This window comes from Carassius gibelio, chromosome B6 (assembly GCF_023724105.1).
Source record: "Carassius gibelio isolate Cgi1373 ecotype wild population from Czech Republic chromosome B6, carGib1.2-hapl.c, whole genome shotgun sequence".
Lineage (NCBI taxonomy): Eukaryota > Metazoa > Chordata > Actinopteri > Cypriniformes > Cyprinidae > Carassius > Carassius gibelio.
Genome location: NC_068401.1, coordinates 10,055,311 through 10,533,907, shown reverse-complemented (window position 1 = coordinate 10,533,907; position 478,597 = coordinate 10,055,311). Strand labels below are relative to the sequence as shown.

At 36.8% G+C, this 478,597-nt stretch overlaps 18 protein-coding genes, 1 long non-coding RNA gene and 1 pseudogene across 31 annotated transcripts; 9 read left to right on the top strand and 11 right to left on the bottom strand.

Annotated features, from left to right (window-relative positions):
* The first annotated feature begins 20,921 nt into the window (after positions 1-20,921).
* LOC127959908 (zinc finger Ran-binding domain-containing protein 2) lies at positions 20,922-26,731 on the top strand. Of its 2 annotated transcripts, XM_052559343.1 has the most exons (10): positions 20,923-21,195; positions 21,767-21,819; positions 21,951-22,059; positions 22,579-22,661; positions 22,771-22,847; positions 22,929-23,075; positions 23,247-23,383; positions 23,739-23,798; positions 25,493-25,645; positions 25,860-26,731. In XM_052559343.1, exons 1-10 carry the CDS (start codon positions 21,140-21,142, stop codon positions 25,912-25,914), a joined length of 930 nt encoding a protein of 309 aa, XP_052415303.1. In that variant the 5' UTR covers positions 20,923-21,139; the 3' UTR covers positions 25,915-26,731. The 2 variants fall into 2 exon arrangements, with proteins under 2 accessions (XP_052415302.1, XP_052415303.1); XM_052559342.1 differs by having other exon boundaries at positions 20,922-21,195; positions 25,493-26,731.
* A 5,025-nt stretch (positions 26,732-31,756) lies between these two features.
* On the bottom strand, positions 31,757-80,473 carry LOC127959445 (cystathionine gamma-lyase). 3 transcript variants are annotated; one of them, XM_052558634.1, is made up of 15 exons: positions 80,418-80,473; positions 79,633-79,686; positions 73,039-73,251; positions 71,953-72,034; positions 71,776-71,871; positions 71,563-71,672; positions 71,298-71,432; positions 70,955-71,012; positions 70,792-70,869; positions 68,785-68,937; positions 68,420-68,541; positions 68,287-68,339; positions 67,630-67,768; positions 52,804-52,966; positions 31,757-31,905 (listed from the first exon to the last, which is right to left on the bottom strand). In XM_052558634.1, the coding sequence occupies exons 3-15, from the start codon at positions 73,210-73,212 to the stop codon at positions 31,772-31,774; spliced, it is 1,497 nt and encodes a 498-aa protein (XP_052414594.1). In that variant the 5' UTR covers positions 73,213-73,251; positions 79,633-79,686; positions 80,418-80,473; the 3' UTR covers positions 31,757-31,771. The 3 variants fall into 3 exon arrangements, with proteins under 3 accessions (XP_052414594.1, XP_052414595.1, XP_052414596.1); XM_052558635.1 differs by lacking the exons at positions 79,633-79,686; positions 80,418-80,473 and having other exon boundaries at positions 73,039-73,314; XM_052558636.1 differs by lacking the exons at positions 31,757-31,905; positions 52,804-52,966; positions 79,633-79,686; positions 80,418-80,473 and adding an exon at positions 64,284-64,877 and having other exon boundaries at positions 73,039-73,355.
* A 4,020-nt stretch (positions 80,474-84,493) lies between these two features.
* On the bottom strand, positions 84,494-87,358 carry LOC127959046 (cystathionine gamma-lyase-like; annotated as a pseudogene).
* A 287-nt stretch (positions 87,359-87,645) lies between these two features.
* Positions 87,646-89,965, top strand: LOC127959447 (ICOS ligand-like). Its single transcript, XM_052558637.1, has 5 exons — positions 87,646-87,857; positions 87,992-88,327; positions 88,419-88,703; positions 88,903-89,061; positions 89,136-89,965. The coding sequence occupies exons 1-5, from the start codon at positions 87,797-87,799 to the stop codon at positions 89,213-89,215; spliced, it is 921 nt and encodes a 306-aa protein (XP_052414597.1). The 5' UTR covers positions 87,646-87,796; the 3' UTR covers positions 89,216-89,965.
* A 525-nt stretch (positions 89,966-90,490) lies between these two features.
* nit2 (nitrilase family, member 2) lies at positions 90,491-95,044 on the bottom strand. The gene is made up of 10 exons (XM_052558638.1): positions 94,933-95,044; positions 94,385-94,503; positions 94,161-94,281; positions 93,985-94,073; positions 93,324-93,417; positions 91,498-91,572; positions 91,335-91,413; positions 91,154-91,252; positions 91,013-91,068; positions 90,491-90,922 (listed from the first exon to the last, which is right to left on the bottom strand). The coding sequence occupies exons 1-10, from the start codon at positions 94,958-94,960 to the stop codon at positions 90,828-90,830; spliced, it is 855 nt and encodes a 284-aa protein (XP_052414598.1). The 5' UTR covers positions 94,961-95,044; the 3' UTR covers positions 90,491-90,827.
* Positions 95,045-95,302: 258 nt separating this feature from the next.
* Positions 95,303-98,676, top strand: gtpbp6 (GTP binding protein 6 (putative)). The gene is made up of 10 exons (XM_052558004.1): positions 95,303-95,935; positions 96,014-96,151; positions 96,233-96,303; positions 96,545-96,675; positions 97,196-97,266; positions 97,369-97,527; positions 97,608-97,816; positions 97,900-98,048; positions 98,150-98,302; positions 98,386-98,676. Exons 1-10 carry the CDS (start codon positions 95,500-95,502, stop codon positions 98,510-98,512), a joined length of 1,644 nt encoding a protein of 547 aa, XP_052413964.1. The 5' UTR covers positions 95,303-95,499; the 3' UTR covers positions 98,513-98,676.
* Positions 98,677-98,843: 167 nt separating this feature from the next.
* si:dkey-66a8.7 (PI-PLC X domain-containing protein 1) lies at positions 98,844-101,896 on the bottom strand. Its single transcript, XM_052558005.1, has 6 exons — positions 101,489-101,896; positions 100,898-101,034; positions 100,597-100,725; positions 100,332-100,487; positions 99,340-99,523; positions 98,844-99,238 (listed from the first exon to the last, which is right to left on the bottom strand). Exons 1-6 carry the CDS (start codon positions 101,601-101,603, stop codon positions 99,006-99,008), a joined length of 954 nt encoding a protein of 317 aa, XP_052413965.1. The 5' UTR covers positions 101,604-101,896; the 3' UTR covers positions 98,844-99,005.
* Positions 101,897-103,003: 1,107 nt separating this feature from the next.
* plcxd1 (phosphatidylinositol-specific phospholipase C, X domain containing 1) lies at positions 103,004-106,877 on the bottom strand. Its single transcript, XM_052558385.1, has 7 exons — positions 106,291-106,877; positions 105,884-106,005; positions 105,392-105,534; positions 104,506-104,634; positions 104,165-104,320; positions 103,819-103,999; positions 103,004-103,689 (listed from the first exon to the last, which is right to left on the bottom strand). Exons 2-7 carry the CDS (start codon positions 105,993-105,995, stop codon positions 103,433-103,435), a joined length of 978 nt encoding a protein of 325 aa, XP_052414345.1. The 5' UTR covers positions 105,996-106,005; positions 106,291-106,877; the 3' UTR covers positions 103,004-103,432.
* Positions 106,878-110,707: 3,830 nt separating this feature from the next.
* jade3 (jade family PHD finger 3) lies at positions 110,708-122,712 on the bottom strand. Its single transcript, XM_052559635.1, has 12 exons — positions 122,449-122,712; positions 119,273-119,335; positions 118,072-118,131; positions 117,893-117,972; positions 117,646-117,803; positions 117,374-117,564; positions 117,077-117,288; positions 116,529-116,696; positions 116,184-116,300; positions 114,811-115,269; positions 114,135-114,252; positions 110,708-111,978 (listed from the first exon to the last, which is right to left on the bottom strand). Exons 3-12 carry the CDS (start codon positions 118,118-118,120, stop codon positions 111,137-111,139), a joined length of 2,394 nt encoding a protein of 797 aa, XP_052415595.1. The 5' UTR covers positions 118,121-118,131; positions 119,273-119,335; positions 122,449-122,712; the 3' UTR covers positions 110,708-111,136.
* A 1,545-nt stretch (positions 122,713-124,257) lies between these two features.
* On the bottom strand, positions 124,258-130,025 carry LOC127960160 (protein XRP2). The gene is made up of 5 exons (XM_052559748.1): positions 129,712-130,025; positions 126,448-127,116; positions 125,511-125,625; positions 125,340-125,425; positions 124,258-125,241 (listed from the first exon to the last, which is right to left on the bottom strand). Exons 1-5 carry the CDS (start codon positions 129,886-129,888, stop codon positions 125,158-125,160), a joined length of 1,131 nt encoding a protein of 376 aa, XP_052415708.1. The 5' UTR covers positions 129,889-130,025; the 3' UTR covers positions 124,258-125,157.
* Positions 130,026-132,081: 2,056 nt separating this feature from the next.
* On the top strand, positions 132,082-179,200 carry LOC127959336 (sodium/hydrogen exchanger 7). Of its 4 annotated transcripts, none has more exons than XM_052558440.1 (16): positions 132,084-132,459; positions 136,046-136,248; positions 137,293-137,370; positions 142,210-142,286; positions 150,806-150,918; positions 151,092-151,197; positions 151,579-151,720; positions 152,089-152,194; positions 152,685-152,773; positions 153,361-153,474; positions 154,365-154,476; positions 154,903-155,056; positions 163,741-163,804; positions 169,980-170,062; positions 171,885-171,990; positions 176,966-177,109. In XM_052558440.1, the coding sequence occupies exons 1-16, from the start codon at positions 132,171-132,173 to the stop codon at positions 176,975-176,977; spliced, it is 1,848 nt and encodes a 615-aa protein (XP_052414400.1). In that variant the 5' UTR covers positions 132,084-132,170; the 3' UTR covers positions 176,978-177,109. The 4 variants fall into 4 exon arrangements, with proteins under 4 accessions (XP_052414401.1, XP_052414400.1, XP_052414398.1 ...); XM_052558438.1 differs by having other exon boundaries at positions 132,085-132,459; positions 177,091-179,200; XM_052558439.1 differs by having other exon boundaries at positions 132,140-132,337; positions 177,091-179,200.
* Positions 142,311-149,850, top strand: LOC127959339 (uncharacterized). Its single transcript, XR_008154243.1, has 2 exons — positions 142,311-142,938; positions 143,034-149,850. It is a non-coding gene; the product is annotated as an uncharacterized LOC127959339 (long non-coding RNA).
* On the bottom strand, positions 179,189-183,861 carry chst7 (carbohydrate (N-acetylglucosamine 6-O) sulfotransferase 7). The gene is made up of 2 exons (XM_052558442.1): positions 182,510-183,861; positions 179,189-180,176 (listed from the first exon to the last, which is right to left on the bottom strand). Exon 1 carries the CDS (start codon positions 183,781-183,783, stop codon positions 182,533-182,535), a length of 1,251 nt encoding a protein of 416 aa, XP_052414402.1. The 5' UTR covers positions 183,784-183,861; the 3' UTR covers positions 179,189-180,176; positions 182,510-182,532.
* A 1,544-nt stretch (positions 183,862-185,405) lies between these two features.
* On the top strand, positions 185,406-194,971 carry tubgcp5 (tubulin, gamma complex associated protein 5). 2 transcript variants are annotated; one of them, XM_052559772.1, is made up of 25 exons: positions 185,416-185,490; positions 185,616-185,668; positions 185,789-185,942; positions 186,173-186,226; positions 186,333-186,441; positions 186,523-186,619; positions 186,694-186,773; positions 187,491-187,626; positions 187,723-187,840; positions 187,986-188,075; positions 188,690-188,783; positions 189,121-189,379; positions 189,555-189,757; positions 189,851-189,966; positions 190,608-190,876; positions 191,725-191,923; positions 192,099-192,287; positions 192,363-192,545; positions 192,650-192,734; positions 192,842-192,962; positions 193,199-193,350; positions 193,444-193,569; positions 193,729-193,817; positions 193,957-194,057; positions 194,323-194,971. In XM_052559772.1, exons 3-25 carry the CDS (start codon positions 185,809-185,811, stop codon positions 194,367-194,369), a joined length of 3,051 nt encoding a protein of 1,016 aa, XP_052415732.1. In that variant the 5' UTR covers positions 185,416-185,490; positions 185,616-185,668; positions 185,789-185,808; the 3' UTR covers positions 194,370-194,971. The 2 variants fall into 2 exon arrangements, with proteins under 2 accessions (XP_052415731.1, XP_052415732.1); XM_052559771.1 differs by having other exon boundaries at positions 185,406-185,668.
* Positions 194,972-195,700: 729 nt separating this feature from the next.
* Positions 195,701-231,832, top strand: cyfip1 (cytoplasmic FMR1 interacting protein 1). The gene is made up of 31 exons (XM_052558501.1): positions 195,701-195,969; positions 202,156-202,276; positions 202,374-202,463; positions 203,803-203,880; positions 203,967-204,068; positions 204,149-204,330; positions 205,729-205,825; positions 206,083-206,211; positions 206,926-207,030; positions 207,188-207,279; positions 207,600-207,717; positions 209,166-209,288; positions 210,781-210,906; positions 211,364-211,530; positions 211,619-211,766; positions 213,120-213,273; positions 213,678-213,834; positions 213,936-214,032; positions 214,164-214,240; positions 214,340-214,448; positions 214,543-214,662; positions 215,014-215,213; positions 216,678-216,765; positions 220,110-220,253; positions 220,677-220,767; positions 225,804-225,934; positions 228,707-228,779; positions 228,897-228,991; positions 230,467-230,705; positions 230,808-230,955; positions 231,042-231,832. Exons 2-31 carry the CDS (start codon positions 202,160-202,162, stop codon positions 231,204-231,206), a joined length of 3,762 nt encoding a protein of 1,253 aa, XP_052414461.1. The 5' UTR covers positions 195,701-195,969; positions 202,156-202,159; the 3' UTR covers positions 231,207-231,832.
* On the bottom strand, positions 217,020-219,348 carry LOC127959366 (fibronectin type III domain-containing protein 9-like). Its single transcript, XM_052558504.1, has 2 exons — positions 219,193-219,348; positions 217,020-218,325 (listed from the first exon to the last, which is right to left on the bottom strand). The coding sequence occupies exon 2, from the start codon at positions 218,225-218,227 to the stop codon at positions 217,565-217,567; it is 663 nt and encodes a 220-aa protein (XP_052414464.1). The 5' UTR covers positions 218,228-218,325; positions 219,193-219,348; the 3' UTR covers positions 217,020-217,564.
* A 1,007-nt stretch (positions 231,833-232,839) lies between the features above and the next one.
* LOC127959365 (magnesium transporter NIPA2-like) lies at positions 232,840-239,042 on the bottom strand. Of its 2 annotated transcripts, none has more exons than XM_052558502.1 (6): positions 238,886-239,042; positions 236,653-236,880; positions 235,799-235,855; positions 235,580-235,670; positions 234,571-234,731; positions 232,840-233,880 (listed from the first exon to the last, which is right to left on the bottom strand). In XM_052558502.1, the coding sequence occupies exons 1-6, from the start codon at positions 239,004-239,006 to the stop codon at positions 233,225-233,227; spliced, it is 1,314 nt and encodes a 437-aa protein (XP_052414462.1). In that variant the 5' UTR covers positions 239,007-239,042; the 3' UTR covers positions 232,840-233,224. The 2 variants fall into 2 exon arrangements, with proteins under 2 accessions (XP_052414462.1, XP_052414463.1); XM_052558503.1 differs by lacking the exon at positions 238,886-239,042 and adding an exon at positions 237,669-237,834.
* Positions 239,043-242,647: 3,605 nt separating this feature from the next.
* On the top strand, positions 242,648-299,392 carry LOC127959382 (E3 ubiquitin-protein ligase HERC2). Of its 4 annotated transcripts, none has more exons than XM_052558538.1 (93): positions 242,648-242,740; positions 245,713-245,822; positions 247,855-247,948; positions 248,058-248,186; positions 251,503-251,725; positions 251,829-251,929; positions 260,926-261,067; positions 261,580-261,690; positions 261,819-261,990; positions 262,068-262,241; positions 262,458-262,646; positions 262,818-262,969; positions 265,127-265,284; positions 265,397-265,510; positions 265,597-265,848; positions 266,604-266,797; positions 266,886-267,086; positions 267,233-267,461; positions 267,902-268,026; positions 268,460-268,638; positions 268,754-268,938; positions 269,017-269,181; positions 269,385-269,570; positions 269,718-269,888; positions 269,978-270,081; positions 270,177-270,327; positions 270,403-270,617; positions 270,746-270,878; positions 271,010-271,137; positions 271,303-271,498; positions 271,580-271,710; positions 272,043-272,219; positions 272,320-272,456; positions 272,613-272,764; positions 273,408-273,599; positions 273,773-273,960; positions 275,005-275,197; positions 275,321-275,503; positions 275,600-275,784; positions 275,961-276,108; positions 276,213-276,409; positions 276,553-276,783; positions 276,962-277,100; positions 277,260-277,406; positions 277,760-277,902; positions 278,386-278,650; positions 278,864-279,006; positions 279,104-279,202; positions 279,282-279,450; positions 279,617-279,742; positions 280,593-280,701; positions 280,790-280,929; positions 281,001-281,191; positions 281,333-281,438; positions 281,519-281,610; positions 281,683-281,858; positions 281,942-282,053; positions 282,216-282,297; positions 282,615-282,758; positions 282,843-282,933; positions 283,025-283,202; positions 283,581-283,662; positions 284,267-284,438; positions 284,559-284,703; positions 284,893-285,118; positions 285,203-285,374; positions 285,502-285,688; positions 285,821-285,964; positions 286,533-286,724; positions 286,835-286,988; positions 287,522-287,629; positions 287,721-287,852; positions 287,934-288,092; positions 288,180-288,298; positions 288,377-288,502; positions 288,587-288,742; positions 288,842-288,957; positions 289,113-289,311; positions 289,538-289,752; positions 291,264-291,441; positions 291,936-292,097; positions 292,179-292,270; positions 292,355-292,494; positions 292,606-292,793; positions 292,901-293,098; positions 293,207-293,290; positions 294,167-294,308; positions 294,412-294,606; positions 294,742-294,854; positions 296,860-297,050; positions 297,141-297,246; positions 297,322-297,534; positions 298,419-299,392. In XM_052558538.1, the coding sequence occupies exons 2-93, from the start codon at positions 245,751-245,753 to the stop codon at positions 298,689-298,691; spliced, it is 14,490 nt and encodes a 4,829-aa protein (XP_052414498.1). In that variant the 5' UTR covers positions 242,648-242,740; positions 245,713-245,750; the 3' UTR covers positions 298,692-299,392. The 4 variants fall into 4 exon arrangements, with proteins under 4 accessions (XP_052414498.1, XP_052414500.1, XP_052414497.1 ...); XM_052558540.1 differs by having other exon boundaries at positions 272,040-272,219; positions 275,324-275,503; XM_052558537.1 differs by having other exon boundaries at positions 272,040-272,219.
* Positions 299,393-303,142: 3,750 nt separating this feature from the next.
* On the top strand, positions 303,143-386,315 carry LOC127959114 (P protein-like). Its single transcript, XM_052558109.1, has 24 exons — positions 303,143-303,414; positions 305,306-305,561; positions 311,901-311,996; positions 314,498-314,671; positions 315,156-315,213; positions 315,348-315,420; positions 315,970-316,130; positions 316,780-316,862; positions 317,072-317,225; positions 321,821-321,892; positions 322,540-322,605; positions 323,801-323,857; positions 326,459-326,583; positions 328,572-328,710; positions 341,112-341,244; positions 345,662-345,809; positions 346,542-346,599; positions 347,548-347,656; positions 354,895-355,022; positions 356,248-356,307; positions 358,267-358,371; positions 364,458-364,551; positions 367,063-367,156; positions 382,398-386,315. The coding sequence occupies exons 2-24, from the start codon at positions 305,332-305,334 to the stop codon at positions 382,483-382,485; spliced, it is 2,505 nt and encodes an 834-aa protein (XP_052414069.1). The 5' UTR covers positions 303,143-303,414; positions 305,306-305,331; the 3' UTR covers positions 382,486-386,315.
* Positions 386,316-415,396: 29,081 nt separating this feature from the next.
* Positions 415,397-469,916, bottom strand: LOC127959097 (gamma-aminobutyric acid receptor subunit gamma-3). 2 transcript variants are annotated; one of them, XM_052558087.1, is made up of 7 exons: positions 469,884-469,916; positions 448,110-448,330; positions 442,723-442,805; positions 427,410-427,547; positions 425,320-425,472; positions 421,247-421,452; positions 415,397-419,551 (listed from the first exon to the last, which is right to left on the bottom strand). In XM_052558087.1, the coding sequence occupies exons 2-7, from the start codon at positions 448,262-448,264 to the stop codon at positions 419,273-419,275; spliced, it is 1,014 nt and encodes a 337-aa protein (XP_052414047.1). In that variant the 5' UTR covers positions 448,265-448,330; positions 469,884-469,916; the 3' UTR covers positions 415,397-419,272. The 2 variants fall into 2 exon arrangements, with proteins under 2 accessions (XP_052414047.1, XP_052414046.1); XM_052558086.1 differs by lacking the exon at positions 469,884-469,916 and adding an exon at positions 468,281-468,371.
* Between the last annotated feature and the right edge of the window lie 8,681 nt (positions 469,917-478,597).

The following is a 478,597-nucleotide window of genomic DNA, read 5'->3' as shown; positions in this document are numbered from 1 at the left end:
TTTTCTTCAGGTGCTCTTACAAACCCATTGGAGTTGCCATTTCATGGGAGGCACTGTTCAGTTTAAAATAGTATTTTGTAATAGCGCACTAAAATGTCATTTTTGAGAGTTGAGGGAACTGAAATAATGCATAATAAGTAATGATTATAGAGCGACTACCAGAAGCAATGAATATGAGCAGGGTTTCTCTAGAGAATATTAATCCTGAAATCGTTTCCCAGAGACAGCCCCGTATAACCACAATCAAAATTAATTATGGGATTGAGGTACGATTTGTACAAATATGAAATTCATTCATTCAGCAGTCAACAAGAATGGCATAGATGGTCCTTATGTTGACGTTGCAATGAGATAACTTGTATTATGGAATAATTCTCTGTGGTTTCCACCAGCAAATGAGTTTTCAGCCCTTCCACGCAGCGCTCTAAGAAAAGCTCATCAGGCCATGCAGTGTAACAGCAAACCCCTTCAGGCAGGGAACTGACCAGTCACTGCTGGCTTTTTGTGTTCACACTCCTGCTGAACTCACCGGGGAAGAAAGACCAGGTCAGTCTGAAAGTGCAAATGACACTTCAGTCTCTGTTGATTGCAACACTGAAAAAAATGCATTGAGGATTAATGATATCTCCCAGTGAGACAGGAGTAGCCTAGATTAGCATATGGAGTGGAAAAATCATGGTCAGTCTTATTCATGTTTTTAAGAGGTATTGCTTTATCACGAAAAAAGTAGCTCAAAATATCACAATAATTCCAGACTTGGGTAAAATGTAGAATGTACTGTATAAATTGACTCCTTTTCTGGCCACACCCCATATGATGTTGAATTAAAGAGATCATTTATCTAAAAAAGAACATTCCTTAACCCTCATGTCGTTCCAAACCCATATGACTTTACTTCTTTTGTGGAGCACAAAAGAAGAATTGTACTGGTTGCTCTTTCCTAGCAATTATTCCCTATGGGACAGAAGCTTTCAAGCCTCAGAAAAGGATTCAAAAGCACCATAAAAGTGGTTCATAAGTCTCTTGCTCTATATTCCAAGCCTTCAGAAGTCAGAATTTACTGAATTGCAATTCAAACAAACCTTGTAAGTCTGCTTTATTTTATTTGGCTCCGCATTTTGAAGAATGCGGGGTAAATTAAAGCATCTAGGAAATAATGTTTGTCCACAACAGTCAAAGTAAAAGTTAATTTATGATAACATTTGTCTTACTGTTTGCTGCATGAATTCAGATTCAAATTGAATTTTGGAATTTAAACAGCATTTAAATCTCAGTTCAATTCTGAATGGCTTATAATCTTTTAGATAAATGTGAAAATCCTTCAGCAAAGTACTGAGGTATTACTGTAGATATGTCATTGTACGGCAACACAAAAGATAAAAGGTTAGTTTCATTTCAGAAACAGCCCTTGTGTGACATTGTCCTTTCTCCTTTATTCCCTTTATTGAAAATAAAAAAACATTTTACCAAGGGCCAAAATAACAATTTGTAACATGCTGCAGTGGCAAATACCAAAGCGGCGATGGGCCTCCTTATTGGATTTGTTCTTTGTTTATGCAAAAAGCTTTGTTTAATCCTGCATATTATTCTCTTTCATCATTGTGTTTGCAATGACACGAAGCACTATGTTTTCCTGAGCACAAAGAATTGTTTGCTTTGCTGGTTTTATTTTATTTTTTTCTTGCCATGCAATCATGGGTAGTTGTAACATCAGGACTGACTTCATAGCATTTATATTTAGAGCAGAATTAACATTTCCAACACTTGTTTTCAGTATTAAAGCTTTCAGGTGCATTATGGAAACAATAGTATTGTAGCAAAGAAACAAATACAATCACCTTAAACTACCTTCAGGCTGTTATGAATGTCGTGGGTGGTGTTTTCTGCAAGAATTAACTGTTGCTATAAATATATGTATATGGTTGTAAGTGTTGTTTCTGTTTACATAGACAATATTCTTTAATTGTCTTTTTTTCTGGTGACGGTTATAAAATACCCTTGGTTATTAACTAAATATGTCAATGGTTTCATGAAGAAAATGGATTTGTGATGACTGAGTCGGGATCCTAGTGTTTGAATTACGCTGTGTGAAGTGGTGTGCGCCTAGGGCAGGAAACAGCTGCCCTCCCTCTGGCTTCATTGATCTGAAATTTCACCCCTGGACTGAAGAGCAACTTTTATTATTTAGTTTTAATTACCCCTTCAACCCTCTCTCACACAGGTTAGTGTAGAGACATAATCCCCTGGAGGGTCAGCAGCCAACTGGAGCTCCCAGGACCCGCACATACTGACTGTGAAGGACAGCGAAATAGACCTGTCAGGCACGGCTTAAAGCTTGCCAAAGCTTTGAAAGAAGGAGGAATAGTAGAGAATGGACGTGAACTGGGTGCTCGAGATTATACGGTGCTCTTTCCGCGGGTGAACGGAGGTATTTGACAATGGCCGAAATTTGTCTGATGCACATGATGGTACTTCAGCTCTGAAGACAACAGAGGCTAGGACAGGGGCTAGTAAATGGCCTAATGGAGTACAATTATAACTCTGGAATTATGCATCCATTAGTGGTTGAAATGGCTATTTGAATTTAATTTATAGGCGAGACGTTAAGATCATTACCGCCTCCGTTTTTACACACCGGGACCAATTTCGCCATTGCTCAAACAACAGTTGCAGCCTTATTTACTCTTTCACAGACTCTTATGTGGAATAAAATGCACAATGATTCACCTAACACTAGTGACAGAGTACTGCGGCTCTTTGTTATTGTAATTGTAGACATTTTAAGCGGGAAATACAAAAGGTGCATCTTTTGTCAGAAAATCAGAGCTCAGACAGTTTATTAGATTACAATTTTAAGGAATTTGTAAATTATAACGGAAGGGTGTGATCCTTACAACGTACAGTCGCTCTGTTATTAAATTGCACATTTGCTGCTTATTTTGCAGGAGGCATTATCCCCATGACGGAAATCTAGGAAAGTATTAAAGGGTGGAGAGAGAAAAATTGCTGCACACAATCCTGGCTGCATCTCCAAACAGTAATAATTTGGCAATAATGGGCAATTCATTGCTTGATTCTTTGATGTATTTCTGACTTAATAATCTCAAAGCAAGGCTGAACCTCAAAGGATTTTGCAGACTACATAGAACAGCACTGAAGCCAGCTTTTTATGGCTGCCTACTCATATCAGCAAGCTCTCTTTGTTTCCTTCCCTGACATAAAAGATCATATTGAATTCAATTATAGTCCACCGCTATGGCCAAAGTTGCCTGTTTACTTGTGGCTCAATAATTTCACTGCACAGTCACATTGTCCGTCTGATTAAAAATGTCAGCGGAGTCTTATAAGTGACAGATGGACTTAGATATTGTTCCTTGATATTTTTAGTGCAGAAACAGGTGTGTGTTTCCAGGGAGTGCTGTGAGATTCGATCATGGTCTGTTAGCGATGAGGCATGCTCTCAAGCCACCGGAGCTTTGCCCTCCTTGTCAAAAACAGGATGGTGTCCGCCGGTCATTTATGTCAGAGAAGAGCCTGATTTGCCAGCCGTGATTGTCGAAAGCTGATGTCAACACAAGCGTGAGGTGTTTTGGAGGCACCAATCAGGCTGACAGATCTGAGCGTGGTGAGGGAACTGCCTGAGCTCATTTTCAAACATCAGGAGAATGAGCAGACAAGAGGGTGTCTTTGACTTTGCCAAACCCCTCAGTGAGGTGAAACGGCTATGCGGCTGAAGCTTTTCTGAAGCCCCCTGAAGACCTTGTCCATCTGTTCCCCCCGGCCTCTCTACTCGCACTTGTCATTCACAGAGTAAACAAACAATCTAGTGCTTATTTATCCTGGACACTGCAGGCCACCAGATACCAAAATCTTACACTGCCTCCATGCCATTTCATTGGCCTGTAAGGACTTCCAGATCAACGACAGAGACAGATTTCATAGGTCCATGTGGTTAAATGGAGTATTTAAGAGTCTTCCAAAAAACATCATGAATATTCAAACTGATTTTTAAGCCAAGTACATTTAAATGCAACTGCCAACAATTATAAATATTAATATAAATGTGTGTGTGTGTGTGTGTGTGTGTGTGTGTGTGTGTGTGTGTGTGTGTGGGTGTGTGTGGGTGTGTGTGTGCGTGTGTGTCTGTACCACAAAACCTCAGTCTCAAGTGTCAATTTTTCAAAATTGAGATTTATACATCATCTGAAAGCTGAATAAATATGCTTTGCATTGATGTATGATTTGTTAAGATAAGAAAATTTGGAATCTGAGGGTGCAAAAAAAATAAAAATACAGAGAAAATCGCCTTTAAAGTTGTCCAAATTAATTCTTAGCAATACATATTACTAAACAGAAATTAATTTTGATATATTTACGGTAGGAAATTTACAAAATATCTTCATGGAACATGATCTTTACTAAATATTTTAATGATTTTTTCCATAAAAGGAAAATCTATAATTTTGGGGACTTTGCCACAAACATACCCCAGCGACTTAAGAAAAAAGGTCCATGGTCACATTTTATATATATATATATATATATATATATATATATATATATATATATATATATATATATCTTTTCGCCATGAAAATTTATTTAGTCCCCAAAACATTTCCACTTCATTCAGCCCTGCCACTAAAGGAACAGCTGACATCATGTCAGTGAGTCTCTCATTAACACAGGTGAGAATGTTGACGAGGACAAAGCTAGAGATCACTCTAACAGAATGGCAGCTTTAAAAGGAGGGTGGTGCTTGAAATCATTGTTCTTCCTCTGTTAACTATAGTTAACTGCAACGAAACACATGCTGTTATCATTGCTTTGCACAAAAAGGGATTCACAGGCAAGGATAATGCTGCAAGTAAGACTGCACCTAAATCAAGAACTTCAAGGTGAGATGTTCAATTGCTGTGAATAAGTTTTCAGGGTACCCAAGAAAGTCCAGCAAGCACCAGGACCATCTCCTAAAGTTGATTCAGCTGTGGGACTGGGGTACCACCAGTGCAGAGCTTGCTCAGGAATGGCAGCAGGCAGGTGTGAGTGCATCTGCACACACAGTGAGGCAAAAACTTTTGGAGGATGGCCTGGTGTCAAGAAGGGCAGCAAAGAACCCACTTCTCTCCAGGAAAAACATCAGGGACAGACTGATATTCTCCAAAAGGTACAGGAATTGGACTGCTGAGGACTGGGGTAAAGTAATTTTCTCTGATGAATCCCCTTTCTGATTGTTTGGGGCATCCGGAATAAAGCTTGTCCGGAGAAGAAAAGGTGAGTGCTACCATTAGTCCTGTGTCATGCCAACAGTAAAGCATCCTGAAATCATTCATGAGTGGGGTTGTTTCTCAGCCAAGGGAGTGGGCTCACTCACAACTTTGCCTAAGAACACAGACGTGAATAAAGAATGGTACAAAAACATCCTCCAAGAACAACTTCTGCCAGCCATCCAAGAACAGTTTGGTAATGAACAATGCCTTTTCCAGCATGATGGAGCACCTTGCCATAAGGCAAAAGTGATAATTAAGTGGCTCGAGGAAAAAAACATAACAATTTTGGGTCCATGGCCAATAATATCTAGATAATAAATAATATTTAACATATAATTTATTCATAATATATCACATAAATAAATTATGTTATAAAAATACTATGCAATATTAATGGTTTTGACTGTATTTTTGATTCAGAAAAACAATATATGATGCCCCTGGTCTTCTACACGATAAGCCTTGTAGCCTTAAAAAAGAGGATACCATTCAGATTTATCTGTCAGAAGTGTGAGGGAGCATGAAGAGTTGGAATTTTAACAGGCCTTTGGCTGTGTTTTAATATAGATGTGCAAGTGTAGTCACACTGTCTACCTTAGGCAAATGTTTCTATTCCAGAAAAGTGTTGTCACAATATTCAGAGACTTAAATGAAAACCTTCCCTGTGCTTCTAATCTCATCAGCTGTATAGTCTACAATATATGATTGTCCTGCAACAATGTTTGCCAGAAATTATTACAACAAATGCAAAATGACATTTAATTTATTATGATGAATCTTAAAACACGTTGTTACAAAAAAAGAAAAAAAACAGCCTGTTTGTTGAAGAAGGAATGATGGCAACCATGCATTAGGCAGTTACTTGAAATCAATGGGATGTAAATTGAAAAGGCAAGGCTTGTTTCCACACACCAGTCCTGCCTGTCTTTCTGTCTATCTACCTATTATTTGATTTGTGGTTCAGCACCTCAGCGCATCACATGTTGTTGTGAAATTCTCCACCATCTGAGTCGACTCCCACCCACGGACTCACAGTCTCACCCTTAAATCCTCTTGCTAATGTTTGTTTTTTGTGATCCCTGCATCCTCTTCCCCCAAGGCCATTGCCAATCCTCTAGCACTTCATCAAGGATTGATATCAACACTCAATTGGTACTTGGAGAGGTGTGCTTGTAGGATAGTGAAGCTGAGTGCCTTAAGGACTCCACAGCTGAAAGTACAAAGAAAGCCTGAGGGGGTTTCAGTACATCTGTAAAACATGTTTCTATCTGAGTTTAGAAGGACATCAGGGACAATGATTGGCCGAGATTACTCAAAACCCTGTTGTTCTTCATAGGCTGGAACCTTGTAAAACCATAGGTGGGGGTTGTTGTTGTATTCCTGTGTAAAATGAGGGGCAAGAGCAAAAACAAACATGCAAGCATCTATTCAGCTCGCTGCGATATTTCCAGCATAGCGGCGTCTTGTTTTTCCGGAAGAGAGTCTGCTGTCCTTAATCATAAAGAGAGCCTGCTGACATAAACAGATGCTATCCAGACAAAAATATGACCTAGTCATTTCACTGTAGGAATGGGGTTGCACTTGTTTTGGGAAATCCGTTTTGAATATGTGGAGCATCAGAGGGGAAGGATAATCTCAGATTATTTCCACATGGATTGCTTGAAGTGCAAGCAGTCAAATCTGCAGATTGAACTGGAGCACAAATAACTTGAATTAATATTCTTGTGAAGGAATACCCCTTGGACTGAAGCCTGGACTCTATCCCATTTCAAAGTGCTTAGGGAAAAATGAGCTCACAAATACTTAGAACTCACTTTCATAGCACCTCACTTAATTTGTTTGCTGCTTTTTGCAGAATCAGCAAAAAACTACGGCATCCATTATCAGCACAAACAGTTCGGCATCACTCAATGTCAGTGCTGGTGGAACTGAATAAGCAAGAGCAAAAAAATAAATTAAGCAATATCACATGAGCGGGAATGCTGTTGTACTAAAAATCAGAATATTTCAGAAGAAAATGCACTGTCACTGCTTAATATATATATATATATATATACTGTATATAAATTGCAAACTAAATTGCAGGTATTACATTATTTTGCAATTTTTAAATAAAAAGTTAATATGATAGGGACAGTGTGCATTAATTAACATTACTGTAAATGAACCAGAATTAGCCAAACAGCTATTTTTCATCCGTTGTCCCTGGTCTTAAAATTGTCCACCTAAAAACACAATATAAAAATTACAGAGAACAATACAAATATTTAAAAAAGTAAAACAGTTATGATTCTTCAATTGAATTAGGATGTACAATATCTGTCATGTCAATGTCATATAACCTACCCACTGCCATTTAATAGTATAGATAGTAAAGATATTAAAGTCTCCAGTGGCACCTCAGAATTTAGCTGGTCATCTGTGTACTTTTTTTTTTTTTTTTTGCATACGGTTTCATGAATACTGTGAATTTAGACAAAACAATGATTCACATACTGTTTATCACTTACTATATAGTAGGGAAGTATCCATATTTGGATGCAGCCCTTCACCTGGTCCATTACTGAATGAGTCATAATTTTTTATTAATCAGTTGAATGAATGGTTCAAAGACTCACTCATAAAGACTCACACTTGGTGTCATCTACTGGTGCACCAACGTAACTTGCAGAACAAGTAATTGAAAAAATCACTCTGGAAAGAGCAAACGCAAGCAAACTAAGTCATGTTCCTACAAGGGAACAAACATATTAAACTGTAATATTAAACATCATCAGTGCTCTTGGAAAATTAATCTTGGCCAATCAGATAAGACCGGAACTAAGTGTTCCATAAGCTAAATCATTACTTTCTTCACATCAAGGGAGGCAACAGCATCAATGAAAAGCTCCTGTCAAATTAGATGAGTTCACATCACTTCTGAGTGACACCACAGGAAGCACCGAGGCTCTTGTAGCTGACACGATCGTTTGAAAACTTGAGTGTGACATCCTCATCAAAGGAAGGAGCTCTCAAAATTGGTTTAGCTCCCATATATTTTTATGTCTTGTTATAACAGACATGCACCAACGCCCTGCTTGTCCTGAAAAAAAATGGGAGCTTTTTGTTCCAAGTTGGTGTCTCTCAAAGTCACCAGGGATATCTGTGGTAGCCACGATAGCTTTGTTGTTGCTGAGAGTTCTTTACCACAGTGACGGCATGTCAGCTGTTCCTCTCTGTACTAAGGCACTCGGGGCAGAGAGCATTCATGAGGTCTTTTTTCTCTTATGAAGTGAACATGACAACAAAAGAAAAATGGCTTGCCATTAGAACAGGGTGAGAAGTGGGTCACTGGCCTATTATACAGAGGTTGGTGCACAATCTGGGATGAGTGAACTGGTTTCATTGTGCTAAGAAATAGCATCATATTTAGTTGTTTTCTTGAAGAGGGCTAGCATTTTTAGCGGTCTAACTGAAGTCATTGAACAACTTCATAAAATAAAGACCCAGATTCGCTATAACTCACATTGTACTGAAAACAAGCACTCACAAATATATTTTTTATGTGAAATGTTTCATCAAAATGACTAGAATGACAGTACTGAATATAAATAGTACATAAAGATTGATGTTATCACCAAACCTGCTGAGGATAGAGTGTCTGTGTGTGTCTTTCTCAAATTAACCCTCACACATTATCAAATAAGATATTAAAGCTTAGTTGGAGATGAAAAGGGGTGGTTCCCCCCAGTAGAGAGGGGGGATGATCAGCAATACTGGGTGTATCAATAGTGCCCCCTAGTGCAACCAATCCTTTTTGGACTGGGGCCTGCATCTATTAAAGGAATATTCTGTCATTTACTCACCTTCTTCCAAACTCATATGCTCAAATTATTTCTGTGAAACATAAAAGCTGCATTTTTAAATAATAATAATTTATCGTAATAGTGGTCCACTTAAGTCAAGCACTTTATTACAAGATCTCTGTATAAGTACATATATATATATATATATATATATATATATATATATATATATATATATATATATATATATATATATACATATATAATTTATAATGTAACACACATTTCATCTGCAAATTGTTACATCTTAACTCTGCTTGACATGTTCTTGAGAATTCGTAGAAAAACTAGATATCCTATTCATGAACAAATCATTCTTTCGAATCAGATCTTTTCATTGAATCAGTTTATTCAGACCTTTGTTCTGCTTCTCAAGTTCAACTCACTGACTCACTGATCCATTTACAATGGCCAACAGATCACTGGAAAATGATCATTTATTTGGTTAATCCTGGAACAACATTCCAGTCAGAATAACTTTTCAGGAAATATCTGTTTTAGGCTTATGATGGGGGTTATGTGCTTCTACAACATTGTTAATCAGCTATCATTTCACACTGATTTTAGGAATACATTATGGGTAGGGTTAGGTTTAGGGGTAGGGATTGGGTTAAGTCTGTATTTTTTAGACAGTAATAAACAAAAGATGTTGATCCAGGAACATGTCTTACTTGGCAAAATCATGGCGACCGCTACCATACTGTAACTATAATTTTGTGGAAAACATAAACCATGCATTTAAAATGTCTCTTTTTGTGATGAAAGAAGGTCATACAAGTGTTTTTTTCTTGTTTTTTTTCATGTGTGTGTGAACTCATCCTTTAACTATAAAAATATTTTTTTGTATTACAAACATTGGAATTTAAATGGAGGCTGTAAAGAGTCAAACCTGTACCTGTGAGGTTCATTACGTCAGGATTGGTATTGGTATCTGTGAGTTTTGATGTTTTCCATCATCACCTCGAGCAGTCACTCTAATGGAACGTGGGTTGAAGGCTTCGTCATCAAAAACGACCTTGCGTCCTCATTACACATTGCACCGCAGACTGTGTGACTGAAGGTCTGAAGACACTTTCTGGTTTAGAAAGAGGAATTAATTCTTCCAGCGGGGGAGTTTTGTCATGCAGAAGAAAACCTCAAAGCAAGACACAAAACTGCAACTTCCAACACGGTTGCAGCAACACAGTCTTCATTGATTTTTAAATGACACAAAAAGCATGCGCTTTCTGCTCTGTGAACTTGTCTTTGAATAAAACACCCATTCTGCTAATGACAAGAATTGCTTCTTATGAAGAGAATGTCTATGAATTTTTAAAAGGGTTCCTATTAAGAACTTTACTGTAGAAGATGTTGCTGAGGATAAATGCATAATATTAATACATAATACATATTTTAGATACCAGACAGCAGTCTTTTTATGCAAAGCATATATCTTTATGACATTCTGAAGTAACAAACCAAGAAAAGACTATTTAGATATTTGCTGAAATATCAAACTGTCTTAAAAAAAAATGTTGAGACTGAATTTATCAACATCGTTATCATATTTTAAATCACCTTCCTTATATTGCTTTCATTTTTGCATTCAGCTCTGTTAGAAAAATTGATTTTTCTTTCCTGCTGATGATACTCTTGCATTGTAAAAACATTCATGACAGCTTTTATGTTATCTGTGGTTTTCGAAAGGTGAACAAGAGGAACAAACAAAGAATTCTTGATAGGTCACCACATGTTCTTTACTTCCATGTAACCATGTTGGTGTCACTTCTCTTTACCTAGAGCTGCAAATCACAGGAAAAAATGACCTTTACATAATCACCTGCCATTTAAGGATTGCTTTTCCACCTGCTCATCTGGTTGCTTTGATCAAGATGTCCATGTAAAGCGCTGCTATCTAATTCTTAAAGACTCCTCTACATTGCATGTCAGGACAGACATGTCTGTATATTTATGCACTTACAAAGAAGGAGGCACCTACGGGTCGTGTTGGGTGCATACTGGGACATCAAGTGTTGAATAATTATTATGCCTTATCTGAAGACTCTGTCATATATTATTCACAAAATTCACAGGATTACCATTACTGTTGAAAGACACATTGTTCATTGTTCAATAGTATCGGTGCAGAAAAGGTGCAGAATCCGAAATTATGATGGAGTGTGTCTGTGCACATTTCTGTGGCTTTCTGTGAGTCTGACTCATTTCAATGAACTTGTTGTGCTTTATAAGCATTCTTTAAATTATTATTATTATTTTTTTTCACATAGATTTTTATTGTGATGACTTGTTTCCCAATGTTTGCCCCAATCAGTTTGTAAGTTCATTCATCTCTTGGCTGAAAGGATTTTTGCATGTTTTAATAAGAAATTATGAAAAACAACTTTCTGCTTACTCAGTGGTTCTTGGGTTATTAAGAAGACATATTAGAGTCAATAGTTACAGAGGGAACTTTGGGTATCTAATTTTTGTCACTCCATAATTCAGAAAATGCATGGAACAGACAGAAAGCCCTATATTTTCAAAATTTGGGGTGGGGGTAAAATGTAGTACAGTATATTATGAAGCTCGTTGTATATGAACAAATCCTAACCTCTGTAAAACCCTTCAGGATATAGAAAGGAATAAAATTTAAAGAGAAAACGGCCTTTAAAATATGTATTGTCTTTGAAATCTTTATAAAAGTTGAGACTTGTCCACACCCCTAAAACGTCTTGTTCAAACACGGGTTTAAAGCACATGTCTATGTCACAATGTGGGAAGATTTGCATAATGCCGGCCAAATGTTCACACAAAGAAAGAAGGTGTAACTTTATTGTTGCTGCCACGCCACCATGTTGTGAAGACGCTATGTGTTTCGTTGCAAAAGCAAAAATACTTTGTTTGGCCCTCCAAAAGTAGACACGACTAGAAATCAGTGGTTAAAATGTATTCACAACACTGTTCCAGAAGAGTTCAACCCAAATACTCAGACATGTGGAGCACATTTTAAGGAAGACTGTTCCCTGATCCTGGGAGAGTTGACTACGATGCTGGCTGTTCTGACTCATAGTCTGTAGGTACGTTTAAAAATTAAATTAGAGGGTGCAGCCTTTGATGTAAGACAGAGATTGTAATTTGTATCTGTGAAGTACAGTACAGACCAAAAGTTTGGACACACCTTCTCATTCAAAGAGTTTTCTTTATTTTCATGACTATGAAAATTGTAGATTCACACTGAAGGCATCAAAACTATGAATTAACACATGTGGAATTATATATGGAATTATATACATAACAATAAAGTGTGAAACAATTGTAAATATGTCATATTCTAGGTTCTTCAAAGTAGCCACCTTTTGCTTTGATTACTGCTTTGCACACTCTTGGCATTCTCTTGATGAGCTTCAAGAGGTAGTCACCTGAAATGGTCTTCCAACAGTCTTGAAGGAGTTCCCCGAGAGATGCTTAGCACTTGTTGGCCCTTTTGCCTTCTGTCTGCGGTCCAGCTCACCCCTAAACCATCTCGATTGGGTTCAGGTCCGGTGACTGTGGAGGCCAGGTCATCTGGCGCACCACCCCATCACTCTCCTTCTTGGTCAAATAGCCCTTGATGCCTTCAGTGTGACTCTACAATTTTCATAGTCATGAAAATAAAGAAAACTCTTTGAATGAGAATGTGTGTCCAAACTTTTGGTCTGTACTGTATATTCCCAGTCATATTCCCAATTTTGAGCTTACTAGAGTGATTATGAACATGAAATCATCCAGCCATGCACTCACAGAAATATAAATAGGAGGGAAAACAAAGGCCAAATTCCTTCAATCATCCATCACAATGAAAACAAAAAATATATGTATACTGTATATTTCTGATGTGCAGCAAAAGATAACTGAGCTTCACAAATTAGAAAGTGACTTTAAGAAAAGAGCTAAAGCTAGAATTCCCATTTCCACCATCAGGGAAATAATTAAGGATTTCCGATGAACAGAAAATGTTACAAATCTGCCTGGAATAGGACATGCGTCTATATCGTTCTAATGCATGGTGAGGAGGAGAGTTTGAGTGACTAAAGACTCTCCGAGGACCACAGGTGGAGAATTGCAGAAAATTGAGTCTCAGGGTCAGAAAACCTTTAAGAAATAATAATAATTCAAACAGCACCTACACCACATGTTGTTTGGGAGGGTTTCAAGAATAAAAATCAAGAAAAAAAAAATGCTCTCATCCAAAAACAATCATTCCTCAGCATATTCTGTTGTCAAACACGACTGGAACTTCAAATGGGACTGGCTTCTATGGTCAAATGTAAATAAACAATTAGCATTTTAGATGGGTTTGGGATAAAAACACAGGGATAAAAAGTACCCCATGTGTACAATGATATATACTGCTGTATTTTTAATGTGGGCCTTTACTTCTGCTGGAGATCCTGGACATCTTGTTAAGATACATGGCATCTTTGATTATATCAAATACCAACAGATAAAAAAAATCTAAAAAAGGTGACTGACTCTGTCAGACATCTTATAATGGGTCATGTTTGAATTTTCCAACCGGACAATAATCCAAAAACAAATCTTACAAACAACACAAAAGTTGGTCACTGGGGACAAAACCAAGCTTCTGCTACAGCTATTCCAGTCCTCTGACCCTAGAGGAGTGGGGTGAACTGAAGAGGAGAAGCACTGTCATGGAGCTGGGAACCTGAAGGGTGATTCTGGATGAAGGAATTGTCTCTGATCTCTTGTCAGCAGTCTCTAACCTCAGCAGGCATTATAGGAGAAAAGTCAGAGCTGTTTTTATGCCGAATGGAGGTTTCAAAAAGCACTGAATAAAAGGGTACCGTTAATTCTGTCCAATGTGTATTAGAGAAAAACATTTATGTCATAATGATATTTCTCTCCATTTTAAATCCTTATTCTGCAATGAATGGTTAGATTTATGTGTTTTTTTTAATAAAAGATCAAAATGATTAACAATCCAGATTTATTTTCACAGCCTTCTTTGATCGTATTTACCAAGGGTGCCAATAATTCTGACCACGACTGTATATTGACCTGTATCGATCCACCATGTCCACCACTACTAATCAGGACTGTGTTTCACAAAAGCATTGTAAGCCCAAATTGATCATAGCTCCATTGGTGACAATGGTTCTACAGTCAACTTAAGCTTACAATGCTTTTGGGAAACGCAGCCCAGTGTGGTCCTATATGCGAATTCATGACCTTGTCGCCAATGTATAGCTGTTTTTGGTTTAATGCAATGTCATTGTGTACATACACTGATGGCACTGATGTTGTTAACCATGCACAATGCATTGTGTATTTGTCATATGTCCTCCACGTCCAGGAGCTACAGTGTACTGTATGTGTCGAGGGCAGAAGATCTCTTAACAACAGCTGTATGAGATGACAAGGAACAGAACACTGATGGCTCTATCGTGAGCCAGCTGTCCCTCAAAATCTTCAATCCCAGTGTCACTGATGTGCTGTTATATATCCTCTGCTGTGGCGTCTTAAGGGGTCACCACGCTCAACTGCACCAGCGGGGCTTTATCCAGCTTAGTAAGTCTAAAGTAATGTTTTCACTGTTTAACAGTCTACAAAATTGATGATGTTATCGCTTGGAAGCTCTCAGGAAAATATTAATTAGATATATGAAGATATTTATCAAAAGTTGAAAAAGTGTTTTCATTCCGTGATCTTCTTCAAAGCAATTACCCGACACTATCCAAGTATGATACCGATAAGCATCTAGGTTGTTGAATGTATTAACTCTATGAGTGTCTTGCATTCAAAGCAGGAGTGAAGGATTTATTCTACTGACACAAGGGAATCAATTTGCTGCCAGTTTCATCCATTATGTTAATATGTTAAAGTGGTCATTTGGTCTTCAGAAGCAATAGTGTTCAAAGAGGAGACTAGCAGACTGACGCCAGGGCTGGATAACCAGACTGTTGTCTGCCTCCATGCCCCATCCACAGGGTAAAAGCTGCTGGATACGGGGGAAGGTGGCTAAACTGGCTCCAATTTAACGCCTCATTATGCAAATTGATCATCTCAATTGACCATCACTCTGGTAATGGCAGGGCCAGACTGCAGGGGAGTTGAGATATTCCTCCAGAAAACATCAGTTAAATGTCCTGAGAGCTAAAAATACGATTTGGATGTGAATTGAAGGAGACGCTCTGGATGGTTTTCAATGGGGCATGACTATGCAGAGTGGCAATGAGGCTAAGTTACCTCAGTGACCTGATGGGTAGAAACCCTGAAATGTCACCTGTAATTTAGTTTTAAAGGACAGCTTCGGCAAACTCTGCCGTTAAGTCTCAGCACCTAGTTGTTGAGCCGGTGGTGCTTTAACCAACTGCTGCGAATCAAGATGACGTGCAATTGTGATTGTTTGCATGCGATCGCAAGCACCATGTGGATGAGCTGGCTCTGTCAGGGCTTAATTGCATTGATTGGCCTGGCCAGCTCTTTCTAATCTAGGATTATTATGATACATTAACAGCTGTGACTTGTTGTTTACAAGGCATTTATCAAGTGTTGTCAGTATAATGGGACAAATTCCCACCTATCACGTTTAACACTGACTGAATCAGCCCTGTCGGATCCAGATGATGAACCAATCTGGAAAAAAAAAGACTTAACTGGGAGCCTTTAGACATTGCTACTTCATCCTGAAATGATCTGTTCTAAATTAGGAAAACAATTAAATCGTTTTTCATATTTGATTGAAGAGAGAGAATGATTTTATGTATGGTTTACATAATTGATGTGGGTGCATGCACTGAACGGACTTTTCAAAATATAATGTGGAGTACATAATCTAATTCAGGTTAATGGGCTCTCTGAACCTTTAATGCTACAATGGACTATGGATTTGTATGTGCAGATGTCATTACGGTGAAATATTCTTCATGCAAAATTACAGTTAATTCATCTGAGAATAGTATATTGTTGCTAAAAGACATTACCCTTTAAGTGTCAGTGTAATATTTCTCAATGTAATATAAGTGAATCATTCAAATGAACACTCGTTAAAAAAGAACTAAGGATTTGAAAAACATATGTTGTACCAGACAGAGCGATGGATGAAGAGAGAAGGAGGTTGCCATGTGTCAATGTGTTCCCCTAGTTGTCTGAGTGAGGATGCTTCATATTCCACCATATCGATTTTCCTTTCTTTTTGTAGTGGTTCCAGAAAGTGAATCATTCCAATTACACAAGAACTTGTGTGACAGCTCTGACAGAAACATTTGAATTATGACTGCAGTCGATCCATTGGCCTTGTTTGGGAACGAGAGGTTTGGATATTGCATTTTGTTCAGTCTCACAGGCACGAGGGCACATGCAGTCATAGGAGATTGCCTTTCAATCTGTAAAATGCTTTATCTGTGCGACACTAGATCTGATTGTAGAACAATAGCTTTATACAGGTGGGAGCATTCTCTTCACATTATATTTTTCTAGCCATCAAATGGGGCTGAATTTTACACGTGGGTGTCACGAAAAAATTTGACACACATTGAACAAATATTATAATAGTAAATTGTAGTTTTTATGGTTTCTGACATTTTAAGATAGAAATAACTATGTTTGTTTATCTGATGTGATTTGAAGATGAAATAGCATCTAGAAGATTTTTCTTTCTTTTTTTTTTTTATACAAACTAAGTAATATAAATTAAATATATAAATGTGTCATTGGGGGAATCTGTTATCACCATATCAAAGTAAATCTTTCATTTCCATATATTTTATACTATGCATTGCCCTTCCCCAAAAAAATATATTCTGAACAAGTAACTTATCTGATGCTGACGTTTTAAAATAAATCACGTTACTGGGGTTTAGTTCTAATGATTGCTCATTTAGATCAGATCGCACAGATACCAAAGCAGAATTGCTCTTTCTCACAAACAGGTATAGCAGAATGAAAGTGTATTTTACCTCACTGGCCATTGCAAAAATGAGACAAAAAAAAAATACCAATACCAATCTGAATCAAACAAACGAGTGCACAAGTGATAGCTTGCTACCTAATGAGCCACTGAAATCTCTTACCTGTTCAGCCAAAAAAGGCCATCTGCATCAGTCTTTAATTCCTTCAGCTGTCTGATTTTTTACCACCTTTTAAAAACCATGCCAATATTTACTCTCGTTTTAGCACAGACGTCTGTCCCTTTCTTTCTTAATTGCCAACTCCACAGTTTGAGGTTTCTTAGTTTTGACAACAGGTGTCCTAGATGTTAATTATGACTACCATGTAGAACTTTACCGACTAGAAACAGACATCCATCTGCATACAAATCCTCACTCTTCGTTGTAAACAAACAGCATCAGCTGCAGTTTGAGTATGCGCCTGCACATATACAACAGGACGTTTGTGCTCAATGAGACCTCAATGTATTGTCAAAGCCATAAATATTAATTTGGTCTTGTCTGTTAATGTTTTATTAACTTTTAAAAACCAGCAGCCTCAGATATGCAGTGTATGAATTGTCAATAAGGGCAACGTTTTCATTTTTTTAAATGTTCTTCTTCTTTACTGTTCTACTGAAGAAATTTCTTTTTTACTTATATCTTGGACGGCCTGAAGGTGTGACCACGATGTAACCACGAAAAGACTAATGGCATTATACTGACAAATTACATCAATTTTCCACTGAGTCGTACCCGACACCTCAAATTATAAATCAATATTATAAGCTTGGCCTTGCAAATCGAATGTAAGGAGACAGTTTCGAACACTGATGTACTTGCTCAATGTACCTGCGTATAATCTTGTCATTTTTAATATATATTATAAAAGAAAGTATAGTTTAGTGATGGATACGTGTGTCAGAAACCTTATGACCCATGAATTTCTGGCCATTATTTTCTCTATAATAAATAAGATATATAATAAAGATATTATTTAAATAAATAGGAGCTCACCTTTTTTCCACCTCCCATATAAAGTAGTACTGTTATGACATGGAACTTGCAATTTCCTCACAAGCATTATGTTAAAGTAGGATGCCTTATCTTATGTAATGTCACATTACGTTACTCTGTACATGGCATTATTATCCGTATAGCTTTCGAGCATGAGGTCACCTCTGAGAAGAGAAATGAAGACATGATAGCACTCATCTAGATAGAATATTTATCCAGTGTCGCTGTCCTCCCTCTGACTTATTCAATGCACAAAAATCCATTGCAATGGATCCCCACTGCGGATGACCTTCTGAATGAGAAGTGCTCCCATGCATTGACAATGAATATGCATTAGAGAGATTACAATGAGGTGACAAGGCAGGAGCTCTCATCCAAATACCAGCACAGCTGGCAGGCAGCTTTCCTGAGCTACTCCTAGCCTCTTACATAAGAGCACAGTAAGCTGACAAACCAAAAGATCTCTGTTGCTGTTCTCAGCTATCTCGCCTTTGATTCGACAAGAGCAGCTGCACATAGAACTTCCTTGAACTGCACAATGAAAGGAATCATTTATTGTATCGGTGCGTGTTCTGTTATTAGCTTATTATGACGGTTTTAAACTGAAACGTCAAAGTAATACATCCCCCTTCTATCAGGAATAGCTACCACCATCTGTCAGACCCAGAAATCCCTGGTGGCTTCATATAGGGATTTAAACCTCTGTTGGTTACCTTTCACTGTCAAAAAATCACCTGAGTGGAACATCCCAAGGATGACCAGGCACTATAGACTGAACAGTGCCATTCACAGGCCCAAAGACTTTTTGGCACCCATGATTGATTATTGGTGTGTTAGTTGTGTTGACAACACATTATCATTGATTGTTTAAAAGCACTATAGGTGAGTGGAGGCATGAGGATGGCAAAAAGTGCTGCAAGAGTATTTTGAGCTTTTAAATAGTGAAAAAAGCACTCTCGGAAGAGTGTGTTCTTATGATTCTACCGATGAATAAATGTATTATTCATAATCCAAGTTCTTGTTTTCATTTCAATGAGCTCCTGCAGAAATGTGTATTTGTCATTTTTTTTTTGCACACATACACAGAAAGCTAATCTTAATACATTTACATATCTTTTCTTGGCTGGTGCTATTTTACGAGGTCAATATAAGGGAGTGAGCTAAAAAGGTGTAAATGCTAAATAAAGTCTGCTATTACGGCTTTTCCATTTATATGACTTTTGCATTCATTTATTCAATGTTTATAGGTAACATTCTTCAAAAAACTGTCCATCCAAAAACGTGTTTATGTAAATGACCATGGTAAAATGTGGGCATCAGATATTTTTAAACATCTCCACTTGAAAAACAATGTGGGCATTCTGACTCATCAGATATGCACCAGCTGTGCAAGAGACCTCTGAAACAGCATGAGTTTGGCAGAGAATGGAGGACAGGCTTAGCTTGGTGAGCACCAGCAAGGATGGGTCCTATCTAAGTCCCTGCAGGACTGAGAACTCGCAGTGGGAGGGATGTCTCAACTCCATCTGGCCCAGCAACGCGTGTGCCTTCATGCCGAACCGAACCAAGGTCTGCAAAATGTTGGCACAACGTGTGAGGCATTGCATAAGGTTAGCATTGGAAAGTTAAGATTCAGAGATACGTCACCATATGCCTGTAGATATCTGCATGCCCCTCACATATGGCAATGGCATGTAGGTCTGTGATTTTTACTCTTTTCTGTGATGCATGTGTAAATGTTAACATGGGAACAAGCCTGTAGTGAGCAGAGAAGTAGATGCTGCCAAATGTACGAATTCTCCAGGCTGGTGTGTGATGAACACAATCTGCCATCTAGTGGACACATTTAAATCACAAGTGAGAAAGTGAAACCTTAAAGAGATTAAATGTGTCTAGATTTATTCAGTATGTTATGGAATGATTTTGGCTGAACATTTCACACGTTGATTTTGTGCACAGGAAATTGTATTGTTTTTTTTATCATTATGTTTACTCAAGATCATTTTAGATTAATTTTGAAACCTATAATTACAGAAAACTGTATGATGGACATTTGTGTCCTTGATGTGTTTTCTTTATTTTCAGAATAAAATTTAAACAAAAATGAATTATACAATTGTTTATTTTGTTACCACATACATTAAAAGAAGTGAAGTCTTTGCTAACATTATTTCTTACTTTATAAAGATTTATAGGCTATACACACCTTATAAAAAAATTAATGTTTTAACATCACTGACGTATATAACTTTTTTGGCAGCTAATGTTCTTAATAATTTTACAATTATTTACAATTATGTAATACCTCTTGAATAGGCCTATAGGCTGGCTATACCTTCTTATGACATACCTCTAATTATGTTATAACTGAGATTATTATCTAAATAGCTTTTATTTATGCCTATGGTTTGATTTTATTTTTATTTATTTTTTATAATAGCTTATGTTGTAATTAGTCAATGGTTTTACTTAGCATGTGCATATACAGAATAATATAGGATTGATAAATAAATGCTTACTGCATTTTCTGTATATTGCATTTGGGCAAAATATTTTGTCTTATTTATATTGACTTGTTTTGTTTTATTTTTTATGCCTATAAAAAATAAATGACTCATAATAAAATTATCCAGGAAATTAAGCTGAATATGTTTGGTCTGTTTTCATCATCTGTTTGAATTGTCACACGTAGTTTAGATAAATTTAATACTTTTATAAATCAATCTAATTTGATTTCAATGCACGTATGTAACGTTAATGATAACTGGAGCTACTGCTGCATTACAAATTTATGGCTGTAGTTCAAAACCTAGCGAGCCGCCTATCTAGACAGCAACACTCGACGTCTGGATTCCGCGTATCATGGGCAAAACGCGCCTACGTAACGAGCCGGTTAGATAATGAGACGCAACCCGTGTGTCTTTCAGTGTAGCGCACGTATCTCTGCATACGCTCTTTAAAACTCAGTAAAGTGTTGTTTTTGCCTTACTTTTAGGTCCAAACGCTAATATTTGTGTAATAAATATATATATATCAATACTCATAAAGAGTTCTCAATTTCTCTGGCGGATTTGTGGCGGGGGCAGCTGAGAGGACGAACATGTCGGGAAAGAGTTTTCGCGTTAGCGACGGAGACTGGATTTGTTCTGATAAAAAGTAAGACTCGCTGTATAATGCCTTATTTTAAAGCCCAATAATTAATATAAGCATGTATTTGCATTACTTATAAGGTTACCCTTTTTGAAATATTCATGTTGTCTGAGATAAGATCACACGTTTCTTTTAGCATAGCATTTGTTAGCTTTAGCACACGGCCATAGTGTGTGTGAGTGGGCCTGTAACCGCTATTAAAGGCGCGAATTTCATTTTCTTTTAACGTTACCAAAATTAAACAATATATTATTTCTTTCTACTGGGACACTGGTAATGAAAGACTCTCATAATTTTTATCTTAGGTTAATCGATTAACGTTAGCTAGTCAGTAGCCCTGTACACGAGTCTGCTAAATCCAGACTGCTAACTTCATTAGTAGTTGTAACTGTTAATGCATTGGGCTATTTGAAATGTTCGAAAAAAACTATAATACATTTATTTCAGTGGTTGTACCAGTGGAACATTCCACTATTTGAAAATTTCAGTGAGTTGGCCTGTTTTGTGTGTGCATAAGTGTTGACTGAAGCTTATAATGTCTAGAGACCTAACCAGTTTTGCTTTTGTAATATCTTAGGTGTGGAAATGTCAACTTTGCCAGAAGAACGAGTTGTAACCGATGTGGCAGGGGTAAGGGGGTTTATTGTTTGTCATTACTTCTGTATATTATGGGTGTGTCACAAAAAGTGGCATCAGTACATGCACCATGCTTACAGTATTTTTGATCAGTCTAAACTAATTAGACGTTTTTCTCGAAACAGATAAGACAACTGAAGCAAAGATGATGAAAGCAGGGGGAACAGAGATTGGAAAGACCCTGGCTGAGAAGAGCAAAGGTCTCTTCAGTGCCAACGACTGGCAGTGCAAAACGTGGGTATTGCTATAAAATTACTCGTCCAATGTGCATCATAAATACTTTTAAAATTATTAATATCACAAGAAGTATCCGTTCAATACAATATTAGGAAGTGAAATGTTTCAACCAATGTTTCAGCATTTCTTTAAAATTTGTTTCAGTGATATTAAAGGAAACCATTCCTTCCGATGTCTTCATATTTTACTTTTAATTTGAATCCCACACTGTTCAACCTGCTTAATGGAGCAGAATAAATGCACATAGTATAATGATATCATGTCGTGAAGAGCATTGAATGGGACCAGTTCACTTGAAAACGTTGAAGTAAAAAATAAAAAGGGACGTCACAAAGCTTTTTGAGCAGTGCTGTTTAAAATTCAACCACTTTTCTCTCTTTGGCATTGAAGTTGTGGATGTGGAGTTGTAGTTTGTAAATAACCCAAGGGCCCTCTTCTCATTCGCTTGCTTATGAATTTGAGATCCTAATATACCAGTGTTAATAATAGCTGTACTTGTTCTTGCTTCACATCTAGTTGTGGCAATGTGAACTGGGCCAGAAGATCAGAGTGCAACATGTGTAACACCCCAAAATATGCCAAACTGGAGGAAAGGACAGGTATAGCTTTGTCTTTGTTGAAAACGGAATGTTAACGTTAACTTATTTCTGTAGCGACTGCAACCTTATGAGTTTTTGTTTATTGTCGTATGCTTGATGCATTAAACAGGATATGGTGGAGGTTTCAATGAGAGAGAGAATTTAGTTTACAATGAGCGAGAAGAGTCCGATGGCGAGTATGATGAGGTCAGTACACACAGATGGCATTCTCACAATACGTGTTTACTAACACTACTAAACTTGATTTGTAAACCTTTTTATGGACAGTTTGGGCGCATAAAAAAGAAGTTTCGTGGAAAAAGCAAGCAGGACAGTGACAAGAAAGAGGAACCAAAAAAAACTGTTGTTGAAGATGAAGACGAAGAAGAAGAGGATGATGATGAAGAAGGAGACCTTTCAAAATACAAACTTGATGTAAGAGATTTTATTCTGTAGTTCTATGTTAGTGGTTCCATAATTTTTTGCTTTCAGAAACCTATAGAATGGATAATCGCAATATGATGCTATGTAAAAGAATCTTTGGCGCTTAGATATATGAACCTACCAGCTCAGTTTTTGATGTGCTTTTGATCTTAATCTTGTTAGGATGATGATGATGATGAAGATGAGGCAGATTTGTCCAAGTATGAATTGGATGCTAGTGAAGAAAAGAAAGGGAGTCGCTCCGGCTCCTCGCGGTCATCCTCTCGCTCGTCCAGTTCAAGTTCCCGGTCTAGGTCCAGGTAAAAGGGTACAGGTCAAGGGTAACTCCAGGCAAATGTCAGTATCAGCTCAAATCTTTATTCAAATCTCAACACATAATTCTGTTTTAATGTTTAATTTTGTTCTCTTTGCCTAATTTTTTTAATTGCCTATGACAGTAAAAAATTAGATGTTTACTACTGTTCAATTTATTAAATAAGTAATTCATGCCATCAACACAACTTTACAAGTTTTTTTAAAACCTTTGAAAAAGCAAAAGCTGATTTTTTTTAACTCTTATTTTTCTTGGTTTTTCACCAGAGGATCTTTAATTTTCATGGAAAAATTGGAAATTTGTCGTGTTTTTTTGTTGTTGTTGATGTCGGTGTTTTGCAGATCCCGGTCCAGGAGCTCATCCAGTTCCAGATCTCGTTCTCGCTCCAGGTCCAATTCCAGGTGAATGAGGTCACATGCCCTCTCCAGGAGAGAGTGTGTGTATAAACAGCCAGTGGTTGTTGTAGTGAACTCTTTGCCCTTCTGAATCTGAACAGAAGGCGACTTTTGATCACCATAAAACAAATGATCTATAAAATGAGGGAGCAATGAGATTTAGCTTAATCTCTTTTGAGAATGTTTGATTTATTTATTTTTTTGTTCTTAACAAAGGGTGCTTTCACACCTGCCTCATTTAGTTCGGTTGAATCGTACCAGAGTTCGTTTCCCCCTTTGGTGCGGTTCGATTGGGCAGGTGAGAAAGCAGCAATCGCACTCGGGTGCGGACTAAAAGCTAAAAGCGGACCAAACAAGTGTACCGAGACCTGCTTGAAGAGGTGGTCTCGGTATGCTTTCAAACGAACTATGGAGCGGTTCATTTGTGGTGAGAATGTGATCCGACCTCGAACAGACCCAACTGCAAAAAGTACTGATCATTTTTGGACTAAACGCATTTTGCATTATGGGATGAGGAAGTGTTTGTTGACAGTTTGCACTTTAGCATGGCAGCTCATGGACAAACTTGGAGTAGTGAGGAGGTGCGGAGCCTCATAGAAATTTTGTTAAATGACCATGAGCATGTCAGAGTTAAGAAGAATTAATGCACGCCTCCGCTTAAAGTTACCAGCGACTCCCGCTCGCCGTTTGCACTGCAGTGCATTAGAACATTGTTTTTTTTTAAAGCCGCATCTGCGCTTCATTATAGAAATGTATTTTTTGCATATTGTGGTGTATACAAACAATGTAATAGATTATGGCCAGGGACAAAACAAGCCCATGTTGTCGTGTAGTTGTGTTGTCTCTGTGTTTTTTGCTGGCTTTTCCTCTTATGTTGGAATTTTCCGGCACGTAAATTCTGACCAATCGAAAAGCAGTTTAGGAAATACATCATGGCCAATGAGTGATGTAGATGTTGTCATGTGACTGCATTTTGGTTCGTTTCAACTGGTATGGACCAAAGCAATCAGTGTGGTGTTAAAAGGAATAGGGGTGCTCCGATCACGATCGGCTGATCGTTATGCGCATCTCGTCAGTAAAGCCGGTTTTCTAATCAGCGGTTAGTCAGTGCATCTTCTCAGTTAACATCGGCTCTGTGTAGTAACAGCTGCTCTATGTGAAATCACGCACCTGATGGAATTAACCGCTGATTAGAGAACCGGCTTTACTGACGAGATGCGCATTAACGATCTGCCGATCGTGATCGGAGCACCCCTAAAAAGAAACCAAAAAATGCACTGAAAAATGCTACAGTGTATAATTGTTTGCCCTTGGTTCGGACCAAATGAATCAAACTAGAGATGTGAAAGCCCCCAAAGGTGTCGAGAACTTTTTTGTGCTTGTTTAAAATGTTTTGGAGCTGTTGATTGTACACTGTCCCAGATCTCATTTTATCTGGTAACACCTTGACATCTAGCAGGCAATTAGGGGTGTAAGTTGTACTGATTATCTTCTTATGGGTTCAGCTTTGTTCTTCTGAAAGTTCAGCTGGTCAGGCCTGCAGTTTTGGTCTTTTTAAAGAAGTTTTAGTATTTACTGTATTTCGAGACATTGGGGAATGTTTTTTTTTCCATTTCAGTCCCTTTGATAATGTTATTATAGTAATCTGTGCAATGATATTTGTTGACCTCACGGGAATGCTTATTTATCCCCTTTGAAAGATCCAGCTCCAGATCAGGAAAGGGCTCTGCTTCCTCAAAGAAGAGGTCTCGCTCCCCTTCATCATCGCCTGAGGGAGGCCAGAAGAGGAGTCGCTCCAGGTCCTCCTCTGGTGGCCGCAAAAAAAGACGCTCCCGATCGCACTCGTCTGAAAGGTTTGGTGTAACACATGGTGGCCTGGATGCCAGGCGTCCTTCTGCATTATACACAGGGCTCAATGATATAGCAGTACATTTTTGAAACAACGGGACAAAATTACTCTTTTCTCTGTGCAATAAATTTTTTTATGCTTTGTTTTGACTGCAAGAACCAAATCACTTAATCGGTCATGGTCTTTCTCTTTGTCTCTTTCTTTCCATCTCTTTGTAGGCGCAGAGGCTCATCTGGATCATCCCACTCTGGCTCAAGCTCAAAACAGAAATGATTAACAAAAGAAACAAATCTTTCTAAAACTGCATGTTTTTTTTTTTTCTTTTTGCAACTACCCAACTGTTTGAATTCACATTGATTTCTATGAAGACAAATACTAGCGCATCTGTTCACATAACCTCTTAAAAGTTCTCTGACTTTTTTTTTTTTTTAAACCTCTAGCCAAATCTCTAAACAGTATAACTCAAGATGTAAAGTCTTTAGTGTCAGTGGGTTTATAGAAAAATAACATCAAGTCTGTGACTATAAATGGTGCATATCTTCTGAACATCAACCATTTTGTTGGGAAATTATGCAAATTATATTACTACAGTAGTTTTATTCAACCATTGTCATCAGAATAACCAATTCATTATCAAACCATTTATGCTGATTTCAGAAGTGCCCAGATGCTGGTTTTATAGTTCTTTTATATGAACTGTTGATGGCTTAAACATTACTTAATCAACAATGCCAGCGTATTATAGAGAGCTTTTTCTCTGAGGCATAACATTGCCTTGTCTAATTGTGTGCGTTAAAGGTAAGTATGTTTTTCTATACTTGTAGAGATTTCTTTTCTCTTTTTTTTGTGTTATAAACTTAATTTTATGATCTATCATTTGTGGAACTAAGAAACTGTAGATGACTCAAATGACTGATAGCATAAATTACTGGATTGTTTTTTTTTTTTTTCTTCTGTGGTTAAATCAAATTTGGAATATGTGAAATAATCACCCTCCTTCTTCCAACATACAAAATAAGAAAATGTTTTACTGTTCGTTAAAATGACATAGAAGTGTAACCAACATGAATAAACACTTGTTAATCTGAAACATTTGTTCATATCTTTCCATGTTACTGCATACTCTTTCCTACGTGTTCCATCTGTTATTTAATTATCTTGAGATTTTTTTTATATATATAAAACCTAAAAAGGCCAATTTTTTTTAACAATACCACACTGCTACTTGTGGAAATTCCAGCGATGTTTGTGAAATTATGCATTCATCAGAAACCTGTTCAATGCGTTTCTTTCCTCGTCTGCTTTATAAAGTAGAATTTTATTAGTCGTGTATGAGTTACTAACCAATGCTGATGAACACGCATAGACCTGCACTGCAGACACTAATGGAAATCGTTTATAAAGGAGTTTTACAAGCGCTAGGTGGCACTTGTTGAGTTCAGTCCCATCTGAGCTGATGGTTTGGGGGTTTTCTTAGAATAAAATATTAACTATCCCTTGTTTGAAGATTTTTTGTGATAAATATGACCGAATCATTAGTGTTTTGTTTAATATGATCAGCGATAGTTTAGTTAATTCTAAAATCTATTTTAAAAGTATATCTACTAAAAGGCAATATTAGCGCACTCTCGTTGCAACGCTTGTTATCAGAATCAGAAGAGCTTCACTACAAGTATGTTTACACAGGAATTTGACTTGACAACAGGAGCTTCCAGTGTAGATGAAAGTACAACATAGTGCAGACATACATAAGAATAACACAGTAGGGATGTAATAAAACAGCAATATAAAAAAAACATTAAATTATGTACTATATATATATACATACATAAATAGAAATATAGGGTAACATAACTTTAGATAAATGTAGCAGGTAGCCTATGTTATTAGTGTGCAGATATGTTATTTACAAAGTGTGCAGTTTAATATAAATATGTCGGATAACTGTGTTAGTTGTGATGGACGTTGTGTAAGTCTGAAGATTAATCGTCAGGTTGAAGAAAGCCTGCAGGGGAAAACAGTTTTTGTGCCTGGCTGTTTTGGTGGTCAGTGCTCTGTAGCGCCGACCAGAAGGAAGAGAGAGTGGGCTGGGTGTGAGGGGTGAGGGGGTCAAGGTGATTTTTAAGCCCTTTTCCTCACTCCGGAGATGTAAAGATCTTGGAGGCTGGCCAGAGGGGCACCAATAATTCTTTCAGTTATGGATGAACACAGGACAAACTCGATGGCAGAATAGAACTGTTTCAGCTGATCCTGTGGCAGGTTGAATTTCCTCAACTGGCGAAGCAGCTACATTTTGGCAAGTCTAAATTCCTACAGTCATACTAAAACGGATGTGTTCCATTTGCTTGGGAATGTAGAGCAGGAAAAAATAAAGAACTAAACAAAACATTTATCTATATATCTACTTATCTTCCAGACTACCAGCTCTGGAGTTTTGTCCTCTGTATATTACATAATTCTTTAGCAATTTCTCTTGGAACTTACATGTCAGTTTTAAGTCTGGTTTTCCTGTACAGAGAAAATTAAAGGGACACTAAGTAGGAATTACTCCCATCTAGTGGTGAAATTGTATTTTGCATTCAAACTAATTTTGCTCTCCAGCGCCTTGCTTTTTCAAATGCGCGTTGCATCTACGGTAGGCGATATGTACCAAAAAGCTTTGACGGGATGTCTTCTAATAGCACTTCGTCGAGTTTTCCTTCAGGTGAACAGGTGTGTTATTTCAAACAAACAGCAACATGACCATAAACAAACAAATGTTACAGTATGAATTACTGACTGTGGAAAACATGATAGTAGTTATGTCTTCTTTATTCGTTATATTTTCTGAATAATGTGCATTGTTAGATATAAAAAAATATATTGTAATATAGATTGTAACACTGACTTACCTGTCGAGAAGAAAACTGGCCACTTCAGCGTCTCTTTTGAAATCTTTATCCAGCATTAGCTCTTTCCACCTATAAAAAGCTTCCCCGACATTAACTCTTGTTTTCTGTAATCTACGGTCACGTTTCCTCACTGTTTTGGCGACGATGTTTTCTTCTCCTGTGGCGCGGCATATGTATGGTCCATAATAAGAATGCAATCCAGACTTTTAAACTTGCCGGTGCAGTTTCAAGCGCCTCTCACTGCTCTGCACCTGCGTTTCTGGCTCTGACCGAAAACGCGTTGTGGAAACGTGTTGGCTTAGTACTTTTTGTCCCTCTCTGCTATTATAGTTTTGCAAGATGGCGGAACTACATGGAAGCCTCCGTCGACCTACCCGTCCCATGTATATAAAGATAATAAATTCTTCATTTACGAGGATTAGTTTAAACATTGGCATAGGTATTTGTACACCATTGAGGGCATATTTATGAATAAAAATATTGATTTTAGATAATAAAATACCTAAAAAGTTACTTATTGTCCCTTTAAGGGCTTTTCAGAGATACCAAATGATTTGATGTTTCACTAATTAATAGAGAAACAAATATATATATAAATATTCCTATGAAATATTAGATATTATTATGAAAATCTGGCTAATTATAACTCACATTATCGCACTTATTTGTTCATTCTATGGTCCCCAAAATACATTAATATGCAAATTAGATTATGCAAATTAGGCTACCGTTTATAGATTCATTGCGGGAAAACTCTCATGTGGCCATTTACCACAAATTGCATAAAGATTTTTTTTTTAATATATAACTTTCATAACAGTTTAGAATCGTCTTTAGGCTATATAAAGTTTGGTTTAAAAAAAATGAAAATTGATTTGTGATTAAAACATCTATTATATGTCTATTAATGTATTTTTTATATTTAAAGAAATTGGACTTATTAAAGTCCTGATTTCCTCTGCAGAAGACATGGCATGGTCTAACATATTATGAAAAAAAATTCTTACGCTCTGAACAATGTAGGCTAATAACAGGACAAAATACTAAATTCGCAAAACTGTTTTTTCCTGGTAGTCAGGAGGATATAACAAAATTTTATCCTTTGCATTTAAGATATTCTTTATGTATCTTGCACTATTTTTCAGTTGTCTTCCTTAGCATGTTTCAAATTTCCATAAGGGTCCCTCCCCCCTCCTCTGCGTTTATAGCGCGCTCTCGGACATCCAAGAGCTGAAAGTGAGACAGATGTCAAGCGGACTTCACTGAGGACTCCACCTGTTTCTAAGGCTGCTGTGGCCATGAACACTCTTCCTGAAAAAGGATGACATCTAAATGTCAGTCTTCAGATGTCCTGTCGCAAAACCTGACTGCTGGAACCATGATGTGGGAGTCGAACCTCTCCAAATCTTCACAGGACGGCGTTGGCAAAAGCGCCAGCTGTGGCTCTGTGTCCGTGTTTTTTCCCATCACTATGATGGTCACTGGAATGGTCGGAAACTCTCTCGCGATGCTCCTAGTTTATAGTGCGTACAGAAAAAAAGAAAATAAAAGAAAGAAATCGTTTCTGCTTTGCATCGGCTCTTTGGCGTTAACTGATCTTTTCGGCCAACTGCTCACAAGTCCGATTGTCATTTCGGTGTACAGAGCAGATCTGAAATGGAAACGCGTGGACCCTTCGGGAACTCTGTGCGCTTTCTTTGGAGTGTGCATGACCACTTTTGGCTTGTGTCCACTCTTTTTAGCCAGTGCCATGGCCATTGAGAGGGCCTTGGCCATCACTGCTCCTCACTGGTACTCACAATACATGAATACCAACGTGACCAAGCAGGTTCTGGTCATCATCTGGTTCCTGGTTTTACTCTTTGCCTTATTACCCATCGCTGGCGTTGGAAAGTATACTTTACAGTGGCCAGGAACTTGGTGCTTCATAACTACAGGTGACAAGGACGTTACGGGAAATACATTTTTTGCCACGACTTTTGCGGCACTGGGGATATTTTCTTTGCTGGTCACGTTGTCGTGTAATGTTGTGACCATCCGTGCTTTGGTTACACGTTGCAAAACGAAGGCAACCTCGACCCAGTCATCCAAGCAATGGGAGAGGTTAACAACAGAGACTGTTATTCAGTTGATGGGCATTATGTGTGTGCTGTTGACATGCTGGTCACCTCTACTGGTATGTATCATATCAGCTTTTGCCAGATACACTTACTGTAGTTATGAGATGACAGCATGCATGGGGCCATTCCTGCTCAAACTACAAAATGCTGCTATATTGGATTAAACAGAATATATGAATTCCTACTGTATGTAAAGGTGAACTCAACAGGCCAAGTGATTTACTAGTACCATACATGTTGGAGTTTTCATGCTTTTGAGCAGTTATATGAGATTAGTTATTGTTTGAGTCTTGTAATTTCTTCCCAGTTATGTCATTTCAAAATATAGGCCCACATGTAATGTATAAATGAATGACTGTGAGAAAAAAATACATTAAAACAAATTGTGGAATAGGTGAAAACTCTTTATGTTATGGCTGGTAACGATAAACAGAAGATAATTAAAAATATGTACAATGTTGCATATAATAGATTTTTAAAAAATTAAATAACACCCCAAAAAAGTGAGTAATCAGTCATTTTAAGCATAAACACTATCAAATACCACTATCATTTTGATATCTTCTAAAGATGAAATGTAACAGGTATTAAATTGTAATTGTAAATACCAGGTGTTAAATGATGACAAATGTAATCTAAATATAAAAATTGGGGAAATACATAATGCACAATTACTTGTTCAATTTTAGTCAATACATATAAATTATAAACTGATCACTATATATATATATATATATATATATATATATATATATATATATATATATATATATATACAGTATTTAATAAAGCATTGCCTGGAACTGAGAGTACAGAATTTTTAGCTAGCTTACAAAACAAACCCAAAGGGGTGTCAAAGTAGCAAATAACTGCTGTTTATATGAACAATCTTTAGAAGACTATTTAGCACATGTATATTTTTCTTAATCTTAAAGAAAGCAATATTCCTATTATATAGCCATTGTGGTGTGTCTCCTCCCATTTTGCAGGTCCTTATGTTAAAGATGATCTCTACCCACACATCCTCGCATCAGTGCAATTCTGCTGCTGTATCTCTCTCATCCCAGGACTTACAGATGGACTGTAACTTCTTTCTCACAGCCATACGCCTGGCTTCGCTCAATCAGATTCTGGATCCATGGGTCTACCTGCTCCTGAGAGAGATTCTTCTGAGGAAATTCTGCCAGGTGGCCAGCGCAGTATCCAAGTGCTCACTGGATGTGCAGAAGGAAACCCAGTGTCCTCTAGACACCCTAAATAAAAAGGCCATTCAGAATGACAATGTTCACAAACAGTCCCTTAACATGGAGAACAGTAACTTGAATGGGGGAAATGAGGAACAGTGACTTGATAGTGGTACAAAAATAATAGAATAATAATGAGCTAAAATGTTAAAGATGTATTTGTGTTGTATTGATGTAGGGTGATGTCAGCATGCTACAGTGCAAGCGCGTCACACTTGTGTTGTTTTCAGTCAAAGCGATTTTGTTCATGGTTTCTCAGCAACCTTTGAAATGTAACAAAATGCCAAGACCTTAAAATAATTACATATGCAGGGTTCCCACACTGTCACGGAATAATCTGAAAATATCACGCTTTTTACAAATGGAAATGAATTGTTCGAAAGGTGTGGGAATCCTGCATATACAAAAGCAATATTAGCAACAAAATAGATTTGGATAAACAAAAGTGAAATCATAAACTGAAGTTTGCCAGCTCCCATGGAGACTGATTATTTTAGACTACATTCGGTGTTGTTACTATATAGCAAAATCCTATGTTTCACCTGCCAACTGCAAGTAAATAATGAAGGAATATTTCTTGATGCTAATTTATGATCTGTTATATAACATTTCAGAGCTGTTTACTGTGCAGGAAAGCACTGAATGGTCAAATATTTTTCTCTAAACTCCTCATCCTCATGGCTCTATGCCAAGCCTGCAGAGCTCTTTTTGATGCTGATAACTGTAACATTGAGCACGTTTAATTGAATTCCATGCTTGAGTTTTTCATTAGATTCCTGAGGGAAGTAAATGTAAAAGTGCAAACTAATTTAATTGTTTAGTGATACACTTTTTGGCCTTGGAACAGTCCATTCAGATTTCATTTTGAGTGCCTCAAGGTCCTGCATCTTGTTATGTGCAGTGTTCTTGATCATATCAATTACCATCATAAACCAAAAGACTTTAAAAATTCAAAAGGAAGGCAATTTCAACAGATGATGATTAGTCATTCATGGAAATTGCTATTTCATACCAATTGCTGTCAGGAGGCCATTAAAGCATTTTTCTGTTCTTATTTTGCATCCTTTTGCATTTTTACTTGAGAAACATTTAATGACCGGTATGACTGGGACAGATATTTCATATTATTATTGGCTGATAAGGCTGCATGCAGTAATTTTAATTGAACATACATAAATTATTAGCAAGGAGGATTGAAGTTGTTCTTCTAATTGGGCCATTCAGTTGCATATATGTAATTATACATCTTACTATGTTTGACTAAACATCTTAGCATATTATATTTTTGCACTGTGCAGTTGGTTATTGTTATAGAAAAGACCCATGGATCATCATTTATGCTACACAGCAGGTGGTTCATGACTCTGCAAATACATTTGTGATATATTATACAATATTAGAAGGAAAATTGTAACTAAAGAATAATTATGATCAATGATTGAAGAAAAATATAGTCAAAAATAATGTTAACCTAAATATATTTGCGCCAATGATTTTACACCAAGAAAATGAGCAAGGAAGGTGCAAAAGCAGAAAAAAGAGAGAGGCAAGGTAATGTATTTTCCTGGAGGTGAGAGCTCTATGAAATCAGTGGAATTGCAAAAAAATTGCTAGTTTTCTGTTTCCACCAAAAAAGGGCTTTTGATGTTCGATGTAAATAATAACCTCAACATCAGTGAAAACTGTGATTTCTGATTGCTGTGGAAATGATGGGATTTGCAAAAGTGCACAGATGTCACAAGGAACAAAAATACTTTTGTAAATGGATTTAACATTCTGCATATGCTCTCAGGCAGCAATTACAGAGTAAAATTAATGAAACTGACATGGGATTTAATTAATAGTGAAATGAACGTGGCTCATGCTGCATTGTCAGACACCTAGCCATGCTTAACTTGCCATTGTCCGCTTGGGTAACTGCTGAATATAGTGCAATGGAAAATTTAATTATTGCATAATATTTAATTGCGAAATTAAAAGATCCAGTGTATCCAATACCAAAGCAGGTCTTCTGTCAGCTCACTGGTGCATTGAGCTGAAAAAAAGTGTATGAATATGAAGGATTCTTATTTACTCCACAGTAGTACAGCACCAAAGCTGTTCTGAGTATTGTATTTCTGTTTCCAAAGGCATCTTATTGGAGTTTCTTTCATATAGAAAAGTGTATTCATTATATTTTTCTCATCATATACTCGCCCTTACAAACCCATTTGGTTTTATTTTTGAAGGATAGCTTTCAAGGTTCAAGTAAAAGCACCATAAAAGCAAAAACCCATCTGTTCATCACAATAAGCTAATGTATGGCTTCAGAGGAAATGCATATATTAATGCAAACATTGTATATAAAATATTTAATTAATGCAAACATTGTATGGACTGCTTTCATGTTGCTTCTGAATCTCTTTTAAAGCTCCAGTTCCTCTTCTTTGTAATTGCATGGAAAAAAAAAACATCCATTCATCTATTTTCCAAACTGCTGTTGTATCACCAGAGGAAAAAGAAAGTCATATGAGTGTGGAATTGATTTTTTCTTGTTAATGTACTATTTAATACAAAGACTTTCATATATCTTCAGTACATTTTTTCACCAATGTAAGTGAAACCACAGAGCACCATTGATTTATCTGTAATCATAATTCATAATATATGTACAGGTAATAAGAGCTGCCAAGTAATGTTTGCATGTGAAGCCACCAGCAAATGATTTTGGATCAAACCCACCTGTGAATGTCCTAATGCCAGATGCCAAATCATAGATGCCACAAAATGTGGCAAGTCTGCATTACAAACAACAGGGTTTCAAGAATGTATTTCGAGTTTTACATTTACTCATCGTGTAAGACAACGCATACAGCTCTGGGACTCCGTTCACAGCTAGAGCTGTCATTAGGCTTGTATCAACAGATGGTCGTTGTGCTGCTTGTGTGTTTTTGATAAGAAATGTTTGCATATGCTTGCAACTGTTTGACATGTCTACTAACTGCTCTAATGTGCTTGCCTTGTAATGGTGCTTCTAAAGTGTATCATTATTTGATTCTATGCTGCTTGTGATTTCCATTGCACCGGGATGGACTGTGTTTCATGCCATTATTATAATTTAATCTGGTAGGGGGTTGGGGTATACCAAAGTGCTTTTGAAATAGTAAACACCCCCATCCACATTTTGCACAAGTGGTTTAAAATGATTGCCATATTTTCCATCAGTTGTGTTACTGAAGAATTATATCAAATGACTGTTTTGTCCAGATCATGTTCTCATTATATAACTTCTAATACATAACCAGTCACTGATTGTCAGTAGATACATGAATTATCATAGATGTTATTTTGCTTAAAGGAAGATGTATTTTTATTTCCAGTCCATCTACATATTAACATTGCAAAACATTGTGAAAAAAAAACATTTTTAAGCTGACCGGCAACTTAGTTCTGTACTTATTTCAAGTAGTTTTAGATCATTTAAAATGACCAAAACTCAACATTCTGACATTATTTACTCACCCTCATGTCTTTCTTGAAATCCTGCGAGATAATATTTCATGCAAGAAAGAAAATCATGTGGGTTTCTATAGACATGAGGGTTTGTAAAATAATGAGAGAATTTTCATTTTTGGACAAGCTTTTGTTGAACTTGTATATAGAATTTACATGAAAGTAGTTTTTATGTTCAAATCTCTGGCTTGAAGTCGAAGTTGCTTGAAACTGGGTTGAAGTCCACTGGTGGAGATTTCAAGGGGTCAAACAACTCCTTGACATTTTGTTCCCAGAGTTTCACAATCAGACAAGAGTTGATGATCATGTCATGACCACTATTTATGTACAAACGTATTGCCTGTGCTAACTATTTTTGTGTTGTGACACATATGTTCAAATCTTTGCAGGCACAGATATTTATTTACTATTTATGCTTTGTTCTTTCAGTTTTTTTCTTCTTCTTAACTGTTTAATCTTTATGTGCTGAGAGTATTTTCCGTTAATTACAGAACTGTGATCAGCTTTGTAATCAGAATTGTTGTCTTTTGTTTCAGTGTTAATGAGTTTGCCTTTGCTTCTGTAATTGAAAACACAAGACAACGTGCCCTGTGTTCATCTACAAATCAATTAGCAATTGTTTAATTTGTTCCCTGCAATCTAAAATTAAATGAGATTTAATGAAATTAAAGGGGTCTCATGGGTTGTTTCCATAAATAAAACCATCATTTGAATTTTTATTGTTAATTTTGTCTCTAAAAGCAGTGTAGCTAATATACTTGGCTGTATTATAAAATTATCAATGTTGAATGCTTTTAAAAAATGCTAAGATTATTTCTTGATTACTTTGTTATTTTAACTCAGTGCAAAGAGATCAATCTCTACAGGTTTCATGGGGACTTCCTATGAACCTTTAGAAAATGGAACAAAAATAGTGACTGCATCGAAAGATAAGAGACCAAGAGGCTGTTCAATCCATTAGTGGCTATAGTGAAGATCCAACATACTGCACAACCGGCTAATGTGGATAATGGCTGTCTGGCTCTCTGCAGCTTCATGTGTGCCAAAGATGCCTGCCAGATGTTAATATCAATAAAATTCTAAGACTCTTCAATTTACACATTGAAGTATTGAGAGCTGTAATGAGTTTTTCAAATAAAACAGGCACTTCTTCATTATGGGTCAATTAGCATACATCCATATTGGAATTCTTAATATAAAGTTGTTAATGTAAAGGTACACATATATATGTAATTTTGATCTTAAGTGATCTTAAATGTCTCAGGACACAGAGATGTAACAATGCATTAGTTAAGTTTTAAGTGGTGACATTTAAGAAGGTTATCTTAAATGCTAATCTTAATTATTTTATTACCATGCTCTCGTCTGTCTTTAATATGATTGTTTTTGTCCATTTAAACTTTAGAAGACTGTTGCTATAGGGATTGTACAAATATTAGTTTATACAAAAGTTCAAAGTATGTATCGACAAATGCTTTATGATTACATTCCATAAACAATATGTTAATTATATTTTGTGCTAAATGTTTTTTGCCGTTGTATATATAAATATACTGTATATTGTTGATTGTGTGATTGTTATATTGATATATACAGTATATGTGTGTGTGATTGTTTATGGTTTAGTTTCCCATTTTTGACCTAAAACAGCCCTTAACATATCACGACAAAAACCTTAGCAACAAAAACATAAAATGAGTAAATTATATTAAAAGTAGGGGTCATCATTATGCAGTTAGTGAGTGGAAAGACTGATTAAATTTACAAAAAGTCATTATATTACCTCTTTTGGTAGCCTAAGAAAACAGCAGCCATCAGTTACACTAAATGTATTCATTGATTGTAATGGTAACATCACTAGTCACTGATTAAAAACCACCTCTTTAGCTTCGGGAAACAACAGACTGGCACTCTTGAAAGTATTGCAAAGACAGTTCATATGTATAGAATACTGAAAATGTTTATAATTGAGTCACAATATGCAATTAACAAAAATCCCACGGCTCTTTTGGAGATGAATAGCTATGTTGTAATATACAGCCCATTTTATTTTTCTTTGTTTGCAGTACAAATGTTGAGAGATTTAAGACAAGAAGACCACAGGGACCTGATTAAAGATTTTAACACTAGGTGGACTTATTTTGCTGCCAGACACTCAATCTGTTATATAACAGCACATCCTGGAAAGCTATCTGCGGTTACTGAGCAACTTTCCCACTGCAAAGCTTATTTCTCAAATGGTTTCCCATGACTACACAAGATTTGACACTAAGTAGATTAACAGGGCTAGCAAGATAGTTAAACATGACAATTTTTTTTTTGTTTTTTTTTTGTTTTTTTTGCACTTTTGCTTCTTCATTAGACAGTGATGAAAAGACAGGATGGTTATTAATGTAACAAAAAGTCAGTATAATAATCTAACAAATGTACCCTTAATTAATGCTTGCTGCTTGTTGTAGCAGTTGCTTCAAAGCCTCTAACCCTGTTCCCTCTAGATTATAACATTTTCTTATTTTCAGCATGTTTTGCTTATACAGTTATGGCTATATTTAGATTTACATTAAGTCCCACTTTTATCCAAACTGACTTACAAATGAGGACAATGGAAGCGATGGAAATCAACAAAAGAGCAATGAAATGCAAGTGCTATAACGAGTCTCAGTTAGCTTAATGTAGTACATGTATCAATTTTTTCTTTTTATTTATTATATAATAGATAAAAAAAAACAGATAGAATTGAAAAAGAATAGCAAGCTAGTGTTACAGGCCTTTTTTGCTTTTGTTGATTGTATAGAGAAGCTATTGTTAGTTAGTTAAAACAAGCAGTTAGTATATGAAAAGCAAAGGCATTCAAGCCTATATGCAAAGGCATTCACTATGCATTATTATTTGTGGGGAATAAACATGCCCACAATGAGGCATTGATGTATAGCTGCTGTTCTCCCCACATTTATAACATCCATTTGACTAATATAACCACAAACTAATCCCATTACCATTTGTCTGACTTCATAGCCATGGCTTGGAATGTCATCATTATCCCCTCGCCTGCTCAAATGCTGGTCTGGCTTGGCATTCCAATTTCTAAGTAATGCAATAATTTTAAAAGAAAAACAGAAAAACAAATAACGTGTTTCATCATGCATTCAAGTATAGTATCTCTGATTACAATCTGAAAAATGTGTGTCCAATGTTTGAGCATAAGTAATGAAAGTAATATAAAGCTATTAGATTCATGTACCACAAGACTCAATGCAACTGAGCTGTGAACAGTCCATGCATCACTTTAATGTAATTGCTCATTGGTGGTTTCTATATCAAAATGCCAGCTATCTTACAGAGTCTTATCGTATAAGCATTTAGCTATTGATTGTTATATGACTCTCAGCACAATTGGTCAACCATGGCCAATTGAAGTAGTAAATAAAACAGAGATTATTAAAGTGTATTTTACAAGAAAATACTATTCAGTCTTTCTACTGTACTTCAAAAATGTACCTTTAATTCAGTGTATTACTTGTTACTTGTAATTACTTATAATTCCATTTAAATTTAAAAAGCAATTTTGTACACCATTTCTTCAGTGTACTCACTGATGTCCATCCATGGCAATGCAACCGATCACCCAGACAAGTGAAAGCGGCATCATGAAATCAGAACAATCCAATGGCAACAATGGTCCAATCAGGTTGTAATGGACAAAAACAAGTGCTGACCTTATTTTTTACTTTATTTTTTTAATTTGATGAACCAGTTCACTCAGATATTGTCAAGAAAATTTGATCACAAATTCTGATTCATACCGAATTTAATATATTGCTTTAGTGTTTGTCTTGTTTTTTGACTGATGATTTTGTACATTATCTAATGGAGTTTTTTCTTCCTTGGCAAAAGTTTAATATAGCAGACATATCAACGTATTTATATACTGTATTTGTCAACCATCCAATGGGTGGGATAATAATGTCTACTCAACCAGTCATTATAACAAATACCTATTCACAACCCAAATTATTTGATAATTTTACTTTTTTTTATTAGTGCTTTTGTTTTTTTAAAAAAAATCTGTTTTATTTTTAATAATCGGCACAATCAAACTATTTAATGATTTTGAGCTGCCAAAAGACCACATGTAAATGCTACTCTTTAAACTGGCTAATAAAACCTGCAAAGAGCTATAAAAATCCTTTAAAGTCCTTTAAAGAAAATTTGTGTTTGTATTAGTCTCTACAGTTTTGTCCACTGAGTCTGGATTCAGTGAGTCTTTTAGAGTTACTAAATTCGAAGCAGTATGTTTTTTGTGTGCACATTTGTGTGTCAGCAAAATAATGTTAAAGTCATGGCCACCTGCTGCTTAATGTTGACATGAGATCTTGAATGTCACATTACTGTTTTTCCGTTGGATTGACAACTTTTCCTAAGAAGAGGGCGTTGTAATTTTTTTGGTCAGTGATAAAGATCATGAATGGACTGTTAAAATGCAAATACAACATTGGGTCGTAGGATAATAGGGTGAAAGAAACACTTGTCACTGCTGCTGCAGTGGTTCCTTTCTCATCTATATCCAGAGTGGCCTTATGCAAAGCCTGAAAGTGAATCAGAGTGAGTCCTCTTAAAAATTGAAGTTTTAATATTAAATAGTACATTAAATATCTTCAGTTATTTTTGAATCATAATTTAGATGGCGATCTAGAAACTTTACCTTTGAAATGAAGATCGTTTCCTCTGAAATTCCTGTGAAGTTGGCTTCACTTGTAAACATATCAGCTATTCCTAGTCCTTTTAAAATATCGTTCAGGGAATATGATGTTTTCAGATAGAGCTTGGGGACATAGATGTAACCTTTGCTGGAGGACAAGAGAAATCATTAAATGGCTGGTCTATCTGGAGGTATTGAACATAGAAATATTTGAACACCTAAAAGCTTTTATGAATCAGTCGGGATAATCTTAATTTTAATATACATCAAATAACTATGGCAACCAACCTTTTTCTGACAGCTGTCCTCCATTTTTCAATGCGTTGTTTAGAGATGGCCATCTTAAGATCTTTGATCAACAAATATGTCAATATGTGTGACACCCAGAAACATGGAGAAAGAGTCATTGTAGTCTAAAGGGCTTTAGAAGTGAGATCATCATCATAATAAACTTTGATGGATGCATACTCGTGCATCATTTGTACTGAAACTGTGGTCTCAGTGTCCACAGTTCACTTTGTACAGTAGATTTTATTATATAGGCCTAGTTTAATTTTAGTGTCCTCCTTTAGGTGACCTCCTGCATATTGATGCACTTGCTGTTGCGATACACACAGATAACTGTGTAGGCTGGGTTTAGACCTTCAGTGTCAGCAAAACTGAAAACATGTGACAAATATGTGACATTACAATAAGAAATTAGCCATACAATTACAACATTGCGATATCGAATGACCTACTGAATCCCCATGTAGTGGGGACACAGAACACAGAGGTCCATCAAAAATATGTCTTTTTATTACTTTTTGATTGGCATAGTGAAAACAAACACTTTTGTGACCTAAAAACAGATTAGTGAGCAGACTTTTCAGCCCATAGCTTTCTTCAAACAACAAATCATCCTGCTTGTATGCATGATCACAAATTGAGACCAGCTGAGTTTATTCAGAAGGGATCTTTAGATTTACAGTTTAGGGATTTTTTTTTTTTCTCCATGCAGCTGAGGTCTTTTTTGAGCACATAAAACCCTAAAACGTGATTTGAGGGGGCCTGAGTCAATGTGCTGTTCCCTGGCTGACCTTGTTAATCAGACTCTCTTGCTGTTAGTTCTTGCTGCTGTGAGGTCGATCCGCACTTGCACTGTGCGCGCACGTGTATAATTTTTTGCCAAGTCTCCATTATTCAGCATTGTGTGTTACAATGCTTCCCCAGACATCCTGAGAGCTCATTTGCTAAACCCATGTTTTGTTGGAGGGTTCTCTGGAGGGTCTGAAAGCCCTTCAGTTGCCAGTAAGTCTAACATAATTAGAAAGTAACACTAATGAGAAGGAAAAGGACAAATGGAGTGGAATCAATGGCTCATGGGGTCAAAAAGAATTAATACCAGGCTGCTGAGAGGCCTGCAAGCAATTAGATGTGGACTTCTGAGACACAAGTGCAGCTTCTTCAGATCAGTCAGGCAGCAAGGAACGCTGAAAGGTGCGTTTGAGACTGGAATAGTGTGAACTCAGCAACTGCTGATCTTACGCCACACTCCCTGGTCTTTCTGGCACTTCTGACACAAAGAAAATGAACCAATAAACACAAGTTAAAGCAACTGCAACTGTTCTACCTCAAAATATCAGTTCTAAAGTCTAAAATGACGGATGGCTTCTGTTTAGTTCCCACAATCCTTCAAAAAATTTGTTCTGGGAATATGTAAGTTTGATGAGCTGGAATGAAATTCCACGAAAAGGGACAATAAATGGATGTGTACAGCTATTCACTGTATAGTTACAAAAGTGATATATTTACCACAATGAATTCCACGCACTTAACAGTAGGGGGCTTCGAATCACAAAAATATGCATAATTACATTTAGTAGTTTTAAAGGACAGTGAATGATTAGATTTATTTTTGCCATTTTACACCTTTATTAGATAGGACTGTAGGCCTATATGTCAACAGGAAGCAAATTGGGTGAGACAGGGGGATGGGATCGGAAAAGGTCTGCTAGCCGGGACTCCAGCTAGGGATGTCCGAAGCCTACAGCACTACACACCGGCAAAATTGTTTAAGGTAACAAAGACTACTGGAGTAGAATTTGCAAGACAATACAAGTTCAATAACACTCAGTGTTTTAGTACTTGCTGTTTCTTTGTAGGCCTAAATATTTACTTGCAATTTCTGGGAAAATTGTTTGTACACCAAGTTTTTTCAGCCTACTCTCAAATAGGGAAATGGATTGCAAACTTTTCATATTCAGTAAATTGTTACAGGTAACTTCAAGGATGAACATTACTGTAGCAGGCATGATTAGTCATTTTTAATCACTGTTGTGTATTCAAAGTTTTACTACCCACTTGTTCACCTGCTTGGCAATAACAAAAATCTTCCCTTAATAATAAATGCCTTTTTGCAGGGGCTGGCAGCGAGTACAAACAGACATCTTAATTAACAGTGTCCTGCCTAATGGCCTGACATCTGTTTAATGATGCAGTGGAGATCTATAAAAAATGATGCCATAGATTACATAATATAATTAAGCAGACCTGCAACTTTCCATTGCTTCTTAGATTCCCAGTTACAATGTTTATACACACAGTTTTTCGCTGATGAGAGGAAAAATATCTCTTTTTATAAATATTTAAAACTTACAGGAATAAGGAAGTTGGCGAGCATTACTCTAAAACATAAAAAATTGTGACGTGCGTGTGGGTGTTTATGAGAATGATGACATTCTCTATGCCAAATACTGATCTGTTTGCTGACCACTCATAGGGTGAGATGTCTAAATGAGAACAACTAAAGGAACTTGATAGCAAATTCAACTCTATGTGAATTACAGAAGAAGCATTTGATTTGTTGTCTGAAATTAGTCAGAACGTTCTGCTGGTTTTTCAGTGGTTTGGGGAAATGTTCAACTAGTTGCATTCCATTCATGTCCTGTTATAACCTTCCTTGAAGACTTTGATCCGTTCTTCTTGGTAAGTTAAGAAGGATGATGTTGTTAATACTTTGTTTATAATATTCAGGTATAACTATTTCAAGTGCATTGAGAGTTAATTAGAAAGGAAATCACTTTGAAATCATGCTGACGGACAGATGGTCTGTCTTTATCCCATCAGTTTCCCCATGGCTTTGTTTATAACATTCTGGATAAAACTCTTGACAATTTTATCTAATTTATGTATATGCTGTAAATTGCAGTTTCTGTCATTTGCGTGACAAGTTGAGGGAGTTTGTTAATGAAGCACTAGAGTCTCCTGATCTGAGAAGGAGAATCAATGTCAGCTAGAGAGTCAGCATCGCTCAGTTTGAAACGAACGCATTAAAATACAAATTAGTCAAGAAGAATTTCAGCTCTTACCATCAGTCTTGAGGGAATTGAGTGGTCTTTTTTAAAATAGTAAAAGACAACAGACATTGTGTCGCCACAGATGTAATACAACAACACAAAGAAAACAAAGAAACTTTTGTATTTTGAACTTTTATATTTTTAACAGCTCTCTGTTTCAGGAAAATGTATATTACTCTCAAAACCAATAACGTTAAGGTTTTTTGGACAATTGTGTGTCTGCTTCAAGCAGTTTCCCTAATGTTGATAAGATCAATCCCAATTTCAATGTCAGCCAAATGCCAAATTGAGGTAATAAAGATCTTTCTGTAAATTTGAGCCTCAGCTGCCAGCAATTTCTCAAGAATAGGAACATTAGTCATTAGCCATTTTTTTCATGAGTAAATGAATTTGAAACAAATTGTCATACACAATGTATATCAACACTGATTCAATTTACATAATAGACTCGGTAGAAGCCAGAAGATGCCCAGAGTCATATCAAAGTATCAGTCACATTTAGGATCATTATTTATTGTGTAATTTAAATGTGCTTGTAGTATACTGTATATATTTTTATAACTTTAAAAGCCACTTTAAAGCCATTTCAACCTTTAGTTGTTTAAATTCATGTGGAGCTTTAAAGTTTATTTACATATTTGTACCCACTTTACTTGAATTTTGGGTTGAATTTAACTTGAAGTGAAGTTGTTTTTGTCATTTAAAACACTTTACATTATTTCATATGTGTACACAGTTGACATCATTATCTGTTGTCTTGTTTTCAGCAGTAAATGAATCAGCTGAGTAATTAACCTGTACATAATCCCTTACATTTAAAGACAATTTTGGTATTAGTCAAACTTGTTACCTCTTCTAGAGAACTGGAACAAGTTTACTGTTTTATTACAGAGACTCAATTTCATGGCAATTGGGGGGTCTGATCTTAATGTCTTCAGAACAAAAAATATATATATCTCCTTTTATGTTTCAGACCCATGATTCTCATAACACATTTTCCATCCACAAATGCAAATTTTCACCTTTATTTAATTGTTCTCTAATGTTTATGAATATAAATGTCCTCAGTGTAGAGTATTATGTGTTGTTGTCCAACTAGGTTTTTTGAGGTATGTGCACCATTCCATTTGCAAGTAGTAGATTTTCTTTTCTTTTTTCTTTTAAAGAACAGGGCAATCTTCTGAAATACTGGGTGGAATGGCTTTGCAATTGATTTATGGACCATACCATCCACTTTCCAAAATGCATCTTAAAGGAATAGTTCACCCACTTTTCTGAAATTGATGTAGATGCTGTTTCTTCATAGGAACAGATTTAGAGAAATTTAGCATTAAATCAGTTGTCAACCACTGAATCCTCTGCCCTGAATGTGTGTCGTCAGAATGAGAGTTTATATCCACAAGTTATCCACACAGCTCCAGTCGATCAATTAAAAAGCTGCATGTTTAAAAGAAACAAATCCATCATAAAGGTGTTTTGACTTCAAACTGTTGCTTCTGGCCAAAATATCCAAAATCCATAATAACGCTTCCTCCAGTGAAAAAGTCCAGCTCCTGATGTCCTCTTACATCAAAATCCACTGACATATTTGTTTAAAACTTGTTTTATAGTAAACAGTGATTGATCTGTTTATATCTCTCTCTTGATGCAGAATAGATTTCTTTTTCACTGGAGAATGCAATATTCTACCGTATTTTAGCCAAAAGCAACAGTTTAAGAATAAAAATGACTTGATGGATATTTTTTAATAAAAATCTGCAGCTTTTATGCTTCACAATGTGTTTACTGATGGACTGAAGTCATCTGGATTACTTGTGGATTATTGTGATGTTTTTATCAGCTTTTTGTCAACTCTCATTCTGACAGTAGCATTCACTGCAGATGATCCACTGGTGGGCAAGTGATATAATACAAAATTTCTCCATGTTTTTTGTTAGCATGAAGAAACTAAATCATCTACATTTGAAACCCTGTACATTTTTGGGTGAACTATTCCTTTAACAACATTCGTTAACCTCAATTGATCTAATATGCTGTATGTTTTGCTTCTCTTCCTCACTGTCATTTTAAAAGCAATCACTCACCAGTTAAATCAAGCAGATGCTCCAACCTGGTGAGCAATTCACAGAGTAATGAACTGAAAACCCCATTTTGTTTGAGATGCTTTCTGGACATGTGACCATAGTGAGATACACACTGGCCCTCAGGTGTGACATTTCTCTTGGCTTTATCCAAAATCACTAATTTCATTCTCCCTCACTAGCCGTACACACTGGCCAAAAATCTGTACTGTGACCATAACCTCATCCAGAAACAACATTAACCTTATACCTTCATAGACCTTGACTGAAAATTGTATGACTTTATCTGACAAGCAACATTCACATGACTTTCACTGGTGTCTTTTGTACTTTAAGTTAACAAAAGATGTTCGGTCTGTTTGCTGGAAGCCTTGTAACAATTGTTATTATTCATCAAATGCATAGTATGAAATTGCCAATGCAGAAAAACACAGCTGCACGTCTGGCTGCTGTCCTGAATATTGATAAAGTTTCATCAAAACCGCCTTTCCTAAATAACTATGGAGAATTTAAAAGCAACTAATGTTACTGTATAAATGCATGTCATATGTACTGTAATAATTATATGATTTAATTTAAAAACGTGAGTTTATGAGTTTGTTTTCTGATGTGTCACGTTCAGTCATCTCAATCTGATTATGCTACACAGAATGACTATTGTTTGCTGAGATGAGGAGGTGTTTCCTGGACAACTTCATTTCACCTCCAGAGGCCAGTGTATTAACACCTGGCAAGATGAAGACTGAACCAATGTAATGAAACTTTTTTACTTCAGTGACCAGCTGCCACCTCACTGACTTGACAAGACTAACAATCAAAAAAGCAATACATAAAGCAATAATAACCATGCTTTATCATGCCAAAACAGTAAACATTTTAAGGTATTTTATTAATGTTGTAATTAAAAATGCAGTATTTATGGATCAAGACAGAAAGTCTTTGAAAATGAACAGCTTTTGAGAACTGTAAGATAGTTTGAATGGGTTGCAATCTATAAAATACAAATGCAATCTTCTGGCCTGAAAAAATTGGTTCAGTTGAAATCATTCAGTTATTCGTTTGTTCGCATGTTTGTTTATTTATTTGTTTCCAGTGGCTATTAGTGCTACAAAAATAACCAGATGTTCTTCTGTTGCTATGGTTACTTTGCTAAGAAAATATCTTGCTCTGAAGACCAAATGTGAGCTTTGAACGTGGAAATTAGGAAAAACAACAACAATTATATATATATATACTTAACCTCAAGAATACCTGTATACTGCTGATTATATAATATATATATAACCTATATAGTTTATATATATATATATATATATATATATATATATATATATATATATATATATATATATATATATATATATACAAATTCCATGAAAAAGACATTAAAGGCAGAAAATAAAGTGTGTGTAGAAACCATGAATAAATGATTAATAGTTAATCTAACCTGTGGACTGTTCATCAATGTGTAACAGTGATTCATGTCAGTCTGTCTGAATGATAAATGTGATTTGGAGTTTAAGTGGAGCTCAAACAAAAATGTGGAAAACACAAAATAAAGAAAAGATTATATTAATTATGCAAGCACCCATTTCAATTATTAAATTAGTTGTAATATACACAGGTCAAAAAATGAATTTCAGTCTTACTGTTTGGGTTTAATTTTGCAGACTTGTTGTCTTGTTTAAGAATAACCAATGCTATCTCATGACCAATTTGTATGTATTTTACGAGGCGGCTAATTCATACAGATCCGTATGACCTTATTTTGTGAGTTCCCCAATTCGTATTAATTAATGTGAATGACCTACCCCTAAACACCTGGTAAAATATGTACAAATTGCCATGAGATTGGGTTATCAATATCAACTAAAATATCATAGTTCCCTCTACAATAAATCAAAATCTACCTCAAGATACCATTTATATGTGAAAATGTTTTATTTTAAACTGTAACAGTTATTCTACCACTTGAATGTGCATTGATTTATTTAACCAATATTACTAAATTAAATGTATGCCCACAGCATCATGCATCCTTGTATCATGTGGCAACCAGGGTGACCAGCTGCTTCAGCAGTTTCTCCATGTCACTTCAGAAGTAGAACAATTAACCAGCCATAGCCATTTAATTAGGCTGTCAAGTCTAAAAATGATTCTAATTGTCTCTGGATCTAAGTGGATTTTTTTTAGGTCTTTTAATAGAATAGAAACAATAACAAGGTTCATATTTATCCCCACCTCCAGATTACTTTCATGTACTACCTTTTTAAATCACGCAGCTTTACAAAAGCTGTAGACATGCTAAAGATAATGCTCAATTCCATTTTATTTTTGAAAAGGTTTTTATTCTAATGCTTTGTGGACCAGAAACAATCAATAATTGCTCTGACATGTTTTTTTTTTTTCTTATTTTGTTTTTATGTATACAAGTTTGAACTCAACAAATCACAGAGATCAAAAGTTAATCTAAAAATTATTTATCCGTTATGCCCCAGTAATTCTAAAAGATATAGGATGATGCATGAGACAATACAAGGAAGTAAAAAGCAATACACTTCACTTCAGATGTAAGCTGTCTTTAAAGGACCCTTTTGTATAGACCCTTGGAAGTAAACTGTATTAAAATGAGTCAGTACTTAGATAGACTGATCATATGCAACTGAATGTCCAGAGCATTACAAGAAAGACTCATTGGAATGATGGCTAAGGTCCTTCCTCCAGGGTCTGTAAGAAAGACTTCTTGCCAATCTAACTTGTATTAAATCCTGGCAGGTTATCAAAATTACTATAATAGAGGTGGACTCTGTCATTTGCATCTATGATAGCCAAGAATCAACTGCATACTGATTAGTCAGGCAGACTTGATGAACTGGCATTGGTTTTGTCTCATTATATCCTGCATTTTATAAATACTGTCAGAATAGCTATCGCTTAAGATGTTTAAAAAGAACATATGGTTTGTTAATCGCTGATTATTCAGACCAGTTGTTAGTTGTCACGCACATAACTGCATTTTACAAAAGCCAGCAGTGATTATGCTTCCTCTCCAGCTCTAGAGACAGATGGAGCTGACGATACCAGGAGCTCAGGGCTCTGCATAAATAAATCAGTGCTTCAAGAGATCTTCATTATCTAAAATCCGTAGCCTCCACTGCAACATAAACCATCATAGAATAATTTATATAAATGTTCTAACAGAAGGATGATCCACAAATACACCATATGGCTGTAGTAATGTTGAACTTGAGTTTGACAAGGGTGTTATTTAGCAGACTAATGGCTCATTTCCACTGAGCGGTACGGTACGGTACAGTTCGGTACAGTACAGTATGTATGCAATTATTTCCATTTCCACAGTCAGAAGCTGTGAATGGAACCAAAATACAGTACTGTACCAAATTTTTGATACCCTTTTGTTGGGGTACCTAGCATACCAAAAGGGTGGAGCTAAACTCACTGCAGAACATTGATTGGTTGACAAGAATCGTCACTTTTGCATGATACAAGGGAATAAAACTTCTCCTAGAGCTTCTCCTTCACTCGTTCTGCTCTGCTGTTCATGAGTGTTGGGTTTATAACTTAGCCTAAATCAGAGTGCGCAAACACAAAAAAAATATAACCGTGTGTGCGTTCTTGTCTGTTATTTTGAAACATCATTGCCCAAAAACCCACGTAATTTTCTACTGTTGCTGTGTCATGAAATGTAGATTTAATAGTTTTTCAGGTGAGAATGTAATTGTTTAAAACACAACTCTGCATTTTATATTTATATATATATATAAAGATAGCGCCTATTTGAAAATTTGCCATGCTGATTTGGGAGCTCCAGATGATCACCGGGCGCTCAGTGCTCATGTATCCACCGAGAGCAGCCTTAGCTCAGCTAGTCTTTTTGATATGTGCCACTGGCTCTGATGTCTCTGTAGTGATTAAACATGAGATACAATTAGTCTTGGGTTGGCTATATTTAACATTCATGGTCTAATGAAACTATTATTTGTTCCTGGTCATATCGTTTTGGCTGAGCACAAATTTATGTTTAACTCATACATTTAATTTCAACTTTACCGTAGAGTGTTGACTCGTTCGACTGAACTGTTTGCTTTTGTCTTTATCTCCACTTATATAAGCCTCTTATACTTTGTACTTATACTTTTATAATGGCTATAATTGTTCATTAAAACTGACATTTAACCAAAAGAAGCAGAGTTTATTGTCGCAGTTCATCGTTGATAGCTACTTTCCGGCATACACCACACCTACCAAGTAAGGGTTATATTGGCAGTGGAAATGCAAGCCTGATCAGGCTTACCCATACCGAATCATACTGTACTGAACTGTACTGTAATGTTTCACATTGGAAATGAGCCATAATACGATAAATAGTCATATTTCTAAGGTCCAGTAGTTACACTGTCCGTATGAATATAGCAACCATTATAAATATCTTAATATAATATATTATAAATATTTTGTAGGCTTATATCATTTTTAGTGAACAATTTACAAAACATAACTACATAGAGATGGAGTGCATTGTGTCAGAAAAGGTTAATGTGTAATGGGCAGAAAATATAAAACGCTGGCCATAATTGAATCAAACATAAATAATAATGGAACAAACAGTAGCCCAATATGACTGCAGTGGACTGCTCGTGCTGTATGCTATTGAGCTGTTTAGATCCAGTCTGTTGACTTCATTAATAATTCATTAGGACATTCTGCACAAATTAATCTGCTGAGATTTCAATAGAGAGAGACATAAACCCGATTCAAAACACAACCACAGCGTAAGGGTCCCTCAGTAGAAGATTATGTACTCTAATGTATCCCACTCCCTTGGAGAAATCATCTAGAAATAACTTTATGACAGCTTGATTGTCTGTGTTTATTCTTTTGCTCAAACAGTTGATTGCATTGTTTATATAACTTACATATAACATTTTATTTGTGTATATTGTAGAATTTGCAGGGAAGCATTTAAAAATGAGTAAAAATTTGCTTTTTTTAACGCCTTCAATCTTACCATATTTGGTTGACAAAAACTTTTTGTGATGGAATACCTTGGCTCTGCTAACATGAACTGTCATCTTTTAATATGCAGCAGAGCAGTTTATTAATAGAGTATTATCTAGACACAATAAGTATATTTTTTAGCAGTATTTGTCTCATTCAGATTCTCTTTAGGCCTGTCAAAGCCCTGATGTCTAAGTAAGATTAGTACTCACAGCCAGTTTTATTAAGAGGTACGAGAAGTGGGCTTGTCAAACTCAAAGAAGAACTGTTCTCAAGAGAAAGTCTTTATCTGCAGAATGTCAAAATGAATTGCATCTAATCTTGATCTTAAATGCCGGTCAATAATGCTTCCTAATACGTTTTTTTTTTTTTTTTCTTTGCTAGGAAAAACATCTTATGGTTATGAGGTTTGAGAGCGTGATAAGGGCTGCCAACTCATGCTTTCAAACTATATTTTCTCATGCAGTTAAAAGCTCCCTCAGTTAAAAATGTAATTATAGGATATTGGTGAAACAGATTTGGAAGATTATTTGTGTTTGCACTCTGGAAAGCATTAAAAGTTTCTATTAACGTGTTTTTGTAGAATTGATCAATGCAACCAATCACAGTCATATCTGTTGATTTTACGTACACCCTGCGTTCAAGTTAGTCAGAATTTACTCACCTGTAAATGCCAGATTTTTTTCCAGCAACTTGCAAATCCTCATTGTAACAAAGTGTGGTAAATGGTAAAACGTGTTCATAATTAAGATAATACATTAATCTAATATGTTAAGACACAACAGACTGCAATATCAAGCAGCAAAAATTAACTCACGAAGCAGATGACACCGGAAGCCAGACCCATTAAATTTACAAATGGCTGCACCCGCACTTATAGGCAAATATAAGATGGATTCAAATTATGAATCAGTCATGTAGCTTAGAAAGCAAACAAATAGCACTTCCTTATAATCATTAAAATGATGTCACTCCCTACTGTTTATTACAATCTCACAATAACATAATAACATTGTTATAACATATAACACACTTTCCGTCATTCACACTTGGTGTCAAATGACACTAGGGGTCACTCTTGGGAGCCCAAACACCTATGAAAACTTTTAGAAAAGGCCAATGAAATTGGTTGTGGAGAATTTACATTGCTGGCCACTTTTCGTTCTTCTTTAAAGACCCAGAGTCACCGCAGCTGCTTGCCGCTGTTGTCCTTCTACCTCCAGGTACAAGACTGCAGCAATGTGTACAGTGGAAGAGCGTTGGGAAGTGGGATCAGTTTTGCTTGAGCAATCCAGGGTGATGTCATCCAGTTCTTCCCTTGCTTAGTGTTTACTAGTTGAGTTTCCGGATGAGTTTGAGAGCTCATCCCTTGGCGGGCTCAATCTCTCATAATCTATGAATCATACCAGTTTCTTTCAGAGTTCTGAATGTCAATGTCACATAAACACTTTTTCTTAGTGTAGTTTGATGGAGGAACTTGCTACTAAAATTTGTTACTAGGTAGGTTCCCTCGAGTGAACTCTTTTATTGGGTTAGAACTCCACAGTTAGGGGTGGCAGTGGCTCAGTGGTTCATGTAGGTTGTCTACAAACCGGAAGGTTGGTGGTTCGATCCCCGGCTCCACCTGACCAAGTATCGAGGTGTCCTTGAGCAAGACACCTAAGTGTCCTTGAGCAAGACACCTAACCCCAGCTGCTCCCGACGAGCTGGATGGCGCCTTGCATGGCTGATTGACAGCAAGGGAACGTCTTGGTTATGTATGGTAGCCCTTGTTCCCTGATGAAGGGAATGGAGACATTGTGCCCTTCATGATACAACTCTGAATTGCCTTTGAGTGGGTTGATATGCTTCTTGGCTCCTCAGAACAGAACGAGTGAGCAGATGCCATGCTGGCCTACTTATACCTGGATGTCTGGGGCATGGCCAGTTATGCAAATTCCGCACACCCATTTTCATTAGCCTTTTCTCAAAGATGTCAGAGATATAGTGTCGTAAACTATAATGTCTCCGTGCTCTCCATCTGGGAACGAGGGTTACCATACGTAACCGAGACATCACGTTATTAAGTCAGTCAGGCTCATCACCCACAGCGAACTCCCTCACTCAAGCATTAATCACCAGCACCTGTTCACAATCCAATCATTTAATCACCCGCACCTGATCTCATTCAATCACCACCAGATAAAAGCACACACCTCAGTCACACTCATTGTCCGATCTCGTAGTTATTATACGGAACCACTCTGATCTCGACTCTCCTACTAACCTTTCTACTTACCTCTTTGCCAGCCCATTTCTCCTAGACTCCAGTTTTTCTCCATCGTTCCACCAACATTCCTCCAGCAATCCCTCTTCCACGGTCTCCTCACCAGTGTTACCCCCGAGGTGTGTGCAACTATTCCTCCATCCTCGTCTCCCCATGTCTCCCCATCCTGGTCTCTCTGATGGTACAAAGATATCCCAAGTCAATTCCAGTCATCAAAACCATTATCAAAGCCTTCTGCGGATATACTAACCTGAATCTCACACTGCTTGCTTCTATTTCTGTTTTAAAATAAACTTTACTATCATTTACCTTCTGTTCCCGAGTCCGTTGTGTCTCACACATTCACAGAAAATGGCTTACATCTGCGTTTAATTTTTTCATGCTGCTAACAGGACCAATGGCCACATACACTGTACATGCAACAAAAGTTCTGAGTAGCGTATTGCATAATACAAGTGCAGGATTTAGCCTATTTTTTAAATTGCAGTGATTAACATACTGTTTTGATGAGCAACCAACTGACGAAAAATATAATCTGTCAAAAGTGGTGTGTATGTAAATGCAGACTAATAGATTAAAATTAGAATTTTATATAGATTGCATTAACATGAAAAAACATTTGAATTTTCGTATCAAAATATTTTTGAAATGTGGTTGTAATTATTTGTAAAAGTAATGACTATTTAAACGATGTAAATGCAAAGATGGAAAAACGGTTGGCGCGCCCGAGCGCATAGTCTAAACGGGTTGGCCCTATTCTCTTAATGAGTAATGGGTGTTTTTTGGGCGTAACATGCAATAAACCAATCAGAGTCTCATCTTCCATTCCCTTTAAGAGCCAGTTGCGCTCGTACCATGATGGATTTTCTATTTACACGGCGGAATTTGGTAAGTGCAAAGACATAACGCGTCTCCGAGATGACACGGAGCTGTTCGTGAGCGAGCAAATAGATAGCCTAATTCTGATAATTGCGATGACTATCCATTATGACATGTAGGCATTTATACATATATATATTATAGAGAGAGAGAGAGAGCTGGTCTATGGTGCAGTCTATTTTCAGCTCATTAAAATAGCATTGTGCCAGCAATGTGCCTGAACAAACCTCTTTTTTATACCAGCACGCACATAGGTGCAAAAATGAGCACAAATGCATTTGCTAATTAAACGACGTGGCGCTGGACGGGAAAATGTGAATGACGACAGACTGAAACTAGCAAACAAACTTGCGCTGTGCCTTGGGTCGCACTGCGCCGAGTGTATGATAGGGTCCTAAGTCTTCAAATAAATTTTAATCAATGAAATGGCAATACAAACTTTACGTTCACACACACCTACAGGACTCACAACCAGCTGCATAACCATATTTTCAGTAAACGTGTGCTGTGTGAACAGCATAAGTTGTCTCTCATGCATGTCTTATGTGTGTTGATGTATGTTTTCATGTGTGGTTTCAGTATCCTAACTTACAGCATCTGAGATAACATATGAACAGTGTGTCCTCCAAAGGTATCACACTCAATCACTGTTTAGCTCCCTTTTGTTTTGTTTTTTTTTGTTTAGTTTTTTGTGCATTTGGCCTGTTGTTCAATAATTAAGATTTGACAGATGAGCTTGCAATTATGTTTTGGATGCAACACCATTTTCATTTATTTTAGTCATTGTCACTATCGTTACATGTAATATTTAAAGCTAACACAATTGTAGAAAGCAGATTCAAATTAATTATTTGTCATTATTTTTTAAATGTGATATTTGCAGCTAACACGATTGTAGAAAAGCAGATTTACATGAATTATTTATTCATACAGTAGCAACTCAAATGCTGTATGCAAGTTGTTTTATGAATTGGACAGTTTGAGAATTACTTTAGGTCAGTGCAATCACTTCATGAACATAGCATAATAATACACTAAACCTTGAGACACTGGAGCATTAATTGAATGGATTTTCTGGATAACCTTACTGGACCATCATCCTAAAGGCTGACTGCCAATCTCAATGTCAGTTTTTAGATGTAACAAAGGTCACAGAGAAAAGCCATTAGCTGTTAGTCAATTAAACTTTAATGTGTCCTGTCTGGAAAGGAACCACAGAATGTCAGGGTAGGTCTATATCAACTGCAGCAATCTCAAAAATCATTTAAGTAAGAATCCTGGTAAAAGATATGAAAATGTGAAGGAATTACTTATCCATAATTATAACGGATTCAATATGATCATCTACACACTCTGATGTAATATCAAACCTGTGTGACTTTAACTGAAGGTGAATCATAGTTCCCTTTCAGTCTGTCATTTTGAGACACGGCGGTAACCGGCGAATTGGGATCTCACTTAGAGTGACAAATCCACTTCGAGTGTTAAATAAACGAGCCAATCCACATTGTCATGCGATGACTGCATCCAGCTGCTGCTGATCACAGCACAAGTATGAAAAGGCAGGTGCAATACTTCCTCAGCTTTTCACTTTGAAGCCGTGCGGTCATTTCGTTCTGCTCCAGATTTCTACTTGGAGAGAAAACTCAACCAGTTCAAAACACTTTTTAGAGCTCTGGTGTTGGCGGAACGGCGCTTCAGTGGCGGTGGTTTTTACAGTGTCAAGTGGGTTGCACACACCAGGCTGCACTACCCCCTGTTTGTGTAGCAAGCAGCCATCTCCCCTGTGAACTTCAGGACATGAAAAGAGAAAATTCTAAATGAGCATTTACAGATGGACATCTTTTCAAAGACGACTTTCCACCAGTGCGTTTATGGAAGTGGTCGTATCGTATGAAGACTCCTTCTCCAGATGGTCCAGCTGATTTGGAGGTGTTTCGGAGCCGCTCAGGTAGACCTGTTTGTCCCTAACTGAGTGAACACTCAGCACGGATGCACTGGCACACAGCTGGGTGGGGGGCGCCTTCGCAAATATGCATTTCCCCCAATGAGCCTTCTTGCACAGATGCTGTGCAAGATCAGGGAGGCTGAGGAACAGATTCCTCTGAGGAAGGATCTACTGACTCAGAGACGGGGCACCCTGTGACACCCACGTCCAGATCTCTGGAAACTTCATGTCTGGTCCCTGGATGGAATGCAGAGGTTCTAGGTGACCTACCCCTGGAGGAAGTTGACACCATCTCTTCTGCGAGAGCACTGTCCAATGCTTACGCCTTGAAGTGGAGCCTGTTAGCTATAGCTGAAGGGTACCTAACATGCATTTTTGGTCGGCAATTCTTGCCTAGAGTTTGGGCCAGCTGACTCCCAGGTAATCCTAAGGCTATGTGCCCAATGTTCCCACTACTCCCTTCAAGGATCAGCTGGGTTGCCTGGAAGCGCTTCCCCCAAAGGAGGCAGACCCAGCCCTATCTGTGCTTTGTTCCGTCCAAGCCTTTACATGGTATGTAGACTGGACAAAAAGGTTCATGGCCTCAGATTAGCTCTTTGTCTGTTATGGAGGCTGGCAGAAGAAGAGAGACCATCTCCAAGCAGAGGATGGCCCACTGTTTAGTGGATGCCATCAACCTGGCTTATCCGGCACAGAGTGCCCTGCCCATTCAGGTTGTGAGCTCACTCTAAAGAAGTGTTGTATCCTCCTGGGTGTTGGCTCTTGGTGCCTCGCTGACTGGCTGGGTGACCCCCAACAAGTTTGCTAGATTCTACAGCCTTTGTGTGGAGCCAGTATCCTCCTGTGTTATCACCTAAAATGGGTAGAAGCAATGAGAGGCCCCTGTTGGAGTCGGCTTGCTAAAACTGCTCCAGAGACTCCATCCCATTGGCAGCCAGATGTTGGGGAACGTCTGGTGCCAGGCGCCCACGCGATAAATCTGTGAGAGGGCTGGGTTCCATAATAGAGACCTAAGTAGATCCCATATGTGTAAAGTCCACAGTATAGCATCAGAGCCCATGTTCCCCGGAAGACTTTCTGCCATTTTCCAAGAGGGTTACAATCACCTCTTATCTTCCATATACCCCTAAACAGTTGTTCATGTGTGTAAGTGCTCCTAAACCTCCTTTGGGAGGGATGAATTTTCACAATGTTCCGTTTCAAGGTGGAACGGATACATTTTCCTAGTGTTATCCAATCTCACTGAGTGGGTAGGGCTACGACAACAATGACTGGCCATCTGGGTGCAAGCCCCAGCCTACACCAAAAAGGGGTGCAGGAAGCTCACAAAAGACACTGCCAGCATCCATGGTGCTTTCATAGGGATCACAATTCCAATGATTTGGAATGACCAACTAAAGGGGTAAGTCTTGGTTGTATTGGCTTGTTTAGTTTAAACTCAAAGTTGATTGGTCTCTCTAAGCGATATCCCAATTCGTCAGTCACTGATGTGACATCTCCGTTTCCTCCTTCTTTTCCCTTCCTCCTACCGCTATTATGTCTCTTATTGTAGTGGGTAAAGGATTTAATATAATGGAATTGCAATAGCTACAGCTTATTTAATCACGGATCTGTTCTTTATATGGATAAGGTATATCTGTATGTCTTTTAGAAACTAAATCCCTGTTTTATGCCCTCATGTACCAATCCATAATGAAATAAAGGATCCTGGAAGCGTAGCTATGTCATTGTAATTCTAATTGTAACAAATGAGTGTTAAAGTGTTTCAGAACAACTATAAGAAAATAACTTCACAGAGAGATATTTTACCTTTGGGTCTTATTGGCTCTTTGAGGTTAGGCTGTTGTGATCCACTCAGAATAATTACACAGCGAATCCAATTACTACAAATTGGTATTTGTGTAAATCATGTCTCAGGATTTTTTTTTTTCATAGGGATATCACATCACTAAGATCTTTAAAAGTTGAGGTTGTTTCCATGGCAAATTAGTTCCTCAGCATGTATTCCAAAAAAATATGGAAATGTGCTTCAAAAGCTGGAACATCTGCGAATTTGACAGTAGAATCCTGCACAGATGTAGTTGGATTCAAATCCTTTCAAATCTATGTTAGAATTAATATGAAATGTGCTTTCTTTGTTGTGCAAACTAGTCTTGTTTTCTATTATCTCTTAGTGCTCACAAGGGCACCATTATTTCTCAGCTTTGGTCCTTTGGAGAAAGCAGGGTATCACAAAAATGTACAAGTGCTGGTCAGTTAGTTTCATCCTGAAGCTGTGGGAAACCGCATAGTTGATATACTGCTCAAAACAATGAAACTGAAAGTATTTGTCTGCCTCAAGAGTTTAAAAGGGCATTTGCAACTTTATTTCTCCTTTTTTCAACTTTATATGTAACTATTGTGACTTTTGGTCTTGCAATTGCAATTTTATATCTTTATACTTTGTCGCAATTATCTTTTGATTTGTACTCTGATCTTCCTTAGGCTCAATAATATAGATTCAAATCGATCAGAATTTTAACCTTGGTTCAAAAAATGGTTTGAGTTTAGGGAAGGACTATCTGTTTGTTTGACCAACTGCAGATGAAAGATTGTTAATGATACACGTTTAGCAATTCCATTTGGGAACACCAGAAATGCAAAATGTCACACAGTGATTTTGTGAAAGGTGAATAAAGAACATAGTGTTAACTCTGTATGCAGTGCAACATTTATTTCATAGTTTATGTTGCCTGTGTTAGAAGTTATAATCTATAAAATGTATCCCCCAATTGTTCACTGTAGATAAGAGACCTGTATTATGGTGTTTTGTAAACACTTCACATTTTTAACAACTGACCTCTGTTGTTCTGACCTCTGCGGAGGTGAAATATATGCTGAACAACCTCAGCAATGAGCTAAGCTTTCCTGCAGATGTGGTTGTACAGTATGGTACATTAAAATAGTTTTATAAGGGCTTTAAATATCTGGCTGTGTTGGCCAGAAAACTGCTCTAAAAGCATATTCAGAATTTATTAGGTTGTATATATAGTGCTTTGCATAATTATAAAGCAGTCTGTATTCTAAAGTAGCAGCTAATATCAGAAGATATGTGTCATTTCATTTTCAAGGGTATTTGTAAACCTGTCAACCACAGAATGGATCTGGGATTCATTTTTCATCAGTTCTCTTACTCACTGATCCATACAAATGGATCAAATCTACATCTGTTTACTGAGCATCTGGATTAACTAGGATATTGGGAATGTAGAATATAGAGAATATTCTACCACTAAATCAATTTTAAACATATAGTGTCACAGAAAACTAGATTGTTTGATTTTTTCAGATTTGGCTACAGTTTCCCTGAATCAACAAACAGAACTAACAATTATTGCTAAATGTGTGACTGCATCATATAATAACTTTATTAATAATATTGATAGTTCATCGTCTAGCTGAGTACGTCTTGTATTATTATTATTATTTTTATTTTTTCTAAAATCCTGTCAAATGTGCACAAACTACTAGCTACTACTAAATATTGTAGAAACATAATTTTCTGTAAAGTTGCTTTGTAACGATTTGTATTGTAAAAAGCGCTATACAAATAAACTTGAATTGAAAATTGAATTGAATACAGTTTTTCACACATACAAACATAACTAACAATTAATGATTTTCACTGAGGGCAGAACAATTCATTCAACATGTGCCGCCATGTTTCTACAATCACAATTAAGTTAATGTAATTTATTCAGAACATACTCAATAAACATCTGTTTGGAAAATAAAGACTGAAAATTTGATGTGTAGTTCTAAACATGCTTTTTGTTTTGTTTTGTTTTTTTCATTTTTTAAAGAAATAATGAAAGAAATGTCTATATAAAGAGGAAGATCTTTTATGTTAAGCTACTTAAGTGCATTTCTGCCTGACCCGTGGCGATGCTGTCTAAGTGAGTGAAGACCCTATAACTCAGTCTGGACGACCCTTTGCTCAGGCAAATTCACAGCATGTTGCTGAGTCAAAGTCTATGTATAAGATCTGCCATCGTTTGGTGCTGTGGTGCAGCTTTTTGATTTATGACCATGCACTGAAAGTGCTGCTTATGGCTTTCCCAGGATACTGAGAAACCTATTAACTCATTTTGGAGCTATCTACAGTAATAGTGTCACTGAAGCACAAGGTATTCCTCCGAGAACGAGGAATTACAGGACTGAACCTGGAGTGCTATTGTATTATTTTATTAATAAATAACAGATATAATTAATAGATTAAAATGAAAAGTTAGCACATAAACAGAGACATAAACACTTCCTTTCACTTCAAAGTATCATAAGACATCAGCTTTAATTTATTTGAAATGATGCAGTTTATGCATCCCTCATATTTCAAAGTCCACAAACAAGTAGTACCGAAAACAATTACCTTGATTATGTTTCTCAGAGATGGATACATGACATGAGTCTATTAGGTGCAGTGCCACCAGCTCAAATTAAAGAAGAAAAACAGCTCTGAGCTGTTTTGTTTTCTGTTTTTGTCTATTGGAAATGTAGTTTAGCATGATTTGGCAGACATGCACTTGAACACTATTATGATTCAAGTGCTTAAAATAGTTTTTAGTTATTAGTTTAATAAAAGGAGAAAAGATTAGCATTGACATAGCGTTGACAATGACAAAATGAGCTGATCTTTAGTAACCATTTTCGAAAAATGCACTCAAAAGGCACTAGTTTGAATGGTTTCTTTTATGTTAGCAGTGGCTTTGAGTGAAGTCCAAGATAAAAAAATAAAAACAACTGTATTAAGTGATCAGAATGAACAAAGCTTATTCATAGCTACATTGGGTTCATCTGTGTGGCGTATTGGAATAAAAGGTTAAGAGAAAAATTACTCATACAGTGTTTATATAAACAGATGAACTGCTTAGCTGAGTCTACATGGAACTAAACCTCCAACAACAACAACAAATCAAAAATCATACCTTATGAGATTTATGAGAATTAAAAGCATTGACCAGTTAAACTTTTGAAAATGTCTAATCTCTAAATCCAACTGCTTCCTTAAACAAAATGGGTAGCTCAAAGTTTAATTAAGTAATTTTCCACTCGATCTGTCTGAATGTCCCTACAAGGCCAGAGCTGCATATGAACTGGCACATCTTTAAAAAGACACTCTGAGGAACAAAATGTCATCATCCAGTAATTACACACATAAAATTTCCAATATGACGCATAATATCAGCCAAAGTAAATTTTCATTATTGTGTACCTGGATCTATTAATGGAAAAGGACTGTTATTCTCTATTTAAGTGATAAGAAACTTTTTAAATCAAAGAAGGTATGAAAGCACAGTAAAACTCTGGGGATGAAATGGGTTTGGCTGTCCTGTTGTACCATGACCCATATCGTTCAAGTCTTTATATGATCAATTTTTCAAAGGTAAGCGTTTACCAAGCTTTTCATAAAGTTGCAGTGATGAAGAGTGATGCAAGAGCGCTTTTCTTCAAAGGCCAAAATTTGCTTTTATCCACTAGTTGGTGATTGGATGGAGTCAGATTTAAATGTTGAAGATATGTAAACTTGGTAACACTTTAGAATACTCATCCATCATTAATGAACACGAGTAACACAATATTAGCACCGTAACTACTAGAAACTAACAAGAAACTCTGATTAATGACTTAGTAAGTAATAGTGCTTAGACGAATGTGGTAGTTCACTATTAGCTAATCGGTAACTATTATTTTTTCATACCTCCTCAAGAACTACTAAGAATTACTGTATAGGTTCATAATTGATATGAATAATTCATCATGTATAATTAATTCTAAAGTGAAGGTCATGGTAACTCCCTAGTAATGACCGAAATCATTTTAAGCTTTTGATGGTTTTGTAAAGTATTTATTTGTCATATTATTCATAATTCACATTAATTACAAACCTGTATACAGTAGTTCTGGGAGCTGTGAAGTGACCCATACTCAGAATTTGTGGTCTGCATTTAACCCATCCAAGTACACACACACACACACACACACACACACACACACGCACACACACGCACACGCACGCACACACACACACGCACACACACACACATACACATGTTGGCAGCCATTGCTGCTGTGCCCGGGTGGGGAGCAGTTGGTGGTTCAGTACCTTGCTCAAGTGTCTCACCTCAGTCGTGGTATTTGGGTGGAAGATAGCGCTGGTTATTCACTCCCCCAACCGACGATTCCTGCCAGACCTGAGACTTCACCAACTTCCTTACAATTAGGCCAAAACTGCCCTCTTCTGCAGGATATATGAAAAAAACTATATAGTAGTTATTGATTAGCTAATAGTGAACTAGCAGTTTCAACTGAGCGCTATTACTTACTAAATTTTTAATCAGATTTTCTTGTTAGGCAATAGTAGTTATGCAGTGTTAATAGTGCATTAGTCATTTGTTTCTGTGTAGCAATTTATTAACGACTGTTACATCCAAGGACGTATGTTTTGTTTTCTCACAGTTTCTCTCTCTACTCATTTACTTTCCCTAAGCAGGAGGTAAGGGCTGCCACCTGTTTCCACTAATTGACGGCCTGATGGAATTGTGGGAGGACAGGAAGCGGTGACGTTTTAAGCTGCACCATGGCACAGCACAAGTCAAGCTGTGTGTGTGTGTGTGTGTGTGTGTGTGTGTGTGTGTGTGTGTGTGTGTGTGTGTGTGTGTGTTTGTGTGTGTGTGTGTGTGTAGGCTGCATCGTGAGGATTCTGTTCTCAACCCAGACAGCTTTGGTGTTTGCTGGAGGTTTTGGTTAATTCCATATAGTGTTATTGTGTTAACACCTTTGCGCTAACTGGAGCCTGTGACGAGGAATCTGGTTTGTTTTGAGAGTTATTATTTTGTTTGTTTGTTATCTATTAAACTTATATTGTTCATTTAAGTGGGAAGGTTAGTTGAGAGGTGGGTGCCATTTTGTTTATCATGTTATTTGTTTTCTCCTGTTTATGCTAGTACGGGAGTTAGTTTATTCTTATTGTATTTTTGTTGCTTTCCTTTTGTTACTTTGGTTAGTTTCTCCCTAATAGTTAAGAGGGTTTTTGTTTGTTATGTCGGCCTTGCCTCCTCTCGAAGTCTTGACATCCTCCCATACCTGTTAAATAAAGAACTTGCTTTTAATATGGGTCCATGGTTGGCTTTTGTTAGAGCTCTGGGCTTGGGAATCGAACCTTGCTGCCTCCACACATCTAATTCTGTTACGTGGTCCTATAGCCCTAGATTAACCGGGAACGTGACAGCGATGGAACAGTATTCTAAAGTGTAACAGCAAACTTAAAGATTCATTTGTGTAAAATTTGTTTATCAACACTAAAAACTAAATGCAATCTTCATAATCCTTATTTATAATCCTTACTACAAATGACAGTTATTAGCAGAGTGGATAATATTTGCAGCTAACAATGGTCTGTATTTATTTAAGACTAAATTATGCAGTTGTCCACTTAAACCTTTAGTTCATTTACTAGTACCGGTAATAGTTTTCAAATTACATATATTCACATGTTGGAAAAGATATAGATATCTTGTCAGAAGTATTAGGATTTGAGGACGCCAGTAACCTTCATCATTAAAAAAAGGCACAGGCTGCGAACGCAATAACCCATCATCTTTGCAACAGGCTTGTGAGTGCGAATCAAGCAATGTCTTCTCTTTTAGATATGTGAAAATTGGAAAACATCGCATGACAGGATCCTGGCAAGAACAAACATGTATTTTGATGAAGGTTAAAGAACACTGGGACACATAAGAGGTGCAACCTCAGCTTTGCTCACGTTTACATTCTCTCTATTTCCAGTCTGTAATACATGTGCATTCTCCACAAAAACAATCCAGGTTTTGACAAAGTATATACTTAAAAATAAACATTAGAGAATTAACTTTACACCCCTGACCCCTGATATTTTGCATACATTATGTCTGGCTTAAATGACAATGTCAGAGGTTCCTATACTGGAGATATATGGACATTAATATGCAGAGTTAATGGGTCTGAGTAGAATCTTTGGCACCAGGTTAATGGTGTTGTGCTTCCTGTGTGTACACTTTGCTAAATGGACATCCCTCGAGTCAGCAAAAAACATAAATGAGGTGCTATTCATTTTATATGGAAAATTCCTTGTAGGAAGATGATGGAAAATAGCAACTGAAAGGAATATAGTGACAAACAAAAAGGCATTGACATGCTTTCTGACAGTTTTACACATTGACAAGCTTGAATTGACTCCCACTGAAAGAAAACTGCATTTAAAAAGGCAAAATGGCCTGTCAAGAAATGAGAAATATTTGACATCCGATTAAACACTTTTTACATAAAATTCTTCATTTTTTTAGTTTCTTGCAGCATATCATAAAAAACTTAATTTGCTTAAGAATTGAAAAGCTAAAAAATTAGCCTGATCAGAACTAGAGAATTATCATATCATGCCTGTATAAGAAAATAAATTCAAGCCTGATAAACGCTGTGGAAAAATAATTACTTCTCAGTTCAAGTTGCCCTTGTAGCATTGTTTATGGTGCTTTTAGATGTCTTTTACTATTCATCCTTCAATTACATGTGTGGTGCTTGTTGACTTCAAAGTGATTGCTTATGGTGTACCACTTTTAAAGATGTTCAGGAAGAAGACAAAACAGAGGGAGAGATTACAAATGGCTTTTAATGGGTCTGGAAGCACAGACAAAGATCAGATGTGAACCATTTAGAGTTTAAAATGCTCAAGCCTCCAACCAATATCTAGTATTTGAAATACAAACGGATCAATGAAGAGTGATTTGAAACATTATGAGGTGAATATGAATCATCTTTGATGCAGAAAATAAAGACTGATTGTGTAATCTGTGTTTTTTGTGCTCCTTGTACTTCTCGCTGAATTAACTTGAATCACAGTCCCTTTTCATTTGCATGATATCAGATTTCCCTTGCAGTCCTGGCTTTTTCCTGTATTAAAAGCTTAAATAGTGGAACCCGTTTAAAACCCAACTACCTTATCAAACTATAATTACAAAAAGTAGAAACACAAAAGCAGCAAATCTCCTGTACTTTGAATGAAAAGATGAGTTCCTTGAGAATATTTGTTCCCTGACTAATGCAATTCAAGTTTTTCAAGCATGACTGTGATATACTAAGTAGATTATAAATGTGCCACAGAAGAGTGTTCTTGTCTTGTCCAGATGTGGTACCACTGCTCTTGATCTTGAGCTTGAGCTTGATCAGCCTCTCACTTTTTTGGATGCTGTTAAAAAAATGTTTGTGCAATATTAGATTGATAAAATATTTTACAGAAAAAAATAATAATAATTTAACATGGCAAATTAATATTTGCTTGAATTCGTTTTGTATAGGTATACAATATAAATATGACAAAAAAACACTATACATAGACTACAGTTTTAAAATTTTGGGTCTGTAATTTATGTTTTTGAAAGTCACCAAAGCTGCATTTATTTGATAAAAAGTACAATAAATTAATAATAGTGAAATTTCATTCCATGAAAAAAAAAAAAAAAAATCAACAATTAAAAAAATGTGTTTTCAATTTTAATGTTTAAAAATGTAATATATTCCCCTGTGATAGCAAATTTTCAACAGCCATTACTCCCTGTTACATCCAAGGTATTAATTCTAATAAAATGATTTGGTGCTCAAGAAACACTTCTTACAATTATCAATTTTGAAAACAGTCGCAGTGGCGTTCCGTCCATATAAGCTGCGGATGCTCTGCAAACCCAGGCCATTTGAGAGAATAAGTTCAAGGGGTTATTAACATAAACATGATTTTAAGTTGATCCCTTGTCATTAAGGAGTTAGGAATAAGTACATAGTATGTTTTATTTGCCAAAGGCAGTAATTATCTGTAAATTTACTTCAGTTACAGATGCCTCCACTCTGCTGCTGTGACACGTAAAGTTTGTAGCACATTCTCATTGGTTTGCTGGCCTGAGGCTGATTTCATGCACGAGGCAAGCTGTCCATGAAACGCACGCCCAAGCAGAAAAATGCACTGTTGCTGTCAGATCTCAATTGCTGAAAATCACATTGTGTTTAATTCAAAACCAACTCGACTAAATAAAAAAAAAATAAAAAAAACGCTTTAACTGTATATTTTTGTTTTCTCAAGCAAAGAAAATTTAAAAGTCCTCATTTTTGATCATAGTCATAGACAACGTATGTTAAAAAAAAAAAGTATATAAAATTATAATAATTACAGGCAGGAAAAGAAAGAAACAGTCCTCTGAACATTTTGAACATTATTGTTCCTTTTTTTTGCGTATGCTTGTGTCGCTTACAGTTAAAATCCTTCTCTGATTTAATTTTTGTTTGCAAGGTTGCAACATTACTTGGCAATATTTTAAAGATATTATTATTTTGGACATTTTGCATGGTCTGTTATTGGAGTAGTGTCACCCGGGAGGGAGTTTTCACCCATTCACTAGGAATAATGAAAACCCTGCACCGGAGAACCTCAATGACCTACGGGCAGCATTTCAAGAAGAGAGGAATGCCATCCCTCAGCAGACAAGAAGTCGGATTGCGAACAGCATGAGACATTGTTGTCATCTGTAACTGATGCTCAAGGACGCATGACAAGTTATTGAGACACTGACATTTTTTGTTGTGGTATACCCACCACTGTTGTTAGCTTTTGTTTCAATAAATTGTTTGAGATAAAGAAATTACCATTACATGATTCTACTTAAATGGCTTACTTTCATGATATAATATCACTGTACCATGAACTTTTTATATTTTCCATAAATTTCACCCGAAAGTCAAATATCCCTAACTTTTTGCAAGTAGTACATATCTGTCTATCTATCCATTCATATACTGTATATATCACCGTAAGTTTTGTCCTCAGCTCACTAGCCAGCGCCCCACAGTCTCTATCAACTGGTTGAAACAGCACGGAGCCACAATTTGAAGCTCACCGCAGAGAGTGGTTCAATAAATGCTGTTAAAATTAGCATATTCAGACTTTTTTTTTTTTTAATGACAGCTCTTAACCTCACAAAAGTGCAGATAATTAACCTACGGTTTTCAGAAAGGATGGAGGAGACTGAAGATCTATAACTCTCGGAGGAAAACTGCGTGCCAGGACCTAATGGAATTCAGCCCCTCAGAACGTATGTCATCAAATTAAAACACACCGCAAATCACAAAAGCTCTTGTTGTAATGATCTCAAAGGGATATTGGATAGCAACTGGATTCATTTCCATTCTCTTCAGGTGAGCAGAAAAGCACATCTTAAGGGATCAAATATGGAACTGTAGGGCTGGCACTGTATTGCTCACCTCAGAGACACGATCACTAGACCTTCACAATAACAGGGTGAATGAATCTTATCGATCTATAGTGCTCCACCTCTGCTTTCTAATAAGCATCTGCTCACATGTCTGCACTGCTGCGATATCACGCTCAAAGACAGACATCCAACAGAGCGAGCAGGCTTCCAGAGAGACCGCACAGCCCACAAACCCCTAGCTTTCTCCTCACAAACACGTTTCTATAGGAATAACTCTGACCTAAGCTGATTTACCTTGGTTTCCTGGAACAGTGCATTTTAGAGAGAGGGGAAATGGCCTGCGCTTTCAGAGATGGTTCATTAACTTTTATGGGCCTAAATGATCTCTATGTTGACACAAGCTTAAAAAAAAACATATTTCAGGGAATAAAATCAATTTACATGAGGATGCACCATTAAATGCATGAAAGCACCTTTGGTCTGAAACTGATAATCTACAAATAGAAATGCACACAAGGTCATATACACATAATGCACTGGTGATCTGTAGATCTGTTTAGGACTGGTGAGACTCCAAGTGTTTGTTGGAAAAAAATTGGGGTCTATACTCTATGAAAACTGTGATATATTTGTTATGATGTTACAAAGAAAGTTAAAATAAAACAGCATTTATTTGAAATAAAAACCTTATTAATATTGTACTGTACTATTGTAAATGTTGAGGTCTACTGAAATACTCACTGCAGCAGCGAGGGCTTGGTCTAGGTCTGCAATAATATCTTCTTCATCCTCCAGGCCCACAGACAAACGGATGAGCGTATCGCTAATGCCCAGCTCTTTCCTCTCATCCTCAGACACTGAAGCATGAGTCATAATCGCTCTGAAAAACAAGAGATGCAACATTATTGGAAATGGAGGTGGATGAAATGTTTCCCACAAAAAGTTTTTTTTTTCTTTTTTCATTTTTCAAAGATAACTCACGGTAAAATCGGAAAAGGTTAAAATTCAAGAACACTTATTTAGAAAAAATGTTAGTGAATTACTTGTGAACCATAAATATCATAAACATATCACAGTGATGTTCCTAGAGATGATTAACCTTAACTTCGTTATATTGAAAGCGGATTACTATAACTATAAATGTTCCATTATTTCCTGCTAAATAATCTTCTACAATGAAGCAAACTGCTGGGAAAACAAGTGTTGTTTCTTCCATTTCTTTTTACTGTTACATTAAAGCTCTCACGCCCCCTAGAGGAAATCCAAAATAAGCCTCTCAGACTTTTAGCGCTTAAATGCAAAAAAAAAAAGGTAATATACTTAATGTTTATTTTCTGTATGCTCTGGATTTAAATCGGATTTTCCTTCAGAACAGTCAGTGGATTTGGATATACTTACGGGTGCTCCGCTAGACTCTCATAACCGCCAAGACTTTCAGCAAGTGCAAACAACTGGAATGCAAAACACAATATAGTTTCTTTAAAAATGTAAGACGTAAAAGATTTTCAAACTATATGAAGCTACAAAGCACCTTCAGACTGCTGAGGAAAGTTGAGGCGTGCTCCAGTTTTCCCTTGATGTAGAAGGTGATCATCCCAGGACATCCTGTGCACTGCCTCTTCGTCAGCTCATGCTGAGGGTGGGATGGAAGACCTGAAGGAAAAGAGTCAGTTAAATCCGACTGGAATATCAATTGAAGGTTGACCAATGGTTGTATCATACAAATGAAGCACCTACACTACTATTCAAAAGTTTTACATCATTAAAAAAAAATCCATTTGACTCATCCAAACATTTACTATTTTTATATTCAGATGGATTATCTGAGCAATTACCTCTATGTCAAAATCACCCAACATACACTTCTATACGAAGTCACAATAATATCACAGACACCTGGGAAGATGACTCTGTCCACTCTTGGGTCGGCCTCCAGAAACTGTGCCGCAGCCATTGCGTTCTTAAAGTGCTGCTTCATTCTCACATGAAGTGTCTTCAGACCCCGATTGCACATATAACAGTCAAATGGAGAAGGCACGGCCCCGAGAGCTGAAGTAAACAAGGAGGAAGAGAGATCAAAACCAACTTTAAAAGTTCTACTTCCACTTTGCAGTTGGCATGTTTTTAATGTCACAATCGGAGATAAATCTCCAATCTGATGTAATTGCAATAAGAACCTTACAGAAAGCAGAAGGTTCCACATCAGGACTGTAGCAGTGTGACAGGTGGGAGGTATGGGATGAAATTGATAAAATTATAACTTGCGCAAATTATACGTTCAGTAATTAGACCAAGGGTAGGCAAGTTCGGCCCCAGGCAAGTTTGGTCCTATACAGCCGCAGTCCTGCAGAGTTCAGCTCCAACCCTGAAAAAAAACCTTGAGGTGGGCATACACTATGCGATTTCAGCAAGGTACCAACTCACACTCTACGAGTAGATCGCATGCGATGTAAAGCCAAAGCTCACGATTTTTATGCGCTCACTGTACGGTCCGATCGTCGAGTTGCGATTTGACTGCTCACACTATACGTGAGGAATCAACACGTATGTTTGTGGTGGTTTCTGAATAAACATGCTTTCCAGGGATAAACGCACTGCTTTGGTGATATGCGCAATTCTGTGTGCTGAAACGTTCAACAAAAAAAAAAAAAAAAGGAAAAAAGGCGAACACTGCATGACAAACGAGTCAGAATTCAGCTCAAAATCGGATGAAAATCGCACAGTGTATGCCCGGCCTTACCTGCCTGTAGCCTGAAGACATTGATGAGCTTGTTCAGGTGTGTTTGATTAGGGTTGAAGCTGAACTCTGCAGGGCTGCAGCTGTCTAGGACCAAACTTGCCAACCCCTGAATTAGCTCATTTAAAAATCACATTAAAATAAAGGATATAGCAATAATATTCAAAGAAAAAGGTTTTCCTGAAACTGTTTCTGAGCCATGTACTTCGAAATCAAGAGGGAATGAAGGAAATTATCTTTTTCAATGAGGGTACATGAAACAAAAAAGGGAAATATTGCCAGATGTTAATATATGATATTACTTTCACCTGAAGACAATTTACTTTATTTTCAAGTGAATTAAGTAAATTTTTCTTGTCCGTTAGAGAAGACCCCCAATAGAGTTATGTGGGCATGTTAAAACAAAACTTGACACTGATAACACTGAGCTGAACCTTTAACACTCTTCATTGATAAGATCAGTGTACTATGATTCTCTGGCCTTGAGATTATCTGATTAAAAAAGAAAAAGATAAAAAAAAAGAAAAAAGAAATCAAAGCTTATTTTACAACACCAATCAGGTTTAGCACATCACAAATTGATTTTTTTGTGTAACTTTTGGATTATTAAGATTATAGTTCATATATATTCAAATATATAGTTCAAATATATAAAGAAGCATCTGTGCATGTGTGTGTGTGTGTGTGTGTGTGTGTGTATACACACACACACACACACACACACACACGCGCACACACGCACACAGCTGTTCAAGAGATTGGGATCAGTAAGACTTGTAATGTTTTTTAAAGAAGTCTCTTATGCTCATCAAGGCTACATTTATTTGATCAAATACATTAAAATCTTACTGATCCCAAACTTATATATATATATATATATATATAGACACACACACACATACAATACAAATAAATATACATGTATAGTCTGTTCCCTATTGTTGGTAGGGTTCAATAATTTAGCTTTATTTCAAAGGGCAAAGAAAAAAAATATTCACATGCTATAAACTGCTTGTAAAATAAATCTTATATAATTATACAGCCCTTTTGATCTTGAGTCACAAAGTCATGCCATAAAGAGAAGAACTGTTCGCAGTAAATTAGGACGTCAACAGATTTTCACACTTGTTTCTTAAAGGTTTCAGTTTAAGTTAATAGAGTCTTACCATTCTGCAAAAACTTCAGTCGTTCATACATGTCATCACGGCTGAGAGAAATCAGTCCCATCACAACATCACTGTGTCCTGGAATAACATGGATCATTTTCATTTTGATCAACAAAGTTTCAGTTATACAAAAGGCTGAAGTAATTTTTGTATTTATTTTTACCATTCATGTACTTTGTTGCAGAGTTCATGCAGATGTCTGCTCCAAGTGCAAGGGGGCGCTGTTCCAGGAACGAGAAAAATGGTGAAATAATTGCATCATAATCTAGTTTCTGTACAAGGAAACTCTATCCCTGCACTGTCTGGACTCTTATAATACTCTTATAAAGTCAACTGTACACAATGTGTTTTTAACTTTATTAACTCACTTTTTAATTAGTAGCATAGCGTGAAAGATTAAGTTGTTGCTTTCTGGACATAGTAATGTCACCGAGTTCTCCGAATATTCATACATTAAAAAATGAGCAGCACTGGGTTATGTATTAAAATAATGCAAATGTTCATACCTGGAAGTAGGCTGACATGAAAGTGTTGTCCACAACCACAATTATGTCCTTGTTGTACTCATGGACAATATCTGCACAGCCCTTGATGTCCACAACCTTCATTGTAGGGTTTGTGGGTGTTTCAATCCACACCATCTGTAGAAATCAGAACATTTAATATGCCATTTCAGTTAAGAGTGGTACTTCTCAAAGCTTTTTAAGCAAATAATTACTCATTCAGCCTTCTTTCACACAGTAATTTTCTAATGCTGTCTGTCAGGTGTACCTTTGTATTTGGTTTTAGAGCTGCTTTTAGCTCCTCTAGCTTTGTGAGGTCAGCAAAAGAGATATCAAAGCCAACTTCCGCAGCTATTTTTCTGAAATAACGGTTAGTTCCTGGTAGAAAGAACAAGACAGTCTCAGTAAGAATATCAGCTTTTCACTGCCTTTTTATGAAGCCCAACCATCATTTCATTCATTCTTAGAATCAGTAACTCACCTCCATAAACATCATTCATGCACAAAATTCCATCTCCAGCCTTAAAAAGATGTGTGATGGTCAAAGTTGCAGCCAATCCAGAGGAAAGCGCGAGACCTATCAGAAAAGTCAGACAGAGCTTTAGGTTATGGCAATGTCATATAGCATATCATATAAATGTGTTGGTGACGGACTCACAGTATTGTGCACCATCCAAAGCAGCAACTGCTCTCTCAAGACAGTTTCTCGTGGGATTTCCACTCCTGCTGTACTCAAAACCCTGGCAGATGAAATATTAGAAAAGTGAAATTCAAAATGCTTGTTTTGAATTGTGCAAATAAAATGTCAAATCTGTGAGTGAGAAATAAAGGGGGGAAAAAACACACTTCAGTATGTAAATCCACACAAAACTCTCGAGTTAAAAACAGATTGTTGTGTAACTCCTTTACCAAGAGACATGTTGTTAATAGTCAACTTGCAGAGTCTTTGCTGATGTAATCAGTAACAACTATTGTCAAAAGGTATCCTATACAGTATACATTATAGTTTTTGAATGGTTCCAGAGGAGTTTGGTAAACTAAGACCAGCCTGAAACCACCAAATCCAGCTAATTACATTTCTTTTAGAAGGCAATTGAGCATAATAATGAAATACTTGACCTTAACCTGTGGTGGTGTTTAAACGTCAAGTATATTTTGTTAAATCACTGAATAAAATAAAAGGCCTGGCTTGGTTGGGATTTTCCAACAAAGTTCTACATAAAGACACTTTAAGCCAGCCTAAATAGCTTGCTGGTCTTTCAGCTTGGATAGGCCAAGTGCCCAATGTCCCTCTAAAACCAACCACAACACCAGCCTGGTAGACCGTTTAAAACCAGTAAGCCCATTTAACTGGTTTTTCAGCAGGATATGAGATGCTTTGTCACTGTGACATAAGCACAGTATTAACTCAAAACCTACATGTCTTTAACTTAGTTACGCTTGGCATATATATATATATATATATATATATATATATATATATATATATATATATATATATATATATAAAACTGTATAATAATAATAATACAAATTTTCCTTTAACACAAAGGCCATCAAAATTCGTCAAATCCATATATGGAAGCCGCGCGTGAGAGTTGCTAATCAAAGAAACAATCGCGAGTTTGTCACTCGATCAAGTAAAATCATCACAATCTAGCGTACATACTCAAATATCAGGTTAACACGAAACACTTAATATATTTTCAATATCAAATTCTAACAAAATGGCTCAATGGCTTACCGCATGTTTCCCGGGTCCGTGTTGTTTAAAGGTAGTAGAGAGCGAAATAGGAGGCACTACGGCTCTAGAGTTCCACTGCTCCGGCTCTGAACCAACGTGGATCGCGTCTGTAGCGAATGATTTAAAGAGCGGCTGGTAGCCGGCTGAGCTGTCGTCCTGCCTTTGTGAAGCCATGTGTGCTCCGGATATGACCGACGATGAGATACCGGTTCCCTGAAATCACAGAAGAGTGAATAGCTCTCTCTTACTGTAAATTATTTACATCACACAGGAGGGTTGAAGCAACAAAACCTTTGTACACCAATCACTGTATGTGTAGTAGAAGGGAATGGAGTGGATTGGTGATCGCTCAGGGGCGTAGTGGGTCACGTGATCAGTGCCACGGTTGAGCGAACTGATGATGCAACGTTACATGACAAAACCTAACCAAAATTTATTCATTTATACCATCAAAACTAAATGTTATGGGTTAGGGTCATACAGTCTATAGTCCTCAGTCCACTGCATGACAACAGCTTTAAAATAAAAATGTGCAACTCTTTGTGTTGAATATTAATTGGTTATGATAATTTGATATGGAGGCTGGACTTTGTAGGAATAATAGTTACATAATATCAGCATTGTGTGTGTCTTTAAAAACAAGAAACATGCAGGGTCGCAGACCCTGTAGTATTTTGTAGCATGCAATTTAGTATAATTAACTCTCATGTACATTTTTAAATTCTAAAAAGAGTAATTTAAATCGAGTTGGCTATATGATCAATGTGGTACTTTTTGAAAAACAATTTAACTGCACACAAGTTAATATAAAAAAAGAAATCATATTTATTTTACTTTTTTATTTTATTTAATCATTTTAAATTTTTATTAAGTGCTTTATTACAGTTTAAATCACCAGAAAGTTAAATTCAAGTCTGGGTCTTTCCATGTAGGCAGTTTGGCACATTTTTGGTTTATCAGCCAAAAAGTACAATCTAATAGGGTGACCAGACGTCCTGTTTTTCCCAGGACAGCCCCGTATTTCAGCTCAATTTTTAGTGTCCTGACTTATTAAAAAAAAAAAAAAAAAGATCATGTTTTGTCCCATATTTCCACATTTCTTTACAACTGGGTGATCAGAGCAAGTGGTAGAAGTGTTCTGTCACCCAAGAACAGAAGTTCACCTTGTGCCTTTACTGTCAAATACACACCCTGCTGTCAAAATGTTCGTCGTGTGGAGTATGGCTTAAGTGAACGTGAACAGGTGATTGAAAACCAGATATATGTGTCAGTGTGTAACTACATTAATTCGGTAAGAGACAGCTGGTTAAATATTTAATTTGTATCTGTTGTGTTTGTCTTATAGTTAGTAATTTTCTTTATTTTTATATAAAAAAAAAAATTATGGACGAGGAATGTGTGTGTGTGTGTGTGTGTGTGTATATAGGGCTGCACGATGTGTTGTTTAAGCATCGATATCGCGATGTACAAATTCGCAGGATGTGCGATGTAGGCTGTCGTAGTTGACCGTTATTCAATAACTGTATGGGCCAAAGAGCGCGCGCGCGAGAGAGAGAGAGAGAGCGAGAGAGAGCGCGAGAGAGCGCGAGCGCGCGGCCGGCCGGCGACACACTAGATGCGTGGCGCAAGCGTCTCAGCTGCGTGGCGTGTCCGTTTTTAATTCGGCTCCCATGTTAACAGGTTAGAGCTTGCAAACTGCCTGCATGAGACGCGCGTCTCAGGTGCGGCTCAAGCCGCGCGGAAAACACGTGCATGCTAGAAATAGACCCGACGCCTATTTATATTGCACCTGTCACCGGCCTGAGAGAGAGAGCGCGTGCGCAAAGCAAGCCCCGGCCGTACGCTCAAAGTCTTCAAACAACACGAGCGCTGTCTTGCTCTCTCTCGCGCATATCAATCAATTGAAACGATGGTGTCGATGTTTAAATCATTTAAAATGAGAATGTAAGTTTTGCTCACCCCATTTTTGTTTGTAAGAATATTTTTTTATTTCATATCGCAATATATATCGCAGAAAAATAAAATATCGCAATGTAAATTTTTCCCAATATCGTGCAGCCCTAATATATATATATATATTGTATATATATAATAACCCTATATATAATATATATATATATATATATATTGGTCATTTATCACAGAATCCCCCCAAAATCCCCCCAACCCCCAACACACACACACCACAAATTTTAGGCTTCTTGGTCAAAATAGAAGCTCTCTGGTTTGCCCTTTCTATTTCACTAGCAGGTAAGGATCCAATATTTAATACATCCAGGCTAGCTATTTTGACTTCTTGTTCTGATGCCTATTTTGATTTCAAGCATTCATTCCATGTATTTGTTGGTAATTTCAGCTATCCTACTTTATTGAGAGAGAATGAAGTGAATGGTAAAGAAACCAGTGTTTTAATAACATCTGAGCAGACACAGCCATATCCTGCGTCATAAAAAACAACCTGCTGAGTCAGTGATGTAAGATGTGAGCAATACAGTAATCAGAAATTGGGCCAGAGATCGAAAAATAAAGAAATGGAAATGTGGAAATTCTATATACTTGATGATCTGTGTGACTTTGTTATACTACGACCATTCCATTGTGTTGCAGATGATTCATTTTAGGAGGGCAATGACATGATTTTGTTCGATGTGGAGCAATGGGCTTCCAGTCCTAAGACTGATGTGTAACATGGTTTAGAAATACTGGAATACTGGAAGTGATTTCAGAGGATGAATCAGCTCGAGATGGCGCAAACTTCATTCAAAACCACTGGTTTAAGCTTTTCTTATATTGAATATCCTCCTTTTCTAATACAATCAGCTAAACAAAAGACCTGCAACTGCATACGATAGAATAAAACATATCAAGCAAAGAATATGAATGTATCTGTCTTCCAAATACATAACAGCTCAAACACATTCATTATTAAACATCTAAAAATATAGCTGAATTATTTTAAGATGTTTGGATTAGATATCTAAATGTTTAGACCATGATAAATATCCCCAACAAGTTATGTTGTCTGGAAAGAGCACACACACAAAAAACCCTTTCATAATTTAAACCTGTTTAACCTGAAATAGTTGGACAGGGTGGAGCACAAATACTGTATTTGTTACTTTATTAGTAATTTAGTCAACTGCCATGTCATTCTCTTTATTATCTGTTAAGGGGTTATGTTTGAAACTAAGTATAATTAAAATATATTTTAATATATTCAGCATTGCTGAATATGGCAGAAAGACTATTTTAGCACTGCATTTTCAGTTTTTATATTTTCACAGTTATATTAATCACTGTGTAATGTGTTCAGTGTTCTATCAAAGAAAGTGTAAATTAAAAGCTTCAGGGAAGCATAATTCAAATCGTTGTATTGTACATACAACAAGATTAGTACTAAAAGTACAAACTGTATTGCATTTGTTCCTGACAATAAATCAAATGTCTGAATCAGAATCAACGGGGAAATCACGCGGCGGCGGGACATGCTTTTACATCAATGAACGGTGGTGTACAGATGTAACTGTGTTAAAGAAGATGTGCTGTCCTGATTTAAAAATGCAGTTTGTCAACTGCAAGCCGTTCTATTCGCCGCGGGAGTTTCATTCGTTCATTCTGGTCAGTGTTTATATCCCTCCGCAAGCGCATGTGAGCTCAGCTTTACAGAAACTTGCTGATCAGATCACAGACACAGAACAACAACACCCGGACTCTGTTTTAATCATTCTTGGGGACTTTAACAAAGCCAATCTCTCCCGTGCACTGCCAAAATACAGACAGCATGTTACATGTCCCACCAGAGACAGTAATATATTGGATCACTGTTACACCACAATAAAGGATGCATATCACTCTGTTCCACGAGCAGCTTTGGGACGTTCTGATCACTGTCTGGTTCATCTTATACCGTCCTACAAGCAAAAACTTAAATCTGCTAAACCTGTAGTAAGGACTGTGAAGAGATGGACCAGCGAAACAGAGCAGGATTTACAATCTTGTTTTGACCTCACTGATTGGAGTGTTTTTGAAGCTGCTACCACCGATCTGGACGAACTCACAGAGACCGTAACATCCTATATTAGTTTCTGTAAGGATATATGCATTCCTACCAGGACTTATTTAACATTCAACAATGATAAGCCATGGTTTACAGTAAAACTCAGACATCTTCGTCAGGCCAAAGAGGATGCCTACAGAAATGGGGACAGGGTCTTGTACAATCAGGCCAGGAACACACTGAACAAAGAGATCAGAGCGGCTAAAAAGACCTACGCTAAAAAGTTGCAAGACCAGTTTACTTCCAACGACTCAACTTCAGTGTGGAGAGGTCTAAGAGCCATCACAAACTACAAGACACCATCCCCTTGCACTGAGGCTAATCAACGACTTGCTAACGACCTGAATGAGTTTTATTGCAGATTTGAAACCCCCATCACCCATTCTGACCATCTCCCTACACAACCATTAACACATCCTGCAATCCCACCTGTACACAAATCTGTGAAGATGATGTGCGCCAGGTCTTCAAGAAGAACAAAAGAAGAAAAGCACCAGGCCCAGATGGTGTTACACCAGCCTGTCTGAAAATCTGTGCTGACCAGCTGGCCCCCATCTTTTCACAGATCTTCAACAGATCCCTGGAGTTGTGTGAAGTGCCTTCCTGCTTCAAACGCTCCACCATCATCCCCATCCCAAAGAAACCCAAGATAGCAGAACTTAACGACTACAGACCTGTGGCTCTAACGTCTGTCGTCATGAAGTCGTTTGAAAAACTGGTTCTGGCTTATCTGAAGGACATCACTGGACCCTTACTGGACCCCCTCCAGTTTGCTTACCAAGCAAACAGGTCCGTGGATAATGCAATCAACATGGGATTGCACTTCATCCTGAAACATCTGGACAAAACAGGGACTTATGTGAGGATCCTATTTGTGGACTTTAGTTCGGCATTCAACACCATCATCCCAACAGCCCTTCAGACCAAACTGACCCAGCTCTCTGTTCCTAGCTCTATCTGTCAGTGGATCACCAGCTTTCTGACAGATAGGCAACAGTTAGTGAGACTGGGGAAATTCACATCAAACAGCTGCTCCACCAACACTGGTGCCCCTCAGGGATGTGTTCTCTCCCCTCTGCTCTTCTCTCTGTACACCAACGACTGCACCTCTAAAGACCCCTCTGTCAAGCTCCTGAAGTTTGCAGACGACACTACAGTCATCGGCCTCATCCAGGACCGTGATGAGTCTGCTTACAGACAAGAGGTTGAGCAGCTGGCTGTCTGGTGCAGTCTTAACAACCTGGAGCTGAACACGCTCAAAACAGTGGAGATGATCGTGGACTTTAGGAGAAACCCACCTGCACTTTCCCCACTCACCATCATGAACAGCACTGTGACTGCAGTGGAGTCATTCAGATTCCTGGGAACCACCATCTCTCAGGACCTGAAGTGGGACAATCACATTGACTCCATTGTTAAAAAGGCCCAGCAAAGGTTGTATTTCCTTCGCCAGCTGAGGAAGTTTAACCTGCCACAGGAGCTGCTAAAACAGTTCTACTCGGCCGTCATTGAGTCTGTCCTCTGTACTTCAATAACTGTCTGGTTTGGTTCAGCAACAAAATCAGACATCAGAAGACTACAGAGAACTGTTCGGACTGCTGAAAGGATTATTGGAATTTTTTATAAACCAATATTAATATAGTATTCATAACCTAATATATAGAATGTAATACTCACAGTTAAGACTACAACTTTTGCACCTTGTCCCGCAGCCTCCTTCACTAGTTTTTGTGCTCTTCCTAAGTTAGTTTCATTGTGCTCCCCTGCCCACCCTTCAAGAACTGTATACATCCAGAGTGAGGAAAAGGGCTCAGAAAATCACTCTGGATCCCTCACATCCAAGTCACCCCATCTTTGAACTTTTGCCATCTGTCCGGCGCCTCAGAGCCACAAACACCAGAACAGCAAGGCACAAGAACAATTTCTTCCCCCAGGCAATCTACCTCATGAACAGTTAAATGTTCCCTACTTATGCTTATAAACGTGCAATATCCTTATATTTATTTGTTAACCCTCCATCCTAGAACATTCCTGCATCTCACTCAATCCTATTCCATTATCATTTATAGCACAATTGTTTAAACACTTATTTATTTGTCAATTTGTAAATCTCTTTTTTGTTTTTTTATTTTTTATTTTTTTCTGTGTTGTTGTCTCTGTGTACTGGAAGCTTATGTCACTAAAACAAATTCCTTGTATGCGTAAGCATACTTGGCAATAAAGCTCTTTCTGATTCTGATCAGAAACTGTTAACTGTGGTTAACCACACCTACTGCTTTTAGTTATAGTGACTGATAACTTTTACAAACAGAAGCATTAAAACAGTGAACATACTTGAGCTTTTTAGTTTTATTACTATTTTAACATGCTGAATGGATGTCACTGATGATGGTATATTATTTTTTGTATCGTGTTACATGAACAGGACCACACAACATAAAGAGCCTACTGAAATAGCATTTTTGTAAATAGCAGTTTTAAACATTCTGTGCAGCTTTTACTTTTAATGATCTAAACACAACTGTTACCAAACTCACCTATGTCAGCATATACAGAAGCCTCCTCTGACCCAGCTTTTGTCAACTTCACCCCTGCATGAAAAGAGGGCACAGTTACCATACCAACCCATACAACTATGCACGAAACCGGTGTCACTGAGCCAGAAAACAGAGATGTAACTGTTTATTTTTCCTCCCCTTGCACTCCTTAGAGGCTGAATCACTAATTTGTATAGCTTAAATTATAAATAAGAACTGGTATTCCAGAATTGTTTTCTGGTGGGAAATGTTTTCCCAATCCTGGAGCAATATTTTTAATAAGTAAAAAAAAAAAAATCCTTCATTTAGTATTCCTTACAAAGTAACATATAATCCTGCAATACACATGAAATTAAAGGACATAATTTAGCCTTGTACAACATTTCAGTTCACTTGCAAATTAGTTATCATGCCATGTCCAACCTTTCCATTAAATTCAACCTAGATGAATGCTAGTCCTGCTTTTCCATGAAAGCTGTCATTTAAACTTACTATTACGGTAACCTTTTTTACTGTTCATCTACCAATCAAAGTTTTTAATCTTAAAGTACTTAAGCAACTTAAGTGTTAAGTTATTCTGTTAAATTTCAATATTAACTAAATGTTGAACAATTTTGCTATATTAATACATTTAAATTCAGCTGAAACTGTTTATTTTCAGGTTTATATATAGAGAGAGCGAGATAGATAACATTACTCTAATAGTCTACAGAAAAAAAACAAGACTCAACTAAATTTTAAGAACAATCTTCTGAAACATTATAAAAGATTTTACTGTCACTTACTTTTCTGTGTTTGACAAGTGACTTTCCATCAGGTCCAAAAACTAAGCAGCTGTTATACAGCTTTCCTCCTCAGGAATGGAACCTACAACAAAGACAAAGTCATGTGAGGGACATGGAAATGAATGGCATCAAACACACTAACGTGCTGGTTTGTGTCTGAGGGTCTCACCGCCCACTAAATAGACCCCACAATCCTTGGCTGCCTCCGACAACACCTTTGTGGACTCTCCGGGGATCTTCTCAGCATACTCAGCAAAGAACCCGGTTCCATAAGGGGAGTTGAAGCACTCCTTCAAACAAACATATATATAATGGATTATTAAATGCCATATTTTTTTTATAAACCAATATTAATATAGTATTCATAACCTAATATATAGAATGTAATACTCACAGTTAAGACTACAACTTTTGCACCTTGTCCCGCAGCCTCCTTCACTAGTTTTTGTGCTCTTCCTAAGTTAGTTTCATTGTAGTTTTGAGTGATTTTAGTTAATTGCACAGTCAAAACATGATCTGTATGAACCACATCTGCAGTTAAAACATAATATAATATTTTTATTTAACTGAATACTCCAGTCATTACTCCAGAATTCAGCATCACAGGATATTTTCGGACTCATTTCGAATATGGCCAGACTCGGGTGACACAGAGACATTGTAAAAACACATAATCACAAATGATATGATACATATGGAGGGTTATGTCCTTAGAATACATGGCTTTTTAATTATTTGCTGTGAAATTATTTCTGCAAAACATTTCAAATATTACTGTGGTCATATGTTGTCAAGTCAAGCAATCACATTGCTCAGTGATTTGCTTCACAATTACACCAAATTTGATCTGGTTTCAAAAGAAAAAGTTGGACTGTGTATATTATGTTTTTGGAATCAATACTAGTTCGCATACTCATCATTGTATGCTATATATCATATGGTTGGTCCTGCTTATATCACAGAAGGATAATTAGTATGTTATTATTTGTTGCAAAGGCACTGTGAGGAAAAAAACTAACTACTTACATCTCTAGTCTTATATCATATTACTATATCAAGTACATCTTTACTATATCAACTACTGTTACTCATTTGAATGTTCCTAGGGTTTATTCAGAGCGTGTTAAAAAGTGTTTTTTCTCTTTATGCACTCTGGTTATGGAATAATATGCAAGCCATAATTTTACTTAGAATCAATTCCATCTACTGCAAGCTGCACTGAAGGAATCATGCTGCTGTTATCATTGATCTTTCATATATTTTAGGGCTGCACAATTAATCAAATTTCTAATCGCAATTACAATTATGAATGCTAAAATTACATAATTGTTCAAAGCGGCAATTAATAGTTCAAAGTCCACTTATGTTAATCTCCATGCTTAAGATATGTTTTTTTTCTTAAGGGCCTTTCCATTGTTTTAGTTTTAGTTGTAGTATAACATTATAATAATTTACTTTTTTGTAATTCATAGAAGAAACCAAACCAATTAGTTAAGAGTGTTTTCAGCTTGTTTATTTTCATATAAAAATATGGCATGCAGTTGCATCAAACAATTGTATAAACATAATTCAATGCTAACTGGGATAATCATAATTATTAAATAGCAATCACAATTTCAAGGGAATAATTAACAATTATGATTTTTTTAATAATCGTGCAGCCCTAATATATTTTATTGTATATGTTGTTTAAATTGTGCATTGTGTTCTTTAAGTGAAACTTTATGTAGCCATCTTGACTGAGACTGCCTGGAGGAAGAGATTATATTTCTCAATGGAACCTTCCTGGTAAAAGAAAGAATAAATTAAATAAATAAATATCACCCAAAATTCATGTCCTGATTTGCTTCTAAATAAAATATTATATTATAAACTACAAAAAAGGTTTACTTCTTCATATTGGTGGTAACTGCTATACATTTTTATGATTATTTAATGTATAGTTCAAAAGAACAATATTTATTTACAATATAAATCTTTCGTAATTTTATAAACATCTTTATTGTGACTTAGAACAAAATTATGCTTCCTTGCCAAATAAAATAAGCTTTCTAGCTGAAATTATAATTTCACTCAAAAAAAAAAAAACTATTGTCACTGAATGTTTCTAAAATGTTGACACAATTCTTATCATGTGAGTCAATGAATGAAATCTATGCAAAAATGAAATGTGTTCTGAACTACTCACTGCAGCAGCAAGGGCTTGGTCTAGGTCTGAAATAATATTTTCTTCATCCTCCAGGCCTACAGACCAACGGATGAGCGTATCACTAATGCCCAGCTCTTTCTTCTCATTTTCAGCCACAGAAACATGAGTCATACTTACTCTAGAAATGAAGGAGTGCACCATGGGAAATGGAGGTGGATGAAATGTCACCACAAATTTTTTTCCTCTTCATATAAATCATAATGATACCCGACAAGATGCTGTATCAAATTATTCAATAGAAATATTGGAATTAGTGAATTACTTGTGAACCATACCGATCATAAACCTGTCACTATGATATTTCAAAATATAAGGTTTTCTACAATGAGGCATTTCAGACAGGAAAAATTTAGTTTTTGCTTTTTACTACAACATTAAAAACCCTTGTGGCAGTGCAAAAGTTTTGAGGTTCACACTCATCCATGTGGCTTTCACAAAAACAGTGAAAATACTTAAAGGGGGGGTGAAATGCTATTTCATGCATACTGAGTTTTTTACACTGTTAAAGAGTTGGATTCCCATGCTAAACATGGACAAAGTTTCAAAAATTAAGTTGTATGTTTGAAGGAGTATTTTTGTTCCAAAAATACTTCTTCCGGTTTGTCACAAGTTTCGGAACGTTTTTTTCGAATATGGCTCTGTGTGACGTTAGATGGAGCGGAATTTCCTTATATGGGTCCTAAGGCACTTCTGCCGGAAGAGCGTGCACTCCCGTATAGCGAGGCTGAGCAGCAGCACAGACATTTCACTGATCAGAGTGATTCACTGATCAGAGCGAGAGCATCGCGAAAAGTCACAAAATAAGTGTGTTTTTGGTTGCCAGGGCAAGACAACCCTGCACAGATTACCAAAAAAAAAAACAGCATTGGGGGACCAGTGCATGGAGTTTATTTTTACAGAGCATCAACAGAGTTGTGCAAGTGTTTTTGTTTGTTCCCTGCATTTCGAAGATGCTTGTTTTACAAACAAGGCCCAGTTTGACGCCTGATTTGTGTATCGTTTATTTCTTAAGGATGATGCAATCCCAAGGAAAAAGGGTCACGATTGTGTGTTGGAACCGCAGGCGGTGAGTAAAACTGCTTCAAATATCTCTGCCTCCTTGTTAGTGCGTCCCCTCCCATGCCGGAGACCTGGGTTCGAGCCCCGCTCGGAGCGAGTCGTTGCTGCTGCTGCTCTCGTTCAGTTTCAGCCTCGGGATCTGATTCTGGATCATAAATAAACGGCTGAATCTGACTGTAAGCCATGGTTTGTTTTGGATGTTTTTTTCCTCACGGTAATGTCACAGCTTCCACATGCTCTCAACGCAAAAGCCTATTCGCGCTCGTGATTCTTCAGCTCCGCCCACATGTCACGCCTCCAGCCGGTCGTGTTTTTCCGGGAAAAATCGGTACAGACTATCTTTCTCTTATGAATATAATAAAACTGAAGACTTTTTGGATTTATGAAGGATGCAGTACTACTCTATATGTACTCAAGATTAACAGGATATTGAGTGAAAACGAGCATTTCACCCCCCCTTTAATGCTTTTTTTTATATGTTAAGTGGATTTGGATATACTTACGGGTGCTCTGCTAGACTCTCAACACCACCAAGACTATCAGCAAGTGCAAACAACTGAAATGCATAAAACAATGTAAAATTCTTTAAACGTGTAAGATGTAAAAGATTTTCAAACAATATGAAGCGTCAAAGCACCTTCAGACTGCTGAGGAAAGTTGAGGCGTGCTCCAGTTTTCCTTTGATATAGAAAGAGATCATCCCAGGACATCCTGTGCACTGCCTCTTTGTCAGCTCATGCTGAGGGATGGAAGACCTGAAGGAAAAGAGATGATTAAGATCTATCAGTATCAGTTCATTATGAATAATCCAGTTCAGTTTTGAAGCATGTAAACTACTATTCAAAAGTGTAATGTAAGATTTATTTAACTTTTTTTTTTTTTTTTTTTTTTACATTTAAACTCACATTACAGGATACATGCAGGACACAACAGCCGTTTTCAACTGTAACAATATCAATTATAATAGAATTATAATTATTATTTAAGAACATGCATAAAGAAATGTTTCTTGGGCACCAAATCATCATATTAGAATGGTTTCTAATGGATCATATGACACTAAAGACTGCAGTAATGGCTGTTGAATATTCAGATTTTCCATCACAGGAATAAATTATGTTATCATTATATTCAGATGGGCTGTTTGAACAACGTGCCAAAATTGTCTAACATGCATTTTTATATAAAGTCACAATAATATTTCTCCAGAAACTGTGCCGCAGCCATTGCGTTCTTAAAGTGCTGCTTCATTCTCACGTGAAGTGTCTTCAGACCCCGATTGCACATATAACAGTCAAAGGGAGAAGCCACAGTCCCAAGAGCTGAAGAAAATAGAGAGGAAGGGAGATGAAAATGAACCCTTTGCTTCTGCTATGCTCAAGCTCATTTTTTTTTGCATTTCAATCAGGCACAATTCTGCAATGTATTGCTAAAAAAAAAGAAAAAAAAGAAAGAAAGCTCAAGGTTTAATCATCACATTAGGACTGTAACAGTGTGACAGGTGGAAAGTATGTGATAAAACTGGAAAAAATATAATTTGCTCAAATTATTGATTACACAAGGATTTTCATAGTGAGACTACACTACATGCAATAACAAAAGGGAAATATCAGCAGCAGATATTAAAACAGGATATTACTGATATTACCTGAAGGACAAGTAACGTAATAAGAATTTTTTTCCCTTACAAAACACTCCCAATAGTGTAGATAAAAGAACTTCTAACTGGTGCCTCTCTTGGTCATGTTAAAACACATCTTCAGCATGTTTATGTACTGTACATTATAACACCGAGCTGAACCTTTAACAGTCTTTGATGATATGTTTAGTGGCCTATGATTCCTTGCCCTTCTGATTACTTAAAAATATTTTGAATAATGTGTGCGTGTGTGTATCTGTGTGTAGACAGACAGACTTACTGACTGAAAGATAGATCCTTACCACTCTGCAAAAACTTCAGTCGTTTATAGATGTCATCACGGTTGAGAGAAATCAGTCCCATCACAACATCACTGTGTCCTGGAATAACATGGATCATTTTCATTTTGATCAACAAAGTTTCAGTTATACAAAAGGCTGAAGTAATTTTTGTATTTATTTTTACCATTCATGTACTTTGTTGCAGAGTACATGCCGATGTCTGCTCCAAGTGCAAGGGGGCGCTGTTCCAGGTAAGAGAAAAACTGTTTAATATTTAAGTCAGTATTTAGTTTCTTTATAAGGAAATTCAATCCCTGCACTGGAATCTTCTAAATGATACTTAAGTATTGTACTCAGTGCATAATAAAAAGGTACATTTATCTGAAATCACTTTTTAATTGGTAGCATGCGTTAGGTTAGGTGCGGTACTTCCCAAATCTAATTAACATGTTATTGTCGGGTTTAATCAGGTGAGCAAATATTTCCCCATCAATCCCTTTTTTTAATGCTTTCTCTGCCAAGTGTACCTTTGTATTTGGTTTTAGAGCTGCTTTTAGCTCCTCTAACTTTGTGAGGTCAGCAAAAGAGACATCAAGGCCAAATTCCACAGTTATTTTTGAAAGATACTCATTTGTTCCTGATGGGAAATACATGACAGACTCAGCAAGACTCAACTAGTATCAAATCTCATTTTATTTATTAGCTATAAGGAGCAGTAACTCACCTCCATAAACATCATTCATGCACAAAATTCCATCTCCAGCCTTAAAAAGATGTGTGATGGTCAAAGTTGCAGCCAATCCAGAGGAAAGAGCGAGACCTATCAGAAAAGTCAGACAGAGCTTTAGATTATGGCAATGTCATATAGCATATCATATAAATGTGTTGGTGACAGACTCACAGTATTGTGCACCATCCAGAACAGCAACTGCTCTCTCAAGACTGCTCTCTTTCTCGTGGGATTTCCACTCCTGCTGTACTCAAAACCCTGGCAGAATAAAATAACAGGGAAAACCTTGGAATTCAAAATACTACACAAACCAGTTTTTTTTTTTTTTTTTTTATTGTAAAGGAAATGTAAACTCTGTGAATGAGGAATTAACAAAAAAACATTAAAGAGGTCTAATCTAAGTAAATACCAGATTAAAAAGTACAGGAAAGTTGGTACTGTTATTTTGTGGTATAATTTTTTTATGAAGAAACACAGTTCACAAGGGAACATGATCTTTTTACTTAAACCAGCTTCCTATGAAATGTAATTGTTGAGTAAATAATCAGTCAAATTTCAGTTAATGCAGCATCTTTGCTGATGCAATCTGTAACCGTAAAGGTATCTTATCATTTGTTGACTTGATCCTCCAGAAGGGTTTGGGTCTAGGAGACCATTTTAAATCAGCGAACACTGGCTTAAACTAGCCAAAACCAGATGAATGCTTTAAAGCAGGGCAACTGAGCATTATACTGAAGAATTTCTCCTTAAGATGTGGTGATGTTTCAATGTCAAATTTTGTTAATTTATCCAATATTAACACAAATAGGCCTGACTTGTAATTTGCAAAGTGAATCCTGCTGATAACAACAAATGGATCATCACCATTAAATGGATCATCACCATTAATATCCAACTAATTTAGTCATCTAGATTTGAAGAAAGGTTTATTCCAAGACATTATTAGGTTTATTCCAATGTATTATTCTATAGGTATAGGTATTATTCTACATGACCAATTTTAGATCCCTTAATCCTACCCATACCTTAACTTAATAACTACCTTACTAAGTTTCAATAAACAGAAAATTCGGAGTTTATTGAAGCAAAAGTGAAAGAATAAAGATGCAATTTGTCATCAAATCTTTTTAAGAATTATTTTAAGCATGTATTTATAAATAACTGACATGTACACACACAGAGAGAGAGAGATTTTGTATTATTTGTTTTTTGTTTGTTTGGCATGTGCTTTTCCTTACACTTTCTTAAAATCACCAGGAAGTGAAACTCATTTGACTGTATACTCACGCTGTAGTGGTAGACAGGTCTTTGCCTGTTTGACAGGTCATATTGGTTTTGGGCACAGCCCACTGAATTAATATGACTGCAGTTTCATAGCAGTGTGATATCAGTTCGCTGTGTCTGTCTCCTTATCTGAGGTACACTTTAGACACAAATCAATCATATGACTATTTTTAAGCGATGAAAGATACTTGTTTCGTTGTTCTGCTACTTTGCGTCTCAAGTTTCGTCTCAGTACAAGGTAAGTCCTGTGGGTGTGAATTAGTTCCAGCTCAGTTGACTCTTCTGGCTTGAAAGATAAGATGTATACTCTAGACTATAGGCCATAGGCTATACCTTAAATTCAAGATTTATTTTTGATCTCTTACAATTCAGCTGATGAATGCATAGTCGGAGTGATTGGGGAGCGCGCCATCCTTCCCTGTGTTTATAATGGGGTAAAAAATTTGACTTTACTCCACATCTCATCTGAATGGAAAAGAGGAATGGAAATAGTTCACACTGCATTCTGGATGGAGGGAAAAGTGGAGATGCAAAATGTGTCCCACAGTAACCGGACTACTGTGTCATCTTTGGCTCCAAAAACTGGAGATTTCTCAGTGGAGTTACATGATATACATTTATCAGATGCACACAATTACAGTTTTAATCTTAAGCTTCTGGGTCAAAATAGAAGCTCTCTGGTCTGCACTGTCTGTCTCACCATAGCAGGTAAGGATAAAATATTGAAGGCACCCATACTTGCTACTTTGACTTTCTGATGCTTATTTTGGTTTCAAGCATTCATTCTATTTATTTGCAGGTCATTTCAGCCGTCCTACTCTACTGAGAGCGAATGGAGTGTATGGTGCAGAAACCAGCTTGCTTTGCAACTCTTTAGGAGGATTTCCTTCTCCGTCCATCTACTGGCTTGTCAACCACACGCAGCGTCCTCCAGAAACGTCAGTCACAACATATATGACTACTCTACCTCAGTCTGAACTCTACAACATAACAACTGTCCTATCTATCAACATCTCAGCGGACACTGCTGTATCCTGTGTTATAGAAAACAAATTGCTGAATGAAACTTTAAAGGCAACAAACTGTAAGTCTCTCCTCAGTTGCAGTAATGTTGCTGGGTTTTATTTTTGCATACATCAGATAAAATGTAAAACATGTAGATGTCCTGTAACATGAAGAACACAGAAGTCAAAATTAGATTTAGCTGGAAATGTACAGCTAATAAAGCCATACAATGATAAAAAAAAATATGAAAACTATATGTGATTTTTGCATGTGGTCAGTTGTTTTTTTGTCAAGGAAGTCAGAGAGACGGCTGTCAGAGCACATATGGGTCTTCAGCGCTGCTCTGTGTGTGGTTGTTTCCTTACTGGTGGCTACAGCTCTATATTTCCAGAAGAAATGGGACCAAGATCAAAAAAGAAAGCAACACAGATGTGGAGGTACTGAAGTCCTGTTTATTTACGGATCTAACGGTGTGATTTTGTTATATGACTCTCATTCCTTTGTGTTGCAGATGATTCATGTTGGGAGGGCACTGACATGATCGTGTTTGATTTGAAGCAATGGGCTTCCAGTCCTGAGACTGATGTGTAACATGGTTTGGAAAGGCATTCTGAGTTGACACGACTAACTTATGTCATTTTTATTAATTGTGATGGACTGGAAGTGATTCTGTTTCATTTCAGAGGATGAATCATCTTGAGCCGGTACAGACTTCTTTCGAGACCACAATACTATTCTTTCATTGAATAGCCTCCCTTTTTCCATACGATCGGCTAAACAAAAGATGCATACAGTTGCATAACGCAAAGAATATAAATGAATCTATTTGAACAGTTCAGGAACTCTTTCTTAGTAAGTATTTAGACAAGTTACACATACACTCACATCTAACATTTTTAGACCATGTTAAATATCCACGACATGCTATGTTGTTGGGAAAGAGCTCAAAACAACTTTCATAACTTTACCTGTTTAACCTGAAGTAGTTAGACAGGCTGGAGCACAAATGCAGATGAGTTACTGTAAAAGTCATATATATTACCATCATGTAATTCTCTCTATTATCCATTGATGGGTGGTGTTGAGACTAAATATAATTAAAATATATTCAGCAGCACTGGATGTGGCATAAAAACAATTTTAACACCAGATTTTCTTATATAAACATACTTGCCTTTTAATCGCTGTGTAATAGTTTCACTATTGTATCAAAGTCATTGTAAATAAAAGACCTACGAGAGACAGAAATCAAACCTTGTATATAATTACTCTGAGGCTATAGTTTGTCAATAATTAAAATGTCTTTCTGTGGTAACCCACATTACTTTCTAATTATTCCTAATACTTAACCATTAATATGTATGCATGTGTGTGTATATATATATATATATATATATATATATATATATATATATATATATATCCAAATAATAACATTCTTAAAGGGAGATTCAACCAAAGATCATTTAAGAAAAAAAAATTGTCTATAGAAATCAAGTTTAACCAAAATGGTTTTGTAAAATACAAAATATCTTATTTTGTGTTCCACAAAAGGATGAGGAAATGATTACAGAATTTATAAGCAGTACATTTCTTTCAATTCTGGCTCAAAATCAATGCTTTACTTTAAAGTGCATTTCTATGTGACAAAAATTTATTATTATATTGTATATTATATGAATTCAGTGATATCTATAATTTTTTGGTTCTGTCCTGTATTATTAATTTATTTACTCCAATTGAAGGCCCTCATGGGGGACTTTGTGGGTCGGATGGGCTCGATCTCTCACACACTCTCTCACACACACACACACAGACACACACTCAAAAAAAAAAAAAAAAAAAAGGAGATAACTTATTATGAAGTAAATTTTTCCAGATAATATTTTAATCTCTTTTGGATTTAATACAATGACAGAAAACTAAATTATATATATAATGATGCTTAATACGTTTCCTCACACTGATGCAGCACTTTACCTGCCCAGAAACAACGGTCCACTGTACTCACAACTTCTTTCATCTATTCCAAATAGAATTTTCATTGTAAGAGAAACATCATAATGCAAATTGTTGTTCACATTAATTCAAACATCTTTGTTGTGCGATGCCCCACATAACACTGATGAAGACTTGTGTCTAATTCAAAGTGCTGATTTAGTCTGTCTTAAAGTCCACTGTAGTGCTTCGTGTGAATGAGAGTTCAGCCCTCCTGAACACTGTTAACACTGTATAGATCATTCCGTCGCTGTGTGGTGATTGGGATCTGCTGGCGCACATCAGCCAAATACTGCAGGTCTACAAGCAGAAGAGGAAGAGTATGTTTGCATTAATACCAACTGGCTCTACAGCTCACAATTTTTGTAAATGTAAAACGCAGAAATATACCTATGTCAGCATAGAGAACAGATTCCTTTGGTCCAGCTTTGGCAATTACCTCCCCCCTGCATGGAAAATTGGGCACAGTTATATTAGTAATACATGCAAAAATATACACAATCTGTCAATAATGAGACAGAAAGCACTGACCAAGGGTTAACCACAGAGCTGTGACCCCACGCCACATAGCTGGCACTTTCATCTCTTGCTGGTGAAGCAGTGGCCACATATACCTGATTATCTACTGCCCTGTGAAAAGGACACAAAATGTATTACAGCAGGCCTGGGGAAATTAATAGTTTAGTAACTCCATGTGGCCTGGTATACTGACCTCCCCCTCTGCAGCAGCTCCCAGTGAGCTGGACCGGTGGTCATATTGAAGGCACCAGGATATACTAAAAGCTGGCAACCTACATAGACAGATACAAGAGGAATTCATTTCAAGTATGCCTACATAGTTACATTTTAACAAAATTTTACATTTACTTTCTCACCTTTCTTAGCATAGATGTGTGCCAGCTCTGCAAACCTGATGTCATAACATATTCCCACACCAACTTTACAAAATGCTGCAAAGAAATACATAAACTGTATGATTTCACATTTGGAGAGAACAAAAATAAAGGTCACATTGGCAATGCACCAATATTTATATTCTGGCCAATTCTGATGAGGCAATTGTTATGCACCTGTTGTGGTCGATATTACATATTGTCTTTATTTGTTTTTACAGATGGTTACTAAATGTAAAAATAAAGGGAAATATGCATGCATAATATTGGCTTATATATACCCAACATTAATTCTGATTTAAAAAAAAAAAACTCTAATATTGGCCAATTAGCAATAATATACAGGTGCATACCAATAAATTAGAATGTCATGGAAAAGTTAATTTATTTCAGTAATTCAACTAAATAAATTCAAATAAATTCAGTGCACACAGACTGAAGTAGTTTAAGTGTTTGCTTCTTTTAAATGTGATGATTTTGACAATGAAATATTTAACATAACCACACCAATTCACTATCTCAGCAAATTAAAATATGGTGGCATGTTAATCAACTCAAACCACCTGCAAAGGTTTCCTGAGCCTTGAAACAATGGTCTCTCAGTTTAATTCACTAGGCTACACAATCATGGGGAAGACTGCTGATCTGACAGTTGTCCAAAAGACAATCATTGACACCCTTCACAAGGAGGGTAAGCCATAAACATTCAATGCCAAGAAGCTGGCTGTTCACAGAGTGCTGTATCCAAGCATGTTAACAGAAAGTTGAGTAGAAGAAAAAAAGTGTGGAAGAAAAAGATGCACAACCAACCGAGAAAACCACAGCTTTATGAGGATTGTCAAATAAAATCAATTCAAGAATTTGAGTGAACTTCACAAGGAATGGACTGAGGCTGGAGTCAAGGCATTAAGAGCCACCACACACAGACGTGTCAAGGAATTTGCTGAACCATAGACAATGTCAGAGGCGTCTTACCTGGTCTAAGGAGAAGAAGAACTGGACTGTTACCCAGTGATCCAAAGTCCTCTTTTCAGATGAAAGCACGTTTTGTATTTCATTTGAAAAGACCAAAGTCCTAGAGTCTGGAGGAAGGGTGGAGAAGCTTCCACAGTCTGTGATGATTTGGGGTGCAATGTCATCTTCTGGTTTGTCTCCATTGTGTTTTTTTAAAACAAAGTCACTGCACCCGTTTACCAAGACATTTTTAATCTCTTAATGCTTCCTACTGGTGACCAGCTTTTTGAAGATGCTGATTTCATTTTCCAGCAAGTATTGGTGTGCTTGACTGGCCAGCAAATTCACCAGACCCGAACACCAGAGAGAATCTATGGGGTATTGTCAAGAGGAAAATGAGAAACAAGAGACCAAAATATGCAGATGAGCTAAAAGCCACTGTCAAAGAAACCTGGGCTTCCATACCTCCTCAGCAGTGCCACAAACTCATCACCTCCATGCCACGCCGAATTGAGGCAGCAATTAAAGCAAAAGTAGCCCCTACCAAGTATTGAGTACATGTACAGTAAATGAACATACTTTCCAGAAGCCCAACCTTCACTAACAATGTTTTTTTTTAATAAGTATTCTATTTTGTAAAGATTTAATTGGTGGGACTTGTTAAATGTTAGCCAAAATCATCAACCAAAGACTTAAACTACTTCAGTCTGTGTGCGTTAAATTTATTTAATAAACAAGTTTCACAATTTTAGTTGAATTACTGAAATGAACTTTTCCACGCCATTCTAATTTATTGAAATGCATACTGTACATTCATTAAATACATGGACAAGATTTCTATAATACACACTCACGGGTTTCAAACATGGATAAACTGTTTCCTGGACTTAGTGTTTCAGACTCCTGAAATCGTATTTTCCCTGGCACATCAATATCAAAAAGATGAATCTGAAAGGATATTAAGATAAAAAGAGTACAAATGCATAAAAGTTTGATTCATTTTTTTTTTCTAAATAAGCCAAACGGTTTACTCAAAAGATTGGTTAATACATCCTGAAATATATTATACACATTATACATATCTACACACAACTGTTCCAAAGTGTAGGGGTCAGTAAGAATTAAAAAAAAATATTAAAGAAGTCTCTTAAGTTGACCAAGACTGCAATTATATATTTGATCAAAAATACAGTAAAAACACTAATATGAAATATTAAATACTAAATATCATGAAAATGTCATTTATTTCTGTATTGCTAAAGCTGAATTTCCAGCAGCCATTATTCCAGTATTCTGTCTCACATTAACCTTCAGATATCATTCTAATATGCTGATGTGGAGCTCAATAAACATTTAATATAATCATCATTGTTGATATCTGTTCCGCTTCTTAATATTTTTTGAAACGCTGATAAAACATTTTTAATATTCCCTGATTAACTGAAGGTTCAAAAGGACAGCACTTATTTGAAGTAGAAATCTTTTGTAACAAAAAATTTCTTTACCGTTACTTACTTTTCTGTGTTTGACAAGTAACTTTCCATCAGGTCCAAAAACTAAGCAGCTGTTATACAGCTTTCCTCCATCCTCCTCAGGAATGGAACCTACAACAAAGACACAGTCATGTGAGGGACATGGAAATGAATGGCATCAAACACACTAACGTGCTGGTTTGTGTCTGAGGGTCTCACCGCCCACTAAATAGACCCCACAATCCTTGGCTGCCTCCGACAACACCTTTGTGGACTCTCCGGGGATCTTCTCAGCATACTCAGCAAAGAACCCAGTTCCATAAGGGGAGTTGAAGCACTCCTTCAAACAAACATATACATAATTGATTATTAAATGCCATATTTGTGTATAAACCAATATTAATATAGTATTCATAACCTAAGATATAGAATGTAATACTCACAGGTAAGACTACAACTTTTGCACCTTGTCCTGCAGCCTCCTTCACTAGTTTTTGTGCCCTATCCAAGTTGTCTGCCTTGATCTTTGAAACATGTAACTGAACCACAGCCAGACGAAACTCTAGGGGGCAGAAGATCAATTGTTTGTTTATTAGCTGCAGCAGGATCAATGATTCACAACTCTTTCAACTTTTAACCGGCAGCCTCCTTTGCAGCTTTTTGTTTTGGAATTCTCTACACTTTTCTGCTTCTGTCAAAGGAAGTGCAGTCAAAACAAAAACACTATTTTTGTTTTATTGTAGTTTTGGGTGATTTAAGTTAAATGAACAGTCAAAACATGATCTGTATGAACCACATCTGCAGTCAAAACATTGTTTTTAGGTTCAAACATTTCGCATTTAATTAATCCACAACTTGGAACAGTGTGGAAGGCTGGATGCAAAGTGAAATCAAGCGTGTTAATATGCTACGTTTAGATAATCACCAACTAAACTATATCAAATAACACGATCTAAACGTTGTACCGCTCTGAATGTAAAAATATACTCACTCGACATTGCCTTTAAGATACCAGACATTGATATACTGCTTGGAACCTTTTATACAGTCAATGATCGGAACACACACAGTACAGAAATAGCAATGTCATGACAATCTCCGCCCACTAAAATACATTCAAAATAAAAGTCCTCGGTTGGAATTATTTTTTTCTCTCTCTCTCTCTCTCTCTCTCTCTCTCTCTCTCTGTGGAACAGATTATTTTAAACCATGTTACAAAACATACATACTAAAATTCTAAAATACATACTTCTCAGTTTGATTCTAATATAATACAATACATGGAGTTCAAATATACCTATATTTATTTACAAAAATACAAAAACTAATACCGCACCTATCCTACCAGTGGCGCAGTTGAACTTACACCCGGCGTTAAACACAAGAGAGGAAGACGTATCAAAACATGCTGATATACTGAGTTAGTTGTACAGTAAAATATCTTTTCTTGTTGATTTCTCTCTAGGGTGCGCTAAACGTTTCGACTAACAAAAACGTTGGTTGTTGGACGCATGATTTTTGGACGTTGGTTAAATTGTTGTAACCAAAACCTGAGCAGATGAATTTAAACAAAATTGGTGTCCTGACCAACCATGTGTTTTTGTGCAGATATGCATGGAGAAAATTATGTGCTGGACATGTCATTGGTAGAAGGTACATGACTTTTGCTCCATGTAAACCAATCAGATTTTTTCAGAGTACCTCAAAATTTGTTGTTACAATGTTGCAATGTCCAAGACAAAAAATAAGATATGGGGTTGCAGTTCCAGTTCTGCCAGCAAGGACTTTGTCTTTGACTGCTTGCATGTGTAAGAGCAAAAATGACAACACAGATAACAACAGTCTGGTAGAAGAGGAAGATGAAATTGATGAGGCAGAAATAGAGGAGCTGTTCCAGCAGCAGATCCCCACAGGTATCGGTGAAGAAGAACACAGGGTCTTTATTGTGCATCCTGATGTGAAATGGGGCAGCAGAAAGCAATATCTGACCACAGGTAAAAGTATACATTGATTTTAATCATTGGATAAATGTGAAATTTTACATAATACAAAGTTTTTTTTTCCTCTGATAGCTGCACTTCAGATGGAGGAAGCTGTGGGTCTGGTGAACACTTTGTACAACTGGAGTGTTGTTGATAAGATCATCCTCTCCACCAAGACACCAGAGAAGAAAAGAATTTTTGGCAAGGGAAACTTCCAGGCTCTTACAGGTATATAGATTGCTAGTTTTGAAAAGATAGGTATTTTAGGCACAGGTTGACATGTTTTCTTTGTTCTTTAATATTTCTAAGAGAAGATCAGAGCTACTCCTGAGGTCACAGCTGTTTTTGTGAACGTGGAACGACTTTCACCTTCCTCAGAAGTGAGTATTCAGACCATAATACTGTGATTCCATCAATTCACTTCAAAGGGTTTTAAAATGTTTGCACAAAAGACCATGAAAATCATGATTCATGAAGAATCTATATCATTTCTAAAAAGTGGTACTAGATTCACTGTGGTTATAGTATAATCATAGGAAGTTCTCGTTTGAACACAATCGTAATTAGTGTTAGTAATTTTTTTTTCTCTAAGAAACGTGAAATGTTACACTTGTGTTTCAGAAAGAATTGCAGGAAGCCTGGGGAGTAAAGGTTCTTGATAGATACTCACTTGTTCTGCATATTTTCCGCTGTAATGCCAGAACAAAAGAGGCCAAACTGCAAATCTCTTTGGCAGAGATTCCTTTGCTCAGGTAAATTAATTACTATTTTCCTAATCTACATTGTTTCCTGGTGAAATCAACAATTCTGAAACACTCCAGTTCAAAACTTCGAAGCTGGTACTATTTTTAAAGAAGATTCCAAAGCTCTCCATGACTGCATTTATTTGGTCACAAATATAGTCAATAAATATTTTTAAATAACTGTTTTATATTTTAATACATTTTAAAATGTAAATCATGTTATAGAATAACATGCTGAGTTTTCAGCAGCCACTACCCCGGTTTTCAACATTATAAATGACCTCATTGGTACTTTAGATCAATTTAATGCCTCCTTACCAAATGAAAATGGTAATTTCTTAAAAAAAAAATGGTAGTGTTTGAATGGAAGTGTACTTTCCCACACAATAAAAGTTGATGTCCCTGGTGAGCTTTATTTTGTTTTATGTTACTCGTATTAGCGTGATATTGCTTTATCTCAATAATAAATAAACACCATTTATAGGGTTAACAGATTTACCAACATATTTTTGTTCTTTAAACACATAAGATCACGGCTGAGAAATGAAGTGGCTAATTTAGACCAGCAAGGTGGCGGCTCAAGGTACATAATGGGCTCAGGTAAGGACTTTAATGGGCTTGTCGAAATTAAAACATTTAATCTAGGGTCGTTTTTAAGACCAAGGTTTATTATGTTTAACTGGAGTTTAAATATATTTACAGGTGAAACCCTGTTTGAAATGCAGCAGCGATTGTTGAAGGAGCGAGAGCTAAAGATCCGATCAGCCCTGGAGCGACTTAGGAGGAAGAGGCACCTTCTGCGCTCCCAGCGCAAACACAGAGACTTTCCCATCATCTCTGTCATGGGCTACACTAACTGTGGTGAGGTTTGGATAAATATTAACCTGTTAAACTATTGTATGTGATTGTAAGAAACACTTTAACAGTCTTTGTTTCTAAAGGTAAAACAACCCTGATTAAAGCACTGACTGGAGATGCTGGTCTCCAGCCTAAAGATCAGCTCTTTGCCACCCTGGATGTTACAGTACATGCAGGACAGCTGCCAAGTCACATGACTGTACTTTACGTCGACACCATTGGCTTCTTATCCCAGCTCCCTCACCAGCTTATTGACTCTTTCTCTGCCACGCTGGAGGATGTGACACATTCTGTATGTACCCAAGACACAACACTAAAAGGCTTTTCATTTTTAGTAATGTTATAGAAATGTTTTAGCACTCTCTCCTTTTGCAGGACCTCATTATTCATGTGAGAGACATCAGTCATCCAGAAACTGTGAACCAAAAGGTCAATGTACTGAATGTATTAAAGAATCTACAGATTCCAGAAAAACTCTTGAACTCCATAATAGAGGTGCACAATAAGATTGACCTCATTGAAGGGTGAGACATCTTGTTTTCCTCATTTGTGTTTTCAATTTAATTTAGTAACGAGTACTTTCAGACGTTTTAGAAAAATTATTTTTTTTATACATGTTCCATAGATTTGAGGTGAGTGATCCTGAGGTTATTCCTATATCAGCTCTGAAACAGCATGGACTGGAGGTATTAAAAGAAAAGATTGAAGAAGCTGTGGTTAAATATACCGGCAAACAAATAATGACCCTTAAAGTGCAGCTCAACAGCCCTCAGTTAGCGTAAGTTTTATGTAAAGAGTTTTTAAGGAAATCTGTTATCTTATCCACAGACTTTTTCATTTGGTGCCCTTTTCCCTTCACAGTTGGCTGTATAAGGAGGCTACGGTTCAGACAGTAGATGATGTGGGAGACGACTGCACCGCCAATGTCAAGGTCATCATTAGCCAAGCTGCATATGGCCGCTACAGGAAACTATTTCAGGTCACCTAATAACAGATGACCCCTGTTTTACAGCCAGAGTGACATCATCCAAAATAATTCCCTCCCCCAGTGCAATAATGATCTTTAAACATTTATTTGCTTTATAAACAGTGTATTTCAAATATCTCAAAACCAGTATTTTAATACAATAAAAGTCTGACATTGAGAAACGAGGTCGATTTGTGTTAATATATAAACAATGTTGATAGAAAATACATGTCTCAGAAAATTTTAAGTTTTAACTCTCAAAGCTTGATAAAAAAATTAGAAAAAGGCAGCTTGATTCATCAAGCAGAATTACACCTCAAAAGGCACATGTAAACTTACGAAGGATTGAATATTGCACATTGTTTCGTTTAGGCAGTAGTCTGAATACATTTTAGATCACTAGAAACATGCTTAGTTTGTAAGCCTTGGGTTTGTGACCTAAATGATTCCTTAAACAATGCCTTCACATGTAACAAAGAGTTCACATATAAACCAATTTTACTTCAACAGCTCCTTAAAGCAGTTTTTTGTTGAGAGCAATAACAAGCGAACAAAATGGTACAGGACCAATGAAGTCGCCTGCTATTATGTTGAGACATGTGGGTTCAGCTCCTGGTTTCTGATCTTCTAGCCATTTCTTCACTTGGTTCCAGTTCTCAATGGTCAGAGTTCGGAGAGACACCCAAGGATGTGATGCGATGAAGCAGCGATCTGTCGTTAAATTCAGGCCTGCTACAAAAAAACCCTCTGTGAAATAGAAAAAAGCTGATCAGAGACCAGAGGTATGAGGAACCATTTTTTTTTTTTTTTCTCATGTTAGGTATAAACCAAACAAAGGTTTTTCTCACTAGGTCGACCAAGTCGTTTCTTGCATTCAAGAAACTTGATCAGCTCTTCTGCATTAGGCTTATTGGCCCAGAGGTATTGGATAGGAGGCCATAACTCCTTATAGCGTGATGCTGACTGGTCTTCATATGACAGCACAACTTGATAGCCTGATGCCCACAGATTCCGCAAGGTCAATAGGGCCACCTTTAAGAATGTGTATAATACAAAACAGGAACAGATTTCAAGCCTGTTGCAGTTTAAAATGTTAGTAGAAACTTTGTGATGTTTTTATTTATGTGGTGCCAGTCAAAAGATGTTTTTTTTTAATGCTCACTAAGGCTGCATTTAGTTGAACACAAACACTGTAAAAACAGTAATTGTTAAATATTATTACAATTTAAAATATCCCTTTTAATATATTTTAAAGGTGAAGCTGAATTTTCAGCAGCCATTATTCCAGTGTCACATGATTCTTCTTATATGCTGATTTGGTGCTCAGTTATTAATAGTTGTTCTTAATTTTTGTCAGTGTTGAAAATAGTTTTATATTTTTTAATATTCTGCATCTATTTGAAATAAAAATGTTTTATAACAGAAATGTCTTTACTAGCTATTGATCAATTTAAGGTGTCCTTGTTACATAATTTTCTATTTTAATATTGGTTTTCACAAAAATATAAAGCAACACAACCTTTTTCAACATCAGCACCAAATCAGCATATTAAAATGATTTTTGAAGGACCATGTGACACTGAAGACTGGAATTGTTGAAAGCTGCTGAAAATCCAGCTTTACCAATACAGGAATAAATTACATTTTAAAATATTTTAAAGTAGGACACAGTTTTTTTGTTTTGTAATTGCTGCATTTTTGATCAAATAAATGCAGCCTTGGTGACTTTCAAAAACAAATAAATAGGTAACTTTTGACGGGTGGGGTATCAACTTGCTATCATAATGCTATAATAAAAAAATATATAAATTTATGTTTAAAAACTCAAATGGTTTCTCACGTCGCGAGGGCACAGTTTTGAGCCAAAGATTTTCTTCAGCGAATAGATTAATTCCTCATGCATTTTACAATTTAGCCCTTCGAAATGGCTACAAGCTAGAATGATGATTTCTTTGGGATGAGATTCAAGCCATGAAGCAACAGTCTGTAGAGTTTCCTACAAAACAAAACACGTTTAGAAAGCACAAAATGCACACACAAAAAAAGTGTGTATATAAAAAAAGCTTTAATAGCTAATTCATCTCAACACTCATCTATATACTTACAATGACCATTGCCTGTGTGTAAATGACATGAGTGAAGTAAAGCTCATTGGAAGAATCATACTGTTTGTGGGCAATTCGAAGATCAAAGTATCGAATGCCTGCTGCAAGTTGCTCCACAATGTTTTGCTCCTGTTTGCAATGATAGTATACAAATACATTTCTCATGTAAAAATGCATAAATTTGAAAAAGACATACACTCACTCTATGAGCACTATGGGATAGACAAATGTTCTGTTTCTGCTATGAAATATTAAGGTTTGTAAGCAGTCAAAATAACCATTAAGTGAAGTATATGCCTACCTGAGTAGTAGCCCATCTGCGAATTGCTGGCCGTGTGAAACAGCAGAAAACTCCATCCAGTAACCTAAATGTTTCTGACTCAGATCGGAGCAGTGGAGAAGTGATATCCAGACAGTAGCTCATTGCATCATGGCTACCTGAAAACAAATGAGGGTTCATTAATTGTTTGCATTGATAAGGAAGTTTCCCATACAAAAGACATGTTTTATGCAATAATACATAAAATAAATCGTAACATTTTATAAAATTGCATAAATAACATTTAATAAATACATTTATTAGTTTTCATTAAAAAAATAATAATAATTGAAAGTTTCCTTGTGTTCCACAGGTTAGGCTCATTTCCGCCACTAACTAAATACATGAATACAATTCAATCATTCGAGAGGGCTAAAGGAAAGAAAAAAAACGTGAACTGACTTGCGAGGTAAACTCAGAATTCCGCGAAAGAATTCAAATTTGTAAGTTCTAAATGTTTAATTCTGAAAACTAAAATCAAAAACTAAAGTCAAAAAGCGAGTTTATAACTAAATTTGTATTTATTTTTTTAATCGCAGTTACTTTTATTCGAAAGCTTCCCTAGGCGCTCACCTGGTATTGAGAGATGTGTTAAAGGAACATCCCACAGTTTCTCTGGCAAACATGACATCCAGTCCTCGTGATTAATGTCATCCTTTATAATGTGAGCCATCAGTTCATAGATCATGTAAAAGCAGTAGCGCTTTACTAATGAATCCAAGTGACAACGTTTGAAAACAAAATGAGTTGATCAGCTGAAACAGTCCGCGTTTGAGCGAAACAACAGATAACACATCATATATAGATAAGCCCAACTCTTTGGAAAAGGTAACACACAACCTCAGCGGTTCGTGAACTCCTTGTTTAACGAACTTAAAATGATTTTAGAAGCGTTACGATCATTCTTGCACATGAATGTCTTTACGTGTCAGCTTGGCATTTCCTTGTTTCCGGCTGATTCAGTCTGTCACGTTTTACAGCTGATTTCAGAACAGTCTTTTATTATTTCTGTCGCTGAGTTAAACCGCCCCAAAACAGATCAGGTAATTGCTGTTAGGCAGTGCGTCTTTACGCCATCATATAAGATTTCATATTTTGGATAAATACCTCATTCCCAAAAGATAAACATTTGATGTTAATTTTGTTTTCCTTTCTCTAATCAAAGTGACAGCTAGAGGTAAAATCATGTTAAAAGCAAAAAAAGACAACACTCCACACTGCTACATTGTTCATACTATTATTTATTTTACCATTATGTAAATAATCAAGTTTGACCGGAGCATATGTAGGAAAGGCAGATATTCCCTTTAGAAATATATATGGCAACACAATATTCATGTTGATTACTTGCAAGTTGCCATGGTTTAGTAATCTGGTGACCTTGCATCATTTTATCATCTTTGAGGTAGAAAAAACACAAAACTCCATTATCAAAGGTTAACTTTGACTAAAGTCTTTCAGCTGGGTCCATAATCAATGAAACAAGCACAGTGAAATGCTGCTTTCCATGTCAGCTAATTCTTGCTTTTGTATGTGTGCCAGAGAACACTTCAGTCTTAATAACTCAGAACACAATTCTTTAAATATTGTTTAATTTATTTATTGGAAATCTTTAGATATTAAATATGAGTATTTGATATGCAATTCAACTGTTGATATAAGCACATTTGTTTGTGATGCAAACTGATATCTTGATTAAACTGGCTCAAATTGCATGCTACTATGGCAGAGAACATGTGCAACCACAGAAATATTCCAGTGTCTTTTCATGCTTTTGATTGTGCACCATGCAGTCATGTATTTATTGGAATCATATTTCCATAGCCATTCCACACAGTAGAAAGCCAAAAGGAGTACATCATAGAGAATGAACAATCCTGAGTGTTTGATAATCTTATGTTTATACAGGCTTGCATTGAATAGACTAGCAATTCTAATGCAAACTCTGATGCTCACAGGGAGCTTATTGCGTCCTGTTATGTGCTTGTGTCTGAAGTTGTACTGTAGATAAAGTTGTTGTAACCTGGACTTCGATAATGACATCCATTTGAAACCAGGTTCTTAAAAAATGATAAACATTTTTGCAAAATCAGAGGTATATATCAGAGACTCATAAATAAGCTTAAGACAATAAGTTCAAGTCATACAAGTCAGTGCATTATAATATTCTACCAATAACTCAAAATGATCTATCATCCTCAGGGTGCTTGCACACTAGAAACTGCTCTGTCGGAGCATTTGGCGGGCAGGAAAGTGCAAGTCATCCTTTTTGAGGGTATGTTAAGTGCTTAAGGTTGCATGATGGCGCATTGGTTTTACAAACCCTTGTGTGTTTCCTCTACGTCCTTGCAATGCACCATCATCCCTAGTGAAATGAATGGAGCTGACATAGCATAAACTCTAGTGTGTAAGCACCCTTACAAAAAGTGCAAAATTGACCAGTATAAAAGAACCACCACAACAACAAGTAACACTTCTCTCTCGAAATATTAAATGCATTATGCAGCTAATAGAGGCTCAAGGCTCTGGTATTGTGGTCCTCTTGAGAAGATTTTCGTTCAGTGCAATGACGATTGGTATGAACTGGCTCTCTGTCACAAAGTCCCCGGCTATGATGTTAAGGGAACCGGTGTTAGAGCCAGGTTTCTGTTGCTTGACCCAGCTAAGTAACGTGGGATATGTAGACATCACCATATCCTTCAGGGATTCTGTGGGATGGGAGCATATGTACTTCAGATCTTCAGTAAGATTGATTCCAGTCACAAAGAAGCCGCCTGTGGAAAATTATGCACATGAGAACTAACGTTTAATTTAACATTTTCACTTTTCCAAAGACGACAGTTTCATCAAGAGAATAATTAATACAATTAAATATAAAAAATTAATAACATATTAATGATTACCTGGTCGGCCATATTGCTTCCTATGTTCAAATTCCTCGATCAATGCTTCAGCCTTGCACTTGTTTGCCCACCAATAAGGTATCTGGAACCACAATTCTCTGTGGCAGTTGGCAATATGGTGTTCGTATGAAACGATAACTTGATGACCCTGGCTCCATAATTTCCGTAGTGTCACACACTCCTGTCAGAAAAATCAGAAGTATGTTTTTATGATTTTTCATAATTTATTAGAATTATTTCTTATGTATATTACTATTTATTATAGTAATATATTGGAAATATATTGTTACTGATGCCACTTCCCATCCTTTATTTCTAAAAGTAAATAATAAAAACTAATGCGTACCATTTTGGGGCACAGTTTGGAATCAAAAACACTCTTTATAGTTGAGACAAGCAGTGTGTGAAGCTCTTGACTAAGGCCCAGGAAGTGGCTAAATGAGAGTATGACTACTTCCTTTGGATGTACATCCAACCACTCTCCGATCTCTTTTAACACCATCTGAAATAACACAATAAATTGGTTTGATTCAATTTATTTATATTCTTCAATCATCAAACTCAATAGATCAGAGCCACTGCATGTATCAAATTACACAACAAATAGACAAGATGGAAAATGGTGTGCTGAGACTTTTAAATGGTTGATCAATTGTTTTCATAGTTTTGTGTAGTCAGTAGTCTTACCTCCACAGTTATAGTGGTATAAACACCATGGTAGAAGTAAAGATCATTTGAGCTGTCATTAGGCCTATGTGCTATCCTCAGGTCACAGTATCGCACACCAGAATCCAACTGCTCCCTAATGCTACAGTCCTATGGTAAATAATGTAAAGCACAATCATTAACAATGCAGGTGCAGTAAAGATAGTGCTGAACAGCTAGCTGGAGGCCAGCAGCGTCAGTGAAACCACTGAAAGTTAAATAACCATTTCTGTAAAAACACAATGCTCTTTCTCACCTACAGATTTGGGACAATGTGCTCATCCATCAGTGTTACTTTTGTCATAACTATCCCATCTAATTGTGCTTTCAGAGCTCTCACTGTAGCAAAGCCATGAGTGTTTGATTGATTTGCTCAGGACAGCAGATGGCAATTTATTCCCCCTCATGCTGATAGATTTCAGAGACTCGTGCTTTAAGGGAATCTGCTGATGCATGCTGACATAAATTGGTCTACAACCTCATGAAGAATTTGCTACCATAACCAGCCTTATTGCAGTTATTTCAGCTTTTACGTACATGTTTAGCCATTCAAATATGAAAAACTCAGTACTTCTGGATATAAAGAATTTAATCATGCATTTTCTGATATTGCATTAGTGATTTTGTGTTTCACTTAATGAAAGACAATAAGGCTTTCAATGAACTCAGATGATTTACTATAACTGAAACTGAAAATGTGAATTGTGCAACCACTGTCCAAAATGACTCCAAGTAATCCAATTGTAAATGCAAGAACATATGTTAAAATACATGTAATGGAAATTATTATTATTAAATTGACTGAAATATAAAAAAAAACTTTCCGAAAAATGGGTCGGTGACGACAATATGCGACAACATACAGTACCTGTGCTATTGCCCACTTGTATACAAATGGCCTTATGATGGGCTTCATGTATTTGTCCAGCTTTTGCAACATATCCGGTTGAGTGAGGTCCACTGGAGACCGGTCATTCTTATCCAGACAGTAGGTTATGGCATTATGGCTCCCTACAAACCCATTAGGACAGTGACGCAATGACCGTAAACACTAATGGCACTGAACTAAAATGTCTAAAATAATATAGGCAGACTGTAAATAAAAAAATTTAATTAAAACAAAGGAAGAAACTGTGTTCACTCTAATCAGTTAATAGCGGCACCCTCCTAATGTAACAATACTCACACTTTCAATTCAAAATTGTGGATTAATATTACATTTAAGCCATAAAAAGAATTGTGGGTCAAAGTCAAAGTCCCACTAAAATAGTAGTTTAGTAGTACTAAGGCATCCCAAACAAGAACAAGCAGTTTGCATGCAATTAGTGAAATTTATAAATGAAAATGTGAGGTTTAATACCAGGAATGGCCATGTAACAGAGAGGGGTATCCCACAGTGCACTGGGCAGATGGGCCATCCAGTTGTCCATGGGAAGCTCACTTAATGACAGTTGGAAGCTCTCTGATGTCATCTTGGATTTTCTGTCAAAATGTAAAAGGTGAGCGAATGCCAGATGCATTGTATTTCATTCAGGTTCAATTTGATACTTTTCTAAGCATCCAGTATAAACAGAAAAGACACCAGTATTTGGATAAGGCAACCAGAAAGCCTTCCTCGGTCAAGCAGCTTTAGAAAAATACCATGTATGGAAATTCATCGTGGTTTATTTAACAGGGAAAAGACTAGTGCCTATGCAAATATGATTTCATTCAAATGAAAAGAATAGAAATGTACACTGTAATGAGTTACAAAATATAAGGATTTACCAGGATTTAATTTATTTTTCTTAGTCCAGGAAGAATATTTCAGCAAAGATGTTTTAAACTATTTTAATCCGATACGCTTGACACGTGAGTACAGGTTAAACCGGCTTCAACAGACACTGATGCTGAAGGACTCGGAAGCTGAAAAGAAACGAGACATCTGTCCTCTTCAGTGATTCCCAAACCTCCATGGTGCTCGTGTAAAAGTGAGATGGAGGTTGTGCGGTGCTGAACTTGTCATTGGCGGCACAAGGTTAAACCGGGCTCGGTATCCACAACAAAATCCCGCGTTGATAAACGAAACAGTCTGGAAGAAACTCTCTCTTCTCCGTGTAAGGATGAGATTAACTTGTTTCAGAGTTTCCCTTTCATTTCCATCATCAAACGAATCAACGTATTACTGGACGTAAAAAAAAAAGAAAATAATTATAGAAAAGAAATGGTGATTGAAACCGTGCACTTGTCCGCATTCTCCACCCGGTCAGCCTGATCGTTTTAGTAACATACTACGGTGAAGGCTTGAGTCATAAATATAAATGAAGTAACGAGACGCTCTCCCCGTAGGGCGAAATGATTGGTTGAAAGGCAGACCCTTCTCGATGTTGGAGGGAGAGTGAACCAGAGCCCCCTCCAGAGCCGTGGAGACTCGCTGTGGTTCTGGCGTGTAGGATATCATGGCTCATGAATATTAAGTAGGAGAATTGGCTGGTCGAATGGAAGCGTCGTCAGTCTTACCTAATTAATATTCACAACCTTCCCCATAGTATGATTTTGTTGTGCGGCTGAACGAAGGAGGGGTTTCATTTATAGGCAGACGCTGGTATACTTTATGACGATACATTTGTCCACGCAATTAATTACTGTCAACACATTGTTAGCCATTGGTTTGGGCATATACATTTGGTTGGGCAAGTTACTTTCCCCTATTGTTTTCTTTAGTGCTGCATCTCTTCTCTGCTGCTGTGAGCAAAGCAGAATGCTAAACTGCTGACCTCAGTATTGTAAGAGAAACATTGTTTCGCGATGACACGAGACTTTTCTCTAATGCCACAGCATTACAGTACACACAGAAGATATGTCTCTTTAACGCTTTTATGCCGATTAATTTGATGTTACAGACCCATGATCTTTAAAAAAAAAAAAAAAAAGGAAGAAAAAAAGAGAGAAAATATAGAGGTAATGGAACCTAGGCCTAATCATTCCAGCTGTGCAGTTCTATTGTTTTCAGTTTGTCAAAGTAAACTTAATCCAGTTCAATATGGTGCAGTGACTCTAGCTGACCTTCGTTTTACTTCACTAGAATTCACTAAGACCTGCATGGAGTGGCTTCAAGTGCTTCTTTGTTATGTGTTATATCACAAAGTCATTTTCAAAAACAAAGTTTGAAAAACAAGACAATATAGTACTTTGGCCATAACAGAATAGTGCTTTTTCACATTATGCAAATTGTCAACCTGTGATAAGAATAATCTAATGTGCCTTACATTAATACAGAACACAAGCAGATCAGTCTTTATGCTCCAAGCTGCAATCCTTCAGTGGCTCTAGATTGTTCCCATGGAGATAGAAAGATCCTGATGAACGAATATTTCCATCACATAAGTCTAAACAGGCAAAACTCATTCTTTAGGAATAGATAAAACACATTTTTCAGTTAAAAATACAAAATCAGTTAATTTTTCTAGTATCAAGCTGCTTTTGAAAAATTAACACCCCATCCTAGAACCTTACTGCGCTTCATATCTCTCCTTTGTAATAATATAATGTTTAAGACTGGATAATGTGTTTACAAAAGTCTATATATGTGTAGACACTGAAGGGGTTAAAAGTTTGGGTCTGTAAGCTGTTTAGTTTTTTAAAAAGGGGTTTTGAAAAAAGTACTCTTTTAATCACCAAAGCTGCATTTTTTTAAATTGTATTTAAAATCAATTTATGAAAAGTTAAATATGATACATATATTTATTTATATATTTATTAGCTATATATATTTCCAGAAAAAAATTTTTTTAGAGAAAAAAAAATATATTTTAAATTTAAGGCACTGTGCATTGTGAAATGTGTTGTAAGAGGCTTAACTCATCATTAAAGTGAAAAAAGTGAAAGTGAAGTGACATTCAGCCAAGTATGGTGACCCATACTCAGAATTTGTGCTCTGCATTTAACCCATCCGAAATGCACACACACAGAGCAGTGAACACACACACTGTGAGCACAGTGGGCAGCCATTTATGCTGCAGCACCCGGGGAGCAGTTGGGGGTTCGATGCCTTGCTCAAGGGCACCTAAGTCATGGTATTGAAGGTGGAGAGAGAACTGTACATGCACTCCCCCCCACCCACAATTCCGTCCGGCCCGAGACTAGAACCCACAACCCTTCAATTGGGAGTCCAACCCTCTAACCATTAGGCCACGACTAAGTTTCAAAACTGGTCAGTCATTTATGTGTTTCAACAATATTTAATACTTTGTTGTTGGATCTTAATTAGCCTACTTTTTTCAGTCCTCATGTGGACAAGTTCCTCTAGTCAAGGAGTGTCCAATCTTGTTCATGGTGATCTAGTTACCAGTTTAGATCCTGCTCTATTCAAACACACCTGCTTGAACCAGCCAATGAAAGTCAGAGATCTCTCAGATTACACATGCAGGTGTTCAAGGGCAGGTTGATCATCGCCGCAGTTGAGAATTCTAGTTCTTTTCTACCGTTAAACAATGTTTAGAAAGGTTGCATGGTGTTTTATGGCAAGAGCACATGATGCTGAATAAATTAAACATTAATATTGTGAAAAGAATAAGGTAATACCCAACATTTTACTTACAGTGCTTTATATTACTGTAATTGCAGACAATTAACATTATACTGTAATTTACATTCACATCAGTCACGGACATATACATTTGCAAACAGAACTTATAAATAAGCAACATAATAATGATCAGAACTATTTAAAACATTATTTCACAGCTCTCCGGAATACTTAATCAAAGAGAACATCCACCAAGGTCCTGTGGGGGGACTGTAGTCATGCTGTACTTACATAAAGCTGCAGAAGTGGATGTTTCTTGAACTTGCCATGACTTATATTTCTCTTTTAACACTAGAGTCAAACTCAGCTTTTTCCTCAAATGATCAATAAGCCTTAGGCAGCACTGAAGTCCTGCTGTTACAGCTAATACAGCAACCACTCAACCAAAAGAAAATCAGTTGAGTTCAAAGATAAACTGGTCAAGCTTGAAAAGAATATCAGATGACAGATGAAGTGACATGGAAATGATGGACAGCAATATTGGATGATTCACTACTCAAGTTTAATATTTAAAAGAAAGTTAAGACTGTTAGAAGACAAATAGAGTGCAGCAGGGCTTTACACACACACAAAAAAACACACACCAAAAAATCAAGCTCTTAAATTGATCCACAAACATGAAAAATACCAGTAAGCACAATTTTTCTGAATAAACCTCTTCAGATTATCGAGTTCTCTTATTGTGTTAGTTGACAGCCAGGAGAAAGGTACAGCCCGAGGAAACACCAGTGCAGAAATGGTGGTTTCTGGAGCGGAGAAGATGAATAAAACTGTGAAGAACACTTCCATTTGGAATAGCCAGAGGGCTCTGGGAGAAGAATGAGACTGAAGGAAGATGACAGAACACTAATTACTGCTCTAGAGATTTACACACAAGTTTAGGGTCAAAAAGTCTCCAGGGTTGAATATATTTGATCAAAAATACAGTAAAAAAAAAACCAGTAAGATTGTACAAAAAATCTGAAGTTAAATTTTTAATTGTCATTTATTCATGTGATGGCAAGGCTGAATTTTTATTGAATTATATGACCCTGTGCTCAAAAAAATTATAATTGAAGTTGAAAACAGTTGTGCAATTTTATATTGGTATGGATATTGTGATCAACTTCAGAAAGATTAACAGGATTTATTTAAAACAGAAATCTTTTGTAGCATTATAGAGGTTTTTACTCACAAATGTCCCTTTTGATCAATTTAATGAATAGCAGTATTGATTTCTTAAAACTTTAAGATCTTACCCCAAATTTTTACTCTATTTTATAATTCATAGCACTTGCATATTATTGCTTTTGTTGGTTTTGATGGCTTCTATTGTCATAATTTGTAAGTTGCCTTGGATAAAAGGGTCTGGTAAATGACTAAATGTATAGATTGTTATGAACTCTGAGCCCAGTTTATTTGGCTGACTTGGACATATGCATGCTTTTATTATTTTATTTAGTATGCTAAAATACTCACATCACATTAAAAATCAGGCAATTTTCATGGTCTTTTGCAAACATAATGAAAGAGTCTGGTGCCAAGAAGTCACAGAAAAATGGATCTGAGAAAAAAAAAAAGAAAAAAAAAAAAGAAAAAACTGTCCAGAAGGACAAAAGACCACTCAAACAAACATGATTTGTCAAATCAGAGTTCTTAAGTCTTTATTTATTTGCATAAGCATTTCATTAAGAAAGTAGGATAACGTTTCAGTACGTGGAAAGCATCTTAATGTGCTCCACATCTTAACAAAAACTACTATGTACAGTCTAAAAAGTGAGGTTCTTTTAATGTACAGAAACACTGCTTCATAGCCCAGAAAACCTACTGTAGTCCAAGTGCAACAGAAACACTTTAGCTGGTTAGAGACACAGTGATATATATATCAGTCCAACACAAAAATAGACCAATCACTTGCCAGGGAGAACTTTTTGGCACACTGTACTAAAAATCATCGGCTGATCCTCAACAGAGGAAAACAGAATCTGGCAGAATTCTGAATACTGCCAGAGGACTACAGCAATCTGTGGCAGTGGGTTGGAGAAGTTTTTAATGCTGTGCAGATTGTCACCTTTGAACTGATGTCCTAGAGCCAAAAGACAGTTTTGCTCGGCTGGTCGACTTTATGTAGTTTCCAGCAGGTCCTCTCTGGTTTTGCCTCCTCCCTCCCTGTCGACACTTCCCTTTAGCCTCGGGCTCAGAGTCACTGAGCTCTGCATCCGGGCAGTAACCGTCGCTCTCCTGGCACGGTTTGCTGCCCCCTAGCGGTCGCTCATTGGAAATCGGTTTAGAGAATCCGGAGGACTTGCGTGCGTTCTTCTCAAAAGCCCGAAGATCCTCAGTCCGTACTAAACTGACAGTGGCCTCCTTGAGGGATCGGCTGAAATGCTCAAGAGAGGTTTTGTGGAATCCTCCTGACTGACTTTTCGCTGAAATCTCATTGCATGTGTCCTTTTCAGTGGGCGTCTGGCAGGAAGTGTCTCTTTGGAGTACGGGCTTGTCCATAATGCCGTTGGATTTCAATTGGCGGGTTTTCTCTGGTTCGGGCTTGCCTTTCCGATTGGACGACTGTCCGTGGAGGGCAGCGTGCAGAGCTAAAGGTTTGCCAGAATGCTTCACGGCCAATGGGGGAGTCCCGCCGTCTCGTCGAATGTAGATGGCGGCTGGCAGGAGACCATTGGCACGCTCCTCTATCCTTAAATGTCCAAGATGGAGTTGCGGTTTGCCCTGACCGATGCCTCCTTCACCAGTGTCATACACGTTACTTCTGTTATCCGGACACAGGGGGCCATTACCTGATTTGGAGTTGGTTTTGCCATTGCCAAGCGACACTTTAGGCATTTTGAGTTTTAGGGTTATTCTAGGAGGGTGGAACAATGGGTTCTCTAAAGACGAGGACACTGGGAGCCCTGCAAATAGAAGTAGAAGTTAGTCAGATATTCAGTGGTGCAGGAACGTCAAAACAGTTCATTTGAACTCACTGGATCTCTTTGACCATTTAAAAAAAAAAAAAATCAACTTGAACTATAATAAGAGTAAAATTTAAGATCTTACTCCTAAATTTTACTCGATTTTATTTTTCATAGCATTTGCATATTATTTCTCTTTTTTGGTTTTGATGGCTTCTATTGTCACCATTTGTAAGTTGTAGTGTTGTCAAAAGACCCGATACTTTGGTACCAAGTCGGTACTAAAGAAATTAAAATGTGACGGTAGCAGGTTTCTTTAAGTACCGGTGGTACCGAGTACAACGCAATTCTTGATGCATACAGTGCTATGATTTCCGCGAAACCAAAAATGCGGACGGAATCTTAAAATCCAGTCATGAAAATGAAACTTACATTTTAATATGGACAGTCACGAAATTTGTCAAAGTTAGCATAAATTAATCAAATTAAATCTCCATATGGACTAGTATCTGTAAATGTTAAGCCGCAAAAGTTGGTTTGAAATATGAATCCTGCATGTTCTGCACATCTCTGTGTAAATGAATGAATGGCAGCGACGTGCGGGTTTGTTTACTACATAGACTGAAGCGCGTGACCCTTGCAGTAATTTCAGCATCTGTCGGCTCAATGAGGACATGAGTACATAAAAAACAAATCACCAGAACTGTTCTCAGTCACTTCACAAGCACTTCACCATTTCATTTGAGTAAAACCAGTGTCAAAATAAAAGTTCATTTTTACATAAAGGCATTGTGCTAGAAATATTAAATTATTTAGTAAAATGTATGTGATACTACTGCTACTACTGTTGAAAAAAATTATAAAACTCACAATATTTCTTCCATGTTTTAATTTTAATAGCAAATCCCCTTTATTTACCAAAAAATAAATTGTTTAAATTTCATTGATAAAAAGAAAAAATTAAATTTGGGTAATTTTATTACTTGTAGAAAAAGTTTAAACACAATTGTAAATAAGTATAAAGAATGGCATTGGTTTTATTTTTAGTGCTAAAAAGTTTTTTTTTTTTTTAATTAGCATATTTTTGTGTTTTGCTTTGGAACCGAAATTGGTACAGAGAACCGTGGATTTTCACTGGTAACGGTACTGAGTACTGAAATGTTGGTACCGTGACAACACTAGTAAGTTGCTTTGGAGAAAAGCGCCTGTTAAATGATTAATGTCAATATATTTTATAAATATAAATACATCCTTGGGGGGTACAGCTGGTGCAGTTGCACTGGGCCCTGCGGCAGGGGCGTGTCTACGTGGTGACACCACGTAAGGGTTATCACTATGCAAATCACTGCTACTTGAAAGTGAATCCTGCATAAATATGCAGATGTCATTCCCCAAACTTTGCAATGTTTGTGGCCAAAAAAAAAAAAAAGATCTAGATTTTAAATGGATTACAGACTAGAAAGCTTGCAAAGAGTGCCCATAACCAATAAAAAAAAGTCACTCTTTGTTTAGTGAGTTTATACACAATATACATTGTGCCTCAAAATATACATTTTTTTATTATTTGTAATGAATTCTGAGCCCAGGTTATTTGGCTGACTTGGATGGACATATGAATGCCTTTATCATTTTATTTAGTATGCTAAAATACTCACTACATCAAAAACAAAAATGAAAGAGTCTGATGCCAAGAAGTGACAGAAAAATGTATCTGAGAAAAAAGAAAAACCAACCAACATGAAATTTATTCTAAATATGAACATTAAGGTTTGACATTTCTCTTCACACTCTGAAGACAGATGGAAGACCATTTCAGTTGCACAAGCACACGTTCTTTTCAACTCAAGCATGCCAATTTTAACATTAGCAAAGAAGTTGAAACAAGGCAGAAGGAAGAAAGACCAAATAGATGGAGGAACAGAGAAAAAAACAGGCAAAGAGTCAGCCAGACATCAGAAGCTCAGAACAATCAAACACGATTTGAACTATAATAAGTGTAGAGTTCAAAGTTAAAAATAGAAATTAATTTAACTGTATTTGAAATATAAAATAGACATTTACATATATTAATAGTTATTTCAAAGCTGAAAAAAAAATCTAGAAATTAATAAAAACAAATCAAAAACAAAACAATAAATACAGAAAAGGGTAATTACCTGCAGATAACTCTTGGTTGATGAGTTTGACATGCAGATTGAAGATCTGCTCCTGAGCTTTACTCTGGGACAGCTTCAGTTTCTCTCTTCGACTCACCATGTAACACAAGTTTCTCACCTGACGAAATGACACGCACATAAGGATCATAACATCAAAAATCTCCCAACATAACACTATTTGTTTAAGCATGCAATTACCGCTGAAATATTTTTTTCAGAAATGCTAACAAAAACATTTAATTGTGTTACAAAGCATTTATATATACGAGCATAAGAGATCTTTCAAAAGTATTAATACACCTTTTGAACAATAATGTAAAAAAACAAGCTGAACTGTGTATTTATTCATTTTAAGAGAAGTACATGAGATGATGGGTATGTGCAAACACACATTTTCAAAACTGACTAGTTGTGGACGTTCTTGACAACTAGCTAAGATTTGTGCATTTCAAGATAGCTTAACTTCAGTAGAAGAAATATTCTACAATATACAGGCAGTGTTCCAGACTAAAACAAAATGTAACAAGCATTCAGAAAGAAAACAATATTTAAAAAAGAAAAAAGCATGAAATATTACAAGAAACAAAGTAGGTGAACAACTAGCATTTTCTAGAATGCAGAGAATAGAAAAACAACACAGATCTCCTCCATAATGACAAGAGACAAGAGTACCCACCCTCTCCAGGTCCTGCCGCAGATGCATGAACATGCGCATTCGTGTGTGGATGCTGTCCTCCTGTGGCTGCAAAAGCAGGTTCTCTTCATCTTCTTTAGGTGGCAGCAGGGCCTTGTTAAAGTTGCTTTTCCTCTTCATCTTCCAGTACTGAAAGATAAAGTTCAGCAGGTTGATTGGCAGTCCAAGGTCTTGGGCCACTTCTTCAGGATGAACGAGTGTGTAGAACTCCTCCTCCAGCTCCTGAAGCTTCTGCGCCCTCAAGCCCAGTTTCTCAGTCTCAGTGGGAGGTTTGTGACAGGCCGGACTCAAGCCTGCTTCTCCTGCTTTGGGTTTGCTATGCTTCAGACAGTAGGATTTGAACTTGACCTCATCACCTTCATCCAGGATGGTCTTCATCTCCAGCGTGTGTTCAAAAGCACAAGTGACGTGGAAAGGAATGGTGCAGTTCTTAACCGAACACTGGAAGATGAGAGACACTGTTTATATATGTATGTGCTTATATATAAATATAAAAAACAGTTTGGAAGACGAAACAAAAGTCATTCATTTGATAAAAGGTTCACCAAATTATTTCTTCAATTAACTTGGAAACTTACATCGTAGATTTTTATTTTATTACATTTATAGAGTTAAATTTGGGACTTTTTAAATACCCTTTTAAGACCAAGTTTAGAACTTTTAAGGAATAAATTGAAAGGAACATTATCTCTAAATGTAAATGAGTGTATTAGCAACATTTCAGAGTTTTAAAATACAACTTTCTACTCCAATTTTCATTACATTTTACAAAAAATAGCTTGAGGAATGAATATTTCTGCACCCAAACACAACTCTACGAATGTTTAGATACTTGTAATAGAAAACAAGACAAGGGAAGATATTATTTTGGCAGTGCATGCAACAATTAATAACATGACTTTATGAATTTAAGACAGCTCAAGACATTTTTAAGGCCTTAATTTGGGGAAGGGCGAATTAAGATTTTTTTTACCTGCCAAAACCCTGATATTAAAAATATATTTATGTATGCTATATATTGTGTACCAAAAGGTTTAAAATAGTAGATTTAAAAAATTTAATTAGTAAAAATAAATCACAAGTTACTCAAAAATATCACTAATTGCTTATTAAAATGAAATAGAATTCAAATTAGACTTACAATTTACAACCAGCAATGTTTTCATTGTAATTGCACTGTTAAAATGATGTCACCGAAGGAAGATCGCTTTCCTAAGATCTTATATCCAACTAAGCAATAATTCATTTCCAGACTGATATTATTATTATTATTATTATTATTATTAAGGAGTTATTCTTGCACCCAATTAATCAGTAGAAATGTTGACACACTTCTTTGCCCTATAAAGCATTACCTGTATACAGGCTCCAGTCTTGAGTTTACAGAGACTGCAGATGAGCGACCAGCGACTGGGAGGAATATGAGACACTTTGGTGATGGGTTCCATCCTCTCTGGGCATGCAATACTCACCTAAAGACAAATACAAATTCTCTTAAAACAAAACATAAACTCAAAAGTGAAGTTTTATGGCTTTTAGACCATGTCTGTTAACTCTATGCTACTTTTAAATAATACCAACAAACATGCTGGCATAGGAAAGATAGCTCAATTGCGCAATATTATTAATGAAACCACATCAAGAGCATACAACATAACAATAATGCAGGTGTAATTCCATCCTTATGACACAGAACTCACCTCTGGTATCCAGAGGGCACAGCTTACATGAGCCCATTTTGTGCCCGCCCTGGTGGCTTTCATTGCACCCCCGCTTTTAGGACACAGAAGGCACTGGGGATTGATGCCAAGCACACACGTCCTGCACAACCAGTTGCCATCTGGCACTTTCACAATACCATAGCAGGCCTGCAACAGAATAGGAGTGTGATGAGATTTAGCACAAAGCTATCTGCTTCTGTGCTTACCATAATTACAACAACAAATACATTTGAATTCCAATTTTAATAATTGCTTTTATATAGACCTATTGTTTGATGTTGACAAGATTTTCTTATCAATGTTGCGTTTATATTAAAAAAAATATATATATATTACAATTTAAAACAGCGGTTTCTATTTAAAACATTTAATCTATTCCATAGTGGAAAATGTGATACCTTTCTGGAATTTATTTCAAATATAACTTTTTTTGTAACATTAGAAATGTCTTGTTACATTTGCATTTAATGCACACTTGCTCAATATAAAGTCTTCTGATTTTCTACCGACAGTAACAAAGATCTCACCTGGTGCACACAAATGTTACACTTGTCACAAAAGACCATGTCATTGCCCTCCTCGCTGTCAGGTGAGCGACATACATCACAGATGACATCCTCGTCGTACTCGATTCCCAACCCTTCCTCAGTCTCGATGGCGTGGTTCATGTTTTCATGGCACTGTCTCTCCAATGCCTCCATCACCCGCTCCATCGTCAACTCATCCACCGGCCCGTCACCTGAATGGAACATACAAAAGGTACTGAATCCCCTGAAGCACGTCACGAGACCAAATCTTCTAGGGAAGCATTTCTTCTCGCTTACCCATCATCCCAAGTTCTGCATTGAGCTGCTGAAGCCAGTATAGGTCCATATCGTCCAGGTCGTATCTACACATAGCTTCTGCCAGCTCCTTGATGTTAACGTAACCCGTCTCCATAGAGTCCTGACTCCAGCACTGAATATATTTCCTTGGTTTGTTGAAGAGGACATCCTTTGGCTTCTCTGCTATTATCCTACACACACAAAAAACCCAACTTCAGTCACATGCAAGATGGTACATGTCCGAAATCCTGTTTTTATTCAGAGTGACAGACCTCACAGAGGGCTTAGGGATAGTGTCCGGACTAGCGAGCACTTGTACACCCTTTTCCCATTCCTGCTTCCATGTGTCTGCCAACAGGTAATAATCCTCAGGAGAAATATGGTGAGAGTCTGGAAGCTTCATGGCACTGATCAAGTCTTTTCTGAACACCTACAAAGGAGAAATAACCTTAATGAGTGATGAAACCTAATCTCTCATTCTTAAGGCCGATTCCAGGAGGTGTTTTCTATTGTGCTTACCTCTGCTGGTTTCTTCTGAGCAGAGGCGGGGGTGCCTGGTTTGCTTCCATACTTGTTCGAAGAAAACGATGTTGAGGGACCTTTATGATACAACAACGGAGTGAGCAAAGAATAAACATCTTTGTTCTGTATGAATCTAACATGTAGATTCAGAATTTTTTAAGGCATGTTTTACTTACTCTCATTGTCTGAACTGTCACTGCTGCTTGAAGTCCTGAGTCGTTTCATCCTGACGTATCCTGCAGTGAAAGTTAGAGAAGTACAGCTTTAGTATATCTTCAAATTAATGTTCTGCTTAAACCATTTAGGTACAATTCTTTCACCTACATTGAAACAAGAGAGCGGTTTTCACATAACAGAAGAAAAAGAAATATCAAAAAGCAGTGGTTTGCAAGCACTAGTAACCAGTGTTGGGCAGGAACACATGATCCTTCAGAAATCATTTTAATATGCTGATCTGGTGATCAAGAAACATTATTATCCATGTTGAAAACAGTTGTGGTGTTATTATTTTAGCTGGAAAAAGATATATTTCTTTTAGGAATCTTTTTATGAATAAAAATTTCTAGAGGCCAACATTTATTTGAAATAGTATGATGAAACATTTCTGCATCCTTTCTGAATATTGTATTAATTTCTTTAAAACTGAAAAAAATAAATAAAATAAAAATACTACTGCCCCCACACCTTTGAATGATAAGTGTAAATATTGCTCTTTATTACAATGCATTGTTATTTTGTGGCATATCAAAGAAATTATATAAATCCAAGAAAATATTATAATTCAGCTTTGCATTTACTCGAAAATATTTTTTGGATAGTTGTTAAAATAGGTATTACTAATGTAGCTACTAATCTCAAGTAGCATGGGTATATTTGTAGCAACAGCCAAAAATACATGGGTCAAAATGATTGGTTTTTCTTTTATGCCAAAAATCATTAGGATATTATATAAAAAACAATGTTCCATGAAGATATTCTGTTATCCATGAAGATATTCTGTTAATTTCCTATTCCTACCGTAAATATCAAAAGTGCATTTTTGATTAGTAATATGAATGGCTAAGAACTTCATTTAGTCAGCTTTAAAAGGCAATTTTCTCTATTTCGATTTTTTGCACCCTCAGATTCCAGATTTTCAAATCTTATCAAATATTGGTTTATCGTAACAAACCATACATAAATAGAAAGTTAACAGGTTAATATTGCATTAAATTGCATAAAATTACTAAATAACATTGTGGTATTATACATTTGATGGGTTTTTAAATGTTCAAAGATAAATTAAAGTACCACGCAAATATGACACACGGACATGATAATCATTCAGTACCCTGAAATATGTTATTACCACATAGAACGGAGCAGTTATTCACTCACCATAAATTCAAAGAGCATGCTACTGTTTTCCTCCACTGTGCTGCTTCTGCCTCTCGCTCATGCCTGAAAACAAAAAACAACACTTGAGAAGTGAACACATATGGTTCACAATCTGAATGAAAATGTGGGGCAGTAAAACAGGCGCGGAGGGTAAGAGAGAACTGATAGACAGCGAGCAATGCACAGCCTGGACTGTGATTTATTATGCACCAATACCTGACTGAGAGGCCTCCTTAAATAAATATTAACCAAGCTCACTAGGAGCAATTGCAGCCAAACCACACATACGAAACTACGCTCAGACACATCTTAAATGGACAACTCATAAGCAAGGCAAATTATCACAAGTGAGGATATTTCGGTTAAATTAATTCACTCACTACCAATTCAAACTGTGCACTGACAACTATTGGACAACCACTGAAATGTTTGAGCAGGAGTTGCCTATTTTGTCCAAACTCTTCACTTGGTTAACATAATTCTAGTGTCATCCTTCATTATCAAACTGATATGGATCACCAGTACTATACAAAACGAGTATTTTGTAAATGATATAAACTCTACAACTGCTGCATTATGACTGCTGCACACTGCAATGTCTCCAGACAAAGTAAACAGAAAAGCCACTCAGTGTGCCTCTTCAATGCTCCAAGAAGGACTTTTGACATGGATCTAAAGCCACATTTGTGACAGTAACAGACTGGCTTTCAAACCCACAGAGGAGCATCTGCTTCGGACACACACTCTCCCATTCGTACAGTGTGAATGTTTTTAAAAGGAAGCATTAATGAGACTGAAAAGGTTGGTGTGACTTGCTCACCACATTCTGAATTAGGAGTTGGGCCGCATCTATCATAATATCAAAGAATTAGTATTGTAGCGCCGCAGAAATGTTGCACCAGATCCACTTAGATCAAGTAAGCTTTGTGTGATTGACTCTTGTCTGTAAGTAAGACTGTTAATCAAGATCAATGAAGAACTTAATAGAGGGCTTTTCTCAAATCTGTAAGGCTTTAAGTCAAACTACAAATGTGTTGAAATGGGACGCCTGAATCTGATCTGGGTGGTCTTGCTTTGTGGTACAAAATGGCAAGACAAAATGACACCGTTCTAAAACCAACCCCCACTCCTACTGCGCCACGATAAAGCACAATGCTCTGCCCAGACAGACCACCCCACCCCACCCCACCCCACACCCCAACACTAACAGATCAGCGGCTGCTGAGAGTACTCCCCCCACACCCGCCTCACACTGGCCTAGTGTGCCAACAACCTGTCCCATTTACTGACTCTAGTAGAGATACAATGCACAAATCATCTTTGATTTCAATTTCTCTTCTCTTTTATGTTGAACTGACCATTTAGAATTTTGCAGACTAAAGTAAAATCATTTAGTGGATGTTACTGTTGACTTCCATGCACTGACTTGTATTTTTCATTCATTTCCTGCTTTCAAAGACACTGCATTGTGAACCAACAGTTTGAGTACAGACAGAGAAATATTTTATGGACCTGCTGAAAGCATGTCTCTTCACTAAATGAATGGGTATTATGAGACTGGGAGCAGCACTAACAAATTAACTAGGGCATCTTGTCTGTTTGAACAAACTGGGATATTTTCTTTGTGAATGAGAAACTGCTATAACACAGGCCAAGAATGAAATTTAATTTGTTCATTTTGTCATTTGAGTCAGTCCATATGACCATACACAATAAAATGATGTAACTTTCTTAATTTAGAAGAACATGGGTTCCACAAAGACCCTTTCAGAGAACAGTTCTTAAAATAAAATTTTTTATTCATAAGGTGGATTCACATAATCAAATATTTTACAGGCAAAAATGTCTGTTGTCTTTTGTCAGAGTTCAATAATTTATTATTATCTCCTAAATAAATCTGTTTTATACCAAAGCTCTCTGTTGGTCAACAGACTTTCCTGAACCTGTTGTAAATCTTTCACTGGATTCATATTAAAATGACTGAATTTCACCCACTAAAATTTGCTGATCAGTAAATGTGACATCTTTAATGTGTGGAGATCATTTTGATAAATCTAAGGAACATATTCCTAACTCACTCTGGCCTAGTCTACAAGCAAACCTTTATTTACGGACTATTAGAAGCACTATATATAACTGACCTAGGCAAAGTTACACACATCCCAACATTTGTTAATATCTAGTTTAAATATCTTAAATGTTTACAATTTATAAAAGTCAAATTAACCATACACTAAAAGCATGGAGATGAATTCCGGTGCCCAGGGATTTCGCGGGAAGCAGTGGGTGGGGGGAAACGGAAGCTCGAGGAGGGCATTCCCGCATTCCAACAACACTACTTCCGCTCCAAACTTTGTTGCACTCAATGCACTTTGCTCCTTCTGCTTCAGAATGAAAACTAGTCATACTGTTTTCGTGACATTTCTTCATTTGCTTTTTACAGAGTGCTTGCCATTGTATACACGTATGCGTTCTGTCGGTTGAATCATTCATTGCGCTAAGGACTTAGCATTTGTGTTATTTACCAAACGAGGAAGAAAGTTGTTTCATTACCACACGGTTTGTATTCATCACAATAAAAGTGGGCGACAAACTCCAGCGAATACATATAGAAGTGTAATTATGTAACAACCCAGTGTCCATTCACCAAATGCACATCGCCTCTTTGTACAACTGATGCATGATGCAACGAAAAGAAACATTTAATGAGCCCTTGTGTTATGTCATTATTCCCATGTTGGGTGAACAGATCAACTCAGCAAGTCCACACAACTAAATAAAGAATTGAAGGTTGAACACCGCAATGCTTTACCGTAAAGTCTCACTAAACAGCACTATGTTACTGTGTCTGTGTGAGAGCATGCTGGTTTCCTCCATTGCTGTACACGCGAGGGTTTCTGACGGCCTTGGCGCCAAACTCGAGCCGCCCTACACGACGAACCCCCTCCACTCTACAGTAGTACACTCTGCTGTTATAATAACACTTCCTGTAGCTATATAACAACATTCTTTAACGCGAGGATAATGTTGTCGCTGCTATCAATATTGTCCCAGTTATCTAATATGAAGGTAAAACCGTGCTCGTAAGGGATCTGTAGGAAGCAGCAGGCCTGGATAACTGGCACACTGAACCATGTGTAAAGACACGAGCAGTATTGTCCGTGCTGCACCCTTACCTCTCATCCAGAAATCCAGAGTGTTTCCACACGATCCCACAAAGCGATAGACTCTGCAAGGCCGTCTTCAAGTCAACAGTCCAGAGATGCGGTATATATTGGTATTTTGGTTGTTTTTTTTTCTTTTCTGTCCCACTGTCAATATCCCAAAAGCAGAAATAACCCTTTTACCACGACACACAACAGCGCTATTGTACTACCAAACCACTGGGTCCTAAACTCCGCCGAATTCATGACCCTCATGAGCGCCAGTGGAAACTGGAGTATTTAGCATACTTCGTTTCAGTGGTAGTTAAATATCCTTTAGTTGCAACTATGGAGGGCTGTGATGTAGGTTAGTTAATTATAACGTTTTTATAGTAAATGGGCCATTCTACAGAATTGGCGCAAACTGCCACAAAAACCACCAAAAAAAAAACACATTTAATAAGCATTTAAGTTTTCAAGTCTTAGATGTTTACTAAGATCCTTCTATTATCTATTGAAACCCACAATATTTCAAATATTAGTGAGCTTAAAATACATAGCGTCATCATTTATTGGGTACTTTCAATTGGGCATCATTTATTAGATACTTTTCTAAGGATGTTGAAATCTATTTTGGTATTTTTTCCCCCCAAACCATTGTTGTTTAAAAAAAATATTGTTAGATTTTTTTAAGAAGTGAAGTTCAAAAAATATGTATATTAATTGTATATGTTCTTTGTAAATTTTGCATGTCACTACCGAAACAGTATTTGTTTTAATGTAGTCCATTGGCTGAGAATAATTTTTACCCAACATTTATGGTCAGAGAATATTTCTGTCACTCTTTCTCATAGCTAGATGGTGAGGAAAGAGGTCCCATCATTTTGAGGTAAATGTGTTCAAAATCTGAAAATTCTGCAAGTTTATGCACCTTTTTTTAAGCAAACTTTTTTGAGAGTTATTCCATAATATTTAGTTTTTATATGTGTACCACTGTTCAGAACTATGCTAGCTAACCATGTGCTGATTAGCATCTTTGAGCTAGGTTCAAAAGTATTTAAAACAGTCTTTACTGAAACATTAGAGTTTCGGTAGTGACAAAAGGGAACCCATAATCCTCAAATTTGGGGAAAATAAAAATCTTTTTAGTCCAGTTATGAAAAAAACAACAACAATTGTTTAAGTATAACTTACAATTCTGTTATGTGATATGGTTGCTACCGAAGCATTATTGTCACTACAGAGACATGGGATGTTTTGTCAAAAATAAAGTGTATTAAATTATCCACTAAGATTGTTTTGAAATCAGTATGGTAAACTTTTTGCCTTTTACAAAGAAAAAAAAATACAACAAATCATAAATTACACTTGAAATATTGTTAAAAAATGTAATTGTTATTGATTTAACTCTTGCATCTACCAAAAATATGTTATACATAAAATAACGTCTGTGACAAACGTTATATGGCAGATATAAATCTTACTCGCAATAATTACAACTTCTTCAGGGATGTGTTTTTGAGCTTGACAAATCAGACCACTGCATTTCTTATTTAGCAATTTGTGTAATTTATGTTGTGGAAAACATAAGTAATCCTTACCACATAACCAATCCTAAATTAGCCTTCCAGGTTGGCCTTCAAACTGTTGGCATGTTTCTGACATTATGTAACACTACTTAACCAGATTTTATAGTAACTTGATATCTTTTTCTGTAATCAAATATGTACTCAACTCAAAACTATTTGCACCAGTTGATATTCATCTGAATACATAAGTGTAGTAAGATGCAGTCATATCAGATCTGTGTCTGATTGCAGATAAAAAGAGATGACACATAACTTTTGACTAAAATGAATGTATTGAAAAATCACAGCTTATATTTAACTCAACAAAACTGTCTCGTACAAATAAGAACCATTTAGAAATTTAAAAAAAAAGTACACTGCGATTCTCTCAAATGTTCAAACATTTTTTGGTCACAGGAAAGTTGTGCTCGCTTAAACGTTCCTACAAAAATAGAGAAGTGTAAAGGAGACAACTAAAGCTCCTTTTAGTAGTACATTCAACATATCAGATGGAACTTTCTTACATTCTTATCAGAACAGTGTTACCTTAAAAACTTATATGAACATTATAATGTTATTTGTTTACAATAAAAAACAAAATACTGAAAAAAACATAGAAAATACAATTTGGAGACAAGTCAAAAGCCATGATAACAAGAAAAGAAATTAAACACATGGCTATTAGTAAATATATATTTCTGTTAAATATATATATTAAAAAAACCTGATTCAACAATTCATGTTTTCTAGCATTTTTTACAACTACCTATTATACACAAACTAAACGTCTATACAATATGTACTGAAAATGTATACAAGCATAGGAGAATAAAATGCTATTTCCAGCTAGGGAAAAACCCATTCAATAAATATCTTTATAATCGAATTCATTATTTTCAGCATGAGGGATAAATTGTCTACAGCAATGTTTGATTAGGCTAAAGTTCCAGTTCTTGATTTTGTTCTCTATCTAAAGGCACTAGCCTTCATGATTGATACCAAATGTTAAAATATTTAGAACACAGAGCAAATATTTCTGTTAAAATAGTGGTTATAAACGTGTTGAGATATCAGTAGCTTCGCATATGTAATTCCAATTCAATGAAATGACAAAACTGACATAACCAAACAAATGTAAACCCACATTCATTTGAGGTGCTCCTCTGCGCCAGTTTCACAGTCCCATCTGCATGTCAGCAAAGTTGAAAAAGTTGTCGACATCACGCGAGGATGTATTTTTGCTCTCAGAAACAAACAGCTGAAGGAAAAGCAGTAGATAGCATGAAAAACGTTAGATGATCAGAGCAAATCCTCAACAGATAGACTTGAGAAGTAATAGCTTCCTCTTATATTTACCTTAGCTCCATTGAACACTTCGTTAGCAATGGACCGACACGCCTCCACCACACCATCTCCATTCAGCTCAAGGGCTACCACAGGACCTGCAGGAACACAGATCAGGTATAAGAGACATATATATTTGCCTGTACATGTTCTTATTTGGTAGAACACAATGCATTACGGCACCTTTGGTGATCCACTCAGTGAGGCTTTCTGCATTACTCTGGAACACTCGGTTCACATCCTCAGGACGCATGGAAACCTCTTTGGTCTGAATGAGGACAAAGCCTTTGGTGGTCGCCTGCATTAAGGTGGATGCAAAAAATGTATGCCACAAAATTAAAGGTTTTTTGCAAATCAGTTAGATTATGCATTGGTGAACAGACTAAAGTTTTTGTGCTTTTTTTTTTAAACTGAGAACCATTAAAATAAAACAATCACCACCAATATAAAGTTATTGATTTCTACGCAAAGTCAGTAACAAAAAGGTGAAACACATGATGCTTTGTCTGTTTCTTCCTCACAATTTCGCTTTGACAAATCCATATAATTGCAGAGGGCAAGGATAGTTTAGGTAAAAAATATTGCTGTAGTTTAAAGCCACGTGAAATCAACATTTCTTTTTTTTTATTGCACATTTGTTGTGTAAATGTTATTGATTCATGCGAATGATGTGTTATGATATTAATGTTTCCTGTTTTTTGCAGTTACTTCATTAACTTCTGAAAGTAAGAGCTGATATAGAGGCATTTTTTGGAGTCAAAAGGTTAAGTGAAGTTGGAAATAGTATACATTTCTATACATTATTAGTAGTATATAAATAGTATACATTTTCTATTTATATAGGTGGAGTGACTGAAGAAAGCTGATTTAATTTCCCAATTAACATGAAAAACTTGCTTCGAACAATGTTTTTCAATTAGACGCTAAACCAAATAAGCAGCACACGGCTTTTCTTTAGAAATGCCACTTTAGGAAATGTTGACTCATTCTGAATAACTTTCCTTGTTGAGAAACCTCAAGCTTGTAAGAAATAAGTTTCAGAGATGAACAGATATGCTCTACGTGATGTCGTTGTGAATGATCAATTCCACAGCATTAACTCTATCAAACGAGTTCTAACCTCATCAATAAGCTTGCGTGCGTTAGCAGTGGTGTAGTCTCCAGCGAAAAAGACAAACAGGCAGGATTCTTCGCTCTCGGTACGGCGCCCTCCTTTGGTCAGGGGCACTATGCTCCGACTTGATTCAGTAGAGATTCTCACAGACTTGAATTCGGACTCAGGATCTGGTAGAGGCACACACTCCAGGACAACAGCATCTTCTGGTAGGAGACTCCAATTGGTTTCCCCAGAGACAGGTGTGAAGTCGTGAATATTGCTCCAGTTGTTGTTAAAGATGCTGAGGCCTGCGTCCTTAAAGTGGAAAGCCAGCTCGGGGTAGTAGTACTGGTAGCAGCCAAACTTCATGCCTGTTGAAGACTCAATGATGGGCTGGGTGGCGCAGCACAAAAAAACATCCATTTTCTTGCAGTCTCTGGTGCGGAACTGCTGGCAGGCCACCACACACTTGATATCTTTGCAGTCACGGAAGAACACGCTGCCTTTGACCGGACCTAACATAATGCGGCAGTTCACGCAGTCGTCAATGGTAATGGTCGCCGAATGGTCGAATACGTAGATGTTACAGTTCTCACAGTCCTGAATAACAAACTGCTGGCCATTGAGTTTGCCTGGCAGCCGGCCCACTGTCTCATTCTTGAGGCCTGTCAGCATGAAGTCTTTTGGGTCAACCTGCAAAAAAAAAAAAAAAAAATTATAATAATTTGCAAACATGTTAATAAATAGAGAACTTATAAAAGCAATAAAACCATTATCAGCTATCTTTGCTCTCTAGTTCCCCTCATACTCTGGTAACAGGACGTTACCTCCATCAAAATGTGTGTTTATTAGTTAGAGACATTATGCTTTTGTAAAAAAAAAATAATAATAAAAATAATTCTGTTGTAGTAGACTATACTACAACAATTATACTAAAATTATATAACTATACTATAAAAAAACTAAGTATTAACACTATAAAGCCTAGTGTATAATATTTGATAACAATCATTTCTAAGCCCTCTAAATTATCAGCATGATCAAAACTTTGCTAAAAAACATTCTGTCCTCTGATTGATAGTTCACATTCTCAAAATTCTTAAAATCGTATTCTTAAAATCTTCACCTTCAGGTTGTGGTACAGTACATATGTCTGTTTGCTTTAATATTTTTAATGATTTTTATAATGAAACATGGGAATAGCTTTTGTATTGTTTTAAGACGAACATAAGGGACTGCAGTGACTTTGTTTACCTGATTATCAATGCATCACAGTTAGAAAAACTTGTTAAAATGTAAAAGTTTCAAATGTGATACAACAGGCTTCTGAGGAACATTTAGTTTGTCTTAAAATCATCATTGTATTGCACTGCATTTTGTTGATAATATTATATACCCAGTAAAATTAAAACCACAAAGCTCTGAACATAAATCTAATCTTACTAAGACATAATATTGGGAGATGGAGTGACAACTAATATTTATATGCATTTCGTGTAAGTATTCTGTTATATATTTATATAATTCTAGTTGATTTACATTACAAGCTATCAGAATTTTATCTTACCTTTTGGCCACATAAGTAACAACATCTGCACCCAAATGCATAATTTTGCTAGTTTGGGCTTCCAAATAAAAAAAAAATTCCCTACCCCTTGATCTCCATATTATCACTATACTATATGAGCCATAAAAGCCTGATGTATCGGATACTATACAAAACAAAACACATCTGAAACCTTTTTAAGATTTTCTTTCCTAATTTTAAACTAAAAAAAAAATCTATGGTTTTATGTCAAGCTTTACAAGGTTACACTTCAACAGGAAATTAATTCTGCATTGTTTGAAATACAATGAAATGATACCTCAAATCATGCAGCATGTTTCAAATTAATTTTCATCAGGCAGAAGATAATACACAAAATAGAAACAACAAGAAGGTGGCACCTGTTCTGTATCTGGGGAGAGACTATTACAGAAATCAAGAGCTTTTTTGACTTGGGCCAGTATGTAAGCACCTAACAACCACTTAAAACACCCTGGCAACCCTTATTGAGTTTACAGAATTTAAGTAATGTGATGAAACCTTTTTCTACTCTATTGTGACATATATCAGAGATTAGAGGATTATAGAAAACATGTAAGGCGGAGGCTTGTTCTATGCACCGGCTGTCATTCTACTACAATATATATCATGCATTTAGAAAACATATAATGCAAATTTTCAATTCAAGCCAAAATTTAACCCAAAACAGCCACAGAAAACTCATCAAGGAACACACTGTTTTAAAACACTAATTCCCAGTCAGGTTTTAGGACTAAAAACTGAACAGAGCCATCAAGTTTGAGTAGTTTTAAATAAATACAATACGTGACCCAAGTTTTGATATATTAATTGTTGAAAATGTACAAAATGGAGCATTATCTTTACTCAGTACCCTAAAGACTTTTGCCATAAAATAAAAGTTTATCATTTCGACCCATACAAGGCATTGTTGGCTATTGCTTTAAATACACGTGCTACTTATGACTGGTTTTGTGGTCCAGGGTCACATATACAAATATTTGTACATTTATCTTGTGGAAGTTTTCATTTCTTAACTCCTGCCGGTTGAGAACTACTAATCTAATCTATTAGATCAGACACTGCCTTTGACAGACCATTAGAGAAATCTCCAACTGTTGAACAAACTGTTATGAATTCATTGCCGTTCATTCTGCACTTGAAAGCATCGACCAAGGCAATATTTTAACATAAAAGATTTCAACTTCCGGACACTTTTGAATGCTCTCAACGCTCTGTAATGGGGTTAGAGGGGCGGACAGACACTCCCTCCTACCCTTATTACTCACTCTCTTCCTCCCTCTGGTACAGTCAGTGTCATACATGTTGATGGCGACACCACATATGTGCTAATCCTTTACACAGCGTTATCTGGCAAGTGCCAGGCTAACAAGTTGCGTGCCCTGACTTTAAGCCGATAATAAGCTCTGTCTATGTACCATAGCATTTTAAAACCTATAACCGCCCCCTGAGAGACACTCGTATCGATGGTCAGTCGAAGGCAACATCAGGAAACACTCAGAGGGGCCAAACCCATCGCTAGCGCGTTGTGAACTGCATAAAATGGGCTTAACAATGCGAACTGAGCTAACGCACATACACAAACAATAGCTATTTCTGACGGACTCTGGTTGGAGTTAATTCTGTATCACTCCTAAAGAAATTATGCAACGTTATGTAGTGCAGTCTAGTTCACAAAAACGGGTTCTAATGCAGCGTCGTACCTTTTCTCGTTTGTCCCAGCTGTATTGCTTGGGAGCCTCCTGGTTGTTGTCGCTGCCCAGCGCAGTGTTGTTGCTTTCTGGGAGGTCATTGCCTGTAGCGCTCTCGTCCCCATCGGGCAAAGCAGAGTCTTTTTTAGGAGATTTTCTCCTCGATTTTTTGGAGAAGAAGCACCCCATTTATGGACGATCAGTCGTGTGATATGTCAGCGCGCCCCTCCTGTTGTAAATGCCACGCGTTTCTGAAATAGTCTCGATCAGCCGCAGCAGCGCTGCTTCTCTCTCGCCCTCCCCAGAAAGTAATCAAGAACGCGCAACCTGTGCGCTTCCCGTTTCCTTGACCCTCGAGTCAGCCAATCACTACAGCGCAGCGCGTTACTAGGGAACAGCGAATCAAAGCTGAGCCGTATCTACGACGTCTGACCCCTGGCACATGCAAATAAAGCATTTCGTTCGTGCGTTGTGTTAACTCATCTTGGCATGTGAATAATTCATGTGAATTATAATATTTGTGCACTCCGATTACACTGTTGGATATTTGTATTTTTGCATATAGTCTTACATATCTGTGTATCATCATGTCCCATTATTGTTTAAAGATGAGCTTCTTTTGTGTATGATGTTTTGCTTTTATTGGCGACATTTAAAAAAAAATGAATAAAAATGAAAATAAAAATTGAAAAAAAGAAAAGAAAGAAAGGTAAGTAACATTGAGGCTTCCATTTGTATGGAAATGCAGTAAGGCCATATGTTTTCTGTGTGTTTTATACCATTTTCACTCAGGAACTGTACGTTACATAATTAGCACTCATTTTAAAAATATTATGTTTCTGTGAAAATGAAATGTAAGTGGAAGAAGTACAGATTTCAGTTTCTTTTTATTTGTTTGCCAATAAAAAACCGGAAAGATGTTAGTTAAAACCTTTTATGTAAACCAGTTGACTTTTTTTTCCCTGTGAAATGTGGTTTGACAGAGAAAACTTTCAGTCTCTATTAAAAGATAAACATAAAAAGTATTTTGGGCTTTATGGTGTGTGACTCATCACTTACGTATAAATTTGTACTCAGTATAGGCCTACATGTGACACACACAGAAAACACATTAGCATTGCACTTGGCTGTTTAACTGTTGTGTAAGCAACATACATATACAGTTCTTTGGTAAACTGCATGCATGGACTCATCTGTGTGATGGAACATGTCACCTGATAACAAATTAAAATGACTCATAATTAAATAAATAGCATTTGATAAATATGCAGACTTTAGAAATAATACCTTTTATTCCGGAAGCACAAAAAAGAAAGCTTTCTGAACTGATTGTCAAAAAGTTGCTGTCTAAAGCACTGTGACAAAATTCTGGAAACTTGATCTAAACTGACTTACACTTGCAAACTCTGCATAAGTGAAAACAACATTTAAATCTCAAATGTCTGATTATTTTTGGGTAATAGTCATTACTGTACTACAAAGATAGTTTTGTTCTCAGAACCAGAAAATGATGACTTTCCATTTCTCATAATAGCAAAGGAAGTGTGATACATGCAGAAGAGCAAAAAGGAAAATTTTCATTCCTGTTTATTTCCATCAACGTGACAGCTAGACCTGAGGTCAGTAAAACTGTAGGTTGTCACATTCTTCAAAACAACTCAGTTTTCAGTTATCTAGACTTTGCTTTAAATGTTTGTATCCCTGTTGAAATTTTAACACATCAGATATCTATATCACCTCTTCAAATTGTCGGTTCAAAAATATTAGCATATTTACAGCAATAGCCAACAATACATTGTATTGGTCAAAACCTTTATGCCAAAAATCAATAGGATATTAAGTAAAGACCATTTCCCATTAAGATATTATGTAAATTTATTATTGTAAAGAAATTAAAACTTAAGTTTTGACTAGTAATATGCATTGCTAAGAACTTCCTCTCAATATTTTTTTTTTTTTTTTTTTGCACCCTCAGATTCCAGATTTTCATATAGATGTATCTCTGGCAAATATTGTCATGTCCTAACAAACCATACATCAACGCAAAGCCTATAAATCTTAATTAAAAATAAATAAATAAAATAAAAATTTACCCTGAGGTCCAGGGTTAAATTAATTTAAGTATCAATAACTACAAACCAGAGTAAAACACACAGGCCTACTGCGTGACAGGCAGCTTGCTTCTTTTGTCTTCCTGGGGTATAAAATCAACACTTTTTTAGGTTAAGCACCTCCACTGCTCATTTGTTGAATTAAAAACACAAAAACAAACACTTCATTGAAGAGGTTCAAGCACTGTTTTGCATGACTCGTGGAATCAAGGTACTAGTAGAGTGAGAGTAGAGTATTGGTGTGCGTGTCTCTTTAAGAGCTTGAGCCGTGGTCTGCTGTGATACCTCTCATTATTGCTTTGGCTCTACCTGACGCAGCTGAAGCGGTTGTGAGGAAACCCGCCAACAGCATCTCGCACCATGGAGGCGGCCACAGCACCAAAGCCATGGACATTATATGCATTAGGGGGACACGGTTCACTGTTTCCTATTTTAATGTTCTTTTTAAACCAATGTTGTCAGATACGAGCAGATGACGGCGGCATGGAGGAACTTGCCACGGAGAAAGAGGCAGAGGAAAGTCACAGGCAGGACAGCGTGAATTTACTTACATTCATTTTGCTTTTGACACTCACTATTCTCACAATATGGCTCTTCAAACACAGAAGAGTGCGCTTCCTGCACGAAACAGGACTGGCTATGATATACGGTAAAAAAAAAAAAAGAAAAGGGGAAAAAAAAGAAAGTCTTTTTAACGTTGCGAAATCCATTCGGCATCGTCTGTGTCTCAAAACCGAATGAACCGCTGAGCTCGACAGGCGATAGCAGCATTTTTTGGCCCATAGTACCTAGTCATCAGAGCTGAATCATTTTTAGTCACGTGTTTTTGCGCATTTTCTGTCTAGATAGGCAGCTCACTAGGTATTGAGACACAGCCATGATGTAAATTAGCTAACGTTAAGCCTCATAAGAATGACAGTGTAGCCTGCTAGCTTGAACGAGTGCTAATACAAACATTATGCATCGAATGTCATTGTATTTCAGTGTGGTTTTTAAATGGCTGGAATAGATTGAAGATCTTGAATGCACCAAAATAGCTGACACGTGTATTAGCCCATATGCAACCCACAGTTTTGCTATTGCATAATATCTTAATGTGTGCATGACTTTACACCATCACTCAGACTCGGGAGTTTCGTTTCTTATTTTGTTTCTGTTATCCTTCCTGTTGAGTTCCTCATATTAGCTTTGATTAGTGCGACAGCTTTTGTATTTCAGGTTGGATCAGTTTAGTAATATGATGTTATGCCTTCTGTGTCAAGACTGAGTCCTCCTCTATAAGCTCTACTTTAAGGGAATAGATCACCAAAAAATACATTTACTCTTCCTTGTGTTGCTTCAAACCTTTTTTTTTTCTGCTGTGGAACACAACATTTTGAAAAATTATACTGGTTGCTTTCCAATGCACTTGCAATTAATGGCAACTTTTAAACGACAAAAAACAAAAACAAAATAAAAGCCCTCTAAAGCATCAAAAATATTGAATTGTACACTATAGTCCTCCTGGTCTTTTGAAGCCATGTTACAGCTTGGTCATTATTCATTGAAAACATTGACGTCGGCCCTAGTGTTCATGAGAGAAAGAGTGATCTCTGCACTTTTGAATCTGAATCATAAATTGCTCTTTTGAAACTTGAGTTGGTTTATCCAGTACACAGAATCTAGTTGCAGACAGATAGTCAACAGATTGCTTGGAGTAAAGTTTATCATTGCATCGCTTATGACAATTATTTTTACGATCATTTTATGGCAGTCTTTTTGAAGCTTTTACACTCTCTCCCCATTCATTGTAATTGCATGGACAAAGGGAACAGTGTGTTTCATCAAAATGTAGTCTTTTGTGTTACGCAGAAGAAACAACATCATATGGATTTGAGAGTAATATGAGGATGATTAAATGAAGACAGTGTTATTTTTTTATGTACTGATTAATTAAGTGTGAAAAAATCAAAGGCCTTCACTGAGGTCAGTAAACAACATCGGTCTTGACATGCCATGTCTTCAGTGAAAATGAGAGCTCTATCATCAGTGGTTGCTCTGAAGTTCAAAAGCATTACTTGGACACGAGGAAAAGACTGGGTTGAGACAGTAAATATTGAATAGATGAATATGACAGGCATTACCATGTGCATGCATGTTAATTGATGTCCTTGGGTTTTTTCTTTGTGTCTGACCGAGCACATACATGTCTGACATATTGAGCAGCAGTTATGGTTTAAAATGCATGGCTTAAAATGCAATGTAAGTTAAGAGCCACATTCAGCACATTTACTTTTTTATATTAAACAGCATTTACAACAGTTCACCAAAAGTCTTGGGGACTTCCAATTCATCTTTTGCTGTATTCTTACTGTGAAATTAATAATAGGGGATTTTATAATAAATTCAGTAGACAGTAGCTGGTTTTCTGTGTGAAGTTTAAACAGAACTACATACACTACCATTTAACAGTTTGGACTCCGTATAATTCATTTAAAAGAAATTAATTATTTTATTCAGCAGGGGCACATTAATTTCATAATAAGACAGTGAATACAGGGAATTTTACAAAAAGCTTTTATTTTAAATTAATGCTGCTTTATGTTTTGAACTTTATGTATGAAAAAGAATTAATGAAAAATTATGATTTCCTCAAAAATATTAAACTGCACACGTATTCAACATTGCTAGGATCGTTTCAAACAATGCATGTACGTCAAGGCTATTCTGTTTCTACTAGGTTATTATTTTTTTAAACTTTTTCACGAATTGCACTCAATCACAATGCAGATTTGACTTCAGCTGCTGCGTTGAATCAGTTTGGCTCAAAATAGCATTTTTTTCCTTGTTGAATCAAGATTGACATGCTTTGGCTCTCAGAACAGAGACACCTGTTCACTGGCTGGACAGATGGGAACATTACAGTTGTTTACTTGGGTGTTTTTTGTTTTTATCTATCTGTATTTCCTACTGTATATTACAGCATTCGGACCGGGCTGTCAGGGGCTCTCCTATCCCTCCTGGAGAACAAGAGAAGCTCCATGTGATGTGTTGTAATTGTATTTTGGTTTGGTCTGCTGTGACATATGCAACAGTGGAGGGGAAGACAAACACTAGCATGAGCTGGATTCTGATTGGACTGGAATGACGTGGTCATTCATTGTCTTTGCCAGGTTCTAAATGTGATGCTAACCCTATTACTAATGCCCTGCACATGCTCATTTAAGCTTTACTGCACACTGCATGTGTGTGTTGTTTTGTTCTTCAGTTGTAAACGCACTCTTCCGTATGTTAAGTTTAGTGCTGGAAGTCGTACTCTGGCTTGTCTAAATGCTGATGACCAATGTAGCCTTCGGGATTTGTGTGCTGTTGTTGTTACATTGGCGTAAACACTCTCTCACACACACACACACACACACACACACTTGCTTGTATACAAAATATACAAGAATAAGTACGAATGACATTTGATCAGTGTTTCTCGTGGTCTACGCAGGTTTGCAATCTCTCATAAGTGCGTATGGCCAAATAAAACATTCAACCAACAGGAAGTGGTGTGAAGAAGTGTGAAAAATTTAGTTTGAAAAATTCTTTAGCTTCATGAGGGAAAAAAAACAATCTAGTTACTTTGTTTAACTGGTTAGCAGCATTTAAAAACATTTTGGACCAAAAAAAAAGGGGGGGGGGGGGGGGTTTGTTCCCCTGCCTTATATTGTTCAGCTAAGGGATGTTTTTAGTATCTTTGAATGGTATGGAATGGAACTGGTTCATGCTAACCTCAACCCTTGACTCCCTGGAACCTGGCTCTGGATTGTGAATCTGTTTACATACTGCTGTCCACATACTCCCAGAATAAATGTGCACAAACTTTAGGGTATGTATTTGACTCCACAGAAATCTGCAGATTTTCCCTATGAAATCAGTACTGTCTAGACCTAGCATTGATTTAAAGTAGTGTAATTTGCCTGGTTTTAGGTTGTGGTTGTGCGATTATGGTGTTTTTTGCTTCTGTTCTTGTTTCACAGCCCATGCTGTGTGTGCTGTTGACTTCCTCTGGCGCTTCATTAGTATGGAAATACCCTCCAACAGATTTGACACAGCAGGCTCTCAACTCTACTCCCTGTCATCACACAGAAACCAATCTGCTTATACTGTGTTTTTAAGGAAGGAAGTGTAATTTCTGTGCCACATCAAAAATGGTGTTTTCCTTTTTTCACAAGTGTATGTGAGTGGTTTGTCTTTTGTGTGTCGAATAGGTCTGTTGGTGGGTGTTATTTTGCGGTATGGCATCCCCTCCACCAGTTACCATAATAAAACCCCTCCGAGTTGCACCCTGCAGGAGAGGCCTGTCAGCACGGTGCTCCTCAACATTAGCGGAAAGTTCTTTGAGTACACACTCAAGGGGGAGATCAACCTTAAAGAAATCCACAGTGTGGAGCAGAATGACATGTTGCGCAAGGTATGTCAGCAACGTCATACATGCGCGCATAAAACCGGTTTATCAGAGGAAGAAATGTTATTTTGAGGTTTTATTTCTGTCACCTGTGCAGCAGGGTTGTTGTTGTTGTTGTTGTTATCTAAAACTTCATCTAATAAAATTGTGTTTTTTAGTTGAATTAAAATATAAATATAAAATTAAACAAAAAAACTTGAAACATTATTAAAACTAAACTGGAATAAAAAAAATGAAGGAAAGCTAAATAAAAACATAAATGTCATAAAATGACTCAAAAACTGAAAATATAAAAATTAAAGATACATTAAAATATCAACATACACTATATTCACTATAATAGTATAAAATTGTAAATTATATTAACATTGTTGTGCAGATGCTTTAGACTTCCAAAGCAATAGCAAGGTCCAGTCTTTAAGACTAAGAATATTTGTTTAAGAATTCCTTTGTCCTTATCCATTAACTTAAAGAGATAGTTCACCCAAATTTAAAATACTATTATCATTAACTCACCTTCAAGTTGTTCCGGACCTGTATGAGCTTCTTTCTTCACTTGAACACAAAAGATCATTTTTTTAAGAATTTGAGTAACTTAACAGTTTCTGGACCCCATCGACTTCCATAGTATTTTTTCTATACTGTGAAAGTCAATAGGAGCCAAAAATATTTTGGATACATTTGGTCACGTTCTTCCAAATTATCCTCTTTAAGTTTAACTCCATAAAGAAACTCAAAAGTTATACATTTATGAATTAAATGATAAATATCCTTTGCTACTGATCTGAACAGCAAAGGTAAAAACTGTATATTAGTCATTAGAAAGCCTATCATGACACCTCAACCTCCTCCTAATTTTTGTATAAAAAGACAAGCCCCAACAATGGCTCTCCACAACTTCCTTTTTCTATAGAAAATACACCAACAAACAATTAGCAATTGCAATTTTAAACTATTTATGAGATCTTTGACAAGATTATTAACATTTGTTTATTTTCATTTTGTCTATTACAAGCAATTGTTTGTAACAATTAAATATTTTTCTTCCAGGTGACCTTTGACCCAGAGGTGTTCTTCAACATTCTGCTACCTCCCATCATATTCCACGCTGGATACAGCCTCAAAAAGGTATGCATTTTATTGTGAACTGAGATTTACCTTTACTCCGTTTGCTTGTTTAGTAGAGCGTTCATCCAGTGCTGCTCCTTACCACTTTACGTTATGAAACGTCGCGATATGATCTAGTCTAATGCAACCTGATCTCTGCTTTCTCATCATTTTGCTACAGCAGGAAGTTAACCATAGAAGAGAAGTGAGATGCAGACCAGAGGCCGGATTCACGAAAATCTTCTTAAGAAATAAATTACGAAATTTCTTAAGTTCGTAAGAATGTTCTTAAGTGCAATACTTGAAAAATTCTTAATAAGTTCTCAAATATAATCTTAAGAACATCTTACTTTTTTCTTAAGAAGAAAATAACAGCCGTTATCTGAATGAATTCATGACGCACTGCTAAACTCGCACAATTGTCTTTTTGCGCTTCTGGTAGATTACCCTAATAATCATAATATGCACGCACCATAGACTGTATATTTTCGTTGTGACTTCGACTGGCGCTCAGCTTCACGGTTTAACGCGGCCTGTTTTTGAACAGTTACTTTTAAAATAGCCGGTCTCAAGCCAGTCTGCACTTCTATAGCAAATGCGTCCTGCACATTCATATGCGCTGAATACTGCCAAAGATTATGTATTTATAAGCTAAAATTAACGACGTTCACTTAAAGCTCCCTATCTGACTCGTTTTAGAGTTGCTAATGAGTTTTGAAGTCAGCAAAAAGCAGCGTCACACACAGGTCTAATCATGAGCGATCATGTTAACATTAACAGTCATCACCGTCCCTTCAGAAGACTCGTGCACATCCCTAGTCCTCCTGTGTGTTATATGTAGCTGTTGTTGTAATGCTTAAATATAACAATTAATGTGAAATTACCCAATAAATTCATTAAATAATTATTATTGTTTGGGATTTAAGACAAGTCTGGGGCTGTCCTAAATTTAAGAAGTTATTTACAATGTTTTTTAAGAAGATTCTTTTAAAGAATTTGAATTCTTCTTAGGATTTGTCTTAAGAACAATCTTAAGAAAAAAGATAAGAACATTCTTAAGTAGATTATTTTGGGGAATACAAAATATTCTTATCTTTTTTTTTATTAAGTTAGAAAATAAGAAGAAATTGGTAGTTAAGAATAATTTTATTCTTAAGAATGTTTCGTGAATCCGGCCCCAGATACTCATGATCAAGTGTGTCTTAACAGCTGGTCAAACTTCACTTAAATTACACTGGCACCTTTCAAATTATGTTATAGTTAAGTTAATATGTATTTAACATGGGACGTCAGATTGTGACCTTTGAGTATAATTTATAAAGCCAGGTTTGGTTTTAGTGCTCACTAGCATTATTGTTCCTCATGACCTGTAATTCAGTGGTGTACAGTGTTACTTTGGGCTATTTATAGAAGAATTACAGTGCTTTTTGACAGTAAACAGTAATATGTAGTGTACAGAGGCATTGCTTATTATTCTGCTTATTGTTTTTTATTTTTATTTTTACTTGAAATCTTTTTAGTTAAGTTTTAGTTAATCCAAAAAGAGATATCTTGTTTTGTTGGCCGGGTACTTTACCACCAAGTACATGAAAGTATAATGTATTGAATAGGGCTGCACGATTAATCGCATGTGACACGCATGACAATCACATTCAAAGATGTCACTGAAGTACTCTGCCATGTAGACTGCAAAGCATAATTTCACCATTTGCAGAATCTAATTTAAATGAATGTCCGTACATTATCAACTCAATTCCCATTTTAGTTGATTTTACTGCAGTGTTTATCAGATGGATATCATGTTTATCCCTCCTGGATTCCAGATATTTCAGGTTGTGCTGAGTGTGCAGGGGCGCCTGAGGAAGTGAGAGGAACAAGTTTCTGCCAGCTGTGTGTGTGTTTGACACACAAGGCTACATGGTTTCCTCTCTTTGAACCACATTAGACTTTTCTGATGGACCTTACAGAATGGAGGAATAGCGTGTTGCTCAGAGATTAAATGAATTTTGGCAGCAATTCAAATTAAAATGTTCACAGCACCAAAATTTCTGAGAAAATCTTTGAGAAAACTCCCCTTAGTTTCCAAGAATTGCAATTTCTATTTTAAATAATCAAAATTATTATTATTTTTTTGTCTATACAAGTTTTTGTCCTGATTTTAAGGGATAAATAGTCATTTTTATCCCTTAAAATGAGCACAAAAATGTTGAAAAACAGATAAGATGAAGGTGTAAGAATGAAGGCGTAAACACAGGCTTAAAAAAATACTATCTGGGTTATGAACAACAATGTCTATAGTATAGATTTCAACTAAAATGTGTAACTGATGAGTGCTTGCATAAGATTTAATACCGTTTACTCGGAGGAACTCTTGCGTTCTCCGATCCTCTTCTTTACCTTTCTTAGTTTCGTGCACCTCACAGTACTACTGATCTTCTTCTCTCTCTCGGTATGATAATGGTTTCGTTTCCTGAATGTATTTAAAGAACTCCTTTCATATCTGCGCTCCCAAGCAGTTTATTTTGGGTAGAAAGAAGGTTTTATTTCTGTAAATTGACTATCTCTATCTTAGTGATTACTGTCAGTTCCCATCTTGGCCATGCACAGCCACAGAAAGGCCACAGTCAGAAAATGCAGGGCAGGAGTTTACAAGAGCTAGAACAGAAGAAGCCCTTTTGACAGTGAAGAGAGAGAGAGAGAGAGAGAGAGGTTTAACATCAAATTGTTTTGTAGTTGCTGTGCTTTGTAGCAGCAGAGTGACTTAGCATATTGTGACTGATACTCACATAGGAAAAAATCTCTGTCTTGCTCTGTAAACAAGCAAGGATAGAAAAATAGAAGAATAAGAATGACAGTGTGTCGGGTCAAGTGTCAAGATGAAGACCAATTGTCTTGTGACATTTTAAATCATGTGAAGGGAAGTCAGATTTATTTAACATTTGATTTCTCTGGATAATTTGTGTTCTATGGGAGTTTTTGCATTTGTGTTTGTGTTTGTGTGTTTTTTCAATAATTTTTTTTCCCTTGCCTAATAAATGAATACTTTTATTCAGTAAGGACACATACATTTGCCTAGCAGTTTTAATAAAGACATTATAATGTTACAAAAACATTTTTTCATCTAAGTTCCATCTTTTTTTTAGCTTTCTATTCATTAAAGAATCTTGAAAGAAAACTGTATTACGGTTTCCACAAAAATAATAAGAAGCTATTTTCGGCTTTGGTAAGAATACGGTTCCACAATATTACAGTTTTTATTACTTCTTTAAAGGGATAGTTAACCCAAAAATCTAAATTTTGTCTTTCCAAACCCGTAAGATCTTCGTTCATCTTCAGCACACAAATGAAGATATTTTTGATGGAATCTGAGAGCTCTCTGACCCTCTATAGACAGCAAGGATATTACCACGATCAACACACAGAAACATAGCAAGGACATCTGTAAAATAGTCCATGTGACCTCTGGGGTTTAACCGTAATTTTACAAAGCTACAGGAATACTTTTGTGTGTGCAAAGAAAACAATAATAGCATAATTTATTCAACAATTCTTCTCCCTGAGTTACAGTCTTTAGAGAGTACTCCAGAACATGATCACGTGAATAAGCATCGTTTATGTTCAGCAGTGTTGGGCAAGTTACTCTGAAAATGTAATCAAATTACTGATAACTGATTACTTTTAGAAGTAATCACGTTACTTGTTCTGATTACTTTATTTCAAATGTAATTAGTTACATTAATAGTTACATTACTTTTTTTTCTATGAAATGTATGAAATCCCAGCATACACGCTCCTGATATATATTTGTTATTAAAGCATCACCATTCACAGAATACTGTTATTTTTACCTAAAGCAAGCGACTGCTGCGTGCATGGTTTGGCATGGCAGAGTGCCAGCAAAGAGTTCTGTATTTATTATCTCTAAAATACATCAGTTCATCGCAATCTCACAAATCTCTGTTGTATCACAATAAATATATGCATAATTAATATTTCATAATGTCTACAATTCATGTGTTATAATGAGAGGAAACGTGAGCATGCAAATTTCAGCACTGCATTGCTCAACACTGCAAACACGTGTTTTAAAGCCTAAATAGAAACTCTGCATACACTTGCGCCTGCTAATCGATTATATTTTATATTAGTTCATGTTGCTTTTGTGCAATATATAAATAACAATTTATTTGTTTTAGATATTTCATGTTTAGATATTTCTATTTACTGTTGCGTCGGGTCTCATGGGAGCGAGTCTTTAATCCACTGGCACTTGACTTGACAATGCATGTGCAACATCCTTTTTACAATCTCTAGATAATAAAACACTGCATTCTGTCAGCAATGTAATGCGGCAGTAACGTATAAAGACTTCGGTTTGTAACTACACTCTAGTTACTATTTTGAAAATTATAACGCATTACATTACTCCGTTACTAAAAAAATGATGAAATTAACACGTTGCTGCCCAACACTGATGTTCAGCATGCGTGTGCTGTCTACTAAATGTACACAACATTGATTACGTTGATTATGTTCTGGGGTCCTCTCCGAAATGGGGTAATATCCTTGCTGTATGTGGAATGTCAGAGAGCTCTCAGATTCCATTAAAAATTTCTTCATTTGTGTTCTGAAGATGAACAAAGGTCTTAAGGGTTTGGAATGACTTGAGAGTAAGTAATTAATGACATAATTTCAATTTTGGTGAATTAAACCTTTAAATGCAGCTTTTGCTGATATAGTATTTATTACATAAAATACATGCTACAGAGAATGAGCTGTTTTCTAAGGACAAGGATATTTTTACACTTTTTTTTTTTTTCGTTTGACATGCTCTTAACATGCTCTTCCTTGTTCCTCTAGAGACACTTCTTCAGAAACCTAGGATCCATCATAACTTACGCGTTCCTGGGCACGGCCATTTCCTGTTTTGTCATTGGGTAAGTCACTTAGGTTCAAGATATTCCCACAGACCATGAAATATTTTACTTCGAGACAGTGGATCAGCCATGACATGCCTCCAGAAACTTTTTACAGATTTTACAAATGAAACATAGCTGTTCTATGGAGTGACTACTGAAGGAGTGGATGCCGATTTGCCATATCCTTCATACTGATATTAATTATTTTATTACATGATTTCTTGTTTGACTATTAATCAAGTTATAGCAAGAGTGAAATGTGTAACCTTATGTGTGCTGTATTTCTTTTCCTCAAGATTAATGTCCACATACTATGTGTGTGTATCAAACCGTAATGATAAGACACTCGCCAGTGCTAGAAAGCCTTGAATTTTAGATAAGTTCTCTGTGTACGTGTGTTAGTATCTGTCTGTACAGGGAGAAGCTCAGACAGTCCCAGGACAAACAATCAACTGCCAGTGTCCAGCATATCAGATATACGTCTTTGGAGAGTTTTATCTAGGTTTTGGAACCAATCAGAATTTTGTTGACTCATGTATTGACGCAATTAGTATCCTCTGTCAGGGTATAACTGTGGTTGATTTTGTATTGTACTGGGGGCGGCCTGCGAACTCCTTCGAGAGTGTTGAAGCTGACTTCTGCTGATGAAATTGCAAACTATTTTCTTCAAGTAAAATTATTATTATTAATTGAACTCATCTCTGACTCCTGGTCTTCATTGCGACATATCTGGTCCTTGGGTTTTAACTGTAAATTCCCCTACAGTTAATGGTGGAGGATCGGCGGGCAATAGTTCTTTGTTGACATCCCTGATCAATCATCAAACCAAGGTAGGAAAGATTTTAGATTTAATATTATTGGTTAGGGACTGTCTGTAAGTGGAGGGGGTCGAGAGAAGGAGGAACGATAGACTCACTCAGACGTGAGGGGGTAGACACCAGCTCCAGGGTGGAGTAGGTAAATTGGTGTCACAATATACCTGTAAATAAGTAACCTTGTGAGTATAAGGGGTACAAGTACACATCGGTAGGTCTTGATATAAGATATTTAGAGATGTGTACAGTTACAGAGGGAACAGGTGCACACCTATAGGTCTTAGAGAGAGACGTAAAAATTTGTTTCTAGGTGTGCACAGTCCAGGGGGGGACAAAAACGCATTCTTAACAGGCATGTGAACCCGTAAAGGGCAGTGCTGGGTCAAGCACCGAGGGACAAGGGACACGTAGGGCCGTAAATAGGCAGTGCTGGGTCAAGCACAGAGAGCCAAAAAGCACGAGAGGCCATAAAGGGCAGTGCATTTACGGCCGGGTAAGCCAAAGTAGGGGTATGGGAAATCCCGAGAAGAATGTAAGACGCTAGACGGGGGTTCTAGTCGTATCTCGCTCTTCCAACTCTCGATCACCCACCATTACAGACAGGGGCGCCCCGAGCTTAGAAATAGGCCAGGTCAGTGGTTAGGGAACAGAGTATCCAAAATTAGTGTTTAAAAATAAATATTGATAATTCATATGTGCACCTATAAAAATATAGGGATATATGCAAAGGGAAAGTATTGATTGATCTGGGATGCCTCAGGAACAACCCCAAAAGAGCTAAAATGTAGTTTTCATGACCCTGATTGGATTGGACCAGTATATGGAAATTCTGGAATATACTTTGCAATTTCATCACGCAGAAGTCAAGTGCTGTTGGTAAGATCGCCGCCTCAATATGTTTTTGGTTTATGATAGAAATATGACTGACAAATTAGGTAACCTGGTCAGCCCTGATAGAAATAATGAAACAAGAGAGCAAATGCTGTAAACAGTTTGGCTCTGAAGCTCTGACTTTAAAAAAAATATATATATTCTCTGAATTCATTTAAAGAATGATCAGTCTGAGCTTTAATTCTGATTGTAATGTTAAAACAAAAACTTGATTGGCTTTAAACTTAGAAAGAACCTGAGAAACAAACATTTATAAATGTATGTGCCGATTTGTTAAAAATAATCCCAGAAGTAACTGAGTGATGATTTAATCTGATTCTCTGTGCATAGAAGGTTTAAATGACAAAGAATAATATCATAAGACCTGTTCCAGTTCCTATATAATTGTTGAAAGTCCTGACAAGGAATACTGAACAGAATTCTGGGTTAGTGAAAAAAAAAACTGTAGGCACACAAATTGGCAGTGGCATTTTGGAAAAACTTAGAAGCTTATGTTTTGTTAAAAAAGATAAAATTACTTTGACTACAATGAAGCCGTTGTTTTATCTCATGCTGGCCCCCACCATGACTCTGGCTTAAGCTTTGAAAGTACCAGAGACATGTTCTGAGTAAAAAAAAAAAAAAAAATGTAATTCCTATATTTACTAATGTTTGGCCAAAAGAGTAATTTTATTGTTGGATCGCAAAATTGTAGTCACGCAGCATCATAAAAAAAGAAAAAAAAGAAGAGAAAAGAAAATTATTTTTTGTTTATGAGATGATAAAGTTGTAAACAAGTAACATAAACGGGGGTTTCAAAGTAACTTTGAAGACAGCATGCTAGCAAGACCCAAAGTAATATACCTGGGTCAGATAACCTCTGACAGATTTAAAACCAATGTTGAAATTCAGAAGCCATGGCCAGAATTAAGTGAATGGATAAATACAAGTTGATGTAAAAGTAATGACAATGACTGCAAAGAACTTTGAGAAACATTTGAGTTGCGAAAATAAAGTAAAAATACAAATATAAAGATGTTTATTTTTAAAATGCATATAATTTCTGACAAGTTTTAAACTGGGCTAGAGTAAAATGATAGTACGATGAAATTATGTTAAAAATGAATGAAAATGCATTGTTACGAGTCCTGAATCCCTCAGAGTTCTCTCTCTCTCTCATTCAAAGTAAGCTAAAATGCCGTTATCTGAGCTTGTGTTTAAGTGATAAGATATTTATAGTACAGCACAGTGTTTCAGTCAAATCATAGGCAGAGATGCTAAAGGACATGCTAAAAAGAGTTCAGATTTAATGCATTAAGAGGGCAATTGGTAGTTAAATGTTCAACTGCCCAATGCATGTAAGAAATAAGAGATTATAAAAATAATGAATAACAATTTAGGAGCAATTGTTGAAGAGACATGAGGGCTTTAAAATCATAATACAGACCCTGAGCTATAGATGTAATAATTTTGAATAGTTAAACAGTTGTATTGCTATTTGTTCTATGACCAGTAACTTATCTGTCTTATTTTTAGTCTCCACCATCATACAGGGCCTGATGGCTGCAGCTACAGAAGCAACAGGAAATTACAATGAATGGACGGGTGTGAAAAATAAATTGACTGAGTAATCTCAGCATGATAGTTTGGAGGTATACAATTGAGTTTAGCGATTAAATATTAGTTTGATTAACCTTTTTCAATGTTTTAACACTAGTAGGTGCTGTCAATGGCTCTCATGGTTCTTGAGTGCACCTTTCCTAAGCTGCAGGAAATACTGGATTCTGGAAGAAGACTGTCGAGGATGTTGCAACGGGAAAGAGTGGTTACCAGTGTGCATGAGGTGATTTCTCAATGACGGGTAAGATCCTCTTCTGGCCAATAGGGGACAACCTAAGGCAGGGGGTCACCGCCACTGGGCACCTGCCCTGAAGGGAGGTGTTATATGTGAGATGGTAGTGGAGTTGAGCGGATGCTTGATAGGCCTAGAGCATCATTAAGAGGGGAACTGTATGAAGTACAGCGATCTGCCTCAAAATGTGAGCTCCTCCAGACCTGATCACCAGCAACCGCATTCCTTGACTGATTGTTGTGACAAGCGTCCACAACTTGATGCAACTATGCCAGGGCATCACACCCTGAGGACAAGGAGCTTATTTATAAAAAGTTAATGGCAATGGGCTTTCAAGAACCATCTGAGACCATGTGATGACAGCCATTATTTTGAGACAAAAATTTCTTATGAGGCTAAAATGATATTGAACTAATATGTCTATATCATAGTCTTTACTCATGCAGGTCATTAGGCATGACACAAGATGATAACAAGATATGGTGGTGGCTAAAAAATAAGACTGCTTCTGCTTAATCAAGAGATGGTTTAGATAACAAAGGTTAAGGGAATTAAGCATGTAAGGTAAAAATAATTTTAAAGAAATGTTCCTAGCATTATGTATTTTAAACAGTTTAAACTGAGATTTTAGATCTAGAAACTTTGACATTTTTAACTTATTTGAATAATTTAGGGTTATATGTTGTAATGAATTTTATATTATAGTCTAAGTTAAAGTTTGGCAAAAATTGTCAAAATAAATAAATAAATAATATTTTGCACAGTAAGAGAGAGAGAGAGAGAGAGTGCTTGAGTGGAGGCAGGGATAGTGCTCTTCTTCTATTATTGGCCTGCTAAGAAAGAGTAACCAAAACAGAGCAATAATTTTAAGACCAAAACAACCCAGCTGATTTTTCTCAAAATAAAAATCATTAATGAACAGGCAAACTTTGAGATTAGATAAGAGATTAGGTACAAACTTGGTAAAATGCACAGACAATGTTTGAGTTTAAATCCTTCCGATTTAATACCAAAAGGAAAACCTTAAATATGAGCTGTTAAAATATAAATGTGTTAAGTATGTGCATGCATGAGGATGGCTATATATATATTATTGGGGGACAATTCTGTTCCTGTTTTGTTTCAATTGAGTCACTAACCTCTGGAATGAGTGTTTTATCATTACAGATGTGTTAAGTGAAATTACTTTACAGAAGTCGATAATTCTGAGTGAAACTAATGAAAAGACAATGCCAAACATGGGACGAGCTTTAAGTGGATTGGTTATCCAGCTCTGTCTGCTACTGGTTATAATGACTTGTTTTGTCTTTTATAATACTGATTTAAATCACTCTCTGGATTAATATGTTAAAGAGTGTTTATATGATTGGATTTGTGAAATTTAAGTTTGCCGTCCAAAATGGGTTTAAAATCCATGCCTAAATTTAAATGAGGGTCTAAATTTGAACAAGTTAACACTTTGTTGTTTGAATGGTGAAGGTAAATATTTTAGACTTGACGGCAGAAAAACAGTGACAGATTGGCTACGTCACTAACCAAATTATCCAGAGAGCACCCTCACATGAAGCCTGGTGGTAAAACAAAGGAGTGAATCCTGCTTGTGTAATATAGTGCAAAAGCTTTATGTAGTGGTTTATGTAGAACAGAGATAAGTTGAACAAAAACGTGTGGATAGCCCCTTAATGGAGCAAATCCATAACAAGAGGTTTGAATTAATTGAAATAGCACAGCAAAAAAATAATAATAATAAATTTTGTTTGAACAAAACAATTGTAATAGGCTCTATTGAGCTGCTTATGAACACCTGTCAGGTCAAATCAAATTAATATTGTGAACACTGACAGGGCTTTTTGATAATGTATACTGTTTCAATACAAATTTCCAGAAACTGAGGATGTCTCTTTAATAAATATTTGGCTGTTTAGAACTAAGTAATAGTATTGTTCATTTAGTAATAGTATTGGGAAATCTGTCTGCTCTTTTTTAGTTTATAATAATTTTGAGTAAATAAATATCACTGCCAAATGACAAACATGAACGAGGGTTTTAAAGACATTGATCACGTAGCTGATCTGTAAGCATTTCTAACTGACAAAACAGTGAGAACTAAATTGACTTAATACGAGGTATTGAGGATTTGCTTCTGAATGTGTCATTAATATAGTCTGAGTACAGTAATATGGTATGATAATTGACAAGACTTACATTTAAAAAAAAAAAAAAAAAAAAAAAAAAAAAAAAAGGGTAATAATAAGGCAATGAGTATGGTTAACAGTAATGTCCTGGTATAAAATACATGCATGACAATAAGTGATTAGGTTAGTTGTATTTTTGAAGTTAGACACTTCGATACTTAAAATGTAATTTTGATCAAATGTTGTTAACAATGACAAGTTTGGGTTAATGGTTAATGTATGTGTAAGCAGCATGTGAACTATGATGACTGCAAATGGATTCGTGGTGAAAGTAAAACTTAATAAAAGGGCTATTAAGTAATAAACTAGGAACTGCTCTAGGTTTTCGAGGGAATAATGATTACGATTATGATTATTTTTATTTTTATTTTTTTAAGATGGCTCAATATTGATCTTACTTATTTTTGGTTTGTTTACTTTTGTGTTTTTAACACCAAGTTTGGAATGAAAGGGTAAAATGGATAATCAATCTCTATAATTGTACCATTGATCGGGAAAATTATAGATTTTCATAAAATAAGGGTATCTTTACTGGGATTTAGGTTATAAGCAATGTCTATATTTGAAATCTGTGAGGTGACTGAGGGTCTGACATATGTCAGGAATGCAATAACAGTGGTAATTCATTTAGCCCGGCTTCCAGAGAATAATATATATATATATATATATATATACACCTTTATAGTAATGAGTTTATTTTAAGATATGACCAAATTAACTAAAATTCATCATAGTTGTATAAAACATGCTAAAAGAAAACAAATAAGGCAAATATCCTTCTTAAGGGTTAAAAAAAAAAAAATGAATTGGTTATAGTGTATGCGGTTTTCTTTAATGATTTGTTAAATCTGGTTAATGAATATGCAAATTTAGTCTTAAGGCTGTTGGATAAATGTTTTGTTTTAGAGGGTAAGTGTGAAGTAGCTGTAGTAGGAAGAGAGGTATTTACAAAGAGATGTTGATGAAAGTATACATGGATGGAGGACACTTTTCCAGGTAGAGGGACACACAGAATAATTCACTGGAAAAGACATTATGTGAAGAAAGACTAGTGCAAGTGGCGATATTGTGGGATTAAGTAAGTAGATGAATGTATTAGGGAAGTAAGAATGATTATGGGAAGTATTTTGTACAAAATAATGTGTTTATTACTAGAAATGTCAGCCAGTACCAGAGATCTTAAGTATATGCACATGTTTAAGTTGACCAACAGCCTGCATTCTTAGCATGCATCACAACTACACCTGACCTCATTTATTAGACCAGATGTGGGGTATTAGACCCCACATTGATCTAAAACGGGGGACTGAAGGAGTGGATGCCGATTTGCCATATCCTTCATACTGATATTAATTATTTTATTACATGATTTCTTGTTTGACTATTAATCAAGTTATAGCAAGAGTGAAATGTGTAACCTTATGTGTGCTGTATTTCTTTTCCTCAAGATTAATGTCCACATACTATGTGTGTGTATCAAACCGTAATGATAAGACACTCGCCAGTGCTAGAAAGCCTTGAATTTTAGATAAGTTCTCTGTGTACGTGTGTTAGTATCTGTCTGTACAGGGAGAAGCTCAGACAGTCCCAGGACAAACAATCAACTGCCAGTGTCCAGCATATCAGATATACGTCTTTGGAGAGTTTTATCTAGGTTTTGGAACCAATCAGAATTTTGTTGACTCATGTATTGACGCAATTAGTATCCTCTGTCAGGGTATAACTGTGGTTGATTTTGTATTGTACTGGGGGCGGCCTGCGAACTCCTTCGAGAGTGTTGAAGCTGACTTCTGCTGATGAAATTGCAAACTATTTTCTTCAAGTAAAATTATTATTATTAATTGAACTCATCTCTGACTCCTGGTCTTCATTGCGACATATCTGGTCCTTGGGTTTTAACTGTAAATTCCCCTACACTACTTTTGATTACGATTTAGTGAACTTAAAACCAAAAATACAAAAGGTGGCCAGTTACAGCATGTAAATCTATACACTTTCTAACCTAAACTATGAAAAAAGTTATTTGTGTGCTAACCAGTGACATACAAGAGCCAGGTTCAGACACGTAGTGGAATTTATGGCACCAGTAATCAGCCACCATCATATTCATTTCTGCATTTGCTGTCAGATGAGCTCCACCTTCACGCTTTGTACCTTGAGCACACATTTGTGACCCTGGACCACAAAACCAGTCATAAGGGTCAATTTCTCGAAATTGAGATGTATACATCACCCGGAAGCTGAATAAATAAGCTTTCCGTATATATATACATAATATATATAAAAATATAAATACTGAGAAAAAGGTCTGTATTAAGTTCTTAGCCATGCATATTACTAATAAGTAGGAAATGTACAAAATATCATCATGGATCATGATCTTTACTTGATATCCTAATGATTTTTGGCATAAAAGAAAAATCAATAATTTTGAGCTATGCAAGTTTTTTTTTTATTATTGCTAAGAAGTTAAGGTTTTTAAGTTTTGTGGTCACAGGGTCATATTTTGTCCGGCAATCCAGTGTGTCAGACATGTTTAACAACTGGTTTAATATCAGCAGGTTCATTTGTCACATTACACATTGAAAATTCAACTTACATTGCATTGTGGGATACAGTATTCTGGCAGTGTGTTTTGCTGTATATTCCACATTTTGGAAAATGTAGTTGTATACCTGTTTTTTTCATATAAACATTTCAGTACAAAGCAAATAGCCTGAATAGTATTGTAATGTGCCATTATAAACATAGCTTCCCTTTGAGTTGGGGTCTTATAAGTCTTTTTTGTGTGTGTGTGTTTTTAAGAAACCTCATGTATGGCGTGGTGAAACTGATGCAGGTTTTGGGTCAACTCACTGAGAAGTTCTACTACACAGACTGCCTCTTCTTTGGTGCCCTGATATCTGCCACAGATCCAGGTATTTTATCTCTCTCTTCCTCCATTTTTGTCTTTGTTCTCTTTTCAGGTCAAATAAACTTGCTGTTAAATGCCGAAACCTTAGCATCTTCAATATGAACTGACTAGTATTGTGCATTAGCATTCAGGATTTCACTACGTTATGTTGCTGATTTATATGTGTGTGATTTTTAGTCACAGTGCTTGCGATCTTTAATGAGCTTCATGCTGATGGGGATCTCTATGCACTGCTGTTTGGAGAGAGTGTCATGAACGATGCAGTCGCCATAGTCCTTTCATCGTAAGTCCCAATTTTAAACAGTATCACTTTCTTGTTCCCTAAAATCACATGTTTTATCTGCGGCAGTTGGTGTGGGATTTCCCAGTAAGCCAGCACAAGAGCTGAGGACATTTTCACTGTAAGGCTGAAAAGGGAAAATAAAAGATGCTGTAACTCCAGTTGTGTTTCAGGATGGCACTCTTACTCCCTCTTTTGGACACAATGAGCTAAAGCTGATTGTTTCTGAATTTCTTTTTCGGGACCACTTACACAATTTGGCAAAAAAAAAAAAAAAAAAGCATGCATATAAAAAATTCTTTTTTAATAAAATGTGCATTTTCAGGCAATCTGTGTATAGCATGTTCATTTAATGATTTGGATTGTTTTGTCTTTGGTATGCAGGTCAATTGTGGCATATCAGCCTTCAGGAGCCAACACACACACATTTGATGCTTCTGCCTTCTTCAAATCGGTGGGCATCTTCTTGGGCATCTTCAGTGGCTCTTTCGCTATGGGTGCCGTCACTGGAGTAGTCACTGCCCTCATATCCTTTTCCATGCTGTCATTAAATCAGGCTAAATGAATGTAGGTTTTTACAAATAAGTTGTGTTGACGCCCTTTGGCTTCGTTGTGATGTTGATGCTTTTACCTAATTGTAAAATTTGTAACACTGTAGAATTATCCTCTAATCAGTGACTGATTTCTGTCAAGAGTACCTAGTTAATACAGTTTGTACATACATTGTTTGTACATTCATTCAAAATTCAGTAAGAATAAAAATAGTTTTTTTTAATCAAAAGTCACAGTTAAACGTACAAAAATCTAATTCATGTGGAATCATGTGACGCCCAATACACTTAACTGTCTGATTATTTAATCAGATATGTGGTTTAAATTCTTAACTTTATCCACGTGACAAAATTCACCAAGCTGCACTGTTTCCCTCTGCTGGAGACTGCTCTGTTCTTCCTCATGTCTTGGAGTACTTTTCTACTGGCTGAAGCTTGTGGATTCACAGGTGGGTGTTTTGTGTGGGCTGGTAATGAAAGCATAGTGGATAATCTGCTGGGAAAAGCAGAGGTCAAACTATAATATAATAAGTATAATATGAAGTTGCAGCTGCAGCTGCTTCCCCTCTAGGAACAGCACAACATTTCCTGCTATAGTTAAATATCATCTGCAATAATACCATCATTTCCATGTGTTTAGAAAATCATCTGTTCAGGTTTAATGTGCTTTATTAGCATGACAAAAACTTCAGTCATGTTCATGCGAAATACTTTGCATACAATTATGCAAATAAAATTCAAAAACGTAAAAGTTCCTCTGTATTGCTGTTCCTGGGCAGGCCGTGTTGCTGGATGATAACATCTTTGATATGTAAATGTGTTCATTCATTTGCACTTATCCTCTGGTTGTTTCATTAGTCACCTGTACTGAAATTGCATCCCATCCCCCACTTGAAAGAAAAAAGGCACACGTGATGCTGATATCCTTTACTATTTTAGGTGTTGTCGCTGTGCTGTTTTGTGGAATCACACAGGCCCATTATACCTACAACAATCTCTCTGAGGAATCCACCAAACGCACTAAACAGGTAAAATATTTGAACTTTTTTTCTTTTCTTTTTTTTTTTTTTTAAGTAAAACGCTTTCAGGGCAGCTGAACTGTGTCGAAGCTGAAAAAGTAAAGTATGTAGTAGAAAGTAACAAGGGGGGATGGGAGACCTGCATATTCTTCTTCAGAAGATGCTTTGATGCAGGGGGGACACAAGTCGAGGGATAGTGCTTAGTGGATTCCCAGCACCCCTGTGGTTTCGTCAGAGCAGTGCAATGTGTGATGAAGTCAAGTGGGGTGCATACAGTAATTATGACACCCCTGTGGCACTGGATTTGTCTCCAGGGGGTCGGTCTCACTATTATCAAAGCTCCTGTGTATAGAGAGAAGGGTTAGAAGTTATATAGTCACAGGAATTGAAGATATTGGTCTCAGCTTTAGATCTAACACGCATTACAAAAGTCAATGTACAGTATACAGAAGTGGAGCACAGATTTCTAGTACTTAGGATTTTTGAAAACGTGTCATTTTGCTTTTGTAAATGTTGTTTCAGCTGTTTTGTTGACCAAATGTGCTGATGTCAGATGCATACAGCTTCACGTGTGACATGTTTCTTTGCTGTTGCAGTTGTTTGAGGTGCTGCACTTCCTAGCAGAGAACTTCATCTTCTCATACATGGGCCTGGCGCTCTTCACCTTTCAGAATCACGTCTTCAGTCCCATTTTCATACTTGGAGCCTTTGTATCCTTGTCTTTCAGCTGAAATGAAAGTTTCACTTAGCAGCTTGTACACGAGGAGCTGGTAATGTGCATTAACCCCTAGCATACACCCGCGGTGAGATAGTAAGAGCTTGATAGCATTTTAGAGATGAACTTGCGGGCCAAATCTTTTTAAATGCTCAAAAACATCTGGAAAAGTTTATGGCTGTTTTTTTTATTTATTTATCATCTTGATAAAAATAAAAAAAAGACCACTAGGAGGCGTTATGTATAGGTTTTGAAGGAATTTTAAGTTAGTATTCTGTTGTATTATCATTACATGTGTTATAGTAGCTGAATCTGTGTTATGAACTTTGTTTTCGAAACTTTTAACCATCATTTTTAAGCAGCATAATTTACAATAACGTTTAAACATTGGAAGTCAATACAATTTTTTTAAATGTTTTTGACAGTCTCTTATGCTCAACGAGGCTGCTTTTATCTGATGAAAAACACAGTATAAACATTAATATTTTGAAATATTATAACAATTTATAAGAAAAGTTTATTTTTATTTTAATATATTTTCAAATGTATTCATATGCTGACTATTACTCCAGTCTTCAGTGTCAGATGATCTTCAAGAAATCATAGAAGCTCAAGAAACTCTCCCTATCATTATCACTGTTGAAAACGGCTTTGCTGCTTAGTGTTTTTGAGGAAAGTATTTTTTTCTCAGGATTCATTGAATTGTAAGTTCAAAAGAATAGTGTTTAGGTGAAATTTAAAACTTTAGTAACAATGTGAAAGTCTTTACTATCACTTGATTAAAATGTTAATGCAAACAGTTTTGGACAGTAGTTCAGGTCTACATTTCTATTAACTTAATATGCCATATGTGAGAACCATTTTCTTTAACATTTTGACTATTAGATAGCCATCTTTATCGGCCGGGCCTTGAACATCTATCCTTTGTCGTTCCTGATTAACCTGGGCCGAAGACACAAAATCAGGGGAAACTTTCAGCACATGATGATGTTTGCAGGTTACTTCCTCTTCTCTGATGCTTGCATGACATAAAAAAATACAGAACCATTTAATAAATACAGTGAAGTGGAATATAAATCAGTGAAATCAGTTTTGAAGCGTCCTTTAGTGTCAGACTCTTTGATTTGAACTCTCTGTAGATTTCAGCAGCCGGTTGAAGCTTCTCGAGATCTAAATTAAGAGTGAAATGAGGCATCAGAATCAGAACGTCTCTAATAACAGCTCTTGATGTGGAGCAGCTCCCTCCAGACCAGCAACAGCACCCAGCTAAAAGGGCAGCAAAGTGCAGAGCCCCTAAAACACAGCTGATCGAGTGTGATGGCTGTTTGCCTGCTTAAGTGCACTTCCATTCTATTTGTAGCAGGGCTGTCATTCTTATTAAAATCTATTGTGACTGCTGTGTGTGTGTGTTTGTGCTCTGCAGGGCTGCGAGGGGCAATGGCATTCGCTCTGGCTATCCGTGACACGGCCACATACGCGCGACAGATGATGTTCACAACGACCCTGCTCATTGTGTTCTTCACAGTTTGGGTGTTTGGAGGAGGCACCACGCCAATGCTGTCCTGGCTACATATCAGGTCAGAGTTCAAGAGGCTTGATCGGTGTCCCATCCGACCCGTTTTTAAGAGTGAGAGGGATTTTGGAAAATGTTTCATTCACAAGAAGTTAAGGGTCAGATTTAGGGTCAGATTTACAAACAGCTTGAATATGCATTTGTAGGAGTTTCCTTTTCCTGATGCAAAATTTATAGGAGGAAAGTATTCAAATGAATAACGCAACACGATTTACTAAATTTGCGCTTGCCAAATTACTGGTATTTGCGGCATTATTTAATGCCCCAAAAAAGCATGCTTTAAAGCCGTCAGTAATTTGCGCAGCTCTTGGTAGATTGAGCTGGTCATCATGGAAATGATCTGGCTGCGTCTGTGTTCTTTAATGTGCGTTTTAATGTTGGTAAATCACACGCGTAATTTTCCACATCACATCAGCGCTTTTATGGAAATGCACTCTAACGTTAATTTGCCCTGTTTAGTAAATCTGGCCCTTTGTGTTTGCATACAGGATGGTAAAGCCTACACTGTCCTTACAGAAAAAAAATAATGTCAACTGTGGTTGGCAGAATAATCTGTACATTTTAGTTTAAAACTGTAATTTACGAAGAAAATTACATTTTAGACCAGTAAATCAAGCAGTCATTTTCTGCTAAATTAAGCCACACTGCTAGTAACATCTGAATTGTGCTTTAAACATATACTGACAAAGTAAATGATGAAATTGAGTTAATCCTAAATAGCTTTTCCTCCAGTAAATGCTAATGTAGAAGACGCACACAGTGTCACAAACACAAAACACCATCATGGTAAAATGCACGATTAGATCTAATACACTTTCTCAACATATGAAGTAAGGGAACTACCTTTTAACCAGTTAATAGGGTTTTATGTGAAGCATGTTTGAATGTTGGATGGACTCAGTCAACTTCGAGAGAAGACTTCCACAGTCTGTCCAGCAGGTGGCAGAAAAGCACGTTATTCATTTTATTAATCAAACCGATTTTGACAAGTAAGGTTGCATTTGATTTCCCTAAGTAATATCGCTTATATCCCTCTTGTGGCATCATAGAGGGTTTTATAGGCATTTTAGATGGTGGCTGTATTCACACGTTGTTTGTTTGTCAACTCTGCACTCTTCCCTTTTGGTTTGTTCTGAGGTGAAATGTTCTCAGAAAACGAACCACTCAAAAGCAGATGGGAAAGGAACTGGGGTTGTTTATGTGGCTAAGAGCCAGTGTTTGTCTGGCCGTCCTCAGCAGGGGCTGGCTGATACGGCACCATTAATAAGTGCTGCTAGTTTGTCAGAATAAAGAGGATTATTGAGGAGCAATGCTGATGGCAGCTGCTGTAGAATGAGATTGAGAAGGTCAGGTTATTATCTGCAAAACTGCTGTGCACTCAATGAGTCGCAGATATGCGTAGGGTAACCACAACGGGGCGAATAAAACAAGGACAAGAATCTGAGCAGCGTTAACAACAGTATTTCTGTAAATGAGTTGCTTTTGTCCGATAATGCCAACAAATCAGGGCGATATGGGTTTTAAAAAAAAAAAATTCAAACACCAACTAAATGGCTTTGAGAGCTAATGACTGGCTTTATGTCGGCTGACTGGAATTAAGACCGGATAGGAGTAAGAATAGATTGCGTTCATAACACTAATTGTCTCGAGTCTCCTGCTGCTACGTAACACTCTTAATGGAGGCTTTTTTATGCATCATGTTCATAATGTACTAACATTTGCAGAGTTTTGCATGTGCACTGAATGCCGAGCAGCCATAAAGATAACCGGTCAAATGCATGAGGAATTTCTTTAAATAGATAGTTCTGCCTAATATTTAAATTCTGTCATATACACACCTTCATGTTACCAGAACATGATTCAATGGTTGTTGTTGTTTTTTTTGCATTGCAACCAGTGTTGTTATCGTTAACTAAAACTATAAATAATCATTTTTAATAAAAACTGTAATAAAATGTAAATATTGGATGCCATGGCAATTAACCGAAATAAGTAAAATATTGTTATTACTAAAACTAAAATAATTATTTTTTTTAAATATAAATATATGTATAAATATAAAACTTAAAATTAAAATGAAAGCTTAAAATATAAAATTGAAAGCATTTTTAAATATTAATAAATACTGTAAAATAACAACAATAGGGGATACTTTACCTAAAGTACATGGCAATAATTGCCAAAAATGAGAAAAGTAGACCATATACTCCATATCTATATATATATATATTTTTTTTTTTTTTTGCCACATCAGAATGACTAGGTTTGTGTGGCATACCAGTAAACCAATATTTAAAAAAGCACAATATCAGCATTTTAGTGTGTGTTGCTTTTCACATCACAGTTGAACAATAAGCAAAGTTATAATGTAGCATCAAAAAAGAAAAGGTAACTATCAGAGCTGTGCATTACTGCCCTTGAAAAAACTTTTCATGTAAATTGCAATAAGACTTCACTGATGTTATGTGAATGGGTAAAAAATTCCACATACTAACAGTGATATGTATACCACAGCATGGAAATGCACATGGACCATATGCAAAGCTGAGATTTAAGAGTTTCTGCAGTGAAACAATGTAATGGATGCTAATATTGATTTCTTTCAGAAGGGCCTTTAATTTCCCTCTGTATGCAGTGAGGGCGGTTGCTCTACAGCACTATAGTTGAATTAATTGTTAATTAGCACAGGTTTTCACTTAGTATTAGAGCATAGCAATTTTAGTTTCATGAATTTTGCATGTAGGACAATAATAAGACAATTAAACAGCCGGATTAAAGAGACATTTTGAGTTTCTCTTATTTTAAATTCTGCACAGCAAGACTAACAATCCTTTGGTCACAGGGTGCATTAGTGTATTAACAGTAGTGATTTTTCTGCCAGCTGTGCTTCCTGAGCATTTAGGGATTCCACCGCTGGCCTTTTGTTGTTCTACTTTTCAGTTAAATTTGATCGAGGTTATTCTCTCTTATTCTCTCAACCCTCAAAGGGTTTCCATTTCCAGAAATGCACTACAGTTGACCCCTAGACTGGCTCACGCTTCATTTTTCCATGTTGAGTGAGGGCTGCTCTCCAATACTCACACGTACACACTATTCTTAACTTGACTGTGGTTGTCTCCTGCTTTGGGCAACTGCAGACTAATCAATGTGCAATTAAAATAAGCAATCAGATAACTTGTTGAAAACAAAATGAGCAAAGCTACAGTACTTAAGTGTGGATGAAAGAATAGGCTCACGTTTAGCTCAAAGACACAGATGGGGTGCCACTGCTTTTATTCAAGAAGACCAGGTCCCCTGAGATTACAGAGAGGCTTTTGCATAGCTCCCTTTTGAAACTGGAATCGATGGTGTACTTTAGGCATTTGTCAATGTAGTGTCTGAGTGCTGCAAAAAATAAAACGCATCAGAATGCAAAGCATGGCTACTTTCAGATCCACATTTAATGATGTTTTTCATAAAAGTATTCATTTGACCCTTGCATTACTTTACTATTGATTTTATTTTAATATTTCAATTTATATTATATTATTTTATTTTAATTTATATTATTACAATTTTATATTTAATGTTATTCTCATTTTAACAAACTGCTGTATGAAAACGTAAAAAAGCTTATGTAGAGTTTGGAAATGGCCTGACAGTGGTTGGAGGCTGTCTGTTGCTCAAGACCTAAGCCAGACGATTCTCTTCAGCACTGGTTTAGCTTATTTCCTCTGTGCTGGCCAGTTCTGCCTTTTCTAGAAAAGTCCCGGGAGGTTCTGCTTGCTCTCTAAACATTGAGCTCAGTACACACAGAGAGCCAATTCAGAGCTGGAATGTGAAGGCCCAAACATACTTCATGAATCAGAAAGGAAATGGGAATGTTTTACAGAAAGAGTTTAAATGTCGTTTGACCTACATAACTTGACTTCTGTCTCTGTTCGACAAATGCCTATGAGGAGCATTTAACCATTATATCACTCTTTTGTAAATTAATTCCTTCATGCGTACCGAGAAACACAAAGACCAATACATAGACACAAAGGCCAATCTTTGCATTCAGAGAGTCTTTTCTCAGTTGAAGCTATTAGGATGTTTGATGTTTTCAGGGCTGGTCTCAAGAGTTCTGTGTTGTGGTCAGGCTCGGAGTGACGTCTGCTGCAGAGACTGTGGAAGTACATCAGGTGATGATGGACTTTGAACACTTGTACAGGTGGTGGTGACCTTTTGACTTCACCTGGTAAATGCACATTAGAAGCAGTCGTTTGCGTTGGAGTTTGACACTGTGATGTCTGGGCTTCTGCTTTAATTAAGCACATATTCCTATTGTACACCTATTTCTACAGTAGTATTCCTGCAAATCTTTTTTGCTTTTGTTCCTATCCTGTAGAGAAATGAAAATTCCTGTCTCCAATCAACTATTTTGGACACTGGGCTGAAAATATCTATGCAAATATCTATAGAAATTCTTATTAGAATCTTTTTTTTTATTTGGTTACAGATGGCACAAATGTATATTTTCTATTTGTAGCTTTTGTTTGTTTTCTTCACAAGAGTCTCTCCACAAACAAAGGGTTTATACACTAGTACTGTTAATTTTTTTTTTTAGGCCGGAAAACAAAAATGGTGACTGGAATTTCAATGCAAACATTCTAGTCTAGTCTAATCTAATATATTTTCTGCTTTATTATTTTAAGTTAACTTCCTTTGCACACTCAAATATTTGTTCTTAGTGGTTAGTCTCCATGACGTGCCAGTCCATTTCTTCCAGGGCTGTATTTAAAACTGGTGGGAGTCACTTTGAAGAATGTGTGTGTGCTGTCACTCCTGTTCTCACATTGGGGTGCTAAAGGAAATCTGGACACAAAGCTCACTGGAAAAGACTCGACATCCTCCTGGCTTAAGCCTGCAGCGGAGTAATACCAAGGCATCAAAAGAAAGATTAGTCTTTCGAAATGAATAAGCTTCTTCTTAAACCTGCATTCAAAACAATCTGCCGTCCTTGGCTTGCTTGGCTCTAGTACATTAGCAAACGCACACACAGGCTGACAGTGAGGACTGCTTTGTCCTGGAACTGGCTCCTCTGACCTCCGTGTGGCCATTAAATGAAGCCCAACCTCCAGCTGCAGTAGCCAGTATTACTTAACTTCAAGATATTGTTCAATTTCCTTGTATTACATTTCCTGTTTTGTTGTCTCTTGCTGTTCTTTCTCTGAGACCCTCCATTTTTCAACTCGCAAGTCTTTAGCACAAATAAATAAATAAATAAATACAGATTTTTAGCTACAAACATTCCTTCAACAAAGTTCAAGCTCCGTAATTCGCCACTGTTTCCAGTGTAAATTAAATTGAAAATCTTTCCCTGATCTGTAACCCAGAGCTGTAAGTCCTGTTTGGGCAACTTGGGCACCCTTTCTATAAACCACTAGGGAGGAAACTCTTTTTTGTTTAACAGACAGTTCTCCTCTAGACGTGATAGAAACAACAGCAGATTGTAAAGACACCCAGTCTGGCACCTAGAAATTAAACCCTGGTATTGGCAGAAGTATGTTAACTGTTTTTTATGTTAACCCACGTTTTGGGAGACAAATATTCCTTGCTGACTCTAAAAAGATAAGATGTTCAGTAAAGTTTTAATTGCTTGTCATTGCAAAGACAGATAATAAGTCAGCTCTTTCTGTTTTCACTGGCACTTGTCCACATGGGCTGCACTAGAGGCTCAGAACGCCTGAGCATCTGCTAACCCTCAAGCTCTGTCTGACTTCACAATGAAGTCTCTGTTGATCCTTGTGGTTCAAAAGCCAGCGGCCGCGTCATATCCACTGTTCTAATTGAGAGGGAGAATGAAAGACGAGCCAAAGGATCAAAGATTAGTAAATGTACTTAAAGGCCAGAGTGAAAGTTCACTAGTGTATCACTTATCTCAGCAAAGTCTCACCCTCTGAGCTCTAAAGGTCTGCTGGGTTCTCCTCGTATTTCAGCCAGTCAAGCGAATGGGAGAACATGTCTGGCTCTCAACACAAGTTTGTTCCGCTTTACATTTGTTTATTCTGGCCAAGGACCGTTCACTTACATAGGAAAAGGCAGTTTTGGCGTAAAGCAAACAGGGATGATCTGATATTAAAGGGATAGTTTACTAAAAAATTTAATTCTATCAATAATTATTCACCCTCATGTAATTTCAAACCCTAAGACCTTTGTTCATCTTCGGAACACAAATTAAAGGGATACTCCACCCCAAAATGAAAATTTTGTCATTAATGTCATTCCAAACCTGTAAAAGCTTGGTTCGTCTTCGGGAACACATTTTAAGATATTTTGGATGAAAATCGGGAGTCTTGTGTCTGTCCCATTAACTGCCAAGTAAATTACACTGCCAAGATCCAGAAAAGTATGAAAAGCATCATAATGTTATGAGTTGACGAGAATACTTTTCGTACGCAAAGAAGACAAAAATAACGACTTTATTCAACAATACGTCTCCTCTGTATCTCTCTGCATCACCGTAGTGCCATTCTGGAGAACAATTACACTGAACGCAAGCAGTGTATGCTCTTCTGTGTCAGCTGCGACACAAGTATACGTTTTCTATGTGTATTTTCGCTTTAATTTGAATGAAAAAGTGCAGCGTGGCTGAAACAAAGGAGCATAGTTACTTGCATTCATGAGATGCTCTCCAAAATGGTGCAAAGGTGATGTGGAGAGACACAGAGGAGACTAGTTGTTGAATAAAGTCATTATTTTTGTTTTCTTTGTGTAAAAAATAATAATTTTGGGGTGGGGTATCCCTTTAAGATATTTTTGATGAAATATGAGAGCTTTCTTACCTGACATTGACAGCAATGCAACTGACACGATCAAGACCCAGAAAGGTTGTAAGGACATCATTAAAATAATCCATGTGACATCAGTGGTTCAACTGTAATGTTATGAAGCTACGAGAATACTTATTGTGTGCAAAGAAAACAAAATTTATTACTTTGCATGGATTTATACATGTTTTCAATTTATATTTAGTTTTAGTAATTTTGTGTTTTTATTAGTTTTAAAATATATTTCAGCTTTAACTTAGTTTATTTCAGTTTTAGTAAATTTAATACTTAAATGTTTTTTTAATCTGATATTGATATTTTATTTGACCTTAAAAATAACACCAAATAACACCAAAATGGTCATTTATACTACATTCGACTTAAATGTTTAAAGGGGGGGTAAAATGCTATTTCATGCATACTGAGTTTTTTTACACTGTTAAAGAGTTGGATTCCCATTCTAAACATGGACAAAGTTTCAAAAATTAAGTTGTACGTTTGAAGGAGTATTTTTGTTCCCAAAATACTCCTTCCGGTTTGTCACAAGTTTCGGAAAGTTTTTTTCGAGTATGGCTCTGTGTGACGTTAGATGGAGCGGAATTTCCTTATATGGGTCCTAAGGGCACTTCTGCCGGAAGAGCGCGCGCTCCCGTATAGCAGAGCACTGAGAGGCTGAGCACAGACATTCACTGATCAGAGCGATTCACTGATCAGAGCGATTCACTGATCAGAGCGAGAGCGTCGCGAAAAGTCACAAAAGAAGTGTGTTTTTGGTTGCCAGGGCAAGACAACCCTGCACAGATTACCAAAATAAAAAACAGCATTAAGGGACCAGTGGATGGAGTTTATTTTTACAGAGCATCAACGGAGTTGTGCAAGTGTTTTTGTTTGTTCCCTGCATTTCGAAGATGCTTGTTTTACAAACAAGGCCCAGTTTGACGACGGATTTGCGTATCGTTTATTTCTTAAGGATGATGCAATCCCAATGGAAATAGGGTCACGATCGTGTGTTGGAACCGCAGGCAGTGAGTAAAACTGCTTCAAATATCTCTGCCTCCTTGTTAGTGCGTCTCCTCCCATGCCGGAGACCCGGAGCGAGTCGTTACTGCTGCTGCTTTCGTTCAGTTTCAGCCTCTGGATCTGATTCTGGATCATAAATAAACGGCTGAATCTGACTGTAAGCCATGGTTTGTTTTGGATGATGGTTTTTCCCTCACGGTAATGTCACAGACGCTCTCAACGCAAAAGTCTACTGGTGCTCGTGATTCTTTAGCTCCGCCCACACATCACGCCTCCAGCCGGTCATGTTTTTCCGGGAAAAATCGGTACAGACTATCTTTCTCTTATGAATATAATAAAACTAAAGACTTTTTGGAGTTATGAAGGATGCAGTACTACTCTATAGGTACTCAAGATTAACAGGATATTGAGTGAAAACGGGCATTTCACCCCCCCTTTAAGCAGCTTCAGTCATGAAGTGCATTTATACTTGTTGTGTATTCTATATTATGTACTTTCCTTCCATGTATTTAATATATCAGATATATTTTCAATATTTTGTTCCTTTGTTGATTTTGTTTTTACATGCTATTTTTGGGTTGTTTTATTTTAATGAGATTGTCAAAAACTAAATGTTTAAGCCTGTGACTAGCTGAGTAACTTCTTCTCAGTGGAAACCTTGCCTTGCTGCAGTAGGCATGTTTTGTGAAATGATATTGTGACATGATTAGTATAGCTCTGCTTAAGTCAATTTCGCCTGCTCATCTTTTCGTGCTGCTGCCGTTTGTGGGCTTTGCTTAAAGGTTGTGATCTATTTGGCTGCGTATGTACTGTGGGTTAAAAGCTCATATCACAGATGCACACAGGCAGACTGATGTGCAGTTTCTCTCTCTTTCAGAGTTGGAGTGGACCCTGATCAGGATCTTCAGCAATGTGGGGACAGCTTCCAGGTCCTTCAGGGAGTAAGTCTCTCAATATGTTTCTGTCCTCCTGCCAATGAAGCTTTTACCAAGTATTTTATTTTTGCTATAGAAAAGTGATGCTTCAAACTGTACAACAAAGGAAATGTGATCTAGTACTTTTCAAGCCATTAGTCTTATAATGTTCTCTAGACATGCATTAAAGGAAGAATTTTGCAGTGCCTTAGAAACCACGTATTATGGTTCTGCATTGTCAATTATCAGCAACATTACGAATATGTGAAGCTCATGTTCTGAATTGCTGCCCCGTCATTCTGTTCCTTTCACACTTAAGACCTCATATGTAGCTACCAAAAAAACCACACACAAATTTATCCTTCCTGTTTTTGGCCTCTTAAAAAAAGGTGCACGCTTGTCATTTGTGGAGTGATCTTTCATAAGATAAATTCAACCCCTTCAAAAGCGACTATTTAAACAGCCTTGACACCTCTGAGCCTTTCGCATGTTGTGTTGAAAACCGTGGGTGTGTTTTTGAAAGTACGAAAACATGCACCAATAAAAGTGGTTAAACAGATCATCGTTGATCTGTGATCTGTACGGACCAAGACCCGAGGCTTGGCACACATGTGATCCGCGGATTAATTGCAAAATTTAAAGGTGCAATAGGTGATTGACTTCAGAATTTTTTTTTTGCTTTAATGATCGAAAGTCTCTTCACATCCCGATAGCAATCATCAAGTTAAGTGGTGTAAATGTATTTATATATTCTGTGGAAGGCGTAGGACCAAGATATGTACATCCAATCAAAACATTTTATCCGAGCGTTTTAAATAGCTTTCCTACCTTTCTGTCAATGTATGTATCTGCTTACCCCTGTGAATGAACCGTGTTCCAATCGATTTGATCCCTACGCCATGTTCATTGGTCTCTACTCCCTGAGCAGGGGTTTACTTCACTTCAGAACATGGACTGGAATTGGGAAACATTGATGTAGCCTATTGTAGTAATGTTGTCTTTGGTATTCTGGTCTGTGAGCATACATGTGTTCTGGGGGCGTGGCTTTGGACTGGAATTGCAGAGAGGGTGGAACGTTCGCTTTCAGTGCTATCAGGCTAATGTTATCATTTTCTAAGATCTCTTATTGCACCTTTAACCATAGTAGAGTATAAGTTTATCATTTGTTCATATTAACACAAGCAAGCGGATTTTAAACAATTCCAAAGAGAATAGGAGAAAGGAAAATCGATTCGTTACTCTCACGATGTTCTCTACGTGCTCAGCCGCACACACATAAAGCGCGCACATGCATTTTAGACGGCGCGTGAACACCAAACTGAATCCTTTTCTGAATCTTCTGAACAGACACATAACACATAAAATGAATACAAAATACCCATCTCAACAATTATTCAGGTAAACGCAATCAGTTATGTCTCAAGTGGATAAAAACAGCTGAGAAAGAAATCCGCTGTGATGGGCATCATTATATCGGTTCCGTGCATCAGGTCTTAAAGGGACAGTGGCCTATAAATATTGCTGCTGATGATCATCAAACTACAAAGCAGCTGTAATTAAAAATCTATATTTAATTTATAAAGTGAACACTCTGCTGTGTTATTTTCTGTAATTATGAAATTTCTGTATTTGAATACTACCAACCTTATTTTATTTGTAACACATTCTTTTATATTTATATTTTTTATATTCTTATTTTTTTGCTGGCTGTTCTTTTGTCTCTTTAATCATTTTTAAACTTTCTTAGTTAATCTAGTAGTATTTGCTGTGGTGTCAAAGAAGCAATTTGCTTTAAGTAATAAATGGAAAGCAAGTTAAATTGTAATACTTTTCTTTTCTTGCTGATCTGAAAATTGATCCGATCTGTGGGTCAGAAACCATGAGATTTGTGATCTGTTGAACCACTAACCAATAAAGAGATAAAAGGTAACGCAGACTTCATGCGCTGTTGATATAACCACTAAGGACCTCAAAGTACTGGTACTTTGGTACAAAGTTGATGCAGAAATAATAAAGATGTTGACGATTGCTTGTGCTTATGACTGACCATTAGTGGTCAAATGCATTTCTTGGTACGTTGGTTCATAGATTCATGAAATAAACACTCTGGACCAGATTCACAGAAGTCTTCCCAAAAGGATAGCTCACCCAAAATGTCAAAAATCTGTCATCATTTGCTCACCATTAATTTTTTCCAAACCTGTACGAGTTTCTTTTCAAATAGGTAGCCTTTGACTTTCATAGGATTTTTCCCCCCATACTATGCACGTCTATGGCTTTCAGCAACTGTTTGGTTACCAACATTCTTTAAAATATCTTCTTTTGTGTTCAACAAAAGAAAGAAATTCATAAAGGTTCAGAACAATATAAGGGTGAGTAAACGATGACCATATGTTCATTTTTGGGTGAACTACCCCTTTAAGAATACAATAAACTCGGGAGAGAGGACCTTTTAATTTTCCACTGTAAATTATTACTCAACATTAATGCCAGATAGTAAATTGTTGAACAGACATTAGTTTGTTTCTGGGAAGTCTTTATTACATGAAGAAAACATGCTTAGAGGCCTTTCTGTCTCTCTCTCACTCTCTCTCTCTCTAGCTCCCTTTTGAAAACCCTTGGTGTTTCCATCTTGAACACAAGCATCTGATAGAGTTACAGTGGGGGCTCAAAAGTTTGGGCACCCCTTGCAGAATCTGTGAAAATATGCATAATTTTCAAAGAAATAAGAGAGATCATACTAAATGCATGTTATTTTTTATTTAGTACTGTCCTGAGTAAGATATTGTACATAAGATGTTTACACCTAGTCCACAAGACAAACAAATTGCTGAAATTATTCAAATAACCTCAAAAGTTTGGGAGCCCTTGGTTCTTAGTATTGTGTGTGGTTACCTGGATGATCCACGACTGTCTTTGTTTTGTGATGGTTGTGCAGGAGTCCCTTGTTTGTTCTGAACAGTTAAACTGAGAACTGTTCTTCCGAAAAATCTTTAAGGTCCTGCAGATTCTTCAGTTTTCCAGCATCTTTGCATATTTGAACCCTTTCCAGCAGTGACTGTAGGATTTTGAGATACATTTTTTCACACAATTGTCCTCAGTTGTCCACTCAACACAACTATTAAAAAAAGGTTCAAACATTCAATGATCCTCCAGAAGGAAACAAGATGCATTAAGAGTTAAGAGAACATGATGAAGGTTTTTCAAATTTTTCTTATTTTGTTGAAATATATAAAAAATATATATTTAAAATATATATTTTTTCCATTCGGTTCTGCCCTTCGTAAGCAACAGAAGATACTTGTATGTTTCCCGGAACACAAATTAAGTACAATTTACCTTGATCTTCAAATTCCAAAAGTTTTCACCCCCAGCTCTTAATGCATTTTGTTTCCTTCTGGAGCTTCAGTGGATGTTTGAACCATTTTTAATAGTAGTGTTTGAGTGCCTCAATTGTCTTCAGTGTGAAAAGATGTTTAGTTAATAAATATAGATAATATTAATCAAAGAACAATGTTGAAATTTTTAATGAAAATAGATTTGTCTTTATTATTTCATTCCATAGTTTTAATTTTATTAATATTTATGCTAATATTGTATTAATTTTTTTTATCAAGTAGTGTATTTACTAGCATATTACTTCTTGCCGTCATATAAACATTTTAAAGATTTAATGAATTTTTTGGTATAATGACAACCCTATATAACTTGTACAGTTTTATTTTGGTTAAAGTACATTTTTTTTTATCTTTGTCACGCATCTTATCTTATAAACAGTGGTCTGCACTATAGTATTAACGCTAAAGGAATATAGCAAGCTTAGGGTAGGTTGCAGTGTAGTGTTACTGTGAGCTTGTTTGTGATGGCGTTAATCCGTAATCTCTTTAAGTGCATTGAAGCTGATGTTGAAACTGAACTCGTGACATTAGATGAACTGGAATAAATGTACTGGAAAGAGGTTTTTACTACATGTGCAAATTGTGGATAAATTATGGATGAATATTGAGTGTGTGTACTGTGATTTAGGATAAACCATTAAGTATCAGGTTCTGTTCCACTCATTTAAAAGTTTGCAGACCATTTCTCCATATGGCCTGGTATTTATGTGACCAGTAGTGGATTAACGTTTGATGACGCTAAAGGTGTAAAAAGTACCCATTTTGTAATATAATATAATATTATAAAACATAATATAATGTCTTTACATTAAAAAAATTAAACCATTTTTAGCCCTTTTGCCAAAAAGACAGACTTTTGACATTTAAAGTATCAGGTTTTGACAAACTCAACATGAAAAACTCCAGATTGACAAACTCCAAATTGACAAACTTGATTGCAACATGCATTGTTGTTTGCTGTACGCTACTGATGGGGTGACAATATAAATATATATATATATATATATATATATATATATATATATATATATATATATTTTTTTTTTTTTTACATCTGTTCAACTATTTACTTGTTTGCCACAATAATGAATTGTGTTTTGAATTGTCTTAATTGTTCAATATTTGCTAAAGCTAAAGTTTATTGCTCAAGTGGTAGAGCAAGCGCAAGGTTGGGGGTTCGAATCCCGGGGAACACATGTTAGGAAAAATGGTAGCCTGAATGCAAGTAGCGTCTGATAAATGCATACATTTAATTTAAACGTGTGTGTGTGTGTGTGTGTGTGTGTGTATATATATATATATTATACTGGTCCCTTATACTGCTTTTAGATCTTTGTTTCAGTTGTTTCTGTGATGAACTGAAATATAATTACAAGCACTTCATACGTTTCAAAGGCTTTTATTGACAATTACATGACATTTATGCAAAGAGTCAGTATTTGCAGTGTTGGCCCTTCTTTTTCAGGACCTCTGCAATTCAACTGGACATGCTCTCAATCAACTTCTGGGCCAAATCCTGACTGATAGCAACCCATTCTTTCAAAATAACTTCTTGGAGTTTGTCAGAATTAGTGGGTTTTTGTTTGTCCACCTGCCTCTTGAGGATTGACCACAAGTTCTCAATGGGATTAAGATCTGGGGAGTTTCCAGGCCATGGACCCAAAATTTCAACATTCTGGTCCCCGAGCCACTTAGTTATCACTTTTGCCTTATGGCAAGGTGCTCCATCGTGCTGGAAAATGCATTGTTCTTCACCAAACTGTTGTTGGATTGTTGGAAGAAGTTGCTGTTGGAGGGTGTTTTGGTACCATTCCTTATTCATGGCTGTGTTTTTGGGCAGAATTGTGAGTGAGCCCACTCCCTTGGATCAGAAGCAACGCCACACATGAATGGTGTCAGGATGCTTTCTGTTGGCATGACACAGGACTAACGGTAGCGCTCACCTTTTCTTCTCCGGACAAGCCTTTTTCCAGATGCCCCAAACAATCGGAAAGGGGCAGATGCACTCACACCAGCAAGCTCTGCACTGGTGGCACTCCAATCCCGCAGCTGAATCCTCTTTAGGAGACGATCCTGGCGTTTGCTGGACTTTCTTGGATGCCCTGAAGCCTTCTTTACAAGAATTGAACCTCATTCCTTGAAGTTCTTGGTTATCCTATAAATTGTTGATTTAGGTGCAATCTTAATAGCCACAATATCCTTGCCTGTGAAGCCATTTTTATGCAACGCAATGATGGCTGCACGCGTTTCTTTGCAGGTCACCATGGTTAACAATGGAAGAACAATGATTTCAAGCATCATCCTCCTTTCAACATGTCAAGTCTGCCATTCTAACCCAATCAGCCTGACATTATGATCTCCAGACCAGCCTTGTGCTCGTCAACATTCTCACCTGAGTTAACAAGACGATTTCTGAAATGATCTCAGCAGGTCCTTTAATGACAGCAATGAAATGCAGTGGAAAGGTTTTTTTGGGGATTAAGTTAATTTTCATGGCAAAGAAGAACTATGCAATTCATCTGATCACTCTTCATAACATTCTAGAGTATATGCAAATTGCTATCATAAAAACTTAAGCAGCAACTTTTCCAATTTCCAATATTTATGTAATTCTCAAAACTTTTGGCCACGACTGTGTATATATATATATATATATATATATATATATATATATGTATATGTATGTGTGTATGTGTGTGTGTATAGACACACACACACACACACATATGTATATGGACATGTGAGTTTGCATAACCCTGCCATAGATTAAACAAATCACACTTACTTCCTCTTTCTGTCCTCAGGATGGAAACCAGTCCGAAGAACAGAGCAAGACCAAGCAAGAGAGTGCCTGGCTTTTTAGACTTTGGTATACTTTTGACCACAAGTATCCTTTTCAGCATGCCATTCACAACAACACACACTTGCACGCTTTTGTGGTCTTGTCATTAGGACCTCATGCACGGTTGAGCACAACTTCTCTTTCACAGTTGCTCTTCCATGAGCCTAGCCAGTGAGATTACTTTGGCTCCATGCAAATGACTAGGAAAAGACATCTGCTCTCACACCACATACAATGGCAAAAGAGAGACACATATTGATGAAACCCCAGATCTAGATGAATATAAATGCAGAGTGAGGAAAGGCTTAATAATTCTGAGATTTCATAGGATAGTTAGTTTTGATCAGTGTTGGAGTTCCTCTGAGGCCTCCACTGAGCCTCTAAACCCCCGAACTGACAAGAATCACCCTCCTTACGCAACTCCTACTCCAAAAAAAGCTCCAGTCTGAGCTCCTCACCTCAATACGAGCCGCTGGAAATGTCATTACTGACATTCTTTACACAGAAAGTCAAAAGAAATGGCTGCAGTTTATTTTCACAAAGCTTTCGAGTCCTGAATGAAGCTAATCGATGGTTCTTGAGCTCTCAGCAGGGCTCGCCCACTGCACTTATTTTGTGCTGAGAGGTTTACTGTAGCCATATCTTTTCAGTGAGACGGTCGTGGGTGGTGAGAGGAACAAAATAGAAAAGAAATGGGGTTTTTTTTAGCTCACGGATATAATGCTTAAAGGCGAAAGTGACACACACACACACACACACACACACACACACACTTCTCAATCCACTTCCTGTACAGCCAGCTTCTCATGTGGGAACTCACAGGTCCTCAGAGCTTATGTCAGATGTTTATTAGAAATCGTAGCTTGTGATTTTTCTCTGCGCCCACAGCCATGCTTGTCAGCTTACAAGTGTGTGTCTTACTGTCACAACAACCTACACAACAACATTCAGTTCCTTTTGCACATACCCTTAGGAGTGAATTAAAGGATGTTTGTGTGCTTTCCAGAAGGCCTGCTGCCTGTTTTGTTTCTCTTTGGGTGCAGGACCATGCTATTGGACATCTTACAGAGGTATTTTGCAGTCAGAACTCTTTCTAACTCTGTAGGGGACATCCAGTTTAGGTCCCCCTCAAAGATATAATATGCTTCCAAATCCATTACGGGGTGTTCTTGGTTTCAAGCCATCGGCACTTAACTGCTGCCTTCTCTATTTTTATCCCCGTCTATCAAAAATAAAAAACCTCTGTATTGCTGCCAAATGCGCACTAGCTGTCCTGCTTAGATCTGTGTGCTGGACTCTGGGTGAACTATTTAAGAGGATGATGATCTGTTTATTCCATGATTATGAGGCTGAGTCTCAATCATATCAGTTTCGAGATGAGCGCTTGCTGCTGCCATGCTGAGTTTTTGTGAGCTTCCATTATAAGCAATGCTATTTTTGAATGGTTTGAATTGATTGCCTGTTTTGAAGTGTTTGACTTGGATGAATGTTGAATGTCTTGCAGTCATTGTTGATTTGTGGCTGTTATGAATTAAGTAGTTTAGCCAGAAAATATTTCATCATTTACTTTACCAGAGGACTGTCCAAGATGCTCTTTTGCATGCATACAGTTAAAGTTATTTTTTATTTTTTTGGTAGAAAACTATAAGCTATGATTAGCTAATGTGAGTACTCTACAAGCTACTACTGCATGGCGGTGACTTTACCATACCTGCATGCTTCCAGTTGTTTTTGGAATTGAACATACATAATGTTTTAAGAACTGTTTATATCCACCATATTTCAGTCCAGTGTGTGAATTCTTCTTGGTTCATGTCTGCTTGACATTGACACTTCAGCAGAGCTTTTTCCCTTAACACAAGAACAGTTACCTGAAGCCTATCCTGACCCATAGCGGTCCCCCTTTGACCTCCACTCTGCCGGCCTGCTGCGGTCCTCTGGCTCGGTGTCTGACCAGCCCCCAGGCCTATGAGGTAAGACCACATATGCACACGCATTTATTAAATCAGTCTTTTTGCTATATATATATATATATATATATATATATATATATATATATATATATATATATATATATATATATATATATATATATATATGACATTTATAAAATAAATTATTTTTGAACAAGTATTCATTTATTTCTGAAATATATATGTATGTTTATTCATCTTTTTCAAATTAATATATTTGCACTATTTTCTTTATAAATATAATAAAAATTTAAATCAGTTAAATTTAGCTAAAGTTACTTTTCAAATCTAATTGATTATTTTAGTCATTTTTGTTTATATTATTTTTAAAATGTTTTCTATATAAAATCAGTTACATTTATACGATTATTTATTTATGAAATAGATTTGTATCTGTTTATTAATTCTTTTCAAATTTTTATAAATTGATTTGAATTGAAATGTAATAAAAAATTAAAATCGGTCAAATATAAAACAGATAAAAATATCCGTTTACGTTTTCAAATCGAATCGATTTTTTTACTTTTTATTTAATAGATTTTTTAAATATATTTTTTATATAAAATCAATTAAATATGAAAATGAAAAAAAATGGTTTACTTTTTAAAATGAAATTTTTATTATTATTTATTTTATTTTAATATATTTTCTATATAAAATCAATTATATTTGAACAACAATTATGAAATAGATTTATATCTAGCTTTAAATTTTATATATATATATATATATATATATATATATATATATATATATATATATATATATACACACATTTAAATTATCTGTTTTTTAAATCTAATTGATTTAAAATTGATTGATTCTTTTTATTATTTATTATTAATTGATTTTTAATAAATACCACCCTTAATTTTTCGATATTAATTCAAAGTATCCACTAATGTAAATCCAAACTGATACATTTTAGAATTAAGCCAATTCCTATATTATCAAAATGGCGTCTTATTTGCTAGTAGATTGCTTATAACTTCACACTGCACTCTGCCATGTTTCTAAGGAATTGGTTTATTCTGAGTTCCTCGGCAGCACACTTTGGTTTCCATAGCTTGCTTCTAATGTTGTTGCTACTCTGTGAAACCGTTTGAAAAGAAAAGAGAGAAAGAGAGAAAGACAGATGCACAAAAGCACTGGGGCTTTTAGACTGGACACAGACCCGAAGGAAGACGCATTCAGTGTGCGCCCAGTCACAAAAGAGCCTTTCATCATTCACCACTCTGATGATGGTGAGCCCGAGAGGCCTTCCAGTATCTCAAGCATGGAGAACAGCGTTATTCACAGCAGTCACAGGCCCATTCACTCCTGCAAATTCCCCCATTCATCACAATGTTAGTACTGTAGCTCGGCCTGCTTGGCTGTGCTCACAAACATCTTACAGTCTTACTTTCTGCTTTTGGGTCACAATGAGCTAAATGTCCTGCAGAACTGCTTGACCGCCCCCCTCTCTCCCACATAACACCGTTATGCCCCTCATAGCTGCAGCGAATGGTATGGTATGAATACCAGCAGAGAGTTTTTTGTATAATGAAAATAGTTTATGAAAACCTCAGAACATGTTTGTTTCATACATCCTTTTAAATTGGGTCAGTTCATCTAAATACCCCAGTCTGTCTGTATATATTTCTATTCTTTCTTTTCTGTCTTGATTGTTCAGCTAATACCTGCCATATGCATCTAAGTTCACTCTCTTTTTTTCTTTGAATTGCTTTTTTTTTTTTTTTTTTTTTTTTTTTTTTTGCTGTTCATCTTTTTATTTTACCCCAGTTCTCTCTCTCTGTTCCGCAGTCTACGTCTAGATTTCATTTTCATATTCACTTCCTCCATCATTTTTATTAGTCGCTTGCGCCTTAAATCTAAAAAGAAATGTATTGTCTTAAGCTATTCCTTGTTTTTTTGGTTTTATTTTGCTGCCAAAATGTTTTCTTTGGCTGTTATTTAGTTCCTCTGGTTAAATCCATTTTGTATGGTATTAGATATGAATAACAGGCCTTTATATTCTTGCAGTTTCCTCTTTGTTTAAAGGTCTTTTGAGTTTAACTTGTTTTTTTGTTCCTATATCACTTTATTTTGTAGAGCACTTGTCCAGAATAGTTCTCTTGATGATAATAATTCATTTATGGAGGTTACGTATTGGATAATGTACTGTTTGCTAGTCAGTGATGCAAAATATGCAACATTCAACAACTGTATTTTGATGAGGCAAGAATTGTTTCCAAGAGTGACTTTTACTGTTTTGATTTGGTTTCTTATGGAACCATTTTCAGTGACAAAATAACTGTCCATACTAGTGTAGGGTTCTTGAACGTCTTAATGTGCCCTTCCAAATATTAATGCCTTAAAAGTCTTAAATTCGTAAAGTCAAGTATAACATTTGCCAATATAAATATCTAGATCTCCTTAAACTAAGATACACTTACAGATGCAAATCAAAGATTTTTTTTTTTTTGAGAAAAAAGGGGTCATATGACGTTGCTAAAAAAAAAAACATTATGTTGTGTAATTGGTGTAATGAAAGATAAGAAATACAAAGCTTATCGTTCTAAAAAAGCAAGATGTGCTCTGATTGGCTAGTTATCCAGCGCATTGTGATTGGCTGAATACCTTAAGCGTGTGATGAAAATGTTACGCCCCTTACCATACTTTGATGCCATTTCCCAGCAGAACGAGACAAAACCAATAAAACACATTACAAAAGAACCATTTGTTGCATCCAATGGGGACATAATTAATGATTATAATGACTTATGCTGTCTTTTTATGCATTGTTGCATACTCCGCTGTTTAAACAAAACCATGTCTGCATTTGTGAATGAAGGAATGACAAACAACAAGCGCTACTCTACACTGCTTAAAATTTGCGTTTGAATCATCAGTGGCAAATTCTATAAATATAAGACATGTACTTACAGGCTGTGAGTCAGAAGTGCCAGACCACACGAGAATAAAATTCTTTGTGTGAACATTTGGGCGGCGTTATACAAATCTTCCCACATCGTGACGTAGACATGTGGGGACGTGTTAGAACGAGCCATTTTCGGTTGACTTATAAAGATTATCTCTTTGTATTTAATACTTTAGTCTTTGCAACTTTACAGTACAGATCTTCTTGTAGAGCTTGTAACAATCCAAAGAGAAAGGAAACAATTTTAATTGCATCATATGACCCCTTTAAGTTCTTGTTTAATCAAACTTACTCCATTTTGATCAGTTTCTATTAAAACAAATAAATGTACGTTGATTTAAGAATCTTTAGACTTTCGAACTCAAAAACAATACTGGATACTAGTTAAAAAAATGTTTTTTTGCAGTGTGATAGTAATCAAAATAAAATTAATTTTGAAAAATGTACATTTTATTTTTATTACTTTGAAGTGTTGCTAATACAAGACGTTAACATTTAGAGCCTATATTAATGTTTTTTGTTGCATTCAATTTATTTCTTGAATTCTCTTACTTGGTCTTAAATTTACCTTCAAAAACCGCAAAAACCCTGTAGTATGTATGCTGTTAGCTATGCGTTCTTGCAAAATAGTAAAAGAAAAGTAAAAATGGTCAAATAAACAAAAAAGGCAGCAAAAAAAATTTGAGTTTAAATTATGCATAAAGATAGTACAAGGAAATTGTTGCCTGGGACTTAATTATCCATTTAAATGGTAATTATGCAATCAGTCAATCAAAAAAAAAAATATATATATATATGGTGCTGAACTGAATATGAATGAATTTGCCCCCGAGAGCCGTGCAATAAGAAGGAAAGAGTGCAGGTCTAGAGCATTTGAGAGCTTAAACAGGTGATCTTCACAGACTAAATCACACCACCTCAAGCCATTAACATGGAACAGGCATTATTTAGATCCTTCTCAAAGGATTTAACAGCAGCTATATGTGAAGCTAACTGTTGCGTAACAGAGTTTAGTTTGTTTGATCTGTTGGCACACAGTGTAATCCTCTGGTGTAATTGTGCTTCAGTGAAAACCCCCTTCAATAGTGCCCAGTGATTCTATGAAGTACCACTAAACCCAGTGAACTGTGAATGGCAAGCCTTTAAACTGTGGGAGATGCTTTATTGCAGAATGTTTCTTACATATGCATCATGTGAACCGAGTCGTGTGAATTTGCTGTAATTTGCGGTAACTCGCGTTCAAAACAGGAAACAAGATAAACTAAAACTCTAAACTCACAAAAAAACTAACAAAAAATATGATCTGCAGCAAATGGTCTTTTTTTCTGTGCAGAAAGCAAAAGTAAATGTCCGTCACGTTTACAAAACCAATATAATCTCTTATAAATAAATACTTTTAATAAAGGAAAACCAAACATGTGAGTCATTATCTTACTTTACATCACTTGTTTTATAAGCTTTGATGTATATGATAGTAATTATTAATGATGTTGTAATATAGCCAAAAACTAAAGGGTGTGTATTATTTTGCAACCATTAAGCATTTTAACCCAACGTGGCCAAATCTTTTTTTTTTTTTCCTAAAGACCTTATAGTTCTTTCAATTTCAACAATTTCTCTCTTTTTTTTCTTTTTTTTTATTGAGACATGTTTAGTTTTTTTGTTTATTACAAGATTTATTTATTTAAATCAAGTTTTCAAGTTTTTTTTATCTCAAGTTTATATCAAGTTTTTTTTTTATGAATAATATTTTCTTTCTTATTTGTTTTATTTTTTATAATCCAAGCATTTTTTTTCTCCTTTATTTCTAAAACTCAAGAAATAACTTGACAGAAGAATTTGCTACTATCTACACTGCCCTTTTAATATCACAATTTTACTATTGTGAATATTGTGTTTCCATTTCTAAATTCATGTACACATAACTTGTAATTACAATATTCCCATTGGTACTTGAATGCTGTATTACACAGGTAAGCGTAGATTTTTTTTCCCTTTTCACAAGGACATTTAAGTGTATTTCTCTCTTTACCCTGTCTTCTTGTGACTCCACAGTGTCCCTCATGAACCTTTGTGCTGAGCTTGAACTGTGTGTGTGCGTACATGTGTGTGTGTGTGTGTGTGTGTTGAAGCATCCCTTCCTCCTCCCTTCATGTCCGACTTGTCACTGTGCTCCGCAGAACCACGAGCCGCTGCGAGACAATGACTCAGACCTCATCCTGAACGAAGGAGACCTGACACTGACCTATGGCGACACTCACATCACAGCCAACGGGGCCTCGTCCTCCTCTGGCCCCGAAGCATCGGGCGGCAGCTGGGGTGTGAACGGCAAACGCAGCGACAGCACGTCAGAGGATGCTCTAGAGCGAGAACTGGACACGCGTGAACATGAGCTCTTGAGCCGTGGCACACGTCTCGTTTTCCCCATGGAGGACCACGCTTGACCCCGCCTCCCAAACCTTAAACCACGCCTCCCTTCACTCCATACCTCCACTTTCCTTGCAAATTGACCCACGACACCTCCAAAGATCTCATGCAGGGGGTCCGAACACACAAGGGAACAGAAAGATGGAGATCAGGAGGCTTTGTTCTCAAAGAAACGAAGGAGACATAATTGATGCTGTGGCAGACTCTGATTCCTTGTCTGCCCTTCAAAATGTGATTTGCAGAAAAAAAAAAAAAACCTGCATTTCGGACACTTATTTTCCTTATTGCTGTCATTTGCGATGAGGTATTGATGCCGTACGATCTCTGCTGCCCTTAACATTCACATTCATACGATCACTGCCCGCCGCATATTAACATTTTACCTTAGTCATAATTTGTTTTCTATTAGCAATGCTGCTACAAGCTGGAGATATGATTGATAAATATGACTGAGCTAGTATTTCTTGTATGAACAGCCTGTATTATGTAATTTGCATTCAAATGCTGGTTTTTGCCATCAGGCAAATAAGCGAGCAGCTCATAAGGTTTGTAAATAACCATGGCAGTGGTGTTCGTGAAAGCTCACAAACACAATGGCAGCATTGACACGAGTGCATGCTCATCTCATGACTGCATACGGGAACCTTGTAATATGTAACTCTAGCGTGTTGGAGTTTACACTTCTTGCAAGATCTTGGTTGTACGAATGCCAAGTTGCCAAGCAGTGCGATTTATTTTATTTTTTATTTTTTTTAAACAGCTGGATGTGACAAGAGTGTATGGGCCATGCACTTTAGCTGTAGCCCTTGCATGTTTTGCTTTATTATATTAGCATATTAACCATTGTACACTCTCAGCCAGAATTTGTGATGCAGAATGATGTAATTAACCCTCGTTAATTTGTTAATTTCATATCTGCATCAAACATGTCTTTTGCGCCTCCTCACATTAGAATGTTCTTGAAGGTGGATCTTTCCATCTGTATGAGTTGCTGCTATATAACAGTCAGCGATTCTTAAATCAGGAATATGGAGTGTTCGGCGTGATGTTGACCCGGCTGTTTATCTGTTCATACGGTAATCTTGTGGCCTTGTGCCAGTAACCGCCAATGTGCATTCCTTCCGTCCTCCGTGTCTGGAAAAGAATGATGTTAATAAGTGCAAGTCTGAAGTCCAAAGTTTAGTTAATAACTAACTTAGAGATGTCTGAAATAAGACATAATTCAGTCTGATTTTTACTCAACACAATAAACTAACTTTGCACTCTTGCCATTCAGAAACCTTTGCAATGGTCTGCTCTTGCGCCTGTCTGTTTGCTCGAGTTGTGCAAGGAAATGCATCACTTCAGTACAATATAGTTCAACATCTGATCAGAAGAACATGTATGTGGAGTTTCGGCTAGCGGATGAGCTTCGTGGCAAAAGACTGAATTCACAGAAGTCACTCCTCCTCTGAATGACTCTTTCAACTTGTCTGATAGCTTTTTTTTTCTGACCACACTATGGTGGATTTGTGTGTTCCTTCAGGATATCTATCTACATTCATCTTTTACTTGCTGTTCTGCATGTCAGTATAGAAACAAATGACAAAATCCATAATCGAGCTGCCATTTGTTTGTCTGTGATGTATGAAACACCAAAACCCTCTGTTTTCCCATTTAAATCCCTATTAAGATACACTCTGCCTGTTAAATAATGTGAAAAAAAACTGTGGTATGGATTGTAGTTTATCTATTGTACGTTTATAAAATAAATAGCCAATGTATCAAAGTGGGCTACAGTAGCAATACCTATCTAAGGTATTTGATTTATGTCATAAAATACAATAGAACAATAAAACAAGAAAACTAGTGTTTACAACAAAATTGTATGTTCAAGTTTTATTTATAAATAACATTTTTTTTCATTGATTAATTCTGACGGTTCACGTCAGAACTTTAGAGTAAATGTTGTTTAGAATGACAAAACCATGTTAACGCAATAATAGTGTGAAAGCAGTTGAGCAGTAAAAGCACAAAAACACCTGTATCCTCAAAGAATGATTGTGCGTTTTAGATTTAGATGAGACGTTCTGCCTGTTTAACTATTCAAATTGCAATCCTATCCTCTTCATACACAAATGAACACATTCTGCACAGCCCAGTGCAGACGAAAAGAACAAACTGGTGATGTCCAGGGGGAACTGGGGAATCTCACACCAGGGTTAAGACCTAGGGGAGAGAGAAATCAGAATTTTCTAAATTCTTTCTCCACCCTTCAATTTCTCTAGAACTTCAGCTCACTGAATTGCACTTTGTGCTTCACAGACAAGTTGTGCATTCATGTTTTTATTGGGCAGTACCACAGAAACTGGAGTGTCCTTAATGCATAATCCTCTTTTCATACATGGTTGATGAATGCCTAGGAATGTTTTGGTTCTGAAATCCTCCCGGTGAATTGAACACTCAGTGGGATGTCTGTCTGTCTGTCTGTCTCCGGGCCTGGTGCATGTGTAACAGCACGGGTGCACGTAAAGACCCGGTCCTGTGTGTCTGATTATGGGCTGCTGGGGATTGGGCAGGGATTACTGCGGATGAAATCTGTCTGTCAGGCCGTTTCATTCTCTCTTGCTGAATGTGTTTCCCCTCTTGTTATTGTTAGTCTTTTTCTTACAGGAGTCTTGTCAGTATCAGTTGAGGTCGATGGGTTTGTGAGTGTTTCTCTTCTGTCGTCTACTCTGCACCCTGTGACGGCAATGTGAGGGAGCTCTCGGGGTATTGCTCCTCAGCTCCGTCCGTGTGTCGTAGCTTCATATCAGGCTGTTCCCCCTCTGTCCTCCTGTTCCTCCAGCACATCAGGCTTCTACAGCGAAGAGGGAAGCATAACTTAGTTTTTTTTAATTAATATGGACAAGAAGACATTGGGATGTTTACTGAAAACGATGATTTTGTATACAATGTCAACAAAGTTCAGTCATAAAAGCACAGTGTGTCATTTCTGCATCGCTAGTATTTGTCACAGATATTCAGCGTGTTCCTATAGGCCTACTCATACTAAAGCAAATATTAGTTTAATAGTTATTATTGTGATATGAATAGCTATATTATTTACTAATAGTATTTAAATTATTATAAATGTATTTAAATATAATATTATAATTTATAATTTTTTGGTTTGTTTCTTTTGGTATTTTTACCCTGTAAGACAATGCATTATTATGAGTAGTAGTATATTTTAATTACATTAATACAATATTAGTAATACTAATGTTAAAATATTATGTAATTAATTAAAAGTCGCTGTGTGCATCTGGTGCCATCGTGTCTGTGTCGTCATGACAGAGCCCTCCCAGATCGAGCTGGTGACAGGCTCAGCTCTGGGAGCATTGGTCCCTCCAGGGCCTAACCAAAACAAAGCAGTCCCTATTTAAGCCTGTTCCAACCACGTGTGGTCGCTCTGTTAGGTCACACCAGCCCCCCTCATCACATGATGCTGATGGGGATGACAAAGAAGCCTGTATCATGATCCATCACTCTGTTATACAGCAGCGTTTACAGGCCTCGCCATGAAATCTGACTCGAGCATGATGGCTAATTGATTTGACCCACAACCCAGTCTGATATTCTTACAGGTCACAGTGTGGAGAGGATATTTATGATTTTATGTGCTGACTTGACATCATTTTTAACCATTATATTGGCTACAGTAAAAGTAAAACTGGTCATTTTACTGACCCTGGTCCATTTGGAAATTATAAAAATGCACCACCATATAACTTCCACTTCCCAGAGTTCAGGAGGACCGTATTAACACAATGACTTGACTGGCACCATATTGATTTCAGAATGTATTGGTGACCCTCGACCCTCGATTCCTCTTTTGTCTCTTTTTAATGTTCATGATGAACTGTGCACTGATTCTGTGTTTTTAACAATTACTGACTGAGATGGTCCACTGTAATCCAATGTCTTGTATGTTGACATTATTCTTAAAAGTAGCTCATATAACAAAAAACACTATATTTACAGCATTTAAAATGTCTACATATACATTAACATTAAACTAGTATATTTATAAATTAACATTAACTAGAAACCTGTTGTTTATGATATAAAATGCATTATTTAATGTTAATAAATTGAACCTTGTAAAGTGTTCCCAATGGTAAAAAAAAATACTATTTCGTATCTGTGAATCAATGATGTTGACCTATTTTAGCTATACGAGAATCTATAACTTTATAAAACATCACGTTTTCTCTTCCCAAGAGGTCATTGAACATTATAAAATCAAACTTGGTTCTCTGAAGACAGATTGTGTGTATCATTGTACAGATCAGAACGGACACCTTCAGCCTTTGTTATAAAGCTGTCAGTCACTCGGTGTATGTGCATGACATTCACATATAGCTACTGCACAACAGCACACTGCAGATAAAATCAATGTTCATCTTTACAACTACACTAGTTGCATAATCAATCTGGGACTCACACTCTTCTCATCTAATGGGCGGAAGCATTAATGTGTAGACAGACGTACTAGCTGAATGTAAAACCAAAACTCACCCATCGAACAAATTTAAACTCAGCGCTATCTAAAGCAGCAAAAAAACATTGCATTTTGCACACGTCTGTTTGATGTGATAAAGAAGAGTAGTACAAAAGTTTGGGGGTGGCAATTTTATAATTATTTTTTTCTCTTATGCTCATTGAAGCTACATTTATTTGATCAAAAATACAGTAACAACTGTATATTGTTAAATATTATCATAACTTCTATGTGACAACAGTCTTCAGTGTCACATGATCCTTCAGAAATCATTCTGATTTGGTGCTCCTGACACATTTATTTTTATTATCAATGATGAAAACTGTTGAGCTGGTTACTGCTATTGTAACAAGTGTGATATTTTGTTTTTTTTTTCAGAATTCTTTGATGAATAAAAAAAGTTGTAAATAGAATTTTTTTTAAACAATATAAATGCCTTTACTGTGCCCTTGCTGAATAAACGGCAATAATAATAATAAACTTACTGACCCCAAACGCTTGACCAGAATTATTAATAATATTGCAAAATGAACACTAATGTGAAGTGTGATATACTTAGTCGTCATTGAGCCCAACTACGTTATTATTTCACTAAGTTCTGGGACCATTGGGGACTGAACTGCTGACATTCAGACAGGTACACATACCATAAAGCAATGTTTTGGTGGTTTTAGGTGTTGTCCATGTTCCTCTTCTGATAGCCCAGCTGTCTCATGACCTCGCTGCAGTAGGCTTCGACCTGGTTCACCTGCTCCACGTTCAGCCGTTCCCTCCAGGCGTAAATAGCCTCCTTGGCATCTCTGGATGATATGAGGAAAGGTTTATCCGAGGAATAGCCCTGTCCGTGGGTCATGTTTATCACAAACTTCTCCATGGCCGGAGAAAGGGTGAGGTTGGAGAACCGATAGAGTTTCTGGAGCTCGTCCACGGGTCTGAGGACCAGGTCCTCGTATTTCAGCTGCATGTAGTTTCGCTTCACCCACGGCGGAGCGTTCATGACGAGCAGCATGTCGTTGAGCCAGTTATCGCAAATTAGCTCCATCGCGCTCGAGACGTAATTCTCTGCACGGTGGACCCTGTTGCTAGGCACCAGAAGGCGCTTGTATTTGTCGCTCTGCTTCTTGCTCCTCAGCACCTGTATGCTCTCCTTCACCAGAGCCAGCTTAGACTTCAGCCGAGAGTTATGAACGGCCCGGGGGTCGCGAAACAACTGGACTATCTGGAGGTTGATGGCGGGGTCTCGCATGAGGGGAACCAGAACCGACAAATCTAAAACCCGCACGTCTTTGATGACCATCACAGGGTACTTTTTGCACTCCTTCTCCAGCTCTTTGAGATCTCTGTGGTGGCATTTGCTACACACGTCTCCTTGAACCAAACCGATTTCGTGCTTTTTGTACGCCTTGCAGAGAGGCTCGGAGCAAATGACCTTGTTGGTTTTCCAGCCGAAAATAAAAGAGGTGGTTACGTTGGACGAGCCCGCGTAGAGTTTTAACACGGAGAAATCGCATCTAAACAGAGAGTTCATCATGTCTCTCACTGCTCCTTGTAAACTGCCCGCATCTCCGGGATAAAGCGCCTGCCACATATTCCACATGGGCTCGTATAAATAAAACACATCGGGATGCTGATTAAATAGTTCCCCTAAAAAAGAAGAGCCTGTCCTCCAGGTTGCGTGGAGGTATATGTGCGTCCTGGACTGACTCCTGTTGCCGAAGTCCTCCACCTCCGTTGAGTTTCCCGATCTGGTGCTGCTCCACAGGGCGATGGTGCTCTTCAGATCGGGACACTTTTGTTGCTGATATCCATCTTTAATGTGGGACGATTTGCTCCGGTAATCTAGTACGTAGGGGATTAAAAGCAGCACCACGGAGTATCCTAGAATCAAGATGATGTATTTTTTCTGAAGCCTTCTCTTCATGGCCTCATCGGAGTGAGAGACGCGGATCTCGGCGAACTGAGGCGCCTGCCTCGAAGGACACTGTTAGATTACAGCGGTAAAGTTTGGAGGGTGGAATCTTTTCTCAGCCGTGATGCAGAAAGCCCCGCCTCCTGTGCCAGGATTGGCTAGTGGGAGTTGCTCATAAGTGGATTGTGATTGGATAGTTAGGAAGTCACTCATATAGGCTGAAGTGCGGGGGGAAAATTACACCAACCTCAACCACCTAGCAAAATATGGGCACAGTTTGTATTTAATTATAACCCCCCCCCTTATGAAAAATAATGAACATCACTGTGCGATTTAAATGTGCCATATTTTGATATTATTAAAAGGGAAGGTTAACATACAGAAACACCAAACCATTGTTTGGGCAGGCTAAACAATGTAATTATTATAATAAGTACATTAATTGTAATAAATTGCATAAACATAAACACATGTAATAACTTGACATTATAAAATGTAAACATAAGCAATAAAATCTATAGCCAAGCTATTTTTATTTATTTATGATTTATTAGATGATAATGGCTTTTTCTTATAATGATTTCATTAATAAATACAGATTTAGAAATAAAAAAAAAAGGTTATAATAAGGTATGCAATGCTATACCCACTGGATTGTTAAGAATAATCCAAAGCTGCCACATATTCCACATGGGCTCGTATAAATGAAACATCTAAACTTGTATCTTGACTGTAGTTTCTCTTCCCTCTTTGAAAATATGAAATGTTGACCTTTTAGACAGTAAGTGTATTAACAAACTTATTTACAAAGAACTTAAACATGTTATCACTTATGATTATCAGTGTCATTTTCTGGGAGATGTTGAAAGGACAAAGCTTTTATCTGTTATATGGCATTCCCAGTTGCTCCAAAGGTCAAGGAGACTCATTACAAAATGATGTTCAGGATTTACCCAGTTATTGACTTTATACAAAAACCATTTCATTTCGAGGTGGATCCTTGTGGTTTCTGTTCTTCTTTTCCTGAAACACTTGATCACATTTTCTTTTACTGTAAGGCTTCTTCTAAATCTTGGTTGGATACATAGCTAGTTGTCAGTAAAAATTGAGACAATTCTTAACTCAACAAGATGTCCTCTTTTTTTTAAGTGTGATTTAAATTCATCCTTCCCCGATGTTGTAAATTTAGTTTTGTTGATGGGTGAATATCATATCCATACTTGTCAATGGAAGAAATGTAAACCGTCCTTCAATATATTTCTATGTGAGTTTGCTAAAATGTTTCAGAGCCGTAAATGATTCCAAAAACATAATAGAAAATCTGAAAAGTTATGCTTCTCTTTGTCAAAATATTTGTGTGTGTGTGTGTGTGTGTCTCTGTGTGTGTGTGTACACATGTCTTTTTAGTTTTTCTCTTAGGAACTTTTAGAAAATAGTAAAATACTTTATGGGAGAATGCTTCGCAAACAAAAGTGTTTGAAATATTTTTTTGTAAACTTAATGTATTTTTCCTGGACTTTTATGTAGAGGAGATTTGAAGTGAGAACGAATGTTTTTTTTTGTCTGGCAGTGTTGTTGATTTGTCGTGTCGCGTCATGTTTAAGGCTACTCGATAGGTGGCAGTGAAGCTCCCTCCGGCGTTGTTATTGTTCACGCGACACCAAAGAAGTAGAATCTGGAGGGATGGAGGCAACAACAACAGGGGAAATGATAATAAATGTATTAATTCTAATAAAATAAAATTCGCCATTCGCAATCGGATTATATTCGAGAGATACACGTATATTTTCGACCAATCTCTGACATGTAGCGAACACCTTTGTCATGATTTCTTGTTTTGCTAGCCGCAGCTGTTGACAACGACTCGCTACTGTCAGCATCACTATCACAAAAACAGGTTTGTGCTCATAGACATCTATCTATCTATCTATCTATCTATCTATCTATCTATCTATCTATCTATCTATCTATCTATCTATCTATCTATCTATCTATCATTGTTTTGCTTGTGTTTCAGTTGAAGCTTAAATCATCAGAATGGCTCACTGGAGCAGGTTTGAGAAGGAGCTGGAGCTTGAGACCAAGAGACTCATCTCACATTATACTTCCATTCAGGACGAGGAAGATCAGAACTTCCAAATGGCTCTGAAATTTGCCTGGTCCAATTTCAAGTAAGTATTTTTCAAGTGAATTTATTTAGCCATTTACTTATCACTTTAATCGTGGCTTGTAGTTTATTTGTGAAAAGGACCCTGAAGAAGAAGTGGAGGGAAAAGAAGTGTAAATGAGTGTGGAGCCCTAGCTTGTTTTTCATTTTGCAATTAATATATCTATAATATATTATTTTTTTTGCACATAAAATCTAAAGAAAGCTCACATCATATTTTTCTCCTCTGGATAGGTTTCATCGTTTCCTTGATGCCAACACACATAATGTACAGCGCTCCATTAATGGGTTAGTCTGAAGCTTTAAACAGTTCTGGGCACTCTTTTGTGATCTGCTGATGTTTTGATATTACGATATTTTTGTTATTAATTATTCCGGTTTCTCTTTTTCCCAGGATTCATGAGAAACTCATGATCCACTCGGACTTAAGTAAAGCAGAGAGTTGGTTAAGGCTAACTGAAGAATTTCTCAGTTCTCCTCTTCCTAATACTGAGGGAACCAAGGTAGGATAACACTGACATCATTCAGGCGATTCTTAGATCCCTTCATGTGCTGAATGTCTTTATTACTCTGTCTGTTTTCAGACTGATGTCCACTATAGTGTGCTGGCTTTATTGCTCCATCTGTCTGACTCCCCATCCAACACAAGCTACTGTGAAAGACCTAGACCGAAAGAAACAGGTTCGGCTTTTCTTTAGTGTCAACACATGCATACTGTTGGACAATACTACTTCTACTAATGTTTATTTCTACAGAGAAAGAAGACAAGTTTGATTGGGCCAAGTACCTTATGGAAGGAGAGGATCTTGATACTGGACCCTTTCCAGACACTCCAGTGAGTGATCGATATTACACTGTTAGATCAGATCTGGTCTAGCATCATATACTAAAGGTCTGAGCGATATGGCGTATAAATGATTAGTAGATACATTTCAGCTTATTAATCTAATTATTTATACTTGCTCTGTAATGAAATGGTTGATTTATTTTTTTTATCAGATGAGCCATGGTTTTGTACTTTGAAGTAGATTTAAAATATTTAAAGCATACACATTTTTATATTTTTATTTGAAGTAAAATACTCTCAGATTCTGTTTAAAATAACCAAGCCACTAAGGAAACATAAAGCAGAGTTATTTTAGTATCACTATCTGATATACTATTGTTGTTTTTGATAACATGTTTATTTTAATTTTGGTTGTTATTTTTGCTCGTTTTTTTTTTCAAGCATGTTTTGTATTTATTTCTGTTTATTAGATTTAGTTTAGTTGTTGTTACATGTAAAGTTAAACTAAACAAACTTGGTAAATCTTTTTATTTAAAGTAAATCAATTTATTTTACGTAACTATAATAACTTCGATAATTCTTCCGACAAAGAATAATTGTATTTACTAATTATAAGTAATATTTGCAGCAATATAACAATACGTAGTACTTAACAGCAATATTCACCTGCAATGTCTAATGAAACATTTAAAAACTGTTCTGTACTATATTGACTATAGATATTATCCATAACAGAGCAGCACAGATCATTTAATCTCTTGGCAGGAGTGGTCTGAGGATGAGAGTGAAGAAGAAGATAGCCAGCAGCCCCTGAGCAGAGAGGATTCTGGTATACAGGTGGACAGAACACCTCAGGAGGACCACGAGCAGAATGACAAGACTGTCCAAGTCACCTGGACCGGTATGGGACAGTATCCGCACATTTTCTCATAGTAACCCTCAGTTAATGAAGTCTGTTTTCAGGACTCCTGGTTCTTACCGAGTCTTGTGTTTGTAGTGGGTGATCCAGACTCCAGGGCTTGGCTGGAGCAGCATATTGTCACTTCGTATTGGGTTCCCAACTCTCCCCGCTTTCCACACAGCCTCCACCTGCACTCCAATCTCTACAATGTCTGGTAAGGCATTTAATGTCTTGTTCACTTACTTCACAAGGCCATTAATAAGGACTTTCTTTCACGATTTAATACGATTTTAGAAGCAAATACTGTTTATTTGAGAGTAGAATGTTGTCATTGTGCATATCGCTCTCTTTCTCTCCAGGGATCAGCACCTGTATAACACTGGGCCTCTTTACCTGCCTGAGGAGAAGTCTTTTGTTACAGAGACACAAGTGATTCGGGAAACTCTTTGGTATGATTATATACTGTATATATACCATTCAGGAGTTTGGAAGTTTCTTATTGTTTATAGTCTTTTATGCTCACCAATAGTGTATTTATTTGACATTATCAAAATTTCAAGGAACATAAGAATTAATTTTATATATATATATATATATATATATATATATATATATATATATATATATATAATTATATATAATTATTTTTTTTATTTTATTTTTTTTACATTTTTAGCAACAATTAAATCAGTCTTCACATAATGCTTTAAAAACCAGTCTTATATTCTCATTTGGTGCTCATTTATTGTCAGTTACTATTGGTGCTCAGTTATTATGAGAAATATAAATCTCTCTCTCTCTCTTTTTTCTATATATATATTTACATATATACTGGACAGACATGTTTTTTCCTAAAGGAAAGTGCATGTGCTAAATTTGTGAAAATGACATATGTGGATAGAGATAAGAATGCTTCACACCTGTTGAAACCTGCAGGGAAAGAGCAGTTCTGGAATGGAGTTTTGTCTTCTCAAGATCAGATCTGCTCTGGTTGCTAACACACGTTTGTTTGCGTACGCAGAAGAAAACACATGCTCACATGTTCATTTCTGCCTCTCCTCAGGCTCTTCTCCGGCGTAAAGAAACTTTTCATTTTCCAGTACAATGATGGCAAGGTGACTGTGAGGAATGATGTGGTGGTCACACATCTAACTAACGTGAGTGGAGACAGTTTTTCATTTCTGTATTTATTGGGATAAACTCGAACCCTGCATTAATTAATACAAATATTACTCTACAAAAGCCAAATGACACATTTTATGAATATGTTTTTATTTTATTTTACAATATATCATTTTTATTGAAATATTTTTTTATTTATATTATTGACTAAGGCACATTTAGATGCTTTTAGTTTTTTTTTGAATAAGCTGTTATCCTATTACGATAATGAATGAGAGTCTGTTTAATTATATTGTTATTATGAATACTTATGAAATTGCGCAAGACAGGTCCAAATAGCTTTTTTTGATGCACGTATGTGTTTTTGTACAGAACTGTCTTCACTCTGTACTGGAGCACATAGCAGCCTATGGGCAGGCTGTTTCCCGACTGCAAAAGTTTATTGATGAAGTGACCGGCCACAGTGCAGAGCCTTGTCCTCCAGGACTTAACTCTTCCTCCTCCTCATCCTCCAAGAAGAGCTCTGATCCTCCCTTTAGGACCTACCAAGCGTTCGTGTGGGCCCTGTATAAATACTTCACCAGCTTTAAAGAAGAGCTCAATACTATTGAGAAAGACATTATTGCCAAAGGTCAGATTTTCTTTGTGCCTGCACTCTGAAAAATATATATTTTGAAGTTGTAAATAAATATGTACGTTTTATATGAAATGAAAGTTAATCCTACAACGTTTGTTTTCAGTGTGCAAATGTATTCTCAGTTATTTTTGTGTTGTTATAGTAATGATTCTGTGGTGATTCTTCATAGATGAGACAGTGACTCTGTCTTTTGTGCTGGAACGGTTGAGTCCTCATCTGGCTCAGATCACCATGCTGCACAGGGTTTTCTGCACAGGAGTGGCTGATGTGCCGCCCGGAACGCCCAATGTGTTAAGAGCCTCGCATTTACTCAACACACTCTACAAGGCCATAATAGAGTATGACAGCGTGGGTGAGGCCTCCGAGCAGTCTGTAAGTGTGTCTGTTTTCAATGTTGAGCATTAGATGCATACATTTGAACATTACCCATGTATCTCTGATGCCATTTTTTCTCCTTCCTATCAGGTGGCGCTCCTTTTCTCTCTCTGGGTAGAAACAGTGAGGCCATACCTTGAGATTGTAGATGAATGGATTGTTCACGGTCACTTATTTGACCCCGCTAAAGAGTTCATAATTCAAAGGTACAACAGCATTTTTTTTTTTTTTTCAATGTGTATGAACACTGCCATTCAGAAGTTTAGGGTCACTTTTAAAAAATATTTATTAGGAGTACGATTTTTTTTTCCGTAAAGATACTAATACTTATATCCAGCAAACACAAATGCTGTTTTGTTAACTTTTAATTCAAAGAATTAAGTAAAAAAAAAAAAAAAGGTTTCCAGAAGAACTGTTTTCAACATTGACAAGATTAAAGAAATGTTTCTTGATCACCAAATATATATTAACTGCTGAAAATTCAGCTTTGCCATCACAGGAATAAATGACATTTTTAAATATATTAAAATAGATTACTTATTAAAAATTGAAATTTTTACTGTGGACCGGCTTGATAAGAATAAAATGATTCTTTCAAAAAACATAAAAAAATCTTACCAACCCCGAACATTTGAACAGTTAGGAATTCCATACAGTCAGCTGGTCATTATCGCAAAAAAAAAAAAAAAAAACACTTTTTAGGGTGATGCAAGACCCTCAGTGTCGTGTCAGGGTGCTTTTCACTCTTTTGGGGTCTAATTTGCGCTAACCACTATCTGCATCCGCCTTATCCTGCTAAACACACACCTGCTTATCAAATGAATAAATATATGGACATGTTTACTAGGAACAAAGATGTACCAGTAAACCACAGGGACTTCTGGTACGCCACGTACACGCTGTACAGTGTGTCTGAGACGGTGGAGAGTGAGGAGAGGCTCAGCGACGCTGCCAGTGGAAGCTCTGGTGGAGAGCAGGCGTCCAGCAGCAGACAGCACACCATGGTGTCCTTCCTCAAGCCTGTGCTCAAGCAGATCATCATGGCTGGCAAATCCATGCAGCTGCTGAAGAACCTGGACTGCAAGGAGACCGAGCAGCCTGATGGATCCTCCAGAGGTCAGTGTCAGAGAGGATGACCTTTTTTTTTTCAGTATTAGTTTCAGTGCTTGTCCTGTATAACACAAGACATGTGTTCCCTCTGCCTATGATGACACATGCAGAATAATACAAAGTTTTCAAAAAATAACCATACAGCGCTGTAGCAGTTACTGACAAGGACATGTGCTATAACTGTACCAGTGCTGCTACAATAAGCAGTAACTTGGCATCCATGGACACGTATGATTCAGCATCATGAACTTCATCTACGTAGATCGAGCGTCAGCTGGAGGGTGCGTCAGAGAACAGCTAGTCACCAGTCTGTGTTCATGGCCATTCATTTTATACTGATACACACTCAGTAATTCGAATTTCTTAAAAAAAAATGAAAACAAGCAGCCGTCATTAAAGCAGATACAAGGAATGTCATGGCTTACGTGCTGGTAGTCCAGCGTGATTAAAAAAGTTATAAAAATGTCAATAATTAATGATACGAATGATATGAAACATTATGTCGTTGATGTATTTTGTAGCTATTATCACCCAGCCATACTTGCCTTTTCTTCTAATTTAGTTTTTAGACAAAAGGGGCCTTGGAGTCAAAAATTTTGAGAACCATTGAATTAAATTAGATGCTAATTTAATTTGTAATGTCTTTACAGTGTTACTTCTCTGCAATTCTATTTTGACTTCATCCATATTGTTTTCCAGTTTCAGTTAAATTTTTTGTTGCATGCTCATGTTTGTATATTAGTAACATTTTCAATAATGATAACCTTTTGTTTTGTACGTTTACTTCATTTTCAGAATGTTTCTTATTGCCTAATATGTCTTAACATTGATGACAGTGAATTGTCTCTCCGCAGATGCCGAAAGAAAGAGTCTGTACACGCTCTTTTTGGAATCAGTGCAGACACGTCTTGGGCATGGAGAAGACTCACCCACCAACACGGTAACCGAGCAACAGGCCACTAAAAAGAGTCTGATCAAGATGCAGTCCATTGTAGCACGTCATCTGGAGCTGGACGACATCCATGACCCCCTGCTGGCCATTAATTTTGCAAGGTGACAGCAGAATACAGAATAACTGATTTGACGTCACTGAAGTCCACACAGAGATGTTAAAAATAGATTTGTGTTTTCAAAGATTTCAGTGATATAAAGGCGCTAAACTGTGTTTGGGCGGTCACAATTTCATTAGCTTGTTTTCCATGGAGGTAATGTGTGTTATCTCTTGCAGGCTTTATTTAGAGCAGAATGACTTCCATGAGAAATTCTCTGGCAGCGATGTGATTTTGGACCGCTCCTCTGAGTCTGTGACCTGTCAGACGTTTGAGCTCACGCTCCGCTCCTGTTTGTATCCACACATTGAGAGGAGATACATCGAATGCTGTGGGAACCTCATGAGAACCCTGAAAAAAGACTACAGGTGAGATTGAATCCTTTGTGCAGTGTTGCTTTGTAGCGCATTTCTCCTTAACCCTCTCATTTCTTTTTATCTTAGGCTTCTTGGGTACTTGCAGGCCATGAGAAACTACTTCCTGTTGGAGGCTGGGGATACTATGTATGATTTCTACACAGCCATCTTTGACAAAGTCCTGGAGAAGGAGAGCTGGCAGCAGCTGGCGTTCCTCAATGTGCAGCTTCAAGAGTCTGTTGGACAGCGCCACCCAGAGGACAGCAGCCGGTACTGCACACAAAATCTCTAGAGATCCTGTGGTTTACCAATCAACCCTGCCTGATACCACTCCATATCCTGTGGTTGTTTACACATTTTTCTCATGATTCCAGGTTGTCTATATTTCTTGAAACTATTGACCCTGCAAGAAAAAAACAGCCAGTGAATAACCTTGATGGTCTCACGCTGAGTTATAAGGTTACGTAACAGTTTTTGCTTTTTATGGTTTGGAGATTGTGACAACACGACATGATGTTTTTATATCACGCATGTTATATGAACGCCTTTTTGTTTTCTCTCACCAGGTTCCCTGGCCTGTTGATATTGTTATAAGTTCAGAGTGTCAGAAAATCTACAATCAGGTCTTCCTACTGCTGCTTCAGATCAAATGGGCCAAATATAGCCTGGACACTTTACGATTCAGTGGTGAGTTATGATTTCTCTTCTGAAGTTTTCATCACTTCTGTGTAGTTGTGATAAAGTTAGTGGATATTATTACAAAAAGGATATGCTATTAAATGTCAATGAGATATTGATGTACTGTACTTCGTATTTATGTAACTTCATAGTTCCATTGTATCTCATTTTAGTTTAGTACTTTCAAATCAGGATGGTTTCAATTCACTGTTTCAGATGAGATCTTATATAGAGTCTTCCCACAGATTTGACAGTCGCTGCTAAGAGGCAAGAGGGAGGCCACTCCGAGGAAGGCACAGCCAAAGAGCCCGTAAACCAGCAGATTCACAGGATGTTTCTCCTGAGGGTCAAACTCATGCACTTTGTCAACAGCCTCCATAACTACATTATGACAAGGGTAGGTCTGATGTACATCAAATTATGTATTTGTTCATTTGAGTTCAGACTTTCTTAGCTTGTAGACATACACCTTGCTACATTTCATTCGCAGATCCTGCATAGTACAGGTCTAGAATTTCAACACCAAGTACAAGAGGCGAAGGATCTGGACCAGCTCATCAAAATCCACTACCGATATCTGTCCACCATTCATGACAGATGTCTGCTCCGAGAAAAAGTAAGAGGGATATACACAAGGCAAAAAAATTGCAGTCGTTTTCTTATTTATTCCGTAAGCTGTCTTCCCCATGATGGTTGGCCTAGTTTTTACTTTTAAACTGTTATAGATGTCTGTGTTATTTTCGATGCATCAATTCAGGTTACCGTGTCTTTGCAGGTCAGTTTCGTCAAGGAGGCCATCATGAAAGTGCTGAATTTAGTTCTCATCTTCTCAGACAGATGGCAGGCTGGTTTTGGGGCCTGGAAGTAAGTTCAATACTCTTACATCATGTTTGGAATCTCTTTAGATGTTTCAGTCTAGCTGCTTGTCCTCATCTTGCAGCTTCCACTTCATTCACTTTTTCGGATTCTACCATTCGTTAAATATTTCCTATTCTCCCCCCAGAATCGAGTCGATTGACAAAATGGAGTCGGACTTTAAAAACTGTCACATGTTTCTGGTGACTATTTTAAACAAGGCAGTGTGCAGAGGCTCATTTCCTCATTGTAAGTCATACAGTGCTGTGCATTTTCAAGAAACTGTGAATCTCACTATCCCTGTTCCTCTGTATTTAACTCCAAATGACAATATACAGTAATGCAAACAAGAGCAGTGCATTATGGAAATACAGTAAAACAAATGTCCCAATGCAAAAACAGATGACATTGTAACATCTTTAAAATTATTTCTTTTTTTCTTTTTTCAGTGATTAATGAGTGAAGTCAGAAATATTTAGTTTAACTCACCATATGTCCCTGTTTTCTTTCATAGTGGAGTCCCTGGCATTGTCGCTAATGGCTGGATTTGAGCAGTGTTAACAGATTGAACATGGATTCAATCCAGAGCACCGAACACAAGACAAATTATTTATTGTACTGCTGCATGACGGCTACTGTACTGTTCTTGTTCGTCTCTACCAGGATATCTGACATCATAGCACATGAGAGAGACAAAATCACAATAGCACTACAATAGTACAGAAGTAGCACTTTGTGTCTATAAACAGTGAGACTTGTGTTAAGTTGTCCACTCTGTCTACAGCACAGTTAATGCATCAAGATACTTAACGTAATGTTTTGTGGACAATCTGTTTGTATTTCATTGTTGTTGGCCTGTGTTATGGCTCAATATGTCAGATGTAAATGTAAGTGGCCTTTACATGCAGTGGATATGTGAAGCGTACATGACAAGCAATTTCATTTAAAGGTGATCTAATTATGTATATTACATGCAACAGTGAAAATAAACCTTAGACTTCTAATTAAATCTTGTACATAATATAAACGAACTGAAAAATGTGCGCTACATTTGTATGTAGTTCAAGCCTATATTTGTATTAGTTGTAGTTGCTTAATGCCTTTTTTATTGTGCTGAATGGATTGCATATTTTACATTAAATTGACATCACTTTGAGAACCAATGCTGCCTCATACTTGTTTTATAATTCAGCATTTAAAAAAAAAAAGAAGAAATTAATACTTTATTTTTTTAGTGAGGATGCATTACATTGAAAAACCTTTTGGATTTTTTGTTACTTATTATTATATTTCAAATAAATAACTTTCTATTGATCTTAAAATGGTGAAAAAAAATTATTTCTACAACAATATAGATTAGAAATAAATATATTTTTTAAAGTGACACTGAAGCAATGGCTGCTGAGAATTCCGTTTTGCCATCAGAAGAATATATACATTTTTAATCGTAACAATATTTAGCAAAATTTGTATTTTAACTGTATTTTTGATCAATAAAAACTGCCATGGTGAGTGTAAGAAACGGAAACAAAATGTTACAATATTCCAACATGAAATACTGCACTGAAATACACAAAGGAAATGTAAAAGCAAAAAAATAAATAAAATAATTGAATGGGTAGAATTTACAAGATTTAGCATACATATAGTTTGGATATTTAAATATTTACATTTCACACTATATTCTACACAATGGAAACTATGCCTGCGTCCCAATGTGCATACTATCCATCCTGTGAAATTAGTCATTTTCAGTACTATTTAGGACAGATAGAGTGGCTAGAATGCATTTCACATTTCTAAATGCCGCTTCCACACTCACTCACGGCTGTTTTATTTAGTGAGTATTTTTCCTGAAGGACTGTGTTCCTGAACGCCCCCTGTTGGAAGTGCGCTGTACTGCGGCGCTGGAGTTTCCTGTTGAATCTCCCTGTAGAGCGCAACAGGAACTTCCAACCCGAGCTGCGCCAGCGACAAGCACTCACCGCGAGCAGGATTCCTCCGCAAACTCCCTCAACTACTCCAAAACCGCCACATATTAACCACCGAAAACGGCCCAACGGGTTTCCTTCACCCTCTCAGCCACACCAGAACTGGAAACCACAACATAAAATGCATGAATGAATAGTTGAAGCGGATTGTTTTGTCCTGGAAAACTCTAGTAAGTTGTGCAGCGCTGACTAACTTTCATTCTGGGTGTTGTCTTTTTTTCAACCGCTGTATTTGTAGTTAGTCAGTCAAAGTTTGTCGCCGTTCGCGTAGTTTTGTTCTGAAATATGTTTGTTTTAGTATGTGACAGACCGAATGGAAAGGTATTTTAGGGTTGACTTTCTCTGAGCTCTTTGAACTTTTACGTTGTGGGTGATGTGGGCCCGCACGCGACTGCGCAAAAATTAGAACGCTCATATTAAAATAAACGAGGCTGTCTGAACTGCAGACGCGAGAGAACGCTTCGGAGCTTGTAATGTGTGACTTATGACGCGTAGCTGGGGTGAAATATGTGTATATATCAACTGTTAGTTGTGTTTCTGTATGTTCTATTGTCGACCAGCAAGTAATGTAACGTTAGTTATTTGGAAATCTTTATGTAAATTATTTCTTGTGTCTTAACATTTTAGATATTATATATTTTGTCATGCTTGCCTTTTAAATACACTCACGCATAAGAGCATTTTTTCTGTATGTCTGTCTAATAAATCTGCCCATCCTTTTGGGAAAAATGACCCAGATATGTAAAATATAGGTCTGAAAATATTGGTTTGACACTTCAATCTGTAGATCTATGTAGTTGTTGTGTTAACTGAGTGCTGAATGTGAAAATAATAAAAAGTATTGTTTGAGAAAAATGCCCCTGACAATGAGTTCAAGTATATGCAAATATTGCCCTTTAGTAATAATAATAATACAAAAATCAATAAATTAACATTTTAGAAGAGATTACATATATAATATGTTCCTTACGTTTAAATGTTTTATTTGACATTACATTTTAAAATGAAGGTTTACAGAAACGGAAACCTTATAATCAGAGCAATCAACTTCAGTTAATCAGAGCACTGTAAACTTTCAGATTGTCTTTTAAATCCATGCAAGTTTGCTTCTTTGGTGCAGATTAAGACTAAACATGGATTAAACCTCTCTGTCAGGGGTGGTTGACATCGAAAATCCCTTTAGTCTAGAACTAGGCTTAGTCTAGTCTATGTCTGTAGTCGTACTTCTTTTTGGACGGAAAATGACTTCGAGACAGAAAAGAGGGGAATGTCTTCATTGGCTGGAGGTCAGTGGGATTATTGGAAGTTCAGGCAGGCCGGCCGTTCATCAGCCCACACCCTTATGAGTTTCTGATAATGATGCTTTAGGAAGTCATTTGTTCCTCTGTGGCAGTCTGAGTGGGTTTTATAATTCAGCAGATCATTTAGAACAAATGAAGCCACCAACAAACAAAGACCATAGGTCATTTATTTCTATTGGCGAAATTTGCAGGGTGTTCTTCCCACCATTTGTGTACGCAAAATGCTTTTTAAAATATATGGACCATTTTCACAGGCTGTGAATGTAATTAACATTGTTAATAAATCTTTTTATTTTTTATTTTTATTAGTTACCATTTTTTAAGTCTACAATTATATCCCTATACTTTGTGTTTTATTACCATTGCATTAAATAACAGAAAACTGGTTAACACTGCTGTCGCTGCATGAGGGATTGACAGTAATTGGGAAAAGGGTCCATTGGTGGTCATTTGATTTGTGTGTTCATTATTTATTATTTTCTAAGGTGAGTAAGTGGAGGGCCGCATCACGCCTGCCTCTAGGAGGTGAAATGCAACAGTCATACGCCAATGAAGCGCCAAAGGGTGTCTTTAGGCTTAATAGATTCAATCAAGTTGGTCACAAGTCTACTTTGATGTACTTGAAAAAATGTTTGTGTAATGCAGCAGAATATGCTGTTGTTCGTTCTCACATGCAAATTGAGTCTGTGCATTTTTTTAGTGTGCATACTGAGATGTGAAAGTGGCATTTATCAGAATAGTGTTTTTTTTTTTTTTTTTCCAGTAAGGTACAACCAGGGCGTGCTTCAAGTTGTGAAGTTTTTGTAGATGTGCCACCACCTCTGCTGCTACAAGAGGCAAATGTGAGTGTGAAGATCTATGCAGGTGTTAAATCTGCAGAGAATGTGGTGCAGAAAAGGCCTTTTTCATTCTGTATGCAGTTGAGGTCATGTTTTGGCATGGCCAGATATTATGCATCAACACGCGTGGAAATCTTCTTCTTAGTGTGCTAGAGAGCCGCTGTTCTTTAATTCTGACTTAGTGGACGTCAGAGAATAAAATAGCTCAGGGCAGGCGGCCAGACCAGGGCATATGGGGTCAAACTGAACATGGCAGAATGAGTCTCAGGGAATGTTTAGCCTGGCTGGTTTTGAGATTTTGAGATTTTCAAAGGACTTTGTGACTTCAGAAGGGACAGTTCACCTGAAATTGAAAATTCTATGATTTACTCACTCTCTGGTTGTTCCAGATCTGTATGAGTTTTCGGTCACACTTTATTTTAAGGTCCAATTCTCACTATTAACTAACCATTAACTATGACTTTTGCCTCAATTAACTCCTGATTTGCTGCTTATTAATAGTTTATAAGGTAGTTGTTAAGTTTAGGGTATTGGGTAAGATTATGGATGTCATGCATTATATGTACTTTATAAGCACTAATAAATAGCCAATATGTTAATAATAGGCATGCTAATAAGTAACTAGTTATTAGTGAGAATTGGACCCTATACTAAAGTGTTACCAAGTTTTCTTCTGCTGAAAACAAAAGATCATGTTTTAAATAATTTAGGTAACCAACATCTGGTCCCCATTGACCTCCATAGCATTTTCTTCATTACTATGGAAATCAGTATGTTCAACAGAAGAAAGAAGGTTTGGAATAAATTGTTGCTGAGCAAAAGATAACAAAATTTCAATTTTTGGATGAACTGTACCTTTAATGTAGTGTGTACTCTTTCTCTGCACCCAGATATCCAAGTTTATTTGTTCGCCAGGTGACTCAAAATGGGTAATATTTTGTCTTTTGACAACTCCAAGGCTTTTGCTAAAACTACAGATTGACCTGCTGCATTTTTGTACTTCCACCCTAAATCTGTTCGTCCAAAAGAACAGATTTTACAGAGCAAATGTTTTAGCAGGTTTTCAAATTTTCTCTAATACTGTGTCCCTATTTGTTTGACTGTGCTTGATCATTACCTGCCCCATAGAGAAATGTTCAGATGTGAAGAACTTCAGTGACATGATGAGGCTTGTAAAGCCTGTGGAATGATTGTGGCCTCTAAACATCATTGCATTGCTGTATCTGCAGTGGTCTGATGGAGCTAAACACATCATTATCAAGGACCGGACCTCTAGGCCTAATGATCTGCCATGATTACTGCCATTAAGTAATAACAAAAGACAAGATTTCTGATTGCATGTCAGCATCTTTTTCGAGGAATGAGTCAACTGAAAAATGCAATCAGGGAACTACTGCAGTGTTAAAGAGGAACGATGTTCAGCTTACTTAAGACAACTTCCTTTTTGCCTCACAGCGATTAGCATAGTCAGGGACTGTAATCCCAAACATTTATGGATTGTGATCATTTAGATCCGCATTATATTTGAACCTAGAGTGAAATGCCCTAGACTGTTTATTCAGCTACGGTGTTTGTTCAATTTTCACAGATAAAACCACAATATTGTTCTGACATTTTCTTGTTGTCCACAACTTCTTACCCACTTCCTTTTTGATGAAAGATACTGACCCTAACGGTTTCATGCTGTTAAGCTAACAAACAAAATTTTTTTTTTTTGACAATTTAAGGGACAGTAGTTTGCATCATGGCTGGATTAGCTGCTCGTTTATGAATATTCATAATATGAGTTTAATAATAGAGCAGGCCAGAAGTGGGTGTAACATGCCTTAGGAAATAATACCAGCTGCTATTACAGCAACAGCTGTCACTGTACATTCCTACACACTAAGAGCAGAGTAATCATGTGATGTCAGTTCTGAGTTACATCACTTTATTTGTGTAGATCCCGGTTCACTGTGAAAGCTCAGATTGCTGCGATGTATTTCTGTTTGGGTTTGATAGGTTCTGTTAGTGCTGCATTATGACAAGTTATAATTATTGATTTAAAAAAGGACAAAAGCTGTCACTGGTGCCGTGAACTGGGGCATTATTTACCCCTAATGCATGTTAGTACCTTACCATAAATGTAATTACATACCAGATTCTAATCTGGACATTCTAATGTGTGCAGTTATGTATGCAAAAGTAGTTCCAGGCTGGTCTTGACCGCACTACATGTCCATATCACTTTGCCAAATGATTTCAGTTATTTTACAGCAAAAGAACAAGCAAACACACACATGCAGTAGATGGACACACACGGAAACATACTTACACACACAACAGAAACGTGCTGTTAGCACTGCTCTCATGATTTTATCAGTAAAATAGTTTAGCTATTTAAAGCTACATGACATTTGTCACAAGCAAGGTAACAACTGCGCTGTTCTTGAAGAAGATGAACTTTTCACTATTTGACAGTTGCGCTATTAGTAGAGATGCTGCTACTGATCACTGCTCAGAGATGCACAGACTCAGGTAATTCTCTCTATTTATCTCTCTATCTATCTGTTGGTCTATCTCTATCTATATTTAACTTCATTAATGACTGCATACGTCTGCTATCAATGGCTCAATACTCTGTTACTAGGTCTAAAATGACGTTTAGAGGTTGGATGAGCGTAAGAAACATATATTGTGTGGGTCTTAAAAAGTTCTTAAAGAGTCTTATTTTACCTGTCCCCAAATGAGGGCTTCAAAGTGAAATCGGAGCAGAAAGTTAGGCTGATTAACTTTTTGTGTTCATCTAGATATTAACATTTAGAAAGAATATTTCACAAAACCTGCAGAAACCCTGTGTATGTGTGTGTGTATTTAGTTTTTGTAATAGACATAAAAATTGAGTTTAATCTCAATAATCAAAAGTAGTGTTCTATCTCAAATTTCATCACCTTTGACTTAAACTCTGAATAGCAAAAGTAATATTATCCAAACAGGTTTCCAAAATGCTGTCCCTTCTGTCCATCCCTCATCTGCCAAAGGAATAGTCCGTCCCTGTTTACATTCTTCAGGAAGTCAGTCTACAGGTGGATTATACTTAGTTTTCTCTGCACATTGCACAGAGATGTTAACATTAAAACAAATGATGCTCTTCAGCTTCGATTGAGTGTGTACGATTTGCATTTAAAAGTACAGCTGCTCACTCAGTCAAAAGCAGCTGCCAGTGTCAACCGCAGCAGTGTGTGTCTGATAACATCACTGTGTTTCTCTAGAGACTCGCTGTTCTTCATGATAGACTGCAGACCCTACTCTTTTCTATTCGCTTGCTTCCTGATAATGCCTCCTTCTGCTTTTTTTTTCTCTGTGAAGTTCTCTTTTAACTCTATAAAGTGCACCACCATGATCAGCTACACTTTTACTTTTTAAATATGTCTAAATGTGTGTCAGTAATAGCCACAGCTCACTATGGATATCTACAGTGTTTATCTGTAGGAATCTCTCCGAAACCACAGCAGCCCCTCTCCATTTCCTCTGGCTTTCATCGCGTTTCCTCTTTTGATGTCCTTTAATTGTCTGTCAGCCACTTCTGTGTGCTTGTGGCCAGTATTAGTTTCAGCAACAAGCAAGCAATTAGTTTTCCTTCTAAATGTGAAACTGCTATAAAACATGACACCCAATCACAGTTAAGCAGATGAGGTTTGTTCCATCTACAGGCTCTGGACCCGTGAGAAAAAAATCGAAATCATTGTATCTCAGTAATTTGTTTTCAATGTAATAATAGTTGGAATTTCTAGCAATTTAATTACTGTCAGCATGAAAGCCTCTAGTGTATACAGTGAAGTAGTATTATTATTTTTGTTGCATCGTGCCAGTTTAGCACACATATGAGGTTTTGCCCCACAAGGGGAAGAGAGGAAGTAGGAGCACTTTCATTCTGACAGTCGATGCTGTGAGGTGTGAAAAAGTTGCCCAGTTGCAACGATAAGGGAGAGTTTTTTTTGGTTGTTTTGAGGTTTTATATTTTTCCTGTCAGCTATAAACCTCTCGCTTGCCTTTGCGCTGTTGCTATAGTTTCCAAACATTGACTTTATTTGTTGATGTTTGCCATTTGTGATATCAAATATGAAACATCTTTGACAGTATGAAACAGTATTGCGCAAAGACAAACGTGTGAATGGAACTGTTCTGATGAATTCCTCACTTTTGGGTGAAATGGAAAGTATGTGTTTGGTTCCAGAGTGATGGCGTCCGCGGTGACTCTGGAAGATGCTCTGTCTAATGTGGACCTGCTGGAGGAGCTGCCTCTTCCAGATCAGCAGCCCTGCATCGAGCCCCTGCCCTCCTCGCTCATTTACCAGGTGACAACCCACCTAGACCTTCAGTTTATTTATAGAAATAAACCCAAAATACCTGAAGACCGTGCATAACCAGGATTTTTCTTTTTACCACCCTTAGCCCAACTTCAACACCAACTTTGAGGACCGCAATGCTTTTGTGACAGGCATTGCACGTTACATCGAGCAGGCCACCGTCCACTCCAACATGGTAAGATCTTCTCAACATTTCCACACAATCAAGCAGCTGTTCAACTCCACCTTCTCTAGCTAACCTTCTTTAAATCACTAAACCTCGACTCCATCACATGTCTGTTGAGCTGACCTTGACAGTCCGAACCAGTCCACCGAGCCAGCCTTCTGGAAGCCCTTCTAAAGGAGTCTGTCAGGGGTTTGAATGGATTTAAGAGAGCCCATTAGAGTCTCTCATTGTCCGAGTTCACCGTGCCCATTTGAGGAGCCTGGCCAAGCGGAGTGGGCTGCTCTGAATGGTTTTTGTATTGAATGTGAATTGCTGTGTGCTCTGTTTGTGAGAGGTAATAGCTGTCAGGGACTGTTTTGCATCATTTGAGGAATTGAAGAGTGTGTGTGGAAGTAGTGTGGTGCCACACCCGCACCCACAGAGTTTCGGGGTGTCTATGAAAGAGCGTTTCGTTACCCTAGGGAAGATTTTCTTCAAAGTTTTTCTTTAGAGAGTTCTTAAGATTAAGTGGGTTAATCTGTTCTTTTGCATTACATTCATCATGAGATAAAGGTTTATTGTAGAAGCTGTATTTGATGTGTAAATTGGGCTTTAAAATTCTGAGATCACTAGTCCAGCAATCTGTTTATTTTGCATTGTTGTAAATATTATTATTTAGTTTTTTTATTATGTGCTTATTAATTAATAGAAAATGTTGAATTAAAAAAATAAATGACTAGCATCACAATTTATGATACCTGAAAAAAATGACAGTATTAAAATGTTTTTATGAATTATTGGTTATTTATCATTTATTTAGTATAGTTTGACAAAGTTTTAACCTTGAAATATTGTAGATTAAATCCTAAATATTTCAGCATTTTACTTTCTTGTTCATTATTCTAAAACAAATTAGAAATAATAATTTTAATATAATCAATCAATTGATATAATCATTTACATAGAAAATTTACATTAAAGATATCATTCATATTCAGAACACAAATTATGATATTTTTGATGAAATACAAGAGCTTTCTGACCCTGCATAGACAGCAGTGTAACTAAAATGTTCCCAGGCTCAGAAAGTAAGGACACTGTTAAGATAGTCAGTGGTTCAGCCGTAATTTTATGAAACGACGAGAATTTGGTTGCAAAGGAAACAAAAATAACAACTTTATTCAACAATTCTTCAAAATATCATCAGAAATATCTTAATGTGTGGTCTGGAGGACAACGTGATGGTGAGTAATTAATGACAGAATTGTAATCTTTGAGTAAAATTCCCGTTTCATCTTTTGTCCCCACTGTGTGCAGAACAAGTCTGTGTGCTTATCATTTCACGGGGATCTTTTGCTGTGTGTTACAGAATGAGATGTTGGAGGAAGGACAGGAGTATGCCGTGATGCTGTATACCTGGAGGAGCTGTTCAAGAGCTATTCCTCAGGTAAATTAGTCACGCCTAAAGCCACTCAAAAAAACTCACACACCATCAACACGGATTGGAAGTATGTTGTTTTGCCCCTCTCTCAGGTGAAGTGTAATGAACAGCCTAACAGAGTGGAGATCTATGAGAAGACAGTGGAGGTGCTCGAGCCTGAAGTCACTAAACTGATGAACTTCATGTACTTTCAGGTAAAGATGAATGCTGTTTTCTAGATTTCAATATAAGATGTTGTAAGATACACTAATGCTTCATTTTACTTCATTCTCAGAGGACAGCAATAGATCGCTTCTGTGGGGAAGTGCGTCGACTATGTCACGCCGAGAGGAGGAAGGACTTTGTGTCTGAGGCCTATTTGCTCACGCTGGGGAAGTTCATCAACATGTTTGCAGTACTGGACGAACTTAAGAACATGAAGTGCAGCGTCAAAAATGATCACTCCGCCTACAAGAGGTAACTGGGAGCCTCGTCATTAATACTTTCATCCTCTAGATGGCAGTCATTCTACATCTCAATTTTTCCGGTCAGTGTTATCACTGTACTATACACACGTTTTTGGCATTTTACAGACATTTCAAACTAATAAAATATTTAAAGCATTGTATGTACCAGTATGATTTTTTAAATATTTTTAAAATCAGCGAGGATGCATTCAGTTTGTCAAAACTTCACCGTAAATATATTTCAAATGTTACGAAATATATATTTTATTTTTTTATATTTATATTTCAATTTAATGATGTTTCAGTTCATGAAAAATATTTTTTTTTTTTTAAATGATGGTTTCCAAAATAATTTCAGAGATAATACTAACAAGAATAAATGTTTCTTAAGCACTAAATCAGCATATGATGAATGATTTCTGAAGGATCATTTGACAGTGGAGGCTGCTGAAAATAAATAATAAAACAGAAATTGTTTATTTGAAATAAATGCGGCCTTGGTGAACATACAAGACGCTTTCAAAAACATAAAAAAACTACTTTTTAATGTGTACGTACTTGTACATCATATACAAAGCATATTTTGTATGGACCTTTTCCAGGTTGAAGCAGTAAAATGGGATGTTGTAAGTGATATATTTTTGTTCATTAGCTGCATACTCATTATCTTATACAGTACTTGTTGAAATAGCTATAAAAGATTCCACAGTGTCAAAATAAAGTTATGTTAAATGGAACAGAGTTGCTGCACATCTATGGCTACGTTCACACAATCTCAGTTTTTGGGATTGACAACCGCATTCAGTGACAGGTGTGAGTCTCAATGTCCCGTTCACACAGCAGCTTACAGTTGCGTCTGGAATACTGTATGAACGTGAAAAGGGAGTCAAGCCCGTATTCCTTACCAGTAACAATAGTGTCAGTGACCAAAGATAAGTCAAAGATGGCAACGTCCATAAATCTGAATGTCCCAATCGAGCTGCGAGTTCTTCCATCAAATCTTCCATCAACCGACCCACCTGCTTAACACTTTTTACGAAATGTCAGATTTGTCAACCACCCATCCAGTTTTCAGTTTTCACCCATCTCATGTCTTCAAATGCTTTTCTTTCATTCTCTTGCTGTCTTTCTCTATATCTCGTCTTTTTCTGATTGTGTTTTTCTTTCTAGGTTAGATTTCTTTTCCTGCTGGGCCATTAGATCAGATTTACTGCCAATATTTTCCCTGTTCCCTCCATAATAAAACAACAACATATTTATATATTGTCAGACAATAATTGTATTTGTCTAATACAAGTATGTATTTATAGTTGTTTGTCATAGTGACACACCGTGTTTAATTTGGCCTGATTGTGATCTGTTCTGTTGGTCTTTTCTTTGCTGATGTTTTTCTCTCTCTTTCCATCAGAGCCGCCCAGTTCCTGAGGAAAATGTCTGAGCCATCCTCCATTCAGGAATCTCAGAACTTGTCCATGTTCCTGGCCAACCATAACAAGATCACTCAGGTAGCACACCGTCTTCTGTAAGCTAACACCTAATACTAAGAAAGTGCATTGACTGTAACGTAGCTACATAAACAAGATGTGTTAATTTGTTTTGCAACTGTTGTGAAGACATATTTGAGTTTTATGTAGACCAGCTCATGAACTCTTGACATTCACTAAACTGGATATAGCAGCATAATAAACACAAATACATGCAGCAGGGCTTTAGACACGTTCTGTGTATGAGTTGCTGATGTTGACGGGTGTCTCTGCTTCAGTCCCTACAGCAGCAGCTTGAAGTGATTCATGGATTTGATGAACTGTTGGCAGACATCGTTAACCTGTGCGTGGACTACTACGAAAACAAGATGTACCTCACCCCCAGTGAGAAGCACATGCTACTCAAAGTAGGCATATATTTTGAATCTTTTTGAAAGGAATCTTTTTATGCTCACCAAGGCTGCATTTATTTGTTCGCAAACACAGTAAAAATGGCAATATTGATGAATATTATTACAGTTTAAAAAATATTTTCTATTTTAGTTTATTTTAAAATGGAATTTAGTCCTGTGAAGGCAAAGCTGAATTTTCAGCAGCCATTACGCCAGTCTTCAGATGATCCTTGAGAAAAATCAATCTAATATGATGAATTAATGCTCTTTTATATATATATATATATATATATATATATATATATATATATATATATATATGGAAAACAGTAGCACCACTTAATATTTTTGCTTGAACCTTGCTTGAACCATTTTGTTCAGGATTATTGGTGAATTGAAATTTTAAAAGAACAGAATTTATTTGATGCAGAGATATTTGATTAAATGATTAAATAAATTTGTCCTTGCTGAATAATAAAAAATACTTGTATAGTATAATATTTACAATTACAGAAAAATGGAAAAAATTGCCTCTGCATTTCTAGTTAAGGATAGTACTATGTTTTTTCTAGTATTTCTTAAACTTCTGACAGTATTAAATGTGGATCATAATCTTGACCAAGTAGACACTGTTCCCAAGTAGTACACTGTTTAATGTAAAAATCAAGATATTAAGGATTTTAACGCCAGTTTTTCACATAAAAAGTCTGGTGTGATTATGTCTTGTAGGTGATGGGCTTTGGTCTCTATCTCATGGATGGAACCAACAGCAGCATCTACAAACTGGATGCCAAGAAGAGAATCAACCTCACAAAAATTGACAAATTTTTCAAGGTGTGTGTCTTTCTGTGTGCTTTTGGTAATAAAAACAGACATCAGATTTCTAAGATTTACAGATGGAAATGCATTTAACATGCATGTTAATACCTGGTGTAAACCACTTTTATTGGAGGATTTTAAATTGATTTGACCTTCTGCCATGCCATTACAGCAATTGCAGGTAGTACCTCTGTTTGGGGACATGCAAATTGAGCTGGCCCGCTATATCAAAACCAGCGCTCACTACGAGGAAAACAAATCCAGGTGGGTGTCCTAGGATGCCATATTTAAATGTGAACACTGTCTATGTAGATTGGCATTGGCTTAATCCAACATGTAAATCTGCCTTTCCAAACTCATGTAACTTAAAGATATGTTCAATAATGTACCTTTTTTCCAAGACACCAATAAATGAAGAATTAAGATTGCAAAACCATCATTAAAATTCTATATGTCCACATCCTTTTGGCATTGCGTGATTCCAAATTTTCTGAAAGTTCACCAGAAATGAAAATAGCCAAATGTTGTTCTGTTTACTGGACCCTTCCATGTTTTTTAATTGCCTGGCCTCCTCCATCCTCTAGGTGGTCGTGCACATCTGCAGGCAGTAGCCCGCAGTATAATGTCTGCGAGCAGATGATTCAAATCCGTGAAGACCACATGCGCTTCATTTCTGAGCTGGCTCGCTACAGCAACAACGAGGTGAGAAGTTTTCCAAAAAGAAAACTGTCTTTTCGTCACCGTCTTTATAAACAAATGAAGCGCAGGCTCCCCAGTTGCCATGCACTGACTCATGCTGCCAGTGACGTTAGGGGATGAAATGTCTATTACCTAATATGCCAAATGACTTGCTATTTCTAAACATAAGACCTCTGACGAAGTTTGTTTTCTGAGTAGCTCTTTGATTCAGAAACTGGCAAAAAAAAAAACGTGTTGTTTAGCGCATTCAAGCAGTTGATGCTTATTAGGGTTGGATTTAAATCACAGTTTTGGCTGCAGTAATGTTAATTATTTGCTCAAGAATACAGTAAACATTCAAGTTGCGAAAATAATATAACTATTTTCTGTAAAATAACTTTTTATTTGAATACATTTTACGCAATGAAAGTCACATCAACCTTCAGAAATCATTCTAATATGCCGATTTTGTGCTCAAGCAACAAACTTTTATAAAATGTTCATATTTTGTGAAAACCATGATATACTTTTTTTTCAGGATTCTTTGACGAATAGAAAGTTTGAAAGAACAGCGCTCATTTAAAATCTGATTAATTTGTTTCTGTGTGAAGCCTTTAGGATCACTTTTGATCAATTTAATGCATCATTGCTGTATAAAAGTATTCATGCGGAATATTCGGTATATTCTAGTTCTTATGGTAACTATGGCAAAAAATACTTGCTAATTAAACTGAATAAGCCTCTCCCTAGCAGATGCTGAAAAATATACTTTAAAAGTGTGTTAATGGTGGGAATCATACATCTTAACAAGAATCAGAAGCTACAGTGGCTTACATTGCCCTTGTTGAGTAAGTTTTCTCATGTGAGTAGATTTAATAAATATTTATTAGCAATGGGAGGGCGAGCAGCTCTCGCTTCATACATGATTCCCTTTTCCTTGGCTGAATGGATTCGAGGCTCAATCTCTGCAACTCCCCAAGAGTTTGCATTCAGAAGCATGGGGGCTGTATGCTTACAGATAAATATGGAAATGTGACTGGAGGATGCCAGGCTGGGATTGAATTAAGAGATGGCAGCAGCACTATAATGAAACCGTACTGGCAGCTAGAGGACAACTGGGGTTCGCTATCAGTGACAGCAGCCTGGTGACAAGGAGGAAACAGGGGAGGAATTTGTTTGTTCATCCACAGCCCTGGTTGTCAGATGTCAGGGGTTTCGACACACAGTGCTTGTGTCATGTGTTGTCTTGGATAGCTGAAACAAGGGCACAGAGACCGGGTTTTGCATTTCCTCCTGTGTTTGTTCATTTCGAATGCAGCCTTTGCTTCTGTAAATGCGGCAGGGATCCTGGAGTTTTGTGTGAAGAGATTTCAGTGGTTCATTAATTTTCTCTCTAATGATAGCAGTTGTGTTGGATGTTATATTACCCTGTTTGCTTGTTGTGTCATTGCCTTCTTTTCTCGTTTTTGCAGGTAGTGACAGGCTCAGGGCGTCAGGAGGCCCAGAAGACAGACTCTGAATACAGGAAGCTGTTTGATCTGGCTCTGCAGGGTCTGCAGCTGCTCTCTCATTGGAGCGCTCAGGTCATGGAAGTGGTGAGTGGCATTGTTACACTCATATTTATGTATGTGACCACCAACCAGGAAAAGCTGAACTCCAAATGATGAGTAGTGGTGATTATGTGGGTGACAGATGGCTGGAGCCCTGGTTTCATACTGTTCTCTTAGAAATCTGCCTGATAAAAGACAAAGCCCCCAGAATCACTTAAAAACAGTCTTATAATCTCTTCAAAATTACCTAAAACTGTTTTGTGCTAAATAAATGTAATTGTTTTCAGTTTTGAAATTTTGGAACAAGTGGATACTTTTGCTTGTAGTGGACATTTAAAATCTGGGATTCAAAACCTGGAATTGTTTTTTGTATTTTTTTTATTTTTAAATGATTTTTTTTTTTTTTTTTTTAGATTTTATGCTCATATATGGTATGGTGTGCAATAAAATATAAATCTTTATTATATCAAAGTATTTCAAATATCCTTTATCAAATATGATTTGTGCATCAGCAATGAGTAATTTTTTTTTTCAGTTATGTCCTGGTTTCTTTCCCCTCTCTCTGACTAGTTTCCAGTGACTCTCAACTGTTGTTTAATGACAAAATTACAATAATAAAAAAAAAAAAAAACAGAAGCACACACATCACTGGTAAAATTCTCAAACAAAAAATATTGATAATGAAATAAAAAAATATTGGCACACCTAGGCTCCAGAAAAAACGTAAAAAGTGACATAATATCACCAGTCTTCAGACTTACCGTGTTCCTCCCTTTCAGGCATTTAAGAGTAAGGAAGAAAAAGAAGCCATATTAAACTTGAGATTCTTAAGTTGTCGGTCAACTCTAAAATGTTTTTGTGTTGGGCATACAGTATACAGTCTTCCATAAAGAAGTTAACGAACATGCCAAGTTCTTTGAAACCGTCTATCATCAGTAAGAAACACCAGCCTGTCACAAACTCTTTTAACGAGTGCTCTCTGATAGAAGTCTCTGAGAGCTGCTTAACTGAGTTGCTCAAAATGGAAAAAAATGTATTTTCTCAGAAATGAATTTGCTCAGGTCCTGCTTCGTGTATGTGGAAAGACATCTTGAAAGACATCTTGTCGCACATGCTAAAGACTACCTAATCTCTTTTTTTCTCCAGTGTCGGCGACCCACCCATTCAAGACAGCTCTTGAACTCATTCATTGAATAGACAGGGCCTGTCAGTCCCCTGGTGTGCACTGCTTTTTGTTTCCACAGGGCCAGCAATGTTTTCACCTTTCATTTGAATCACTTTAATAGTCAATTCCAGCTCTACTTTTTTTCCCCCTCTGAACAAAACATTTTATGCTGTCGATCTCGTGAAATATTGTTGCCATGGAAACGGGTCCATTCTTGGCCATTAGTGAAATGGATTTTGATATTTGTAGCAAATTAGGCTGGGGGTTTCTGAAATTTGTGAAGTAGCTTTGAAGTTGTTCTTACATCTCATGCAGAATAATCATCACAAGCAGTTATACATGAAAGATTGTCAAATGTTTTCCTTTTTGCAGTATTCCTGGAAGTTGGTGCACCCCACAGATAAATACTCCAACAAAGAATGCCCAGACAACGCTGAGGAGTACGAACGCGCCACCAGATACAACTACACCTGCGAGGAGAAATTTGCTCTGGTGGAGGTCAGTACAGCTCAGCTGGGATTTACAAGCACAAATAAATGCACAAACATTTTAGAAGTCATTGCACCTCATGACCTCCACTGAAAATACATTTTTTGGATGATGAACAACAATTAAATCGGTCATTTCTTAAATAGATTCATTAACTATATAATTGAATTTTTATGTAATGTAATTGATTTAATTTGTAGAATTATTTATTATTTAATTTTACTTTGTTTTACAAATTTTATTGAATTTTATTATTTAGAATGACTACAATTTTATTATTTAACTCTGTGTAGGCCTGTGTTTTGATTCAGTCCTTCTCTGAATGAGCTCACTGAATCTTATCAGTGACTGAATTGATTTTTGATTCTAAATCAATAACTTTTCTCATCTTAATGTTCATAAAATTCAGTGTCATTGACTGATGTTTAGTGTGTCTTCTGCGTGTCTTCTGTCTACATGTGTTTAGGTCATTGCCATGATAAAGGGCCTGCAGGTTCTGATGGGCCGTATGGAGAGTGTGTTCAACCATGCAATCCGTCACACCATCTATGCAGCTCTGCAAGACTTTGCCCAGGTCACGCTCCGAGAACCGCTGCGTCAGGCCATCAAGAAAAAGAAGAATGTCATCCAGAGGTACAACAGAGCACCAAACTGAGTGATCTTTCTGTCTTATAGCTCTAGTTGTTTAAGTCTGTTTTGGCTGACCGTGACATTGTTGCAGCATCCTCCAGGCCATCCGTAAGACCATCTGTGATTGGGAGACTGGCAGAGAGCCACATAATGACCCAGCCTTGCGGGGTGAGAAGGATCCTAAAGGGGGATTTGATATCAAAGTTCCTCGTCGTGCCGTAGGACCCTCCAGCACTCAGGTGTGCAACTCTGTAATACCCAATACATAGGCAATTTGTACATACAGAAAATGTTTGACGGTAAAAAAAACTCCTTCAGATGTCTGAAGTTATGATTTGCATTCTGAATGCAGCAGCATGTAATACAACTCTTTACCTGAAACAACCTAACCAGCCATACAAGCAGAGCAGAGGCAGTGCAGAAGCTGTGCGCTAAATATGCTGTTGTGGTGTTCATTCAGATTGTTTCTACAAGTATTGACAGTGACATAATCTAGAAACAATGTGAATGAACACCACAAAAGCTAAAGTAGCAAATTTAGCAAAACACAAAATTTGTGTCACTGCCAATACTTTTGGCCACGACTGTAATCTGTTAACATGGGCGCCTAAAAAAAAAATACATTGTGCTTAGACGTGTAGTGTGAAACCGGGGTTGCACACACATGCACACACACACGCACATACATACACACACAGCTCCCCCAGTGTCATTCAGAAGAGCTTGTAATCTTCCACTCACTTCTGCCACAGATGTTGTATGAAGCACGTTTGATCCGGTGTGCCGGTGAATGGTGTCGTATTGAATGTCAATAGCGCCTCGGGGATTTGATCTGTAATTGGTGCTGCCACTCAACGTGATCTCAGTGCTCTGCTGCTTGAATCATAGATGTTACAGTTTAATTTGATAAAGTATGTGTTGAGGATTGTTCCCTTGCTTTGTTTTTAATTTGAATTCTTGATTCAATGTTTTTGTTTTTGTGTGGATTGATTTCAAGCTTTTCTGCCATTGCCTTGAGCTCTGTAATGATTATGGTTGAATTTCACCACAAGAGGTTTCTGTCGAGACACGGTTCTGAACTAGGGTTGCAAAGATGCCTAAAATTTTGGCTTTAAGTATGATACCTCAGTGAGTAGTTTACTATTATATACCTGCTTGTTAATACAGACAGAACGGGGGACAAAAGGGAGATAAGTTTGTTTTCTTTTGTATAATCCACATTTCATTAATGAAATAAAGATAAAAGAAAATACTTTGTTCAAGACAATTTGACCTAAACAATGACTGAGCATTTGAATAGAGTGCCAGACGGACACACACACACACACACAGATGGAATCCAAGGGGAGAGATGCAGACGAGCACTTGACATCTCCAGGGAAGATTTGACACCTCTGTGCCCTCCATCAGCACATTAATGCACACGGACCAGAATGCAAAAGAGATCCTTCCATCTGTGGAAAGATGACCAGAGCAGAATCTGTTTATGGAGCGGTGGATAAATGTGCATGTGCAAAAAAGACTTTTTAAGGAGTAAAGATCCAACTTTGCACAGTCTTTCATCTGCTTCCTCTTTCTGTGTCTCTGTGTAGCTGTATATGGTCAGGACGATGCTGGAGTCTCTGGTCGCTGATAAGAGCGGTTCAAAGAAGACTCTGCGCAGTAGTTTGGAGGGTCCGACCATCCTAGACATTGAGAAGTTCCATCGCGAATCATTCTTCTTCACTCACCTGCTCAACTTCAGTGGTAAAGAACAGTTCACACCAATCTAGCCATTTGTTACAGCATTCACCATTTTAACAACAGTAAAATGATTACAAACTATACAGCTATACTTTTGTTATTTAACCAACCATTCTGCATCAATACCCATTCCTGAGCTCTTCTGTGTCCACAGAGGCCTAAAGAAATGTGTGTAGACACTTAAAAAATGTCATTCATTTATTAAAGGCTTTTATTTGAAAGAAAAATATCACAAATACACATTCCTATTGGACATCAAATTAACGTTGACATTAGATGTTGAATTGACATTGAAATTTAGTCATCTGACGTCACAATCGAAATTGAATCAAATATCAACATCTTGTGACATCGTTGTTGTGCCTGCTGGGATGTTTGGTCTCTTACACACTCGTGATGTGTTGCAGAGACGCTGCAGCAGTGCTGTGATTTGTCCCAGCTCTGGTTCCGGGAGTTCTTTTTGGAGCTTACAATGGGTCGCCGCATCCAGTTCCCAATTGAGATGTCCATGCCCTGGATCCTCACCGACCACATCCTGGAGACTAAAGAGGCCTCTATGATGGAGTGAGAACCACAAATACAATTAACACATGAATTGCCATAGTGCATGTGCATAAAAGAAGGCTTTTATGAAATGTGCTTCTGAGTATGTCTGATCTCTTCAGGTATGTGTTGTATTCATTGGATCTGTACAACGACAGCGCACACTATGCTCTCACAAAGTTTAAAAAGCAGTTTCTTTATGATGAGATTGAAGCTGAGGTAAAAACCCTCTTGACCTTCTACATTAGCGCTAAATAAAATCCTTTGAGGTAGTTATTGCATTGCTAATTTCATTTGATTTACTCAAGTTTGAGTGTTCTTTTAAGTGATTTTTCTTCTCTTTCCCCCAGGTGAACCTCTGCTTTGACCAGTTTGTCTACAAACTTGCTGATCAAATTTTTGCCTACTACAAGATTCTTGCCGGAAGGTTTGTTAACTCCGAATCTGTTTTCAGAATAAACATGTAAAAAAAATTCAATTGTTCTGCAAGTTACTTTGAGGACTTAAAAATGTGCTTTATTTTCAGTCTCCTCCTTGATAAGAGACTAAGAGCCGAATGTAAGAATCAGGGTGCCAATATCCCGTGGCCTTCCTCCAATCGTTACGAGACGCTTCTCAAACAGAGACATGTTCAGGTAAGGACACCTGCTCTTCTGTTTTCATTTTCATTACTGTTTGTTAATGCTGTCTTCAAGTCCACACATCCTGGTTTGTCCTTTTCTCTTGCAGCTCCTTGGACGATCGATTGATTTGAACCGTCTGATCACCCAGCGAGTGTCCTCGGCACTGTACAAATCCCTAGAGCTTGCCATCAACCGCTTTGAGAGCGAGGACCTCACTTCCATCATGGTACCTTATCCTTTAAAATCTGTTTTCATGGAGACCCTGGATTTTCTCAGCTTGTTTTATCTCTGTATTTATGTTCTGTTCAGGACCCATCTCTCACAGCTAAATTTTAATTCAGCTAAATTTTAATAATTGTTTCCTGTTTGTGTGTGCACGTTAATGTGTATATATCTGAATAGACACGTGCATTCCAAAAAGCCATGAAATTGTTCCAAAGCTCATTTACACAACTTGTTTTTGGAGGTCTGTGTGTGCATCTGAATAGAAATGCATTGTTAAATGTCATTGTTGTGTCAGAAAGTGAGAGGGTGTTTTGTTTTGTTCCAATTGCTCTTCTTTTCTGTCATTGATCAGGAGTTGGAGGGATTGTTGGACATAAACCGGATGACCCATAAGCTCCTCAGTAAGTTTTTGACACTGGACAGTATCGACGCCATGTTCCGTGAGGCAAACCACAATGTATCTGCGCCCTACGGCAGAATCACACTCCATGTCTTCTGGGAACTCAACTATGACTTCTTGCCCAACTACTGTTACAATGGCTCCACGAACAGGTGTGTCCGAGGTTTATTTAAAAGTTGCTTACTTATTTCTTTTAAGCATAGGTAACAATAATGGTTATTTTTAAAGCTCAGTTTGGACATGATGGATTTTAGGACATCTGGATTTTTTTTTCTGTAACAAATTGGCACATCTGTAATTGACTAAAATCACAGAGAATTAATTATGGTAATTACTAGCTTTTAATATAAAATATCAAATATAAATATGAAAAAAAAATGTGCAGGCTCTACTAATCTTTAATGACAGGGTTTTGCAATAATATAATTTCTAATGTCATAAATAGGCAGAATTTTAACAGCTATATTAGTGTAGGCAGGAATTTCAGGCTTCAACTGATGGAATATGTATTCATTCATCCATATTTCAGTTTAACAGACGTGATTGAGATTAAAAGTCAAATGGAGAATTGCTTTTGTCTTTAATTTTTTAGAAAATGGTTAATAAATAAGTTAACTCATTACATATTTATATTAAGCCTATGCTTAAAGTCTATGCTTATTCCAACCAGGAAAAGACTGCTATTTTTCAGATACATTTGATACATTCTAGTTCATAGATTCTTGTTTGCAGCTTTTAAGAAGTATGTAATCTGCAGCAAGTCAAGGCAAATCAGTTATCTTTTTATCAGTTTGTTTTCTTCCTTTGTCAACTTTTTGTCTTTTTTACTGTCAAATAGCACAGTACGATCTTTTTTTCTGAGCATAAGGTACAATCTGACCCATATATCAAATATGACGACAAGTGAGAAAAAAGAAAAAGAGCTTTGTAAGGAATCCTAGTGAGGTGAGAAATATAAGACTGAATTTCAAGATGGGCTGTATAGGATAGACGTGAAGGTAGGCCATGAAATAGTCTGAATGTGGGATGAAAAGAAGACTAAAGTTCTCTTTACACTGTCAGGTTAAGATGGATTCAACATTTCATGGCCTTCATGAGGAAGATAGACATGTTGATGACAAATTTTATAATAAAAGGTACCCATTTAGTATAAAAGTGAACTAAGTGAACTCAACTGTGGCCTCAATACAGCTCTTAAATGCTAGAAGGATGTCATGAGTGTTTCAGGTTTGAGAGACTGAGATGCATTATTGGCTTCAGTTCAGCTTTTTTTGGATAAAGGGTGAATAACTCATTTCAGTCATTGTGTCTGCTTGATTCTCTGTAGACTCTCAGAGTGATGGATTGGGTACACACCTGCTCCTGCTGTATTACACTCACACCCACAAGTCACAAGTGACTTTAACCAGCATACTGAGAACAGCACCTAAAAGTTGGTCATGTCACAGCAGATATTTGTATTTATTTGTCATTTTCCCTTCGAAACATGTTCATTTGAAAGCTGTGGTTTGACTTGTGTGATGAGTTTTTTTTTCACTGTATTGTTACCTGTGAATAGGTCCAGAGTGGACATGCTGAGGACAGCCTTATTAAACAGAATTTTCCCCTTCCTTTAGGTTTGTTCGCACTGTGCTGCCATTTTCACAAGAGTTTCAGAGAGACAAGCCTCCCAATGCCCAGCCACAGTACCTGTATGGCTCAAAGGTGGGTTTGCATGAGTTTAAATGACACACTGCCATCTTTTACATCTCCAGTGCCTCTCACAATCCATAACATACGGGGAAATGTTTTTTATTAAGCAAGATGGATAGATAGGTAGGCAAAGTACATTTCAAACATAGCAGGATTTCAATGCAACTAACACAACACAGATTGGCTATCAACTCACAAAGACATCAAAATCAGCACTTTTACAGCCTACACTTTTGTTGGCTCTTTTTTTTGCCTTGCAAAACCAGTAGGGCAGTGGTGTTTAACTTTAAACTGAAACTACAGACACGATTCCAACATTGTAGGTTGACAGGTGATCTAAAATAAATTATGCTTCTGATGTGAATCTTGTGTGTATTGGACAATTTTGTACTATTTCTTACTATTTCAGTACTGTAAAAATTATCATTTTCAAATAATGATTATTATTATTATTTATAAATTATAAAAAGAAGTGTGTGTGTGTGTGTGTGTGGATGAATAAAAATACTTATAAATAAGATAAACCTAGATTCATTCTAAAACCAATTGAATTAACTCATGTTAACAAATGGAACCAATGTAAAGGCATACCAAAAAATAACTGCAGTTTGTAGATTTGTATTGAAGCCAAGCAGCCTCAGGTTCCTTGTTTAATATGTTGGTGATATTTTCATCTTACATTTAAATGTTAATTTAACCCCGTCTGTCTCCTTTCCTTAAAATGGATTCAACCCCGGAGATTGTCCTCATTGTGTAAGTTCTAATAGTTAAAATTTTTGGGGTCAGTGCATCAAAGTAACAATTTGGTGCCCTAGTTATTCTGACCCAGGGCCAAATTATTACTTGGTGATAGAAGTTCACAACCCAGCCCGTTCGCCTTTTCTCTGCCATGCTCGACTCGGAAAGGATTCTCAATCACCGTTGCATTCTGAGAGTCTTCCCCGCCACAACCTGGCGTATACAGACTTTTTCTTCCATTACTTCCCATGTTCCCGCCCATGGGAGTCAGAGCCAGGTGTGGAGGGTTTGGACCTGACTGACTGCCTCTTTCTGGGTCCCTCTTGGCTGGACAAATGGTGTGCAGACATCCCCAAAGCAGAGCCACAGCTATGATCAGCAACAGGATGCTGCTGGCCAGCCAGACGCCCATTGCCAGCTCCCTGCCGCTCTCTCCGAGCTCTGTGCCCTCATCTAGGGTACTGAAGACCTGGCACTGCTCTCTAGTGGGGTTGGCGGACTGGCAGGTGACGCAGAGGATGTAAGTGGTCTGTGGACTGAGGTTGCCCAGACTGGTGGACGTCTGGCTCACGGGAACCCTGTCCTCCCGCAGGAAGCTCTTGCGTGTGTAACCCATCAGCAGGCTGTTCCAGTTAGGGTGATACATGACACTGTAGAACGTGTCCACGCAGCCTGGAGACAACGGCCAGCTCACGATGGCAGAGGTGGATGTTATGTTCTGAATGGTGATAGTCATGTTGAGTTTGTTTTTTAGGTTGAAACTCGGGTCCTTATGCACACAGAGTTTGATGATGTAAGCTGCTTTGAGATGACATGCAATGTTTTTTGAAGAATCTGGAAGAATAGAGGGGGGAAAAGCTTTCATTTAGAATTTAAGGTCAATTCTGGATACAGAACAAGGATATAATAGATTAGTAATGGGCTTGCATCTGGCATAAAAGCACGTTTTATTTATTTATTTTTTCTTTTTTAAGAAATGTCAAACTTGAGTTGTTAGTTCCAGTATTGAAATTGATTTAGAATTGAAGTGCTTTGTCAAAAGGATTTAAATAAAAAACACTGGCTGAGGACAAGTGTATATATTATATATATATATATAGAATGCAGCTTTGCTATAAACTGCAGATGTTTTGTGTTCTGAGCTGTTTTTTTCTGTCTAATTTGTCTTTCATATTGTAGTAATGAACATTGTGAATGGTTGTGTAGGTAACACACAAGGTGGCTTTTTTCAGGGTTATATCCTCTTTTGTAATTTCAATTTTCTTTTGTATTCAAGTACAATTGCCCCGCTCTATCACGGTGTTAGGAAAAGCAGATTTATCTAGAGGGGAAAAGCACCAGGTTATTGAATACAAGAACAGATTTTTATTTATCCGCCTTGATTGCTTTGTATCAGTTTTTTTTCTCTTCAGAACTAGGTATCTAAAGCAGGATTATGTGAATGAATTGAAGAGAAATTTCCAATTGACATTACATCCATATATATGCTTGCCAAGAAAAAAGTTCTTAAGAGATTCTCTCAAATCATTATAAACGGATAACATTACATTCCAATAAATTATAATAAACAATTATTTATTTATTCGGTCATCTGCCATGCATTATGCATAATCTACAGCTACCCCCCCCAACCCACCCCAACAGAGAGACAGCTGTCACTGGGACAGCTGACATTGAGATGTAAAGGAGCAAAAATCTTACTGTAAAAGATGAGAAGAGTCACTTCATACAGAGATTGTCTCTCTGTTGCAGACAGAATCCCCCTGAAGCGTTCCGAGAGTGTGACCTGTAGCTGTCTCTGTTTGGCATGGCTCAGGTCTCCTGCAGAAAGAGCTGCACTTCCACACTGCTGCACAGAAAAGCTCTTCTATCTGATTAGAACAGCAGACAGCAAATAAAGCAGAGTGAGAGAGAGAGAGTGCAGTGGGGAGGTGGGGATGATTCGTCAGTGTTTTGCATAGAATGCAACTCTCTCATTTATCCTCGATCTCTTACACATCCTTGTTCTCTCAGTCATTGGAAAAACACATGGCTCTTTTCCGTCCCCACTCTGCTCTCAATTACTCCGTCAGACTGGTGACCCGTCTCCCCTGACTCACTGCCACAACACCTATGGACATGTATACTCATGAATTTATGATTACTCCTTTATCGGTCAACTTACAGTTCTTGCTTCTTATTAAGAGAACCGAAGGAAGCTTATTTCTTTCATGTTTTGTTACCAAAATATTTAAGACTGTTGGTCATTGTTTAAATTTTATTTATTTATTTTAAATTAATAAGAAAAAGCATATATTTTGAATGAATTCATAAGTGCCGGTCCTTTTATTTTTTATTTTATCAAATAAAAGAAAAGAAAAGAAAAGTATCATGGTTTCCAACATTGATAGCAAATCAGCATATTGATAATTAATAAATCAGAAAATTTTCTGAAGGATCATGTGACACTGAAGACAGGAGTGATGGCTGATGAAAATTCAGCTCTGCATTACAGAAATAAATTGTTTTAAAGTACATTAAATACTGCTGTTGGCTTACAGCAAGATAGGTTTAACATGAAATCTTGAGTTTTGTTCCAAGCACTAACTTGCTCTCTTGTCTTTTTAATGATGATTTAGGCTTTGAATTTGGCGTACAGTAGCATATACAGCCTCTACCGGAACTTCCTGGGACCTCCACATATTAAGGCTATTTGCAGACTTCTAGGATACCAGGGCATCGCTGTGGTGATGGAAGAGCTGTTAAAGGTCGTTAAAAGCCTGGTATGTACATAAGCATGCAAACAAAAGTTTATTAATTGAGATCTGGGGCATTTTGCAATACCTTTGACATGATCTTTTCTCTAATCAGTGGCTCTCAAACATGAGAAGAAATGCATGGTGTACTATTCCTACTAAACCTTCTCAAATGATGACTTAATTGTAGTGGTTTCAACACCAAAGTCATGGGTTTGTTTCCAGGAATGCATGTACTGATATGGTCAGTACCAAATTTCAGTTTAGATAATGCATGAGATCATTTTTAAGGATCTTAACTAAAACAGATCATTGTTGGAGCAAATTTTTTATACTGCTTAATCTAACTTTAAAGGATAACGAATAAAAGATAAAGTTCAGGATGTGTGGGCATTAGCAACATTGCTGCTGAAATCACCTTGTCATCTTGTTTTTTTTTTTCTGGTGCAGCTTCAGGGCACCATTCTGCAGTATGTAAAGACCCTGATGGAAGTCATGCCCAAGATATGCCGTCTGCCTCGCCACGAGTATGGCTCTCCAGGTGAAAATTGCACTTTTTTGGACGCTCCTCAGCAAGCCTTTTATTTTCTGACCCAGGGGAGCCCTTTTGACCCTGTCTAAATATGAGCTCCCACTATCACCAATAGAAGATAAGCAATGAATTATTAAGCTTTCATAAACCCAACTCTTCAGTGTGTACACTGGTGCTTTTAGCAGAGCTTACGCAGCAGACGCTGTGTGTGTTGTAAGACTTAAAGAGACCCCCCCTTGACTTGAGAAGGTTTAGTAATTGCTTCTTGCTCTCTTTTTCCCTTTATGTGTTTGTTATTTCTTTCTGGGTGACCATACTGAGAGGGTGTGCTCCACACTGAAACCATGGCTGTCTGATTATGTGGGCTTCAGTCAGCCTGGACAAAAATAAATGAAATGAAGTGGATGGAGGAGAGAGAGGAAGGCAAAGGGTAGAAAAAACGGCAAAGGGTCTCTACATGTAGTTAAAGGCTTCTGCTTGTAAGAGTATTACTTATTTTTGGGTTCTTGGATGTAGCTGGTGACCAAAAAAAATGTAAACTTGAAACCAGTCAATATTGTAGATACCAACTGTTATTCAGAAATTTCAGAGACTGGGTATATAAAAGTGTGTGTGTGTTAGGGCTGTCACTCTTTATTCGATATTCGAATATGCATTTGAACATGATGTGAAATATCCGTAATCGAACTATAAATAAAATATCAGTTTTTTAAATGCCATGTGTAGCGCATTTTTTACAGTCTATGATTAGACCGTTTGTTTTTTATTTTATTCTTTGCCATCTTATCCAGTAGAGGGCACTCTAGACGTATTGTAGCGTAGGCCCATGACCAAATCAAGCGAATAAAGGCTAGTAGCCAGGCACGTGCGCTCCGAATAAAAAAGAGAGCCGCACTTAATCCAGAACAAGTTGATAGACTGGTGTTTCTTGCAAACAATATTAAGAAATGAATTAGGCTAGGCTATGTGCCTTACTCCTGCTGCTGTTTAAGTTGTCACATTATTGTTTGTGCCTGTTCTGAATCGTTTTTTTATTTTTATTTTTCTTTATTTAGCCTAATGTTGTGGGATATGCATAGTGGCACTTCATATAAGTTGAAATTCTAAGTTGATAACCTTCTGTTTCAAACATTAAGTAAAAATAAACAGATAGTCCTGTTTATGACTCACTGTTAATACATTTGTGAATGAATCTCCTTTAGGCTATGGTGTTTTTTTTTTTTTTTTATGCGCGTGGGGGCGGGCACGTAGATATTCGAATATATTTGAATACATTGCATGATATTCAATATCCGTTTGAATTAGATTTTTCTCAAAAGTGACAGCCCTAGTGTGTGTGTGTGTGTGTGTGTGTGTGTGAGTTTGTATACTTAAATTCGTTAAATTGAAAAATGAAGTGAGTTTAGGCTTAAATAAAAAAAGAAAACTTCACTGGGGTATAAAAAACTTTTCTTTGAATTAAATCGTTTTCTGAGATTTGTCCTTGATTGAATCATAAACTCGATTTTGATAAACCTCTCATCTTATGTAATTTACCTTCTCAAATAATTAAGCTTAATTTAAAAATCTAAACATTTGCACTGGAAAAAAAGACAATTATGATAACATGAGTGAGGTATCTCACTATGGGACTGCCTCAGGGCGTGGCTGATCGCAGAAGCACCTATAACACCACGCCTGCCAACCATAGCAGACCAATCGCTGCAGTGATCAGGGAGTCCTGCCTCCCTGTATATAAACCTCAGCTACCTGCCATTTCTTCATTTGAGATTATATAAAGAGTGCGTTAATGCGGCCTTCACTTTCTGAATTGTCTCAATCACTTTTGGAGGTAACCCAGTTGCATTCAGATTTAGCCTCTCACGGGCCAGGCCCAGAGAGCTAGTTTCTGAGGGGAGAGGTGAAATATTTCCCCCCGTGCTTGTGAGAGGAGATCCCTGCATGCTGGTAACGGCCATGGCTGTCATAGAGCAGTTGCGCATTCTCTGCAACCCAAAGTTTCCCCGGCCAGTATAGCGTGATCAGAATCATTACATGCTTTAGTTCCCGAACTCTTCATAGTCTTGGCTCGATCAGACTCAATGGAGGGAAAGCATAAAGTAACACGTCTTGCCACTCGTGGGCTAGAGCATCCATTCCCAATGGTGCATTGTTGCCCACTAGAGAGAAGAAAAGGGGACATTGCGCATCTTCACGTGATGTAAAGAGTTACAGAGGATTCCCTCTGGACAGTAAATCCGCTCCCCTGTTCATTATTCCTGGAACATGCGTCGCGCGTAATGACAGGAGGTTCCTGCTGCTCCAAATGATCAGTTCTTTTGCTAACAAGTGAAGCTTGTGAGAACCGCTCCTCCCTGTCTATGTAGGCTGTCACCATTGTATTGTCTGTCCTGACCAATACATGATGATTCTTGAGAAAATGCACAAAATGTCTCAGAGCTAGTAACACTGTCATTAGTTCTAGAAAATGTATGTGCTTCTCTCTCAGTGCCGGAGACCAAACTCCCCTCACTGTTCTGCCCTGTGACGCTGTCCAGTTCTGAAAATCCCACATTCTCAACAGTCCCAGGGGAACCACTGACACTCTTGAGGCCATCAGACCCAGTAGTCGAAGACACATTCCGAAAGAGACTAAACTCCCTCATTTAAAGAGGGAAAGGCAGGTGAGAAATGTCTTGATGCGCTCGAAACCTCACTGGATTTAACCTGAGACCCAAGTAGACTATTTCCTGTGAAGGATATAGACAACTCTTCGTGTTCTTTTTATATTTATCCCACTCTGTGACCTCAGCCCTTGGCTTGGATGTGTCAGAGAAAACTTTATTTGTGATGGGATGCTTACAAACTTTTGTCTTTCCTCCCTCAGAACAAACCTTGTAAGTGGAGGGAGAGACAAATCTTTGGTGGGCGCCAGGGGAACATGGGCCATTTTCCCATGAACATTGGACTTTGAACTGCCCACATGAACACTTTGCACTCTTAAATTCCTTCTCCATTTCCCTGTGGGAGGGAGAAAGGAATTGTTTTGAAGGGATGGGACAGAGAAACCAGTGCTGTCTCCAAACCCTTCTTGTTGCTAAACTGATGTCTCAGGTCAACTGCCTCTTTTTGTTCCACTGAGGGGGGGCCGACCAATGTTTCGCTGCTGCGAACGATTGTTTCGGTTTCACGAAACCAGACTTTGACTGAGGGGCCGCACTTCCCGGCTGTGACCTCCTCTACCTGAAGACCTGAAATTCGGACGGCTAGGGTGATAAGGACAAGCTTAAATGCTTCTTCCTCTATTTTTCTGCAGGTCACATTGCTGACGCATAGCTGTTACCGTCACACCGAACATGGCCTTTGAAAAGAAAAAAAGAAAAAGTTCATAGATCATAAAGTCCTATCGATCATAGGGGCATCCAAAAACTCCAAAAACTTTTTCTTTGTCAGAGAGGCCTGACAAACCTAGCCATAGCAATCTCTCTCCCACAACGTCAAACCCATACTCCGATTCAAATGATTCGTCACAGATGATTCTACAGGGGGAGGATCTGCCACCCCCAAATCCTCCATTCCCTGGACATCTAGCCTCGAGAACCCCTTAACAGGTACTCAATGGGAAAAAAGGCTATTCCCAAAACCTCTTCATTTCAGCCACACAAGCCGGGACGGCTGGAATAAACTGCCTCGCTGGAGGGAGACCTGACTTAAGTCTCTTTCCGTCATACAAGTCTCTTTCAGCACCTTTTTCTGCTGGTTGGCATGGCCAGTCAATCGACAGTCTAGCCGCGGCCCTGCGACAGACCTCGAGAAGATCTGCATCCGTCTGTACAGGGGAGGGTGAGCTCTCATCCTATGCACTCGGCGGATGCGACTGCATCGGGGGAAGAATAGCATCTTTATCGTCGTTATCCTCATCCTCGAGGATGGTCGATAACACTTCATCATCATCATCTTCCTCTCCTGCTAACGGATCTTCAGACAGCGGGGGAAGGACGGGTGACACCTTCTCCATCATCTCATCCCAGGAGCTGGAGGCCTGTGGACAATACATCGGTTCCTCTCTGGGTTGAGCAGAAAGGCATGGGTTTGACTTCCCAGCTACTGCAATGCGAAGCCTTCACTTTTGGGTTTTGACCAAGAACATCGCGCAGTGGGGACAGCCCTCGGGGTTGGACAAAGCTGCCTGAGCGTGTTTAACGCCCAAGCAGGAGATGCAGAGAGCATGTTAGTCTTTCGCAGGAATCCACATTCCGCACACATACGAATGAGAAGGAGAGCCCTTTCCTCCGGGGCTCTCCGACTCTTTTGCAGTGGCCATGAAGCCTACACTGTGCTGCGACAGAGAGATTTTTTCCTACTTTTTCGTGCGTGGTGAGAACGCCAAAAACGTAAATAGAAAAATAAATAGAAAAAGAAAAACTTAAAGTAGAAAAATCGCTTTAACACGTTAGTTATCTTACTCTAAGTGGCAAGTCACTCGACAAGCATTAAGAATCTATTGCGTTTGGCATGTTACCTAGTGGCTCCGTCGATAAACTGTTTAGCAATAATTCCCAAGGTCTGCTGAGGACAGCTTCCGAAATCTTCACAGGGAAGAGACCAATAATGACAAAATGGCAGGTAGCAGTGGTTTATATACAGGGAGGCAGGACTCCCTGATCACTGCAGCGATTGGTCTGCTATGGTTGGCAGACGTGGTGTTATAGGTACTTCCGCGATCAGCCACGCCCTGAGGCAGTCCCATAGTGAGAAACTGAATGAATGTTAGAAAGAGAATCTGGCTTTTTTTTTACAGTGTAAACAGAAGGTTCCTCAAATGTATTCTTTAAATTTCTTTACTCGATCTTATAGAGGTCTTAAACTCTTAAATTTACCTTTATTAAACCTTCAGAAACCATAAAACATGCATGTGCTGGTCGAGTCAAGGTTCGTTTTAGGGCCTGGATCAATATTACCGTCACCTAGACATCCTGATCTATTTTTGTAAATCACTATGCATTTCCAAAAACAACCAAAATGAGGCATTCTAGTGAAAGTATGACTTTGTCTACTGGATGCAGGTATTCTGGAGTTCTTCCACCACCAGCTGAAGGACATTGTGGAGTATGCTGAGCTGAAGACTGTGTGCTTCCAGAACCTGAGGGAAGTCGGAAACGCTTTGCTGTTCTGCCTGCTGAGTGAACAGAGCTTGGTATGACCACTGAGCATTCACACTAAACTATAGAAACCATGCCTTAAAATGGTACTGACCAATCCTACCTTAGCAACTGTTGCCACCTGCCATAATCTTTTCTTTAAAGAAGAAATTCCAGCTTATGTAAGAACATCTATTATTTTTATTACCACTTGCAGTATTTTCGCAAAGCAGAGGGTCAGCACCATCAATAAACAGATCTTCAGCAGACTGATAATGTGGTTTTGAGAGTGAAGAGTGTGGAAGTGAACTTTATTCATTCATTTTGTCCTTTGTGGTTTGGCTCCTTTCATATTCTCATATCACCGTGACAAGTGACACACAAGACGCATAGCTAAAGTCTTCAATCATGAATGAATCTCTTAATATTTTAACTTTTTATAAATTATTCAGGAGGCAATGACAGAATGGAGTGATATACTGTATAGATGTACTGTAATGTGTTAGTTAGGTGTGATTAATTTAGGAAAACGCACCCTGGCCCTGCACAGACCTCTATCTGACATGGCATACAGCTGTTGACACACATGATGCAGGGCAATGACTGACTGTGTATTTAACACAATAATGACTTTATCTTTGTGGGTCATTACTCAGCCCAAACTGATGTGATTAAATTAGATTAATCAGCACATCGTGCAACTATACATATATATTTACACACTATACATATTATATATATGTGAATATACATTTTGTATAAAAGTACACAATGCAGGTGACTTCCATTTTTAAATCTGTCACCTGCTCAGTGTTTAGGATCTCTGACTCAGACACACTGTTGTCATGGGAACACATCTGCACATCGGCAGTGCTGTCAATTTCTCCATGTCAGATGTCAACCCTTTTAAGATACAGATCAGCTTCAAAAACATGTTTTTTCTAATCTTTTGTTTTTGAACCAGCCCCTAAAAACCGTCATGTGCATATTTTTCTCAAACAATGTGATCTTGCTGTTGCCTTGCTTATACCTTGCTTATCATTCAAAATCTGAATGATAACAAATCACTTTAATCAAAAGTAAAAGGCGCAAAAACACAGCTTGCTACTCACAATAAATAACAGTCAGGGGTAGCTGAGTCCAAAGACTGACATCATAGCCACAGGTTTACTTTTTGTTGGTGTAGTTAACAGCTTTAACTTTCAACATTAAGATTTTAGGTTACAATGAATTTATGTGTATATTTAGGAGCTTTAACTAATGTTTTATTATTGTGTGATCGCACAGCTTTTTTTGCAGTTCTTTAACACATTGCACTTTTAAAACCAAGAATGCTTTAATTGAAAATAAAAATAATACCACCAATCTAGCACATGCCATGTATGAATTTATTATTTATTATCAATTTGATTAATTGAGTTAATTATCAAGAATATGTGACTGTCCAATCACTGTATAATGGTTGGAGTGTCACTGCAGCATGGTTGAGAATATCTGACATTCATCCAGACACTCAGGAGACTCTTCACAGATGTGATAAGCTGCTGTTTATTTGTCATCCATTTGTCACAAATAATGAAAGTTACCCAAGGAGATGCTGTCTTCCACCACCATCCACATTAAACATCAAATTATATAGCGTCAACAATTAAGGGTTGTCTTGTAAAATAAAGTTTTCTGTGCCTGTGTGAAAGTACCTGCTCTGCATGATGGCAAGGTCAGTGTAATCAGAGCTGTCGGCTGTAATTCTCTGCATTTTAATTTAAATGTCAACAGCCTCATCTGTCATAGCTCCTGTCAGTGGTGTGTGACTGCATGGCTCCATCTGCTGGAACCGTACCCATAGAAATCTGTGTCAAGGATTTCTAAAAGGCTTCATTGGACATGTATTTAAACTCCTCTTTTTGAAATGAAGTGCCATTTCTGTTTTTGTGTTGTCTAGCCAAATCACCCCTCTGTGCCACGAAATAATTCCTCAACACAGTATGAATAACTCATGCCAAATACTGAAGGGAGGTAGTTTGACGTCAGGATATACATAACATTTATGGTTAATGTTAAATTTTAATTTCTACATATACTCTTTTTTTTTTTTTTTTCAAGTTACATACCGTATTTTCCGGACTATAAGTCACACTTTTTTTCATAGTTTGGATGGTCCTGCGACATTGTCAGGTGCAACTTATTTATCAAAATTAATTTGACATGAACTAAGAGAAATGAACTAAGAGTCATGAACCAAGAGAAAACATTACCGTCTACAGCCGCCAGAGGGCGCTCTATGCTGCTCAGTGCTCTTGTAGTCTACACTGAGCAGCATAGAGCGCCCTCTCGCGGCTGTAGACGGTAATCATTTCTCTTGGTTTTAAATAAATGCGACTTATAGTCCAGTGCGACTTATATATGTTTTTTTCCTCATCATGACATATTTTTGGACTGATGCGACTTATACTCAGGTGTGATTTATAGTCCAAAAATATGGTAATCAAATTTAACGTTAATGTATTTTGAACATTTGGGAAAAAATGTAAGTTATTTCATGATATCAACATTATATGAGACAGCATTATTGTAAAGTCTTACCAAGAACTGCCCACAGACATTAAGCTAAAGACTAATGGAATCTGTGCTTTTCTAGTTAACCAGATTAACACAATGCAGCAAAACTCTGTGATTTATGTAAATACATGACAAAGTGTCAATGTTGGCTTGTCTCAGATTGCTTATTTGAATTGAACTCATGCTATGATCCCACTGTTCCATTGATTACTTTGCTTTTTGCCCTTGTGTTTTAGTTTTCTGAAATGAGTTTGTCTCTTTTCCTACAGTCTCAGGAGGAGGTGTGTGACTTGTTGCATGCAGCACCCTTCCAGAACATCTTGCCAAGAGTTCACGTTAAAGGTAAGCTCATGTTTATGGATGTCTGCTAAGGATATGCAGTATTTATTTTTAGAATGCTTTATTTGAGCAATTCCTCATACATATCCAATAATCCCTCTACAACCCACACTTGAGCAGAAGGTGAACGTCTGGATGCAAAGATGAAGCGTTTGGAGGCCAAATACACAGCGCTGCATATGGTGCCTCTAATTGAGCGTCTGGGAACCCCTCAGGTGGGAAAAACATCACGGCGCTGACAGCCGCTTTAGTCGTGCTCTGCTGCTTTGCCGCCTCCAGTACACACATCTACTTATTGTCATTAGCATCTTCAATTACACACCTAACTGCTGGTTTGAGCTCATACCTGAGCCTTCAGCGTTCACTTTTTTATTCATGAGCTCTGTCAGTGGTAACATTTTTCTCTGAAGTTTGCTTAAAGAATTTAGTATTACTTTATCCTGGTAAGACCGCTATTTTTTGTCACCTTTGTTACATTATTTGGCATTTCTACAAATGGAATCAGTAACAGCATTTGTGTTTTTTCTAATCTATTCCGTTCTTAAAAGATAAAGAAAAATTAAGTCCCAGACCACTATTATTTATGGAATAGGTCTAAAATTATGAGATACAAAGCCATAATTAAGTTGAAACAATGAAGTCAAAATGAAAATGCCTTGCTAAATCATGCTAAAATTCAGAGATAAGCCATAATTAAGTTGAAATTGTGAAAAATGAAATTATGAGATAAAGATTATCATGCTACAGTAAATAATGTTTTTGAGCTAAAGGTCTCAAATTAGGGGGACCGTGTGGGAAGTTGTAGCCTAATGGTTAGAGAGTCGGGTGAGTTCGAGTCTCGGGCCGGCAGGAATTGTGGGTAGGGGAAGTGCATGTACAAGTTCTCTCTCCACCCTCAATACCACGACTTTGAGCAAGGCATCGAACCGCAGCATAAATGGCTGCCCACTGCTCCGGGTGTGTGTTCACTGCTCTGTGTGTGTGCACTTCGGATGGGTTAAATGCAGAGCACGAAATCTGAATATGGGTCACTTGGCTGAATGTCACGTCACTTTTAATTATGGGAGAAAAAGCCATAATAAGGTTGAAATTGACATAAATTGAAATTATGAGAGAAAATCATAACTATGACAAGTCGAAGTTATCATGCTTTTGGTAAATGCTTTGGCATTTTGAGATAAAAGCCATAATTATGTTTACATTTACATTAAAAAAAGTTTAAAAAAGTACATTATGAGATAAAAAGCTATAATTTGAAATTGAGATACAAAAGCCATAATTAAATTGAAATTGTCATAAAAATTTAAGAGTTAAGAGAGAAAAAATAATTACGCTGAAATTGACGTTAAAATTTGATACATTTTGGAAAAGTTGATAATTTCAGCTCTGTATCATAATTGAGATAAAGTCAGAATTGGACATGCCATAATTGTGAGATAAAAAGTCAAAATGATCACATCTCAGTGGTGATTTTTATGCCATCATTATTCATTGTTAAGATTTATCACAAGACTGCATAATTGTGGTGACATCGCCATCTACTGTTCAAATTTTATTAACCACTGTAAATATGATTTGAAGGACAAATCACATGCTTTGACAAAACAAATACCATCGTAAATCTTGACGCAGACTTGAGTGACCAGTACTGGTCTGATTTTAATCAATACCCTGTACAATCTCTCCTCAGCAAATAGCCATCGCCCGTGAAGGTGACCTGCTGACTAAAGAGCGGCTGTGCTGCGGTCTCTCCATATTCGAGGTCATTCTGACTCGCGTCCGCGGTTATCTGGACGACCCAATCTGGCGCGGCCCATTGCCCAGCAACGGTGTGATGCACGTGGACGAGTGCGTGGAGTTCCACAGGTTGTGGAGCGCCATGCAGTTTGTGTACTGCATCCCGGTGGGAACGCACGAGTTCACTGTTGAGTGAGTGCAGACTGATCGCCTGTTTTTCTCCTCACGTAGAATGGCTGTTTACAGTGAGATTGGGATATTTGTGCTTTGTAAAGCATATTGATCTTCTTCTAGACAATGTTTTGGAGATGGTCTGAACTGGGCTGGTTGCATGATTATCACATTGCTTGGACAGCACAGACGCTTTGATATCCTGGACTTCAGCTACCATCTCCTTAAGGTGCAGAAACATGACGGCAAAGATGAGGTCATCAAGAGTGTGGTGAGCTTTTCCTCAATGAGAAGTTTTTATTTAACTTCTGTGGTCAAGGCATCAGCTTAACCTTCCTTTTCTCTCTTTTTCTTTAGCCTCTAAAGAAAATGGTTGATCGGATTCGCAAGTTCCAGATTCTGAACGATGAAATCTTTGCCATTTTGAACAAGTACCTGAAGTCTGGGGATGGAGAGAACATGCCAGTCGAACACGTCCGTTGCTTTCAGCCTCCAATCCATCAGTCATTGACCAGTAACTGAGATTGGCATACATTTGCACCAATCAGGAGTGGAAGAGATGGTAGAGAGGAACATTAACAACAAGTTTAGGACCAGTTTCACTGTCACATTCTACATAGAGACTCCTTTCATACACCAGCAGCCTGTAGTGTTCACAGAGCCAGTAAGTTGCCTTGTGATTAGTCAAGTGTGTTGGAAGCATCACTCCATTGTACCATTATTGGTTTTTGCACATCTCAGGCTTTGGTAAATTAGGCCAAAATATGTTTTAAAATGATAGACAAACAGCCCAGTTTTGCATAGTGTCTTTCAGGATGATTTTATTTTGTACACACACTCGTGCCTTATCTTTTATATGTTAATGATAGCACAGCACTACTCATTTTCATGTTTTTTACCAGCGGAAAGCAGTGGGAAAAGGTTGGAAAATGACCGAGTGGGTTTTATCAACTGATTATTTAAGCTTCTGCTGAGAGACCAGTGGTTTATTTCGATGTTGTGTTTTTGAATGATTGCATGCAAGATTATTTTGCTTCTATTATCCTGAATAATATTTTAAGCATAACCAAGTTCTTACTCTCAGTAAACATGCATTTTTGTATTTGAATTATGTAATCAGATTTTAATTCAATAAATATGAGACTGTGTGGTTTCCTGGGTTAATTTTCAACAAATTAAGCGAGTTGAGTGACTAGTTAACTCAAAAATAGTCATCGTTTACTCAGTTTGAGAGTTATATAAAAACTAGATCAAGTCTTCAGTGGTTCTCCTGATCAAAAGCACCTGAACCAGCTAATCAAGATCTTCAGGACTGCTTGAAAGCCATCTTTGAAGATGTTGGAGATAAATTTTGAGGACAGTGGTTTGCCAGAAAGATCTTTGGTCGATGTGATGTGAATCATTATAACAAAGACGAGTGCATATCGGCTATAATTAAACAATCTAAATTAAAATATCATAAACTGTGATGGGAAAAATTAACACCGCTATATATAAATAATGTTTTTGAACAAAATCGAATCCAGTTTGAGGTGATGAAGATGAACAATGAACACCAGTCAATTAAAGTGCTTTGTTTGCAGGTTAATTAACTCACCCAAATGTATCCTATCTGTATTAGATTAATCAGATCCACACAATCACGCAATATAAATGTAATACAAAATTGTATCCGCACAATGAAACTGAACTAATTAATCATCCTAGTTAAAATGTGTCAGTATCACGAAAATGCGCTCTTTACGTAAAAACAACACAATGAGAAAAACAAATAACTAGAAAAAAGCAAAATTATATTGCAATAGTATAGAAGTATAATGTTCAGGAGCTCAGGTTTTCATGAGTAAATTTAAATTTTTGTTAAATATTGATCCAATGTTTGAATATTTAGTTGTGCGTCGACTAAATTAGGTGCCATTTGACAATATAATCAAAGAACCTTAAAAACAAAATGGAAAATTGTCTTTGGTGAAATGGACTAAAATTGATAAAAATGACAAAATAGTAATCAAATAAAAAAAAAAATTGTGAAAACAAAAACTAGGCTATGACTAAAAGTAAAAAAAAACACCATGGGGGTTGGAAATGATGATTCCTTTTTTGGTCAATAACCCCCAAAAATAAATCACAGCACAGCTGATGAACTGAGACCGTCTTCTCATCATTCCACTTGGATGTCTTTATTACAAAGTCAAAGCAACTACTGATTTTATAGAAAGAAACTCAGTGCATGTAAATACAGATATCTGTACATAAAATATAACAAAAGTCTCTTAAAATCGCAGTTGTGTATTTACAGTGCTACATGAGGAATGAGATGAAGATTACCATGTAGTCTAGTCTTAAACGAACAAAACGAAAATGAGCCAAACAAAACCCTTAGTACAATCGATTGGTCCATCTTTTTTGTTTTTGCGTTGGGAGTTGATTGTCTTAGGTTTTATAGTTTTATCTGAAAAGAAAAGTAAAAAGCTAAATGTCCATGGAGCAGCCAAAACATTTTCATAGACGAACTGCTGCATACCGGCTCCTATTTGAACCTACGAGACCGTCATCGTGCCGTTTCTTCTGGAGACGCTGTCGAAAGGCAACCCTGACTCTATGTCATCAAAGTCCTCCGTGACGTCGTTACGTAGCAGCTCGTAACTGGAGTGGTTGTGAGCTGCCATGCCATTTAATAAAGGGCCGTTCTTCTCGTCCTTCCTGATGGACACGGCCAATGTCGCCAAGCTAATGCTAACGTCCTTAAAGGCGTGCAGCAGGAAGATGCCCACGATAATCGTAAAGAAGCCGCTCAGTGTGCCAATGATGTCATCGGTGCCCATGTGTTCCCATTCTTTGAACAATATGGCAGAGCAGGAGAGCACCGAGGTGGTGAAGAAGACGTAATAGATGGGCGTCACCAGGGACGTGTTAAAGATGTCCAGTGCTTTGTTCAGGTAGTTGATCTGTGTGCTAACACAAGCTATCAGGCTCAGCAGCAGCAGCCAGGCCAAAGGTTTTGTCAACACTGGCTTCCCAGCGATGGCCTCCTTAATGGTGATGCCCAATCCCTTCACGCAGGAGACGGACAGAGCACCAATCACAGAGCAGATAGTGATGTAGACCAGGATGTTGGTTTGACCGTGGCGAGGGCCCAATACGAAGATGAAGATGAGTGCTATGATAATGACAGCGGTGGCGAAGACCACGAAGCCTGGAGACAGATGGAAGAAAAGATGAGTTATTAGTTAAATACAGCAGTCAAAAGACAATCAGACTAATCCCATTTAGCATCAATATAAATATGTAGACAAAAGTTTAGAAAAAGACAATTATATTCTGCTAGGACGCATTAAATTGATCAGAGGTGATAGACTTTTACACTGTCAATTTTTTTCAAAAAAAAAATTCTTTAATTTTTCCAAATCCTGTCAAAATTGATGACCATTCCCACCGAAATATGCAACAGCTTTTCAACATTAAAAAAAAAATTCAAATGCCTTGAACACCAAATCAGTATATTAGAATGATTTCTGAAGGATCATGTGACACTGAAATCTGGCTCCTGAAAATTCAGTTTTGCCATCACAGGGATAGATTACATTTCTAATATATTAAAATAGAAAAAAAAATACATTTGAAATTGTAATCATATTTTAAAAATATTACTGTTTTTTTATGTATTTTTGTTCAAATAAATACAGCTCTGGCAAGCGTGGGAGCCTTTTTTTTTTAATAACAGTGTCCTTGTTACACATTACATGCACTAACTATAAAAAAAAAAAAAAAAAAAAAAAAAAAGGCTGATCCCAAACTAAAGCCACTATTTTATTTCAACTTTCTAAGACTAAAGGGTTATGCATCTGGCCCCAGGAGGTCCTTCATTCTCTTTACACATCATTACCTGGATCAACCAGTTTTTTGGCCATGTCTTCCAGGCTGTCGATCTCCTCCTCTTGCGGTGCATGTATCACCATGGTGGTGGAGCCCAGGATACTGAGCAGACAGCCAAGCTTCCCGTGCAGGTTCAGCCTCTCTGTCAGGAAGTACGAGGACAGAACGGCACTGCAAAAACACCCACGCATTAAACCCTTAAAGATATTGTTTACCCAAAAATAAATATTCCCTCTTTATTTCCTCACCCTTAAATAAAAGTACTGTAGTTTTTTGTAAACTAAAAAATGGATTCATACTTTAGAGATTGCATATTTATCATCTAGATCACTTTTTTGATTCCATGACCCTCCACATTATTCACAGAAAATTGTCCAGGTGTTGATGGTTTACGGAATAGTTTTTCTTTGGCTACTATTTTACACAAAAATAAATAATACAATCTACCCAATAAAATATTTGAGTTTGGCATGCCTGGAAAAAATTATTTTCATAAAACATATAAAAATACCATTGGAAATTATTAATCTCATGACTTTTCAAGTTTTAGAATTTTTTAATAAAATTCCAACCCTGGTTCCCAGTTGCTGAGCGGGTTTATTTTTTAGATTTCTATTTTAGTTATTTTAATGTTTGCTTGGTCTTAAATCCTCTTAAGGTCCTAGAAGTTTGTACTGAATATAAAGTAACTAAGATGAGACTGTGACCCATGTTGAAGCTTATTTTTGTCCTTTTGAGAAGTTAATACCTTTAACACCTTGGCATTGAGCACTTTGTGAAGTTGATGCATGCAACCACTAAAATGAAGGACGTACTTGGTTTAAAAACAACAAAAAAGGAAACCACAAGAATTACTGCTAAACCACCCACACGAACCTCTAGAGTTCTGAGTGCAAGATTTCTGAGTGTAACATTTTCTCAAGCAAAGCTGCATTTCATACTTTCCACCTGCTGTCTGTCCCATTAAAAGAAGCAACGGTCTTTTATAAGTCAGAGAAATCCACCGAAGGTTTACAGACCTGACTAGCACGCTGAGAGCCCCGAGAGGAGTGACGAGGGTGGCGGGAGCGAAGGCGTATGCAGCAAAATTGGCAGCTTCGCCGGCCCCCACTGGCAAAGCAGACAGAAGTCAAATTGTTACTTCCCAAAAGGCGAGCCATAAACATGATAAATATACATTGTACGTGAACAGCTGCTCTGAGCAGATGAAAATGAGTTGTTTCATCTGTGTCACTCACTTGATAACAAGCCAGCCCACCAAAGGCATTCTTTTAAGTATGCGTGACCTCCTTGGCCTGGAAAGAGAGATCAATTTTTCCACATTGTTCAAAAATATGTCAGCAAATATTGTGTATGACACATTTTCTATAATTAAATTGCACTGTATATAATATATCGACCCTAGATGTAAAAAAAAACACTCATTGGTGACTACTTGGTAGAAACATACGAATCCCTCAGAAATGATTGAAAATGTCAACAGTTAAACATCTGAATAGCTACAGCAAGGTTAAAGGTAAATGACATCACAGTTAGTGCCAACACTGAACTTAGTATCGACGCTAAACAGAGGATCAGTATTTCCTCAAGCTCTGCAGGAAATACACTACGGTTCAAACGTTCGCATTTCCTGAATCGGTCCCCTATATCAAACTGAACGTTTAAAATGTCACAAATGCTTCAAAAGTCTTGTACTGCTTATGTTCGTTGTCTGACAACCAAATAATGCCAACACGAAACCAGAATGTATAAAACAGAGACTTGACACTTTATAAAAAGCAATTAGTTATAGCTTTTGTCTTTTTACAGTAAGACTCATTTTTGTTGTTTTTAATAAATGGCACGAGTCCATACAGGGTTAAATATCTCCGTACGGTGAAGTCAATGACATGGTCACGGAGTTAATCATTTCTAAAAAGTGTGCAGCAAGTGATCTGTACAGTGCTGCACCTTTATTTTTAAACAATGAAGGCTGCAGAACAGGTGTGTGGCAATCATTTTCCCACCCATACCAGTTAAACCTCTCTGACGGAGCTAGCGGTGTATGTTTCCTTGATACCACTCGATCAAAAGCTTACAAAAAGAAACATACCTGCCCGCATAGAGCCCTTCCTGGCCAGTCGAAGGAGTCCTTTCTTCTTTAAGATGAAACTACCGCCAATAAATATACTGGAACTTACAGCCAAAGCGAGGCCTATATAGAAATCGTACTTTCCTCTGTCTTGACCCATAGTGTTGTTAGTAGAGTTCCCTCGAGTCACATTGACATGCACACACCAAAGATTCAGTCCAGAGGAACAATCCTGGCCTACTGCAAAACCTGGCAAGAAAAAAACTAAAATTACAAAGCATAATCTTAGGATTAAGTTCCTAGTTTGGGGGGGGGGGGGAGAGAAATAATAAGCTTATACCATTTTTATAAGAAACACCACACACATTGCAGCTCAAAAAATCTGAAGTTACATTCATGACAACCCACACACACACAGTTCAGAGGGAGAATGAAGAATGATAGTGTGTGTGATGCACAATAAGTGACATCATGTCATGATAAAGGAAACGGCACTAAACACGCCAGCTCGAAGTCCTGCTACCTACATGTGTTGACATTAGGAAAATATTATCAGCATGGAGTCCAACCCAGTGATAAAGACTCACTTCCGTCTATTTCATACAATGAAAGTGAATGGTGACTAAGATTGGCATTGTGCACCTCTGTGTGTGTGTGTGTGTTCACGGAAGTTATGCATTTAACGTTAGGTTTGAATCAACGGTGGGTGAATGATGAAGGGGTTATCATTTTGGGTGAACTAGCCCTTTAAGTCGCGAGACACGAGCATACAGCTGATCCAGCAAACTTTAGAGTACAATTAAGAGCGATGACTGACTCGTATAAAATCCCATGTCCATTTTTTCTACAGACATAAACTAGTTGTCTTATAAGAGTCAGCGTTTGGTTGTCGAGGCAGTAGGAGAGATCATCTTGGCATGATCACAATTACCTCATTCATACAGCCAACCCCAGCCGGATAGCCTAGCCAATTAGCTTCATAATTCACAGCAAAACACACGCGTGACTAAAAGAGGTTATGAAGACATTAACAGTACCTAGCTGTTTTCCTGTGATTAGCTCGACATCGTGTCCGGTCACTGATATTTCACGGTTTTGACTTTTACATTTTCTCGACACCATGAAATGCAGACGCGATGTTGACGCAAACCCATGCAGATCCACCTACACGATAGCGATTTCTGATTCTTGAGAGAATAATTCTTTTGAATCGAATCTTTTCAACCGAATCAATCTTTCACCAAACATTTTGAACAGTTTTTCTCATTAATTCGATTGGATCCTTTTTTTTTTTTGGCAAAGTGAAAATATACATGCGCTAATGCAAATGCACTGACTTAGTATAGTACATATAACAAGAAATTATAAGCACAACTTATACAAAAGATAATAAAGAACATACAAATAAAATATTGCTTTTCGATAAAATATACTGCATATTTTAACAAAATAAATTTAAAACGCAGCACACTTTTACCATCTTTTTTATTATTATTATTTTTTTTTTTTACACTTTTACCATCTTTTTTTTAATTTTTTTATGCATATAACATTTAATACACATGACCACTTTTACCATCTTAAGGGGTAACCATATGCCGTAATTACGTCATGACGTAAACGAATCACTGAATTGTTTAGAAGAGTCGAAAAGCGGCAGTGAATTGAATCAGTACAGTGAAAGGTGAAGCAAGTGCGCACGCGCGGAATGTCTCTTTTGATTGGTCTTTTGTCGTCTTACGTCTTCTTAAAGTCTTCTTTTCGTGCGTTTAAACATTGTAACCTAATGTAAACCGCGTTTTGACCATCAATATGAAAATTGGTTGTAGTTATAAATATAATAAATCTGAAATGGTACTTTCCTCACCTAGTATCAAAATATAAAAATGCAGTATGTTGCGCTTGTGACGTAGATGCACATAGGTAAGCGTTGAGTCAGGTGTAGTAACCACATATAAACTACAGGAATTAATCTTAACACTAAAATGACTTATATTCTACAGCTAATTAAAACAAACATACAAAGCAATGTTGTAAATTATAAACATATGTTCTTAACATGCAGTATGTAAAAATATAGGGGTGAACATCGATACAAGCACACTCGATCTCTTTCTGGTCTGTTTTCATAAGGCAAACATTCGCATCGTTTATTAAACGATAAAGTCGCTTACAATATAACGTATTAGAATGTTAAACTGTAAATACAACATTAATCCACTTAAGGGAATACATAAAATAACGCACAACCTACTCTGGGATGAAAATGATTTGAGTTCCTTTGGAGGGACGGGATCAGGATACAGGAGAGTCCTTCGACTAGGAAGTTGCTGTTGTGAGCAAAGGTAAAGAAAACAGCCCCTGCTGGCCATCATCTGGCCATGCTTTCAGTTACATTCAATTATTGATGGTAGACTGACCAAAACTGTCACCATGGAGTAATTCCAGACGGAAATCCTGCCAGTATTTATTTCTAGTAACATGGAAATCATTCTTGTTTTTATTTTATATTCACCTGGTTAGGTTTTTCAACAGATGTTACGTTTTAAAAAGTGGGCATTAAAACCACGATGACCTAATTATGTTAGCAAAAAAAAAAAAAAAAAAAAAAAAATTAATAAAACATGTTTATAATTACTTATATTTACAGTCTGTTGGATAAATAGTTTTATACATAGCTGACTATATATATATATATATATATATATATATATATATATATATATATATATATATATATATATATATATAAATGAACAATGAATAAGCAATTAACTACGTTATCCCATTTACATTTACATAAAAATGACAAAAGGCCCTTATTAAACGATTCATCAATTTATTATAATATTAAAAGTCAATCAATGATTTATTGTAATCAGTAGTTAATTAATGAGTTAATACTGACTAATCATAATATTAAAATACAGTTATATAAAAATGTTATAGGACCTCTCCCTTGTTTGGATCCACAATAGGTTAATTAGTATTAACAACTAGATCTGTCAGTTATTCATAAAAAATGATGCACTCATGAATTAGTCCTCTTTAGCTTTGGTTTGGCTCCAAGAACGTTTAGCTTCTTGAGAGATGCGTAATGAGGCAACACCCACAGATACTGTGACGAAACCAGAAACAATATGTTTGATCACGTTAGTTTCTGAGAGTGAGTCCAGGAGGATATTCCTTCACACATGATGATGAAACAGGACTAAGAGATTTCAGACGAAACAAAATGGAGCTTTAAATGTTAAGTGTTGTCACGGCTATACAAAAACATTATTGCTGTATTTTTCATTTAGAGCTGTTTTACAGCAGAATCTGGATGGTCTTCATAGTTGAATTTTCATAATCGATTCTGCTTTTTTCCTGTTTATTATTGTGAAGCTGTTTAACGCAATCTGTTCTGTAAAAAGCACTAAACAAAGAAAGGTGACTTGACTTAATATGAAAACAGATCAGAAAAGTTTCAGATTCTCTTATTCAAAACAGCCTACTTGACGCTATTTGTAGGAATTGCCCTTTTCAAATAACCTGCTGTTAAGTGATGTATGAGTGTTGTGTTATCAGTCTTACTTTCTATAGGAATAGTTCACCTCAATAAGAAATATTTAGTTTTTCAAACCTGTATGATTTTTTAAAATAGAAGTCAATGTGAACTCAACTGTTTGGTATACCAACATTCTTTCACAACCGTTAAACAACTGGGCTACAACCCAAGAATAGATGAATTATGGCTCCACCAGACATGTTTTTTATACCCTGGTCCATCAGTCTCTCCTCTTGATGTGACATTTTCAGACTTGGGTGAGTGAATGATGAGCACAAGTTTGCCAACGAGATTGAGATGTTCCTGGAGGAGCCATGATGACAGAACAGCCCTGATTAATGATGAAAAAACTAAACCACATAAATCAGTTCACGGTAAAGGTGTCCTGATATGCTAATATAAATGTGACTTAAATGTCAAATGTTGTTGTTGCTGTAATAATTATTTTGAGATTGCTCAGACCACTGGATCAAATAAATTAAGTGTAGAACACATTGGGGGCAACATTGTATGCCAAAAAATGTCCTATTTGTCCTACAATCACTATAAAATGACAATAATACACATTTTAAAACACCCATTTTTCATTTGAATTTAATTTATTAGCAGTAGTAGAGGAATGGCTCAATGTACCACATGACCACACAGTTAGCCAGGTGAGTCCCACCTGTAGTAACAGATCATTCATTAAATATTCCATTTATGGGATCTGTGGGACTAAATATGTGGGATAATAGTAATCTGATGTGAAATGCCTGATTTACGGGCTCGCAGTATCCCCGTTTTGTGAAGTGCAAACGTGGATCCATTGATAAAACTGCACGACAACAATCACAACACCAAGGACAGGGAATGAAACCTCATCCATAAATCTATGAGATTTTATGTACAGTCATTGTCAGTCTTTATATCACTTATTGTTTTACTGAGCTGATAAAGCCTTCATATGCCTGTTATGTTTTGGATTTTGTTATTGTAGAAAGGCTCACAAACATTATGACTCGATGTACATTACATCCCGGAAGTTCATTCTCAGGAGTTACTTGCCCAACTAACGACCTCTGCTGGTTAAGGCCTTAAGGCAGAGAGAAGATTAAAAAAATATCTAATAAAGAATACAGTTTTAACACAAATGAAATGAGTGCAGTTATTGTTGTATTGTTTGCATCATCTGAGTTTCACCATGTATGTAATGTGAGGTGGCTGCCCAAAGTTTTAAGCTGTTTATTACAGCACTTGCTCCCCTTGAGCAAGGCATCGAACCCAAAACTGCTCCCCGGGCGCCGCAGCATAAATGGCTGCCCACTGCTCCGGGTGTGTGCTCACAGTGTGTGTGTGTGTGTGTGTGTGTGTGTGTTCACTGCTCTGTGTGTGTGCATTTCGGATGGGTTAAATGCAGAGCACAAATTCTGAGTATGGGTCACCATACTTGGCTGAATGTCACTTCACTTTCACTTTCACTTCATTTACAGCAGGTGGCGTTGTAATATCAAGAGAGACTTAACTTACATCTTTAAACGGGATATCAAAATTACATTCTCAACCACTATACACTTTCATTGTATACAGGAAAAAATGAAAGGGAATTGTGACTGAGGCAGTAAATTATGGCAGAATTTTCATTAAATAGACTTTGGAAAATTTATTTTATTCATGCTAATTTACCAAAAAATTATGGGGTCTTCTTCATGTTTGGTTAATTAAAAAAAATAATACTTTGACTTTAAAACTACGGTGATGATAATATGAAAAATATGGACAATAACACTTAGCTACTATTTTGGCTAATTATTTTACACAGAAATGCAGAAAAAAAAACTTGTATTTGCAGAAGGAATTGATGATCTTCAAGTCCCTAAAACTTATGACAAGCCTTTAAATGGTGTCATTTCTTGGGAGGTATACTTTGATGATTAATATTTTGATTTGATTATTTAATTCAAGCAATAAAAAAAATAGTTTTCATTATATTCTTACTCTTTAACTAAAACAAGAGCATTTTAAAAATGATTTCATTAGTAAGACTAACCTGTACACTTTATAAAACACTGCAATAAAACTAAATTAATTTACCACCTTTTAAAAACATACAAAAATATAACTTTTCCACTTCTTCTAATATAACGTTACTCATGCTATTTTATGGGCTCATATTAATTATGAAACTATATTGAATAGTTGTACTTTTAAGAATTGTTTTTTCATCATAAAAAAAGCAAATAAAACTCTAAAAATAGAAAATGTAGTCTAAAATCATAAAATACATATATTATGCTTAAACTCCCCACATAGGTAAGTTCTGCCAAAAATACTTATTTGTATACCTTATTATAGTTTATGCGTATAGTTTTAGTCAACGTCGTGCTCCATGTGTGTCCATCACAGCCTGTGATTGGCTCTTGCGGTGTCCCGCCCCCCATTTGTTGTACGTCATCTCATTCTTCTTCATCTGTTTGGCTGCCTATGCTGTCAGTCAACACACGACATGGCCGACATTAAAGTGCAGTAAAGCTGGTGATAGGAGCAAAGAAGCAAGGATTCAATAAGACATCCAAACAGGTAAAACATGCGTTTATTCCGAAAACACTTCTAGGACAGGCAAAGGTAACTGGTTTGCGGTGTTAATAGGCTGTGGTGTGTTCAAGAATAGTAAGTCAAAGCGCTGTCAGTATTTAGGAACGTCCTGTCTTGTAGCTGCTAGCGGCAGACAGCCTGATGAGTTCAATCAACAACACACCGAGCACAGATAGCAACCTGCAGCGATACAGCAACATCTGTTGATTAACCAAAAAAAATATATATAAAAATATATTTTTTTTTACTAACATCTAACGTTACATGTTGACTCGGATAATTAGATATGGAAAGGAGAATATGACTAAGCCAACACCCAGTTTGTTTTAATAAATTATTTCAGTGATGCTCTCCTGTTCGATCAGGTATGGATGCTTTAACACAGTGCCACAATCATATTTTGTATCATTTTGAATAATGTTATTTTCAGATTTTATTGCAACAATTGCTCATTTGTTTATTTTATGAACTGTGGAAAGAGGTGGAAGACGCATTTTAACATTTTTTAAGGTTGATTTACGCTTTAAGATAAAGGTACAGTTCACAGAAAAATTAAACATACGCCAATATTTACAGATCCTTGTGTCATTCCAAATCCATGTGTCTTTATGGAAGACAAAAGGGGAAATTTGAAGAATCCGTTGAGCAGTGACAATGAGCGCTGTCTGAATATGTCAAACATCAGTAAGGACAAAAAGTCATGATAATTGTCCATACTGTTTGTGAACTTATATTTCAAGAATTGCTTTATCTAAGTCACAGAATGAGTCTTGGTGATTTTTGATTTCATAGACTCAGCGATTCAGTGATTCAGTGACTCCTCCAGTAAGATTATCAATGAATAACTTAAATTGCAGTGTTGTTTTTTTTTTTCTCTCCTTCAAATACAGGTGCTGGTCATGTAATTAGAATATCATCAAAAAGTGAATTTATTTGACTAATTCCATTCAAAAAGTGAAACTTGTATATTATATTTATTCATTACACACAGACTGATATATTTAAAATGTTTATTTATTTATAATTATTGTATAATTATAATTTTGATGATTATTATAACTGACAACTAAGGAAAATCCCAAATTCAGTATCTCAGAAATTTAGAATATGAATTAAGACCAATACAAAGAAAGGATTTTTAGAAATCTTTGCCAACTGAAAAGTATGAAAATAAAAAGTATGAGCATTACAGCATTACAGCACTCAATACTTACATCAAGAGGCTCCTTTTGCCTGAATTACTGCAGCAATGCAGCGTGGCATGGAGTCGATCAGTCTGTGGCGCTGCTCAGGTGTTATGAGAGCCCAGGTTGTTCTGATAGTGGTCTTCAGCTCTTCTGCATTCTTAGGTCTGGCATATCGCATCTTCCTCTTCACAATACTCTCAGATTTTCTATGGGATTAAGGTCAGGCGAATTTGCTAGACAATTAAGAACAGGGATGCCATGGTCTTTAAACCAGATACTGGTAGCTTTGGCACTGTGTGTAGGTGCCAAGTCCTGCTGGGAAATGAAATCTGCATCTCCATAAAGTTGGTCAGCAGCAGGAAGCATGAAGTGCTCTAAAACTTCCTGGTATATGGTTGTGTTGACCTTGGACCTCAGAAAACACAGTGGATCAACACCAGCAGATCACATGGCACCGCAAACCATCAATGACTGTGGAAACTTTACACCGGACCTCAAGCAACGTGGATTGTGTGCCTCTTCTCTCTTCCTCCAGACTCTGGGACCCTGATTTCCAAAGGAAATGCAAAATGTACTTTCATCAGAGAACATAACTTTGGACCACTCAGCAGCAGTCCAGTCCTTTTTGTCTTTAGATGCTTCTGACACTGTCTGTTGTTCAAGAGTGGCTTGACACAAGGAATGCGACAGCTGAAACCCATGTCTTGCATTCGTCTGTGCGTAGTGGTTCTTAAAGCACTGACTCCAGCTGCAGTCTACTCTTTGTGAATCTCCCCCACATTTTTAAATGGGTTTTGTTAAACAATCCTCTCCAGGTTATCCCTATTGCTTGTACACTTTTTTTTTTTCTACCACTTTTCCTTCTCTTCACCTCTCTGTTAATGTGCTTGGACACAGAGCTCCGTGAACAGCCAGCCTCTTTTTCAATGACATTTTGTGTCTTGCCCTCCTTGTGCAAGGTGACACTGGTCGTCTTTTGGACAACTGTCAAGTCCGCAGTCTTCCCTATGATTGTGTAGCCTACAGAACTAGACTGAGAGAATTTAAAGGCTTTGCAGGTGTTCTGAGTTAATTAGCTGATTAGAGTGTGGCACCAGGTGTCTTCAATATTGAACCTTTTCACAATATTCACATTTTCTGAGAAACTGAATTTGGGATTTTCCTTTGTTGTCAGTTCTAAACATCAAAATGAAAATAAATAAACATTTGAAATATATCAGTCTGTGTGTAATGAATGAATATAATATACAAGTTTCACTTTTTGATTGGAATTAGTGGAAAACTTTTTGATGATAAAAGTCTTGGTACAGAAATATTGTGTACTATATGTATTGGGTATGTTTTGAGGCATAATATCTTCAGACAGTGCAGTAAATGGGAAACATTCTTCAAAAGCTCAAAAATTTTTGCAAAGAGCAGCTTTTTTTATGTGGAGTGAACAATCCCTTTAATTTCTAGATGTTTAAGCGAAATTTTAAACACAGTATTATACAGAATGTGGAATGAATAAATAGTACTGAATTTGGCTATGAAGATGGTTCCCAATGATCTGAAACTGCTGGATTGCATCATGAACTACAGACTGTGCTGCACTGAACAACTGCGCCTTTGGGAAAATCCATATGCGAATAATCAATATAAACTGGGAGTGGGGGGGGGGGGGGTAGTTGTTTTAATTAGATATAGATAGCTTGATGTGATCTGTTTTGCTGGTCAGAGCTTCACAGTGTTAACTTGTCGTTTGATCTGAATGTGAATGTGTCTCTTTAGGGAAGGCTGCATCTGCAGCCTGGACAGCCGAGGGAAGGATGCCATCTCCATCTTTTTCCCTTGATGCCCAGCTGCGCTTCCACGACAAATGGCTGAAGATAGACTTGCAGGTAGATTTTGGAATGAATTTGATCATTGGCTCAAATATAGTCCTTGATGTTAAATATAGAGTGTTGCTGTTTTTTAAGGGGGCAGGGATTTATTTAAGTCCTTATCCGAAAGCTATTTGGTTGCACTGTTGGTCAACATTTACATCTTTTAGCTGTGTTCAGTTATACAGGCAGTGTGCTTCCTAAGCTTCAGCAGAAACAGGAATTGTTTTTTGTTTTTTTGACCCTGGAAATCTTTTGAATCTTGTTTCTCGGTGAGTACTGATTCTGATTGGACATAGATAATTTATTCTGGCAGTACCATATTAAAAGTATTGCTTCAAGTCTTAAACTGTTGAAAAGCTTGCATTGTGTGCGTTTCAGTCAATGTGCCTTTCTGTCAGATCTCTTAAAGCGAACCACAAAGTCTCTTTATGCTTATTTTTCTGGCCTCCTGTTGGTGTTAACAGGGAAATTTCCAATGCGGCCTGATTTTATGATTATTATGAGGTTGCCAGAAGCTGTCTGGGTACCTTTTGTGTGTGAGAAGTATAAAAATAATATATAATATATATTATGAATATTTCTGAGAATACACTGAAAACACCAGATCATGCGCTGTTTGTGTATAAAAAAAAAAACACATAGCAGTGCTTCACTTAGAAACACACAGTGCATATATTTATAAATTAATGCATATATTTACTTATTTTTAAAAAATGCAGTAAGCAGGGTTGGGTATTAAGACAAATTTCACAGTTCATTTAAATTTCGAGTCACAAGTTTGCTGTTAGTTTCAGTTAAAATCTTGATTTACTCTACAATCAGATACAGTATCTTTTTTAAGAAGAAAAATCTCTCTTGGCAAATGCTGTGAACTGTACAATAACCCTTTTAGCTAGTACATAACTATATTAAAGTAATTACACAGCTATTTTAATTTTCTCCAGCCTGCCCGAGTCTGCCAATTATGGTTTCCCTTTATATGTCCTTTTTACATTTTTCATTTGTCACACAAAACAGATTGGCCTATACAAATGTGACGTTTGCTAATTTAAGATGCAGGTAAATGTTCTATACTGCTACATTATTATTGACATCTTGTTTGCAAAAAATATCCCTTCTTGTTTTGAAGGGAAAATGCATGTGCTGTAAATAATTGTACAACAGATTATGTTTCAAAACACTGGATGAATATAGTACTGATTCCTGGTAGCAGTGAAGTGATGTCTTATGAAATCAACATCCCAAAATGCTGTTTATATGTATCTGTATGTGAGTTTGAGTCTGTGACATTTGTCTAGAGTATTGCTCAAGGTGCTGTAGCTGTTATTAGCATCAGCTCGGTTGTTGTGAAAGTCTCTCTGCTTTCTACAGTCTGAAGATTGTTGTGTCAATTAATTTTTGACATTTGAAACTTGAGCCTGGGCTCTGAATTTGAGTAATTATTGCTAAGTCCTCAGTGAGCCTGTGGTGGAATTTCAGTGGGTAAGTTGGCCAAAATAGAAATGTTCAGATGCTAATGGTCAGTCACCAAAAGATAACTGCCCTCTCTGCCATATTTGTATATCAGCTGTAATGAAAGATTTTTTTTATATATATAAATAAAGGCTGTTCTACTAAACTAAACTCTCTATTAATAAAAAAAAAAAAAAACTTGCAGTTTCTACAAAAATAATTTGTGTGTATACTATATACATACATGCATATATATAGACTGGAATGTATTTCAAGGAATCATAAACACACACACACACACACACACACACACACACAAACACACACAGCGATGTGAACTTTCAGCACCATCAAAATAAAAGTCCCTCCTCAAACACATCAGCCAAGCAGAAAAACGTATCGCCTGATGCCGATATTTAAAAAAAAATATATAATTTTTATTTTTACTGGGCACACCAGGAATACATTTAGCTTTTGTTTTCTTATTTTATAGACATTATAAAGTAATATATTAATATATGCAGTATTTTCAGTTAGGTCTTGAATTAATTGAAAAAGATTACATGGCTATAATATAATCTCTTCTGTGTTACAGCGAGCCTTCTCTCCAGAAGGACTGAGCGAGATGTGGAACGAGATGGTGAAGGATGGAGAGATTGTCTTTGACAGAGAAGAATCCGCCCATCCAGGTAAAAAGTCACGTCACCCTCGAATCCTCATGGATTACGATATATTTGTGAAGTCAGCTTCTTTTCTTAAAGTTTTTTTTTGTTTTCTTAATTTCTGTCAACTTCTCAGAGGACTGTGCTGATTGCACCCAAAAGAGAGATGATACGAACGACAAGGAAAAGAAGGAAGAGGAGGAGGTGGCGGCTTCATCTTTCCATCACTCCATCATTGAGATGTGGGACTGGGGGAGGCAGCCAGGTGGGTGGTGATATTTAATGACATGCTCTGGGTTCAAACAGAGAGTGCTGAACTCAACATGCTGATTACTGCATCTGCTGACTGTCATCTTGCGCGGTCATCCCACTCACACATCATCGGCTTCATCTGCATAGGATTCCCACATGCACAAAAACATGTTTTTGCTTGCTGTCTAGATGTTTTAAAAAGGAGGATCATATCCTGTGTTTTAGGTATGTTTAATGTTGGAGAAAGTTACTTCTAGAACCAAACACAAAATAAATAAAAAAAGACCAATCATCTACCTCTATTTTTGAGTTAAACACTCACGCCTCAAAAACCAATACAAAGAAAACCACCATACTTTTTTTTTTTATATAATCTTTTTTACTCCGACCTGTCACAATACAGAAGAAAAGATACGTTGCTACTTCCGGTTCATCTTTAAGTATTAAACTTCAGCGTGTGTCATCATGCATCTAATCGTACACGACACCCCCAACTTCACACGTTGTTCTCCCTCCTCAGCACATGACATCGAAGTGCAAACCCTTCAGCAGTTTCCATTGGCTGAGTTTCTCATCAGCAAAGTGCTGTAATGTAGGATAGCAGATGGATTTGCCACATCTAAATGCGGCCCAGTTATTCAGCCCTGTCACCACACAGGTGACCTACTCCTTCTCTGACAGACCCGCACAGAGTTTGTGTTACCCTGCATGTGTTTCGGTTTGTGTATGTGTGTGTGTTTTCTGGCTGGCGCGCGAGGTGTTTGGGGCTCGGGTAACTGTACATACTGTCTGTGAGGTTATTTTTGCCCTGTGTGTGGTTGTAGGCCAGGTCTAGGTGGAGCGGCTTTCTGGTGGGTAGTGATAAGAACATGCTGATGGAAAGCCACATAGGCCCCCTATGAACATCACATGATAGTAGAGCAGGTTCAGTCCAACACACCACCTCAGCAGGATTTCCTATAACATCCTATTGCAAAATACCATGTCCATAACAGTGTTTACTGCAGAATTTTGTTTTTGCATTGAGGGAGCCCATCCACCCTTTATTTAGTACTGGAAACACTGAGATACACCATGGTATTTTAAGAGATTTGAATTACAAGGTTTTTGCTTAATACTCCCAAGTTACACCACTGTTCAAATATTAAAATTAAGATAAAGATTTGGTATTTTATGCTCACCAAGGCTGAATATATTTGATCAAAAATACTGTTGTGAAAAATTATTACAATTAAAAGTAACTTTTTTTTTTATTGTATTATATTTTAAGTTCAAAGCTGAATTTTCAGCAGGCATTACTCCAGTCTTCAGTATCACATGATGCTTCAGAAATCATTCTAAAGTGCTGATTTCATGTACGAGAAACATTTCTTATTTTTTTTTTTTTCAATGTTAAAAACAGTTTCTCGGCTTAATTATATTTTTCAACCTCGTAAAAATGGAATCATTCGCTCTTCTTATGAAAACAGCAGACAGCTGCGATACTTTTTTTTCAGGATTCTATTGATTGATAGAAAGTTGCAATAAATAGCATTTAAAAAAATAGATATCTTATGTATGTTTGTGTGTGTGTCTTTACTGTCACTTGCTGAATAAAACTATTAATTTCATTAAAAGAAAAAAGTTCTGACCCTAGACATTTGAACTGTACATTAATTCAGAGAATAAAGAGAAGGACAAATAAATAATTTTTTATTCTCACTAAATGGGATGATTATAGAGAAATTAACAATTAATTTTCTTTTAAAATGTTTTCCTCATGCGAATAAAAGAACTGCATCAGATGGCAATTTGATTCTCGCACAGATTGAAAGTCAAATATATGAATTTTAGATTGAGTTTCCTTTTGTAAAATAGCCTGTAAATGTTAAAGTGGGTTTTGATCTGGATCATCTGGCCCATGAAAGAGACCAGTAGAAGAGCCCTATCATTTCTTCTCATCTCTCCATTGTTCTAGCAATAAAAGTGGTGGTGAAAAAGAGGACTTTACTGATAACAGCACCAACTGCTATACTAGAAGCATAATATTGAATTGCAGGAAATGAACAAGTGCTTTTTAGCTTATGTGGGAGCCTGTTTAAAGCTAAATAAATCATCAAATCGCTATGTGGAAGTTAAAGCCGTTCTTTTACTTATCTTTGTGTGACATGCTCAAACCCTTTCTTTTTCTCACAGTACCGTGCACTGTGACCTCTTAGTGCTGCTGTGTACAGACTGCACTGCTTCAGGGCCTGTGAGGGTTAGGCAGATTGGCTTACATAAGGCTTAAGTGGATTTCAGATCGGCTATTTTAATTCACCCTGTCTGCCTGTATGAGGCTTTTATCCAGAGGCTGTGAAGAGCAGAATGCATGCACATCCGTAACAACAGTTCAGTGGAGCCAGACAGACAGTTTCAGGCAAGCATGAGGAAGGCTTTAGACTGGAATGCACTCAAATTGCTCAAATTGCAGTGAACATTGTTATACAGCATCATTATTACTAGATTCAATTCCTTATAGACTTGCGTTTTTAAAGACAGCTCGCTGAGATTATATTTCACATAAACAAAACATAGTTCTTAGTTAATTGGTACAAGGCTGATATCAAATTAGTGCTATCATAATATCAAGAACTTGTTGAAATGCTAAGGCATTATGCCATTAATCACACAGAGACTATTTATAACCTTTATGTAGTCAGGGATTGGAGTAGCAAAAAGTTTTTAAAAAGCCCACATGAGCTGGTCTCTTAAATACAGTTATTATACTACCTATTTTTTGTAACATAAAATATAATAGTAGACGAAAGTTAAAATATTATAATAATATAGTAATATAATATAATAATATATAGGGCTGGTAAGCGATTAAAATTTTGTGGCGTGTAATTGCAAATTAATTGCACATCATATTTGGCTGAGAAATTAGCTTCAGCAAGAAATATTTAGTTTGATATAATTTATACATATACTCTTTTGAACCATGAGGGTGAGTAAATGATGATACAGTTGTCATTTTTGATGGGTGAATTATACCTTTAATAATATATTTCATTAATATTGCTATGGAAATATGAAATTTATTTCTTTAATGAAATGAACTGTGAACTGCCAGTAGGTGGTGGTAAATGTCTTAATGATTAAGTCATAGTCATTTATTCATTCAATTTGTTCAAATGGCTGATTCATTCAGGACACCAAAAAAGAAAGAATAAGAAACCTGGAATGACACTAAATAATGACAAGACACTAAAAACTAAATTAATCAAGTAAAAACAATCCTGAAGTAAAAAGTCATAGTTATTTTATTTACTTGTGTGTATATATATATTTTTTTTTTATTTAAACAGAAACTGGAGAGCTGAAGGACTGTGTGATGGCACTGGTAGACGACCAACAGAAGCTGTCTTCCCAGACGGCTAAGAGCACACTCTCCGCTCTGCGCCTGAGCCAGAGACTGGTGATCCTGGAGCGCTACCTCATCTCACTCACCCACAGTATGATGGAGGAAAAGTACAAAGTGCGCTGGAAAAGTCCCCCCAGCCCTCCACTCTCTGCCGCCGATAACAAAAGGTATGAGGAACAGAGCTTTAATTGAAATTGGATTACATTTGAAACTGCTTTAAATAGAAGCAATGAAAATACTAGGCTGAAATGTTTTTGTCCGTTTCCTCAGTGCTCGGCCAGTCAGTAAAGGAGTGGAGGGTTTGGCCAGGGTGGGATCAAGAGCGGCTCTTTCCTTTGCCTTTGCCTTTCTTCGTCGAGCCTGGAGATCTGGTAAGCCATTTCCAGCATGGTTTGGCTAGCCATTGAAGTTACTTGCAGATTACCCAGCATCCATTGCCCAAAATGGGCTGTGACTGCAATAAAACTTTTGTTGACATAATATTAATGGCATCTGTTTGTCAGTGAGATTCTTGGAAAGAGTGGTTTAGCAAAAGCAGAGGATTTGCTGATACTTTACAACTATTTCCAATTGTTCTGTGGCTCACATGAGGTTATATATAATATATATAAATATATATATTAGTGCTGCAATGACGCTGCGATGTCGTCGATTACATCGACTACAAAAATACGTCAACGTTCGTGAAATGCGTCGATGCGTCACACTGTTTACATCTCGCGTAATGGCATACTGGGAATGGGGAAAGTTGCATTCTATCTCAAAAACAGAGAACAGTGTTATCAAAAGTATGGGAATACTTTAAACCGAGGCCAAATAAAATGGCCCTTTGTTCCCTTTGAAAAACCGATATGGGGTACCACGGCAGCACAACTGCGATGCACGAGCACCTCAGAGGAAAACATCTTGGCGCTCTCCATTGATACGGTTTAACTGGTTACTCTGTGATGACCAACTTCCTGGTTCAGGTGTCTGCTGCAGATGTGATGGAACGACCGCAGCAAATTCGACGATTCTAAAAGCACAAACTGATCTGATATTATTAAGTGTCTAATAAACGCAGACTTGCTCATTGCATGATTCTGATATTCTTGTTAATATTACAAGTTATTGGTATGATCACCCGTAGCGGCTGAAGTAAGGATAAAATAAAAAATAAAGTAAGTCTGTGTTGGCGCTGGTTTCGAACACGCGTTAGGGGCCGTTCACATATCGTGCCTAAAAATGCGTGGGAAACGCTAGTCGTGCCGCTTTCTCCTTTTTTCCAAAGCCCTCGGGCAGTTGCACCCCTGGGATGTCTGTCGTTGCTAAGCAACCATGACCTGCTCTCTCCATGAAGATGTGGAAATTTCAGCAAAGGATAAATGGATTTGCAGCACCAAAAATCGCTTGCGGTAGCTTTGGTACTAAATTTATTTCAAAATGGCAATCCATTTACAGAAATGATCAGCTGTTCCCTCATCTTAGCTGAGCTTTCAAAGGATGAAGCTGATTGGTTAGTTCTTGTCACATGACCCGCGGTGCACTTGCGGCATTCTGAAAAGTTGAGATGTTTTTAACTCGATGCGGTGCAAACAGGCGCATCGCGTCGCTACCATTATGAGCGCGCATACCGCGCACCTACATTGGAACTAACGAACTTGTGAATATGTGAATGGCCCCTTAAAAGACAGCTCGCCGTGACAACCACCGAGCTACCCTGAATCAGTTCCAGATCTCTGGAAACCATGCTAAACCATAGCAGAACCCTGACTACATTTTATGGTTTGTGATGCTAAAGAACATTTCATGTTGTCTCAGACAACTGTAAATTTGTGGCTACTGTGGTTTAATTATAAACGCTATCGTAAACTCATTTACCATAGTAAAATAATTTTCTTTGCCTCTTTATTTTTGTATACTAAAACTTCAACTACATTGGTTGAAAATGAATAAAGGTTGAAATATTATATTAGAAGCTGTACTTATTTTTTTGTAAAGTTATCCAAAGGATTCATTAGCTAATCAAAAAAGGATCATTAGATTATTTATTGTAATAAAAATAATCGTTAGAGTAGTCGACTAATCGAAAAAATAATCGTTAGATTAGTTGACAGAAAAAATAATCGTTAGTTGCAGCTCAAATATATATATATATGAATCACCTGTTCAGAAATCCTTCCATAACAACACATGGAACACCGTCTTTCCCCAAAGAGACATTTAAGAGGGTTTATTCTCCAAATAAATCTAAACAAATATTGTTGCAGAAAAATGTGTTTAGAAATTGTGTATGGTCTCTTGTTCCAAGTTACCTCCCTGTCCACTGATTTTTGCCTCTCAAGAAAGCTGCAAAGCCTTCCAAGAAGTCAGTAAAGCCTTATGTCATGCTTGAGCTTTATTTAGGCTGAAACTTGAAAGTTAAGTTGCACGTAGGCCTGTCGCAATAATCAATATATCATTTGACTTATTGCTCAATATATGTACATGACCTCAATCATTTTTGGTGACGCAATATATCGGCCATAATATTTACTTAAAAATTTATGTCACCATGTTTTGTACATTCCACATGCACCTGTGTCTCTTTGCAGCTTCTCGTACATAACATGGTGTAGTCGTAAGGAGCTTGTTCAAATTTAAACAAAAAAAGTTTCATCTTCAGATTTGTTCTTGTTTATGGATATGTGCCTTTGTGCATGCAGACATCTGACTGCTTAGTAATGATTGTGTTTTTCAACATTAGTGTGCACCCTTTATTTACAGAAGAAGAAAAGAAAGTCTGGGAAAAATCTGTAGATGGGAAAATCTCCATACAAATTCGTTGTGCATTTTTCTTTTTTCTACTCGTTGATTTACTTTTTTAAGGTATCTAATTTGGATACTTAATTACCCTGATCTAAATATTCTCAGTAAGTAAACGTTTGTTGTAATTTGGAAGTGTGTAGGCCTTCTTGCATTTTATGCTGTTATATTATGATTTTATATTCAGTGGTATAAAATGGTCTTTAAAATGACAACAATATTGATTATCACAATTATTTCTGGGGCAATATATTGCACAACAAAACGTTGTTATCATGACAGGCCTAGTTGTGTGACAAAAATTCAATGTTTAGTTATTATTCAGGGCTCTGAACCAGTTCAAGGAATGAAAACGAAAACTGGAAAATGAACAAAATTTTGACAGGAACAGAAACTAAATTACATTTTATATTTCCGAACATAATCGGAAATTTAAAATGGCCATTTACCGGTTAATAACGTTATTTTATTGTTTAACATGAGCCTATACGCGACTTTTAAGTGTGTTTTTTTCACTCTCAAAACACTATCTTATACAAGTAGCGTTTTTTTTTTAACAATGCAACTTTTTAGAAAATCATAAACTTATGTCTTTTAAAGTGTTAATAGATAATTTCTTTTATTTAGTGGCCTACATTTGGTTTAGTTTTCATGGTTATTAATGCATGCAATTTCAGCAATGAAAATGTTTTCTAAAAAGAAAACAAATTGTTATCTTATCTCTTGTATATTTAGTATTGCTCTTTAATAAAGAATAATTTGTATACAATTAATCTATGGAATAATCTATGTAGAATACTTGATTACTAAAATAATCAATAGCTGCAGCCCTAATATGAAGCCTATGAAGGCAGTTAATCATATAATTGACACATTTATTGATCTAGTTTAACATATTAGTGACTTTTAATGGGCTTAAATTAATTTCTGTCAAACCTTTGTATCTGGCGTAGTGTAGGGAAAAATAATTGCTCAGATTCTAGATTTTATGAGCTTAATGTGAAGCACATGAAATTGTTTTTCTGTTGGGCTGTTCATTAATCTTAACTTCAGGTAGGAAGTGGTGATACAGAAGTTTGACTCTGCAGTTTAACCCAGAGTTGGGGGCAAACATAAGCAGAATTTTCTGTTCTGCCTGTAGCTGATTTACTGAGGCTGAGCAGAAGGTTAGAGACTGGTGGGAGATCTAGTTGTGATCTGTTTAGATGTTGAAAACGCTGCAGCACAGTGTCCACAGGGAATGGGTGGATACAGCCTCTCTGGCCCGGGATATAAAGCCTCCCTGAAACCTGAGCCATATACATGTTCCATTGAACAGCCGAGAGCTGGATTTGAGCTGAGCTGCCATAGTTGTGAATATATGAGAGAAAATATGAGGGTTGGAATGGGAGGAAGCAGAGAAATTAGAGGAAGGGGGAATGTTTATCCTGTCAGGTTTTCCTGTCTTTGGTGGGAAAGAGACATCAAAGATCATACATTGAGCTGAAGAGTATCATGGCCTATAGAAGGCCTGCTTCACAATATTTACACTCCAGCCACAGAGGTTCAGTTAAGAATAAAGCAGTGATCCACTCAAAAGGTCATGGACCATATTGATTTGTACTCCTGGAATGATGCGTTTTATAATTCTGGATGGGCTGTTTTGAGTTTATTGTTTTTTGTTGTTATTTTGTCAGTTTTTTCAATAAATAGTTAATCTAATAAAATTTCCTTAAATTATCTGGACTATCTAAAAATAGACATTATTTAATATATATATATATATATATATATATTAGTATTTCTGAATCTGATTGACCTTTTTCAGCGGTGCAATACTCCAGTAGTATCAACACTCTAACTGTAACAACAAGTGGAGTTATGCTATGTTATGTTAATTCCGTGAGCATAAACTGCAGAAGAACGATATACACTGAACAAAATTATAAACGCAACGCACTTGTTTTTGCCCCCATTTTTCATTAGCTGAACTCAAAAGCTTTTTCTATGTACACTAAAGGCCTATTTCTTTAAAATATTGTCCCAACTCTTTCTAAATTTGTGTTAGTGAGCACCTCCTTTGCCGAGATTAATCCAGTCACCTCACAGGTGTGGCATATCAAGATGCTGATTAGACAGCATGATTATTGCACAGGTGTGCCTTAGGCTACGTCTACTTTAATCCAGATGCATTTGAAAAAAAAAGCATTTTCATTTTAAAACGCTCTCCATCGACACTAGCATTTTCAGGCATTTTGCTAACTTTCTCATCCACGTTGAAACATCAGAAAACTTTACATTTGCTTTCTGCGCATGCGCAAACCCTCAAAAAAAGCTCACTGCAGATGATACACATGGAACAGACATGATACGTTTTTATGCAGATTTTCTGACAGGATTATTTTATGAAAGGAACCTGCCATTCAGTGACGCGTCCAAGTCGCACACACTCACGATCTGATCTGTGTCTGATCTAAAACGCAACTGCCCTCATGTTTTGCTGCAGATAGCAATTGCGAGTAAATTTGCTTTCACCTTTGCAGGACTGTGATATGAAGAGTGTACAAAGTAACACTTTTGTAGCAATATTGTGAAAGTGCATAGCACATAACATGCACAATACCAGTATAAACACTGATATCTGTTGGTATGATATGCGTCACATGACTAAAATTGCGTCATCTTTTTCAAAAGCCTTTGTTTTCACAGTCTACACCACAACGTGAAAAAGGCATTTTCAAATTCATCTACTTTGGAGAGCGTTTTCACAAAGCTCAGTTTTCCTTGACTAAAAACACTGTCTCAGTGTCGATTGAAGGCCAAAACAGAGAGAAAAAAAATTGCGTTTTCAAACTAAAATGTTTTAGTTTGGACAAGACCTTAGGCTGGCCACAATAAAAGGCCAAATGTGCAGTTTTATCACACAGCACAATGCCACAAATGTCGCAAGTTTTGAGGGAGTGAGGGAGTAATTGGCATGCTGACTGCAGGGATGTTCACTAGAGCTTTTGCCCATGAATTGAATGTAAATTTCTTTACCATAAGCCATCTCCAAAGGTGTTTCAGAGAATTTGGCAGTACATCCAAACGGCCTCACAACCGCAGACCACGTGTAACCACATCAGCCCAGGACCTCCACATCCAGCATCTTCACCTCCAAGATAGTCTGAGACCAGTCAGCCGGACAGCTGCTGCACCAATCGGTTTGCATAACCAAAGCATTCGAAGGTTTATGGTATATGGGAGAGGTGTTCTCTTCATGGATGAATACAGAGCAGATGGCAGACAGCGTGTATGGTGTCGTGTGGGTGAGAGGTTTGCTGATGTTAACATTGTGGATCGAGTGGCCCATGGTGGCTGTGGGGTTATGGTATGGGCAGGTGTATGTTATGGACAAAGGACACTGGCACATTTTATTGATGGCATTTTGAATGCACAGAGATACCATGATGAGATCCTGAGACCCATTGTTGAGCAATTCATCCACGACCATCCCATTATGTTGCAGCATGATAATGCACAGCCTCATGTTGCAAGGATCTGTGCACAATTCCTGGAAGCTGAAAACATCTCAGTTCTCGCATGGCCAGCATACTCACTGGACATGTCACCCATTCAGCATGTTTATGATGCTCTGGATTGGCGTATACGACAGCGTGTTCCAGTCCCTGCTAATAACCAGCAACTTCACACAGCCATTGAAGAGGAGTGGACCAACATTCCACAGGGCACAATCACAACCATTTTAATCGTCTATAATTTTGTTCAGTGTATAAAGATAGCGCCTATTTGAAAGCTTTTAAGACGTTTTCAGAGAAGTGAGCTCCAGGCTGACAGCAGCCGTCCAGAGCTCATATATCCACCAAGAACCGCTTTATCTCGGCCAGTCTTTGGGAATTTGCTGCTGACTCTTTATGTAGATGATGTTAAACAAGGTTTAATTCATTTTGGTTATATTAAATGGGCAATCTTTGGACTTATTAATCTGTTACTTGTTCCAGGAGAAGTCAATTTGGCTTTAGGAAAAAGTTAAGTTTCATATCTTTATATTTTTATGTAAATAAATCCTATGTTAACTAGAGTGCTGTATATGTCTGTGGTGAGTGGGGCGGGGGCTGAGAGCGGTGGGAACGGAGCGAGGCCGGTGGAGTGATTTGGAAATGAGTGACACCTGCTCCACTCACCGGTCTCGCGTCCCACGGAGGAGATCGGAAGGATACAAAAGAGGAGAGACGAACAGTGAAGGACGAGAAAGGACCAGGCTTGGGCTTTATTTTGTGTTTGGTTTTTGTTTGTGTGCGGCAGTCATCCACGAGGGGCTGTTGTGCTGTTTTGGTGTTTATTTCATCATTAAAGATTTATTTGGAAGTCCACTGGTTCCCGCCTCTTTCTTCCCAAGATTATGAAGTTTGTAAAGTGTTACAATGTGGTATTTGGTATTGTGAAAGGGTCTGTTAGTGATTATAATTTCATCTTCAGAGAAAGTTACATTATTACGATTGTCTTTTGAGTGAGTTACAAGGACTTTTATATTGAAAGGGACTGAAACAAGGACATTATTGTTGCTTTAAACAGCCTTATGAGATGCAACCATAGGGACACAGCCAACAAGTCCGCTGTCATGGGAAATCCTCTTAACTGTTTAAAGTACGAAGACAAAGATATTGCTTTCCTCAGTGGATATTCAAACTGATCTTGATTTATGGATATAAGATCGGCCTGACGAATGAATATAAGATGCAATTAAAAGACTCTCTCAAGCAATCTCTCTCATAATACTAGTCTCTACATGATACAATGAGCTGCAATGAAGCAACTCAACGTTCTTTCTTTTCTAGTTCTAAAGTGATGTTTTTGATTTAGTAACAGAAGCTTAGACTTAACTGTTAAACTGTCACAACAAGACTTGAATCTGTGGTGAAAAGAAGTAGTTCTGCACAAAAGTGGATTTAAAAGGCACTCTTGTTGTTGTCTCTTTTTTTATTTACACACTTGTACTGTTGAACTGTGTTGTATAAACCCAGTATCTCAATAAATTATATCGCATGGCTACTCGTGATATTGCTGCTACGTACATGGATATATTTAATATATAATATAACTACATTTGAATGGGATTTAAGCAGTGATTATCTTTTTACACAGTAGCTTATACAATCTTTCATAGACATACAAGCGCAATATATTAAAATTACTTCTGTATATATTTATATATTATTAAGATACTCAAGCAAGTGGCAAAACTTAAATGCAGCCTGCAGTCTTCATTTCTTAGGTTAAAAGGTAGTAGGCTATCACAAACATTTTAAATTAAAACTTACCATTGACCGAAACAGCCGTCTCATGCCTTTTCTTTTGCATTACGTCCTTATTACAATCCTACTGGTCATACATTTTTTCTTACTCCACGAATGTCATCTATGTTGCCGTAGCGTAGCCTATTTAAAAATATGCATTCGAACATGACGTGAAATATCCGTAATCGAACTATAAATAAAATATGTTTTTTTAAAATGCCATGTGTAGCGAATTTTTTACAGTCTATGATTAGACCGTTTGTTTTTTATTTTATTCTTTGCCATCTTATCCAGTAGAGGGCACTCTAGACGTATTGTAGCGTAGGCCCATGACCAAATCGAGCGAATAAAAGCTAGTAGCCAGGCACGTGTGATCCGAACGTGTGTTTTCCACCACGGGGAACATTGTAAATAAAAACAGAGCCGCACTTAATCCAGATCAAGTTGATAGACTGGTGTTTCTTGCAAACAATATTAAGAAATTAATTAGGCTAGGCTATATGCCTTACTCCTGCTGCTGTTTAAGTTGTCACGTTATTGTGTGTGCCTGTTCTGAATCAATTTTTTTTCTTTTTTCATTTAGCCTAATGTTGTGGGATATGCATAGTGGCACTTCATATAAGTTGATATTCTAAGTTGATAACTTGCTGTTTCAGACATTAAGTAAAAAAAAAAAAAAAAAATCCAGATAGTCCTGCTTATGACTCACTGTTAATACATTTGTGATTGAATCTCCATTAGGCTACGGTGTTGTTGTTTTTTATGCACGGGGGGGGGGGGGGGGGGGCACATAGATATTCGAATATATTCGAATACATTACATGATATTTGATATCTGTTGGAATTAGATTCTTCTCAAAAGTGACAGCCCTAACCCCCATTGCTAAAAAGCTGTCTTTAGGTTTAGGTACTTTTTTGCATTTAGGTTGTAGTAAAACCTGGAATCGAACGCTTCTACCTGGACTAACTCTGAGCAAGAAAAGGAAGTAAAATTGTGTCTCAATTAGACACAGCTTTTAAAAAAATCTTGAATATTTTTAACTTGATACGACATTAAATGTAATGTTCAGGGGAATGTGTTAAAAAGAAACCGCGTGCCGTGAGATGTGATGCAGAAGCCAAATATCTCTTGCCTGAATGCGGCTGTGAAGATGGTGCTTTTGATCAGAGAAATGAAAATAAAGATGTAACTTCATTATAAAAATCTATTGACATTGCAGACCGCCTGGTAGCCAAAGCACTGCATGATAATGGAAGCCTTACAACGTAATTATATTCACACTCATTAATTGTTTGTGGCATCTCAGGTGATGATGCAGACCTGTGCAGTGAGTTACTGCAGGAGTCTCTGGACGCTCTGCGGGCTCTCCCAGAAGCTACACTGTTTGATGAGGGCACAGTGTCGCCCGTCTGGCTGGAGGTGGTCGAGAGGGCTACCAAATTCCTCAGGTTTGCCAGTCATTCACTTTCACTATTCCCAAATGCAGAAGTAGTAATATTAATTCCTGTGTAGTAATTTTTTATCTATTTTAACTAGAAAACTTGCATCAAGATACAGTACACCAAGATTGCATTTCATTTAATTTATTTAACCAAAAATACAGTTACATTTTATTGCAATTAATTTAATTGTTTACATTTTTTAATATATATTTTTAAAATGTGTTTTATTCCTGTGGGGGCAAAGATGAATTTTCGGCAGGCTTTACTAGTCTTCAGTGTCAGATGATCTTTCAGAAATCATTCTAATGTGCTGATTTGCTGCCCAAGAAACATTTCTTATTTTTATTAGTTGAAAACTAATAAAAATAACTTTACAAAAAAATTATTCACTGTAACTTTTGATCAGTTTAAAGTGACCTTGCTAAATTAGTATTAATTTCCTACTTTATTATTTTTTCATGCAAACTGATCATAAATCTACACTGCTTTTAAGCTCATTTTACTCTGTTGTTTTTCAGTGACATTCATGGAATTGCCAGTGGAAAAGCGCCCAGTAACATTCCCCTGCAGGATCAGCACCTGGCCCTGGCCATCCTTCTGGAGCTTGCAGTGCAGCGAGGAACTCTCAGGTATTCAGCATGATGTTTCATATGACCACTGTTCAAAATTCCTTTTGATAAAATGATCAAAATTACTCTGTAGAGTCGTATTCATAAATACTCAATCTCACTTTTTCATGCGATTTTTTGTGTTTTAGTCAGCTGCTGTCTGCAGTTTTGCTGCTGCTGAGGCTCTGGGACAGTGGAACCAGAGAAATGGATAATGAGCGCTCGACCCAGGGCACCAGCGCCCCCTTACTGCCCCTCCTGCAGCGCTTCCAGAACATCCACAGCAGTAAGGAGGAGCCTGTTCCTGAAGAGGAGATTGAGGTGAGATTGAATTCTTGAATCATTTTTATAACTGCACTGTTCTTCCTGGTTTTATGTTTCACTACTTATGTTCTCAGATCCTTTCGGCCCCTCTGAGCCCAAATGAGAGTTTTCTGCGCTACCTTACACTGCCTCAAGATAATGACCTGGCCATTGATCTGCGGCAGACAGCTGTAGTCATCATGGCACACTTGGACCGCCTGTCGGCCCCATGCAGCCCCCCGCAGTGCAGCTCACCCACCTCTAACAAGGTACTACATGCAACATTGTGCACTGACATTTTATTTTGCCCGTGTGAGTCCCACTTTCATTGTTTGTGTTGGAGCTGCTTATTGACTCTAGAGCACAATGAATCTCTAGGAAGCCCCAGGGAACTCTTGTTTGTGGTTATGATCTATAATCCCTCTTTGAGGAAAGCAAAATCATTCTTCACAGAGCTCAATCTCTTCTTGTCTTTCTTCTTTCAGAGTACTCTGCAGGAGGTGATTGGTTGGGGTCTGCTTGGATGGAAACCTTACGCTAATGTGAATGGACCAATTCAGTGCAAGGCACTGTCAAACCTGGGCGTCACACAGATTGTCTGCTCAGAGAAGGGTTTCCTCATCTTGACCATCACTGGTGCCGTCTACACACAAAACTACAAAAGCACTACGCTAGTGAGTCCCTCATTTTGTTAGCTGTATGCTATGTTATTGTTGTTTTGTCTCACAGACTTTAGAGATTAATGTAAATGTGTGTGTGTGTGTATAGCTGTTTCTGACCAAGAACTTCTCTTTATTTTTCTACTTTTGATTTGTGCACTGAACTAACCTGTTATTTCCTGTTAGGCCCCTATGCTAGTCCACGCATTGTCATCCAGGAAAATAATGGAGCTTGCAGCTCACCCGGATGGGCAGCACTACTTGGCACTTTCAGTCAATGGGGAGGTGTTCTCATGGGGTTGTGGAGATGGAGGCAGGCTAGGACATGGAGACACTACGTAAGAGCACACCAAAATCATCAAACTTCCAATCTCATCTTTCAAACCCAAATACTGTATATGCACAACAGTTCAGAAGTTTCAGGTAGATACGATTTTTAAAATGTTTACAATGCTTACCAAGGCTGCATTTATGTTAAAAAAAATATAGAAAATGGTTAATATTGTGAAATATTATTACAATTAAAAATGTCCAGTTTTTCTTTATATTGCATTGTGTTTACTTTAAAACCTAGCTTTGACATTACAGAAATAAACCGATTTTTTTATATTTCAGAAGTTATTCTATTGTACTGATTTCTTGTTGTTATCAGTGCACTTATAAATATTTTTGTGGAATCTGTGCCTTTTTATAGAACAATTTACTTTGAATAGAATTTTCATATTTTTTTTAGACAGGAAGAGCAAAGTAGAAAAACATTTGTTCTCACCGCAGGTGACGTTTTCGAGCCTACATGCTCTTCATCAGACAACAGACAACACATCAAGAGTTCAGCCCTTAAATACAAGCACAACCTAGATCACATGATCACCCACATGACCAAAAAAAAAAACATACAAGGGCTATCAAAAAATCACCTAACATATTGTTTATAAACATAAAACATAAAAGTGAAAACAAATGAATTACATTTCCATTACATTTATTCATTTAGCAGACTCTTTTATCCAAAGCGACTTACAGATGAAGACAGTGGAAGCAATCAAAAACAACAAAAAGAGCAATGATATATAAGTGCTATAACAAGTCTCAGTTAGGTTAACACAGTACACGTAGCATGGGATTTTAACTAATATAATAAATAAAAAGAAAACAGAAAAAAAAAAAAAAAAAAAAGAATAGAGCAAGAGTAATTAATAGCATTAATTACAAATGCTAAACAAATATATCAAAAGATACCAGACTGGAAAAAATGTGAATGAACAATATCTCTCACACATATATATATATATATACTCCCTGACAAAAATCATGTCGCCTGTCCAAGTTGTAGGAACAACAAATAATAACTTGACTCATTTGTAATCAGAAGTGGCTTATTATGAAAGGCAAAGGCCTCTAGATTATGCTTATTTTAACAAAATAAAATCTTATCATGCCTTTACTTTTAATTATTTAATTAGGACAGAAAGGTCAGACTTTGCCTATACAAAAGTATTGTCACTTAACAGAAATAATGTACAGTACAGAGCATGAAGTCTTGGTGCAGTGGAAAAAGAATTAATATTGTCTATCACTCCCATGAGCTTGGAGGACTGCATCCATACCTCTCTGCAATGACTCAAATAACTGACTCCTCTGAAATGGCAAAGAAAGCATTCTTGCAGGACTTCCAGAGTTCATCAAGATTCTTTGGTTTCATCTTCAATGCCTTCTCCTTCATCTTACCCAACATTACTCAATAATGTTCATGTCTGGTGACTGGGCTGGCCAATCCTGGAGCACCTTGACATTCTTTGCTCTCGGGAACTTTGATATGGAGGCTGAAGTATGAGAAGGAGCGCCATCCTGCTGAAGAATTTGCCCTCTCTTGTTGTTTGGAATGTAATGGGCAGCAAGAATGTCTTGATACCTCAGGCTGTTGATGTTGCCATCCACTTTGCAGATCTCTGGCAAGCCCCCATACTGAATGTAACCCCAAACCATGATATTTCCTCCACTGAACTTGACTGTTTTCTGTGTGAATCTTGGGCTCATGCTAGTTCCAGTAGGTCTTCTGCAGTATTTGCTACTATTGGGATGCAGTTCAATAGATGATTCATCGGAAAAATCAACCTTCTGCCACTTTTCCAAAGTCCATCCTTCCTGCAAGCTGTGGGCCTTGGCAAATGCAACACAATTTTTTGCTGTCTTCTGTTTGATGCTGGTTTCTGAGCACTAATTCGGCCATTGAGACCACTGCTTGAGAGAATTCAAAAAACTGTTGTAGATACAGGGGTTTTTGGTGACCAGTTCTTATGTAGCTCTACTCTGACCTGGGCCTGTCAACTGAACTGCTGGGGTTCTTCTTCTACACACCTGAGAATGTTAATTACAGTATTTGACCAGTCAAAACCAACCATTGTACTATGCAATTTAAAAACAATATAGTTCTTTGTATTCTTTGTATGCAAAGAATCACACAACATAAAGCGTGTTTACTTGTGCTTCTACAGGTATTTAGAGGAACCCACCATGATTGCAGTATTCTCAGGGAGGCCGGCAGGGAAGCAAGTTATTCACATCGCGTGTGGCAGCACGTACAGCGCAGCGATCACAGCAGACGGAGAGCTGTACACATGGGGCCGAGGAAACTACGGCAGGCTAGGCCACGGTAACATCTCCAGTATAAATCCAGTTAAAATCCACTGCTGTTTATAACAAGACATATATATATAATCTTACTACAGGACACAGTTAAATGATGCTTGCTTGCTTTTCTGAAGGCTCTAGTGAGGACCAGACAACTCCCATGCTGGTAACTGCTCTGAAGGGGCTTAAGGTCATCTATGTGGCATGTGGAAGTGGAGATGCTCAGACCCTCGCTGTGACTGAGAATGGTATACATCTCATAAAGGCACATTCAGAAGTGGTTTTAAGATAATGTAAGAATGGCATGATCATTTCTCTCACGTGCTCTTTACAGGTCAGGTTTGGTCATGGGGTGATGGTGACTATGGTAAACTCGGTCGTGGGGGTAGTGATGGATGCAAAACGCCAAAACTTGTGGAGAAGTTACAGGATTTGGATATGGTGAAGGTGTGCTGTGGGAGCCAGTTCTCCGTAGCTCTCACTAAAGATGGACAAGTGTACACTTGGGGCAAAGGAGACAATCAGAGACTTGGCCACGGCACTGACGAACACGTCCGCTATCCCAAACTGCTCGACAGTCTACAAGGTTCAGTGTTTTCAGGAATTGCGTTTTCACAACATACACATTTCAGGTTGTCGAAATCTGAAGGCAAAGTCAACATGACATTTAATATATTTTATAACATGTTCCACATCTAATATTGAAAAGTTCCTCATTGTGAATGTTTAATTCACATATTATTCCAAAGAAGGAAAACCATTTAGTTTTCTTTCATTGAAATGTTACCGTGTTGTTATTGTTAACTAAAACTGTTCAAATGCATTTTCAATTAAATAAAGCTGATATTAAATATTAGAAAACGAAAACTATATAAAAACTAGTATACATCAACATCGCATAAAAAATTACTAATATTTTAATTAAGATAAAAAAATAACATAAATGTATGTATAAAAGCTAGTTTAAAATATTAATAAATAAACACTATAGCCGCATAAGTAATTCTAAAATAACGAAATAGAACAACAACATAACAAAACAATTTGCCTATTTGAACAAAAAAATATTTAAATATTTAAAAAATATATTTAGGCATTTGTACAATCCAGATTTAATAAATTCCAGATGGATCAAATCAAGTCTCTCCCTACATTTTTTTGCCCATGGAATATTGACTTTTTTCACTTGTAAATGCTACATTATGGAAGCAAAATGGCATATCAAGTTGACTTTATCAACACATACATTTCAAAATATGGCTTATTTCAACTCTGTCACCAGTTTTCATCAATTTTTTAATCTGAAGTCTGCTTTTAACATTTAATTCTTTGTCAATTCAGGTAAGAGGGTGGTGGATGTAGCAGTTGGCTCTACACACTGCCTGGCCCTCACAGAAGAAGGAGAGGTGCACAGTTGGGGCAGTAATGATAAACTTCAGCACTTTGACACGCTCTTCTCCAATAAGAAGCAGCCTAAAGCCCTGCCAGGCCTTAATTCTAAACACATAATAGGGATCTCCTGTGGCCCTGGCCAGGTATAACCTGTCTTTCACCAGAATGTAATTCATTGTATGCTGCTTTTGACTGCATACTACTTATATTTTGTAATATTCTGTTTTTCAGAGTTTTGCATGGTCGTCATGCTCTGAGTGGTCCGTAGGGCTCCGTGTACCATTTGTGGTGGACGTGTGCACAATGACGTTCGACCAGCTGGACCTGCTGCTTCGGCAGGTCAGTGAGGGCATGGACGGCAGCTCTGATTGGCCACCGCCGCAGGAGAAAGAGTGCATGGTTGTGGCCGCTCTCAACCTGCTCAGATTACAGGTCAGTTGTCTAAAATTTTAGGCTTCTGACTGCCATATAATTGAAAAAATTTACATTGATTTATTCCAAGATACCAGTTTGAATAGTATGTCCTCCTAAAAGCATAATTCATCTTGAATATTGTCATTGTATTCTATCTCTTCCAGCTCCATGCAGCCATCAGTAACCAGGTGGACCCTGAGGAGCTAGGTTTGGGCTTGGGAAGCGGGCTGCTTAATAACCTCAAGCAGACAGTGGTGACGCTGGCCAGCAACGCTGGGGTTTTAAACACTGTGCAGGTGGCTGCCCAGGCCGTGCTCCAGAGTGGCTGGTCAGTGCTACTGCCCACTGCAGAGGAAAGAGCGAGAGCCCTTTCCTCACTGCTGCCCAATGCAGGTCAGTTTATAAATAACTAAGTTCTACTACCGTATTTTTCGGACTATAAGTCGCATCAGTCCAAAAATACGTCATGACGAGGAAAAAAACATATATAAGTCTCACTGGACTATAAAGGCCTGTTCGCACCAAGAATGATAACTATAAAGATAACGATATTAGCACCATCACCAGTGAACGATATTGTTTGTGTATTCTAAGCAGACGCGAGTCTGCTGTTTTAAATTCTCAATCTCATTATAGCACGATTGATTTTGATTGGTTGGCAATGTATTTATCGTTCATCAGAGACAAAAAAAAGTGCAGCAACTGGCTGGTTTACATCTGGTAACATCTGTGGATAAATCATCTTTAAAAAACAAAACAAAAAAACAAGCAGTCAATGTCATGTTTGTTTCTATCACAGCATTTATGGTTAAAAACATTTCTGTATTTTTTAGCATCTGCTAATGAGATGAGTGTAAGTCCTGGCCGTCGCTTCATGATCGACCTCTTGGTTAGTAGTCTGATGGCCGACGGAGGGCTGGAGTCTGCTTTGAATGCTGCCATCACGGCTGAGATCCAGGTCAGCATGTTTTATTCATTAGACACTTCATCATTTATTCACCCTCCATGCATTGTATCTCCAACATTTAACAGAGCACTGCCAAAAACCAGACAGAGGAAACTGATTCATGACCCCTGAGGGAAAAGTGTCAAAAATCATTTCAGTTTTAAATGATTGTGTTATGTGTTATTTTAAACGTGTTAAACTCTGTTATTTATATATCTCTTTGTTTAATTTTTGTTTTGTTGTTTTTATTTTGTTTTGTTTTTTATTTTATTTTGGTTTTAGTTTTGTTTTTAGTTTAGTTTGGTGTTTTGTTTTTTATTTTATTTTGGTTTGTTTTTTAGTTTAGTTTTGTTTGGTTTGTTGTTTTTTTATTTAGATTTTTTGCGCTGTTTTAGTTTTGTTTTGACATTCCAATTAACTACTTTCTCTGCATTTCTTTTATTAGGATATCGAGGCTAAAAAAGAAGCACAGAAAGAGAAGGAGATCGATGAGCAGGAAGCCAGTGCCTCTTCTCTGCATCGCTGTCGCACCACACTGGACAAAGACCTGATCAACACCGGCATCTATGAGTCAACAAACAAGCAGAGCCTTCCATTGGTCCAGCTGGTCCAACAACTGCTCAGGTAATGCAGTGATTCACTTTTCAATGCATGAAACTTAAAGATGGCTTTAGAAAACTCTTAATCAACTGAACGTCATAGCCTTTAGTAACACTCTTCTTTGTGTATTATTCTGTAGAAACATTGCTTCACAGACTATAGCTCGTCTTAAGGATGTGGCACGACGAATCTCAAACTGCCAAGACACGGAGCAGGTCAGCAAGGAGCGCTCGGCCTCTCTGGACCTACTGCTGCGCTTTCAGAGGCTGTTGGTCTGCAAGCTGTATGTGGGGGTCAGTGGCACTGTGGGTGTGGGAGGATACAGTAAGTAGAAGAACTTAATTTTTCAGGGATTTTGTTAAGGTTTGAGCATTCAGTCAACCCTATCTCTTATTGTCACAGCTTTGAGTAACTCAGAGATTCTGGGAGTGGGGTCTCTTTTGAAGAAGTACATGGCTTTGCTGTGCACACACATTGGAGATATCCTTCCTGTTGCCACCAGCATTGCCCTCAACAGTCATCGTCACTTTGCAGAGGTGGCACGTGTCCTTGAGGGAGATCTCACAGGTAAAAATGTTACTATGTTAAATTCACCAAATTTAATTTAAAGCTTTAGGATGATTCTAGCATTGAAGGAATAAATTCATCTAAAAATGACAATACCGTTATATGTATATTAATGTCATTCCAAACATATGTGATGCTTTTTAATTTCTGAGGTCTCTGAAGGCATTTTTAATTGCAAAGCATCCTGTTTCTTCATTCCCCAGGTGTTTTGATGCCAGAGTTGATTGTCTCCATCGTGTTACTGCTGACCCGTGATGCTGGCCTGATGCAGGAGACTGGATCCATTCCTCTCCTCGCCGCTCTTCTGGAGCACGTGGACCGTTTTAACCATCTCTCCCCTGGAATGGAGAGAGATGATAATGAGGATCTCGCCTGGCCTGGACTCATGGGTATGAGACAGATTAATCCACACACCTCCTTCATAACCAAGACGGTCTGACTGCTTAATTGAGTAATGTTTCAATCCAGTATGAATATATTTATGTATTAAAAAAAAGAAAGAAAGATCTTATAGTAAAAGAATTCTTTCTTTGAAGGATTCTTTTTCAATGGGTCAAGCTCAAAGAACAACGAGGAAGTGTCGCTTATCCGCAAAGCTGACCTGGAGAATCATAACAAAGATGGCGGTTTCTGGACTGTCATTGAAGGGAAGGTCTATGACATCAAAGACTTCCAGACGCAAACTTTAACTGGGAACAGCATCCTCGGTATAACAACATTACTCAAATGACTAAAACCTTTTACTTTGTTTTCAAATAAAAAGTTTTCTAAGTTTATTCACTGTTTCCCCTCACAGCCCAGTTTGCTGGAGAAGACCCTGTAGTAGCTTTAGAGGCCGCTCTCCAGGTTGAAGACACAAGGGAATTCATGCAAGCTTTCTGTGTGGGACAATACATGGAGGTCTGCGTGTCTTTTGTTTTATAGATTCAAATTGCTTTCTTCTCAAATTGTTTGGACTTCATGTTGGTCTTCTTTTTTTGGCTGTCTTTCTCCAGCCCAACCAGGAAATGGTGACAACTCCTGACCTGAGCAGTCTGTCCTCACCTCTGATAGATGCTGAAAGGAACCTTGGTCTGCTACTGGGACTGCATGCCTCATATCTGGCTATGAGCACCCCTCTCTCCCGCATTGAAATAGAATGTGCCAGTGAGTCCATTTTTTTAGCTTGTAATATTGCAAACGTTTCAGTGGTATGTCAATAAAAAACCTTGTACCTTCCAGAATGGCTCCAGTCGTCAATTTTCTTTGGTGGTCTTCAGACGAGTCAGATCCACTATAATTATAATGAGGAGAAGGATGAGGACCACTGCAGCTCTCCTGGGACCACCACACCAGACAAAGCCAAACTCTACTGCCGCAGAATCACCCTGAGTGATCACGCCCAGCCCTTCCTGCAGGCCATCGCTGACAACAACACCCAGGACCACACTGTGAAGGTCATACACAGAGAGAGACTATCACTGATTTGTCTCTTTATTTAGTATAATTTATTCCTAATATTTGACTGTCATTTTGATTATTACAGATCATGCATAATTGTTGGATTCTTTCTTATTTGCTACAGGACTTTCTATGCCAAATCGAGCGGTGCTGTAAACAGTATCATCTCATCACTCCCATCACTTTTCCGCCTGAACATCCTGTAGAGGAAGTGGGCCGCCTGCTGCTCTGCTGCCTTCTCAAGCACCATGACCTTGGTAACTTAAAAAGTGCTGGTTTTATGGCTTCTCTGTATTTCTGATTTCTGAAATCCTGCTCTGTGCACTTGTCAAAAACTCTAGACGGAGTTGTCAAGTGTTATTGGTATAATTTCTGTTTTCTTATACAGGTCATGTCGCCCTCTCACTTGTTGATCAGTGTGCCTTGGGTGTGGACCAGGGGAAACAGAGGTCCCTCCCTAAATCTGTGATTGATGTGTGTCGAATGGTGTACCAGGCCAAATGTTCTTTGATAAAAGTGAGCGTAATAATATATGTGATAAAATGTAATTTAGTAATAACATACACTTAGCACTGTAGCTTTATAATTTAATACATGGTTATGCCAGGTGTTAATGGGGTTGGAGTGTGATGATGATTTCTTTGACCCCCCACTCTCTGATCTTTCCCCAATCTGCTACAGACGCACCAGGAGCAAGGCCGCTCTTATAAGGAGGTGTGCGCCCCAGTGATCGAGAGGCTGCGTTTCCTGTTCAATGAGCTCCGGCCTGCTGTCAGCAATGACCTGTCCATTGTGTCCAAACTGAAGCTGCTGAGCTCTCAGCCTCGCTGGAAAAGGATCACGCAGAAACTGATCAGAGACCGCCGCAAAAAGAGAGGTGACTAATAGTTCTTTTAAATGTGAATGTGTAAAAGCATGTTCAGTTTATAATTCTAGCATGTTTTGCTTATTGTCTCAGTGCCTAAGAAATCAGAGTCCGCTGATTTGGAGGAGGACAAGATGGAGAGGGAAGGGACCAATGAGGAGCTGCCTGCTCCAATCAGTCCCGCCCCTGTGGACAAGAAACAAACCACTGTCAGATCCCCAAAGGTTTGCTGTTGTCCATTTATCCTCAGTATTCTCTCTCTACTGCTTGATTTGGGGATTTACTTTTTGTTCGGCGTACACTTGTCTTTACTAGTTTATTAACTAGGTTTACTATTTGTAAACTTATTTTCTTACTAGTTCATTATTTATTAACATTTTAATGGTTTAATAGTGTCTCTGTGCGTTAATAAATTTGACATGTCTTTACTGAGGAGCTTTTGTTTATGATTATACAATTAATTTGAATTACTGTAAAGCATGTCACGTAATTCATTCTATTACATTTCTTTATTTGATTAACAGCCTTGTTCATTTTCTTCTCCTTTATCTAGCAGCAGGATAAGTGGCAGCCTCTACTAAGCACCATAGGCAGTGTTCAGAAGTACCGCTGGTTAAAGCACAGCGTTCAGGGCTCCTTCTCTCAGTCCAGCCTCATGAGCGCCATCGTTGAGTTTGCTTTGAAAGAGGAACCGCTGGATGTGGAGAAGATGAGGAAGTGCCTTCTTAAACAGGTAGTTAAAATGTTTTGTGTTGTCTAAAAAGGTAGTTATTAACATAAAATGGACCTGTAAATGACAGTATTTAACTCCTAACAATAACTCCTGTGTACAGTTGGAGCGAGCTGAGGTCCGGCTGGAGGGTATAGATACTATGTTGAAGCTGGCATCCAAAAACTTCCTCCTGCCTTCCGTACAGTACGCCATGCTCTGTGGTTGGCAGAGAGTCATACCTGAAGGGACCAATATTGGGCAAGTTTAAAGATATAAACGATCTTCAAGCAGGATATTTGTTTTTCATGTTCTGTTTTTAGCAGATTCTTTTGTGTTTTGCAGAATATTTTAGTATGGCTGTACAGTATCTTGCATTGGTTTGTATTTACATTAGTATCTGTTTTGCCCTGATAGAGAGCCCCTGGCTGACTGCCTAAAGGATGTAGATCTCATTCCTCCATTTAACCGCATGTTGCTGGAGGTGACGTTCGGTAAGCTCTATGCCTGGGCTATCCAGAATGTCCGCAACATCTTGTTGGAGGCCAGCGGCAAGTTCAAGGAGCTGGGTATGAGTGATGTCATTACAATGATTATAAAACGCATTTAATTCATGTATTTATGTGCACTACCCCTTCAAAAGTTTGGGGTCAGTAAGATTGTTTGAAAGAAGCCTGTTATGCTCACAAAGGCCACATTTTTTGATTAGAAAATAGTCATAAAGTGAATATTGTGAAATATTATTACAATTTAAAATAACTATTTTCTAGCCATAGAAAATAATAATAGTAATAGATTTTAAAATGTAAATTATTGCTGTGGTGGCAACGCTGAATTTTTAGCATCCATTTCCCCAGTCTTCATGACTCGCATGATTCTTCAAAATCATTCGTACTGATTTGGTGCTCAGTAAAAAATTTTTTTTATTATTGTCAATGCTGAAAACAGTTTTGCTGCTTAGTTTGTTTATGAAAATTGATAAAAAAATTTTTTTACGATTTATTCAAAAGAAAGTTTGGCATTTACTTGAAATATGTATTCTACTGTCACCTAAATGTGAACGTCTCTGACTTATTGTCTACATAATGCATCCTTGCTGAATAAAAATAATTTCAAAAATATTTTATTTAAAATAACAAAAAAAAAAAACTTACAGTCCCCAGCTATTTGAATGGTGTTTGGTATTACTGAATGTTGTTTCCTCTCTTCCAGGGGTGCAGCCAGTGCCTTTGCAGACCATCACTAATGAGAACCCAGCAGGCCCCAGTTTGGGAACCATTCCTCAGGCACGCTTCCTGCTGGCCATGCTCCATATGCTCACTCTCAAACATGGAGCCAACAGCCTCAGTCTCCTGCTGAACTCTGGCATCCTCGCCCTCACCCAGAGTGTTCTTCGACTCATTGGTCAGGACCTTCTCTCGACTTGCTTTCTTAAATCAGATGGGTTTTATTTTATAGAGCCAGTTGTATACTGTCAGATGGACTTTATTGTAAAGGGTAATTTTCAACAGGGAGAGGTTGATCTCTTCTATACTGTTTAATGTGTTTTGTGAATATGTCGGCATTGCATGGCACAGGTCCCAGCTCTGATAGCTGTGAAGAGGAGCTGAGCTCTGTAGCTCACGGAGACTCTGCTACAGTTCTCGAGGAGTCCAGGAAGGAGACGACCCCCACCCCTCTTCCTGCCTCTGGCCCTGAATTGGCAGCTATGATGAAGATTGGCACTAGGGTGATGAGAGGACCTGACTGGAAATGGGGAGATCAGGCGAGTTAAAGCTGATGTGTTTGCCTTCTTATTTACACTTGCAATGGAGTGTTCCTATAAGTGTGCACAAATTAGTGTGTGCGATATGTATTGCCTGCAATTAATATAGTAAAGTTGTTATTTTAACATTTGACATTTTGAAGTTTTTTGCAGAAACCATGCAGTGCTTATTTAGAGTGCATTCTTTCACTGCACGATACAATCTGTTAAAATGCATTTAGAATGATCACAAATAAAAAAAGACATTGGGGCAGAAAATATATATATTTATACCACTTCATATAATTAATCAATTTCACACAAAGAGTGACGTATAACAAGAAATTAAGAGATTTAGAGACCATAATTCCTTTTTTTTTTTTTTTTTTTTTTTTTTGCTCTATTTAGACAACATGATAGTGTTTAGTTCCTGAATGAATCAACTGTTTAAATGATTCGGTGACAGTGACTTGCTGCCACTACATTTAAAGTGTCTTTCATTGATTTAAATCATTTAAAATTTTAGTATTCAACATTTTATGTTTAATGTCAAAACATTATTTATTTGTAATTGCAGGTTAAATGCATTCATGCCTTGCATTAAACAGTGTACCTCTAAATGCCACTTCAGATGCATCTTCTATGTTTCATCTGCATTGTGAAGAATAATTTGATCAATACTGATTTCATTTGCTTGGTAGCAGTCTAATTGTCTTGTTATTCTAATTCACTGATTAAATGTAAGATTCTGACTCAAAAGATAAAGGTCACATTAAGAAAATATGGCTTTACAAAGGTAGAAATTCCCATGAAATGCAAAAATCAGTAAAAATCAGTTTTAACTTATTGGTTAATTTTTTAATATTTAAGACTTTAAGAGTCAGTTGTCCACAGCAGTCCATCAGTACCAACACAATAACACACTCAGCAAAATATTGCCTAATTATCTTTTATTGATAAAATACCAGAAAATATTGAGATTTTATTTTTTGTCAATATCGCACACCCCTAGCACAAATGCATTGTCAGGTCAGTTTATTCATGTTTCTGTTTGGTGTGTGTTAGGATGGACCACCACCAGGCATGGGCCGTGTTATTGGGGAGTTGGGAGAAGATGGCTGGATTCGTGTCCAATGGGACACCAGCAGCACCAATTCCTACAGGATGGGCAAAGAGGGCAAGTATGACCTCAAACTGGCCGAGCCGCAGCCTGCCACCCAACCGGTCACAGAAGACTCTGACACAGAGGACGACACAGGTTTGTGATGCACATGGCACTGCGTTATTCAAGAGAACAAAGCATTTACCACCCAGTCTTGGTGCTTTTCTTGTATTTGTAATTGCTGCATTGATTTATACAACCTTTCCCTCTTTGTCTCAGAAGGGGAGGTGATGGAGAAGAGTGTTCACCCAACTGCAATCATGTTGACCAGCACAGTTAATCTGTTGAAGACACTGTCACTGTCCTCTGGGATTCACGCTGAGGTGATGCAGGCTGACGCTATTAGCACTCTGTGCGGTCTACTCCGGATACTGGTGGAGAGTGGAGCCAATGACAAAACTGGTAACAGCCCAGAGTTTATTTGTTCATTATTATTTCTTATTATATAATATAATGTTTACATTATATTTGACCCACATTCCTCCCTTTCTTCTTTAGGTTGTTCATCTCACAAGCTGGTGTCCTGTGAGCAGCACAGGAGCTGGTGTACACTGGGATTTATTCGCAGTATAGCTCTCATGCCTCAGATGTGCAGTACCCTGAGTTCCTCTGCGTGGATCAATCTGCTCATACGCATCGTGGAGGGCCACCAGTCCTTCACTGCGGTCACGCTACAGAGACAGGTGCCAACATTGCTTCCTAGATTCATTTAACACTTACTGTGAGTTCTGACTGGCTTTTCCAAGAGGATGAGAGCTTTCCTTGTCTCTTTAGAGTAGAATTGTTATTCTAAAACCTTCATGAGTACCACAGGGTATGTATGCTATGTTTTAATCCATCTTTCCTCACTCCCTGGCAGATTCTTGCCCTGCGGCTTCTACAGGGGGTTTTACCCTCCTGGGATAAGACCGAGCGCTCACAGGATATGAAGTTTCTGGTGGAGAAACTCTTTGGGTTCCTTGGCAGCTTGCTCAGCACGTGTTCCTCAGATCTGCCCCTCCTCAGGGGTACTGTACATTTATTAACTCCTTTCTCACTGTGTGCTCTTTGTGAGGTAGTGTAAATGCTGATAGCAGGATGCCACTTTAACATCACGTTTTCTGCTTTACAGAAGGTTCGATGCGTAGGAGAAAGTCCCGCCCTCAAGCCTCTCTGACAGCCACTCACAGCAGCACCCTAGCCGAGGAGATTGTGGCTGTACTGCGTACACTTCACTCCCTTGGCCAATGGAATGGCCTTGTTAATGAATACATTAACTCCCAGCTCAGTGGTATCAGTGATGTCATGGCAGGCAGACACACTGAAGCGGTACAAGTCCAATTTTTTTAACGTTATTAGCCAAATAATAGTAGTGTTGAAAAATAATGGAAGTATTTTACTAAAGGCACCATATACTGGTTTTAAGCCCTGGTTAGAAGATACTGAATTTTTCTACATTGTGTTTCTGTCAGGCTGTGCTTGAAGATTACCTTCCCAATGCTGAAGCCCCGGCGGTGGGCAGTCTGATGGCAGTTTTGGCAGTCATCGGTGGGATTGATGAGCGTCTGCGTCTGGGAGGACCGGTGGTTCATGAGGAATACGGGGAGGGCACTGTGACTCGCATTACACCTAAAGGACGAATCACTGTTCAGTTCCATGAGATGAGGAACTGCAAAGTCTGCCTGCTCAGTCAGCTCAAACCGGTACATGTGCACCAACACACAGCACAGTAATTGTTGTTGTACAGTGTGACAAATTACGTTATATTGATGAGCACGAACCCAGCTGATGAATCTGTATACCATCTAGCCTTAACCATCATTATTGTTCTTCATGGTTGATATCGCTGTTTATTTTCTGTCTGTCTGGATATCTTTGCAGCTTCATATGGTTCCATTCAGTGTTCAGAACCTGCCCTTCACTGAGCCTATGCTGACAGTATGGGCCCAGCTAGTCAACTTAGCAGGAAGCAAGCTAGAGAAGCAACGCATGAAGAAATCCCTCAGCAGAGGACTTATGGGTACGCCACATGCAGCAATCACAAATCAATTGTCATTTTGATGATTTTATTGGGAAAAGGAATAGACTCTCTTCATGCAACCATCCAAACAAAAACATCTGTTCTACACTAATCTACGTATGATGATAAATATTCCGGTTTGTGTGTTTGTCATTGCAGCGGATCAGGTGGATGTGCATTTGTTGCGGTGTCAGCAGCTCAGACTGTACATCCTGAAGGCAGCGCGTGCTCTGCTCTCCCACCAGGACAAACTCCGACAGATCCTTTCTCAGCCAGCTGTCATAGACATCAGCCCCAATCCTACAGGTGAGACCAGAATGTCACCCTTGATCTCACTTCTAGTTACAATCTGCATGCATTTTCGGATTCACTTATTTGCTCTCGTCTTAATCTCGGTGCAGTTATATGTCTGTGGTGTCAAAAGTTATACATTTTTTCCTCACAGCTTACACCAAGCAGAAAATGCAGGAGTGATTATATCTGTTAACTGTTTATAGGGCTCTGGGAACGACTGACTAGTGTTCAGTTGCATCACATCACTACCCCCTGGTGGTCACATGTAGATTCTTATTGTTGTTATTATAATTTTGATGAGTGCTTTTAAATATGCCATCTTGTCTGACAATTTTGTAATGCATATGTTATGATTTTGTGTTCAGAGGATCAGTGTGTGTCGTCTCCTGAGGTGGGAGATTTGTCTCCTGAGGGTCCTCAGCCTCCCCTCATTCTCCTCCAGCAGCTGCTGTCAGCATCCACTCAACCATCCCCCATCAAAGCCATATTCCACCGCCAGGAATTGGAGGTCAGAGACTGTATTTACTTTTCCTGTATGACAAATTTAATGGTCCAGTCCAGAACATTGACCCAAAAAATTATTATCATTAATATTAACTATTAGCTCTAATTTTTGTTACATAATATAATATAATGCCAGTGTGAAGTGTGCGATTAATCACAGAAAAATGCTTAATTAGATTTTTTTTTTTAATCGATTGACAGTCCTACTTTTAAACAAATAAATGCAATGTGGGTGAGCATAAAATACTTTTTGAACACATGAAAAACAATCATATTTTAATTATAGTTATTATAATCTAAAATATTTAATATATTATATTTTTGTGGTAATCAACCTTATGCTTTAGATGCTGCTGATTAGAACTTTGTGATCTTAAAGCCTTTCTGTTAACAGCTCAGATGTTACATCACCCAGTTCTTGCATTTGTATTTTTCTTTTTTTTCCTCCCTGAATTTCAAATGCTTTTGTGCCGGTATGTGTTATTAGGCAGCTGCTCTGGCAGTGTGTCAGTTCCTGGCAGTTGAGTCCACACACCCGTCCTCCCCCCTGTTTGAGGACAGCAGCTCCAGCGAGGCCACCACACCGGTCACTGTGCAACACATGCGCCCGCCCAAGCAGAAGAAACACAAGACTTCACCTGTGCCCCCTGCTCCCATCGTCCTGCAGCTGATGGAGATGGGCTTTCAAAGGAAAAACATTGAATTTGCCCTTAAATCACTGTCTGGAACCACAGGCGCTTCTGGAGTGCCAGGTACTGCACCACTAGCTCAAGTTTATGAAATGTTAAATTGAATTCTGTCGGTACTGCATGCTTGAGTACTCAAAAGTTCCTACACTTAGAAGAGAGTACTATTGCTTGCATGGTATTTAAGTAATGCCGTGGTCATTTGGGCACTACCGTGTTGATTATACCATTTGTTTTCCCATTTTTGTTAGCAACTGATTCATTATGCTTGGGTTTTAGGTGTAGAGGCATTAGTGGGCTGGTTGTTGGACCATCCAGACGTTCAAACTACAGATCTGTCAGATGCAGATACTGTATCAGATGAATACTCTGAGGAAGAGGTGCTGGAAGAGCTGGAGGAGCCTGAGCCAGCCTTCCCTGTGGTGCGTATAATAACACATACACGCAATGATCCTTCACACACCAGATTCACTTGTAGTCAGTGAATGCGTAACAAATGCTCTTTCCCTTGCATGTCAGCCTCCTGGGGTCGTGGTGACTGAGAGTCAGACTTTTAAAAAGAGGTCGGATTTTCAGAGCAATGATGATTACGCTGTATATGTGAGAGAGAACATTCAGGTGAGGGGCTACGCTTGTTTATTAATGGTTTTGGGTGGTAATGGAGGAGATGAGCTGATCAGAGGCCTGTGTGTTGCAGGTGGGCATGATGGTACGATGCTGCAGGACATACGAGGAAGTGTACGAGGGAGATGTGGGGAAAGTGATCAAGCTGGACAGAGACGGCCTGCATGATCTGAATGTGCAATGTGACTGGCAGCAGAAAGGAGGAACTTACTGGGTCCGTTATATCCACACTGAGCTGCTGGGTAAATCCTCTTTATCTTCTGCTCTTAAACACTTTATATGGACTGAAGTCCTAATTGCATTTTGATTGTATCAGTAATATTTAGTTTTCCTGTTGCTTATAGTGGATTTGTTTATTTATATACAGTATTTGTTTAAACTAAATAAATGTTGTTCTCTATTATCCAGGGTTTCCTCCACAGAGTTCTCCGTCTCATATAAAGATAGGTGATAAAGTGCGGGTGAAGCCCTCGGTCACAACGCCAAAGTACAAGTGGGGATCTGTCACTCACAGGAGTGTGGGTGTTGTCAAAGGTAACACGATTTCCGTATTTTTCGGACTATAAGTCGCACCTGAGTATAAGTCACATCAGTCCAAAAATACATCATGATGAGGAAAAAAACATATAAGTCGCACTGGACTATAAGTCGCATTTATTTAGAAGAAAGAGAAAACATTACCATCTACAGCCGCGAGATGTCGCTCTATGCTGCTCAGTGGTAGACTACAGGAGCACGGTAATGTTTTCTCTTGGTTCATTTCTCTCAGTTCATGTGAAATTAATTTTGATAAATAAGTCGCACCTGACTAAGTCACAGGACCAGCCAAACTATGACAAAAAAGTGTGACTTATAGTCCGGAAAATATCGTATGTTTAAAGAGGTTTAATCTAGTGCTGTCAAATGATTAATCGCATCGAAAATCCAAAAAGTTTTTGTTTACGTGTGTGTGTGTGTATTGTGAATATTTATGTGTATATGTAAATAGACACACATGCATGTACATATTTCAGAAAAATTTAGTTTATACATGAAATAATTTATATATAATATAAATTAAATAAATATATATTTTTTTCAAAATATATTCTGTGTGTGAGTGTTATATAAATATAGTATTTATATAAACATAATAAATATACACAGCACACAGACATAAACTATGTAAACAAAAACTTTTATTTTGGATGCGGTTAATCGTTTGCCAGCACTAGTCTAAACATAATTTTCACTTTTAAATTAACTGCTTGCTAGTCGTCTTCAGTTATGGTTGAACCATACTTTTCTACGGAATGTTTTGCGATGTATCTCGAACCTGTAGCACAGGGCTTTCTCTTCAGGGATAAATAAAAACTGTTGTTGCTGTTTTGTTTTTTTTGTCCAGCTTTCAGTGCCAATGGGAAAGATGTGATAGTGGACTTTCCTCAGCAGTCACACTGGACTGGGCTGCTGTCAGAGATGGAACTTGTTCCCAGTGTACATCCTGGTGTCAGGTACATAGAGTACAAGTGAAAATCACCTCTCAACAACAAATAAATAGATAAACTAAAAGAAATGATAATGTTTCTACATTTTCCTTAGGTGTGACGGATGTCAGATGTTCCCTATAAATGGCCCCAGGTTTAAGTGTCGGAGCTGTGATGACTTTGACTTTTGCGAGAGCTGCTTCAAGACCCGTAAACACAATCCTAGACATTCATTCGGACGAATAAATGAACCAGGTCTGGGAGAATTTTTATAGCTACTGTGTCATTTAACATTTCAACAGTGTAACCTAATAATTTCCCTTTAGGTCAGTCACCCACCTTCAGTGGGCGCTCGGGAAAGCAGCTAAAGAGGCATCACAACAATCAGCGTGGCATGCTGATTGATGAGTGGTCCAGAGTGGTGAAGAACCTCAGCGTTTCATCCTCTGTTAACCAGGCGTCTCGGCTCATAGACTGTGGAGAGCAAAGCTGGCAGTCCTCAGGCTCTCAGGGGAAGGTCAGTCTAATCAAAGTTTTCAGCAGTACTGTATGGTTGCTTGTTTAAATAGCAAAGATCAATTGGAAACACTTGATTATAAGTCTAATTGAGAGGGAGGGAAAAATCTATGCTATGCTTTGTTTTGTTGGTTTTCAATAGCACTGGATTAGGTTAGAGCTTTTCCCAGACATCCTGGTCCACAGACTGAAAATGACTGTAGATCCAGCTGACAGCAGCTATATGCCCTCACTGGTGGTGGTATCAGGTAAAGAACCATGATGCCTTTCAGGTCATTCATAGTGAAACCTTTTCTGGGTGACCTGATCAACTGCGTTTGTTCTCCAGGTGGGAGCTCTCTCAACAATTTGATTGAGTTGAAGGCCATCAACATCAATCCCACAGACACTGCTGTCTCTCTGCTCAGTGACTGCACAGAGGTCGGTTTGAATTTCCTCACAAGTATTAGAGCGAATTTTCTGTGTGGCGCACTCATGTATTTGTGTGTTCAGTATCACAGGTACATCGAGATTGCCATAAAACAGTGCCGGAGTTCAGGGATTGACTGTAAGATCCACGGCTTGAGCATTGTGGGGCGTGTCCGCGCGGAGGACGAAGATCTGGCCACTGTGCCTTTCCTGGCATCTGACAATGAGGAAGAGGAGGATGAGAAGACCGCAACTGGAAGGTGTGTGTTTTGGTGCATTTGGTAAAGCAAAGAAAACATGAACTGGTACCTTATTTAGTTTCTCTTTCTATCTCCTTTTGCAGTCTGACTCGAAAAAGGTTGTCAGGGCTGGAGTCCGCTGCCACTATCAGAACCAAAGTTTTTGTCTGGGGTCTCAACGATAAGGACCAGCTTGGTGGACTTAAGGGGTCTAAGGTCAGAAATGTGTAAAAACACATTCAAATTTGTATTAATATATTATTTATTTAATATAAACTTATGTTTTCTATAGAGGTCTTGATTTATATGATCGCATAACTTAACTTTCATTGCCATAGCACGCAATGACAAATCTAAGTGTCTTGTTTTTTCTCTCAGATCAAAGTCCCATCATTCTCAGAGACCATGTCTGCTCTCAATGTAGTGCAGGTGGCTGGAGGCTCTAAAAGTCTTTTTGCTGGTGAGTTGTTTTAAAAAATTTGCTGCTCAATGACATGCATTACCTTGATTGCACCACCGGTTTATGAAATTTCAGTTCCAACCCTGGTTGTATGATGCAAGGTGGTAAAAATCACTGTAACGCATTGCTTTGTGTATCATTCTTCTTTTGCAAATTATGCAAAATGTGATAAAAGACACCGGTTTGTCTTTCTAGTTGTATTTTTATATCTTAAATGAATGTTTTATTAGCATTGGATGCTTATTTTGCAGTTAGATAACAAAGTATTACATTATACTCTTTTAACCAAACAAATGATTGATTCTTTCTCTTTCCAGTGACTGCTGAAGGTAAAGTATATGCCTGTGGAGAGGCCACTAACGGAAGACTTGGTTTAGGATTGTCCAGTGGAACCATCCCTATACCAAGACAGATATCTGCCCTCAGCAACTATGTGGTCAAGAAAGTTGCTGTACATTCAGGTATCCCCTTTGTCCATTTCAAGAAAAACATCCTGTTTTATTCTCAAAATGTGTTCTTTTAAAGTAGGCAAACTTTGTGTTCAGGTGGTAGGCATGCCATGGCGTTGACTGTGGATGGAAAAGTATTCTCTTGGGGTGAAGGAGATGATGGCAAGCTTGGACACTTCAGTCGAATGTAGGTCATTTATACCCCTTTCAATAGGAATGTAGAATATGTGGAAGGTTTCTAGAGGGATCTCATGAGAATTTTCCTTTTTTTTCACCAGGAACTGTGATAAGCCACGGCTAATTGAGGCATTGAAAACCAAGCGCATACGAGACATTGCCTGCGGCAGCTCTCACAGTGCTGCCATCACCTCGAGTGGTGAACTGTACAGCTGGGGTCTGGGTGAATATGGCCGTCTGGGCCACGGAGACAACACTACTCAGCTCAGACCCAAACTGGTATTTGTTTTACTTGCAGGATATCATTAAACTCAGAGCTCTGTTCTAAACTGCAGGGTTACCTTTGTTTTTGTTTTTTTTTGCAGAGGAATCCTTTTAAGTTGGAGTTGATGGAAACACATTTTTATCATATACTATTTTTAATATATAGTTTAAAATTAGTTTTTGCAGAATCTTTGAAGATTTAAGCCTTGCCCCATTTATGTAGATAGTAGCTGCACTTGTATGCCTATTGATATGTTAAAAAAAAGAAAATGTCAAGGTGCCAAGATGGCTGCAGAGTGGAGTGACTTGCTTTAAACTTGCTTATTCTCATTGTGCTTATTCTCATTATTCCCCCATTGCACTAAATCAAACTTGTCTGTGTGTGCTTTGCAGGTCAAGGTGCTTTTAGGCCATCGTGTTGTCCAGGTGGCTTGTGGAAGTCGAGATGCCCAGACCCTTGCCCTAACAGATGAAGGTATATTATCCTGCTTTTTCTTTTCTGAGTTTTAATGTAAGGTTCATTTGTTTTTGTTTTTTTGCTTGGCTTTCTTTGGTTCTGTTTAATTTCTTCTGGTTTTGCTTATTATTTTTTTTGCTTTTGTTTGTTTGGTTGCATTTGATTAAATTTTGTTTGGTTCTGTTTAGTTTCGTTTAGTTGTTTTGCCTTGTTTCACCTGGTTTTGATTAAGTGTGACTGAGGCTGTCTAGTTTGTTTTAGTTTAGCTTCATTTGATTTTGTTTAGTTTGTCTCCATTTAGTGTCATTTCGTTTGTTTAAATTTAGTTTTGATTAGTTCTGTCTGATTCTGTTTGTTTTAGTTTCATTTGCCTTGGTGTTATTTGATTTTTGTCTAGTTGTGTTTGGTTGTTTCATATAGCCTGACTTGGTTTTCTTGGCGTATTTTTATTAAGTCCCAATAAGCTCTGTCTGGTTTTGTTTGCTTTAGTTTCAGTTGGCTTGGTTAGTGTTTTTTATGTATTTTTTTTTTTTGGTTACGCTTAGTTTCATTTGGTTTGGTTTTATTTTTAGTTCAGTTTTGTTGTTGCAGGCATATGAATGTATGTTTTTATGTTCTTTAGGACTGGTGTTCTCATGGGGAGACGGAGACTTTGGAAAGCTGGGTCGTGGTGGAAGCGAAGGCTGTAACATTCCTCAAAACATAGAGCGTCTGAATGGGCAGGCGGTGTGTCAGATTGAATGTGGAGCTCAATTTTCCCTTGCCCTCACTAAATCTGGAGTTGTCTGGACCTGGTATGAATATTAGAAGATATTTGATTTTTAAGATGTATTACAGTACAATTCATGAATGAGTCTTAAAAATGCTCCTTTCCTCAGTGAAGCTTTTTAACATGCTGCTGTTGCATTGTGCAGGGGTAAGGGGGATTACTTCCGACTGGGTCATGGCACAGACGTTCACGTCCGCAAGCCCCAGATGGTTGAAGGACTGAGGGGGAAGAAGATAATTCATGTGGCCGTAGGCGCCCTGCACTGCCTGGCTGTCACAGACACGGGACAGGTGCGCTACAAGATTGTTGTTTTACATTTAGCTGCTCTTTGGTATAGAGGAGTAGCACAACTACTACTTCCTCCTACTGTTTTGTTTTGGTACATTAAACTACTCATGGTGCATGGTAAACAAAACTCACCTTTTGTTGACAATTTATTCACTTTAGTGCTGGTGTAAGATGAAGTGTTGTTTGGGTAGGTGTACGCGTGGGGGGATAATGACCATGGGCAGCAGGGGAACGGCACAACCACAGTCAACAGGAAGCCTACGCTGGTGCAGGGTCTAGAGGGGCAGAAAATTACCCGTGTGGCCTGCGGCTCCTCTCACAGTGTGGCCTGGACCACCGTAGACGTCACAACACCCTCCGTCCATGAGCCTGTTCTCTTCCAGACTGCTAGAGACTCTCTGGGAGCCTCCTACCTTGGTAATTTCCACCCAATCTCCATTTATTTTCTGTTGTTGTGTACCTCTTGCTTAAAGTGAAGGTTTTGTGGGTGTTTCTTTATAGGTGTACCATCAGACAGTGACCCATCTTTATTAAGTAATAAGCTGAATGGCGTGAGCAGTGTGAAGGCCAACAGGCCATCTCTGGCAAAGATCCTACTCTCTCTAGATGGTTATCTTGCCAAACAGCAAGCCCTGTCCCATGTGCTCTCTGCCCTGCAGATTATGTATGCCAGGTATGACCTTAATGCATACAGTATATTTAAGGTATTAGAATGACTCTGCATTCCAGATTGATTGTTTTCTGCTTCAGCAAATAAAATAAAAGCTCTGGAATCACTTAATTACTCTCATGTCACACAGGGATGCAGTGGTGGGAGCTTTGATGCCTGCCTCTATGATGCCTCTGGAGTGTCCCTCCAGCTCTCCAGTGCCCCCTTCAGATTGTTCATCAGCGTCCAGCCCCTCTGAGGCTGAGGGTCCAGCCCTGCCCTCAGAAACAGAGGAGAGGGTCAGTCCACACCCCTGGATGGATGGCAAACGAGGAGAGGTGAGGAGTGCTGCTTATGCATGACTTTCTTCACATTTGCTGTACATTTTTTTTAATATTTATTTCTTTTCAGTAGTCTTCATTCTGCACCAGTCACTGTCATATGGAATTGTATGTTATTTTGTGGTCTAGGTGACGACATCTGAGGATGCCACTACCCCTTCTTCAGCGGTGACCCCATCCACTGCCTCTGCTTCATCACGGCCCTTTATCCCAGTCACAGATGACCCTGGTGCTGCCAGCATCATTGCTGAGACCATGACCAAAACCAAAGTGGTCAGTCACACATGCTTTTATGCCATGTTTTAATAAAGTTAAACATTTATTTATTGATTGATTGATTGATTTTTTTTTTGTTTATTGTTGTTTTATTTTTAATCATTTGTAACATTTATTAAAAACAATTTTTTGTTGGTATCGGCTTTTTACATTTCTGTTTTAATTAAAACAATAAAAATAAACTGCTATAATGAACTATAATGTAATTATGGATGTGTGTGTTTCTTGTTTTGTTTACCATAAGGGATTGTCTTACCAAGATAGCGTTCATTTATGTATTTGTAATTTTTTGATTAGGAAACACTGTTAATATAAATGCATGGTTTGTTGACTGTGCATTATAGAGGAAAAATAACAGAATGGCCCAAGTGAATTCTAGCCTGCCAAGTCATAGAAATGTTCCTGTTAATCATACTTTGGAGATGTTTGCTCCTGATCATTAAAATGAAACGCATGCATTTTAAGTCAGTTTACAAAGGATTAGATTTGTATGTTGACTTTGTTTCAATCCCTTGTATAAACTGAAGTGATATTTAGAGTGGTCTGGTTTGATTTATTGGAACAGGACTCTGAGAGCCAGAGTAAAGCAGTGGGCCTAGAGCCACAATACCTGGATGAGTTCACCAGTCTGCTGATTCCCGATGACACGCGGGTGTTGGTAGACCTGTTAAAACTGGCTGTGTCTCTGCGCTCAGGCGATAAAGGAAAGGAAGTGCTGTCTGCTGTGCTGTCTGGCATGGGTACAGCCTTCCCACAGGTAAAAACCAACCTCTTTTCTATCTCACTGCATGTTTTTATAACTCAAATGGTATCATTTCATCTTTGAAATGCATGTACTCGTATCTAAATGTGATTGTTGGCCCTCAGGTGGCAGATATGCTGCTGGAGTTGTGTGTGACTGAGTTAGAGGATGTAGCCACTGACTCTCAAAGCGGACGGCTGTCATCGCAGCCTGTGGTGGTGGAGAGCAGTCACCCGTACACTGATGACACTTCCACTAGCGGAACTGTGAAAATACCAGGTCACCTTGTGTTTTTCTGTTTATTCAGCATCTCAGCAGCCATAACAACCTCATTGCTGGTGCTCGCCAAAGCATTATTATTTTTATTTGAACAAATTCCTAAACCGAAGTATTAAACTTTGGCACTGTTGCTGTAGACGAAGTATTGCACAAGCCAGTAATATTTTCTTGAGGATATATAAATATCTAGTATTTTATAATTGATGGAAATGATCCTATGCTGGATTTATTTGATTAAAAAAATGCAGTTATATTGTAAAGTTATATTACAATTTACAAATAATATATATATATATTTTTTCTTGTACTTTATTCCAGAAATGGTATGTTGAATTTTTTGCTTCCATTACTCTAGTCTTCATCGCCAAATGATCATTTGTGTCCTTCAGCTTCATTTCTAGAAACATTTCTAAGTGTATCAATGCTGAAAACAGTTGTGCTGCCTCATATTTTTATAGAAACCAAGATGCTTTTTTTTTATGCATAGCAGATTTAAAGATATTAAAATTTGATCTTGCGTGTGGTTATTTTAGGTGCTGAAGGTTTGAGGGTGGAGTTTGATCGCCAGTGTTCAACAGAAAGAAGACATGACCCTCTTACCATCATGGACGGAGCCAATAGGATTGTGTCTGTTCGATCAGGTCACATTCTTTTTCCTTTTTTCTTTTAAATACTATTCAAAAAGTGGTTTGATCATTGGCCGCATGACCTTATTTGTTTCCACCCCTTTAGGTCGTGAGTGGTCTGATTGGTCCAGTGAATTGAGGATTCCAGGAGATGAGCTGAAATGGAAGTTCACCAGTGATGGCTCTGTTAACGGCTGGGGCTGGCGCTTCACTGTCTATCCCATCATGCCTGCTGCTGGTACAGCAGTTTAATATGAAATCACTTTATATGTAACATGATATTCTGAAGAGCTTGACCTTTTTACTGAATTACCTGCAGGTCCTAAAGACCTCCTGTCAGATCGGTGCATTCTGTCCTGCCCTTCGATGGATCTAGTAACATGTCTGCTGGACTTTCGCCTCAACTTTGCTTCAAACCGCAGCATTGTGCCAAGGTTGGCAGCTTCACTTGCTGCTTGTGCCCAGCTCAGTGCCTTGGGTAAGGAAAAACCTCAGATTTAATCTTGAAATCACAAATTTAAGGTTATAGAATCAATATTTAACTGTCTCTTGTGTGCTTGTTCAGCGGCTGGTCATCGTATGTGGGCCCTGCAGAGGCTACGCAAGCTCTTAACCACTGAATATGGCCAATCCATAAACATCAACCGCCTCTTAGGAGACAGTGAAGGAGAGGCTCGCTCTATGGTTAAACAATGTTCTTTGTAATTCATTAATGTATTCATTTATTTATTATATACTTAACATGTGTTGAATCCTGTGTAGAGTTTCACAGGAAGTGCACTAGCCGCTCTGGTGAAAGGACTTCCCGAGGCTTTACAGAGACAGTACGAGTATGAGGAACCCACAGTCAGAGGTGGCAAGCAGCTGCTCCACAGTCCTTTCTTCAAGGTATGTTTGTCTTCCTAACAGATGGGCACAGTAAGAGATGCCTCGTGAGTTTTCCCCAAAATCTATTTTTCTTGTCTTTTGTAGGTGTTGGTGGCACTTGCGTGTGATCTGGAGCTGGACACTCTTCCATGCTGTGCTGAGACACACAAATGGGCTTGGTTCCGCCGCTATTGTACAGCATCTAGAGTGTTAGTGGCTCTGGACAAGAGGACTCCTTTGCCCCGCCCTTTCCTGGATGAGGTAGGGATTTCTAATATTGGTTGGAAATTAGAGAATCTCTTACTTAACGGAGAGCTGTTGTATTTATGTTCTGTGAATTTTTTACATTTTTTCCACTAGGTGGCAAAGAAAATCCGTGAGCTCATGGCAGATCATGAGAACATGAACACACTCCATGAGAGTCATGACCTGTTTAAGAAGGAGCAAGATGAGCAGTTAGTTCAGTGGATGAACAGGTAAATCAACTAAACAAATCTGAGACCATTGTTGTTTGGCGTGTGAAACAACCAAAAATTTCTTGGTGCTCTTCAAGTAATATTTTAAATGAATGGAATTCTATTATAACAGTTTTTTGTTCAATTTCACAATTTGGTTGTTTTCTGTTCTCTAGAAGACCAGATGATTGGACTCTCTCAGCGGGCGGCAGTGGGACCATCTACGGCTGGGGGCACAATCACCGGGGTCAGTTGGGTGGTATTGAAGGAGCAAAAGTCAAGGTTCCCACACCAACAGAAGCTCTTGCCACACTGCGACCTGTTCAACTGATCGGTGGAGAGCAGACCCTGTTTGCCGTAACCGCTGATGGGAAAGTAAGGCTTTTACATTTTTTCAAATGTTTCAGATTCAAAGCCAGTAAAGGTTCCTTTTAAAATCTTCAGTACACATCTCATTTGACCTTTTTTTTTTTTAATTCACAGCTGATAATATATATATTTTTTTTTAGTACAGACCTATGCTGTATATTCAGCAGTTGTTCTAATATTTTATGTCAGCTGAATAATGTCCTTAATGACTTGTCTTTGACTTTGTCTTCAGCTGTATGCTACAGGATATGGTGCCGGTGGTCGACTGGGAATAGGAGGCACAGAGTCCGTCTCCACTCCGACCCTGCTGGAGTCAATCCAGCATGTGTTCATCCGGAAGGTAGCTGTGAACTCTGGCGGGAAGCACTGTTTGGCTCTCTCCTCTGAAGGAGAACTGTACTCCTGGGGAGAGGCTGAAGATGGAAAACTGGGACATGGAAACAGAAGGTCAGCTCCACAATGTGGTTACCATTGTCCTTTCACATGAGCATCTTTGGTTCATCTCATGTAATGACCTTCTACATACTTAACTTTCAGTATTTAACAGTTTCCCATTGTAAAAGTGAAGACAAATGCTTAAACAGAAAAGAACATGTTGGACATGATACTATGGTATACTTAAGTGTCTTTGAGTACCATGTAAATTCTGAATACTGTACTATGGGATATGTAAGAATTAGAGCTAATTTTTAAAGTTTTTGGGGCCGATACATATATTAGGAAGTAAAAAAAAACAGATATATTTGTATTTGAAATAGTTTTTTTGCAGATTTGATTTAAGTGTAGAGACCGGTTTATATTTATTCATCAGAAATTAGACCAATACCATGAAATTCTGCATTATACAGTAAATTACGCTTTTATGAATGGATTCCACTACTCCGTCTGCGTTTAACATATCACAGAAAACACAGGGCCCTAGTAATATAGCAGAAAAGTGTGACATGCTCATTGTGAAAGTAAAAGACTTTGTTGATTTACTTTATAGCATTGAGTCTCACCAACTAGGTGACAACATGGCATTAAATCACCATTTTAAAGACTTAAGCCACCACCACACTGCCGACTATTGGACCGCAGAAAGATACTAACTTTTCAGTCTGCTATGTTATTGACTGTACTGACAAGATATGCTGAAACAACACTGGATTTGACAAAGCAACCACTGAAAATAATTTGTACTTTGTGTCAGATACTTCAAAAATGGAACAAGGCATCAGTTTACTGTTGGGATTTGTTGTGCTGCGTCACATCCAGTGTAGACAGCATCATTGATTATAATGGTTCTGTTGTATTTTGCCATCCCATTCCGCACCACACTGCTTGTGTCTGGTGTAGACACCCAGTTAGGAAATGTGATGTGACCGATGTGATAAGCATGAGTTCTGGGCCCCGACATGGCCAGTATAACCACAAGCATTGACTTGAGTGCCCGCGAACAGCTCTAGTGGCCGTGGAGCCATATGTGCCGCAGATGGGAACAGTGGTTCATAGATCAGTTCTAACGTCACTGAATCTACTGTTAAAAATGAACCATCCATTCATCATATCATCATGCAAAATTTAGAATCATTGTAATGTGTAAAGTTTGAGCTCATCTGCGCATCTCTACAATGACCTGAGTCGCCAGTAGCAAACAATGGAACGCGCTCTGCTGGACAAACTAAGAAAATACACAATTTTGAAGCATTTCATCTTTGTTATATGGCAGCATATTTGCTGATACGATATATCTGTGCCAGGCTAATATCGTCTAATATCGACAAAACGATATATAGGTCGGGCTCTAGTCAGAATATCATATTACCGCCTGTTCCCATGACTGGATATTATCACAGAACTTAAAAAAGCGAAGTCATTACCCACTCCTATATGTGCGCCAGACTATCACTGATTTGGTTTAGCAGCTTATACTAAGAGGTACAGTATGTGTGACTGGTAGTGCTGTCTTTTCCCAGCCCATGTGACCGCCCACGTGTGATCGAGTCTCTCAGAGGGGTGGAAGTGGTGGACATTGCGGCTGGTGGAGCCCACAGCGCCTGCATTACAGCCAGTGGAGAGCTCTACACGTGGGGCAAAGGTCGTTATGGTCGCCTTGGTCACGGAGACAGTGAGGACCAGCTTAAACCAAAACTGGTGTGTTCATTACATGTTATGCATATCTATCGGGCACAAAACAAAATGATTGCAAAAAGAAAATGACGCAAATTTACTTCATGGAACTATTTTTCTAAAACAAAACCATGATACATGACATTGAATAATGAAATGTGCATTACTAAATACTGTTACTTTTGACTTTTGTAATATAATAATCATATCATATTATGATTTTATATTACACTTGTAATTTTATGTTACTACTTGTTTCACTCTAAAATGGTTAATTAGAAATGTGTAAGTGCAATCTCTATAATTAAAAAAATGTATACAAAGTTATGGCATGAAACTCTAAATGGCGGAGTCCAATGGATCTTACTTCGTATGACATAGTGACATCATTATCACATGGCACAGCTGATTGGTTCTCTCTTGTATCGGTAGCCAATGAGCAATTTTTTTGTATAAACGGCTGGTAAGTTTGGTTTATAACACTGTATATTCTGTGAATTGCCTGTGCGTGTTTATAGGTGGAGGCACTGCAGGGTCACCGGGTGATAGACGTTGCATGTGGCAGTGGAGATGCCCAGACCCTGTGTCTGACTGATGATGACATGGTGTGGTCATGGGGGGATGGAGACTACGGCAAACTGGGCAGAGGAGGAAGTGATGGATGTAAAGTGCCTATGAAGGTACGACTGCTGGTGTAGTTACTTAAGAGTCAAAATCTTTCACTCTCCTGTGTGAATCTTCATATCTCATTCTCTGCTTAGATTGACTCATTAACTGGATTGGGTGTTGTGAAAGTGGAATGTGGCTCGCAGTTCTCTGTGGCTCTTACCAAGTCTGGAGCAGTTTACACATGGTAATCAATCCCACAATGCAGTGGTATATAAACTGATGTTTTATTTAGTGAGAAGACATGATTTTACATTTGTGATTGTTTTAGGGGGAAAGGCGACTATCACAGACTGGGACATGGCTCGGATGATCATGTTCGCAGACCTCGGCAGGTCCAGGGTTTGCAAGGCAAGAAGGTCATAGCCATAGCAACTGGTTCTCTTCACTGTGTATGCTGCACAGAGGATGGTAGGTCATCATGTGGCGTGTTTATATGGAACAAATATCAGGTTTTCTTTTGTCGGGCATAGTCTATACCTATTTGGAGTTTTTGGTAAAGACACAAATTTAAACTCGCAGGCGAAGTGTACACATGGGGTGACAATGATGAGGGTCAACTTGGTGACGGGACCACTAATGCTATTCAGAGGCCCAGGCTGGTGGCGGCACTGCAGGGCAAGAAGATAAACCGTGTGGCTTGTGGCTCAGCACACACACTTGCCTGGTCCACTAGTAAACCTACCAATGCTGGAAAACTGCCTGCTCAGGTACTGTATCACCAAATAGATCTGAATCATGCAGGACTTCCAAAAAAATCTCAAAGAACTTTGTGTGTAATGTCATGTTTAAGTAATTCAATATTTTTTTTCTGTAGGTTCCTATGGAGTACAACCACCTACAGGAGATCGCTATCATAGGCCTGAGGAACCGATTACTGCTCCTGCACCACATCTCTGAGCTCTTCTGCCCCTGTATCCCAATGTTTGACTTAGAAGGAAGACTAGGTGAAACTGGACACGGCGTCTCCGTTGGCTTTGATACACTGCGTGGAATCCTTATTTCGCAGGGCAAAGTAAGAATATTTTTGTGGGTAGTACTTGCATTATTTATTTATTTATTATTAATATTTTTTTTATTATAAATAACAAGTTTTAATTATATTTGTTTTCAATATTTCTAGGAGGCAGCATTCCGTAAAGTTGTTCAAGCCACTATGGTTCGAGACAGGCAGCATGGGCCAGTGGTGGAGTTAAACAGGATACAGGTACACTTGTTTAAACTGCACATGTAGTTTGAGATTTACAATCTATTCTAACCTAATTTGGCCTCAAGTAAATCTCCCAGTCAGAGTCCAAATGTAATGTTTTGCATAAACAAATGTGTATTTATTTTTTTCATATTTGAAATCTGTTGGAAAACAGGTTTTTATTTCTGTATATTCAATAACAACTCATTGTTTTGTTATTATTATTATTACTATTATGTTTCAACCTCATAAGAAAAAAATACAATTGATTTGCTCTAATCAGAAAGAGTCAGACAGTTATTTTTGTTGCAATTTTAACCCATGTATTTATGATTCAATTTTGAAAAATTATGACCAAAATGCATGTTATTTATTCACCAATGTTGTTTTTGCTTGCTTTTTTAATTTGGTTTGAGAGTTTGTTAGGATGGTAAACAGAATCCAGAATGAACAGTTATTTTTAATGGGCAAAAATAGCTAGTGGAGCCTCCATAAAATTGTCTCCCTTTCCCTAATAGTCGTAATTATTGTTGCATTTCCTGCTCCTCTCTGTCAGCACGGACACGGAAGTACTATGTACACCATATGATTATTATTATCAGTTTTATTTTTGTTAGAATTTTGAGGGCATTCATATTTGAAGAGATTTGTTCATTAAACATCATATATAAATGTGTGATTTATTTTTGGATCTGCTCAGAATAAGGTTCTTTATGAGATTTACCCCCAAATATGTATATTCATGGACCAGTGGCCCTCTAATAGGGCCCCTGGAGCCTGGCACTGATCTGGCAAGTCTCGCAGCCAGAAAGCTTAACAGTGGAGTTTATACATCGGAGCAGAAATGCTGTATAAGGAGAAGCCTGTAATAACTTACACTCATTCTCTCGACAGGTCAAGCGTTCCCGCAGTAAAGGAGGACTGGCAGGGCCGGATGGCACCAAGTCAGTATTTGGGCAGATGTGTGCTAAGATGAGCTCTTTCAGCCCTGACAGTCTGCTGCTGCCACACCGGGTCTGGAAGGTCAAGTTTGTGGGTGAGTTTGTATTTTGAGAGGGATGAAAGATGGTAAAAATTGGAAAATGCCATTGGATCGTATCTTAACATGTTTTTTTTTTACCCTCTGTGTGTGTTTTTAGGCGAGTCAGTTGATGACTGTGGTGGCGGATACAGTGAATCTATCGCAGAAATGTGTGAGGAACTACAGAACGGTCTCACTCCTCTCCTCATCGTCACTCCTAACGGCCGAGACGAGTCGGGAGCGAATAGAGATTGCTTCCTGCTCAACCCAGCTGCCAAGTCCCCTCTGCACATCAGCATGTTCCGCTTCCTAGGTACTTTCGGCTTGTGTTTCCCACACTGAAAATGCTTTCAAGGCTTGATGTAGCAGTCTAAAATCGTACAGCTGTAGTACTTCCCTCCATTCGATCTGTTGATCTGCCATACTCTCTTCTTTTAATTGTGTATAGGAGTGCTTCTGGGCATAGCAATCCGTACAGGAAGTCCTCTAAGCCTCTACCTGGCAGAACCTGTATGGAAACAGCTGGCAGGCATGAACCTGACCATTGCTGATCTCAGTGAGGTAGGACCGTGTGTGTGAATCCAGATTGTTCAATTATACATAAAAACATGTTTGTTTCGCTGCTTTTTAGGTGTTTTTTTATTTTTATTAATACTTCAGGGGGTATTTCAGAAAGAATTACTTATGATGACACATGGTACTACATACCTGGGCTTAACTTTCATTGCAAAAATATACATTGTTACAGTAAAGTTATATAATAATTAAAATTCATATGTGACACATCTACTTTAAACTTTAAAACAAATATGGAACCTCAATTTTTTTTTCAATCATTTTATTTCAGTTTTATTTAATTGTCTGTGTTTAGAACTATTTGTTTTGATTTTATGTATTTATTTATTTTGTCTGTGGGTGTATGTGTTTGTGTGTGTGTATGCCTCTGGTTATTTTTATTTTTTTATTTAGTTGATTTGATTTGATTTGACTCACAAAACCAAAAGCAACACGAATCAAACCAAAACAATAAATCTTAGACAAAACCACAATCAAAACAAAAATCAAAGCAAAGCAAAAATGCTTAAACCACGAAACAAAAGATCAAACCAATACAAAAATGTCTAAGACAAATCAAAACGAAACTAGAAAACAAAAGTGCTAAAACAGAATCCATTTAAAAGGAATGATTGCTTGAACTAAAAGAAAAGACTGATCAGTCTTTCTTTTTTTATTTATATTTTTAGTGACGGAACAAACTTCCAGCCAAATTTTGCAACCCATAACCATGAGTAATAAGGTTTAGATTAATCAGCCAAGAGTTATCCCTGCTTTTTCTGGAATACCCCCAGCATTACATTGATTACATGACATGGTAAATCTGTCTGTAGTTGGAGCTTATGGCAAGCCCTTTTGAATTTATGCAAAAGACATAATGAGAGTACATGCCAGAGTCCATGCATTCTGTACATTTGTCTTTAATGGTGGTCAGCTGACCTACATGACAGCCATAAACCTACCACCTCTAATGCATATGTACTATAAGCAGCTTTCTCTAAATCTGTGTGGTATGTTTGTGCTACATTAAGACATTTCTCGGCAGTTATTCAGAAATCATTTTCAGATATAATAATTTTTTTCCTTTTAATGATCTCTGAGATGTGCTGTTTGAGATGCACAGTGAAGTTTTTGGTTGTGCGCACACACATGCACGTGTGATGTGTAAAAATGAATGTGAGTGTATGCGTCTCCTGCATTCACGCTGAGATCATGTGTTGCTGAGACGTCTGCAGTGATGGCGTTTCTCAGCGCAGGACGTCTCTTGCTCACAGAGCAGCTGTTGTTTGTTGCTTTTGCCTGGAGATATTAGAAAGGTTAAAGAGAAAGATTACCGAGCACAAGACAACAGTGAGACTCTGACCGTGATGCACTCAAAAACCACCCACACGTTCTTCTCATTCCTTTCTTATAGTCATTTGCACAGGTTTAGACAATCTTCAGTCATTTTTGTTGAATGAATCTAGGTCACGGAGACGGTCTCCTCCGCAAAATATACTCCTGCTAGATCTCTCCGATCATCCAACTGCAATTTGAAGATTTGCTGGTGCCTGAATCTGAAAGTGGCAAACTTTTATTTAAATATGCTCAAGTCATTCAGAATACTAGTGTTACTTACTTACTTATTTGTGTTTTTTTTGTTTTATTTAAGTGTTTTTTAATTAAGTCTTGTATGCTCATCAATGCTGTTTATTTTATCCCAAAGAAAATCAGTATCAGTAAAACCAGAAATATTGGTAAATGCTACTAAAATGTAAAATAACTATACTTTAAAATTTAATTTATTCCTGTGAATGCAAAGCTTGATTTTTAGAAGCCATTACTCCAGTCTTCAATGTCACATGATAGTTCAGAAATCATTCTAATATGATGTGGTGCTCAAGGAACATTTCTTAGTATTATCAATGCTGAAAAAGTTGTGCTGCTTAAAATTGTGTGGAAACTTACCTTTTTTTTTTTTTGGTCACAAAGTTGAAAAGAACCCATTTGACCCCGTTTTTGTGTTTGTTAGGTGGACAAGGACTTTATTCCCGGTCTGATGTACATCAGAGATAATGAGGCGTCTGCAGAGGAGTTTGAAGCTATGCCTCTGCCCTTCACTGTGCCCAGTGCCTGTGGACAGGAAGTCCAGCTCAGCTCCAAACATTCCCACATCAGTCTGGAGAACCGCAGCGAATATGTGCGGCTAGCAATAAATTACAGGTGTGAATATATGCTGAAAAAATGTTACCAACCAATTTTTCTGAAATAAAAAGTGAATCAAATGGATATGTTGTGGTTTTGTTTGTCCAGGCTGCATGAGTTCGATGAGCAGGTGTCTGCAGTAAGGGAAGGTATGGCACGTGTGGTTCCAGTGCCCCTGCTCTCTCTCTTTACTGGCTATGAGCTGGAGACCATGGTGAGTGTGTCATAAACGCAGACTGAGCAAATGTCATTCTTATTTGACTCCACATCACTTGTTTGTGTTGTTTAGGTGTGTGGCAGTCCGGACATCCCCCTGCACCTGCTCAAATCAGTGGCCACATATAAGGGGGTGGAACCAACTGCTCCACTCATCCAGTGGTTCTGGGAGGTGATGGAGTCTTTCTCCAACACAGAACGCTCGCTCTTCCTCAGGTTCGTCTGGGGTCGAACGCGCCTCCCCAGGACCATCGCAGACTTCCGTGGACGAGACTTTGTGGTGCAGGTAACTTGTGGCTCTGAAAAATGTCACTTAAAGGGACCGTTGACTAAAAATGTATATCTACTTAACGGCATATATATGTATATATACTATTCTCACCAAGGCTGCATTTATTTGATCAAAAATATAGGAAAAAGCAGTAATGTTGGGAAATTTTATACGAATTTAAAAAACTTTTTTTTTTTTTAAATAGTTTGAATTGTAATTTGTGTCTTCAGTGTCACATGATCCCTCAGAAACCATTCTTATATGCTGATTTTATAGATCAACATTTTATATTATAGTGCACAACATTTTTTATGTTATCAGAAATGAAATATTTTTTTGCAGAAACTGTAAAACATTGTTTGAGGAGGAAGTTCAAATGAACAGCATGTATTTTAAATTTGATTTAGATTTTATTTTTCATACAAAAGTTTAATTATTTTGTTTCTTTTTTAAACTGCATAATTATACTTGTTTTTTCAGCAATTCTGCATTTATATCATAATTCTGAGTTTTTCTCATAATTGTCAGAATTGCAAAATATAAACTCCGAATTGCAAGAAATAAAATCTGGAGAAAAAAGATCAGAATTGTGAGAGATCACTATTATCTTTTTATTATTATTTTTTAGAGAAAAATTTAATTGCAAGATGTGAACTCAGAATTCAAAGGAAAACTTTTAGAAAACTCAAAATTCTAAGAAAAGTCGAGTTTGTCACAATTCTTTTTTTCCCCCTCAGATTTAGTAGTTTCATATTTCATATTTATATATTACAATTTTGAGAAATAAAATAAATAAAATAAATAAAAGTGCTTGTGTATATGTATATGAATGTTAGATAAATGATATGTACAAATAAATATTAGTGCTGATTATTCGTGTATTTTTCCTGTTTGACCAGGTGCTGGACAAATACAACCCCCCGGACCACTTCCTCCCAGAGTCCTACACCTGCTTCTTCCTGCTCAAGCTGCCTCGCTACTCCTGTAAGCTAGTCTTGGAAGAGAAACTAAAATACGCCATTCACTTCTGCAAGTCCATTGACACGGATGACTATGCACGAATTGCTTTGAGCGGAGAGCCGGCCGCAGATGACAGCAGCGACGACTCAGACAACGAGGATGCAGACTCCTTTGCTTCTGACTCCACGCAGGATTACCTGACAGGCCACTGAACTCTTAACCCCTGGTTAAACTCCATCTCACAAACATGCACATGCACACAAACACACACACACATAGTGTAGGAAGTCTTGAAAATAAGCTGACAAAAAGACGTTTAAATGAAAACTGAACTGAAGATGTCGGTTTCAACCTGACTTATTGATATGTGCATAGACACAAATACAACTAAATGAAGAGAAACAAGTGTATATCATTATGTGCAATTAGCTTTAAAGCACTATAAAGCTGGTGAAAAGCAAGATAGAGATTTTATCTTTGTTGTGAATAGAATCAGGAAGATGGGAGAAACTACACATCTTTGTTAAACATTGTGTTCACGTTTTATTACAGGGGAAAGACCGCTTAGCCTAGCACTGTGGTAGACGACTCCTGACAGACTCCTTATCGATTTTGTGTTAAATAGGTAGTATTATGAATTGTAGCTTTGTCTTTTTGTTTGAAAACAGCAGTGTTTCTTAAAGAGCATTTTTAACTTTGAGCAGCACATTTAGTTTTTTCTCAGTTGGTCAGTTGAAGCCTGATCAGGGGTTGTTTTTAGGTCGTCGGTCACCGTATTCTCTCCTCCTCCTGTATGTGTCTGCACTGTTCTCCTGATGGAATGTATATAATTTGATTGTGCCATGTGTTTATGAGAGGTCTCATTCCCATGTTATAAATAAATGTTCATTTCTGTTAATAAATTTAAACCAAATTTCTCTTGTAAGATTTATTTTCTTGTTTGACACCTGTTTTCCTAATTTTCTTTTGAATTTATATAATTATATATTTTTGTGTCTTTATAGAGTGTGTATATTGTTTGTATTTGGGAAATAATTCAATGCAGATTTATAATAACAAAAACAAAAAAACTAGTGATAACAGTATAGTTTCCAATATATCGGTCAAAATATTGATTGATATATCATAGATATAGATTTTTTTCTAAATTACTTAATTATACTTGATAAAACCTTTTTTTTGCAGAATGTATGTTAGCTTTTAGTGTTATTCTCTAAGGAAAACCGTAAATAACATTTTAAGCAATATCAATAAGTAGTTTTGATTATATCTGATAGTTAATATATATTGTATAAAAATCAATATTCAACATCTGATAGAAAAGAGTGTTAACAGTTTATTGTAAAATTCAAAATTGTTTCAATTTGAAAATGTAAGCTTTGAAATGACTTGCCTCTGGTATCAATACTGGTGTACATGTTTGTGTGTGTGTGTGTGTGTGTGTGTGTATATATATATATATATATATAGAGAGAGAGAGAGAGAGAGAGAGAGAGAGAGAGAGAGAGAGAGAGAGAGAGATTGCAAAAAAGTATGAAGTTATCATCTACAGTGCATAATATCCAAAAATTCAGAGAATCTGGAACAATCTCTGTGCGTAAAGCTCAAGGCTAGAAAACCATACTGGATTCCCGTGATCTTCAGGCCCTTAGACAGCACTGCAACAGATGTGTTGATGCCATGAAATTTAAAAATCCATTTATTTTTCCTTTAAAATGATACATTTTCTGAGTTTAAACATTTGATATGTCATCTGTTGTATTCTGTATAAATTATTTAAATTTTACACTTCCACATCTTTGCATTCTGTTTGTATTCACAATTTGTACAGTGTCCCAACTTCTTTGGAATTGGGTTTGTATATCTGTATATACTGTATGAGGCAAGTAATTTCAGAACTTAGATTTTCAAATTCAAACAACAAATTTGAATTTTACAATAAACAAACATATTTAGATATATAGAAATGCCCAATATGTAGTCAGTTTACTATTGTTTCAGGATAACCAGGTTTAGGCTCAGTCTACTTTGGCTTTAGTCTCATGTGGAATTTCCACACTTTTTAAGACCCGTTCCTCTCAAACGCTAACCTAAACGGTTTAATAAAATCCTCATAATGACTGCTGAGCCATCCAGCTCTACATATATTACTTTTGGTTCACAGGCTTTGTTGTTAATGGACCACAGTAGTATGCTCAGAGGTCAAGGGTCACATCGTAACCCGCCTCCTCTATCCTCGGTCTACGTCAAAGCGTGACGTAGGCCGTGGAGATAAAAGGGTATTAGAGGTGCATGACAGAGGAAAGAGGAGGGGAAAGCGTTATATGATGGCTTAATTTGGCTTAGAAAGCAGGGGCATTCTTCACAGTCTTAATGCTTTTTTTCTTTCTTTCACAAGCAGAAATCACAGAGCGCATTATGCTGGAATGGGTCAGGTGCTCTACTCATGTCGGGTTGGCTCCAGGCAGGCAGAAAAGATGAACCGGAGCTGTAAAACTGTACTACTTTAGGAATGCAGCAGCAAGGTCTGACTTTACTGTACATTCAGAAATTGTTCAAACAGCCTGAGAAAACCAAGTCAGGGTTAATCAAACTTAGTTAAACTTTTTAATTGAATTGATATGCTGATCGTATTTGTAATGAAAAATAAATAAATTGCCTACATGTGCAATTTCTCTCTCTCTCTCTCTCTCTCTCTCTCTCTCTCTCTCTCTCTCTCTCTCTCTATATATATATATATATACATATATAAAAAAAAAATTCTAATGGACCCCACTATATATTTGGTTATGAAATACGGCTTTAATTAATCTTAAAAAATGAGGAGTTCCTGTACCCTTCTTGCTTTTTCTGTCGATTGAGGAAATGAAATGTTATGTAAGAAGAGTTGAAATCATTGAGTTGGGTTGCATACGCAGACATCACTGCAGGAAGGCATGTGTGTGGTCACTGTGGACTTTTTTGCGATTAGGAGATCTCAGACAGCTGGGATCCTTTGATGGCTGGTTCTGTTGGATGTTTTATAGATCTCAATTGCCACATACTGAATAACGCACACTTATCTTTACCTCTTTTATGTCTCGTTATTATCCACAGACTCGGTTTGACCTTGCAATGTCCAATTCTGCATTTCAGTAGGTTTCACAGTCTCTCCCATTTCTGATGTACACCAGTATAAATGACTTTGAGCCGATACTACATCACATCCAGGATTTTTTTCTTTGAGGAAAGTGCAGGAAGTGCTCAGGAATTATAAATTAATTCAAACAGCTGTCTGATTGAAGCAATCAGTTCCCACTTATCAATATCGTGGCTTCATCAAGTTCCCCATGTGCTGTAATGACAGCAGCACTTGAGCACGAGCTCAACATGATTGCATAAAACTTTTTCAGCTTATGTGTGAATCCTGTGTTGTTATATTGGCCATAGAGGAGCGAAGACCTCAGACTCTGTGCACTGGGCCAAAATCCAGAATTTACTAGAAGTCACATGAAAGTCTCTCACTCTTTCCTCTTCCCCACAGCGATTAACAGCGCTTTGTCCAACCCGTGTGATTCACCACATCACCTCCATGATCACTCAGCTCTCTCCTGCTTTCCATCTGGCTGCTTAATGACACTTTCACATGCATTTTATTCTGAAATGTGATTCGATATGAAAAGAAAGTGGGTCATTTTAGGTCTAACGCAGAACTATGTGTGTTAAAAGTTGCCCACCCAGAATCAGCTTAGATAATGCATGTCTTTCCTGCTTAATTAGCTCCTTTAAAACATGTCATATGATCTCTGATGCTGAATTTTGTGGTCAATTTGACACCTGACCTGTGACTTTGACCCATGCCAATAATCTGCTTGCTGTGTCTCCTCATTAGTGCTGACACCTGTGCTTTTTATTTATTCATGTTTTATTGATGCTTGTGAAGACTTGTGAAGAATTCTGTGGATGCAGATTGTAGGAAAATGTGCATGTACTGAGTTAGTAATAATGGTAAGTAAAAATTATAACAATATTGCTCATTAAAGCTCATTTTATATTTCAAGCGACTGATTCTTTTGAGTGTTAACTTTGATTAATATATTTTTCTTAAACTGTGTTAGGCAAAATAACAAGTCAACTGATAAAAAACAGTGCATTAATGGATCTATAATATTAATGGTAAGAACACTGCATAGATAATTTGGATATAGAATTATCTGATGACTAATATTTAAATTCATATTAAAATTTCTGACTTATAACAGTCTTTCAGAGCAAAGTTTGTGACAACCATCAGCAATCTCTTCTTGAATCTTAAGAGAAGGCATAAGAAAGAGTCTCTTTGATTTGGTTTGGTTTTGTTAAACTGCTCTTTGTAAAAGCAGGTCTTGGTCAGTAAGACCGATGCAAAGTAGGGCAGTGAGATTCCTTCAGCTCTTGTAAGTAGGAGAAGCTTTAAGCAATAACGTCATACATAGTAATTTGCTAGTGAGTAATACTTGACTGTGTGTGTGCAAGAAACAGTCATTTCTTCTTTGTGTGTATTGTTTTGGTATGAAAAGGGGTGGGTGGGTGGGTGTCTTCAGGCATTTTGGGGAAGTTGGGCAGGCCGTAAACACTACCAGTGTTAATGAGTGTCCACTTCTACAAGTTAGCAGAGGGTCTGAGAGAAGAGGAAAGAGGAAGGGCTGTTAATTCACTCTCTTCTGTCTGTGTGCAGAGTCTGCTTTGGGTCACTCCCTCCATCTCCTAAAAGAAGTCTACAACTTCCACTTAAGTCTGAGCTTCTTCCTCCTCTTCACAGCCTGTGTGCGGCACTCGCGAGGCACCCAACCTGTTCGGATCCGCTGGATTTCTTTTTTGACTTTTACATTTTTGTTTTAATCTGATAATATTATCATCATCGTCGTTGTCATCATCATCTTGCCCACTTCACCGTTTCATTCTCTGAATTGGCAGGTAAGGAGTTTAGTTAAAAAAAAAAAAAAAAAGATAATGAAAAAAGTGCCAATATTTATATTTTTAAGAGTGTTTTTTTTTTTAAGTAAATTCAATTATAATTTGCAGTATATAAAGTATATTTGAACTAGTTGACTTCGAATGCAATCTGAATATTGACTATCATTTCAGACCATGTCTATTAAAATTTCTGCAGATTGTGATTTGAAATGGTCTCATTTTCACATACAGTATTACTAAATTGCATTTTTCAACGCATCATTTTTTCTTCCCACACTGGAGGAGAGGAGAGAGGAGGCAAAGAGGAATGTACAGTAATGTCTGGAGAGTGTGTGACAGCTTTGTGTGTGTTAAGATTCTTTACGGATTATTATTTCTCTGATTCAGAGGTAAAGGGTCAAGTACTGTTTTATGAATAAACACAAATACACAGATACACACACATAAATATATATACTGTGTGTGTGTGTATATATATACATATACACATATTATTTGTAACAATTCTGAACCACAACAAAAATAAATTAGTAATTAATAAGTTAATAAATAATTGAATTTTGTTCTTTATGTTTGACCACCCCCATCTCTCTCTCTCGCTCTAATTATATAATAACATAATTATTAAACCGGGTTTGAACAGGGGTAGAAAGAGAAATATTCCTGATGTGTTGAATTTACAGTGACACTCTTGCTGCAACATTTGAAATGTTTCTGCAGACTGTGTTAACACACTGACAGTGAGCACTTTGTATTGACCACTGGCACAATAGAGCTTGTTTGTTTCTGCAACAGTGAGGAACAGAAATCAAACAAGCACCGGTCACTAGTCATTGGTCACAGGTCACTGATGTGTCCAGGCGTCTATTCAGACAGACCTTGAGCTTTCAACAACACAATGACTTTCCTCAGTGTCTGAACTGTAGCACAGTTTATGAAAACAGTGACCACTAGTCCTAATCCAATTACCCTGGACACTCTGAGGTTTACGACTCCTGAAGCATTATTGTTTGGCTTCTCATTGATTAGTCATGCCACTTCTGGTGTTTTTTGTTGTTGTTGGTGTTGTTTTCCTCACTCCTATGGTTATTAAGGGCTACAAACAATAGGTGGTAGGTTCTAATATATATATATATATATATATATATATATATATATATATATATATATATATATATATATATATATATATATATTATATAAACAATTAAAAAAGAATATTATAGGCAGAAATTACCCTAAAATCTCATAGGCTGTCAGTGAAGCGATGTCATACTCTGTTATGTGAAAATAAGTTTATTTTTATTATGAGGCAGAGTTTTTTTTTTTGTTCTTTTCCTGCCCCCCTATTAACATTGCTCAGTCTAAGGGTTAGAGATTTCAATATTGAATAGATAACTGAATTCATGGAATTAGTAAGATGTTTTTGAGTACTTCTTCTTAAACATATTTTATGTTATATAGTTTACTTTATATTTATATTATAATTAGTTTACATAATTATAATATGTGACCATACACTTTAAGAAGGCTTACAGTAGTGTCTGTGGCATTAATAATTATTATTCCATACATCTAAAGTGTCCAGGTAATTAATTAAAATGAGTTTTTATGGCAAAATGTGAGCGTTTTTTGACTGTATATGCTATATGCATGGGAACCACTAGAGGGGGCAGCTGCATCCTTATGGAATAAAATCATACGCAATGCAGTTCTGTATTTGTAATTATTTCTGTCTATACATCATTGTTCTCTGATGTATGGCTCAAAAAAATCTTTTAAACTAGAAATGTAAGTCTCAAAAGAACTCATATGATGCTAATTACCAGAAATATAAAACCTGTACTGCATTAAAAGATCCTTTGACCTCAGTGTTCCCCTTCTCCTTCAGTTGCCGTCCAGTGTGCCTGAGTGAAGATGTACCTGGAGAATAAGAGTAATATTGAGGTGGAGATGTCTCAAACCGGAGGCCAGGGTCACTCCAGCAGGGTAGGCTGCAGGAAGTCTGACACTGTGGCTGGGAACTTTGATGAGCTTCGTCTGCTGGAGGGATTCTCAGGGAAGATAGAGACACAGAAATCGCTGCAGGCTGCAGCCATGCCCTCGGGAAACTGCATAATCTACACTGACGTCCATCAAGATGATAGGTAGGACAGTCAAATTGTTCATCAAAGATCAATTCTGTTAAAGGGATATTTCACCCTAAAATTTTAATAAAATAAAAAATATATACATCCTTTTAAGTTAGTATTATAACTTTATATTTTCATAGTATTATTTATTTATATTACAATTAATACTAATTATTTATTAGTTTGATTAGTTTACTTGTGCATTCTCGTTAATAATTAAAAGTCGGAATTACAAGTGGAAAACTTACAACTTTGAGTTGCAGCAGCTGTATTAAGTCAATTTTTTTATTAATTAAATTATTATTTTCATTATTATTTTACAGTAAATCTATCTACAAGTTACATTAAAAATAGGATAAAATTATGATAAATAATATATAGATACTATATTTTACAATTTAATATTTGCAAACCATAACATAATTTTCTAGTAGTTAAAAAAAATATTTATTTATTTGTTTGTTTGTTTTTATAGAAAGGTACCTCTGGTGTTAATTTATTATCATTGACATTAATATTTCGAATCGTCTCCCGTTTTAATTTTAGTTTTAGTTGTTTGTGTGTGTATGTGTTTGTTTGTTTTTTTAGTAATTTTAGATTTTGGAAGTTTTATAAATTTTTTGTTTTAGTACATCAAACTAAATAAAAAAAAAGAAATATTGTCTGAAATGAATTTTTGAGAAATTATTTTATTTCAAGTAAAGAATTTTTGAATGGTTTAAGTTAAGTTTTCGTTAATAACCCTGGGAATGTCGCCACCTTTGTCCAACCAATGTGGCTTGAACAAACCTAACATCATAATCATGGCTCCCCGAATTGTAAGTATTTTTTTTAAGAATTTTTTTTCCTGGAGGACTTGAATGCATCATATGCCAAAGATGATTTAGACAAACAGGTTGTCCAGCCCAAACACATTCAACCAGACTTTTGAGCACAAACAAACAGAACAATAGTTTTGATAGTGCCACAGTGTTTACACTATTCTGGGAGATCAGTCTATGAATGACTTGATTATATTTGTCTCTGCACAATAAACTGTGGTAAGAGAAAGTATTTTAACAAAGTAACACGCTTAACCTTTGAGATGTTTCAAAGAAACCTCATGCTAGAAAATCTTCAAGCAAAATGTGCTTCCATTGTGCTTCCACTGTTATGGCTGACATTAAGCAGAACACATTTGCCAGAGAAGGTCCCCAGAACCCTTAGTGAGAGCTTTTCTGTGTGAAACAGCTGCTAATCAACTCTAAAGAGGATTTGTGCTCACGTGTGGAGTTGCATTACTGTAGTAACATCAAATGTGTGTCTTTGTGAGAGAAAAAATTTGAGTGTGGTATGGTACTGTGGACTATGACAATGGGGGTCTTAATCTCAAGCTTGTGGTTATGACACTTTTCGGATTAGAGAGTGCAGTTTTAGATCAGCCATCACGTGATTAATTGTTAGTCATGCATGAGATGTGGTCTTCTGCTCTCATGACTGCTCTCTCCTGCAGGAATTCTTTAATGATAACCACTCTCAATGACATCAGCTGATCACATCACATGTATTATTTAAAAAGATATATGTATTTCAATAGTTGTTTGTTTATCTTTTGTCCTATGGGAAATATGCCAGAGTATGCCATATATCATTCCACATAAATTATTATTTAAAATGGTGGTTTCAGTCAAATTTTTTATGTGTTTGAAAGTCTGAGACTGCACTTATTTATCAAAAGTACTTTAAAAGACACACACACACACACACACACACACACACACACACACACACACGTTTATATAGACACACATATAGGCACACATTTGTTTTTTTCTGTCCCTTTTTTGGCATTTAATGCATCCTTGCTTAATAAAAGTATTTTAAAGCACAAATGCTATTTTGGGGATTTCCGTTTTTCATTTTCCTACCTAATTTTGAATGCCTGCCTATACTAATGCTACAGTGTAAGCTCAGAAAGTTTGGTATAATTTCAAAGGAAACCCTTTGAAATTACATAAAACACTGTTGAAATTGATAAAAATGACAATATATGCTGTCTGTGTTATAATAAATAGGGAAAAAAACAAGGCGCTTTTTTATTTTATTTGTGTAAACTGAAGTTTGAAATGGTATAACTCAGGCATTGAAGGGGCTGGCAACTTCAGACCAATGTCTTGTGCTTGTTCATCTTATCAGCTATTAGAGGAAAACAGAAATTTCTTTCTATCCTAATCTATGCAAAAGTTATTCTATTCCAACTGAAGGAAGGAATAATACCATTTTTGTATAAAATTTTTGTCTAAATAAGTATGAAGTCATCTTTTGCACACTTGCAGTATGGAATAATGTGATCTCTGTATATTATTTTACAGAAAACACTCAGAAGTTACATAAACCCCTGCTGTTTGTGACAAATAGTATTATTTATGTTGTTTCACATATGATGAACCATCTCAATACAATGTGCTTTTTTTGTGTGTGGGTTTTCTGAACAGTCTTTGAAAGAGAATAAGTCAAATTACACAATAGCAACATGCATACAATTATAAAAAATATCTGGTCTATCACAATCTAAAATAGAATCCACAATCTCCAGCTTCATATCGTTTCATTTATGTCTATTCTGCATCGTGTAGAGATTGTGAGACCTCGCCTTTCTCTTTCATATGTAATATTTTGATTTTTTATCAGCGTGTATTTTGGTTTCGGTTTCTATACAGCGTAAACAAGCTCCCCGAAGCTTTTGCGCGAACTTCGGAGCGTCAACAAACTAATTTATGTTTATTCCCCCAGTACTGTACGGATTACTGTACATTCACTGAGATGCGGTCGAACACTGCACAGTTATGAAAATAAACATATTAGCTTATTGCTAGCGAAGCTTCCAAGCCTCAGAATAAAGAATCAAATGTATGAAAGCGAGTAGCACGCGTATAGGCTTACCAGATGCGCGTCCTGACCTCTCCACGGCGAAGTTGGCCACCCATAACTTGTTTTATGAATATTATGCATTATAAATCCGGAGATTCGGCCATTTGTAGTTTTTCCTCGCGTGTCCTTTGTTTAGAAGCAGCCAAAGACTCAGTTTCCCAGACACCACAGCGCGTCAGACGAGCGGAAACGAGTGGGCAGTCGCTGTCCAGTTCCAGCACCCCCACATTCGATTGGAGGGAACGACTTGTGAATGGCAGCAATTAGGACAAATAGCGCTTCACAAAAGAGGTCAGATGTCTATAGCAGAAGAAAGGCTTGTACACCCTATCAATATGAGTTGAAGATCTGTCAACCATACAGCCTTTGGAGCTCTTTTGCGCACTTGTACAAAACGCTTTATATCTCAGCAATGGAAGCACGCAGAAACGTAAAAATGGTCTTGTTTGAAAGAAGAGATTCTAATCTAAAAGATTATATCGAGTATATAGGTATGCGTGGCTGTTTGCGGCTGACTGAAGCGGTGCAAAATGTATAAATAATAAGGTGAGAAATTTTACATCGCGATTCTGTTGAAGATCATTCGATCTGTGATTGTCACACAATAAAATGATCTACATCATCAGATTCCTGAGAATGAGAGCTTTCTTGTGATATATGACTTGACTGTTTTGTGAAAAATATTTTAAATACACATTCTTACGAAAACGTATTCGCAATCGTTAGATGGAAATTTATGGGGGGGGGAAATATATTTCTTAGCTTAATTTGACTACTTTATGTATCATAAAACCCCAATTAATGGTATTCTTTGTAAAGAAAACACTCTAAGCTTTCAAATGAACCCATTTTTGGGCAAATGCCATATAAGGAAGGATATGCAAATGAGACACAAACATCTGGCATGCTATTTTCGGACCCGGTACCGGGTCTGCAGAGTTTATTAAGTAAAGTAAATTAGTCAAAAATTTCAACTTTCTTCATATTGTTCAGGAAATTAATTTAAGTATGTCAGGTAGACTTCAATTAGGCTGGTCTTTGAGGCCGGATCTAAAAGGATGGTATAGGTGTCCCACTGGGTTACGTACTCCCCCCTCTTTGGTTTCATTCTCATCTGGACCTCACACATTTGGATTCAGGCACAATAAGTGAAGGCTTTGCTTCATTTATAAATCCTGCATTCGGTGAGCTAACATTTCAAATCTCCTCTCTGTTGTGTAACTGCAGGGAGAAGGATTAAAGGCCTTGAAATATCCTGTCTAATCTCCCTTTTGACCAAACTCAACACCAGGATATATTCTGGAGGCCATGCCTATTATGTCTTGTCTGGAGCCCACAGACACACACACTCACACACGCACACACACCATCCCAGCTGTTTGCAGTGCGCAGGCATCAGTAGGGGTGGGTGAGTTGTTTGAGGCCTCTGTAATGCTAAGCAGCTGAGGTTTGGGATTTGCCCAATGATGTGTTAGAATTGGACTAGGGTTGACTCTATAGTCTGGCCTGTGCTGAGCAGCATTGATCTATTCTGGCATTCTGCAAAAGGCTCTCCATAACTCACACACAAACTCAGAGCCAATAGAAGGGGGACTTTACCCATTTAAACTGTCATTAATTATGACAAACAGAGAATTTTTCACAATAATTAGATTACTGAAGAGGTTCCAGTAATTAGCCCACAGAGTTCTCCGGATTTCCATCTGTTCTATTCACACAGGCCGAAAAATCTCAACACCGCTGGTGTCTCTGAGCAATAGCTCAGAATCCATCCTTTCTCTTCTCTCTCTTCTTCTGGAGACTTCTATTGATTTATTTTGTTGTTATTGAGTATATGAGATGTGAAATGTTTGCTTTATGACTACAGTAAATAAAGCTGTCCTTGTCTGAGGAAGTTTAGAGGATAAAGTATGATTACTGCATGAAACAATGCTAGTGGCCCTTTTCAATTAAATTGAAATATACTGTTTTAATGATATACTACAGTAAGCATTTAGTAACATATTAATCTATTTACTTACCTTTTATGATGCTTACATTACAAAACCATTGAAATAATTATAATTGCTGCACACCAGGGGCTTCACAAGGAAACTGCATGGGGTTCATGAGTTAATGAAAAGCTAATAATGAAGTAAATCAAATGGAAAAATTAAAATAACCCAATTGTGCCGCAGAATTAGTTGAAATAAAACCGAAATCACAATAAATTTTATAAATATACATTTAATATATGAGATGAAATGCCAGCAGTTCAAATTTCAGTCGCAAAAATAATTTCTATATAATGTTTTGGCCATCAAAATATATGTTTATTTGCATGCCATGTGACAATTAACCAGCATCAGAAGACATGCAAATGTGTTCTTAAATTATTGAAATAATAGCTTAAATTCTCAGGTGGTATTTCAAATAAATATTTTACATCCTATCCTTTGGGAACCCCTGTCTTATAGAATACATTTTATTTTGGGAGGAACAATTAAAGATGTACTTTAGCTTCTTTAAATTTAGTTGCCATTTTGTTTTAGTCATTTTTTAATGGAGAAGAAAATTTCACAAAAAAGTTTGACCCCCTGCTGCACTGCCGTGGAGCCCCTGTTGAAAACTCCAGATCCGGAGCACTAGAGAAATGCAACTTCTAAACCAAGATACTATTAAGACATAAATCTGGCACATTCCGCTAAAAACAATTGATTTCCCGTGTCAGGATTTCAGATTTATATGTACATACATCATAGTCCTTATTTCTTTGTATGATGTTCTAAACTTGGATATCTGTTATATGACATGTTGAAAGATACATATTTTAAAATCATGAGATTGCGGCATTGACTTTTGTTGGGGATTCATGCAATACATGAGCCTTTCACTGACATAAAATAAAATCACAAAGCAACTGTTTGATTTATTTCAATGTGTCACTGTATTTTATAGCATCGAAACCAAGGCCAGAACCTTATACCCTAGTATTCAAGGCCCGAATAAGCAGGATACTGTTGTCCTTAAACCTGTAATAACCATATCACTTTCATGTCTCTGTAAATCTGCCCATCCACCCTGACAAATTACGAGGTGTCAGTTAAATGATCAAGACAGCTGTAGAAGGACATAGTGGACCAGAAGGATGACTTATATAATTGTCGTTAACCTTTTGGATGTTTGAAAATCTACATTTATTTTATGATCATGTAGCTTAGACCTTGTTTGACACACAAGACAAGGATGTTTCTTAGTGGTGTAAAGATGACTTAACAGAGTCCAAAAAGGAGGAATGACTTTCAGTTCTGCTCAAAGACTTTTAGTTCCATTTTATTTCAGCTGCCAGTTTTTATAGACGAGTCATTAAAAATGGATGCCAAGAATTGATTTCTAAATGTGGCTGAGATGCTATTTATGACAGACATCATGCTCGGATTTAATAAGTTCTCTCCTTGTTCCCAGGCACAGCTTCAGCATGGTAAACCTCCTCAAAGACAAATCCAACCAAGCCAACCACACAGAACGGTCACCCCTTCTCAAGTTCCCCCAAAATGACAGGTGAGTCTATATTTATTTCCCTGTTGGTTTCACAATATTTCATATTCAATGTTTCCTTTTCTGTTAAGGAGTGAACAATTCTGGTAAGGTTTGTTTTTCTGGATTCATTTATTTACTTTATGTATGTATTATGTATTTACAGTATATGTATTTATTTACCAATACCAATAAAATCTAATGGTACTCCTGCTTTAACCTTATTATCTGCGAGCAAATCAGAGCAGGTAAAATTATATATACCAAAATATATAAATCAAAGTTTTCTGGCTATTTAATTAATTGTCTGTTAAGCATAATAGAATATAATTTTCGTTTGCAAGTTGTTGCAAGCGTTAACCACTAATTTCTTCCAAAGTTGCAGGACCTGTTGACTTGGCTTTAGTCAAGAAAGCTTCGGCAGAACAGTTGTAGGAATATTACCTGGGGTCTGTAATTACCGACCTCATTCTCATTCAGTAATGAGAAAAAGTGGCTTTGTGACCTTAATTTCCAACAATTACTTTATATATTACCAGGTTGAAGGCAAACAGAGCTCCTCACATAATGTGTGGCATTTAGAAATCTTGAAGTGGTCTTGACCTCTATGTACTTCTTAATTAAACCAAACACTGCCTGCAGTACAGAAGCTGAACTTTCAGTTGTCAGCGTCTATAATAATTGGGAATGATTCCAACATATTGAATATAATACTAGACATGGAGCGCATTCCAGTTTGCTCAACCAGTGAAGAATATGTTCCCACTAGCCATGTTATTTGCACAAGAATACCACATTTTCCATACAAAATGTTTGTATTTTTGTATACAAATCAAAAATTTTATGTGGAAACCAACTGTAATAGTGTAGTTCTTAGTTCATCAATGTTTTTGAGGTATGAGTTATTTTGTTTTATGCATTTCCTGTTTTCTCCAGAATAAGTCCTTGATTCACCCATGTATCCTTACCAGAACTCTAAAGCCAGTGATTTTATGTAACAAGAAGAGTTATAGTCATAAGGATTACACCTGTATTAATTCTGTTTGGAGGATATTGTGTCCTCCTCAATGCTGAATATTACTATTTTCATGCAACATTATTTTATGAGGTACATCAAGAAAAATCTCATAAAAAGTAGGACAAGTTGTCTTATGGAAATTGCAAACTGAATGAAAATTCTAATGGAATCAAACACAGGATTACATTAGTTTTTTTTGTTTTTTTGTTTTATGTTTGTGTGTTTAAGGGACCCCATATTGCAGGGTTTCTCAACCTGAGGGCCAGGGCCCGCTAGGGGACTTCAGCAAACTTCTGGGGGTGGGGTGTGGCTTAAAATGACTAAAATGTAGACAAAACATATCAAAATCATTTTAAACAACAAACATTAAGATATTTATTATTTTGATTCAACCCACTCAATATCTGAAGAAGCCTCCTTTTAAAAATATAATTTCTAGATCTTAAAAAGCCATGTAAATTATAAAAAATGTGTCTATGTTTTTTTTTGTTATGCTAAACTCTAAAATACTTTATAGTGTAGAAATTGTGAGCAAATTAAAATGTTCAAATTAAATTAAATTCTATAACATACACTTTAATTTACAACATGAGAGACCATATTGATGTTTTGACATACTTTGTCAAAACTGAAGATGAATATAGAGTATAACATAGTCATTTGCATGACATTACCTTTTAATAATAAAATCCTGCTAAATTTTAGCTTCTAGATGTATTTGAAGTTAAATTAAAATAGTTTTTTGTTTGTCAGTTCTTCACCAATTAGTTTAATTCAAAACAATTGGTGGGCCCACCATGCAGTACCACCGTGGACGCTCTATTGAAGACCCCTGAAAGACAGCCCTCTGAGATCAAGGGTCCTACATGGAGTAAACTGTTGTCACAGGACTAAAATGGCTGGTTGCTATCTGCTGCCCTCAGTAATACATTTTTCATTCCCTCTTTAAGGCAGTGAGCTGAATGCTAATGCTGCTAGCGATTATATTGTGCTCTCAGTCAGAATAATGCATCTTGCTGCCTATAATCAACACAAAAGCCTCAAGTTATGTCTAGGCACTTAGGTGTATCCTCTCTTAGCATGAATTTGTCAAAGAACTGCGTAGCATAACAGGCTTTTAACACCTTTCATTAGTTTTAATCTCTATTGTGTGGCTGCAATTAGCATTTAGATGACTGATCGCTTCATAGCTGCAAGAAGTGATGTTTTACTTTGGATGATACTAAAAGTTAGCCACGAGGGATTGTATTTTCACAACTAAATTTAAAGGTGAAGTGTTTATTCCTTGGGACTTGCGGCAACAGATGTGGCTGTAAAAATAATGATTATTGTAAACCGGTTTTCCAGGTCAAGCTAATTAAATTTCACCACTAAACAGAAAGTCCCGCCCCAAACTCACGCCATTGGTTGAGTCAGAAGTCAATCTCTTGGACTGCTCAAACAAACAGAGCAATGTTTTGCAAGCACCACAGTGTGTAACCCAGTGTTTTTACACTGTTTTGTGCAGTATAACTTACATGACACTGCATGAGCCAAGCCTGGGGTCTGGAGAGGAATCATGGGAGGCAAGCTCTGCTGAATTGGAGAGGAGGTGCAGGCTGGGCAGCGAGGTGACCAGTCTCTCCCACATCACATCCATGGAGAAATGTGAACATTACTTCAAACTGTCATTTCCCATCAGGTATGGCATACATACACTACCATTCAACATTTGGGGTTAGTATGTTTCTTTATTTTTTATTATTGAGCCAAGACATTAAAGACATTTCTGATGTTACAAAAGGGGTTTACTTTAAATAAACACTGTTCTGTTGAAAATGTTATAAAATAAAAAAAAACCCTGGATCATGTGACACTTGAGATAAGAGTAGTGGCTGATGAAAATGTAGCTTCACTATCACAGAAAAAAAAATTATATTTTTATAATATATATATATATATATATATATATATATATATATATATATATATATATATATATATATATATATATAATAGTGAACACAGGTCACTTCTATATATTAATGCTTAAATACATACACAATACTTATGCTGACCCCAAACCTTTAAATTTAGAAACATTAAATAGTGAAAATTCTGGGACAATAATTGTATTTCTGTTGCTAGGTAGATGAGATAACATCTGCCTACATTTGTTTTTATAGGCACTGCTTAAGGACAACAAAAATCATCACCATCTTCATCATTGTTGTTCTGTGTTCAGTAGGTTTTCTACTCATTAAATTTACTCCACAGATTTTTTTATATGGAATAAAACCCATTTATGATTGTTTCACTTAAAAGCTCAAAGAACTTGTCTGACACTCTGAAATAACTATATTTATTTGAATCATCAGCTGTTCTTCAGCATGTATCCTGACAGGGAAAGCCCCTGGAGGATGCTGGCAGTCTCATCCACCGAAAGCTTCTGTATCCTCCCCGTTTCTGCATTGTTTGGGAATCTGCGTTGTTTGGGTTTGCATTGACTAGATAAATAAGAATCATTAATGCACAAGTCAAATATTGTGATGATGCATGCCACTGCGCTAACTCCTCAGACCCTGCAGGGATTTTATGTTTGGTTCGGAGATTGCACCGAAGGGCTGCGCTAATTCATTTCCGTTTCTGTGACAATCTCACCATCTGCTATTTACAGCGGCCTCTGTCATGGTAACAGTCTTGCCTATGACTTCGTGCATAACAGCAGATCTGCCTGATACTTGAAGCAATCTGTGGGTCCTGCAGAGCTGGAGAGATGAATTTGAAGAGTGAACAATGCACTGAAGTGCTTCAAAGTACCTTCTGCTGGTGGGAGGGGATTGTCTGTCCAAAATGAAACCATGGCCAGCTGACATCAGTTTGCAAAACTTTTCCAAAATGATCATGTTTAAGCTCGATGGATATTTTGTGTTATGTGTTTTCATTGGTAATGTGTTTCCTAGTTTTTGGACATTTTTCTTAACCCAACTGATCGGGTAGCTATGAATCTTACTGATTTTCGTGACAACTCCCTGCTGAAGCTGCAGGTTGGTGGGCCGTTTTTGGGGGGGATGGAGGCAGTACAAGAAGCCCAGGAGTATATTCTGATCCAGGTGGAGCAGACTGAAGAGGCGGGGTCTCGCCGGAGAAGAACTCAGCAGGTTAGAGTTGTTTTAACAGAGCCAAATCGAAGAGTTATGTTCTTCACACTACCAGCAGATTAAACTAATGTTAAATATAATTAGACTGTCAATCTGGCCTCACAAATATAAGTTTATTTATGCTTTAATAAAATAGTTCGGAGTCAGATTTTTTTAAATGTAAAAAAAAAAAAAATTCAAATCAAAATTACAGGAAAAACAGTAATATTGTTACAGTTTATTGCAGTGATGGCAAAGCTGAAATTCCTTCAGAAATTATTTGAATATGTTGATTTTGTGATCAAGAAGCATTTCTTATTGGTAGAATTTCTGAATATACAAAAAAATTATCTCATCTCTTATGCTGAAAACAATTTTGCTACTCAGATATGTTTGTAGAAGCTGTAATACATTTTGTCAGGATTCTTTGTTGAGTATAAGTTCTTAAAAAAATGACATTGTACTGTAATTTATTTATATAATAAAAAAAATGCCTTTTTTATATTAATGTGTATATAATGCAAATGCATTCATTTTAAGGATGAATATAAGACCTAATAAGTATCCAAATACTTTTTGAGGATGCTGTATGTAAAATACATTTAATTAAAATTAAAAGATTAAAAGAGATTATACATTCAGAATACAAACTGTAGTATTTTTCGAACAGGTGCTTTATAACTGGACTATACCATTGCATTCCCAACGAAGTGACCAAATTCTGAGAACAAGGACATTCGAAATGGTTAGCAGGTAAGACCAACCAAACAAAATCAGTTGCTCTATATTTTAAAAAAAAGTAAAATAATATTGTCATACTATTGCCATCAGATTTTTAAATTGTTAACAGTTCAGTAAATGCGATCATTTTATAATGTGGGTTATGCACATTTATGTTCCTGTCATGGTGCCTGCTCTAGTGTGTCTCCGGCTCTCTAATCTTTCTTTCTTTTGCCCTCCAGCGCTCATATTCTGATCAGTGTGCAGGCCTTTCTGTTAGACAGTCAGGTGGTTCCTCTGTCCATGACTCACCAGTCACTCTATGTAACCGTGGAAACACAGGTGCTTATCGCCGGATTGATCCTGGCAGGAGTCTATGTGCTCATCATCTTTGAGGTAAAATACGAGGTGTCGGTGTGAAGACATTATTTTCACCCGGCACGGTAATCCTTTCAATGGTCTTTCATGACTCATCCCATATTTCATCCCCATAAATAAGATCATCTCGGCTGTTTTGCCACGCTGACTCTGTGTGGCGTCGTCTGAGATTTGCATGCGCACATCTGTAGTCTTTTGTACCTCCTCTGGAAGAGTAGATGCCATGCTGGGTATGTTATTCATAAACTTTCTAAAGTTGTGCTTGTAAATCCAGCACTACACTGAGATGTCCTTGGCGGTAGCTATTCATAAAGTCATGTCTTTTTTTTCTTTTTCATTTGTATCTGTACTGCTGTTGAGCACTAGAGGTCACTAGCATCTACTAATGCTATCAGGAAGAGCTTTCTGCTCACCCACACTGAACAAACTGTATTAGTGCGAATGAAAATACACAATGTTTTAAGCCTCTGAAACATTGTAAATGAAATATTTCGAAGTAAATTCAAGAAGAACAATGTGACCATGTGAACTCTTGTACAAATTGTTGGATGTGCCCTTGCTTCCACTGAAACTCAAAAACTGCCTATGCAGCTCCAGTGCTGCTGTCAGTCAAATCAATGAGGGAAATAATTACTAAGACATTCTTAAAATTCTTGTTAGTTTTTCAATTAAACTGTTCACTCAAACATGATCATTTCAGTTGATTTAAAAATGTAAATGACAAAAGAATGCAAAATAGGTGCATTTTCACTAGTGGTCTCTTTTGGACTATATAAAGACATAATTTTCTGTTTTTTTTTTTTTATTATGACTCTGATTCACCTTAAAAATGATTCATTTCTGATTTTATATATTTATTTACTTTTTTGTTCACTTTCATACAATGTTCGTCATGTCAGTCGGAACAACTAGAGCCTTAAAGAGCCTTACAGCAAAACACTCCTCCACACTTTTAACTTCCTCTTCTCCCTGTAGTGCACACGTTTTGCGAAAAAGCGACGCTTTAGTGTGGCTCCAGGGGGACATGAGGGCAGAGGGGACCTCCTTTCCTAATTACATTTATGTCTTCAGGAGGGACAGCATGCTGCGTGGCGAAGAGTTTAATTAGACCTTTGTGGGAATGCTAATGGAGACTTTGGGGGCCCATGTTTCCACTTTTACCGTTAATACTAATGCTTCACAACTATGGCTACACTGTCATCAAGGAGCTGAGAAAATAAAAATAATGCTTTTAAAAGTGAACTAATGAACAAATTTTATGTTGAATGGGTGAGTCATAGTTCGTTTATTTATTATGCTTTTAAAATAGAGGAGCGTTACCTCTGTGATCATCTATTTATAAGAAGTTTCCCCCAAATCCCTTCCCAGTGAGAACACATCCAGTATCTAAGAATGGATTACAGATGAGGTTCATCAGATAATCCCATTGTTGAAGACTGCATTATATTATATTATATAAAAAAAATTCTGGATGTGAGAAAACATTACATCTTTAATTAAGAGAAAATATTACAACTTCAGTCAACTATGAGATGTATATGAACTAGTTCCCAGGCTTTTTAGAAATCATCAAAAAGTGTTGGAAAAACACAGTAACTTTGCTGTCCAACTGAGTGCAGTCTGTCCATTTTTAATGATGAATATCTCACACATAACACAGCATGACATTTCACTAGAAGTAACATAACACCAAAACAACACTTGCTCATACAGTCATTCTTAGTCTGAATTTATCGCTAGCTTTTTGATCTTGATTTTATTACTAGGAAATACAGCCACCATTACTCAGTCCAATTATAATTAAAATATCGCTGTTTTTCATGTATTGATCTAAACAGCATATGATGTAGCCAAATAAATGTGTGTGTGCCAGAAGGAAAGTGCAGTTGCCCAGATTGTGCCTTCATAATCAGCTTTTAATAGACTTCTGAATCAGATGATATACAACAGTACTAAATATATATATATATATATATATATATATATAAAAAAATAGAATACAATTATTCAACATCGATTTATACATTACATTATCAGCATAGCAATTTTAGTGGGAAAAAGGTAAAAGGAATTTCCTTATATGGGTCCTGAGGCACTTCTGCCGGAAGAGCGCGCTCTCCCGTATAGCAGAGCACTGAGAGCACAACAGACTTCACTGATCAGAGCGAGAGCGTCGCGAAATGTCACAAAAGAAGTGTGTTATTGGTTGCCAGGGCAAGACAACCCTGCACAGATTAAGGGAAAACAGCATTAAGGGACCAGTGGATGGAGTTTATTTTTACAGAGCATCAACGGAGTTGTGCAAGTGTTTTTGTTTGTTCCCTGCATTTCAAAGATGCTTGTTCACAAGGCCCAGTTTGACGACGGATTTGCGTATCGTTTATTTCTTAAGGATGATGCAATCCCAACGAAAAAGGGTCACGATCGTGTGTTGGAACTGCAGGCGGTGAGTAAAACTGCTTAAAATATCTCTGCCTCCTTGTTAGTGCGTCCCCTCCCATGCTGGAGACCCTGGTTCGAGCCCCGCTCCGAGCGAGTCGTTGCTGCTGCTGCTCTCGTTCAGTTTCAGCCTCGGGATCTGATTCTGGATCATAAATAAACGGCTGAATCTGACTGTAAGCCATGGTTTGTTTTGGATGATGGTTTTTTCCTCAAGGTAATGTCACAGCTTCGAAACGCTCGTCACAATATTTGCTCGTGATTCTTTAGCTCCGCCCACACGTCACGCCTCCAGTCGGTCATGTTTTTCCGGGAAAAATCGGTACAGACTATGTTTCTCTTATGAATATAATAAAACTAAAGACTTTTTGGAGTTATGAAGGATGCAGTACTACTCTATAGGTACTCAAGATTAACAGGATATTGAATGAAAACGAGCATTTCACCCCCCCCCCCCTAAATATTTCTTCATTTTATGTTTAAAATCTTCCAAAACTTTGTTTACTTCCAATTTACTTAAAATAGACTTGAATAGCATTAGAGATTCCACAGAAGTTTGTGTTCTCAGACATTTGGACTCCATTGTACATAAGGAAGCAGCATTTGTTTTATCGACCTGGGCCTGTTCTTCCTATCTGCATTGTATAGCAGCTTAGTGATAATCCTCCGAACTGATCTAGAATCAGCACTCTGAAAACTACTTTGATTACAAGGGCTCAGATGGTGAGTTTCATCAGCAGCTCTGACAGCTAAAACTCAATTGCCCCGAGAGAGGGCAAAACCTAAAATCTGAGATATATACTGTAACAGTATGATATGCTTATAAATATTAATATGCCTTAAAAGATTCATGAATAATGCATCTTCACAATCTAATTGCAGATATCTTGTAAACATTTTAATAATGGCTGATAGATTATTCTTAAATTAGACTAGAGTTGCAGTTTCTCAGTTACTGGGGGGCTTTGGGTATAAAACTAACATTACATCCCACACAGGCACATTTTGACTTTTCATTTAGCCATAAACTGTTTCTTACCCTATAATTGAGAGTAATTGGTTTAAACCACAAAACAGAGAAACATTAGTCTCAGAGGATACTTTCTTATGCAAAGCAGCACAATATATATTTATGTTGCTGATTAATTCTGCTCAGAAAGCAGTGTTCAACCATTTATCTTAATGACCTGTTTTAGACTTACAATCACAACATTGCACCAAGTGTTCCTCCCCCTCAGGGAAGTTGTCGGACTGACACAGATTACTTGCTCCTTCGAGACTGGAGTCATTAGCTTTTACCCAACATGTTCTGTACTCATTGCCCTTCTTTGGCTCTTCTGGCTGATTACAAGCTCTTGTAATGACTTCTTCATCTTGGCACATGATTCTGAAAGAGGTGCATCAGAGAAAGTTTGATTCAGGTGTTCCAGTCAAGTGCTCTCACCAGGAAAACAGATGCTGAAGATGCAGATATCTGACAGTGCACTTTAAGGCGGTGCTTTTAGTCCTGAGGCTGATTGAAGAGCAGGCATCTAGAAGACGCTGTCGACTGACGCGTATATATCCTTGTGATTTGGCATTTATCATTTGATTGTAAGAGTGCATAAAAGGGGCAGAATGAGTTTAAAGAAATGAGGTGGATCAAAAATAAATTAAGTGTGGGGTAGAGGGTTAATAGGCATTTTGAATGAGGAAAAATTGGTTGAAAAACAACTGTTATACACAGGCTTATATTTTCAATATTTAATTGTGTTTGCTAAGGAAAGCATCGCTATTACTGTTGCTGATGCAAAGGGTTTGGGATTTGAACACCTCCCTAATCCCAAGTATTACAATTTTGTGATACCTCATATCATGGAGCTTGTTGAGATGAGTTGTTCTATTACTTTTCTAAGCAATCAGATTTATGATTTTTGCTTGGCAGGTGAAAAAATAGTGAGAAAACCATACTGGCTTTCAATGATAAAGAAATTGGGGCAGTAAGCATCCACTTACAACATCCTGGCAACCGCATAGCAACATGCCAAAAACACTCAGAACATCTTAGTGAGCCCATAGCACAAATCTAGTTTGTGTTACATTGTGCCCATTGATATATGACCAGGTTTATAATAACATTTCCAAAATATATAGTATTTCAATTGTGAGTAAAAATGTTGCATCTGTGTTTGCAGATTGTTCACCGCACTCTGGCTGCAATGTTAGGATCCCTGGCTGCTCTGGCAGCACTGGCTTTCATTGGAGATGTAAGATTTAGAGAATGTATTTATTCTATTCTGATGAAGAGTCTATTCTGATGAGGATTTTATTAATGCTGAGAACTGCAGTGATGGTCTTGTGTTTTATTAGCTTATGAGCAAAGCAAAATTCTGTCATGTGCAGAAGTCTGTATAAATTATGTATAAAGTATGTACAAATTACAGTTCATGAGCTTCAGGGTATTAATATATATATATATACAGTATATGATAAAAGACACTGACATTTACACAATTAACTAACCGGACTATTTAACTTAAGTGCACTGATTTACTCTAATGTGCTATGTGAGTATTAGTTATTGTATTCCAGAAATTGGAGAAGTACGTTATTTGAGCATGAGTAAAATTACTCAGTGAACTTCTGTCTGTTTGATAGATGGAGTGCCCTTTAAAAAGACCAATAGCTCTCTAGTCTCAAATGTCTTTATTTATTTTTTTTTACTAAAAACTTTAAACTTTCAAATCCAGTAAACAGAATACAGTATGTAGGCCTAAATGGTATGGTAATTGATGCGATTATTTCAACAATTCAGAAAACCCAGTTAAGACTAGGATGTGAAAATGTTCTTTTGCATCTGAGGAAGGAGATAAACAGATGATGACTATTTGATCTCACTGTCTTTTTCCTGTAGAGGCCGAGTCTGATGACTGTTGTAGAATGGATCGACTATGAAACTCTCGCATTGCTGTTTGGAATGGTAAGCATATTTCTACCAGGTCTAGAAGCGCTCCAGAACTTTTTTACTCCGTTAACCTCAGCAGGAGGGTTCCAAAGAAATATATTAAATATAAACTCACAGCAGGGCTTTTCAAATGATAAAAGTAAAACGGTGCTCTGTGTGTACTGTGAACATATATCCATATATGTTGGGAAGATGTGTGCAGATACATTTAGATGAAACTGGACTAATAACTTTGTAATAAAATACCACAGATGGAATTACAAATGCCAAATCTCGCAACCGCCATCATGTTTTCTTCAGATAAAAACTAGTAATTTAATTCTTTCAGAGAGCATTAAACATGGTGTAATGAGATGCTTTAACCCTCCTGTTGGAGAAAGTTGCCCTGCTAAGTGCTTGACAGTCTGACAAAGCCCCTTATCCAGCCCTTAACCCCAACCTACATCAGTCTCTCAGGCTGCTCAGCCTGCCAGGCACTTAGTGGGGCACCTTTCTTTAATGTGCTGTTAACCTACAGTAGTGCTACTGTTAGAAAGAATTCCTCAGGGCGTTATTTGCGTTGCATGTACTGGACATTGCAGCAGCACGGTCGGTTGAAATGTTTGCTAGGTGTGGCTGGTGGTCTGCATTAGTTATTAGTCCATATTTTACATGTTAATGCAACACAGTGTGACCAAAAAATATGAATACACATTAAGAACACACAGCCTCTTTAATATTATTTCTGAAGTGCCACCCTTTTCAAGATCTCTGTTTGTTCAGTGTCTGTCTCCATGGAAACAAATACATTCAATCAGCCCTCATCCAGAAGACTACATGTAGGAGTATTTGAGGAAAAGCATAAAAGAAAATCAGAGACTGATGATAGAGAATGAATCATAGCAGCTGTCAATTTTAAGGACTGACTATCAAAGAGACTGAGAGCCATTTTACATTAGAAACATTTGCTTTAATGAACTCAGAAATATTGATGTTTCACTTTATTGATTTTCTATAATTCGAAGATGTCTGTTTCTGTATCTCAGGGCAAAAAAAAAAAAAAAAAAAAAAATACAAATTCAGAGAAGTATATATGTGGCATGAAATTGAGTGAGAGACTGTGTGGTATTTGAGACATAATGTGATTTTATAGCGACACATGTGGCAGTAAGCACTAAAAATAGAAACCATGAAATGTTCAAGTCTTATAACCCTTCCTATTTACTTTCAGATGATACTGGTGGCAATATTCTCTGAGACCGGTTTCTTTGATTACTGTGCAGTGAAGGTGAGTCTTGGTTTCTGAGAGACTTATTTCATCATATCCTTTCTAAAATTAGTCTTCTCAATCTATCCCACCCACCTTAGCATATACAGGTAATATTATATACAGTTATATACCTTATATACTTACATAAAAAACTACTAATGTTTAGTCAGAAACAACAAGGTAGCATGTGAACTGCTGCTATTGATTCAGTCTGATATTCTTTCATTTTACATTATTGATGTCCCTATTTTTTATTTAGTCTCTGTAATCCCATCATGCTATTTTTCCCAGTAAGCTTTGGGGAAAAGCAGCAGAGCTATTACGATAGCCGCCCTGAAAGTCATTCACTCTCATGCTAAGTGATGAGAACCCCACAAATGTTTTATATATGAAATTTATGGGGAAATATCGAGCCCCAATAGAGATGTGAAAAGGAATCAGATGGAACGAATCTTTGTTAAATGACGCAAACGTTTATAAATCATGAAGAAAATGGGTTAGATTTAATGAAAGCCTAAAAATAAATCCTAGGATGAGCTTCATAGGATAAATATCGCAGTCCTTATTTTCAGGGATTCTGGGGACTGTTGTAAAAGACCTGTTGGAACATTATGGATGTGCCCTGGACATTATGAAGGCACATGCTTATGTCCTCTCATCCCATTTATGAATATTAAGAGGGTTCTGGACGAGGACATGTTCCACAATTTCAAATATTGCCATACAAACAACCCTTTTGATTGAACATCATCTCAAGACAGCATAAAGTATTTTGCCTTGAAATAAAAAAATAGAAAGAAGCTCATTCTATCAGTGTGTGTGGTTTTGTGTGGTTAAGGCCTGTATACATGAAGGACGATAACTGTAACGATAACAATATTAGTGTCCACACCAACGCACGGTAATGTTCTGTTTATTATAAATGTGCACTGCTGTTGTCATCTGCGGCTTTAAAGGTGACATATCATGAAAATCTGATTTTTTTTTTTTGTTTAAGTACCACAATCGGGTCTCCGGTGCATCTACCATTTGGACGCCTTTCCCAGCAAGCTTGTGTAAAAATTCCACATGACCCTTTATTAATAATATTACTGCCCCTAAATCTGCATGTTTCCCCCAACCGCTAACGCCATGTAAAAAAGTTCGAGCAAAGCATGCTAATTGTTCTGTCTTTGGCTGCACTGACGAGCACAGAACACTATTTAGAGGAGACAAGAGAGCAGTGGATTTATTGATTTATTTACTATGTATTATGCTGCTGCCACACAGATCAAATATAAACATGCAATTTCTTTCTGGCTGTTAACCTTCACAGACATAACCTACAGTTTTTGCAACTTGTGTGTTTCAAACATAAACCTGTGTGTATTTGAGAGTTTATGTGCAATAAGACATGAAAGAGAACTTAGTTTAATACTCACATGCCATTTGAAAGCCGCTATCTGTGCATGTGCTTTGGAAACATGTGCTCAGAAACCCCTAAATCAGAAGTTTAAACTAATATTGTTTAAAACACATAACTTCCGCACGATAGACATGATAGTCAAAACCAAAAACAAACTGAATGTATCTGAAGATTCTGAAGAATAAAGCTGTAAAGGCAGCGCTCTATTCTGGAAAATGGGGGTGGGGAGCAGCAGCAGCTCATTTGCATTTAAAGAGATATGCACGAAAAAAAGCATGTTTCTGCTTCCACTCAAAAATGCTTTTTCAAAATGATATAATAAATGATCTGTGGGGTATTTTGAGCAGGCAATTCACAGACACATTCTGGGGAAACATGAGTTATATTACATATTGTAAAAAGGGCATAATATAGTAGTCTCAAACTCCATGACTGGAGGGCCTCAGCTCTGCAGAGTTTAGTTCCAACCAGCTCCAACTCACACCTGCTTGGAAGTTTTTAGTAATCCTGCTCAGGGTTGGAGCTAAACTGTGCAGAGCTGTGGCCCTCCTGATCAGCTGTCAATGTTTTCAGCATTCATCGGCTGGAAGAAAAAATGCTATCGTTCCTTTGTGCCTTTCACAGTTGTGATATAGGATCCCCTATTCTTTCTTTATTGTTAATGTAATAGTTATCATCCTTGGTGTGAACGGGCCTTTGCTCTGTTTTTTTTTTTTTTCAGTTAGCATCTTTTTTTAGTCAGGAAGCAGTGACATAATAGGTGGGTTACAACACCCCGGCATTACCACTTGATTAGTATGATTCCAGACAGCCTGATAATGTCTCCATAGCGACAGGCTCTTAAAGTTGGAGGTCTTTTTTTTTTGTATTCTTTTCTTTTCAGGCACGAATGAGCAAAAACACTACAGATCCGTGTCAGTTTTTAGACTGAATTCCTCATTAAATTTCACTTTTGAACATTGTGTTCTGAGACCCTCTCAGAGGACTGCTCTTGATTCTCTGTCTTTGAGGCACTGTTAAATCCATCTCCCCATTCCACTGAAGAATGCTTTGAACACATGATTTTTTTTTTTTATGTTCATAAACAAAGGCAAGCGATTTTGGGGTTTAATTTATTTTTGACCCAGTTAGTTTTCATTAATGAGATGTTACGAGAAAAATCAAACCTTTGTAAACCAAGGATTCCCAACAGTGTTCTCTATGTCTCCACACAGGCGTATCAGTTATCACGAGGAAGAGTGTGGCCCATGATTATGATTCTCTGCCTAATTGCGGCCGTTCTGTCAGCCTTTCTTGATAACGTCACAACCATGATGCTCTTCACCCCTGTTACAATCAGGTAATGGTCTCTCTTCCTGGAACAGAGTCTGTTTCTCTCTCAATATCTCTTTTGACTTCTTTTTTCAACCCTGTTTAGTAATACAAGTCTATGTGACAAGTAATCACACTGGAATAAACTTTAAAATACAATGTTCTGAGGTTGAAGCCACAACATGTGAGACTCCTCAGAAAACCTCCAGAATGCCTTTCCCAATAGACAGTCGTTGTAAGTGCTTTGCTGTAAAACGTGACTTTCCTTTATTTTTATGAACTGAGGGACAAAGCCATTTCTTTGGTAAGTGACAGCATGCCACAGATACTATCAATAGAGCTTAATTTGCATTGAACTTGGAACATTTCTCTAATAAAGAGTAAACTTTGTAAAGAAGTTTGTTAAGCTGAACTGCTACAAAAAAAAAAAAAGGCCTTGGCTTTTCTGCTGACAAGATTTTCTCTGTTAGTCTGTGCTTAGATTTATATGAGGATTCAATAACTAATGTCTCCATGCTATAAACGTCCCACCTCATTGCTCTTTTCAGCTCCATTTGAGCTTATTTTCTTCCATCTTTTCACCATTGCACGTTGTCCCTCAATGTGATTTATTGGTGCCTGTGCACATTATATTTGTGTTCTCAAGTCATTTATATGTTTTATATCCTGATGTACAGCATCATTTACATATCATTTGTTTACCAATGTTTAGGACACCCTACATGTGATATGAAGCAATTAGGTGTCATGTAGTATTGTTTCATGTCTCATCCCTGCTTAAAAAAAGAGCCAACACAGCATATATTTTTTTATCCTCATGCAAAATTCATCCGTCAAATTCTTATCATCTTATGTAGACATTAAAAGTAAATCTCTTGTGAAATATAGATTTATTTTATCCGACCAAACAAGTAGCCATTAAAAAGTTATACGCTGCCTCAGCATTTTCATGGCACTGCTAGTGAGAAATGACTCCTTTTTTTGATTATGCATCACCAATTGCATCTTCAAACACCTTCGGGGTTTCAGGGTTCAAAGACACAGTACACACACACACACAGACGTTAAAGAACGAATTTGAGAAATTAGAGAGTTCAGCTTTTCGTTGACAGGCTATTTGCTTGTGCAAGAGTTTTTTTAATGTCAATTTAGCAGGGAAACTGATTTATCTTTAGATTTGCTTGAAAATCTCAGTTTAAAGTTTTGCTGCTGAAGAATCATGTCCTCACCTTTCCATTTTTTATGGTAAAACATGTTAGTCTGTGTAAAACTACAAAAGCTACAATGCTAGGACATTGTGGTGGTTGCCATGTTGCTGCAATGTGGTTGTTAACCCTAGTGCAAAATAGGTATACTAAAATGTACTTGAAATGCATTTATTATTACTACAAATAAATTTACATTATTTAAGTACTTAATAAAATTACCCTGCAACTGTACTTTTAGTTCACTAAACTGATATACTTAAAGTCTGTTAAATTGAAACAACTAATTTTGTACTTAATGCACTTGTGCATAAGTAGTGCTGAAGTCCAACTAAAGATGCACTGAAGTATAATTGATTGTGCTAAAGTGGAGCTATTGCAAGTATACTTCAGTTACACTTTACATTTCTTGCATTTAAAGACTAATACTGTATACAGTGTATTATTCGACTTATATTAATATTTTATTTAAAGATCATGCATTCCTCATCAGTGTGCATTGTGCTCAAGTAGTACTAAAAAAAATTGATAAAGTTCTGTACTTAGTACAGAATATATATATTTGAAATATATTACGGTACCTTTTTGTATAGGTGGAAGGTATTCTGTGTGTTTTTTGCATGTTTTATGTTCTACCAGACAAAAATCATAGAGGTAGGATGGATTAGGCAGAAAATAGTACCTTTTCTCAAAAAATGACTAGTGACCATTTAACTTTCTTAGAGACCACTTTATGTAACATGTTTGCATTGCATTGGTGTTCCAGGAACAACAGTTCTAATCAAGTTTTGTAATGTCTTCCGTACATTAGGTTATGTGAAGTGCTCAATCTGGACCCCAGGCACGTCCTGATTGCCGAGGTCATCTTCACTAACATCGGAGGCGCTGCCACTGCTGTTGGAGATCCACCCAATGTCATCATCGTATCCAATCAGGATCTGCGTAAAAAAGTATGTCATTAATTCCCACCGTTCTTATTTGATGCTGGGTTATTCACAGGTGAAAGGATATTGTGCTACTGTCGTGTGCCTGTTGAGAATGTCTCGGGGAACTTGTTGGACAAATTATACATGACTGCACAAATAAACAAAAACACAAAGACACAAGCATGTGGCATAGAATGATAGCCTTGTGCCAAAACACGCTGTCACTATCTACTCAAGGCTAAAACACCATGGCATCCTGTCTTACACCTCAGACTATTAATTATGTAGGAATACTTCTTGCCAGCTTTAGTTATGCTCTGCCAAACTCTCTCTCTCTATCTCTCTTGCTCTCTTTCTATCTTTCTCTCAGCAGAGTTGAACTCTTTTAACTTTAGTAAAAACTAAATGGCAAACCTGTACAATCATTGTGTACAAACTCTGAGACAGTTTTCGACTAAAGGTTTACGGGATGTTTTGCTGCAATATACTTGTTACTCACAGTATCTTGTTTCACATACTATGCAGAAACAGCATGTAAGGTATTGACACATTGCACATCAGAAAATCAAGGTCATTTAGGCTGTTTTATTTGTCATATTACCATTTGAGTGTAAATATCTAATTCTTATTAATGTAAATCAGATTAAATTAAAATTGAATTTATGCATTTAGCAGACGCTTTTATCCAAAGTGTCTTACAGTGCATTCAGAATATAAATTTTTACCTATCATGTGTTCCCGGGGAATCGAACCCCCAACCTTGAGCTTGATAAAGCAGTGCTCTACCACTTGAGCTACAGGAACACTATAGACTATAGATAACACTATTACATATAGATATACTGTATATATAAAATCTATAGGTTACACTTTATTTTAAGGTGTTGTTGTTACAATGTAATTATACATTTAAGTACTGAGTAGTATTAATTAATGGTTAGGGTTAGGATTAGTGTTTGGCTGCAACACAGCCACCTACTATGTTGGAGTGTCAACCAGTTATTGGCGCTGGATTATTTATGACAGTGGTTTTCAACCTGTGGTCCGCGGCCCCCTAGTGGGCCGCGGTGGTATTGCAGGTGGGCCGCCAATTATTTTCTGTTCATTTCCAGTCCATTCTAGGGCTGTGCGATTAAAAGAAAACGTCCTAAAATCACGATTTGAGCGTGCGCGTATGCCTAACTCCAGGTTCACACACTGTCTGTGATGCGCCTTTTTTCTGAGCCAATGTTGACGGATCAGAGCGTTCTCACTGCGGTAAAAGGCTAGAAATAAAAACGTGCGAAAATAATTCATGTCAAAAACATGAGCATAGAGTGAATTTGTTAGTGAACAGAATGCAGTTAAAGTGAGAGGAGACACGTTTTAAGTGTGCACACTCTCTCCTCGCAAAGCAGCGTGTATCTGAGCAAGCACGACCGGTTTTGTGACAGAGCAAAGGAAATCTGCTGCAAACAGAGAGATTCGCACTCGTGCATTATTTTAATGTGCTTTCGCGTTATATTTATGCGCTCTCACTGCTGACCACATACACATACTGTATACACACTGCAAACACCTGAGGTACCGCTACAATTAATGAGCTCTATGAACAATGCATGGCAAAAAAGAAAAAAAAGTCCCTGTATACAGGATTTTTTTTAAAAAAAATTTTGCCACAAGTCTATAAATTTTTTTACATCTTCACTATAGTGATAATTTTGACTTATGTCTGTTCTAGAGATGTTACAACTTTTTGATAAAGCTCTGATTGGTTTTCTTTTGGAAATATGTTTCAAATTAATCCTGAATGCATTTATGACTGTAAAAGCACAATTGCAAAATTGATAAAAAAAATCGCGATAGTTTTTTTTTTTTTTTTTGTCCATATCGCACAGCCCTAGTTTATTAAATAAATATAGTTTAAAATCTAGCTTCTGAGTACTAAGTTATTAACCCAACAATAGCGGGGTCAGTTAATTTTTTTGAAGTGGGCCGCGCAAACATATGTGTTTGGTTGTGTGGGCCGCGAGTTGAAAAAGGTTGGGAACCACTGATTTATGATATTATCTATGTGTACTATTAACATGTTATCAATATTTCATTTTTAAATGGTTCTCATTGATATCAGTATATTGTGACACTCCTACTTGATTATGCACTGTGTGAGAAAGATCTTATTGTGTGATACTTGATGCTGTTGAAGGTACAACGAAGCAATGCCTGTGGATGCAAGTGATTACAAAATATAGGTCTGCAACATCGGCTTGTACTTTCCTAACATAATCACAGAACTTTCTTTTTTCGTTGTACAACTACAAAGTCTATGAGCAAACTCTTTCAATCAAACCCTAACTCGCAGGAAAACACAATTTAAAGTTCCGTCCTGCCGGTTGGACAAGGTCACAGGCGGGCTGAAAAAATCTCCAGGTTTATGATGTGACCTCAAAGCACAGAGTCTTGTGTGGTCTTCTTTGAGGCTTGTGTAATATTGGCTTGATATGAAAAGGCGAGGGAACATTTTGTGATTTATTATTCACTTTAATGGAGGAGACAGAACAGTGTGACCCCGGTTTGTGCTTGATTAAAATGTTCATGCTTGACCTCATCGGTTGTATGGCTAAATTCACAGTATATGTCTTGGAGCGTATTCTGTGTGTATTTGAGTGTCTGCCAGTTTGTCTTTTTGTAGTCGTGTTAGTTGTTTTATAGCTCTTATTTAGGATTATGGATATGAACGGCTAACCCTTTGAGTGCACTTCATAACACAACAGAAGTATGCGTTCTCTGCATTCTCTGCGTTCTTGGCATTGCCGCAAGCTGGCATTAGCATAAACTGTTTGTTTCTAAAGCTAGTTTTCTCTTTTAAATCAGAGAAGGGGCAGTTTGAAGAGAATGTTGCTGAGCAGGTTAGATCTCATAAGTATGTTTACCTGAAAAATAACAAATCCGATTCAATAGCGAAGACATTTGAAGCTAGATCTATCATCCCATGAGATTTGTTATCGTCTCCATGTGTAAGAACACACATTTAATATGTTCAATGGGACTGTGCTCGCAATGCTTTAGTTGAGCGTTTGCAAGTATACTTCAGGTCTAAATTCTATCTATCTACTATCTATATATATTTATTTTTATTCTTATAAAAACAACGCAAAATGCATTAAACATTACACAATGGTTTACCAAACTAGGCTTAATGTAATAACTGCAGTGGGTTTGTGAGTTGATAAAAAAGAAGAAAAACAAAATATTTTAAACATTATGCTTTTATTTGTTTACCTGCATGTCATTTTGTCCATTAACCAATATCAGAGAACTGATTGGGAATCCCTGCATTTCATGAACGAACATGAAGAATAAACATGAAAACCACAAAGACATATCACAAATATTTTTGTCCAGACTTTCAAAATCAACAGTTACTGAAGGTGAATGGATATGATGATGACATAATATTTCACAGCTTTAAATCACCAGTGTTTAGTAGCTTGCTTAATTATTTGTTTCATGTATGGTCTAATTGCTTAAGAGGTGCTTTTCCCTCAAATTCAGAAGCACATTTATTTACATGCAATTTGTGAATATAGTCAGAGCTAAACGGTATGAAACTCAGTAGAATTTTTAGAAAGGAGAATCTGTAAGTTATGAATCATTTACGACGGCAAGTTCTTCTCCCATAAAAGCATGTATGCTAGTGTATGTGTTAGTGTATATGGTCGAAGTGTGTGTCAGTAAGTAGCCTACATGTACAGGTAAGTGTCCAGCTAAAGCCCTGAATGAGACACAGTGGACGAGATAGAGCTCTTTCATCTCCGGCTCTGGATGCTGATTAAAGATGCTCTCTTCACAGCCACTCTACCCTGCAGCTCTTCTGTCACACACTACCACAGAGACAATGGCTAAGACACAGAACCGTGTGTGTGTGTGTGTGAGTATCAGTGCAAAAAAGAAAGGGAGGGGAAAAGGGGTGGCTATAACAGAATAGGAGATCCATCTTTTTCTGACAGTCTATTTAAAAGGGTACACGGCAAAAGAACAACTATATGCCTAAAATCCTCAATCCATTCAGAGCCATAAATTCTGATGTCATATAAACATCTTGTCAGCGAAACTGATTTCCAGCACCATCACACTTTCTGACAGAGATGGATGAATTAGTGTGTGAAGCACATTAAATTAGCTGTTTTAATCAAGTGCTGCTTCACATTTTAAGTGCGTTTTAAAGGGAGAATCACAAGGGTGACTTGAAGGGTCTAGCAAAGGTAAAGAGAGGAGTTTGGCAATGCACATGATTTTTTATAGAAGTCATCATAGCAATAGATCAACAGTAGTTAGGGCTCATTTTCACATGAATCGAAAAATTCACAAGGGTCGACACTATATTTTAAAGGGGGGGTGAAATGCTATTTCATACATACTGAGTTTTTTACACTGTTAAAGAGTTGGATTCCCATGCTAAACATGGCCAAAGTTTCAAAAATTAAGTTGTACGTTTGAAGGAGTATTTCTGTTCCAAAAATACTCCTTCCAGTTTGTCACAAGTTTCGGAAAGCTTTTTTCGAGTATGGCTCTGTGTGACGTTAGATGGAGCGGAATTTCCTTATATGGGTCCTAAGGCACTTCTGCCGGAAGAGCGCGCGCTCCCGTATAGCAGAGCACTGAGAGCACAACAGACTTCACTGATCAGAGCGAGAGCGTCGCGAAATGTCACAAAAGACGTGTGTTTTTGGTTGCCAGGGCAAGACAACCCTGCACAGATTACCAAAGAAAAAACAGCATTAAGGGACCAGTGGATGGAGTTTATTTTTACAGAGCATCAACGGAGTTGTGCAAGTGTTTGTTCCCTGCATTTTGAAGATGCTTGTTTTACAAACAAGGCCCAGTTTGACGCCGGATTTGCACATTGTTTATTTCTTAAAGGTCCTATGACATGAAAATTTCACTTTCTGAGGTTTTTTAAGTTTTATATGAGTTCCCCTAGCCTGTATATGGTCCCCAAGTTTCTAGAAATTTGAATCGGTGTAAATGGAGATTTTTCTGTCTTTCTCTTCCTTTGAGAAAATGGAAGCTCAATCAGGCTGATCTTGAATCTCCTCGTTGTGACGTTGTAACGAGAATTGTTACCTCCCCTTTCTCTGCTTTGCCCGCCCAAATATTTACATATAATTCAGTCGCAATGTCAGCACAGTCGTTACAAACAGACTTTTATGATATGGATTCGACAGCACCGGCACAAACAGTGAGTAACAGTGTTCATTAATGCCTGATCTGTGATCAGTGATTTCTGATGTGTAGCTAATCATTCAAGTTCACACCGACTTTCTTTCTAAATCGTTTAATACTGTTTATGCATCAGTGAATTAAGCCAGTGACTAAACGATCAACTTCACATTGTTTCTCTTAGTAGCATGAAACAAATCTGTTATTTAAATTGTGATTTAACTACAGAGAGCAATCAAAGAATGCTCGCTTTTTTCCGGAGCTGTTACACATCGCGAGTATATCTGCACACTTGCCCAAACTGCCGTTACAATGAATGACGCTGTTATGCTGCACAACGGAGCTCTTACTGTATTCATGTGTTTGCTGTTAGCTGTGGTGAAAGCATTTTGTGAGATAACGTGTTGCAATAATGACGAGATCACTGCATCCACGCGATAAACAGACTCTGTCTACTCAATGCTCATCACTGCAGCCTTTCATGTGATGGGGAAAAGATCGAAAAAATAATTATATAATCAACACTTCCACGATTCGTTAATCTCGACAGCTGTAATAGTAAAATATATATATATATTTGAGAGGGGTTTCACATGTAATATGCATTTCGAATGCAAAGATGTCAGCCAATCACAACAGTTGTGGTTTACTCGGAGTCTCACAGCAGACACGCCCCTTCAAACAGAGCATTCAAGCCAGAGGGCTAATGTCAGGATATAAAAATGCTTTTTATTTCTAAATTTTAAATGTAAAAATCATACTAACAATATAAATACACCTAAGGAAACATTAAAAAGCATTTAAAGAAAAGGAAATAATCCATGTCATGGGACCTTTAAGGATAATGCAGTCCCAACGAAAAAGGGTCACGATCGTGTGTTGGAACCGCAGGCGGTGAGTAAAACTGCTTCAAATATCTCTGTGTTATTAACTTAGCTATCGGCGCGTAAGCACATCAAGTAAACAACATGCGATGTTGTCATCAAACTGCACTTTCCACATGTACAGCTTAAAAAAAAAAAAAAAAAAAAAGACGACAAAGTGGAACTTAGTCATTTTCCAAAACCGCTAAGCAAATATATACAGTTTCAGTACATACCACATATAGGTACTCAAGATTAACAGGATATTGAGTGAAAACGAGCATTTCACCCCCCCCCCCCCCTTTAATGTTTTTTTTTAATTAGCGCATACATTCTGTTAATATTGTTGTCAGAATTGTCAAAAACTGGTTAGAAAACACATTTTGGAGACTCCGATTTGTGAGGTCTATGTCCATTGAAATGTTATCTGCTGCCTAGGGATCCTTTTTTGGCTATTTAGAAAAACTAGCTGCCCTTAATCTTAATATTTAACCTTAATCTTAATATTTTGCAGCACTAATCCTGTATTTAATTTAAAGGGTACTGCACACACATGTATTTTTATTGTTTTTATTTTATTTTATTATTTATTTGTTTTTATGTATTTTTTTTTCTTTGATAGTGTATGTGAAGTCTGCAACAGTGTTGTTTGTTTGTGTTGCACTATGAAAAATCCTTAAAATAAAATTTTATTGAAAAAAGGAAACACATTTTGGAAAGAAGACCTTGGAACTTTTAAACTAACTTAAACAGAAAAAATTTGTTTAGAACAAACTATCCTCTTTTTATGTAATTTCATGGCTTTTTAGCTATATCAAGCTGCAGCTGGCTTGGCATTTCAGTGTTTTATAGTTTAATATTAATAAATTATTTGGGAAATTAGTAAGCAGTGAGCTGGCCATTTTCAATTGTCTTGTACTCTTTAAATTTCACAAAGATTTGTAGAAATCTGGGATATGAAAGATATAAAATTCACAAAACACACAAAATGACAGACATTTAATTAGTAAAAGGGATGAAAATGAAAGTGATATTATTAGTTTTAAAACTAATTGGTTTTAAAAGTTTTAAAATTGGACGAAAACCACCTCATATTTCATAAACGTAAAAAAATGTGCAAAAAAAAAAGGAAAGCAGACTTAAAACTTTTCTTACTGTATGTAATAGTTAAAGAATTGCGTATTCACTTTTAATTAATATTTTGTTAATAGCAACAAAGTGATCAACAAATGCTGTAGAAGTATTTTCCATTCATTTTTAATCCAAGTCTTACTGTAAGAAGTTTTTTTTTACTTCTCTGTAAAAAAAAAAGGTCATTAAACCCATTAAAACCCATCAACAAGGGCAACGTAAATATTTCATGAGAATAGCTGCCATCACAGTTTTTAATTTAGTTATTCCTCACACCCTTCCTTCAGCGACAGAAAGGGGCCTGGTTTAAATGATTGTTTCTTCAGCTGGCTTTCAGAGCTGAAATCGCTGTGGGGTTTGAGTTCATTTGTGGCTCAGTAGATACACCGTCCTTGCCTGTCAAACCGGCTGTTGCACAGGATGATGCAGCGGTAATCACGCTCAAGTTATATTTTCCACATCAAGGTCCCTTCCTGCTGGGCTACAATTGACAGTGGGACGTTTCAAAAAACCCCAATATCCATAAACTTGCATTTCTGACAGGCCTAAATCTCTGGAGGGTGGAACCCATCAAACGTACTGAAGACCCCCCTGCTCTAAATGTACAACTTTATAAACATCATTTTTGCTTTCCATCGGGACGTTCAGTGATAAATATGCTCCTGTAGCGCATACACAGAGGAGTGTGTGAAGTGCTGGACAGATTCATCAATTCTGTTCCGCAGGGAGAGATTGCATCTGCTGTAATTATTGACATGGATGCAGTGGTTTGTGTTATCTCTGTGATACACGGGCCAGATTTGTTTATATTTGAGAGGGCTTCTGTTTGTGTTGACAACATGCAGATGATGAATGGAGATACAGCTTCATGTGCAAAAAATGACACACACATACATATATGCAGTTCAATACTTGCTCATTTGTTGACTGCTGTGTGCATTGATTTGGGACCTATTTAGCTGGGTCTTAAAGTTAGTCACATAAAATACCAGTTTACTAAGAGATTCCCTGTTTTATGATGAAACACTTTTCTGCTTTACACATGTCTACGCATGTGTCGGAGGACTCGGGTTCCTGATGCAATAGAGGTAGGAGTCGATGAAACTCTGGGCTCTCCGTGAATGACTGATCCAAAACTATTTTTAAACTGGTTCAAACAGGTGCTTTTATGGTGTGTGTATGTGTGTGCACATAAAGTGGTGTAATGTAGTTTACTGATCCTTTGTATAAGCTTAAAAGTTCTTTAGGCGATTTTTCTAAAAATATAAATGCATTTCTGTACCTGACATTTTTTTTTATTATATTTTATTTTACTTGCAGACTTTAAACTAGCTTGACTCTTTCTGTTGTTTTCAGCTCTGTATGTAAATGAATGAGTATTTGCATTTTTGTGTGACTCATGTCTGTTTGCTTGTTTATAGCCAAGGATTTAATTTGAGTCTATAGTGAAGCCACCTTCTCCAGCAGTCACTTAATCTGTTTATTAAGCTCCAATCAGCCTCAAGATCTTTAGATCCTCTGGATTCTGAATGCAAGCTCTGCCATACAAATAGAGGGATGACACGGTACCATACAGCTTAATAAAAAGCACTGTGCTTTACTAATCCACAGCTTCAAAAGATTTTATGCACTACCTTGACTTACAAAAAGCAAATAATGTAATCTGTATGATGGTTTTGAAAGAAGTCTTTTATGCTTACCAATGCTGCATTTATTTGATTATAAATACAGATTTTTTAATTTATTTAAAATAATTGTTTTCTGTTTTATTATATTTTAAAATAAAATATATTCCTTTCATGGCAAAGCAGAATATTCAAGCAATTTAACTCCAGTCTTTAATATCAAACCTTAATACTTTTTTTTTTGTACCATAAAACAACATTTATTTGTAACACTAAAATGTGTGCCATCACTCCTTTTTAAAAAAACAAAAATCACAGTTTGAATGACCAAATTCAAACTTTTTTTATTATTAGGTTTTCCATAGTTTTATCAAATGATTGTTAGAGAGCAAATGAGTGGTAGATGGTAGAAAATCGGTTGAATTGATTTATGATTTTCTTAATATCTCTGACTTATCCAGGCCTAGAACTCACAAATTTTATAACCTCCAAAGTTTCCAGGTTTTCCCTGAACGTGTGAACCCTGTCTGTCCCACATTTCCCCGGCAGCAGTCAGTCATGACGGAACATCTTGTACTTGTGGCCTCTTTGTTTATTTGTTTGTGTTTCTCTGTTTGTTTGGGCCGTGCGAGTCGAAATGGCCCCCCTTCGGTCTCGACAGGATTTCTACAGCAGGGATGTTGCCATTTGGTCAGTCAAGCATCCATCTGTGGAGCTCTCTGTAGATCAGATATTTGAGCCTGGGCAGAAGGAGTGTTTCAGGGTCGCTGAGGAGACATCTCATAGACCCTGTGCCTACTCTCTGGCATCTGCTGGGTCTTCAGTCACACTTCCAGAAATCTCAGCTGCCAATCAGTGCTTCTCCTGGCCCCAGGCAGACAGGCTTTGGCAGACTCTGGTTTGACCGTGGCCCCTGACTGCTCTCTAATCAGCTAGCTCCAACAGTGAAGGTCTTTTTGAATAGTGATTTCTCATTCCCTCTTCTCATTGCTTTATGAAGTTACTTTCTTGGCTGCTAAAAGTGGGACAGTGACAACAGAAATGGAGTAAGGGGAGGTCTTATTTACACCCTATGTCTAAGTCATTATCATGAAATGCCTGCCTTCGGGACACAACAAGAGAATCTACAAAGAGAAATCCCCAAACACTGCCTATTGTCTGCAGCTGCATTGCTGAGTAATGAGGACTTATGCATCTACTCCATATGACAGGGCATACAGCTCAACAGCGCAGGAAATCCATGAGGAATAAAAGCAGAGAACCGCTTTAATGAAATGTTATTGACAGATCCCCACTAGCCCAGCTTGCCCCAATAAGTCTGTATAAGGATGTTAAGGATCTTATTTTCAGTAGGTTCAGACAATAGAGTGATACTTTTGACTTTTAGATGCATTGCACAATTCCTAAATTATTTTAAAATTAAATGATCCCAAGGCTGGTTCATTTTAAACTAATAATGATATTTGTATTTTCCTGAATCTTTCAATATATTAGTCTTTACTTGAATCTTAAAGTGATTAAAATTCTGTATCATTCGCTCACCATCTTATTATGTCTGTTATTCCAGACCTTTAGAATTCAAGAACCTGATCAGGTTGATTTGTGAATATATATATATTTTTTAATTTTTAACTTTTTTTTTTTTTTTTAGAACATGTGATACTTATTTAGGATACTTGATGAATAAAAAATAAAAAAAGAAGCTATGTTTTTAAAATATAAATATTTTGTAATAACAATATACACTACTGGTCAGTAATTTTTTTCTTTCTTTTTTTTTTTATAAAATCAATACTTTTATTCAGCAAGGATGTGTTAAATTAATAAAAAGTGATAGTAAAGAAAATATATTATTAGAATATATATTATTAGAATTTTTAAATGTTTATTTTGAATAAATGCAGTTCTTTTTAACCTTTTATTCATCAAATATATTAGACAGCAGAACTGTTTATAAATGGAGTAATGATGCTGGAAATTCAGCTTTGCATCACAGGAATAATTTGTTTTTAAGCATATTCAAATAGAAAACTATTATTTTAAGTTGAAATAATATTTCACAATATTACAGTTTTTTCTGTGTTTTTGATCAAATAAATGCAGGCTTGATGAACAGAAGAAACTTCTTTCAAAAAAAGTAGTAATTAATGAATTAAAAATAGAATATTTGAGTGAACTTTTTCATATATCTAAGGGGTTTCCCCTTGTCTTGCATTGATCCTTTCATTTCGCCTCCCTGTCTTTTGAGTGTATTTTTCTCTTTATAATGTGGTTAAATAATTCCAAATAATAATTCAATGCTGTTTCCTTTAAAACGCCAGTACAAATCGAATTTATAGAGTTCACAAATGGATGTGTGTTCTGAATGCCCCTCTCTCTCGCACTCACTCATCCCCTGTAGAGGTCACTGTATACCAGTCTTCACGTCTTCATTCTGGCTTCTGAGATTGGACATGTTGTTTACCTGTTGTTTGCTTACTAGCATTTACATTTTTTAGTTTTTTCAAATAATACAAGAACATATTTATCATTTAATAGTGGTTTTGTTTTAAGGGTGGAGGATTTAGTACCTTGAGTTGCTTTAGGGAGGTTATAATGCCAAAACCAGCATCAGTGACCCCCCCCCCCCCCCCCAACACACACACATACAGTACATCTTTACTAGCCTTTCGTTTCATTTCTAAGAAGTACCTTGAAGTCCTGTGTTTTTGCCAAGCTTGAGCAATGTGGGGAGCCGAACTACAGCAGGGATGCAATTATCTTTTATCTTGCCAGTTTCTTTACAAAATAGAAGAGACGGGGTTTAGTTGTCCCATTTAAAAAAAAAATTGTATAGTTACAAAAAATAAAGTCTTGGCTACAATAATTTTTTTTTTTTTTTTTTTTGCCATTATTATTGTCCAGGAAAAATGCACAGTTTATTTAACACCTGTTGACCTTTTGTTAATATGATATTGTTTCTAAGTTGTCACAATGGTAGCCTTCCATTAAATAGTTATTTAATGTTACAGAATTCTCACTAAGGACAATTTAAACACGAAAGCAGAGAGAACTATAGAACTATATTGAGAACTATAGAATTCTTTGTAGAATGTCTTTGTACTAATTATGTACACACAGGTCCCCGTGTAAACAAGCAAAGATACCTCATGGTAAGTTGTTGGATTAGATTTCAGGCCACACGGATCTGTTTTACGCATCTCTATCAGTGCTGCCATTTGAAAATGTGATGCCATCTGGTTATGATGAAAGATGGGGTGGGCTGCACAGGCAAGAAAATATCATCTGAAGCTAGATGTTCAGCCGAGAGGGCTGTGTGCTCTTGATATGAATGAAAATTAATAAATAGTCAAGAGCATTTTTAAGAGGATTTGTGCCACAAGCAGGTGCTCATTTAAATCTTATGTAAGTGTTTAAATGCATAAAGATGCATGATTCTGTTGATGAAATGTAATCAAGGCCTCCATCCACATTATATGGAGAGCCAGTAAAGTGGATGTGATCTCTACTTAGTGCTTAGAATAGATTTCGTGAAATACCACAGCAAATTAATTGCATAATTTTTTTAAAGGGTGAAAATTAACCCGCCCTCTTCTTCCTCTAGGGGATTGACTTTGCGGCCTTTACGGGTTACATGTTCCTGGGAATCTGTCTGGTGCTGCTGACCTCATTTCCTTTTTTGAGAATGCTGTACTGGAATAAGAAACTTTACAACAAAGAATCCAGCGAAATCGTGGGTGAGTATTCATTTATTCTGCTCTGTTTCCCTAACTCACACGGAACTACCCTCAAGTGTATGCAGAGCCACTCTGCTTTCCTTCCTTTTCGATTCAAGCTCTTTTGTTCTGACATGTGCAATGAAAAATTAATTCATAACCCCATTGACCTAGATCTTAAGGAATGAGCAATCTTTCCTAAAAACCATAGAGTTGTTGAGGGCACACTTGACCTTCCCTTGTTGACAGCAGTTCTTCCTATATGGGTATGTGAATAGATCTCACACACCATTCTACGCTATTTACACCAAATCTCATATCCTATCCAAAACTCCTTACATTTGGCCTTTGAGCCCCAGTGACTGGGATAGGCACAGCCTACCCTTTCATGAATGATTAGAATCTCAGCAATACATCAATTTATCATCCGCCCTTCCTCCTCCCCCACCTCTGACGATCACATTGATGCATTTAGTCTCTCTGTCCCCTTCAGGCTGTTATTTCCATTATTCTTATCGGATGAGCCTGTTCTGAAAGCCGTAACTCGTCTGTATTAAATACATAAATCCTTTCATAGATGACCTCTCTCAAAACCTTGACTTATGCACAGTTTTCAGACAGGACATGTCAGGGGGGTCAGTGTTTGTCTGGTCAGCATGGCCCATTTAGTCTGAAGGTCTGGCTATAGCGAGACTATACAGTTACAAACAGTGAAACAGTTGTTGGAGCTCCGTTCCGTTATCACTCTAATATCGCACTCTTATCATCCAACCAGATTCGAGGACCAGAAAGAACTGTTGCATACTGTGTAGTATAAACGCACACACACACACACACACACACGTATTTGTATTTTATTTATTTATTTACAGTACGAGAGCGCTAATGAACATTGGGCCTGGAACAGTGTGTTCTTGAATAATTATTCAAATTTACAGTTCAGGTGATTAACTCGAAAACTCTGCCCAGAGCTTCCTACAAGCAAAGATAGCACATTGTAAATGGTACTTTAAATTTACAGTATTGAACATTTTCTTGCTATCAACAAAAATACACCCTAACAGGGTGCTTGTTAGAGCATGGTTATTGTTGTACTGTTATCAGCGTGTCTATTGCACTTGTATCTTGATATCCACCGTTGGGTAATGCTTGCTTGGAATAGGTGCTGTGTCAAAGAATTGCATATTTATGACATTTTGAAGGAACAGGGCACATTTAGCCCAAGTGTGAAGGTGCCAACGCAGCTAGAAAGGCCGTTAAAGCCATTATAGACATAGACAGGTCAATACCACTCTCACCTGGGGAGTCATCGCCTCATCACCACCTCCACTGAGAGCCAGGCATGCTCTGTTCTTTCCCTCTTCTTTCACAGGCAGGATGTATACACTTTCTTACCATTTCTCCCATTTTGGCAAGCCACTAAAATTAATGGACAAACAAATTTCTTCATCTTCACAGACTTCACACTGACAAAATGTTGTCTCACCTCCATTAGTCTTTCCATGAGTTTCTTTCTTTCTTTCTTTCTTTCTTTCCTTTGAAAAACACCCATATACTATGCGCTAAACAGATTATGTTACAAAAGTCAGTGGGGTCCAAAACCAAGAGGATGAGTAAATGCTGAAAGGATTCATTCATTCATTCATTTTTTTTGTGTAAACTTACCCTTGAGGTATTCAAGCTACAAAATAGGATGTGTAAGCAAAGCAACTATAATATTTAAATATAGCGAATTATTTCTTTATTACAATCACATTTTAATATATTCATTTTATTTGCTTGGTTTGATCATTTTTAACCTCAGTCAAATATTTTTTGGTCTTTTTATTTCATTATTCATTGTGTAAATAAATAGACAAAATAATCAGATGAGTCCTCTTCCTCCAGTTGTCAACTTCTCTCTACAGATGGCCATTAGCCTCTTGAGCAGCTGCTCCCCCTGCTCCACAGAGACCAACTCCTCACATCTCCCATACACCTCCACACCTGAGCTCTCCTTCACACACCTGACAGTACGACAATAGCTCCTTTATAATAAACCACTCATTTCAGCCATTTACAGGCTGAAATCTGGCTCTGGAGTTCCCAGAGAGGCTTTCACCATACCCATAAATCAGAATGAGAGGAAAACACAAAGCCGTTTCTAAGTTGTGTTCCTTCTGAAAGTTCTAAGAGTCACACAGTGGTTGGTCTTCCGATTTAAACCAGGTCTTTTGAGACATTATTTGATTCTGTAAAACAGCATGACACTGGGAACTGCTTGTTGATCAGACGTGTCACAGTTAAAAGAAAAGTAGTAGGTATGAAAGTTTGACTTGTGTATAGATCAATGTAAGCAGGAGTTCAGTCTAACTTTCATTCATCATGTAAAACTGCTTGAATGGACCTTTATATCATAAGATTGTGTGGAAAAGTGGAAATTTTAAGAACTTTACATTAAACAGTGAACCATCAGGTGACATTATTAAGGCGTCTAGTACATTATCACCCCCCCCACCCCATTCTTGTTTTTGTTACACTGTAAAAATTATTTTTTGTAAACAAAATAAAGATTATTGAAGTACATTTTCCAATAAATAAATAAATAATCGTAGACTTGCTTTAAAATGTCATGTTTAATTCAGGGTGTTACTTGTTACTTACAACAGTAATTTTAAAGAGTGTGAGATTTTAGATTTACAGGATTTAATGTATGTCAACCCCCCCAGGCTTAAAAAATTAATTATTATTTTTTGTAATAAAAACAATAAATCACTGTCCACAGCGCTGTAGCTAGGGAAGCAATATAATTTTTTTAAAGTTTCCATTTTCCAAATCATCATTTTCTTTGATCTTAGACTAGTAATAATAGAGCCTTAATTACATAAATTCATATATTTTTGTGCATATCATTTAAGACATAAAACAAGGTGTGAGACAAGTAAATAAAATAAAAATAATTTCTTTCTCAGAAGGCGGGAGGCACACTTTATATGTTCTCACACACTGTTGGCATTTACCCACTGTGAGGATTGCCTTCCCTTTGAGACATCATCAGCATGGGACTAGCACCTTCCAGAATGCCAATCTTTCCCTTTGTTCTGTGTTTATTGGGCTTTTGGGTGGCTAACACAATGAGAGAGTACTAGCTGTTGTTGAGCTGATGCAAAGTCTTAGAACTCTGCTCTATAAGGAACAGGAACTTAAATGATTGGCTTGCCGGTTCCCCAGGTGGGTGCTGCGCCTGGAACCAAAGACCTCCACAAGGCCTGATGGTGACCACTCAATACCAGTCCAATTTCTAATTCTGTAAAGCCTTAAGTCCCCACAAAGCCTCGCTTTAAAAAAAAAATCAAACCCGCTGTGCGGCTGATACAGTTTTCCAGGCCCTCGGCATGATGCATTACTGTCGATTGTGATCAGCATGTTTTTCCTGTGTCAATTAGCCTCTGGGAAGCTTTCCAAGCAGCCTCCCCATAACATGGTGAGGAGTCATGCTGAAGGACTAGTGAAAAATCTTGCTTCACATATCTCTTGCTTTCTTTCCTTCTCAATATATTTTCTTTCCTTACTTTTTCCATTCTTTGTATAATTGCCTAGCTTGTACTTCATCCTCCTGTCTGTCTGTCTGTCTGTCTGTTTATCTAATATATATATATATATATATATATATATATATATATATATTTGTTTTGTTTGCCTACATTATATAACAACTTTTAGTTGTAATTTTTCATGAGACAGACACTCTCATTATTTTAAACTACATACAAACTCCAACTTCGATAAATATTGATAAATATTTCATATTACAGATAAATATTGACAGCCATTTTAATGTGATCTAATTTACTGCACATTATCAAACAGTTTTTTGGATATCTGTCACTAAATGTAGATGTACTGTAGTGAGATGTTCGTGTTACCTTTATAAAGTAATATTTTGATTCATTTATACAGTAAGTGCCATAATAATTGCAATCATGGAGAGATACTTAATTGAGTCAACTACAAGAACTATAAAGCTATTGAAATCATACTTACATATTTTGGGCTTTTTTGATCAAATCAAAAATTTATTTTAAACCGTTATCGCTGCATTGAAAATTGGATTTGCTATTGTTTTTTAGTCTGATTTGGTCACAGTATTAAAAAACAAAAACTCTTCACATTGCTTTGTCTGAATTCAGTGTCTACCAAATTAAGTTATACAATTAATGGGCATGCAGTACATAGTGACTACAGACATTTCAAAGATGTTTGAGGTCAAATTTCAAAGCTTTAGGCTAAACATATTCTGAATAAATGAGCGAACTAAAGTGTCCCAATTATCCCTTCTTTATTATAATTTTTTTTCTGGACTGTGATTATAATTCGATTTGAAATTCTTATCTTAATTCGTGTTTGTCTGTTCTACAGCTGAACCCTTTATCTTGTCACGATTTGTGTCACCCTGCAGAACTGAAGCATGAGATTCTGGTGTGGAGGCAGACAGCCCATCGCATTAACCCTGCCAGCCGAGAGGAGACGGCCGTCAAGTGTCTTCTGATGCAGAAGGTGCTCAATCTGGAAAGCCTCCTACACAAGAAGCTCAAGACCTTCCAGAGGTGCCACACTCATGCTCAATCCGTTCTTTTCCTTGTCGGCCTGGTTAAAATACAAGCAGTCTGTCTACACCTTACATAGTGGGCTTTAAAACCATGGATGTATGTGGGTTAGAATTTTTTTCATATAATTGTATCATGAGGATAAAACATATTAGTCTACACTTTCAGTATACTCCAGATGCATTCTTAAGCCTTAGAATCTTTCATTATTTTGATATTGCATATAAGGTATTAAGATGAGTGTCTTTCTTGGTATGAGATCACTTGAAAACACCCTATTAGGTCCAAAATATATCCATTCCCCGTGCATGACACCTGTTGTGTCTGACGGTAGCACTTACCCAGAAGCCCAGGATGATGAATGAGCAATAATTAACCTGTAGAAAAGTAGGTAATTGTTCTCAATTGTGTCGGCTCTCTGAAGCTCTCATAGAGAGCTGAAATTTTAATCATGCAGAATAATTTTGTTCTCAACAGTAGCCTGTTTTTATTTATTTATTATTATTATTATAAATGCTTCTTTTAACTAAAGAAATCCGATTAGTTCTGCTTGGGGTTTACTTTGATGACAGATAGAATAATCACAGAAGCTATTTACAGAATCACATGCCGAGTTGAAAAGGTTCGGGGTGACCGCATGAAATCACCACTCCTACTCATTTGCAGGTGTCCATGCTGGCTGAAAGGATGTATTAACACCCTCTATTCTGTTTTATTCCTTTATTTTCGTAGGCAAATATCACAGGAAGACAAAAACTGGGAACACAATATTCAAGAGCTGCAGAAAAAGGTAAATCAAAGCTTAATTAACATGGCTTTGGTTGATCAAGTGTAGAACCTCACTGCTAAACCTGCCTTATCTTTCTGATGTTATCTTACTATATGATAAGAAACTTCACCACTTTATTTGATTCCAGTGGAGTCAGAATTTGGAACAACCAGAATTTGGGACAATAATTACATAATAATTATTTATACATTTAAAGCCATATTTTTCTTTGATTGCTATCAAATTATCATAACAAATTGTCATAATATTACTATGAGCTGATACTGATTTAATTAAAAAAAAAAATTTGTGATTGTATAAACATCAGAAGTGTTTAAATGTTCATTTATTCACTAAGCAGATGATTTTATACAAAGTGACTAACAAATGAAACAGTGATTATAATTTTGTTTCTAAATATCCATCCATATTTGTGACCCGTGCTTGCAATATGAGTTGCAATGCGCAAGTTTTGGTCGAATGTGAGGTTTTCACAAAAATTTGTTCATTAAAAGCCCTCGTCTAGTGATTCCAATGCTCCAATAGTAATGTAACATATAAAATGATCTTTATTTGGGCATTTTCTGAGAGGAGTACCTTGATCGCTTCCCGTACTGACTCTCATCCGAAATGCATGCATTACGGCGCTTCTGGCAGTGTGTTTTTTGTTAAATTCTATTTATTGGAGTTTAATTGGATGCATAACCTTATCTGACGTCAATAACAAAAGATGTGTTTTTTTTCTCTCTTGTAAATGTTAACCTATAAAGCTAACCTTACTTTTTATGATTAGCATTGTGATATATGCATTTCTCCTTTTCATTTTTCACTGATATAAGTGAACGTGTTGGGAATAGACTTGTGGATTGCAACTCAACAGCTGAGAAACACTGTTTATATGGCATCATAGGTATTTGACACGTTTATATGTCTCCTGTATCTAAACATGTTTTTCATGGTCTTTCACAGCACAGAATAACTGACAAAATCCTTCTGGTCAAGTGTCTGACTGTCCTTGGGGTGGTCATCTTTATGTTCTTCCTGAACTCCTTTGTCCCTGCCATACATCTGGAACTGGGTAAGCGAGAGACAAACAAGGATACAAATGTTCAGGATTCATCCGTTTCTATTGCTGAACTGGCCCTCCTGTTTACATGCCTCACTCTGTAATTATGAGGGCTTGTTTCCTCTATGTTTGAGCAGAGGAAATGGAATCACAAGAATATCTAGCTATTTTTGAAATTTAAAATTTGCCAATTCCGGTACCATGGAGCAAACATTTAATTTTATATGCATTATATCATGGTTCATAGAATAAAATTAGAGAAACAAATGTTACTTGGCTAACCACTTTCTCCTGTGATCTAATTGGTGTGTGTATGAATCCATCAATGTGTTGATGTCATAATTGTTTGCAGCTGGGCATTAAATGCAGAAAGCCATAACAATGAGATTAAATGAGACAGCTAGTATTACCAGAGACATGCCACTTCCTCAATCCTCAATACAACTATATAATGAAAACCCGTGATGGCAAAGATGGCGGTTGTGTGCACATGTCCCGCCCCTCCCGCTGGAAAGCCAATCATCTGCTTTTAACAGTCAAGACGGGAAACATTTAAGCCTATCGTCTGGTTCCACTGACGTATGCGCACAGTTGAGGAACCCTTGCGCATGCGTAGTAAAGGTACAACCTGTGGGGGAAAAGGCGTTTTAAACCTTATTTTGGGGCAAAGTCATCAACATTTTTAAGCGATTTTTATCATATTTCACTGCTGTTTCTATACATGCTGTTTTTATGTCACGGTGACCAGTGAAAGTGCATTTCTGCAGTTCTCTCCCCATTCATTTAGAAAAGGAGCTGGTCTTGTTATTCTGAAATAGCTTCCCGGAGGCATTGCCAAGATGGCGGCAGAGTGGCACGACTTGCCTGAAAGGACTTTGGAATTACTCAGCCTAAAATGAATCTGTGTTATTTTTTTCAATATTTTGTCTTTCCACCACCCAACCTTTCATTTTGCTCTAGCTTTGTCGGACTGGTTTATGGACGTGTTTATTATACGGTGAATGAGATGTCAATTATAAATGGAAATGAGATCGAGAACTTCACCAAACACTGTTAAGTGTGAATGAGTTGGTCAATCAGAGAATGCAAGCCTCGCAGCTTGCTGAAGTTGTTGTATTGTTTGGGTCTGATTGTGTATTGATAATCAATTCTTATTTGCGGACAGTTTGATCTTGTAGAAAGATGACACATCTAAATTATCATGTCTCATCTCTTCATACATACAAAATCATGTTTTTTTTGGCCTTCCACAGCTGTGTACTTAATTAATTGGCCATGATTTAAAAAATAATCACTCTACATTACCATAAAAAAAAAAAAAAAAAAAAAAAAAAAAAAAAAACAGTTTGGTTCTGCTTTCAAATTCCTCATTCTGATCAAAACCCGGGTCGTCCAGCATGGCCTGCAAATGACTGTCATTAGACTTTCATTAGGTTGACACATAACCACTCTGTTTGACCTTTGATATTGATTATTTAATCATGGGCAAGGATACAGTGCGCCTGCTGGAGGGTAATGAAGCATGCAGGATGCGCTGCACTCCTCATGTCTTTCCAACGAAAAGCACATTCATGACAATTAAGTGATTCTTAAGCCCCAAGGCCACCCATTTCCCAGAAAAATTATGTAATTACAGTTTGATTCTGCTATAATTGACTGGTGAACATTTAACACATTCTGTGAACAATATGAGCAGTAACCGTGCATCCCAGAGTTTTCTTGATTTTAAAGATCACTGAAAAGCTGTTGAGAGATTAAAAATATTATCTGAAAGGTCACTTCTTTAAGTCCATCAAAACATTTCACGTGTAGGTCGTAATGGATTTTCAAGGAAATATCAATAATTTTCTCAGTGTGAGACTTTACTCTGAAAGTACAGGTATTTTCCTGCTCAAAAAATCCAAAGAGGTTGATAGAAAACAACAAGCAACATTTAACATTTGACTTAAGAAACTTGCAATACTTATTTTCTTATGTAGTTAAAATTTTGCAGTTCTGCTTAAAGTTTCTAATTGATTTGCTAGTTTTCCCGAAATATACCGACACCTAGTGGCATGGATACAGATATAATAAAGCATGAACAAAAATGTTCATTACGCATTATAAAAATACCCAATTCATATAGTAAGCCATGACTAATTTATTCCATAAGCAAAGGTTTGATAACAAGAAAAGGTAATGTGGTCATGTGATCTCAACATTTCAACCATCATGAGGCGATGCTCCGTGTGAATTAAGCTGCTTTATTATCTTTATTATTATGGATATGTTTTCATGTGAATGTTTGTTTTAAACCATTTTCTTTTAAATATGCGCTATGAAACTTTGCCCTCTTCTCTGTTTGAAATGTAAAATAGCAAACTTTTTTCTTTACATGGGTCATGCTTTGGCACTGCTCCTCTGCAGAAGGATAAATCTGATGGTTTGAGGTATACATGTTGATTTGTTCAGTTTGAATCTCTTCTGTAGTGCAACTTTAAAGCAATATTCATTTATTTAGGGGTACAACTTTTAAACAAGGAAACGGTCACATTTAAGATCTGGACCACATGCATATTAAATATTGCTAATGTAATTCATCTCTTAATATGGTCATTTATTTATGAATAAATACCTTAAAATCCAGACATAATTTATCTCCTGGGAAGCACAAAAGCTGTACCACCAAATAATAAATGAGGAAACAGAGGAAGATTAATCAGAGTAGAACACACACAAACAGCTCATTTCTTCCCAGAACATCCTGAGAGAGACAGAGTTCTTTATAAATAAGGTGCTTGTGGAAACACGTTTGCTTTAAAATGAAGAACATGATGCGGTGGTGTTTGTGTCTCACTCTACGGGCCAGAATGCCTGCGTTGTTTTGGGTATGATGAATGAGCCTCCCAGGCTTTTCAGCAAACTTCTTTTAATTGCAGAGCCTTCTTTCTCTTTGTCTCTCTCATTTTTCTGCTCTGTTTGTGCTGCGCACTGCTAAAGGCCCCCAATTCCTCCTCCGTCTTCCGTTGGATGCCGTGGGGGAACATTGAAGCAGAAAGCAAATCAAAAGTTACTTTTTTTGGACTAGTGTTGTGACAAAACCGTCCCAGTGCCAGTGTGGAAGAAGTCTGGGATTCATTTCACACCATGCATGAACTACACTGATAGAGTTTATATGTGTGTGTGTGTGTGTCTGTGTGTGTGGGTGTGTGTGTGTGTGTGTGTGTGCCATCCAAATCAGTGAATATGCTTCACTTTCTGAGAAAAGATGCAAAATGTGTGTACATATGTTTTGTTGTATACAGTATGTAAAGTTTTGTTGCACCCTAAAGCCCATTTAATATCTCAAAAAACATGCTTATAATTTAGATATCAGACTGATACTTATTGACTTCTAATCTTAAAAGGGAAAAAAAATTATAATCACAGTTTTAAAGAGATTAAAGCTTCATTAATTTCTTTCTCCTGGGTTTTCTTTAGATCTTTGGATATTCAAAGACTCTGAAGGGAAAGCAGGAGCTTAATTTTGGTATTACTTTATAATGTTTTAAAATACTGTATGTTTACATATGCGTCTTTAGGGTACAAACCAAACAAGAGGGGCATAACAGATATTTGAACTTCATCACTTATATTAGTGAGTCACACTTTCATTTTTACTATTCAGTTTTAGCTTCCATCAATCAATTTCCATCAACTCCTTCCTGGTTTGCAAAAATCCACTTTTTTTTAATTAATACACTTGATCATAATATTGTCTTCCATCATTCAGCTATTCTGAACACCAATATCTTAACCACATTTAAACCTTCTTTACATTAATATATTCTCTTCCACAATTACAATACAGCTGTGTCCTCTGTGTGTCAGTAGGTGATTCTTTCTATGTCTACTTCTGTTCTTTCTCCTCCTGTCTTTGGCTCTTCTTGTTTTTGTCCTTCTCATTCCTTATTAAATGATTTCCCACGGGCAATCTCTAGCACTCACCTGTTTAATCAAATTGTGCTAGAATTGGAAGCATACTGTTGCCTCCTTGGCTATGATTTATAGTGTATCCGTTTGTTGCAGCATTTACTGACCAGCGTTGGTTATAGTCCCAAAAGTATGTGTGCCATGCATATGTTGTGTATTGTGCTAAATTTGGGAAGCTTGAATAGGAAGTGTTTGACCATTGTCCAGCTTATTTTAATGGAGGCTCTTCAATCACTGGCATCGCTGGCTGAAGTCCAAAGCCCCTGATGGTTAACAGGAAATAGTCTGGTGGAAATGGGGTCTTTAGATAATTGCTCAGTAATTTGGTATCCTGCTTTGAGTGGGTTGGATTGTAACTCTTGTGACGATTTCTGCTGTCAAAATAATAGTGAGAAAGTTGAGCCTTTCATGATTGTGCAGTTTGATAATGAAAAAAGAAAGGACTCACAATTGTCCTTTCTGGCTTAAATTCACAGAGCACTGGGACAAAATGTTTATGGAAGACCCCACTTTTTTGGGCTCAAGTGCTGGTTTTGGCAAATGTTTTTACAAGCTGGCGATCCAAAGCAGTTGTTTACCTAGAACTTTTTTGTTGGTATTTTCATGTTGACACAGCCTTTTTGCTAACTTTTGCTTTCAGTAAACGCATCACTTTAGAAAACTTGGGCACAACCCTATTCTAGCTGATCTGGTGCATTTAATATACATTTTAGCTTCATTGAGTAACTCAATGCGAGGGCTAATTAAATGATTGATGGTTGTTCAGATCTAAGCAATTGCACATGTTACTGTAAACTTGGGATTTCACATTTTTCATTCTCTCAAACTCATTCTTTCCTCTCTTTCTCTCTTTCTGCAACTTGCGTGGATGTATGAATGTGTGTGTGTGTGTTCATGTGCTAGATTAGTTTATATGTCTTTGATTTATCCAATAAAGCCTTATTTATTTATACTGAAAAGAGAAGTATCTAGTGTTTTGTGCTTACAAGTTAATGTTTTAAACTGACGATCTTGTTACTAATTAGTGTTTTCACTATATTTTGGATTTTGATATACAGTCCAGAGTTGATGTCATATGGCTCGTTCAATGAATTTCTGGCCGATTCAGTGATCAGCCATGAAACAGTGATTCTGCCCAAATTCTCTTTAAAATCAAAAATAATTCCCTTTGAGATAAATTGACCCGTTTCCCTTACAGTAGCTGTTGTTGTTGCAATGCTTAAAAACAACAATTAATTTTAAATAACCCAATAAATTAACTACCGTAAATCATTCTTACTATTTAGGATTTAAGTCTGGAGCTATCCTAACTTTTGGAAGTTATTAACGAAGTAGAATTTTTGGGAATACAACATATTCTTAATCCACTACCTGCACTTATCTACATTTCTAAGTCTGATTTTACTCCTTGTAAATGTTTCTCCCATGTTGTAAGCATACATTAAGTGTGCTAATGGCTTCTATTTGTTGTAACATTTGCAGGCAATCATTTATGCCTTTTGTTTTTTTGAGATTGCCAACGTCAGTTGCATGTAATACGCAGGTCCAGAATAAAGCCTGTTTTTCTCTGGCTATTATAGTAAAGGTCAGAGGCTGAGATGTGGCACATTAGCTGTGCACGGTCTTGATGTCTAAATGGCACACTCATTATGATGGACTTCTATCACCGCATGTGATGGAGCAGTATATCGCTGGTCCGCTTCCTGCTGTATTATCCGTCTCACTTTAGTGACTCGAACATTTTGTTCCTGACACGCTGCATATGTTTTTAATCCCAGAGGCTTCTGGGAAACAGTACATCACTTAATCAGCAGTAAAATGTCTGGCAATATTTCTTGACAGCATGCACAATGTTCACACCAGCTAATGGCCTTTTATATTTCACCAACATTTTTCAGAGATATTTCAGTTTGATATCACAATAACATCTGAGTTGATTAAAATAAACTGTGGTACAGATTGACTTTTATTTTGCTAATATTTATTGAACAGAGCACAGGGAATGCTCACATAAAATGCTCATTTATTATTTAACAACAACAAAAATGACATGAGAGACTTTAATTAAAATTTATATCTTGAATAAATGCTGTTCCTTTTAATTTTCTATTCATCAAATAATATTGATAAAAATGATTACCCTTTTTCCACAAACATATTAAGTAGCACAATTATTTTTAATATTTTTAATAACTAGAAATGTTTCCTGAGCAGTAAATCTGCATATTAGAATGATTTTTGAAGGATCATGATTCATGAGACACTGAAGACTGGAGTAATGGCTGCAGAAAATTCAGCTTTTCCATCACAAGAATAAACAACATCAAAAAATATGGTAACACTTTAGAATAGGGAATAATTATTCACTATTAACTTCACTATTTCTCTCAATAAATTCTTAATTTGCTGCTTATTAATAGTTAGTAAGGTAGTTGTTATGTTTAGGTATTGGGTAGGATTAAGGATGTAGAATATAGTCATGTAGAATAAGGCATTAATATGTTCTTAATTAGTACTAATAAATGGCTAAAATTCTAGTAATATGCATGCTAATAAGCAACTAGTTTATCCTAAAATAAAGTGTTGCCAAAAATATATTTGAAAACATCTTAAAATCATCAATAATATTTCACAATACTACTGTTTTTACTTTGTTTTTGATCAAATAAATGCAGCCGTTGTGAGCAAAAGAGACTTCTCAAACATTCAAAAGCATACAGAATTAATTACTACGATCTCCTCTCTCAGGGAAACTGGCACTTTTATGTTCTGTTATCTCTGTTGTAGTTGCGATTCCCATCATTTATTTAGAATGAGGTTCTTAGATCAGTGTCGGGCACATCACAGAAGCCTTTAATGAAGGCTTTCCAGTAACTGGCTTATTATTCTTATGCCCTGACAGCCCGTAGTCCATTGTGGTGATGCAGACTACCTGTGGTGTCAGTGTATCGATGTGCAGAGCGATTATGAGTCTGTTTGTGGGGTGGCTGGGCTGTGTTTCTAATTGAATGCCGCTGTTTGTTCTCTCTCCTGCTGAATGTTTTTTTTGTGTGAGTGGAATGCCAGATTTAGGACCGCTGTGGTCGGCTCATGAGAAAGTGTTTATGGTCATGGGAAGGCAAGATAGATAGAGACATAACATATGATTGATGCATTGCATTAACCACCGGTCGGCTGTTTTCCAGGATTCCATTATCTTAAAACCTTTTCGTGCAACAACAGGAAATCAAATGTTTGTGTGAACCGTGTTCTCGGTTGTTTTCCAGTGATCTCCAGTGATGTACTGTTTTGTCCCTCAGGTTGGATCGCTATTTTGGGGGCTCTGTGGTTACTGGTGCTGGCTGACATTCAGGACTTCGAAATCATTCTTCACAGAGTGGAATGGGCCACCCTGTTGTTCTTCGCTGCTCTGTTTGTGCTTATGGAGGTATGCTAATGCTCAACAAACGCCCACATATCCCAATGTTCTGTCATCTGTTACATCACAGTGATGGCTAGTCATTGTTTACCAAGATCAGTTTAGTTGGTCACTGGTCCATGTTGTGTTTTTGGATGCTGGTTTGGAGCCTGTCATACCTCAAATGTACCCCCTCATTTTTTTTTTTATGCAACCAAAAATTTTAATTATAAAAATGTAATAAAAAGTGTAATTCCCCTAAAATATGATCTTAAAAAATTATTATATTATTATATTATATTAGACTTGTAAATTAATTTGCACAATTATTGTATGAAAATGTGCTCTACTTTTTATTTTTTATTAAATCTATTTCACACACACACACACACACACACACACACACACACACACACACACACACACACACACACACACACACACACACACACACACACACACACACACACACACACAAACACTTACACATACACACATACATGTTTGTGTCTGTTTTTATATTTATATACTCTTTTTTTAAGTGTGAAAAAGAACGAAACTAAGTATTTAAAGTGCGTTTTCATGAAAGATATGTAATAGTGTATTATTATGTATAGGCTTAATATATTTTTATTATGTCTATATATATATATATATATATATATATATATATATATTTGTTATTTTCCCTGCCTAAATTGAATGTGTCTTTTTGTTATTTACAAACCCGAGGGAAAAAGTGCATTGTTATAGAGAACAAAATAATTTTAATATAAAATATAAGTGCATTGTCATGAAAGATAAAATATTTATAGTGTATATAGTAGTGCATTGTTCTGTTTATTTTTATCTATTGCATTCATAAATAAAGAAGGAGAAAGAGGGTGACTTAGAGATTGGGAGTCTAAGTAAGGAGAAAGTGAGCATGTCAGCAGCAGAAACGCTAGGTTTGCTGTTTGTGTTGGTTTAATCCTTTGTTTTGTTAGGAGGACAGTATTCACACAGGGAAGCCCACCCCTTGGGCCCAGTGGGGAGCTTATCGCTGCTCCAAGATAAACTGTTTGCCCTCTATAACAGAGCCAACTTTCACAATCACTCATACCAGTGTGCACCGCAAGCGGCGAGACAAAAATAGATGAATACTGATATTCCACTTCCATTGTTTAAAAGATGGAAAATCAGAGCTGTCAGGTTAAATGTCTGTTGTTTTGGTTTCTGGTCTATGACTTGATTTTCTCTGTGGTGTGTTTTTAAGGCCCTAGCACATCTGCAGCTCATCGACTACATCGGGGAGCAGACAGCAGTGTTGATAAAAGTGAGTATTTGCTCCAGAAGTGTTTGATACAGTCTTTGGGGGGATTTCACTAGGAATTTATATTTGCATGGGCTGTCTGTGTTGCTTTGCCGCTCGACTCACTAAAGGTGTTATGCAATCAGCAGAAAATCTATCCCAAAAAGTGGTGTTAAATATTGGGCGATACGATCACAAGTGGGAAGGCGACACATGCTGTTTACACCTTGATGTAACATCTTTCAGATGTGTCTCCTGTGACCACTTGTGATCGGATTTTGAGGAAAAGGTCTGTTTCTGCCTCCTCTTATAAAAATAAGAAGATAGTCATTGTAAGAAGATAGTCATTGTAAGTCACATTGTAAGATTGTAATCTAAAGTTACAGTTATAAGAAACAAACCAGCATTTGCAAAATAATAGGTCATTGTGAGATATAAGGTTAATTTCTGAGAGTTAAAATCAAATTTTTAGATATAAAGTTGCAGTTTGTATTTAGATTTAGATTGACTGTTGCCCGAGTTCTGTGCTGCAGCTTAGTCTAAAATGAAGTGCCAACGATTGGTTTCTGAAAAATCCCATTCATTTAAGGATTGATTTTTAACTAACATGTACTTACAGTGTGAGCTACAGTACAAGGTTGTTAATTGACAGTACATGTCCATCTGCCTGCAATATTTTTTAAATAATCATTTTAACAGCAGATGCGAAACTAAATTATCCAACGATTCAGCAATGACATCTCCACCTATAAGAGAATAGCAAGCAAATTACGAAAAAGGAATTCTTTATCGATTTCCTGATTTGCCTGCCCACGTCCCATGAAGCATTGCAAATGAAGTACACTGTTAAAAATAAAAGTTCAAAAAGGGGATTTGGATGCAATAGAAGAGCCATTTTGTGAACAGTTCTTAAAACAACCCTTTTCTGTGAAGATTATTTGTTATAATCAATAACCTTTTTTTCTTTTTTTTTTCACTATAAAGAACCCTTGGGAATATAAATGCAAAGAAAGAACCTTTTTAGTACTGTATTTGTCTATATATGCATATTTTGAAGTAAACATAAAATATGTAGTTTTGTTTGTCTTTCACAGTTCTTCATGGGGCTGTGGGTATTTTTGCTTCAGAATGTCATTAACCTCATTGCTGGTTGATTTGGTTCATGGTTTATAACTCTTGAACAAAGACTTAAAAAAATCTATATGGAAAAAAAAACAAGGCTCCTGAAAAAGTGGATAGATGCTGTTTTATTCTGTATGTTTTTCAACAAATGGACCATAATTCGAAGAGCATGAAATTCCACACTTAAAAAATAAAAAATAAACTACTTTAGGTAAACCAGCCAAATGATCCTCATTAAATTTTCTGGCTAGCTGAAATTATTATTATCTTTGATCCAGTAGTAGGTCTATGGTGACCATAAATACAGAGATTTTCATAGACCTGGAAGTGTCCAGCTCTTCCTGGCTGGCGATCAAAATCTAAAAGACCCATCAGCTTGGGTTTGGTGTGCAAGCCTTTTACAATCACAGTAATTATTCATGACAGGTCTGATGCATTCAATCCAATCAGCAGCACCAGGACCCCCAAAATCTGACCATGTAGATGAACAACCAGAGAGAGAAATAGTGGGGAAATGATTAAAATACCCCCCCCCCCCCAATAAACAGCATTCCTACATGCTAATAAAAAGACTACGGTGCGTTTTCACATACATCATAGCTGGAATGAAAACAGGCATGTGGTGAGAGTGTGTTTTTACGTCAGTTTGTGTACATGTGTGGTGTGTCGGTTCATGAAAGCAACAGAGTGTGAAATAATGAATCCAATGTGACTGTACCATGAACACATTGTCTGCAAAGCCCTCCCACCTTTGTGTTGGCATCTACGCGCCTTTATGAGACGGACAGAGAGAGAGGGTTTGTGTGTGTGTGTGTGCGTGTGTGTTTGGTTGTGACATTTTATCGTTATCTTCTCTTCCAGGCAGTGCCAGAGGACGAGCGGTTGGCCATCGCCATCATTTTGGTCATGTGGGTCTCAGCACTGGCCTCCTCTCTTATAGACAACATTCCCTTCACTGCCACTATGGTAAGGAACTCACTTACTCCTTCTAGAATTTGCACGCAAACACAAATATACGGTAAAGAAGAGGAAAAAATAGCTCTGAATCACACTCTAGTTTGTCTCTAGTTTCTATTTCTTACAAAGACTTTTTATTAGTACTTGGCCTTTTTTGTGAAATATTGCTATTTAATATACATTAAAATATAATTTATTAAGCTAATTTATTAATTTAAATTGCATTATTTTTGTAATAATAAATATAGTGTACAGTAAACATAGTATTATCAAGTATATAGTATGAGATGCTGAGACCGTTAAAGTCTTTTATAAAATAGTTCTGTGGATAAGAAGTTAAGTCACCTGATCTTTATCACAAAATAAGACAGGAGATCTGGCCTCGTGTGAACCAGGCGGATCTCGGATGAGCCTGAAGCTATTAATGTAATGACAATGACTGAAGTCCCTTACCTAAGTTAAAGGATTGCCAGATCTTGCCTAGAGACCCTGAACCACTGCCAATTTTTTTTTAATTCTTTCAATTTAATCCCTGTGAACAAAGTAAAACGTGAAATGTCCCAGTACTCTTTAAACATTATTTATCCAAAGGAGAACACTGGAGCCGTTTTATGATTATAAATTAATCGCTTTTTAAAATACTTTTAGTATGGCATGTCACACTGCAGAACACTGCCGTCACTGCTTACCATGTTACCTAGTGCCCACATTCTGTTGACAAATAGGTGAAAATAGTGCATCTTATCCTCTATAGTCAGCTGAAATGTGTGAGCAACAGTAGTGAGTGATGATGTGCTATCAGAGCGGCGCATGAATCATGTGAATCGTGAAGGAACTCGTGCTGTGAGCTGATATGATGAACATGGCACCAAACAGACAGAGCTGTGCACCGATCGCGCACTGCCAAATGAGCAGAAGGGAAGAATGCAGGGCAGATGAAGAGACAAGTCACTTAGCATTTCAAAAGCCTTTTCATTTCCTCCTTCTCCAGCGTTTTCCACACGTTTCATTTGATCTGTCTATGTTGACCTCTTTCCTTACTAACTTTCACTTACTTTCTCGACTTGTGTGTAGTAGGTATGAACAGAACTACATTAGTTGTTAGGTTGAGAAACTAGTTAAGCAGAGTTGTTGTGTGAACAACTAGCTGAATACTAGTCTAGTATAATTAGCTTGTCAAACTGACCCCTATTATATATATTTCTTAGGACGCGTGTACATAAAGACGATTGTTGGATGACTAGTTAGCCACTGGGACCTGCAACTCTGTCCTATTCAGTGTTATTCTTGCTCGATGTATGTCTCTTTCACTCGCTCTGTCAAAAAATAAGAGATAAACAGAGTGAAATGTGCTTGAGCTCAGCATACACCTGTGGTGGTAATGGATCACTTTGATTTTGCAGACCCCATCACTGTATAAATACAGAAAAGACTTCTCAGCAGTGCCCTCTAATAATTTGAAGCTGGACTAAAAAGACCATGCAGTTAAACACACACTTCATTTCTGTAGAGCACAGAATGTTCTTGTTTTTGACTCTACTATCAACAAAAATCAGCATGTGTTCAGCTATTTTTATCCATGCTCTTGAAAAGTATGTCTGAATGCTGGTATGGTGGTGTCCTCAACGGACCACAAAACTAACTTAACCCTCAAGCCTCATTTGGTCAACAAGCTTCATTAGAAAGACCATTTAACTAACCAAAATAGTCCGCCATGGAAATTCATAATGGTTCGAGCAACAAGTTTCTGTGGTTAGACATTTGCTTTAATTATTGACTTCATATCACACCATGCATAAAGCAATTTCTAAATTGTGCTCACCATGTTTAGGTTCACATATCAGCCTCAGCGTGTTCAATTTGAGTACCTTTTCAAACATGACACAATCACTGACATCCACATGGAGCATTAAACATCTGACCTGAAGATCAATACTGAAGCGGTTTACTTCTGTCCCTGGTCTCAACGGCAATGGAATATGACATATACATGGCTGTAGACATGTCTCTGCTCATCCTCACCATGTTTGTATCTCTTTTGTGTCCCTGGCCATTTGATGGATGACTTGCCAAGGATTGTTCTGTAATTGCAATAAGTAAACTTGATCAGAGTGCTTGTGGGATTTAATGAAGGCGATCATTTAATTTGAACATTATTGACCATTCTTAACCTGTATTATCTAAGGTTCTGTCTTTGTGGTAAACCTTTAAGCAGCAATTGATATTATATTTTCAGGAACACTAAGTGGTTATCCTGAAAGAGATCTACAAGAATGGTGAGAACCAGGATCTGGAACTCACAATGACATTTTAATTTAAATATCTGTTTTCCATTTTTTTTTTCTGTTAAAATATTTTAGAATGTAATTTATTCTTGTGATGGCAAAGCTGAATTTTCAGCAGGCATCACCCCAGTATTCAGTATCGTGTGACCCTTCAAAAAAATAAATAATTTGCTGATTTGTTAATCCGCATTAATTATAAAGTAATTTTATTTGTGATAAATATACTAATATTTAAGATTGCAGAGTTATGATTACAGAGACCATGTGTGATAGCTGTAAAGATGTTTCCATGCCACCTGTGTCAAGTGAGGATCTTCCACACAGATTAAAAATGTGCTATTTGCGCTCCACTGCAAACATAAAACTGCTATTTTCTTGTCAGCACAAGTGTACGGTTGCTTTGACTTCTGGTACCCTCCCATCCATGCTGGCGATGCCACAGCTGAATGAACCGGATGGCAAATGTAGTAGAAAATTTAATCACAGTTGTGCTGTGTAATTTATTCAAGTCGATTGCAGCTGAAGCTGATGTTAGCTGGGAGGCCAGCGTGTAGCGGACAAGTGGCTACACACAGAAATCTTCAAGGCAGAAGACATTTTCTGTAAATATGCAATCTTTAAATTACACTACACTGGTGGGAAGATCGAATGCTTATTTGCCTTGAGAAACGGATGCATGCATATCTGTTGTTGTCGCCACAGGGATGCATTCTCTGCTTTTCACCATTATATGCTCATGCTTAGTACTGATGGCTATAGCCATTGTGGAGTGTTTTTGTCTCATTTATATCCATGTAGATTTCATGCCTGGGCCAAAGTGGTGATGCTTGGATCATACATGCTGTTTCATGATATTTTCATTTTCTGTTTATTCAAGCTCTGTGTCTGTGCAAAAAGAGAGAAATATGGATAAAGAAATCTAATGTCATCAACTATTGATTTTCTTGTTCTTGACTTGTGGAGCAGAAGAATATGACTCAATCTGCTAATAGGTTGGACAGCTGTCAGAATTATTGAATATAACATTCTTCGTGACCCTGACATACACAATGTTTAGTTCTTGACAGATGGTTGTTTGTAATAGGCATTGCTTGATTGCTTTTCTTTGAAAACATTGGCTATGAGAATTATGATTAGGGCATCTATCTATCTATCTATCTATCTATCTATCTATCTATCTATCTATCTATCTATCTATCTATCTATCTATCTATCTATCTATCTATCTATCTATCTGTCTGTCTGTCTGTCTGTCTGTCTGTCTGTCTGTCTGTCTGTCTGTCTGTCTGTCTGTCTGTCTCTATCTATCACATACACACTATATATAATATACTGGTAATACTTTAATAAGCCTTTATGTATAATTCAGTGGTTTAGTTGTATTGGTAGAAGTCAGTAAGGAGACAGCTGTGGGGAAAAAGCTGTTGCCGAGTCTGCTGGTCCTTGTCCGGAGGCTCTTGAAGCACCTCTTGGAGGGCAGGAGGTTAAGCAGTCTTTGGTCAGGGTGAAAGGAGTCCTTAAAGGGATAGTTCACCCAAAAACCAAAATCATGTAATTAATAACTCACCTTCCTGTCATTCCAAACCACTAAGACCTCCGTTTATTTTTGGAACACAGTTTAAGATATTTTAGATTTAGTCCGAGAGATCTCAGTCCCTCCATTGAAACTGTGTGTATGGTATACTGTCCATGTCCAGAAAGGTAAGAAAAACATCTTCAAAGTAGTCCATGAGACATCAGAGGGTCAGTTAGAATATTTTGAAGCATTGAAAATACATTCTGGTCCAAAACTAGCAAGCTTTATTCAGCATTGTGTTCTCTTCCGTGTCTGTTGTGAGAGAGTTCAAAACGAAGCAGTTTGTGATATCTGGTTCGCGAACGAATCATTCGATGTAATTGGATCTTTTTGAACCAGTTCACCAAATCGAACTGAATCGTTTTAAACGGTTTACATCTCCAATACGCATTAATCAACAAATGACTTGAGCTGTTAACTTTTTTAATGTGCCTGACACTCCCTCGGAGTTCAAACAAACCAATATCCCGGAGTAATTCATTTACTCAAACTGTACACTGACTGAACTGCTGTGAAGAGAGAACTGAAGATGAATACCGAGCCGAGCCAGATAATGAACGAAAGAATGACTCTTTCACAAGTCAAGAACCGGTTGCATCGATTTTCGGATCAACAGTAGTTCTTTCGGACAGTTCGATTCAATAAACCGGTTGAAGAAAACGGTTCACCGGTTCTTTTGCGCTCGACGTAATGGCGCCATTGGCGATGATTGCCCTTGATTCGAGCCTTCAGTTTACCTGGGCTGATAACATTAGCACAGAATCAGTTCAGAGTAAATCACCAAAAGAATCAGTTCGGTTCAGATGTTCTGTGTGTCGGTCTGCTTCACCCTGAATCACACATAGGCAGTATCATCAGCTCCTCGGTTCTCGAATCGGACACATCTGACAGAAACTGACAGAAACGAGCTGTCATTATCTGGCTCGGCTCTGTGTACATCTTCAGTTCTCTCTTCACAGCAGTTCAGTCAGTGTACTGTTTGAGTACATGGATTACTGTGGGATATCGGTTTGTTTGAACTCAGAGGGAGTGTTAGTCACATTAAAAAAGTTAACTGCTAAAGTCATTTGTGGATTAATGCGTACTGGAGACGCGAACCGTTTAAAATGATTCAGTATATATATATATATATATATATATATATATATATATATATATATATATATATATATATAGTTGTTGTTTTTTTTTTGATGACTCCCCTCATCCCCTGAGGTAACAACAACTATATTTAATGGTTTTATATACAGCAAACGACCTTATAAAAAATTATAAATCCTTTTATTAGTTTGTGGATTTCCTTGAGCTAGAAAGAGCTATTGAACATAAATAAAATGTGCAAAAAGATTTTTAAAAATACCCTTAGAATAGGGTGACCAGATGAGATTGGCTTAAATTCGGGGCGGAATTACTCTTAAGTCTGCCACAAGAAATAACAACATTAAAATCTTGAACTCAAATGTCACTGTAAAGAAAACAAAAAAAACAATGACTGTTGTAACAGTGCGTAAATCAGACCTTTCTGTAACGCTAACGCTAATAAGCTTAAACAAAAATAACGAAAATAATTGTGTAGCGGAGTATTTTTTGTACACAGTGCCGCGAACTGTCAATCACTCCTGTACGCGTGCATCACTGTCCTCCTCGCAGCTGCAGCAACTTGCGCTCTTTTCATTCAGCTTTAAAACAAAAAGGGGACAAAAAGGCCGTATTGTCTTTGTGCATATAGATTAATTAGATAAATGAATATCTAAATTCGTGCCAGCCGCCTACGGTATTTTTTTAGAACTTAGAAAAAGATGCTGCAGCCAATGAGCAGCCGGCAGGGGCTGGTTGCAGGACGACTCAACCTCCGCAGACAGTTTTTAATGTTTATCAGACAATAATTACTCAAGATTTTGCTTTAGTATAATTTTTGGGACAATTAGGGCCAGATTTGGAATTCGGGACAACATTTTAGATTTCAGGATTGTCCCGACTCCAGAGGGTTAAGGCAAAGCTGTTCAGTATGAACAGACCCGAGATGAGCAGGAAAAATATAGCAAAATTGCCAAAACTGGAGAGACGATGAGCCTTGTGTTGCGTACGCACCGCCATCTAGGTCTTGAAGGTCCTGCCATCTTGGTCTATAAGAATTATAGCCTTTAATAAAGTTTTATAATGCTAATATAAGCAAGGCTTTACGTTAAGTGTTACCAAAATATTTATCTGATGTGTTTTTATTTCTTTCACAGATTCCTGTGCTTATAAACCTCAGTCAAGATGCAGATGTCAACCTACCAATTAAACCTCTCATTTTTGCATTGGCTATGGGTGCTTGCCTTGGAGGTCAGTTGCATTATTAACTCTCTTATGTATCATATCATTACAGCAACCATGGTTCAAGTCGATTGATGACCTGTAATGAACACTATGGGCCCTATTTTAACGATCTAAACACAAAGTGTGAAGTGCATGGCGCAGGTCCACTCAGGGCATGTTCAAATCCTCTTTAGCTATTTTAACGACGGAAAAACGGTTGGCGCACCCGGGCGCATGGTCTAAATGGGTTGTCCCTATTTTCTTAATGAGTAATGGGTGTTTTTTGTGCCATTTGGCAAGCGCAAAGACAGAACGCGTCTCCAAGATGAGACGGAGCTGTTTCGCGTGCGAGCAAATAGCCTAATTCTGATACATGCGATGACTATCCATTATGACATGTAGGCATATATATATATATATATATATATATATAAATTTAGCCTACAAAAAAGAATCTTATGCATTGCAATCCTTTAATTTTTAATATTTGGCATGCTTGTGTGCTGCTGTGTGTGCCTGTGTTTAATAAGCAACAAAGAAAAAACATTGCGCCAGACTTTAGACCAGGTTTGAGCTGAAAAGACAATTTGTTGCTTTTTCTCTGAAAAATAGATGCGAGAAGTAATTACTTTGCCGAAATATATCTGTGATATATAACTAGCATCCATACTAGTAATTCAAAAAAGGTCTCTTTTCATTACGTTTTGTCAGCCTTAATAAGCTATGGTTTTTCAATGCCACAGACTTCTTCCTCACTGGCTTTGAAAGCACCACAGTGCACAATAGATCACTCTACATTTAGGAATGTATGCTTACAAGTCCATCTGAAAATGCCTCATTGCCTGTTTGGCTCTAAGGACACAGAGAAAAATGTGGCAGTCCTACAGCCTAATCAAAGGAAATGCGTTACCTGTACTATCGATCCATGAAATGATAAGGCAGACAGTTTTGTCACGCTGACACCTTTCAAGATGTGTACCTTTCATATGAAGACCATTCTTCTACAAGGCTAAGCAACATGCTTTAAGAAATATGTCTTTAAGAAAATGACAAATTTATGAGTGTAAACTGCCTTTAGAGTTTTAAATTGTTCAAAATCAGAAAATACATTTGTGAAGAGCCTTCATATATTGATATATATATATATATATATATATATATATATATATATATATATATATATATATGTGTGTGTGTGTGTGTGTGTGTGTGTGTGTGTGTGTGTGTGTGTGTGTTTTAACATATTTATTTGGAATATCATTGTTTATGACATGGTATGGTAAACAGTCTAAAACAGAAATTTATGACATGCTAAAGACCCATCACACTGGTTTCATCCCAGATTTGGAAGTTTTAGAGATGGAACAATACATTGAAGAACACGTTTAGATGCTTCAGAGTAAATCTTTCTAGACATGCTATTGATTAAGTGATGACCTCTGTCCTCCATCAGAAAGCTATCATGCCTGACAAAAAAAAAAAAAAAAAACTTGCTAAATCACCTCTGCAACTTAGCACTGAAGGTCATTTCATTGCTGTTACTCTAACATAAGTGATTGCACAGTGGAGAACTTTAAATTGCAATCAGTATAACAAAATCTGCTGTGCACAATTCTAATCAATTCTAATATTCATTTATAAAGATCTGTGTTGGTACAGTGTTGTATTTGTAAAGGACGCATAGATGCATCTCAATAAATTAGAATATCGTGGAAAGGTTCATTTATTTCAGTAATTCAACTCAAATTGTGAAACTCATGTATTAAATTCAGTGCACACAGACTGAATGCACAGAATGCACACTGAGTCTTTGGTTCTTTTAATTGTGATAATTTTGGCTCACATTTAACAAAACCCCACCAATTCACTATCTCAGCAAATTAGAATATGGTGACATGTTGACAGCTGATCTGACAGTTGTCCAGAAGACAATAATTGACACCCTTCACAAGGAGGGTAAGCCACAAACATTTATTGCCAAATAAGTTGGCTGTTCACAGAGTGCTGTATCCAAGCATGTTAACAGACGGTTGAGTGGGAGGAAAAAGTGTGGAAGAAAAAGATTCACAACATACTTTCCAGAAAGCCAACAATTCACTAAAGAAATTTGTTTTATTGGTCTTATGAAGTATTCTAATTTGTTGAGATTTGTGGGTTTCTGTTAAATGTGAGCCTAAATCATCGCAACTAAACGAACCAAAGACTTGAACTACTTCAGTCTGTGTGCATTGAATTTATTTAATACACAAGTTTCACAATTTGAGTTGAATTAATGAAATAAATGAACCTTTCCACGACATTCTAATTTATTGAGATGCACCTGTATAGTGCTATTTAAACATTTACAAATTCTCAGATCCTCTCTTTCAAGGCAGACTCATGTGATTGGTTAGAGTGTATATGGAAGAATTCACTTAGGCAAACATGTATTTTTCTGTAAAAATAAGTGAATGTCTATGTTTATTCAAGCTATCAGAGTTATCCAAGATTCATTTTCCAATTCGTTCATTTTTTGTTCTTCTCTTTCTATTCCCAAAGGAAATGGAACACTGATTGGAGCATCTGCAAATGTAGTGTGTGCTGGGATTGCTGAACAGCATGGTTATGGATTTTCCTTCATGGAGTTCTTCAGGTATTTGTGTTGGGCACAAATTTATTCTTGCACTAATACTTTTTCCTCTTCGTAAAAAAAGCTAGTAACTTGAACAGCGAAATTACCCAAGAATACCCTGGTGCAAGAGTCAATCTCCTAGCTTTATGTCCAGATGTTTATAGATTTTCATGTACTCTCACTCCTCAGGGAAAACTGTGATCATTCCAGCCAGATCTGTTGGCCAGTGGTAGCTTAAATGGGTTCTGTTTCAGGGCACACTTTTCACCAGCAGCTCCTGCAGTCTGTTGCTTCTGGTCATGTTCTCCCTTCTCTTCACATTATACAATACATTTAAAGCTGGAGCAATATTGCAATCAAAAAGAGAACAGCATAACCAGCAGTTACAATCAAAATTTCACTCAACTCGAGCTTGTTTAATAGATGTAAACGTTATGTCTTATAATGGCCTGTGTTCCTCTGTATTTATGTAAGATGTTTTGTTGAAGTCATTTGTCTTGCATGCTCCATGTAAAATCAGTGTAAACTGATCATGTTCATCATGTTCCAAAAATATCCCTAAGTGTGTCTCTCTTTTTAAGAAGTGACAGACCTATTTTTAGAGAGACTCTTAAGACAGCTTGATTTCAAGCACTCTCTAGCGTATCAACAAATACATCTGAATGTGGAAAAGGAGCTGCTTGCTGATTACCTCTTGGTGAGAGGCTTGCGGAGATATTCACCGTCTCTTTTGATTCGGTTCTCCCTGCTTGTTACCACCTGCTCGATGGAAGTGCTTTCCATGCAAATACAGATGCATGCAGATATCTGGCTTTCTCCCAGTCGGTGGGGTGTTGGTGGTCAATGGTGAAAAAGAGGAAGCTGAATGCACATCTGATTGGACTGTGAAATGATCCTGGTGGGAGACAGTGGGGTCTTTCAATCCCAGTATATAGAATCTGAAAAGGAAGTTCAGACATGCCTAGCACAAAGCCAGACATGAAGGCACTTCACACTTTCACTTTTACCTTAGGGATTTGTCTTTGGATTTAAATACTACTTGTGTAGAAATTTGCCCAGCCCCCCCATATATATATAACTTTTTATTTATTTAATGCTTTCATCTGTCATTAATGTAATGCTTTCATCTGTCATTAATGTAATTTATGTACTTTACATGTAATATGTTTTAAAAATATTTGGGGGGATTTTTTATGCTATTAATTGCATTAATTCTGTTAATTAATTGGCATATTGTGTTTTTATTCAGATTATGCCAACTAATTAACAGAATTATATGAAACACTTGGTTCAGTAAGGTTAAATTGGTATCAATTAGGTATCATGAGCCTCCATTTATCAATAATTTTACAGAATTTTTTTTTTTAAATTGCAAGTTTTATGAAATAACATAAGTCACTGTATTATGAACAAGCTTGAATTAACATGAATTAATATATGATATAAAATAATTGTATTTTTAGTTTGTGATACCTAAATTATATGTAATGTATGAACTAATAAATGCAACTTTATTATAAATTATAACAAAAAAGAATAATAAAAATGATAACAATAATATGAAAATGATAAAAAATGACTATTATATTTATAGAATACAGTATAATACTGTATATAATACATACACTTTTATTTATAAATAATAAATAATTAGTTTTTTGATAATTTTTCCATGACCTTGCAATCCATCTTTATTAACAAGCAATCACTTACCATTATGTATCTCCTTTGCTTGTCTGTCTAAGTCTAAGTGGCCATGGCACTTTTAACCCCTGAAACAGGAGAAATCAATGGCATTAGACCGAGCCCAAGGCCCTCGGCTCAACACAGGGAAAAGAACGGGAGCTCAGTCTAAACAGCACATCAGACAGGGAGATAAGGCAGATCAATTCAAGCTAATCTTAAGAGTGAATCCAATCCATCCTAACGATAGCAAGAACCCCAGATTCTGCATCACTCTTCACTTTAAGTTGAACGGCTGCCACTTGCTTCCGATTCTGTTTCAGTAATGAAGTACCTCTGCTAAGCCAAAGAGCTGCTCGCTGTGTGCACTCATGAGACGTATTCTTGGATTCCCTCCTTCCTCATTCTGGGGCCCATAGGACTGTCCAGAGGCAGGTAGAGCAGCTGGGCGACTCAAGGCTGAGCCAAATGGGAATGGGCTTATGGCAGTGGGGTGGGTGAGGGAGGAGGCAATCGCCCATGGGAACTTATTTTTTTGGCAGTGCTAGGAAAACAAACAGGGTGGCAGCAGATGTTTGAGTAATTGCTCATTCATCATTAACCTCCCTCCTGCTTGATACTCACAGAGAATTCAAGTCATCCTTATCAACCTCTGCATGTCATCTGAACTGCTTCTATTCTCTTCAGGTAGAGTCTCAGAAGTAGATAAATTGCGATGTAATCCTGAACTTCTGCATATTTGCTTTTTGTATTTTGGGGCCTCATTTGTATGGCATGTGATGGTTGGGACTTTGTGATGAATGGGTCCTCAGCTCAGCCTGTAATTGGCTGATTGGTTGGTTGCTATGGGGATGCAGTGGGAACTGAGACTGTCTCTGGCACTTTAGTTAGAAACTAGTGATGGACCAATTATCAGTATAAATAAACTATTAAGTATGATTTTTGCCACAATAAACTCCTAATATCTTGGCCAAGGTAGTTGTTAAGTTTAGGTATGACTAGGAGTTAAAGGATCTACAATACGGTCATGCAGAATATAGAATTAATATGTTCTTTATACCAGTGCTAGTCCAATATGTAACCAGTATTTCTTACTTAGTAGTTTCATCAGAATCCATTTATGTTAGTATATTTTGATCAATGACAGGTCAGGATACTCATCTAGTCTTCCATCCAAATTAATAGTAGTTTAGTGAGGTCAAATAGGTAAGTTCTTTGGTAACACTTTATTTCTAACCCTACCCCAACCCAGTTTGCGCTGTTACCACGTCATTAACTATGACTCTTGCCTCAAAAAACTACTAATTTGTTGCTTATTAATAGGTTATTAAGGTAATTGTTAACTTTTGGTATTAGGTAGGATTAGGGATGTAGAATATGGACATTCTCTGTTGTTCTCTAGCAATGCATTTAATCTAAACTTTCTGCTTGCTCCAAAAGTCTTGGAGTAATCTGTCCAAATGTAAGTGACAGGAAGTCTTCCATTGGTGTTCAGATGAGTCCAGATTTTATTAAACCGTGCATCGCGCTCTTTTCCTGTCAATCTCCTGCCATTTTCCACTCACCCTAGCCTTTCCCAATAGTGGCGATATTGGCTTGTGATGACTCGCTTGGCTTTGCAGCCTTGCCCCTCTGACCTCCATATATACCTTTTCTTAGAAAACCATCGCTCACCATTTTTGGCATAAGGATGTTAGTCTGAATGACCAAGGGGACCTGCTCTTAAATGGAGCATTTTTTACCACACCAGGGCAAGTTGCCTATATTGAACACTTGTTTTTTTTCTCTATCCAACATCCATCTTCTGCTGGCATTTTTCGTCTCTGGCCAAGCCCTCTGAGTGAACTGCAGAATTAATGAAGTGACATATGGAGACGTAGCCTGACCGGCTGTAAAACTTTAATGATGCAGAGCTTGTAAATCCATAGTATACGCAGTTACCTCACATGACTGGCAGGCTATATTTTTGACTCTTGACATCTTTACACATACTATAAGTGTGTCCTGAGCAGCTGTATAAAGAAGAACCTAAGTAGACAAATTAACTATAACAGTTTGATTGCATATTGTATATTTTGTACATTTGTTTGACCTTTTGATAATATGAGGGATATATTAGTGTGATTAGTTAAAGACATGATGATTTACTTTACTCTCTGAAAAGTAAGAATAGCTAGACATTGCTGCTCTGGTGTAAAAATCAGTCTAAGGTAGCCAAAATTATTGGAGCACTAGTAACCAGTTTTGTAAAAAATAATAATAATAATAATAATAAAAAAAATATATATATATATATATATAGGCTAGGATTATAGGATATATAGGCTAGGCTAAATTACAGCTAGGATTGTAATTTCTCCCTTAATTCTATTAATTCTCCCTTAATTCCCTTAATTCTATTCTTCTCTTAGGAGTTAGGACCTATTATCAGTGTTGGGAAGGTTACTTGGAAATATACAAGTTACCCTATTTAAAATTTACCTTGAGTAACAAATATCTGTTTTACAGAAAGTATTTAGATGTAACCCTTTCTTGTAATTGTTAACATTTTCATAAGTAACTGTTATGTAATTACAGATTACAGTTAAAGTATTTAATTAAATGATGTACTGTAATACTGTTACATGCTACGAGTTACTCCCCGACCCTGTCAGTTTCAGTATACAGTGTTCAATTAAACACAATACTGAAATAGTACTTTTGGTGAAAAACTGAGTGCCAGTAATGTGAGCATTTTATATTTGCATCTGAATGTGTGTGTGGTTTAGATCAAGGCACATATAAATATAGATGTATGCATGTGCATACAAATGCATCAGCATTTTCATTAATTGCTGAATTAATTAATTTGAAAAAGTGTATTGCAAAACACTTCCAGCAAAGTCTCCGTGAATACCATTGACTTGCTTCAGGGCAGATAAACAGTCGATGTAACTATTGTAAAAACAACAAAGACAATACTGGCTGATTTGCGTGGAAAGGATCTCCTCGTTCTGTTGTTTTCAACAGACGGATCTCCCACGTCATGTGATGTAATTAGCATTCCCATTTACAGCTGTGTCTCGATAGCCCTGTAGCACAGACAATACCAAACCTGTGCTTTGATATTGCAGGTGTGTAATCTGCATTTGGCACTGAATCAATTTCAAGCTCTAGTGCAGGGCTGGTTGAGACATGGAAAGAAGGGGGGTTATAACCGAGAGAGAGCAGACACATCCAAACATGGACATGACTTCTACTCTAATCAAAATGAATTAAGAAATCTACTGTTCACAAAAGTTAAACAAGGAAGATCGGAACCATGTATGTATTTATAAATGTGTTTTTATATATATTTTTGTCTGAAAGTGTGAATTTGCTTTAGGAGGGGTTTCTGTCTTGCTTAATCCATCAATTCAAAGAACAAGTGGTAAACAAAAGTGAAGACATGACAAAAAACAGGAAATATGCAAGAAAAGCACAAAAAAAGTTAAAACAGAAGTATGACAGTTTCTATCTAGTTTTCAATCCATAAAAGTGGATAATAAGTTTTTATTTTATTGTAAGCACGAATACAAAATGAAAGCATGGTTTATGGACAATGTGAGCTAAGTAGTGCATTGCATATAATCATATGTCAAAAGATACCATCTATGATCATTTCTCAAGAGATGTTCTTCATGCTGCATACTAAAAGAATGCATTAGGCCACTTATTCTGACTGTAGCTATATATGACTGCTTTCATTTTATTGAAAGATTCAATTTCACTAAGATACAGTACAGAGATTATCAAAGTTGTTCAAGTGTTTTAAGGCCCATTTCTAATGCTGTGCTTAAAAATTATTATTTTACAATTGGTCTGTAATTGTTAAGAACTGAGCCACTTAAATTATTATTTTTCAGAGTAACTCACACTATAACCCCTTTTTTAACCTTTATGCAATAGCTTTTAGACGTAATCATGATTGTTGGCCTTTCAGACCTTTTATGATCAAAGTTTCATGCTATTACTAAGCTGCAATAAGACTTCCTCTCCATATCAAATTATATCACTCTCCCATTTGTTTGAAGCGCTGTGAGAGTTTTAGCCACGAAGGAATGCTTGTTAGGGATCGGACTACATGCCAATGGATTTCCTCTTTAACATTCATTTAGGAACAAAGAAAAGGGCTTTTAAAAGTTTATCCCGATTTTGATGTTTCAGTCACTGTTCTATTAAGGTCCTGCGCTTCTAAAGGCATCAAACTCAAGTCTCATGTGATTTTGTGTGTGCTTTAGGGCAAGACTTGTCGAATGATTAGGCGCCGATTATTGCAGACGGGGAGGACCTAGATTGGTGCTATTTATAACTGCTGCTGTAGCGTCACATTGGGAGCGTGATTGATGCTGTCAGGCTTCTGTAATTAAGGGAGGGAGTTTAAGTGGCACACCTGGGCATACAGGTTTACAGAAAAGGAAGATTGGTGATGGAGTCTTTGAGAGAGAGAGAGAGAGAGAGAGAGAGAGAGAGAGATGCAAGCTTTCCGAAGAACGCTCATCCATTTGTGTGCTTTATACATTATATTAGTTTAGATAGAAATTGTAATGTGGTTTTAAAGCAAAGAACAAGGAATTATTATTTAATCACATTTAAATTGTTGCTTGGCTTCTTCGTCATTTTAATCTGAGACTAGAGAACTTGGTAATATGCTATTGAGTACTCTATGTTTATATATATATATATATATATATATATATATATATATATATATATATATATATATATATATATATATACAGTACAGACCAAAAGTTTGGACACACCTTCTCATTCAAAGAGTTTTCTTTATTTTAATGACTATGAAAATTGTAGATTCACACTGAAGGCATCAAAAGTACGAATTAACACATGTGGAATTATATACATAACAAAAAGTGTGAAACAACTGAAAATATGTCATATTGTAGGTTCTTCAAAGTAGCCATCTTTAGCTTTGATTACTGCTTTGCACACTCTTGGCATTCTCTTGATGAGCTTCAAGAGGTAATCAACTGAAATGGTCTTCCAACAGTCTTGAAGGAGTTCCCCGAGAGATGCTTAGCACTTGTTGGCCCTTTTGCCTTCTGTCTGCGGTCCAGATCACCCCTAAACCATCTCGATTGGGTTCAGGTCCGGTGACTGTGGAGGCCAGGTCATCTGGTGCACCACCCCATCACTCTCCTTCTTGCTCAAATAGCCCTCGATGCCTGCAGTGTGACTCTGCAATTTTCATAGTCATTAAAATAAAGAAAACTCTTTGAATGAGAAGGTGTGTCCAAACTTTTGGTCTGTACTGTATATATATATATATATATATATATATATATATATATATATATATATATATATATATATATATATATATATATATATATATATATATATATATATATATATATATATATACTAATTAACAAGCTAAATTAAAATACAGTATAGGCATACAGTCTTCAAATATTTCTTTCAAATATTTTATATTGGTTCAAATTGCTCAAGAAAATATTCAAGTAAACAATCAGTAGTAAAGGACAAATAAATGAAAAGCCAGATTGTCAGTATTGATCACTATTTGATAAATATTAAGACATGATTCAGTGGCATTTGCAATGCAAAGCCTCATGCCAGATATCAGATATTTTGACAAATCCGACTTTTTGTCCTGATTGTTTACATTAATATCCCATATACCATTTTGATCAAAAAGTACATTAGACGATTCACTGCTCAAGACCAGCTGCCTCTCTATCTTCATGATGATCCCAGCAAAAAGTAGGTAAAAAAGAAAGAAAGAAAAAAGTTTATTTTGTTATTATAGTAGTATCAATGTGCTACTGAACTAGCGTTGTTCATATCCTGGGTTTGAATTAGCCAATTATTTCAATTAGTTAAAGCACTGTGATGCCTTCATCCTGATACAGAAAGCTTATTGTGTTTTTAACTTTGCAACCCCCCACCCTGATTTTTTGTTTTTCACACAGTTTCACGTACATCCCTAGAGAGACCATGTTATAACGGCTTAATGTGAATCTTAGTTCTGTTTCATTTTTTCTAGTGAGTCGAATACTCATTGCTTTTTCACCTCAGTTTTACACTCTCTAGAGTAGACAGCTCCGTTATAGCCCTCAGCTAGTCTACCGCCACAGATTTCTAAAAGTCCTTACATTTTTTAAGATGACATTTGAGAGTGCTCCATTACATTTTTCCCTTCTCCTATCATTTCTAATGAGTCTCTGTTCAGCTACCACTCTTAAATTGTTGGAAAATGTGGGCCTAGCATGCACAACATCAGCAAAGCTTTTGAAATAATTTCCATTTCTATTTCACAGCACTGTGGTCAGTTTTAAGTGCAAATGCAAAATTAATTTATTAAAAAAGATCACAATACCAGATATAGCTACAATGAACTGTGATTACAGGAGCTCCATCATTGCCTAGAAAACACTCATAATGACTTCATGTGATGTATATTTTTTTTTGTGGAACATAGTCCTTACCTGAGCTTTATTCAGTAGTAATAGGGTTATCATTTCAATCTTTTTGGATCATATGATATCATATTAAAAATGGTCTAGTTTCAATGAAATGCGTTTGAGAATGGATATATATTACTTTAAGAGTACAAATCTGCAGATTGATACAAATAAAAGTGCATGTTATATCATAGACCCTAGTAATGTTTGTTGATCTGTGTTTTCATGCAGATATGTTTCCTTTTCTTATTGTCTTGAATATCAGAATTGACATCACATTTTCTCAATATTAATACGATATATAAATAAATTTTAGAGAAATTCCTCCTACTAGCCAATGTGGTTTTGCATATCCTTATTTTCCTTTCCTAGTTGGTCTCTTTCCCTATCTGTTGGTGAGAATATACTTATATTTCTGTGCTTTTACAGGGGAGAGAAGCAGCATGTGTGTGTATGTAACCATGGGCAATCATGGTCTATTGTACAAACAAAACCAGAGCTTGGATCACATTGTTATTCCCATCATGCCAAGCCACTTTGGCTTTCAAAATCCATCATGTGCCCCCAAACACTGGCATGTAAGATAATGGTGGATGTCCAAATGACAAACCATCTGGTGTGTCCCTTATGAAAAGTACAGAATTATGACAATGATGGCATTTATAATAATGTCCGAAATATCAGGCTTAATCAACACTGACCTTAATTTCCACTCGCTACCGTATCTTTTTGTGACTTTGAGAAAGTCATTTCCTTCCCTAGTTTTAATGGCTTTCCTGTCTTTTTCTCCAGTTATAACTGAAAATTGGCATTCTGATGCTTGCTGAGCCCCATGAGATGGGTTTTCACAGTCGTAAGGAAATGTTGTGTACATCAGCAATCTTGTAGTGATAGTGAGTGAGATTGTGGCAGATAGCAGTTCTGATCTCATCATGTTTGAGATGTTGAGGGTTTTTAATACAAAATGTGCCACATAGTCGATAGCCTTGAGCAAGGAAGGTTGGGCAACATGGATAAAAGAATCTTATTTTTCCCTCAACTCAAAACAGATTTTTCCCCAAGGTCATGCATATGCGTATCATGGTTTAGTGGTAAAGATCTGAGCTTTTAATTCAATGGTTTTAACTTTGAACCCCATCAACATTCTGTGGAACTCTTAAACAATTGTCTCCTACTGTTTCAGCAAATATCCAATACAAAAATGCATGTGTACATGTTACATATTACTAGAAATTCTTATGAGATCAGACTGACCTTACAGCATTGGCCTATTACATTATACATTGTTTTTTGCACCGCAAGGGGTTTAACTCAAAACTGTACTAAACACTTTAGTATAAGGACCAGTGTTACTCTAAAAAAGTAATTCATTAATGCTTACTAATTAAATTTTTAACAGTGCAATTAGATTACTGTACAAATTACTCTCTCTGAAGATAGTTATAAGTATTTACTTATTACTAATTACTTTCTAAATCCTATATTAACCTGACAAGTTAATGATACAAAGATAGAAATGGAACTGTTCTTTTAAATCTTTAAAATAAATATTAGATAACTGCATAAATTATTCTAGGCAGACTTTAGATTAGAGTCCAGTTCTCACTATTAACTATGAATTTAGTATACTCCTAATTACTGCTTATTAATACTTGGTAAAGTAGTTGTTAAATTTAAGGATTGGAAAGGAATTAGGATTAAGGATTTAGAATAAAGTCTTGCAGAATAAGACATTTATATGTGTGTTTTTCTATTTACAATCTAATCATGAAAAACTACATATCGTTGGAAAGGTCTAAGACTCCACTTTTTGTTGTAACAAAAATATGTAGGAACAGTAATAGATTAATTTATGATGAGTGCACCTCAAAACATATACATCATAACAGGAGTTCTGACCTTTGTCACAAAAAATCTTCTTTGCTTCCTTTTACCCTATCACGTTTTAGCAATCATCATAAATTATATATCATCTGAAAGCTTAAAACCTCCAAATTCATGCGTTATCTTGAAAATCGTACTTTAAAATCTTTTAGTGGGCTCCTCCTCCTTAGTGGGAGGTGTCACATTCCAAATATATTATGGTCTTTTAGAATCAAACTTTTCACAATCTTGAAAAAATACATATAGTTGGAAAGGTCTGAGTCTCAAGATTTGGTGGTTATTTTGTCATAGGCATAATATTGAAAGAGAAATTGATACATTTGTGACAGAAAAATGCATAAAAAAATCAATTCAGTTTGAATGGCATTATTTTATGAACTTCAAATTTGGAACCCAACTTATTTAGACATATGGCTTTAATTTTATAGCAATTTTGGATTAAAATACATTTTTTATATAAAAAATATATATATAAAAATAAAAATAGTATAGTACATTTTCTTTACAGTACATTTAAACTTCTATAACTTTTTTATGCTTGCATTTTTTTTTAAATGATTTCACTTCTGCAATAATCTGCAGATTATCTTCTTTAAAAAGAGACCAAACTTTGGTCTGTATTTAAAAGTGTTTATGAATTATAATAATTTAAGTCTGAATAGTGTACATTCCTTCTTTGTTAAAAGGGGGTGGGGGGTGACAGTTAAGAGGTTGACTCATCAAATTATTTATAGTGAGAATGGTGCATAAAAAGCATGCACTTTAAGGTTAGGCTTTACATTTTTTTATGTTAAATCCACTATTGTATTGTATATAAATGTTCTACAGTCTATACACAGTATCAAGTTCAATTGCATAAGAAGTAACTGTAATTAAATTACAGAAAAAATAAAGAGTAATCTCTTTCTTTACATTTTCAAGGGAAAAGTAATTCAATTACACTAAATAAATTCCTTAGCAATTCCTGATTACACCCAACACTAATAAGGACCCACTAAATCTCACTATATACGAGTTGCTTATTAGCATATTATAGCAAAATATTATCTGTTTATGAGTGCTTATAAAGCACACATTCTGCATGACCATATTTTAGTTCCCAATTCCTACTTAATGCTTAAATTTAACAATTACCTAATTGACTATTAATAAGCAGCAAATTGGGAGTTTATTGAGGCAAAAGTCATAGTTAATGGTTTGTAAATAGCAAGAATTTGACCTTAACATAGATTGTGATCAACTGTTTTCATCATGTATAAAAGGCATTGTGAGGGTAGAAGTGGTAAAATGTGTAATTGAAACACTGTAAAATTAAACCCAATATGGCACAATTAATGAGTTGCCATCCTTGTGTCCTTGAGCAAGATATGTAAACTAAGGTTACTGACTTTGAGTGTCATGCTACTGAAAAAAAAAAAAAGATAATTGTGTCACTTTAGATAAAACATCTGCTAAATGAATAAATGTGATTGTAATGCATTGAATAGCTTGAAAGACTGCCTCAGTATGCTGTTGGAGTCATCTTTGTCCTCCAACTAGGATGGACTTGTATCACCTTTCTAAGAATTTAGTGACTTTACTCTTCCTTTCATTATGCCGTTAGAGAAAAAAAGCATGCTTTTCATTTTAGAATGGTTTATGCAGTACTTAGTGCCGTGTAATGTGCTATTTAATCTGCCTGTTTAACAAACCACATGTGGAGACGCTTTTCAGGTTGTACATCTCACACCCTGGAAACCCTGTGTTTCAGTGCACATCGATTAGCCCACTTCACTACATATGAATCGGGCACCTGGCTGCTTCATTCACATCACTCAAATTGTGCATTAGCAATCTGACCTGCCCTCACACCCGTGGCACATGCACCTGCTTTGATGCATGCCTTATACAGATTATAAATACCTGTTCCTTCTGCAGTCCAGCAAATAGCCTCCCCACCTGCTTTCTGGATACTGAACACCTGATTTGTTCCCTGAACCAGCTGTTATCTTTGTCATACTTACATAATAGGCCTTAAAATATGTGCTTTCCAATAATCTAATTTTAGAGTATGTTAGAAAGAGATGAAGTAGAAGACAGGAAGTGCTAGAGGACAGTTTCACGTGGAAGTGTATTACCCTCATGTCTCATTTTCTATGTCTTGATTTGTGTCCTTTGGCAGCCCCTTCCTCTATTGATTCTTTCACTGATTCCTTATTTCAAATCCTAGTTTTATACCTTTTTTGTGTGTTGAAGGGACAAACTAATTTACGGTTCTGGGTGTAGGTCATTTTTGCTGTAGCCTACATGTTACATTTATGCATTTGGCAGACATTTTGCACTTAAAGCACTTAAACAACTTGCACTGCAGAATACATTTTATTAGTTCATGAGAATTGATCACGAATTGCTAGCAGCATGATTTACTATTCTGAGCATAAAGGTAGAGTTCACACAAAAATAAACATTGTTAGACCATCCAAGATGCAATTAAGTTTGTTTGTTTATTTAAATAGATAGTGGTAGAAATTAAGCATTGCATCACTTGTTGACTATTGAATACCTGGCATGACAATAAATGAAGTCCATCAGAATGAGTCCAAACAGCTAAAACGCATTACAATGATCCACTGTATAAGAACTGTTTTAGACTTGCAAATTATATTTTATCTGTGCATATTTCTCTTTTGATTCAGATGAGACTACATTATCCCTGGAAAAAGCTATAATATGGATAGAGGAGTTTTTAATAATAAATTTGTTTATTCTAAACACAACTTTTTGATTCACAAATTGTTAATGGACTTTTGTGATGTTTTTATCAGCTGTTTGGATTCTCATTCTCACGGCACCCATTCACTGCAGATGATCCATTGGTGAGCAAATTAAGTAATGCTACATTTCTTCAAATCTGTTCAGGAGAAGTAACAAACTCATCTGCATCTTGGATGGCCTGAGTAAACTGGCTGAACTATTATTCACTTAAGCATTTTTTGACAAGAGTTGTTTGGTTTAAGAATGTGATTTGCAAAATTATCAGGAAACCTTGTTTCTCCCAGTTTTTGTCCCCTCTCTTTTTATCATCCATTTGCTTCCCATCATCCTCTCGTTTAGTGGCCACTTGCTCTTCTGAGCTTGTTGATTTCTCTATGCCCCAAATGCTCTGTATTTACCCATGCACTCAGTATCCACTGGGCTGCTGAAGGTATGCACTCGGCCTAAATGGATGTCCAGTGCTTTCATCCTCACAAGTGCTTTGTCCTCTCAGCAGCTCTTTCACTCATTTATTCATTCCAGAATCCCTTTCTACAGGACTTTTTATTCAGAAACAAGATCACAGTCTTTTATAAACTATCAGAGAAGTAAACAGAACAGAAATTATTAAAATTGCATGTGGAGTTTCAGTGTTCTGTAAAAAGAAAGAGGGGACTCAGATCAGCAGGCTGTGGGGCAAAAACAAGACAGATTTTCTATGTAAAGGTGCAGTGTTTAATCTTAGAAATCTGTTAAATGTAGAGTACTGTGTACAATATTTTAAATTAATTTAATTCATTATTTGCTTATAATCTTAATCTTCCCCTCTGGTGAGCTGTTAAATGGATAACTGCTGAAAGCAGATAATTGAATCAGTGAGGCAATTTCACTTCATGAACAAATCATTTTGATTCATGTACAAAATATTGAGTTGGATTTGTCAACTCAATAAATTGATTCATTAAAAAGAACTGGTTCAAAAGATTGAATCATTTCCTGATTTGGTAATCCAGTCACTGCAACATTCATATTAACGGCTCTTACCGGAACTTTTGTCTTTTCCCTACTCATATTGCTTAAAAAGACATGAAATATTGCACAGATGCGGAATGGACAAAATTTGGGGTTACACTTTAGAATAGGTAACACTTGTTAACTATTAACTACGACATTTCTCTCAATAAAGTCTTAATTTGCCGCTTATTAATAGTTAGTAAGGTAGCTGTTAGGTTTAGGTATTGGGTAAGATTAGGGATGTAGAATAAGGCATTAATATGTTTTTAATTAGCACCAATACATAGCTAATATTCTAGTAATATGCATGCTAATAAGCAGCTAATAGGTGTTACCTATTCTAAAGTTTTACCAGATTTTTTCCCAAAGCCATGAACACTTTGAACTTTGTTATATGAAACAGGATTTACATATAGATGTTTTAAAATTCTCCTTGTGTGTTTCACAGAAAAATAATAGCACAGATTTGAAATGGCATCGGGGTGAGTTAATAATGACAGAATCTAATTTATATTGGTCTCGATTATTTGATAGAGGCAGGGTTGGGCACTGACATTGTTTTGCAAACAGATTATATAGTTCGCTGTGTATTTTCTGGGTGCTATTGTCCATGTTCCCTTGATAATCTGTCCACTTCTCTTTATAATCTGTTGATTTCTTTTGTACTGATTTATGTGTCTGCACATAGTGTCCATGTGCAGTTCTACTGATAATATTTGAGGTTGGATGGCATGTAGTATAATCCTCATGGACAGATGAGACGCAGCATGTTGAACCGAGGGTCAAAAGGGCACTGATTCATGCCGATCGAGTCTGGAGATTAGGCCAGTGTCCAGTTGTAATTACAATGGTAATTCCACTCTCCAGATGGATGCTTTTACAAGCAAACACAACAAGTACGGTCCATGTGTCTCTGAGAGTTGACGGCTTTGAGGAAAGCAGCTTATGTTAAATGGGGGGACAAGTATCATCAGTCCTATTGCGTCTCCAGCCTTTGACTTCAATAATAATGCCTGGAGATCATACTTTACTGCTTTTGTCCCCTGCCTTTGACTCTGCCGTAATGTTTAAAGACTCACACTTTAATACCAAGTCGATGAAGCAGTTAACGTTCCTGTCACGCTCCTCAGCAGGAGAGCATCGAGACCCCTGCTGATCAGAATCGAATCACACACACACAGACAGACATAAACAAATGCTCCGCAGAAGGGAGAATAATGCGAAACTGCTCAGAAATCATCATATGAGAAACAAACAAGGAATGAAACAGAGGGGAATGCTGGGAGATGAACTTTCAGTGGAACACAAGCATACAGTCTTTCATTAAGAAAGAGCACCAAGCATCAGACTGTGTTGCAGATTCTTTCCCCAAAAGCTATACATTGAATTCTCCCTTCTGACAGAATGGGATTTACAGACTTTCTAAAGTTCAGTTTTCATCTTCATAACATGAATTCTTGCTGTGCTCTATTTCACAGGTTGGGCTTCCCTATGATGCTGATGACCTGCACGATAGGCATGTGCTACCTGCTCGCAACTCACATCGGGCTTGGCTGGAACACATAAATGTTCCATATACCTACAGTATATGGGGAAACAAAAAGACTTTGGGTGTGTCTGCAGTTTACATTTGAGTGTGTGTGTTTGTGTTTTGAATGACACATCTGTTGTTCTTGGAAGGATCCATGAAGACTTAAACTTTTTAGACCTGGTTCATCCTGAGTAACTTTTCTTTACATGCAGGAGAGACCATGAGAAACCATGGGAACATCTGATCATCTGCTGTATTCCTACAGGTGTATCACACTGCTATGGTGCTACTGCTCATTTGTGATAATGCCAAGACATTTTTTATATATTTGCCCAAAAATAAGAAAACCAGATTTTTTGTTGTTGTTGTTGTAAAAATGCAGATCTGCTTGTTTTATTTGGTGAAGTTTGATTATTTTTTTTTTTTGTTTGTTTAAAATTCCCTTTTTGAGACATCTTCCAAAAGGGATCCTCTGTGGCCCACTATTGTTTCTAGAAATCTTAAAATTATACAGTTTACATCATTTACCATATTCAGAAAATCTAAAATAATGATATGCATGTAGTTATCCATTGATTTCAGAGAAAAATTTGACCCACCAATGAGAGAAGTTTTTAATGAGAGAAGTGTAATTTGCACGACATGTACAGTAGTTGGGTGACACTTTCTAATTATGATGACTGTATCTAAAATGAATGGTATTCGTAATGCCTTTTAATGCACCTTATAATAAAAATGTATGGTGTAAATAATTGTAACCACATTTGTAATACATTATAATGCTTGCTTAAACATTGAACACAAAAAAACTGTGTGTTTAATGCTTTATGGTGAATAGTGAAAGGTAAATATTAATTGTGGTTACGGTTGTTTACAGTATGAATGTCAGTACCTTTATATAAACGAAGACCTCTATAGTGCATTATATAGTGCATGCTTATAGGACACATGGAAAGTGTTACTGTTGTGGGTGTTTTGGATTTTGGTTCGATCATTGTGTTCAGTCACTGTTTGTTTGCTTCAACAAGAAATTCTTGCATCTGATTGCAAGGAGAGAGTTTATGTAATCAATAATGCATTATATGTGTTTTAATCAGTTCCCACTATTTTTTTTTATTCAGTCACTTCAGCTCTGACCTAATTAAACATTGCTATAACAATCCACTACAGAACTACCAGCTGTTTTAGAATTAATTGTGCAAGTACTTAAAGCAAGTAATTGACTAAGCAGTTTAAAATGTTGCCATGCAAGGACCTTTTTAAGTATAAATGTACGTGTGGATAAATAACAAGCTGTAAATTATAACTTCACTTTAATGTATTTGATTTTTAATTGATCATACTATATAGTGCAATAAGACATGTCCCTGGATCAACATCTTATGATGATACTGGATCAACATTATTGTCCAAAATACAGACTTAACCCAATCCCTACCCCTAAACCTAACCCTACCAATAATTTATTCCTAAAAATCAGTGGGAAATGATAGCTGATTAACAAGGGTGAAGAAGCACGTAACCCTAAGCCTAAAACAGATATTTCCTGAAAAGTTATATCTCTGTTCTGATTGGTTGATTGATATGTGTTCCAGGATCAACAAGGGTGTTGATCCAGGAACATGTTGTACTTGGTGAAATCAGGCTCACCTTCTTTATTACTCATATTGCCCCTAGTGTTTTTTGTTTTATTTTGTTTTGTTTTTTACCATCAAACTTTCAATGCTATCAAAACATATCAGATAAAACACCTGTGTGTACTAAGATCACCATGGGAAGAATCTATCCGATTGATGATCACTTTGGGTTTAAAAGAGAAAAAGGCATTTACATCATGCAGTCAATCACTTTTTCTACATGTGCAGTAAAAACAGGAATTGTGAGATATGACAAATGGATCAGTAATTGTAATTTGCCCATTTGTTTGATCATCACATCTGCTGCATATACTGAATGCACATTATCAGTGAGTGAAGTTGAGCATGCATGTCACCACACAACTACATGCAATAGCTGGAATGCTTGAGGTGGATGGAATTAATTTGGCAAAGAGGTGCTGATTACCTCCAGCACCCATGAAATGTCACAGGCAACACTGTGCAATTATATAGGATTTTGTTCACCAAGTCAAATATATTTATGCAACATACAGCAAAACAGCAACAACAGCAAGAACAACAACAAAACAACTTTAATTGCAAATAAAAATCATTTAAAAACAATTTTTATAACTTAAAAAGTCATAATTCTAAATGTACTTTTTTAACATAATTTTTTACATAATGAAAAACAGAAATGGGCTTCCATAAACAAGAAAACAAACAGGCAAAAGAAACAGTGAGAAGATTGTAAGCATCATCTAACAGCAATTTTAGGTGTCCCACTTAAAAAAGAACCTTTAACCAAACATCTAAAATCTAACCATCTAATCTTGGGCAATCTGGGTGGGTGACAGATAAATCTTGGACATTGTTAAACCAAAAATAAAATGCCATATGGAGTAATAATACAAATGGATTTTATTCCTATATTGTGCTATACCTTCCACGATGGCAGCTTAGTGATCTACAAATAAAAATTCATTGACTCTTGGGAAGATACAGCTGTGGTCCTGAGCGTAAAGTACAGCACTACTGTGTGTAGCTGTTTATATGTATATGGTTGTGGTCTCTTGTGTAGTGTGTGTGTGTGTGTGTTCAGCTGTGGGAACTGGCTGCAAAGTGAGGATGTTAAAAGGTAAGTCAGTTCCCCTCTGAGTCAGTCTCTGAATAAAGCACACTGAGCTAGACAGTTGCACATATGGCATGATAAGACTTCTGCCGTGGCAACATCTGCTGAGCATTCACAGAATCCACTGCATGTTTCAGTCTCGTATAGCATTAGCATGCTGAGTTTTTTCCTTGTGGTATCACTGTAACACATATGATGCAAAATAAGACTTAAAATAGAACTTCTCACTGGAACTGTTCATTCAAAACGTGTTCCATCAAACCTATAAATAATGATATATAATAAACCTTTCCTTTTACACAGCAGGGCTGCAATTTTTGCATTTAATTTCTTGATCGTTTGAGTTTTGAATCTCTGTCAGTGGGTTCCATTAGTTTCCAGCTTATTGTCCCCTTGACATTCTATCAAACAAGGAAATGCACAGATTTATAGTGTAATGGTTGCAGAGAATAGCTTTTAACATGAGGCACTACGTTTCTGAAATGTCCCCGGTACAGACTATGATTAGAAATGCCTATTAAATGGTGAATTGCAGAATTTGATGGAAAGAGATTTTTCTGGCACAACCAGATTTAACTTTTTAGCTCTACAGCTGCTGTTCAACTATTTCAATGCCTTTTTAAAAGTAAAAGGTTCCCCCGTATTTTATATAAAAAGTTACAAAGTGCTAATAATACAGAACAATTAGCATGTCCTTGTCTAATTTAATCTTTGGAAAATGTATTCAAACTGACAGAGCAATGTTTTCAAAATATAATTTAGAGAACACACTTCCTTTCAACCAGCTCAGTTCTAAAGTCTGTCCTGTAAAAGCTCTAGATTCTTTCTGCTGCCAGATTACACAAAAGTAAATGACAGCGGACCATACAGAGGTTCAAGATTGTTACCAGGATTATTGTGTGATTGAGGGAACATGCAGTATATGTTTAACCATATGTTTTGTCACTCATAGAGGGCTTGGGACTGTGTGTGGATCCCTTCTTTGTAGATGTCATTTTCCTCCAATTTCAGTGTGGAATGAGAAAGGATGGCAGATTTCAGTCTATACCCAAGTCCAACTTCAAGTTCATTGAATACTGTGCCATTCAAACAACCCTCAGTGGCATGAATGAATTAAAAATTTCTCTGTTACAAATATGTGTAATATGCTAATTCAAATTTGCTAGAAATAGATACTTGTTAATACTTTCTAACAAAATAATACTTGTTCATGTTATTCTGTAATTTCTTAAATCCCATGCCTTAATATCTCTTTTCACTCAGGCGTTTGACAAACAGATGTATCTACTTGTCACAAATGCTTTCATCGGTATGAAAAACAAAAAGGGAACTGTTGTTTTTACAGTTCTTTGATTCAGAATAAAGCCGGGAAAGGCCTGACTTAGAATTGTTTTGTGGTGTTTCCATGTCAGTCCATTGGGAATCTCACAATTGGTGCAGTGTCCTTAAAGTATTGTGTTTTATTTCACTGAGAAATTACATTGTTTCTGGTTCTTTCTTGTTTCAAGTGAAAATCACATCTCTCTGAGGCAGTGAGGTTGGCAGGAAATTGCATTATCGAAGGCTTAAACAGGCTTTTGGGTGGTGGCAACAGAGCACGTGAAGATAGAATTTCATTATAGCTAAACTGATGCAATTTTGTCCTTTATTTCAGTCTGCCCCTATCAGTTTCTTTCTTCCAGGTTAGCCTTTCAAGTCTTAATATGCAATGTAAATGCCATTTAAAGAGCTGGATCTGCACCCCAGCTGCCAGCATTGATTAACTTTAGTTAGCACTGAATGAGTCATTATTGTGGTGCTATCACCAACTATCTAATCTATGTGCTTTACGCTTGTTTGAGGGCTGATCCCTAAGGGAGGGAAGCATTTGGCTCTTTTCCAATCTCACATTCCTGTAGTTTTAGTTCTAGTCTCTGAATCACTCTAAAGTCTTGCATGAGAGAATAGAAGTGAAAGTCTTGCTTGAGCTTGTCAAATATCATTCAGTGCTGAAGCTCCTTAACCCGCTGACACCAACTATATAAGTGGAACAGATATTCCACTTTTATGTGGGCCAAGTGTTATCTACTGAGTTTTTTTCTGGCTAGTTCAAGGGTACCTAAAATTACACATTTTGAGAAATATACACTCACCAACCACTTTATTAGGCACCAGGCTGGACTAAATTTTGCCTTCAGAACTGCCTTAATTCTTCATGACATAGATTCAACATGGTGCTGGGAATATTCCTCAGAGATTTTGGTCTATAGTGACATGGCAGCCTTGTGCAGTTGCTGCAGATTTGTTAGTTGCAAATCCATGATGCCAATCTTCCATTCCACCACATACCAAAGGTGCTCAATTGGATTGAGATCTGGTGACTGGAGACCACTTGAGTGTAGTGAGCTCATTGTCTTGTTCAAGAAACCCGTTTGAGATGATTTATCATCCTGCTGGAAGTATCAATCATAATATGGTCATAAAGGGATGGACATGGTCAGCAGCATTCAGCAATACTTAGCCCCCAGGGTATTTGTAACTTACGTTTGCAAAATCTTTGCACTCACATACAAGCATGTGTTTGTATTTAAATATATATAAAATAATTATACACAGTGAGAGTACACACATTTATTATGTAAATACAAACTTTTATTTTGGATGCGATTAATCACAATTATAATCGTCTCAGCCCTAGTTAGAATATAGCTAGCATATATAATAAATATAATGAAATAATTTAGTTTAGGCTATGCATAGTGCCTAGACCTGCCAACAAATGCTTATGTTAGAAGAAAACAAAACAATTCTTAGACCTATACACCATTACTGACCTCAGTAACACCGGCTCCCTCAGAATCAACCGGCCTGCCAAACTCCTGGGGCTGCTTCTTTTTCTCTCCGCTAAAATATCTTCAAATATCCATCTCATCTGCTCAATGAATTGAAGGATACAACGGTAATAGCATTAACAGGGAGCCTTTGACATTTAGTTTTCAGTGACAGCATATGCCTATTAGAATATGCCTATTATAGAGATAGGTTATATTATTGGCAAAGAATAAAGACTTGTGATTAGCTTGCTAAGTTAACCATTTCTTGTTTACTCTAGCTAGACTACAGTTTTCCATAGCAAACCAAAATATCCCCTTTCCTTTACCTCAAGAAAAAGTAGCTAAAGGTAAGCAGGTAATTAAAAACAACGTACAATTTCACTCTGTATCACGACACTTACCAATCTTCCTTTCACCATTAGCGTGTGTATCGGTACATGTGGGCAGGAGGGTGCAAAGCGAGTTCACACCAAATTAGACCAAACGACTTGCAGCGCTCCGGTCTGCATCGCTCTGAAAGCTGCCAGTTCACACCAAAGCAATGAGACGGTCGGTGCATCATCTTGATAGCACAACGACTCTTTGTACTTCTGTCCAACTTCTGACTTTTCGGCTATGTTTTGTAGCTGGATTTATATAATTTGTTGCGTCTAAATATGAATGAATATACGGTTGTTGATAAATCGAATTGTTATTGTTGTTCTTATCATCATTAAGGGGTGCTTAGGAACATTTGGGGGTAGCTTCGGCCCCCCTAAAATAGGCCTAACGATGTCCCTGGCTCCAACCTTGATAAAATCTCACCTGCCTGTAACTTTCTAGAAACCCTTAGACCTTGATTAGCCGAACCATGGCTCCCTTGTACATTCACCCCTGCTGACACCTATTTATTATTTCTGAAGGTTAATGTAATGGCTGCTTTTGAAAGAAGTAACTACATTTCAGAATCTTACTGCTTTTACTGTATTTTTAATCAAATTAGTGCATCATCAGTGAGCTTCAGGGACCTTTTATTTTCAAAAGCATAAAAAAAAACCATACAGAATACAAACTTTGAATGGTAGTGTATATATATTGTTGTTTGCCAAAAATGTTACTGTCACAAGAAGGTGACTTATTTTGAATGGACCAGAAGCAGAGAATAAAGGAGTCTTGCATTTTTAAGTAAACTCTCTGTTGAATCAATCTCAGTCTGTATTCATTATTTAGGCATTGCCAAATCACAGAGGGTAGAGAGAGAGTGCTGGATAATGAGCAATGGTTTTTGGAAGCATATAGAAGCATTCATAAACATACAGTATGATAATTTGCATATGAATCTAGCATTTGACTAATCTGTAATCTCCTTTATTTTGGCACCATTATGCATGATGTTGAATAGGAAAAATATCCGGTAAGCTGTGTAGGAGGCTTCACCAGACATGGTGGTTTTACATTGTGAATTAAACTGTTGCTCCTTTGTTCTACCAAGACAGATACTGTAATTGTCCTTTCAGCTCTCTGACCGAGTTTGCACTCTCCCTGATTGTAGTCTGTGCCTAATTTTCATTGCCCTTCTCCCCCCAATACTACTGCATGCTGAGTCCCGTATTAATTAGAATGGGATTAAATGGGTTATGTCGACTGTAATTAAGAAATTGGGTATAGAGCTTAGAGGAGACTCAGTGGAAGGTTTTTGAATAATCGAACCTTGGCCTGTAGAAGCGCAAAGTAATAAGACACAAGATGAGATCAGCGTTGGCGCTGTCAGTCAGCAACCTCTGTGAGTTTCCAGGGATGACCTTTGAAATTCATTCCAAAAACAGCATACTGTATGTTTCCAGCTCATTCTGAACCAAATAATCGCAAAACAAACCAGGATAACATTTTAACAAGCTGGAGAAGCTAAGAATGAATACACAGAGTTTATTATTATATACTGTATAATGTGTCAATGCACAATCCCTTGATTATTAATCATTTTTATTTGTATTATTTGTATTTTTTTTTCACAACTTCTATGTCCAGGAAGCTATATTAAACTTTGCCACCCATAGCAAGCTGCGACCACACAAGTTGTTGATTGACAGTTTTGAAAGAGTTTTCTCTAAATCCCTGTGGCTAATGTTGAGGCTTTTCTTGTATCCATGGCTACAGCAATGGCACGCCGTATGTTTTCCTGTTGTTGTGAGAGGGTGTTTTTTGAGGCTTTAGAAAAAGCCAGCTACACAGACACAGGAGCACAAGTCATGTCAGGGACAGTGAAAGCAGTCTAGTCATTGTGACAGTCATATTGATGACGCTCTCATTAGTCTTCCCTTCAGCTACAGTACATGGGGGCGGTCAGGGGTTGCCGAAAGATTTCTACTGTCAAACAGAACAGTTTTATTTATTTATTTACTGGCTGGGTTCTCTGAATCTTGTTTTCAAGGTTAGCCCTTCTTTTCATAGTTCATAAACTTTGCTGATGCCTGCATGATATTGAGAACTATGCTAATGTTCTGTGTGATATACAAAAATGTGCACACATACCACGTGTTGTATGTTGAAAGGGCAAGTACAAGAACAGCTATAGCCGGGAATGCATACTTGCTAAGCCTGGACTTATATAATTGCAATGCAATTACAAAGGAACATCAAATGTATAAACATCAAAGAAAGTTTCTAGCTAACTAAATATGCAATTAGGGTCCTATTTTGCATATGCATGTCTAGATAATTCCCAAAACAAGACAATGAGCATAGTCAAGCCATGAACGACACTGTGCAAGGAGCTGATTATCCCTTAAGGGTTTGCTGAAGGCTCCAGCCCCCAGAGATTAACTAATAAAAGGGCTTTTCCCAAGTGAAATAGTTAATACTGGGCCATTCTAAACCCCTAGGTAAATGGAATTCTGTGCTGCATCCCGAATAAATAGTATTTAAAAATAGAATTAGTGTGTCCCAAATTTTAGTATGTCGAAATGAGTATGCGAGATTAATTAGAACCATAAACATGAATAAAAAGTGTTAGTCAGTAGAGACTATGGTAGCACGTAAGTGTCTGCTTAATGCATTGGTTCTATTTCTGTTATATAGAATAATATTTCGGAAGGAATAATTTATTTATTGCAGTTTATTTGTATTTTTTATAATAGCTAACATGATGGAGAAAAAAAAAAATATTTGCATTATATGTTTCTGCAACAACATTGTAAACTTTTACAAAGATATGCTTGGTCATTAACTTTTAAGTGCATCATTATGCAAAAGCATGAGGGTATAAACCCGGGTAAACTTTCTTATTTTTATTTTTGCAGTGTCATATGTTCTCAGATATATGTGCATTATAAGTGCAACATTTCATATGCATTATTTAAAGCATTCCAATACTACTTTATATTAAGTGGCCGTAACTATATACAGTACTTACTTTTAAATGTAACTATTTGGTACACTGCACTTATTGTGTACATGCATGTTTTTACATTGTACTTATATTTTAAAAAGTACCTGTAATTAATTAAAGAGCCACACAGATGGGAAATCAAAAGTTAACTGTATTACAGTGTATGATGTAGCTGTCCATCAGTGTAAACAATGTGCAAAGTAATTAAACCAAAAAGTACACGATTTATAAAGTTATTGGCTTCTAAAGTAAGGAGTCGACTCTGAATCGCTGAAACGAGTCGTTATAGATTTCAAATCTTTTGCCCATCTCTATGTACGTCACTAGGAACACTTTGCATAATAATCTCCGCCTACCGTGTTGGGAGAAACGGAACTCTGACCTGCCCCACCCCCCACACAGACGCTCTGGTTGGTGTGAGAGCATCATGTCGAGGAAACAATGTGTTTTTAATTGTAAAGGCAAGTTTGTTTTATTTTCACTTCCAAAGCATGAAGATCAGAAGAACCAATGGCTAAAATTCTTACCACAATAACAGAGCAGTACAACAAATCCCTTTTGTTGTGTTCACAACATTTCACTGATGACTGCTTTTCTAATCTGTGAGTACAAGGCGGGATTTTCAAAGCGTTTGGCCATAAAAGAGGGTTCATTACCAAATTTATTTAAAACAACGAGCATCTCCGAATCACAACGCGAAGTGTTTTCTCCCCAGCGTCTGATCAGTAGGGGAGACCGGGGATGGTTGTAACACTTTTTTCTTCAACGCCTAAAATTACCTTTTTCTTTTGGCTACAAGTCTAAAACTTCTAGGCAAAGTACCCACATGTTTATACTACAAATGGAAACAATTTAAATGTATTCAACTATATCACAGACTTTGTGAGATGATGACAAATACAAGACAATACAAATACAATACAATACCTTTGTTACAACCTACCCCACTATTGGGGTAGGTTGTAACACATACTGGGGTAAGTTGTAACAGGTAGACAAAATATACAAAAACTAAGGGTACTCCAAGTGATTTGACACAAAAACAGTTTTATTTTAAATGAATGACTGCAACAATAAATATGTGTGAATATGGGGAGTGTATGAGCATATTGTGTGTTTTTGTGCATGTGTGCCTTTGTGTGTGTGCATGTCTGTACGTGCACATTCATGTGTGTGTGTGTGTGTGTGTGTGTGTGTGTGTGTTCTTTTTTTTGTGTCATATCAGGACACAACTCTGTATAATGACATGGGTATGACACAGGTATTACAAGGAGAGGGTGACTTATGAGGACATAACCCATGTCCCCATTTTTCAAAACACTTATAAATCATACAGAAAGAGTTTTTTTGAGAAAGTAAAAATGCACAAAGTTTCCTGTGAGGGTTAGGGTTAGGTGTAGGGTTGGTGAAGGGACATAGAATATACAGTTTCTACAGAATAAAAACCATTACACCTATGGGATGTCCCCACTTTTCACAAAATGTGTGTGTGTGTGTTTGTGTGTATGTGAGCAAATTAACAGACGTATGTTTATCCCCACTCCAGAGAATGAACAAATGAAATGCATTCTTTACCAGTCACAAGTTCTAGTAATTCTGTAGAATTGTTAAAATCACAAAAATGTTCTTGGTTGTATGTAAGGGGATGGTTGTAACACTTTCAAAACACGTGTTACAACCTACCCCTTCACTGTCACCCAATGTTTAGCAAGCTGTATTTGCATGGTGCTTTGAAATTGGCAGAAGGTTGATACACCATTCTTTACTAGAGAAACTACAGTTTGATCTGATATAACTCATACAACATTATCTACAACGGTAGAAGTACTAAACAAAATATTATCTTGTTAATTTTTTTTACTTTCTGACCTCAGAATTAGATTTTCTGCTGTAGCTTAAGGAGAGATAGCAACACAGACTGGAAAACCTCCATGTGGGATTGTAAAGGAAGCCTGATGAAACTGAAATTGTCACATGACTCCTATCTTGCCCCTGATTCATGGAATTGGTAGTGTTACAACTCTCCCTGTGTTACAACCATCCCCGGTCTCCCCTATGTGTGCTGTCTGCAGCCTTTGTCTGTGCTGATCTTCATTTACAAACAAGTCATTAAAATGAAGTGTAACAAGTGCTGCTAACAGATATTCTGTGATAAAGTAATCCATATGAAAACAACGCGATGTCCGTTTTTCACGTCTTCCTTCATTATATCTATTGTGACCACTCCCCCGCGCTGAACGCGCTTTTCAGATTTAAGTAAACTGAATCTTTTGAACAGCTTCGCGCGAACCGTTTGCGGATCTCTGAGAATTGAGGTAATTTTAAAATTATATTTTGACAAAATGACAATGTTTTTTAACCTTGGATGGATTTAAACCTATTGTACAGGACTTATAAACAGTGATAGGAAGCTTAGAATTTTTTATGTTATTACATTTATAATTAAACTGTTGACCCATCTCTCACACCTTAACCCACCCTTAGACTTACCTATACCACCAAACCTTTCCCTAACCTTACCTGTATCCCACCTCTATAGCAGCAATATGAATACAAAAAGTAGATTGTGATCATTTTTCATAATAATAATAATAATTATTATTATTATTCATTACATTTATATAGCACTTTTCTAGGCACTATAGGCGCGATCATTGTGATACAGTACATTGTGATGTAAGTACATAGTAGTTAAGGTCACCCTAGCATGAAGTGGCAGCAACTTTTCATATGTTCTGTTTATAATCCACATTTTAATTACACTCAGATGTATTCTTTCAGGGAGAATTACTGTATAAGGAGCATTGTCTAAGAGGACTTTTTGAAAACAGCCTTCCCAATGAGAGTGCACAAAACACCTGGAGGCATCATCTGTATGCCCATCAGCTTGAAACGACTTGAAATGAAGTACTATGATATATCTGGGAAACATACAGAGATGCTGAGCTGTGGATGCATTTATCTTTTAAAGGATAATAAATATGAGATCATTGAATGCTGTACTCTAACAGCACTCAGCTCTGTTGGACACACAGAAAACACAGGGATTTTCTCTGATAGGTGTTATTTCGGCTTTGATGGCTTTGAGTGTACACCGTGAAAAATACTGCACTTGAAATGTTTCAATATTTTATCTTCATCTTATCTAATACAGATCTGTGAATAGACCAAAAATAGTAGGCCTTGCTCAGAAAATTTTAATGATTTCATGAATAAATGGATCTTTTAGTATCATATTAAACGTTTGAACCCAGGCGTGTTAAAGCTGATGAGAATTAGGCTTTGGGGAATTTGGTGTTTTTACCCTCCAAAGGAAAAGATAGACACAAATGTTCAAGACCTCTGCGACTGTAACAATTGTCTTTGCTTAGAGAAAAAGCTGACCTCATTTAGAGATTCGCTGGCCTGAATTTAGCTATCAAGATATTACATTTAGGTTATGTGAGACATAGTGACTAATCTTCCCTTCTTAGAAGATCTGCGTAATTCTCTCCGAATCTTCTTCATTTAATGATCACAGGATGAGTCTCTTCCATGTCATCTTTTCTCTGTCCTATTGTCTCTCTATCTCTATCTCTATTCTGTTCCCCCAACCCTCTGGAACAAAAATAGATATACTTCCACGATTCTGGTTATGCTGTTCAAAAATGCAGAATCCACAGATTTCTGTATCTCTTGTGCTTTGTAGTACTTAGAGGAGTAGCTGCACAGTTTATATTTCCATGTGCTAAACTGATGCACACCGGATATAATTTATAAAAATAGAATTCTGCTTGCCAATGAATTTTTTGATCAGTTTGTCATAATCCAGTATTTGACAAATATGACAGATTTTATAGAATACATTAAACATACGAGTTACGAGCATTTTATGATTATCTACAAGTTTGACAATTTGTTTATATATATATATATATATATATATATATATATATATATATATATATATATATATATATATATATATATATATATATATATATATATATATATATATATAAATTATTACTATTATTATAATTTTTTTTTTTTGCAACCACCAAAGAAAGTCAGTTCATTTACACTATGACAGTCACTCGAAAATGGAAAACTTCACAGTGACTTTCAAACAATTAAATGCATCCTACCATAATAAAATTATTCATTTTGTTCAACAATTCATTCATTCATTTTTGAAAAACAACAACATGCTGAACTGTAGTGTCTTGTGAATTTTCTTCTCGAAAATGTGACTAATAGTCTCACTGTTTGCCCCTTCTTGTACAGTTCCAAATGTATATTGCAGTGGTCTTTCTTTCTTACCATAGCATATCACAAAATACACAAGAATGGAGTTTGGATGGTGAAGTCAGTCTGTCCTTTTTTGACATGCCAACTTTTTCTTTGTTAACCGTGCCCTCAGCAAGAGGAGGTGACCCAATGTCCACTCATCCTATCAGTGGCACATCTTAACAGCGAAGAACATCTTTTCTGCTCCGTCAGCAACACACCATCTGTCACATCGATAGGTCTCTTTAGCAAGAATGGCCTCGTGAAAGTGTCTCTGATTTACTGAGTCTTCATTTTGTGTGTGAGCCCTGTCCTATGAGAACCTGAGTTTCAGGATTTCACACATGGACAGAATGACCTTCATACTGGGTCACAGCCTGCCAGTGTGAACCACTGCTAGTCTTTATTCTCGTTTTTAAAATTAATTATGCATCTTGCATTGTTTTAATTACATTTAAATGTTACTGAGGATACCTATTACAAAGCTACAAAATCAATCATATAGCTTTGTAAAAACTGAAGCCGTGACAAGTCTAAGACTTTATTGTGCTGTCTGAGTAGATGTTCTGTTTAAACCCTATTGGTGATTAAAATTATTGGACCACAGACTGAAAAGACTAAAAACTCTTTTGAGAATCAACAATCTGAACTCTGTCTCAAAAGCCTAACATCCTCATTTATGACAACACACCCAACTGAGAGAGACAAAAGTTTCACACACTGTGTATGACCTCCACTTCCTTTAGTAACTCTCCGACTTTTTCACCTAATTTCCATCTTAACACAGGATACTACAGAGATCTTGTTAAAAAGTACTCATTATCTTAAAGTCTGCATGAAATCAAAATTTACTTTATTGACTTTACAAGCACACATAGCTAGTCTTGATGTAAACAGTTAGTCCATGAAAAAAAATAGTTTGTCTTGAAAAGCTTTAATCAAAATTTCAACTTCCGCTCTTGAATGGCATTCCTTTTCTGATGAAGTCAGTTTGATGGCTTGGGGCCAAATATCCTTTAAGGGGTCATATAATGCGATTTCAGTTTTTCCATTCTCTTTGGAGTGTTAAAAGCTATTGGTGCATAAAGAAGATCTGTAAAATTGCAAAGACTAAAGTCTCAAATCCAAAGAGATATTCTTAAAATAAAAAGAAAAAAAAGTTAAGAGTCAACCACGCCCTCCTAAACACGCCTCATTCTAACACGCCCCCACGTCTTCTTCATGATGTGGGAAGATTTGCATAATGACGTCCAAATGTTCACGCAAAGAAAGAAGGGTTAATTTTTATTCTTGTTGTTGCCACCAGTGCCATGTTGTGGAGACGCTGTGTTTCATTGTGATAGCGAAGCTCCTTTGTTTGGCCAACTAGAAATGGTGAAGTGGTGAAGTTGTATTTACAACACTGTTCCGGAACAGTTCAACTCAAATATTTGGATGTGTCCAGCACATTTTGCGGAGAAAAAGGACAGTTTCCTGTGAGAGTTTAGCCTACAATGCCGGTGTCTGTTTCTATAAAGTGGGGAGTTCCAACTTTGCAAGGACATTTTGCCAAGTACATTTTGCCACTACGCTACGCTATGCAACGCATGAAAAGACAATATAAGTCATTATAATCAGTAATCATGTCCCCATTGGATGCAACAAATCTCTTGTTTGTAATGGATTTCATTGTTATTGTCTCATCGATCCGGGACACACAGCATGAAAGTATGGTCATGGGCATAACATTTCTGTCACACACTTGAGGCATTCGTTCAATCACAACGCACTGGATTGCTGGCCAATCGGCGTATATCTCGATTTTCAGAATCGTGAGCTTTGTAAAAATCGAAGTGTTTCAGAAAGGCAGGGCATAGAGGAGAAACAATAATGTACAGTATGTGGAAAATAATGTGTGTTTTTTTTTTTTTTTTTTTACCTTAAACCACATAAACACATTGCATTACACCAAAAACACAAAATAATGTTCTTTTTAACAACGTCATATGACCCTTTTAATCACACCCTTCCAACCGTTAGTTTGCTATGAGAGAGAGACAGAGAGGAAGGGCACAAAAATAAAACACGCCCTCTATTCAATATTCCATTTCAGCTGGATATACGTCACTACGCTGAAATAAAGTCAGCAACAAATTCCGGTTCACGCTAACTTTAACAATAGATCAGACAGCCATCAAGATTAGAAAAAGGTTATACAGATCCTAAGAGTTTAGAGATAAGTTGATTGCTGGTGGAGGTGTGCCATTTCCCAGTGTCTCTCATGCAAATTACCTTTTGTCTCAAAATGTGTTAACTCGACTTGATCAATCGAAATTTAAATTCTCTGGAACTGGGTATTAAAGTGAAAACTGCAAATGCTCACTGCAATTCTGTAGTCGGTTGCCCGTAGATGGACTAAAATGTTTTCGAGCTCTGACTAACACATTGGCACTAGTTATGTATACTTAAACTGTAGAGGCTAATAGGTTTTTTCTGTTTAAAAGACCAGTGTGTTGTTGACCGACCTAAATTTGGGTCAGCTTCAACCTCTGATTATTGTAAAATTATTCTAACTAATTGTACGTGAGAAATAAAGGCATGATTATATAACGTTACTTTGAAGAATTTAAGTTGGTTCTATAGTAATGGTCATAACCTCTGGTTACATATAGTCTTATATTAACTAAGTGTGTACAGATCTATGGGGACTAAATAAAAGTATTCTAGAATGAGCTAGGTATTGCATGAGCCATCCAGAATATTAGTCAGTCGCCTCTGTCTAATGACCAAGACTGACTAAGAGTTTGTTAATATGAGATCCATATACCAGCTGGTACGAGACTAAAAGTGTTATAGGAATAAGATTAACGAGATTCAATATGATTAAAGAGTGAAATAGAATAATCAAATGTCAGAATAATAAGAATTAGAAATGAACCAATTAGCATTTTTTTTTACCTAAATTCGCAGTCAAAATAAAATGTAGTCAGATTAGAGTTCAACTTAAATTAAATAACTTTGTGCGCTGAAAAGCCTGAACACACAAGAAACCTTCAGCCACCATTAGATACCTCCGTTGGACCAATGCCTGGACCTTTACAGATCTCAGTTTAAAAAGCAGTAATTGTGATATTTTTGTGTAATTATTTTAAAATTTGGGAATGAGAGTACCTGGAGGCAGCAAGAAGTAACATATTCAAACCAGTACATTTCTGTAAAGTTATTACATCTCTTGAATCTATACATGATTAATTGTAGTTGTTACTTTCTCATGCAATGCTGAGGAAAAAAAAAAAATCATAATTATGAGATATAAGCTCAAAATGGCAAGATATAAATTCAGAATTGTGAGGTGTTGCAAGAAAAAAGTTGCAATATATTTAAAAAATATGTAGTTTATGTTTAATTACCCATATACTTATAAAAATGTCTATTATAAAAGTCTAACTTTTTTTTAAACAAAATTGTGAGATAAAAATTCTAATTAATTGTTTGATGAATTGCTTGTGGTGGAAACGTCCATAATTTTAATGTCTTCTTTAATAACAATAATGCAATTATCTCTATGACAATCCTATCTATGTTTCGGCAGGGTTTGTATTGAGTATAGACTCCAGTACAGCTTTTATTTAGTGAACAGCTCGACACCAAAATCTTTGATCAATGATAATTAGATGCATGCCCACTAGAATTGAAATGTCATCCTTTCACTAAAAGGTTAATCTGAAAAGCAGTAAGTGTAACAAACTCTACTCCTTCAGTTTGCTATCTAAACATTTGCAGGCAGCTCTGAGCCGTTTCTTCAAAGGTCTCACAGTTCAACATACATCCACACTGTAAAATTTGCCTTTAGAAATATGAAAGTAAAATCACTAAACTTGTAAACATTTGTGACTTTAATAGCACAGTTTGTTGTAACAAACAGTACCTTTTTATAATACTTGGTGTGGGCTTTCCATCTGTGACCAAAACGGATAATAATCGGGGCAAAATAAAGGCTAATGCAGAAGTAATTTAATAAATCTCTTATTTGTAGATATCCTAATTTGTATTCTGCATGCACAGGAGGTTTATCTCATTGCTAAACATCCCTCTAAAACTTTTCTACAAAGAGTTGTTTATATCTTATCAGGATAGCCTAAAAATATGTATGCAAAGTGATCTTTTGTCCCTCGTATGGATGGCTTAAGGATGGCTTGTGGTCGAAGAGAGGAATTCTATTTCTTGTTTGTAGAAGAGTGAGTGGATCTCAGCAGTCATCTCTCATCTATCATAACAGGATATCATGCATACTTATCCAAACAGCTTAGTGTCCTCAATTTAATTCAGTTTCAAGGCTGCAGACACAGACATCTATATCTTCAGGGAAATTATATATTAATATACTGTTTTTGATCTTAAAAGCTAATTTTGTTTGTCTTTTACGTTTGTTTTACCCTCTTAGCACACTTCTGAAAGTCTCTACAGATTTCTGAACCGAGGAACAGACACATGCTGTTGAAATGATCTGGACAATTTATTTAAATGCACATCCACAATACGCTTCATTTCAGGCACTTCTCACTTGACATATGAGGTAATTACCAACATGAATATTGTTCTTTATAGTGCTTGATTTTGACTGAGTATAGTATATAGCTTTAGTTGAGTATAGTATATAGCTTTAATTTATGTATAGTATATAGCTTTAATTTATGTATTATTTGATTAGATTAGTAACTTTTGAGCTGCTTGTGAATATTTTTTGTTAATATTATTAGAAATAGAATTAATTATTTTCCATTTAATATGTGCAACAGAATGTAAAGTACAGTATTTGGGTAATTGACATAAATTTTGTTTTCTGAGCACTTTTAATTGCACTAGGTAATTTCAATTTCATTTTCTTTTACATTTTTAGTGCAGTACTGTGTACATTTTTGACAAGTGAGTTTTGAAAATGTATCCCAGTCAGATAATGCCAATATTTTAAAATATTATTTTAATATTTTTGTTAATTTCAACGGATTTCTGTATTTTGCTGTTTATGTTTAGACACACAGCAGGACAATTCCCACAATTTAATTAAAATGAACTTTAAAAAAAAAATACTATATATTTACAGTAAACACAAAAAGTCAAATGATTAAAAAAGGAAAAAACAGTGAAGTACAATTTATATATGAGCAGTTCACATGACATACAGTTACTTTATGTCATGTGAACTGCCCATATATAGAAAGTACAGTACTGTACCTCACTTTTATTATTATTATTATTATTTTTTTTTAATCATTTTGCACTTCTGTCTTCAGTGTTGCTTTTATTCACCTGTGCATCTCAGAAAAATGGTGCAGAGCGTATAAGACAGGATTTAAAAACTCATTAGTACTGGATCTCTGCATGCATTAGCCAGACCTGCCGATGAGAGGGTGCATTTGACAGAAGTTCTGGGTGTAAGATATCCTTGCAGAGTAATGGAGGGTGAGAAATGTTCATGCTCTGTTTATAGGTTAGTGATTCTCTGTAAAGCAGCTTGAGGTGATCCTGCTGCAGAAAGCCTATATACTGTAAAATAGACTATACCTATAACACAAGCTATTATTTTCCCCCCAGAAATTATTTATCCCTTTTTTAATTCACTTTTGTAAAATGCATGACCTTACATACATCCCATAAATGCTCTGTTTTTTTTTTTTTATGTTTTTTTTTTTTTTTTAAGAAAGAAAGTAATATTGTATTGTAATATGTGCATTGTCCTGACAGTTGTTTTGTCCTTTTGTTTTGTTGGACTTCTCTTTTTTGGTGTTAGACACATCTGGGCATGTCTCCATGGGAACACCCTCTGTCTCCCTCGCACACCACTGTGCAGTGCCAGACTGAAGCAATCAATCTACCAATCCCATCAGGCTGAGGAGAAATCTGATCTATTAGGGAGCACAAAACAGAAATCCAACCTCAGGGTAGGGCTGTCAGGCTGCAGCTCTGGATAGGAGAAGAAAAGAGACTAAATCTAATAATTGAGACTGAAATGCCTCTTCATACCAGAAGGCATCAGCTGTCCCAGACAGAGAAGGTGTTTAGAAAGATTAAACATCCTCTGGTTACATTCTAACCATGGCCAAACATTATGCTGCAGAAATACAAAGCAATCGTTTGACCAGTATTGCAATTATAGTATGTACAGTAAGCTGTAGGTGAACCTAGTTCACTGATTAGAATTATCATCAAAAATCTTTCTTTAAATAAAATGTAAAGCATTAAAGAATTATTTAATCCAAAATTAAACTTCTAGTTCTAAATAATATGCTTTTATTCTTTCTGTAGAACAGAAATGTCCCATCCACTATGCATGATTCTAAATAATTATTCGTTCACTGATTCAGTGAGTAAAAAAGTTGAAGTGAATCACTTAATTAATTGTTCTTCTGGTTGGGTTCACAAATCAGACTTCATCACACAGCAGGAGATTATTTGTTTTAACAATTTAATTAAACACTTTTATATTTAAAGAAAATATATTTTCTGTCAAGTCAAATCAAGAGAGAGAGGATTTTTTTTTTTTTTTTGCAATACTTCATTCAAAACTGATTATTCACAGATTTTGGAAGTTTCACTGAATAAGATTATTTGTGGAGTTTGGTAATAATTATTTTGCATGGACTATTATTTATTTAGGAAAGATATTAACACTATCAGCAGCAGTTGAAAATATCTTTAAATTATATACATTTTTGAATGATTTTCTTTTTCACAGCAGGAATACAAATCATACTGTTTTGATGTGGAAAAAAAGGTAAACAAACTAAAACCTAAATAGTTTTCTTTACACGTGTATGAGGTTAATAGAGTTTGCTTCCTCTGCAAAGGAGCCATATCCTACATCTTATAAAAGATGAAAAGCTAATGGAGGCTAAAGAAAGCCATTTTAAAGCTTTCTGGAGAGCCCAGACCGTACTGATGTATAAAAGCTGCAAAGATGCATTTCAGATGGACAGATTCCATTTAGGATGCTCCTTACCTACTGAATGATGGGAAGGAGTGGACATCCAATGTCTTCATGACAGACTTTTCTGAATAAAAAATTAATTCACCTCCATTTTAAAATCAAAGGCCGATATCTGAGGGAACTGGGTTGGATGTTGTGTCATGTCATATATACTTGGTAATCTTCATGCATGTTTAGTGTACTTTTGCTATTTTACACATTGTCAAAACAGAGTTGTTTGCTATGTAACTTTTAGCCATAGTGACCTGAAATGTAGGGAACGTCCTCAGATGTACTGGGGATTGAATAGGGGTCATAACCATAAATTAAAAAATGCTGAAAATGTCTCTTTAATATATTATTATATTATTTAATATAATATATCATTTTACCTCAAACCAGTTCTTTCCATCTGAAATATGAATCCTATGTCTTTAATATTTAATTCTTCAGTGAAAATTTGTTTTCACCCATTCACTTCAGAGGATCCAACTAGTAAAGCAATGTAATCCTAAATTTCTCCAAACCCTGTTCCACTGAAGAAACAAACTCATTTACATCATGTTCAGCAAATTTTAATTTCTTAAATTAGAATGGTGACCAGTTGAGTCACTTATTTTGGGATCTTTACCAATGCCTCCTGGCTGACATGACCATCAGTCATTCATACAGTGGTTTGTAGGACACTTTAAAATATTGCCACGTAGGTTACTACAGAATATGCATTAAAATGTATCGTTCCTGCAAGCACTGAGATTTGTGCACAAAGCATCATATCTCAGCGGGTGGTCGGCTGTATACCTTGTTATTGTGCACAAATATCACGCACAAAAAAAGCAATCAGACTTTTCTAAATCATATATTTAAGGAGAGAGAGAGAGAGAGAAAGAGGGAGGGAGAGAGAGAGATAGAGAGACTGCTTACTGAGAGTCTAAATATTAAAGCAATAAGCCTTAAGCGGATGTGTTATAGTGATTTTACCACACACACACACACACACACACACACATATATATATATATATATATAAATAAATATATATATATATATATATATATATATATATATATATATATATATATATATATATATATATATATATACTGTGTATATAAACATTAAATGTGGTAAAATCACTGTTACCAGTATATCCAGCTTTGAGAAGTGTTTTGCTTGCCAACAATGTTCAATAAAGAGTTAGATTTATTAAGAATAATTATCCAATAAACAATTGTTCTTCCATGTAGTTCATTATACTAACATTAGGCTGTTAGGTGGTTGCCAGGCAACACAGCAGTTTGGCACATCATTATAGAATGTGCATTCACACGTGTGTGTGCGTGTGTGTGTGTGCGTGTGTGTGTGTGTGTGTGTGTGTGTGTGTGTGTGATGGGCATTTTGGAGTCTGAGAATCAGTGTTTCATGACAATTGCATAGTGTGCTGCACTATAATGAAATAAAGTGTTCAGAAAGTCACACAGGACGCACAAGGGGAGAAATTGGACAAAGGCTAATGGCAGTAAATCCTTAGCCATGAAATTGCTGGTGTTAAAGTATATTGGAGAGCGGCACTGTTCCCGAGACGCCTGGAGACTTAGTGTCACTGTCAACCATTTCAGAAAAGCCTGGCAATACGGCACCCCACAATTTCTCCAAACATTCTTTGATGAGAAGAATACAGGTTTTAGAGGGCAAGTACCAAAGTGATGCCTCTTTTGATCAGAGCTGATAGAGGACTATCTCGCTCTCGACTGCTATAATGAGTTTTTTGCATATCTATGACTAAAACATATTTCAATCACAAAGGCTTATCGTTTATAAACATGTATCAAGTAATTGCAGGGAAGGGAAATGAGACTGGGTCTGCCTGAACCTAATTGGATTTCTTATCAGAAAATCACGTATACAAAGAAACAATGCATTATTGTTGGCTTTGAAATGATGTACAGTTTGAACTTTCAGGTAACCTTGTGAATCAACCACTCTGTGTGAACTATAGCATCATACATGACCATATAACTATCTGATCAAAGAAATGCATCACTCCATAATGTGTAATATCTCATTTGATATTAACTATTGCTGCAATACAATGTCCTGAAATAGAATCCAGACACAAACAAAGAAAATCAAGGGTAACACTTCACTTAAAGCCTTTATGTATAATGCATTATAAAGGGTTATTAAAGGGTATAATGCATTATAATTATTCATAATGTGCACATAATGTATTATATCTTAATTATCTAAATTATCATATCTGTGTCATGATTCTGCCCTCGTGTCCTTGGTTTTTCCCTAGTCTTGAGGCAGGATCATGACAGACCCATGTTTTGTGTACAAGCGCATGGCCTTGTCTTTGGGCCATGTGCTTGTGTTGTCTCGTTCCCTTGCCCCGCCCCCCTTGTTAACCTAGTCGTGTCTTGATTGTCCCATCTGTGCCACCTGTCGTGTCTTGATTGTTCCCCCTATTTAGATCTCCTAGTGTGCTCTGTCTTGCGTCGGTTCATTGTACCTGTGATTGTGATTGTTCCACTCTGTGATTGTTCCTTAAGAAGTGTTTGTATTACCGTGAGTGTTTGTTTATAGTTAGTATTTAGAGTCCTTGTTTATCTTGTCAGTCCAGTCCTGTTTTAGTTATTTAGTCTTTACCTTGCTCCGTGTTTTCCCCCTCGTGGGTTTTGTTTTCCCCTTTTTGTATTTAATAAACCCTTTGTGTTGAGAATCCCTGTCTGCACCTGAGTTCCTCCCTTGCTACCAATACCTGACAGAATGAACCGACCACAAAGGAACTCAGCAGACAGGAGGCAATGCTGGATGGCATCAGCCAGCCAGCGAGATTGTTTTGAGGGCTCTCGCCTTGTGGTGTTCCGGGGGACCAGGGGAGGTCGTTCCGGAGCGAGCGGGCGAGAGGAGGAGCCCCAGAGGTCCCCACCTACCCAGCTGCCCACGGTCCCAGAGGGTCGTGTCCTGGCCGTGGCAACCCTGGGGGATCAGGCAAGTCCCCCCCAGAGTCCTGAGGCACCTCCCACTACCTTCAGTCTCCCCAACAAGCGAGGGAGACGGTTTTCATGGGAGTCGGCTTCAGAGTCTTCGGCGTCCGAGTCTGCCCTGTCCGAGACCAAACTCCCCCAACCCGCCTCTGACCCAGCTGTAGCCTCTGCACCGCGCCCGAAGAGGAAGAAGAAGGGGCCTGCCGGTCCTGTGACCCTGTCTCCTCCCGAGCCAGCAGCGGTGAGCGTGCCTGAGCCAGCAGCGGTGAGCGCTGGCGTGCCCGTGCCAGCAGCGGAGAGAGCTGGCGTGCCCGTGCCAGCAGCGGTGAGCGCTGGCGTGCCCGTGCCAGCAGCGGAGAGAGCTGGCGTGCCCGTGCCAGCAGCGGTGAGCGCTGGCGTGCCCGTGCCAGCAGCGGAGAGAGCTGGCGTGCCCGAGCCAGCAGCGGTGAGCGTGCCCGAGCCAGCAGCGGTGAGCGTGCCCGAGCCAGCAGCGGTGGGCGTGCCCGAGCCGGCAAAGAAGAGAGCTGCAGTCGTGAGAGCGGAGGAGAGAGCCGCGGCCGACTCTGCAGCAAAGACTCTTGTACAGTCTGTCTCATCTCGTAAGGAGATGCCAATTGTCCTGGCTGCTAAAGCCTTTTCTGATTATTTGTCCCGTCTTGTCCAAATTTTAGAAGTCCCCGTCAGTCCTGTTTTGTCCCCTGACCCTGTCCCCAGAAGTCCTAAGTGTCCAGCCGTTGTCTCCCCGTGTCCTGTTGAGGTGGCCCCGTGTCCCGTTAATGTGGCCCCGTGTCCCGTTGATGTGGCCCCGTGTCCTGTTGATGTGGCCCCGTGTCCCGTAGGTGTCCCGTGTCCTGTTGTTCCCCCGTGTCCAGTAGATGTTGTCCCCCCGTGTCCAGCTGTCGTCTCCCCGCGTCCCGTAAGTCTTGCCCCGTGTCCCGTAAGTGTTGCCCCGCGTCCCTTGTCTGCTCCTATCATGTCCCCTGTCAGTTGTCCCGAGACCCCTCCCCGCCCCTCACCACCCAGACCTGCCCGTACCCCCCGTCGTCAGCCTTCGTCCTGTCCTCCTAAAATTCCTGCACCACCCACCCACCCTGGTCTGTCCCCCATGAACTTTGTGGTCCCGCCTCCTCCCCTTCCCTGTTTGTTTTTTTTGATTTGTCACCCTAACCCTGCCGTCGTGTACTCATGTTTGCCTTTGTTGTTATTTGTCATGTCCTGTTGGTTTGTGTCTGTGTCCCAGTCTGTCATGTCAGTCGTGTCCCGTGTTTGATGTTCCCTTGAGGAGCGTCTGGAAGCCGCTCCTTAAGGGAGGGGTTCTGTCATGATTCTGCCCTCGTGTCCTTGGTTTTTCCCTAGTCTTGAGGCAGGATCATGACAGACCCATGTTTTGTGTACAAGCGCATGGCCTTGTCTTTGGGCCATGTGCTTGTGTTGTCTCGTTCCCTTGCCCCGCCCCCCTTGTTAACCTAGTCGTGTCTTGATTGTCCCATCTGTGCCACCTGTCGTGTCTTGATTGTTCCCCCTATTTAGATCTCCTAGTGTGCTCTGTCTTGCGTCGGTTCATTGTACCTGTGATTGTGATTGTTCCACTCTGTGATTGTTCCTTAAGAAGTGTTTGTATTACCGTGAGTGTTTGTTTATAGTTAGTATTTAGAGTCCTTGTTTATCTTGTCAGTCCAGTCCTGTTTTAGTTATTTAGTCTTTACCTTGCTCCGTGTTTTCCCCCTCGTGGGTTTTGTTTTCCCCTTTTTGTATTTAATAAACCCTTTGTGTTGAGAATCCCTGTCTGCACCTGAGTTCCTCCCTTGCTACCAATACCTGACAATCTGAATTTAAAAAGCATAGTGTATCAAGGAATTCATATCTTTTATAATGTCTTAACTGTGGTTACAAGTATTTAATGCATTTTAAGGTGTGTTACAAGGCATACTTAATATATAATGCATTATATATGAAGGCTTTAAGTGTTAACAAATTATGTCCACATTTATTTGTCCTCTTATCATTCCAAACCCATAAGTGTTTGGTTAATCCTGAAACACAAATAAGATATTTTTAATGAAACCTAGTAGGTTTCGGTCCCTCTATGGAAAGTCCAGGTAACCAAAACTTCTATCCAAAAAGGTAATAAAAGCCCAAATGAAACATACTGTATAGTATAAACCATTATCATTAATTTAATTAAAATAATATAAATGTTAATTTGTGCTATAAATCCCAGTAAATATAAAACATCAAAGCAGTAGGCATCTGCTAAAAAAATGATGCCACAGTGTTTCTGAAATATTTGTATGAATAAATGGTAATTTAAAAAGAATCAATAAATTTAAATAAATTCCACTTATTTGATTTTAATAAATAAATTCTACTTAATTTATGCATGTTAATTCCGTTTTAAGTTTCCAAATGCTTTTGAGGACACTTTAGATTAAAAAAAAAATAATAATTTCCCATTTATTATATATTTTTATGTATACATTTTCTACACGTTGCCTGAAACTTATGCCAACTAATTAAATTAAAGCAATTTAAAAGCAATTCACTTCTGTCTGTTTTTCCTTTTACTCTCCATGAAGATTCCAGATGAAAATTCCCATGAGACATTTAACTGAACATCCCAATTGCTGCCTCTCTGCTCTATACTGTAAGCTGTACTGCAGAATGATCAATTGTCCTAAACTCAGCGAACAATAGCCGAAAGAGAAAATTAGACAAAGATAGAGTGAGTTAGTTGGGTGGTTCATCATTGCTCACAATTCCCACAGAACCATTACAGTCCAAAGTATAAGCAATTAAGCATGACATTCAAGCAAACTGCTTAAGTATCTGAAGGTGCAGGCATTACTGATTTCACTCTCCACCGGTCACCACAGGGTTATACGTGAAATAGTACACATTTGTTGTTTGGAGGGTCAATTGACATTAGTATTGACAGAGAAAAGCTTCTGGAGTCCTGAGCTGAAGCAAATAGCTGAGAATGCAGAAAAAATGACTTTCTCTCTTTCTGCAAATAGAACAAGATTCTGTGGGGCAAAATATAAAGTAAAAAACAATAAAGAAAAGCAGGGTCTGTAAAGAAAATTGAAGCATTTAAAGTGTTTTTTTTTTTGCTATCACTAGAGACTGAGACAGGGACTTCTAAAGACACTCTCCTGATTAAAATGTAATTATGAAGTGGTCTGTAGTTTCCTTCCGTTTATGAAACGATAATGGTTGAAAGTATGGCTATAATCATTTTTGTGCTTTAGGCTTCAATAATGACACTGCTTGTACAATGAACTTCCAGTTCCACCTCCAACTTGCTATTGCTGCACTAATCAGTGGGACTTTAAGTCAGTATAGTGTCTCTTTTAGAAATGATGTGAATGTGAATGGAAATATTTCATCTAATGAAAACTTTCCAGTCAAACAAAAGGTTATTCTCATCAAATCCCGCTTTCAATAAAGCACAAAGCCTGTAATTCGAATCGGTCAGTTATAATTCTCCTCAAGCTTTTAGACATGTTTCTCAATGAAAATGTCTCACAGGAAATTGATGTGCCAGTTCTGACTTTTCATGACATCACTTTATTCAATTTGCTCATTGTCTTCCCAGTTGCCTTGGTAACAATAGCTAGTCGAGACTTCGCTAAATAAAAAAGGCTAGATATTGATTGCTCCCAGAAAATTTGCAATGCTGAGATCTTTTGCCAAGACTAGTGTTGAAGCTTTAAAGATCCATTAATAGAGTTCATAATGTGGAAGTACAGAACGACTGAATCCATTTAAACCTATTTTACAGATTTCATTTACGAACAGACAAACATCCCAACATCCCTGGAAGCATTTTAAGACATCCTGTGTGACACTGGTCACTCTGTTAGAGCAGATTTTTCTCTGGATAGACAAATGTCATGTTTTCCTCCTCTAATAGATGTGACAGGAGAGGGAGTTGTACGAAGGCTCTTAGTGCTGGAAAGCTCAGCTACTGAGCTGTGAAAGCTTTCAAGGGATGGGAAGGAGGTGCAGTATAACCTTAATAGAGGAAAGGCCTATAGCTCAGCTGGATCCGTGGAGCACACACAGTATGGAACCATCTTTCATGTGGAGGCTTGTTGCTGCTGATGGACTTTCATCATGCTTTTCTGTGGAGGCAGAATGCTTGATTACGGGAAAGATGAGAGACAGACCGTGACATTCTGTCCTGCTGTATTCACAAACATCCATCACCCAATCTGGAAACCAGGCTTCATCAAAATAAACAGCAGCATGTGTTAGAAGTCTGGAACTGACAGGAGTGTAAATGACGGAGAGAAAATGACCACGTAATGTCACTGTTATTCTGAATGGAATGGATGAATTACAGAAACAACTGGGTCAGTGACAAATGAGGATTATCTGAGATGATGAACACGGGGAATCTGGTAAATTCTCATTGAAACTCATTGAATGAGGAATCTTGTAAATATGTAGTTAGAAATATAAGTGAAAAGCTCTTCTGTGTATATATATAAACACTTCCTTTTATTAATTTATTATTTTTTGCATATTTGTCACACTTATTACACAAAGATAACCCAAGTAAATAAAAAATGCATTTATTAAATAATGATTGCATTTAAAAAAGCTGTTCAAACTTCCTGGCACTACGTGAAAAAGTAATTGCCCCCTAAATCTAATAACTGGCTGTGCAACCCTTTGCAGTAACAACTGCTATTAAGCTTTGCAATGACTGGCAATGAGTCTTTCACATCGCTGTGGAGGAATTTTGGCCCACTCTTCTTTGCAGAATTGTTTTAATCAGCCACATTGGAGGGCTTTCGAGCATGAATGGACTGTTTAAGGTCATATCACAGCATCTCAATCAGATTTAAGTCCAGACTTTGACTTGGCCACTCCAAAACCTTCATTCAATTTTTCTTGAGCCATTCAGAGGTGGACTTGCTGGCGTGTTTGGGATCATTATCCTGCTGTATAACCCAAGTGTGCTTGAGCTTGAGATCACAAACTGTATTCCAGACATTCTCCTTCAGGATTTTCTGCATGAGTGCAGAATTCATACTTCCATCAATAATGGCAAGTCATCCGGGTCCTGAAGGTGCAAAGCATCCCCAGACCATCACACTACCACCACCACGTTTGGCTGTTGGTGTGATGTTCTTTTTCTGAAAGGCTGTATTGGTTTTACATCAAATATAACGGGACACACACCTTCCAAATAGTTCTACTTTTTTCTCATCAGTCCAGTGAATATTTTCCCAAAAGGAGATAATCAAGATGTTTTTTTTGGCAAATGTAAGATGAGACTTTGTCTTCTTTTTGGTCAGCAGTGACTTTTGCCCTGGACCTCTCTCATGGATGCCGTTTTTTGCTCAGTCTTTTTCTTATGGTTGAATCATGAACACTGACCTTAATTGAGGCAAGTGAGGCCTGCAGTTCTCTAGATGTTGTTCTGGGTTCTTTTATGACCTCCTGGATGGTGTGCTCTTGGAGTAATTTTGGTTGACTGGCCACTCCTGGGAAGGCTCAGCACTGTTCCAAATTTTCTCCATTTGTGGATAATGACTTTGACCGTGGTTCACTGCAGTCCCAAAAAGCCCTAAAAATGGCCTTTTAACCCTTTCTAGACTGATATATGTCAACTATTTTTTTTTCATCTGTTCTTGAAGTTCAAAATGCTGCCACAAAACGTGAACACATTACTCTACCTTTGATTTCTCTACTGGCTTCAGGAACAGTATATGATTGATTTTAAGCTTCTTTTATTAGTGTATAAGTCTTTGCATGGCCTTATGCACCTGCTTATCTATCAGAGCTGCTAATTGAGAATCAGAGTGGAAGAACACTGAGATCAACAACTCAAAATTTACTACAAATTCAAAGGACTAAGTTGAGCCAGAAAGGGGATCATGCTTTCGCATGGACATTTACATTTTTCAAAACTTATCACAGAGTTGTTGAAATCTGATCAGATGATTTCAGTGGATGTGTTTAGATATGGCTACAAATCAAGGTTAGTGCAATTAATATGTTATTATTATTTTTAATACATTTCATAGAATGATTTCTATTTAAATTAATTAATTTATAAATCAAGTATTTATTAGTTTCTCCAGAACACAGAATCAGCTGAATCAAATGACAAGAATATAATATTGCTGTGTGGCGCTGTCAGTCCAATTTGCCATATTTATCTGCTGTTTATGGCCTCTGAAAACTGATGTATTGATTCATTTGGAGTAGCTCTTTAGGACTGCAAAACAAATTTTACATGTTGGTCAACATTTGTAATATCATCTGTCTGTCTCTGTATGATAGCACTGGATTTTTCATTTGTCTGAAAGCACTTTGGTACCATTTAGAGAATGCAATTTTATAGATCTATGAAAATAAAAATAAAAAAATACGTTTGCTGAGACATTAAATATACACCCTTGCTGTACCTGGGTTAGGAGGACATATGAATGAATATTTCATATTGAGTGCATACTTTAATAAAAAATGTATGTCGTTTTTGAGCAAATAAAAAATATGTGCACTGTTAGATCTGTAAGAAAATGACAAAAGGTAAAAAAATACACCATCTCTAGATAAACACTGCACTGTGTTCTGGGACAACGAAGACAAACTTCATAAAGTAAAAGCCAAATAAAGAGTTAATAATTCATAATTCTACCCTACTGAAACTGTGATGAAAAGGGTTTAGGGGCAATTTAAATTTGTTTTGAAAATTTTATTTAGGTGTTATTAGGTTATGGACATGGAAAAAAAGTGCTTATGTAAAGCGATAAAATCATTTATACATTCAAATGAACGCCCTGCAGGAATAGTGAGCGCACATATCAAAGGTTTGGAGTATGTATGAGGTTAACAAAGATTTGCTGTTATTCTGAGATAGGAAGGACTTGACTTGTTAATATTGCTGCCTGAGGATAATTAAATCTCCCAAACAGAGCAGAATAACTTACATTTTGGTGATTAATTCATTGCAAAAACAGCAAAAATGTTTGATGGAGTCGTGTTCGATATTATAATGCAGGATCATCAGAGGACGTGTTTGCTCGTGTTATTATAATGAATACATTCTATTTCACAGAACTTTATTCACTTTGGTTTTTGTATTATTCTTCATAAATGAATAATTTAATTAATTAATTACATGATGTGGTGATTAATTAATCGAATTAATCGCACATCAAATCTGTAGAAATTACTCCCAAAACATAATTTAAAGTCATTGTTGTGTAAAGCATCAAACAGGCATTACAAAAAGTAGGTTCAGCAAGAAATATTTTGTTTGATAAAACTGATTACATATAGCCTACTCTTTTGGACCATGTGACTAAATGATGATAGAATTGTCATTTTTGGTTGGGTGAACTTTATTAACTAACTAACTTTAATCATTTAATTTCTTCATTTTATTAATATTACTATGAAAATATGAAATTATTTATTTAATGAAATGATACTAAATAATGAACTAGAACTGCCAGTGGGTGGTGGTAAATGTCTTAATAATTAAGACATCGAGTCATTTATTCATTTGATTCATTCAAATAGCTGATTCATTCAAGAGTGAAGTAAATGGTTCTTTATAAATGGTTCATTAAATCATTAGGCTTGTTCGACTTGAAGCGGGTCATCACCATCAGGCCGACCGGTTTGTGACATCAAAGTACCCCAAGAGCTTAGAGAGCAGACTACTCCTTGTGCTTTTGAATCGCTCTTTGTGTACTTTGATGTCATACACTGATCGGTTTGTGCAGCACAACTTCAAAGCCAACACATATGCCAATGGTTCAATGTGACAAATGGTTCACCAAATTTGATTAAAAACGTGGATTAAGAAATGAAATGCCGCCGTGGGTTGCTAGAAAATGAACAGTTCTGCTTTGTCTTTATCTTCTGGTTGGCAAAACTGAGCAAAACAGAAAAAATTGCGTCTAAAAAATAACACACGATTAAGTTCTTTATGAAATGTTGTATAACATGAGTATCACATTTGCACAAGTGTGATATTGTACTTAGCCTACTTCTCGTATGATATTTCGTAACTATGTGATGTAAATATGAGACACAATCTCAAACGGGCGTTTTTGGCCCATATTTAGAAGGTATATTCTCTAGGCTCCATCATGCAGTAAGTGGTTTCCCTGCCTCATATTAGTCATCAATCGACTGTATGAAATGGTAGATGATCCACACAGGTCTGGGGCGGGGCAAGTGCGTTAAATGTGTTAATAATTTTTAAGAGTTTTTTTTTTTGCCATAATTAATTAATCTAATTAATGCTTTAAATTACCAGCCCAACATTATGGTAGTGGATAATGTCATTATCCCCTATAGTGGGAACCATTTATCATGAAAACTAGTAAGAAAATCTGAAAGTTTAAATAAATCAAAAAACATTCTAAACATTAACTTTTAAGCAAGATCTGTTGAATTTTTATAATCAAATACAAATCTCTTGACGGTTCATTCAGGAAAGCTGTCTGAGACTTAGTTTGCGATGGCCCAATGTGATATAACCTCTGTAAGACGATTATTGGCAAGAGTCGAGTGATTATGTCAAACAGCATGCGAGTTAGACAAGGAGTTAAAATGTCTTTAAAAAGTAGGTCAGACACCCCAGTTCCAAATCAGTCATCTCTCATCTTTGGCTTCACTTCATTACACACAGTATGAACAATGTTCCCATAGCAACCATTCCAAGTTTAGTGGTAGAGAGATTCAGGCCTCATCAGAATAGAGGCAGCAAGAACATTTCCAACAAAGCCAATTCCATGTGCACAAATTTTCATTCCTAATTCACATGCTACATTATTTGTTTCTACTTAGATGACAACAGCTATCTTTATAGGGAGGCTATTTTTTGTGTAAAAACACCCCCCCCCCCCCAAAAAAAAAAAACACGTGCTATTTAACAATAAGCCCTATGTAATATCATGAGACTCCCAGGGTTTGTGTTCTTTAGCATGACAGTCTTTTACATTAAATGTTAGGTACATCATTATCTCTTATTTTGACGTCATATATCATCCATCCATTTGCCCCGGGAATCTGATCTGTGATATTATAAAATGTAGTCATCCACACATCTCCCTCTGCATTTCATAAATACTATGTTCTCAAGGTTGGTAATGCTCAATGAATTATTTTGAGAGCGCAGGGTCTTTGTAGATGCATATGTAACACTAACAGCGTTAACCTACTTTTAGATTCCCAGTTTTGCGCACTTACTGCTTCTGATGTTTTCATTGTTTATTTTCTCTCCGATTTTTTTCATTTTTATTTATGTTTGCTTTTAGCTGAGATGCCGTTGTATCTGTCAGCTACTGCTGAGTAAGCTGCACTGCATCAAGAAGCAGATGTTGTTTTCTGCTAGGCTGTGTTTTTAAAGGAATAGTTCACCCAAAAGTGACCATTCCTTATTCACCCTCACATTGTTACAAAGTAAAATGGACTTAAAAGCACCGTAAGTAACATAATGGCAGTCGTGATGTGAATGTGCCTTCAGAACTGTATTGAATCAACGGACTCATTTTAAAGATTCAACTCAAAGGAATAGCATGAGGGTGACAGAATGACAGAATATTCATTTTTGGGTGCACTATCCCTTTAATCGGGCAGATAACATTGGATATGAACAATGGTTATTTTGATACACTGGCACTGAGGCTGTTATTGGCAGCTGCTGGAGCAGGAATCAATATGAAATCGATTTGAACATTCTCATATCTCAGTCTTACTGGACCATGTACCGTTAATTACAGTGTTCGATGAAATGGTAAAAACAGACAAATTAAAGAAAAGTCAAATCTTGCAGCTGGCCAAAGAAACTTGCTCCTACTTACAAAATACCTTTAATTTGTTGTAAATACATTGAACTAAGTCACTTATAAAGTGCAGGTAAGATTGCAGTGATATACAGAAATGGGAAAAAAGAAAACAAAGTTTTATTTCACATCTTCTGATTCACCTCTGCACTTTACAATTCAGTTATAAAAAGAACTACATACAGCATATGAAAAACGCACGAGAAATAGAAATGAGTTTATCGACAGGCCAAAAACTCACAGAAACCCTCTATTACCAAATCCATATGACAACCCCACTGACAACACTGCACATTGTGAGCACTCACAAAGCATAGAAACATGAGAAATACACACCAAATTGTCATTGTAAACACAAAGCCATAATCTACAATGAAAGGTTGTGTGTTCATGTGAAAAAGAGGTGCACAATGTGTGTCTGTGTGACTGGGGCAATAGAGAAAAGAGTTTTTATTATGATGAATATTATTATCACTATCAGTACAGTGGTTAAATTTTAAGACGATTCCCAGAAACAGTACAGGCCACTGACATTAATGTATTCTAAGATTGGTACTAATCTGATTACTTGAAACAAAAGGGTTTCAGACACCTGGAGGAATTATGGTGTAATTTACTGTACTGTAAAGCACAAACAAATCCCAACAACATTACTGAGAAAAATGAATGACATTAATGGGGGGAGCCAACTTCATAGTACATCAGTGAATGAGATTTCTTTGGCATTCATCCTTTAACGGTTGACCTGCAGTTGGAAGGTTTTATTAATTCTATGCAAATTCCAATGATGTAAAAGAAAGTCAGAATAAACAATGACTGATTCTGAATGAGATTTTTCCGGTATTCCTTAGTGGCTGGACTGTGGGAAGGATGCTATAGAGTACTGAGTGTTCAGTGATTGCATGTTATATATCATTAAGGATAGCATATCCACCCTCTTAAAGGTCACTTGAATGTTTAATAAATTTTATCCTTGTGAAAAAAGAATAAAAAATTAAACTATATTCGTTGTTCTGAAAAGCCCCCCTGGCTTGAATGGTAAGGAATGATATCCAGTGACAAAAAGTGACCAAATAATCTTAAAATACATCAAGGGCCAATGCAGAAGAATTTCTATTTTCTTCCTCAGAGTACTTCGTCATTGGAATTAATGTCATTATTAGGCAACTATAAAAAGCAGTATAATTGGATTTAATTCTAGCGTATGGCTTTAGGTAACTAACACGACTTTTTGGCAGAGTCGGATTTGTCTGATTCCTTGGGAGTGAAGAGCAAAAACCGCTGATGGTAGAACTCGAACGATGGTCAGTTTGAAGCTGTAGCACCACTATAAATGAACAGCTAATAATTATTGTACGTCAAACTGAATTAACAGCTGCAATAACAACGTGTTGAAGCACTCACACATTATCATCAAACAGAATCGCAAAACAGGTCAATAGTGGACTGACACCTTCTAATAGCCACAACAAAAAAAATCACTAGAGCATCATGAAATGCCAGAGGAGGATCGGCTTGGCAGCAATTCACAGCACATTTCTGGTTAATCAGAACGTCATTAACAGACTTCGAGACAATTCTTAAAAAGATTACCTTACAAAGATGTTAAAACGATTACCTGTAAAAGATGAAATCCAATACAAATGTGACTTCAACGATGAAAGTTAAAGAGAGCCTACACTGACAGGTGGAAAATGATTTGATTGATTAAATGTTGATACCTCCTGTAGGTCAGATGTGTTAGAGCTGAAGCTGGTGCCAGAATGGTAGAATCCACAGCCCACCACAGTGGTATCAAATGGAAAATGCTACAATCATCGAGGAAGAAAATTAACAACAATATTGCCTTGATGTGCATCACGCATTAACATATTACCCATGAGACGATAGTGATAATGAAGATCATGACTACAAAATAATTCACCGTAGTTCGGGGAGAAAAAGAGTTTGAGATTGCCTCAGAATATTTTCAGCTAGTGTGAATCCTTTGGTAATGACTATAATTTGAAGTAGATACCTTATATTAATCCATTTGTCTTTCTCTAATGGATCATTTCACAGTATCTCTGTGCAGGTGACCCTAAGGCAACACAGTAACAACTCTTATTGTGGATTACAGTTCGGTAATGAACACAGTGATTATGTAGGGTGTCGTACTGCAGTGTGCTGAAGATTGTTTGGTAACACTTTACAACTAATTTCAATCCACTAACATGAGCTAATGCATGGGGTATCATGAACTAACAGTAAGGAAAGTTAATGTGTTATGAATTAACATCAGTTTATTTATTCATTAAATGTTATTCATTTTTACTTCAAAGTTACCTAATGCATTAACTAATGTTAACCATTTGTAAAGTGTTAATGATTGTTTTGACACTCCTTTTTATTACCAAATGGATATTTCACTCAAATATATATATATATATTAAAAAACTGTCAGTCTCTACTCACCCTCATGTCATTCCTAACCTTTATGATTTTTCTTATTTCAAAAAGCACTACTAAATTTTACTGTACGAAAAAGCACAGCCTTAACATTCCTACATTCCTTTTGTATTCCATGAATGGGAAATCTAATGCACAGTATATGAGTGTGAATAAAGGGTGACAGAATTTTACTTTTTGAACAAAAATTTTGTATACAGTATATGCAGTGATAACTAACCTGCACGTGTTAAATGTATTGCCATATCATAGAATGGGGCTTTCCAAAATCATAAAATCTGTAAATAAAACAAAATTCATGATGAACTAGAGAAACTCACTTTCCTTGATTTCCTTTGGGTGTAGACATGGACAGAAACTATTGTGCCAACTCGGGCTGGACTGAAGGGTGAGAATCTATGGAACTTAAGATCCATTCTATGGATACACTTTTTGACTAATAGATTGATCTAATAGATTTTAGACATTTCAAAATAAAATATGATCTACTATATAATATATTTATTTAAGCTTTAATTAACCTCTCTTTTGTTTGAAAAAAATATGCAATAAAAATCTAGAAATATAGGCAAACATTTGCATTCTACATACTAATTAATATTCCAAATATTTCAAAATGGATCTACTCTCTTGTCATTATTGTGCTGATTCAGGGTAGAGCTTAATACTATCATATAACATGCAGTGGCAATCGGTTTAGATGTGTTGAATGTATCAAAATAATGAATGACTAGAACTAAAGCTCGAATAAACTCCAAAAGAAAACCATCAGCAGTCAGTCAAGACCAGATGATGCTCCTGCCATCATTTCTAAGATTTCTCTGCCTGATGGCTTCTCCTCCAGTGGAAGGCACTATAGATGGCTCTGAAAGCTGCGCTTACATGAAAGCCGCTCTGGTTTTGACTGATGGCTAGATGACAGGTTTCCATTCAAGTGAACGTTCTACCAGGATTGTAAGAGACACCTAAAGTCAGAGGGTCACATGCTATGCAAGGCATTTTTTTTTTTCTCACGCTGTCTTGGCCTAAGGATTTTGCGCACCTTGACTTCTTACAGCTGCTCTCTCACCCAATAATAGACGAGATTGTGTGAGAGGAACGTTGTGTATCTTTTTTTCCCTGGTACCTGAAGAACAAAAGGCAAAGGTCTCTGCCAGAGAATTGCAACCACTTAAAAGAGCTTGTGGCAATATCCTTCTCGACCATATAAAAACAGCCTGGTTTTAAGGGCTTTGATGTCGGTTCCTGTAGCATTGTCTCATTTTTCATTTTCATCGCCTACTGGAGAAGTCCTTGAATCACCACAGCTCAGCTTTGATAACCAGTATCCACTTTTATTTTTACCCTACTTTGAAAAGTCCTGGTTCAGTCTGTTCTTCGTGTCTGCTCTGACAGAACCAAAAGTCAAGTTCTTTGTATCGTGAGGTGTGTGGGACCGCTAAAGATACAAGTAGCCTACCCAGTAGACAATATTGAACAATAGGAAAGAGGTGGGAAAGAAAACACGAGAGTATGCATCCAGTTCCAAAATGTCTATATGCAGACGGCCCTTTCGCCACGCTCCATCTTTGCACTCTTCGTAGCAGCAGAAGAAACTCTGGCAGTCTTTTCCATCCAGGCACTCATAAACACAGGCATCATCAAACTCCTGCCAGTACATGGAGTTGTTGAGCGTGATAACTGTGGGAGGAGGACCCACATCCAGTACTGAGTAGTTCTGTTGGACAAAACAACATCCTTTTAGAATTTTAAAGGGCTCTTGTTTTGCAGTATGCATCCAAAAAAACCTTATTTTGAGTGAATGGTAATCGTCACTGGAGTCCTAAATTTGGATGAGTTTTGCATGTACTGTATACAAAATATCACCCAAAAGAACAACATAGGTTTAGCTGAAGTGCATCTAATCTATGCCGTGAGCAAACAAATCCTTCAGAGTGGGCTGTCAATCAAAACATAAGATCATGGTGGGTTCTCAGAGATACCCACTCACTTGAACTAACAGCGTTCTCTCCGGTGGGCAAGTCAAGTGCAGCATCGATCTCTCACGGGCAGGTACGATGACCTTAAAATCTGAGCATGGTTGTCTTAATCCTTTCTCTAAACCCTTCCAGACCACACACCGGAAACTCTCCAGCAGTTTTCTGCCACTTACTCCCTGTTATTCATCTCGTTGTTGTGACATAACGAGCAAAGCATGGTAATTACAGCACTGAAAGATAATCTATGTGAGATCACCTATAGGGTAATATTTGTTTCGTGTAAAATTGCTATGGTAATTATCTGTGCTTCTCAGCAGAGATAAAATCTAATCAAAATGAGTGATCGGCGAGCGAGTGGGAAAATTTCACCTGCGGAGACTGCCACCGGAGAAACACAATGAATAAAAAGTAAGATGCGCTTGCTCAACCATAATTTAGCATCACATTACACACATAGACAAAGACTAACAACATCAGCCTAATGAAATCATATTTCCATACAGTACCATACCATCCGGAGAGATCGCTTATATCAAACACATGGGAAAAGGGACTTCTGTCTGCATAGACGGGATAGTAATAACACATCACTATATTGTTACCAAAGCATGACAACGATATATACTGCCTATAAATTCACACTGAATAGATATTTCATGTATTTGAAAAAGGTAATTAATGATTTAATGACTTACATACATGTCAATACCAGATTACTTGGTATAGACAGGTGTTCCCATTATATACAATGTATCTATAAAATGTATTTAATTTGCATATTAATGTGTTTTTGGGGCAACATGTAATGAAAAAATAAAGTGTAATAATGGGAATAACAATTGACAAGATGTTCATAGTAATATCTAATATTTCATAGGAATATTGACATACATTTTTGACAAACAGTTAGTCAGATTTAAATGATAACTTTTGTAATATTTCCATAAGAGTGTTACATTTGATCACTGAATTAATATTTTTGAAGACTAAGTAGAGGGAGTAGTCATGGTGAAACATCCAAACATTTGTATCTCTGAAAAGCCCTGAATGTGCTCTTTACAGGACATCCAGACTTAAAACTGTGACATGTAATGTCTCAAAGAAATGCACTAAAATAGAATTTCCTTATATGAAGACAGTGTCTCAGGAGGATAAATTTAATACTTACTGCTAACCTATACTATTGCTACTTTAATGTCTCTTATATGATTACACGTTCTCTCTCATTTCAAGCTAAAGCACACTGATGCTAAATTAAAAATGATTAGCTGAATGTATTAAACACAGCCTTGTAAACTTGGTCCTATATAATATAAACACTGGACATGAAACCTCACTGTTAGAGCAAGAAAATGAAAGAATCCCTTACATATTGTGTGAACAGGATGCCTAGTTTCCTCCTAACTTTAAATGATTCAGAATATGGTGCTCACCGATCTTTTCGTCTTGTTGCAGGTCGGTCTGCGACTGCGAGCGCTGTAGGAGTAATAATTGAGTGTGGCGTACTCCATGAGAGCCGCAAAAACAAACAGGAAACAGACAGTGACGAAAAGATCCATTGCTGTGACGTACGAGACTCTGGGTAGTGATGTCCTTGCCACCGTGCTGAGCGTTGTCATGGTTAATACTGTTGTTATTCCTGCATAACCAAAAGAGGATATTAGACGGAAAGCCTGGTAACAAGAGAAATGCCTGCTAATGAAAAAAATGAGCTAAATCATCTAAAGTGTATGCTGACATTGTTAGCATGCGTAAAATGTAGTTTGAGATCTCTACTGAATACAAAACACTGTTACTTTTTGGCTCTAAGCAAATTATGGGATGCCATTGTGCTGAGCAGACCTGATTAAGTTCCATCTAAAACTCTGTTGCTCTGGTTGCTCATGTTGGGCGGGTGTAAAACAATGGCTGTGTTCTAAAGGAAGCTGCCTCACTAGGCTGCCTATCTAGTGCAGTGTCCTAACTGAAAATGAACTGACTTGAAATGCTCTACATAGACAGGATTTTTAAACAGGCGATATGAGAGAAACTAAGTCAATACTTTAACCACCACCATAAATCACCACTAAAGCAAATTATTGTTATTATTTTTTAACTGAAAGAAAAAAAAAAACTTTTAATGTTGTTGTTTTGTTCTTTCAATCTCTCTTGTATTTGATCGGAACAGAGGCACCTGCAAATTAAAAAAATGCCACCCACACAAACACCTAGAATCTCAGAAGTGTGTGGACAGTCATAGCTCCACTCTTGCATGGACATTTAGAGTTGCCTCAGAGAACCGGTGACTGTGCTCCTGTTTTGCAAGGGTTTCTATGGAAACAAGCAAGCTTCATCTATTTCAGACAGATATTTCGCACTCTATTCCTTTTTCCTCTGCCGTTTCTGGCCACGATGATTACCTTCACCTGTTAGTCTTACTCCCCCTGATACAGTGGCACTTAGTTAAATGACTGCCTGCCTGAGTCAGAAAAGCTTGTGAATGAAATATGCGTTTCAAAATGGCACTCTTTTCCCAACTGCTGGGCTCTATTTTAGCCTCATTAGTTCTATCATCTGTTTTTGCGATGGATAAGAATGACATAACAACTCTCTGGATGTTTAAATAACTGTAATCCTGTACTTCCTGTACTTATCAAGGCTGTTGGTTTGGTTGGGTTTTACACTAAATTTGCTCTTCCCCTACTAAATTTCCCTTTTTTCATCTTTTCCAACTATTCAAAAGTTATACATTTAAAATATGCATATAATTTTAGAGTCGGTAAGATGGGTGAACAAAGTTTTTTACGATCACTAAGGCTGCATTTATTTTATAAAAAAAAACAACTGTAATATTGTGAAACATTACAATTTAATAACACTTCTGTGAGCAGATTTTTTGTTTCTAATTATTGATGTTTTTAAACACGCCATAGAAATTCATTATTATATGTGACCAAGGACCACAAAATCAGTCTTAAGTTGCTGGGGTATATTTGTAGCAATAGCCAAAAAAACATTGCATGGGTAAAAATTATAGATTTTTCTTTTATGCCAAAAATCATTAGGATGTTAAGTAAAGATCATGTTCCATGAAGATATTTTGTAAATATATCAAAATATATAAAAATTAAATTTTTGATTAGTAATATGCATTGCTAAGAACTTCATTTGGACAACTTTAAAGATGATTTTCTCAGTACCGTATAAACATTTTTTGCATCCTCAGATTCCAGATTCAATAGTTGTTTCTCGGCCAAATAATGTCCTATCCTAACAAACCATACATAAACGGAAATCTTCTTTATTCAGCTTTCAGATGATTTATTTGACCCTTATGACTGGTTTTGTGGTCCAAGGTCACATATATTATATGTATTATATGAAAGAATCCTGAAAAAAGTAGTTTCAAGAAAACAAAAAAGTTGCTTAACAACATTATTTTCAATGATCATAATAATAGATGTCATTGAGCACAAAATACAGCATATTAGAAAGATTTCTGAAGGATAATGTGACCTGTGGAGTAATGGCTGTTGGAAAAAGTTTACTTTGCTATCACAACAATAAAGCTTCAGTCTAAGGAACTTATTACATTTGAAAATGTTTAAATATATATATATAAACTATAAAATGATGTCTATACTGTCAGTTCTGGTCAGCTGAATGCATCTTTGCAGATTAAATGCATATTAAATAATACACACTACATGTAAACTACATGGGCACTCTTCTAATTAACAGGTCTCACTATTTTAGCTAGACCCACTAACAGGCATATACAGTATCAATGGGCATCCTAAGCTCTCTATGCACAAGGCAGGATATAAAGACGAAACTGACTGCCTAAACCTGAAAACCACTGTGACAATGAAAAGTTTCCATGGATGGTAAAGGTTCTTTGAAAAAACACATGAGTGTACTGTTTGGGTGTCTGCATATTTTATGGCCATGCATTGACTATGAACAAAAGGAGTTAATTTATAGGACATTATAGATAACGAATTAAATTTTCAGGTTAGGCAACAAAAAGTTGTTCCAAAAGACAGACTGTGCACCCTATGTTTGAACCCTAACTATTCTTCTGGGTTCTATCTTGGTCACATCCTTTTCTAACCTGACATTTCGACTGCTGTGAGCCCAAGCCCTCTCTCTATCCCACATTTTATCTCAGCTGCCTTTCTCTCTGGACTTTATTGATCAACTGGACGCCTGTAAAGCAAATCTCTACTTTTTCTTCTACTCTCTTTCTTTCCATTGAAGGTGTAATGACTTCTTTTGTCAGACAGATTAATTGCATTCATCCTTCTTTTTCTTCTCAGAATATGTTGCGAGTTTATTTCTTTTCTTCCAAACATAGATTGTGCAGGGCTCTGGCCTTTTCTTCCAGTTTTCTTAGCATTTAGCTATAGGATCGGTATAAGATTTATGTCAGTCTAGGATCCTGTTTTTTTGACAGGCACTGATCCTGCTTGTTAGTTTGAGAATACTCAGTGGAAACACCATCTCAGACCACATTGATCTGTGGTGTGTTCAGAGATAATCAAACAAGACAGACTAAGAGTGGCAAGCTAATCAAGCTACATCATGAGACAGATTAAAAGCCTTTCTAAATTATGTTGCATGATACTTTATATGCCGATCTCTCATTGAACAATATGAGGATAAATGAAAAGAAATAACATGGTTTAAACAGCCACTAAAATAAAAGAAAAACTACAAGCATAACTAAAATTTGTTGATAAATTAAAAAAGAAAGATGATAAATTAAAAAAGAAAAATTACCTTGACAAAAGTGACATTTACCAGGACAGGACATGGACTTAATCAATGCAGGAAACTATAAAGAAATGAGTAAAGCCAACAAAAAAGCAGATGAAGCACTTTCATGAAATATGAAATAAAGTGAACAAATACACACACTAAAAAGAAAACACAGATTTTTCCTGTTATAAAAATCCACATGTAATAGGATATAAAGACAAATCCTTTACTTTAACTGCCTTTCATTTTCATAACATGTGAACTTGGTTAATTAATAAAACAAACCATTTATTAAATTAATAGTTCGCCCAAAGATTTAAATGCGCTCACCTTCAGGCCATCAAAGATACAAATGAGTTTGTTTCTTCTTCAGGAAAGATTTTGAGAAATGTAACATTACATCACATGCTCACCAATGGATCCTCTGCAGTGAATGGGTGCCGTCAGAATGAGAGTACAATAGCTGATTTTACTTGTAACACAGAGCTTTTTGCTTCACAAGATGGTAACTGATAACTGAGTTGTTTGGATTACTTGTGGATTAGTGTGATATTTTATCAGCTGTTTGGACTGTGATGTAATGCTACAATTCTCCAAATCTATTTCCAAGTAAAAACATATATAAAAATAAAACCTCATCTACTTAGAAGACAATAGGGTACATTTTCTTTTTTGGATGAATTTAATAATGCCTATTTAAAGACAAAGAACCCAAACATCAAGCTGCACATAAATGATATCAGGTATCTGTATTTACTGCATGTACCTAGTGCTGTTCTGGCTGGAGTTGCATCTTTTTTGATCCAAAAGGAGACCCAAGAGAGAACCACAGTAAGTATGCAGGGGATGTAGGTCTGAATTGTGAAGTATCCCATTCTTCTGCTTAGGTCAAAATATACAGTCATCACCACGTAGTCACCTGGAAAGGGGTGGGGGGTGAAAAAGATGTGTACATGAGTATTTTAATTTATAATATATTTTAAAAAAACATTTGTGTTAAATAGGTTAATTAAATACAAATTAATTATACACGTATTGACACTTTTGAAATGTGAAGGTCATTTTGCCTTTATATTTTCTTTGAAAAGCCCTCATGTCTGTTTTCATTCTTATATTCATATCATGAATTTGAATCATGAACATGAATTATCATTTTTTTTTTTGTAAGAGGCTGGCCATGACCTTGAAAATATCCTGGCACTCTGATTAAATAGTGATGCTTTACAATTTTTCTCTCATCTTTGTTGACACTTGATATCCACATATCAAGGCTATTTTCAAAGGGGTCCTATTATGCTTTTTAAATTTTTCAACTTTAGTTAGTCTGTAATGTTGCTTTTTGAGCATAAAAAGATCTGCAAAGTTACAAGGCTCAAAGTCCACTTCAAAAGGAGATTATTTAACAGAAATCACTTTTCAAAAACTACGATGAACGACTCGTTTGGACTACAGCACATATTTTCGGGATTTGTGATATGACAAATACAGATGAATGGGACGAGACCTGATTTAGCTGCATTAGAGAAGGCAGCGAGTGCCATCCCTATGTCAGAGACACACTAGCTTTCCCAAGGTAGACAAACTTAAGAGTGGTTACAATCATCCGGGTTTAAATCGCACTTAAATTGATTTGATTTTGATGCAGTATTTACACTGAAGCTCACTGTGGTAAGGGGCGTGACATTTCCCAACCAGGCGCCGAGTGCTGCCAATCACAACACACACTGGCCCAGCAAACCAATCACAGCACATTTTGTATTTCAGAAGGCAGGTCTTCATTTGATACATGATCTATTTGAGCCATTCATGCCAGACTGGAGAGAGAGGTGTTGTAATAATAGGAAAAACATAGTATGAGAGCCTGTTGTAGTACACCCCCCCCCAAAAAAATCAAGAATTGGTAAAAGCGCATAATAGGACCTAAGCCCTGAGAAAATGTCGTCCAATTGTGCATGTACAGTAGTGCTTTAATTGAAGTGACGTTAAATGCTTACAATCCTCTGACCAAGAGTTTTCAATCTTAATGCGGGTCCATTAAGATATTGCAGGGGGTAACATATTAGAAAAACTGTATATAAATGTCAATAAATATACTGTCAATAAATACAACCTCATACTGTATGTCATCTTTAGCTGATCTGGTCAATTCTATTCAACGTAAAACCATCATTAGACAAATGCAAATGTCTTTCTGCCACAAAATACATAATTGTGCACTGAATCCAGGACATTAAAAAGGATGTAAAGGTAGTTGCTTGAGAAAATAGGTCAATGCTAGTTTAGCATAATTTAAAAATGTAAATTAAAGGAAGATATTATACTGAGCATTTTTATTCATGCTAGGCTGGATGAGAGTTGCTATGTTAGAAAAGTTTGGACTCAAAACTTCTAGTCCCAAGACATATAGCTATTAAAATGTTACGGTGAGATTTTTTTAAATGTATACTATTTTATTGACCATTATATTAACCATAAGTGTGAGTAAATATAATATTACAAAAGATTTCTATTTAAAATAAATGTGGTTCACTTGAGCTTTTTATTCACCGTTTAATAAAACACTGATGATATTAAGAAATATTTCTTAAACCAAAATGATAGAGATGTGAGACTTTGCCATAGCAAGAATAAATAACACTTTTAAATATATTTAAATAGAATATATGGTTATTGTGAATTGCAAGAATTTTTCACAGTATTACTATTTTGATCAAAAAAATGCGGCCACTGATCATAAGTGACTTTTAAACCTTCTAACTATTCTCTTCATCATACTTTATTGATAATCAAACTCCTATTAGATCCAATTAATAGAGAGAGCAAATAAATAAAAAATAAAAAATAAAAATAAATTACCTGCTGTTGTCTTGATTATGTCTGTGGTGTTCCTCAGGCCCATGAAGTCAAACTGGTAAAGTCTCCATGACTTCTGATCAGCTGCCTGCACCGAATTCTTTCTCCACTTGTAAATCATTTCATCTCGTGGGTATCCATCTGTAATTACACAGAGCATAAGCCAGTGACCCCTAGCGCCCCCTTCACTTATGATGGATGCCTGAGTGCAGCCCAGTGTCAGGCATCGAACTGCAGCATTTGTCTCTAGCCCAGAGCATGCTAATAAAACGCACATCACAGGCACAAGGAAGACAAAGGCATAGAAAGAGAGAACAAGTAAATGAGAAGTTTGGTTCGATTATCCACAGCATCCATCTTGATGCAGACACTCAACCTTGAGATGTTTGTCTCTAGCATGCAACCTGTGGCCCAGAAAAGAGATTTTAAACAGCGGTCTCTTGAGCCTTTGGAACTCTAATCTTAAAAACGATCGCTGATGCTACTCTTGCATCGATTATCCACGTCTCAGAAGTACTGCAAAGTGGATGATGTTTCATGTCCTTTTTAAAAATTCTGCTTTGAAGGGATAGTAAACTCAGAAATGAAAAAAAAAAAAAAACATCATTTCCTCACCCTTTTGTCGTTGCAAAACTGTAGGACTTTCTTTCACAGAAATAGTATTTTTGAAGACTGATTTCACAAAAAGATGCATGAATTACTAAAGTCGTACTATATATATATATATATATATATATATATATATATATATATATATATATATATATTATCATTATTCACTGACAACCATGATAAGGGCCTCTCCTTGGCGAGTTAATGAGAGCAGAAATTACGCATGATTTATGAACGAATTGTTCTCATTTTGATTCAGATGACCAAGAATGATTATTTTGAAGCAGAGATGGGACCAAGTCACACATGTGCAAGTCTCAAGTAAGTCTCAAGTCTTAACCTTCAAGTCTCAAGTAAGTCCCAAGTATTTTTTTCTTGGGCAAGTCAAGTCAAGTCAAGTCACAAGCTATGTCAAGTCAAGTCCAAGTCAAGTCACCTTAATATTGTTATTTTACCTGCAGAATCTGATCTTAATAAAGTTAAAAGACAAGATATAAGTAACTGTCAGTAAATTAAAATAATTTGGATTTGCATTGTAAATACTCATGTTCAGTAAAATACATCATGGAATCAAACAAAATTGTAACTTCCTAAAATTATTTATTTTTCACTTCTGCCAACAGTGTTTGAAATGTTTTACATTTTCAACATTGAGTCCATAAAACAAATAATAGCTAAACATCCAACAGACTCCTCTCTGAACACCTCTCTCTCTCTCTCTCTCTCTCTCAAACACAGTTTACATACAACATTAAACTATGAATTAACACATGTGGAATTATATATGGAATTATATACATAAAAAAAAGTGTGAAACAACCAAAATATGTCATATTCTAGGTTCTTCAAAGTAGCCACCTTTTGCTTTGATTACTGCTTTGCACACTCTTGGCATTCTCTTGATGAGCTTCAAGAGGTAGTCACCTGAAATGGTCTTCCAACAGTCTTGAAGGAGTTCCCCGAGAGATGCTTAGCACTTGCTGGTCCTTTTGCCTTCTGTCTGCGGTCCAGCTCACCCCTAAACCATCTGGATTGGGTTCAGGTCCGGTGACTCTGGAGGCCAGGTCATCTGGCGCAGCACCCCATCACTCTCCTTCTTGCTCAAATAGCCCTTGATGCCTTCAGTGTGACTCTACAATTTTCATAGTCATGAAAATAAAGAAAACTCTTTGAATGAGAAGGTGTGTCCAAACTTTTGGTCTGTACTGTACATAACAAAGTATGAAACAACTTAAAATACGTCATATTTATATTCTGTACTGTATATATATATATATATATATATATATATATACACACACACACACACACACACACACACACATATATATATATATATATATATATATATGCACTTCTCATGATTGGGTAATCGCGGCAGCTACATTCGTTTTTCTGATTAATTGTTTTGCTCTATGACAAGGTAACAAAATATTCGGGGCTTATGCCCCCTTAGCCCAGCCCTAGCGCCGCCCCTGGAATGCGTTTTTTTGACGGCCTGCTAGCGGATCATTAGGGGCCGTTCACATCACGTCTTTTGCGCGCGCAAGTACGTTATTTCCAATGTAGGCGCGCGGTATGCGCGCTCATAATGGAAGCAACGCGCGCGCGTCGCACCGCATCGAGTTAAAAACATCTAAACTTTTCAGAATGCCGCAAGCGCACCGCAGGTCATGTGACAATAACTAACCAATCAGCTTCATCCTTTCCCGTATCAACGTTGAAAGCTCAGCTAAGATGAAGGAACAGCTGTTCATAGCTGTATATGGATTGCCATTTTGAAATGAATTTAGTAGCAGAGCTACTGCGAGCGATTTTTAGTGCTGCAAATCCATTTATCCTTTGCTGAAATTTCTACGTCTTCATTGAGAGAGAGAGCGTGTCATGGATGCTTAGCAACGACAGACGCCCCAGGAGCACTTCTGCCCGAGCGCTTTGGAAAGAAGGAGAAAGCGGCGCGACTAGCGTTTTCCACGCGTTTTTAGTCGCGAATTATTGAAGACAAAAGCGATGACCCTCGGTACCTCTCAGGCTGACATGTTGATGTGATGTGATATCTGATTTAAGTGGGCGTGGTGTGTGTAAGGTAGAGAGGGCATGACTGATGATAGTGTCCTGATCCAGTCACGACGCTATTCTCAGCCTGCGCTCCAGCTGAGTAATCAACTTTATTTTAAAAAATAATTTATATATTTTATATTCAAACTGAAAACATGATGTGATTAACACTCAAGTCATTCAAGTCATCGTGTCTCAAGTCAAGTCAAGTCCCGAGTCTTTAACTTCCAAGTCCGAGTCAAGTCTCAAGTCCTAAAAATAGCGACTCGAGTCGACTCGAGTCCAAGTCACCAAGTCACAAGTCCCCATGTCTGTTTTGAAGATTACTATATTAACATCCACATTCTGTTTATTATAAGCCTCATTGCAGTTGTCATCTGCCACTTAAAATGCTCGAGCCTTTTGTTTTGCTAATGAATCAGTGCCATGTTTATTGTGGCAAATAGTGAATGGAACAATTGTAAAATAAGCAATTCACACAGGTTTAAAAAGACATGAAGTAACAGTGAGTAAACGTGTTAACTGTCCCTTTAAGCAGCAAGAGTGCTGGCGTTGAAGCCACATATATATTACACAGTGTCCAAGAATGGTCCAAGACTTTCTAATATTTCTTAGAGAGTATATTCTTTGATAAGTTAGTGGAAGCACTTCATTCAGACACTGTGATTAATAAAACAGCACAATTAGATTTCCACTCAAATACGTATTCATTCCATTGAACATACAATGACCTGGTGCTGTTAAATGGTAATTAAGCCTAATAGCCATCTGAGGTAATTGTCATTCTCTTACCAGATTAAACACACTAAATGAGGAAAAAGATAAAAGATGCTTTTTGAATAATTGAATTGCATTAAATTTTTCCTTGGTCTATGCAGAAGGCATTCAAGTACTGATAAAGATGTTCTTGACCACAAACAGTTGACATTTTACACCAGCGAATAATAATCAGATACTTTTTTTTCCCTACATATTTTAAGCATTTTTTTCATCTGTTTGATATTGCTTCAAAATTTAATGGGTCATAAAGGGACAGTTTACCCTGTCGGAACTGGGGTCCGACAATATTTGACCCTATTTATTTTCATAGTATGGCCCAAAACAACACTGAGATCTGAACTGAATATGCAATAATACACAAAACAAGAAAGTGTGTAATTTTAAATCTACACTGTGCAATACGGTGTATTTTGGAAGAATACTAGTGTTAATTTAGCCACAGACAGTGTTTCATAAACACCTGTTGGACATCCATTAAATTCATATTCCTAATAAATGGTACTAGCAAGAAGGGTTAAAGTAAATGAAAAAAAAAACATGTTATTAATTGGCACACAAATAAACTGAAAAATCCTCGTCCTCACCCTGGGTAAATCCCCTTGTGCTATCCCTGTGAACTGTGAGAAATAATTAGTAGTGTATTGTATAAAGTTTACAATTTCTTGGCTCAATCAGCCATAAAGAGGTTGCAAAGGATCAGCAAAATAGTTTCATATAAAATTCTGTGTACACAATAGTAAAATAGATGGAGCCTCCATAGATGTATTTTAGGGGGTACCAGGGGACCAGAGCTGAAATTGTGTTATCCTTGATTGAGTGTCTAAACGTATCAGATAGAATGGTTTTATAATCTTATATTTATTATTATAGTTTGGTAGAATGGCAAACAATAGCTTTAATTAAACTAAAATCTGCTGACTGTAACACATTTAGTGGTATACAGATCCAAATGAATACTCACCAAATGTCAAATTTAAAATAAAAATTGGCTTAGGCAGGTAAATCAGTTTAATTAATATTAATTTAATTTAATTAATTAATAAAAAATTGTATAAATTGCAAGAACAATAGTGAAAAAAGTGAAAGTGATGTGACATACAGCCAAGTATAGTGACCCATACTCAGCGTGAACGCACACCCGGAGCAGTGGGCAGCCATTTATGCTGCGGAACCAGGGGAGTAGTTGGGGTTCGGTGCCTTGCTCAAGGGCACCTCAGTCATGGTATTGCTGTCCCAAGTAAAGAACCCACAATCTTAGTGTTAGGAGTCAAACTCTCTAGGCCACAACTTTCCCAGTGTGACTCTGACGTAAATCATGTGAGTTAACCAAATAAAAAATATGTGATACTGTGCAAAATTTCAAATCTGCTTAAGATTTCCAGTACAGGAAAAATCAATTTTTGATTTTTAAATTATATGTACCAGCATGTATATGGCCTCTGTCAAACTCTAAATGCCTTGTCAGTGAAACAACTTGTCTTTCAATCATATTGTTGAACTCTGTGTTCCTCAGACATTATAATAATAACCTATTGTGTCCGGCTTGATGCCACACTTCTGTTCTCCTTTCCATCATAATATTTAGTTGACAGAGTTGAAGTGGAGATCTCTTTATATTTCTTTTGATAATAATCCATGGGCAGTCTCAAAGATACACTCCTGTATTTCATCCCAACAGTTGCCCTGCCACCCTCTGTCTCCATCTCTCCCATTTGCATTGTCCTTGGTTCATTATTGTATAACCCTTAGGTTATGCTGGGCTAAAGGGTACAAGCAAATTCAAGAGGAAAAAATAGCCATTGCCATGGGAACCAGAACCATCCATTGGCCTCAGTAGTTGAAGAAAGGAGAGCTGATGAATAACAGCATGCAAGAGCTTCCCGTGATGGTGGAAAGATCGGTAGCGGGAGGAAGACTATGTGATTTAAATCTAATAGGGTGTGTGAAGAAGGTCTTGGTAGCACAACAAATAACTTTGTAATTTCATCATTCATCAACAAAGGAGGTTACTATTGATTTGTGAAGGTCTAAACGCGAGCCATACATTTCAGTTTACACATCCTGCCTCTATCCGCCACATCGGATGAGAATGCCATGGTTAGGTGGGCAAAAAAGATTTATGGCTCATCTTATGACCGGCAGAAATACAATCAAATAAGAAAAGAACAAACAGATTGATCTTTGTTTAAAATTCAATGACTTTACACACACAAACGAACTGCCTTACAGCCTTCTAGCAGGACTTTGTGTTTAGTAACTGTTACTGATATACTTAAAAAAATATATAATAATTTATAGACCTTGCGAGTCCTGTCCACACATGAGGTGCTTAATCAGGTTTTTATCGGTGCAGGACTAGAGCACAAAACTAATACTCTCAGTGCAGAGCTGGCTGGTATCAGAGCTAAACTGCTTCCTTTCAAAATAATGGACAGGGTCAGAAACAACTGACATGGATGTATGAACATTCAAAAGTTTGTAATCACTAAGATTTGATGATGTTTTTGAAAGTAGTCTTATTACAGTATTATTAAATGAACATCTTAAGTATCACATACCTTCAGAAATTATTCTAATATGATAATGTGCTCAATGTTGAAAACAGTTGTGCTGCTTATTACGAAATTGTGAATGTCACTTTACTGTCACATTTGATCATTTAATGTGTAATGGCTGAAAAAAGATATATTAAAATTATATAAAATATTAAACTGTTTTCAACCTTGACAATAACACGAAATGTGAGCACCTAATCAACGCATTACAATAATAATAAAGGATCATGTGACACTGGAGACTGAAGTAACGGCTGCCCAAAATTTAGCTTTGCCATCGCAGAAAATGTTTTGATTTAATTATTAAAGATAATAAAACAGAAAAGTTCATATTTCACAATATAACAATATTTTTCATCAAATAAATGCAGCCCTGGTGAGTAAAAGAGAAAAGACAAAAATATATATATTTTATGTTTTGGTTTTATATTGGTTTTATGGTCACAAGAATAGTATGTAATATCAATAACACTAATATGGTAAAATGCTCAAGATATATAACAACAAGAGAATAATCACATAAACATCATACTTATATAACTTATACCGTCAGTATCTGAGATATTAATAATTTTAACTAAACATTCAGTCATTATGAAAAGCAGCTCTATATACAATCAAATATATATATATAAAATCAGCATGAGCTCTATCTTTTGTTTTTTAAAGAACAAGTGTTTGGGGTTTGGGAGAAATACAGCAATAATCTTGAGTGAGAGCATTAATACAGAGATGTAGGGAATCATCTAGCAGAGTAAAGCTTTATATTTCACAGACAAAAGCAGAGCAAGTAAATTCTTTAGTCACACATTTTTAAAAGTGATTGCAAAATCATCTCCTCCTCACTCAGTAATCGGGACAGCTACATAACATTAGCATGAATATGCACAGACACAAAGTCACATTCAGACCAGCTGAGACATGGGAAAAACAATGGCTTTAGTCAGGGTTGGTGTGATGGATTTCACCTTAAGTACTAAAGAAGAAACTGAATATGATGGTGACTGAGGATGAATGGGAGTGTTTTAGAGCTGTTAAAAATTGTGTGTCTCAGATGGGTTTCAGTGTAGCTGTGGGCCATGCAGAGGAAACAACAAGAGAAGAGTTATAAAAATAAAATATGCACAGGAAAGGAAAAATAGTGAAAAGAGTAAACATTCAAAAATGGAAAGATTAAAAGCTTCGAGGCAATATTCGACTGATCACAACCCACTCAGACAGTCAATCCTCTACAAAAACCAAAGGCCATTATGCTGAACTAAGCTGATGCAAATGATGATAAAAAAAAAAAAAAACACACTCTGTAAAAAACAATCTTGGCTGCAAGAACTAGTGCAAATATAATATATAAAGCTATGTATATCCAGTGCATCTTTCAGCTGGTTACATTGTTATACCAGTAGGTTGTGACAGCTGACAAGTGTATTAAGTGAATCATGAAATCATTAATTCTATTGATTCCTTCAAACATGTTGATTCATTCAGGAACAAATCAAGCGACTGGCAGAATTACATACTAACATTCTACTCTGACTATTCCTGCCATATAAAGATACACATTTTTTTTTAAAGAGTAATATGCATGTGGTTCCGAATTCACCAACACACTTTAGTGAGTCATTGAATTATTTACTCAACAGTTTCATTAAAAAATGCAAATTATATCAGTGCTGATAGCTGTGTGGCCAGCACACGAGTTTGAGACTTGGTTCATGGACCTGTTCACCATTTTTTGACTTTGGAATTTATTGCTAATTCTTATCTGCCTTGAATAATAAATTCAAATGACTTCATGCCCTCAGGTCTCTGAAAAAGCATGTTGGTATGTGTGGCATAATATAACATTCAATTAAGGTTATAATCACACTGTGAAAACACTGACCTATTCAAATCTAATCCTCACAAGAGACTGCCAGCACTTTTATTTGTGTATATATTGAACTGAGGTAAAAGAAGAGATTTAATAATTAGCCCAAGGGCTCCGAAAACCAGCCAGGACCCATGAACTGCAACCCAGTGGATGTCTATGTAACACTGAATGCTTCCATCCCTCTTTGGTTGTAAACCACCCAACTGCACCATTTGCTCTGGATGGATTAAATAACTCTTGGAGACTTCATCACATCCAACACCTCTTTAAGCACTGGGGATTTCTCTCTGGGATTTCAGTTAATGGTACAGCACTTTCCTTCAGCACTTTGTCATGCCCCAACAGACTTGTGAATCCTGGCTATGTAGGTCTGCTGCCAAATTCTGGCTTGCATAAGAACTGAGTTTGTACCTATTAGATGAGTTTGATTAGGGATTACAATCTCAGTGGTGGTTCATAACTTTTTAAAGACTTCAAATGTTCAATGCCACTTCCCAAGCCATTTACTATACATGTTTCTGTAAGTAACATGATCAGGATCTCTTGACCTGGTTCAAAGGAGCTAGATCTTAAGTTATGACAGCAGGTAACATTAGATATTGATTGAATGTGAGAAACAATGAGAAACATACATACTGTAATATACCTTTCTACATGTTAACATGATCTTCTTAGCTCTGCTTGAGGACATTCTTTCACTTCCTGGCAATACTTAATCATTAATCCTCACCAACTCCTCTGACATTGAGAAGAGGTGCATGATCAAAAGGTAATCACAGAAGTTCCTATCAGCATATAAAAAGTCCCACTTCATTTAATGAACCGATTCCGTCCTAGATCAGCATTATAATTGGTGTCTGAGTGTTTTGCTCAATTTTAAACATTACATCCTCCCTTTGTTCAGCTCAAAATATTGCTGATGGCCTTTTTAATCAAAGCTTGGAAACAGGACAATTATTTTTAACCATATATTCCATATTATATACCATTTTCATTTAAAACTCAACTACATAAACTGTTTGTCTACTTTTTCATTTGCAAGCCTTTGATGATGAAAGAAGATAATGGACAGGTTCTCTAATTTCACAGAACTTTTAAGTTTGGATTATGACAGTGAACTGATCCTGTAAATTACTTGGGAGATCATCAAACAGTATTGCAGCATTTGAAACATTAAAAATATAGAGAAGTAACCACAGATGTGTTGTAGACGATAAAAGAGTGAAAAGAGAACAAAACAAATAACCGAAGAAGGAGAACAAGCAGAGAATTTTCTCATTCTGACACAAAAAAGGAAGGTTTATTAAGATTTATGTGCAGTAGCAGAAGCAAAAGCTGCTAAATAAGCTGCCAATCAATTACGATTTTGGAAATTATTAGAGTTGATTTACTTTTTAATATCTTATGAAATGCATTTTTGCATACTGCTTAGTCACTTACCAATTTCCAAATGTTTTTCTCGTTTTGTATCACTTGTCGCCTCTTCAGTCTCACACATTATTGTGAACATTAATGTGAGCAAACTATTTTCAGTTAATAACCCCAACATCCATCTAGATCTGTTTTTGACCATCCTTTGAAAATGACCAATAAATATCCTGTCATGTCTGAGCAGAAGTGCTATCAGAGCACATGAGCGTTCATAACTGCCTCTACAGTATGCAGAGTAAAAAGACTTTGATGGAAATGGTAATGTCTTTCCCTCCAAGCGAATCCATGAACGGGAGTCAAATCAATTCGATGAGTTAATGGCACTAAGGTGATTCTGTGCAGCAGGAAAAGCAGCTCCCATTGGTAAGGGCCACAAAAGATGGTTTTTATAGGAATTGCAAGCACACACACCACTTTTCTACCTTTTAAATGAATCTGAACACTACATCTATCTACATTACAGACTGTACAGATTTTAAAGACCGCTGACATTTCATCAGGTCTCCAAATGGTAACTGGGTCAGTTGCTTGATGGATCTGATGCATGTTGCATGGTTGCAGTATACCAAACCAGGGTCATTGGAAATATGTGTCTCTAAATACATTTCTGCAACATCATTATTACGTACCTTACTGCAAGTTTCAAGGCAGTTTCAAAGTGAAACATCCAGTAGGTGGCGCTAAAACGTGGGTTCAAATATGTGACCCTAGCTAGTTTTTGTTATGTTGATATTACATTGTTTTTGTAGTGTCACTAAAAGTTAATTCTGTCATGTTGGAAATATCCCCTATACCAAACCCAACCCTAAACCTAACCCAATAGTGTTTACAAATGCAATACTAGTATTCAGTAAAAACGTATATGTTGATGCAATCATGCCATTTGAACTTCTTTATATGCAGGTTTGAACTGTTTTGTGGAACCATAGTTTCATGGGATTCATACCCAAGCTCTTCACCTCTCAAACCTAAATATAGAATATAAAAACCCATACACTAAGCTGGATATGTGACACCAACGTTCAAAAGTATCATTTTCCAAATGTCACAGCATGTTTTGAATTCATAACATCATATTCCTATAGTAATTGTGCTAAAATTAGGCTTTATGTGAAAAGAAAATCATACTTTGTATGAAAAGGAACAAAAGTTGTCTGAGTTTTACTGCCTCTGTTATTTATTTCAACTGAAAACTGCAACGATTCGTTTCTATAGGAATTTTTTTTTTTTCCAGTTTTGCAGAAATGTATTTAGAGGCACGTATTTCCAATGAGCTTATGGCCCTAACATTCTTTGGTATCCTGCAGAAGAAAATCAGTCAGACATGTCGAAACATAAAGGCAAGTAAATGATGACAGAATTAAAATTTTTGGGTGAAATATCCTTTTAAAAAGTGAAAACCAGCCTGTTTTGAGTCGAGCCTCCATCATTTCTTGTTCCCTTTTGTCTGTCCCAAGTACTTTCTGGCCTCACTTTAATGAAATAAAAGCCAAAAATGTTAATGAATAAATACAAATATATGCCACTTTAATGTCACTAGATATACAGTACACTGAAAGCTCATAGCCTTTAGGCAGGTGACATCTTTGACAAACAAAGGTAGAAAGGTGCCCACTGCTCTCGTCAGCTTGCTTCAGCCGGATCACAGCAGACAAACGTGTTGCCTGTTGTCAGGTCTGCTAAATACCTGAAAGCACCTCTTTCCGTGTAGGGCAGGAAAAGACACACTGGCTAGGGGGAGTGTTTCATCTGTGTTTGTTTATGTACACAGGGACTACAGCACTGTATGTTTGAGTCCGTTAAATATGCTTCAGAGGACAAGCTGCTGTGCTGGGCAGTGAGGTGTGAAATATTAAAATAATCTTTCTGGCAAATTGCTCCTCTTGGGTGCAGACGGGGGACCATTTTCTTTGTGACTGATACAGGGGCAGGCATTTCAGTCCGAGTATGCTCGCTCCTGTGTAGCCGCTAACATGAGAAGGTCCGCAAGTTCCTGCCTGATGGGCATTAACCTTCATTTGCATATCAATTGAATTTAAAACGCAGGGCTTGGAACCCAGCACTGGTTTTTCAAAAACAAATGGCCAATGCTACAGGGAAATGGAAGAAAGTAGCTTAGAGGTGAAGAATAGGAGTGAGGGTGTCCGAAAGCTTGAGGGATTGCTTATTATGGCTCATTCTCCTTTCCTCAACAGTGAAAATTTGGACCTTTGCTGTGCTTTAGAGGCCCCGCAGAGAAGGTTTGGGCACAAGACAAAGAGAATTTAAATTCTACCCTTAAAAAAATAAATCTTGCTCACATCCATTGTTAAGAAGCCTCAACGGAATTACCTCATTATACAAAACCTGATCTACATCCTGGCACTTCTAGTAGTAACATTGCATCGTACTACTAAACTTCATTATATATCCATACATCAGAGTTGTAATTGTAAGCAGTAGTAATTAATGACTGTTAATATCTCTTGCAAATGATAATGACATTTCTAAATATATTTGAAAGTGAAATATCAGAAAAAATTTACAATTTGTTCAAGCACATTGTCCAACACTGGAGGACCACAAATTCTGTTGTGCGCCTGCATCTTAGGGATCAGTGCCAAACACAGCAGTGTACAAAGGCAGGACAGAGAAGACAGATGGTTTATGCAGCATAAAGGATGCAATCTGTGTCAAGATGCATCCCTGCATTGGGGAAAGTGGAGATCTACAACATCTCTTATGAGCTACTTACAATGCCGTTCTGACATCTCTACATCGGCAGCTTTGCTACAATTCAAACTCACAGATTGTGATTCCCAGCATCAGGCAGGTGATTCCCTACGTGATCTAAATTCATACCTTCACTGAAGCAATTCTCGCAGAAATGGAGTTGCATGACGAGGCAGTACGTGATAAGGTTAAATGCTGTGGATATTCTCATCGTACTACCACTAAAGAAGCCCTTCAGAGGAGAAACATCTTCAGACTATTGAGTAATATTTTATGTTGTATTGAATGAGTATCCTAAAAGATAGTTGAAAATGGCGAGTTTCTGAACAGTCACTCCACAATGCCATGCACAGACCTACACTTTGTTATACAGTTTTTACAAATGGTTTTTATCTCACTTTTGGATACAAATTTGGTAACAATTTAGTATAGGGACCAATTCTCAAACTTGGGTCACAATCAATTCTCTGTGACTTTTGCCTCAATAAATTCCTAATTGATTATATTATATTATATTATATTATATTATATTATATTATATTATATTATATTATATTATATTATATTATATTATATTTAATTAATGGTTAGTAAGTAGTAGTTAGTAAGGACGTAGAATATGGTCATGTAGAATATGTGCTTTGTAAGTAATAAAAAACAGCCAATTTTGTTAATAATAGGCATGCTAATAAACAACTAGGTAATATGTAGTTGCTTATTAGCATGCCTATTATTAACATATTGGCTGTATTTTAAAAGTGAGAATTCATCTTAAAATAAAGTGTGAACCAAATTTGTCCTCACATACACATGCAAGATATCCTATATGTTTTGTATGTATCTTGTATAAAACAAAATTACATTAAATAATCAAACAAAGCCCTTCAAAGGGCATAAATCTGCACATTATTATAACACTGTAAAAAGTGATTTCCTTACTCAGCTTTTTTGTCTTGTTTTCAAGTGCAAATATCTAAACATTCGTAAATCAAAATAAATTACTTGAGAAGCAAAATGACAGAATGTTGTTTTTTCTTCTTCTTTTAAGCACAAACTCAATTTAGAAAAAAAGTCTCAAAAATGCACGTCATATTGCTTCTAAAGTATTGATTTAATAATGTTTGTACATGGGAAAACAAAAATACAGAGGAGGAGGAAAATCACTTTTTTCTTCAATAAAAACACATGCTCTAGTCAAAGACAAAAATGTGTTTGTTCTGCTCTAAAAATGGTCGAAATAATTGAGTGCCTCAATTCGGAACAAATTATAACTTAAAACAAACCTGTACACTAACTTCAAGAATTTATATAATTAGTAGCTAAAGGCACAGACCTTCTGAGATGCATGGTCATCAATTTACTAATATGAGATAAATTAATTGTGTATATAAAAAACTGAAAGTTTAAGGAAAGCAGGAATAACACATAATGAATTAATGTTTGATTGAGTCAATACAGTTAAATACAGACCAAAAGAGACTTCAGTTTATCCTGCTTTTCAGAAGTTTATTTTCTCTCAAGAGCAGTGTCTTTGCAACCAATTTTGTATTCCTCACAGCCTCATCAGTACGAATCAAGTATCTCTTCACTGACACCAAAGCAGAAATCTGTTTAATTTAACTCAAATTATACTGGAGACTACTTAGCTTTATCATTAGCATAACAATGACCATTATTAAAATGATTCAATTTATGTGAGACAAGTAAAAAAACACTCTTGCAGAGTCAACGTCTGAAAAATCTGAGTGCACCTGGAACCTGCTTTAGTCAAAATATTTCTAGAGGTAGGACTTTCTTCAGTCCTTCAAGTCTCAATACAGTCAGGGCCAAGCTTTCAGAAAGCTTACAAAATCAAAGTTATTATCAGCTATGAGTAAATACACATAAACAAATGCCATGCAGTACAAAGGTGACTATGAATAATTATCCAATAATACTCTGAATTTGAACTCCCTATATTTTCTATAATGCAGCCAACAAGTAAACAGCTTTAAAAAAAAAACATTTATTTTAACATCTCTCCATAATCTCTCATTTTTTGAAGATCGCCTTAAGTTAGTGCTTGCGTAATAACTCTAATAAGACTACTGTTGAAAATGGGTGTAATGTAAAACATAGCTTTCTGTAAATAGGTGCTGACTTTCTGAGCATGGCTCCACAAACGAGTATGATGACCAAAAAAAAAAACACATTTTGAGAAGAGCGGAGAGCCATGATGTGTATTAGTGGGTAGAAGCAGAGGCTGAGTGAGAAACAGAAGTGAGAAAACACATTACACAAGGACAAAAACTTTTCCAATTTATCTACGTCCCTCTCTGCCCGGACTCTTAACACCACAGATGCATCACCTATTACCCATCACCCTTGAGTAATGTCATTCATGATACCCTGCTAATGAAGCCAGCCTTCAAGAGCCTGTTGGACACACAGAGTAATTACCAGCCCTATCCGTGCCCTTGGTGTATATATATAATGAAATCCATGGTCTACATTCAATATAAGAAAATATATGGAGAACAAAAATTAGATATTACACCATAAAGCATGACATCCTAATTAGCAGTCACATATTGACTACAGCAATGCCATGTTTTTTATTATATATAAAATCCAATTTTATAGTCTAAATATCACTTCTGAGTGTCTTTCTCTATTAAAGGGGTAATTTCCCCCTTAATTAACTTTCCCCTGAAGTCCATATATAATGTTAGATTTTTTTTTTCTGTGCCCCAAAACATTTATAATTTACTTTTTAAATTTCTCAACTTGAAAAATTAGACTACTTTTTTTTTTTTTTTGCTGCTGTGACTCCAATATAAAGGCTCTTATTTCACAAGCTTGAATTGCTTTTGTGGTAAGTTCTGTTTCTGCTATTATTTGAAAATAGAAATGTATTGGTTTTGTTGTTCTGAAAAAAAAAAAAAAACATCCATTGAAATCAATGGCTAAAGTGGATTTTCAGATCATTTCCCACATTGCTCCAGAAGATATGTGTATATTTCAAATACATTCTAGGCTATATTGTTTCATCTAAACTGAACATTTACAACATGTAAGGTGACAGAGCGAGAAATGTTTTGACCATTCAAAAAGATCATAGTTGCTTATGCAACACTGTGCTGATATACTTCAAATAAAGCATTTCATAATGCTTGTTGATACTGCTGTACATGAATGCTTAAGGTTGTCTTGTACAACAGAACAAATGACAACCAAACATTCAATACCAAAGAAGAAAAAGGGTCTTTAAAATGAAATGGAAGTGAATACGTGGAGCATAAAGAGAAGAGATACTCACAGCTGGAGAAGATGAGGGGGCAGGAGTGTTCATCCATAGGAAAGTTATGCAATTGAAGCTGGCACTCTGCATTTATGGTCAGTCTATCAACAGAAAAAGCAACAAACAGTTAAGATGCAACCGAATTTTCTGTACAATATAATGCAGAAAGCAAAAGGCATTTGCTTTAAGTGAAATATCGAGATCCCCTGTTTTACTTATGTTATTATTATTTTTTTTTATTTGCTACTTATGCTAGATAATTGCATGTTGATTCATGATATTTTATGATCAGCTGTTACCTTATGAGGGCTGACAAATAATGTTTTCTGCTTATTTAAGTTTTAATTTTCAGGATGAGAAATTGCCAGTTAGACGAAGCTTGTTTGACAGATGTCTACTCTGAAAAAGGTTTAATTCACTTTTCGGTTCTGTGTGACAGCCCAGTGTGTGACGCTCAGGTGAAGTCACTGATGTGTGAAGTGTCTGTTTCATACATTACTGTAGGATTTAAGGTTTAATTATTATCTCCCACAGGAAGAATGTGATGAACTATAGCTGTGATAACTGCATGCTTATTAACCATATAGCATAAATAAGGATGACACTGTTAATATGACACGGAAATTTTATTCTCTCCTCTCAGAAGGTAATCCATTATAGTTTGTCTGTAGTTAGCATATATATATGTGTGTATATATATATATATATATATATATATATATATGTGTATATATTATTATGTACTGGTTCTAGAGCATTTGAAATGAATAGACAAGTAGATACACACCGCTATGTTGGCTGTTTAAACTTAATCCCTTGCTTCAGTGAGTAATATACTGTAGTGCCAGTGGATAATTGGCTTACTGTTAGCAACCTTAGCCTTTGCAAATATGCAACAAAGAACCATCATGGTAAATACTGCTGCATTGGTAAACGAATGTCCCGACAGCACATATTAAGTATTATGGAGAGGTATGGCAAATCAAATTTCTCATTTCTCAGCTCAGACCTGAACCTGTGCCACCGAGCTCTGCGTGTTGCAGTTCGGAAAGTGTACAGCACTCACAAATTCCAGCATTGTTTACTTCAAAGCTCAGATGACTGCAATTAAAATAGAGAGTGACATTTCGTAGTCTGCACTACCCTTTTCCCTTCACACTTCTCCTAAATACCACTGCTGCATGTCTGCTGTGTCACTGAATATCGATCATGAGCTCCATATGGCAGCATCTAGTTAGCCTTTGTTCCAGATTGGCTTTATCCGCAGAATTTGCCCCTCAGCATCAGTGCTTTTTCTCCTGTTGCCAAGGAAATATTTCACGGAGCACTGGAGACAGCATGATGCAGTCTCTCCACTGGCCTGTGAAATTTCCTCTGGTCCAAATAGACGCTCTGGTCTTCAGGCAGCTGAGAGATACCTGAATAAGACCATTGCTCTGCAAGAGACGCATTAACCAAGTAGCGGTTTTCCAAAAAAATACTTCACCGCTTGTTCTCTGTTCATAAGTTGTTGTTTTTGTCGTTGTTTTAACTCCATCTTTATTAGCACTTGTGAATTTTGCAAGTATATTTAGCACAGGTTTGGAACGTTATATGAAAAAGGAAGTAATAAATTGTATGGTCCTAAGGTGAATACTAACTACGTAACAAAATAATAAAACATAAAAAATACTTACCAACCCCAAACTTAAACTGATGAATAGTAGTGTATGTTATGTAATATGAATCTATTTATAGTTATTGTTTAACAGCAGTATAAAAGCAATCATGTTTTTTAGTCCTGAATATCAGACTTGATATTTAGTGCAATGTAACTCTTGCTTGTGTGAAGGTGCGTCAATATTCTGTGCCAAGTTATTGCCATCTTTCAGTATATTTATTTGAACACATGGCCTTTAAATCATGATTGTACATAAGCAGACAATGTCTTGATCTTGCTGTTGTTCTCATTGGGGTAAGCTTTTCTGAAGGGACAGCTTGAAAAGGACATGACAAGCAATGTCGCAGTGTGCATTTGGAAGTTCCCGATTTGAATAGAACTAGGGCAGAGTCGGCTTCAGTGGACACCCACTCATCTGACTATATCAGGAAATCAGCAGTAGTTTCAGACGTATGAAAAGACAACAGCAGACTAGTTTCTTGTGACAAGCCCATCATTTTTATATTTCCACTTTCACTTGGATCAAAGTTGCAATTGTTAGCTTGACAGTGTAATTCAAATGAGAAAGACAGATTTTATGAATTTGGTTCCTTTATTTTGTTGTCTATGAGCTTTGGGCTCTGTTGGTGTAGATGACTGCTGAAGAAAATGTATGAACCATTTGCTTACAGTGTTAGTTTGCAATAAGCAAATGATGCTTTCTCATGTGCACCCCAGTCTGCAGTGATGATACATATGTATTTATAAAGAGAAGTGCCAGAGGCATATACTGTAATTCACATTACGGCTCTCATTAGTAATGTCTACAGTGGTGTAAGCACATTCACTCTCAGTGGTGTTTTATTAAAAAGAAATAAAAATAAAAAATAAGGAAGGGAGAAAGGACATTATGTGATTTCAGATATGTTCTTCATACACCCTATTGTGATCATTTATGCGGTTTAAGTTTTTTTTTTTTTTTATCACAACAGGATAATTGTTAAACTATTTATAAGACCAAGAATAAATTCTTATAGTTAACAGATTATAGTCAAATAAAATCTATATAAATTACGCATAAATAAATACATTTATATAAAAGCAAGAAATACATAAGATCTATAAAATGTTAAAGGGATTCACCCCAAAATAAAAATGATGTCATCAATTACTCATCCTTATGTCGTTCCAAACCTGTGAGCCTCAAATTTTAATTGAATAACATGAAATTTAATAAGACAATACCTAGCACCCATATGACAGAGATCTGTCTCTAAGCCACTTACTTAAAAGTTTTTCTTGCATAAACAAGAGGTAAATAATGGTTTTTTTATGGTTCTCAAGAGAGGAGGCAGTAGTTTCCTATCTTTATTGCAGCTGCCATTCGAATCATAAGAATTTGTTTGACCAAAAAGTCAAGACAGTGTAAGAGAGTGTAAGAGGTTGTTGAGCAGTTCATTCATAGTGTGAATTGGCCCCTATAAAAGCTTAACCAGACTCTGCTACTATCCGTGCAGGGTTTCCAAAGGTTTGTTCACAAGCCCCATTTGCAGCGGGGTGCTAAATAATATGGCATCACAGGTTTAATTGTAGTCAAACCTAGTCTAGAGTCTTATTGAACAGATCCGTCACAAATACTAACCACTGAACCATACTAGGCTGGTCAGATATGAACGAGTGTCATCACATCTCAACATCACCGACACTGGAGTCCCACCAGACCAGAAAGGCTGTCTCGCAGTGGAGCGCTAACTCAGAGCACAGGCGGATGTCACTGAGAGTTCGGATTTGCTGATCTTTGGTCATATTTCCAAAGCCTTTCATGTTTTGATCAAAACACAGACCCATCCCAGACCCACCAAATATTATAAATATTTCTTATCAGAACAGAACTGTGTTTTGCTGTCTCAGAGAATACTCTTTGACCTAGTGCCTTGGCAGTGACTGCTGAAGTTTTTTGCTGTAAATTTGAAACTGTGGACCTAAATTCATCCCAGCTCCTGTTATTTCATCAAAGACTTTGAAAGAGATGACCTAATCTAAAATAGAGGTGCCTAAAAATGTCAAAGTGACATCTGCTCAGTCTGGGTAACTGATTAAAGGCACTGGAAATCATATTTAGGAACAGAGGCTTTGGAATGAAAAGGGGTGTAAAAAGTACAGAGAAAAGGATGTTGTGTCCAAATTTTACTCAAAAGCCTAAAGTATCTAGTCAAAATTCACGTTAATAGTTAATAAATAAATCATTAAAGATAAATCATATAACAGTCTCTTTGCTGCATACTGTATGTGTCAGTTTCCAACTAAACATATTCAATTTAATTTGACTTTTTATCATTATACACTTAAAAATTATTTGTTGCTACTGTATGTTTAAATGCTTGAAAAAATTAAAAGAACAAAAACATCTTGACATTTCCCTCCAGGTACCTTGTTGGGTCTCCACTGCAAGTGCATTACTTTAAACACGTTCTTTTTCCTTTTTACAAACTGAGAAACAAGTCCAAATTCTGTTCTTCAGTAATCAACTGCAGGCCACAGGCGCTGTAAACCCTTTCAAAAATGAATAACTGTACTTGTACAATACCATAATTTAATACGTGTACAATGTACTTATTGTGTTCATACTGTATTGTAAAAACACTTTTGTGGCTATTGAGGTTTTTATAAGCACAATGTAAAAACATGTATATACAAAATAAGTGCATTGTACTGTATCAAATGATCAATTGAAAGGAAAGTACATAGCAGTTAAGTCCACCGAATATAAAGTGGGACCAATAAAACCACATGTTACTACAGTTAAACTATTGTAACCACCAATTACCCATAGTTTTGCTACACTAACTACAGCTTAATCATGATATTTGTGTAAAACTGTGATCATACAAATGGTAATCAACACGCCATAAAAAACATTGTTACTACACTTTTACTACACTTTCATAAGGGCAGGATTAATAGAAAGTTACTAGGTTGGAGCTAAACTCTGCAGGAGTGTAACCTCAAGGGCCAAAGTTGAGAACCCTCTTTAAACATTACAAAAAAGGATCATTTGAATATATACAATTATAGTTTTATATATATATATATATATATATATATATATATATATATATATATATATATATATATAATTTAAAGTATTTAGCTACTTAATAGTACTGATTAAAGTAAACAAAAATCACAAGTACTACTTTTCAATCTGTTGCAAAAATCCAGAAACTAGACCACTGATGCTGACCTACTGTCTGTTTTATTATTAGATCCTGTTTTTGCAAATATTTGTTCTCTTTTACCTTTCATACAGCATTGTTATGATGACCTTGTCAAAAGCTTGTGGGATTTAAAAATTTCCTCTGATGGCCTTATCAGGGTGATCCTTATTTGAATCGACTAGACTGACAATTGTTTGTGTTGTGCAACACAATATCCCTACATTTACTTTTTTATCTTGCAAAGATAAAAAGTAGCAAACAAAAACATTTTCAATAAAGACACTGAAAATCAGGGACCCACTGTCACATTAACAGTAAAGAAATTTCAGTAAAGAAAATGCTTCTTGACTTTTTATTTCAAATGTCTTGGAAAACAATTCCAGAAGTATAAAAAGCAACAGAATTTTTTATTCAGCATAAACGATTTTGCTTCAGATATTTTTCACCATTCATTAATAAGTTTTATTAAAACACTTAATCTTAAATAACATTTTATTTTTATTCATTTACTTTCAAAGTCAAATATCAGATTATTAAAAATGGCTTACCTCAAAGTGTAAAGTATTTTCCCATCATTCCATATTCTAAGGAGCTGATTTGGTGTAGTAATCCAATGTGAATCTGCACTCTTGGAATTTCTGAAGATAGTGTCTGGTAGCCAAATGAGTCCAACCATATTACTGTTCAAAGTCAATATTTTCATAGTGCTGTTATATCTGAGCCGGCTGTCTGTCCACGTCTGCGCAAATATTATGTCAATCTGGTACTCCTGTGAAAAAAAAAAAAAAGTAACGTATCAAAGAAGATGTATAGACCAAGTAATATATTGCAGCTACAATAGTGGTCACGTCTGAACCATAAATACCTGTATATATATAATATTGTTAATTGATATTTAATACAGTATATAACCCATTCGGATAAATACTGGAGTTAAGAGTCTTCTTTAGCACTCTTAATACAATCTCAGTGTGATTTATCTATGAGTGGAAACAGAGCCTTACAGCAGAAGCCACAATTCATAGAATCAGCCCTTAAATTAATGCCAGAATTATTCAGTATTCAGTGATGGAGCGCTTTCGATCCCACTGTGGTTTGGATGGAGGTCAAAGTCAGCTCTGAGATACTTTAACAAGGATTATGAGGTTCTGGCACTGTAGAAGCTGGCAGCAGGAACCACAGGAATTTAATGTGCGGAGAGACACATAATCACACCCTCATGGTCCACAAACTTTCAGGGATTTCTTCGGCTTTATACAGTAAGTCATCCTAGCAGTTGTACAGATGCCCCCAAAAGCTGCTGGATACTTGCATACGTGGTTAAATATTCCATCTGACCCATGCAACCCATGAGGAAAAATGCTTATCCCATGATGGTTAAAAGCCATCTGATATTTCATATCATATATTTTCAGTAGTGTGTTTTAGGGGCAGGAGGTCTTGATTTGCTGTGCAGGAGACATTTACAGGATGATTCCTTTTAACACAGCAACAACAAAAAACGAGTGAGGCCAGAGTTTGTTGAAAGCTCAACAGCTGTTTCATAAATGTTCTTTTGCCATTACAGTCTGAATTAGCCACCAAAAAAAGGGTAATTTTGAAATCAGGTCATATCATTAATACATTAATTATGCTACACTGAATCTTATGCTTGAAAATAAATAAATAACATCCCTGGAGGTCATTTTTGTCAGATTTTACTGTCAGAGCAAATGCTGATAATGGGTTTGCCTAATGGAGGATATGCATTTAATATGCAGTCTCACTGAATGTCATTTAGGTGTAAATGTTTCCTGGGTTGGTAAATATAGCCATAATGCAGAATTTCTGACAGAACCTGAATGCAGAAGTTTGACAGGGTCTCTGAGGTGTAAGCGTCACTGCATCTTAAATGGTGCATAAATAGCTCAGAATCAATTTCCATTTCAAACATTTGCCACGATTAAAACTATTCTGTGGGAGCAGTCCAATCAAAATATGTGCCTATGCATTAGCGTGTGTATGCGAAAAATTCCTCCTTTGCAGTGATTTGAGGCAGGAAGACTAATTGCCTCATTATCTATTCCAGCTTTGATGTTTGAATCTATCCCTATAAACGTCCAGCTAATTTACTCCAGCCATTTCAACCGGACAGCCTTTAAGTGCACTGACCCCACTAAAGTCTGCACAAACTTCCACACAGAGCTGATCAATGTGACCTGAACTAACTCAGTAAATGATCCATGAGCAAGATAAATGTGAGCATCTGTGCGCTGCATGACAGAGACTTCCTTAAAATGTCATTGTATTGTATACTAAACTCAGCGATGATTTATATTTGCTTGAATACATTCAAAAAGAGCTCTGAATTCCTTAATGCTTTCAAACTGGGGTCAGCACTGGGGTTTGACTCCCCCAGGGGGTCAAAAGATGGCGGAATGTTTTACGGGGAATTTTTTTTAAATAAAAATACAATAAATAAATTAACATATGCAATAATGTTAATATTCTGATATTTAGGGCCATTTTTACTTAATGGTAAATTAGCGTGAGAGCGCAATTCCAAAACAGCACAGATGGATATGGAAATTTCTTCAAGTGATTACTAAAAAAGGACAAATTAAAGAACACAGATGCAACATCTTATTTACATATCGACCAATGCAATATACCAAATGCAGCGCAAATTAGAGCAGTCACAATTAAAGAATAAAGCAATAAATGAGCCACAGTGTGCTGAAAAGAACCAAAGGTCTTTAAATGAAGGGTTACAAGAAGTTTTGATAGAGCTGGTATTGCGCGCTCCTTCTTGAGTGTTCCAAGTCATCATTTATTTCCTGAAGCAAATTAAAAATAACATGGCTTGGCAAACTATATTTTCTGATAATGTGTTCCTTCCAAATAAATTAATGTGTGAGGAAAAATCTTCTCCCTTCTACCCTTCTCTCTGTTTTCTGTGGTGCCTCCGCTTAGCAACAATAATTGCAGCCATTTCATGCACAAAATAGTTTAAGATATGCTTTTTTTGGGCTTTGAAAAATGGCGCAAATGGCAGTAATTTGATGAGCGCAAACATTAGTAAAACGTGTTGCATGATTTGTTTGAATACTCTCTTCCTATAACTTTTGCGTTTGAAAGGGAAACTCCTACAAATTCATATTCAATAAGGTCAGGTACAAAAATAACTGTCCAAGCCTTTTCAGCGCTAATTCTTCACTGCGCATCTTTAGTAAAACTTGACAGTCCTATTTTAATGCCAAAAGATGGTTTGTGCTTGCGCAATTTTTCAGTCAAATTGGCCTAAATATTTAATTACATTAAATATTGAGGTTCCTGTGGCTCAGTGGTAGAGCATTGTGTTAGCAGTGGGTTCAATTCCCCGGGAACACACATACTGGTAAAAAAAAAAAAAAAAAGGTATAGCCTGAATGCACTGTAAGTCGCTCTGGATAAAAGCGTCTGCTAAATGTAAAATGTAAATGTAATTCTACTTTCTTAAAGGGAACAGTCATGGGATTATTATTGTATTCTACATTTCTTATTTCTCTGTACATGTAGCGTAGATACATTAAAGAAGAGTTTGTATTTGTACTGTATCTTTCTGGAGAGTTCCTCTTTATGTTTGTTGCCTTCAGCTTGCTCAATAGGCGCTGATAGGCAATATTCTCTGAAAAGATGCTTTGGAACAGTATTTATTGTGAAAAATGCTATAAAATGATTCTCTTAAGGTATATAATCTAACATTGCTCTAAGATTTGATACAAAAAAGATGCACTGCCAATTTAATACATACTTAATTATTTTGGTTTTAGGACAACGTCAGGACAGCCAATTATTTTATATTGCAAAGAACATGTATTTTAATTAACACAGTTACTATTTCGCACATAGTACAAATGAGGTTATATTCATGAAAATCCATTTGAATAGCAAATATGGGAGTCTATATTTCATTATATTTTATGAATGGGGTGGATTATCAAAAACTTAGTGGCTTCTCCTCCAATCTAAACTGATCGTCCCAATTCATAATTAATGGTTCTTGTCACCCTCCAACCCCACATACCTGCACCGACCTGACTGTCATTTGACCTTTTGTTATCTCTCCTCAAGTTTGGGTCTCTTCATTACAATACCAGTCTCATTTATCACAAGTCAGTGGGCATGAGAGCCGTCAGGCCATAATTGTGACCTTTTGTTCTAGAAGCCAAAAGAACATCACTTCAGGTCTAATCGCCGTCCAAGTGAAAATGTGTCGAGCATCAGAATAAACAGAACTAATGTGAGATGATTCCATTACAACTGGGAAAAAAAATGCAAACAATAGAGGGAGAGTCTGTTGGTTCAAAGATGCCTAAAAAGAAACTGCTGCCAGTTTATGAGCCACAAAGTTTAAAATTAACGGTAGCACTTTATTTTACAGTCCTGTTCCTCATATACATACTATGTACTTATTATAGTAATTACAATAACTATGTAATAACCCTAAACCCTAAACCTACCCCTAAACCTAACCCTACCCCATGTAGTTACCTTGTGTTACCAGAACTTTCTTAGATAAATACACTGTCAGTACACTATAAGTACATGTACGTACATGTACTGTAAAATAAAGTGCAACCAAATTAACTTTACTGTTTTGAGAAGAAAGATTATGAATGATCCTGTATAACGAAATGAGTGCAAACATTTTCTTGTTGTTGAGCGTTCCAGACTGTCACAGTCTGTGTGCTGCTAGACAATCTGTTATATTAATTAGGTTTTGGAGTGCTACTTCAAAGCTGCGGGCAAGCATCAAACGCTGAAAAAAAGAATGAATGTTTTACAGTATTGAGTGTGCTCCCTAAATCACAAAGCTGATGCTGATGCGGGAGAGATTCACTGAAGAAGCTTTACTGGTGGGATAAACAAGGAATTACATGGCCAAACCATTAGTAAACATGACACACACAAGAGAATACACAGTTATTGTACTATGTTGTATATAAATGGTGTATACCATTGCAAAATGGATGGTGGAACATAGCAACAGGTTTGTTTGTGTCCCACTGGATGTCTTTATCGCAAAGCAAGCCCTCACATACCTTACCAGGTTGCACATTTACTCTGCAGGTTTGGCAGTTTGTGGGTTTCCATTGAAAAGATTTTTATTAACAGTCTGTCATAGTTTGATTCCACCAGACTTGTTTTTGTCTGGATAACCCGTCGGGAGTGGAGAATGCATATAAAATCAAGGTTCCTGCTTTGTGGTACACTGCAATGGGAAGACTTATTTAATGAATAAGAAATGAAACAACTAATTTTCCCTTTCTTTAGAGGTCCTGACAGACACATTTATGTCAGTGGTTGTATGCCAACACATTCATTAGCTGCAGGCTTTGTTGTAGGGGTTGATTCAAAGGATAATAACCATTGTGTACAATTGCATTTCAGTAGGAACGACTACTATTGCTATAGATCTACTATTGCTGTGTGCTGTTATTATTTGAATTAAATGTCAATGCAAAATGTATGCGCTTTTCAAGGAATAATTCACCAGAAACTAAAAATTCTATTATATGCTCATCCTGATGTCTTTCCAGCAATGTCGATTTGCTGGTATTTTTCCAGGGAACAACAGCAGACTTCTATTTTTGCCAAACAACGTCACTACATAGTGACCACAGTGGTAAATTTATTGTGCTTTTTTTCTATGGCAAGAACTGTGTTACAATCCTTCAAAAATTCTACTTTGTGTTTCACAAAACAAATAACAGCATTCAAAGTTTGGAATGATATGAGGATGAGAAAATAATGGCAGAACTTTCAATTTTGTGTGAACTCTTCTACAGAATGGCTTCTTTTTTGTGTAGTCCCATAAGGATTTTTTATTTTTTTTTATTAGAAATGACCACAGTTTACATCAGTATTGTTAGCCGTTACCCAAAATACATAACCACCCTAGCTTTGTCAGCTCTAAGAGAACATACATTTTGATGGCACTTTTCAATGAATAAGAATCTATTTTTATACAATAAAGTGATGTAACCTCAAGAGACATGCGTTGCACCTGTGTAGCCATCTCCTTAAAACATTATTCCAAAATATTCTCTGGAAGTATTTCAGATTGGAAATATTTTCATATGTAATTTCTGAAGGACTAGTAGGAATATCAACTCATTACAGTAAATTGTCTGCCCCAGACTCTTGTGAGTATGGAATCATTTTCTGCTCCGGTTCCTGTCGTGTCCACAAATGACCTGCATACAGATTAGTGATTTCCCTGAGCAGAGAAGCTCCCTCAGCTGTTGAGATCAGAATGAGTGAGTTAATTCCACCACGCCTGACAGGCACATCACGCCATTTGTTGTAATGACATCTCCCTGCTCCGCTGTCCCATACACACACACACTTTCACCTTTGATTTGTGTGTGAGAGCCACAAAGTATCAGATTCATCAGGCCTCTTCTCCTCCCATAGCTCTAATTAAATTCCTTGTGCCATTTATCATCTGAGAAAGAGAATATATAAATAAAGGCCCGTTGAATGAATGATAAAACAGGCCATGGCAGAGTTATGCAAGCTCTGGAACGTTTACGTCCAGAGGGATGGAATGGAGCAGCATTAAATGAATATGGCATTTAGCCATGACACGGCCACAGGGGAGCGGCCCACAGGAAATAGACCGCAGGGAGTCCAGGTCCGAGGTGGTCCAAATTGTTGCATGGAAGCACAGAATTTATTTTATTTATTTTTTTTATCTTTGGAGACAATTTTCATTAGGATATGCATGCAAGTCTGTCTTACCTAACAGTATATAACAGTGCATCAGATGAATGAAATGTTTTTAAGAATTATAAAAAAAAATATGCATATATTAAATTAAATACATTAATTAAAAAGATGCTGAAATTTGAATGTAAAATCGAATGAGTAAAAAAAAAAAAAAAAAACCTAGGCCCAAACAGCATCTTTCTTCATTGACAGCCATTCAAAAATACCCAAAACTGAGTATACAGTAAGTGTTAAAATTAATGAAATTGTGTATTTATCCATTTTATTTAGTTATAATGCAAACTAGGGATGCACAATACTGCATATTTACGGAGTTTTCTAACTAAAATGTTTTGCCATTATTTAATATATTTATACAAATTTCAAATACAAATTCCACAAAAAAAGCAAAAATTATACATGCACTCTGCATGATATAATATTAAATTATGCTTGTTCGCCCATTGTAGAGATCAGTGTTCTATGCTGTATTAAAACACTTTATCTTTATGCAGATCAAAAAAATGAAAAATTCAAATAGAATAACCTCAGTTCGAAGCAAATGTAAAATGTAAAGACCCAGCATTTACAGTATCTACAATAATGACAAGCAGTAAAAAATTCTAAAACCAGAAAGGAAAGAATAAAGCATGCTTTATCAAAGCACAAACTCTGAAAATGAATTGTACATTTGCACTATATATGGTATTTTATATATTTGTGATTCTGAAAAACAGACATAGAAATATAGAAACTATTACTAGCATTTAGCTCATCTTAACATTGCAAATTGGTATTACAAAGTAAATTAGTTAAATTCCATTAAAAACAGCATAAAGACATTTCATTTATTCAGCAACTACTTCTGTTGCTGAGAAATTAGTTAAGGAAATAACAATGTATTTTTGGGAGGCTTGAGTAAACTCTTTAGAATAGTCAGTGGAAAAGTTCTGTTTCCAACTGAGCTGCAGATCTGTGTTACATCTCCTGAGGACACCATGGGCTCTAAGAAACTGCATTTATATGACAGAGTCAACAAAACTGTAATCCTCTATTAAACCACTGAGAAGCAGTGCAAATATAATATGTAACATTTCCTCAAATTCTGAAAGCATCAGCAACACATTACAATGTACAATGGCTTTTGATTCCTAAGGTGTTAAGTTGCATTTGTTAATTTGACTAAGTATGGTTTTAAAATATTTATGTTGGATTAGTGTTTTAGGGTGCCTTTTGTCTCTTTTTGTAGATTTTAACTGCCACATTCATTTATATAATTTAGAGTCCCTCAAATATGTTGTCCTCTCGAAGGAAGGCAAACAGTTCTGATCCTCTTGAGACAATGCTTATTAAGACTTAGCTTCCCCTAAGCCTAATAATGATGTTTGTGTCCTCATTGAAACTCTGAGAATTTACCTCCTGGTGAAAGTCTCTAGTTAAAGAAATTCTCAATTAGATTTTTATCCAATTAAAATAAAGTAGGATGACCTTGTGATCATTTTGAATTTCAGAAACAAGCCTGTTTTCCTCAGTCTGCTTATTGTTTGCTACCTCTCAAATGAAACCTTTTCAATGAATTCGGGACTGGAGAAATCGAGCTTCAAGAAAGATTGCAAAACCCCAATGCAAGAACCATAGAAGAGGTTCAAATGACTTGTGTGCTATATTGCAAGTCCTACTAGTCAGAAGATGTGAGGGACATACTGAATTGTAGGATAAATAGACTAGTTTTGTGAATTTAATTAATTGAAAAGATCAAATTCAAAAGAACAATTAGTTCATGAATCAGACATCACTACTTTTTAAACTTCATTTGTTTTTTTTCTCAGACAAAGCTATTTTATGGCTTCAAAAGACTTTGAATATAGTATGAGTTAAAATAACCCTTTTATGGTGCTTTTTTGTGTCGTTTTGAAGCTTGAAAGCCCCAGTCCTCATTCACTTTCATTATACAGATTTGTTTCCAGGATATTCTACTAAAAAGGCATGAAGATGAGTGAATAATGAAAGGACTTTCATTTTTGGGTGAACTGTATCTCAACTTAAGACTCGGAGAAGACACAAAGTAGTTGTGAACAGCTCTGCACCGAAAGAAAGCAAGTTTACTAGGAATTCCTTCTAGGAGAAAACTCATTTCAGATTCATGTACTTTCCAGTGAAGTGAAAAAGTGCTTACACTGCTTTTTACTCCAATTCATTCTTCACCCCTCCCTCTGTCCTCCATATATACTCCTTTCATACCATTCCCCTTCCTGTCTCACCTCCCCTCAGCTTCTCCTCACGCTTATACAGGCTCATTCACATTCTCAACGTCACTTTCTCCTCTGTCCGTTACCCATCTCAAGCACTCACCTTTCCACCACTTTGTTCCTCCCTCTCTTTCTCCCTCCACCCCTCTCTTCATCCATCATTTCATCCCTCTCAGTGTTCAGAATCACCATCTAACTCAGGTGCTTACCTGGTACTTCAATACTCACACCCTCCATTTCACACCCTCTCGAAAGAGAAATAGAGGCCGTGATGGTCTCCAGCAGACAGGCGTTAAAAGTGGCAGTTTTCTCAGACCATCTTAGCCCACCCAGACCAAGTGACAGATAAGTGGGCCGCTGACATGTGGAGAAATGTTGGCAGTGCTCATGATTATGCCGCAGAAGTCTGCAGGGTCAACCTCATCCCCTGAAAGAGGGCTGCATATGTTCGCTGGCAGAGCTGGAGGCATGTGCTGCTGCCCTCATTACAGACACCCCAGGGTTATTTTATCGATGGGAACTGCAGGGTTTTCCAGCCTTACTGAAATATCTAAATAGGTTATGGCTCTAAGCTAGAAGTATATCCATGAACTCTATCTAAACATCCCATGCCGCTTTCTTTATCTTTCAGATATTTAAAATCACCCTGCTGAGTTCACATATATAAAATGCATCATACCTCTATGCAGTGCTGTTTAATATCATGCAGTAACTACCCTGAAGCCCTAACATCACAAACCTAACATGGAGTTTGCCCTAACATCACAACCCTGCTCTTTATGATGCATCCTGACAGGCTAACTCGAGTTATATTTGCCTTAATGCACATAAAGTGCTATATATATATATATATATATATATATATATATATATATATATACATATATTATTTTTATTTTTTTTCAGAAACATTGAATGACAGAAAAACAATTTCCCAGTGTGGTTCAATAAAGGAATTCTGAGTCTGGTTCTGATATGTAAACAGTGTTTCTAATGCTAAAGGTTTTTTTTTGTTTTTTTTAGTTAAGTATTTAATCTTTTTTTATTAATCTTCTACATCCATGCACCACTTTTATTATGCAATAAGAAGCTTCTTTTTTATGTCTTTATCTTAATATATGATTTTATTTAAAAAAGGAGCTTTACACACAACCTTATCAAAGCTTATGATAATGACCTGTATTGTTATACATTTATGTTGTCTTGATTTGGGTGTGTACAGTGGTTTTACATTCAAAAGGGTAGTAAATCTAGTTCAAGTAAATTTTAGCATGCCATAGTAAACTTTTATCAGGTAGTTTTACAACAGCAAAAATGTGGCTAGTAAAAATCATGTGTGGCTAGTAACTTTGGAAAATCACTAGCCACATGTCAAGCACTGTATATATATGTAGTGCTGTCAAATGATTAATTGCGATTAATCACATCCAAAATAAAAGTATTTGTTCACATAACTTATGAGTGTAGGGTTTATATTTATTATGTATATATAAATACACACACATGCATGTATATATTTAAGAAAAAAGTGTAATGCTTTTATATTACAAATATATAATACAAACTATATGATTATAAATACATACATATAAATACATGGTTGAAAGCCCTCCAATGTGGCTGAATTAAAACAATTCTGCAAAGAAGAGTGGGCCAATATTCCTCCACAGCGATGTGAAAGACTCATTGCCAGTTTTTACAAACACTTGACTGCAGTTGTTGCTATCAAGGTTGGCAAGGTTGGACTGCTTTTTACCCATAATAAATACAATCCTTATTTAAAAACTGCATTTTGTTTTCTTTGTTGTTTGATGATTTTAATCATTTAAGTGTGAGAAAAGATAAAAAAACAAAAACAAAACAAAAACAGGAAGGGGCAAAAACATTTTCACAGCACAGTATATATACAGTCACACTTTATTTTAAGATCCAATTCTCACTATTAACAAACCATTTACTTTGACATTTGTCTCTGTAAATTCCTAATTTGCTTCTTATTAATAGTTAGTAAGATAGTTGTTAAGTGTAAGTATTGGGTAGGATTAGGATGTATAATATGTGGTAACACTTTAGAATAGGTAACATCTATTAGTTGCTTATTAGCATGCATATTACTAGAATATTAGCCATGTATTAGTACTAATTAAGAACATATTAATGCCTTATTCTACATCCTAATCTTACCCAATACCTAAACCTAACAACTACCTTACTAACTATTAATAAGCAGAAAATTAAGAATTTATTGAGAGAAATGTCGTAGTTAATAGTTAACAAGTGTAAACTATTCTAAAGTGTTAGTGAATATGTTCAAGCACAATATGTGCTTTATACTGTAAGTACTAATAAACAGCCAATATGTTAATAATAGGCATTCTAATAAGCAACTAGTTAATAGTGAGAATTGTATGTATGCCAAGTTCTGTCATTAAACTCCAGACAGCACAGGCTGATGGGTCCTAAACTATTTGGCAAAAATGATTGGTTTTTGTTGCATACACAGCCAATAGGCTTTCTGCTTTACATTTAATTGACTGGTTAGCATGACATTAATTATATCAGTTTTTTACCCTATACATATCTCAACTAGTGATAATAATGTCAAGGTCCTGGGTTCAGTTCACTGTGAATACACTTTAATCTAGTCCATATAAAGCTAGTCAATGCATTCTATTTATACAAGAAGTGTGTTTAAAATGTTTCCATAAAAGTGTTAGATAAGCAAAAAGGTCACCGCTAACCTTAAGTGAGAGAATCACACTTTAATAAAAAAAGATCATATCACGAAAGACATCCAAATACCACAAGAACACACACAGCTATACACACTCTGGAGGTAGTTTATCATTAACAGACCATTAAATCATCAGCAAGCGGTCAAACATATTAAACAACTCAATATATTAAGCTGCCATAATAATTTATGAAGCAACCCTAAAGCCTGTAATTATGTTGGGGAAGCTTGAAACTACAAGCTATTCAGATTTTACACATGTACAGACATTTTGAGGGGCAGGGACTCAAGTAAAAAAAGGGCATTTCACATGTATATATATATATATATATGTGTGTGTGTGTGTGTGTGTGTGCGCGCAAGTGCCTGGTCAAGATACAAAGTAATTAACTACACAACAAGTATTAATTCTTTAAGGGAACAATATCTTAAAGTTGGAGTGATAAATATGGCAAAAAAAAAAAAAATGGATGATTCATGAATTTATCGCAATTGTTTGTCATGTCATGTTTGTTTTTCTAATTTGCAGGTTTGTCCGAGCAGTACAGCCAAATTTCCCCTAATTGCAGACATTTAGACAAAGTGGGCTGAATTAAAAATCTTAGTAATTATTATATCTTATTACAAATAATAAGAAATATCCACATTACCAATACACATAATATGCAAATAAAACAAACAGTGCTTTATTTTTCAGTTACAGTATATGAAATTAGCAGTATCATTCAAGAAACTGAATGAACAAATAAAAAAATAATAAAACATTATATACACTTCACTGTATAAATTATACTTTTATTATTATTAGAGCACCTGTATTAAAGTTCTTCAGTTAAGAGAAGTTAATTATTTTTTTCTCTTTGTTGTTTTATTAACATTAAAGGGATTACAAAAAAAAAAAAAAATCGGTCATCATTTACTCACTGTCAAGTTGTTTTAAACAAAGTTTCTTTGTTGTGTTGAGCATAAAAGTTGACTGCAGGATAGTCCCACAACATATTTTCATGTCTGATCAGAGTGATAAATACTATAGACATCGAGGGGGGCTAGTCCCTTTAATAATTAATAATCGCTAAACTTTTTTCTCAACTGTGTGTTTATATTACATGTGTCTCTCTCTACAATAAGTGAGTTTACTTACTACAAAAACAGTGATTTTATCCTCTCATTACTGGAAAATATAATGTAGAGATTCAGAATCTACTCAGTCCCGTTTTAAGTGCTTTTTTTGAAGATTTGATTGTGTTTACAGAGTGCAATATAACGTGTTCATGTTTCGCGTGTAAAAAACACAGTATTTTTCACACAATTCACCTATCTGTATACCGCTGTTTTCACTGTCATAAAAACGGGCTGATGACTTCCTTGTTCTATGAAGTCCCTCCTTCAGAAATACGTAACGAGTTCTGATTGGGCAAGCGGTTCCTGTTTTGTGATTCGACAGCAGCTTACAGCACGCTGCCCTTCTGCAAACGCGATTGGGCTAGTTTTGGAGTAGTTTTGAGAAGCAAGTGGGCAGGAGCATGTGCAGGAGATGTATTTATAATCACAGGAGCGTTTTTACTGACGAGATGCGCATGAAAATCACATTCGTTTTTTTGCACAGCCCTAACATCTAGTTAACAAAGCTAAACAGTGTTGCCCTTTGTGTAATAAGTTACAGAATCTGTTAACCGCACCAACTTAATAAAATGCACTTACCGGTTGTGGTCCATAAACAACACCTTTTCCAGACAAAGAGGGAACTGCTCCATCTTTCAAGAATAATCTTTGTGTGAATCCAGCATTAAACTAATTGAGATTGAGAAAGCTGTCCTCAGCGAGCTGTCCTCACCAAAATTTGCAGCACATAGTTTTACATGTGGATTATAATTTTCCGGAACCGAGTTAAACATAAATTGTAACCATTAATCTCCAAGTACAGCGTCCCTGGGAAGCCCAAACAAAGGTGATTAGACTCAGAGATGAAAATAACAGCGTTTAGACGACATGTCGAACAAAAACGCAGCTCTTCCTTCTTCTCCGTCGGAGCACAACAAGACCACATTCATGTGAATTCATGTGGGCGGAGGTTAGTCAAAAAACTGTTTTAGTGACGTCATTCCTGCAGGATAGAGGGATGTAGTCCAAACGGGTCGTTTTTTTAGTCGAATTCTTTTAAAACATAAATCTCGCTTGGCATTGAACTTTGAGCTTTAGAATTTTACAGATATTATTTATACTCTAACAACAACATTACACACTAACTAAAGTTTAAAACATGGAATCACAAAGAAGGGGACCTTTAATAATAAAATTATCAGGGCAGCATTGACAAGTTTGTCCTGGACCAACATTACGGTCCAAAAATATAGATTTTTCCCAATCCATACCCCTAAACCTAACCCTACCCATAATTTAAGCCTAAAGCCTATCAGTGAGAAATTATAGCTGATTAACAATCCTGATTGTAAGACTAAAACAGACATTCCTAAAAAGTGATATCTCAGTTCTGACTGGTTAATTGGAATGTTGTTCCAGGATCAACAAGGATGTTGATCCAGGAACATGTTGTACTTGGTGAAATCACACCCACCATAGTAGTGGTGTCCCATGTCTTAAGGCAATATTTTCACCCCTTCCTCTTGACACTCTGTTTATAGGGAGGCTTAGGGGTAGGTGATTGTTGCATAACATTAAAGAACATTTAAAATATTAAAAAATATATATACATATTGTAGCATTCACATCCTCCTTGGATGCTCTCATTTCCTGAGTTGTACTTCCCCTACGCTAAGGCTAATAAATGTGTTTCACGATCTGGGTCATTATTTATTAAAAAACAATATTTAATACAAAACCACACATAATGTTTCTACTGTAACTTATGTCTGTCAATCACTTTGATATTTAGTTCAAATGTGTCAACTGTGTGCTGTCTGTCACTGTCTTTAATCAGTTCTGTGAATGACTGTATGGTATGCAACATGCACACAATGTTTATATTAAATATAAAATTTTCAAATGAAAATAGCAATATGACTGTTTTATAAAGTATGTGTTCATATGTGTTAAGGGGGGGGTGAAATGCTATTTCATGCATACTGAGTTTTTTACACTGTTAAAGAGTTGGATTCCCATGCTAAACATGGACAAAGTTTAAAAAATTAAGTTGTACGTTTGAAGGAGTATTTCTGTTCCAAAAATACTCCTTCCGGTTTGTCACAAGTTTTGGAAAGTTTTTTCTTTCGAGTATGGCTCTGTGTGACGTTAGATGGAGCGGAATTTCCTTGGAGTGGGTCCTGAGGGCACTTCTGCCGGAAGAGCGCGCGCTCCCGTATAGCAGAGCAATGAGAGCACAACAGGTTGCGAGGGCAAGACAACCCTGCACAGATTACCGAAAAAAAAAAACAGCATTAAGGGACCAGTGGATAGAGTTTATTTTTACAGAGCATCAACGGAGTTGTGCAAGTCTTTGTGTTTGTTCCCCTGCATTTCGAAGATGCTTGTTTTACAAACAAGGCCCAGTTTGACGCCGGATTTGCACATCGTTTATTTCTTAAGGATAATGCAGTCCCAACGAAAAAGGGTCACGATCGTGTGTTGGAACCGCAGGCGGTGAGTAAAACTGCTTCAAATATCTCTGTGTTGTTAACTTAGCTATCGGCGCGTAAGCACATCAAGTAAACAACATGCGATGTTGTCATCAAACTGCACTTTCCACATGTACAGCTTAAAAAAAAAAAAAGACGACAAAGTGGAACTTAGTCATTTTCCAAAACCGCTAAGCCAATATATACAGTTTCAGTACATACCACATAGAGACGTTGTTGCTGATGCTGCTCTTGTTAAATTTCAGCCTCTGGATCTGATTCTGGATCATAAATATACGCTGAATCTGACTGTTAGCCATGGTTTGTTTTGGATGGTTTTGTCCTCACGGTAATGTCACAGCTTCCAAACGCTCTCAACGCTACTGGCGCTCTTGATTCTTTAGCTCCGCCCACACGTCACGCCTCCAGTCGGTCGCGTTTTTCCGGGAAAAATCGGTACAGACTATCTTTCTCTTATGAATATAATAAAACTAAAGACTTTTTGGAGTTATGAAGGATGCAGTACTACTCTATAGGTACTCAAGATTAACAGGATATTGAGTGAAAACGAGCATTTCACCCCCCCATCCCCCTTTAAGGGCTAAAGTTTTGCTGGAGGAAACAGCTGTGGTGTGATGAGGGGTGAACGCAGCAAAATATTTACAGTAGGTGGGAAACCGATTGCTCCTTTGTGACCTTTTGTAAACTGTATTTATGACAAAGAACTGCACAGATACAGATATTATAACAATCTATCGATAAACACACACCTTGTGTCCTCTGTTTCCGTTTGAGTCCATTGGGTAATGGGTACATACTGTAGGTTTCGGTACCCAACCCTAGACATAACTGTGTTTATATGCAAACCATTTTGTGTTTTTGAAAGTATACCACAATCAGATGTGGAATATAACTCCAAAACAAACCCCAGTAATCTGGTGCTGCTTGACAGGCTTTTAAGTGTGTGCACTTCAGGTTTACGTGCTACCCCAACACTCCTATCTTAAAGTATACTTATACATTATAATTTCTAATTTAATGACAGCTGCATTTCTGTGGCACAAAAACAAAAGTTTTTTTAATGAATTTAATTGCAGAAAAACTAAATTCAACCGTAAACTGACTTACAGCCTAATTTATATAAACTAAAAAAGCAAAGAATCTGTCAATGGTTTTTGAAATTGTTAATCGAATGGATGATTCACTAGTATGAATCAGACACTTACTGGCTACGTACGAGAGAGGACCGTTTAGAAAAGAGCATCAGAAAAGTGCCTTGGGTCACGCAGCTCTGTAGTTTTGTGCAGGTTGACATTAAAAAGCGATGAAACATTTTGTCATGCAACTTTTTAGAAAATGTAACTGAAAAAGCTACACTAAAATAGAGAAGTTAGAGTCACTTTTGTATACACTTTTAGTTGCTCCTGAACACATCTATCTGGCCTGTCTTTGTGAACACGGAATTAGATTAATAAATACATTTTATAAATCCTAATGTTGTTAGAGAATGGCCTGAATACCTTGTTAGCAGTCCATCTGTGCTGCATTTTTTTTTATTTATAATTAGCTTCTATCACTTTTGGAATGCAGTGAACAAGAATAGGAATTACATCCACAGAGGAATGTCCTGGTCCTGCATCTAACTTTCCCATCATCATGTCCTGTGCTCTTTCATAGTTTCCCATACTAAACTGATTTACTGCAGCGGCAGATTACATACGAAAGGCACTTATCCCCCTCCTCGTTGCATTGTTCAGGAGGAAATTAAAAAGGAGTATGGCAGTGACCACAAAAAATTGAGTGTGTTTAATCTGAAATGAAATTGGGGGCACACAGGGTTAAACAGACAACAGCACATGCACAAATAGATTTGCTGTTGTAAAAATCAGAAAACACAGATACTCATGACTAGTGGGCCATATTCAGTCTGACTTTTGTTTATATCCATAGCATTTTTCTATGATCCCTGCTCTAGTTGTTTTATGTCATGTCAGCATCTAATGCTAATATTCATGGCGAGAACTGGGTAAAATTGGCTTAAAAAGTGAATAAATGTTTAAAAGTGAAGACAAACTGGGTAAAAAGTTACATACAGAAAGCTACATATACTGTGCTTATGTGTCTTTGAGATAAAATTCTGTTTTCCTGTTGACACTGTACTAAACATCCTTTGGGGAGACTTCTGAAAAAACTGCTATCTGACAACATTAAAAGTGGCTCAATAAAATGTTTTAACAGTCAAAGGAGGATTACAGGAGCAGCGAGATGGTGTTTCCTAATCCTTCAAAAAATGTGAGAGTCTAGTATGATTTCCTATGTAAATAATATGTAAACCATAAAATAATACAGTACAGAGGGTCAATATTGAAAAAATTTGCTCAGACAGAGTGATTTTAAAGGGTATCATCCTTTTTAAGGATCTCACTTATAAAATGGCAACTTACCAAATATATTATTAAATGGGCATGAAATAATGCTATAGGGGAGTAATAGACTATGTGAGAAAAACAACAACAACAACAAATATATGAAACTAGAGTAGTACGATGCAGGAAGCACTATTGCCAGGGACAAATATGACCATAAATTGGCACGATCAACTAGTAATATCATAAATCAAAACAGTAATTCAAAATACCAGGAAACACTTGATGGATATTACAGGAAATATGATGGATGACTACATATGCTGCATGACTTCGAGTGGGAAATTAACTAAAATGGAAGGTCAATCAATTCTCTAAGGGTCACCAATTTGCAACTCATTTGGGCCTGAATGGCTCACATCTACAGCGAAGTTAATTTAAAAATGTTCTGCATATGAATATCGAGTTAAACTTCAAGCTACCTCATTATGCCAAACAAACGAGCAGGACTTCGTGCCCAATGACATCACTACATCGTTGTTGTGGTACTTCATCAGACATCGAGACATCGAGCAGAATTTGCATCTCCATGTGGCAGGTGCACAAGCGCAGCTTTGTTATGGAACCTGCTTTGATCTTCAGCCACATCCTACGTCATCACATGCCGTGTGCTACTGTAACCTGTAAGCCTGCTTTCAAACAGCAAAACTGTGTCTTTATTGCATTGTCTGTACAACAGCAATGTTGGGGGTTTGAACAGATACCGTTTAAGGCAAGATCAAAGGTAATACGGTTCTAGCGTTCACACTCGGCTTGTAAGACTCAGAGTTTTGGGACTTACCACCAGCTCTGGGATGTTTTCTTTTTATTATTTGATCATGTCCGCTCTCTTTGTGCTGTTTTTTGAGCACCTGTGATGCTAAATGTTTATTTTCTTTTATCACATTGTTTTCGCTATGTCACAACTCTAACAGACTTCGCCAACTTTACTGTTAAAAATGTGGGAAAAAGTTTCTGGGGCAGTCTTGCTGAATCAGCTAGCTGCACCTAAGCCTGCAGAGAGGACCCACAAGGGAACACTTCTCATGACCTCATGACCTGAAATGTACTGAAATAGCCAGATGTGGAAATTTGTTAATGTATGCATCCTTTGCTGCTGTATAATAGTGGCGTGTATATGAATCCCACGCCTGAGATAAAACGAGCTCTGCTGTCCTGAGAGAGATGCTTCTATTTCATATCCTGTATTTTGCGTGTTCAGTTCTAGATTAATGACCTACTTTCTTCAGCACAGTTCAGTGATTTTCCACCAAACTCACCTTGTTTGTTTGGGCACTTTTAGAACACAAATTTTTTATAAGCATACATGCAGTGCCCTACAAAAGTTTGGAAACACCCTAGGTTTCATGGACAATATAAGCATAAATAAATGATTTAGGCTAATCTTGTTGCCATAAATGCACAACTTGATTTTCTTGACTTCAAGAAAATGCCAAAATATGTTACAGTTAAACATGCCTCTTTGGTAACCGTGATGCTGAATATAGGATTACAGGTTTCTTTTGTGATGATTATAAGGTTAGCACATCATGATTGCTTTACTGTTTGATTGCCAGTTAAGATTAATTTATTTATTTAGCTCTAGTATATTTCTCTGTTCTCAATTTATTGAATTATTTATTTTTCACTTATTGCAACAGTTTGAGTCCCTTATCAATGAACCGTTTACAACCGTTCAGATCGCAACCAAATAACACTTAAAAAAGACAAACTGGGCCTCATTTATAAACCTAAAAAAATGAGGACAGTTTTGAGCACACAAATAAACTTATGACAGAGCTCATGTGTTACTCACAAAACATTTACATGCAGCCAATCCTATCAAATGAATGATCATATGTTGATAAATGTGGTGGCTAAAAACAATCATTATTTGAATGTCATGCCCTTTAAGCTTTAGAAGCTTTGGCCCTAGAATTTACAACATTGAGAAATGTAACTTGGCAAACAAGAGGAAGTATTCTCATTAAAGAGAAATTAATCATACTCCAAAAACACCTGTTAACCTTGCAATTGCAGACAATTTATATGTATATTAAATACTATTAAATATAATGAAATAAAACATTTACAAACATTATTAATGCTAAAGTATATAGCCTATTTAGATTTAAAAAAAAAATTCTTTAGATTAAAATTCTACTAAATAAGAATTATTTTAATAAAATTACTAAATAAGAAACAAATTAACTATAACTCTGACTCAACTAAAATTAGATTTCCATTACCTGAAACATCATATTATATATATAAATTGTTGTGTTTTCCTTCCACATACTGCATACTGTATAACTATGCACACAATAGTTATGGAGCTATCATGCTCCATCTTTATTCATCATTAAAGCACTGTAGCACGTTCTTGGCTTTTTTGTATTCTGCTTTCGCATTGTAAACAAGTGAACAGACACTTTGTTCGATATAATTAACCAATATTGATAAGTAATTCAGTAAAGTAGCACAGCTTGTATTGTCTACGTTGAATTAATTGCTTCTGCTTTATTATTCTCATTTATAAGTCACTTTGGATAAAAGTGTCTGCTAAATTAATAAATGTATATGTAAATGTGAAGTGAGAGAAATTCCTTGCTACAGGCAAAAATCACGAAACAACCTGCTCATGGGATGTTTTTGCAGGGATGCTTAAAATAATTGTATTCAGTGCCCTTTTCTTCACTTCTTAGACATATGAGCATATTTTTACTGTGAGAATATCTCTAAAACAGGGAAACAAAACAAACTAGGTTTTGTTGTTGTTCATCTGTCAAAATGATAAAATATCTCAGTGTTTTAAAATGTGTTAAATGACAGAAAATGTATGGCCAACCTCAATTTTAGGGAGGTCAGTTCATTTGGATCTTTTCGATCACACTGGAGTCAAACTAGAATACAAAGTGCAAATGCAAACAAGAAAAAGAATATGGTATACGAACCTGATAACATAAACATACAGCACACAGCAATACACAACATTCTTATAAGCCACTTTCATTAGAGAGCATTTACCTGTGTATACGTATCAAGTAGTTTTGCATTATACCAGTGTGATTTGCATGACATGGGGTGTCTCTGCATCAGCGTACGCGTGGGAGATGACGGGGGCTGCTGACAGATAATAGACAATTTGATTCGTAAGGGAAAATGTCGTTTGTGATAAGCAGGCTAATTTGTCACAAGAAGAAGCGCAGAAAGAGCATAAGAGTGATGAAAAGCTCCCAAAGTGATCAATACACTTTAAAAACAGGGACATCTATATAGAGACCGGTCTCTCTTATCCCTTTATCAGTGAAGATACATATTGCTCGGCTGTGTCAATCGGCACATCAGGCAACCAGTGAATGTGTAGGTGGAAATCAAACTGTCTGCTGTGCTAAAACAGAAAACACAGCTGTGGCACAGGTAATTAATAAAAGTAATTATATACTGACCTTGGATTGCAATAATTATTGGATGGTTTACGGTGTAATGAAGTGAACTGAATTACGATGAGTTTCGAAGGCTTGTTGAGTTGTACTAGGTGCATTCATATGCTCATGGAATGATAATGGTGTTTTGTTAAGCGCTCTTCATATTCAGAGTCATCGTACAGCTGCAACTATCAGCCCACGTTTTTATTTCCACGTAAAGACAGTAAAGAGGAATAAAAACAATTATATTCAGTGTGCTCCCACAGATGACGTATTAAGCTGATTATTGGGACATTTTTCATCTATACATAAGAAATTTGATACTTTTTAAGTAAGTCAGTGCCTCTATCTTTAGTAAGGGGAAACTTTCCTCAAATTTCTGGTTGAAAGAATATACCTTTTTTCCAGGTATTAATAGAATATGTGGTATATAGCTAATTTACACATAAAATAAAGAAGAACTTACAATGGAAGCCATTTTTATCTATCATAAAGTAATTTTAAGCTATCATAAATTTATCCAGTTTTTATCCTCACGACTGGCAACATTTATGACAAGCCCATAGAGCTATTCTGTTATATTGACAAAAAACAAAACAAACAAAACTTTAGCATGCTCTTTATATTTTCCATTTAATTACATAATGCCTTTCTTCTATTCAAGTTCCTTCTGGCATCAAAAGTGACTGAAAAGATAAGTAGGGATCCCGGCCATTATCTCTAGTTTGTAAACGAGTGTACAACTCGTACATCAATAAATTATGTAAAAAACACAATGGGTAGCTGCCAAAGGCCTACTAATAACATCATTTTTTTGCCTTCATTAGTTCTTTTCAGGGATCCTGCAGTGAAACAAATGAATTTCCAAAAGAGCAAATATTCAATGTTGAATGTCAACATAATAAAATGAGCTCGATATAAAGATAACCAGTAATTAAAATATACTTTGATAAATACTGTTTAAAGTTTTGAATGTAGTTTAGCAAGTCACACGGCAGGCAACTGTTTATATTAGGTATTAATCTATTTTGACACATTGTTTCCAACAGCTAAGACTCCCGCAAGCATCTCCACACTAATATGTAAAAACTTTGTTTATGTTTATTGATGAAGCATAAGTACTCTGCAAAACTCAATACACAAACACGGAAGTAGTTCCGCATAAACATTACACATTTAATTAAGAAGTTATTCTAACTTACAGGCTTAAAAATGTTGTCCCGTTCTCTGCTTACTTCCTGTTGGGGTCCTGATTAGCATTAGTATCCCCAAGAGGTTGCCCATTCATAAATAGATTGAGCCCATAGACCACAGTAATTGGTGATATATATATAATATATTCAATTAGTATTTCTTTAAAATTGACCATAGTTTGCAGCCTTGAGCAAACAAGGGGCTAAAATGCAGTGGCAAGAACAAAATGTTCAATGGGGCATTTTTACTCTGACTCATCTGATTTGTTCTCCAATTATTTATCTTCATACGCAGGTACAGTGTCATGATGCCATGTCGAATTCAAGTCACATTAGTCAGTCATGTAGCTCTTATGACTTCAGATGCACTGCAAGTTCACATCACTCCAATGTGCGATAGAGTTTCAGCTCTTGTCATTTGAATAATTGCATTAAGATCACTGTAATGCTCTGACAAAAGGGAAAAGCAAGAATGACATGTTAAGAGGTTGATATGCTCGGCTGATGCTTTCATACTTGCCCTTAATGTGCTCCCTAAAGCTTCTTCACAAATTAACTGATATCCATGGAAATGGAGAAAGAGCAGCGTGTCAGCATTTATCACAATGGAGATGAAATCAGTGAGATGGATTTAAGACCAGCTGTTCATCAGTGAGAAGTCTGACTGAAGTTTAATGTCATCTGATTAAACTAACCACTACTTAAGGCACTTATCAAAGCCAGACAATAATAATAAAAAAAGACAGAAAGAAAGAAAGAAAACGAAACAAATATTTGCATAAATGCACATGCAATGTCAGATATATTGAAGAATAGTTAACCCAAAAATGAAAATTAGCTGAAAATGTACTTACCCTACAGGTAATTTGAGATGCAGATGAGTTTGTTTCTTCAGAGCAATCTTGGAACAGATTTGGAGAAATTGCATAACTTGTTCACTAATATCCTCTGCAATACATGGGTGCCGTCAAAATAAGTACAGATGATAAAAATCACAATAATCCACAAGTAATCCATACATCTCCAGTCCATCGAATAATGTATTGTAAAGCAAAAAGCTTCATGTTTAAAAGAAACAAATCCATCAATCGTTTTAAAGTCTAACCATCACCTCTGGCCAAAATATAATAGCACTTCATCCAGCGACAAAGTCCATCCCCTGTTGTCCTTTCACATCAAAATTCCACCAACATATTTCAACATATTTCAGCGCTGGACTGTATAGTATATGCTTGTAAACAGTGATTGATCTGTGCATATTTCTATTCTGATTAAGACGAGAGGACTTTTTCACCGAAGAAAGCAATATTATAGATAGAGGACTCTATTAGGATATTTAAGATATGCTTTGAAGTTAAAACATACAAACATGCAGCTTTTCAATTTACAAGACAAGTTAACTGATTACTTGTGGATTACAGTGATGTTTTCATCAGTGATGTTTTTAAACTCTCATTCTGACGCACCCATTCACTGCAGATGATCTAGAAGTGAGCAAATGATGTAGAGTATTGCTAAATTTCTCCAAATCTGTTTTGATGGTGAACCAAAACTGATATACATTTTATAAGGCCTGAGTGTGAATAAATGTTAAAGGGGGGGTGAAATGCTATTTCATGCATACTGAGTTTTTTACACTGTTAAAGAGTTGGATTCCCATGCTAAACATGGACAAAGTTTCAAAAATTAAGTTGTACGTTTGAAGGAGTATTTTTGTTCCCAAAATACTCCTTCCGGTTTGTCACAAGTTTCGGAAAGTTTTTTTCGAGTATGGCTCTGTGTGACGTTAGATGGAGCGGAATTTCCTTATATGGGTCCTAAGGGCACTTTTGCCGGAAGAGCGCGCGCTCCCGTATAGCACAGCACTGAGAGCACAACAGACTTCACTGATCAGAGCGAGAGCGTCGCGAAAAGTCACAAAAGAAGTGTGTTTTTGGTTGCCAGGGCAAGACAACCCTGCACAGATTACCAAAAGAGAAACAGCATTAAGGGACCAGTGGATGGAGTTTTTTTTTTACAGAGCATCAACGGAGTTGTGCAAGTGTTTTTGTTTGTTCCCTGCATTTCGAAGATGCTTGTTCACAAGGCCCAGTTTGACGACGGATTTGCGTATCGTTTATTTCTTAAGGATGATGCAATCCCAAGGAAAAAGGGTCACGATCGTGTGTTGGAACCGCAGGCGGTGAGTAAAACTGCTTCAAATATCTCTGCCTCCTTGTTAGTGCGTCCCCTCCCATGCTGGAGACCCGGGTTCGAGCCCCGCTGTTTTTCCGGGAAAAATCGGTACAGAGTTTCTTTCTCTTATGAATATAATAAAACTAAAGACTTTTTGGATTTATGAAGGATGCAGTACTACTCTATATGTACTCAAGATTAACAGGATATTGAGTGAAAATGAGCATTTCACCCCCCCTTTAATCAAATTTTCAATTCTGGGTGAACTATTCCCTATATAAGCCTATATCGTATATGGCCCAACTTATCATCATGACTGATGATAGCTGAGGCATTGCATACAGTAGCTGTTAAACAATCTTCATTTTTAATATCTCAAGTGGAATAAACTTATAAGTGCCACTTTATTGTCTACCAATCCTGGTTTAGGCATTGTTTCACAATATATCACAAACCTATAACTACTGAATCAGGTGGGCCGATTGTTCTGTATAAAACTACGACCTAAATAAATTATATGGCTGATGCAAGATTGTACCTTCTCTTTCAGATGAAGCAGTTCTACTCCTCTCCTCAGTAACACCTCCACCCTCCCCGCACAAAACGCGTAGGTGTTGCTCTTGTGCAGCAAACGCATGTGATCCGAAACCCCTGGTTAGCTAACGTCAGGAGAGATCAACATCGCTCCTGGTTAACACGCTGAGAACGGCATGTTCGTCTTTCTTCATCTTGTGGAAGGCCTTTCACATCCTCCTCTTCTCCTCCTCTTACTCTAGGCAATGAACGAGGGAAGGAGTTTGGGAATGGTGTACCTCCCTCAGTCTGGCCTCTCAGGGGATGAAGGATGCCTGCTGTGTGATCCTCGTGTGTGGGAGGTTCGAGGAGCAGCTTTTCTTGCATTAATTAGCTAATTATCCTGGTTAACAAAGAGAAGGAGGCCTGTGTATTTCTTCTACACAGTGAGTCTTTTATTTGCTTTGAATTATTAAGTTCATCTCAGTTTCATGTTGTTTTTCGCAATGGCATAATCTGGACAGCTGATTGTTACGATGATTATTATTTATGAATAAACATATTTCCCGCTTTTGACAGCTTTTATTTGTTATTGTTTGGTATTCTATGGAAACTTCTCAACTAAGAGCATTTCATAATCCACCCTAAAAGACTTGAACTAGTTTTTAGACATACTTTTCTGATATAAGCATGTTTTAAATGCCAATGTTATGGTCAATTGGCCATTAATGCATGTTTAATGAAGAGTTTGCTATTGGTAATGCATTCCTGATAAGCGCTTAATTCAGCGTATCATGTTCTGAATCATTACTGCAAGCAGGGAGAAGAAAAACTATGACTTCTGTTTGCCCTCCAGGACCGGCTGAATGATCTCTCTGTGAAAATATCTGTATATATTCAAAGATCAGAAGTCTGATTGCAGAAATGTTTTCTCGAGCTAGCTCAAAACTTGAATTAGAAACCTTTAATTTCTATAGCTGTTTTGTAAACAATAAATAAAACAATAAAATAATGCAAAGGCCAGGTCAGCTAAACGTCTGTTTATAATATAATGAAATATAATATTAAGGTATAAATTGTCAAATTTTTAATGTATAAAGTTTTGTTATTTAGTTTTTTTTTCTTTTCTAAATTGATAAAATTTTTAGTTACGATAGCTGTGTTCCAAATAACCTTTAACAATTTAGCTGCTTCTTTTTTCCTTTTCTTTTTTTATGTTTACCTTCAATGTCTTTTTGACCACTTGCCTTGTATTGAGTGACAACATGCCTCAATACAAAAAAATCTTCTTCCTAGACTATAACTATATAAATGTTCAACAGCTTTTTTGTATGCAACACAGAAACAGAACAACAAAAAATACTGTATCGGTCTATGTGTGTAAGTATACAGCCAAGTGCTACACAGCAGCGCCACTGGCCTGGAAAAGAGTAAGAGACCATAAATAGCGGCACTTCTCTGCTAGATTTATGGCATAATAGAAAAGCAAATCACTTCTCAGCCTCTCAGCCAGCAGTTGTGTCAAAAGCAAAAGATGATTTCTATGTAAGAGCTACATTCCCTTGTGTTGTTGTGAACCAACCAGCATAACCACATCAAAGATGACAGAGTTGATCCACTGGAGGTAGAAGTAGATACAATGGTCAAACTGGACTATGCCATACATTACTGCTAAAGTCAACTCTCTGGTCTTACTGTCAGGAACCAAATGACCGGTTGGTCTTAGATCTGGAAAGGTTCTGCATGAATGCACAGATGCATACCTTTGGGATTAGGTTAAGTGGTATGCTTTTCTGCTATGCCTTTATCTGTAAAGTATAGCACAAAGAAATTCAATATTTACTTCCTTTTCAATCAACCTTCTTCATGTTTAAAAACTGAACATTTTCAAGTTCTTATCGACATGCTGCTGCAATTTGAAGCATTTAAATAGTTACAATAGTTGCATTTAATCAATTTAGATGAACAACTTACATATTTTATATTCTTTCTGTAAATTGTATATTTTCACCAGTAAGTGGCAACAAGTGATTGTCTTTATGAGAGTATCATTTTAAACGCTAAGTAAGTGTAAGTGACGTGACATTCAGCCAAGTATGGTGACCCATACTCGGAATTCGTGCTCTGCTTTTAACCCATCCGAAGCGCACACGCACGCACGCACACACACACACCCAGAGCAGTGGGGGGTTCGATGCCTTGCTCAAGGGCACCTAAGTCGTGGTATTGAGGGTGGAGAGAGAGCTGTATATGCACTCCCCCCACCTACAATTCCTGCCAGCCCGAGACTCAAACTCACAACCTTTCGATTGAGAGTCCGACTCTTTAACCATTAGGCCATGACTTCCCTTACAAAACAGAACTTACATCAGGACAACAGATCAACCTTACCCACCCTAGATTTGAACCCACAACCTCACGGTTTCATGACCAGCGCCTTAGCCGAGTGCGCCACATTAGTTGACACACCTCACAGAATCAATTATTCAACCAAACTGTTCAAAACACTGGTTCATTCCGAAACTAAAAAAAGTGTCTGTCCTTTACAGTGAGTCATTGAATCACCATTACTAAATGGTTCAAAAACACTATTAGTCTATCATGTGTTGCTGTGGCTTTATTTAAAATGAAAGTATTCACACCCACTACTGTACACAGTATATAGCCTATACGCTCTATGTGCTTAACAGAATAGAACAAGACATTCAAAGCTTATTTGTAGAGCACCTCACTGAGCATAAAAGGTTCTGAAGTAAATATACTGAACCTATGACATTCTGCTGGATTCTCATGAGCAAATTAAATTTTCTAGCGATAATGATTATTATAGTGTAAGCAGATGGTGGTTTGTGTATTGATATGCAATCATCTATGTTTTGGGGGCAAAGGAAATTAAAATCCTTTTCTTTATGAGACAATGAGTAGGAGGTTGATATTATCTCAGAATTTCTTTTTGTTTGTTTGTTTGAAGCAATTCAAAATCTTGTGTGAAGAAGATGTAAGTCTCAGTAATAAAAGATGAGCATCATAACATGGGTTGAAAAGATATAAAAAATATAAAAAAATAAAAGAGCAAAACAAACACACTAAGATGTACTGATGTTTATTGTGCTTTTTATGTGTTATAACTGTGTTCCTTTAAGTGATTTGTTTCTGTGCATCACGTGACAAAGTACAAAAACAATCTTGTTAATATGAGTTCTCATGCTGGCTTCCATTTAACCAGAAAATGAGTCGCAGACAGAGATAATTTCTTTCTTTTTCATTTCTCTTCACAATAATTCATAAGTTTAGGTTCAGAAGCCATTGGCAAATGATTCTGAACAAAAATACTGAAATATTTAAACAAAGAGAACAGGCTTGGTGAGTTATACATTTTAAATGGCTTCCATACTTTCAGAGCTGTATGAGAGTCTTTGCTTAAATACATTTTCCTTTCAGAGATACATCTCATTTTGTCAGCAACAGGACATAAGACCCCTGTATCCCCCTTGTCTGAAAGGTTCAGAAAAAAAAAAAAAAAACTTAACTGAAAATATTATACATATGAACACAAAGTGCATTTAATATCTTATGAAATATATATTTTTTACATTCATATTTACTGAATTTAATAGTAGTATCATCCTGCTTTCTAAAAACAGCCAGAAATCTTTAACTAATGACGATTATTAGATTTTTTTTTTTATATAGGTTACATGGAAAGAAAAAAAGACATCTCTATAAGGTTCTGTAAACAAAAATAAATAAAAAAGTATCCATTTAAAAATCAGTAAATACATCTCATGCAATGGACATAACAATTACAAAACATTTTATTTTGGAAACAGCATGCTATATAAGGGGCCTTATAAATTATATAAATTAAAATTATAAAAAAAAAATTATAAACTTTAAAAATGAGTATTATATATACAGTATCTACAGCAGGGATCCTCAGATCTGGCCCATGAGATCCTCTTTCCTGCAGAGTTTGGCTCTAACCCTAATCAAACACACCTGAGCAGGCTAATTAATGTCTTCAGGATCATTAGAAAATCACAGGTAGGGGAGATTGATCAGAGTTGGAGCTAAACTTTGCAGTATATTAGCCCTCAAGAGCAGGATTTGAGGAACCCTGATCTACAGTTTTCTAAATGAACTCCCTGTGACGCATTTCAGTGCAAACCTAAAAACTCAGTCACCGCATCTTTATTTAGGTTCTCAAGGTTTCTGCACAGTTTCTCTCTAAAGCTAAAGCAAAACCCTTCTTACCAAAGGCCAGACTCCAAAACACTGAATAACACTGCATGACACAGACAAAATCAGCCATGATCCTTTCAGTTCCGGCCTTGAGACTGTTTAAAGTCTTAAAGTCTCCTTTAGCCTTTCAAGAAGCAGAGCAGGAATAAGACGAGCAAGAGGTTTGTTGTCTGCCTTGCTTGTCTTCACTCCACTAATCTATGTAACACAGCACACTCCTGATCGCAAATGAACATTCAACTTCGAGGTGAGATTTTGTGGCAGAATGCTGCTCTGGTTTTTGTCCCAAATCTCTGTCAATGGTGTCCACTTTCATCTGCTACTGTCTCAATCTGACGTAGTGAGTAAACCCATCCTCCATTAACTCAATGCAGCGCTTCAGTCTTAGCCCCTAGTTCTCCTCCATCTCCTCCTTACACACAGAATCTAGTGATTATCACAGCATGACTGGAATACTGTGGTGACAGTTTGGGGGTGACTCATTCTAAAAGCAAAACAATTATAGAAAAAATGTCATAAAAAGGATGAGCAAAAACCTTGTGAATAGGAAGAGAGAAAGAAAGAAAACTGCTTCTGCAATATACAATATTTGAATGCTGCCAAATGGAAGGGGCTTGTGCCTGGAGCATTGGTGTTTAATAATGGAATTTCTATAATGGAATTTTTTGAAATGCTGCCAAAAAAGACAATGTTCAAATATATATATATATATATATATATATATATATATTTGTGAAAATTAATGGTGAAGACAACCTAAAAATACAATATAAACATATATGTAAATTATCGCTGGGAAACAGTTAATTACTTCCAAAATAAGAGTATTTACAGTACATGTATTTATTTATATTCATATAATTTATATTATACAGTATATAATAATATATTTAATATATAAACATAACATTGTTTTCTTAAATATTAACATGCATGTGTTTGTATTTATACATACATAATGAATATACACAGTGCATGCACATATATTATGTACACAAAGACTTTTATTTTGGATGTGATTAATCACAATTAATATTTGCCCAGCAATAATCTTAATATGGATATATCCATGTGTTATACATATAACAACCAAAAACAATTATTATTATTACTTTGTTTGTTGTTAAATAGAAATTTTAGCATGCATATACTGTATATAAAGCATGTATAAGGCAAACCTGGAAAGGCAATGAAATAGAGAGCTACTCTTTTCATTACATTCTCTGGTACTATGATGTCCATGGGCAGAAATATTTGTGGAACCACTTCCTTTCTTTCTAAAAATCATTGGCAATCCTGCATGTGACAAGAATAATAACAGTTTCTGCACTGATCATTCAGAATTAGCATTGCACTAATGTAGTCCTATGCTGATTACGGCAGTACCTGGAATGCTGATAATATGATGTTCTCTCTGAAGCCTTCATTAAGAAAATAACCATTCATGAGACAGAATTGCATATTTACGGGGATGTTTAACTCATTAGCAGTTTATGTGGCTCGATTGAACCCATTTTAATGTGTTTTTATGTGTGCTATGGCTGTCGATGAGTACGATCAAAGAGGCGCTGATGAGGAACTGGCTGACTCTGCTGTTTTGAAAAAAACCTGAAATATTTATCATGCATTGACTAATTCCACTTAAGCTTGTAAATGTTTAATGGTATTTTACACACATCTGAACAACAAGATAAGTGTAAAATGCTGTTTTTGTGTGCTCAATACAAATGTAACCTCAACACACTGTTCCAAGGAGATTTGCCATAACTTAACTTACCTAAGTACGACATGTG

Coding starts and splice junctions, on each gene's coding strand:
- LOC127959097 (XM_052558086.1), bottom strand. CDS start 468,349: ATGCAGAGACACCCCATGTCATGCAAATCACACTGGTATAATGCAAAA. Junction 442,806..448,109: donor AAAATACTTTACACTTTGAG/GTAAGCCATTTT, acceptor TTCTGTTGATAG/ACTGACCATAAATGCAGAGT. Junction 425,473..427,409: donor CATAATCAAGACAACAGCAG/GTAATTTATTTT, acceptor ACCCCTTTCCAG/GTGACTACGTGGTGATGACT.
- tubgcp5 (XM_052559771.1), top strand. CDS start 185,809: ATGGCTCACTGGAGCAGGTTTGAGAAGGAGCTGGAGCTTGAGACCAAG. Junction 186,442..186,522: donor CTAATACTGAGGGAACCAAG/GTAGGATAACAC, acceptor GTCTGTTTTCAG/ACTGATGTCCACTATAGTGT. Junction 189,380..189,554: donor GAAAGACATTATTGCCAAAG/GTCAGATTTTCT, acceptor GATTCTTCATAG/ATGAGACAGTGACTCTGTCT.
- LOC127959366 (XM_052558504.1), bottom strand. CDS start 218,227: ATGACTATCACCATTCAGAACATAACATCCACCTCTGCCATCGTGAGC.
- plcxd1 (XM_052558385.1), bottom strand. CDS start 105,995: ATGACATCAGAGAGCTTCCAACTGTCATTAAGTGAGCTTCCCATGGAC. Junction 105,535..105,883: donor CTGTTACATGGCCATTCCTG/GTATTAAACCTC, acceptor ATGGGTTTGTAG/GGAGCCATAATGCCATAACC. Junction 103,690..103,818: donor GAAGCAATATGGCCGACCAG/GTAATCATTAAT, acceptor AATTTTCCACAG/GCGGCTTCTTTGTGACTGGA.
- si:dkey-66a8.7 (XM_052558005.1), bottom strand. CDS start 101,603: ATGATCTATGAACTGATGGCTCACATTATAAAGGATGACATTAATCAC. Junction 100,726..100,897: donor GCAGATGGGCTACTACTCAG/GTAGGCATATAC, acceptor CATTGCAAACAG/GAGCAAAACATTGTGGAGCA. Junction 99,524..100,331: donor CAAAACTGTGCCCTCGCGAC/GTGAGAAACCAT, acceptor ACATTCTTAAAG/GTGGCCCTATTGACCTTGCG.
- chst7 (XM_052558442.1), bottom strand. CDS start 183,783: ATGAAGAGAAGGCTTCAGAAAAAATACATCATCTTGATTCTAGGATAC.
- LOC127959382 (XM_052558537.1), top strand. CDS start 245,751: ATGCCATCTCCATCTTTTTCCCTTGATGCCCAGCTGCGCTTCCACGAC. Junction 268,639..268,753: donor CTGGTCCAACAACTGCTCAG/GTAATGCAGTGA, acceptor ATTATTCTGTAG/AAACATTGCTTCACAGACTA. Junction 292,271..292,354: donor TCTGGAGCAGTTTACACATG/GTAATCAATCCC, acceptor TGATTGTTTTAG/GGGGAAAGGCGACTATCACA.
- LOC127959447 (XM_052558637.1), top strand. CDS start 87,797: ATGAAAGATACTTGTTTCGTTGTTCTGCTACTTTGCGTCTCAAGTTTC. Junction 88,328..88,418: donor TGTCTGTCTCACCATAGCAG/GTAAGGATAAAA, acceptor ATTTATTTGCAG/GTCATTTCAGCCGTCCTACT. Junction 88,704..88,902: donor AACTTTAAAGGCAACAAACT/GTAAGTCTCTCC, acceptor GCATGTGGTCAG/TTGTTTTTTTGTCAAGGAAG.
- LOC127959908 (XM_052559342.1), top strand. CDS start 21,140: ATGTCGGGAAAGAGTTTTCGCGTTAGCGACGGAGACTGGATTTGTTCT. Junction 22,662..22,770: donor CAAACTGGAGGAAAGGACAG/GTATAGCTTTGT, acceptor TGCATTAAACAG/GATATGGTGGAGGTTTCAAT. Junction 23,076..23,246: donor TTTCAAAATACAAACTTGAT/GTAAGAGATTTT, acceptor TAATCTTGTTAG/GATGATGATGATGATGAAGA.
- LOC127960160 (XM_052559748.1), bottom strand. CDS start 129,888: ATGGGGTGCTTCTTCTCCAAAAAATCGAGGAGAAAATCTCCTAAAAAA. Junction 125,626..126,447: donor CACGCAAGCTTATTGATGAG/GTTAGAACTCGT, acceptor ACCTTAATGCAG/GCGACCACCAAAGGCTTTGT. Junction 125,242..125,339: donor AAGTGTTCAATGGAGCTAAG/GTAAATATAAGA, acceptor CTTTTCCTTCAG/CTGTTTGTTTCTGAGAGCAA.
- jade3 (XM_052559635.1), bottom strand. CDS start 118,120: ATGAAACGACTCAGGACTTCAAGCAGCAGTGACAGTTCAGACAATGAG. Junction 117,565..117,645: donor ATCCCTAAGCCCTCTGTGAG/GTCTGTCACTCT, acceptor TTGTGTGTGTAG/GATAATAGCAGAGAAGCCAA. Junction 117,289..117,373: donor TGCAGAACTTGGGATGATGG/GTAAGCGAGAAG, acceptor TGTTCCATTCAG/GTGACGGGCCGGTGGATGAG.
- gtpbp6 (XM_052558004.1), top strand. CDS start 95,500: ATGAATTTAAACAAAATTGGTGTCCTGACCAACCATGTGTTTTTGTGC. Junction 96,304..96,544: donor GACTTTCACCTTCCTCAGAA/GTGAGTATTCAG, acceptor CTTGTGTTTCAG/AAAGAATTGCAGGAAGCCTG. Junction 97,528..97,607: donor CATGGGCTACACTAACTGTG/GTGAGGTTTGGA, acceptor TTGTTTCTAAAG/GTAAAACAACCCTGATTAAA.
- LOC127959114 (XM_052558109.1), top strand. CDS start 305,332: ATGTACCTGGAGAATAAGAGTAATATTGAGGTGGAGATGTCTCAAACC. Junction 321,893..322,539: donor CACTGGCTTTCATTGGAGAT/GTAAGATTTAGA, acceptor TTTTTCCTGTAG/AGGCCGAGTCTGATGACTGT. Junction 358,372..364,457: donor TTCCCTTCACTGCCACTATG/GTAAGGAACTCA, acceptor TTTCTTTCACAG/ATTCCTGTGCTTATAAACCT.
- LOC127959365 (XM_052558502.1), bottom strand. CDS start 239,006: ATGATGGCCAGCAGGGGCTGTTTTCTTTACCTTTGCTCACAACAGCAA. Junction 234,732..235,579: donor GCTCTCAGCGTGCTAGTCAG/GTCTGTAAACCT, acceptor GTGTTTTTGCAG/TGCCGTTCTGTCCTCGTACT. Junction 233,881..234,570: donor CAAAAAACTGGTTGATCCAG/GTAATGATGTGT, acceptor ATCTGTCTCCAG/GCTTCGTGGTCTTCGCCACC.
- LOC127959336 (XM_052558438.1), top strand. CDS start 132,171: ATGGAGGCGGCCACAGCACCAAAGCCATGGACATTATATGCATTAGGG. Junction 136,249..137,292: donor AGAATGACATGTTGCGCAAG/GTATGTCAGCAA, acceptor TTTTTCTTCCAG/GTGACCTTTGACCCAGAGGT. Junction 171,991..177,090: donor CCAGCCCCCAGGCCTATGAG/GTAAGACCACAT, acceptor TGTGCTCCGCAG/AACCACGAGCCGCTGCGAGA.
- LOC127959445 (XM_052558634.1), bottom strand. CDS start 73,212: ATGGCTTCACAAAGGCAGGACGACAGCTCAGCCGGCTACCAGCCGCTC. Junction 71,013..71,297: donor TCATGTCAGCCTACTTCCAG/GTATGAACATTT, acceptor TTCCTGGAACAG/CGCCCCCTTGCACTTGGAGC. Junction 68,938..70,791: donor ACTGAAGTTTTTGCAGAATG/GTAAGACTCTAT, acceptor TGTTTACTTCAG/CTCTCGGGGCCGTGCCTTCT.
- cyfip1 (XM_052558501.1), top strand. CDS start 202,160: ATGGCGTCCGCGGTGACTCTGGAAGATGCTCTGTCTAATGTGGACCTG. Junction 213,835..213,935: donor AAAGAGGCCTCTATGATGGA/GTGAGAACCACA, acceptor TGATCTCTTCAG/GTATGTGTTGTATTCATTGG. Junction 230,956..231,041: donor ATGAGGTCATCAAGAGTGTG/GTGAGCTTTTCC, acceptor CTTTTTCTTTAG/CCTCTAAAGAAAATGGTTGA.
- nit2 (XM_052558638.1), bottom strand. CDS start 94,960: ATGTCTGGTATCTTAAAGGCAATGTCGA. Junction 91,253..91,334: donor GAGCTGCTGCAGAGGGGGAG/GTCAGTATACCA, acceptor TCCTTTTCACAG/GGCAGTAGATAATCAGGTAT. Junction 91,069..91,153: donor AGCTCTGTGGTTAACCCTTG/GTCAGTGCTTTC, acceptor TTTTCCATGCAG/GGGGGAGGTAATTGCCAAAG.